General features: G+C 39.9%; 3 protein-coding genes across 6 annotated transcripts; 1 reads left to right on the top strand and 2 right to left on the bottom strand.

The window, feature by feature from the left end:
• Positions 1 to 28,932: 28,932 nt before the first annotated feature.
• On the bottom strand, positions 28,933 to 273,323 carry LOC132477405 (uncharacterized). Its single transcript, XM_060079771.1, has 6 exons — positions 273,297 to 273,323; positions 253,403 to 253,564; positions 251,777 to 252,818; positions 116,344 to 116,409; positions 57,686 to 57,833; positions 28,933 to 29,001 (listed from the first exon to the last, which is right to left on the bottom strand). The coding sequence occupies exons 1-5, from the start codon at positions 273,321 to 273,323 to the stop codon at positions 57,748 to 57,750; spliced, it is 1,383 nt and encodes a 460-aa protein (XP_059935754.1). The 3' UTR covers positions 28,933 to 29,001; positions 57,686 to 57,747.
• A 3,048-nt stretch (positions 273,324 to 276,371) lies between these two features.
• On the bottom strand, positions 276,372 to 314,433 carry CCDC122 (coiled-coil domain containing 122). 4 transcript variants are annotated; one of them, XM_060080158.1, is made up of 5 exons: positions 314,352 to 314,433; positions 313,721 to 313,836; positions 304,621 to 305,019; positions 303,749 to 303,865; positions 276,372 to 276,393 (listed from the first exon to the last, which is right to left on the bottom strand). In XM_060080158.1, exons 1-5 carry the CDS (start codon positions 314,395 to 314,397, stop codon positions 276,379 to 276,381), a joined length of 693 nt encoding a protein of 230 aa, XP_059936141.1. In that variant the 5' UTR covers positions 314,398 to 314,433; the 3' UTR covers positions 276,372 to 276,378. The 4 variants fall into 4 exon arrangements, with proteins under 4 accessions (XP_059936141.1, XP_059936140.1, XP_059936139.1 ...); XM_060080157.1 differs by lacking the exon at positions 276,372 to 276,393 and adding an exon at positions 279,339 to 279,419; XM_060080156.1 differs by lacking the exon at positions 276,372 to 276,393 and adding an exon at positions 289,268 to 289,745.
• Positions 314,434 to 324,219: 9,786 nt separating this feature from the next.
• Positions 324,220 to 335,343, top strand: LACC1 (laccase domain containing 1). Its single transcript, XM_060080022.1, has 7 exons — positions 324,220 to 324,688; positions 325,864 to 326,468; positions 327,067 to 327,245; positions 328,379 to 328,544; positions 331,302 to 331,527; positions 332,638 to 332,798; positions 334,062 to 335,343. The coding sequence occupies exons 2-6, from the start codon at positions 325,919 to 325,921 to the stop codon at positions 332,795 to 332,797; spliced, it is 1,281 nt and encodes a 426-aa protein (XP_059936005.1). The 5' UTR covers positions 324,220 to 324,688; positions 325,864 to 325,918; the 3' UTR covers position 332,798; positions 334,062 to 335,343.
• Positions 335,344 to 516,213: the final 180,870 nt, after the last annotated feature.

The following is a 516,213-nucleotide window of genomic DNA, read 5'->3' as shown; positions in this document are numbered from 1 at the left end:
ATGTTCACGGCCTCTCAGTCAAACACTGGAGATCTGAATGGCCCTTAATAAATTAGAAGGATTACTTAAATCAGTCTTTTTTTTTTTACAAGGTTAAGAATATATTTATAGTACTAAGAACTCATGGCCCAGTTTATCTATTTTGCAAATCCGGATTTTCTTAAATCAGGATTATCCACGTTGAATAATTGATTTTCTTTTTATTAATCTAGAATTTAAAAAATGTCTGCTCAGAGTCCTAAAGCATAAAAATTCCATAAGGGCTTCCCTGGTGGCAGAGTGGTTAAGAATCTGCCTGCTAACGCAAGGGACACGGGTTCGAGCCCTGGTCCAGGAAGATCCCACATTCCACGGAGCAACTAAGCCTGTGCACCACAACTACTGAGCCTGCGCTCTAGAGCCCACGAGCCACAACTACTGAGCCTGCACGCCTAGAGCCTGTGCTCTGCAACAAGAGAAGCCACCGCAATGTGAAGCCCACGCACCACAACGAAGACCCAATGCAGCCAAAAAATAAATAAATTAAATTAAATTTAAAAAAATTCCATAAAATGCCATTCTCTCATGCATTAATATTGCTTTCAATGAATTAAATATATACAGAGTTAGCTGAATTAATCTCAAATGGTCTCTCGGGGGCTTACCTAAGTAACTTTAAACACGACTATACTCCCTAAAATGTGTTCAGCAGTACTTAGAAATTTTCATTGTTATAGAGGTGCTTGAGTACCTATTTAAAGTAGTCTTGGTATCCATGCCAGAAGGCTAAAGAGAGTAGAACTAAAGGACAGTACAGCCACGTGAGGTTCTCAAACTGTGAACCCTGGAGCTACAGATCCTTACTGTAGTGCCCAATGAGTATGGGACTCCTTATCAATGATTTTCAAATGTGAAAGTTGAATTTTCTCTCCAAAAATGTATACTGGATCTTCCTATTTTAAATCACACCACACCCTTCTGTCCAACTCACCCTTTCCATTTTACAAGTCAACAACAAACAGACGTAGCGTCCTCAATAAACAGAGATTCTCAAGAAACCTAAGAGTGGGGTATGAAACAATCCACTTGGGTCCTCTTCCCAACTTCCTTTGGGTCTGGGATACTTGCATTTAGCCAGGTCTTGTGTTCTCAAGACTAGGCACACTGTTGCTGCAACCAGTAAATTAAATTCCTCCTACCTCTACAGTACCCTTCACCCATGGCCCTGCTCCTAAATGTCTACCCTTTTCCTCTCCTAGGATAAGAAAGTGATTATTTGGACAGGTTCTTGTCATTTTTGAGGGATAATGTTTTTGCTCTCTTTCTCTCCTATAACAGAAGGAGAAAACATGGAAAAACCCAAAAAACTAAATACTGTTCCCTACCTCATCCCCTAACTCCTGGAGAGTGAAGACAGTAATGCCAACACAGAGGAAAGGAAATGCACCTAAGCTTGCTCTTCTAAGGGCTGTGGAAAGTGATGCTGTTGGTTTCTGGAAGGTATAGTAATTCCCAGGTGACCACAGTAGGAATCTGTGCTTCTGAAGTAGAGGCCTCAGGTGGCCCTTCTCACTCTGGGACTTCTCAACCGGCAACGATTTTGCCCTCCAGAGACACTTTTGGTTGTCACAACTGGGAGAGCAGGAGTGGGGGAACGCATGCCCCTGGCATCTAGTGGGTGGAAGGTAGGAATGCTGTTAAATACCCTACAAGGCACAGGTCAGCCCGCAAGGCAAAGTATTACCTGGCACGAAATGCAACAGGTTAAGAAACCTTGCCCCAGTCTAATACAGCCTCTAGGTCCATGGATATAAATGGAAACACTGCTTGCATTACTCACTAGTTCATTCAACTACTTGCATTTTTGTACTGTTTTCTTATCAGAGAGATCTGATCCCCAGCTCTTACACTTACTAGCTGTGGGACCTTGGGCAATGGGCTGAAACTCTGTGCATCATCAATGAATGAAAAAAATAAAAACCAACCAATAACATCTTCAAGACAACTGCCACGAAGATTACATTAGATAATACATATAAAATGCTCAGTGAGTAAATGTTTGCAGCTGCGGCTAGCACCATTATCATCACCAGCATTATTATCACTGCCAAATACTTAATAACTACCAAGTGCCTGACCCTGTGTTTGGACCTGAAAGTACACTAATGAAGAAGGACTTGGAACTTATCAGTAAGAAGCTCACAGACATACCCAGTAAGCAGACATGCAATCAGGAGACATATCCTAAGGTTCTGAAATCCTAGAGAATTGTCCCAAAGCAAGACGTACGCTCGCGCGCCCCTTGACCACTGGGTGAGACCCACCTCTTCCTTCTCCTCCAGCATCACAGGGTGCTATGCTCGTCCTAACTGGGTCTTCTCATGCTGTGCTTCCCTGATACCTCTCCCTGCCACCACAATCCCAGGTCCTTTGGTTTGGGACCTCAGGCACTTTGTGGTGAAGAGTTACTCTCACACCAAGAGAAAAGAGCATGCAAGTGAAGTGGCATGACTTCCCGTGGGTCTCAGAAAGAAGGAGGGCTGACCATATCACCATGCTCAAGATTCAGGGGTCAGAGGTCCAGCCCAGGGGGAGCATGTGGTCAGCATGTACCATCAGTATACCCATGCCCTGTGGCGTTTTTGGCGTGTGTCAGCTAGAAACTCTTAAGGTAGCAGAAATAAGAATTTTTCCAGGAAAATATCCCCCCAGTTAAAAAATTCTCCAGAATTTATCTTCTTTATTGTATCACATGACTTTTACTTATCCCTCTTATACCACCTGATACAGCTCTGCTTCTTGCTCTGTGCAAGAAAGTTATAATTGGCACATGCACACTATAACTTGTAACTGTACAAATGACTGCAGTGTCACATTCGCTAGAACAATGACCTAGAGCATAAATAAATGGGGCTTGGAAGGAAGGCATAGTCCTTATGAGAATATCCTTTAAGCCCTACAGTTCAGAAATGAAGTTCTGTCTTGCATCATTCTACACATTCAACAGTAGGAAAAATTACTTGAAAGGTAAAAGCCCCATTTAGATGGTGCATATTTTTTGTGGATTTGGATTAAGCCCAAATGATTATTCTTCCATCAATGTAGAAACACTGTGGAAAAATGAATCATGTTTTAATTGCCATAATGATGTATCATTTATTTACACTAGAAATGACTGGTGAATCTGGTTTGGTGCTAAGTCCTAAACAAGCCAATTAGTACTCAGATTAACCTCTGTAATCACTCTCTAGCCAACTGCTTTCCATAATTTTTTCATAAAATTTGTTTGCACTCAGGTTTCTTAATGAGGCAGGTAACTAGCCTTGCATTTCAGGAATTTGGTACTCCAGCATAGGAGAGTTTACAGTATTTGCTTGGAGAAATTTACTTGCATGTAATACAAAAATCCCCTATTTTGCTGAAAGGCTTCAAATCGTAAGAGGATACAAGATAATTAGTTTTTGGACTATTAAAAAACAGAGAGTTTCACTTTAAAAAAAACCCAAAAAACTCCATGGGTTCTCAACTCTATAAACCCTTCTTCAAGAAAAATACACATTCCAGACCAGAATGATAAAGGAAGCAGAGACGTGCCTTCATGACAGGCTTCCCCCTTCAAAGTATATCATCACCTTCCATAACATTCGTCTATTATTCTGGTTACTCACAATCTTATACGCTCAGGAAATAATATTTTTAACATTTAATTGTGAACAGCACTAAGCCATTTCCCCTTCTGTTGGGGGAGTCCTAGGCATGTACTTACTTATGTCCCAAATCTGAGCTGAAGCCCTACGTGCCCCCAGAGTCAGGTGTACCTGGTGTGTGGACTGGCTTTGGGCTAGTCCATGCAGACACAGGAGGAACCAAGGAGCCTCCTGGGCTAGGAAGGGAAGGAAAAGGACTGACAAGGAAACAACTTTCTTCTATGACAAGAGACAAAGATACAAGTAAAAAGAAATGATGCTGAGAGCAACAAAATGGCTCCTCTCCGAATACAGGGGTGCTGTTCCAGCAGGTGCATAGGAGTCCTCGCTAGAGAAATTACAATAAAGGTAGTGTCAACAAAGAAGAGCAGTTTTTCCGAAATCTCAGTGGGGCACTAGAAATGCAAGATACTAGTAGCATTTATCCAGCAGCATTGATCAATTTATGGGAGATGACACTCACTCCTGGGCTGCAGCTAAGTGCCCTGGATGTGAGACTCTGTCACCCTCGAATGGGCATTAGTGGAAAGCACAAGAACTCCCGGTCCCCAATGACATAGGCACCACATGTGGAGTCTGAGCCACTGGAAACCCTCCCCGGGGTGGGTGGGGAATAAACTTGCTGGTGATTAGCAGTAATCAAGAGGACTCGCTCACAGAATATATGTGAGACATTCACTAGAGACTCCCCAGCTGCCTGGGAGGAATCTGAGGGAGCTAGCTGGAGCCCAAGAAACGCTGTTTTGTAACTGTTATGGTGATGTGTTTCTATTCCCAGGATGAAGGGGCTTGGGAAATACAGAAAATGTGCAGAAGTAATAATGATGACTGTGATAAGAGCTACTTTATTTTCTGTGTGGTTCTCGGCATTGTCTCTGTGAATTAGGACAACTGTATCAAAAGATTTCACTGGAAATTAATAAGCTCTCAAGTTAAATTATAAAAGACCCCGTGACGTGAGATACAATATCCAAAAGTATTGAACCAGGGGAAGGAAACTGCTGAAAATCAATGTTTCTTCTCTCTTCTCATGATGATGAACCACAGACAAAGGAATTTTCTTGGCTTATTACTGATTGAAACCAAGAAGTAGAAGAACTACTGTTTCACTCACCTGGAGTCTAAGGATTATTTGGGGGCACCCCAGGCACCTGCCAAGCCTCTTACCCCAGGGCAAGGTCCTTCTGGCCACAGTTGACATCCACCAGGCAGAGTTCTCAGATACCCGGAAGCAGAAGTCATTCTACAGTGTAGAACTTACTTAGCCTCTGTCCTCCAAGCAGATGAAAGCGCTGCTTCTCAGTCAACTTGCATTTCCTGGTCTCTGGACACAGCCTCCCTGGACACAGGACAGCTGCCCATCTTCTCAGCACTAGCTGTTTTCTCTTGGCTTATCCTAGCTCTTGCCCTTGACCTGTGTTCTGGCCCTGGCCCTGACTTCCAATTCTGCATTCCTCTCAATACAGGTATTCTCTCAGGCAATGTCTAACTTAAATTCATGATATTTAATCTATTCTTAACAACTTTATAGGCATTCTATATGCTATCAACTATTAAAAGTATTCCCTTCATTTTTCTTTTATTTCATCAATTTTTGATGATATCATAGAGAAAATGAGCAATTAAACACCAAATGGCACAGCACAGGTCTGAATGAGGTCAGAATGACCTCTGACAGGACACAGGCTTTAATTACAGATTTGGGGGGCACATATGCAAACTGTACTGTAGATTTGGGGGTGGATACCCTTTTCAGATTAAGAAAAGTTCCTTTTCGTCCTGGTATACTAAGAGTTATTATCATGAACTAATGGTGAAACTCAATCAATACTTTCTTGATATATAATGAAATAATCACACAATTTTTCTCCTTTATAAAATTAGTGTGGAATGTTACATTAAACCAATCTTGTGCTATACCTTAAACTCAATTTGCTCGTGTGGTAACTTTTTTATATATTAACTGAGTTAACTTGCTAATATTTTCTTTAGAAATTTTACCCTTATTATAGTTGGTGATAATATTCTTCAATGTCTGCAAGGAACTATACTGATATCTTCTTTTTTCATTCCTATTTTATTCTTTTTTCTTGTTTGACCTTGCCATTTTTAACAGACTTTTCAAGAACAAACTGGCTTTGATGATGGCCTCTACTATACATTTTTTTAAAAAATATGCATTATTTTTTGCTCTTCTGTTTGTTTTCTTCCTTCCTGCTACTTTCTTTCAGTTTAGTTTTCCTTCCTTGTTGAGATGGATGTTCAGTGAATTAATTTGCAGTCTTTATTCTAACATATGCGTTAAATTAAAATTTCCCTTAAAGATGGCTTTAGTTGCATTTTTATATATGAAATTTTGAGATGTCAAAATTTCATTATCATTCAGGTAAAAATATTTTCTAATTACCATTGTTATTTCTTTGACCCATTTCATTATTTACGTAGAAGAATAATTCTTAATTTTTAAATATGAAAATACTCAAGATTTTAGTGTTGTTTTCAAGATTATTGCCACTGATGTAGCTTGAATAGTGATCAACTTTTAATACTTTGTGAGATTTTTATCCTTTCAAATATCTTGAGACTTGACTTTTGATCTGGTCAAGTTTTGTATATGTTCTGTGTATATTAGACAAAAATGGTTTTCTGGATTTGTTGTGTGTTCAATGTTCTTTATGTGTCCATAAGTAAAGTTTGTTATAGTGTTCAAAATAGCACAGGGAGATCAGCTCGGTGCTTTGTGACCGCCTGGAGGGGTGGGATGGGGAGGGTGGGAGGGAGGGAGACGCAGGAGGGAAGGGATGTGGGAACAGATGTATATGTATGACTGATTCACTTTGTTATAAAGCAGAAACTAATAAAAAAAAATTGAAAAACAAAACAAACTTCTAAATGCTTACTAACTTTTTGTCTGTTCGCTCTATTACTGAGAGAGATATATCACCATCTCTTACTATCTGTTGTTTTTTAAACATTTCTTCTCTTAGTTCCATCACTTTTTGCTCTAATTAGCTCATATTATTAAGTGGCTAAAATTTGAGGATTATTATAACTTCCAGGTGAATTAAAGCTCTCACCATTGTAAAATACCCTCTTTATATCTGGTAATGTTTTTTGCTTTAAAAATCATCATATTATTAATACAGCTACTACTGTCTTTTTGAGGCAGATGGAGGGACAACATTGGTATTTGCATTTTATGCTTTTTCCCATCTTTTCACTTCCGACCTTTTTACATCCTTATGTTATATATATATATATAGAAGTACCATTAAGTCGGGTCTTATCCAATCTAACAACCTTTGTCCTTTAATTAGAGCATTATGCCTATTTACAATTAATACAATTGCTAATATATTTAGATTGATATTACCATCTACTATATTACCATCTACTTAGCTTTCTGAGGATCAGTATCAACTTCAATCATGGGTCTTATGAAAATTTTAAAAATTTTAAGGAGAAGATTTGTACAAGTGCTTTGGAAATTATAATATCCTAAATCAAACTTTGTATTAGTAGATATTCTCCCACCGAAGATTTAAAAACAAACAAACAAAAAAACCTCTGCAATGCAGGCTCCTGAATGCAGTTTCAAAGACGTTTTAAAAATATATCAGGTATGTAGCACAGGGAACTATACTCAATATTTTGTAATAACCTACAATGGAATATTAAATATATATATATATATATATATATATATATATATATATATAACGGAATCACTTTGCTGTACTCCTGAAACACAGCATTGTAAATCAACAATGTTTCAATAAAAATTTTAAAAATATATCAAGTAATGGCAGCACCGCAAGAATATACACACAATCTTCTGAGATGACTCCTTTGAAACAAACAAAACTCATGACGTTTGGAGTCAAAAGGTGTGAAGGAAGGGTCTGAGAAGGAAAGGGGCTTGGTGAGTTTAAGTAACGGAAAGGAAGTATGGCAGGAAGTGATGAGATTAGTGACATGGGCCTAAGCTAGATCCTGTAGAGCTTTATGGGGTTGTTGACTGTATTAGAAATGCACTTCCCAGTATACAGGGCAATGTCATGGTCTGATTTATGTTTGTAATAGTCTACTTGGGCAGCTCCAGTAAAAGCTGATTAGAATAGGCAAGAATGGAAGTGGGTGGACAATAAGGGAGTCATTGCAGACTCCTAACGACGTCTCCCCTCCAAAGACATGTCTTTCACTTGAGAAACAGAAGGAGGTGGATTCGAGGTATCTCTCAGGGTAGAATCATTAGGAGATAATTAATAATGGCTCAGGTGGGCAGTGAGGGACAGGGTGGTGTTAACATGATGGCGTTGTGATTCCGGCTCAAGCAACATACTGATGGGAAGTGTTTGTAATGAATTTTTATCTACAATGAAGTCTAATAATTATAGACCTTTTATCAAAACTACTGATTATTATCTTATCATTATTTCATTTTCATTATTTAATATATTTTCCAAATTGCAAGCTTATGAAAACCTCTCACAGTTCTATGATCAAACTCCAATCTCTTTAATATTTTTCCTTTGCAGTTTTTGTGCTAAAAATGATTTCAAAGAAAACTGAACAGTGCACCACATACTATCCAATATTATTCTTCTCACAAAAGACATTATAAGGTTTGGTCAGAAACCTTCAGTGGTTCAGACCAGGTTAACGCTGACTCTAAAAAAATTAAAACGAAACTTTTGTTCTATTGCACTTTTCACAAGAAAACAAAATTGAAGCAGACAATTCTGCTGAACGACAATGTGTTTTTCCCTAACACAAAATTTCAGTACCGCTACTTTCAAAAGAAGCATTTCTATTATAAAAACCATCATGTTTGTGATGGAAATGGTCACCCTCAAAACATTTATTGGGCCTACATTTCATTTAGGTTTTCAAGTTTTGACCTCTCTCTTGAAAATAAAAGGAAAAGTTCCTAATGGAATTGTAAGACTGTTGAGTACCAAGCTTTTCTTTATTTTTTTTTCCTCCGGTTATAAAAGTTATGTCAAAAAGCATCCAAAAGAAAGAATATTTTCTGAACATTAGAGAAGCTTCATTTATGGGGGTGGGGGGGACCCTCAACAATCATAATCCACAGAGCACCAATAATAAATAATACACATCCCTCATCGGCAAAAGTGAACGGGTACAGATACCAGAGGTCCCTGGAATTTAAAGCACAGGTATGTGTGGAAGGTCTGGGGGCGGGAGGCACGTGTGTTGTACATGGGATCGTGGAATGAGAAAGGGGTGAAGGAGGGGAAGGGTGTTAGTGCCTCTACTGTTTGCCGTAGAGATGTTTCTCCTGGGGTTAAGGAATGAAGAGAGGAGAGGAAAAAAAATTTGATGGATTAGATAGAGCCTTGTTTTTCAAACATCATGTCGTGAGCCATCAGTACATGGCTCATTACCAGAATTTGTTTTATAAGCTAGAGTAGAAGGTATCAGAGTATATCATGTAACAAAGGTAATGTTTCATGAAATACTTGTTTCACATACATATGTGAAAGTATTTTGTGAGAATATATAAATGTGTATTATTGATTTGTCATATAAAATGCTTTTTAACTCTGTGGTTTGTCATAAAAAGTGAGTCACTGAGCTACGGTATTTAAGGTTCCCCGCCCCCTTCTTCTAACAGGAAAGGACCTTATGTTAAAGATCTGCTGTTGCTCATTTTTTACCTTGGGCTTTATACCTTCAAAATAAAACTCCGAGCTTTCGCCTTATCCCTGTTCCCAGTCATAGAACAGAGAAGAAAACCTTGCTTCAAACGTCTCAGAAATTATCCCTTCTTTCTCTCATTCTGTGTCACATGTTGATTCTCTTTAAGTAGTCCTCAAATCCTTTAGCCACACTAGATCACTGGGCTTTTAAACATTAAGAAGATCCTCTCTCTCCTTTGGGTATCTCTTTTGTCAGAGGGTCTTAAAAACTGGCCTATGATCTGGCTTTACTTGAAAATACATTCCTATCTAAATTATTGTCCAACTGAAAAAAAATAAAAAAGTATGCAGTGAATCAGAATCACTTCCGCCCTGTATAAACTTGGAAAGTTATTCATCCTCTCTGAGACTTAGTTTCTTTGGCTGTAAATTAAAGTTAATACTATCTCCTTAGCCAGACTGTTGCAAGGAGTGGAGATGATTCGCGCAAGTGCCTGACAAAAGTTAGGCATTTGATAAACGACTATTTTGAATTATAATAACATAAGAACCCAAGCACACAACTACTTCTTATCCTTCATCCTGTATAAGCAGGCATCTTGTTTTCTACCCTCACGATGAGCACTTTTCATCTCTTTTCATCCCCTGAGTGCAACACAGGGCCTGACACCCGGGAGATGCTTGATAAAAGTTGACAGAGTTGAATTTAAAAAAGGTGCTGTTGTATTTTCTTGATAAGACAGTATCCCTATTGCCAAAACAATTATGAGGGCCAATCTTCATGCCCATATTAGCTCACCGGGGTTTTTTTTGGACTAGGAATGTAATCTCAACAGGAAACACCCACCTCCCAAATGGTCCGACTACAAAAGGAACCAAAGTCAAGTTCCATCAGGTAAGCTGCATCTCCCCTGACCGGAAGTTAGCGCATCTCTCTGCTCTGGGAAGAAGCCAATAATTGAAGGCACATGGGGGTCAAGACAAGCCGTGCACTTAAGACTGCGGAGAGAGTGGTATTTTTGCTTAATTTCAAAAGCAAAGAATGGGTTGATAAGAGAGAACAGTTGTTTTGCTTGGAAACAAGCCTATGACAAGCCATACTGAATAGAGGCCAATCCTGATTTTCTTTTCCAAACTTCCTTCTGCTCCCATCTCCACACAAGTACCTCACACCCCTAACTCTGCATCCTGTGCTCTGTGCTCCCAACCCCTAGCGCCTTGAGGTGACAGGGCACCTCTGAGCACCTGTCCAAGCTGACCTCGCCGGCAGCCCCGCCCTCTTGTGACCACGGAGCTGTGTCTGAGGGTGGAGGGGAACCAGAGGGCTGATGATGCTTCTCTGCCATCTCAGAAGAATTCCAGGTATCATTAACGCAAAACGCCTGTGCCTCCCATTGAAACAGGCCACACGTGTATCAGTAAACAGGCAGTCATCTCCAAAGGATCCCTAGGTGTACGAAGGTGCTGAGTTTTCTCATCCTGCCGTCTTCAAAGTGACAATGAAAATACAATTCTTACACATCTAGTCTTTCCGGCTGACCCGAGGGTGGTATTCGCTTTCTATTCTGCCTTTAAACTGCTTCACAAAAATCATCTTTTTGTCAGGTCTATTTCTGTGTCCTCTCTTACACAAATCAGAGGCCCCAGGGGAGAAGGAAATACAAGGGTGGGGAGGGACGGACTAGAATCCCACGAATGGCGTCAGTCAGTGGTCTGGTCTGTGGGCCCCCAGTCTCTATGAAAGATCGACTGGGAATGCTGAGCTTCCTGCTTCTCTCCCTGCTTTTCTGCCAGGCGGCAGGGTTACACAATTTCATAAAGCAAAGCCAAAGGTCACATGTGGAAAAATGGCAAGAAACTTTCGGGGACTTGTGGATTTTCGAAGGTTGACATCCACACTGTGTAACACTGTGTGTGTTTCCTCGGGGCGAAGGGGTGGATGCTGTTTGTGTCAGACGATGTTTCAGAGGAAGGTGTCTCCTCCAAGCCAATGATATGTCTGACCGTTTGCATCCACTGTTCTTCTCTTTCAGCCAATCAAACTGGCCACCTGGTCTGAGCCACAGGGACCTCCGATAGGTGTGGGGTGAAGGGAGGTGGTGTTATGTCAACTGGTTGAAGTCTTCCCGGCAACGGCAAGGGGCAACTGAACTATCGACATTGGTTTATGTTTGATTCATATATAACAGTGGATCAGCATTTGAACGGGTCTAGAAAATTCGGATATTCATTGTTAATTGAGCCCCTATATTGTGCTAAATGATATTTAAGTGCTGGGAAGACTTAGTTATATTGGTGGTGGTGTTATATACTCACCACTTATTCAGTGATGAATAAGGTCCCCATCCTCATGGAACATGTATTTTTTAAAAATTGTAAAGACAGTTTTATTAGGTGGCATTTTACTGAGGGGTTGGAACTTAGCCTGCAAGTCAAGAAAAATTAAGTAAATGAAAAACTGTAGCAAAAAATGTTGTGCTCCAGGCACAATAAACAAACAAAGAAACAATCAAAACTTTAAGAAAGAAAATATGATCACAGTACTTGGCTAAAATATTTTAAAAAGGAAACACAAAAAACAAAGTGCATGAAATTATTGTACACAAAAGGAGACAAAGCATAAGTAATTATGTTAGTCCATGAATTCTAGTGGGAACAGGAAATAGATGAGCTAAAGGACAATTTCAAATAGTGATAAATGCTATGAAGGTGGTAAAACGTGGTCACTGGATGGAATGACTGGGTAAGAAGTGGAGGAAGTTTTAAGCGGGTTTAGAGAAGGTCCTTGGAGGGGCTGGCATTCAAGCTGAAAGCTAAAGAATCAAAAGAAGCCACCAAGCTCTGGTTCTGGTCAAGAGCAGCATAGGTAGCAGATGCAAATGCCCTGTGCAACGGTGGAGGGGAACCTCGACCTGTACACTTGGAGTCTGCTAACAGTGGGCAAGTGGCATGAGGAGGGGTCACGGGGGCAGGAGGGGCATCTCACAGGGGCTTGTGGACAGTAGGAAGGAGTCCCCGTGTCACTCTCACAGCAAAGGGAGGCCACTGGAAGAGACCTAAGTCAAAATAAATCCCCTTTGCCTCCTCACTGCATGTCTCCAGCTCAGTGCCTTCTAAGGATCCATGCCTTGAAAGGCTGCAGATTTCAACAGCAGAGATATGTGCCCTGAACCCCCAATTTCTACTTTTTTATTTGTGAAAAACATTCAATCAAGACTTTTCATCAAAAGAAGACCTTTTACCTACCACCACAGTCTCACTTACCACTCCTAAGTACTTCAGAATGGCTTGAACAGAAAGAAACAGGAAACAGAAAATAGAAGAGTACAAATTAAGTTATCCTTCTCACAACATCCCTGGGTTTGACTTGCCAAGTCTCGACGTCAGATTGAATTCCTTGGAAATGAGTACCTTCTGCAAAGTATCTCAGACACAGACAATGCAGGCTGGACTAAACTGCTTTTCTCCCCATATGAGTTGTTAGCATCTCCCTTTGGACCAATTGAGGATTATTGTTTCAACAAGGCATGCAAGCTCATTGTTTGTTAAGCTGGCTCAGCCAACCATTAAATCACAGGAGAGATGGACCTGGCCCGTCCTCTTGCCTCTGAACTGGATCACAGTTAACTTCTCCAAGAACCCCACCCTAGGTCCAAAGACCAACTGGGGAACGAGGCTCTTTAGCAAAGTCTGAATTTTATTTTAGTTCCCTAATACAATCAACTACTTTTGTCAAGTTAATGTTCTTAAGTCTACACCTGCTTTTTTTTTCCTTAAATGAAAACAAATCAGAGACAAAATATGGAAATGCATGGAAATGCAATGGTTTCAAAGTGCCAGAGAACCCATAGAAGAACACATTAACTTAATTTGTACCCCCAGATAAATGACAAGATATGTGTATAAGGGGAACAAACGTTTACAAAAGTCATTAATGATGTGTGAAGATGAAAGTTATCTCTGATTGAAAAGGTAACTTAAAAAGACATCAAAGAGAAAGCTCTGAAAGTGCACTTGCTAAATAATCACCAGATGAGACAGACAGAGGTGCAATGTGGGTTTGTTTTAGTCTTGTAGGTCCCAAGGGAATGTTTTCATTTTTGAAATACTGGTGAGCCAATTTTACTATTTGGAATGACTAGACTGAGTTAACGACGGATGATCAGATACTACAAAAAATGTGTTTTGCCTGAATACATCTGCATATCTTCAGATGGCTCGAAAAACTGCAGTGAGACTAAACAAGAGATGACTTCTTCCGAGTCACTTCTAGAAAGTGGGAATCTCTGGTGCTGAGGTATCACTGCAAACCCAGAAAAGAGAGGGGTCTGAGACCCCAAGTGCTGTCAGGTAAGGCAGGTGCAGACCTGAGAATGGTGTTCAGGTTTAACTTCCCAACTGCCAGGGGCATCCGTGTCTAGAAACCTAAGTTCTCCTCAGTAAGCAGGGGGCTAGAGCATATATAAAAACAAAATAAAATTTTATATAAAATTAACAACTTTCTGTGTCTAAAATTTGGTGATAGTCTTCTTTTGTGTATAACTGACATAAAATGCTGTTCTGAAATAAGACTTTTAGAACTAAGCTTAATTTCTGATAAATAATCTGTACACGTAAAAAGAAGAAATAAGCTTCCCTTTCAGAGGAAATATTAGGAAACTGCCACAGTTTCTTTTTAAGTCAAAAGTAACAAAATTTCTTTAAAAACCCCCCAAAACCCAAAATAGTTTATTAGAACTGTTCCAGTTTCAAATGACAGAAACCCAATTCAAAGTAGCTAAAGTAAAAAGGAGCATTTATTGGCACACTCAGCTGAAAAGTCCAAGGGATAATGGATTCAGGTATGGCTAGATCTAGCTGCTTAATTTATATTATCAGAAGCTTTCTCCTTAATTCTGCTACCCTCTGCAATGGTTTTCTTTTTAAGCAAGTTATCATTAATAGAGCTAAAATAATTACCAGAAATTCTGTATCATATAACAACCTAAGCTTAAAACAAAACAAAACAAATTTCTTCCATGAGTTCAAGAAATATTTTAAGATTGGTCTAATTAACCTGGCTTGGTTCACATGCCATCTCTGTGGTTTGCAAGCAGGGTGAGGGAGTAATACTCTGAGTGGGATGATGTCAGCACCACTTGAATTCCACAAGAGACCTGGTTCCCAAAGGAAAACTTGAGGTGTTGTTACCAGGAAAGGAATGCACACCACCATGTAAGACCAACAGATATTTACTATGTGATGTCTACGCCTCCATTCACCTCTTTCCTCCTCTTTCATCAAAATCCTATCCAAACTGATTTCAGATACTCCCTCCAGCCAAAACCCTCCCAAATTCCAATGAATTGTTCACTTTAAAGTGATTAATTTTTTAAAGTCTCTCTCCAGACTCTCACCCAGTGGTTTCAGGCCCCTTTCTGGAACTCCCACTGACTCTTGTGCTTCCCTCTGCCACCGAATTTACTACACTTTTTGAAACTCTCTGCTTCTATGTTCATCTTAAATATAAAAAATTCCCCAAAGGCTTTTTATCCTTGCCATCTAGGACCATCCTTGGCACAAAATGGCAAATATTTATGGAATTAGACCGTTGTTGACAGAGACAGTTCTTCCGTGGTGTCACACTGAATTTATTCAGAAATAGCAATGAAATAGTCTCCAGAAAACCCTACTAATCTTTAATGCCTCTGTCTTGCAAATGGAAATCTGAAAATTCAGTCACTGAGAAATGCATTTTTACCTAGTCCCTAAAGCCCGACTCAGACAAGAATAGCAAAACATTAACCGCTGAAGTATTTTAAAATAATTCATTAGGAAGTGCTAGCCTCTCTATCCAACCCACAACCTAGTGAAATAACTTTAATTCATCTCTAATTCCATTTATATTTTCAGTTTATATTGTTGATGTCATAAAAATAGAAGTTTCGTGTTACACTACGATCAAAGATACTTCATGTAAAAATAGCCTATGGAACAGCAATACATGCCTTTTCAGATGATGTCATTTTAAACACTGCATAAATTTACTATTACTTAAAATACTAATGGCATAAGTGGATACTAGAAGATACTGCTCTGCATCTTGCAAATGTACATAGGCTCTGAGCCTCACTCCCATCTGTGTCCTCCTCAGTGTCGGATGAAAATGAGGACCATCTCGCAATAACCCGGTTCTCAGTTCAGAACCGTCCACTTCAAGTGAAACTCTTGTGATCAAGGCCTTAAAGCCGTACTGAATCCCACATTCAGGTCCTGTTGGTTCAGGAAAGACAGATACCAAGGTCCTCGGAGCAAGGGGAAGAGAAACCAATACTAGCTGCGGAAGGTCTGGGGTTGGGTATCTTACACACACATGGTGGGCGTCCCACCATATGCAAGTTTTCATACAACATGGGGTCTTCCTCCAGAGCTCACTATCAGCTACCCAGTCTCATGCTGGAGGGAAAAATGGGCTGTGCAGGACTTCCCAAGAGATGGTGCAAGCAGGCAGAGAACCACGTTTGTCATTCTTTATAGGCAATTTAGGGACAGTTCAAGCATAGCTTTGCCTACACAGCTTTCTCTTCTTGTACCTGACTGCAGATAAGGTACAGCTATCCCTTCTAGAAATAAGATGCAATTCCACTGCTCAGAGAATCAACCACCACCAAAACTCTGAAAGATAGATAAATATTACTGGTCTGGTTGATACATGAGAAAATGAAGCCTCAGAGAGGTCAAGTAACTTTCCCACAATAATGTGCTCAAAAACGCCAATTCTCCTCCTTCCAAAGATTGCAAGACCTATCTTCAGGACACCTGTACACAGCAAAAGAGTTGCACTTTGTATTGTGTTGAAAAGAGAGCTAATCTCTGATGAACGTTTTGAGATGTTACAACAGAATTTAAATCACTGTTTTATGCTATTACAGCAAGGGTTTCATATCACAAAATATGTCTCTTAATTACTGAAAAGCTTAGACCATAAACAACCCATATTTAAAGAGTAAATCCCTAGTGTATTTGTGTCTTATCCCAGCAACGTCCTTCAAATACTCTAATAATGCAAGAGACCTTTTTCTTTTTTGAGGAACTTTAGGTAACTCTCAAAAAAAACACAGAATCTTAAATTTAATTTCACTTGGCTTTTAAAAATAAAATCAAGGTCGCAGATGCTACCCCCCCAAGACACTCTTTCTCGGATCTTCCTCCAAGCATGACACACCTAACAGATAATGAGTTGACATTTGAGGTGAGGCCTCAAAATGGGGCAATTAAATTGAGTTTGGGGGATTGCTTATCTTCTAAAAAAATTACATAGCATATTTCTGCTCCAGGCAGCTGCTCACCTTTAAAAGCTACAAAGCATTTTTATATAACAAAAGCATTTTCTTTTGTCTTAAGAGGTACCTTATAATTTGATCAAATTTAGTAGTCATTGGTTTCTAAGCTACAACCATTACTGATTATGTTTGACTGCAGAGCAAAAGAACATTTCCTATCCTAACACCATTTAAATCCCACCTGACATCACGGTGGCCCAACTGCCCACAAAGCTGCTCTAGCCTCCTGGGGGCTTCCTTCCACGGCTACACCTGGCCAGGGCAGGAGAGGATGGGCCCAGTGCAACTGCACGTGGGCACCAACCCAGACAAGATAAGGCTGTTTTGACTTAACACGTATACAGTGAGCTTAGTGTGTTTAAATTCTCCTCACAAACCCTTAACTCCCCTCCACCCCACTACTTCAGTTTAGCAAACATTCACTTTATAAGGAGATTGGACTTTGTTCTTAGCCAGCCCTCATCTCTACCTGATGTTTCCGTGCATCATCTCTCCAACCTCTGCCAGGAAGGAGCAGGTTGTAACCCTGATCCTCTGAGAGATTTCTGATATACTACCAACTCTCTCTGAGGGTTCTGGCTTAGGAAAGAAAATGCTTAAAAAGAAAATGCTGAAGTATTTATTGACAGGCTCCACCTCCCGTGGGAGATGCTCTGTGATGTCACAGAAGGAGCATACCAGGGGAGCCACATGCCAATTGATTTTTGAAATTCCCAGAAGCCACAGAAAAGGGCTCACCTCTGCTCTAGGTGGCAAACATGCATCATAATACATTTATTAATCTGAGGCTCTTAGTTAAAAAATGCAGCTTTTATTGTATTCCCAGAACCTTCCCACTTCCCTTTTCATTCTTATTTCCTCCCTTTTTCTTTCTCATTTACATAGAATTTTAGGGTCAGAAGAGATTTTGATGGTTAAATAATTCAACTCCCTTGGCTACACTTTCTCCTTGCTTTGTTTCCACTGCATCTCCATGCCCCAGCTTGCTTCCTCTCATCTCTGAAACTGGACTTCCTCTCCCTTCCTTCCTGCTTCCTCCTCCCTTTCTTCCTCCTTCCTCCTCCCTTTCTTCCTCCTCCCACTTGCTCTGAGATCGCTGCTGCCTAGGGTAGGATCATGCAGACGCAGGATCATGCACTCCCGGGATGAATAGCAGGACCCAAACAAGAGTGACTTAAGGGTTTAGACCATGTCATAATTTAAGGTCCAGGACCAACCGACCCGAAAGGACCTACCTGACTTCATGGTCCTTTATCTGTCTTAACATATGACAGTAAGACTAGGCACTCAGTTATCTACTGAACTAATGAATGAACAAATTATTGTTTATCCACATAAGTAGCATATTTGAAGACTATCATTCTCCTTTAAAATGGAAACATACCCATAGAATTAAGGGAGGGGTTTTCACTGGTTACAGAGATCTTATTATGAATTAGTTTAATCATATTACTTTTTCCTAATTTAATCAGCCAGAATTAGAGAAAAAAAATGGAAGTTTGTAATGACACTAAGAGGAAGAAGTAATTTTGGAGCCTGGGCTTTTTTGTAGGTGGGCAGGTGGAAGGTTGGGGGTGGAAGTTGAGAGGTCCTGAAACAAAATGGGAACTTTGGACAGTGAGAGGCAACCTAAGGACACAATGGGCACCTAAAGGTAAGAGGGGACACTAGGACATGGCAAAGGTATACAAACAGGAAAGGTGGCAACAGCGGAGAACATAAGTATTACTATTTGGCTTAGGATTACATAGCTGTAGTTACAGCACCCATGTACTGACTTGGTGAACCTGCCTTGAGTGGTCTATGAAGAAGTCATGACAAAAGTCAATGGTGAATGTAGGACTACCACCATTCCACAAGTATTTTAATTTTCCAAAACAAAACAAACAAACAAGAAAAGAAAAAAAAGCTGCCCCATAAGACACACTGGGCTTGACACTTGGCTGCTCTGATGACAAAGTCTGAAGAGACAGCTCATACTTCACTGGGGTCAAATACTCACCATTTCTCAGAACTGGCTCACTAAAATACCTCCTTCCCTTCTGATGCCATTTGTATGATTCAATTTTGTTTTGGTTTCTGTTCTTACAAATTGTCAGTTCCCGTAGAAAATGACAAGTAGAGGGATTAAAGGAAGTGCAGGATAATGAAGAAACAAAAAGCACAGAATAAATCAGGCACATGGCGGATGTTTATTTAAGGTAGATACACTGAAGTATTGGCTTGTTGTTGTTATTGTCTCCATTCTAGGCCTAGAATACTGGGAGAAAGCACAACATTATCTTTCCAAGTGCACTAATGCCACTTGGGAAAATATACATAATTACAGGTGGGTGCTTGTAATAATATAATAAATACAGGAGACATTCCTTGTTATTTCCAAAGAGATTCCACCATCTTCTTTGGAGATTCTAAAGAGATTTTCCATCCCTTCCAAAATGTATACAAGATACAAAAAGACAGGTGTACACAAAGATACAACTACACATCAGAAGGAACAGAGACAAAATAGGAAGCAACATTACTAATTAAACAGTAGTCTGGATTGCAATCCTATTTCTGCCTACGTTTATCTCAAAAGGAACTCTTCACTGGCCCATATGTAATTTAAATGAGATACCGGAAGATTGTTAGAATTAATAAACTAATTCAGTAAAGGTAAAGGGTACAAAATCAACATACAAAAGTCAGTCATGTTTCTACATAAAAAGGAAGACAGCAACCAAATCAATAAACAAATCTACCAATGATAATAAGCTCTAAATACTAAACTAAGATATACATAAAACCAGAAACAAATTAGATGCAGAAAGCAAAACCCAAGTCTACAGTTACTCTCCATGTCCACCTCCTCAGTTTTGGGATGATTTGTTGTCTATTCAGGTATTCCACAGATGCAGGGTTCATCAAGTTGATTGTGGAGATTTATTCTGCTGCTCCTGAGGCTGCTGGGAGTGGTTTCCCTTTCTCTTCTTTGTTCGCACAGCTCCTGAGGTTCAGCTTTGGATTTGGGCCTGCGTCTGCGTGTAGGTCGCCTCAGGGCATGTGTTCCCCGCCCAGACAGGAGGGGGTTAAAGGAGCAACTGATTTGGGGGCTATGGCTCACTCAGGCCTGGGGGAGGGAGGGGTACGGAATGCGGGGCGAGCCTGCGGGTGGCAGAGGCCAGCATGACGTTGCACCAGCCTGAGGCGCGCCACGCGCTCTCCCAGGGAAGTTGTCCCTGGATCACGGGACCCTGGCAGTGGTGGGCTGCACAGGCTCCCGGGAGGGGAGGTGTGGAGAGTGACCTGTCCTCGCACACAGGCTTCTTGGTGGCTGCAGCCGCAGCCTTAGCGTTTCATGCCCGTCTCTGGTGTCCGCATTGATAGCTGCGGCTCCTGCCTGTCTCTGGAGCTCGTTTAGGCGGTGCTCTGAATCCCAACTCCTCGCGCACCCTGAAACAATGGTCTCTTTGCCACTTAAGCAGTTCCAGACTTTTCCCCGGACTCCCTCCCAGCTAGCTTTGGCACACTAGCCCCCTTCAGGCTGTGTTCATGCAGCCAACCTCAGTCCTCTCCCTGGGATCTGACCTCCAAAGCCCGAGCCTCAGCTCCCAGCCCCTGCCTGCCCCAGCAGGTTAGCAGATAAGCCTCTTGGGCTGGTGAGTGCTGGTCGGCACCGATCCTCTGTGCGGGAATCTCTCCACTTTGCCCTCTGCAGCCCCGTTGCTGTGCTCTCCTCCATGGCTCTGAAGCTTTCCCCCTGCCCACCCCCCATCTCCACCAGTGAAGGGGCTTCTTAGTGTGTGGAAACTTTTCCTCCTTCACTGCTCCCTCGCAGAGGTGGAGGTCCCGTCCCTATTCTTTTGTCTCTGTTTTTTCTTTTTTCTTTTGCCCTACCCAGGTACGTGGGGAGTTTCTTGCCTTTTGGTAAGTCTGATGTCATCTGCCAGTGTTCAGTAGGTGTTCTGTAGGAGTTGTTCCACATGTAGATGTATTTCTGATATATCTGTGGGGAGGAAGATGATCTCCATGTCTTACTCCTCCGCCATCTTGAAGGTCCCTCCCCTATTTTTAAAAATCAGGTTTTTGTTTATTTTGTTGTTGTTGAGTTGTATGGGTTCTTTATATATTTTGGATATAAACCCCTTATTGGATATGATTTGGAAATATTTTCGCCAATTCAGTAGGGTGCCTTTTTTTTTTTGAAATAGATTTATTTATTTTATTTATTTATTTTTGGCTGCACTGGGTCTTTGTCGCTGCACATGGGCTTTCTCTAGTTGCAGCGAGTGGAGGCTACTCTTCGTTGCGGTGCGCAGGCTTCTCATTGCAGGGGCTCCTCTTGTTGCAGAGCACAGGCTCTAGGCACGCGGGCTCTAGGTGCTTAGGCTTTAGAGCGCAGGCTCAGTGGTTGTGGTGCATGGGCTTAACTGCTCCGTGGCATGTGGGATCTTCCCAGACCAGGGCTCGAACCCATGTCACCTGCACTGGCAGGCGGATTCTTAACCAATACACCACCAGGGAAGCCCTAGGGTGCCTTTTAACTGTGATTATGGTTTCCTTCACCATGCAGAAGCTTTCAGTTCGATATAGTCCCATTTGTTTATTTTCTAGCATTCTTTTAAATTTTCAAAATTGGGCTAATTATACCTTGGCAATAAGTAAGACTTCTAAGACATTTTGGAAGTACAAAGTAGCTTTATCTATAACAAAATGATACTTGTATTTTTAACATGTCTTTACACCCAAGAGCTCGTGCTGAACAATATATTCCTGTACGTAGTTATCTCGAGATACTAAACTCTGAAAAGTAAATCTACAATAAACTCAAACCCACTAATATCCCAAATCTTTCAAAAGTAAACAGAAGCTAGGATCAAGGAGAGAAGCTATGGAGGAAAAGTGCTATTATTACATCACCCTATCTGTGTCTTAATAATCACACAAAGGACAACTGCCATCAGTAGCACATGTGTCCCCAACGATTAGTATTCTCAACCCTTGCTTCTTTACTTTGTACCCAACTTTGCTAATTTCACAGTACTGGATTGTACTTCTTTGTATTATTTAAAGTGCTCTATTTAGACATGTTCCCTTCACTAATTAGTCTGTACCTGACTTTTCCCACCGCTTTGATAAGTGAGATAATTGCAGAGGAAAGGCCAAAGCCTTTATGGTCAATCAGATGACGAGAAAGGGAATACGGTCTTTCAGCTGAGGAAAATGTAAAACATTATGTGGCAAGGCAGAAGCTATTAGCAGAATCAATATTTCTCCTAGTACCTTAATAACTCATTATATTAAAGCCCCAACAGGATGGAGAAAACCTCAGTCTACCTACATGGAAGCTTCTAAGCTGGAAAATAAAATTCCATTTAAATTACAAAGACTTAATTGGCGTACAAAGGAAATGACAAGTTACAAAATCAGCCTCCAGATTCTGAATGCCTTAGGAGTTTTTAGATCATTAGTGCAGAAAGAAAAGCAGAAAGACAAAGAACAGTGCTACTCTCCGGGCTGCACATTTATAATTTGCAACTGGTAAATATGTATGAATATGCTCCACTGCAGCTCAGGATGACATACTGCTTGATAGAGCCAGCACAGAGCAATCAAAGCAGAGAAAGGCTCAGCAGTTATAGCCCACCTCCTCCCACACTTAAGAGTTTTCAATCTTCCCAAATCTCCCCTTACTTAAAATACTCTCATTTAGGAATGTTTTCTTCAAATGAAAAGTACTTTGATGCCAATGGACGTTCAAAGCACAGCAAAAAGTGTCCCATGGTCAGCTCTAACTGTATCATGAGGCATAAATAATAGTATTTTTTCCTAAACTTTTAACCTTCCCCGTTCTCTTTGATGCTTCCAAGAAAACAAGCAAGCGATTAAAAACAGTTACTAGGCTTAGTTGTCCAATTGTTTTAACCATAGAACTAATTGTGTTTCTTTCCTAATAGGCAGCAAAAGACAAAAGAAGCATTTTGTAGTAATTGAAATGGGGAACATTAGGTTTTCCTTGAAGAACACTATATCTCCTTATTTATAGAGATGACGGTGAATATAGACACTACTTTGATTCTACTACAAACTTTTACTTTGTACTTATAACGTTTAGTTAAAAACATTTTTTTTTTTTCTTACAAGCTCAAATGACCTTACTGTAGCTCTCTCAAATCTCATGGCAAGTTAAAACTGGGAGTTCACATCCGGAAATTTGTTTAGGAAAGGCCACAGCTGGCAAACCAGCAACAAAAGAAGGCCAGGCTCCCTAACGTCTTAAGATACTCTTCATGATTGACTAATTCTTTCTTACATTCCACAAACACTTATCAGACACTTAAATATCAGACATAGGTTTGATGAGAATTATATGGAAGAAAGTTCCCAGCAGGTTCTCTCTTCAAAGCGCTCGACAATCTAAACAGATCTGGAAGGCACACAACATCGAAAAGTTATACAGCATTACAGGATTTAAATTATAATACAAAATAATAGTCAGCTGTCACAATCACTGCATATAATTATGGGCCAAAGAGGGGCTACAGTAAAACTTAAAGAAGAAATCTCTATTGGCAGGAGTTTTCAAGGAAAGGACTAGGGGAAAAGGTAAGAGAGTTGAGTGAGACAGGATGTGAGTGGGTGAAAAAAGAAAGCAACAAATATTCCAACAAGCAAGGGCAAGCCAGTGAGAGCACACAGTCCATTGTAAAGCAGGAGAAGATTTACATGACTTATCAGAGCGGATAAGGAAAGAAAAGTCCACCCAAATGACCAGGAAGGGTAGTGGCAGGATTGCCTGGAACTCAAGGTGAGAAAGTTTTCTACTTAAGATGGGAGAAGAAATGGAGAGTCAGGAGATGCTCATACCATCTCCAAGTCCAGGAGCATTTGGGGCGTAGAAATTGCACAGGGAGGATATCCTCTCTACAGAAGAGGCAAGTTTCAGATACAGCCAGAGTTGTATAAAGAAGTCTGAGCTCTCAGAAGACCTAGGAGCAAACCACAACTTCAGGGAAGGGACACTGGCAGCATGGTTCTTGCAGAAGAAACCTGCTGATGGGAACAGAGATGACTGTACGTGAGAGGACCCCTGTGCGGACGGCTTCCGTGCCAGGAGGGACAAAGGTGGCTGAGATGAGCAGCACAGTGGCTTTGATCTGGTCCTAAACACAATCTGGTGTCACACAGCTTCCAGAGCTTCACTAAGTGCTAGAAATAGCACCCTCCACCCACCTCACCTGTCACTGGCAAGGATCATATCCTAAGATGCTTTACAGTTAAACCTGTCAGGTTCCAACAGCTTAAAGAGCTGGGCTGAAAGCAAAAGATTCATTTTGTGGATATACATAGAAAAAACAGGAATGGTAAGAAGCAAGATATAGGGAGACTGTTGGTTAGGAGGTCATACCTGATGGGGCCTAGAAGACTTACTAGAACTGATATTCTTCCACCATCACCCATATCCCCTGCCTTGTGAAATTCCAGCAAATCTAGGCCCCGTGTCCCACTGCAAGAAATCACAACAAAGAGAAGAGCTGAAGGGGTCCTATCTGTGAGAGCCATACTCTTGGGCCAACGCTACTTGGAAGGCTGTGTCTGTGTCACGTTCTGAGGGCTGGGAAACCAACATGGTGTTGGGTTGTCAATAAGGCAGCATCTGCTGATCTGGGTACCTCCGGGGAGAACAGGAAATGACTTTGCTAGGCTTCGAGTTGGCAGCTGCCCTTTCCGCTTTCCATAGGCAACTTGCTAACTGCTGTCATTTTTTCAGCAGAAAGGCCATCAGCCATTGCATCAATGCCAGGGCTTGAGTGGCTGGGAGAATTCTGCCCCATCTCCAGTGTGAACTGTCCCTCTGGGTGTCCTTATTCAAGCAGCAGTGAACTGGAGAACAATCAGTCTTTGTTCACTTCCTTGAGGCCGAGCAAGGCTGGATGGGTGAGCCGGCAGGACCAGGGTTCCAGCACCACACTGAGGGAGCCAGAATATTTCCAGGATGGGTCTGGGTTTGTGTCGGCAGCAGGGAAAGTCCAGCGTTTCTATCACTGATTGCAGTGAGTTAGTCACTGATTTGCCTTAGTGACTCTGACAAGCTTTCATTTATTTATTTTTGCCTCTGTGACAAGGTCACACTTCTGCCTTTCAACATTAAATAGGTCGGACAATTCGTTATTTTTCATTCCTTTTTTTTTTTTTTCCACTCGTCTGGGTGAAGGGCAAAATGGATCATTCTGGTGAATTATAGGTGGGAAATCGACATAAGACACAAAGATTAAAGAGAAGTAGATTTTTATATGAAAATTATTGGATTTTTTTTTTTTTAAGTTTTCATGTAGCACAACTTCCTTTTACTAGCTGGTCAATACAGTCTTGGGGACTGAGAGATCTTTCTGATTAAGGAGCATTTCTCGTCTGCTACTTCATCATCTACTTCTATCCTCTAACCACACTTTGTCCCCTTAAAGAGGACAAAAGCAACATGAGGAAACTTCTCTTGTTTCCAGCCTCCCAGGCCTTGCCCCTCTTCTCTCAACTATCTGGCTTCCCTTACGAAAAAGGTGCTACAAACAGAGCATAAGTGTGTTACTAAGGACACTTCTTCAGTTCACTGCACCACTCGCTCAGCTAAATCTGGCAGACTCACTCACATCTGGCCCACTGGCAAGTCTCAGTGGAATTCAGCTGTGCTGGTCTAGGGGAGCAGGGGGATGGCACTTAGAGTGAGACCCACCAATTGGCCTGCTGATTCCTTAAATGTGCAAGGGTCACAGGCCACAAAAATACCTCCTCCAAACCCATGCACCCTTACTCGATGTTTTTATAGTTTTTTTTTTTTTTCTCATTTTCAATGCTCCATTCTCTCCTTTAATAAAAAACCAGTTTTGTCCTTTGGCTGTTTATAAACCACACCGGAATGCAGTACTCTGTGCACAAGCTTACTTTCTGCACAGCATGGGAGAAAACACAGATTCGGGGAGATTTTTAAATCTGTGAACCCCAAACCCACTGCAGATTCTGCAGATTTAGATCTCACTGTCTCTCAGTCAGTTCAAAACAGCTCTGAAAAGGAATACTTATTTAAGTATGCTTCCTCTATGGTTCTTGAGGTATAATAAAGCATCACAAATCATAAATACCCAGAATCATGAACAAGAGAATAAGAATCATAATTGCAGAGAATACGTGGAATTTCCTCCTTCAAGTCAGTAGCCAAAGGTAATACAGCAGGAAGGGAACCGTCCAGAACAGTGGTGGGAGTGAGAGACTGGCAAAATGTATGGCTCTTAGAATGTATAACAAAGAAAATCTTAATTTCTAACAGGAATTACAACATGCCAGGAGCATGGACCACAAGAAAAAATATCTAGTTCTTCTCTGTAAGTGACTTTCTAAAAATGCTGAAATATATTCTCCTTTAATAAAGTCCTTTAAATATACTCTAAATGGGGTTTTTCTTCAAAACTAATATATGATTAAAATAAGAATTTCAACTAGTTCAAAAGACTAACCAAGAAATAAAGGCTTCCCAACAACCAGAGTCCCGCTTTCTAGAGATAATAACCAAAAGAGTTTCATGTACAGCCCATGCATACAAAAGCATATATATCTGCATATTTGCACATGTGCATATTTGCTGGTACATGCTTAAACTATATGGAAACATTTGCTAGTTTCTTCAGATTTGCTCAACTGTATATAAAATTCCTGCAGCATTGGTCCATATCATTGTCATAGATTGACTTGCTATTTTTAACAGCTGCTTTGTATCTTATTGAACAGGTCACTATAAACACCTATATTCCTATTCATATACTTTCAGGTTACTTCCAAGTTTTAACTGTTACAAGAGAAAATGCAATATGCTTTCCTGCAGTTAGAACTGCATATTTTGTACAGATAGACCAAAACTCTTGCAAAAAGCAACTTTTGCCAATCTACACTCCTTCTTACAGTGTGAAAACTTTTTCACCATCACTAGGTAACACCACTTGTTTAAACTGTTTTCAATTGACAAGTGAAAAATACCATCTTATTTTAACTTTTTTTTTCTTTCATCATTAATGAGGCCATGTTTCTTGGCTACTGTATTTTTCTTTGAACTAACCATTCACATTCTTTACTTGTTTTCTTTTACTGGGTTGTTACCGTTTATTGATACAAACACAGGAGCCCCTTGTTTAGCAAGGAAATTAGCCCATCATCTGTCATATATATTACAAATACTTCTCCTCACTTTTCATTTGTCTGACTTTAGTTTTGTTTTGGAGTAGGAGGCAGTCTTCTAGAAAATTAGATGTGTTAAACAATACATCAGCAGCTGTACTGTACGCATGGTGCGAACTGTGACCTGCTTTATTCAGGTGTTAAGATTATCTCAGGTAGTAAGGTGACCAGGACTAATTGACAGAAACTCCCTCAATTTTCACAGAGTCACAGAGGTCCCTACAATGGGGTCACCTTCACCTTGCGGCCTCTTGCCTTATCCTCAGATGGGAACCTGACCCAAAAGTGCCCGTTCCTTTTATCTCGTCACTCAAAAGGCAGTAAACATTTCTTTTATTTGTTCCCCCTCCTTCCTTACCAACAATTTAGGGAAGAGTCGGAGAGAAAAGAAAAGAATTCATTTGATAAAATAAATTCAGCAACTTCCTAGGATTCCTTTTCCATCCTCCCAGTGATTCACCCGGATCTTACATTCCAGGGTTTTGCATCCTCTCCCTCATCATCACCCCTGACACGGGTTATTGAGGGTGTGCTCCCTGTAGGGCGCTGACCGGACTTGCTACTGGTATGCACAGAATGACAGGGCAGGAGTCCAGCCAACAACGAGCTCGACTATACTTATGCAAGTAGGGAGCTGGCGACAAGGTGCAAATCCTGGCCCCCGAATTGTTCACTGTGTTACAGATAGCCAGTTCACCTCCAGGGCTCAGAATCCTTATCTATATGATACCGATAAGTACAGTGTGTCAGAATAGTAAGAGCAGCTACATCATAGGACTCCTATACAGGTAAAGGAGTTATTACGCAGAGCAGCCCCTGGCACGTGGCAAGTCTTAAATAAACATGGTCTGTTAATAACAGTGAGACCAGCGAGCAATATAAGCAGAGTATGATAAAATCCAACAAGCCTTATTTAAGTACTACGTGACCACAGAAAGGGGAGCCCCAAAGGATCAGTCAAGTAATGCAGCAGGGAACAAGCAGGACTTGAGAAGGAGGCCTAAGATAACCAAAGACAAGTGTGTGCATTCCGAAGGCGGGGAAGAGCCTTAAAACATCCAGCACCTCAGGGACCACGAGTAAACCAGTGTGAGCGCAACAAAAGGGACACTGAGACAGAAGAAGGAAACAACTTTAAAAATGTAGACTGCCGCAGATTTAACCTCTCAGACAGCTCAACTCTGTTTGTTTAAATAAGAAAATGGTGACTTACTCTTTGCTCTCAAGGAATAAACTGGATCAACTGTTATCTCAGAAGGAGAGCTAATCCCTAACAGAAGAAAGGAAAGCTGCATTCCCAAACTTTATCTCTAGGGCACATGTTTGAAAAAAGACATGCCTGTCCCACAGAAACCCTGCCATAAAGGACGGAGAACTTTCCAGGCTGGTCCCTGCAGCCCCTGGCGATAAGAGCTGCTAAGGCAGAGTTGGAAGACTACCATCCGGTTCATTCATTCATTCGTGTGTTCATTTATTCGTGCATTTGTTCATTCGACATTTAAGGACCGCCTACCTCCAGTGCGCGGCTCTCCTAAGAGAGGGGTGACCGTCATGATCAGAGAGACATGAGGGGTCCACACTCACGGGGCTTGTAGTTCAGTGTCGGGGAGGGAGGAGGGAGGGGCACAGAGCATAAGAATAAACCAATGGATGAAGGAGGCTCGGTGGGACGGTGAAAAGCACCGTGGAGACGGTAAAAGCAGGAGCTGTCGTGGGGTGGAAGGCCTCTCTGAGGAAGTGACACCAGATGACATCTGAATGAGGAGACAGAAGATGAGCAGCAGGAAGTTCCGGGCAGAGAGAACGATCAGAGCAAAGCTGCGGCGGCTGGGAAAGGCTTGGTGTGTTCCCAGCACACAGAGGCCAGCGAGGCTGGAGCTGAGGGAAGGGGAAAGGGGCAGGGACGATGCTTCCTCAACAAAAAGTGACCTCGAGTTCCAGCTTTGGACATCAAGCCCACATGTCCCCCTTTCCTCTGCCGTGGTTTTCGTTGGCAGCGCCTGCCAGGGGTTTAGCAGCTCCTCAGCGGCTCACACAGAATGCGTGAGGTCGGGACCTCAGAAGCGCCCACAGCCAACGGGTCCCACTCAGGGATCCAGGAGGGGGTCTTGGGATCCCAAGAGCCTGATGGGAGGAAAGGGAAAGGGCTGGGTGAGTGAAGGGTAACTAGGTGCTCACAGCTCCGGGACCCATGAAGACACAACCTGGGGAGGCGGGGGTGGGGGTGGGGGAGGGTGGATTTCAACTCATCTTCAGCAGAATTTTAGTCTGACTTAGTTAAGGGAAAGATAGATGCCTCTTTTCCCTTATTTGCCTGCGAGTTTCCAAATTAGCACTTGGGACAAAATCAATTGGCAATAGCAGAAGTTCCAAGGGTGCCCTACGTACAAAGCAAGACCAGGGGAATGAAGACAACTGCTGACATATCACTAAGATTTAGGGAAAAACAAAATAATCCCAAAAATGCCATCCTAGTAAATGTCCCTTAGGATGACTCTGAAAAGCAAAACAAAGCCACTGATGGATGGAAATGAATCTCACCTAGTATGATAATTTTTAAAGAAAATTTTCTACTTTATTTGTTGGCCTCTTTTTTTAAACTTAAAGTTTATAATCACCATGCATGATATAGTATCAAAATAACTTGTGACTGATGATAATTAAGAATAGGAAAGTTAAGAAATGCCTGCTTTTCTAAGCTGAGTTTCAGCTAAATGTGTTTACTACTAAAATCATGCCTTCTCATACAAATGTGGAATGTAAGTAAGTTGCTCTGGAGAGGTTAAGGTTTACATTTTTTCCCCCTCTGTCATTTATTAGCATGGATTAATAGGCCAGTTTATACTTGACACTAGATTTCTTTATTCTTAAAATAATAAGACCAAATTTCTCTATGAGGTCATACTGCTTTCTTAAAAAGGATGCTTATTCCACAGTCACAAGGAGTCAAACTCAATGAACTTCTCCACAAAGTTTAGGCATTTTGAACATTTTGGGTATGGTCATTTTAGGGCAAACCATCAATGCATGGGTCGGAGAATTTTATACTTATTATACCACATGAATTCTATTCTACTAATATTTCTAAAGAAGATGAACACCCCCAGGTGAATAAATGTATTTTATTTCTGGGTTCAGAATATACAAATTGTTATTTTCAATGGCAATAGCATATCTATCAAGTCCTTCTATGTGCAGCTGTACAGAAGAAACTTTGGTTATATGGGGAATAAACTATTATTTCTGAAAGACAAAGAGCTAAAACTAGAAGCTAAGAACTCTAAGAACTTAGTGTTGTTTGGATTGGTATCACTTGATAGGAGAACAATTAAAAGACATTGTTTCCACTCTCAGAAGAAAAGGTACACAACTTTGAATATTTAATAATGTAGTAAACTATACTTATATTCTAAATAAAGTGAGTTTACACATTCAGGTGTGTGAAAATGTTTTACAAATTATGAAATACTGTAAAGTGCAAGGACATGCCATTATTATTGGAGTTGTTTTATTGTGCCAATTATCACTAAAGTCCTGTCCATAATTAGTTTTTCAGTGACTGGGCCCAGATCATTTAGAATAAGAATGAGCAGTCGATCTGATCTCCTAGAATTAGAAACGGCTAATGGAAAAAGTTATTTCATCTGTGAAATGAACGTGTTTATTCATAATCTGAGCAAAGTACCTCCATGTCAATTCCTGATTGGTTTTTCCAAGCATTTTTTAAAACTCACCAGAAAAGATGAAGCAAAAAAGATACAACTAAAACCTGAGAGTGTAATTAGTGGCCTGGAAACTTGGAATAAAAACCATGTAATAACCATATCTTTAATAGGAAGTCAACATCAGGGCACATTCCTTACACTTAACTCTGAAGAGTTAGCATAGTAGCACATTTTAATAGAAAATCAGCATCGAGGGCTTTTTCACCATGTCACTATTAATTTATAATATTTTAACCCCTATTATTTTTTTAAAAATCATGTGATCTGCAGTCCAATGAGTTCTATCACTTTCATCTAATCATTCTATAATAGTTTTAAATGTCTAATATGCTTTAAAATGGACAAAATTATACCCAATAAATAAACTGCTTGCCAAGAGGTACTCTGTTTAAAAAAAAAAAAAAAGGTTAAAATTGCCTGAAATGATAAATATAATTCCTAAAGTTAATTTTACCCCTGTCTAGGTATGGCCCAATAAATAATTAATTAATCTACATATATTTATAAAAAGTAGAATGAGAATCAAAATATCCCAAATTTAGAGGAGAGAAACTGAGGTTCCGAGAGATAAGTATCTTGTTAGAGAAAGGATTAGTACTTAATCTACACGTCTACTGTGCTTCCTTCCTACAATCAGAGCCGCAAGGAAGAGAAACAGGATTTATAAAGTAGATTCATAAATCATGGTAACATGAGTCAGGGTATGGTTATGTAACCTCAAACATCTGTGATTTTAAAAGCTAGAAACCCAGAGCTTGATATTTATTGAATTACATACATGCCTTTCCTTGTTGTCTTGTTTACAATAAATTTGTAATAAATATTTACAGGATATTTCAATTTGTGAATTCTAGCCAGTCTGCTTTCTAATGAGAAATATAGCCTATTTGGGTTTTAAAGCTTTCTGACATTTGAAAATGTTTACTTTGGGTCTCTCAAAACCACAGAAAATGCTTCCCTACTATAAAAATCCTGATCAGTTGTACTTTCAAAACAAAATATGAAAAATCCCTAGGTGATGGATTTTTCTTTGTGATAGAATAACACTCCTTTTCTTCATTCTTTGACAATCGGCACTATTATGTATACACTTGAGTTAAATTGGATAGAATATACTTACAGCTACAATATTTTGATCAAAGGTGTCAGATAAATGCTTTGCCTCAAAAGGATAATCCACAAACCATTTTCCCCCTTCCCTGATATGCATGAAACCTTCTATATAACAGCCGGAACTTCACTCACTGTCCATGGAGAATGACGTATGTTACAAATACCCAAAATCTGAATTAAAATTTCAGCCTTTGACAAGGAAGGGCTATCCTTAACAAACATGTCAGGGTGCCTTTGGAAGGAAGGCTGAGAATCCTCTGGCCATTTCTGTCCCTAAGAACGAGAAAAACCACACTTTCACCAAAACCAATGTTGGCGTGATAAACTCCTCCCGGACAGGTTTTGTCAGATCAGCCCACTCCAGCTGAGGTTCTGAGGGTCAGGTCAGATCACGAGCTGACAGAAGAGAGGGCAGCACAAACAAGAAAGAACCAAGCTCTGAAAACAATGCCTCCAGACACGGTCATTAGTTCTAGCCTCAGCCACTCTACCTGGAGCAGGCCCGAAAATTCCAGAGTTGGGTTTTTCTGGGTCTGCCAAAATTCAACCTCCCACATGAATTTGTTGACTTGGATCCATTATTAGCATAATCATTACTTTCATCACCACAATCATTAAGTTTGTAAAACTCATTTTATTGATGAAATTAGACAGAGAAAGGCAAACAGACTCCATTGCTAAAGCCAATTTTGGACTATTCGTAGTGGCAGCCCAGGGGACTGCACTGAGAAGCATTCCGAGGCTGGGGACGGTAGGAGAGTGCAACCTACTGATTTCACGCTGTTCACTATGGGTGCAGGCCTGTCAAACCTCCAGGGCTTATAGCACATGTAAGGTAATCAGTAAGTATTTATTAAAATATTCAATAATATAGGCTTCCTTGGTGGCACAGTGGTTGAGAATCTGCCTGCCAATGCAGGGGACATGGGTTCGAGCCCTGGTCTGGGAAGATCCCACATGCCGCGGAGCAACTAGGCCCATGAGCCACAACTGCTGAGCCTGCGCGTCTGGAGCTTGTGCTCCGCAACAGGAGAGGCCGCGACAGTGAGAGGCCCGTGCACCGCGATGAAGAGTGGCCCCCGCTCACCGCAATTAGAGAAAGCCCTCGCACAGAAACGAAGAGCCAACACAGCCCAAAATAAATAAATAAATTAATTAATTAAGTTTTTTTAAAAATCAATAATAATACTTCAATAGTTGCTTCAGAGATCTTCCTGCCTCCATCCTCAGCCTTTTCTAAACCACATTGCTTTAAAATGACATTTTCTATAATTGTGTTGGATCATGTCTGCCCTTCTTGTCCCTGGTTCTTTATTCTTATTGGGCTCACTTATGAAGCATGGCATACAACTTATAAAAACCAGCCATGGCAGACAGATAAATAGAGTGGATGGATGGATGGATGGATGGCAGGTAGGCAGGTAAGTAGGGATGCTCGCTGGCTGGCTGGCTGGATGAATCAATGAGTAGATAGAAAGAAGGAAAGATAGAAAGACAGACCCCAGATATTCACCCAGGACATCTTCATTGATCAATTGACCAATTATTAATTAGAGAATAATTTTTCTGTTCTCCTAATCTCCTTTGCTTTGGCTCACAGGCCTTCTTGAAAGCTCTGATTTCATTGTAACCCACAGGCTTGGGTAAAAGACACTCCCAGTGAGACTCTCAGCAGAGGAAGAGTCCCCTGGTATTCCTACGTGGAGAAGCATATGGAGACAATGCCTCTTTATTAAAGTCTTTTACTTGGAGCAGAAAGGGCAAGCTCCTTGGCAGTACAGACCCTGTCTTTCTCCATTTGGCCTCTGCTGCTCTCGCTCAGCTTCATCTACCACCAATCCTCATTCCCTAAGGAAAACTTCTCATGAGTTTAAATTAACATCTGCAATTGTTGAGAGCAGAAATTTTGTCTTCATTTGTCTCTGTTTTCTTAGCACCCAGAACAGTTTGGACACACTGAATAAAAGTGAGATACCTTCAGAGCTTGTCAGGTTAGGAGGCAAAGGGAATAGTGATGATGTTAACCAAGACAGGGGATGAGAAATAAAAGCAGACTGTAATTTGTTTCATTTGGAGATGCTCAAATTTCAAAGTTCCAGTAAGATGTGCCCCCAAAGAAACCAGAAAGTTGGGAAATCTGGTCCTAGAGCTTGGGAAAGCGGTTAGGGCTGAAGGGGGTAGTCACTTGGGAATTATCTGTATGTAGGTAGCAGTGGAAGCCATGGATAGATAAAGAGGACCTAATAAAAGACAAGAAAAGGAGATAAGAACCCTGTAGAAAGGCTTTGGGGAAGAATAACATATCAAAAGACTTAGGAGGCCAAAGGCATTAAAAAGTTAAAATAAGAAGGAGTATCAATCATGTTAGTGTCTCATAATGGTCAACGGGGATGAAAAATATACTTTAAAGATTTTTTTGATGTGGACCATTTTTAAAGTCTTTATTGAATTTGTTACAATATTGCTTCTGTTTTATGTTTTGGTGTTTTGGCCACGAGGCATGTGGGATCGTAGCTCCCCGACCAGGGATCGAACCCGCACCCCCCGCATTGGAAGGCAAAGTCTTAACCACTGGACCACCAGGGATGTACCAAGTGGGATGAAAATTAAACAGAGATGATGGATTTTACAAGCTGGGGGGATGGGGTGCAGAGAAAAGTGAGACATCACTGAGAGCAAATTCACTGCAGGGAAAGGACCAGGGAAAAACAGACTGTGGTTGTTTACAATGAATGAGTATCTTTCATTCAGACTCATTACTGAGACTATGTGTGTGGATGAAAGATGGCTTGAGCAGGAAGTCTTCAGTGGCCGCCTGGGTGGGAGTGGAGGAAGCCGTGGTGAGAAGCATGGTGAGAAGGTATTAGCAAACACGCAAAAGCAAGAAGGATCCTACTGTTCCCACTGCAACCTTACTTTATATTTTGGGCCAGATGTTCTTAGGAAAATGGTTCCACGATTCCTACTGGCGATGAATGTTTATCCCCACCTCCTCACCCCCATTCCTCGTGCTTCCACAGAGGTTAAGGGAACATCAGCTTCACAAGAAGATACAGTCTCTGCCTTCCCATTTACTTCTCCTTAAAAAGGAGTAATTTATCTGATTTTTATGTTTGGGCAAAGTTATTGAGCTTGTCCGGCTCATCACCTTCCTTCTTTAAAATCATAGGAGGCATGGGACCTCCTATTCATCTTGCTTTCAAGAGCCTGCCACAGCTGGGCAAGACTGCAACTGTCTAACTCTGCCTGTAACTGAAGGGTCAGTTTATATCAAAGGGGCTGTATTAAGAAGCCCATGTGGTCACAGATGTAAGCCACAGTCTCCAATTCAGTCATATTGATAAATAAACCTCATGATATATGCTCCATTTGTCTGACTCCCGTGTTTGCTTCTCAACTGGATGGGAATTCAAGGCAACAATCCGTGCTTAATCATTGCCACCTTAAAACTACCTTTCAAGGAGTTTGTTAAAGAGGAGACAGAAATATAAGTCCTCTAATTCCTCGTTTGAGATTTGAAGGGATGGAAGTAGATAATACCTAAAGTCCCTTTCATCCATTTCTAAACATTTGCTTGTTACTGTGTACAAGTTCATAAGAGATAAGTAGGAAGAACCAGGAGTCAGAGACATCTCAGGAGCTAAAGGAAGTGAGAATTTCAAGTACTGTAGAAGCAGGCAGTCAACCATGTAGTATACCAGAAAAATCTCCTAGGATGAAGACACATTAAGGGATCAGAGGGTACCTTATGAAGAGCATTCTCCAAGAGAGGAAGGGATCAAAGGAATAAAGACTGCTGTATATAAACAGAAATGTATTTACACACCTATAGACACAGAGAAAAAGACATAGACAAACAAAAGAAAGAAAATAAAGAATCAACCTGGAAAAAAATTCCTCCCAATTCCACCGGCTAGACTTTTCTAGGCTTATATAAGCCTCTTCCTCCAGTAGATTACAAAACTTTGTGCTTTTGCATCTAAATTTTCCCAGAGAAAAAAACAAACAGCCACAAAATGCTTAAAAGGAAATGCTAAGAACTGTTTTGCTCAAAGAAAAAAACAGAGAGTTTTAACTGAGGTGAAGACAGTAGAATATTATTTTGCTCTCTTGTCCCTTGGAAGCTCTGAGACCTTTTCAGAGCTTAGGTGGGGAGGGTGTCCAGGCTCTGAGCACGGTGGGGACAATGATGATTCGGGCTGGGGGTGTCACGGCACTTGTGCCTTAAGAACTAATGGGTTTCGTCTGATTCATCAGTGAGCACCTCTGGGAACAGAGGGAAGAAAGCAATTTTTTTTTTTTTTTTTTTTTTTGCTGCTGCTGTAAACAGAAATCTCACTCAGTCCTGTCCTGAATTCTTGCACAGGAAATCTCTGCTCACCTGCCTTTTGAGACGCAGGTCTCCAGTGGGCACCCTCCAGAGGCAGAAGCGAATGTGTTCCATGCAGTGAAATCAGTTGCTATGTGTTCCACTGTGGCGACCACAATTCCCAGGGGCAAAGCTGACCCATGCCGGTTTTCGGCTATAATCCCCCTGGAATCTATCCCTGCTGTTTGAGGGATAATTATCTGGTTATCCCCGAGGCCAGTTCTTACAGTTTCCACATAAAAATCACCTCTTGCATGAGACATGAAATTTAAAATCATCCCTTCATAGATATCACTGAGTCACTCCATTACCTCTGGGACAGATATAAATTATGCATTCTTTGAGTCTCTTTGAAATTTTGGAGGCACAGGGGGACAGAGAAGGATCTCATTGACACTAAAAATAATATAAGGCATTCCAGAAAGAAACAATAACTTGTGTAATATTAACTGCTCCAAAGGCTCCCTGCTGGGTCAAGGAAATCACATAAAGCGTGGAAAACTAACAGCAGGCTTGCATGCTAATGACGGCTGGTGACAAGGACTCATTGAATGTCCCTGCTTCCTGTCCTCATGCTGCTCGTTTTTCTTGTCTCAGTGACTTCTCCCTTCACAAGACTGATGTACCCCGTGAATCAGCATCCTTCTGGGTGTCTGCAACCATGAAGGCACTCAGAAATGTCTGCATTCGAACCCTAAGCGCTCTTATGCCTGTCCTTCCCCCAATGCCACTGCTTAATCCTGAGAGTTATTTGCTTGTACTGTGGAGACGGCGTTGTAGGAATCCTCTGGAGCTGGTCTGCTTTTTACCCCTAGATGCTGCCAAGGCCTGCTATCACGCGTGTATTCTTATTTCAGTGAGGGCGAGACATTTTCTCAATTAGCATGAGTAAAACGCAATGGCTGTCACCGCAAGAATGAAGACATGTGCGTGTTCTCGTGCTCTCCTGCTACCACGACCTATTTCACACCAGCATCTGTTCAGTGCCGAGGAGCGATTCCAGATGTGGACCAGCAGCACAGCCCAGCAAGGATGTTACCCAGACGTCCACAGAGGGCTACAGCTGTGTCATGCCACGGTCCGTATTCAACAGGACCTGCACTCAGTTTTTTTCCCATTATTATTCTCATTAAAAAAAACCTTCCTTAGAGAGTCAGACCCATGCTAGTCGATATATTGTTTGCCTCGGGTGCCTGAGATAACCTGAAGACAATTAAAACAGCATCCCCCCAAATCAGTCTTGCCACAGAGGTTAATTCAATTGCTTGGTCTTTTAACGGCTGCTGGGGATAGTTTGAGGAGTTCTGTGACTGGTGGGAAAAGTTGAGACCAACTTCCGTTCCCTGCTTGAAAGCCTTCCCTCAGGCAAAATGCACCATGTAATACTAGCTTTTCAATTTAAAAATTAGAGATATCTGGAAACCACCGTTCCCTCCAACCAGGAGAGAAAAGCACTGTTCAGATGCTAAAATGCGTACCCCTGTCACCAAAAACATATGCCAATTCTGTACAAGATGCTTTGAAGCCCTTGACCTAATGAGGTTAGTGACAGGGATACGATGACTAGAACAGAGAACGAAACTGAGAAAGAATTTTGTGCCGTATTTCTCCTGTCATTTAACCAATTTTCTCCCTCAAAATTACAACATGGATGGCAAATCTTCACGGCTAGTGCTGCATAGGGCAGACTAAGTGCTGTTTAAAATGTAATAGAATATGTGTGTCCATCTGATAGGAGAAAACAAGGGCCCATGGGAAGGACTTTTCAGATAGGTAGGGGTCTTAGAAGGTTATAAAGATGCCCATCTGGAAACTGAATCACAGAACAGCTACTCCCAGCCAATTAGAAAAGTGCGGTGTGGTCCATGGATTCTGCAAAGGAAAGTGGCCTTTCAGCCTCTCGGCCGCATGTACCCACTCCATTCCCTTGACCTCCAACTTATAATCCATGAATTTCTACTAAAATTAACGTTGTGGGTTAAAATCAGAGCTTGGGAGACGTTCACGGAAACGGTTTGATGTGTGCGCTATATGTACTGCTCTCCAAGTTTCCCGTCTTTGTAATTCACTATCAGACGGGTGAGGACGTGCAGAATGCTGGCACTTCCACTGCCGATCAAAATAGACTTTCATTTTCCACTTGAATCCCAGCAGGGCATCTGTGCTGTCTCAACACCTGTCACGCTCGAATTCTCAGGCAAGAGGAACCACAGGTTTCCGACAAACATACTTCATCATCGTAGGGGACTCCCTGGGAGCTCCAGAATCACTACATGGATATTTACACTGATTCGCTGCAGAGATACGGGGTGTGGAAGATCCAGGACACTCAAGATTCCTCCGCAGTGACTGACATCCAGGATGAGAGACTCCGAACTGCACCTGCTTGATGCTCTAGGAAATGTGCATCAGACTGAAATGGGACAGAGAGGGAAATGGACTAATTAAAGCAGGATGTTCTTTTTCTGTCCCTCAGGGAAGTTTCTGCAAAGTGGGGGTCTGAAAACAGAGACAAGACTAAGAAGATACATAGGGTCATGGGATACAGAAGACAAACAGGACCAGGAAGGCTCAAGCTCTTGTTAACCACTTGAGAGGTAGACAAACTGGGCAGGAAACAACAGCAACAGGGAAAACAGTATTCCTGGAGGGAGGGCACAGGAGAGACCCAGATGCCTGGCAGGAGTCTACTGCTTGACAAGGTTTGGGCTGAAGTTCACCTGAATGTAAACTTTGTTTTAAGCACCTACAACTAAAGAATATTTTCCATTCTGAAAGAAAAGGTGCAAGCATCAAGTATGGAGAGACTCACCTGGCCCTTTAATATTTTACTTTACTGAAAACACATCAGTATAAAGGCCTCCTGAAAGGAGGCAGAGAGGACTGAGTACGGCCTTCTCATTTGGTGTTTTAATGAGAACTATGAGGAAGTTGTACTCCACCTGACACTTTCAATCTCTGAGGTCTCCTTGGACAAAGAAGCAAGCACTACCTGCCTACCAGGTGAGAGTTGAGAGGCAAGTCTGCCAAGCTTAGACTGTTTTCGTAAAACAAACTAGGTCAGTCTCTGGAAACTCCACCACTGCTGCTTTCATTGCCTCCATGCCCTGCCTCTGATGAGTGGAAAATATATCAGCTGCTCTCTGGACAGAGGCAAGTGACACAGAAGATTTCAGTAGGCAGCCTTCGGGCCATATCTTCCAGGCAGCTAAAATCAGTTTTATTAAAACTGTTCCTAAGAAGTGCCTCTGCCTTCCTGCTGACCCATCAATCCTTAAACTCTTCTCCAGAGGTTCGTGTTACAGGATGTCTTTATACTGTGGTTATTAACAAGTGACCATTTATCCCAGTGGCTCAGAACAGCAAGATTAGGACTGTCACCGGAAGAATAAGACACAGATTCCTCAGTCATTCAGCAAAGTGCCGGCTGAAGTTCTCTTCACCCAGTAAAATGCCTGCCTGGCCATTTGGAATTTTACACCAGGTTCTCCTTTCTAAGATCAACCAACACAGGGGGCATGACCTTCTATTAGTTACAAGGGATGAGGATGTACACGTGGACTGTATCTAAGGGCTAATTAATGCCTGGGAAATACACTGTAATATGTAAGTTCCCAAAGACTAAAAAGACAAAATATGAAATAATTTATATTCTGTTGAAATGTATTGACCTTGTAGTCTAATGAGAAACTTGTGAGAGTGGATAATGGAACAAAAAATATTTTCTTCAATTAAAAAGACAACTGAGGGAGAAATGTTGAGAATGAAGAAAATGGGATCTTAAAAGCAGTCAGAGTTAACTGCCTGTCTTAGAAATGCACATCTAGTCCCATCATTTCCCTACTTAAGACTGGCCCCAAATCCTTAACAGGCAGAGTAACTGCCTGTCTTAGAAATGCATATCTAGTCCCATCATTTCCCTACCTAGACTGGCCCCAAATCCTTAACTGGCCCCAAATCCCCAAATCTTGCCATAGGACAACAGAAGCTATTTGAGGGTTTTAAACTGGGAGAGAAGGAGAGTATCTCATCTCTCCTTCTGCTTTTTAAGACACAACCCACCTGTTATTCAGGTTTCTTCTTTATCCAGGAAATCTTCCCACACCAATGGGGTTAGGTTCCCTATAGTGTGATCTCACAGGACTCTGTGCTTTTTCTTAATACAAATCACACTTGTACTTATTTTTCCATGTCTCTCTATCCCCCCTAGATCTGGGCTGTCCGATATGGTAGGCACTAGTCACACATGGCTATTGAGACTTGAAATGTGGCTAGTTCAAACTGAGATGAGCTTTCATGTAAAACATGTATTGATCAGATTTGGAAGGTTTTATGTGAATTCATCCAGAAGGAATGTAGCCCAGCTGACACCTTGATTTTTAGCACAGTGAGAACTACATTAGTCTTCTGACCTTCAGTTCTGTAAGAGAATAAATATGGGTTGTTTTAAGCCACTCAGTTAGTGGTCATTGTTACAGCAGTAACAGAAAACTAATACATGTGGCTGGTAGAAGGTTTATATATATGGATCACATAATATAGCTGTTGGATAGCACTGGGATTATAAGCTTCAGGAGGGCAAGGACTCTCTGTGTCATTCACAGCTCCCTACCCTGCCCCCAGCACACTGTCTGGTTCATGCTGGTTAGTCCAAAATAGCAGGAATGAATGAGGCAACTGAAATAGAGACAGTTCCTCTCCTTTCAGAAATTTGTAATCCATTCATTATTCTGATAAACATTGATTAAGCACTCACTCTGAGCCAGGTATTGCTCAAGGCCCAGAGGATACAAAAATAAACAAGACGTGGTTGCCAGAGGCTGAGGGGGGAGACGGACAGAGAGCAACTGCTTGACCTGTATGGGATTTCCGTTTGGGGATGATGAAACTGTTTTGGAACTAGATAGCAATGGTGGTTGCATAACTCTGTGAATGTACAAAATGCCACTGAATTGTTCACTTTAAAATGTTTTTTTTGTGGGACTTCCCTGGAGGTCCAGTGGTTAAGAGTTTGCCTTCCAATGCAGAGGGTTCGATCCCTGGCCGGGGAGCTAAGATTCCACATGCCTCAGGGCCCCCAAAAAACCCAAACAAACCATAAAACAGAAACAGTATTGTAACGAATTCAATAAAAAGACTTTAAGAAATGTTCCTCATCAAATAAAAATCTTAAAAAAAAATGTTTTTCTTTGTTATGTGAATTTCATTTCGATAAAAAATAACAAAACAAGAAGATGTCATGGTCCCTGGTCCCTGACTTCAAGGATCTCAGTGTAGCTCAGAGCTGTATGTACATGCCACAAAGCACTACAGGCCTTAGGCCAGATAGCCGTATCCAGGACACAGCCGCTTAGGAAGGAGCAATGGCCAGGTGGAGGATGGGCCTGGGTAAAAAAATGGGGGCCAGGAAACGCTTGAAAAGATAATGGCAGCTGTTTTTGATAAATCTTCTAAGATGAGTAGGATTTTTTCTTTTTAACCGTGCAAACTGTGGAAGGAGTATTCCAGGCAGAAAGCTCAAACATTTATAGCAACCCTAAGTGACTTTTCAAACTCTTGGCATTCTCTTTCAATCTCTGTCTGCTTCCATGTCTCTATCCTAATTCATAGTCCTTACAGAGGAAAGCCTCAATCCTTAAAGCCACAGCTACTGTAATTACCCACAATCACAGAACCCTTGGAGTAAAGAGCTATTTAAAATGGGAAACTACAGAGAAAGGGAAATAGGAACCAGAGGCTTGATTGAGCCTATGGACAATCCAATAAAATGTTCATGTAATGTATAGTTAGAGAGAAAGAAGGAAAAAACAAAACAAAACTAGCTTTGTTCAGAGTTTATCTGACATCCATAGGACAGCCATTTGAAGCCATCTGGCTTCTGATACAAGCAAGATGTACAGACCTAAACACAACTTGGGAAGAACACCAAGAGGTCATCAAAATCACAGGACAGACAAGGCAGATGAGACCATTTGGCTTCTCTTCTGGTTAGGAAAGATTTAAATACAACCTGGAAGTATCAACAAAAGTTATCTCAACTAAGAGCTGACTCGAACTCAACTGTATTCTAAATAAAGGGGAAGAGGTAAGTTGGGAAAATATATATTTATATATTTTTTAATTAATTAATTAATTTATTTTTGGCTGTGTTGGGTCTTTGTTGCTGCGCACAGGCTTCCTCTAGCTGCGGCGAGCCGGGGCTACTCTTTGTTGCGGTGCGCAGCCTTCTCATTGCGGTGGCTTCTCTTGTTGCGGAGCATGTGCTCTAGGCGTGCGGGCTTCAGTAGTTGTGACTCGTGGGCTCTAGAGCGCAGGCTCAGTAGTTGTGGCACACGGGCTTAGTTGCTCCACGGCATGTGGGATCTTCCCAGACCAGGGCTCGTACCGTGTCCCCTGCCTTCGCAGGCGGATTCTCAACCACTGCGAGACCAGGGAAGCCCGGGAAAAATATACTTTGATCAAGGAGGATTTTCTTTTGTTTCCAAAAATCGTGACACATATGAAAACTTTTATTTCTAATTCTTAATAATAATGAATGAAAAATCAAATATTTGCTCTCAATTCAAATGTTACTTCCTCAGAAAAGGCCTTCCTATCAAAAGCAGAATCACTCAACAGTTATAATACAGTCACCTTGCTTTATTTCCCTCATATCATTATCTGATACTTTCCTGTTCACTATCTGTTTGCTTCTGCCTTCCTCTTTCTAGAATGTCAGCTTGATTTGAGTCCAGCTGGTATGTCTCGTTCACTGCTTATCCGCAGCATCTATAAGAGTGCCAAGTCACAGAAGGTACCTTTGCTGAATGAATGAATGAATGAATGAATGAACAAGAAATTCAAATATTATTACCTGACTTAATTCCACATCCCATCTCTTCCCCCCAATGATTTATAAAGCTTTATAACTGGAAGACTTTTTAAGTTTATATCTATTCTATAGGTCATCCTCAATTTATCGAGTATTGTAGGATTAATTAAGAGCATGGGACCAGAAGTCCTATTGCCTAGATAGAAATTCTAGTTCCTTATGTTTTTTTCCTCTAGTGTGTGACCTTGGGTAAGCTATTTAACCTTTCTATGGCTTGGGTTTCCTCACCGGTAAAATCAAGGTATGTCATAGAGTTGCTTGACAACTAAAAGTATCTAGAATAATGCCTGGAACCTACTAAGCACTCAATAAATAGAACTCCATAATGGGCTGAAGTCACAGAGAAAAGAATAGTGGCTTAACAAAATGTAGAATTTTTAATCCTTAGATGGTTTTAGGAGTGAGTTTTCTGTACCCAGAGGTGTTCAAACAGAGATTTAATTATCCACTTGATGGAGATATTGGAGAGAGGATGTACACAGCCGAAAGCCATTTACATGAGGTAACTTTTAACATCCCCCTTCCTATTCCTGCAAGCTTAAGATCCTATGGTCATGACTAACACAGTCAACTGAAGCTAAGAAGGATATAGCACAGTTCCCCAGTGCAAAATCAAAGAGCATTTTAGGCTCCAGTACTCAGCAGGTACATCTGCCCTATTTTCACAAGAGAGCTGATGTCTTTCCTGTACATGGGGAACTTTCCGGTTGACTTCTGACCATTGGTGTCTATGTTCTTGACCTCCTCACAAGACTACAAGGAATGAGGCGTAGATGAACATGGGGACCGGGGCTCAGATGTTCTTGGAGACACAAAAAGTTAGACTTGCTTAGAAGGCTCATGATAAAGCAAACTAAAAGGAGCCTGAAAGGAAGAAACTGCAGACGTTGAGATCTGCAAATGTGTGTTAGCTTCAGCTAACCATTAATTCTTAATCAGAAAGGAAGAATTTAAATATATTCACATTTAAAGAAGGCCATGTCTTACCGCAGAGAGACGTATAGGAAACTGGGAACAAGCCGACCTGTCCCAAAGAGACCCTCGATAGAGTAGGCAAAAGTAGTCTCAAGGAGCTCTTTGAGATGGCCACCAGACAACCACCAGAGAGGGCAGGGCTCGGCAGTAAGGGCTATGTGTGCAGGGGGTCCACCCAGGTGTAAGCAGCTGGTAGCGGGTCTTTTTAAAGGAAAGTGAGACCTGAAAAATCTAAATCTAGGTTCAGAATGAAAGAATGAATCAGTGGGCTTCTTCTAAATCTGTGGTACCAAGACATTACCTGGGACATTCATGTCCTTTAGAAACACAAAATCCGACATCACCTGCAACACCAGGAAAGACCATTAAACGGCATTCTGCATTCATTTTTACATTAAGTGGATTTTTGTCATATTACATTCACTACAAATTAGCAATCTGCACGTGCTGAGTCAGCTGACCTTCAGCATTCTTAGTTTTTAGAAACTATAATGGACCCTTTTAGTACCAACAAGTAATGTTATGAGCATTCACAGACATATTATAACTTAATTCTCACCAGTGGTAGATGTGGAGCAGCTTCTCTACAAGGTATTTTCAAGTGCTGACCAGAATAGCTGCACTGAGAACAGTTCCGTATGCTCAGGTGAATACCTAAAAATACACACTTATTCTCCTTTCCAGCAGTGAAAGTCATTTTCAACAACCCTAAAAAAGACTTTGATGTCAATGTGTGTTAGCTTCAGCTAAGCTGTTTCAAATCCTATCCACACATTCAGGGGGATTCTTTCAAATTCTGATGAGCTAACTGAAAGTTACTTTGAAATTGTTATATTCCTTCAACACTGTTTGCATACAATTTTTAGTAAGCTCATCTTGAGTTCTAAGAACTTCAGAGTTTATTTTTATAGATAAGGTTCCGCCCTCTTTCAATGGAATCCTGATGTTTTTTGTGTTATATATACAGAAATTTGCTTGAGTCTTTAGGAATTTATTTTAGAACTAAAGAATTTAGTTTAAAATTTCATGTATGTATGTTATTTAGTATGCCATATTTACATTCAAGAACTTGTCAATTTTACACAGCTTGCCTGTTAGGAGATTAATTGCAGCAGATGGTAATGAAAGTCAGGATTCTGTTGAAATATATAGAGACTTATTTTAAGGCTATTGGAAGAATTAGTCTATTTGGTAGACCTTTCTTGCAGTTTCTTGCACCCTAACGAGAGCAAAATATTGCAATGGAAAGGGTCTGACTCAAGCAATTTTAGCAATCTCTGATTCCTACTGGCTTCTTCTGCCATCACTATTTAATTAATTTCATCAGAACCTCAAAAAGGAAAAAAATTGTTTCATACATAATTTTAAATAATTTTTTTAAAAAATCTTAAATTTTCTCATAAGACATAGAACTATCATATAAATGAGAGGAAAGAAAGATTTAAAAACATATTTTCCAACCACGAGTGGTTTTAAGTTACAAATAATACTGTCTCTACAAACCTAGGGGATATTTTCGGTTGTCAAAATAAATTGGAGGCGTCTACCAGCCTAAACTGTATAGAAGCCGGAGAAGGTAAACATCCTGCAACACACAGGGCAGACACTCACAATGAAGAATTGTCCCTACCCAAAATGTCAACAGGGGACATGAGGATAAAATACAGAAACACATAGGAGCAGAAAAGTATTTATCTCTTTCCACTTGTGATACATCAAGTGTATAAAAAAATAGGTAATAATTTAGAATATCTGAAAACTAATAATTTAATAATTAATAATCTGATTTAATAATCAGATTTAATAATCTGAAAACTAATAATTTATCTAATAATTTAAATAGCAGATCTAATTAGTACAGATCATATCTGCACCCTGAAAGCAAAGAAAATATCTTCTTTTCCAGTATCTGTCAAACAGGCACAAAATTTGACAATGTATTATGCCACAAATAAGACATCAATAAATTTCACCAAATAGGAAAGTGTAGAAAACATTCTTTTATCATGATGCAATAAATCTGTTAATTACTAACAAAACTAGAAAGAAGTATACCATATCTTCCAAAAATTTTAACCCTCTCATAATTTGGGGGTCAAGAAAATAACATCTAGAAAACAACTATATGGAAAAAAAACCCTATGGGGTAGTTAAAGCAGTGCTCAAAGGAAAATTCATAGACTTAAACAGTTTATTAATAAACAAGAACGAATAAAAAATAAATTGAGCATTTGAGTTAGGATGTTAAAAGAAACAAAAACTATAGAAAGCAGAAAAAGGAATATACCTAAGTATAAATTAATTAGAAGAAAAAAGACTAGAGGATTAATAAATAAATCAAAAAGCTAGTACTTACACTGTTAGCTAACCAAATCACAGGGGACAAGGAAGAAAGCTGATACAATTATACAACATAAGGAACAATAAGAGGTAAATAACACCGATATAGAAGACATTTCTAAAAAAATCGTAAGAGATTTCTTTGCTCAACTCTATACAAATAAACTTCAAAACTTGGATGAAAGAGATGATTTTACAGAACATATGGTATCACAAACTGCCTCCAGAAAAAGAAAGATCTATTCAGACCAATTACCATGCAAATAAAGAAAGTAAATGGTTACCCCCAAAACTGGACACACACACACACACACACACACACACACATAAGGCCTAGATGGTTTCACAGTACAATCTGCCAGAACTTTAAAGTTACAGATAATTCTAATGTCATATAAACTCTTCCAGAGTCTAAGGAAAAAAAGACAAGGGTGATTTCCAAGCTCTTCTTACAAAGCAATAGTAACACTGATACCAAAACCTGACAGACCAAACCAAATAGAAAACTACAGTGCAAACTCAGGAATAGCAATGCGGAAATCTGAAACCAAATATTGACAAACAGAATCTGGTAACAAATAAAATAATATGCATGGCCAGATGGAATTTATTTCAGGAATGTAAAGAATAAAAACCTTAGGAAGAAATCTGTCAACACCAGATTCCTCACTAGTGCACTTGATGTCTTTTAGAGAGTGATAGTTTTCCTTTCCACATTAATCCCACCACTCCAATGACAGCCACATGTCATTCAGCCTTCCACATACTTAATGCGATTTCTTATCTCTTGACCTCTGCTAATTTTGTATGTGTTTGGAATGTCATGGGCCCCAACTTCCTCACAGTTCTAAATATTCTATCCACCCATCAAAACCGCATTTAAATATTAACTCATAAGAAAAGCTTCCTTGATTCTCTCCACAAACAGAAACCTCTCTCCTGCTAAACCACTGAAAAGCACTCTCGCTCTCTCCCCACCCCTCCTTCCCTCCCTCCCTCCCTCCCCCCTCTCTCTCATAGCACACATATTTAACCCTGTATACAGATATTTATGCCTGTAAGGCACTACTTCTCCTATTAGACTGGAAACTTTTTTGAGGGTAAGGGCCATGTTTTAGGTGCCTTTGTATGCCAATCATCCCAAGCACCAATCCTTCCCTACTTGAATGTTGTGGTGCACGGACACATAAAAATCCAGAATATAAATGCAGAAAGCAAGCTGAACACTTGTGAGAAATGGTTTTCCTTAAAATGTTACTGCGTGTGCACAGAACAAAAAGTTAGAATCTGAAAGTCAGCAGGGCAGTAACAACGCCAGCCCCACTCTCACCCCACAGCTGGGATCAGGGTAGCATGAAATGTGCGCAAGCTCCTGACGGAGGAACTCTAATTACCTTCAGCCAGCCAGTAAGCTGACAGCAACAGCTACTGCAGAAGCCAAAAAGCTGCTAGACCCATCAATTCAAGGCATGGGGGGTGGGGAATAAGTGAGTAAAGGAGTCAGGATGGAATTGTTGGTTTCATTAGCTTGTTGGTTGGTTAAGCAGGTACTTCACACACACCCCCACACACACCCTGCTATGCATACTCATCCTCTTCACATTTTCATTTTCACGAAGCCCAGATATTAACCTGTGTTCTAAAATTTCACTGGAAATGTGTAAACTTGCGAGACAGTCATAATGTCGAGTTTCAAAATGTATGTGTAATTTGTTATGTGCAGCGGGGTCAACAGTCCTATCAGAACTGCACCAGAAGGTTTGCTAAGAACAGAATATTAAACAGAGCAGAGACTATGGGGTATAACGTGAGAAACTGACACTACGTTAGAACGGTACCAAAAAGTCATACTCCGGCCACTGTTGATACACTTTTTGAGAACTGGACTTTCTTTTTTTTTTTTTTGCTGTACGCGGGCCTCTCACTGCTGTGGCCTCTCCCGTTGCGGAGCACAGGCTCCGGACACACAGGCTCCGCGGCCATGGCTCGCGGGCCCAGCCGCTCTGCGGCATGTGGGATCTTCCGGGATCGGGGCACGAACCCGTGTCCCCTGCATCGGCAGGCGGACTCTCAACCACTGCGCCACCATGGAAGCCCGAGAACTGGACTTTCAACATAAACCTGTTACATAGCTATCAGGTGCCACTTCAAAAGCAATGACATCTGATGACATGACAAATTTCTGGATCATTCTGAATACAGGAGCTACAGTTTAAGACCACATAAAACAAAGCTGACATACCTAGCGGTTTCCTAGAAGGGAAATGTAGTGCTTTATTTTTGGCCTGCCCCTCACGTTGATCCATCCCTCCTTCAGAATGGGCCCTTCTTAGATATTTGAGATGCCAGCTCTTGGTTTTCCTCCTGCTTCTCTCATGCTCCTTTATCTTTGCAGACCTCTCCTTCTCTACCTGCCCTTATATTTCAGTGGTCCCCAGACGTCCATATTCAGCCCTCATCTCATCTCACACCACACACTCTGCCATTTCAGAGCTTAATATTATTCACGGTTTCAACCCAAAACTAAAATCAAAGTCTTATGTCATCAAAATGTCTATCTCAGATAAGAATCCTGTACCCAAATTTCCCCAGGTGGTTATCAACTGCATATGCTTAAACGGAACTCACTTTCTCCGCTCCAACCAAGAGAGACGAAATGATGGTCCTCCCAAAGATGCCCATGTCCTAATCCCCAGAATCTCTGATTATGTGGCAAAAGGGATTTTGTAGATGTGGGTTGGTTAAGGATCTTGAACTTATCTGGTTGGGCTCAATACACAGTCACAAAGGTGCTGATAAACGTGAGGCAGAAGAGTCAGTGTTGAGTGATTCAATGTGGGAAAGACCTGACTGGCCATTGCTGCTTTTGAAGACAGAAGGGGGCCATGAAGCAAAGAATGTAAACAGCCTCTAGGAGCTGGAAGAAGCAAGAAGGGATTCCTCCCTAAAGTGTCTGGAGGGAATGCAGCCATGCTGACACATAAATTTTAGCCCAGTGAAACCCTTCTCAGACTTCTGGCCTCCAGAATGATAAGATAACAATTTTGTACTGTTGCAAACCACTTATTTTGTGGTAATTTGTGACAGCAGCCACAGGACACTAATGTCACCAATTTTCTCCTTAGTCTATGGTACCACCTTGAAGCATCCTGAGATTCATCAATCACTCTTGATTACCACTCTGCCACATGAGTTGCCAAGAACTACTGACTGTGCCTCGTAAATGCTTCGGGTTCCCTCCCAACCATCTGTTCTTACCTCCATGGGTACTCCCTGAGACAGATCGGCATCCTAGAGTCTTCACTAGTCTCCCTGAATCTACTTAAGCCACTCCCTCCACCCAGCCCCAACCTAGGCAAGGTTAGTCTTCAAACTGTCCCCAGAGAATGTCTACATGACCCAAATCTGATCAAGCTCAAGCAAAATGGCTCACTACTGACAACAGAATGACAACACATTTCTTTACCTAAAAAAAGGGTCTTCATATTTTGACACCCACCTAACCATCCAATTTTAATCTCTGCCCTCTGTCTAAACTTGGTGCTTCACACAGCATTCCATTCATACTTGGTACTTCATCTTTACTCTCTGTCTGATGTTCCCTCACTATTTGACTAAGTGGCAAACTCCTACATATCTTTCAATACTGAACCAACTGTGTTCTCAACAACGACCTCCTTGAAGGCTGGGGCCTCTCTCCATCTCTTTCTCAGTGCTTAGCCCAGCCCGCACTCTGAACCAACAGAAGGGACAAGCTTTCCCTTCTCATGGCCTCTGACTTATGCCTGCCTTATCTTTCTCCTAGTTTTGGCTCATAGTTGGCTTTGGAATTACTTTGAGAAGTAACTCAGTAAGACACCACGCCCTCATACTCCTTAAATCTCAATGAACAGGTGCTAGATTTGAGAAGTGATACAAGAACAACCAACTCTGGCATCAGGGCCACTTCTTCTAGTGCAAGAACTTTACCTTAAAAGATAGACTTCGGACAAGAGACTCTGTCAGTCTCAGTTCTGCTATAGATGAGACCTACTCAAAGCGATTCTTACACCAGCTCTTCACTTTTCCTTCTTGGTTATAAAGAATTCTGCTTTCTTTCGGTTTGCAGCATAGATAAGTTTTTGTACTTTCATATAATTTCCACCCCTTTTCTCTGGCCCATATCAAATTTCCTAATACTGTGCTTAAAATATGGAAATGAAAGTTAGACTCTAATACGGGCTTTATCAATGTTTAACACAGTGAGTGAATTATTTCATGATTCTTGTGTGTTACATTCTGGTTAATACAACCCAGATAATGTTGGCCTTTTTGATAACAGTCCTATATTGCTGACTCATATCCCTGAGTAACAGGCTGAGAATGACTTTTTACCTGCAGAATACTTATATGTCAATTCCATTCTATATGATGGCTAGGATAATTTATCAGTATTTTTTTTCTAGAATAAAAAAAACTCACACTTTCTACAAAGAACTGTCTGATGCACTGACAGTACAGTTCATCTTGAGTTATGTTCCACTCGATCACTGCAACCATTAGACTCAAATCATGTTACGTATTATTCATTACAGGCATAAAATATTTCATTAAAATCCTAAAAAAGCGCTGTGGAAGGGAGTGAGTGGCAAACCCTGGGCAAAACTGGGGACTCGGCCAGGTATGTCTTTGATTCCCCCCCACCCGCGTCTTTCCTCAGACTTAAAGGCACATCTTATAGGTTCCAGCCACAAATCCTGCCAAAGGGTAATCAAGGTTTGGGCTCATAAAAGTTTCAGGTAACACTTCCCAAGGAACCTTTGAAATGAACAGATAAGCTTTGGCTTTGAAGTCCTCCCAATAAGCCCCACATCTGCCTGGTGTCACCTTCTCCCTGGGGTGCCCCACCCCCACCACACAAGCTACTCAATGGAGGTGACTGGGGCGATGTGCCACCACTTCAAAAAGCTTCCTGGAGCTTCTTCTAGACTAATTACTCCTAATTATCACAATGCTCTGTATGTATTTTTCACAGTATATGGCCGGCAAGTTTTTAATCATTCATCTTAGTGGGGAAAAAAAATCATCTGAACCTCTTTTGGACAGATAGGAAATGTGAAAGAAATCCAAGGAAATGTACCAGTACAATGTCTTGTGATTAGATATCTATTTAAACGTAAGTGACTTCTAGATTTAAGACTTTTGTGGCTGTATGTCAGCTGATCAATGTTTCCTGAAACATTCAGTACTTATAAACATAACTTAGTATATTTGTATTAATTTAACATCTTGAGTGTCTGAGACAGGTAAAAATGTGTGATTAAGTAACTTCTGGGAAGATTCATGTGGTTTTATTCATAGGTTATTAAAAATACTATTGCTGTTTTAATAAAAATAAATACACATAGAATGAAAAACAAAATCCTAGGGAAAAAAATTTAAGGGATAGACTACTTGATTTACTCTTGTAAATAATAGAACATCAGTGTATCTATTAGTATGTGATTTAAGTTAATTCCTCAAAATTAGTTTGGTTGCATTTTTATTTATTTGCATATTTTAAACATTTATTTATTTATTTTTAGCATCTTTATTGGAGTATTATTACTTTACAGTGTTGTGTTAGTTTTGCTGTATAACAAGGTGAATCAGCTATATGTATACATATATCCCCATCGGTTGGATTTTTAAATTTTTACATCAGTATGCAAAAGTTACTGGTATAGATTTTTCTATGCTGAAAATGCAATCTTAATGAAATATATTATGGAAGGAAGGAAGGGAGGGAGGGAGGGAGTAAAGAAGAAAAAAAGAAAGGAATTAGACTTTTGCTAAAGGCAGTCTACATGATTCAATTAAGCCAACTTAAGGTGCACTGATATTTGCCAGATTACTATCCTTCTCTGCAGAGAAAAGGTCCTAAAACTTCTATTGTTTATCACAAACTCTCTGAAAGCCAAATTTGGATCTGATAAAGTCAACAATTCTTCAGCACTCTGAAAATCAATCTCAAGTAGAAGCTGCTAATAATTATTCCTTTACCGGGTACCCATACAAAAACAATGTCAGAAATTCCTAAAGTTCTACTTGATATTCTACATCAGGGGGTCCTCAACCCCTGGGCCATGGACCGGTACCAGTCTGTGGCCTGTTAGGAACCAGGCTGCACAGCCGGAGGTGAGCGGCAGCGGAGCAAGCAAAGCTTCATCTGCATTTACAGCCGCTCCCCATCACTTGCATTACCACCTGAGCTCCACCTCCTGTCAGATCAGTGGCAGTATCAGATTCTCACAGGAGCACGAACCCTACTGTGACCTGTGCATACAAGGGATCTAGGTTGCATGCTCCTTATGAGAATCTAATACCTGATGATCTGAGGTGGAGCTGAGGCGGTGATGCCAGCGCTGGGGAGCGGCTGCAAATACAGATTATCATTAGCAGAGAGGTTTGACTGCACAGAGACCATAATAAATCAGTTGCTTGCAGAATCATATCAAAACCCTATCAGTGAGTGGGAAGTGACAATTAAGCTGCAGCTGGTGGCAGGCTACAGTGGCAAGTGAGTTGATGGACTTCAATTGTACAGCTGCACCTGGTAGCAGGCTTTAAGTCAGAATCCAACACTTATTTTAGTCTGTACGTGGCCTGCCCATTATTCTATTTACCACTTCCGTCACGCCTCTTTCCCACACCGCGCACTTGTCTCAGTCACAGTTTTGGTAAGCCCTCAGGCTAACCCTAGCCAAAATGAGTAAAAAACAAACGCTGCCGGAGAGCTTCTTTGAAAAGGGGGAAAGACCCAATGATGAGACAGCAGAAGGTTCTAAGACTGCCCACAAAAAGAAAGCTGCGTTTCAAAGAAAACACCAAGAGTCCTACTTAATTTACGGGTTCACTGCAACAGGTGATTCACACTCTCCAAACCACTTTGTATAATATGCAGCGACCAGCTATCCAGCGAAGCCGTTTGGAAACGTTCAAAACTGTTTCACCACATGGGGACCAAGCACCCTGCACTAAAAGACAAGCCTCTGGAGTCTTTTTTTTTTTTTTTTTTTTAACGTGAACACGAAGAACAGATGCAATTATTGAAGGCCACCACTTCACCAAATGTGTCTGCACTGAGAGCATCATTCTTAGTGGCTGACCGCAATGATAAAGGTAAGAAGCCCTTTCCTATTGGTGAAGAGTCGATCCTGCCTGTTGCAAGGACATTTGTCGTGAACTTTTAGGAGAAGCTGCAGTTCAAAAGGTGGCACGTGTTCCTCTTTTGGCTAATACCATAACTAGATGAACTGATGAAATAGCAGAGGATACTGAGGCACAACTGTCAGAGAGGTTTAAAGAGTCACTGCGGTACGCAATCCAGGCTGACGAGTCTACCAATGTTCACAACAAGGTAACAATGCTTGTTTTGTGCGATACGCTTTTCAGGAGGATGTGCATGAGGATATGTTACGTGCACTTTTGTTACCAACCAACACCACAGCTGCAGAACTATTCAAGTCTTTGAATGATTACATACCAGGAAGACTGAACTGGTCATTTTGTGTCAGTGTATGCACAGATGGAGTGGCTGTCATGAGTGGTTTCACTACTCCAGTCAAAGAGGTCGCTTCTGAATGTGAGTCTACGTGCTGTGTCATCCATAGAGAAGTACTGGCTAGCCAAAAAACGTCACCTGAACTTAACAACATTTTGCGGGATGTGATTAAAATTATCAACCACATTAAAGTGTATGCCCTTAACTCACGTCTGTTCACGTGGCTCTGGAAGGAGACAGACGCAGAGTACACACGTCTTCTCTTATACGCAGAAGTGAGATGGCTGTCTAAAGGTAGTTCACTGGCCAGAGTTTTTGAGTTCCAAGAGCCACTCCAGAGATTTCGTTTAGAAAAACAGTCACCACTGGCAGCACATTTCAGTGACACAGAATGGGTCGCAAAACTTGCTTACTTGTGTGACATAGTCAACCTGCTCAACAAACTCAATCTGTCACTTCAGGGGAGAACGACAACTGTGTTCAAGTCGGCAGATAAAGTGGCTGCATTCAAAGCCAAGCTGAAATTCTGGGAGTGACAAGTAAACACTGGGATTTTTGACATGTTTCAAACAGTAGCAGAGATTTTGAAAGAGAATGAACCAGGGCCTTCTTTCTATCACCTACTGCAGCTTTCAAAAGAGTTTGAGCATTACTTCCCAACCACAAAAGATCCCCGAACTGGGAGGGAATGGATCCGTGACCCATTTGTGAATAAGCCAGGTGAATCGACTTTGTCTGTGCTAGAAGAGGATCAACCTCTTGAGACCTCAAATGATGGTGGCCTTAAAAGTATGTCTGACAACTTCAAATCTCCATATGTTCTGGGTTAAAGTCAAGACAGAATATCCTGAGATTGCCATAAAAGCACTGTAAAGCCTGCTTCCATTTCCAAAATCCTGTCTTTGTGAAGCAGAGTTTTCTGCAGTGACAGCAACCAAAACGAGGCCACGGAGTAGACTAGACATAAGCAACTCACGTCGGGTGTCACTGTCTCCCATCACCCCCAGATGGGACCGGCTAGTTGCAGGAAAACAAGCTCAGGGCTCCCACTGATTCTGCATTATGGTGAGTTGTATAATTATTTCATTATATATCACAATGTAATAATAATAGAAATAAAGTGCACAATAGATGTAATGTGCTAGAATCATCCCGAAACCATTCCCCACCCCACTCCGGTCTGTGGAAAACCTGTCTTCCATGAAACCGGTCCGTGGTGCCAAAAAGTTTGCAGACCACTGTTCTACATCACTGAAGTTCTCAAAAATATTAGTACCTCTCATAATAATTACTCAGTAACAATATTTGGCTAGTGTTTCGTATATTAACAGAATAAATACCAACGAATTCCAAGAACTGCTAGTATACTTGGTTTAAAATTTTTGCTAAAAATTGTTTTAGAGGACAGCAGCAGTCTAGGGTCTGGTAGCGACTGCTTCCTGGAGTGACTTCCTCACCTATTTACCTTCCAGCAGGTTGTGTGGATCGACCGTTTTGCAGACAGCAAAGGAATTCTACTGTTTTGCCCAGAATGCACCTTCCAGGGAAAAGGACCAAAATAAAGAAACAATTTCATAGCCTTACCTACTGATGGATCAGAAATAAAATTGTTTGGGGATGCGGTGAGCAGAGAGCGAGTCTGGGAGACCACTATAGGAGGGCCCCTCCAAGTCTCTGAGTCAGCTGCAAATTCCCCAATTTCCTTCTCTTCGTTACCCTGTCTGTAGTGAAACCCTTAAAATGAAACCCTTAAAATAATTTTTTTTTAAAAAAGAGATGCCTCTTTTCTTTTAGCAGATGTACGCTACTAGTTGAAACAATCACAAGACAGCCCAGATTTCAGGGGAGGGGACGGAGTCCCTAAAATAAAAAAAGCAGCCCTTCAAAACCTTCAAAGCTTATCTGGAAGATGAAGTCAACTGGGAGGAGCTACAGAACATGTTCCCTGCTTAGCAGGAATCAGAGAGGGAGGGTGGGGAAGCCCTGCTCTTGAGGACCCGTTTGGATTTGTAATTCTGTGGCTTTCCCCCACTCCAGCACACACAGGCACCCCTTTTCAAACAATTTGTCGGCCTTCCTCCAGCGGAAGATCTTGACTACTTAAAACTCAATTCACAGTGAGGATGCTCCATAAATATTAGTCATCTGAACTCCTCCCCCTTCTCCTCTTGTCAAAATATACGATCTGGGCCTCCCTGGTGGCGCAAGTGGTTAAGAGTCCGCCTGCCGATGCAGGGGATACGGGTTCGTGCCCCGGTCTGGGAGGATCCCATATGCCGCGGAGCGGCTGGGCCCGTGAGCCATGGCCGCTGGGCCTGCGCATCCGGAGCCTGTGCTTCGCAACGGGAGAGGCCACAACAGTGAGAGGCCCACATACCGCAAAAAGAAAAAAAAAAAAAAAAAAAAAAAAAAAAAAATATATATATACGATCTGTTTTGCACAGAAGCTGAGAGATGGAGTTTGGAAGCACGCTGAAACTAGAAGTTCAGGCAGTTGAAACCATCTGGGTTTTTGGACCACAGTCTGATCCTCATATCTTCAAGTTCCAGCAGGATCTCTACAAGGTCAGCCAGCTGATTCTCTCTTACGGAGCCCCACCAACACCAACCCCATTTGCTCTCGCGTGGGTGAAAGTATGTGGAATTGCAAGGAAAGAAGGCAGCAGAAACTCCCAAGATGTGCAGACAATCTGCTCTTTAAAATATTTCTCCTCCCTTTGCAACCTGGAATGTGGACCGCAGGAATGTAGTACGATCCTTGGACTAGACAAGTTCAATCATGAGCAAGTGTGAATGTCTGTGATGAAAATAGCAGCTGACTTGGGTCCATAAACAGAGGTCAAGGACATCTTTCCACATGCACTGTTACCAGTGCCTGCCTGGTGTAATAGTGTGAATAAAGATTAGTCTGTACACACACACGCACGCGCACACACACATTATTCTTCAAAACAGCATCTTCATATGAGGAGACTTATATTTGTATAAAAGAATGTGTTTGAAAATTACAGGCAATGTAGCAACAATTCCTGAATTACTCTCTTGTTTGTTTAGTACTTCAGCTCAAAAGGCTAATCAGTGTTTTGTTTAAGTTGCAGGAAGCAGGGCCTGAGGCTGACACATAGGACCTACAGCATCTAATTTCCGGCTGATACAGTAGGTGGTTAGGACATGCCAGACACTGTGCTGCCTTCCATTTATCACCTCACTGAATTTACACCGCAGCCCTGGCAAGTAGGTTTTATCATCTTGATTTTACAAATGAAGAAACAAAGCTTGAGTGAATTTATGTAACTTCCTATGTCCCATAGCTAACTACTGGTGGAGCCAACATTCCAACAAACCCAGGCCTAACTCGAAATTCCACACTTGAAGCTACACCGCTGTTTATTGGGAGGTGGGGCGTGTGGAGGCCATGGAATCACCCTGCTCCAGCCTCCCTTCAAGACAGCCTGCTCCAGGAAGCCTGGCTAACACACAGTTGCTGGACCTTTGCATCCACCGAGGCTCTCCTCTGAGACCACGATTCCCTGGGGCTTCTCTCCACCCATTTGAACTTGACCAGAATTGGCCCATTCCCACCAGACCTGGGATTCCTCTAAAGCTGCACCATCTAATTCAGCTGCCACCAGCAGCACGTGACAATCGAGCACCTCAAATGTGGGTAGTGTGGCTAAGGAGATAAATATTTAAGTGTATTTCATTTTAATTAATTTAAGTCTAAGTAGCCCCAAGCGGCTACTGGCTACCATACTGGATAACAAAGACCCAAAACATTTCTGGGGCTGCAGAAGTTCTATTAAACTGCATTGCCCTAAACGGACAACTTCTGCTTAAAGAGATCATCGGACTGAAATCCTCAAAGATCCATAGGAGAGGTGAAAACGACTTACCTGAGAGGCACTTCCCTTTGAGATAGTCGTCCCAGAAGAGCCTGCAGACACTAGGAAGATCGTCAGAGGTGGGTGGACAGCAGGAAGGCAACAGCACGGAGCTCAGGTGACTCAGAGACACACTGCCTCTCTGGGGCTGGTTGCACAGCTGGGGAAACAAAGCGTATCTTAGAAAGGGGAGAGTAGCATACCTGGGTCAATGGGGCTGAGCGAGCAGGATTTTATGTGGAACAAGGACCCGCATGAGGTAAAGGTCTAGGAGCAATACCAGGTAGGAGGAGTTAGGTACATTTTTTTCCATCGGTTTCTCTTACTCTTTTCTTTCTCCCTGATTATCCGACTCTGATCTCCTTACAAAATCCTTATTGTCCCTCGTTCTCCTCCACCCTCCAGTCACCAGAAAAAAAAAATACCTGCAATAAATACTTTACTTCTTTTATGTCTTAGAGTTTCATGTTCATTAGTCTTCATGCAGATTAACTGAACATTAAATTTTTTTTCTCAAGAAAAGTTAACTGTTCTTTGAACATGTATTATGACCCTCAGTTAACATTCTTTCATTAGGTCATAGAGTCAGTGGTAAGATGAGGTTATACTTTTTACCTTCATCAGAGGTATTTCCACAGGAAAATGTTGGCTAACGCTAGCTTTCTTGTATAAAATACGGATAAAAAATCTTGCGAAAATAAAATACACTGAAAAAATACGTACATACAATTTCACTTACTGAAAAGCTATAATCAAGGCAAAGGTCTTTTCTTAAAACAATCAACTTTAGGAGCGACTTGCAAATTAATGTGTTCTTTTCTTTTTTTTTTTTTTTTTTTTTCTTTTTGCGGTATGCGGGCCTCTCACTGTTGTGGCCTCTCCCGTTGCGGAGCACAGGCTCCGGATGCGCAGGCCCAGCGGCCATGGCTCACGGGCCCAGCCGCTCCGCGGCATATGGGATCCTCCCAGACCGGGGCACGAACCCGTATCCCCTGCATCGGCAGGCGGACTCTTAACCACTGCGCCACCAGGGAGGCCCTGTGTTCTTTTCTTTAACAGTCATTAGCCTGAATTGGTACCTAAGCCATAACATGAGATAATACAAGATTCATATCAACAGTTTTAAATTCTGTAGCCTCAATTCCCAGATATACTCTTATTAGTTGGGTTTATGAATTTCTCTTCAAAATGTGTGAAATTAATACATTCATCTGAAAAGGCAACTGAGAATTCATACACAGCTCAAAAATACAAACTTCAGAAACACAGATGTTCTACCAAATTCTCACTTGCTTACTCCCAGCTAAATTCATCACTGAGCGTTAAAAAGATTTTCTGAACTGTCGAGGACAACAACAACAAAAAAATAGTATTATACACTCACATCTGGCTCTGTCACCATCTAGGGCATGTTACTATAGATACTGAACATCTGGGCAGGAGGAAAGGATCTATTTGGGAGCTTTTGGCTACCATGGCAACTGAGTGTACGTCTCTCAGACAGTTCGGTCTCTGCTCTACTTTTAACACCACCACAAGCCTTTCATTTTTATTCCAAAAGCCCAGAGTAGGTACCCTTTGAAAACAACAGTCCCCATAGTACATAATATTTACGTGTAGGAAGTCAGTTCCTAGAGCATGTTTCCCTTGCTTCTGTCCTAGTTTATTACTGTGGGTAGGAAAAATTCTTTCTAATTGCAGTGATGCAGTTAGTTTGGACTTTATGGCTTTTAGATGAGGAAGTCCTCTATTTCTGAGTTACTCAAGAGATGGTGCTTAGTGAAAAAGTCTTAATGAAAATTAGCCACCATTATTTTTCCCATGAAGAAGCCTCCCTTCTGGATGTCAAAAATCTTGATAAAGATTCTAAATGACACAGAATCTGGAAAATAATAATTACAGCTTCCATGTAGTCATGTTTTCTGTATATTGGATGTGCAATGCACTTTGTACACATCATTTTATATTTACTCTTCAAGACTACCTGTAAAGTTGGTATTATTATTTAGATCTCACAGTTATGGAAACTAAACTATGGAGAAAGGTGTAAGAACATTCACTCCACAAATATTTACTGAGTGCCTACTGTGTGCTAGGCACCAGGGGTATAATGGTATGAAGCATTATAGCATGTCCCTACTTCCGTGGAGCTAATCATGCGTGGGCAAAGGGAAACAAACAGCTAGTAAGGGACAGAGGCAGTAATAGAGAAGCTAATTCTGGTTTGAGCATCCAAGATGGCAGAGTAGGAAGCCCCGAACTCACCTCCTTCCATGGACACACCAATATCATAACTATTTACAGAGAAACCATCTATGAAGAAGATCTGAAGACTAGAAGAAAGTATTTTCCACAACTAAAGATATAAAGAAGGAACTGAAATGAGATAGGTAAGAGGGATGGAGAATTGGTATAGTCAGAACCCACACCGCCAGGTAGGTGAGCTACAAACGGGAGGATAATCACAATTGCAGAGGTTCTCCCCAAGGACTGAGTGGTCTGAGCCCTGCACTGGGCTCCCCAGCCTGGAGGTCCTACACTAGGAAAACAAGCCCCCAGAACAACAGGCTTTGAAGGCCAGCAGGGTTTGCATTTGAGAGAGGTGGAGGGCTATAGGAAACAGACTCCACTCCTAAGGGCACACGCAAATCTCACACACTCCAAGTCCAGCAGAGAGGCAGTGATTTGAAAGGAGCCTGGTTTGGACCCAACTTGCTCACCTTGGAGAGCCTCCTGGAGAGACAAGAGGCAACTGGGACTCCATTGGGAACAAAGACACTGGCAGCAGACATTTTTAGGAGCTCACTTAAACACGAGGACACTGACGATGGTGAGCACCATTTTGGAGTCCTCCCTCTAGCTTATTAGTGCCAGGGACTTACCTGCCCACCAGTAGGCTGACACCAGCCCCAGGCACACTCAGGGCTACACAGCCAGCCAAGCTGGGACCTGGCCCCATCCACCAGCAGGCTGGCAGGCACCGCATGAGGCAGGGCCTGGTAGTCACCCGAGCCAGGAGTCTGCCCTGCATATCACCACACCCAAAGTAGCCAGCCCACCACAACAGAAGGGCCCAGAGAGCCCACAAAAAAGCATATCGCTAGAGCATATAGCTCTGGTGACCAGAGGGGGAGTGTGCGGCTGGTCCCAAAGGATGCCTCCTAATTCTCTCTCTGTGCACAAAAAGAAACTAAAAATGGATTAAAGACTTGAAGAGCTGAAACCATAAAACTTCTAGAAGAAAACATGCACGGAATGCTTTTTGACATCGGTCTTACAATACTGTTTTGGATATATCTCCTCAGGCAAGGAAACAAAAGCAAAAATAATCAAATGGGACTACATCAAACAAAAAGTTTTTGCACAGTGAACAAACTGAAAAAGTAGCCTACTGAATGGGAGAAGATATTTGCAAATCATATATCTAACAAGGGGCTACTACCCAAAATGTGCAAAGAACTCATACAGTTCAACGTGAGAAAAACAAGCAACTGGTTTAAAAAATGGACAGAGGACCTGAATAGACGTTTTTCCAAAGAAGACCTACAGATGGCCAACAAACACATGAGAAGATGCTGAACATCACTAAACATCAGGGAAACACAAATCAAAACCACAATGAGGTATCACGTCACACCTGTCAAAGTCAGCACTGCAAAAAAGACAACAAATAACAAGTCCTGAAGAGATATGGAGAAAAGGGAAGACTTGTGCATTGTCAGTGGGAATGTAAATTGGTGCAGCCCCTGTGGAAAACACTATGGAGCTTCCTCAAAAAAAACAGATTGCTGGTTATACACCTCTCTCCCCAACTCCCATTCACACTGGTAGCCTGAAATTAGCCATGCTTGGCAAATGCTAAAAATTAGGCCTCTTTTCTCCCTGAGAGCCAAATTAGCATAGCACTCTTCTCCTAAAAATATATTGCCCCTCCCACAAGGAAATATGCTTCATGAAGGTAGAGTTTTGTCTGTTTTGATCAATGCTTTCTCCACAAGACCTATAGTGCTTGGCACATTGTAAGAGGTAAATATTTGCTGAATGAAATAATATTTTGTCGTAGCTCCTACGCTCAAGCAGATTGAAAGACGACTACCCCAACTCCAATATTCCATTTTCAGAACTTGTATAAACACATTCTGTGGTTCAGAAAGTCTGGCCCTTTCCCAAGCCTACTTCATCTGCTCATAAAGGGGTCTCCTCAAAAAGGGAACCCTCCTACATTGTTGGTGGGAATGTAAGTTGGTGCAGTCACTGTGGAAAACAGTATGGAGGTTCCTCAGAAAGCTAAAAATAGAATTACCATATGATCCAGCAATCCCACTTCTGGGCATATAGCCAGACAAAACTATAATTCAAAAAGATACATGCACCATGTTCATAACAGCAGTATTTGCAATAGCCAAGACATGGAAACAACCTAAATGTCCATCGACAGATGAATAGATAAAGAAGATGTAGTACATATATACAATGGAATACTACTCAGCCATAAAAAATAACAAAATAATGCCATTTGCAGCAACATGGATGCAACTAGAGATGATCATATTAAGTGAAGTAAGTCAGGCAGAGGAAGGTAAATACCACATATCACTTATACATGGAATGTAAAATATGACACAAATGAACTTATCTATGAAACAGAAACAGAATCATGGGCACAGAGAAGAGACTGGTGGTTGCCAAGGGAAAGGGGGCTGGGGAAGGGATGGAGTGGGAGGTTGGGGTGAGCAGATGTCAGCTTTTATATATAGGATGGGTAAACAACAAGGTCCTACTGTAGAGCACAGAGAACTATATTCAGTACCCCATGATACACCATAATGGAAAAGATTATAAAGAAAGAATGTGTGTGTATATATATATATATGTATAACTGAATCACTTTGCTGTACAGCAGTAATTAATACAACACTGTAAATTAACTATCCTTCAATTAAAAAAATAAAAAAGAAAAAATTTAAACAAACACATAAATAAATAAAATAAAGGGGCCTCCTCTCTGCCTGCATGGTTGCTGAGCAGAAGGTACAGGACTCGCCAGTGAACCTTAGTCCCTGGAAATACCTCCAACTGAAAAAGGGCAAATAGCAAATTGTGAAAAGTATGACACAGCTAGCTTTCACTTTTATTGTAGCCTGTTAGAACAAATACCAAACTACAGGCGATATGGTGTGCTACGAATAAAATTGCAGAAAAAGGTTTGGGCTCCTTTAAAATACACTATTTAGAATGTGAAACTACTTTTTTTTTTTAAAGTCAAGGAGCAGTTTACCAGGAGCTCTGAAAGGAACACCAAGCTGACAAGGACCTGTAGAGTTGAAATAGGATTCTTTCACTCATCTAAGGATAGCTCTGTGTTAGGACTCTTTCACTCATCTAAGGATAGCTCTGTGTTAAGTGGGATGTTTCTATCAGAGACAGAACATTGCTGACCCGCTGAAAAGTGTTAACAGGATCTTAACTAGATTTTAGTGAAAATAGTTGAGTGTTAGCGAGCTTTTTGAAATCCGTGGAGGCGGTCAGAATTCTGTTGGGAAGCTGGGAGGATCTCTGGCAAAGATAATAGATGCAAAGTATTGGATTAATTGGGCCAAGAGTACATAGTTTGTACTTAGTGTACAAAGAGGTTCATTTTTCATACATAACACTTCCTAACTTTCCTTACATAGGTGTTACCAATATATCCCAAATAACTCATTTATAATTGCATAGTTTATTAATAAAAAGTTCCTTATCATTTTCCTTATTTTCAACCATTATTAGTGGTAGTAAGTTAAGACATCCTTGGCAGCAAAGTTACCAAAACTCTTGTCTGGCCACAGAGGAACCCGGGCCTGATGTGTGTCTAGTGCTTTCGATCCCCTCAATGCATCAGACCCATTATTTCACATGATCTACCAACAATTCTGTAGGGCGGATATGACAATCCTCATGTTATAATTATGAAAACCAAAGCCCAAGGAGGTTACAGCTTACCAGTTAGGGCAAATATGGTCACTAAAATCCCAGACCACAGACTCAAGAAACCTACTGCTCTGTCTACCACATGATGCGGGGTCTACTGGAATAAAATTTAGTCTCTTTGGGGATGTGCTGGGCCTGGGTAGACGTGAGGATGCCCTAGCTGAGCCTCAGGTAGAGGCATCTTACAGAAGCTCTACGGTCCTGATCCCTGAGTCTTATCTGGCTAAATTCCACCTTGAGCTTAGGGTACTGCATAAGGCTTACAGCCAGTAGCACCCAAGTCACTGAGCTGAGATGGGAAAAGGCAGGAGTAGGGGACCTCTGCCTGGTGCCTACAATGCAGGTTGGCAGGAAAGAATCCCTTCATGTGACACCACCTGTACAATATCTTCCTCTGTTAAATGTTCCTGAAAAATGTCTTAGAAACACATCCTCTGCGTTACTAAAGACACTTCAGTAACTGAACCCTGAATTCAATACATGAAAACATCATCTTATGTTGAGGGGTGAGAACGGGTAGGAGTATGGGAAGGGCAATGTATTATTTTGGGTTGAGTCTCCTGATAATAAAAATACTGGCTTTTAAACAACATAATTCTTTTTCCCCAAAACATAAATTATTTCTCTTTCTAAAGTAGATTTTTACATGTGTCTACCTTCTTAAGAATATTATTATACAGCTTTTTCTTGGTGACTTAGGGCATCATTACGAATATCCGCTGCTGCCTGACAACAGCAATGGGCACAGCTGTAGTTAAGTTAACCAAGAATTTGCCATCCACCTCTTTGAATTGGCTAGATGGATGGATGGATGGATGGACGGACAGACAGATACAAATATCCCTTTGCGCTCTGGTCTTTTTCCCATTCTTCCCATGCCGTATATGAACTAAAGACCTGCCGTGTGACAAGTGTGCTTTGAACAAGCACAGAACTGCCTTTAGTCCTCACTGCAGCACAGGGAGGGCTGAAGCCTTCTGCTGAGCACCCTGCTGAGTCCCCAGAGCTGCCCTGAAGGTCACTTCTTACTGCTGGGCCTCTCTCTGACGTCAGTGTCACCCACCCACCCGCCTCTTGTCACTTGAATCTCCACACCGCTGGCACCCCCCACTTCCAATCTCTGCCCATTACTCTGTGACTCTTCACTCTTTTGTTGTCCTCGAATTAGACTGTACCTAAGATGCCTAGCAGAGGGCAGTCACAGAGCAGGCGCTGGAGAAAGGCTGGTTTTTGACGTGACACTCTTCCCAGTCTCTGCATCTTTCACAGGATCACGTGGATACATACAAGATACTGCTCCTCTTTGCGGTCAGCAAACCCACAAATCACAATCCATCACTTCTTATTTGTGCATATCTGTGAATAAAGTTGTCTTTTTTTCCTCTCACCTCTGCACGACACTCATTATGCTTGCCGTAACTCATTCGTAACGGTATAGTCCAATAGCTTAAAAGCTCCTTATTATTTTCATAAATTTTCTCCACCCAGCAGTTCTATTTTAATAAAATAGTCACTTTGGCTTTATTTATATTTTTATAAATAAGTTATATTTTGGTTGTAACGAATAATCTGGGTCTGAGTTATGTTGTCGTGGATACACAATTTGAGCTTTCTAGAAGCAGCATCACCGCCATTCCAATGTTGCTTCCTCTTACCTAATGAAGACAAACCTACAGATGAGATGAAAGTCTAAGGTTCGCAGCTAAAAGGCAAAGCAATTATAAAGGTTGGCACGTGTAGCATCTGATTATTTCTCTCCGTATAACTTCACACTTGCATTTGAAAAAAAAATGTTCTTGTCTTATTTGTAATATAAACCATGTCATGGAATCCTTTTATTTTTTATTTTATTTTATTTTTGGCTGCGTTGGGTCTTTGTTGCTGCATGCAGGCTTTCTCTAGTTGTGGTGAGCGAGGGCTACTCTTCATTGTGGTGTGCGGGCTTCTCATTGCGGTGGCTTCTCTTGTTGTGGAGCACAGGCTCTAGGCGCACGGGATTCAGTAGTTGCAGCACGCAGGCTCAGTAGTTGCAGCACGCAGGCCCCAGAGAGCACGGGCTTCAGTAGTTGTGGTGCACGGGCTCAGTAGTTGCAGTGCATGGGCTCTAGGGTGCACAGGCTCAGTAGTCGTGGCTCGCAGGCTCAGTAGTTGTGGCTCAAGGGCTTAGCTGCTCCGTGGCATGTGGGAGCTTCCCAGACCAGGGATTGAACCTGTGTCCCTGGAGAATCCTTTTATTTTAATCTCCTTGAAGGCTCTCCTTAAAGCTAGCACACATATAATTGCATTGAAAACTGATAACTATTACACTATTATGGCATAAGAATTAACATAAGGTGCATTAACAAATATTAAAATAACTGTTACAAATACAAGAAAAACATGACTGCACTACACTCTTAGGGGCTTCATTTATGTAAGAATTTTTCCCATCTCCTTCCTGTTCACCCAGACAACAGCCAGATAAATGACAGTCTCTGATCTTTACTAATAGGGTTGTTTTTTCAGAGAATAACTTCCTATGATACCTCCGTTTTGAAATTTTGCACCTCTCATGAGTATATGAAAATCCCAGCATTTCACTTTGCCCCATTTCAAATTTATACGGCAGAGTTCCAAATGCTGGGAGCTGCAAAGTGCCCATTCTTAGGACGTAGCAACCATCTGCCCTGGTCATCAAGACCAGAGTCCAGACATCAAAGTGCTCATGGCATTTATGTAATGTTTTTGTGATATTTTGCAGGTGATAAATGGAGTCTAGCTTTTCCCAACTCAGACCCATCTAATTCCATGCGAGTATTTCTCTTGTGCTGTGTATTCAACTGTGCATGTTTGTACTTGCTCACTTGCCTCTCCCCCCCACCCCTGCCATCTCTCTCTCTCTCTCTCTCTCTCTCACACACACACACACACACACACACACACAGTCTGAGAGCAAATCATGTAGGTGCCCCAGAAAGGCTAAAGGTTTGATACCCATTCAAACTGATATTTCTAAAGTATTTACTCAATGTTTATTAAGTGGAATTGGGGAAAACTTATTTTCTATTAAGCAAAGTGTGTATCTCTTCATGGCTAGTTAACAGAGCTAGTTCACACACTGAAAGAACATATCACTTTCTCGAGCTTCAATTTCTTTTTTCACAATGTTTTGGTTTCATTGCTGGCTAAAATTAGTTACTCATACTCATGAGGGCAGCAGTAACCTACACATATAGAGTTACAAAGTGGATCGCAAAGTTCCTTGGTTTGTTTGTTTACGTTCAGGTTGTCAAACATTTTCCACTTTTCCCTGGTCCTTTTCTCAGTTCAGTCTTCTTTTCTCTTCAGTCTTCTTGGCTTCTTACGATTTACCAAACCAAGCAAAATCTTGGAAAGCACACTAACAACTTTCAAATTTAGATACTAAAAATAAATGTATGGCATGGTGACGATAGTTAATAACACTGTAATATATTTGAAATCTCCTAAGAAAATATATCTTAAAAGTTTCCATCATGGGCTTCCCTGGTGGCGCAGTGGTTGGGAGTCCGCCTGCCGATGCAGGGGATGCGGGTTTGTGCCCTGGTCCGGGAGGATCCCACGTGCCGCGGAGCGGCTGGGCCCGTGAGCCGTGGCAGCTGAGCCTGCACGTCCGGAGCCTGTGCTCCGCGGCAGGAGAGGCCACAGCAGTGAGAGGCCCGCGTACCGCAAAAAAAAAAAAAAAAAGTTTCCACCACAAGAAAGAAAAATTGTAATTGTGTGTGGTGATGGATGTTAACTAGACTTATTATAGCGATCATTTTACAATATATACATATATCAAATCATTATGTTGTACACCTGAAACTGATATAATGTTATATGTCAATTATACCTCAATAAAAGAAAATAAATTTAAAAATAAATAAATCACTCATTTCCAATAAACAGACCTATATAAAATATTACTCAGTATAAGAATTTCAACTGACTGTGAATTGCCAAATTCAGGTGATTAATTGCAATTGTGGGGAGGCTTGCTGTAACACTGTGCAACATATCTAGTATAGTTCAGCAATGCCAACAATTATTATTGTTATCTTGCTCCCACCCCTATGAGGGGGCTGGAGTAAGTTTTGTCTTGCCAACTGCCTAAGTTGGAAACCTGAGTTAATAGGTGCCATGTTTCCTGTTTACACCAATGATATTCCATTGGTATACACTGGTGCCAGAAGAAGCTGCCTTTCCTTAATTCAGATCTGTTCACCCAGATACGCACATGTATCCCTGGATCCATCTGTTAGGCATCAAGAATTACAATACTTGGAAGACTAATCCTCCAGTCTAAACGTTTAAATGTTAAATGCTAAATTACGTTGCAGGATCTGAAGCAAGGAACTTGCAAACGTGACTCAGTCACACATCTGCTGCAGCCCTGTCCAGATGTCAGAATGCATCAGTCATTTCGGATTAATTTATAACGAGAGAAATCAAGGCACGACCCATGTAGCCTCAAAGGTCTACTTAGATGATAGTGAAGACCTATGATGCTCCCTGAAGTATGGCTGACTCTCCGATCTTATTAAGGATATACGTTTCTGACATTTTAAATATCTTAAGTCAGTGATTTTAGCCACTTGGGAAAAACAATGTTGCAGCATGTGATTTAAGATCATTTCAACAGAGCCAGTTCAATCTTAAATCATCATTTCTAATGCATTCTAGCAATGCTTCTTTTGTGAAGCCACTCTGCACAATAGTGCCAGTGACCATGGAATGTGACTGAACAACAAATTACTTGTAGAGTTTGCAAAACAAGTCAACCTCTCAGCAGTTGGGAGCTTTGCCTAAGAGCCTGTGCTTGCCCCTGGCATGGTACCTTGCTCTTCTTCATCAGTTTCAGCAATGCCACATTGCTTTCCAGCCTCCTAACTCACTGGCCTCACAAACACAGACTCCCTAAGTGCTCTCAAAGATGCTGGTTATCACCTTCCGGGGAGACACTTTCTTTTCCTTTCTGCAAACTCTGCATTTTTTTCTGTCATTCATATCCAGTCAATCACTGTCAACAGTCATCTTCACATATGAATGTTAATACTAATATTATTAGAGAATTCTTGGAATCTGTTTTGTGGATAGAGTTGAAAGGGGGTGACTGTAAGCAAGCAATCCAAAGGAAAATCATTTCAACTACTCTGAAAGCTGACCTCTGTGAAGCAGTCAGAGAGAGCAGATTAATGTCCCAGGTAGGCTTATTGTGAATAAGATGGTGTGTATTACAGCTAGGAAGGGCCAACCAAGTAGATCTCACTTGACCGGTCCAGTTGACAGTAGCAGAACATGTGGAAAATGAAAACACAGATATATCCTGTATGGGTTAATCATATTCTTTTAAGTCACTAATTTGAGAGCATCATATTTGATGATTGAGAAAGATCTGGAAGGGAATTGGATTATCATTGACAAATAGTTCTAAATGGTTAGAAATAATATCTTTGTTGGTGCCCCATCTGTCATCAGCTATAAAGGGCAGATTTATTATTATTTTTTTTTTATTTTTTATTTTTTGCTAAAGTCATAGGAATAGAATTATGGATTCTTTCCAAAAGAGTAAAACGAAAGCAGACTTTATGACTCCTGGAAAGTTTTTACCCAAGAATTCCTGCAGGGTGATTTGAAAATTAATGCTTTTTCCTCCAGGGGAACTTGTATAAAAAAAAGTTAATTTGATAACCAATTAATTATCATGAATTCTCCTCATTATTTTTCTCACCAAGACTTTTATGACTCTCAAAATAAATCAGCAGCATTATGATCTGTGCCTTCCACTACAGCCCAGTACTTTGTTCCATAAGTGCAATACAATTCATTTCATTTCCCATCATCTAACACTATCTTTGCAAATAAATATTAAGCCTTACGTTTTATAATAAATAGTTCTGGATGATAAAAACTGTACTTAAATACTTCTGAGTGATAACAAAAGTTTACACTAGTTGCCTGCTTAGTTTTTTCAGACATTGCCGCACTGTTTTCCAAGATGGCTATACAATTTCACATTCCTAGCAGCAATCTATCAGTGATCTAGTTTCTCTGCATCCTTGCCAGCACTTGATGTTGTCACTAGTTTTAATTTAGCCATTCTGATAGATGTATAGTGATTTGGCATTGTGGTTTTAATATGCATTTACATGATGACTAATACTATCCAACGTTTTCACATGTTTATTGGCTACCTGCATATACCCTTTGGTGAAATTCTTCAGGTCTTTTCCCAACTTTCTAATTAGATTGTTTTTCAGTGTTGACTTTTGAGAGTTCTTTATATATTCTAGGGTAGTAGTTCTTTCTCAGATTAGTGGTTTGCAAACATTTTCTCCCAGTCTGTAGCTTATATTTTTATTCTCCCAACAGAGTCTTTGGCAGAGCAAAACATTTTAATCTTAGTGAAATCTGAAAAATTCTGATTTATTTTTTCTTTTGTGGATCATGCTTTTGGCATCAAGTTTAAGAACTCTTTGTCTATGCCTAGATCCCAAAGATTTCATCCTACTTTTTTCTAACAGTTTTGTACTTAACTCCACGATCTATTTTGAGTTAATTTTTGTATAAGGTGTGAAACTAGGATTGAGGTTCATTTTTCACCTATAAATGTTATTGCTCCAGCACTGTGTGTTATAAAAGGTATCCTGCCTCCGTTGAATTGCATTTGCACCTCTGTCAAAAGTCAATTGTGCACATCTGTATGGGTCTTTGACTGGGGTCTCAATTCTCCTCCATTGATTTATGCATCTATCCCTCCACCAAAACCACAGTCTTGATTATAGTGTCTATATAAGTCATGGAACTGGGTAGATTGAATCCTCTCATGCTGCTTTTTTCAAAATTGTTTAAACTATTCTAGTTCTTTTGCCTTTCTATATAAAATTTAGAGTAATCTTGTCAATAGCCACAAAATTGTTCCTGTGATTTTGATAGGAATTGCTAGCAAACCTATATATCAGCTTGAGGATAACCGACATCTTCCACTCCATGAACATGGTATGCCTTTCCATTTGTTTAAATCTTTTTTTATTTCTTTCATCAGTATTGTGTAGCTTTTAGTATACAAGTCTTGTATATTTTGTTAGATTTACACCTAAACACTTCTCTTCTTTTGAGCAACTGTAAGCAGTATTGTATTTCTGAATTTCTGTGTCAATGTGTTCATTGCTAGTATACAGAAATACAACTGACTGTATGTTTGGCTGCATCCTGTGATCTTCCTGAACTCACTTATTAGTTCTACGGTTTTTTAAAAACATAGATTCTTTGTGATTTTCTATATATACAACCACGTTGTCTGTAAATAATGGCAGTTTTATTTCTTCCTTCCCAATCTATGTGTTTTTTGTTCCTCACTTTATAGTACTCTGTTGAGTAAGAATGGTGAGGGTGGATATCCTTACCTTGTTCCCAATCATAAGGAGAAAGCATTCAGCCTTTCATCTTTAACTGTGAAGTTCTGTGTAGGCTTTTTCTGTAGATTGTCACATATCAAATTGGGAAAGCTCCTCTATCCCTATTTTTTAATGAGATTTTAAAATCATGAATAGGTGTTGAATTTTGTCAAATGCTTTTTCTGTATCAATTGATATGGTCATGTGTTTTCTCTAACTTATTAATATAGTGGATTACATGGATGGATTTTCAAATACTGAACCAGCTATTTTTCCATTGAATAAATCCTACCAGGTCATGGCTTACAATTGTTACATATATTGTTGAATTCTATTTGTTACTATTTTGATAAGGATTTTTGCATCTCTATATGAGAAATATTGGTATATAGTTTTCTATTTTGTATTGTTTTTGTCTGGTTTGGGTATCAGGGCAACGCTAGCATCTCATAATGAACTGAGAAGAGTTCTCTTCTACTTTCTGGAAGAGACTTCAGAATTGGTATTAATTATTCTTTAAATGTGCAATAGACCTCTTCAGAAAAAAATCAACTGGGCCTGGAGATTCCTTCTGGGGGAATTTTAAAATTATGAATACCATTTCCTTAATAGTTACAGGGCTACTCAAATTATCTACATCATATTGGGTGAGCTGTATTATTTTGTGTTTTTTAAGGAATTAGTCTATTCCATCTAGGCTGCCAACTTCATATAGGTAAGACTGTTCATAGTATCACCTTTATTTCTTTTTGAAGCCTACAGGGTCTGTAGTGATATCTGTTGTTTCATTCCTGATACTAGTTATTTCTATCTTCTCTCTTTTTTTTCTTTGTCAGTCTTGCTAGAGGTTTGTCAATTTTATTGATTTTTTTCAAAGAAGCAGTTCCTCGTTCTATTGATTTTTCTGTTTTTCTGTTCTCAATTTCACTGATTTTGACTTTTACCCTTATTATTTCCTTTTTTTTACTTGCGTTGGGTTTAGTTTGCTGTTCTTTTTCCACCTTCTTGAGGTGGGAACTTAGATTACTGATTCAAGATATTCCTAATTTTTATATGAATTTAGTCTTATGAATTTCCTTCTCAAAACTGCTTTAGCTGCTGCCCACAAATTTTATGTTGTATCTTCATTTTCATTTAGTTCAACGTATTTTTTATTTTCCTTTGATACTTCCTCTTTGACCTGTGGATTATTTAGAATTTTGTTGCTTAGTTTCAAAGTGTTAAGAGATCATTCCTGTTATATTTCTGCTATTGATTTCTAGTTTAATTCTATTGGGGTCAGAGAACATACTCTATATAGTTTCAGTTGCTTTAAATTTGTTAAGTTTGTCTTATGACCCAGTACATAGTCTTTCTGGTATCTGTTCCTGGGCACTTGAAAAGAATGTGTATTCTGCTGTTGTGTGGAGTAGTTTCTAAATGTCAATTAGATCTTGTTGATTTGTTGATTAATGTTATGAGTTCTTCTATATCCTTGCTGATTTTCTGTGTAGTTATGCTGTCAACTGTCGAGAACAGGTTGAAATCTCCACCTGTAATTGTGGATTTGCATATTTCTCCCTTCAGCTCTATCAGTTTTTTTTCCCACATATTTTGTAGCTCTGTTGTTTGCTGCAGTCACATTTAGGACAGCTATATCTTCATGGTAGATTAACCCTTTTATCATTATATAAAGTTCAGCTCTTTCTCTGGTGATTTTCTTTGTCTACATTATCTGATGTTACAACCTTGAATTCCTTTGATGAATGTTGACATGATATATATTTTTCTGTCCTTTAACTTTCAATGTTCCTATATTGTTATATTTGAAGTGAGTTCCCTGTAGACAGCATCTAGTTGGTTTTTGTTTTTTAATCCATCCTGACAATTTGCCTTTTTCTTGCTGTTTTTAGATTATCTGCATTAATGTAATTATTGATATATTAGGGCTTCTGTCATCTTATTTTTAATTGTTCTGTTTTTCATTTCTCTATTTTTTTCTTGTGCTTCAAGTAAATTAGATGAACACTGTAGAATTCCATTTTGATTTATCTGTAGTGTTTTTGAATGCATCTCTCTGTATAATTTTTCAATGGCTTCTCTAGGTATTACGTATATACCTAACTTGCCACAGTCTATTGGTGGCATCATTTTACCAGTTCAAGTGCAAGAGAGAAAACTTACCTACTTTTATGTCACTTTACCTTCCCTATTTAAAATATAATTGTAATCAATATTTCCTCTACATTAATTTAGAAGCTATATCAGACAGTGTTATAATTTTCATTTCAACTACTGAACACAATTTGGAAAATGCAAGAGAAGAAAATCTAATATATTTACCCATATTTTTGCTTACCATGTTATTTCTTCTTTTCTGAGTGCCCTGAATCCCTTTTATTTATTGTTTCCTTTCTGTTCAGAGAAATTCTTCAAGCCACTTTTGTAGGACAGGTCGACTGGGGTCTAATTCTCTTAGTTTTCCTTATTCTGAAAATGTCTTGATTTCCGCTTCATTCCTGAAGGATATTTTTACTGGGTTTAGGACTATGAGTTGACAGTTCTTTTCTTTCAGCACACTAAAAATAGTGCCACTTCCTTCTGGCTTCCATTGTTTCCAATGAGAAATCTGCCCTTTTAATTATTTTGCTCCTGTAGGTAAAGGGTTGTTTCCTCTTGCTGTTTTCAAGACGTATCCTTGAAAATAGTTTTGAAATTTAATTATAATGTGTGGTGGTGTGGATCTGTGTTTATTCTTTTGGGGATTTGTTCAGCTTCTTGAATCTGTAAGTTTATGTCTCTTGCCAAATTTAGGAAGCTTTCAGCCACTGTTTCTTTTTTTTTTTTTTTGCCATTATAATTTCCAAGTTGTTTTTCAGCACACTCTCTTACTCCTTTCCTTCTGGTATTTCAATGCCATGAATATTAGATTTTTTGTTATAATTCCACGGGTCCCTGATCCTCTATTCATTGAGAACTTTTTTCCCATTCTATTTTCCCTCTGTTGTTCACATTGGGTTAATTTTTCTCATTCTGTCTTCCGGTTCACTGATTCTTTCTTCTATCCCCTCCATTCTTCTGTTTAGCACATCCACTGAGATTTTTATTTTGGTTTTTGTATTTTCAGTTCTAAAATGTCTACTTGGTTCTTCTTTATATTTTACGTTTCCTCGTTGAAGTTTTCTATTTCTTTGCTGGGGCTTTCTAGTGTTTTCATTTATTTCAACAGTGTTTGTAGTTGCTTATGGAAGCGTTTTTATCATGAATGCTTTAAAATCCTTGTTAGATAATTCTGACTGTCATCTCGATGTTGGTGTAAACAGATTACCTTTTTTCATACAACCTGAGATATTCCCAGTTCTGGGTATGAAGAGTGATTTTCAATTAAAACGTGAACATATTTGTATTACACTCTGAGACACTGGATCTTATTTAAACCTTCTATTTTAATAGGCTTTCCCTGATACTGATCTGATAGGGATAGGGATGATACCATCTCATTATTGCCAAGTGAAGGTAGAAGTCCAGCTTCCCTACTGAGCTTCCATTGACACACAAGTGCAGGATTTTGTTAGATGAGTATCCATTTTCAGTTGTTTAGCCCTTGCATTTGATTATATCGCACCTTTATTTTCCAGACTTTTTTGCCTCATAGTCCTTAAGTGCTATTTCAACAACAGTGGGAACAGACTATTCCAAGAATAGGGCAGCAATAAAATATCATTTACAACAGGAATACAATTAAAACATCCTCTCCCCAGTTAAAGCTTACTGCCATTAATACATAGTCCCTAAAACAGGTTTTGTTTATTTTGTTTAATTCAAAAGATGAAGCTCCTTCTTTTCTCTACAAAGAAATACACGCACAGAAAAGGATTAACTCCTTGCAGACCTCAATGTAGTATATAAAGGTATGTGTGTGTGTGTGTGTGTGTGTGTGTGTGTACAAATTTCTGATAATATTTGCTCACAGTAGAATACTTTGGGGAAAGAGAAATGCATAAAAATATAACTCTACATAATACCATCTAGCTATAAACTACTCTTACGTTTTCTTTGGAGTAGTCCACTCTAATTTCTTCCTATGCACTTATTATTTTCTTCTCTTTATACAATGGGCTTATACTATAATAAATACCATTTGGAACCCTGCTTTATCCACTTAACATAATAATGGGTTTTCCCATTTGGTTAAATGGTCTTTAAAAACATGAGTCTTTAATGGCTATAATAATATTCCACCTTATGAAGGTGTCATAATTTTTTTCTTTTTTTCTTTTTTTTTTTGCGGTACGCGGGCCTCTCACTGTTGTGGCCTCTTCTGTTGCAGAGCACAGGCTCCGGACGCGCAGGCTTAGCGGCCATGGCTCACGGGCCCAGCCGCTCTGCAGCATGTGGGATCTTCCCGGACCAGGGCACAAACCCATGTCCCCTGCGTTGGCAGGCAGGCTCTCAACCACTGCACCACCAGGGAAGCCCTATGAAGTTGCCATAATTTATTTAAATATTCTTCTATTTGAGGATATGTTTTTACATTTTTGCTGTTTTTAATAATACCGCAATACATATTTCTTAACATAAATCTTTGATTTTTTTTTTCCCCTTAGGGCAGACTGCTAGAATTTGGATTACTGGATTGCAGCTACTAATAGCACAAGGCTCCCTTCTAGAGCAGGAAACACTGGTGTGGGTCAGGGCCAAGTTAACCCTTGGCCGTGGCATTGAAAAGAGTTTGCAAATTCTGCATCCTTCTAGCGACACACTGTTGGGGTTCTCTTTAGGGTACTTATATCCTGTGCAGTAGTGTGGCCAGACAAGCCTGAGGCTCCTCCGGCTTACACCAAGAACTAGTTGCTTCCTCTGTTCCTTAGAAGAGCTGCTGGGAACCAGGGAAACTGAGTCATGTGTGTGCTTCCTCTGGTCTGTATCCTGTCTCTTTTCACCACTGGAGTAGTAAGGGCCAAGATGAGAGTGAGTCAGCGGAACGGTGTGAGACATTTTTCGCAGGAAGCCTTACTTGCTAATTTATTTTAGGACAAATAAAAGAGAGTCCATGCTGTAAGGAAATAGTATCTTTAAAACAAAATTGGGGGCCTCCCTGGTGGCGCAGTGGTTAAGAGTCCGCCTGCCGATGCAGGGGATACGGGTTCGTGCCCCGGTCTGGGAGGATCCCATATGCCGCGGAGCGGCTGGGCCCGTGAGCCATGGCCACTGGGCCTGCGCATCCGGAGCCTGTGCTCCGCAACGGGAGAGGCCACAACAGTGAGAGGCCCGCGTACAGCAAAAAGAAAAAAAACAAAAAACAAAAAACAAAAAACAAAAAAAACAAAATTGGGAACACAATTATCTATATGTAAGTACCTTTCTATCGATCTATCATCTATCTATCACCAAAATTTAGGCAACTCGACAGTTTCATCACACTGTGATTGTGTTGTATCTAATTACATATTGCTCTCAATAAAGTACTTTTAAGCTATTTTATTTTCCATAATAGATCTTGTAAGTTATTTAATTGTAAAAATGTACAATGCCTTCCAATATTACATTCTTTAAAACAAGAATGTTTTCCACTGCTGACAAGACAAACAGCAGTACCTTTACACAAAAGAAGAACTCATTTGTCAGCTTACTTTGTAACACCCAATTTCCATCAGCCGTTTGCTCTTCCTAGAGCAGCCTGAGCGGGGGAGAATTTACATTTTATTTATTCATGTTCTTTGTTCATTTTTCTATTGAGGTGTTAGGGTTTCTTTTTCTTATGAATTTGGGAAATTCCTTTAATTATTGATGATATTAACCTTATGTCTGTCATATTTGTTGCAAATATTTTCCCCAGTTTTCAGAGCCAGTTGATTCTGTATATGGTGCATTTCTTATAATTCAGAAATGTTTAAATTTAGTACATTAAAATGTCTTTTGCTTTAGCATTTTTTCTTTTGTATAGTTAGTATACCTTCCCAAGTCCAAAATCACATATATATTAAGCTATATAAATGAGTTTAATATCATTTTTGAGAAATAATTTGATTCTTCATTGATTTTGATACCATTTTTATCATATACTAAATTATTTCATCTACTGGATGTCTTTTTTTTTTTTCTACTGGATCTTTTAAAGCCCTTGTAGTTGTACCACTGTGTTATCTGATGATTCTTAGATTGTTTACTGAGGGAATCTTGTGAGGCAAGTATTCTTTCCTTCACTACCATTTACCTTTTCTTTTCCTCAAAATTTTAAACAGCTCACCCATTTATTCTTCCAAATGAATTTCACAGTCAATAATTCAAGTCTCAAAATAAAAATTCTCTTAGATTTTAAACGTAAAATTTAAATTTTATGATTATTAAAGATGTTTACACTGGTAAACATGTGAAAAGGTACTGACTTTCACTACTAATCATAGCACTGCAAGTGATCTGCCATCCTAAAGTAAATAAAAATTTTTAAGTTTGATAATGTTTGGTGTTGGTATAAGTATGTGGGAAATTAGCACTTTCATAGACCACTGATGACAAAGGAAATTGGTAGTTATTTTAGAAGAAGTTTGTCACATCTGTCAAAATGTAAAATGCGTGCACCATTTGATCCAACAATTCCTCTTCTAGGACTCTGTCCCATAGACATTTTTACACATGTACATAAAGATATAAGGCAGGTCATTGTACCATTGTTTGTAATAAGCCCATATTGGATTCCATATAAAAATCTGCCTCAGGGGAATGATAAACTATGGCGTGCCCATATGGTGGAATACTGTACAGCTATTAAGTAGAATAAAGTAGATTTATATGTAATAATATGGAAAAAAAATCTCTAAGATACAGTAGTCCCCACTTATGTGCAGTTTTGCTTTCTGAGGTTTCAGTTACCCACAGTCAATATAGTCCGAAAATATTAAATGGAAAATTCCAGAGATAAACAATTCATAAGATTTAAATAGTACATCATTCTAAGTAGCATGATGAAATCTCATGCCATCCTGATCTGTCCCATGCGGGATGTGAATCATCCCTTTGACCAGAGTATCCCACTTGTTAGTCACTTAGTAGCTGTCTCAGTTATCAGATCAACTGTTGCAATATCACAGTGCTTGTGTTCAACTCACCACCTTCTTTTTACTTAATAATCGCCCCAAAGCACAAGAGTAGTGATTCTGGCAATTCAGATGAGCCAAAGAGAAGCCATAAAGTGCCTCCTTTAAGTGAAAATGTGAAAGTTCTTGACTAATATGGAAAGAAAAAAAAATCATATGCTGAGGTTGCTAAGATCTATAGTAAGAACAAATCTTCTGTGAAATTGTGAAGGAGGAAAAAAGAAATTCGTGCTAGTTTTTTTTTTTTTTTTGCGGTATGCGGCCCTCTCACTGCTGTGGCCTCCCCCGTTGCGGAGCACAGGCTCCGGACGCGCAGGCTCCGGACGCGCAGGCTCAGCGGCCATGGCTCACGGGCCCAGCCGCTCCGCGGCATATGGGATCCTCCCAGACCGGGGCATGAACCCGTATCCCCTGCATCGGCAGGCGGACTCTCAACCACTTGCGCCACCAGGGAGGCCCACGTGCTAGTTTTGATGTTGCACCTCAACTGCAAAAGTTACAGCCACAGTGCATCATGATAAGCACTTAGTTAAGATTAAAAAAGCATTAAATGTGCACGATAAGATATTTTGAAAAATCAAAGCTACAATGAGGTACCACCTCACATAAGTCAGAACTGCCATCATTAAAAAGTCTACAAATAACAAATGCTGGAGAGGGTGTGGAGAAAAGGGGACCCTCCTACACTGTAGGTGGGAATGCAAGTTGGTGCAGCCACTGTGGAAAACAGTATGGTGGTTCCTCAGAAAACTAAAAATAGAACTACCATATGATCCAGCAATCCCACTCCTGAGCACATATCCAGACAAAGCTATAATTCAAAAAGATACACGCACCCCTATGTTCATAGCAACACTATTCGCAACAGCCAAGACATGCAAACAACCTAAATGTCCATCGACAGATGAATGGATAAAGAAGATGTGGTACATATATACGATGCAATACTACTCAGCCATAAAAAAGAATGAGATAATGCCACTGGCAGCAACATGGATATAACTAGAGATTATCATACCAAGTGAAGTAAGTCAGAAAGAGAAAGACAAATACCATATGATATCACTTATATGTGGAATCTAAAATATGCCACAAATGAACCTATGTATGAAACAGAAACAGAATCACTGACATAAAGAATAGACTGGGTGGCTGCCAAGGGGGAGGGGGTTGGGAGAGAGATGGAGTGGGAGGCTGGGGTGAGCAGATGGAAGCTTTTATATGTAGAATGGATAAACAATAAACAAGGTCCTACTGTAGAGCACAGGGAACTGTATTCAGTATCCTATGATAAACCATAATGGAAAAGAATATTTTTTAAAAAAGGTATTTTGAGAGATAGACACACATATTCACACAACTTTTATTACAGTATATTGTTATAATCGTCCTATTTTATTATTATTTTTAGTCTCTTACTGTGCCTAATTCATAAAGTAAACTTTATGATAGGCATGTATGTATAGGAAAAAAACAATATATAGAGGGTTCAGTACTATCCAAGGTTTCAGGCATCCACTGGGGGCCTTGGGATGTGTCCCCCACAGATAAAGAGGACTACTGTATATTATTAAATAAAGAATAAGTTTGAGAACAATATGACCAACACAACGCTATTTCTATTTTAAAGTATGTCTTCTTGTGTGTGGCGGGGGAGGGGTAGTATGTGTATGTATAAAAAATATTTAGAAAGGCAGACACTAAAAGCGTAATTATATTTACTTCTGGGGAGGTAAGTGAAATTAGAGAGTAAAAAGAAAGACTATAACTGTTAATCTAAGTATTTGTACATTGTTTTATTTATCTACTGTAATACTGTGTTCATATACAACTTATATGTTTTATTAAGAAACTTAAAACAACGCCTAGTCGCTATTAACGTTATCTTTTCCTGGACTACAATTTTGGATTTCTATGTGTTTATTTACTCTCTAACTAGGAGAAAGTTACTCATACTTAGTTGGCCAACAGATAACATGTGTGAGCTCCTGGCTGGCGATGCCCCTGGGGTGGTGGTTTCTGAATCCCCTTCTGAGTTCCACCTTCTGGTACAAGTTAGTCTGGAAACTTTTAGGGTTTAGCTAGCATTCATCCCGGACTACCCTAAGTGACTGGGGTGAGATTTCTTTTTTCCTCATTGCATATTTCTCTATCCCCAAACCCCAGCAAACACAGAGTGAGAGAAAAGCTACAATCCTTGGTGTGTTACATGGGGAAGGGGCTTCACCACCTAGGATGGATTTTATCCTTCCCCTTCTGCACCACCCACTAAAAAAGGACAGTAAACTACTGGGAATTGCAGTCTATGAAGATACATAAAAATCTGGTGCAGAGGAGAAGCTCTGCTACAGGTATGTTTTTTTTGGGGGGGGGTGGTCTGCACCACACAGCTTGTGGGATCTCAGTTCCCCGACCAGAGACTGAACCCGGGCCCCAGCAGTGAAAGCCCAGAATCCTAGCCACTAGGCCACCAGGGAACTCTCATCTGCTATAGTATTTTGAACATGTCAAAAAGCACATGACCCACAGGAGAGAGCTGCTCAGGCTTTCCACTGGTACAGAAATCCAATGCTGGCCAACAACTTTTATTCTCAGTTCAGCTCTATCAGCCTCGTAATCAGTAGAAATTCCTTCAGGAATCCTGCAAAAGGCTATCAGTCTCATTTTCCACTGGTATTACGTCTTTATCTTTTTTCTGTGTCACCATTGATACTTAAATGGAAAGTTGGGAGAGGCTGTATCAGGGCCTATCAGCCAGATGACACTATAAATGTGTCATTTTGCAAATAAAAGTCAAGTCCAAAAACATAATACAACACTGCTAATGGACAAAAGAGGCCATAAACACAAAAGGTGTATGTGGACAAACACAACCGTTAGAACTTTTCTACACCGCAGTGGTGTATCTGTCACTTACTAATCAAGCATGGCGGCTCTCCAGGGCGTTAATTCTCCCAAGGACCAAATACCCATTCACTGTGTATGTGTGCAGAGAACGTTTCAGTGACAGCTGCTCAGAAGATCAGGACCAAGGGGAGAGAAAGGAATGAAAAGCAGCATTACAATACAGAGAGACCAAAAACTGAGTGGAAATAAAGACAGACAGTGGGGAATAAACAGGAGATTAATACCTATGAAGTGATGAAAGAGGATAGAGTCCCAGAAGGGGTACCAGAGAAAAATTCTGTAAATTACCAGTGGGAAACGGAAGCTCTGCTGGGAAAGACCTTCAGCCTAATTTTTTTCAAACTTAAAACTGGGATTTTTGTGCCTTGAGGAAATAATAGGTAAGCGGGGAAGCTAAGGCAATTTATCACAGTGATCATTTCCACTGATAAGCATTTCTTTGTTTGAACAAATGCCCACTCTTAGAAACCAAGTTGCAACTGAACTAACAACTCGGTTTCCAGTGACGTTCCCTGTTAAAAAAAAAAAAAAAAAAAAAAAAAAAAAACTTCCAAAAAAGGTAATATAAAAAGAGTGAATATACAATATATTTTTGGCCTTTTGACAGAGATCAATGCGCTAGAAGGACACCTGCCACTCTTGACTTTAAATGTGGAAATGGTGGGTTGGCCTAAAAGATGTAACAGGTTATAGAAAAACCCGAACGAACTTTTTGGCCAGCCCATATGTTCAATCCATATACCTTCTATAATTTCCACATGTGAGAGGTGAGAATATGTTTAAAGATACCCAATATCAGAAAAATATGATGTATATCAGGATTCTGTTGGATCTTGTCAGCTACTCGTAGCAAGATAAGCCAGCAAAGGAGGGGCCAGAACTTGCACTAGACTTGCCGCTGGAGCAAGTGCATGTGTGCAGAGTGGGCAAAGAATAATGCTCACGCTGACCTCTACTCAGGACAAAAGAAAACTAGGGAGTCCCAGGACCCAGGGCCATATGCAGAAAGAGGCCCGGCAGTCCTTGGAAGCCGTCCTGCAATGGTCCACAGACACTTATCTGTCAACGGGAAAGCAGCAGGGCCCTGTCCCTGGGCTGGACTTCTCCCCAGCATAGCCACTGGTGCAGCCAGTGGAGTTAGTTGGGCCTCGCTCCTACAAGAGATACCAAATGATTGAATAAGAAGAGAGTTGTGACCTGGACCACATTCAAGCCACCTGAGGTTTGGGAAGTCAAGACACAGAAGGTTTGCTGTTACTAAGAAGGTTCACATCAAGAAGGGTTAACATCAAATGGGCTGACAATGCACCACTGGGACTGGGAACCATGCCCAGGGCCATGCAAGTAATAGTGGCACAGAGCAAACACTACAAAAGGGTCTCCTATTGGTAGGAGTAGCATAACATCACATCCAATTTCAAATGATGGAATCTCCTCAAAGGTGAAATTTTGCACTTGAAGTCTGTGGTTAACAACTGCTTCATGGAATCGTGGGACGCTGACTCTGGAAAAGCAGGCAGACCGTCAGCCTAGGCTGCCCAGGCTCCAATATAACTTGCCGCTTAGCTTTGAGCATCATCACCTAAGCTTCCAGGGCCTCGGTTTTCTCATCCCAACAGTCTCTATGGCCACCTCTGGAAACTCTTGAAGGCCATGAATTTTTGTTATGAGCCTCCTATCACAAATACAATCTTAGTAAAAATGATCCTATACTGTGGCATTCCTACTTATTCAACAAATCTAAAGGGGATAATCACACTCCAAAATGGATGTTCTGAACAGTCCAGCTTCCTTCACCCAGATCCTTTGAAAAGCAGACATGGTAACAAGCCAACCAAAACCTTGTTAAGACTGACCATGAAATAAATCATGTTCATCCCAGCTGAGCACAGTCTCCCTCACCCCTCTGTGCCCAGCTCAGTCTTCCCTCCATCAAGGGCTGGTGTGTCAGGACTGGCTTTGTCCCACAGCAGCTGGAGGCCATCGGTCCCGGCTGCCCTCTGCGGGCTGGACACAGCTGTGGCGAGGCTGGGCAATGGAACAGTGTCGGGTTTCATGAGGAGGCAGGAAGGAGAAGGTCTGATCTTAGAGACACACAGGAAGTGGGGTGAGGGCACTGGGTATAAGGGACACAGGTGTGCCCGGCCCAATCCAATCAGGAAGAGTTCCCAGCACGACCCAGGGTTCCTAGTACAGCTTGCCCCTGTAAGCAGCTTTTTTGGCAGCAAAGAGCTGCTTGCAGGAAAAGGGTCTCTGCAGGAGGCCTCTTTTGTCTTGTCACTAACCTTAAACCAGGCACCCCCATGCTCTACTCAACTCCAGCCCCAGCACACCTTTCACATCTCTTGATCACGTCATACCTTACCTAACTTTTTGGTTCTTTCCATAGATCAAAGAGGTAGAAATGAAGAATAAGTAATTAACATATGACGAGATCTCTTCCTTAGCTTCCCCTTCAGTAACCTCACGAACAAACTGTGTGAAGCAGGTAGCATCTAAGGAAAGATCACAAGAAGTCCACAAGCCCGCACAGAGGGGGATGGGGACGACTCTGACAACCCATCTCAATGATTAACTGAGGTTACTTCCCTTTTTCTCTTTAAAAACTTTCCTGGCTGAGCAAGATCTTTGGAGGTGGTTTTGTTGGGGGACACTGAGTCTACCATCTCCCCAGATCATCAGCGTTATGGTTAAAAGCAGCTTTCCTTTCTACCAACATTTGCCTCTCTCTCGAGTACTGATTTTTGAGCAGTGAGCAGCCAGACCTGAGTTCGGAACCCCCCCAGTTCTCCAGGGAAGGCCACCCCCAGATCAGTCCTACTCCAAACACAAGTCTCAGCCAGAGACTCTCCCAGGCCCACAGGAGCCTAGACAGCTACATGGGGACCTCCCAGGCCTAACTCAACCAGCACTTCTCTGTGGTCTTGGCACCAGAGGTGGAAACTGGAAAGAAAGGGGCTGGAGGGGAAAAAAACTTTTATATGGTTCTAACTTTATGGAGAACAGCACAAGCTTTCTAATGGTGCCGCTTGGAAGCACGTCGACGTAAAGCCCAGGGGACCCAGCTCACAGCCCCTCACCTTTCATAGAATTCCAATCCTGGCACAATCCTTGTATGAGGATTAAATTTATTCAGAACCAATTTTCCAAGAGCTGAAAATATTGCACACAAGTATTTGTTTTTACTAATCTACTAAATCTTTACAACATTCCTTTTCCTTTGGTTAGAAATGAACAAAGCAGGGTTAATCTCTACATCTTTTTCAACCATGGAAGCACAACTGAAAGAGAACAGACAATCTACGGCAGGTAATACAGAAAGTTAAGGAGGATCCTCGGAAAAACCGGTCCTGAGGGGAGGAAAAGATCACTAGCACAAGCCCTTGCCCCATGAAGCCCCATAGTCCACGGACAGCCAGCAGAGGCCAGGCCTACCCAGAACCCTCCCTATTCTCAGATACCCATGGAACAGGAGGCAAATTCTGAGGATGTACAGATTGGGTTTTTCTGATCTCAGTGGGCAGTTGCCACATTTGAATTCAAGTCCTTTAAGAATCCACTCACAAATGCTGAGCATCCCTGCTTTATCTACAGAGATTTTCAAAACACTCACCTCCTGTCTCTCCCTACTCTTATTTATTTATTTATTTATTTTTTGCGGTACGTGTGCCTCTCACTGCTGTGGCCTCTCCCGTTGCGGAGCACAGGCTCCGGACGCGCAGGCTCAGCGGCCATGGCTCACGGGCCCAGCCACTCCGCAGCATGTGGGATCTTCCCGGACCGGGGCATGAACCCGCGTCCCCTGCATCAGCAGGTGGACTCTCAACCACTGCGCCACCAGGGAAGCCCTCTCCCTACTCTTAATAACATCATCCCCCAACATTCACTGTATAACTGTAAAGAAGCAGGACCCATGGGGCCTTCTGGGGATAACCCCTCTCCCCATCTCCAAAGTACCTAGACAACTGTCTCTGATGCACAGTTCCTGAGTTGTTTTACAGATGCTAAAACCCCCACCAAATAGAAGACTTTAACTACCTGATGGCCATGAGCACATAGGCCCCAGATCTACTGGAGCCTGAGGACTGATAGTATTAATCCCTGTGATACCGCCCTGCTATCTCACGATCAACCAATCAAAGAACTGCACGAACTGAGCACACACCCTGCCACGTGACTCTCCTCTCTCACGCTGCCTTTAAAAATGCTTTCCTGAAACCCATCAAGGAGTTCAGGGGTATTTTGAGCGCTAACTGCCCTGGATGCCTTGTCTGCTGCCTTACAATAAATGCTGCGCTTTCCTTCACCACGACCCGGGGTGGGTAGACTGGGAAGCCGACCCAAGTAACGTAATGAATCTCTAACCGTTCCTCAACAAACAAGTCTGAAAATGGCAGGCACGTTCCGCCTTTGTCCTACCAGGATTTTACAAGGTTGAGAACGATGGATTTCAGTTTGAAATCCATCATTACAAAACTCTCCTTAGCTGGCAAAGGGAAACATCCCAATCACAGTTCTCTGCTGAGCATCATTAGAGGAAGCCAAAGAAAGAGCGGGAGCAGGAAAATGGGTCAAAGAGCAGCTCTTTAACTTACGAAAGCACAGGCCACTTTGCCCAACTCACAAAATCAGGGCCTGCTTTATTCAGCTCATCCCCTCAGGACCATGTACAGATGAGGAGATTTTTATCACTGCAGTCTCATTCTACAAAATAGGACTCCATTTCCTCATCTTTCTGGATGGCCATGAAATAATGTACATCTTGTAAATAGAGGTTGGTTACTTCAGGGAGGGGGATAGGAATTAATTTCAAACCTATCACATAGTTTCAGGTTATTTCCCGTGAGATTTCATGGGGGTGGTGGGTGAGGGCCAGCACTGGAAGCCATAATTTCCATATTTATTGGAAATTGCATCTCAGCCAAAGTGGTACATTGTGTCCTCACAGTGAGACCTCACCCAGAGAAACTGAATTAACTCACCCTATCATCATAAGTGTCCAGGGTCTTTTTCAGAAAACTGTAATATTTGACCCTCTAATTCAGAGACTGTTTCTTTAAATGCACCGCATTTTAGCAGACTGTAATTTAAGGAACTGATTTCTAACCTAATAAACTTCTTTGCCAACTAAACCAGAGTTTATATCTGTGCAGTGCATAGGAAGTGATAATAGAACCAAATGGTAACTTTTTTTGAATCAGACATCTCCCAGCCAGATTGCTTAGCTGGGTCTTTATTTATTTATGGCTACGTATTTTCTTCTCTAAGGCTGTTTCATAATCTTCTAAAATATATTTTTATATAAAAATATGTATTTTTATATATTTTATATATGTGGAAACTACATGTGCTTATGTATGTGTTTACACGTCTACACATGTGTTTATGTGTGTATGCATGTGTATGTATGTGTGAGTGTATGTGTGTACAGACTGGCACAAATTTAGACTGTGAGGAAACGACTGATGAAGGATGCTGCATACTTCATGTATAATATATCTGAATACTGGATTTTACAACCACTGCTGATGGCATTATGCTGTTTTATTAAAATTACATTATGCACATTATGTAATTAATTCACTGAGGCTTCCAGCTCAGAACACAACCCTCCACAAATCTGGATTTTTAGTTTTAGTTTTCTTTTGTTTTAGGAGTATTAACACCTCTTTAAGAAGACAGCATGGGGTTGGCATGAACATTAACACATACACCACAAAAAATGTGACACATACAAACTCTTGCATTAAGAGAAAGAGTTTGAGAAATTAAGTAAAATTAGTTAATGAGAAAATAAATTGGCTATTATATCAAAATGTTAAGAACCCAATATTTTCTTAAGGAGATTTACACTGAAGATAGTTGACATTAGTCTTCGATCATCAGTACCCGATTTGACTCATTAACTGAACTGAAATACAAATAAACAGTACTGATTAGAACAGTCAGAGTTAGGGGCAAGCATTTAACCTTTGGAGTTGACAATAGTACCCTCCCACAGTATATCCTATGGTAGATCAGGAGCCTGACCCAGCATGGTTTTTATGTTTTTGGGTGATTTTTTTTAATGTCTTTAACAATGCCCTTTGCATCTATAAGTGATTTATTTAGAAATTTTTCAATGCTGTTTTTATTAAATAAATGAGTCTTTCTCTACTGTTATTCTTCATTTTATTATATAAAAATATAGATTTTGGCAGCCTTGCAAAATTAATCTTAAAATATTTCCCCCAAATTATTACATTCCAAGTATATAACCTCAAAAAGGAACATCTGTGTTATCTCTGAGTAGTTGAAATCATGTAATGTTTATGCCCTACTTTAAAATATCATCTAAGGGAAAAAATTAAATTTTCAGGTTCATCATATCTACATTCATAGCTCCTCAATTACAGGATATGTATTTTTTTCACATTTTAACATTTTTGAAAATGAGATACATCCTAAAATAATAGCCACATTCAATTTGGATTTACTCCTTATTTTCTCCTAAAACACTATTAATGCATCTAGCAATCCACAGTGTAACAGACATGAGAAAATACATTATTTTCCACATGCCTACGACTTACTAAGTGTGTAGGTTCTGCCACATGCTTAATATAACAGTACTTCTCACACACAGAAATCCCTAGAAGCAGCCTAATACCCCCAATCAATCACCTTCTTGCTTGAAAGAGAGGGAAAAGGTGGCACCAGGAGCCACCAAAAAGAATAGAAAAGTGAAGTACATACTTTTCCAGTACCCTGTTCGGCAAGCGATGTTCATGTGATTCACTTCTGGCCAATGAGAAGAAAGCAGAGAAGTGGCAGTTCTAGGAACGCTTACATTCAACCAACAAAGAGAAAAGACTTGGCTGGTGTGACCTCTTTTCTTCCCTTCCTCCTGTCTTACTCTTTAAGGATAATAGTACCAAGGCTCAGAGAGGTTAAAATAACTCACCCCAAACCATGCAGTTGGTAAGTGGCAAAGCCAGAGGCAAATCAGCCTCAGGGCAATAGCCAATTCCTTAGGAGCTAATTTCTTCAGAGTGCTAAATAAAACGTTACTGGGTAATATGCACCAGTCAAATCAAATTTCATCATGCAATCCTTTATGTAGCTAGCAAAATGTAAAAACAGCACTCTCAGGTAGTTAAAAGCCTGTCCCATTCCCCACCCACTCACCCACTCACACAAAGAAAGCCTGCCCAGAATCACTCATCTATCTTGTTGGAGTAACCCACAGTTACTGCCCCCTAAAATTCTGAAATCAAATAAGCATGGCTGGTGCTCTCTGACTCAAGCAATTGAGAGATTTTATTATCTAATATGTAAATCTCTTAATACACATCCCAACTACTTGATTTAGAACACACACACACACACACACACACACACACACACACACAGTCTACAGTAAAATCAAGAAAAACTAAAATAGAGAAACTTTCACTAATTATACCCCCAGAACATTGATCCTGCCTTGACCAAAGTAAATAAATCAGTGAAGCTGTAAATACATTATATTTTCATTACAGACAATCATTTTCCCCATGCCTTCATTCAATAAGTGTTGAACAAATATTTAAAGACTAGAGATTTGGAGGGATGTCTAACCAAGAAGCCCCACACGCCTTGGACCAGAACTGAGCAGAGCCGGAACTCAAATCTCAGGTCCTTTTGCCTCCAATTCTAGCTTTAGGACCTTAGACATCCTGAGCCCAAAAAGTGAACCTAGTAACCCCACGCAAGTGAGAAACTAAATCCAGATGCCAGAGCTCTGTCCAAATTTGCTGAGCACTTGCTCTGAATAAAGCTCTACCCAGAAGGTGATACACATTAGAATAAAACATGCTCCTGCCCTCAAGGCCCTTGAGTCCCTGTGACCATTGTGTGATTTAAATAATTCAAGTGAAATCAGAGACATTATCAGTAATAGAAAAAATTTAAAAAGAAATCTCATGTGCCTCTTAAGATATCTCAGATTAAAATGAAGCTTTCCATTTGACAAAACCCTAAAATATATACTAATCAAGATAAAAATGACCAGAATGATAATGGCCACAATGATAGCATTTATTATTGAGCACTTACTATGTACCAGGCACTATTTCAAATGCTTTCCAACTTCTAATACACAACCAGAGCATTAGATATTATTATTATCCTAATTTTACAAATGAGTTCACAAAAAAAGCTTAGAGAATTACTTCATAACTTGTCCAAATTTACACATGCTAATAACCATTATACAATTCAGCCTCCAGTTTCAAAAAATCCTGCCACTATTCTATAGTTCCTTAAAAAGGGATAACAACTCCCGTACACACAGACACGTAGTTTTATCTGTCTCTATAGGTCTGTTTGCTTTGAATATCCCAAAATTTAATCAATATCAGGGAAGAAAGCTAGGAGCTAGAAGCTGAGAGAAATACTACCCATATGGGATGGGCCATTTGTGGTAAAAAAAAAAAAAGAAGAAAACGAAATCAGTAAGGGGAAGAAAATGAAGAGTTTAACAAGAAAGTTTCCAACACTTCATACTTTGCTGACCCTGCAGCTTTGTGCAGATGACTGCTGTTGCCTGAACAACTCTGTTTATTGGAATATCCATTTTCCTGTCTAATAGAGCCCAGGGTTGGAACTTCCTCCACTTGAGCTGATTCTCTACTGCTTCATTTATGCTACAGCTGTGTTTGGACTACGTGTGAGATATTTATCTCCATGATCACATACAGTCCAAGCAAGGTAAAGAAAAATACAGGTAGAAAATGAAAAGGAAGAGACACTCCTTTCACTGTCTTTCAAAGTAGAACAATAACAATTAGGTAGGGGAAAAAATACCTGTAAAAATGAACTCAAATCGTTTTTTTACTTATCGAGGAAAACCGCTAACATAAGCAAACTGATGTAAGTTGTGTATGTGTGTCCTGTCTCACCAATGTGCAAGTTTCCCTACTGGATTATAAGGTTCTTGAGGGCAAGGGTTAGATTCAAGAAACCTCATCTCTTACATGGGATGATGCCAAGGCCTGGGCCGTGGTGTCTGTGCTCCCCACTGTGTACTCTCTGGTTGTGAAGGAGCTGAGAAGATTTGCTGATGATCGTGGCCAGGTTAGTCACTACAGACCCAGGGCAGCACCCTGCCCACGGGAGGTGCTTATTTAATATGAGTTGGACTGAATGGAAATAATATCAGCATTACCCAGTTACCTCCATTAACAACCAGTTGAGATGAGCTTTGATATTTTCCAAATTGTTCGTTTGTTTTCTCCTTTTAGAATTGTTACTATTTAAAAGTTTAGGCATATGGTAACACTTAGCTGGAAGTAAATATTTAACCCAATCTCTACTAAGTAAAGTCCTTAACATTTTATATGCAGTCTGAAGACATACCTAAAAATATACATATACATACACACACACATTTGGAATAAAAGCTGGTCTCGTCATAGAGTGCTGTTTTCTACGTAGTAGCAGCGAATAGAGATTTACACTTCAGGAGAAGGCAGGCACCCTACCATTTATCTTCCTTCAGCCCATCAACTTCCCTCTCCCCCTCTCCCTCTTCAGTCATGGGTGCTTCATATTCAGAACACAGCAGCTGCTTATTTTTAAAAGTCCAGAACTTCACAGCTGCTCACTGTGCTTTCTCGTTCCATTCTCATTGCAAAGCTGTCATGTTGTTTGTCAAGTCTGAAAATCTCTTTCCTACTTTTCATCGGAGACATTGATTAAATGGATAAAAATAGAATCCCAAACTGTCATAGCTCTTTCAGTCATCTTAATTAATTGTAATTAGTTTTTAAATATTCAGTTCCTGATTTCCCATAAAACTGAGGGCATCACACATGCGTGAGCTGTCGTTATTTCTTAATACTAGCAGCGGTAATAGTAAGGTACCTGTCCATTCTTCCCTGTGGTATTTATACTTTCAACCCTGATTAGTATGTGTGTGGCTGGTAAATAATTGATTTGATTTTATAGTGAGTGACATATTTTGAAATCTGCAAAGCATCTTATGCTGGGAATTTAAGCCAACCCTTTTCCCGAGATAGCTCTGGGCGCTCCTGCAATAATAAGTTGGAGCAGATCTTGACTTTCCTATTAGCATCTCACAATTTATGAGCTTTTGATAGCCATGAGATGATTTTTAAAGGATGATTTTAATTCCCCAATGCACCTAGATAACTAGAAAAATAACAGACAATAAATGAGTGCTTTAAAGAAGGAATTTAAGAATTTTAAAGCTTCACCCAAGCTGAAAGTAATTTAAAAAACTTTATAATGGTCCTGAACTGACTTCAATATTCCCTTGACATTATTAAAGGAATGTATCAGCTTTGAATAACTTACTCCATTTAGGCTGCACAACTATCCTATGATGCAGTAGTCATTATCTACAGTTGTTATATGAGGAGATTGAGGCTCAGATATTTTAGGCAAATTACAGAATTCGGAATTGGCAGATCTGAAGTTCAATCCAGATCCAGCTGCATTCAGTCTAGATCCAGCCACATTCACAGCCCTCACCAACCCCCAGGAAGAATGTGAGTCCTTGAACTTCCTGACATTTACAGCACCGTGTGGGTCCTTATATCAAGTTTAAACCTAAAAAAATTCCAAATTCATTTATTTCATGGATATCCAAGACTTTGGGGTTCAATTTATCACTGGCTACGTACTGAGTAGGAAATGATCGGGCTACAATTTTCAACCATGATCATAAGTAAAGATTTAACATATTTGGGGAATTATCTGAAAAACCAAATATAAAGAAACTTGTACCTCAAATAATAATTTTCCCAGTAGAATTCGCCTAGCAAGTTTATTGTGGAAGTCAAAGAAAAGTGTGTATGGTTCTAAGCAAAACTCTTTAGGTAAGTTTCTATCAGTATCATCCACTGTCAAAGTGTTAAATTCTTACTTTTGTTACTCCTGTAACCAAAGCTGATCAAACAATCAATCACATGCCTTCTGCATGCTCCAGTAAACCACTTTTAATTAAAATATCCTTCAATTACCAACTCATTAGAAATTCTGAACTCCATGGTAATTGAGAATTTAAGCAACAAGTTTGGCTGAATCACCATCCGAAAATACTGAGTAGAACTCAGTAAGTGAAGAGAATTAGAAATGAATTTTTTTTCCTAAGGAGAACTCAGGTTATATCAACTCACTGCTACAATTCCGTGTATTTAAAGACAAACACCTTTGACAGGTCATTATTAGGAATTTAGCTAATTATGCATTAGTTTCTATTGGGAAGCTTTACTACATGTCTTGTGATGGCATTTATACCAAACTGTCTTTACAAGGGTGTCTGTAAATTAAACAGCCTGGAAGTATGAAGATGGCATCTCCCTCCAGGACAGAGGACAGATTGGTTACCTGACCAGGATAATAAAGGCTGAGTACATTTGCCAGCAGCTCTTTATAAGACTGGTGGCTTCCTAAACTCTGCCTTCCTCAGCTGTGACGCAGACCCACCAGGTTTGAAGTACCCACCTGGCGTCACTCAGTGTTGGCCCCCTGGGAACTGGGGGCCAAGGGAAACTGACGCAAGCAGGAAGCTCGCGCCACAGGCTGTGCCATGTGGAACAGAATCCTATGTGTCTGACCCAGGAGTTTTGTGTCTTTTTCCAACATGTATGGAACTGTGGCAGGCTCACTTATTAGCTCACAGGCAGGGTAAAATCTCAGAACCTTCACTGCTCTTGACAGTTATGTGTGATTGATCAAGTATTTGCAGAGGCTCACCAACTCCAAGGGAAGTTTTTGCACCTCCCTCTGAAGCCTGAAACTCACAGTCATCACTTGCGCTCACACAATCACGGCAAACCCACTACAGAAAACCACCTTCCTATAAGACCTGGCCACCCGATAGCTACTAAAATGAGGGGCGATGGGAACAAGTGGAGGAGGCTTGCCCACTGCCGGGTTATTAGCACCATCGTGACCGTGGACCTATACGCCCCGAACAAGATATCCTTCTTACCCCCTGATTGATTACATGCTTTCCCAGGCTGACCTGTAAATCCCTGCCATCAATCAGTCTCGTGGGAAGAAAATCTCGTATCTTGCTCCCTCTCTTCAGGCTACCCCAAGGGTGACACAAGCCAGACAGGTTTTTGAGGCACTGAGGTGCCCCAACTTGCTTCCTTTTCCCCACCTTGCTGGTCAGGCTCATGGACAGTAATAACCAATATTTACAGAGTACTTCTCAATAATCATTTGATCCTTCTCTCACCTGGAGATGCAGACAATTTGTAGGCTCTCTTCACAGAGGCTCAGCGAATCCAAGGGGCTTCGCCCAAACCCATAACTGGTAACTGATGAAGCGGACACGTCAGCTTGGGGCTTCCAACTCTTTCTTCTGTAACCGTTCCACCCTGTACGCCACGAAACCCAGACGCCCAGCAAACGGTTCAGCCAGGGGCTCAGACCACGGCTCCTCGGGCTGCGCCTCACAGGGAACGCCCACGGGCGGCGTGGTTCTGCATCCTCCCAGCACGGAAAGCACCTCCCACGTGCCCCACCGCGCCCCGGGAGGAGGGCTGCGCCTGCGCACAGTGCCATCTGGCCCAGGTTCCAGAAGCGGAAACCCAGGGGTCCAATCAACCACCCCCCAACACACCTGCACAGAAACTGAGGCTGTGCCCTCCAGACCCCACTCTGGCCCTCTCATTCGCTCCTTCAGCTACTCTCTGAGTGGCCCCATGAGAGGCAGGGGAGTACAGTGGTTAGGGAGCAGGGTCTAGAGCCAGAGGACATGGGATTTTTAACCCTGGCTCAATCACTTATTACTTGTAAGATCTTAGGCGACTTATTTAACCTCTTTGTGCCTTAGTTTCATTATCTGTATAATAGGGATAATAACAGTATGTCTATTACAGGATTGCTGTACAGATTGCATGAATCAAATAAATTACTCCAAACAGGCCTATACTCAATAAATGTTATCTGTCACCACCACTATAGCTGCTATGAGTCCCCACTGGACACACTGATCCCATTTTGGTTAGCACCCCAATTTCTCACCGTCAGGCCTGGGCCTGAATTCAGGTGAACTTCTCCAAGTTCCCCACACCCAACCCTACAAAACCCTACAAAACAGCAATCTAGCCTCGCCCACTCTGCCATCAGAAACAAAACTGTCAAAGAGAGTGTGATGAGCTCCAGAAATCTTTCTTACTGAATGAATAAATGTGTTGGGAAGACTCTGTCCTTCACAATATATATTCTGGGAATACGACGTTATGGGCTGGAGCATCCTCTACCTGCTCTGTGAGTAAATCCACACGGTAGGCAGAATAATGACCCCTTTCCCCCCCGCACCCAAGATGTCCACATCCTTTTCCCGGAACCTGTGACTATGTTACCTTACCTGGCAAAAAGGACTTTACCGATATGAGTAACAAGGACATTGAGATGGCAGATTTTCCTAAATTATCCAAGTAAACCCAATCTAATCAGGAGTCCTTAAAAGCAGAGAAACTTCCCCAGCTGTAGTGAATCAGAGAGATGGCAGAAAGATTCAGCTCATCATTACTGGCTTTGAACATCTTGAAAGGGGCTACAAATCAAGGAATGTTCGTGGTCTCTAGAAGCTGAAAAAGGCAAGAAAATAGATCTCCTCTGGAGCCTCCAGAGAGTAACGCAGCCCTGCTAACAGTCTGATGTTAAACCAGTGAGACCTGTGCTGCACTTCTAATCTCTAGAACTTTAAGATAATAAATCTGTACTGTTTAAGTCGCTAAGTTTGTGGTAACGTCTTACTGCAACAATAGAAAACTAACAGAGTCCCTCTGGATTCTCCTACTAGGGAAAGACCACAAGCCAGTATCTGGGCACTATGCTGTGGAATTAAGCAAGAGAAAACCACATACTTCCCCACTAATTCATTCTTTCATTGAGTCACTCAATGAACTTCTGAAGCACCTGCCGTATGCCAGGCACTGTTCTATGTGCTCCAGAAAACAACAGTAAAACAGAGAGAAACCGTTGGCTTCTGTTCCATGGAGCTTATGTCCCAGAGGTAAGAGAGAGAGCCAGTAAACAGGCCAATAAAGAAAGAAAACAATTTCAAACAGTGATAGGTGCTGTGAAGAAAATGAAACAAAATGAAGAGATAGAGAACACTGGGGCAGAGCCAGGGGAGGGAAACCCCCGACTGGGTGGGAGGAAGGCTCTCTAAGAAATGACATTTGAGCTGAAATCAAAAAGGCACAAGGAGTCAGCAAGGCAAAGATCCAAGTCAGATCCTGAGCTGCTAACCCATGGCTGACCGAGGCATTCTTACTGAGAAGGTAAAAGATGAAATAGCCGCTCTGAGAAATTGACACAACTTCTTGCCCCAAAGTACACCGTGTGAATTGCTTCGCTCATTTTCCTGTCCTCACTCTTCACAAGCATGACTTTTAAGGCTTTTTTTTTTTTTTTTTTGTGGTACGCGGGCCTCTCTCTGCCATGGCCTCTCCCGTTGCGGAGCACAGGCTCCGGACGTGCAGGCTCAGCGGCCACGGCTCACGGGCCCAGCCGCTCTGCGGCATGTGGGATCCTCCCGGACCGGGACACGAACCCGTGTTCTCTGCATCCGCAGGCGGACCCCCAACCACTGCGCCACCAGGGAAGCCCAAGCCTTTATTTTTTAACATACTTTATGTTCAGTGTAAAGGCAGCATTACCCCCCGAGTCCCCAATATCTCTCTCAGTGAGATCACTCAGTGCTCTTCTTATCTGAATACGGATGCGGTTAGATTCCTGGGACGGCTAGATGGCTCTCATTGTGATGGATTTCCCTGTGGCTGGCTGTTTCCTGTATCAGTGACACTGGCTCCAGGACCACATGCATTGCTCAGGTTCAGACCCAGATGGAGAGCCAGAGCCGATGCAGACCCAGCTGGCTCCCCCGCACACTTATTTAGGAGGAAAAATATCAGTCTCTAGATGGTGAGTAAATGTGTAAACTTCTCTCTCCTGTCTTATCAGGTAGGAATGATGGTCTTTGCCATCCAAATCACACAACAAGCCACTCGATTTATCTATTATTGATAAATAGTATCTTGCTCTGACATCTATGGTAAAATAGTGAAAGCCACTCCAATTTTGACTAAGATTGTCGTAGTGTCATTAATTATTTCTCACAATTGCTCCTTTCATAGGTTCTTTTTTTTTTTTTTTTTTTTTTTTTTGCGGTACGCGGGCCTCTCACTGCTGTGGTCTCTCCCATTGCGGAGCACAGGCTCCGGACGCACAGGCTCAGCAGCCATGGCTCACGGGCCCAGCCGCTCCGCGGCATGTGGGATCTTCCCTGACCGGGGCACGAACCCACGTCCCCTGCATCGGCAGGCGGACTCTCAACCACTGCGCCACCAGGGAAGCCCCTTTCATAGGTTCTTTATGAAGGTCAAGCTAGAATGGCCAAGCAATCTGTCTCAAGCCAGCGTTCCCAGACATACACAAACAATCCAGAGCAGCGCAAGCCAGCTTGTACACCTGCTAAGACTCTCTCCCACGTATACTTTGCCGTGTGAGAAAGTTACAAAGGTGAGATATGCAAAATGATTCCAGTTCTAGAGCTATTCTACCCATTTTTGTTGTTTTATATGTTAACGTAAGAAACTTACATATAGACTTCATATTGAGTGCAAAGCCTTTTGTGTTGGGGAGTTGGGGTGCAGAGTTAATACTTCACAGTGATAATTCACTGACCCTGAGGATGGTGCTCAGGTTTTAGAGCCAGAATATGAGTCTGATTTCCAACCCCACCATGTAACAACTGTACGACCTTGAACAGGACACACCTCTGACCAAGCATCAATCCTTTCTTCTCTATAGATTGAAGTCGAAAGAAACGCCCTTTCATCTGTTTCAGAGGCTTCTCACAATTCCAAAATGAGATGTACTTTGTGAACTAAATATAAGTGTAAACGCAAAGTCCCCCCGACCCCAGCCTCCTCACTCGTGGTGCTACAAATATGTTGCGTTTAAGGCAAAAGCCCGGGTCCTGGTTCTCCGCACTCCACCCAGGATTCCTCTCCTCAGTAACTCCCTATGGGAGGCCCTGGTGCTTGCAGGCATGGCCGTTCCCGCACCTGAGAGCATTCCTCTCCTCTTGGCTGTGCTTTTCGTGGGCTCCACTGACCTTCGTTACTCTGCTACCCACAAGACACCATCGACCCCCCCCAACAGCATTCTCTGGACAAATAACTTCCTCTAAAATGCCAACCTCCAGGCCCGGCCATCGGGGAAACCATTTCCACTCTCGGGCTTTGCTCTTTCAGAAAGGGACCACCAAGAAGAAGTCGTTAGGCACTGAGACCAGTTCTTTGCAGGGACTGCAAAACTTCATCTTTAAGGGCCAGATAATAAAGAGTTCAGGCTTCAAAGGCTTAAGTAATGTATCTCTGTAACACATTCTTCTTTGTTTTGTTTTTACAATGCTTTAAAACCATAAAAACAATTCTTAGCCTTTCATCCTTACAAAAACAGGTCACAGGCTGGATTTGTCCCGAGGGCTGGAGTATGCCAACCCACGCCGTACGTATGCCACGGTCTCGTTCATGCCAGAGCATACTTGTGTGTGTGTGTGAGCAGGTGTCTTCTGTTGGTAAGGGGAGCTGAGGGGAAGCTAGTTAAGTCAGGAGAGGTACCTGGAGCCTCGGTTCCCTCGGACACCCAGGCTGTCGCTCAGTCTGGTCCCACGGGCAGATTTCTTCCCACGCAGCTTTCTCTCCGTCCAGCCTCTTTTGGGGAATCCTAAGCTATGGGAGAGATCAGTCCATGTCTCCAGAAGTAAGCCAGGCTCAAGTCCTCACCCTCAGGGCTCCTGAGCGGTATGTAAATCAAGCATGTGGCTTCCATGCCCCCGAACATTCTGTGACAGTTAGAAGGCCGCTCTGCCCACAGCACATGGATGGAACCTGGTGGCTGCACTTACTTATGATACAATCCAGCCTGGTAAAAATGCATCACGGAGCCACCCAAAATATTTTAGACATTTATAATCTGCTATGCTTACTACCAAAAAAGAAGAGGAGGGGGAGGAGGAAGAGGGGAGGAAGGAAGAGGGAAAAAAGAGGGGAAGAGGGAGGGGAAGAGAAAGACGCAGGATGTTTCACTTGGATGTCATTATTACCACAAAATCATCTCACCTGGTACTTACATCACATTTATCAAACACTGTCACATAATCCAAAAGCAAAAGTACGATTCCCCACCATTCACAGTTTCTAAAGGAGAGAGAGTAGATTTGGTCTTCCTTTGGGTAGTTTTCTCCTCTTCAGAGAAAACTTCATTTCAGTTCTTCTTGATTTTCACATATGTGTCTTGAGTTAAGGCCTCCCCAAGTGCAGAGGGTGCCCATCTGCAAATTAGTAAGTGATGCCACCTTGGGCCACAAAGGAGCTAGAAAATGGGGCCCCTTCGGCTCTGTGTCTCAGCAGAGTTTGGTTACTGAAGGTGCCTTTGTCGGGGGATGAGTGAGGGGGGTGGAAGGCACCTCTTACCCTGGCAGACACAGCTGTGTCCAAGGACACCCATGTGGGTGAGCAGAGCCAAAATGGCTTCTCACCCCGACTTATGTCCTTGCCAGGCTGCACGATAACACACAGAGGCCCTGACTTGGTCCGCGAGTCAGTATCTACAGGCCGGATGAATTTAGTCCATTTTATTTTTATTTATTTATTATTATTATTTTTTTGTGGTACGTGGGCCCCTCACTGCTGTGGCCTCTCCCGTTGCGGAGCACAGGCTCCAGGCGTGCAGGCCCAGCGGCCATGGCTCACGGGCCCAGCCGCTCCACGGCATGTGGGATGCTCCTGGACCAGGGCACGAACCCACGTCCCCTGCATCGGCAGGCGGACTCTCAACCACTGTGCCTCCAGGGAAGCCCAAATTTAACCCATTTTATGCAACTACTAGCACTATGCTGACACAGAAGCTGGTGATAATATTTATGGCGTTGACTATGCTGGTGCTGGAACCATCACCAACTTGTCAGCTGGAGATCCTTTGCTCGTTATCACTTAAGGAGGGCTGATTTTGAGAGGGACGGAGACATCTCAGAGACAGCTAGAGAGGGTACCACAGTGTGGGTAAGTTGTAGGAGGAGGGTGACTAATAGCCATGAAGATGAACAGAAAGCGAAGGGTAGCTAACTAGTATAACAGAGCCGACAGCTGAAGCTGAGGATGGAAGCCTGTTCCCCGCAGAGGATGCTGAATGCCTGGAGGCTTAAACTGAAAGAGGACTTTCTTCAATGGTGGGAAGGAACGTTTGGGAAACCTTGTTTGCACTGATGGAAGAGGTACACAGCTGAGAAGCCAGGAGGCCGGTGATGAGGTTTCAATCGCCCAGAGCGGAAAGAATAGACACAGGTGGGGGCCTGGAGATGTGAAAGGAGGAAAATCTGAAGCTGCCTGGAAGCTGCCGGGGCAGAACCAGCGATAGGTTGGAAGGAGGAGGAGGGAAGGGCTTGGTGGAGTCGGGGCTGACTGGAGTTCCTGGCCCAGGAAAGGACTGATGGCTGTGTTTTGGTTGCCAAGACAACAGGCCTAAATGGCAGCCGGAGAGGCCTCAGAGTCTCTCTCTGGGATCCTCCTGCTCTGGGTCATGCCGTGCAGACCTGATGTTCTCCCATTAAACGTACAATATGTCCATGCCTCTCTTTCGCTTTGTCACAGCTTACCCTTCCCCCTCCCCATATCCTCAAGTCCATTCTCAAGTAGGTCTGTACACTACCAAACGTAAGGTAGATAGATAGTGGGAAGCAGCCGCAGAGCACAGGGAGATCAGCTCGGTGCTTTGTGACCGCCTGGAGGGGTGGGATGGGGAGGGTGGGAGGGAGGGAGATGCATGAGGGAAGGGATGTGGGAACAGATGTATATGTATGACTGATTCACTTTGTTATAAAGCAGAAACTAATAAAAAAAATTATTAAAAAAAAAAAACGTACAATATGTACTCTTGTTGCCTGAGATGTTTATCACCTGAAAGGACTCTCCCTCCCCATTGTATCAGGATGCTGTGGGTTGCAATCATGTTTCAGAAACACATATTTTTCAGCATTGTTAAGGGAAACAAACATCTGTGACAACTAATCCGAACCCATTCATAGGAAAGATTAATAAAAGCATTCTAACCTGTAGCATTATATGTAACTTCTTTAAACACGGAGAACGTTACAGCAGAGCTCTACCTTTCCAGCAGAGAATGTACTCCATATCTTCCTCTGGAAACTAAAGATACTACATATAAATTTGAAATCATATATCTCTTCAAAGCATTAATTTTTAACAAGGCCAAAATTGCTAACAACCAGGGAGAGTACCAATTTATAAATTATGTGCTCGGTACATAGTATACATTGTGAATTTGCATGCATATTAAATGCAAATAACCAGAAGAGCATAACACTAAAGCTTCAAATTTATATATGCAAAAGACAGTAAATCCTAACATTAAAGTTCTTCCCAGAAAATATTAACTCCCTACATCCCATGCAATGGCTGCACAGTCAGGGGAGTGGTCTCAGTACAGAGTTTAGGAAGAGTATAACTTGTATCATCCATGCCACCCACCCACCAGATGGAGCAGACAAGACCGTCTGCATCCTGTGCGACAGAAGTAAGGTGCCGATGCTGCCCAGCTTTTGAAAGTTGTTTTTTCTTTTTTTTCATAATTTGACAGGAAAAAAGGTACCACCAAAACTGCCACTTTTGAATCACTAAGAAAATCTTTCTTCATTGTAAAGATTTCAACATTGAGGAAACGGGACAAAACACAGCTAACTTTGCTCTTCCACCAAAGTAAAAATCAGAGGTATGTGATGTCAACTTGGTGGCTTTGGTGCCCAGTTATTTGGTCCAACACTAGTTTAGCTGTTGCTGTAAAGGTATTTTTGTAGATGTAATTCACAGTATCCCTCAGTTAACTTTGGGTGAAGGTGAGTACCCAGGATAATCTGAGTGGGTGTCATATAATCAGTTGAAGGCCTTAGGAGCAAAAACTGAGTTTCCAGGAGAAAAAAGAATTCTGCCTGAAAACTGTAACATAGAAATCCTGCCTAGGGCTTCCCTGGTGGCACAGGGGTTAAGAATCCGCCTGCCAATGCAGGGGACACGGGTTTGAGCCCTGGTCCGGGAAGATCCCACATGCCACGGAGCAACTAAGCCCGTGTGCCACAACTACTGAGCCTGTGCTCTAGAACCCACGAGCCACAACTACTGAGCCCGTGTGCCACAACTACTGAAGCCCGCGGGCCTAGAGCCTGTGCTCCCCAACATGAGAGGCCACCGCAATGAGAAGCCTGCGCACTGCAACAAAGAGTAGCCCTCGCTCACCGCAACTAGAGAAAGCCTGCGCACAGCAACGAAGACCCAGTGCAGCCAAAAATAGAATAAATAAAATAATTTTAAAAAAAAGAAATCCTGCCTAAGTTTCCAGCCTGCTGACTTGCCCTACAGATTCCAGATTCAAGGCTACGACATCAACTCCTGCCTGCTGGCCACCCCTATGAGTTATAGACTTGCCAGCTCCCACAGTTATGTGAACCAATTACTTAAAATAAATATACTATATGTACATACACACAGGCATAGATGTGTGCATATCTATTGATTCTGTTTCTCTGGAAAACCCGGACTGATACAAGACTCAAAGGGATTTCCCACTTAGAACAAAGTGTTCAGTATTATAATCCATCCTGGTGGTTGGGTGAGAGCTGCTTGATTTTGATTACAGTGTAAAAATTAATGTATTCTCTTTTTAAAAATTTTTTTATTGGGAGACATATAACATTATGTTAGTTTCAGATGTACAACATAATGATTCAATATACGAATATACTGCAAAATGATCACCATAAGAAGTCTGGTTAACATCCATCATCACACATAGCTATAAATTTTTTTTTTTCTTGGGATGACAACTTTTAAGATCTACTCTCTTAGCAATGTTCAAATGTACAATACACTGTTATTAACTAGAGTTACCATGTTCTACACTACATCCCCACGACTTATTTATTTTATAACTGGAAGTCTGTACCTTTTGACCACTTTCACTCTTTTTGTTCAAATAGCTCCACCACTATGGAGTGCAGGACTTTCTTGAAAATTTCCTTCCTGATACTCATTTAAAAACTTATCACTCTAAGAGGATGACTCTAAGAAGAATAATGGGGAATTATATTTGTAAAAGAGGCTCATGAAAATCTTTCTGGTGGCTGAACATCTGCTCAGCAAGGCTGCTTTGGGGGCTCGCCTTGCTGTATTTATATTGTGAATTCTCTGTGGATGCTAAGTCTTGGAGGATGGAACTGTCCCCTCATTTATGGCCTAAAAGCACAAGTCATACGATCAGCTCTAATGGAGCAAATATCCCTGTCAAGTTCAGGTCAGTTTCACGGGTTTAATGCCACTCTGACTGCTTCTTCTCTGTCTCCTTTCCTCCCTTGGCCTCAAAAGGCAGCTTACTGTGTGTGCTCTCCAGCCTCGGCTCTTCCCATCTCCTCTCTGTGACATGGAATGCTTATCCCCACACCCGGATCCAATTACTGTGTGTGCACAGCCCATCCCGGGCCTGTGCTCCCTTCCCGACAGCTAACTCTTATCACACCCCTTTATTTACTGCCGACTGTAGGATCTCCCGGGAGTGGGAGGAATGAGGGAAAGGGTCGTAGCACGTCCAAAGGAGAACCGACCAAATTTCTATCTTTTGAAAACTGTTCCATTGCCACGGTTCCATGACCTGTAAGCTGGGAAGAGAACTGATCTATTCTAGAAGGCATTTGGACATCTGCTGTATATAATCTTTTGGCTACGCCTTTTTTTTTTTTTTTTTTTTTTTTTTTTGCGGTACACGGGCCTCTCACTGTTGTGGCCTCTCCCGTTGCGGAGCACAGGCTCCGGACGCGCAGGCTCAGCGGCCACGGCTCACGGGCCCAGCCGCTCCGTGGCATCTGGGATCCTCCCGGACCGGGGCACGAACCCGCGTCCACTGCATCGGCAGGCGGACTCTCAACCACTGCGCCACCAGGGAAGCCCCGCCCTCTGTTTTCTTCGGACCAGTAGGGATGGGAGGAGTTCTCCGAGGCAGCCCCCCAGCCTTGACTGAAAGTTCACAGTAAGCTCTCCTCATCTTCTGTCTTCTCTATCAGTCCTGTCACCAAGGCCAATCTCTTCTCCTCCCTTCCTCACTGCAGCTCTTCTCACCACGTGCCTGCCTTCTCCCTCTTCTGAGTTACTGCATAACCCACAGCAAGAATCACCTCCCCCCAATATACACTACCAAACGTAAAACAGATAGCTAGTGGGAAGCAGCCGCATAGCACAGGGAGATCAGCTCGGTGCTTTGTGACCACCTAGAGGGGTGGGATAGGGAGAGTGGGAGGGAGACGCAAGAGGGAGGGGATATGGGGATATATGTATACGTATAACTGATTCACTTTGTTATACAGCAGAAACTGACACACCATTGTAAAGCAATTATACTCCAATAAAGATGTTTAAAAAAACAAATTACCTCCCCCAAATGTCACTTTGATCAATCATGTGACACGTTGCCAAGTGTTCCAAATGTTTCTTCTGAAATTAAATTTCCGCCCCAGACCTCCACCAGCTCACTCCCTGCTTTCCCCTCACTCTCCTCCTTTCTAGCTGTGCCCCCAGCTCACAGGCCCCACACCTGGGCCCTGCCCCCTCTCTGCTCTCCAGAAGGCGGGGCTCACCCTTCTCTCTTAAGACTCCTTCCCTAATACATTCCTGCTCTCCTCTGAATCTCTACTCGGAAGGAATTCCCTTAACATTAAAAAATAACCCCTGCTCGTTTTTCACAGGGAAAATTCAAGGGGCGATGGGCTTCTGGATCCCACATCCCAAATAACTAACTCACTGTGGTTTTTCCACCATTCCTGATTCAGATCCTGAGGTTGGGACTCACGTACAGCTCACATCCAGGAAATCCTGGGGCAAAAAGTCAGTTACTACCTGAGTAATAACTCGCTTGATTTCATCTGAAAGCAACCCTATTTGTTCCGTCCTCGGAGCAAAGTCGCAAATGAGAAACCTCCCCCGAATGTAACCTTTCCTCTCGGCAAATTCTCTTAGACACGGAAACTAATCTACACAAGTATTATTAGGCATGCATATCAGAATATATTTCCCATTGTGATTTATGCACATGTTACATACAGTTATGGATGTATTTTTGGAAGATTGTTTTTTAAAAATTTAATAGCCATTAAACGGGTAAAATAATACGCTGCTCCTTATGGAACAGTGGAAAGTCATCCTAGCACTTTTTGCAAGTATTTGCAATTGTAATCAGTAATGCAGGCAGAAAGAATGCCAATGGTTTTCAATCATCACTGGTAAAAATGTAAATTCTTTAAAATTAAGACTCTGAAGTTCACCTGCATTAATCTACTGCTAATGCAAGCTGGGGCTATTTTCTAGGATTCTGAGTGGCTTAACATCATCGAGACATGGCACAAGCTCCATTCCAATTATTCAGTACGTACCATGCATTATTCTGAACCTCTCAGAAGATGAAACAAGGAGAGGCAATGAGAGTGTCTGAAGAACAAAAGGAAAAATGAAGCACAGAGACCTCAGGCTAAAAGTATAAAACCCTTGAGAGGGTTTTAAGGACATTTTAGAGGCCTGAAAAATGAGAACAAATCAGCAGGCCCATTAACTCAGCAGCGAATTAAAGCACCACTGTTTCCAATTTCAGCCTTGAATATGGAGGGCACCAAATGGACCACGTTCTGCTTCCCCTCTGTAGAAGGAGTGAGAAGTCACCGCTCTGTATTCTTAACTGCCTTTCTTCTTTTCCAGCTAATTTAGTGAAAGAGTGACTATCCATTTCCTAACTCTTCTCCTAGAACATGATTACTAACTTCCCTAGGACCATGTTAAAGGGACAGCAAGAAAATAAACAATGGGAGATTCAAAACACAAGTTCTATTCCCCATTAATTTCAACTTCTCTTCTTCCTTTTGGTAAAAGATGAAGTTTACTATCTTCAGATGTATTGTTCTCTACCTTCATACTTGAAACAAAATGGTAAAATACAGCATGTGGTTAATCCACAAACTGAAGAGCCTCTGCATTTAAGAAGTGGGCCATATTCCACAATTACATATATTTTATTGTCTCGCCTCATGGAAACGGGGTTCAATGCAGCTCTTTCCAATCCCTGGATGAAGTAAAAGGTCTGGAAGATTTAATATGACCACATGAGAGATATTCCTTGAGAATCAATTTGTATTTATACCAATTCGTTCGTAACACAGTCTCACCTGTTAAGTAGTGCTAGGCCCGCAGGTGAACTGCTTACAACTTTTTAAGTCATTATTTGGGACTCTGCTTCCACATCTAGAAATCAGTGCATCCCAGCCGGTAGGTCTCAGCACACTGCTGTGCTGTGACTTGGTTCCAGGTTCCCCATGAGGTCCTGACACCCTTCAGCCTCAGAGAAGCAGGTGGGGCCCTGTGCAGCTGGAGAGGTCACAGCTGGCCATCAGCTTCCCCACAGTCCAAAGGCACAGCCGCCACTGCTCTGCTGAGAAGCACTGCATGTCCAGGGACACCCATGTTAACAGGCCGCTGCAGAAGGCACCACTGCCCTTCTGGAGAAGCGGTCCATGCAGCTGGGGGAGGCATTTGCATTCCAGATGTGCAAGGTACAGCTGGCTAAAGGTGGGCCTCTAGTAAGTTGGGGAGGGGGAACTGGTGGACAAAGCTCTTGGTATCAGCTCCCCAGATTCTCTCTTTATGGGTTTCAGAAACTTCTTTCCACTAGGGGCTAATGTGCCCTTTCACTGGCATCCAAGCTACCTACGGGGTGACTGCCCTGACAATGAACATGCATTTTACCAATTAGGGCCCCGTCATCATTTTTAATTACTTCATAGAAAAAAAATTCAAAGGGCAGTATCGGAGTATTGCATTTATAGAGCAAAGAAGATGATTAAAGCTGTTGGATTTTTTAAACATAATTTTAACTGTTGTAAAATTTGGAATAGTGGTGAAACAGCTTGAATATTTCTTAATCGATGCTTGTGTAGTATCTGACAGTGACTAAGATGAATTCCAAGAGGAGAATCACTGACATCTCGATCAAGAATTCTATTTAGCTATTTAGGCAAATAGCAATATGAAAAGAAGTTATGTTCATGAAAGCAAATTCAGGTTTCTCATTAGAAAATTTGACAAGATTTTATTTGGAAGTTTCTTAGCTATACAATAGTCCCCAAATGGATGTCCCCAGCTTACTACATTGTTAAGTATCTGTTCCTATGTGTGCCACATTGAGGCAAAATTGAGAACTGACTTTAATAACATGCTTGTATCACTATTTCTTGGTTTTTCAATTTTAGGCATTATCTATTGGCCTTTCAATAAGGAAGATGAGAGTTGGTTGGTTGGTTAGTTTTCATCCACCTATACTTATCCCATGTTCCTATCCTCAGAATTCTAGCACAATTTTGGTTATATTAAATATCCATTTTAAATCATTATAGCTACAGAGATATTATTAGTATCTGAGTCATGTAATAGTCTATGATTACATTTCCTTTTCTGCATTCCTTTCTCACCTTCCTGTTACATTTCATTGAAATGTTTCATTTCAATGTAACAAATCAGTGTTACATCTCACTTTGGTTACTTTCCTTATGTAATTGTCCTGAGGTTATCCCCAAAGCCTCCCCCAGATTTGTAAATCCCCTCTCAATAGGAATAGATCAGGTGTTTTATCAATTTCACCATCTTCAAGCGGTCTCTCCTGAAGCTCTCTACCTACTGCTGTTGAGATCAGTGGATCACTTGTCCCTCTGTACAGCTGGCTCTTATGTTGGTCCCATCTCTGGGATCTGGGGTCTTTTTGGTTTACCCTGTCATTTATTGGAGCACATCACAGTGTTGTCAAGTTTCATGACTATGAACTGGTATTACCTTTAATTGGGAACCTCCTATCTTTGGTTGGGGGAGATTTTGTCGAATTATTCCTTGGATGGTTTTCTGTCCTCTGTTTTCTATATTCTCTCAAGCTGGTGCTGCTGTTTTTGGACGTTGGACCTCATGAACCAATCCTATAAATTTCTTATTTTTTCTGTATTATTTTCTATTCTTTCTCTTTTACTTCACATTCTGGGAAATTTCCTTAACTTTATCTCCTAACCCTTATAAATTCTCTTCTGTTTCACAGTTGTAATATCACACCTTATCTATCTGAAGATACAAATGATTTCTTTTTTTAAGATTTTTTCTTCCTGCAAAGGTTGTTTTCCTCCAAGTTGCTTTATTTCTGTTTGCATGTTTTAGTTTCTGTCTCTCATAACAGAGACTTCCCTTAAATGTCTGATGATCCTTGGCTGTCTGCTGGTAATTATTGGTGAGGCCCAGGAAAGTCAACAGGAAGGTTTTGTGTGTGGGGAGGGGTTGATTTGAGATTTATTTTAGGATTGTTCTAGTTAGGCCTCTTCTTTGGGAACCCCTGATGTCAGTATCCTCGAGTTTTGTTTTTAGGTCATAATCCCAGGGAAGTCTCCTGCAGATAGGGTATCATCCTGGCTGCCCTCAGGCCAGGGGGCAGGGAGAAAAAGGTAGTTATGGTTCTCAGGATTTGGTAAATCAGTACAATCTCCCTGATTTCAAGACTATATAATACCACTTGACTTTTCCTGATACCTTCCAATCCAGAAACCTCTATTTTATCATTTGTACAGAAAAAAAAAAGTCTCCATTCCTATGATGGAGTGAAAGAGGGGCAGTTAGTTACCTGCTTGTATGAAGTTGGGGAGCAGATCTGAACTTTCAGCCAATACTCCTAATTTTAGTCCTGTCTCCACTCTCATTTCCAAGGGGTTCTTGTTGCTGAAAATTCCTGAGCTTCGCAGAAGTCGTCAGTGTAAATTAGGCTACTTCTTCCTTTCTCCTCTGCTCAGTAAGCTATCACTCATCCACCTGTATCCTAGATTCCAAAACGCTATGGCTGTTGCCCCATTCCTTTGTTCTTATAGATATGTAACTCAAAAAAAAATCCCTTAAAAGTGTCACTTTAATCGTGTTTCAGGAAGTGCCAGGAACTAAATAAAACATGTACCATCTTTTTTTTTTTTTGCGGTACGCGGGCCTCTCACTGTTGTGGCCTCTCCCTTTGCAGAGCACAGGCTCCGGACGCGCAGGCTCAGCAGCCATGGCTCACGTGCCCAGCCGCTCCACGGCATGTGGGATCTTCCCGGACCGGGGCACGAACTCGTGTCCCCTGCATCGGCAGGTGGACGGACTCTCAACCACTGCGCCACCAGGGAAGTCCCAAACATGTACCATCTTTAACCTGAAACCTATTAATCACTCTTCATCCTTTCACGTTGACATTGAAATGGGGATTACTCAATTTAAAAAAATTTTTTTGTAACCATTTAGACAAGACCCAATGTTCAGGTGGAATAGGAAGTAGGGAAAAGAGAAATTTGGTGTGAAACTGAATTTAATCATTGTATGTTTTTTGTAAACAAGGATGTCACATTGTCCTAACGATGCATTGGGCATTGTGGGAAATAAAAACATGTCCTTATTTCAGAACAGCCTTTAAAAATTCTCAAGAAGGTTAAATATTAAAGAGGTCCTTGAATGGATAATTAGCCTAGAAAAGGGTATCTGGAGGGGGGAAAACCATGACAGAAGAGTGGAACGGTAAGAGGCAAACTCAATGGAGGAAAAAGGACTTAAACTCAGTTTCGAAGAATAAACGTTACACACATTTCTACTGCACAGTCTGCATAATGTGTATTAGATACAAAGTGATCCGTTGATGGAGAAATAAGATTTATTTAATGCAGACTAAGGCAGAAAGGAAAAAAAGCTCTTCTACTTAAAATACAGCTGCTTTAAGTTTTTACTCTCAGTTTTTCACCATAGCGGGTCATTACGCCGAAATCATTTTCTAAAATACTAGCTTAGTTCACTACAAACTTGTGAAAAGGGATACAGTGAAATATACTTTTCAGTGATGTTCAGGTTTTGAAGTTATGCTCCTATGGATATTGAAAACACCATTATCATTGAAATACCTGCTGGTAAAACAACCTTGTTACTGTGTGCCTGCAACCCTCCAGTTCCTAACACCATTCATCTCACTGAAATAAACGTCTTCACAGCACGATTCTTGATAACACACAGTTTTAAGGACTCTCATGATTGCCTTGGGCAGACTGACTCTAATTGGATGGATCTACATATGAGAAGAATTATTCCAAGGAGAGCATTGTGCCTGTTTGAAAATGGGATGATGCCGTGCAGAGACCAATCTGCCTTCCGCATCGGGCCTGCGTAGGGGCAGGTGGGAGTTCAGTGTGGACAGGCTGTGGGAGAAGTCTAAATGCAGAAGCTCTGTGGGGTGCGGAAGGGACTCTAAAGCATTAATGAGCCTGTAACTTGGGAGACAAAGGGGAGACACTGAAGTTTTCTGAAGAGGCAGTAATGTCATCAAAGAGATATTTCTCAAAATCATGTAATCTGCCAGTGCTCTACAGGGCCGAAAACCAAGTCACAGGCCACTGGTCAGACCCTAAGTAATACAGAGATCCAAGGTCACGCGAGGCTGGCCTGGGCTGCCGGGCAATGGACGTGTGAGAGAACTCACTGCAGAGATCAATGAAACTGAATCATCTCTACTTACAGTACGACAGACACAGTCCATCAAGGAAAAAGGATGGGACTGAATGAGCACCGACGAAAGGACTTACACTGAAGTCGTGTTTCAACTAAATCCATGGTCTCCTTGGGCTTTTTTTTTTTTTTTTTTTTTGCGGTACGCGGGCCTCTCACTGTTGTGGCCTCTCCCATTGCGGAGCACAGGCTCCGGACGCGCAGGCTCAGCGGCCATGGCTCACGGGCCCAGCCGCTCCGCGGCATGTGGGATCCTCCCAGACCAGGGCACGAACCCATGTCCCCTGCATCGGCAGGCGGGCTCTCAACCACTGCACCACCAGGGAAGCCCTCCTTTGGCTTTTAATTCAAAAAACGTTTCCTGAGTATCTACTATGTGCAAGGCAGACGGGCTTTGCTCATCGCTTTGTCTCGTTACCTTATAAGCTGAATGTAAAAAATTCCAGCTAATTGATTTCACAGACTGATTGATGTTCTTCTGTGAAAACAACAGATTGATTCTTCTATAGACAGCAATACTAATTCTTCCATTATGTTCTTCTCTCCCGGTGCACAGAGTCGAATGGACTTTAGGGCCAACTCGATATGAATAGCAGAAGAGAGGCATTAAGAGAACAAGGTCCATTAGGCCCAATATTGCCTCAATTACTTTAATTCCATTATTCCTGTTCACATTACTCCTTTAATCGATCTCTCCTTTCAGTTATTCATACTTACCCTTCTCAAAATCACAACTAATAGGATTACGGTCTTTTGAGCTCAGTGGCAGCAGACTTTCAATATATTTATATGAATATTTATATAAATATATATTTATATTTCTGAATTTGTGATTGTCTCCAGATCTGCAATGGAGAAGTCTTAAATTGAATCAAGTCTTCCAGAGGCCATCTCTTAGAAAGATGCAGAGCTTCTTAATGCAATATAGGTGCTTTTACCTGTTATGTCATTTGTCACTGGCTGTCAAGACCAGGCACACGTGGCTTAATGGCTTTCTAAGCTTCTTCTTCCCATGTCTCAGCCTTAGGGCGGTTTAACTGGTTTTCAAGGTGGACCGCTTTTCTGTCCATATCCCAGCTTTTTGTTTAATGTAATCCTTCTCCCTTCACCGACAATTATTCTGCCCTGCAAGAGTGTCATCTGGACCTTACATTAACCACTGCCTCTTCCATACGACAAGTAATCAACCCCTCGGTTCCACCTCTGTAGCAGCCTTACAAATTAAAGGAACTCTGTTTTCCCTCCACTCTTCACGAACGTCAATGCAGCATTTATAATATGTAAGAGGCTGCACTTTGAGCACAAACAGGACACGTAATAGGTATATAGCCCGTTTCCTCAGCACCTGCCAGCCCTTCTGAGGGTGTGAGAGAACTAACCCATGAGATAAGAGAGGCATGTGACACTGTGATGTGAGGAGTACACTGAAAGTACCCCTGCAGCGAGGAAGGGTTAAATTACTCATGAGTGGAGAAAAGTTTCATAAAGGGGATGGATTTGAGTGAGGTCCTGAAGGATGGGGGGTTCTGAAGATGGAGGCTGGAAGGACAAAGGAACAAACTGTGTGTGAGAAGCAAAGCAGGCGAGTGCAGCCAGGACAGATGATTTACAGAGTAAATGACCCAGCAATCCAACTACTGGGCATCTACCCGGAGGAAACCATAATTCAAAGAGAGTCATGTACCACCATGTTCACTGCAGCTCTATTTATAATAGCCAGGACATGGAAGCAACCTATGTGTCCAATGACAGGTGAATGGATAAAGAAGATGTGGCACATATATACAATGGAATACTACTCAGCCATAAAAAGGAATGAAATTGAACTATTTGTAGTGAGGTGGATGGACCCCAGAGACTGTCATACAGAGTGAAGTAAGCCAGAAAGAGAAAAACAAATACTGTATGCTAATGCATATATATATATATATGGAATCTAAAAAAAAATGGTTCTCATGAACCTAGGGGCAAGATAAGAATAAAGACCCAGACATAGAGAATGGACTTGAGGACACGGGGAGGGGGAAGGGTAAGCTGGGACGAAGTGAGAGAGTGGCATGGACATATAGACACTACCAAACGTAAAATAGATAGCTAGTGGGAAGCAGCCACATAGCACAGGGAGATCAGCTCGGTGCTTTGTGACCACCTAGAGGGGCAGGAGAGGGAGGGTGGGAGGGTGGGAGATGCAAGAGGGAGGGGCTATGAGGATAGATGTATATGTATAGCTGATTCACTTTGTTATACAGCAGCAACTAACACACCATTGCAAAGCAATTATACTCCAATAAAGATGTTAAAAAAAAGAGAGAGAGGGCGCTGAGCTCTTCGAGAGCCAGGTTAGGAAGCCCTGACTTGCCTCTAGCAGCAGTGAGGCTGGGAGGAGTTTGGCAGGAGGTAAGCCTGTTAACACAGGCAGCCTCCTTGCAAGGTGCAGGATGAACCCGAGGCAACTGCAGGTTGCAGACCCGAGATGGAAGGAAGGCTCACAGTATGTAGGGGGACCTTCTCCATTGATGCCTGCTTTCCCGCAGAGCCTCAGCCAGCCCTACCCGCTCCCTCCCACCTCACGCTCCAGCAACGGCGCCCAAACAGCGAGCGGTACACACACACCCTGCTCCCCACACCTCCCTGCTAGGCCGCCCGCCCTTTCTCCTTTAGAATGTTCTCTCTCCACCACATTGGTCCATCTGGCAAGGTTCTTACTCTTTTCAATCTCCACTCAAATGCCACCTTCTCTTTGAAGCATTTCCTGACTTCCCCAAGCCAGCTCCGTTGCTCTTTTTCCTGTGTGCGAGGATACAGAGCCCCATCGCAGCAACAATTTCTGCACGACCATCTCCCACCTAAACTGTGACCACCTTGATGCTATCCCCAGAGCCATTTTTGGCACATGTGAGAAGGACAATACTCGAATGGATGAGTGAGTGAATGAAAAAATGAACAAATGAACAAAACTGAATGGTCATATAAACGAACAAAAGCAAAAGGAAGGAAAAGCCACAAAAATGATGGTCATAGATGAAAAGGGGAAAAGAAAGTGAAAATATGAAAGAATTATGGAAAACTTGATAGAGCTTAGTGAGAGCTAAATGTCAGGGCAGCAAGACATGGAGAAGTATGCCGAGCTTCTGAGCTCTCTGCCAGAAGCTCTCTGCTCTTCATGACTTCTATATTATCAGCTTAAAAGTTCTGAGTATAAACTTACAGATTTAAGAGAAAAAAAGAACTGTCAGGAGACAGGCAGAAAAAGAACCCAAAGAGAACAAACACTAAGATTCGTATCTTAACTTACCCGTGTGCAAATATTTTCTGAGAAAGTCTGATAGAATCTTTTTTTTTTTTTTTTTTTTGCGGTACGCGGGCCTCTCACTGTTGTGGCCTCTCCCGTTGCGGAGCACAGGCTCCAGACGCACAGGCTCAGCCGCCATGGCTCACGGGCCCAGCCACTCCGCAGCACGTGGGATCCTCCCAGACAGGGGCACGAACCCGTGTCCCCTGCATCGGCAGGCGGACTCTCAACCACTGCGCCACCAGGGAAGCCCTCATAGAATCTTGCTTGATTCAAAGTAATTTCTTTAATTAAAATGTTTCCCGTGTATCATAAAAACACTCTAAAATTTCAGAGGTCTTAAAACTACCATGTTAATTATTAACTAAAAAAACATAAAAATCATTTCCCCTTTTTTCAAAAGTCAGAGTTTCACAGTGAATACACATATTATTATCAATTCCACGGAACAGGTATATCTGAATTTTCAGAAATCTCAGATTAGAGAAATTGGAAAGTGCACAATGGAAGAGGGGAAAAAACTCAGCAGCAATAAGTTAGTTTTTAGTTTTCAAGACACTTGAGGTTTCATTTCTGGTTTATTTCTCTTTAATGGTAGAGAAGTGTTAGGTACACACAAAATAACCTAGTTATTAAAATAAGATTTATTAGAATGTTATAATTGTAGCAGTGCCACTTTAGGGTACTAAACAAGCTGTTTAAGGACTGTTTAACGACCAAGATGCAATTGCCCACTGAACCCCACACGTCATCATAAAGAGCTCTTCCACCATCACTCTGATATGTCATTGCGTGACCAAAACAAATTGTTTTACTTTTAATTTAGGCCTGTAGACATTCTCACACACCAAACGAGGGGATTCACATGGAAGTTATTATAGAAGGATAGTAAGCACTTGTCATAGAGGGTAGTCAGCACTTCAGTAAAATGGAAAAGACAAGCAAGCAGTGGAGGTGCCAGGATGAAGTTATACAACCATATACGATGGTATTTGGTGGAATCGTGCCTGCAGGCATCACACACACCATAAAAATTTGCCTTGTGATTCACCAATTTTGTTAGGACTAATGTCAGCGTGAAAAAGGCTAAAATGAATTTTTATTTTCATTTTCATTTTCTACTGCCTGTCATCATCTTATCAATCCAGTGCTGTCTAGGCCAACACTATCCCTTGGCCATGGAATGACCTGCAGTCCCACCCCCAGGAATAGGAAAGCTTCCGTGGGGTCGGGAAGCCTGGAAGTCGATTATCCCAGCCCACCTGATGTCCAGCCTTGGGGAGGCCAGGTGGGAGCCACACAGTCTGTATCTAGATGTTGGCCTGCCCACCTGCAGCACTAACCCGGGGCCTGAAATCAATTCACAGGGTCTCTAAAGATGCCTGCTTCATTCCCAGGACCAAGTCCCCACTGGCCTTGGGCTTCTCTCAGCAGGAGGCTTCCTTTTGGGACAGAAAGGTAATCCTTTCCTGGAAGTCACAGTAGATACGTCCAGAAAGCTCTACCCTTGCAGGAAATAAGGGTTTTCTAAATAAACATCGCTGAGGAACGGATCATTTAAGTGCTATCTTGAGACCAGGATCCTCACATGTTACCAATACTCAAATCTAAGCAACACGCAAAAGACCATTGCTAATAATTTCTACCCGAGGAAGCACAGAGAAGAGTGAAGACACAATGGTAGCAGACCCATTTCAGGACTGCATTTAGAGATGAGAGCTCTGGAACAGACGTTAAATTTAATAAGCCCAAAGTGATGCAGCTGGAAAGAAAGAATAGCCCGGCTAAGTATGATTGCGATGGTATTGAATTAGCTGGAAAGATATCTTGATATCCTGACAGAGGTGGCATGTAAATTGCCAGCTCAGCCTGCCATGCCGTAGAGAAAGCGGGCCTGGCTCACAGAGAGGGCTACATTTTAGAAAAAGTCTACTTGCTCTTACTTTTAAAGGAAAGTTCGTGTCCCGTTTATGATGCTGTTGAACTTGGACTATCCTAAAAGTCAGAGGTCACTGAGGGTAAGGCAGCAGAAGAGCTGCCCACCTCTGGTCACTGCACTTTGCTTTTGCCAAATGAATTTGACCACAGTCATTATGGTCTTTGCCATTCACTCATTCAACCAATATTAAGCAACAAGCTTTGTGCTAGTTTCTTTAGGGAAAACCAAGAGGAACAAAGTCCCCTTCCCTTAGATAGTGTTATGGGTTGAATTACGTGTGCCAAAAAGTATGTGGAAGTCTTAATGAAATGTGGCCTCATTTAGATGTAGAATCTATGCAGATGGTCAAATTATGATGAAGTCATTAATGGAGTCCCTAATCCAATATGATAGGTGTCTTTAAAAGGGCAGAACTTTGAACACAGAGATAAACAATGCGAAGACACAGGAAGAAGATGGCCGTTCATAGGCCAAGGAACACCTGAGGCTACCAGAAGCTAGGAGAAAGGCATGGACCATATTCTCCCTCACAGCTCTCAGGAAGAACCAAGCCTGCTGACACCTTGATTTCGGATTTCTAGCCTCCAGCACCGCATGATGATTAAGTGTCTGTTGTTTAAGCCACCCAGTTTGTGTTCCTTTGTTACAGCGGCCAGAGAAAACTAATACAGACTGGGTCACAAAAGAAGCAAGGCTGATGACCAAATTGCCATGGTCAATGGAACTCCTGTGCGGGTCTATCCATAGATGGTCTAATTCAATTAACAGGGCCAGGTTCAGTCAATGGACCAGAGATCACCACCATCTCTGTCCCTTCCATAAAGACCATCAAGGAAAGAGATGGTTTATATCCTATACAGAGGCTGACCCAAAGTTTAATACTCTAAAAAGACGATTAGAAAGAAAGAAGCCATAAAGGTTAATGGAAAATTAATCTTGGTGACCTACTGGGGCACATCAAAGTTGTGGGACATACATTTATTTAAAAGGAAAATGCAAAGAATCTTTGGAAGGGCAACTTCAGATAAGGGGACAGAGAAAAGACCTTCATTAGAAGAGTCTTCAGTATTCACCTGTTTACATCAATGTTGAAAAGATTAAAGCCTTCTGATAAGGTAATAAAGATGAACAATAGCAATAACTCTATGTTAACACTGTAGAAGATGGAAAGAGATTCCAGGTGACCGGTCCTGTTTCCTCCCTGGCTGTCTACAGAGCCCCTGTTGTAGGTACTCTGAGATGCTCCCCAAATGCACATGAGTTCACTGAGACCACCCATGACTGGCCCTCGGCACCCCACTATAAGTGAGTAAAACACAAGAGAATGATGTCAACTGAATGATTAAGCTGCATCACTTCTCATTCAGTGACAAGCAACCTGCCAGTGGCCGTGCTCGTCGCTTGCTGTACCCACCATCCCTTTACCTGGACATGGTGGGTGTTCTCTCCTCCACGGGTTATAAAGATGGCACCATGCTGGCTGCAAAGGACCTGTAAAATAAAGGCAGCCGTGTTAGAGAAAACTTCCAACAGCAAACTCAGAGAGCTGTTGGAATATATATAAGCAGATGCAAGGTTTCGCTTGCAAAGTTCGAGCTGAATGTTGCCCCCTCCTACTCCCAGCCATTCTAATGGACTGTCCTTGGAGAAGGTCTCTGTGTGGTCACAATCCATAAATGCAAAGGTCTCATCATAAACACAGCCCTTGAACTGTCGACCTTCCACAGAATATTTCTGCTTTAAAAGTCATCCTTGTTGCTAACGTAGCTACACCAGGGCTAGGGTCAGGGCCAGGGCCTCCCAAATCTGGAAAAGCCTACATAAATAAAGCTGTATATTAGTTAAGGGCAGTACAACCTAGAGTATCATTTGAAAGCAGTTTTGGGGGGCTGATCAGTATAGGGTTACTCTTTTTAAGTGTAGGAAAGACTTCCTGCAAATTTCCAAGTTGACATAAGGGTTAGATATTTCTAGGTTTTCTCTTAGGAAGTCTGTGGTTCCTCAAACTATAAAAATGCATCTGTATATTTCCATCGAATAAATCCCAACTTTATTTACGAGAAAGTATTTTAAAATCTTGTTACTAGAGTCAGGTCTACGGACCAGCCACATCAGCATCACCAGGGAGCCTGAAATGCTGAAACCTCCTGAAACAGTCTGTATTTTCACAGGATCCTCAAGTGATTCCTATGCACATTCATGTCTGAGAAGCATGGTTTTGAAGCTCCTTATCTATCTGACCTGCAATTACTAGAATCACAAGAAATAGGTTGCCTGAAACTTCAAGACTGTCCTCTGGTGTCCAGAAGTTAATGGAATCACAGTCTCTTTATTATAGCTGAATAAAGTCCCCAGAAATCCCTTACTGCTGGCTAAGTCAACTTTTCTCTTCCAGAATACATGGGCTAATTGTACACTTATACCTAAAGCATAGTTGATTCTAGAAGACTTTTGTTTTACACTGACAAAAGCAGCACCATAGCCATCCATTCATTCCATAAGCAGTTAGTGAACATCCGTTTAGATGCTCCATAATATCCAACATTGGGTAAAGAGCCCAAAGTGTAGGGGAAGAACAGAAATTACAACAGGAATGGGAGCTCTAATAGGGAAAGGTTGGCACCAGAAGCCAGGGTGCAGAGGAGGGCACTGGTGCACACTTAGAAACCACCTGACCCAGACCTGGAACACTGCGAGGGCTTCCTGAGCTGAGCTTCGAAAAAAGAAGAGGAAAGGTGTTTCAAGAAGCAGCCCACCTGTAGGCGCAGTGAGTGTGGTGCTGGGTTAGGGCAAGTACCCAGCCCAGCAATGAAGGAGTCAACTACCTTTACTTAGAAAAAATATTGGATTGTGACTGTATAGAGTTTTTCCCAGCTGCTTTGAATATTTGTATGCATGAGCTCTGAAGGTGGCAGCCGTTAGGAACATTTTTTTTTTTTTACATCTTTATTGGAGTATAATTGCTTTACAATGGTGTGCTAGTTTCTGCTTTATAACAAAGTGAATCAGTTATACATATACATATGTTCCCATATCTCTTCCCTCTTGCGTCTCCCTCCCTCCCACCCTCCCTATCCCACCCCTCCAGGTGGTCACAAAGCACCGAGCTGATCTCCCTGTGCTATGCGGCTGCTTCCCACTAACTATCTACCTTACATTTGGTAGTGTATATATGTCCATGCCACTCTCTCACTTTGTCACAGCTTACCCTTCCTGCTCCCCATATCCTCAAGTCCATTCTCTAGTAGGTCTGTGTCTTTATTCCTGTCTAACCCATGTAAGACATGTCTTACCCATTCCTGTCTTCCCATGTTCCTAGGTTCTTCATGACTTTTTTTTTCTTAAATTCCATATATATGTGTTAGCATATGGTATTTGTCTTTCTCTTTCTGACTTACTTCACTCTGTATGACAGACTCTAGGTCTATCCACCTCATTACAAATAGCTCAATTTCATTTCTTTTTATGGCTGAGTAATATTCCATTGTATATATGTGCCACATCTTCTTTATCCATTCATCCGATGATGGACACTTAGCAAAGGAACATTTTTTCCCTTTCAGCTCCCCTACGTGTAGACAAGGAGGAATGGCAGACACCAAATGCAAGCAGCACTGACTCAGAAGTCTGCCGAACACTGCAAGGGGGCAGGGACAACAGAACTAAGTCTCTGCTCTCTGATCACAGAGTGTCAATGCAGCTGCAACCAGCAATACAGGGACCATAAAGAGAACGGCATTAAAGTTAATACAAAAGTCAGGAAACTGTTTTCGGGGAGGGACACTGGCTATTTGGCTGCTGCATCACTGGGAGCAACTGAAGGCTCTCGGTGAGACCACAGCGTGCATGCCCCTCTCTGTGCCTGTCTCCTCTCCCTCCCTATATTTAAGTAGTCCTTATCCTGCCTCCTTCCCCCTCGCTTCCTCTGACTCATCCTCCTTCTCCCTTACCACCTCCAAGTGCCCTCCCATCTCTAGTTCAACTCCCTTCTTCTCCTTTTCAATCTGCCTGCCTTCTCACCCCCTCCTGCTATGAGAAGAAGGAGATGAGGGAGAGAAGCGAGGATAACAGAGCATCTTTCTACCTCTTCCCCCCTTGATCTCTTTTCCCTGTTCCTCACTAATGTGGCCATACACCTTTCCCCTCTTCTAGGCTCTCTCCTTTCCCAGAGTCGAACCTCCGTTATCAGTGTGTAGCCAGACCTCCCAGGCACAGAGCTTGGAAATTATAGGAAAGTTGCTGGGCTCGTCTGCTGTCCCATCGTCACACTTGGAGTTCACAGATTCTCCCAACCTGCTGCCAGGTCAACAGTTGAGAAGGCAAAAAAACCAAACTTTAGGGACTTCCCTGGTGGCACAGTGGTTAAGAATTCGCCTGCCAGTTCAGGGGACACGGGTTCGATCCCTGGTCCGGGAAGATCCCATATGCCATGGAGCAACGAAGCCCGTGCACCACAACTACTGAGCCTGCTCACCACAGCTACAGAAGCCTGCACGCCTAGAGCCCGTGCTCCACAACAAGAGAAGCCACCGCAATGAGAAGCCCACACACCGCAACAAAGAGTAGCCCCCGCTTGCCGCAACTAGAGAAAGCCCGCGTGCAGAAACGAAGACCCACTGCAGCCAAAAATAAATACATAAATTTATTTTTTAAAAAACTTTATAAATGTAGTAAGCTAGCATTTTCTTAGCAGTTTTCAAAATGTAGAACAATGCTGGGCTATTCAGCTGCTGTGCTCAAAGGGTACCGAGACTTAAAATATACTAGGCAAAAGGATTTCATTCTATCTCCGGTGTTTCCTAAGGACGCTCCCTTCAACCCACCATGAATCCAACACTTTCCTTACTGTTCGTCTTACCCCTCTTTGTGCCAATCCCCCAAACCCTCCTGGAATGACTGAAATGGGCCTCTTCAGAAACCCATCCAATTTTCACATAGAAAGAGCCTCCGACGTTAACTTTCAACTCCCTGCCCCCTGCGACCTGAAACAGTTTTAACGAAAGCCCTGCACTCACATCTGAAAAGGATTTGCCTCTTGAGGAGAAAACTTTGACAACTCTAGGACGCATGTATTTTAATTGAAATCTGACCCAGAGTAAAGTACCTCAATGACCCATCAATGGAAAAAAAATATATCTTTAAACGATCCCTAGATGTTACTTACATTACCACATCTGCGTATCATGGGGCCTAGATTTGTTACCATTCGACAGAGAGTGCTTTCTAATAATGAGGAATTGAGGAAAAGATAGCATGTTTTAATCTTTCGTCCCCTTAAGTTTCAGTCTGAGGTTTCTGGCAATATAGTTTCCTAGCTATATATGGACCACAGACAGCTCTACAATTTCAGTGCTACCTATACAACATTATAAATATTTAGAGGAAGAAAAATAGTTGTATTTGCCATCTGTATCCACTCCCTAAAGCTCTACAGCTATGTTTTTGCACTGGTCACCACCCAAAGCCAGTTCTGAGTGCCAGCTCCACCTGTGATTCACACAATTCCTTTTCCAGATCAACTCCCTGTTCAGTTTACCAGCACCTCAACATTTGTGGATTTCTTCTAATCTCACCTCAATAAGCTACTGCTTATGGGAGGATAAAAACCCACTTCTTCCCACATTTGGGTGCATGTGTGTATTTGAGTGTTTGTCTCTCATGTGATTTCCAAGTTAGAACTCAAGGTCAAGTAGACAAACAGTGCTTACACAACAAGAGCTACAGCATGAAAACAGATCAAGGAGGGGGGGCCCCCTCCCATCACTTCCACTACATCCCTGAAAGATATGATCCAGATAATTCCCTTCCCAGCCCCTAGATCCAGCCAACCCCTCCCTTAAGCAGACCTTCCTGAGAGAGGGGTCTGGGTGAATGCCACTGTAAGAGACGGCCACGTATTTCCACAGTTTATGAGGATAAAGCAATTACAGCGTCAGCCATTCATGAATAAAGCCTCTTTAACATTTTAATGAGAACATTAAACTCAGTTGCACTTGGTTTGGTCTCCCTAGAAAGTCTGTTAGGTTGAAGAAAGTTTCTTCAAGAAGCAGTAATGAAATTGCAGGTCGCTCTGTGCCGCCAGGGCATGACTGGGCCACAAACACTGGCTGCATGACGCCTCTCCTGAACGAGCCCATATATTCTGATAAGGCTACAGTTTGGTAAATGAGAAGAGGCATCTGGAGAAGTACCTTCCTCTCTGCAGTATTTGTGGGCTTGTGTGTGCTCACTCATTTCATATCTGACTTGTCTCCTAATTCGTTTTTTATGTTATACACAACTTGGAGTACAATGTGTGACTCAATAAATGTAAAATTATACTTTTCTGCTATTTTCCCTTAATCATTTTCTACCGCCTTTGTTCTCTCTTGCACAAGCCTCCCAACTTCCGCTTGCCTGGAGGCCCATTAAATTCAGCAGACAACCAAGAGAGCTTCAGAAGCCAAAGGTGAACAAGAAATAATTCTCAGACTCAGTGACTTAACATAAATGTCTGCCTCTTCCTCCGAACAAAACCTGGAGCAGTGTGAATGAAAGAGTTTGTCACCTTGAAGACCAACTAGGAGGGAAGAGTAAAGCTAAAGAGGGTTCATATATTGAAGGTCACTGATGCATTCAACTCTCCCAACATTTACTGAGCATCTGCTATGCACTAAGAACTGTTCTAGACACTGGGGCGCAACCAGGAGTGAGGCAGACAAGACCTTCACTACCACAGAGCTTGAAATCTCACGGGAGAGACAGGTAGTAAACAATAAAAGAAAATGTCAGAGGGTAACAAGTGCTAGAAAGAACCTGCAAGAAGGTGATGTGACAAGAGAGGCTAGTTAAATAGGGTGGACAGGAAAAGGCAAGCAGAGCAAAAAGGTAAAGCAAAATCCTTAAGGTCATGGAAAGACAGGGAAGAATCTCAAATGCATATCACTAAGTGAAAGCAGCTATTCTGAAAAGGCGACACACTGTATGATTCCAAGTGTAAGACATTCTAGGAAAGGCAAAACTATGGAGACAGTTAAAAGATCAGGGGTTGCCAGGGATGAGAAGAGGGAGAGAAGAATAGGAGGGGCACAGAGAATTACTGGGGCAGTGAAACTTCTGTATGATACTATATTATGGTAGACACATGTCATCATCCGTTTGTCAAAAGCCATAGAATGAACAGCATCAAGAGTGAACCCTAAGGTTAACTATGGACCTTGGGTGACAGTGATGTGTCAATGTAGGTTCACCAGTTGTCACAAATGCATCGCTCTGGTGGGGGGGTATCCATAGTGGGAGAGACTGTACACATGGGCAGGAGATATATGAAAACTCTCTGTACTTTCTCCTCAATTTTTATGAACCTAAAACTGCTCTAAAAAAGATAAAGCTTATTTTTAAAAATTCTTAAGGTAAGAAAGTGTGGGGTGTTGAAGAACAAAAAGGAGTCAAGCTTCACTAGAGCTTAGTGAACCAGGCAGGGAGGGGAAGGCCACCAAGGAAGCTAAGGAGGCCATGGTTAGAAGTTCGAATTTCATTCTAGAAGCACCAGGAGCCGCGGGCTAGTCTGAAGCAGGGCTCGGCAAAATGTGTTTTACATTTCTGAAAAGTCACTCTGGCTCCCGTGTGGAAGATGGATTACAGAGAGGAATTAACAGAGGCTGATGATGGTGACAGCGGTAGAAGTGGGTGGATTTGAAATATGCTTTGAAAGAAGGGCTGCCAGGATTGGTGATGGATACATGGGAAATGAGAGGTGAGGGAGAAAGAGAAATCAAAGCTGATTTCTGAATAAGAAGAGAGACCATTCCCTGAGAGAGGGAAGACCCTTGGGAAATGACCTATGAAGACCACACAAGGTGCCGTGTAGAGCCCTAAGGAAGCGGTGGGGGTCCGAGTTCACCAAGGGAACTCAAGGTCCACTTGCCTGACCTCTGCCTTAATGTGAGTAGCAGATGTGTGCACGTGTGTGATACATACACTCACGTGGATATATGCAAATACGTGTCATGTTTAATAGATGGGTTTTGCAATTCAAAGCAAATCTGAGGTCATTTCAACAATCTTCCAAGGAATAAAGAGAAAGAGTTGTGTTATTGTTGTTTCCATTAACGTGCAAGGAAGCTGAGGGCAAATAGGGGGAAAAGTCTTTCCGGAGGTCACACAGCAAGGGGTCAGCAGAGCTGAAACAAGGAACCAGGCTTCCCTGCAGGAGTTCACACCTCATATCACAGTCTCTGTAAATCATCCCAGAGGTTCAGGGCACCCGCGAGCTCCACTCTTCATGCGGGAACACGCACCCCGGATGAGGGAAGGGTGGGGTTGATGCGGCCGCCTTTCCTATCGCTAGCTCATCCTGTCTGGGTGCTATTGAAATGATCCATCAAATGTGGCTGACAAATCGAAAAAATCAATAACATGAAAGCAAACCTCACAGACAGCAAATCAAATATTCAAGTGCAATGGAACATTTATTTTTAAACAGACTTTGCACAGGCTCCGGACGTGCAGGCTCAGCGGCCATGGCTCACGGGCCCAGCCGTGCCGCGGAATGTGGGATCTTCCCGGACCGGGACACGAACCCGTGTCCCCTGCATCGGCAGGCAGACTCTCAACCACTGCGCCACCAGGGAAGCCTAACAGACATTTTAATTATGAACAACAAGGCCTCTCAGGCACAAGCCCTTCAGAAACCTCCTCGGGGTTACACATAACGAGCTTCCTCAGAAATGGAAGCAGCTGGCCTAACACCTCTTCATACACCTCCTCAGGACCTCCTCCCCTGTGCCTTAGGTTTCCCGAAGAACACCCAAAGCACTGAACACATTTTAGGAAAAGGGAAAACCAGAGTTGACAGGTCAGGTTTTTGCAATTTTTTTTTCTTGCGGTACGCAGGCCTCTCACTGCTGTGGCCTCTCCCGTTGTGGAGCACAGGCTCCGGACATGCAGGCTCAGCAGCCATGGCTCACGGGCCCAGCCGCTCCGCGGCATGTGGGATATTCCCGGACCGGGGCACGAACCCGTGTCCCCTGCATCAGCAGGCGGACTCTCAACCACTGCACCACCAGGGAAGCCCTGCAATATTATTTAAAGGAGTAAAATTCAACTAGATGAAATCCCCACTAAAGCCATTCCAGTCATATTTGAAGAAGACAGGGGCCAGCCCCGGGAGGACTGGGCACGCTATCTTGTCTGCAGGCCACCTCTACATGGCTTCAAAATAGACTCTCCTTTTCCATCTACCAGGCTCTCCCTCATCATCCACCAGGCTCTCCCTGAGAAGCTTCAAGGTGTCTCACCTTGACGTTTTGAAGTCTGAAAGGGAAACAAAGAGGGGGTGTCTGCCTCTGTGTTTCTTGCTGTGAGTCCTACACGCCCTGCTCTTACTGAATGTAGGCTGTTTGTTTTCTGGTTGGTTTGCAGACTTCCTCTCTGCTGCTCTTCTCTAATAATGTGTTTCCAAAGGACCTCTACAATGGCTGGCACAGGCCGGCTCATGGGCAAGACCACAGCAAGTGGTACCCACAGTAACTGGACTGAGGGCGCCCAAAGGAGGAGGTTTGGGAGAAAGGAGTTTGAGACGCTTGGTTAGCCACACCCTGTCCTCCTATCTGGAGATTTAGAAAATCACCTGTGAGGGTTAAAACCACATGTAAAGATGGGAATCACTCCCCCCACAACATTGATTTTCTTACCGAATGCTTTCACAGAGGCACATACGACTGACAGGCTCTCTGCACACACAGAGGAGAGTGGACACCTGCCCTATTGTTAGATAGATGCTCAGGCGGCTCACTCCCTGAAACTACCCACAGGCTCCCACTCACATCAATATCCTCCACCAGGCCCCATCCCCCCGTCCGCTCTGCCCTACAGAATCCTTTGTCCTGCTCGTACACATCATTTTCCCTAACTCTGTCTTCTCCTAGCAGTAAAGTTTTCTTGCTTTCTTGGTAGTGTGGTTACTGAGATTCGCAAAGAGCGTTCAGGAAAGACAGATGGCAAGAAGGCAGGCAAATGGGGGATAATCACAGGGGACCTGATTCAGGGAGTCTGTTCCTAGGAAGCGCCTAGTCAGCGAGCAAGATGGGCCGATGGCGGGAGGCCTGAAGAGCAGATGGGCACACAAGTAGGAATGACCAAAAGCAAGCAGTGGATTAGAAACCAGGGGGGCAGTCGAAGCAGTGGGCTTTCGCCACCACTGTGAGACATCTTAGAGGCAACCCCGGAGGCTGGAAGCAGAAGGCCGCAGGATGCCAGTGGTACCTGTCACTAGAAATGGCTAGGAACAGAGTAGGCAAAAATAAGGCAAATGCTCACACTCTTGTCCCTTTATAGTCATAACGATCCCTCTGTACATCTCTGTTTCTTGTCTTACCTTCACAGCTTGGGTCCAATGTCAAATGCTCTTTTATCCTCACAAGACACCTGAGACCCTGGCCAGACAATTATCAGAGTGATGATCCTATCTTTACACAATTAAACACTACAGGTTTCTTTGCCAAGCATTTTTCACATATACCGTGTCTTTTCATTTCCATAACACTATGTGACATAAACACTATTGAATCAGTAAATCCGGGCTCAAAGAGATTTAAAAATTTTGCACAATGCCACCCAAGTGAAAGAGCCTTCATTTAAACCCAGATCTTGTGGCTTGAGATCCTGTGCTTTCTAGAACACGCTGTTAGTATATTTCTTGTTCTCTAACTCTATGTGCTATAAATTTCACCAATCTAGGCTTCACTAATTCAGAGCTGCCGAGGCAATAAACCACCATCAAGTGATACCCCACTTACTTGGAATCTGGGAGGTGCTACAGTAAATGTGCATCCAATATCATACAGGGTGCCGGATGAGGAAGCTACCAACCTAAATGTGGAGAAAAAGAAAGCTTGCCTTTGTTTAGCCATGAGGCCTACATCACCAACTTAGCACCAATATGCATTTAAAAAATTAATTTGCTGGGCTTCCCTGGTGGCGCAGTGGTTGAGAGTCTGCTTGTCGATGTAGGGGACACGGGTTCGTGCCCTAGTCCAGGAAGATCCCACATGCTGCGGAGCGGCTGGGCCCGGGAGCCATGGCCACTGAGCCTGCGCGTCTGGAGCCTGTGCTCCGCAACGGGAGAGGCCACAACAGTGAGAGGCCCACGTACCGCAAAAAAAAAAAAAAAAAAAAATTAATTTGCTAACTACAAATGATTTAATTCTGTTCTCACGGCTAATCAATGTTTTTTAAAATTCAAAAAAAATAATTCCTCCAAATATAAGAGATATAATCTTAAAGTGGTGGCACTGAGTCTACAGTCTAAATTAAAAACCACCACGGTCATATAGTTTTGTCATGAACTTTTATTATTTATTATATTATCCCGTAGCTCAAATTACTATTAATTCATATCTGCACTTCCTTAAGGAGTCCAGCATAAAGCTGGTCTCCAAATATTTGCTGAATGGATGGATGGATACATAAATGAATGAATGCATGTGTCCATCACGCTACACTCCATGCCAGTGGAAGAGGGAAATGCCACTTGCTTCAAGGACAATGGACCAAGCCACAGAGACACACATCCAAATCCTGCTATTTGCCAACTATGTCATTGTGGGCAAATTAACTCCTTGATTCTGAGCTTCCTCATTGGCAAATGGGGACGACTGAGTGCCACACAGAATTGGTGTGAGGATCAAATGAAGTCACAGACTTGGCACATTGCCTGGGTTGCAGAAGTTGCTGTAGCTTATTTATTTCCCTGTCTCTCTCCCGCATTTAGCGTGACCTCTTTCATCCCAACCTTCACAATGGTGCTTCAGTACACAAAACCCTGCTGTAAAGTTAACGGCCAAATATCAATATTATTTACAGTGATGACCAATCTCCCCTCCACTAACATCAAACTTATTTATTCATGGTCTAGAGATAAGCTGTTATGCATAAAAGGTGTTCAACAGATTTCGATGACTAAATGTTTTGAGGACTAAACGAGTAAATGTCCCAGAGAAGTGAAGCTCATCGATGCTCTTTATATTTGAAAGCTAAAATGTAATGTATACTTAACCACTTTGCTAAAAGAACAGGTTGAAAGAACTTTAACTTTTCCTTGACTCGGGGCTGTCAACATGAATTTAAGTTTTAGCACTGGAATAAGAAGTTACAGGGATTTCCCTGGTGGTCCAGTGGTATAGAATCTGCCTTTCAATGCAGGGGACACGGGTTCGATCCCTGGTCAGGGAACTAAGATCCCACACGCAGCAGGGCAACTAAGCCCGTGCACCGCAACTACCGGGCCGGCACGCTCTAGAGCCCGTGTGCCACAACTAGAGAGAGAAAACGTGCACACCACAACTAGAGAGAAGCCTGCGCGCCATAACAAAAGATCCCGCGTGCCGCAACTAACACCCGACGCAGCCAATAAATAAATAAATAAATAAATAAATAAATAAATAAATGTTATAATTCCTTGTAGGCTTTTTAAGTCAGTAGATTTGCTAACACTAAATGTTCCCAGATTTCAACACTGTGGTCACAGCTTTCATTTCTTCCTGTGGTCAGCGGCTTCATCCCCTGGAGGGCATGAGACACTGGGGAATTAACAAGACAAATTCCCCGTCATCATCAATATATGTATATGTATAGCTGATTCACTGTGTTATTAAGCAGAAACTAACACATCATCGTAAAGCAATTATACTCCAATAAAGATGTTAAAAAAAAAAAGTTCATCAGGACTCATTCTCAGATATTTCTCATCTGTGTCCTCATGACACACAGGTTTGGTAAGAGCTTGAAGGAGGGCCTGTACCTTCCCTAGACCAAGGAGGACTGCTCTACCCCTAATGTCTTCCACATTATGAGGTACTCAACAAATACTTATAAAGTAAATTAATAGGGTAAATAGTATGCAACCTTTGTAATTATCATTTTCTATTTGAAGACTTTATTCTAATCCATGACCAGGTCCCTTAGTTGTTTGAGGCTGTACTTTTTCATCTGCAAAATAAGGCAGTTGGGTTAAAGGATCTCTAAGACCCCTTCCAACATTAATCTTCCATGATCCTATACTTCGAGGCACCTATATATGTTCCAGATGACAGAGCTGCTGGAAATCCAACTACCAGGTAAGTGAGATCTTAGAGGACATAATGAATAAACAATGCATCCTTCACCCTCTAATACAGACATCCTCACAAGAAGATATTGTCCTTGTACCATGGCAACAAATATAAAAAGAATGAGCTCTCTTATTTCTCTCACCCCTAACATCATACACAATAGTAGAAAGATCGACCTTGGCAGGTAAACATATTGATCCATTTTTTCCCCCTGTATCAAATGTTCACAAGTGCAAAACTAGTATATCTCCAAAGTCAACTGCATTCAGGCAAATAAAACCTTAAAGGAATTTTTTTTTCTCACAACTAAATCTAGTGCTTTCATTGACGCTCTGTTCCCAGCTATTTCTTGGTTCATATATTAACTTATCAGCTACATTTGTTTAAATGATACTACAGTTTCACTGTTTGCACAGAAATATAATTCAACTCCTTTAAACTAGTCTAACTTTCTTAAAACTGAAACTTCTAAATTAAACAAGTTCACACAGACAGGAAGCAGATACTTTCAAACGCCAAGTCAAAGATTTGTCAACACAAATCTCTGCACAGCTGGGAGGGCACTTATGGGCACAGCTTCTCCCCTGGAGACAGAGGACGCCTCGGACAGCTTTCTCTCCCAGGTAGGACGGTACGCCTGTACGTCCATCCTACACGAATTCAAAGTATACTTTCCTCCAGCGTCGTACCAAATCTCAAGGGAATGGGAAAAATTAATAAAACATATCATCTCTGCCTCAGAGGAGGTGCAGCTAGGCCAAGGGAATGAAAGAGGAGACAATGGCAAACAACTGCCTGGGATCGGAGGCTATAGCTTTGCCATAATTAGCTGGAAACCATGGGCAAGTTACTTAACCTTTCTGGTCCAGCGTCCTCATCTGCATAGTGGTGCTAGTAACAGGACCTACCTCATTAGTGCTGTTAGGGGAGTAACTAAGTGACTGCTCTTCCTGGCACACAGTAAGCACTCAGTGTTAGTACCTGTATCGTGATTATCACCATTATGAACACACAACCCATGAGTTGAAAATTTTCACTGTTTTTATTTAGCAGAATTGAAGCTATAACAGATCCTAGGAAATAAAAGGAAAAAAACAAAGTGGGAAACTATTTTTCCAACAAGTTGCATTTTTCTTGTGTCTTCCTGACAAATCCTAACCACATCTAGTCCTCAGAGAGATGTAAAGATGGTGGTGGGTAGGGGTGTAGAGAAAGATGTAAGGAAATACGGGACAGAGAGAAAAAGAGAAACTAAGAAGGAGCAGGCAACAGGAGCATTCCTGAGTTACCTAAAACCATCAGGTAGACAGGAGCTGAACAAAGACGGACAGAACCTTTGTTGCAGCCTTGCCCTGGCTTGTTTCCTTCTCTGCCCAGAAAATCCTTCCTCAAGCACTGAACTACCACACTTATCTTTTCCTCACCACTCCGTGCTTTTCTTTCCACTGTTTACACCTTTGTTTTATCGAATATTAGATGCAGGAAGAGCCTTAGAAGTCACCTAATCCGGTTCCCTTATTTCATACGTGAGAAACACTGAGGGCCAATGAGACCAAGTCATTTACCCGGGGTTGGACAGCTCAGCAATGGCACAGGCAACATTAACATTGCACTCCCGGTGCCCCTGGTCTGTGCTGTCCCCCTGAGGACAATAAAACGAGGACATTTACCCACATGGAGTCTGGCTGGCCCTTATCCCATCTGGCAGATATATAAGTTTTTATCTTGGGAAGAAAATCTTGAGAAATATTCCTAAATGAATTAACAAGAAGCTTACTGTTTTTAATTCAATAAACATGTTTTATTATTAACTTCATTGCCTGCTAAGCCTGAAATTAGGTTTTTCTATGCTTGGGCAGGTCCTCCCTCCCCAATAACAGAACAATCAGATTTCAATTAAACAGATATTCTCACTTGGGACACACACACACACACACACACACACACACACACACACACACACACACACACACACACACACACACACACACACACACACACACACACACACACACACACACACACACACACACACACACCCCAAAAGAGGCACTTAATCAAAACACAGTTTGAGCCCATTCTTGTTGTTACTCTTCCTGCCTATGTTTAAGAGAAGTAGATGTCAAATGTTACAAGATAAGGCTCTCTGAATACAGAGACTTCAAATCATTTATCTTCCAAAGTAGGAACGATTTCTTTGCTATTACTTCCTATGCTATTTCTAATCCAATAACAAAAGGCAACCTAACCGCAGTACTCAACAGCTTTTGTATCTGGCTTCTCCGAGTGCCCTCGGTATGCTCTGCCCAAACCATGTCAATAGTCTCCTAAAGCCTTGACTTCCCTTCTTCCTAGCTTTCAATTCCACAGTGGAAGATTCACACTCCGAAACCAGTCTTTTAGTACCACTTAATAGCATATATTTAAAAATAAACACTATAAGTATGTTTTTCCATTGTGGTTATAGCTCAAATCCTTAAGTGTAAGAATCTGGCTAAAACGTTTTGAAGCAAGAAGAAGCCCCTGGTTTGCTTACACTCTCCCCCTTTCCCTTTCCCTGCTATGAGGGTACCTTCTTATTTGCTTCACTATGTGGGGTTTCAAAGCTGTGACCTCACTGTGATTAAGGGAGAGACTTTGGCCATCTTCTCACATTGTTTAGACTATAGGAACATCTGAATCTGGGTCACTAATAATAACTCAGCTCTGTTGCCTAAAGAAGTGTTTACATTCAGTAGACTAGACCCACATAAAGCCTATTTATTAGAACTGTGCTTGGTAAGTGTTGTCTACATGGATTATACTCTACTACTACTAATATGTGCTTTGTTTTTCTTATTCTCTTTATTTTTCTTTCACAGTCGATACAGGCTGGCCACCAACGGTGGTGGTCGTAGTGGTTGCCATTCTCATTCATATGAATCCAATAATAGGAAAAGCAGAACTCAACATTGCGAAAACAAGTGTGGAAATCAAACACTGAAGCTGGGGAAGAGTTGAGCCCAAAATTTGAAAGTTTCTAAGAAAGAAAAAAAAAGGTTGCTGCATCCTCCTACCCTGCCTGCCAACTAGCAGTGGCAGTTCAGTCTCTCCAGATGCCTCTCAAAAAAAGAAGCACCACAAATGTAACAGGAGCTGAGATCCTGGGGGAACCAATTAGATTTAAGCCTTTTTCAAAATTCTGTAAAAAAAAAAAAAAAAAAAAAATGAAATCGGAAAAAAAAAAAACCCACACCTGGCACTTGACATTTTACATGTTCTGCTTAGCGCCTGTGGAATAATCCTCATATAATGACTAGTTGTCACGTTTATAAAATAAACCTCGGGTTTTTAATGTAATAGAATAGAATCACTAGGCTTGGAAAACAAACCACTTCAGAGGAAGAATGCGGCACATCAAATCTAAACCTCATCCTCCGTCTTTAGAATATCAGCCAAAACATGAGAAATTAGGCCAAGGTCAATGGCAGATAATTGCAGAGAAGTTCTCCTCCAGTAGCTGGCTGGGTAATACTATAAGCTTCCTGCAACTGTCTAGCAAAGCCAGGGTGGGGACAGTCCTATAAGGCAAGAGGAATTTTTAGATCCTGCCTCCACCCCTCCAATACAAGCTCCTCAGTGGCCCTTTGGTAAGTGATGACAGGAGAAGCTGGGATGGGAAAGAGAAGCAGCTTCAGAAAGGACAGCAAGTGTCTCCTCAGGCCCAGAAGCAGGTCTGGGTTTCAGCTGATGGTAGGAACCAAGCACCTGGTGTGCCATGCCTCCTAGAGTTCACCACACTAATTTCATGCCTATTTGTGAGTCCGGTATAACCTTTCTTAATTAGATGCACAGCTGACACATCAAAGACAAAAGAACCAGGCAGAAGGTAAGGCTTATACAAAACCAACTTCAGTTGGGTTGCTGAGACGGGTTTCTCTTCACTCTAGGATGAAGTGGCTGCAGATCTACCTCCAGAGCTGATTTTGTAAAAGCAACCACTCTACCCCTCAGGCCCTCACTCACTCCTTCACCCTGTCTTAAATATGGCATCAAAGTAACGGGGTCCAAGAAGTGAAGAAAGAGGTAAAAGGAAACATGCCCTCTTGAAAAATATTCCAGGGCTCCTGGGCAGGGAGAACTTTTGTTATACTATGTGGTTGAATGTGAAACATCCAAAGATGAAGATGCAGGCGGCTATGCAAGAAGCAACTCACGTGTCAGCACCTGATCTTTCTCAAGTTCTACCTTAAATATAACCTATTCCATGAGGTTGTTCTGATGTCCTAACCGGAAATAACATCTCCCTCACTTGAGTTCCCACGTCCTTTTCTATTTTGTATTTTAGCCATGTATGTAACTGTCTTATTGCCCCTTTAAGCTCTTTGAACAATGATATTTTACTGAGTGCAAAGAATGAAATATAATGAATGTCAGATTCTTGACTACATGGTAGAGACAAGTACCCAAGTGGTCAGGGAGGACTTTACCCAGATATACTTGATAGGACATCAGAGCTACACTGTCAAAGGAAGGAAGAAGAGCGTATCTAAAATTAAGGAAGATGTAGAGAATGGGTGTGTGGCCACAGGGGAGGAAGAGGAGGGTGGGATGAATTGGGAGATTAGGTTTGACGTAAATACACTACCATGTGTAAAACAGATGGCTAGTGGGAACCTGCGGTATAGCACAGGGAGCTCTGCTCGGTGCTCTGTGATGACCTAGATGGGTAGGATGGGGGATGGGGTGGGAGGGAGGTCCAAGAGGGAGGGGATATTTGTATACATAGAGCTGATTCACTTCGCTGTACAGCAGAAACTAACACAACATTGTAAAGCAATTACTATGCCAATTGAAGTAAAATTAAGGAAGAAAATAAGCAAAAGTCTGTGGTCCCAGGATGTCTCCAAACACATTTATTTAAAGTCTAGTAGGTTCTAATGACCCTCTGAGAGGCCATGAAGGGCAATCAAAGGTCCTTTTAAGACGGGAACATCAATCCCATGATAGCGCTCCTAATCCACACCAGTAATGGTGATCATTAGGGAATAATAATATCTTTGTTTTGGAGGTCCTGGAATGCCTCTGAGGACCATCGGCCTACAGAGAATCTTCAGAAACAATTGAATTCCCATGTTTGCATTCACCACACTGAATGACGTGACTTCTATGGTAACAAGAGAGGGTTAAGAGCTTAATTAAGCCAATGCTCCGTTATGCGCAGTAGCTTCTGCCAATCATGATCAGTGACAAGTTACGTCTTTTCATGAACTTTCTGGAACCATATTTTCCCTAGATAATTACAATATGGGAGTACGTACATTGGGTCAGCCAAACCAAAAAGTTCCATGGTCATAGCTAACTAGTATCAATATAAATATTTGATCTTTGCAATGGCTTTCAGAGAAACAGTGTTTAGAGTGTTCCTTTAGAGCTAATACTTTTTAGAAGTAATTGTTCCTTCAGCGTTTGCTTTCTTTCTGGCCTCATTGTGCAAATCATGCTGCTCTTCCTCACTTTCCCAAGATCCCCAGGGTCCTCCTCTATGGTGTTGGCTTTAAATACGACTTGGTGCCAAAGATCCCCACTCAGCTTTCAAGTTCACCTGGATGACACTTGCCCACACTGGGTCTCTTCCTGTTTCCATACATCCAGATCTACTCGATCGGCATTTTCTGCAAAAAGTTTCACTTCCCAGGAATTGCAATCTGCCTCTTGCATAGTTTCCTCCTGTTCCCCTGGGTAGGTGGCTGCCCAGAAGGCAGCAGGGAGGAGGAGCTTTTTGATCTAATGGAGCTTCTCTGCAGGACTCGCAGCTAATGGCGAAGAGCTGAGCTGGCAGTTCTCTGGGGAGAGCAGGTTGAGTGCAAGGGTAAGGGCTCAGCTGAGAGTCACTGGGGCACCTTGCTGGCAGCCTAAAGCAGGTACTCCAACCTCTGAGCGGTGACGTGTTAATGGCTTACATAATGAAGAAATGAGCCAGTGTACTTGGCAATTCAGACTTGAACTATGTAAGGCCTCGATTCAGAACGAAATTCTGAAAGACAAGTATTAAATGGTGACTTTTTTTTTTTCTTTAAGGTGCTGGTGGTGGGGAAAAAAGGCTAATAAATGATAGACATCTGTGTTCTTCTACTGTTTCCATCCCTCTGGACTTTTAGACGACTGTGAGCTCCATGTTGAGCCCAGCTAGTGTTGCCCCTGAGCATCCTGGGAAATGAGAGCACCTTGGCCTGCTGAGCCCAGTCCCATCACTTAGCATATTCGCCCTCCTCAGGAACTGAAGAAGCTTGTCACAGCCTTTTAGAAGACCCAGGGCAAAAATCAGCGCACTTTTTTTTTTTTTAATTTACGTTTTATTTAAGTATAGTTGAATTATAATGTTGTATTAATAACTGCTGTATAGCAAAGTGACTCAGTTATACGTACATACATTCTTTTTCATATTCTTTTCCATTATGGTTTATCACAGGATATTGAATATAGTTCCCTGGGCTATCCAGTAGGACCTTGAACGAAATAATGCCATTGGCAGCAACACGGATGCAACTAGAGGTTATCATACTAAGTGAAGTAAGTCAGAAAGAGAAAGACAAATACCATGTAATATCACTTATATGTGGAATCTAAAATATGACACAGATGAACCTATCTGTGAAACAGAAACAGAATCAGGGACATAGAGAATAGACTAGTGGCTGTCAAGGGAAAGGGGGGTGGGAGAGGGTTGGATTGGGAGTTTGGGATAGCAGTTGCAAACTGGTATATACAGAATGGATAAACCACCACACGGTTTTAAACAATGAGAAATCTCCTAAAATAGATGAAATCTTGGCCAACATAAACCAACCAAGGAATCAAAGTGATGGATGAGACCTCAGTACAGATAACCCTTCAGCAGGCTCTTGCCATGTCATGGTTAAAAGGCAAAAGAAAGTGTCTTGACATTCTAAACAAAGACCAAATGATAGGCGAGGCTTAGAGTTTGGGACCTCATAACAAAAGGGAACCCGAAGGAGCTGTTAGGATGCGCCAGGATTGTATTTATGCTACCTCTCTGCATCCTCATAGCCATCTTTTGAGGTAGATGGTAGTGTTAATAACCTCATTTTTAAGATGAAGAAACTGAGGCTTAGTGAGCTTAATTAAGTAAATCATCCAAGTCTCCCCAGTTTGATGGGATTTGAATACATGCTATCAGTTACTTATACCATCAGTGGCCAAGGAGATTTTTAAAATCAGAATTAGCCTATTTCCAAGAGATTTTGGAGGATGAAGGAAAGGGGTGAGCAAGAAAAACAAGAATTCCTGAAAAAAAAAAAAAAGCTATGAAAAATAAAAAGAAAGAAACTGAGGAAAACACAGAATTTCTCCCTCACATTATCAGTTCATTTCTCTTATCTGGCTTAATGAGGCCAAAGGAGATTCTAAAATCGGACCGTGTGAATGTTTGCCCACTAAGACTGGGGCTTGGTCTGACCCAAGTGAGTTGTCTGTTAAACACAGTTTCCCGTGTAGACTCAAACCTCACTCACATGGTATCGCTCTTAATCAAGTGTGATCTGTCCCCATGTGGCTATTTCAAGTGGTCAACGCCCAGGAACTGAGTTTTCCTACTGTGTCTCCTCTTTGGGGAGGCCGGGGAGGGATGGTGACACCATGGGAACAGTGTCTGTCTTCTCTCCTATGACTCGACCAAATATGTCCAAGAAATGCTTCACCTGCTGGTCCTGCAGCAATACATGAATTATTCGATCTGCCAAGCAAATTCATGTGGAAAACAGCAGGCTATCTCTATCCGAGTGCCACTGAAAAGTGGGCAAGGCAGTAATGAGAAGCTCCTTCAAGCAAAACCAAACTACAAGAGAGGTGAGCTTCAGCCGCTTCCTTCATTCCTCCCATAAAAATGTGTACGCACATCTGGGCTTCCCTGGTGGCGCGGTGGTTGAGAGTCTGCCTGCCGATGCAGGGGACACGGGTTCGTGCCCCGGTCCGGGAGGATCCCACATGCCGCGGAGTGGCTGGGCCCGTGAGCCGTGGCCGCTGAGCCTGTGCGTCCGGAGCCTATGCTCCGCAACGGGAGAGGCCACAACAGTGAGAGGCCTGCGTACCACAAAAAAAAAAAAAAAAAAAAGTGTACGCACATCTCCACCTTCCTCTTGCCGGACACGGGGAGAAGAGATTTCCTTCCTCCTCTGTGCTCTCATAACTACTTCGGACCAACTGGTAAATTACAGTGCTTACCATATTGTCCTGCCATATATTTTAGGTGTCTGTTGCCTTCCCACTTAGGTAATAGCTCTTTTGATCCCCTGAATATTTGAGTCTCATGCACCTGGCGTCGTGCTTAACAAATATTGTTAAACAAACCAGTGAAGAGTGAATGTAACGATGAGTGAATGACAACTTGCCCCAGGGCTCTGGCTAACTAGGGCAACCGGAAATGTTCTCTTTCCTCTACTGTTTATGACTGAGGATGGCTGACACTGTCACTCTTAGAGCGGGGTGGGGAGGGATAGATCACACCCATTTGTAGTGTTAGATGTCTAGGATGTTTGGGCACTTAATGAATGAGTGCTTCGTGTGTGGTTATATGTGCATGTGTTTGGCATTCTATCTCATAATTTGCTCCGTTCATCACTTATTTTCTTTGGACTTAATTAACTCAGAATCCTTACTCTAAAAAAGGCATTCTCCTTCTTCCTATAAGTTCCTGGAGGGAGGAAAGGGCAGGAAATATGACTTGGTGTCACCGCACTGCGCTGCCCACAACCTGCCAGCCATGTTCCAGGTAGGATGGAGGCTGGAATTGCAGCAAGACTCAATACAGACACGGCCCCTCCTCTTGCAGAATTTACAGTCAGTGATAGAAAGAGAGAGAAATAATAAGGTGAGTAAAGTGTAGTAACTATGACAGAGGAAACGCAAGGTGTTATGAGAGCACAGAGGAAGGAGATCAAACCTAATCTGGAAACCAGGAAGGGCCTCCTAGACAAAGTCCTTTTAAGTTTTGACCTGAGAAATAAGTAAGACTTATCCAGGTGAAAGAGGAATGTGGGAAAGGGGAGGGGAAGACCCAGAGACAAGGGAGAACACGATGTAGGTGAAGCACTTAAAGAAGTAAAGAATGGCTGGGGTTGAAGTCAGGAGACAAGCTCAGGCCTCAGCTATTTTATTCTCAGGGCAATAGAGGTCACTGAAGGATTTTAACCAAGGTGGTGACTTTTGGATCTGAGTTTCAGGAGAGAGACTGGGGTTGTAGAGAAAGACATATAGATTTGGGAGTTGTATCATTAGAGTAGGCTAAGTGTAGCAATAAATAGGTCTTCAACACTTTCCTTTTAGCACGATTACTTTGGATGCCATATGGAGAATGAATTATAAAACGGTGAGACCAGAGACACAGAAACCACTTAGGATGCTGTTTCAGTTGCCTGGATGAGGATGGCAATGATGCACATGGCAAGAAGTGGATGGGTTCAAGAGAATATTAAGAAGGCAGAGTTAACAGACTGTGACAATCCTAGGTCAGGGGATGGCACAAGGCTCCTTAAAGGGCCAGAGAGGAAAAACTTAGGCTTTGCCAACCATACAATTTCTGTCACAGCTACTCAACCCTACTGCTTGGGTGAGAAAGCAGACATAGACAACATCCAAGGGCATAGGTGTGCCTGTGTTACAGTAAAATTTTCTTTACAATAAGCAGGCCAAGAGGCCAAATTTGGTCCAGGGCTGACATCTGCAGACCACTGGACTAAGTGAGGGATGCAGTGGTAAGAGCATCAAAAATGGTCCCAGGGCCTCCCTGGTGGCGCAAGTGGTTGAGAGTCCGCCTGCCGATGCAGGGGATACGGGTTCGTGCCCCGGTCTGGGAGGATCCCATATGCCGCGGAGCGGCTGGGCCCGTGAGCCATGGCCGCTGAGCCTGCGCGTCCGGAGCCTGTGCGTCCGGAGCCTGTGCTCCGCGACGGGGGAGGCCACAACAGTGAGAGGCCCGCATACCACAAAAAAAAAAAAAAAAAAAAAAAAGGTCCCAAGTATGGGGCGTGGGCCCCTGGGTGGCCAGCTTACTATTCACAGAGAAAAGGACGCTGGAGAAGGAGCAGAGTCAGAGAGAGGGAGGTGTGGGCAATGTTTAGACAAGTTGAGTTCAAGATGCCTGAGAGACATCGCCCATGCTCTGGGTAGAGATACAGAGATTTGGGAGGTGTCTTGGGCAGGGTAGACTAAATGTTATAAACAGACCACCAAAATTCTGTGGCTTTAGTCATAAGAAGTTTCTCAGACGGTGATGCCAGAAACTCTAATGGAGATGGGGGGAAAATCATTCCAGGAGCCTGTCCAATAGCAGCACCCTTGTTACTGAGTCGCAAGGGGGACAGTTCAGAGGAGCTCTTGCAGTAGGCTTTTGTGGGTCAGGTCTGAAAAAGGCAGCATGTCTGCCCACAACCCACCAGAGAGATGTCACCCACACGGCCACCTAACTGCAAGGAAGGCTGGGGAACACAGTGGAGCTGTGTGTCTAGGATCAACAAGGGTAGAGTGGATTCGCAGGGAAAGCCACCAGGATCGACCGCCAGAGTCAAAAATACCTACACAGTCCAGAAGGCTTGAGGGTGAATAAAAGAGATTCAGGCAACTGAGAGGAGTGAGACCAAGTCCAGGGCCCCGAGGAGCACCAAAGTGAGGAGATCCAGCAAAGAGGAATGACGGGAAGAAAATAAAACTGGGAGAGTGTGTGAGATATTTAACGAACATATGAAGAATGCGCACAAATTTAGTCCTTAAGCATCAAGCCCACCTCTGACAAGCTGACACGTATTTGGTACCTCTGATATTTAGACGAAAGAGGAGCCAAACTGCATTTAGGAGAAAATGGTAAAATCAGCTCCGCCAAAAAAATCTATCAGTAGGTTTTCATTACCATTCAGATGGACTGCTTTAGGGCTACATCGTACTTTTTTTTTCCATTCACTTTTGTGTCCATAAATCAACCTATACAGGTAAAAATGTGTTTTTCTGCATTAAAAATTGTATGTGGTCTTATATGCATGAACATATTAATATAAATATGAATATATGCCTGTCTGTGTACACACACCCACTCAGCACTCCCAGGGTTCATTACAACAATGCATTTCTTTCTCACTTCCATTTTTTAGCAATTTTCCATAGTCTCTGCTTTGTTCAAGGCCCCTCCACCTCCTACCCAACACGTTTGCGTGTCTGGTCCTGGCTCCCAATGGGAAGACCAAGGAAAATAAGTTGGACTCTGCTCTGATGACATTTGAAGCACTGTTTCATTATTACAAAACAGAACAGAGCCTGTAGCTTACACAAGAAAATCCAGGCCAGAACACCTATGCCCTGTCCACAGCCCTTCTGAGCCCAGAAGTCCTCAGCTGGGAAAGGAAGCATCTGAGATCTTACAGAGCTCTGTCTACCAACCTTCCCTCTTCACTTTCTTTAGAATGTAAAGTCTTTGGGGTATGGAAGTGGCTTCTGAGGATTTTGTATTGGAACACTCTTTTCGGCAGAAAAATAGCCAGCCTTGCTTATAAGTAAGTTTAAAAAAAGACAAAAAAAGACAAGCAGATTTTAAAAAGATGATCTGCCCAGGTGGTACGTAGATGCTAAAGAAAGCAAAATTAGTAAACTCATATACTTGCCCAGCATAAATTATTAGTGTACTCAACCCGACAAAGTGACTATTCATAAGCCTGACCTCAAACACCTTGGGGTTCAGTAAATACAAATTGCGGATGGTGACAATGTTACCCTTATTTCCTTACTTAATGACATGCAGGTGGCAGTTCAGTGGCACAAATCACATGCATTTTATTCTTCCTTCACTGCTCTTCACATTGTAACTCATATCAGAGGTGAATCTAACTACTGGAAATAGCCTCCCAATTAGCAAAATTAATTCTTCCTTTCATTTGACAGAGACCAGCCCATGTGTACAAGCAAAGAAAAATTTTGTAAGCAGTACTTCTGCTCTGGCTTCTGTGATGAGATATTCTGTGAGCTCCAACAAGTCTTTCTTATTGTTGCTTTTATAAGGTCATCACTATTCAAAGTTGGCTAGCTTCAAATATCATCTGCAAAGCACATCTAGAAATTGAGCTGCTGATGCAGATAATGTATGAATCTGAGAAACTGCAACTTGCTTCCCACTGGCTAGGTTACATATGTAGTTTCTTGAAAAAAAAAATTCTAGACTCTTTCAGCTGTTTCAGGGGCAGCTGTGGGAGAAGGGCAGGAGGTCACCAACATGAGGTGCACAAATGTCACAGGCATTTGCTCAAAAAGAGTATGCGAATGCGAAATACACAATTGGAACACTCCATCTGAGGCTTCAAACGGCAGCTGGGTTGGAAAGCCCAACAATTTTCTTTGGTCAGATTCTCCTCTCATCTCTGTCGGTCTCCTAAAGCTGCCAAGTTAACTCTGCCATCGCTTCCTCTTTACAGGATGGTCCTGTCTCCTCCAAGTCTAGAAAATGGAGGCTATTCAGCCATGCTGGGAACCCTGGACCACCCTCCATTCTCCCACCTGCATCATCAATCATCCTGCTCGAGTCATCATCAGACAGTCTGCCATCAGCCCCCCTTCTCTCCCTCCAACACCCCTTCCTTAGTTCAGGTCGTCGTCACTACAGAAACGTCTAGTGATCTCCCTGCCTACAGGCTAATTTCTCTACAATGGATCCTACCCATGAAAAGCAAACAAAATCTATCTAACACACAAATCAGGCAGTATCTGGCCTCTGCTTAAAACACTTTAATGATATACACCATCTGAAAATAAATCTGAATTTCTTACATGGCAGCGAGAACCCCAAACATCAGGCACCAGACCATGGCTACAACCTCATTTACCATGACATATGCCTCCTAGTTCTCTCTCTCTCTCTCTCTCTCTCTCTCTCTCTCTCTCTCTCTCTCTCACACACACACACACACACACACACACACACACACACACACACACACCCTCCCTCTTACCCCCCACCCCTGGGACCAGTGGCACTGAAGTCTCTGCCTAGAATGCATTCCTCGTTCCCCATCCTGACCCTCACTGGGCTCCTCCTAGTACGTGTTTATGGTTCATCTAGGGACCACCTTCTGGCAGCCTCAGGACGCCCTCTCAGTGCTCTCCAAATACTCTCTATGCAACTCTGCAAGTGAAAGCTGATACTGCTATTCAGTGATACACTTTTGTATCTCTGCGTTAGCAGCATGGTGATCTACTGAACAGAGTAGAGGAAACAGAATTAGATCCAAACCCACGGGAACTTTGTGTATGATGAAAGTGGAAAAGCTATGAACTCTCAAATGATGGTGCTCCTATAATGGGTTAAACATGTAGAAATGATAATTTTGGATACTCAGCAAGTGTCTTCCCCCCAAATGAATTCCACATAGATTAAATATTTAAATGCCTAAAAAAAATCACAGAAAAATTAGAAGAAAATTTACAAGACGATTTCTAGAGCCCAAGGGAAAGGTTTTTCCAAGCATGATTTTAAAATCCAGAAACTACAAAGACTGATACATTTAACTAGCTAAATAAATAAGTAGCTTTTTAATTGGAGAAAAGTACTATAAAGCCAAGTGAAAAGACAATCAACAAATTGAGAAAAATGCCTAGTTGGTACATTGCCTGGCACCTAATTTATTTTGAGTAAATTGACTTATATAGCAGAGGGTTAATCTCCCTAGTATATAAAGAACTCTTGTGAACCAACACAAAAAGACAAAACTCCTATTAGAAAAAGCAAAACAAATGACATAAAAAAGTACACAAATTGCTTCTAAATTTATGTAAAATTTTCAAACTCCTAAGTCAAAGCAATTCAAATTTTCAATGATATTCTGCATACCAGGATGACAAAGATTAAAAAAATACTCCGGGTTATTGAAGCTGTAGGAAAAGGGCACAGTTAAATACTGCTGATAACAGAGTTCTGGAAAGTAGTTTAACAGCGAGACTCAAAATTTCTGATGCAGAATTTTCCCCAGAATTTATCCTAGAGAACAATCTACACATCCATCAACAGGGAGCTGCTTAATAAAACTGGGTAACTCTTCATACTGTACTATCATATACCCACCACAATTCAAGATATAAGTGTATTTACTTACATAGAATGCTATGCTGCAAATTTTTTTAACTGAGTTAAAAAAATGTATAACATCCACCTATTTAAAATATGTTTGTTCATATGCACAGTAAAAAAAAAACAAACATTTGGAAAGATATTTACCAAAATGTAAATAATCATTATCTCTGAGAGGTGGGAACATGAATTCCTTCCTCATACCTTCTTTCTTATCTGACTTCTTTTTTTAACACAGCATATATACTTTTATAATTAAAAAATAATTACTGGGACTTCCCTGGCAGTCCAGTGGTTAAGACTTCACCTTCTGATGCAGGGGGTGTGGGTTCGATCCCTGGTCAGGGAGCTAAGATCCCACATGACTTGGGGCCAAAAAACCAAAACATAAAACAGAAGCAATATTCTAACAAATTCAATAAACACTTTAAAAATGGTCCACATCAAAAAAATCTTAAGAAAAAAAAATTACCAACAATATAACTACTTCCATGGTTTGAAAAGGATGAACAGGCAAGCAGATTCAAGAGGGGCCTGGTCCAGGGTCTTCTCCCTGAGAATGGCGGCCTCACAAGCATCCTGGGTTTTACCGCACACATCTTGAGATGGCTTCTGCACCTCCTGGAAGGGGGTACAGCTGCAGCACTAGGTTTTGTATTTTCAAAAGATGCTGGGTGCCTTTGCACTTCCGTTACACCAATTCGGGGAAGAAGTGGCCCCATGCCCTCCAGAGCCACGTCGTCACGGTCAAAATAGAAGCCCAGAGAGAGAGCCTTTTAATTTAAACACACTATTGGATTTGTGGTTCTGCATGCTCTCCTAACTGCATGGAAGTACTTACATGGTATATATTCTTTTTTTTCTTTTTCTTTTTTTGCGGTACACAGGCCTCTCACACTGCTGTGGCCTCTCCCATTGCGGAGCACTGGCTCCGGACGCACAGGCCCAGCAGCCACGGCTCACAGGCCCAGCCGCTCTGTGGCATGTGGGATCATCCCGGACCGGGGCACGAACCCATGTCCCCTGAATCGGAAGGCGGACTCTCAACCACTGTGACACCAGAGAAGCCCCAGTATATATTCTTAGACAAATTTCCTAATGTCGCAGAGCTCTTACATTTTTATTTATAAAATGAGGGTAAAAGCCTACACAACACACTGAACCAACCTTACCCACTGGGGGCAGACACCAAAAAAAATGGGAACCACAAACGTGCAGCATGCAAAAAGGAGACCCTAAACACAGTAAGTTAAGCAAAATGATAAGACAGAGAAACACACAGCAGATGAAGGAGCAAGGTAAAAACCCACCAGACCAAACAAATGAACAGGAAATAGGCAGTCTACCTGAAAAATAATTCAAAGTAATGATAGGAAAGATGATCCAAAATCTTGGAAATAGAATGGAGAAAATAATAGAAACGTTTAACAAAGACCTAGAAGAACTAAAGATCAAACAAACAATGATGAACAACACAATAAATAAAACTGAAAATTCTCTAGAAGGAATCAATAGCAGAATAACTGAGGCAGAAGAAAGGATAAGTGACATGGAAGATAAAATAGTGGAAATAACTACCACAGAGCAGAATAAAGAAAAAAGAATGAAAAAAACTGAGGACTGTCTCAGAGACCGCTGGAACCACATTAAACACAGAAAACATTCAAATTACAGTGGTCCCAGAAGAAGAGAAAAAAGAAAGGGGCCGAGAAAATATCTGAAGAGATTATAGTTGAAAACTTCCCTAATATGGAAAGGAAATAGTCAAGTCCAAGAAGCACAGAGAGTCCATTAAAGGATAAATCCAAGGAGAAACATGCCAAGATACATATTAATCAAACTATCAAAAATTAAATACAAAGAAAAAATATTAAAAACAGCGAGGGAAAAACAACAAATAACATACAAGGGAATCCCCATAAGGTTAGCAGCTGATCTTTCAGCAGAAACTCAGCAAAGCAGAAGGGAGGGGCAGGACATATTTAAAGTGATGAAAGGGAAAACCTACAGCCAAGATTACTCTATCCAGCAAGGATCTCATTCAGATTCGACAGACAAATTAAAACCTTAACAGACAAGCAAAAGCTAAGAGAATCCAGCACCACCAAACCAGCTTTACAACAAATGCTAAAGGAACTTCTCTAGGCAGGAAACAAAAGAGGAAAAGACCTAAAATAACAAATACAAAAGAATTAAGAAAATGGTAATACGAACATACATATCGATAATTACCTTAAATGTAAATGGTTAAATGCTCCAACCAAAAGACATAGACTGGCTGAATGGGTACAAAAACAAGACCCGTATATACACTGTCTACAAGAGACCCACTTCAGACCTAGGGACACATACAGACTGAAAGTGAGGGGATGGAAAAAGATATTTCATGCAAATGGAAATCAAAAGAAAGCTGAAGTAGCAATTCTCATATCAGATAAAATAGATTTTAAAATAAAGACTATTACAAGAGACAAAGAAGGACAGTGATCAAGGGAACAATCCAAGAAGAAGATGTAACAATTGTAAATATTTAAGCACCCAACACAGGAGCACCTCAATACATAAGGCAAATGCTAATAACAGCCATAAAAGGGGAAATCGACAGTAACACAATCATAGTAGGGAGCTTTAACACCCCACTTTCACCAATGGACAGATCATCCAAAATGAAAATAAATAAGAAAACACAAGCTTTAAATGATACATTAAATAAGATGGACTAAATTGATACTTATAGGACATTCTTCCAAAAACAACAGAATACACTTTCTTCTCAAGAGCTCATGGAACATTCTCTAGGATAGAACATACCTTGGGTCACAAATCAAGGCTTGGCAAATTTAAGAAAACTGAAATTCTATTAACTATCTTTTCTGACTACAATGCTATGAGACTAGATATCAATTACAGGAAAAAAAACTGTAAAAAAATGAACACATGGAGGCTAAATAATGCTACTAAATAACTAAAAGACCACTGAAGAAATCAAAGAGGAAATCAAAAAATACGTAGAAACAAATGACAATGAAAACATGACAGCCCAAAACCTAGGGGATACAGCAAAAGCAGTTCTAACAGGGAAGTTTACAGCAATACAATCCTACCTCAAGAAACAAGAAAAATCTCAAATAAACAACCTAACCTTACACCTAAAGCAATTAGAGTAAGAAGAATGAAAAATCCCGAAGTTAGCAGAAGGAAAGAAATCATAAAGATCAGATCAGAAATAAATGAAAAAGAAATGAAAGAAATAATAGCAAAGATCAATAAAACTAAAAGCTGGCTCTTTAAGAAGATAAACAAAATTGAGAATCGATTAGCCAGACTCACCAAGAAAAAAAGGAAGACGACTCAACAGAATTAGAAATGAAAAAGGAGTAGTAACAACTGACACTGAAGAAACACAAAGGATCAGGAAAGATTACTACAAGCAACTATATGCCAATAAAATGGACAACCTGGAAGATATGGACAAATTCTTAGAAAAGCACAACCTTCTGAGACTGAACCAGGAAGAAATAGAAAATATGAATAGACCAATCACAAGCACTGAAATTGAAACTGTGATTAAAAATCTTCCAACAAACAAAAGCCCAGGACCAGATGGCTTCACAGGCAAATTCTATCAAACATTTAGAGAAGAGCTAACACCTATCCTTCTCAAACTCTTCCAAAATATAGCAGAGGGAGGAACACTGGCAAACTCATTCTACGAGGCCACCATCACCCTGATACCAAAACCAGACAAAGATGTTACAGAAAAAGAAAACTACAAGCCAATATCACTGATGAACATAGATGCAAAAATACTCAACAAAATACTAGCAAACAGAAACCAGCAGCACATTAAAAGGATCATACACCATGATCAAGTGCAGTTTATCCCAGGAATGCAAGGATTCTTCAACGTATGCAAATCAATCAATGTGATACACCATATTAACATATTGAAGAAGAAAAGCCATATGATCATCTCAAGAGATGCAGAAAAAGCTTTTGACAAAATTCAACACCGATTTATGATAAACTCTCCAGAAAGTAGGCATAGAGGGAACTTACCTCAACATAATAAAGGCTATATATGACAAACCCACAGACAACATCATTCTCAATGGTGAAAATCTGAAACGATTTCCACTAAGATGAGGAACAAGACAAGGTTGCCCACTCTCACCACTATCATTCAACATAGTTTTGGAAGTTTTAGCCACAGCAATCAGAGAAGAAAAAGAAATAAAAGGAATCCAAACTGGAAAAAAGGAAGTAAAACTGTTACCATTTGCAGATGACATGATACTACACATAGAGAGTCCTAAAGATGCTACCAGAAAAGTACTAGAGCTAATCAATGAATTTGGTAAGGTTAGCAGGATACAAAATTAATGCACAGAAATCTCTTTGCATTCCTATACACAAATGATAAAAAATCTGAAAAAGAAATTAAGGAAACACTCCCATTTTCCATTGCAACAAAAAGAATAAAATACCTAGGAATAAACTTACCTTGGGAGACAAAAGACCTGTATGAAGAAAACTATAAGACACTGATGAAAGAAATTAAAGATGATACAAAACGATGGAGAGATATACTATGTTCTTGGATTGGAAGAATCAACACTGTGAAAATGACTATACTTCCCAAAGCAATCTACAGATTCAATGCAATCCCTATCCAACTACCAATGGCATTTTTCACAGAACTAGAACAAAAAATTTCACAATTTGTATGGAAACACAAAAGACCCTGAATAGCCAAAGCAAGTTTGAGAAAGAAAAACAGAGCTGGAGGAATCAAGCTCCCTGACTTCGGACTGTATTACAAAGCTACAGTAATCAAGACAATACGATACTGGCACAAAAACAGAAATATAGATCAATGGAACAGGATAGAAAGCCCAGAGATAAACCCACGCACATATGGTCACCTTATCTTTGATAAAAGAGGCAAGAATAGACAATGAAGAAAAGACAGCCTCTTCAATAAGTGGTTCTGGGAAAACTGGACAGCTACATGTAAAAAAGAATGAAATTAAAACACTCCCTAACACCATACACAAAAATAATCTCAAAATGGATTAAAGACCTAAATGTAAAGCTAGACACTATAAAACTCTTAGAGGAAAACATAGGCAGAACACTCTATGTCATAAATCACAGCAAGATCCTTTTTGACCCACCACCTAGAGAAATGGAAATAAAAACAAAAAGAAACAAATGGGACTTAATGAAACTTAAAAGCTTTTGCACAGCAAAGGAAATCATTAAGGAGACGAAAAGACAACCCTCAGAATGGGAGAAAATATTTGCAAATGAAGCAACTGACAAAGGATTAATCTCCAAAATTTATAAGCAGCTCATGCAGCTCAATATCAAAAAAGCAAACAACCCAGTCCAAAAATGGGCAGAAGACCTAAATAGACATTTCTCCAAAGAAGATGTACATATTGCCCACAAACAGATGAAAGGATGCTCAACGTCAGTAATCATTAGAGAAATGCAAATCATAACTACAAAGAGGTATCACCTCACACCAGGCAGAATGACCATCATCAAAAATTCTACAAACAATCAATTCTGGAGAGGGTGTGGAAAAAAGGGAACCCTCTTGCACTCTTGGTGGGAATGTAAATTGATACAGCCACTATGGAGAGCAGTATGGAGGTTCCTTAAAAAAACAACAATAGAACTACCATACGACCCTGCAATTCCACTAGTGGGTATATACCCTGAGAAAACCATAATTCAAAAAGAGTCATGTAGCGCGATGTTCATTGCAGCTCTATTTACAATAGCCAGGACATGGAAGCAACCTAAGTGTCCATAAACAGATGAATGTATAAAGAAGATGTGGCACATATATACAATGGAATATGACTCAGCCATAAAAAGAAACAAAATTGAGTTATTTGTAGTGAGGTGGAATGACCCTGAGTCTGTCATAGAGAGTGAAGTAAGTCAGAAAGAGAAAAACAAATACTGTATGCTAACAGATATATATGGAATCTAAAAAAATAAATAAAATGGTTCTGAAGAACCTAGGGGCTGGACAGGAATAAAGACACAGACATAGAGAATGGACTTGAGGGCACAGGGAGGGGGAAGGGTAAGCTGGGATGAAGTGAGAGAGTGGTATTGACATATATACACTACCAAATATATAACAGATAGCTAGTGGGAAGCAGCTGCATAGCACAGGGAGATCAGCTCGGTACTGTGACCACCTAGAGGGGTGGCATAGGGAGGATGGGAGGGAGACACAAGAGGGAGGGGATACGGGAATATGTGTATACATATAGCTGATTCACTTTGATGTAAAGCAGAAACTAACACACCATTGTAAAGCAATTATACTCCAATAAAGATGTTAAAAATAAATAAGTAAGTAAATAAGTAAATAAATAAATAAAAAGGATGAATTCAATGGAGAAAGAAGACAAAAACAGTGTTCATGTGAATGGGTGGAGAGAGCCGGGTCACGTGTCTAAAAGCGCTGCTATTTTGAGTAAATTATACCAACCAGGAACAGGGGACACTCATATAAAGTTCATCCTCTTCAGGTTTGCCAAACCCAACTGATGCAATACCACAAGACCACCTGAACTACTGAACAGTTCACACTATAAGTTTACGTTACTGAATCTTTCTCATACACAAGACCAGAAGAACATATTCTGACCCCAGTGAGCCTAAAACAAGGATGAATTGTTCACTGTCATAACAGAGGAAATAGAGCTAATTTCCTCCCTCCCTCACTCTGACAGTTTGCCTAGTGTTAGTCAGAAAAAAAAAGGTTGGAAGACTTTTCAGCTCTAAGAATAAATCCATGAGTAAGGTACCAGGACATGTTGTAAGTCTACACATATGTCCCCCCTCCTGTATTTTGTTTTAATGCCTACGATTAGCTAATAGTTATCACAAAAACAGATGGGTATCAGAATATGGTTAGGAAAACAACAAACAAAATGTCAGCTAACTAAGATTTAGATTCTACATATTTTATTACTCAATATAATTTTAAGTCCATCGCTTTAAAATGTGGCATTTCGGGGCTTCCCTGGTGGCGCAGTGGTTGAGAATCTGTCTGCTAATGCAGGGGACACGGGTTCGAGCCCTGGTCCGGGAAGATCCCACATGCCGCGGAGCAACTGGGCCCGTGAGCCACAACTACTGAGCCTGCGCGTCTGGAGCCTGTGCTCTGCAACAAGAGAGGCCGCGATAGTGAGAGGCCCGCGCACTGCGATGAAGAGTGGCCCCCGCTTGCCACAACTGGAGAACGCCCTTGCACAGAAACGAAGACCCAACACAGCCATAAATAAATAAATAAATAAATTTTAAAATGGGGCGTTTCAACCATGGGGAGTGGGAGAAAGCTAGGACTTAGTGATGGTCTTTCTGAAGACAAAAGAAACAAAAGTTATTTCTAGTGACCTTTGAGTGTTTACCTTCAAGCTGGCTAATCAGATGTAAATCATCAGCCCATGGATATGCATAATCAACTTTATTCCCTTTGCTAATTGAGAAATAGAGCTGTTCATGTCAAGAAACATTTGAAAAATGCAGCAAGCTTGCTCCATGGAGCAACTTCTTTATGAAAGTCAGAGTTTCCATATGGTAAAATCATGGAAATTAGGCTTAGGGGAAAAAAAAAAAAAAACACACAACACTAAGAAAGATTAATTTGTTACTGAGCTAGTCTGGGCTAGAACAAAATCAGTCTTAAGCCCAAAGCTGGGATTTTTTAAAACCACTCTTATGTTCACAAAGAACTCCGTCAGCCCTTATGAAAAAGCATTCCATCACTTTACTACTCTGAGTTCCTCTCCTGCTGTGATGACGCTTCCCTAGCTGGCAGTGGCTCTGGCTTAGTGGTCACTTTGCCAGGACACTCACTTACCTACTGAACTTGGTTCACACAAGTCAGTCCTTCCCTTTCTTTAACTCTCCTTAAGTCTTTTAGTTTTCTTTAAAACTGACCACCAAAAGGTAAGTGGGTCTCATTTCAATTGTGTAAAAAGGGGACCATATATTCTCTTGAGTGACACTTCAAGATTGCTCCCATCTTTATAACCTCAGTGGAAGCATCCATCATTTCAGTTATTGTTGGTGTTCCAGAAGATGTGGTTGAAGCAGTGGCCAACTGCAAGGACCACCCTGCCTTTTCCGATTCTGAGATAAGACCCATTTCCACCCTTATTCAATGACTCCCTTGTTTTATGAAACCCAATTTTTCGCCCTCTTCTTTGAGACAGTCCTTGTTACTGAACATTCTCTCCCTTGTAACAATGCGAGAAGAACCCTCTCCTTAATTGTTTGGTGCAGTTTGTCTCCCACGTGGTGCACTGAAGAAATGAAAAGTCACCGCTAAGCGTAAGCCCCAACCCTTCTCCTCTCACAGGGATGGCCAAACACTGCTCTGTTTCTAGCGAGGATGGAAAACCCAAAGAACAGAGAGACAGGAGCAAGGGCACTGATAACACAGTCCAGTCCGCAGCCCCCATCAGTCCAGGCGAGGGAAGGCACACAGTCGGTGGGCCTTTATCCTGAGGCAGGTCTGACTTCAAACTCACTCAGTCATCAGGCCTCACAGAGCAGCATGTTCACAAGACACACCTGACAGGAGGGGTAAGCTGTTCGCAGAGGGAAACATCATTAGTGGAATTAGCACGTGTTTGGAAGAATGGTCCCTCACTCCATCCCCACTACCCAGGGTCCTACATAGGGTTACTTAACCTCTCTGAGCCTTGATTTCCTCATCTGGAAAAGTGCTTTAACCAGCTTTCTCCCCCCAGTCAGAGGGCCCACCATGTTTCAGTGAAACATTCAAGCCCTTTCTCCTTTTACCTTTCAATTCTCTAATCTTCTTTTTTTTTAACTAACAATTTTATTGAGACACAATTCACATACCATAAAAATTCACCCTTTTAAAGTATATAATTCAGTGGTTTTTCATATGTTCAAAGTTGTGCAACATCACCGCTATGTAATCCCAGAACCTTTTCATCGTCCCCAAAACGAAACCCCACACCCGTTAGCAGTCACTCCCCATCCCCCCAACACAGCCCGCGGCAGCCACTAATTTACTTTCTGTTTCTATGGATTTGCCTGTATGTCTTCAAGGCTCATCCATACTGCAGCATGTGTCAGTATTTCATTCCTTTTTATAGCTGAATCAAAGTCCACTGTCTGGATATACCACATTTCACTTGTCCACTCATCAGATGATGGACATGTTTGGCTAATGTGAAGAATACTGTCATGAACATTTGCATACAGGTATTCCTGTGGACCTAATGTACTGCTAGTTCTCCTGGGTATACACCTAAGGGAAGAACTGCTGGGTCATATGGCCCCTCTATGTCTAACCTTTTGAGGAGATGTCAAACTGTCTTCCAAAGCGGTTATACCATCCTCTTTGCTTTTGACCTCTTTGGGTTCCTTCTGTGTCTGTTTCCTGGTTGTTTTGGCTCAGCTGGGAAATAACTGGGGTGATTGCAAAGGTATTTTCTACAGAATGAGTTAGTTTAAGCCACTATAGGTAGAGAAAACACAACAAGGTGGTTGACGTGTGTGGGGGCCACATAAAGTGGTGCCGTGTGGAGCACACAGACAGGACATCCACGGCAGGACAGCAATGGTGCCTGGAGTTCAAGAACCAATTCAGGAAGTTCTGAGTGGGCTTCAATGTGGTTTAAATTTCTAAGCTCTAGATTTATAACAATAAACCACACAAATATAAGCACACTCATATCTTTACTTCAGGGGCTTACCATATAACTGGGACAATACAACAGGAACATAAATAATGACGAAATATGGTTTTAAAGAAACTAACATATGAGAGAATAATTCCTGCTGGGCATATCAGGGAAGATTATTTTGGAGCAGAAAGCATCTTTGCTAGCTCTTCAAGGATAACTAAATTTATGAGAAGGAACTACATCTCAGACAGAGGAATAGTGTAAGCGAAGGCACCAAGTGAAGGAATGAGAACAAGGATTAGAAAAACAGGAAAGGGACAAGGAAGAACTGACATTCTAGCAACTGACTGAATGTGCAAAGTGAGGTACAAGGTGGAATAAAAGATGACTCCCAAGTCTCTGGCATGGAGTACAGGATAGATGGTAGTGCCATTAACAGAAATAATGGCAAAGGCTAGAGGAAGACCTGGCATGAGAGGGAAGCAATAAGTTAGTTCCCTTCCAGACACATCAATATATAGAGTTTAAAGTCCAGGGGAACATATGCAGGTGGGGTCCACTGGGCAGATGAAAATACAGAATTGGAGCTTAGGAAATATTTCCTCATGGAGGTCATTGCTGAAGCCCTCAGAGTGAGTAAGAAGGAGAAGAAAAATGGCCTGTTTCAACTTATATCCAAACAGGAAAGCCAGTCCCCTGGGGAAGCCAAGGAGACCAGGACTAGGCCGGGCCAGGATGTGGGAAACAGACCCAACTTTAGGACCGAGGCTTGAGGAAGGTGGCCAGCTATTCAACCACAATGCTCTGAAGGACAAGGCAAACTCAGACTTAACCAGGCCAATGCTGACATTTGGGAGGTTTAATTCGGTTGGTCAGGCACAGCGGCAGGAATTTCCCCTCGGAGAGGCTAGCCATTTCCGAGGGGTTTTCCTGCACTGACTGAGGAGAGGAAGGGCAGGGTCCAGCCTCCCAGGTTGAGCAAGAGCTGAGCAAAAAGTCCAGGTTCCATCTGAAGGGATGGGTTCCACCGAGACTCCAGTTTCCACTGGCTGGACAGACACAGCGGGATGTGGGGAGGGAGGCCCTGGTGCGGATGTGGGTACCAGGACTCACCCTGTCTCCTCTCTGTCAGCACCTGGCCTGGTGGGGGGAGAGGGCAAGACTGACTGGGGCCCCACACGCTACAGGAAATAAAGCTTCTGGTGCGCTTTCTGCCCTGTTCAGGAAAGGCCCAGAAAGCCAGTGACGCCGAACCTTCAGATGTTCACAGTTACTCCAGAATCAGGGTTGAAGAAGGAGGGGATAGAGCCGTACACAACATCCACATTTGTCAGGACAAAGAAGGAAGAGGGAGAAAAAAGATAAGGCAGGGAAAACATTCAGACAACACTCTATATACATCAGTGAGAGTGACGGTGATGCAGGGGAGAAGCGGGTCAGGGAAACTAGAGGGACAGAGAACTCAGAAGAAATAAGCAGGTCATCAGGGAACCTTTCTGATCCCCCTAATCGTCACCAAAATGTTCGCTTCACTGTATCCAACAGTGATGCGCTCCCGCAAATAATGCTTTGTTGGCCCATTTTTTTTAAAGCTCTCCATTTGGTTTTTGGCAACCAATATGTAAGAGTGGCAACTCCTATATAAATACCTTTTGGTGAATACATCCAATCTTGATCTATCAATAGAAACTGTCTAAAAAGTGAAAGAAAAGATCAAAAATATAAATTGGAAATATGGACCTACAAAAGCTCTCATTTCTAGAATAGCCAGAAAAATCTCGGAAATGCTGCAGAATTCCAAGTCACGAAATAAATAATAAAATATAAAACTCAGTGGTTATAAAATAGACCGACTGTGAACTAAAATTTAAGCAATCAAATTATATTATAAAAAGGTATCTTTTGGAAATTTAAAAGATAACAATTTTAGTACAAATAAAAACTCACAAAAAGGCATAGTTGTTTTTTCCCCTTGTCTTTTATCGAGACAAAAAGTAAAACAAAAATCATCTTAACACCGAGATCAAAAATAGAAAATTTCAATCAACACTGCTATACTTTTCACAAAATTATAACAGGCTGAAAACTGCAAGCAGCACATGTCACGTCTTTTGCACACTTCACTAAAGATATATTTATTCAAAACAAAATGTCTCCCAGTGATCCTGCTGTAGAAGGAACATGAGTCATATATGCTGAGAAACTCTTCTCACAGTTTTAACCTGTCAGGGAAAAAAAAAATGCAGAGCTTCCAGCCCATCCACTAGTATAGAGGCCTGTGAAGAACAATTTTAGTTTTAAAAAGCAAGAATTGCTTTGGCACTTTGAGGCCTGATATCCAACACTGCAGATCTAGAAGCAAATAACTCATCACAGTTCATTACTGCCTTACACCTTGAGAAGCAATTGCACGACTCATTCTGAAACCTATACAGACACTGGGACCAACACCCCAAAGCTTGTGAAGGACAACCAAAAGCCCAGCGGATAATAAACTAGCATGGTGGCTCAGGCCCTCCATGGAGCATCTCCTGAAAAAGCTCGGTGGCCCCTAATATCATGCTGGGCCCGCAATTTAGAATGACTTGATGGAGGAATGCCACCTATGGAATGATCAATAAACCAAACAGACCACTTCACATTTACATACAGTGGCTTCTGGTTCAGGGTTCTGATGTGGGGCTCAACAGAGGAACCCACACACTCCCCCGTTAGGGAAAAGCATCAAAGAGATTTGTTTTCATTCTCGGATGGAAAAAGTGCTGTGGTCCAACAGCAATTGCTAGAGGGGAGATACACTCCAGAGCTTCCTTAAAATTACTCCTTTTCTGAATACTAAAGAACTTTTCTCAGGCTTTTTGAATGAGCTGAAAACCAGTTTTGAAAGATAAGATATTAAACCATTCCTATAGGGAATAAGAACACTGGAGATTATTTACTTTGCTGTAATTACTCTGGCACATAGGGAGATTAGCTTTCAAATACTACTAGGTTTGCATACAGAGATTTCAATAATGGAGAAAAATTAGTTCATGTTTTGAATATTTAGGGGTTTGAAAAATATATTACTGCTAAAGAGTGAACACCGGTTAATACCTGTGTAGTGAATAATAATTACCAAAACCATTAACTGTTCCCAAGTCTGCATTTCTTTCCCCCCAAACCACAGTTTTTGAGAAGCATCTTGATTTTTATTGGAGCCAATGGTAAATGAAAATGTATTTGTACATTCACACATCAGTTTGAGTTTCATACGTCTTGGATTTTAAATCAGGAAGCAAGGCAGTAAACACTCTCATCCAGTAAGGGCAGAAATAAAATCTGCTTTCGACTTAAAAAAATTTTTTTCAGAAGGAGATAAATGGCCTTTAAAATTTCATTATTTACTAGGATATTTGGGGGGGGGTGTTCAAGATTATTTGCGCCATGACTTTAGCTTAGGACAAAACATATGACTGCAAAGGTTCTCATAGCATCCTCAGCTTTATAAGCTCTACCCTGCCACTTGTTATCTTTTAGGGGAGGAGTTGCTAAGATTAAATGACAATGTTTACATGACTTTATTTTTTAACTTTTTACTTTGAAAGTTATCGACTCCCAGAAAGTTACAAAAGTATTATAGAGTTGTGTGTACCTTTAGCCCAGCTTCCCCCAAATGGTAACATCTTACGTATCTATAATATAACATCAAATCCAGGAAACTATATTGGTACGATACTCTTATAAAGACTACAGGCCTTAATGAGATTTTACCAGCTATTACATACACTCATGTGTGCATATGTGTGTGTGTATGTATTGTACTTCTATGCGATTTTTATCCCCTGTATGGATACAAGTAACCACCATTCCGAACAAGAAACAGAATTCTATCCTCCCTCACCAAGGAACTCTCTTATGCTGCTCCCCCCATCTCATCCCTGTCCTTGGTTACCACTCACATATACTTCATCTCTATAATTCTGTCATTTCAAGAATGTTATATATATGGAATCACATATTATGAAACCTCTTGAGACTGGCTTTTTTTTCACTCAAAATAATGCCCTTTAGATCCGTCCAAGTTTTTGCATGTATTAGTAGCTTGCTTGCACCCTTTTTATTGCTATCATTTTAATCATCATACAAATTGGGTTCAAAAATATAATGGTGGATTTTACTGGATTGATAAATAATACTCCTCTCATGTTCCAAACACAATAAGAAAGCAAATGAAAGCAGTCATATAATAGGGACAGAGATATCAGTGTTTTACTGTTCAATCTGATTGGGCTTCACATCTGCTGCCAAAAGTGCTGGCTAGCATTCTACTGCAGGATTAAACTTATCCACTTGCATAAGCTAGAAAACTACTGGTAGACAGATCAGAAAGTGCGGAGCATGCTGAGTTCGTACTCCCCAACTCACCTCTCAAGAAAGGTCAAACACTCAAGAGGCCTAAGTGAGGAAACACTGTGAAATGGGAAATGTTCTTTCCATATGCTTCCTTCCTCAGGTGTAGTGTACAAATTTTCTCTCCTCCACAGAAAGACAAAGAGTATGGAATAACTATGCCACCCAACAATCAGCTTTCTTCTCTTGTCCCATTCACCATCTTTTTGCTCATCCTCCTCATTTATGGGTAACAAGAAATGTGGCTGTCTCCCTGAGTAGAGACCACTTATCAAGACTGTAAATCTGGGCAGCTTCAGATGGCATTCTCAGCTACCTCTTTTAGGCTTCTCTGGGAATCTTACACATCTATTCTCCTTCTACTGTCAAAAGGCCCAGTGATGAGCCTATTCCTAATGTAGTTCTATAGACTATCTAAACACTGTTTCTCGATAGTGGATTTTTACTCAGGAGTTAGACATTCAAAGCAAAATGTATAACCAACAGGCAATACACTAGGAGGTGAGAGAACTTAACATAAATTCTGAATGAAAACTGTATCTGCTTTGTTTTCCCGTTTGTTCAAAAAGAAATTGCTAACTATAAAAAGAAGCTATATTTACCAATTCTATATCAGTCTTCCTTAAGAAGTTGTCTCTTTATTAGCTTCTCAGCTTTGCATTTTAAAAAACAACGCTCAGATAGGCTTCCCTGGTGACGCAGTGGTTGAGAGTCCGCCTGCTGATGCAGGGGACACGGGTTCGTGCCCCGGTCCGGGAAGATCCCACATGCCGTGGAGCAGCTAGGCCCCTGAGCCATGGCTGCTGAGCCTGCGCGTCTGGAGCCTGTGCTCCACAATGGGAGAGGCCACAACAGTGAGAGGCCCGCGTACCACAAAAACAAAAAACAAAAAACAAAACAAATAAAAAACCAACGCTGTATCTAATGGAATATATTTTATTAAAAAAACAATTACATGCAATTGATGGCAAAACGGTAAACTAGAACAGGCTGTTGCATCTCTTACCCAGGCAAAAAATCTAAAGAAAATATCCTTTCTTTTAAACTGAAGTATAGTTGATTTACAATGCTGTGTTAGTTTCTGGGGTTCAGCAAATTGATTCAGTTTTATATATATTCTTTGAAGAAAGTATCCTTGATAACAAAGAACTAAAATTCTAAAATACCAAGTTGTCAGGGATAAGGAATGATACCAAAGATAGATGTACTCTTGTACTTTTCTTAATAAGGAGGATTATGGGTAACAATTAAATTAAGACATTGACAGAGAAAACTAAAAAGAAGGAAGTATCTCAATAAGTTAAGGAGAACCACCTAAAGAATAAAAACTGAATGAATATCTTTTTAAACAAACAAAAGAAAATATATATCCAAAGGAAATTAGAAGAAAAAAGGAAAAAAGAAAAAGACATAAATATAAAATGTGAATAAGATGGCAGAAACAAGTCCTGATATAACAGTACATAAAGTCATTATAAATGGCTTAAATTCAACAATGAAGACATTAAGAGGAGTTCTGACTTCTAGTAATGGTGGAGTAGCTTTTATCAGACTAACCTTCCTGCTGAAAATAAGTACAAACTCTACACAAATGTAAAACCAACTCTTTGAAGGTACTGAACATAAACCAAACAAAAAGGAGAGCTGACCTTTGAAAGAAAGAAACCACACTGGGTAAGATCTACTTTTATACATCTTTTCCCCTGGGACAGTGTAGCTGGAATTCAAGCAGAAATCCACAGCCTTGTTGGTTTGAGGAATCAGAGGACAGTGTCTGAGGCTGCCAGAGCACTGTAAAAAGTGGCCAGTGTTGGGGTGGAGGTAGGGAAACCCAAAACCTACAGTCTTCATATAAATCCTTGGCTGATTACATAATTGTGCATGTGTGGGGCAAGACTCCAAAGAGCACAGGAGAAACCAACCAATGGAAGGCTGAAAGAACTAAAGAGATATTTCATCAGCTGTTTATCTCAGAAGAAACAAAATTTGCAATTCAAGTCCTGCCAACTTGGGTGACGTGGGAAAAAACTTGGGCTTTCCAGTGATGCCACAGATGGGCCATGCCTTAGAAAAAAAGACTGTGTCGAAATACTATTTGTCCTAGGACTAAAGGCAAAACCAAAATATGCCTACACTAACAAAGTCTTTTACCAAGCCTCCATAAGTTTAATGTGATTTCTATGTAACCCAACCAGCTGCTACAACACAACAATATATTCAGAGGAAAATAACACAATCCAGAGTGTCTACAATATATCATACATGATATCAGTACGCAATAAAAATTCACTAGATATGAAAATAAGAAAATGTGACACATAATCAAGAGAAAATTCAGGCAATGGAAACAACTCTGATGTTGGAATCAGCAAACAAAAACTTTAAAATAATTATTGTAAAGATGTTATAAAATCTATATGACACTTTGGGTCTGAAGGATGACTAGCCAGGGAATTTCAGGAAATGTACAGAAGCTGTAAAAATAGAACATGTAAATCCTAAACTGAAAAATACAGTATCTGAAATTGAAAATTTTAATGAATGGAATAAACAGTAGATTGGCCACAAGAAAGAATCAGTAAACTTGAAGCAAGAAATCATCCGAACTAAAGCATAAAAATAAGAAATAAACAAGTAAATTTACTATCATTATAGAGTCTCAATAAACTGAAGGATGTTACAAGGTAGTCTAACATACTTATAATTGGAAACCTCAGAGGAGAGAAGAAATAGATAGGAACAGGAAAATTATCTGAAAAAAATATTGACTAAAAATTTTGCAAATTTTATCAAAAACAACAATGACAAATCCAGGGTAAATAAAAAGAAAACCACACCTTGGAAAATCATAGTCACACTGCCAAAAAGCAAAAAAAAAAAAAAAAAGAAGAAATGAAAAATGGTCTATATATGGGGGGGGCAGTGGGAGTGGAGGGTTTGTGGGGGGAAAGAGGGAGAGAATAAGAATGACAACAGAGCGACTGTTAGAAATAATATAATAAAGACCCTCAGGAGACAATGGAATGACATCTTCAAAGTGCTGAAAAAAACAACTAAAATTCTATATGTGGTCCAAAAAACAGCTTTCAATATCTTTCATTTCAAAAATGAAGGCAAAATAGAGATATTGTCAGATAAGCAAAAGTCATTTTTAGCAAAATATCTGCATAACAAAAAAGACCAATGAAGTCTTTTTTGGGTGAAGAGAAATAATACTGAGATCACTTTAGATATTGGATATCAAATATTGAGATCCATAGGAAAGAATGAAAAGAAGACAAAGAATATATGGATAAATATAAAATACTACATATTTTCTTCGATTTTTAAAAGTTAGTTCACTAATGCGAAAGCAAGAGTAATGAATTGTGGATTTTATAACATATGTTAGAAAAAGTATGAGCTATCAATAGCACAAAGGCAGAGAGGGATGAAAATAAAAGTGTACTGTTGTAAGGTTCTTCCATTTTACATGCAGTTTTATAACATTATTTGTAGGCAGTCTACAATGAGATGAAGCTGAATGTTTTACTCTCTAGAGCAACCATTAAAAATAATACAAGAGATATATACAAAAGACAAAAGAGGGTATAAAATGGGATACCCAAAATATTCAATTAACAAAAAGACAAGGGAGCAACCAAAAAAAACCCCACAAAATAGAGGGGACAAATAGAAACCGAATAGTAAGATTGCATAATTAAACACAAATATCAATAATTACATTAAATATATATAGATTAAGTCATCAAATTACAAAGCATAGATTGTTAAACTAGAGAAGGAAGCAAACAATTACATGTTCTATAAAAATGATGCACTTTAGAAGTAAAGACACAGGTTGAAAAAAATGGGAAAACTATAATTCACATAATATGACACATAAGAAAGTTGGTGTGGCTATGTAAATATCAAACAAAGTATACTTCAAGCCAATGGATATTACCAGAGAAAATAAATTATTTCACAAAAAAAGGGGTATTACTTACAGGGTCATTTCATTAAAGAATAACAATCCAAACATGTATACACCTAAGAATTTTAATAAACATAAAGCATAAAAAATGGCAGAAATAAGGGGGAAAATAGAAAAATTCACACATAGTTGATGATTTATAATATCTCTCTCAGGAAGTAATAAAAAGAGAAAAAAATAACCTGTATATATATGAGATTTGAACAACACTATCAACCAAATGTAACTTAAAATATTTATAAAATATAAAACTCAACAATGTACAATTCACATAATACACATTCTTGTCAAGTACACTGAAGAATATTCAATACGACAGACCATATATTAGAACATAAAACAATTCTCAATAATTTTTTATATATTGAATATCATACAGAATGTTATCTGTCCACAAGGCATTTAAATTAGACATCAATAATTAAGGTCTAGATATCCCCCCCTCAAATATTTGGGTCCAATGAAGAAATCATAAGAGAAATTAGAAAATATTTAGAAATGAATAATAACGAAACACATCATATAAAAATTTATGAAATGAACTAAAGAGTACTTAAATGGAATTGGTCACTTTAAAGAACTTTTATTAAAAAATAATAAGGGTTGGGGCTTCCCTGGTGGCACAGTGGTTGAGAGTCCGCCTGCTGATGCAGGGGACACGAGTTTGTGCCCCGGTCTGGGAAGATCCCACATGCCACGGAGCAGCTGGGCCCGTGAGCCATGGCCACTGAGCCTGCATGTCTGAAGCCTGTGCTCCACAACAGGAGAGGCCACAACAGTGAGAGGCCCGCACACCGCAAAAAAATAATAATAATATAATAATAATAAGGGTTTAGAACCAATGATCTATGTTGCCAAGTTAAGAAGCTAGAAAAAGAATCACTTTTTAAAAATAACTAAGGGACCCACTACCCTCCCTGGAAACCATGGAAGCTGGCAGTTACCTCCTTTGCCTTCTCCCTCTAGCCAGCTCTAAGCCACTTGTATCTCCCTGAAAGGAGCTGGTATGCAAATCTGGCACCTCAACACTTTAGATCAGATGGACCTAATACACACACACATATACATATATATATTCAGTTTAGATGTATAACTGAATCACTATGCTGTACACCTGAAACTAACACAACATTATCAATCAACTATACTTCAATTTAAAAAATGGTATTAAACATTAATAAAAAATAACTCCTAATAAATTACAGAAGGTTGATATATATCAAGCATGTTTTCCAACCACTATGGTACAAAACTAGAAATCAATTATAAGAATGGAACATTCACAAATATGTGAAGATTAAACAAAATGCTACTGAACAATCAATGAGTCAGAGGAGAAATAAAAAAAAAATCTTCACACAAATAAAGATGGAAACAATATACCAAAATTTATGGGATGTAGCAAAAGTAGGGCTATGCAGGAGGTTTATAACAATAAATACCTTTATTGAGAGAAAGAAAAATCTCAAACAACTTAATTTTATACCTCAAGGAACTAGAAAAAGAGGAGCAAATGAAGCCTCAAGTTAATAAAGAAAGGACATAAAGATCAGAGAGGAAATAAATGAAATAGAGGCTAAAAAAATCAATAGAAAAGATCAATGAAACTAAAAGCTGGTTTTTGAAAAAAATAAACAAAATAGACAAAGCTTTAGCTAGACTCACCAAAAAAAAAAAAAAAAAAAAAAAAAGGAGAAAGGACTCAAATTCATGAAATTAGAAATGAAAGAGGGGATATTACAACCATGCCACACAAATACAAAGGATTATAAGAGACTATTATGTAAAATTATATGCCAAAAAATTGGACAACCTAGAAGAAATGGATTAATTCCTAGAAACATACAACCTACAAAGACTGAATCATGAAGAAATAGAAAATCTAAATAGATGGATTACTAGCAAGGAGACTGAATCCTCCCAAAGAAACAAAAACTGAAAACTGAAAACCTCCCAAAGAAACAAAAATCCAGGACCAAATAACTTCACTGTGAATTCTACCAAACATTTAAAGAAGAATTAATATTAATCCTCAAACCCTTCCAAAAAATAGAAGAGGAAGGAACACTTCCAAACAGATTTTTACAAGGCCAGCATTACCCTGATACCAAAACCAGACAAGGACACTACAAGAAAAGAAAATTAAAGGCCAATATCCCTGATGAACACAGATGCAAAAATCCTCAACAATATGTTAGCAAACTAAATTCAACAGTACATTAAAGAGATTATATACAAAGTGATCAAGTGAGATTCATTCCAGGAATGCAATGACAGTTCAATATCTGCAAAACAATCAATGTGATACACCACTTTAACAAAATGAAGGATAAAAATCATATGATCATCTCAGTAGATGCAGAAAAAACATTTGACAAAATTCAACATCCATGATAAAAACTTTCAACAAACTGGGTATAGAGGGAACATATCTCAATATAAAGGCCATATATGATGAGCCCAAGGCTAACATCATATTTAACAGTGAAAAGCTTCAAGCATTTCGTATAAGATCGGGTACAAGAAGAGGATGCCCACTCTTGCAACTTATGTTACTGGAAGTCCTAGAAAGAGCAATTAGGAAAGAAAAAGAAATAAAAGGCATCCAAATTGGAAAGGAAGAAATAAAAATGTCTCTATTTACAGATGATATGATACTAAATATTAAAAAACTAAAGGCTCTACCATAAAACTGTCAGAACTAAAAAACAAATACAGCAAATTTGCAGGATACAAAATCAATATATAAAAATCAGTTGCATTTCTATACACTAACAACAAAATACCAGAAAGAGAAATGAAGAAAACAACCTAATTTACAAAACAAAAAAAATAGGAATAAAGTTTACCAAGGATAATGCATATATGTGGAACCTAGAAAAATGGTACAGATGAACCAGTTTTCAGGGCAGAAATTGAGACACAGATGTAGAGAACAAAGGTATGGACACCAAGGTGGGAAAGTCGCAGGGGGCTGAGGATGGGGGGGTGATGAATTGGGCGAGTGGGATTGACATGTATACACTGATGTGTATAAAATTGATGACTAATAAGAACATGCTGTATAAGAAAAAAATAAAATTTAAAAATTAAAAAAAAATTTTTACCAAGGAGATGAACAATACATACATGGAAAAGTATAAGACGCTGATTAAAGAAACTGAAGAGGACACAAATAAATGGAAAGATATTCCATGTTCATGGAATGGAAGAAATAATATTATTAAAATATCCATACCACCCAAAACATTCTATAGATTCAGTGCAACCCCTATCAAAATTCCAATGGGATTTTCCACAGAAATTTTTCTTTAAAGTCATAAAATTTATGTGGTACATTAAAAGTTGCTCAACATCATTAATCATCAGGGAAATGTAAATCAAAACCACAATGACATATCACCAAAACAATCTTTAAAAAGATGAACAAAGTTGAATGATTTACAAAGCCTGCTTTTAAATTTTACAAAAATGTTACAGTAATCAAGCAAATGAAGTAAATCAAGGGAATAGAAAAAAAATTGAGAAATATGTGTGGACATATATGACCAACTAATTTCCAAAGAAGGCACAAAAATCATTTAGTAGAGAAAGTATAATCTTTTAAACAAACGATGCTGAAACAACTATAAATCTGTAATGAAAAAATGAGCCACAAAATATACAGAAAAAGTAATCCAAGATGGTTCATAGGCCTAAACCTAAAAACTAAAACTGTAATGTGGCTAGATGAAAACATAGGAAAATACCTTTATGTCCTTAGGATGGCAAGGATCTTTCTGCACACAAACCCACTAAGGGTTAGGCAAAAAAAAACTGATATTACTCACCAAAATGAAAACTTCTGCTCATCAAAAAACATTGTTTAGAAAACGAAAGACAAGCCATAAATAGGAAGAAAATATTCAAAATACACATACCTGACAAAGGACTTATATCCAAAATATTTTTTATTCTATAATTTAATAATAAAGAAATAGACAACAAAATAAAAAACAGACCAAAGAATTAAATAGAACCTTCACACAAGAAGATACAAATGGTCAATTAGCACATGTAAAGATGTTCAATTAGACATCACTAGTTATCTAGGAAATGCAAATTAGAAAGCCATCTGCAGTTTTTCACATACCTATCCCATGATTCAATAATTCCATTCCCTGGTACTTACACACTCTATTCCCTCTTCTACCAAAAAAGGCATTGTACATAAATGTTTATAGCAGCCGTATTTATAGTAGCCAATTAATCAAAACAACTAAAAATTCCATCAATAGCCTGATGGATAAACAAAGTGTGGTATATCCATACAACAAAATTATGCACAGCAATAAAAGAAATGAACTGCTGACACTGACAACAATCTGCAGAATCTTAAAAATATCATGCTGTGCTAAAGATACCAGACATGAGTATATAATGTATAATGTCATGTATATAAATTTCTACAATGGGTCAAACCAAGATATATTGATAAACATTAGAAAAGTGATTGTATCTGTGCTTCAGAGCAGGGTGTGGAAAGTGACTAGAAAAAGGCAAGAGGGCTTAATCTAGGTGATCAAAATTTCCATACTTTGGAGTGTAGTTATATAGGTATATACATTTGGTAGCTTCATCAAAGCATACACTTAAAATCAGTACAATTTATATGTATCAATTATAGTCTCTCTACCCAAAAGACAAATATTCCCTAAATGACTCTAAAACACAAGCAATATCTTGTTTATAAAAATCACATTTTTAAAAGGGATATAAAATTATAGAAGTGAAGGATATAATTTATATATATATGTCAAATATAAATGAACCAAAAGAAAGCTAGCATAGTGTTCTTAATATTTGACAAAAAATAGAATTCAAGGAAAAATCATAAGGGACAATGAAATTACATGTTAGTAAATGGGAGAGTAGGTTGAGAATATGAATCCATCATGTACATAAATGCACCTAACAATTTTGCCTCAAAATATACAAAATATGGAGAAAAGTGGATATGTCTAAAATTGTAATTATGATATTAACTCACACTCTTGGAAACTGATGGATGACACAGACAATAAGGTAGCAAAACAATAAAATATAATAGCATAGTGAATAAAGTGAAACTAGTAGCTTTAGATAAGACTCCACCCAGAAGCAGAGAAACGTGTGTTAGAACACTCCTAAAAACTGATGATGTAATAGGCCACAAGAAACAATAAATCCCAAAGGATCAACATCATACAGAAAGTGTCCTATGACCATACATAATATATAATCAAATCAGAAATTAAAAACAAAAGGGAAGCTAAAAAACAACAAAAAGAACCTATGTCTGGAAAATAAATAACCTACCACAAGAAAAAAGACTAGGGGTAGGCATGGGCCAAGTGTGTGAAGGGAGTCAAAAGGTACAAACTTATAACTGGAAAGTTATAAAATAAATAAGTCATGGGGATGTAATGTACAGCATGGTTACTATAAATAATAATACTATTAGCTATAGTAATATTACATAATATATATATATATATATATATTTTTTTTTTTTTTTTTTTGCGGTATGCGGGCCTCTCACTGTTGTGGCCTCCCCCGTTGTGGAGCACAGGCTCCGGACGCACAGGCTCCGGACGCGCAGGCTCAGCGGCCATGGCTCACGGGCCCAGCCGCTCCGCGGCATATGGGATCCTCCCAGACCGGGGCACGAACCCGTATCCCCTGCATCGGCAGGCGGACTCTCAACCACTTGCGCCACCAGGGAGGCCCATATATTTTTATTATGTTGAAATTTGTTTGGAGAGTAGATCTTAAAAGTTCTCATTACCAGAAAAATATTTTGTAACTATGTGTGGTGACAAATGTCAGCCAGACTAATTGTGGTGATAATTTCATGTTATATACAAATATCAAATCATTATGTTGTACACCTGAGACTAATATTATATGTTAATTATACCTCAATAAACATTAATTAATTAGTTAAAAAGAATAAAAACACAGATACAACTACAAACAGAAAATTTTAAATGAGGAAAGAATAATTTACACATTCTTGAAAATATTAAATATCAAAATTGAAATGAAGTAGAAACCATCACTAAACAACAAGCATAAAAAACAGTAATTGTAATAATGATAAATTTAAAAAATCTCTTCCACAACAAAAAAGATCAGGCTCAGATCATTTTGCCAGTGAGCTCTAATTTGAAGGAATAGAAAAATCCCTACCTCATACACTGAATTGTTAATGTATATAGGAAAACAAAAAAAGCTGTCTAATATATTGGAGGAGAACACTGGTATCTTAATTATAAAACCTGATAAGGACAATGCAAGAAAACTCCACTAATCAACATATATGCAAATATCCTAAAGCAAACATCAGCCAATCAAACCCAACAAAGTATTAAAATAATAATGGAGGGGAAGGAGGAGTCATGATCAAATAAAGTTCACCCTGATATCCAGACATATCTTATGTCTGGAAAATAAATATCCTGATAATTCAAGGATAGTTTGACATGTGAAAATCTATTAATCAACCACATTAACAGATGAAATGATAAAATCACATGATTATCTCAATAAATGCAGAAATAACATTTGAAAAAGTCTAACAATGATTCATGTTAAAAATTCTCAGACTACTAAGAATGAGGATAATTTCTTAACCAGAGAATGATTATATAGCAAAATCTACAGCTACGACCATAACTGAAAAACTTTAGACACATAATGGTACCTGCGATCACTACATCAGGCCAACAATGTGAGACAAGAAAAGGAAATCAGAGGCATAATGACTGGAGGAGGAGAGAGAAAACTGATTAGCAGAAAGTTTGACTATCAACATAGAAAAAATTTAACACAATCAATAGAAAATATGACCATCAACATAAAAAAATAAAATAAGCTAAACCAAGGTAAGAATGAACAGAATCAATATATAAATAAATTTAAAATAGAATAAGAAATTTGAGCAAGGTGGTTAAACTGAAAATCGGCTTACAAAAGTCCATAACATGGCCTACAAAAGTAATAACCAAGTAAAAAATATAAAAGAAAATAACATCCACAATAAAACAAAATATCTCTAAATTATCTTCAGAATGCACAAGTCCTTTACAGAGAAACCTTAAAACTATGTTAAGATCAGCTGTAATGGATACAATGGATTAATGGAGAAATACTCCATGCATAGGAAAAAATTGTTGTTAGTCCCTCATTTCTGTTTCCTACCACAACCCTTCTCCACCTCTCTCTGAAGTCTCAAAGTCTAATTCCAAGCTGATCTAAAAGTAGCATTTAAGTTCCCATTGGCCACCCTCCGTGAAGGTCTGGAGTACCCTTCCAGATACTCGCTTTCACCAAGATTCCTAAGCCTTGTATACCACCTATTAGAGTCACATATCTCTCAGCGGAGAGAACTGTGTTCTTATACTTCCCACTGAGTTGCAGCACTGCACACCTACCCACAGGTGCACACAGGTGCATACACTCATTCACATACACATGCACACACATGCATCCGCACTCACATGTTCAGGGTTAGGTGTTGGTTTCTATGGCTTTGTCTGCTCTAGGCTGCCTTTTTGTCTGGGAGCTGGAGCTGATCATGCAGTGACTAAGCATTCAGGCTCGCCCTGAGTCCTCCCCAAACCAATGGAAACAACTAGTGTCTGGGAAGCTGTGAGATAAGGAGAAGATCACAGGTGAAAGGAGTGGAAACAAGAAATGCACCAAGTCCTAAGGCATTCATAGCAAGACACCTGATTTAAGACCTCATCTCAACATAAAGAATCCAAAGCAGCAACCACCAGGGGACCCAAATGCAGCTCACCAAGTACGGACAACCTCAAAACATGCAATGGGACAGCCAGAACTCCGAGAGACTAGCCAGAATCCTAAAAGGGTTTGTTATACCCTTTGACCATGGACCTAATGGACCACATCACCTCCTAACCCCTAGCTTGTCCAGATGAATGAGGCTCTTGCCCAATTCTGACCTCCTGTCTCAGGCTGCTGGAGAAGATATCAGAACACATATGCTATCTCTGAGATGTGGTAAGGGTGACATTTTTAAGTTCACTGGAATTTTCACATATGAAGAAAAGAACTTACAGCCTGTTCACCTAATCCCTTCTTCAAGCAGATATATTTGAAAAAAGTCAAGATTTATATCTCTAACTGTAATCATTTTAAAAGCAAGACAGAGCATTAACAGTGTTTCATTTTGGGGGGAAATTGTCTAAAGTTAATATAAATTACTTACATTATTATTGAAAAATCACATATATAAATCTGATGTTTCTCTCAGGATGATGTTTGCAGATTTACAGACCCTATGCAATATAAATGAGAATAAAGAAGCAAGGATCTTATTCAATTATTCTCATGCCACACAGAGTAAACATTCTACAAACCCACCATGTTGTCTTTGCTCAGGCCAGCCTGGACCACAGCCGCCCCTGCACCTAATGAGTTCTGCACTCCCATCCTCCATGCCTTGGCCCGTGTTTTCCCTCATGCAGAAATCCTTTCAATGCCCCTCTTTTTTTTAAATTGAGTTATAATTGACATGTAACATTCTATTAGTTTCAGGTGTACAACATAATGATTCAATATATGTATCTATGGTGAAATGATTACAATAAGTTTAGTTAACATCCATCATCAAACATAGTTACAATTTCTTTTCTTGTGATAAGAATTTTTGACGTCTACTCTCTTAGCAACTTTCAAATATGCAATACAGCATCATAAACTACAGTTAATGTCTCTCTTTATCGACCCCTTCCCTCAATGGCTACTCAACATCACCTTTTCCTTGAAACTTTCTTGCCAGGTGCCCAAGCCCATAGGGCTCTCCCAATTATAGCTCAGTTTCTATCTGCCTTGCTTTCGACTTACCTGTTTCTCCAGTAGGCAGGGCTGGCATCATGGGTATGTGACCTGTGAAGTCACACGGAGCCCCACTCTCACATCCTCACTTAGTTTGATGCCCTCTGTCAACATCTTGAAAATCTTCATCATTTTATCTTTGAACCTGTGTTTGGTAAGTGAATGGAGTGTGAGCAGAGGCGTACACAGCACGTATGTCCACAGTGCTTCTCCTCCTCACTGCAGAGAGCTTTCCCGATACCCCACGAGGACGGAATTCCGGGGACCCACCATGTGTGCGTGTTTGGCAAGACTCAAAGCACAAAGTAAGTGTATTACGTTGATTACTGAGTAGTGAGTAAATGGAGGCACTGAATGCCCCAAAAGGCCATGTTTTTTATTTGAACCAGAACTTGATTTGACTGTAGAAAGAAGGCAACAGTTCTAAGTGTTAGCCAACCGTTTATGCTGAAAATAATGACGTAGAAAGAAAAGGAAAGAGAGGGTAACCCACGGTTTTCCTTTCAGTTCTTCATTATTTATCAGTAAGCAAAGGTAGAGAGTGTTAGGCAGAATATGTACATACGAAGTGAAATAAATAACTGAGGTAGTTTTGTTCAGTGTTTCCACTGTTCTGATAAGAACGGGACGCATAGGAATTGTGTAATTTCAGTGATTCCACATACAAGTTTAGTGTCCTTATATTTACATTTAAAACCTGCATTGCATAATATAAAAATGAATGGTAAAGTTCATGCTAATAATTTAAATGTTCAATTATTCCTTACTTAGAATGACATTAAATAGCAAGTAAAAAATGAAACAAAACAAAACATAAGAAACCACAAAAGAGAGGAAAAAACTTTATGTCTTACACTTTTAATGGCCTCTTTTCCCATTTTTGAACAAGGGACCCCACATTTTCAATTGCACTGGACCCCATAGCCAGCCTTGCCCCTAAGACTTAAGTTTCCAGAAGGCAGAGACTCTGCTCTATCCATGGCTATGTGATTGCAGCACCTCAGCCCCTAATTTGAGTCCATTCAGTAAACACCTGTTAGATCTCGAATGTGGTGGGTATAATAAAGAACAAAAGATCATAGAGTCCCAAGCTAGGAAAACAATAATCTGTCTCTCTACTCTGTGCCTGGCAGACCACAGCCGGGGTAGTAAGCTCAGTTCCAGGGGTCACATTTGAAAAGGGATGCAGAAAACAACCCATCAAAAGGTACTGGGCTCAAATTGTTTTGGCAACTTATTACCTATATAACCAAAGGGAAGTTAATTAACCTTTGTGAGTGTCAGTTTTTGCTTTTGCAAAATAAGAATCATAAGGTATTAAAAAAAAAAGACCTAGGAGAACCACAACCACTGACTTCTAACTGTTGAATGTCTGTCAGAGAAAACAGAAGGGTTAAGAGTGACACGTAGAAACCAATGGGAGGAAACTTCTGAGAAGGCAGAAAACCAGTATGAAGAAGAATTTCTGAAGAGGCAAACGTGAGCCTGCCTGGGGATACAGTAAATTCTCTATCTCTTGAGAGAGTAGAGGGATACTTGACAAAGTTTTAAGAAACATGTAATATCAGATAAAGATTAGGACATAAAATAATAACAGTGATTGCAGTAGATATGGTTTCCTGGTACATTCTAAATGCCAGACACTAAGAGAGCCACTTTACCATACACTATCTTATTAAATCATAACAACCAATCCACAAGGTGGGCAATATTTCTCTTATTACTTTTATTCTTACTCTGAGGATAAAGAAGAAAGTGTAATTTATTCATGATCACAAAGCTAGTTTGTCATGAAGACAGCCACCTTCCACTGAATTTTCTTCAATCTCTGAGATTCAGAAATATTGGACAAATGCTAAATGAAATAAGAATGATTACAAATCCCATGTCTGAATGTGAAAGACTCCCAAGATAGTCCCCTCAACTTCACACAAATGTGACAATCTCCATCTGAATCATTATGAGGGAACCTAAAAAAATGCAATAAACTGTCAAGGAGAATTACATCATTACATTATCAAGTAGACCTTTAAAATATCCAGGAGACAAAAGACGTTTTCTTTCCTAGACTATCCACACAGTTACTGAGCTTCCAGCCTTCCCCATACTGTTACGCCATCTGAAGAAACATTCGAGGTTCTGGAGCTCTATCACTACACAGATAATCCCTAAACATTGCCCTCACCTTCCACCTTGCAGGGCAAGTGAGAGCCTGGGCCTGCCACTCAGTAGTTTTGTCCCATTTTAATAGAGATGTTGCAGCTTTTTATACTTACACATCTTGAAAATCACCCTAGGAAAGCCATATTTGGGCGCTTGGAAGTTTGGCAGGTGTGAAATTACCTCTTGGTGGGACAGTATTCATTTTCCCTTACTTGTTTCCTGCCACTTAAGCCCAGGACATGATTGAAACCGACATCTGTAAAAGCAAAGCTGGGATGCTCATTTAAATGCTTCCATCTTCAAAAAGTTACTCAGGAGCCATATAAGTGTTCTGTATTCTACCCGTTAGGATTGTTTTGAAATGACATCACCACAAATTTCAACTGAAAATTCAGAATTAGAAGACAGCCAACTCCATCTGCTATTCCTAAAAGCACTTCAAACTCTTAAACTTCTTCTATTCATTTCAAGTAGGAAACAAAGCACTCTGTGAGTACAAATGCATTTTTAGCATACTTTTGCAAAATGGAAAGCCCAAGACAGGAGAGTCACTGAAAGCACTCAGATTTAGAATTGAGTTGATATCATAGCTAGAAATGGGATCCAAGACTCCTTCTGACCAGGTGTTACTCTCCATCAAATTGGTGGTAGCATTTCAAGAATCTATACAAATGCCTGGAGGAAAAGATAAAAAGACAAAAAAAAAAAAAAGGAAGAAAGAAAGAAAGAAATATATATATATGAAAGAAAGAAGAACTGGACCAAACCCTCAAGCTAAAAGTAGGAAAAAAGGAAATTAGACTCCTGAATGTTTCATTAGGATAAAAATGTCCAAATATAAGCTTTGCCACTGAAAACAATTATTCTGTGCTATCTGATCAGCAGTACAACACCTTATCTCTTCACATCACTAGGCTGTTTTTATATGTGAAACTACATGATATATTACACTTTAATACCTATCTGCTTCAAACATAGTAGAAAAATACCTACACAGCATAAATCATACATGACATCACACTAGGTTTTTTAAATAACGCTGTGAACACCAGGAAGATTCTGGGGGTCCATTTTTCATGCTCTTTTTGCTACTGTCCAAATGGAAGTGCTTACTTTGCCTCTCTACAACTTCCTTTCAATTAAATAAATCAAATGTGTACAAAGGACTTTTCATGCATGAAAGGTACCAAATGCTTCTGTACAAATAGGAATGCCATATCTATCCTCCTCAGGACCCAGAATGCTAAATTCAAGCACACCTGGTATAACCTCTGTATACTCCCCTGATATGTCTGATACCTCCCCTGATTTGTCCTCCTTTTGACATCTCTGTTTTATCAATACCTCCAACCCATGGATGGAAAGGATAGAAGAGGGAATTCCCGTAGCACCCATGCTTCCGTCTCTCCTTGGCAGCATGTGGAGAGAGGGAAGCAATCTACTTGTCTGAACCTGGACACAAGGACAATTTTATTCACTTGTGTGTCTCCCCTGACTAGCACAATAGTAGCAACTCAATAAACACCAAATGCATATGTAAAGATTAAACAAAAACGAGTCAAGTTTGCCTTTGTATTATAACCCTGGTAATAGGTTTTGGAGGAAATTCAACTAAAAACTGAAATGAACTTAAAGATTCTGGATTGTTTCCAATTCATATTTATATAATTCATCCTTCCTCAAAAGAATACACTATCCTTTCTTTCCATCCCCCCTTTTCTGTCCTTCCCCTTCCCCATCTCTCTTTCACACACCCAGCTTCTATTTAAATCTATGCAAGAAATACACTTTTACATTATTCAGTTACCCTGCTTCAGTTACCCTGATGTAAGCATATATGAGATAATGACAAAGGAAAAATTATCTGACTCTATTATTCTCATCATGAGAGCACAGGCCCACTGAGAGAAGGGGAAGGACAGAGCATGACTGCCAGCACTGAATGCTCTGCTGTTTGGCAAGACAAAGCTGAGGTAACACTTTCTTGCATATCAGGAATTCAAACATTATTACATGGCACATATGTCCCAACTTCCTTGATTCTTAAGTTGTAATTCTAAAGCATTTCACCTTGGCAGGAAAGGATAAGCTAAGATTTTCCTGACTGGTATCTAGAAGAAGTGATGAGTGCATTTTCTTTTTTAATTCTGCTTTTATGAGGAGCTCCTTTCCCACGGATTAAGCTACCATCATCCAATCACTCTGAGCCTGGCAGGATGACTATAAAGGACCCTGCTTCCCTAAAATGCTTCAATGTTAAGGGATTAGGATATGGTTAACTGGGCCTTTATAATCACCACCAGTCTAAAAAGTATGGAGAAAATGCTGGTGTAGGAAGATCCTGAACTTACCTCCTCCAATGGACACAAGAAATCTACAACTATAAATGGAATAATTCCCACGGAAAGGGACCTGAAACTGGATGAACAGAGCCTCCAAACAAAGGGTAAAAGGACAGCCTTGACATGGGGAGGAAAGGAAGAAATATGGTCTCACCAAGGAAAAACCACACACCAGCCATGGTGATCCACAATTAAGAACGATCACAAAGGTACAGGGAAATCCCATAAAGTTATCAGCAGAAACTTTATGAGCCAGAAGGCAGGAGCATGACATAATCAAAGTGCTAAAAAAGAAAAACAAAAAAACTTCCAACTAATTCTCTACACAGCAAAGCTTATCACTCAGAATAGAAGGAGAGATCAAGAGTTTCCCAGAGAAGCAAAATCTAGAGAAGTTCATCACCACTAAACTGTCTCTATAAGAAATGCTAAAGGAACTTCTTTAAGCTGAAAATTGGCACTAATTAATAATAATAAAACTTACAAAAGTAAAAATCTCCCTGGAAAAGGAAAATATAAAATAAAGGTAGTGAATCAATCACTTATAAAGCAAGTATGAAGGTTAAAAGACAGAAGTAGCAAAAGTAACTAAAATTACAGTGATTAGTTAAGGGATACATAAAATTTTAAAAGGTAAAACGTGTCATAAAAAGTATAAAACATGGGGGGAGGGAGTAAAAAGATAAAGCTTTGGAATATGTTCAGATTTCACTTGCTACCAACTTAAAACAGGCTACTATTTACCTAAGATGTTATATTTGAACATCATAATAACCACAAGGAAAAAACGTATAGTAAATACACAAAAGGAAATGAGAAAGGAATCTAACCACTAAATAAAAGGACACTAAATAAAACAACACTAAATAAAACTGCCAAAACACAAGACAGAAAGATAAGAAAACAGGAACTACAAAAAACACCTAGAACAAAAAACAAAACAGGAGCCCTGAACCAAGATGGCGGATAGAAGGATGTGCTCTCACTCCCTCTTGCGAGAACACCAGAGTCACAACTAGCTGCTGGACAATCATCAACAGGAGGACACAGGAACTCACCAAAAAAATACCCCACATCTAAAAACAAAGGAGAAGCCACAATAAGACGGTAGGAGAGGCGCAATCACAGTAAAATCAAATCCCATAACTGCTGGGTGGGTGATTCACAGACTGGAGAACACTTATACCAGAGAAGTCCACCCACTGGAGTGAAGGTTCTGAGCCCCATGTCAGGCTTCCCAAGCTGTGGGTCCAGCAACGGGAGGAGGAATTCCTCGAGAATCAGACTTTGAAGGATAGTGGGATATGACTGCAGGACTTCGACAGAACTGGGGGAAACAGAGACTCCACTCTGGGAGGGCACACACAAAGTAGTGTGAACATCGGGACCCAGGGGAAGGAGCAGTGACCCCAAGGGAGACTGAACCAAACCTACCTGCTAGTGTTGGAGGGTCTCCTGCAGAGGCGGGGGGTGGCTGTGGCTCACCGTGGGGACAAGGAACCTGGAAGCAGAAGTTCTGGGAAGTACTCCTTGGCATGAGCCCTCCCAGAGTCCACCATTAGCCCCACCAAACAGCCTAGATAGGCTCCAGTGTTGGGTTGCCTCGGGCCAAACAACCAACAGGGAGGGAACCCAGCCCCACCCATCAGCAATCAAGCAGATTAAAATTTTACTGAACTCTGCCCACCAGAGCTACAGTCAGCTCTATCCACCACGACTCCTTCCCATCAGGAAACTTGCACAAGCCACTTAGATAGCCTCATCCACCAGAAGGCAGACAGCAGAAGCAAGAAGAACTACAATCCTGCAGCCTGTGGAACAAAAACCACATTCACAGAAAGATAGACAAGATGAAAAGGCAGAGGGCTATGTACCAGATGAAGGAACAGATAAAACCCCAGAAAAACAACTAAATGAAGTGGAGATAGGGCACCACCCAGAAAAAGAACTCAAAATAATGATAGTGAACATGATCCAGGACCTCGGAAAAAGAATGGAGGCAAAGATCGAGAAGATGCAAGAAATGTTTAACAAAGACCTAGAAGAATTAAAGAACAAATAAACAGGTGAACAATACAATAACTGAAATGAAAACTACATTAAAAGGAATCAATAGCATAATAACTGAGGCAGAAGAACAGGTAAGTGACCTGGAAGACAGAACGGTGGAATTCACTGCTGCGGAGCAGAATAAAGACAAAAGAATGAAAAGAAATGGAGACACCCTAAGACACCTCTGGGACAACATTAAATGCAACAACATTCGCATTATAGGGGCCCCAGAAAGAGAAGAGAAAGAGAAAGGACCTGAGAAAGTATTTGAAGAGATTATACTAGACATGGGAAAGGAAATAGCCACCGAAGTCCAGGAAGCACAGAGAGTCCCATACAGGATAAACACAAGGAGAGACACGCTGAGACACAAAGTAATCAAATTGGCAAAAATTAAAGACAAAGAAAAATTATTGAAAGCAGCAAGGGAAAAATGACAACATACAAGGGAACTCCTGTAAGGTTAACAGCTGATTTCTCAGCAGAAACTCTACAAGCCAGAAGGGAGTGGCATGATATACTTAAAGTGATGATAGGGAAGAATGTACAACCAAGATTACTCAACCCAGCAAGGATCTCATTCAGATTTGATGGAGAAGTCAAAAGCTTTATAGACAAGCAAAAGCTAACAGAATTCAGCACCACCAAACCAGCTCTACAACAAATGCTAAAGGAACTTCTCTAAGTGGGAAACACAAGAGAAGAAAAGGACCTACAAAAACAAACCCAAAACAATTAAGAAAATGGTCACAGGAACATACATATCGATAATTACCTTAAACATGAATGGATTAAATGCTCCAACCAAAAGACACAGGCTTGTGGAAAGGATACAAAAATAAGACCATCTATGTGCTGTCTACAAGAGACCCACTTCAGATCTAGGGACACATACAGACTGAAAGTGAGGGGATGGAAAATGATATTCCATGCAAATGGAAATCAAAAGAAAGCTGGAGTAGCAATACTCATATCAGATAAAAGAGACTTTAAAATAAAGAATGTTACAAGAGACAAGGAAGAACACTACATAATGATCAAGGGATCAATCCAAGAAGATATAACCATTATAAATATATATGCACCCAACATAGGAGCACCTCAATACATAAGGCAACTGCTAACAGCTCTAAAAGAGCAAATCAACAGTAACAATAATAGTAAGGGACTTTAACACCTCACTTACACCAATGGACAGATCATCCAAAATGAAAATAAATAAGGAAACAGAAGCTATAAATGACACAATAGACCAGACAGATTTAATTGATATTGATAGGACATTCCATCCAAAAACAGCAGATTACACTTTCTTCTCAAGTGTGCATGGAACATTCTCCAGGATATATCACATCTTGGGTCACAAATCAAGCCTCAGTAAAAAGTTGAAATCATATCAAGCATCTTTTCTGACCACAACACTATCAGATTAGAAATGTATTACAGGGAAAAAAACGTAAAAGACGCAAACACATGGAGGCTAAACAATACGTTACTAAATAATCAAGAGATCACTGAAGAAATCAAAGAGGAAATCAAAAAATACCTACAGACAAATGACAATGAAAACAGGACAAATCCAAAATCTATGGGAGGCAGCAAAAGCCGTTCTAAGAGGGAAGTTTATAGCTACAGAAGCCGACCTGAAGAAACAAGAAACATCTCAAACAATCTAAACTTGCACCTAAAGGTGCTAGAGAAAGAAGAACAAAGAAAACCCAAAGTTAGCAGAAGGAAAGAAATCATAAACATCAGAGCAGAAATAAAATAGAAACAAAGAAAACAATAGCAAAGATCAATAAAACTAAAAGCTGGTTCTTTGAGAACATAAACAAAATTGATAAACCATTAGCCAGATTCATCAAGAAAAAGAGGGAGAGGACTCAAATCAATAAAATTAGAAATGAAAAAGAAGTCACAACAGACACCGCAGAAATACAAACCATCCTAAGAGACTACTACAAGCAACCCTATGCCAATAAAATGGACAATTTGGAAGAAATGGACAAATTCTTAGAGGTATAACCTTCTGAGACTAAACCAGGAAGAAATAGAAAATATGAACAGACCAATCACAAGTAATGAAATTGAAACTGTGATTAAAACTCCTCCAACAAACAAAAGTGCAGGACCCGAAGGTTTCACAGGTGAATTCCATCAAACATTTACAGAAGAGCTAACACCTATCCTCCTCAAACTCTTCCAAACAATTGTGGAGGAAGGAGCACTCCCAAACTCATTCTATGAGGCCACCATCACCCTGATACCAAAACCAGACAAAGATACTACAAAAAAAGAAAATTACAGACCAATATCACTGATGAATATAGATGCAAAAATCCTCAACAAAATACTAGCAAACAGAATCCAACAGCCCATTAAAAGGATCATACACCATGATCAAGTGGGATCTATCCCAGGTATGCAGGGATTCTTCAATATATGCAAAACAATCAATGTGATACACCATATTAACAAATTGAAGAATAAAAACCATATGATCATCTCAATAGATGCAGAAGATTTTGACAAAATTCAACACCCATCGATGATAAAAACTCTCCAGAAAGTGGGCATAGAGGGAACATACCTCAATATAATAAAGGCCATATACGACAAACCCACAGCAAACATCATTCTCAATGATGAAAAGCTGAAAGCATTTCCTCTAAGATCAGGAACGAGACAAGGATGTCCACTCTCATCACTATTATTCAACATATTTTGGAAGTCCTAGCCATGGCAATCAGAGAAGAAGAAGACATAAAAGGAATACAAATTGGAAAAGAAGAAGTAAAACTGTCACTCTTTGCAGATGACATGATACTGTACATAGAGAATCCTAAAGATGCCACCAGAAAACTACTAGAGCTAATCAATGAATTCGGTAAAGTTTCAGGATACAAAATTAATGCACAGAAATCTTTTGCATTCTGATACACTAATGATAAAAAATCTGAAAGAGAAATTAAGGAAACACTCCCATTTACCATTGCAACAAAAAGAATAAAACACCTAGGAATAAACCTACGTAGGGAGACAAAAGACCTGTATGCAGAAAACTATAAGACACTGTTGAAAGAAATTAAAGATGATGCCAACAGACGGAGAGATATACCATGTTCCTGGTTTGGAAGAAACAATACTGTGAAAATGACTACACTACCCAAAGCACTCTACAGATTTAATGCAATCCCTATCAAATTACCAATGGCATTTTATACGGAACTAGAAAAAAATTTTTTTAATTTGTATGGAGACACAAAAGACCCCGAATAGCCAAAGCAGTCTTATGGGAAAAAATCGGAGCTGGAGGAATCAGACTCCCTGACTTCAGACTATACTACAAAGCTACAGTAATCAAGACAGTATGGTACTGGCACAAAAATAGGAACATAGATCAATGGAACAAGATAGAAAGCCCAGAGATAAACCCACGCACCTATGGTCAACTAATCTATAACAAAGGAGGCAAGGATATACAATGGAGAAAAGACAGTCTCTTCAATAAGTGGTGCTGGGAAAACTGGACAGCTACATGTAAAGGAATGAAATTAGAACACTCCCTAACACCATACACAAAAATAAACTCAAAATGGATTAAAGACCTAAATGTAAGACCTGACACTATAAAACTCTTGGAGGAAAACATAGGAAGAACACTCTTTGAGATAAATCACAGCAAGATCTTTTTTGATCCACCTCCTAGAGTAATAGAAATAAAAACAAAAATAAACAAATGGGACCCAATGAAACTTAAAAGCTTTTGCACAGCAAAGGAAACCATAAACAAGACGAAAAGACAACCCTCAGAATGGGAGAAAATATTTGCAAACAATTAAATGACAAAGGATTAATTTCCAAAATATATAAACAGTTCATGCAGCTCAATATTAAAAAAACAAAAAACCCAATCCAAAAATGGTCAGCCCTAAATAGACATTTCTCCAAAGAAGACATACAGATGGCCAAGAAGCACATGAAAAGCTGCTCACCAACACTAATTATTAGAGAAATGCAAATCAAAACTACAATGAAGTACCACCTCACACCAGTTAGAATGGGAGTCATCAGAAAATCTACAAACAACAAATGCTGGAGAGGGTGTGGAAAAAATGGAACCCTCCTGCACTGTTGGTGGTAGTGTTTATTGATACAGCCACTATGGAGAACAGTATGGTGGTTCCTTAAAAAACTAAAAATAAAATTACCATGTGATCCAGCAATCACACTACTGGGCATATACTCAGAGAAAACCATAATTGAAAAAGACACATTCACCCCAATGTTCACTGCAGCACTATTTACAATAGCCAGGTCACAGAAGCAACCTAAATGCCCATTGACAGACGAATGGATAAAGAAGATGTGGTACATATATACAATGGAATATTACTCAGCCATAAAAAGGAATGAAATTGGGTCATTTGTTGAGATGTGGATGGATCTAGAGACTGTCATACAGAATGAAATAAGTCAGAAAGAGAAGAAATACCATCTATTAACGCATATATGTGGAACCTAGAAAAATGGTAGAGATGGACTGGTTTGCAAGGAAGAAAGTGTGACACAGATGTAGAGGACAAACATATGGAAAGCGGCAGGGGGGTGGAGGTAGGGGTGTGATGAATTGGGCGATTGGGATTGACATGACACTGATGTGTATAAAACTGATGACTAATAAGAACCTGCTGTATAAAAAAATAAATGAAATAAAAATTTTTAAAAAACACCCAGAAAACAATGAACAAAATGGCAATAAGTACATACCTATTAATAATTAATTTAAATGTAAGTAGACTAAATTCACCAAAGACATTAAGTGGCTGAATGGATACAAAAGAAGACCCATTTTATATATCTGCCTATAACTTACTTTAGAAGAAAGGACATACACAGACAGAAAGTGAAGGGATAAAAAAAGATATTCCATGCAAATAGAAATGAAAAGAAAGCTGGGGTAGATATATTCATATCAGTGAAAACAGACTTTAAAGTAAAGACTATATAAAAGACAAAGAAGGGTGTTATATAATGATAAATAAGTCAATCCATGAAGAGGATATAACATTTATATATGTATATGCACCGAACATAGGGGCACCAAGATACATAGCAAATATTAATGAACTTAAAGGGAGAAATTGAAAGCAATACAATAATAGTAGGGGAATTCAACACCCCATTTACATCAATGGATAGATCATCCACACAGAAAATCAATAAGGAAAGCCTGGCCTTAAATGACACACTTGTCTAGATAAACTTAATAGATATATACAGAACATTCCATCCAAAAGCACTAGAATAGACATTCTTCTCAAGTGCACATGGAACATTCTCCAGGATACACTGCATGCTGGGTCACAAAAGAAGCCTCAGTAAATTAAAAAAAAAAAAAAAGAAACAATACCATCTTCTCCAACCAAAATGGTATAAAACTAAAAATCATCCACAAGAAAAAAAAAAAGAAAAAAGCACAAAAACCTGGATATTAAACAACATGCCACTGAACAACCAATGGGTCATCTAAAAAATATCAAAGAGAAATTTTAAAATACCTAGTGAGAAATGAAAACAGAAATACAACACACCAAAAATTAAACGATGCAGCAGAAGCATTTCTAAGAGAAAAAGTTCATAACAATACAGGTCTACCTCAAGAAACAAGAAAAATCCCAAATAAACAATCTAACTTCATACCTAAAAAAAACTAGAAAGAGAACAAATGAAGTCCAAAATTAGTGAAATGAAAGGAAATAATAAATATTAGGGAAGAAATAGATTAAAAAACCAATAGAAAATATCAATGAATCTAAGAGCTGATTCTTTGAAAAGATAAACTAAATCAACAAACCTTTAGCTAGACTAACCAAGAAAAAAGAGAAAGGACTCAAATAAAAATGAAAGAGGAAAAGTTATAACAGGTACCACAGAAATACAAAGGATCATAAGAGATTACTACGATTACACACCAACAAATTAGAAAACCTATAAGAAATGTTTAAAGACCTAGAAATGTGCAATCTTCCAAGAATGAATCAGGAAGAAATAGAAAATCTGAATAGACTGAATACTAGTAAGGAGACTAAGACAGTAACCAAAAATCTCCCAACAAACAAAAAGCCCAGGACCAGATGGATTCACTGGTGAATCCTATAAAACAGTCAAAGATTTAATACCTACACTTTTCAAACTCTTCAAAAAACTGAAGTAGAGGGAAACTTTCCAAACATTGTATGAATTGACATTACCTTACCTTGATAACAAAACCAGACAAGGACACCACAAGAAAAGAAAATTACAGGCAATATCCCTGACGAACATAGATACAAAAATTCTCAACAAAATATTAGTAAACTGAATCCAACAACACTTTAAAAGGATCATATATCATGATCAAGTGGAATCTATTAGAGGGATGCAAGGATGGTTTGACATCCATAAAAGCAGTCAATATATCACTTAACAAAAAGAAATATAAAAATCATAAGGTCATCTCAAGAGATGCAGGAAAAGCTTTTAACAAATTTCAACATCCACCTGAGGTAAAAACTCTCAACAATTCAGGTATAAAGAGAATATACCTCAACATAATAAAAGTCATATATGAAAAGCCCACAGCTAACATCATACTCAACAGTGAAAACCTGAAAGCTTTTCCTCTAAGATCAGGAAGATGACAAGGATGCCCATTCTCACCACTTTTATTGAACATAGTATTGGAGCTCCTAGCCACAGCAATTAGATGAAAAAAAAATCCAAATTGGAAAAAAAAGAAGTAAAACAGTCACTATTTGCAGATGACATATTGTATATATAAAACCCTAAAGACTCCACCAAAAACTGTTAGAACTAGTAAATGAATTCAGTAAAGTCATAGGATACAAAAATCAGTATACAGTAATCTGTGATATTTCTATACACTAATAACAAACTAGTACAAAGAGATATTAAGAAAACAATCTCACAATTACATCAAATAGAATAAAATACCTAGGAATAAATTTCACCAAGGTAGTGAAAAAATTAATGTTGCTAAAATTTGTTAAAATTTCCCTATTACCCAAAGCAATCTGCAGATTCAATACCATCTCTATCTAAATTCCAATGGCATATTTCACAGAACTAGAACAGTAATTCTAAAATTTGTATGAAAACACAAAAGACCCCAAATAGCAAAGACAATCTTAAAAAAGAAGAACAAAGCTGGCGGTATCACATTCCTTGATTTCAAACTATAATACAAAACTATGGTAATAAAAACAAGATAGTACTAGCACAAAAACAGACACACATGTCAATGGAACAGAATTGAGGGCCCAGAAATAAACGCATACATATATGGACAATTAATTTATGACAAAGGAGCAAAGAACATATAACGGAGAAAGGATAGTTGTTTCAATAAATGGTGCTGAGAAAACAGGACAGCCACATGCAAAAGAATGAAACTAGACAATTAGCATACACCATATATAAAAATTAAAAATGTATTAAAGACTTCAGGGGCTTCCCTGGTGGCGCAGTGGTTGAGAGTCCACCTGCCGATGCAGGGGACACGGGTTCGTGCCCCGGGCCGGGAAGATCCCACATGCCGCGGAGCGGCTGGGCCCGTGAGCCATGGCCGCTGAGCCTGCGCATCTGGAGCCTGTGCTCCGCAATGCGAGAGGCCACAACAGTGAGAGGCCCATGTACAGCAAAAAAAAAAAAAAAAAGAAAAAAAAGTATTAAAGACTTCAATGTAAGACCTGAAACCATAAGATTCCTAGAAGAAAACATAGGTGGGAACCCCACTGACATCAATCTTAGTGATGTTTCTGTGGATCTGACTCTGAAGGCAAGAGAAACAAAAGCAAAATAATCAAATGGTACTACTTCAAACTAAAAAGCTTCTGCACAGTGAAGGAAAATATTATCAAAATGAAAAGGCAAACTACAGAATGGGCAAAGATATTTATAAATCATATGTCCAATATGAGGTTAATATCCAAAGTATATAAAGAACTCATACAACTCAACAATTAAAAACAAAACCAAAAACCCTGTTAAAAACAGGCAGAAGCTCTGAATAAACATTTTTCCAAAGAAATTTCATACAGATGGCCAACAGGTATGTGAAAAGATTGTCAGCATCACTAATTACCAGGGAAATGCAAATCAAAACCACAATGAGATACCATCTCACACCTTTTAGACTGGCTATTTTTTTTTTTACATCTTTATTGGAGTATAATTGCTTTACAATGGTGTGTTAGTTTCTGCTTCATAACAAAGTGAATCAGTTATACATATGTTCCCATATCTCTTCCCTCTTGCAACTCCCTCCCTCCCACCCTCCCTATCCCACCCCTCTAGGTGGTCACAAAGCACCGACTATTATTGAGAAGACAAATAACGGATGTAGAAGACAATGTGGAGAAAGGGGAGCCATCATACACTGCTGGTGGGGACTGTATATTGGTACAGACACTATGGAAAACAGTATGGAGGGTCATCAAAAAAATTAAGACTAGAACTACCACATGACTAAGGTATTTACCCAAAAAATACAAAAACAGTAATTCAAAATGATATCTGCACCCCTATGTTCACTGCAGCATTATTTACAATAGCCAAGATATGGAAACAACCTAAGTGTCCATCAATAGATAAATGGATAAAGAAGATGTAGTATGTATATGTATTTGTGTATATATACACACACAAATACATATACATACACATACACACACACACACACACACACACACAGGCAATGGAATATTACTCAGCCATAAAAAAGAATGAAATCCTGCCATTTGCGACAACACAGATAAAGTTATTACGCTATGTGAAATAAGTCAGAGAAAGACAAACATACACACCTATGATTTCATTCATATGTGGAATCTAAATAAACAAATTAACAAACAAAATTTTTTTAAAAACCCTCAAAGATACAGAGATTAAATTACTGGTTACCAGAGGGGAAGGGGTTGGGGCATGGGCAAAATGGGTGAAGGGGGTCAACTGCATGGTGATGGATAGTAACTAGACTTGGGATGGTGATCACTTTGTAGTATATACAGGTGTCAAATTACAATGCTGTATATCCGAAACATATAATAAATAATAATAATATTATACAGAATATGGAGCTCAGGTTCACTAACTAGTGATGTTATTCTCTTGCTATGAGGTGTCCCAAAGAGAAGGCTCAAAAGAGCTAACACATTTATCAGCCGAAGTCATGCTCCTCTCCCTGAGACTAGGCCAGGAATTGGACAGCAAGAATTTTACAAATATTAATAAAAGCATATCTTTTGTCTCCTGTGTCAAGTTTACCTTCCACCAGTAATAAATTTCTGCAGGAGCAGTAACTGCTGGTCACTGCTGTTGTTATTTCTACAGCCACCTTCTGCTCCTGACCAGCTATGAGCCACTTAAAATAGTTTTGATGCTCCTAACTTTCATGGTAACCAGATATGATCCAAGGAGCGCATGACAATATTATTTTTCAGAGCAAACCACATATTTAGACAACAAAGGAATGAAACAAAGTATGGTCATGCAATTGAAAAAATGTAAACCCACAGAAAAACGCACATGAAAGGACAAAGAAAATCTTAAGCTTTTAAGCTCTGACTTTTGTTATGCAATTTCATGTCTCAACTTTAGTCATTCAGTGACCATCATATCATCTGCATGAGATTAAAAAATGAACTACTAGCGGAACACCTGAATCACCTCAGAAATATACACACCCTTTAACCAATCAAGGACAAGGAAAAGAACAGGCTTAAAGGAGGAAGTAGAAATTCTCCTTTGATCAGAATTCAGCCCTAAAGAGACTAAAGAAAACATATTGCTTCTTTGAGGCAAAAGCATTTGAACTTTGGCCTCAAGGCCAAAGTCCTGCACCAAGGAACACCCTGAACATCTGTCTCCATCTTTTCTTTCCCCCATGAAGTGTTGGTTACTGACACTCCAGCTCTTTCCTGGAGCCCTTCCTGCCTTCTCAGACTCCAGAGTAAAGGCCGATGTCCCCCAAATCATTTTTTTTTTTTTTTTTTTTTTTTTTTTGCGGTACGCGGGCTTCTCACTACTGTGGCCTCTCCCGTTGCGGAGCACAGGCTCCGGACGCACAGGCTCAGTGGCCATGGCTCACGGGCCCAGCCGCTCCGTGGCACGTGGGATCTTCCCGGACTGGGGCACGAACCCGTGTCCCCTGCATCGGCAGGCGGACTCTCAACCACTGCGCCACCAGGGAAGCCCCCCCAAATCATTTTAATGAACTCAAGTTACATCCTTTTTTATGATCATTCTGTGGCTAATTCCTCACTACATGTGTTCAACCGGATGGAAAGAAAAGAGCAACACCCACCTCCAGATGCAGCAATTATCCCCACCACCCAGTGGATGTTCCGCTTTGCAAGGATAACCAGAATTGCGCTGTCCCTCACTCTCAGTAGACAGCGTAGACACAGATTAAAATGAATTCAATCCACATTCTTTTCTACTTGGCTGGCAGACAACCTAAGTAAATCATCATTACAAAGGGCTTCTAGAAAGTTTGTTTTAGACGTGGTCAGGGGGCTCACCACGAGGAGAATGGGGATGGCAAAAGATGGTGACAGAGTCCACAGGTAGCTGCTGTGGAAGAAGAGGGGACGGAGTGGAGGCAGGAGTGTAGAGAGGCTCGTGCTCTGAATTAAACCTTGTGTCAGATGGCCAAGGGAAGACAGGATTAGACAGCCTCCCTCTACTCTCCTTCCCATCCCACCCTCCCCACTAACCCCACCTTTAATCAAATGTATGAAGCCATCTGAAAAATATCATCAACTTCAAGGGGGGTTTTTAATGCTAAAATAATCGGCCTTATTATTAGGCATTTGCTTATTGATTCTTTCATTTTAAAGAAGTCAAATTTTAAGGTCACTTGTAGATCCCAAATAGCCATATTAATAGCACATCTGATAGGAACACTAATACCACCAATCCACAACAAGAACTCATTCTAAATTTACAACAAAAGCCCCCACTTACCCTACTTTTTATTACAGGAAATGTCCCATAGTCTAAAGTACTCAAAGCTGTGGTACCAGCTGTGGGAATTTAATACCTCTTGGGCTTTTATGAATCCAATTTCCCCTCCTTTTATTTTCCTTTGCTTTTTTCTTTTCTTGTCATCTTTCTTTTTCTTCTTCCCTGAAGAGGGATGAAGGGACAAAACTAAGGTGGGGACAGGGCAAGTGACCTATGAATCAAACTGGCCAGATTTTCACAAGTCAGAGCACATTCATTCCCTGGAATGGTCCTCAGAATAAAAGAAAAGAGTGGAAACCTCAAATTCATAAGTTTTAGTTCAATGCCATTGCTTAATGTGGAATTAAAGACAGTCTGAACAAAATAGCATCACTTGTCAGTTTAAAGGGGTAAAAAGCATTTTGCTTATTTCTTTCCATATCTATTTTCCAGGCCTCCTTAGATTGCAAGAATTCACGGGGTGGTGATATGCATCTGAGTCGAGCATAGTGCTCGTGTCTCTGGCATTCAACACTCCATCCCTTCAGTGAACATCTGGAGAGCTTGCGCAAATACATTATTGTTTCCCATAAAGTGCACTGAGATCAAGGACTCTCTGGGATGGCAACAGAGTCTGAGTAAAATAAGAATTTAATATATTCATTTGAGAAAATGGATGCTGGATTAAGAAAAAAGAAAAAAACATTTTTTCACAGCAGAAATTCTTGCAGAATGTGAGATGCGGTGGGAATTTCTAAGAGAGGGGTATGGTGAGTCATATTTCCGGAGACTTATCTGACCACTAACTCCTTGGTGTTACATGTCACTAGTCAACGTTCTATAAAACACAAGTTGGAGAGGAAAAAATGGACCACATCTTTACAATCCAATCATGCATATTTATAAAATATTTTGTCTGAATTATTTTTACATGGCAGATGGAGGTGTGTGGAGCATCAACAAGAACATAAGTGACTGGGAGAGGAGGGTGGAGAGAAAGTGTCTGCCCTTTCTTTGGTCAGTTAAGCTCCTAACGAGCTCCTAGGCACCCAGTTACCTTCCAACTCAAACCTGAGCCTCTCTCTCTGCTTTATTCATTCAATCAAGAGTAATAATCATAATAACCACTTAGTCCAGTCCTTTTGTTCTATACGTGAGAAAAGAGAGGCCCCAAAATAGGTATCTACTTTGCCTGAGGTCATTTAGTTAAAAAGTGGCAGAAGATAGAACAGAAAATCCAATATTTCAAATATCCAACATCCCCTAAAATTGTATTTACTCAATATGTACTCCAGATCTAATATAGGCTAAGATAAAGGAGAAAATCTACATCGGTATTTATTTAACTCAGATTAAAACACCACTCTTGATTACAGTAAAATTTGGCTTTGGGGATAACTCAGCTAGGCCTAGGTAAACATTCTCTCTTGCATTATTTATGGAGAAGGCAGCCGTCTCATGTAAATATGATTCACACTGTAAATGGTGGAATCCCCTCGGCTTCTACTCTGGGAGACCACCCCCCCTCATTTCTGGGTAGGATTCCCTCCTCTGGGGGAATCTCTGGAAAATCTCCCCTACCCTAAATTTGGGTTCCCCTCTTCCCCGCTACCCACTGGGGTGGGGAATCTTTTCCACTCTCACAACTTTACCCACCCCACATGTGCTAAGAGCTCCCAAATGCATAACTCTAGTTAGCCACCCGAAATACTTCTGCAGTAAAGCAGCAAAGAGAAGAAAAGAAGGGAAAGAAAGGAAGGAGAGAAAGGTGGACTCTCCAGGGCTGGCCTTGCAGCAGAGAAACTGTTTCTATCCCATGGCGCATCAAGTTAGGCACGGCCTCATTTTCGTCCATAAACTTGATCCTTCACTTTTGCTCCCAGTTTCAACTGTTAGGGCCAGCAGTCTACAGATGCCCAAACAAGAAATCTGGGATTCATTCTATATTACTCCATTGCCCTCAGAACTTATATCCAATTAAACTCCAGGGTTGGCTGCTTTTACCAACAAGATTCCAATTCTCCCTTTTAGCTTGGATAACTCAAAAAGTCTCCCTCCAGCTAGGCATGCCTCTGGCTTTATTCCTACCCTCGAGCCCATCCTCTATTCAAGAAACCATTCCCCAGAGATCCTTGTAAAACACAAAACTGACTCCATCTCATCTGTGCTCAAAACCCTTCAGCAGCACCGTATCACCTACAGCCCTAATTCCCTAACGTAGGCTCCCATGTACCTCTGTCCAACAGCTAGCCTCACCATCACGGCCCCGTACTCTGTGTGGTCCGGGAACTGCTCATGGCTTCCTGCTGTGCCTGAGTTATTTCTGACCTTAGTGCTTGTTCATGCTGTTCCCACATCCTCACCTCGATTCTGCAGGATTCAGCTCAGGCACCCTCTCCTCCAGGAAGCTTTCCCTGGTTTGGGCTAGTCTAGCTATCCATTCTCAGTACTTCTGTGATACCCTGTAACCTGCAACTGCTCTCTCACAGGGCTTCCTCAGCCTTCCTTGATGGTGTGTCTCATCCCTGAGGGCAGAAACAATGTCTTCCTCCCCTCCAGATGCCCAGTTCCTAGCACAGTGCCAATTACATATGAGGGACCCAATAAATGTCTACTGAATGAATAAAACGAGTAACCACCTATGACAAGCACAAACCCACTAATCCCACCTTGTCTCTGAGTTCCTCCCCACTTCCCAGAACCCCTGCCAAGTTCTAGGTAATGGCCATGGGTAATCACATCGATTTGCCATACACTAGAGATTACTCCAATGTAAACTTCACTCCTTCGGCTGGCCTTTCCAAGCCAGTTTTAATTAACAAGGTTTTCTCTGTTCAGATGTTTCCCATAGAGTGTTTCCTGGACTGAATTATTCTGATGTGTGCCTCAGTTCTCTGTCACTCTCTATGGATGGAGCCTTCTACAGTAATTGACAGAGTTTACAGTTTTTTAAAAGTTCCTGTTGAAGATATTTCTAAGCAGAATATTAGAGCCACGTGTTTTCACTCAATCATTAATGCCCTTCCTCAGCCAAATTAGTTAGGCTTGGTCCCCATCCTATTTTTTTCTTGCTTTGGGAATAATTTGAGAAAAGAAAAAAAAAAATCCACTTAACCATTCTGGAGCAAGAGGAGATTTAAAATTATTAAAACATACTTTACAATGAAGGTGCCACTGCTTTTGGCTCAGAATAACCAGCAAAATTCAAAAATTCATTCAAACTACATTTCAATTTAGTATCTAGCTTAGTCTTCCTGATGAAATCACTGTCTAACCAGCTTAAAGCAAAATAAAATACTTTCAAGTTAAAAAGGACTAAAGCTATCACTTCTGACTAAATGCAATCAGCACAGTATTTTAGCAGAACATCGTGATTATTATAATACCTAATAATAATAAACATTTCTGCCATCAGGGTCTTTGGCACTGCAGAGAACAGAAAGGAACTTGCCCCATGGACTTGTAAATTAAACAAGCAATATGAGGCACACAAGTGTCACAGGTTAGAGTTAATTAACATTTTATCCCAAGCAGAGAAGGAAAAGGGAAAGAAAATTAAAATCAATATTAACAGCATCAGAATTCACTTCAAACCTTATAGGAGTCATCTGTAATGTGAATACAATTTAAGAGACTTACAACATCACCAAGTCCAGTCTGATGCCCCTTGCACCTGCCCCTACTCAGCTAACCCTTAAAAACAGCAGATTTGCATGGTTGATTCGTATACAGCCTTATACAGCCAACGGCAGACCTGCCAAGAGACACAGGACACATTCGCTGAACTCCAGGGACCCACTCCTGTTGTATGACTCAATTTTCTCTCTTTTTTCTTCCCCCACTCCTTATAAGTAAGTATCCAATAACAGAAAATACACTGAACCTAGATTTATCTCATACTGTATTTATCCTTTTTTAAATTGAAGTATAGTTGACTTATAATATATTAGCTTCAGGTGTACAACACAGTGACTGAATATTTTTATAGATCAATTATACTCCATTTAAAGTTATTACAAAATAATGTCTATAGTTCCTTGTGCTATACAGTATATCCTTGCTGCTTATCTATTCCATACATGCACCCCAATGTTCACAGCAGCACTATTTACAATAGTCAAGAGATGGAAGTAACCTAAGTGTCCACCAACAGATAAATGGATGAAGATGTGGGATATATGCACATGGAATATTACTCAGCCATAAGAAGAGTGAAATTTTGCCATTTGTAACAATATGGATGGACCTAAAGAATATTATGCTTAGGGAAGTAAATCAGAGAAAGACAAATAATCCACATTATCACTTACATATGGAATCTAAAAAATAAAACAAATGAATGTTTATATATCAAAATAGAACAAACAGACTCATAGACATAGAAGACAGACTAGTGGTTACCAATGGGGAGAGGGAAGTGGGGAGGGGCAAGATTGGGATATGAGATTAAGAGATACACTGTGGTTTTTTGTTTTTTTTTTTTTTTTGCGGTACGCGGGCCTCTCACTGTTGTGGCCTCTCCCGTTGCGGAGCACAGGCTTCGGACGCGCAGGCTCAGCGGCCATGGCTCACGGGCCTAGCCGCTCCGCGGCATGTAGGATCTTCCCAGACCGGGGCACGAACCCGTATCCCCTGCATCGGCAGGCAGACTCTCAACCACTGCGCCACCAGGGAAGCCCCACTGTGGTTATTTTTAATTATACTTTTAATATACAAATCCTTTTTATTTTTTTAAAGATTTTGTGTATCAATTTTTAATTGAGATATAATTGACCTATGACATGATAATAGTTTCAGGTATGCGACATGATTTGATATTTATATATGTTGTGAAATGATCACCATGATGTCTAGTTAGCATCCATCACCATACATAGTTACAATTTTTTTTCTTGTGATGAGGACTTTTAAGATCTACTCTTAGCAACTTTCAAAAATGCAATACCATATTATTAACTGTAGTCACCATGCTGTACATTACATACCCATGACTTATAACTGGAAATTTGTACATTTTGATCCCCTTCATCCATTTCTCCTACCCCCCCAGCCCCCACCTCTGGCAACCATCAATCTTTTCTCTGCATCTATGAGTTTTGTTTGTTGTTATATATGTGTTTAATTCCACATTTAAGTGAGATCATATGGTATTTGTCTTTTCCTATCTGACTTATATCACTTAGCATAATGCCCTCAAGGACCATCCATATTGTTGCATGTTGTGTAGGGTGTAAGTTTTATTTTCTGCATGTGGTTGTCCAGTTTTCCCAACACCATTCATTGAAGGGACTGTCCTTTCCTGATTGTATATTCTTGGCTCCTCTGTCATAAACTAATTGACCATAATTGTGTGGGTTTATTTCTGGCCTCTCTATTCTGTTTCGTGTATCTCAATTTTAAAAAAAAGAATACTTTTCATACATTTTTATCCTAGTTGGCCACATTCTTTCTAAACTAATTTGGGTTTACTGACTGAATGATCTACCATTGCTTCTGCTTAATGTTTAAGATTATAAAATATGTAAATTTGTAATAACAAAATTGAATCATTATTCTGACAAATATTATTTCAAAAGTAATTATATTTTGTAATATGTCAGCCTGAAGATGATCTCCAAAATATTCAGGTAACTTAAGACCTTAAACTGATGCTAAATTTATCTAAATAATGTATATTTGTTAGATACTAAGATAATTTTTAAGAAAGATAAATACTGAAACTTCAATTACTAGGCTTAATTTTAGGTTTATTTACTTTTTGCCCCTGTATTCATATGGTAGAGGATATCCTATGTAATATACCTTTATATAGATAGATAGATATGTATATATACACTTCTTAATGAAAATATCCATTTTTGCCACTTGTAGATGATGTACTAGAAAGATGCTTTATGGATATAGAGTACTACAGAAGGTTCATGGGAAGGGAACTTTATTTGTCAGTGTCAAAGTTGGCTAACATTTAGTAGGTTTATTTAAAATATTTTCAAAAAGAATTTTAGCATCAAATATTGTAGTAATACAAGTCTAAAGTTTTGTTTTCTTTCTGCTAAAACAACACAATTTTCTTGAACTATTGGCCTACTCTCTTCTAATTTATATTTTAAAAATTGAGGTGATATTCACATAACAGAAAACTAACCATTTTAAAGTGAAAATTTTAGTACAATTTAGTTCATTCATAATGTTGTACAACCATTACCACTATGAATTTCCAGAACATTGTCATTGACACAAAAGAAAACCCTTTGTCACACCCCATTTCCCTCTCCCCCCAAATCTTGGCAACCACTAATCACTTTTCTGTATTATGGATTTGCCTTTTCTGGATATTTTATATAAATGGAATCATGTGATATGTAGCCTTTTGTGCTTGGCTTCTATTAGATTGAAGTTTTCAAGGCTCATCTATGTTGTATATCATGTATCAGTATTTCAATCTATTTATGGATAAATACTCTTTATAGCTGAATATGGATATACCACATATTCTTACCATTCCTCTTTGGATGAAATTTATGATGTTTTCACCTTTGGCTATAGTAAATAGTTGCTACTATGAACATTTATGTACAAGTTTTTGTTTGAATACAGGTTTCTAATTCTTTTGGCTAGATATCTAGGAGTGGAATTGCTGCATCATGCAATAATTCTATGTTTAAATTTAGAGGAATCACCAAACTGTTTCCCACAGTGACTGATCCATTTTACATTTCCACCAGCATTGTACAAGTGTTCCAATTTTTCTACATCCTCACTGACACATTATTTTCCGCATTTTTTCTATACATAGCTGTCTTAGTGTATGTGAACTGGTATCTCATTGTGGTTTTGATTTGCATTTTCCTAAGGATTTAGGATGTTGAGCATTTTTTCATGTGCTTTTTAGGCATTTGTATGTCTTCTCTGGAGAAACGTCTGTTCAAGTCCTTTGTCCATTTTTATTTTTATTTTTTTAACATCTTTATTGGAGTATAATTGCTTTACAATGGTGTGTCAGTATCTGCTTTACAACAAAGTGAATCAGTTACACATATACATATGTCCCCATATCTCTTCCCTCTTGTGTCTCCCTCCCTCCCACCCTCCCTATCCCACCCCTCTAGGTGGTCACAAACCACCGAGCTGATCTCCCTGTGCTATGCAGCTGATTCCCACTAGCTATCTATTTTACATTTGATAGTGTATATATGTCCCTGCCACTCTCTCACTTTGTCACAGCTTACCCTTCCCCCTCTCCATATCCTCAAGTCCATTCTGTAGTAGGTCTGTGTCTTTATTCCCATCTTACCCCTAGGTTCTTCATGACCTTTTGTTTTTTTCTTAGATTCCATATATATGTGTTAGCATATGGTATTTGTCTTTCTCTTTCTGACTTACTTCACTCTGTATGACAGAGTCTAGGTACATCCACCTCACTACAAATGACTCAACTTTGTTTCTTCTTAAGGCTAGTATTCCATTGTAAATATGTGCCACATCTTCTTTATTCATTCATCTGTTGATGGACACTTAGGTTGCTTCCATGTCCTGGCTATTGTAAATAGAGTTGCAATGAACATTTTGGTACAAGACTCTTTCTGAATTATGGTCTTCTCAGGGTATATGCCCAGTAATGGGATTGCTGGGTCGTATGGTAGTTCTATTTTTAGTTTTGTAAGGACCTCCATACTGTTCTCATAGTGGCTGTATCCATTTACATTCCCACCAACAGTATAGAGGGTTCCCTTTCCTCCACACCCTCTCCAGCATTTAGTGTTTCTAGATTTTTTGATGATGCCCATTCTGACTGGTGTGAGATGATATCTCATTGTAGTTTTGATTTGCATTTCTCTAATGATTAATGATGTTGAGCATTCTTTCATGTGTTTGTTGGCAATCTGTATATCTTCTTTGGAGAAATGTCTATTTAGCTCTTCTGCCCATTTTTGGATTGGGTTGCTTGTTTTTTTGTTATTGAGCTGCATGAGCTGCTTGTAAATTTTGAAGACTAATCCTTTATCAGTTGCTTCATTTGCAAGTATTTTCTCCCATTCTGAGGGCTGTCTTTTGGTCTTGTTTATGGTTTCCTTTGCTGTGCAAAAGCTTTGACGTTTCATTAGGTCCTATTTGTTTATTTTTATTTCCATTTCTCTAGGAGGTGGGTCAAAAAGGATCTTGCTGTGAATTATGTCATAAAGCATTCTGCCTATGTTTTCCTCTAAGAGTTTGATAGTGTCTGGCCTTACATTTAGGTCTTTAACCCATTTTGAGTTTATTTTTGTGTATGGTGTTAAGGAGTGTTCTAATTTCATACTTTTACATGTACCTGTCCAGTTTTTCCAGCACCACTTATTGAAGAGGCTGTCTTTTCTCCACTGTATATTCTTGCCTCCTTTATGAAAGATAAGGTGACCATATGTGTGTGGGTTTATCTCTGGGCTATCTATCCTGTTCCATTGATCTATATTTCTGTTTTTTGTGCCAGTACCATACTGTCTTGATTACTGTAGCTTTGTAGTACAGTCTGAAGTCAGGGAGCCTGATTCCTCCAGTGCCATTTTTCTTTCTCAAGATTGCTTTGGCTATTGGGGGTCTTTTGTGTTTCCATACAAATTGTGAAATTTTTTGTTCTCGTTCTGTGAAAAATGCTAGTGGTAGTTTGATAGGGATTGCACTGAATCTGTAGATTGCTTTGGGTAGTAGAGTCATTTTCACAATGTTGATTCTTCCAATCCAAGAACATGGTATATCTCTCCATCTATTTGTATCATCTTTTATTTCTTTCATCAGTGTCATAATTTTCTGCATACAGGTCTTTTGTCTCCTTAGGTAGGTTTATTACTCAATATTTTATTCTTTTTGTTGCAATGGTAAATGGGAGTGTTTTCTTAATTTCACTTTCAGAGTTTTCATCATTAGTGTATAGGAATGCAAGAGATTTCTGTGCATTAATTTTGTATCCTGCTACTTTACCAAATTCATTGATTAGCTCTAGTAGTTTTCTGGTAGCATCTTTAGGATTCTCTATGTATAGTATCATGTCATCTGCAAACAGTGACAGCTTTACTTCTTCTTTTCCGATTTGGATTCCTTTCATTTCTTTTTCTTCTCTGACTGCTGTGGCTAAAACTTCCAAAACTATGTTGAATAACAGTGGTGAGAGTGGGCAGCCTTGTCTTGTTCCTGATCTTAGTGGAAATGGTTTCAGTTTTTTACCGTTGAGGATGATGCTGGCTGTGGGTTTGTCATATATGGCCTTTACTATGTTGAGGAAAGTTTCCTCTATGCCTACTTTCTGCAGGGTTTTTATCATAAATGGGTGTTGAATTTTGTCGAAAGCTGTCTCTGCATCTATTGAGATGATCATATGGTTTTTCTCCTTCAATTTGTTAATATGGTGTATTACGTTGATTGATTTGCATATGTTGAAGAATCCTTGCATTCCTGGGATAAACCCCACTTGATCAAGGTGTATGATCCTTTTAATGTGCTGCTGGAATCTGTTTGCTAGTATTCTGTTGAGGAATTTTGCATCTATGTTCATCAGTGATATTGGCCTGTAGTTTTCTTTCTTTGTGACATCTTTGTCTGGTTTTGGTGTCAGGGTGATGGTGGCCTCGTAGAATGAGTTTGGTAGTGTTCCTCCCTCTGCTGGATTTTGGAAGAGTTTGAGAAGGATAGGTGTTAGCTCTTCTCTAAATGTTTGACAGAATTCACCTGTGAAGCCATCTGGTCCTGGGCTTTTGTTTGTTGGAAGATTTTTAATCACAGTTTCAATTTCAGTGCTTGTGATTGGTCTGTTCTTATTATCTATTTCTTCCTTGTTCAGTCTCGGCAGTTATGCCTTTCTAAGAATTTGTCCATTTCTTCCAGGTTGTCCATTTTATTGGCATAGAGTTGCTTGTAGTAATCTCTCATGATCCTTTGTATTTCTACAGTGTCAGTTGTTACTTCTCCTTTTTCATTTCTAATTCTATTGATTTGAGTCTTCTCCCTTTTTTTTTCTTAATGAGTCTGGCTTATGGTTTATCAATTTTGTTTATCTTCTCAAAGAAACAGCTTTTAGTTTTATTGATCTTTGCTGTCGTTTCCTTCATTCCTTTTTCATTTATTTCTGATCTGATCTTTATGATTTCTTTTCTTCTGCTAACTTTGGGGTTTTTTTGTTCTTCTTTCTCTAATTGCTTTAGGTGCAAGGTTAGGTTGTTTATTTGAGATGTTTCCTGTTTCTTAAGGTAGGATTGTATTGCTATAAACTTCCCTCTTAGAACTGCTTTTGCTGTATCCCATAGGTTTTGGGTCATTCCTCTTTGATTTCTTCAGTGATCACTTGGTTATTAAGTAGTGTATTTTTTAGCCTCCATGTGTTTGTATTTTTTACAGATCTTTTCCTGTAATTGATATCTAGTCTCATAGTGTTGTGGTTGGAAAAGATACTTGATGCAATTTCAATTTTCTTAAATTTACCGAGGCTTGATTTGTGAACCAAGATATGATCTATCCTGCAGAAAGTTCTATGAGCACTTGAGAAAAATGTGTATTCTGTTGTTTTTGGATGGAATGTCCTATAAATATCAATTAAGTCCATCTTGTTTAATGTATCATTTAAAGCTTGTGTTTCCTTATTTATTTTCATTTTGGATGATCTGTCCAATGGTGAAAGTGGGGACTCCCTCAAATCCTTTTAACCAAAGACTATTTGTAACTGATGTAGAAACAATTTAAGCCTCTAGAATACACTTCCATTCTCAGAAAATTAATTATATCTTCTACCAAGTCATTGAAACACACATGCCAAATAAGGATTAAGTCCCAATCAGCCCCCTACCACTTAAAAAAATATTTTAAGTGAATTAGTTTCCAACTGCTCAGTACTGAAGAACCAATACCAAAAACAGAACCCTTAAAAAAAAAGACAATGGGCTATTAGGTTAAAGAATAATAAGATAGATTCCTCTCAAATCTTGCTCCAAGATTTTCTTAAATGAAAATCCCCACAAGAATTAAGTTTGTAAATTCCAAAAGTTCAGCATGGTTCAGGCAGCATTGTCTATTGATGTTTTTGGTTTATTGTCCCTCAGCACTCACTGGATTCTCTCTGGCCTTTCGGTCCACCCCATGAAAGCAAGACAAAGCAAGTTCTCCACCTGTCCATCAGACTGCGCTGGATGTGGCAGAGGCCAGGCTGCACACGGTGACAGCTCAGATCACTGACACAAATTACTGCTAATTACACAGGGCCCACGCACAGCATAAAAAGCCCACATCCAAGAGACTAGGCCAGTCACAAGAGACACCTCACTATTAACCAGTCCTTCCTGGAACCTCCCTCCATACCTAGTGGTAGAGGGTAAACCTCTCTCCAGGATATACCTTCAGACCTGGATGATCAGACCCCATTCCCCACAAAAAGTATATGTATCATGAGGGAATGGGGAACAAAAATATAAGGATTTCATGTATCCTAAATAATCTTATACCATTCTTACAGGGGAACAATAACACATATATATATATATATACACACACACACACACATACATACAGACACACATACATATATATATAGAACATATATATACACAGATATATATATGCGTGTGTGTGTGTATATGTATTATAACACTGTATTTTATATAATGGTACGTTTTCTCTTCCGTAGCAAGATAAAAAACCAGGTAGTAATTGCTACGTGAAAGGTCCAGTAACTGTTTTTGAAGAACACCATCGGCTCAGTTACTTCCCACACAAAGAACTGAAAGATAATAACCTCTATGCACAAATGAATCTTGGCCTTTACAAACATGTCAGAAGCATCAAAAGGCATTAGTGTAAGCCACATCCAACGTGGTGATTTATCCTTGGACTTTGTCTGAATGTTCCGAAGTAAAACAGAGACCCAGTCTTTCAATACACCAAAAACACTGTCCTTTAAAAAAGCTTTTTTTCATTTTTCTTTGTACCAGAGACTTGTTTTCCAAATACATTGTTCAGATTGCTGATCTGCAGGTTCAACCCCTCACCAAGAGGCTCTCTGCATCTTAGACATGGAAAAAAGCTTTAGTGTTATTCTGGGGTGAACTCTGTCCCCCAAAATGGTATGTTGAAGCCTAATATCTGCTATTTGTGGATCCAACCTTATTTGGAAATAGAGTCTTTGAAGATGTAATCAAGTTAAGATGAGACCATTATGGTGAGCCCGAATCCAATATGACTGGCATCTTTATAGGAAGAAGAGTGCAGATGCTGACACACAAGGGCCATGTGATGACCAAGGCAGAGACTGAAGTGCCATAGCATGAGCCAAGGAGGCCAAGGACTGCCTTCCACCGTTGCCAGCAAACCACCAGAAACTAGGGAGAGGCAAGGAAGGATTCCCCCCTAGAGGCGTCAGGGAGAGCATGGCCCTGCCAATACCTCAATTTCAGACTTCTGGCCTCCAGAACTAACAGACAACAAATCTGTGTTGATTTAAGCTACCCTGTTTGTGCTACTTTATTATGGCAGCCCTTGGATACTAATACAAGGGGCACCTCTTTCATCCTTTTACCTTGCAGCAGGACTTCATGAAAACTTCCCTGATTGTTTGGATGGGGGCTAAGCCAAGCCCATAGAAGCCCCCTCCATAACCCAGGCAAATAGATAAGATCCCCTGACAGCAGAAGTTCTTATCTGTAACCAAAAGAGAAACAAAAGTGTTGCTGCAATCTGCCACCTTCAAACTTGAAAGTATCTTTGGAAACTGCTGAGGTCACCCTGCCTTCCTTTCCCTAAGGGACTCATCCTGGAGAAGGCAATAAGGCAGATCCAGAAGTGCCAGCAATCAACTTCTGACCTGTCATTTGCCTTTCACATGTACTGCTAGCAACTGAGAAACTGAGCATTCCTGTTGAAGAGATGGTAAAAAAGAGGGATGTAAAGGAGAATCCAGTTTGCTTTGTTTAGAACAAAGGTATGTGGGATACACTCCCAAGGACAGAGGACAGCTCTGCAGACACAGAATCAGAGAAATTACTATGAGAACCGGTCATATTTTTAGAGATCGCATACCATAATTTTACAGATGAGAAAAACCAGGCTCAAGATACGTCTTTAGGACTTCACTGCCAACCCTGACCTAGGCAGGCCTTCTACCAGACTGCTGTCTGTCTGCTTCTCAGTCTCCAAAGAGGGGGGTGATTGGTGCCTGTTTATAACGTGCTTTTAGATGCCCCAGCTAAAGCCAATTTTGTGCCAGCACAAAAACAACCAAACAAAAAACCCTAATGTTTTAAAATGGAAAATGGGGGACACATTCCTATGCCATAAAATGTTAATCAAAATTCTCAGTGTTTAAACATATCAGAAAGCATGACATTTAAGGTAACAATCTAGGAAACTGGGCCTTTAAAGATCACAATTACAACTTGGCTTTTCTGAACAGACATAAAAAAATTCCTCTCTGCTATATATAAAAACAAAACAATAAGGTAATCAATAAAACACATTATAGTATTTACCAAACTGAAACAAGCAATAAAATGTATTACCACTCATTTTCAACCACACAAAGTACTTGTAGAATCCGGAAGGATGAAAGAAGAAGGCAAATGTGGAGCAAAAATGAAATGTGAAAGGTAAAAGGCCACAGAGAAAAACAATTCAAAACCTAAGGACAGTTAACACACATAGATCTCATCACTCCAGAAGGCTGTTCAAGGTTAAGACTTCAAACAACACAGGTCTTCCATTTAGTACTGACCACAGCATGGACAATGATGGGAAGAATCCTTGCTTTCTCAGACTTCCCACAAAAGTGCAGCATTATAGAAGGTAAAGTGAACAATAGAGAATGATGATCAAAACCCATTTGCAGGACTAACTACTTCCATTTTCCTCCTTTTATTGATTTTTTTTTAAACCTACTTTGCACTCTCTCAGGCAGCTTGGTTGCAGCGCACATCGTTTAATGTACCTTACTGATTCAATCGTACACATTTATACTGGTGTAGAAACTTTTGCTACAGTGTGTTTATTGATCACTTAATTATTAATGGAGGCCAGAAAACCTGAAGAGCTTTTATCGTAAATATTTTTTATTTTCTCAACTTACGGCAAGAAAATTACCAAAAATGTTCAGCAAATGAAGCATCATGCTTTGCTTATTCCCTCTAGTCAACGGGTTATGTTTCAGAGGTGCTGTCAGTAAGAATTTTTTTTCTAAAGTCAGGATTACATCAGACTGAACGACTCATTTGGATGAAAATGTCTTTTATGTTTTCAGTTTCTAGAAATATTCTTGACGAACCCTTAATTTGGCCCTGGGAACGGCAAGCGTTTCCTTTCAGTGTGGCCGTATTCAGATTACACCGAGCTCGTCGGGTGAGCAAGCTTTCTGGCAAAGTTGCCACAAGGTTAAGAGCCTGTGCTAATGTTGTTTACAAACTGTAATTTTGGGTGATGTCCTTGGCCAGTAAGATCGGTGCTGGGGAAGAGCTCCCACCTACCTGGAATAGTTCAGGAAAGCTCTGAAGCAAATGGAAGAGCCTTGCATGCTCAGAAACAGGAAGGAGGCATGGAAGAGAGGGGTACCTGTCAGCCTATTCAGGCCTTCACTGCTGCTGACAAACGCAAAGGTTTCCCGGAGATCCAGACCAACGTTTGCCTGAGGAAACCTGCGTCAGTCACTAGGCCAGTGCCCAGGCTGTCTGGTAATTACTACAAATACTTCAAGATATGTAGCCCCTCTATTCATCTTAATGACCCAACTACACAAGTTATATGCCTCACCCAGAAAGCACAGTTAATGCATTTACATACTGTGAGTGCAAAGCAGGATAACATACTCAACAAGGAAGTACATGAGGCCTGACCTTCCAGAAAGGACCACCTGATTTAAGGTCTGGTATCCACAAACATAAATGTTATCAAGCAAATCATAATTTGTGAATATCATGAATATACCTTGACTTTTATTATTTAAAATTCACGTATAGCTAATCTGCCGATCACACAGAACACACAATGGGCCCTTCCACAGCAAACGTAACTAAAACTGTGGGATCTAATTCTTATGCTGCTCCACTTCCCACACAGGGGACCAGCCTCACTTGAACCAATTCTGATAGGAGAACAGGGGCTATGATTTTATTTTTTTTTTAATTTTTTTGCGGTGTGCGGGCCTCTCACTGTTGTGGCCTCTCCCATTGCGGAGCACAGGCTCCGGATGTGCAGGCTCAGCGGCCATGGCTCACGGGCCCAGCCGCTCCACGGCATGTGGGATCTTCCCAGACCGGGGCACGAACCCGTGTCCCCTGCATCGGCAGGTGGACTCCCAACCACTGCGCCACCAGGGAAGCCCGGGGCTATGATTTTAAGCCATTTTTCTCTCTCTTTTTTTTCTATAGAATTCTTAATTTAAATTAAACCTAAATTCATAACCGTAATTAGTTTCCTTGAAAACCTTCAGTATTTTAAATGAAAATGTGTAGGAAAATATTATTAATAAGATGGTGTTTTCCAAATATTATTATAAAGCATTGGGAATGCCATATTATTTATTTTACAACATGAATACTTTCAAAAGCCCTTTTACCCAGGCTGAAAGAGCACACAGTATATGATACAACCTAGAGGAAAATAATTTTATAAATTAGGCCATAGTTTTTTTTTTGTTTTTTTTTTTGCAGTATGCGGGCCTCTCACTGCTGTGGCCTCTCCCGCCACGGAGCACAGGCTCCGGACGCGCAGGCCCAGCGGCCATGGCTCATGGGCCCAGCCGCTCCGCGGCACGCGGGATCCTCCCGGACCGGGGCACGAACCCACGTCCCCTGCATCGGCAGGCGGACCCCCAACCACTGTGCCACCAGGGAAGCCCAGGCCATAGTTTTTTAGATATAAGGGTCTTTAATCAGTTTTTCAACATAACAAAATGTAGTTATACAGTCAAGTATAAGGCAAACAATCCAGTAATTTAAGGAAAAGCTCTGTGTGACAGTAAGTGAAAAAGAAAAAATATCTGACACCAAAAACATTTATTCTATGGTTAACTGCCTTTCTCTAGTGTCATATATAGAATTACAATGGAATTAGTAGTTCTTAAGTTATCAATTAAAAAGATTAATTGGTAAAGATATATTAGCCCGCTGTATTTATATGGTCCATCTCTCATCCACATTTAAATAGAAACAATGCTTTCATTTGCTACTTTTCAAAGTGAAGTGCCTTCCAAATAATAATCCTTTAATTGCATATCTTTAGAGATGTTTAAAAGAATAATAAAGAGAGTTAATATCTAACAGGCATACCAAGATGGCAATTGATTCCTTTTGCGTTACGTTTGCTCAGTTCCTTTGCATGATACCTGACTAACAAGCATCTGAAGCATAGATGAATGATTTTTGCCTCAAAAACTCTGAAATCATCTCATTTATTCATACTAGATTTGCTAATCAGTAACTCAATTCTTATGAAGGCCCAATATTCCACCTTAATTAAAGCTGCAGAAGAAGAGGCACTGCCTTTAACCCAACCCTCTCCTGCTTTGGGAGACCTTCCATGCCATTTCCTCTCCGAACCTTCTCAACTAGCACCCAAAAACTTAACCCTCCACCATTCATGACTTAATGGGGTTGCCTCTTTTTTTTTTTTTTTTTTTACATTTTGGCCATGCCGCAAGGCTTGTGGGATCTTTGTTCCCCACCAGGGATTGAACCCGTGCCCCCTGTGGTGGAAGCGCAGAGTCTTAAACCACTGGACTGTCAGGGAAGTCCCAGGGTTGCTTCTTTATGGATGGTATCCCCAACTTTGACCAATCTGCAAAGGTACTTTTTTTTTTTAATCTATCCTTTCTCCCCTTTCTTCTGCTACTGTTTCCTAGGTTCTAACCATCTAATCAGATTGATACCAATTGTTCACTAACAATCTTATACGGATTCGTTCATTCAACAAATACCCACTGAGCACCAGCTATATTTCAGCACTCTTCTAGGTGCTGAGGATGTATTTGTAGACAATATCAGACCAAAATTCTTGCCTTCATGACAGGCTAACACAATACATAAACTAATTAACTGATAATAAATATATATGTATGTATATATGTACATGTATATATTCTGTTAGTTCTAAGAGAAATAAAAATAACATAAGAGAAGAGCTGCTGTGGTGGGGTTGCATTTTAAATAAGATGGTTAGATAGGTGATAGCTGGATAAAGGCCTGAAGAAAGTGAGAAAGTCTTGTGGATAGATATGGGGGAAAGTGTTCCAGGCAGAGGACACAGCAGATTCCTAAGTAGTGAGTCTAACATTTCTGAGACACAGAAACAAGGCCAATGTGTCTAGAGTGGGGTAAATGAGGCAAAGCGTAGTGAGTATTCGAGGTACCAAAGACCACTGTAAAGACTTTGCTTTTACTCTGAATGAGAAGGGAAGCCACTGGAGGGTTCTGAACAAAGGAGTAATATCCCTTTTTATTTTTAAAACATCTGTACTGAGATAAAATTGACACACCATACATTCATCCATTTACAAAGTGTACGATTCAATGGTCTTTAGTATATTCATAGAATTGTGAAACCATCACCACAATCAACTTTAGAACATTTTTATCACTCCAAAAGAAACCCCACACCCCTCAGCAATCACTCCCCACCCCCCAAACTCCTAGCCCTAGGCAACCACTAATATACTCTCTGTCTCCATAGATTTGCCTTTTCAGGACATTTCATGTAAACTGCATGATGCAATACGTGGTCTTTTGTGACTGGCTTCTTACACTTAGTATAATGTTTTCAAGGTTCATTCTTGTTGTATCATGTACTAGTACGTCATTTCTTTTTACTGCTGAATAACATTCCATTGTATGGATAAAGCACACTTGGTTTATCCAGTTATCAGTTGATGGACATTTGGGTTGCTTCCACTTGTTAGCTGTTATAAATAATGCTTTTATGAACATCTGTATACCTGTTCTTGTACAGACATGCATTTTCAATTATCTTGGGTAAATATCTAGAAATATGCTTGCTGGGTCATATGGTAACTATGCTTAACCTTCTGAGGAACTGCCAAGCTGTTTTCCAAAGTGGTTGAATCTTTTACATTCTATCAGCAGTGCATAAGGATTCCAACTTCTCCATATCCTCAACACTTGTAATTTTATCTGTCTTTTTGATCATAGCCATCTAAGCTGGTATGAAGCAGCACCTCATTGTGGTTTTTTTGTTTTTTGTTTTTGCGGTACGCGGGCCTCTCACTGTTGTGGCCTCTCCCGTTGCGGAGCTCAGGCTCCGGATGCACAGGCTCAGTGGCCATGGCTCACGGGCCCAGCCGCTCCATGGCACATGGGATCCTCCCAGACCGGGGCACCAACCCGTGTCCCTGCATCGGCTGGCAGACTCTCAACCACTGTGTCACCAGGGAAGCCCTCATTGTGGTTTTGATTTGCATTTCATAGATGGCTAATATTATTGAGCATCTTTTTGTTCTTATTCATCATTTGTACATCCTCTTTGGAGAAATGCCTGTTCAGATCCTCTGCTCATGTTTTAATAGGGCATGTATTTTTATTATGAGTTGTAAGAGTTCACTACATATCCTAGATACAAGTCCCTTATCAGATATATGGTTTGCAAATATTTTCTACCATTTTGTGGGTTGTTGTTTCACTTTTTTATGATTTGCTGTAAAACACTAAAGTTTTTAATTTTGATGAAGTCCAAGTTATCTATTTTTTCTTTTGCTTTCTTGTGCTTTTGGTGTTGTATCTCAGAAATTCTTGCTTAATCCAAGATCACGAAGTTTTATAGCCATGTCTCCTTCTCAGAGTTTTATAATTTTAGCTCTTATACTTAGGTCTTTAATCCATTGTGAAATAATTTTTGTATATGGTGTGAGAGAAGGGGGTCTAAGTTTATTGTTTTACATGTAGAAATCAAGTTGTACTTGGAAAGGACTATTCTTTCTCCACTGAATTATTGGCTCCCTAGTCAAACTACATTACATTTTAACAGGATTTGTCTAACAGGCTTTGTCTGTTGCCCTTAAAAGCACAGAGACCAGTTAGGAGGCCACTGTCATAAATCAGGTAAGAGACGCTCGTGGCTCAGCCTGGAGGGTGACAATGGAAATGCTAAGAAGTGGTCAAATTCTGGATACGCTTTGAAAATTGAGCTGATGAGACCTGCTTAGAGATTGGATATGGGTGTGAGAGGAAGAGAGAACTTCAAGTTGACTTCAATATTTTTGGTCATGATGTCACAGACTACAGTTTTGGCTTGGAGAAGAGTGACATGATCACCTGGGCTACTGTATTAAAAACAGATGGTAGGGGGATGAGGATGAGGGCAGAGGGACCATTCAGAAGGCTACTGTGATAATCCTTCTTTGGGGATTTATCTGAATTGTCATTAGTCCTTCTTAGAAACACGATGACTAACCTCTAACAAATTAATTGTGAGAACTACAAGTCTCACCACAGGTCAATCGAGAAGACATTACAGGCAAGATGGGATTTTAGACATCCTTCAAATCATACTCCTCCAGAAGGTATTCACTGGAAGACAAGAGAATCTCATTTCCTATTAACTCAGAAAGTCTTTCAAGCAGCTCTTGTAGCAGACTTTCTAATAGGTCCAGCCCAGGGGGTTCTCAGGCATAAATCTTCAAGTTCTATGAAAACCCTTGAGAAGATGGTCATGGCACAACTCAAATAGCTCATACCACTACACTGGAAAAAAGCACTGCACCTCTAGTGTTCCTTAAAGAGACTTAATCTTCCTCCCCTGGCCTCAGAAGAGGCAGGTGAAGCAGGATAAGGACTGTAGCACGCAGGGAGGGAACAGAAGCATTTAAGCCGTCTCATTCTTCTTAAAAAAAGGTGATTTTCTTCTGGATTTAGCAACTTTCCACTACCTTCTATCCTAGACAAGATTTCCGTTTCAGTGAAAATCTACTGAGTCCACAGGGCACAAGGAACAGCTAGTGTTCCTTTCAAGAGAAAGTAGGAGGCTTGGAGTCTTCTCCGAAAACTGGCTCTAGGCAACCTTGAACTAGTTCTGAGAACTTGGTATACAGACAGACAAAAGGAGTCTCAGTTCAAGACCCTAATAAGCCTCTCAAGTCATTTTTTGTCAGTGAAGCAACAGCTAATGAGGAAGCAGTGCCTCTCAGCACTAGACCTGTTCAGAGGAAAGGAGGCCAGGGTACCATGTCAAGGATTTCCAAGGCACACAGAGGAAAAGGTAAATCTGTCCCCGGGGCCTGGAGACAAGACAAAGACCAAATGGAATCCTACAGTAGGCTGTTAAGCTGTTATGTGTAGCGGAATGGAAGGCATCTGATGAACTACTCTAAGACTGACATTAAAATGCACAACCCAGGGCCTCCCTGGTGGCTCAGTGGTTGAGAGTCCGCCTGCCGATGCAGGGGACACGGGTTCGTGCCCCGGTCTGGGAGGATCCCACATGTCACGGAGCGGCTGGGCCCGTGAGCCATGGCCGCTGAGCCTGTGCATCCGGAGCCTGTGCTCCGCAACGGGAGAGGCCACAACAGTGAGAGGCCCGCGTACCGCAAACAAACAAACAAACAAACACACAACCCAGGGCTTCCCTGGTGGCTCAGTGGTTAAGAATCCGCCTGACAATGCAGGGGCCACGGGATTGAGCCCTGGTCCGGCAAGATCCCACATGCTGCGGAGCAACTAAGCCCGTGCGCCACAACGACTGAGCCTGCGCTCTAGAGCCCATGAGCCACAAGTAATGAAGCCCACGTGCCTAGAGCCTGTGCTCCGCAACGAGAGAAGCCACCTCAATGAGAAGCCTGCGCACCACAAGGAAGAGTATCCTCCGCTCGCTGCAACTAGAGAAAGCCCGCGCACAGCAGCGAAGACCCAACACAGCACAAAAATAAAATAAATACATTTAAAAACAAAAAAACCAACAACCCAAACTTAAACATGAAGACTATTTGCTTCAATTAAGTCTAAGCTACAGGAGTGTGAACTTTCATATCTCCTTGGTGTACAGCTCTGCCAGTGCTTTCACCATTATTAAAGTGTGTTTATACCGGGTTTGGCTTTTCATCTATTATAGAAAAATTACATCTTGCCAATAGCACTACAGAGGCCTAAACACAATAAATCCTCCACTGACCTTGAACCCAAGCTAAAGCAGTCATTCTCCTTGGTGCTGAACTGCCTAAATAATGCACTGCATAAATGGCTATGAATATAAATTACATCTACAATGCATCTTAGCATCCATGGATTTACCAACAGGGTACACGTTTTTCCAGAAGGCAGTGTTTGTAGAGGCACTTTGATGTAGGCAAAATTCTTAGGGAGATAACTGGGAAGGCGCTCCCTGGCAGAGGATGTCCATGTGTTTACTGAGCACAAAGAGTGTGCTGGGGCTTGAGTCCCACAAAGGAGGTGGCAAGGCTGCAGCAGCCTCTGGTCAGAAGGTTTCACAAGGGTAGAGGAAGAAGAAGCTGCTTAACAAAGGACACGCAAGAAAAAGAGAAAGCTCAGAGTGGTGAAGCATCATGAGACAGGTAACAGAAAGCAAGAGTAGAAGACAAAAACATCAACCAGAATGTCAGTATCATGGAAAATGGCACTTCCATTAGAACCGCCAAGAAAATGTATCAACATGGAAAAGTGTTTATAACATAATGTTAAATGAAAAAAGCAAGATATCAAACGATGAATGCAAGACATAAAATCATGTACACAAAAGGCTGAAATCTGGAAGGGAATGTAGAAAACTCAAAACCACCAGATGAGCGTGGTAGAATTATGGACAGATCAGTTGTTTTCTTTCAAAATTTCCTTTAATCTTATGGTAAAGACACGTGTACACACACACCATATTTTTATAGGCAATTAGAGTATATGTAAATATTCACTGCAGCTCTGTGATGGTTTAACAAATGGGAAACAATTCAAATATCTGTCTACAAGGGACAGATCAAATAAATTCTGGGCATATATAGAAAATGACTTCCTATATCACTTTAAAATTTGAGGTATATCTATTTGTACTGACATGAAACTAAGTCTATGAGACATGGCCAAGTAAAATTTTTTAAAGGCAAGATACAGAAAAACATGCATGGTATAAAAATATTTTTATGAAAATAAATAGCTACAACAGTATTTGTTGGTATATACACAGGAAAGAAACAGTATGGAGTAATAGACAAATGGAGGGGAAATTATGGGATTGGATGCTTTCATTTCCTACATTAATGTATTTCTGTAATGCTTGAATTTTGTACAATATAAACTTATATTACCTGTGTCACTGGAAAAACTTCTTAAAGAGTGAAAATTGAATCAAAAAAATTTAAAGCAACTAGTATATGTGAACAAACTTTAGAAGTGTATCCTAGGGTAATAGGGGTAAAACATAAGAGGAGCTTTGAAAAACAGAGGGTGGATAGAGCTAGGGCAGGGCAGGGTATAGACAGGCAGCGTAACTAAGGGAATGAAAAGCGCAGTCATGCTGAGCTCTAACCTGGACAGTAGCTAACCAATCACCCTGAGCTGAAGGGCAGAAGGAATGAGAAAACAATCTGAACCTCAAAGGAGAAGGTATTTCACAGGGTGCAAAGGACCACTGTCCATCCACAGAGTTCTGAGAAAAAGTGACAGGGAATTTCTGAAAGGCAGAAGAGAGGAGGTGGCAAAAACATGGAAAACCAAGGTTGAGGATGAATGGGTAACAGTGACTAAAACAGCACAAAAGAAAAATAAGAGGCAAGTAAACAGAATTTATGAGGGGACTCACAACATATGGCTGATTTACCAAAAGCCAGTCAAGCACAAAGTAAGCTGGCTCCAAATCCATTAACCTGAAATCTACTTTCTTGCTTCCAAAAAGCAATCAGAACTTCAAAATGCAGTTTGTCTTCCCTTAACAAGTCCAGCAAATTTCAGTTGAAAATCGCTGTTCCTATATATCCTGTTAGTCTGTGTCACCATGTCCCAGATGTTCCCGGGAATTGGAACAGCTAATTTGTTCAGTTACCAAGCCCTGCCGTCCAGTTCAGCAGGCTAGGAGAGATGCCAAGAGTAAATGGTACCTCTCAGTATAAATAGTAAAACGATTGGCTCTACCGCTCACAGGCACATCTAAACCACTATGTGCCTCAGGCCCCTAGACTGAAAAATGGGTACAATTTCAAAGAATTGTGAGATTCAAATGACAGACGAATGATAACTCAGTGCCTTGGACAGAGCACAACACTTAAATGTTTCTGAATGAACAAATGAACCAATGTAGTTTGATGCTATATGTACTTTTTTTTTAAAGTATAGCTTATTTATTTATTCATTCATTCATTCATTTATTTATGGCTGTGTTGGGTCTTCGTTGCTGCACACAGGCTTTCTCTAGTTGTGGCAAGTGTAGGCTACTCTTCGTTGCAGTGCATGGGCTTCTCATTTTGGTGGCTTCTCTTGTTGCAGAGCACAGGCTCTAGGCACGAGGGCGTCAGTAGTTGTGGAATGCAGGCTCAGTAGTTGTGGCACACGGGCTTAGTTGCTCCGTGGCATGTGGGATCTTCCTGGACCAGGGATTGAACCCATATCCCCTGCATTGCCAGGCTGATTCTTAACCACTGCACCACCAGGGAAGCCCCTATATGTACTATTATTGTGCACAAAACAAAGGTATGGAAAAGGGTAAAATTCTAGTGAATTCTATCTTACTGCAGTAAGAGCAGGTAACTTCCTTCTAACATCAAAGTCTCCCATTTACTGCTTCTACTACCCTTATTGCCCTTCCTGGGCATCTGTAACACATCCTCAATGTTGAAAGTGTATTTCTGTGCTTTTTGCCTTTTCTCTTTAGAGCTATAAGATCTAAGATGGTGAGGGATGTTGACTTCAGACTCCATGAGCAGGCAAATAACCAACTAACACTATAAAGCCACGCAGAGAGAACCTTCTGGGGCCAACCTCCATGTGGTGGTAGTGATGGGGATCCCAGATCCTTTGGTGAGGTAAAACAGTTTTGAGCATCTAGGTGTGCACAGCATATCGAATGGGATACCTCTTACTTGAAGCACATTAAGATGAAGCAATACCCTCTTGGCTAGAGTTTGTTAATCTAGGTCCTTGAATACCAAAGGGACCCACGGATGGAATTTATGGAAGTACTTACACTCAGATGGGAAAAAAGTTAGATCTTTATTTTTACCAATATCTAACTGAAATTTAGCATTTGCTTCAATTATGAATTTAGGCAACAAATCATGGTAGCATTAGCAGTACTTGTACATCTGTCAACCAACAGAAGCCACAGGTATTTTCATATCTCATTGTAATTGATGCTAATATTTCAAAATATCATGTATGTTTATAACCAGCTTGAAATTACAGTGGTTATTATTCCCATTGCCAGATGAAATATAATGTGTTAATCAAGGAGCACATGTATTACTACATAACAAATTTGATTTAATACTTTGATAACTATAATTAATATAATTGGTTCCTTATAATTCTATGTATTTTATCTTATGCACTCACATACTTTGCTCTGAGAAGTAGGACATGAACTCTATCAGACTATCAAAGATGTCCATGACACTAAAAAAGGTTAAGAAGCCCTGCTCTAGGTTATACTGTCCAACAACTGAAAGCACTGTGCAGGCTTAAAACACTTTTAAATGTGAAGGTGAAAACATCTGAGAATCTGCAATTATCCTGAGATGTACGAGTTGCTTATATTGACCAAAAAGTTCAAAATTAATAACATGACTTACATAATAGAGCAGCCTATGCATGAGACAGTCCAATTTGAGTTTTTATAATCTTTTCCCATTGGGTTAAAAACACAAGCATCTGAGTCAGGAGCTTGGCTTTGAATCCTATCTCAAATTTACTGTCTGGCCTTGGGAAAGCCAGTAAACCTCTCTAAGCTTCATTTTTTTCCCTCATCGATAAAATGTGAACGATAATACCTGCCTCAAAGCATTACTAAGAGGATTAAATAATACATGCGAAACACTAAATAATACATGCAAAGTACTTACTTAGCACAGCACCTGATAAAGTAAGTACTCAGTAAATTGTAGCACTATCACTTCTTTACTTTAGTCATTAATGGCATTTGAATTATAACTTACATTGAGCCTTTAAGATGATTTCTTTAAAAGGTTATATAATCAAGAGGCAATATAATACACTGCCTCAGAACACAGACTCTAAAGACAGACTGCCTGAGTTTGAATTTTCCTCCACCACTTACAATCTGTGTAACTCTGAGTAAATTCCTCAATTTTTTGAGATTGAGTTTCTAGATCTGTAACATAGGGAAAATAATCATATCTACCTCATAGGGTTGTTATAAGGGTCAAGTTATAGCCATATGCAAAGCACACTAAAAAGTGCCAGGTAAACAGTAAATACTTGGTAATCATCAGCTACTATTATCAACATCATCATCAATAGTTATTATATAATGGTTTCTTATCAGGTTACATGGAACTCTTTCTTCTTCCTTTCATGTGAGTTTTAGTGATGACTTATCATAAATGAAGTGCAGTCAGTCCCGTTTAAACAAAATTATTTACATGAATATATTTGGACATTGATAAGAACAAGGCAGGGAGGAGAGTCAGCTACGATAATTTCCTAGGAGGGATTAGAAGGACCCCACTTCCCATGGCTTTGCAATCAAGTCAAAGTTTACACGAGAAGGATTCTTTACATGTTGAAAGAAATGCTTCTTTCATGGCAACCGATCTGTGTCATATACGGACAAACACAACTATGTTTTTGTACCTTTAAACAGGTGCAGAGAGTGGCCTCTGTGGCCCAGGCTGGAGCTCACCTTGGAGAAAGGAGCCATGGAAATGCTGGGCTCAGTGACAACAGCAAGGGCCATGTCAGCATCACGGGAGCAGAGACGTACCTGTTTCCCAGCAGGGGACCGGCCTGGCTCCTCATCTGGCAATTAGTAGGGTTTGGCTTAATTTAAAACCTACACAAACCACTGATCTCTGAGAATGTGACTGACGTTATTTTAACTAAGAGTAACAGTAAAAACAATAATCATGATAACAACAAACACACTCACTTCTCGCCATCTTTTAAGGTAGCTGAGTAATTAGTAACTCAGCAATTAATCACAGCAAAATTATGAAACAAGTGAAACTATTCTCACCATCATTTTTTATTTTATTGATTTTTACCTCTGAGCTTTAAGAATTCAGGGTTCTTTGCTGAATATATTATTAACCCTCCCAGCAAGACAATGAATATTAAAATCAAATGATGAGGGACTTCCCTGGTGGCACAGTGGTTAAGAATCCACCTGCCAATGCAGGGGACACGGGTTCGAGCCCTGGTCCAGGAAGATCCCACATGCCACGGACAAACTAAGCCCATGCGCCACAACTACTGAGCCTGAGCTCTAGAGCCTGCGAGCCACAACTACTAAAGCCCGCGTGCCTAGAATCCGTGCTCCGCAATGAGAGAAGCCACCACAATGAGAAGCCCGTGCACCGCAACAAAGAGTAGCTCCCGCTCGCCCCAACTAAAGAAAAAGCCCACGCGCAAAAACGAAGACCGAATGCAACCATAAATAAATAAATAAATTTATTTTAAAAAAATAAATAAAATGATGATACATACCCCAATAATTCTAATATACTATAAAGTCAATGCTCATCACTACTCCCAGTACTCAACAAAAATGCAAGTACCAGATCTGCTTTTTTAAAAATAACCATTAAAAGAATGCTAAATCAGTAGTTTTAAAAGTCAGACGCGGGCCTCCCTGGTGGCGCAAGTGGTTGAGAGTCCGCCTGCCGATGCAGGGGATACGGGTTCGTGCCCCGGTCTGAGAGGATCCCATATGCCGCGGAGCGGCTGGGCCCGTGAGCCATGGCCGCTGAGCCTGCGCGTCCGGAGCCTGCCCGTCCGGAGCCTGTGCTCCGCAACGGGGGAGGCCACAACAGTGAGAGGCCCGCATACCGCAAAAAAAAAAAAAAAAAAAAGTCAGACGCAATAAATCTTTAGGTTTTCCCCAGATGCACACAGAGGTAGGTATTCCATGGAGATTTAGTTTTCCAACACATATAGCTAAAGGTTCATTCCCAGGAGGAAGGAAAACAAGAAGCTTTTTGTACCAAGAAAGCAAAATTTGGCATAATCTGGGCTTAGTGGCCAAAGATTATCAGGTAGTAGAAATATTTACAGTGGAACCGAGGCAGATTCATAATTAGAGGACTCTCCTCTTCGGTGCTCAACTCGTGCCAGTATTATTATTTCCAGCATCCCTTAATGGTGGCCAAAGTAAAACATTTCAGCTGACGGATTCACGGTGCCCTTGCAATGCTGGCTTTCAACACTGCAGGCGCTTTGCAAAGCACCCAGGGAGAGGTGGACCTGGTCTTTAGTGCTTGGACCACTGGAGCTCAACCACATTGAGATGCCTTCCAAATCTCCAGGCTGCTGAGCTTGGTTCTCAACTCCAGGCTGATGGGATGCTGCGGTGGAGCAGTTTCGCAACTTAGATTAAGATGAATCTCTGACCTGGAGCCTTTTGACAAAAGAGCCTTGGAACAAGATTGGCAAAAGTTCCCTCTCTGTCAACAGGTGGGGTAAGGGGAAGACAGGAGAGAAATCCAGGAATGGATATCCAAGTGTACGCATCTGCACAGTTGACATTAGGTGCCAAATTTTCCATGTGATCACATTTGGGGCGAGGGGCACATTCAAGATAAAATACTTTCACAGGAAGTGATCATATGGAACCTTTATCAATGGAAAATTCTCTTCTTATTTAACTAAAACCCTACCTATCCTTAATTATCAGAGTTAAGCATTCATTCTAGGGTGAAAATAATCTTCCTTAAAACAAATACAGCCTGTTACTGCCCAGATGTGCCTATGAGCTAAAATCCTAACTCTTCAGGATGATAAGCAAGTCCTCTATGGTCTGGCCCCTACCTACTTCTCTAGGTGCCTGTACTTCCACAGCTGCCAGGATGCTAGATCTCTCTGTGAGTCCTCAAATTTTTTGCCACGCTCCTTCACACCTCTCAGCCCCCACTGAGCCTCCATGAGGCTTGGAGTGTTTTGTCTTTGCAGCAGTTCTGACAAATGCTTACTCACCTTTTACAGCTCAGCGAGGATCACCTCCCAAGAAAGACTGACCACTCCTTTCTTTGTGCCCCCGACAGACCCTGTACCACTCCTGCCTGCTACAGCCCTTTACTACACTGTTTCTTAAGAGCTTTATGGAAGAGTAATTCAAATTCAAGACACTGCACGTTTTAAGCATACAATTTCATAAGTTTTAACATACAGCTATGAAGCCATCACCTCAATCAAGATAATGAACATAGCCCACTAGCTCCAAAAGTTTTTCATGCCCTTTTGCCACCTCTCCCTGTCACCCCCTCCCTGCCTTTCCCCATCCCGAGGCAACACTGTTTTGCTTTTGGATACTAAATTTATTAGCATTTTTAATAGTTTTAAATATATGGAACTAAACAGCATGTATCCTTTTGGTGGGGATGGAGGGGGACTTGTTTCTTTCACTCAGCCTAATGACACTGAGCTTCGTCCATGCTGTTGCATGAATCAACACTTCATTATCTTTTATTCCTGAGTCATTTCAGCACGGGCTGAGCTATGCTATTGTACAATGAGTTTGCCCTTTCACCTGTGGATGAGCATTTGAATTGTTTCAACTTTTTGGCTATTACCAAGTCCACTACTATGAACATTCACATGTAATTCTTTGAACAGACACGTTTTTATTTGTTTCCTCTTGGGTAAATATTTAGAAGTGGGAATGGATGAATCATGTAGAAGATGTTTAATTTTTTTTAAGGAACTGCCAAACTATTTTCTGAAGTGGCTGTACCATTTCACGTTCCCACGAACAAAGTATGAAAGTTCATTTCCTCCACAACCTCATCGACATTTGATACAGTGAGTTGTCTTAATTATAGCCATTCTAATATGCCTATTGTGTTATTTCATTGGAGTTTTAAGTTGCATTTCCCTAATGATTCACCATGTTGAGCATCTTTTCTTGTTTATTTCTTCTTCGGTGAAATATCTGCTCATATCACATACCTGTTATTGTAGTGGGTTGCTTGTTTTCTTATTAAGTTTTGAGAATAATTTACATATTCTGGATGCAAGTCCATTATCATATGTATTTGGAAATATTTTCTCCCAATCTGTGGTCTATCTTTGCATTTTCTTTCTTTTCTTTTTTTAAAATTTATTTTATTTATTTATTTTTGGCTGCATTGGGTCTTTGTTGCTGCGCATGGGCTTTCTCTAGTTGTGGCGAGTGTGGGCTACTCTTCGTTGCGGTGCACAGGCTTTTCATTGCAGCGGCTTCTCTTGTTGCAGAGCACAGGCTCTAGGCGCGAGGGCTTCAGTAGCTGTGGTGCACGGACTTATCTGCTCCATGGCACGAGGGATCTTCCTGGACCAGGAATTGAACCCATGTCCTCTGCATTGGCAGGCAGATTCTCAACCACTGTGCCACCAGGGAAGCCCCCTATCTTTGCATTTTCTTAACAGTATCTTTTGAAGAGCAGGAATTTTTAATTTTAGATGAAGTCTAATTTATCAATTTGTTCTTTTATGGATTGTGGTTTCTGTATCATATCTAAGAAATCTCTTCCAACCCAATGCCACAAAGATTTTTTTCCTATGTTTTCTTCTACAAGATTTATTGTTTTAGGTTCTCCTTATTATTTTATAATCTATTTTGTGTTCATTTTAATATACACTATAAGGCATGGTTCAATGTTCATTTTTTTTTGCTTATGGAAATCCAATTGTTCCAGAGTCATTTCTTAAAGGAACGGTCTTAGGCCACTGAATTGCCTTTGCACCTTGGTCTAAAACCGGCTGTATATATATGTGTGTGGATCTATTTCTGACTCTCTGCTCTTCCACAGTAATCTATTTGTCTACTGTGACACCAGCACCACACTCTTGGTTACTGAGCTTTATAAGTCATGAAATCAGGTAGTTTTAGTCTTGCAACTTAGTTCTTCTCTTCCAAAGTTGTTTTGGCTACCTAGTCTGGGACCTGTGCGTATCTATGTAACTTCTTAGATTCACCATTGCAATTTCAAAAACTGCTAGCATTTTGATTGTGGTTGCATTGAATCTATAGATCAGTTTGGGGAAAACAGACATCATAACAATATTGAGACTTCTGACCATGTACAAAATACATTTCTCAATTTATTTAGATCTTCTTTAGTTTTTCTCAGTAATATTTTATGGTTTTTCAGTGTACAGGTTTTGCACATCTTTTGTCAGATTTATCCCTAAGTATTTCTATCCTTGATGCTACTGTAAATGGCACTTTTTATTTCAATTTCTGATTGTTCACGGTTAGTATACCATAAAACAGATTTATTTTTGAATTTTTGAATTTTAATTTTTTTATATACCAGGTTCTTATTAGGTATCCATTTTATACATATTAGTGTATATATGTCAATCCCAATCTCCCAAGTCATCACACCACCAACCCCCTCCCCGCCACTTCCCCCCACCCTGGCATCCATACGTTTGTTCTCTACATCTGTGTCTCAATTTCTGCCCTGAAAACCAGTTCATCTGTACCATTTTCCTAGGTTCCACGTATATGCGTTAATATACAATATTTGTTTTTCTCTTTCTGCCTTACTTCACTCTGTATGACAGTCTCCAGATTCATCCATATGTCTAAAAATAACACAATTTCATTCCTTTTTATGGCTGAGTAATATTTCATTGTATATGTGTACTACTTCTTCTTTATCCATTCGTCTATTGATGGACATTTAGGTTGCTTCCATAACCTGGCTATTGTAAACAGTGCTGGAATGAATGTTTGGGTGCATGTGTCTTTTTGAATAATGGTTTTCTCTGGGTATATGCCCAGTAGTGGGATTTCTGGGTCATATGGTAATTCTATTTTTAGTTTTTTAAGGAACCTCCATACTCTTCTCCATAGTGGCTGTATCAATTTACATTCGCACCAAAAGAGCAAGAGGGTTCCCTTTTCTCCACACCTTCTCCGGCATTTGTTGTTCATAGATTTTCTGATGATGCCCATTCTAACTGGTGTGAGGCGATACCTTATTGTAATTTTGATTTGCATTTCTCTAATAATTAGTGATGGTGAAAAGCTTTTCATGTGCTTCTTGGCCATCTGTATGTCTTCTTTGGAGAAATGTCTATTTAGGTCTTCTGCCCATTTTTGGAGTGGGTTGTTTGTTTTTTTAATATTGAGCTGCATGAGCTGTCTCTATATTTTGGAGATTAATCCTTTGTCTGTTGATTCATTTGCAAATATTTTCTCCCATTCGGAGGGTACTCTTTTTGTTTTGTTTATGGTTTCCTTTGCTATGCAAAAGCTTTTAAGTTTCATTAGGTCCCATTTGTTTATTTTTGTTTTCATTTCCATTACTCTAGGAGGTGTGTCAAAAAAGATCTTGCTGTGATTTATGTCAAAGAGTGTTCTTCCTATGTTATCCTCTAAGAGTTTTATAGTGTCCAGTCTTACATTTAGGTTTCTAATCCATTTTGAGTTTATTTTTGTGTATGGTGTTAGGGAGTGTTCTAATTTCACTCTTTTACATGTAGCTGTACAGTTTTCCCAGCACCACTTATTGAAGACACTGTCTTTTCTCCACTGTATACCCTTGCCTCCTTTGTCATAGATTAGTTGACCATAGGTGCATGGGTTTATCTCTGGACATTCTATCCTGTTCCATTGATCTATATTTCTATTTTTGTGCCAGTACCATACTGCCTTGATGACTGTAGCTTTGTAGTATAGTCTGAAGTCAGGGAGTCTGATTCCTCCAGCTCCGTTTTTTCCCCTCAAGACTCCTTTGGCTATTCGGGGTCTTTTGTGTCTCCATACAAATTTTATGATTTTTTCTTCTAGTTCTGTGAAAAATGCCATAGGTAATTTGATAGGGATTGCATTCAATCTGTAGATTTCTTTCGGTAGTATAGTCATTTTCACAATGTTGACTCTTCCAATCCAAGAACATGGTATATGTCTCCATCTGTTTGTATCATCTTTAATTTCTTTCATCAGTGTCTTATAGTTTTCTGCATACAGGTCTTTCATCTCCCTAGGTAGGTTTATTCCTAGGTATTTTATTCTTTTTGTTGCAGTGATAATGGGAGTGTTTCCTTAATTTCTGTTTCAGATTTTTCATCATTAGTGTATAGGAATGCAAGAGATTTCTGTGCATTAATTTTGTATCCTGCAACTTTACCAAATTCACTGATTAGCTCTAGTAGTTTTCTGGTGGCATCTTTAGGATTCTCTATGTATAGTATCATGTCATCTGCAAACACTGACGGTTTTACTTCTCTTTTCCAATTTGTATTCCTTTTATTTCTTTTTCTTCTCTGATTGCCATGGCTAGGACTTCCAAAACAATGTTGAATAACAGTGGTCAGAGTGGACATCCTTGTCTTTTTCCTGATCTTACTGGAAACGCTTTCAGTTCTTCACCATTGAGGATGATGTTTGCTGTGGGTCTGTCATATATGGCCTTTATTATGTTGAGGTAGGTTCCCTCTATGCCCCATTTTCTGGAGAGTTTTTATCATAAATTGATGTTGAATTTTGTCAAAAGCCTTTTCTGCATCTATTAAGATGATCATATTGTTTTTATTCTTCAATTTGTTAATATGGTGTATCACATTGATTGATTTGAGTATATTGAAGAATTATTACATCCCTGGGATAAATCCCACTTGGTGATGGTGTATGATCCTTTTAATACATTGTTGGATTCTGTTTGCTAGTATTTTGTTGAGGATTTTTGCATCTATATTCATCAGTGATATTGGTCTGTAATTTTCTTTTTTTGTAGTATCTTAGTCTGGTTTTGGTGTCAGAGTGATGGTGGCCTCAAAGAATGAGTTTGGGAGTGTTCCTTCCTCTGCAATTTTTGGAAGAGCTTGAAAAGGATGGGTGTTAGCTCTTCTCTAAATGTTTGACAGAATTCACCTGTGAAGCCATCTGGTCTTGGACTTTTGTTTGTTGGAAGATTTTTAATCACAGGTTCAATTTCCTTACTTTTTTTTTTTTTTTTTTTTTTTTTTTTGCTGTACGCAGGCCTCTCACTGTTGTGGCCTCCCCCATTGCGGAGCACAGGCTCCGGACGCACAGGCCCAGCGGCCATGGCTCACGGGCCCAGCCTCTCCGCGGCATGTGGGATCTTCCCAGACCGGGGCACGAACCCGTATCCCCTGCATCGGCAGGCGGACTCTCAACCACTGCGCCACCAGGGAAGCCCAATTTCCTTACTTTTGATTGTTCTGTTAATATTTTCTATTTCTTCCTGGTTCAGTCTTGGAAGATTATACCTTTCTAGGGATTTGTCCATTGCTTCCAGGTTGTCCATTTTATTGGCATACAGTTGCTTGTAGTAGTCTCTTAGGATGCTTTGTATTTCTGCAATGTCTCTTGTAACTTCTCCTTTTTCACTTCTAATTTTAATGATTTGAGTCCTCTCCCTCTTTTTCTTGATGAGTCTGGCTAATGGTTTATCAATTTTGTTTATCTTCTCAAAGAAACAGCTTTTAGTTTTATTGATCTTTGCTATTGTTTTCTTTGTTTCTATTTCATTTATTTCTGCTCTGATCTTTATGATTTCTTTCCTTCTCCTAACTTAGGGTTTTGTTTGTCCTTCTTTCTCTAGTTCCTTTAGGTGAAAGACTAGATTGTTTATTTTAGATTTTTCTTGTTTCTTGAGGTAAGACTGTACTGCTATAAACCTTCCTCTTAGAACTGCTTTTGCTGCATCCCATAGCTATTTTGTGTGTGTGTGTGTGGTACGCGGGGCTCTCACTCTTGTGGCCTCTCCCGTTGTGGAGCACAGGCTCCGGACACACAGGATCAGCGGCCATGGCTCATGGGCCCAGCTGCTCCGCAACATGTGGGATCTTCCCGGACCGGGACACGAACCCGTGTCCCCTGCGTCGGCAGGCGGACTCTCAACCACTGCGCCACCAGGGAAGCCCTTCCCATAGCTTTTGGATCATCGTGTTTTCATGGCATTTGTCTCTAGGTATTTTTTTTTTTCTCTTTGATTTCTTCAGTGATCTCTTGGTCATTTAGTAATGTATTGTTTAGGCTCCATGTGCTTGTGTTTTTTATGTTTTTTCCCCTGTAATTGATTTCTAATCTCATAGCGTTGTGGTCAGAAAAGATGCTTGATATGATTTCAATTTTCTTAAATTTACTGAGGCTTGATTTATAACCCAAGATGTGATCTACCCTGGAGAATGTTCTGTGTGCCCTTCACAAGAAAGTGCAATCTGCTGTTTTTTGATGGAATGTCCTATAAATACCAATTAAATCTATCTGGTCTATTGTGTCATTTAAAGTTTGTGTTTCCTTATTAATTTTCTGTTTGGATGATCTGTCCATTGGTGTAAGTGGGGTGTTAAAGTCCCCCACTATTTTTGTGTTACTGTCGATTTCCTATTTTATAGCTGTTAACAGTTGCCTTATGTATTGAGGTGCTCTTATGTTGGGTGCCTATATATTTGTAATTGTTATATCTTCTTCTTGGATTGATCCCTTGATCATTATGTAGTGTCCTTCCTTGTCTCTTGTAACATTCTTTATTTTAAAGTCTCTTTTATGTGATATGAGTATTGCTACTCCAGCTTTCTTTTGACTTCCATTTGCATGGAATATCTTTTTCCATCCCCTCACTTTCAGTATGTACATGTCCCTAGGTCTGAAGTGGGTCTCTTGTAGACAGCATATAGATGGGTCTTGTTTTTGTATCCATCCAGCAACCCGTGTCTTTTGGTTGGAGCATTTAATCCATTCATGTTTAAGGTAATTATCAATATGTATGTTCCTATGACCATTTTCTTAATTGTTATAGGTTTGTTTTTGTAGGTTCCTTTCTTCTCTTGTGTTTCCCACTTAGAGAAGTTTCTTTAGCATTTGTTGTAGAGCTGGTTTCGTGGTTCTGAGTTCTCTTAACTTTTGCTTGTCTATAAACCTTTTGATTTCTCCCTCAAATCTGAATGAGATCCTTGCTGGGTAGAATAATCTTGGTTGTACATTCTTCCCTTTTATCACTTTAAATATGTCATGCCACTCCATTCTGGCTTGTAGAGTTTCTGCTGAGAAATCAGCTGTTAACCTTACAGGAGTTCCCTTGTATGTTATTTGTCATTCTTCCCTTGTTGCTTTCAATAACTTTTCTTTGTCTTTAGTTTTTGCCAATTTGAGTACTATGTGTCTCGGCGTGTTTGTCCTTGTGTTTATCCTCTATGGGACTCTCTGCCCTTCCTGGACTTAGGTGGCTATTTTCTTTCCCATGTTTGGGAAGTTTCGACTATAATCTCTTCAAATATTTTCTCAGGTCCTTTCTCTCTCTCTTCTCCTTCTGGGACCCCTATAATGCGAATGTTGTTGCGTTTAATATTGTCCCAGAGGTCTCTTAGGCTGTCTTCATTTCTTTTCATTCTTTTTTCTTTATTCTGTTCCGTGGCAGTGAATCCACCATTCTGTCTTCCAGGTCACTTATCTGTTCTTGTGCCTCAGTTATTCTGCTAGTGATTCCTTCTAGTGTATTTTTCTCTTCAGTTATTGTATTGTTCATCTCTATTTGTTTGTTCTTTAATTCTTCTAGGTCTTTGTTAAAACTTTCTTGCATCTTCTCGATCTTTGCCTCCATTCTTTTTCCGAAGTTCTGGATCACCTTCACTATCATTATTCTGAATTCTTTTTCTGGAAGGTTGCATTATCTCCACTTCATTTAGTTCTTTTTCTGGGGTTTTATCTTGTTCCTTCATCTGGTACACAGCCCTCTGCCTTTTCATCTTGCCAATCTTTCTGTGAATGTGGTTTTTGTTCCACAGGCTGCAGGATTGTAGTTCTTCTTGCTTCCTCTCTCTGCCCTCTGGTGGATGAGGCTCTCTAAGAGGCTTGTGCAAGTTTCCTGATGGGAGGGACTGGTGGTGGGCAGAACTGGCTGTTGCTCTGGTGGGCAGAGCTCAGTAAAACTTTAATCCGCTTGTCTGATGATGGGTGGGGCTGGATTCTCTCCCTGTTGGCTGTTTAGCCTGAGGCGACCCAACACTGAAGCCTACCTGGGCTCTTTGGTGGGGCTAATGGCGGACTCTGAGAGGGCTCACGCCAAGCAGTACTTCCCAGAACTTCTGCTGCCAGTGTCTTTGTCCTCATGGTGAGACACAGCCACCCCCCACCTCTGCAGGAGACCCTCCAACACTAGCAGGTAGGTCTGGTTCAGTCTCCTACGGGGTCACTGCTCCTTCCCCTCGGTCCTGATGCGCACACTCCTTTGTAATGTCCTCCAAGAGTAGAGTCTCTGTTTCCCCCAGTCCTGTTGAAGTCCTGCAATCAAATCCCACTAGGCTTCAAAGTCTGATTCTCTAGGAATTCCTCCTCCCGTTGCCAGACTCCCAAGCTGGGAAGCCTGACGTGGGGCTCAGAATCTTCCCTCCAGTGGGTGGACTTCTGTGGTATAAGTGTTCTCCATTTTGTGAGTCACCCACCCAGCAGTTATGGGATTTGATTTTATTGTGATTGTGCCCCTCCTACCGTCTCACTGTGGCTTCTCCTCTGTCTTTGCATGTGGGCTATCTTTTTTGGTGAGTCCCAGTGTCTTCTTGTTGATGATTGTTCAGAATTTAGTTGTGATTCTGGTGCTCTCGCAAGAGGGAGTGACAGCATGTCCTTCTGCTCCGCCATCTTGAACCAATCTCTAAACAACTGATTTTTATATATTGATATTGTATCCTGGATTCTTGCCAGAGGTCACTGGAATTAAGAATTAAGTTACCATCTCAATTCCTCGGGGGACAAAGGAAGTTGATCACCATGACATACAGGAAAATGTATGCTGTGGAGGTACATTTTCTAGGGGAAAAAGAGGAAATAAAGATATCTTCTCTGCATTCCTGTTTCTATATCTTTGGCCTAGATAGTTCGAATGAGTCCTTGAGCTCATTAGCCAAGTGGTTTGGAAAAAATTCTAAGATTTAATGCATATGGTCCTTCCTAAAACAGTTTCTGCAATGGGAAACAGTATAATCCCTCAGCAAAGAAGAGGAACTCCAGGGAGCCCGTAACAGTAATGCTGCACCTTCCTTTTGGCCTTGATATCTTTAGGATGGTTTCTGCTTCCTCATCCTTTTATAACCAGGTTTCCTTAATAGAAATCTAGCCCTTACAATTCAGAACAGGGACTTCAACTGGATTGGGTCCTCTATGTATCTACTTGTATTTTGAATGATGAGTCTCAGGTTCCTGACTCTGAATTCTACATATGACATCACGTGGACTGCCTGTATAACTGAATCTGCTTACGTTCTTGTTCACCCCACAACCATAAATACGATGCTTGCTCCACAGTGCAGCACATCCTGTTTGCTGCACTGATTCTCTGCAATAGAAAACTCCGAGGTCACATGTTCCTCCATCCTTCACATCCCCAGAACTCTATCTGCTAGGACATAAAAGAAAGGATACCATTGTTACCAACCCCAGAACACAAAACCACTTCTCTCTTCCACATGGCACAGAAAACCTCACAGCATGTTTCTAATTGAAAGGATCTGGGGTAGAACATGAGCATTTTCAGCTATACCCACGTCTCCAGGTGACCGTCAGTGTCAGGAGCATCATCGTTTAGCACGAATGACTCACCGTTTGAAGGACAGAGCAAAAAGGAGACACCAGGGGAGAAACATACGGAATTAACATCGAAGAATGAAATCTGGTCAAAGCTCCATAAACCTGCTTCCTACTTCTCTGTGTTGACACACAGTCATTCAGGAGGCCTCTGTCACTGCCTTAGTCAGGGCCTTGCATACCTGGGAAGCTCTCATCCCTCTGACTCTCACACACTCTCTCTGGTTATAAAACATTACCTGTGGGCCGTATATTTCTTCCATACTAAAAATAATTCTTACAGCCATAATACATTTTACAGTATAACATTAGAAAACACAACAAAGCCAAAATAAGAAAACAAATCATCATTAAACTTGCCAGCCAGAGATCACCGCTCCTAACATCTGGTATACATTCACCCAGACTTTTCTCCCCTGGACAACATTTTCAACAAAAATGAAATTAGGAAGTGATCCACAGTTGTTTTCTAAATTGTCAAGTAGGTAAAAATGGCAGGAACACGTGCTGATTATTTTTTGGTGCGATTTTAGCAAAAGAAGTAAAAATGTTACAGAGAGCGTTAGACCTTCAACAAAAGCCATAAAATAATTATGGTGTGAGACCTGCACTCCCTCCAGCTGCCCGTGGTTTATTACTAAAATGAGCAGAATTAACTAGCAAATGGAGAAATCCCTTACTAATTAGAAAACCATAGCCGGAACACTGTCACTCAGCCAGGTGGCATGAGACACCCCATCCACAGACAGAGCTCTAAGCATCCTAGAGGTATATATGACCACACACCGGGGGTGGGAAAGTGGGAAAAAGATAAGGCCATGTCGTTTCTGCTGGGAAGGAAACAAAACTGTAATAAGTGCAAGAGGTCCAGAGAAAAAGAAGTTTATGAGGTGGGAGATACAACCCACCACTCGGCATTGTTCTGTATACCCACGTCTCTCACTGGGCTGGAAGTCCTCAGCAGGTATCTTATTCTTCTTTTTTACCCCCAGTGCCTGGCACTTAGTGAGGATTTGCTGGATGGATTTAGGGGCTGTCCCAGAAGCAGCTGAGTTGAAATTGGACGGGCGGAAATTAGCTTATGTAACACACTACAAAAAAGATGAAAATATAATCTTCTCTAATTCTAACTGTCCCACTGAGATTTAGGCAGAAGTCAACTGTGCATGTGTTAAAGGTAAATGTTTGTAAATAAGCTGGATAACACTAAGAACCCTTAATCCAATATCTTAACACACACACACACAACTGACTTTCCAACTCGTAGTCAAATATATTTTCACTAAGTACACTAAATAGTGTACTTAGGTACACTAGTGTACAAGGTTAATGTGTGTTATGAAGGGAAAAATGGGTGGAAGATAATTATACAAGAGACCTGGTGTGGTATATTAATTGCAAAACAGCCCCCAATTCTCTGTTCCTCCCTGTATCTATACTCTTGGATAGTTGACTTTGCAATTTCTCCCTTCAAGAGGTAGATAATCTATGTCTCCGCTCCTTGAATCAGGGTTGGCCTTGTGACTTGCTTTGAGTAACAGAATACAGGGGAAGTAAAAGTGTGCCAGTTCCAAAACTAGGTCTCAAAAGGCCTTGTGAACTTCTACTCTCTCAGAACCCTGCCCGGCCACCAGGGTGGGTTGTTGGATGAAGGGAAACAAGAGGCCATGTGGTTCCACCGTCCTCATCAGTCCAGCTGACACTCAGTCAATCACCAGACTTGGGGCCAGCCAGCCCTGAGCCATGCCACCATGTGCACCCAGATGCAGAACATTTCACCAAAGAATTAGGGGAAAGTAAATTAAAACCACCATTGAGATACCACTAAATACCCATCAAGGTGGCTAAATAAAAAATAATAGTAACACCGAATGCTGGTGAGGATGCAGAGAAACCAGAGCACACATACATTGCTGCTGGGAATGTAAAATGGGACAGCCACTGTGGAAAACAGTTTGGCAGTTTCTTATAAAACTAAACATGAAACTACCACCAATTGCACTCTTGCAACTGCATTTATCCCAGAGAAGTAAAGACCTGGGATACGTTCAAACAAAAAACCTATACATGAATGTCCACAGTAACTTTATTCATAGTTGTTCAAGACTGGAAACAGCCCAGAAGTTCTTCAACAAAAAATGGTTAAAAAAGTGGACTACTCGTCAGCACTAAAATGGAACAAATTACTGGTACACACCACAGCTTAGATGAGTCTTCAGAGAGTTACACTGAGTGAGAAAAAGCCAATCCCCAAGAGCCACACACTATATTTATATTTATATATTTACTAGGGAAATGACAAAATGATAGAATCTGGAAAACAGATTAGTGGTTGCTGGGGTCACAGCTATGGGGTGGGGGCAAGAGGAGAGGAGATGGGTATGGGAATACAGAAAGGGCAATGTGGAGGATCCTCGTGGTGGCAGAAATATTCTATATCTTCACTGCATCATTGTCAGTACACTGGTTATAATACTGTGTCATAGTTTTGCAGGATATTATCATTTGAAGAAACTAAGTAAAAGATACAAAGTATCTATTTCTTATAACTGAATATACATCTACGATCATCTCAAAATAAAAAGTTTAGTTTAAAACTAACTACCTGAATGGCTTTGGGCAAGTTACCGAGTTGACTTATAAGCCCCGGGTTCCTTATCTGTGAAACAGGGATAGAATAGTACTCAGCTAATAGGGCCTAAATTAGATGGTTAAGTGAAATGATATTTATAATGCTCTTAGAGGACAGTTAGTATTCAATAAATGTTATTATTGATACTAGTGATAGCAGTAGTAACAAGGCATATAGTAACAAATAGTAATAAATAAAACATAGTCACATATAAACAAGTATTTTTGTTTGTTTAAAGTCCAGCCAGATTTCGGGGCACAGGGCAGGGCATGACAGCAAGGTAGACAGTAGCAATTAATGTGGTCAAGTTGCTTACTAGAAAAGAAACCTAAAGCAAGGGAAAGGAGACATTATTTGCTCAAGGACAAGGAAACTGAGAAAGACAGCTCTATTTTAGAAAAGGCTGTAGAATGGAACAAAGAAAACATGTGTCAGAAAGATAAGTAAATGAAAACCTGGGCTGGAAATTGATTAGTCTCTACAATTGATACACCTAAAGATATGTAATTAAACATATAACCCAAGAGTTAAATTAAACTTATCCCCATTTAACTTTGCAACCCCTCAGGCTATGCTCCACAATGCCTAATAAGAAAATGTCTCACTTAAAAAAAAAAAAAAAAAGTGATGGAGAGGGAGCTGATAGAGAGGCCACTATCTTTCAGACTTAAATATAATTGTAAAACTCTAAATCAGAGTTCGGTGCAGACATTATAGGCTGCACATCAGAGTCAGCGGGATAAGCATTTTGAAAATAAGGATTAATGGTTTCCATTTTATATCACCTTGGAATGATAAAGAGTGATGTCGCTTCAGTTCGTAGATATAAACAACATTTTAAGACACTTACTTCTTTGATGGCATCTGAATCCAGCCAGCGTACAAGCACATCAAGCTGCATTATATTTAAGTGTATCCATCCAGCCATCCATTCGTTCATTCAACAGATAATTATTGAGCATCTCCTTTGTGTTTGGTACCATATCAGATGTTGCAGCTACAACTATGAGCAAGAGTGACATGATCCCTGCCTTCATGAGACTTATATTCTTTCAGGAGAGTAACATAATTGCTTACTGACCACAAAATGTTCAGTAATGGGAATTACAGAGGGGCTTTGGGAAGACCTCACTGGATGCAGAAGCATCTACTCATCTGAAAGGTTATCACAACAGTAAGTTAATCTCTTCCATACAATGTGAAAACAGCTCAATTTTTTTTCCCCATTTAGATAAAATGAAAACAAACACTTCATTTACCTGCCATCATCAAAGAGTATTCTGGCCCGGCTAAGTGTATTTTCTAGAAAGCTGGAAAGCATCACCCTGTGCTAAAATTTTATTTAAAATTTCAAAACACTAAATCCTTCTAAAATGCAACAAGTTGTACACTCCTCTGCATCACTAAAATGGAAGGATGATTGGGATTTAGTCTCTCTTCAACGGCCCCTGGTGATCTCTGAGAATGTCAGTACCACCTATTCACTTTGAACTCTGCCCCGGTAGGTAGAGGACCAGAACGCTGGCAGCCTGCTGTAGCCTGCTGTCCGTCCGTGCCCTCCCCCACCTCTCCCGGTAACCCGGGGGACATCTGCTTGTTTGAGCCGTATCACACACCCCAGCGCAGGGACACAGTCTGTCTCCTTTAGGGCCCCCTGACTCCTGGGGCACGAGTCCCTACTGCCTGCCTCCGCCACCACTCCTCCGTTCTAACCTGCTTTCTTCAGCTATGTCTTCTCCTCCTGTAGTTTCTAAGCTAGATCAAAAATGAAAATTTCCAAGGGAACCTAAACAGCAGGCACCATATTTAAATTTAAAGTAAAAACAGGGAATTCCCTGGTGGACTAGTGTTTAACACTCTGCACTTCCACTGCGGGTTTGATCCCTGGTCGGGGAACTAAGATCCCGCATGCCTGTGGTACAGCCAAAAAAGTTAAATAAATAAGTAAACAAACAAACAAATAAAGTAAAAAGACCTTTTGCCTAAAACAAAATTCAGATGCATGGCATTTGTGAAAAATCTTTTCAGGGGGCCGAGTGGTACTGTGCTTTCCTGACTTTACTTCCAGAGCATTAAAGTAGAAAAAACAAAGAAATAAACACCACCGACCTGGTGCATTATGTAATTAATATTATATTGCATTTTTCCCTACGAAGAGCTCAAACATTCGTACTATTGTTTATTTTCCCCAAATTCCTGAGATACAGAAAAAAACAAAACAAAAAGCAAGTATAATTATTAATACTTTGAGAGGGAAGCTGTGACGACCAAGATTCTAAGTGAGTTGCCCAAAGTCACAGAAAGAGGCCTGAGGGTCTTCCTGCCCCGCCAAATCCCCCACCCCCACCCCCCGTCCTCATTTTGTTTTCAGGAAACAATGCTTCCCAAGCATTCCAGAGCAAAACTGCCCACAAGATACCTGATTTTCCTCTCAGATATAGAGGAACAGAGGTAAGAAAAAGCAAGTTCCTCAAAACTAAGATCAGTAAAAATCTTTTAATAGATGTTTTCAGTCTGAAGAAACCACCCTATTGCATACAAAAACTTACGGAAAGTACCTCAAACTTACAGGAAAATACTCTCATCTTTCTACACCATCAGATGAACCTGTCACCTTGAAATTGCTGAGATAATGCAATAACTCTCAAAGTACTTTTCATACAGTGAAAAAGTCACACCATTCTCTGACCGTATATAAAATTATCTACACATTTTCACAGAAAGGACTTTGCGTTAGCAAGTTACAAATATCAACTCCCCGCCCACTATTTTTGGACTAGACTGGATGTCTTCAGATGAATTTCACTGTTGCGACCCGCCTCAACTCGCTAATCAACTGAAGGGACCGTGGCGCCATTCTTTCTCCTCCTCTGTGCCTGCTGAATCTCCCAGGATTCTTGTTATATGATATTTTAAGTGTTCACAATGTTCTCACCGCTTTAAGCCAAATCTGTGTCACTTCCCAGCCTCAATGAGTAAAATACTACAAACTTTTACAGAAGAGCAGTTGGAAACAGCATTCCAAGTACTCAGCAGGAGAACATGAAGAGAAATGAAAACAATAAAAATAAAAGCAGGCGTCTGTGTCCTTCTTTAGGTCATGGTGCCGCCTCCTGCAAATCTAATTACTGCACATCCTCCTTCTTTTTCTACACCAGATGTCAAATAAAGCTGGACGTACTAGTACAGGTAGGAGAATAATGTTTAAAGTGCCTGGCTGCATGTGACATGGCCAGGACTGCGAAGATCCGTCTGGAAGGAGAGCTCACTGTTGGCAAAAGTATGAAGAATCCTTCTGGCAACATCTCCATTACTCTGAGAAGCTCATAAAGCAGCTCAGGGGCAATTTAAACTTTGTTACCAATTCGGTCTCTCCTTCCACTGTGTGCTTTCTGTTTGGAGCTCTACGATAAATGTGAGCTGCAGATGCAGCCGCTTCCATTTCTTCCATGCATACCTCCCTCCAATTTTCCCTTTACTCCCTGGGCTGTTGACAGTCTACCCTTGAGAAGAAACAAGAAAAGGTGTGCAGGTCAGGAGAGATTATTTATTCTATAGGAAAGCCAAGTCTCACTTCTCTGAGATAATTGGGGGTAAGAAGTTAGCTTCCTTTTTTTTTTTTTTTTTTTTGCGGTACGCGGGCCTCTCACTGTTGTGGCCTCTCCCGTTGCGGAGCACAGGCTCTGGACGCGCAGGCTCAGCAGCCATGGCTCACGGGCCCAGCCGCTCCGCGGCACGTGGGATCCTCCCGGACTGGGGCACGAACCCATGTCCCCTGCATCGGCAGGCGGACTCTCAACCACTGCACCACCAGGGGAACCCAAAGTTAGCATCCTTTTAACTCTCAGGTTTGACTTTCTTCCTTATCAACTTCCTCAGCTGTTTAGTTAACCAGGGGATAAAATTTGAATTTAACTCCCTACAGCTGTTCCTGTATGTCCTTTAAGTGGTAGTGCTACTAGTTAAGTACTGAACTGGACAAAACACAATATAGAAAGAAGAGTAGAAGCTGGATCTCTTGCCTCCAACCAGTGAGCCAGTGGTATCCATTTTCACCAGAAGGAAGTTAATAATCTGGGACAAGCACTCACTTGGAATCCTACCATCCAAAGAAAAGGCACTGTGGGTAGCCAACTGTGGGAATTAGGCAAGGTATTTACTCTCTTACTATTCATGAGGCAAAACATACTTATTGTACCTAAAGTCAGAAGATATTTTAAGAAAAAAAAAAGTGTCACGTTGTATGAAGCCTGAAGTATTAATGGACTATTTATATTTTAGTTAATGTAATTAAGAGGGAGTCTAAATGATTCAGTCAATTCTCAATTATTCCTACGAATGGAGCTGATCAATACAGTGGAGAGCCTAAAATGGCAGCCCATGTAGCTTAACGATGGTTCATAAATCTACACTCTTTATTACTGGTATATGCGTGTACAGAATGTTCTTCAGATTTAATAGAATTCATCAATTCAAAGCAGTGGAGAATCTTAGACGGTCATTCTGTCCAATCCTCTTCTTTTGCACCCAAGGGAAATTTGGCTTAAAATGTTTAAGGGACCACTGTTGTTAAATGGAAGAGTCAGGTATCAGTGTGACCACTGAAACAGACACTGTGAAGTGGAGCCCTGTGGACTATATTTAAAAGAAGTCTTAAAAGCAACTAGTTGCTTCAGTTAGTGTCTTCCATCCCCGGCCCTATTCTTAGTTCACTTCCCAAAATACCAGTAACAAATACTAACTACTGAGACCCTCCTCAGTACAAGTCCTCCAATGTACGTAGGACTTAATGTCCTTTCATCTTTCCAGGGCTGTGGATTGATGTCTTCCTTGAGGAAGTAAGCAATTAGCAATTTTGATTTAAAAAATGCGTCACTGAAATTTTTGCTAGCCTGGAATAAGCAAAAGGCTTTTGTAGATCAATTATGCAAGAGGGATAACATAGCAACTTAAAAATAAAATGTGAGCACAGTCTGGAAATAGAGAGTTACGCACATCAGCACAGACACAGAAGACCTGTAGAGAATCCGTATCTTAAACATATGAGAATGTATCCTGTTCCAGGAGAATTCCAGAGACTCCACAGCTTTGCACAACCTTCCCTGGCAGGACATGTCAATGTTTACCCTCTCACCACCACGAAGAACACCAATTTAAAACCTGCCTACTGCATTTTAATAGGCCTAGTGTTTTTTTTTCTCATTTTGCCAAAATGAGGTCGGTAAAAACATAAACAGGGGATGTGATGTCTCACAAGTGTCTCTCAGTATCGCAGAAGAAAAAACGGCCCAGGCCCTACCTCTCCCTAATCCCAGCCCCTGCCCTGAAATATCTATGCAACTGTTTTTAAACGTTAAAAAATAAATAAAAATGAGAGAGTTAGAGAAATCCTTGAGATGTTTGTGGAAGAAAACACTGCTGGAACAGAAGGCCTTATATTCCACAAGGAAACATCCTCATAAACCCAGCTGAGAAATGAGCCCACTTTTAAAACGGCACAACCAGGAGCCGGGATAATGACAATAGAAACACTTTATTTCAAATCATGAAAAGAGTTACACTTGATCTTCTTGTTAGCAGGGGCTGTGCAGACAGCAACATTAACTGTGAAATGTAAGGGCAGATAACAGCTGATTTGAACGGGGATTGTGTAAATCTAGTTAAAGAGCAACTTTAGAAGATTATTTTCAATTACTGAGATAGAATCATGGTTCTCAGGAAAAAAAAACAGAAAGGTTTGTTCTTTACACCACATACAGCGTGTGGAATCTAACAAAACCGCCTGCTTTCAAGCAATAATCTCAGCCAGCAGCTAATACGCCTTACCTCCACTTTACCCTCCCCTCCTTCAAGTCATTTTCAATTATTTCCAGCACTCACTCAGCTCTGTGAACAAAAAGTCATTTCAACCAGAGAAAACAGCTCTAAAAATCCCCTTCAGGATAATTACTAAAAGCTTTTAGATTTCCGAGTGCCAACTGTACATAACCTGGGAGACCTCTAAACTAGGGCCAGGGGCAGGCAGGAAAAGCATGCCTGTTGGGTTGACGAAGTAGCATTTGCTTCACCTGTCAGAACATTTAACCGAGCACATCTGGGCCTCGGCCCCCCCCTACCCCACTCCACTGTCACTTCACCTCAGCTCATACAGAGGAACACGCACAGATTCACACGCTGACCAAAATGCAAGAAGCCACATCTCTAGCTACCTGAGATAACCCTGTCAAGTGAAATCCCCACTTGTCATTTTCTTTAACATGGCTTGTGTAGAGGATGCTAACGATTTATTTAGAAAAAAAAAAAGAAAACGTAAATAGGCAACAAAGAACCTAGCGTAAAGGAGAAACGTCAAACTAGGAAGCAGAAAGCCCTGTACCCTCCTGGCTCTGTCACAGACAAGCTATGTGACATTCCAAGCCTCATCTCCCCGTTCTTGCACTTGCCATGTGTCCCCAGTGCTCCAGCCACTTCACACTACTCTCCCTGGACATAACTGTGTTCTGCTGTGCCTCTGTGTCTCCCCTTTTAAAAAAAAAAAAAAAAAAAGAATGAAAGAATCAGAGGTCCCATACAGTATTATCAAGATGACTGTGGGCTTTTTTTTTTTTTTTAAGAAGATGTTGGGGTTAGGAGTTTATTAATTAATTTATTTATTTTTGCTGTGTTGGGTCTTCGTTTCTGTGCGAGGGCTTTCTCTAGTTGCGGCAAGCGGGGACCACTCTTCATCGCAGTGCGCGGGCCTCTCACTATCGCGGCCTCTCTTGTTGCGGAGCACAGGCTCCAGACGTGCAGGCTCAGTAGTTGTGGCTCACAGGCCTAGTCGCTCCGCGGCATGTGGGATCCTCCCAGACCAGGGCTCGAACCCGTGTCCCCTGCATTAGCAGGCAGATTCTCAACCACTGCGCCACCAGGGAAGCCCTGTGTCTCCCTTTTGAATGACCTTCTCTACCTGGAGAACTGCTTTGGAGCCCAGCTTAATTCTCACCTCTGTGAATGGTACCCCCACTCCCTGGTCACAAGGGATGGCACCTCGCTGCAGGCGCCTCTAACACTATCTGCGTCATTGTGCCTACGACACAGGATTAGTTATCTATGCTGGCCCACTTCCCTCTGTAGCCTCCGTGCTCCTCGGGGACAGGGATCATCTCACTTCTGTACATTCAGAACTGTCAGAACGCTAGAGAACGTGCGGTAAAAGTTTGTGAAATAAAGAATGGATCAATGAAGGAATGATAATGAACTGACGTTACCAAATTTCAGTTTCATCACCTTTAAAGAAGGGATAATAATCGTTACCCAGTTCGTTCAGAAGTCATAATGGTCAAAAGATGAGATGGTGCTTTGCACATTGTTAGGTGCTGTACAAATGTACGTAGTAATGATGATAAAGATGGTAATATTCAAACAAACACCACAGTGTACAAATATAGTATATCTTCACATACAGTAAAAAAAAAAAAAAAGTTATTATTCCCCATACCTACCACATGCCTACACTCAACTCAACTTCAATATTCTTTTCTCAGGGAGAGGAATTTAAAATTTAGCAAAAGAGGACACTTCGGGCCTCCCTGGTGGCGCAGTGGTTGAGAGTCCGCCTGCCGATGCAGGGGATACGGGTTCGTGCCCCGGTCTGGGAGGATCCCATGTGCCGTGGAGCGGCTGGGCCCGTGAGCCATGGCCGCTGGGCCTGCGCGTCCGGAGCCTGCGCTCCGCAACGGGAGGGGCCACAGCAGTGAGAGGCCCGCATACCGCAAAAAAAAAAAAAAAAAAAAAAAAGGACACTTCACTGTCCAAAAACAAAAAAGTTCTCCTGACACTAAAACTAAATATCTAAAAGTCAGAGAAGCATTAAGTCTCTTTACATGTGCTTCTCCTTCCATTAATTAAGCACAGTTTTCTGCACGGATGTGTGACTCGATTCCACTCTGTGACGGCCACTGAATACTGCAGATTCCACCCACATGCTGTCACCTCAAATGCAAAACTGCAAACGGAACTGAAGGATCTTGGGAGGGGCCAACAGCAGGATGACGACCTCACACTTCAGCTGTAGGTAACTGAGGACTATATGCTGAACGTTTCTCTTCAAATACCTCTGTTCTTCCTAACCAAAATACTCTCTTGTCACAGAAAGAGAAAGAATTCTCTCACTTGATTAAGACCACTGCTGTAACAGTAAGAAATCCTAAAGCTGTTCCATTAGCTTGAGGAAGCACAGTGTCCTCTCCTCACTCAAGCCAAAGCACCATGTCCCCTGCAGGCCTGGGACAATGGGGCATTGTCACTGCTATAGCTCAGTTGTAGAAGGATCTGCTTTGGTACACTGATGCCTAAAAACCCATACGCTCACAACTGTTCCCTTAGTTATATGTCATGATTATTTTAAGGTGAGAAAAGACTCTAAAATGACATTCATGTCCCAACGTTCCCCTCGCTCAGAAGAACTAAACAGATGTAGTTTCTAAACGTGTAGACATATTCAAGGTCAAGCTATGACCAGTCAAAATCCTGCAAGAGTCAAACGAATCTGATCATTGGCTAGACGGCTGGGAACGGAGAGTCCTCGCTCTAAGGATGAAAAGCCTATCCCAGCTGAAAGGGATCATAAGCGAGCTGGCCCATCAGCTGCCCGGCCACAGCTGTAGCCACCGCTCTGCTCACCCAAAGAGATGCATGCTCTCCTGGTGCCAAAATAAATGTCTCTCTTAAAAAAAAAAATTGCCCAATTGAAAATAACTCTCTAATCTGCATCCTTTCAATAGAACTGAAGTGCACTTCACCAACACAGAGCACAGGCATCTTGAATTAGCAGAGAACTATTTTTAACACATGAAGGATAAGATATGAAATTAGTTTCACGGGGAATGAGAACCTTGGAGATTATTTACTTTGCCTTAATTACTTTGACTCACCATTAATTTAGCTTTCCTAGGGTACTAAATATTTCACGCTAAGATTTGGAGACTAAAGAGACAGGAGCACAGATTTGGAGCGCTGGAAGTCTGCAACAGCATCTTCTACAGGCACGGATGCCCCCGTTGGGCATCGAAGGCCATTCACGGTGTGCCGCTCAGTGACACTTTCAGTGGCTGTTTCTGTTGTTTTTCACCCTGGGACCAGGAGCTCTGCCCTGAAGGATGCAGGGAGCCAAACTTTCTTCAGCTTCTGTTTAACAACTCGGCCAATAACATCACTAGGGCTCACAGCTAGCTACTCACGGCGACTGCCAAATAGGGCAGGCCACAACTGCCTGGAGCCAAGGAGAGAAGAGTCTGGGCTACACGCTTCAGGAAGTTTTTAATGATCAGTGCAACTGGGCAATGGAGTTGATTCCCAGGAAAGATGACAAAGGAGCTACTCCAGCAGATATTCTATAATGGCTTCATTAGAGCATCAGTGGGAAAGGATGCGCTCAGCTCCCACCAAAGCACTAACGATGAGTGGGGTCTACCACGTACAGCTGGGCACTCGCCAAAGCCTTGCACATTCCCCCGTGGCTCTGAATCACCTTGTCCACTGGCAGACATCACAGACATGGGCTGTGTTCGGCAGCAGACAGGAGCCTGAGGACAGCAATTCGCTGGTTCCCAGTCGCAAGAGGAGACTCGCTGGGGCCACTCAACCTGCTGGTGCTCCCCGGCTGCATGTGGTATTATTTGACAGTGAGTTGGGGGGCATCAGGCAGAGACTCAGAGAGCTGGAGCCCTCCTTCTGACCCCCTATCAAAACAACTCTGCCTTATTCTAAATGTGAGAAGAACTGACCCTGTCTTATGTAATTCCATTCCTGTGAGTTTAAGCCATTACTTTTCTCCACGAAGCATGCTATACCCTAACGTTCTCTTTCCCGTATAAATGTGTTTGCACCCTGATACCGCTGTGCTTCATTTGTAAGTTGCCCTTTTTCTTCTTCTTCTTGATGAGGATATTATTTGACTTCATCGAGCCATATCCTTCTAGTGTTCTGAACCCAAATCAACAGCATAGCAGCCAAGTTCACACATCTCCAAAACTCCACCACTTCTCTACTTGGTGATAAAATGCTGTCCTGGAAATATGTTTCTGTGACAAACATATCTAATTTAACAATAATAATTTATATTTCTTTAGCCTATGCATAGCTTTGGAACATGCTCACGTATTTCATACATTTTATCTTACCTACTTTTTTCCATTTGGCCCCTTTCTACACGTCTCATGCTCATGAAACTCCCACAGTTTGCAGTCAGTTCCCACAGGGAAGCCTGTCCTCTTTGTCACTGTTGATGCAACTCCTTTGCTTTCTGGGTCACACACCTCATTTGGGCCATTCGCACTTTCAGTCCCTTTTATCATTTACAATTCTCAGGTGCATCTCTTCGATGCCATATCTTAATACTAGACATTATATTCCTTCTTTTGCATCATCAGAAAAAACAAAGCATGTCGCTACTAATCATTTCTACTGGGAAGAGAAGGAGCATCACAGAACACAATGTGGTGGAGGACAGGGTTCAAAATTCCTACCTCTTCCACTTACCAGCTATGACAGTGGACCAGTTACTCAATCTTTTTGAGCCTTGGTTTCCTCTTATTATTGGCATAACAAAAGGTTGCCATGAGGATCAAACAGGATGGCATCTGAAACTGTGCCTGAAAATACTCCAAAGATGCTAACTGTAATTCTCCTGCTAGGTTTCCACTCACGCACCATTCTCATTCACACTAACAAATGCTATCCCGGCAAATAGCATCTCACTGCCACTGAGTCCCTGAAAGTGTGTCTTCCCGTGAGCTTCCCCACTCACTTCCTCCAAAGGATGACCAAGTGTACGTACACAAGGTCCTACCATCCGAGAGATCACTGATTTCCAAGTTAGCTTTTTCCTACTAAATTCAACTGCAAGAAGTTCAGATGTACTACAGTTGAAAGTGCAGGGTAAATGTATGAATGACCATCCTCTCCCAGCATTTCCAATCATGTCTGGCCTGTCTTCATATCACACTGAGATGTGAGATAGACAGTGATGGGGTGAATGCAGAGCACGTGCCAATGGCAGCCAAACAGCCCATCACTGAGCCATTGCCCAACAAGCACTAGACTTGCAGCTGGTAGAATGCGTTCTTCTCCATCCTTTTCTCTTTGCCTTCCTGGTGAAACATTTTACACCACAGAAGCTTTGATTAACCTTAAATTCTGTCACGTCAAATTTGTCTTGCTCAGAGAAACTGTGACATCTGAAAGTCTGCTGTAAGTCTGAAGTCTCTACTTAAAGATTCAAAAGCTAAAAAGTAAAAAAATAAAAACTCCCAACAGGCAGTTGAAAAATTTCAATGTATAATTGGCAAAAGGGTGGTCTTATAGCTTAGATGGCTTATGGCTATTAACTGTAAAATAGGCATACCCTTTGAACCAGCAATTCTTCTAGTAAGAATTTACCCAAAGGAGATTATTGCACAAGTGTAAAATGATGTACCTACAAGCATACTTAGAGCAGTAATGATTTCTAGACTGAAAAACTGGAGACAAATGTCTATCAGTAAGCATAGAATAAAATCTAACAGACAGCCTGTTCAGCAAGCTGTTTCCCTTCTTTTCTACCAGTACTCTGAGTTTCCTACACACGAAGTTCAGAAGGATTAGCATGAACTTCTACCCAAATCTGAAGCAATCAGAACATTGCCCTGGTCACTTTTTTTTTAACTAATTAATTAATTGATTTGGCTGTGACATGTGGGATATTTAGCTGCAGCATGCATGTGGAATCTAGTTCCCTGACCAGGGATCGAACCCGGGCCCCTTACACTGGGAGCGTGGAGTCTTAACCACTGGACCACCAGGGAAGTCCCTGCCCTGGTCATTTTACCTAAAATGGTCCAAGTAGAAGGAAGCCAGGATTTTTTTTTTTAATGATTTTTTTGTTTGATGATTAAGTGAAGCTCTCTTACTCTGGACAGTGAACGGGCCCCTAGAACCACAGCTATTTTGCCACCATGAGGAGCATGAAAAAGAGCAGGAAAGAGAAAATTATAAAGAAAGAAATCCTAAATCCCAATTAAATCATGCCTGAAGACCCTACCTACTGGATTTTTCAGTATGTTCCTATTATCTAACCTAGTTTGCCCTGGGATTTGCATTACTTACAATGAAAAGCATCTAATACAACTATTCAGTCCTTAAAAAGATGAGATATAGGGCTTCCCTGGTGGCGCAGTGGTTGAGAGTCCGCCTGCCGATGCAGGGGACATGGCTTCGTGCCCTGGTCCGGGAAGATCCCACACGCCGCGGAGCGGCTGGGCCCATGAGCCATCGCCGCTGAGCCTGCACGTCCGAAGCCTGTGCTCCACAACGGGAGAGGCCACAGCAGTGAGAGGCCCGCGTACCGCAAAAAAAAAAAAAAAAAAAAAAAAGAGATATATTTGTTGACATGGAAAGATGCCCAACACACGTCATTAGAACAACATAGCAGATTACAGAATAGCATGTACAGCAAAATTCCATTTATTTAGAATTTTATCTGTATCTTGTGTGTGTATGTATATGTGTGTATGTACATGTGTATATGTAATATATATATGTGTGTGTCTAAATATATATATACACACACACACACACACACACACACACACACAGAGAGACAGAGAAAGACAGACAGAGACAGAGAGATATTCCTGGAAGAATTTTACTAAAATGTCAGCAATGGTTAACTGGATTATTTCTGAAGAATTTTCCTTTCCTTTTTGTATTCTTCTATAATGTTTGCTCTTGTACAACAACATGCATTTTGTGGGGAGGGGGCACAGAAAAATCAAGCTTTAAAAAAAGCTGGCTATTTACTGATTCTGTTTCCCTTTAGTGTAAAATAAGTGGACGGCTTTGCCTCATATCCCTCTCCAAACTGAAGTGTTCCGAGGGGGGAAAAAATATTGAAGATGCTACCCAGGCACTCAAAATATTATTTCATTATAAAATTCCATGACAAAGCAATGAAACTGCTTTAAGATCTGAATTTGTACATGCTGAAAAAGAAACACAGCCAGAGGTGCCTAAGTGTCTTTCTAGAAGAGTGGAAATAATATTAATCAAAAGGAAACATCTTCTTAAAGAAGCTGAGCACTTCATTTTCCAAAAAGGGAAAGTGGCAGTGGCGGGAGGGCGGGAGGTAGAGAGAGGGTAACACACGGGACAACGAGCACAAAAAGTACCCAGGGGAGCTTCCCTGGTGGCGCAGTGGTTGGGAGTCCGCCTGCCGATGCAGGGGACACGGGTTCGTGCCCCGGTCCGGGAAGATCCCACATGCCGCGGAGCGGCTGGGCCCGTGAGCCATGGCCGCTGAGCCTGCGCGTCCGGAGCCTGTGCTCCGCAACGGGAGAGGCCACAGCAGTGAGAGGCCCGCGTACCGCAAAAAAAAAAACCAAAACCTCTCTCCTTGTGCCACTGCACATCGCTGAGTAATAAGAAACGGAGGCTGTACCTTTGCAGAAAGATGCAACTGAACTGGGTAAAAGACCAGGCTTCAGATGGATGTCAGGAGAAACCGCAGGCTGCCCTCACATGGGCACCACTTTCTTGAAGGAAAGTGCATAGAGTCCAACCCAGGAAGAAAGGACCTTCAACTCAGTCTGTTCTGAGAGATTTTTTTTTAAAGGGAAATAGAGGAGAAGCTCACATAAGAGCAGGCATAATTGGTATTCTGTTACTAAACAAACTGTTCTTCAATGATTATAGGTGTGCAAGTGATTTATTCTTTCCAATCTTGCATTTGTATTAACTAGAACCCTCATTTGTCCAAGAGGCTGAAGTGTGTCTTAATTCCTTGCCTTCAAAGCTTACGCCCATTTAAAATAAGCTTATTTCTTTGTCAGCTAACCCAGAGCCACCTAATCCACAGTCCTCCCACCCAGCTCTCAACACTTGGGATTACCGTGCAGAGCAGAGGCCAGTGAGCGGCCCAGCTCCAAGGAGATCCATCTGTGCAAAATTCTGTGCACCAGCCCACAGAACATTCTCCAGCCCCGTTCCTCCTGCAAGGGCAGGAGAACGTCAAGACCTGAGCACATTTACTACCCATGCCATAGGCTATTTTTCAATACTTAAACTCTTCTTTAGCCGAAGCTTTGGGCTTTCCCAAGCCCCAGTCCTTAGACCTGGTGGTGGATTTAGAGTAACCCCATGTGTGCTGCAATGCCTGAAGGCACTGCTCCTGACATCTGAGGATGAGGCACCTACAACTGGGCTGTCTGTGCGACCTCTTGGCATCTTAGTCGGAGAGAGCTCGAAAGCCTTCTCCTTGCTCCAACTCCCAGCTCTCTGTGCTCGGCTGGGGACCCCCCGGAGAAGGGACAAAGCTGCCCAATGCGGCCAACTATGGGACCAATATGGGAGCAACCAACAAGAGTACTCTCCGACAGGGGGAGGAACCCGAGCAGGGTCCTTAATGCAGTGCGCGAGGCCACCACACCAGCTGGCCACCAGCTCGGCTTCCTCTGACGTGGCTTCTAAATTAATTTACTTTAGCCTCGAAGATGCTACTTGAGTCCTTGTTAACGTTCTTACCAATGATTTTGTTAGAGAACCACGTACACGTGTATAGCAGATGAGGTGGAGAAGCCTGATAACACATTTAGAAAGCACACTTGTGCAGGAAAGTGAAGTGCCAGCAAAACCAAATCCTTAGGTAGAAGAGGTATAACCTGTAAACCAGAGGACATTCAGGAGTGAGTCATGAGACCCACATGTTAATACGGGCCTAAGGATATTACACACGGAGGTAAGGTCAGTAAGAACCACTGGCAGGAGATCAGGTAGAGATGGTTAGTAAAAGAGGAGCTCAAGGACACACTAACAAGGCCACCAGGAGAGGCTGCCCAAATGCCGAATACATTTGACAAAGGGAAATCAGCGCTTGGAAAAGCAGAGACTAGGAGGGGATGAACAGTCAGTAAAAGGATGGAGGCTCCTGGTGGGAGGGGTGACATTCTAAACTCAGGTACTTTCTGCCACGACTGGAGCTGGCCAGACTTTTGCAGCGGAAGAAGCCAGAATGTCAGAAAGAGGGAAACGTCATCAGAGTGACACCATGCCCATGCTTTCAGGACCTGGGGACTGTCTAACTAGGAACATGGGAATCTCTTCAAGTATTTTTCACAGAGGAAATTTACGAGAGAGAATTGGTTACTCAGGTGATGGGGGAGCAGAGAGCCTACACCTGACGGTAGGATAATCCGGAGATCAGCAAGAGCAGGTAGCTGCCGCCTTGCCTAGGCTGACAACAGACGACGGAAGGAGGGGCTGCTGCTGGAGTCCACGGGCCAAGGTCACTGGTGAGCAGCCAGAACCAGAGAAGGTCTGTCAAGCATAAGTGGTGCTACCGGGGAGGGATTCCCTCCGCCCGGGACGCTGCGCGAAGCTGGAGGAAAGAAAAAACTACCCTCCCTGGCTTTGCCCTTCTCCTTGCTGTCTCCCACGTGCCTTCCACGGGCTGAACACAGCAAGCCAGCTGACTCGGAAACCGGGGTGAACAGCCTGCAGGGGTGAGCCTCCGGCACACGGAGGGGAAGGCGGGGGAAGGCCAGGAAGCCTGGGGCAAGGACCAGGAGTCACAGCGAGCTGTAATAAGCAAGTCTCTTTCCCAACAGATACACTTTTAAAAGGTTTGTTTACTGCCATATCATGGTCACACAGGAATAAATTAAGTGGAAGCCATACCTGCCCGACTGGCCTATTGACCTTCCTGCTGCGTGCAGGTGACCCTGATCTATTCTGCACAGTCCCCGAGTTGCACGGGTTGGGGGATTTATTCTATAGTAATAGCCTTTCTTCAGTTACAGTTAATCCAGGACTAGTCTTAAAAAGTGCATTTTTTCCCCAAAATCCTAGCAGAGAAAAGGTTCTTCGAAAAAATTTAAAAATATAAGTATTTAATAGGAGAAAATATACGCATGCACGCCTGGGCCCACACACCCACAGATGAGTACAGGTGAAACTGGGGAAACCTGACCAAGACTGGAGGACCGCAGCGATCCATGTCCTGGTTGTGAAGCTGCCCTATAGGTTTGCAAGACATTACCACAGGGGGGAAATGGGTAAAGAGTACACAGGCTCTGACCATGTTATTTCTGACAACTGCACATGAATCTGTAATGATCTCCAAATTAAAAATTTAATTAAAAAATATCATAAATATGTGCCTACTCTTCTGAATTAATAAGACCTCTTCCTTGCCACTGTGTTTCACCCATAGTGTCTCCGGTCTGTACACTCACAAGCGCAGTGTTTCTACCGTCAGGACTCTGATCTCCCGGTGAAGCAAGGCCCAGTAAACTCTGTGTTGGCCCCCTCTACAACTTCTCAGAATTCCGTCTTCTCTTTGTCATTGCCTCAGTGCTACTCCTGCAGAAATATGATGGTGCTAGGTTGCTCTTGTTTGATTATTCAGCCTTTGCCTTTCTGACTGCAGTCGGAGCCAGGACCTTAGTCTTCATGCACGGGACAATTAGGAGACTGCCTGATCTTATTTCAGATCAGCTAACAAGCCTTAACCTGCTCATTTCATGATTAAGAATTCATTTCAAAACCGCTCTCTTTCTGGATGCATGCTTCCCTTCTCCCATCCTCCACACCCTTTGATCTCCTTTGGGAGCTGGTGGCCTAAGAACCGGCAGGAGAAACGGCAGAAAAAAGCCTGGCACTTTGACAGACCAAGAGGAAAGAGCCAGCCCACTCCCAGCTACCACTCATTCACTTAGCTAAAATATAGGCTACGGGAGAAGCGGGGAAAGCAATAGATAGAAGTGCCTGCTAGGTCTTCCAGAAACTGATGCTGGATGAAAATCCCTTCTTAGCCAAGAGTATGACAGGAAAAAAATCACTATTCATCGCAACATGGACACGTGCCACAGACGGCTCTCCAACTCTCCTCTACCACTCCACGAATCCCGCCTGTAAAATATAACTTTCTTCCTTTAATGATCTGGTGGTAAATTATTTATATGCTTCAATTTATCTTTCTGTCTTCTTTTATTTATGCCCAGAACTGTACTACTTAACTCTAGAGAGCCTGACCACGATTACAGGCAAGGCAGAGGCGTCTCAGCCCTTTAGGGCGTATCGAGCTGGAGGAACAGCAGGCCGAGCCGCGGATGGAGGACTGATGTCTCCCTCTTGGGATGAGCTAAGTGAGCATGTGTCTCAGGCCTCTTGGTCCTGCTGACTTTTCCAGCCAGCTTTCCACCCAAATCATTCTTGCATCCTTTCCCCATCTCCAGCCTCCCAGCCACTATCTTCTCGGTTTGTCTAGGCACCGCCACCTCCTAGCTGGTCTCCATGCCAACTCTTCCTCTATCAAGCCATTCCCCACACACCTGCCGGCAAGGTCGTTCTCAGCTGCAAATCAAGAGTAACGATGCCCTCACCTTAATTCTTCAGTAGCTCTCTATCACCTGAGGCCAGAGTGCCCAAATTTGCCTAATGAAGAAAACCAGTGGGGGCGTTATTTTAAAAATAAATGAAGCAGATTCTTCAGTATCTTACGTTGGGTTTCTCCAGAAACAGACCTTGAGACAGAATTTATTTACTTTTTTCCTTTTTTTTTTTCTTTTGGCCATACTGCGTGGCATGCGGAACTTCCCTGACCAGGGATGGAACCCGTGCTCCCTGCAGTGGAAGCGTGGAGTCTTAACTACTGGACCACCAGAGAAGTCCATGAAAGAATTTCAATGCAAGTTATTCATCTGGGAGGGGATCCTAGGAAGGACTAGTATGGGAAAGGAAGGCAGCCAACAAAGCCCAGATTATCTAGCAGACAGCCACCATGGGCAACATCATCAGTCTCACTAGGGGATCCTGGGACACAGCATAGGACACAGATCAGTCTCTGCACCTAATGGGCCAAGATGCTAGGGTACTGCCACCCAGCTCTCTTCAATCATTGGATGAGGTCCACTCCTGGGGCCATCTAACTTTGCTGCCCTACAGGTGACAGAGAAAGCCCTCAGGTGGAGAACGGTAGGTGCTTGCAGAAGAATTCTGCAGATGTGCAAGGGAGCGGTGAGCATCCGGGCATATGAATGTGTCTACTCGACTTGGCGTGTCCCTGAAGAGTCTGATTCGGGGGGCCAGGGTTGGGACCCAGGAATCAGTACTGTGGCAAGAACGGGAAGATTGTGAAACACTGACCCATATCATAAAGTTCAAAATCTTTGATGGGTCTTACTAGTTCTTCCATGGTCTGCCCCCTGCTCTGCTCTCCAAACCTCCTCCCCCCCCCCCGCCCCGGCACAGTCACTTGTAAACCACACTGAATTTGTGTACTTCCTGCAAGTCTTCCCTGCAGGCAGCATATTCGCTGCTACAAGCAGGAACTGTGCCTTAATAATCTCTATGATCCCCAAAGCCAGATACTATGCCAGTCATGTAGTAAGTGCTCAGTAATTGTTAAAGAAATCATCCTAAAAGGAAGTAGTATGGTATTACTTACATAGGTTATGTGGACATAACTATCTTCCCTATCTCTCAAAATAGTAGTAAAATGAAACAAATATCTATTGAGCACCTAATATACGAAAGACACTCAGGAATCCCTCCAGAAAAGCTCTATAACCTTTGATCAGCATACACCTTAACAGACACTTGCTGTTACAAAACTGTGAATTAAACCCTACAAGCGAGACAAACAATGGAGGTAGTGGTGGGAAGGTGCAAGATGCTTTACGGGGAATTGGAAGCCTGTCAGGCTTTACCCTACCTGGTGATTCTGCCAGGGCGGTCCCCACAGACACGGTCGCCCTTCACATACTTCACAAAGATGGAGCAGGATGAAGAAGAAAGTCTTATTTCAATGCTACTGATCTCTCAGGATTACGACTTCTTCCAATCACCAGAAAGTTGGTACCTGGGACCTCGATGGTAACTCTGGGCTCAATCCCTTAAATGCACAACAGCTTCTGTGGTTTTCAAGCTACTTAAGGTGCTCTCTTACAAACCAAAGCAGAGGTCTGGACAGTCGGAGTCACTGAAGACCTCATGGGCGGCTTTTCTCCCCCTGTCTGGGTTGTTAATCACAGTGCCCTGGCCACAGTCCAGTCTGGATAAGTACACTGGGGCGAACAGATTTCACCCTCCAGCTCCAGCTAAATGAAGTATTCCTTCGGCCCAGCTGCCGTTACCTTTGTTATGCTGCTGTGGGCTACTAAAGAGCTCTTCTGTACTTAGGATGACTGTATTTGTGAAAAATCAATACCCTTGGTATAACTTTCTACACCAACAAGAAGTATATTCCAAAATATCACTGGCTAAGTTAGTTGTTTTGACATGTTTTTACACAGGGCCAGAAACAATTAGAAAAGTACAGTCATTTCTCCTCCATTTCCCCAACATTTGCTATTCATGCAGATACAGACTGAAATATTTGCAGCATCACATGAAGGAGGCGGCAGGTGCATACTCCACAAAATACACACTAAGTGTCTACCACGTGGCAGGCTCTGTTGCGGGTGCTGTTGTAAGGGCCATGGGTTATGTTCTCAGCATAAACTTGAAATGTTTCCAAAGGGAATAATTCAATTTAATTCTTCCTATGCTGCTACGTTTCTGAGAATCTGAATACCTCAGCTTTACTTAAAATCTATCATACACAGGTCTCCCAATCAAATACTATTTCCGTCTACTCTTTAAAAAAAAAGAATCTACAGGACCTTAAACTCAATGTGTATGTGGGTGGGTGTGGAAGTACATGTGTGTCTAAGAATGAGAAAATATGCTTTCTTGGCCAGCCTGGAGGGCAGCAAATGGGATGCTGCTTGGATAAATATTTGTTTGCTTGTTTAGCAATCATCCTATTTGTGTGGGTGAGAGTTTACAGGTTATAATAGCAGAAGCTGACATAAGGGAATGGAAAACGCAAATATCTCTTGTTTAAACCTTCTCTTTACTGTATGAAAAAAATACAAATCAGGCCCTTTGGTACTCTATCATTAGGATGAAAACCATGAAAAGGAAAAGAATGCAAACACATATGCATACACACATTCTCTTGAACATGAAGATAGGAGAGGGAAGTTAATTAAATTTCAAGATTCCAGTGGAATAAATTAAATGTATGAACTACAGGACATTTAACATCATGCCACGCAAAGAGAAATGGTTCTGAATTTTTTAAAATAATAATAACCTTAAAATTCAGATTAATCCTAGAGGATCCAAAGCAAGCACTTGTCCTGAACAAACTACAATCAGACGGTGAAAAATGACTTTAAAAATCAGTGACGTTCACTTGAAATCTGCGAAATTATTATTCTGCTTGGAAATCCTTCTAGCTAGAACAGGTTAATAGCAGACTTCTAAAACTAGGTTAAACATGCTGTAAATCAATTTATTCCCCCCTACAAATCTGCTACAGTGCATGCTTTTCTGGTGAAAATGGCTCTGCAATGGTACTTAATACTGTCACTACACTGTTTCTCCAACCAGTCCAATCCCAGTTTTTCTTCCAGTTAAGGTGTATTAAAGTTAAACGACTACCTTTGTCATAAATAATAAATAACAGAATACAGATTCTTTAAAATAGCATAAAGAACCTCAAAATGTCTCACACATGCAACACATTGCCTCAGTTTAGAAAAAAGCCTTAATCACGCACATGTGATCCAAGTTCGCCATCCAGTACTCCACTCATTATCATTTCAGAGTTCAGAAGCAATCTGCGCTATTGCCATCTCTCACAGATAGATGAGTTGTCCTCCACAAGCAGGCTTCAGGTAATACCTTTGGCAAGACAGCTTTGATAAAAGACTGAAACGAAGATTATGCAGCTACACAGTCTGTCCCATGTACTCTATTTTTTTTATTTTATATTGGAGCATAGGTGATTAACGATGTTGTGTTAGTTTCAGGTGTACAGCCAAGTGATTCAGTTATACATACACACGTATCTATTCTTTTTCAAATTCGTTTCCTATTTAGGTTATTACAAAATATTGAGCAGCGTTCCCTGTGCTATACAGTAGGTCCTTGTTGGTTATCTGCTTTAAATACAGCAGTGTGTACCTGTCAATCCCAAACTCCCAATCTATCCACCCTGCCACCCTTCACCCCTGGTAACCATAAATTCGTTCTCTGTGAGTCTGTTTCTGTTTTGTAAATAAGTTCATTTGTATCTTTTTTTTTTTTTTTTTGAGCCCAGATCACTAGATCAACAGTACGTCTATCACGTTGCAGACAGACCACAACACGTGATTAATTAGCTGCAATGGTTAAACTCTTGCAGGTATACAAGCTGACCAACACAATCCTCAATCTCATCCCCGTTTAAAATTCATTTAGAGAATAATAGATCATTAAAGGCTGTCCAAAGATGTAAACAATTACCAAAGCAAGGGACTGGGCTTCCCCAGTTTGAGGAAAGAGGTGGAGAGTCACAGGGCTTTCCGCGACTGAGGGCTGAATACACGATGCATATAAAACCACAATGTAGCCTGGTGTCAACACTGAATTTTGACTCCCAAATGTTACTGTATTTTCTAAGTATCTTTATTAGGATAAAAATCTTGGTTACAAATTCTGTGTAAAGAACAAAGAAAGAATAATTTGAGGGAGGAAACAGGAGAAAATTTTTCAAGTGTGACCCAAGGCAAGACATCCTGGAGATGACTCTGTAACCAGGCTCAAATCACACCTAACTGTGCCTCAGTGTCCCTTAAAACTAAAGGGTTAGGCGAAAGCATCAGTCTCTAACTCCCTCCTGGAAGTAAAATCCAGTCACCTATTTAGGTGTCAGAGAGAACTCAAGTTTTTGTAAAATCCTAAGAGCATCTGACGGCGGCAGAAAATGTGCTTACGGTGCTCAACGACTATGAAGGGAAGAATGGGAAGGGTCTAAACAATCCTCCCTGTCTTGCATTTTTCAGTTTATACCAGGCTTAGGAGGGCAATTGAAATTAGATGCTTCATTTCATCCCACAATACCAATATAATTCTTATTATAATAAAAATTTTAAATGTACATTTTAAAAACATCCCCAAAAGGAAACCGCTTCAGCTTCCTCAAATGAAAGTTAGTAGATCTGTCTCATTTGGAGGGTTGCGATGCTTGAGCTACAGTTATGAGTGTCAGGATGTGGAAGCAGCTGTCACTGCTTTGTTTTTCATTCACAGTAGGTGGTTGCCAAGCAACAAAATACTATTGTCTGTTTCCATGATCTATTGGCCAATTTTACTGGTGATAATGCTTTCCACAGTTTAAAACAGGGCCACCATTTGGACAAGGAGAAATGAGAAAAAATTCTAAGGATGACAATAACATATATATAACTAAACACACTGAATGTACCCCCAAATTATGTGTATAAATATATAGCTGTGTGCTGATATACATACATACATTTTGTGTGTGTGTGTGTGTGTGTGTGTGACTATATACATTTTTGTTCTACGTACCTCCAACCCATCTCAATTTGATAGGCCAAACACTAGAATCTAAATCCCTGAGGGCAAATCAAAGCATGACCTGGAGATATGAAAACACAGTAAGAATTATTTTCTCAACAACAGCAATAATTACTAATTTGCCAGATGTATCCAATTCTGTCCTTTGAATACAAAGTTCTTCAGTCAGAAAAGTAATTCTACTTATATAAAAATAATAAATGGAAAGCCTTTACTATCTAATTTGGAATCATCAAACATATTTAATATGTTGTTTTACTTCAAATCATCTGCTACCACTGCGTACAAAGATAATAATTCAAGTGGGAATATCCTGCTTTTCTTTACACCCAAGAATCTTAACATATATTCATTCTTTAAATAATTGAATTGTGCTCCCTGGAATAGCCTCATGTGATTCCCCACTTTGTTTTGATATTGGTCCCTAGGGAATAATAGTCATGCTATGTTACTCTTGCATATTTCACTAGTTTACAAATAAAATAATGCACCGTGTACTCACTATAAAGTTTTCAACATTAGCTTGCATCAGTTGCTGTTTGTTTTCCACTGACAAGGCTTCTAAAGATAAGAATTACAATATTCTTAGATGTACAGACACAACATCAAAACAGCCTGAAGGAATTAAAGCTGGAAAGTCCTAGAGGCGATCATGCTTTGAAATGAAGAGAAATCAGTGTCACTTACGCACACACATATATTTCTGCAAAGACCCTAAATAATGCCAGAACAGTCTTTGGATTTTATGCAATGCTCATCCGTCTCCCTTCACAATACTCCAAAGCACTTTAACTATTTAGTGCATTCCTCTAAAGGAGCCTTTGAAATTCACTTTTTGAAATTCATTACCACTTGCAAATCGATATATCTCAAGAAACTGGAATAAGCAAAACCCATTACGTGGATTGACATTATTACTATAAAATATATCAAAAGGGCAACGTTAGCAAAACAGAAACAAAGTGTGTTAAATAATGAACTGAATACTAGTCAAAATTACTTTTCCAGACAGAGCCATCTTCAGCAAAACGCTCCCGGGAGCGCCCATCCGGGTTTCTCCTTCACGTCTCAGCCCACACATGACCCACTTCCTTCTCCCTCAGCTTCTCAAGGTTGCTCACCTGTGTCTGGCCCTCACCAAGAAACAATTTCTTCTCACTTTCTCCACCCTCTTCATAACCATTAGGCACCCATTACTTTCTCCAAACTACCGGACTCAAATCTGCAGCCCAGTTTGCCACGAACCTCCCCATAAGCACTTGTTTCCCTCATCTTTCTAGATCTGCTTTAAAAATCTCCACCACCGAGCAAATACAATATTAATAAAAATAAGGTTACAAGCCAGTTTTTTCTTTTAATGTCACAGCAGAAAAATGTTGAGAAAAAAACAGAAAAGGAGAAAAGCAGGAGCACATTTGGAGGAAGGCGGGTGAGAGTGTAGCTATACACAATGGGACGCCAGGATCCAACCGAGCCCCTCTTCCCCACCTGTCGACCCCACTTCCCCCATGTGCGCGCCGCGGGATGACAACCACAACACTCCAAACCACCCCCCCCCGGAAAGGAGGCGGGGTTACGCCTTCAGCCAATCAGGACCCGCAAGCCCCAGGTGTCCAACCTATGGGGTGGCCGTGGCAGTGCAGGGGGAGGACGTGGGGTGGTCGGGGAGGGGCGGCGTCCGTGGGAGGCGCGCACGTGTGGAGTCCGGAGAAAAGGGGAGGTGGCAGGCGTCCGGCTACCGAGGCGTAGGCTCTGCACCTGGCAGCCGCCGAGTCCTGCTGCCCAATGCCTCTTTTGCCTCGGGCTGGACCGGGCCTCCCGCCAAAGAAGACCGTTCCACTGTGTCTGAGTTCCCCGAGTACGGGGACAGTCACAAATAACAACAATAGTACCTAGTTCAGACAAGGCGGGGAGGAAAGTTTCCGGCCCGCACCCAGAGGAGTCCGCCAGGGCTGGGAGGAGAAGGGATGCAGGGCGGGAGGGTGTCAACCGGGAAAGAAGAGAGCAGTGGGAGGGCTGCGCGAGCAGGACGCGGACCCGGGTGCGGTTCAGGGGGCGGCGGGCAGCGGGGTGCGCTGTCCAAGGTTCACGGGAGGTGGGAGGCGCGCGGCGGTCGCGGAGCCCGCAGCCAACACTGGCTGGAGGCGCGGGGGAGAGCTGAGAATAGCTGTCTGGGGCCCCAGGCGCCCCCAGGCTCGTAAAAGTCACCCGGCTGGAGCTGAGGTAGGGAGGGGAAGGGCGCGGGGGGCTGCGGTGAAGCCCCCACGCTCCCCTGCCCCCCTCCCTACCGGCCTCACCTCTAGCTCCATTCCCCTCCCCCCGAGCCCACTCCCCTCCGAGCCTCTGTCCTGGTGCCGCGGCGGCGGCGGCGGCGGGACCGCGGAACCCTCGCTCCGAACCTGGACGCCCCGGGGATGCTGCGGGCCCCGGAGCAGCTTACCTGGGGCTGCGGTACCGGTAGCGGAGGCAGCCAGCCGCGCGGACCCGGGCGCGGCGCGGCTCCTCCTCGCCTCGCCTCGGCGTCCTCCTTCTCCGCTTCTCCCCGGAGTCGGTCCAGGGCACGGAGCTCTGAGACCGCGCCGGGCTGCAGCTACCTTTCCCACCGCCGCCTCGGCCGCGCTACCGCAGACAGAGGACGCCCAGTGGCGGCTGGAAGCCTGTGTGAGTAGCGGCGCCGGAGAGAGTGGGATCTGCTGAGAGGCGCTGGAGACTCCGCGGCTCAGGGCGCGCGGCCGTGCGCACGCGCGCCGGTGAGTGTGTGTGTGTGAGCGTGCGCGCGCGCCCACGGGAAGGGGGAGTCGCGAGGGGAGAGGGAGAGAGGCCGAGAGACACTCGCAGGGACCGAGGCGAAATTCTTCGCCCTCGGAAATCCGTAAACCAGGGAAAGGAGGATCGAACGTGCGTGTGGCCCGGGGGAGCTGCCCGCGGGGTGGTGGCAGAGGAGGAGGGGAAGGCAGCGCGGCGCGCGCGGGCTCCACATCCGAGCTGGGCTGGGCCGAACGGAACGCGCAGCCACCGATGCAGCAGAGGCGGCGCCCGCAGCCCACTGTCGCGCTGCTCCCTCTAGGGAGGGGCCGGGCCGCTCGCTCCCGCCACCGCCGCTGTCCGGACTTCTCGGCTGGGCGCGAGGGGACGAGGATCGAGCCCCCACCGTGGCCACCACAACCTTGGAGGCGCTCGGCCCGCTGAGGGGCCGAGCGGGGAACACGGCGCACGTGGCCGATTACCGGCTGGAGCCGGCGCGTGCAAGAGCTGCGGGCGTGGAGTGGGCGGTGGAACCCGGCCGAGCGCGGCCTGCCGCCTAGACTGGGTAGAGGAAGCCGGGCGGGGGAGCGAGGGTGAGGTCGGTCAAGGGTGCGGTCAGCAGGCACAGTCGAGGGTTGTGAGGGCTTCCACTCCGGGCGGAATGTTGCCTTTTTTCCTCCTCGGAGGCCACTTTTCCTCGAAGTTATCCACTTCCCAGGTAAAAGTGCCGGCTTCCTCTTTGTTCGGATTCAGCTAACTGTGCAGGCATCCGACTTCTTTGAAGTCCGGCTTCTCCAAGAACGGCCAGCCTGGCGCCGCTCTTGGCCCTTTAAACCTCTACTCTCTCATTCAGCCAAGCTACATTGTATACCATAGAAATAAAATTTTCAGGCACATTTACGTGCCCTTTCTCCTAAAAGACTTATTGTCCTAGCGGTATTCTTTTCTGTGCTTGTTTTAAATTCTGAATGCACTTTTATTCCCTCAAGGATTTCTTCAAGGGTCATAAGGTCTGGTTGATACTTGAAATACCCTTCCTGGCAAGAATCCTCGGGCAGGGGTGGGGGCAGGGTTTGTGTTTCGTACACTTTTGCATGACCTCCAGTACTGAGCCCAGTACCGTGTACATTGTGCGTTCTCTATAAATGCTGAATGAATGACATTGTTTTCTAGCTTCACATGTCCTGAAGGCGAAGACTTGGATGCTGGGAAAGTCATTACCACCCCACCAGACTTGCTTGATTTTAACTTATACCATTTCCCTGTGTGTGACTATTTTCCCCTCTGTCGGCCAGAGCCCCAGTGCAAAGAGAGTACTGACCCATTGTGCAGTCTCACCAAGGTGCTGGCAGAGATCACTCTGCAGGGAACCCGATGGGGTACCTGGGTGTGAGAAGGCTAAAGCGTGCTTCATTTCAGTCCTGGGGGAATCCAGTTTCTCAACATGAAAGTCACATTTCATTAGCAGTTTATAATGTCTCCTCTAGAGTAGAAGGGCAGGAAAAGAGGTTTAAGAGAAATGCACGTTTCTAATAGCTTGTCGGGTACAAGATTTTCTCTTGTAAAGAGCATTACTTAATGGCTACTTGCCAATACATGCAGGGTCACCCCAGACTACTAATTCTGCTGTAGCACCAAGCCCACATCCTTCAACCTTGGTATTTCTACAGTCATCCTCTTAGAAGCAGAAGTCCTCGATTTTACATTCCATGCTAAATTTCAGTTCCTTTGAACTCAGGCTCTTCCTTGAGCTGCTTCTCTCTCCACTCATGATATCACAGCTTTGAAATAGAACTGAAATAAAGTGAAAATTAAAATGGATTTATTTGGGTGCTGCCGTCTGTTCTCTAGTGGGAGTCCCTTTAAATGATTCCTCTTCTGTCACTCAATTTACAATCTTCTGAGAAGCCACTTGTTGTGATACGGAATTCACGTGCTTTTTTGTTAGGTTGAAAGATTAGATATTTTAATTTTTTACTTGAAAGGAAGCTCTAGAACTTGCAGAAGGAGCAGAAAAACTCTGACTCCCAAAATGGACTCTTGACAGCCAAACTTTAAAATGGCTATTAGAGTCTTCCAAAATAATTTTAAATAATTTTGTTTTGCTTAAAAAGTTGCCTTTATGGTTTCATTCAACAGCTTCCCAAGTGCTTGCTTACTTGGTGGGATGGAAGAATGGAACAAAGCCATAACCTCTCTGATGAGCACCAAAGGGATTAGACTTGTGTTTGTAAAAACAAATACATTTACAAGAAGCCAACATTTAAAAATAAGAAGGTAGGCTTGGAGCAATCTTAATGTATGTTAATTTAAAAGATAAACCATAGAAAGAAAGACTAACAACATAAGAGAGAAAGTGTTTCTGACCCACTTAAAAGTTGAGAAGACTAGCTAGGATTAAAATGCTATAAACCATAGCTCTTCATGCTAGCTAAACACTAAATAATAATAAAATGTTCTACCGAGAAATTCATTTTCATATGTTATTATCAGTTGAACTGAGAATTAATAGCATAATTATAAAGGTTCTATTTTTCTTCCTAAAAAGGGAATGCTCCTTAGCATAACTGCTTTTTTCAATTTGAAGCAGTGCAATGAACTTGTCAAACATTAACTTCCTTAAAAATACTGGATTGGGAAAGGGTGGGGTGTGTAGAGAAACATTTTAAACTGATTTGACCACAATTAACTAATCTGCCCATCTAAAGTTACAACAAAAGCTTTCTGCCTCTGAAGACTGGTAAATTTAGGCTGTGAGATGTACCGTGAATTCCAAAGTCAACTGCTCACGCTGGGAGCAGATTGCTCCAAATTCTCTCAAGTGAGAAGGCAGGGACCGTTAGCTGAAATGCTGCTGTTGAGTTTAGTGGTTGTGAGCACGCATAAGGATACAGGTAATTTCCCCCATAATTAGGTCACAGATCACTTAGTGCGTTAGAGTTTTAAATGATAAAAAAAACACCTTGATTTGCACCTGGACCCAAATGCCAGCTCAGTACAGAGTGTAGCATGGGAACAAGAAGAACTTTCAAGTTATCCTGTTTCTCTTCATGCTCTTATACATTGTTTTATTCCAGATATTACTTAGGGCAATTTAATTCTAACTGGAGATCAGGCATGTTTAGGGAAGTCAAAAATCAGAGGAAAAAGGTTACAGTGTATTCCAAGCAAATGTAGGTGGGCCTCCAGAGTTATCAGTGCTGACATTCCGGAGACAGGTGAAAATATTAAAGACCACAGGTTCTTAATAGTTTATGGAATGATGGATTTCCTGGAAGGTGAAGAAAGCTCTAGATCCTCTCCTCTGGAAAGTGAGCATATGAACACAAAAAAAATTTGAATAAAATTTCAGGAAGTTAAGGGAACACCCTCTGAAGCTCAGGTTAAGAACCCCTGTCTAACATAGATCCTTTGCACATTGATATTTATGGCTAAAGGGAAATGAATTGGTAGATATACTACTATCCTTACTTATGTTTTTAATCCAATAAGTTATTTGGTTGTCAATACCAAGAAGATGCATAAGCAAATCAGTAAACCCCACAAGTATTTATTGAGTACCTACTTCATAATCAGTACTATTCCTAATGCCATGATTGTTACAAATAAAGTATAAAGTGCAATCTATCTCTGCCTTTAAGGAGCCTACAATCTAGCTATCATTATTCTTGGGAACAAAAAAGTGAACATAAGCATAATTTATCACTTGACCAGGTACAAAAAACTTCAACTTGAATTACCAATGTGACTTAACGAGCCATTTGTTAAGTAAATAAACCATTCCATTGAAAATTGATTAGTGGCCAAGGTATATATGCATATTTTCATATTCATATTCCCTAGTAGTAATAACTTAAATTACCACACGATGTATAAGGTAAAAAGCTAGTCTGTTGCTGAATTCTGAATTTTAGATTGGGGATAAGAAGAAAATTACTGACAAGAAAAAAGTCAGCCATATTGGCAATGGCAGCTGTGGATTAAGTATCCCTGGAGATGCCTGGGCAGAGTGGAGTTGATTAGAATATGCTAATCAATTTTATATAGTTTATATTTCAACTGATCCACAAATTAGTAGGACCACCCATGTATTTTGAAATTTCTGTATCTACAAAGACCCTTCCGTCTATTCTTGGATAATTTTAGTGTAATGTTTTATTATGACTCTCCTTAAAATTTCTTAATTTTTGCCCTCTGTTCTTTTCACTTACTAACGTTATTTATTTTTGGTTAATAGAACTTTTGAAACTACAACTCCTTCACTCAATTCATGACAAACTTATAAGAAGGAAAAGCAATAATCCAAGGAAACAAGAGGTTTTAGGGTAAAGGAAGTGTTACCATGAACTCCTCTCCCACTTATAGGGTGGCATGAACATAAAGCCAGTCACAAAATTAGAGCTGTGGAAAGCTCAACCATCCATGTATTGACCACTTACATAGCCTGCCTCTCCAAGGGTCCCAGAGGCTTCATGTGGGGATACCGGGACTATCAGTCACATCTTTTTACTTCTCCAGAGGCAGTCTTAGTGTCATATAAAAATGGCACTGGACATCAAGTTGTAAGATCTGAGTTCAATCCCAGCCTGGCAAACAAGTTGCTATGAGACCTTGGGCAAGTCACTTTCTGAGCTTCAGTTGACCCTCCTGTGTAATGTGGACAATAATAACTACCTCATTGATTAAGAAAATTATAATGTGAGAAAGGGTTTCGAATGTTGTGGGAGCTAAGTAAGTCTACGCAATCTTGGATTTAAATCAAGTGTGTGGCAGAAAATTGGAACACGTACACAAATGGGAAGCTCCTGTAGAAATGCTGGAGCCTTTGTTAGACTATAACTTAAATTAACATTGAACTGATTTGATGATTTCTTGGAGTCCCTTCCAAGGATATTTTAAGAAAGCCACAGACAACCAGAAGTTGGCAGAAACAGACACATGCAGGAAATTGTGGGTTCCATAATTCTAGAGGTGTTGTAATTCTGTAAATTCTGCTGCTGTCGTAAAACCCAAGCTTTTGTGTTCATTTGTTTTTAATTAGTCTCTGTTTTTCCTGTCACACAGATCCTGCTTCCCCAATGGTGTTTTGAGCTGCTAACTTAGCTATAGGAACATTTATTTTACAGATTAAGACCAACTGTAAAATTTATTTTTTTTTAAACAAAAATAATTCACTGTTTATTCTTCCTTAATTGTGAAAGCAGTGTGTGTACTCATTGGGGGAAAACAAGCAATACAGAAATGTATAAAAAAGAAAATATGCTGTAACATCACCTCTCAGGGACCAACCAACATTCCTACTTTGGTGTATACCTTTCCAGACATTTTCTTTGCATCAGTTTATTGTTTTAAAATGTCATCCAAGTCAACGTATGAGCCATTTAAATACATACTAGCATTTTAGCAGAAACAGTTAAACTCTTTCACAAAAATTCAAAAGTGGTTTTGGGTTTTTTTTTCCTTTCATACTCTTCCTTTTCAGGATGGATTCTTTGCTCAGCAAGTCCTTTAAACAGGATTTTACCAAGTCATCCTTGAAACCTTCCCTTTTTACTTCCCCACTTTCACCACTTCTAACAGTGTGTACTTCTTAATGACCCTTTAAAAACTTAATCTCACCTTGAGCTGCCATGTTCTGGAGTCACAAGCCCTGCTCCTTGGCCTCTAGCCATTCTGTGGATGCTTTGCATTACTTAACCTCCACCCCCAAGATGAGGTCCGGCTCTGACCTTGGATCTGGTACTGAATTCCCTGATGGAGCAGGAAAGATTTTTGATTGCAATAAGTAACCAGAATGTTCACTGGAGTGACCATCTACCGGTTATACAGAAGGTTGGCCTGGAGGTGAATTATTTGCGTTCATGTTTTGTGTCAATTGCTGCAGGCAAAATTTGGGAAGTGTGTTTTATTTTGTTTTAAGAGGCTATAAACAGTCCTTCAAGACGAAAATGCTGACTATAATTCCAAAAGAATCTCCTGCTTTTGCAATTGAGCATGCTCACTATTTCACCCAGGAAGCTATAATTATTAATGAAACATAATAACAATGTTTATAATTTTGTTGATTTGTTAGTTGTACAGAGCACAAGTTCCCAGAGTAAAACAACCCCAGTCCAGGCTATCCCATTCTGCAAATCCAGGAGACCAGGACCTCTGGCATCACTCTTAAAATGAAAGCTAAAGAATTGACAGTAGGAAGGAAGGAAACAAAGAAAACAAGGTAGATTAATTATCTATAGGAGTTCTCTGAAGAATATACACCCTACCTTGTGAATTATGAAAGTTTTAAGGAAATAAGTTACCACCTTGTATGTGCAACTCATCTAAGAAAAGAATGAGATAAAATGCAACATATGATACAAGCTATAATCTTGGAAATTGTATACATAGCATAGCAATATGCATTAAAAAGTTTTGGAGAATTGATAGCACGTCTCTAGCATTCATCAAAGAGAGCCATCATGTTTAGCAAATCAGAGAATTTCAGCAACTAGAAAGATGTACTTTTGTTGCACAGGATCATTTATCTTGATTCTTTCCTGTCCTAGATGCTGCAAGTTTATGTCTATAGGTCCACCTTGGGCTAAGAAGTGGCCTTGGGCAGGAAGAGGTACCAAGTTTATAGCATGGAATCTGAAAGGTGAGGTGAAAGAAGAAAGTCTGAAACTGGGAGACAGGATGAGGCCACTGCTCCAGAACCAAGTCCATGAGAGTTGAGTAGCCATGGAATGCCCCTCATATGTGGTACTTGGCTTGGCTGAAGCTCAAAGAGATGGATGTGTTCCACTTTTATTTCTTTTGACCCCATTATCAAAAGTCAGCCTTTATTTCAATTCATATAATAAGGCCATATTTGACCAGAATAATTAAGAAAAGATAAGTACCAAAATATTTTTAAATTTTAATTACTTTGTGGCAGTTCTGCTAAAATATAGTATGTTGTATATCCTTTAATTGTCACAAATTAAAATCACTGGAATGAATATAATATTTAATAGTAAATAGAGAGCATAGAAAAGTAAAAATATTATGGGATTTAAGATCAGATTGACCTAAATTTAAACCATGGGTCTGTCACTCTCTGGGTGAACATAGGTAAGTTTCTCTTTTTTGTTTTAGAGATAAATAAAATTAACTATTAAAAAACCTGAAGTATAGTTGATTTACAATGTTGTGTTACTTTCAAGTGTACAGCAAAGTGATTCAGATATATATACACATATATATACATATACACACACACATATATATACATACATGTCTATGTGTATATATATATATATATATATATATATATATATATATATATATATATATATATATATATATATTCTACCTCTCTGGTGAACCTGGACTAATACACCATCCTCCACCAACAAATGGACCTTTGAGTGCACGTGTCTGCTTTCTCTGTATTCCTTCAAGGTGTCAGCCATCTCTTCTTGTTTCTTCAGTGTGACTGATTATAGATTCTTCTCTGCTCAAAACAGAACTCCATTGCATAGACTTGGGGACACCTATTTTTCATTACAAACGGTCTCTTTTTACTTATTTCCCATGTCTAGGCTATGTTCTGAATACATAAAGTATTGATATCTTTAAAAAAAATGCCCAGCAGAAAAGGCATGCATCTGCCTACCCTCCTTCATGTTCAGCTCCCCACCCCTCATATCATACCACATGTTCACCCTTGTAAACCAGTTTCTTGTGATTTCAGCTAGCATGAATCATTTGCTCAGGACCAGACCAGTCACCAATTTTTTGAAACTGCAAAACTGGGGACCAAGCCTCACACCATGAGGATTTCGGTAAGGGTTACATCCTGTGTGACCCAGCCTGAACATTCAGTGATTTTCATATCATAACAATCACAAGTTTTTGGAAATACATGAACTCAAGTTTTTTTCCATATTTAAGACAGTCCAAGGGTCAAGTTTTCAAATGCAAAGATCCAGTCTGTATATTTATATTTATATTTCTTAATCTGTGATGTATAAGGGATTTAATCAAAGTATAAAGAAGAGTTTCCAGACAAAGAAAGTGATTACATCCAAACTGAGATAAGAAAGATGATGGGATTGTCCTCTCTGAAGATCTTTATAAATAGGTCTAAATAAAAGTATTTATACATAGTATTTCCTAAAGGCAGACATTGATAATCAATCAAGTACTCTTCTAGTCAGATGATTCTCCGATACTGTAACTTTCTATTCTCTGAATAGAAAATTCAGATTGGGATAATGTATTTTGATAGTTTTATTCCATTACAATTATAGAAGGAAAAATGAAAAGAAATGGAAGTTGGCCTTTAGCAGCTGTTTTAATGAGACAATCTTCATTTCAGATTTCTGGAAGGGAGACAACAGTCTGGGAGAGAAAAACAAGATTTTGTTCTTATTGTGGTAAAAGATATTTTGTTAAAGATCTTGTGTGCATGTGTGTGTCTGTGTGAGGGAGAGAGAGAGAGAGAGAGAGAGAGGGAGGGAGAGAGGGAGAGAGATCTAAGCTACCTGCTATGGACTGAATGTGTCCCCCCAAAATTCATTATGTGGAAGACTGATCCCCAGTGACGGTATTGGTATTAGGCAGTGGGGCCTTTGGAGGTAATTAGGTCATGAGGGTGGAGCCCTCATGAATGGGATTAGTGGCCTTACAAGCCTTACAAGAAGCGACATGAGAGCTTGCTCTCTACCATGTGAGGATAAGACAAGAAGATGGCCATCTGCAAGCCAGGAAGAGAGTCTTCACCAGACCCTGGATCCGCCAACACCTTGATCTTGGACTTCCCAGCCTTCAGAACTGTGAGAGAGAAATACTGTTTAAGCTACCCAGTCTGTGGTATTCTCTTATATGAGCCTCAACTAAGGCACTACCCCAACTTATTGTAGTAGTTGTTGTCTTTTACCCTAACTTTGGCAAAGGGGCCATGTAGTAATCTGTTCTTGGACTAGAAGACTATTAGAATTTCCAAGAAATCAGTTAAGTTTTGCTAACAACCATACATAATTATGTGATTGTGTATGTGTTTTACTCATATAGGCTTCTCATTAATTAGACTTCTCATTAATTAGTTAACTAGAATCTTATTTCATTCTTAAAAAAGAAATGTCAATTATGACTTTGCATTTGGCTTATATTTCTTTAAAGCTATTTTCACTCTCTTTTTAGATTTCATGTTACACATGATTACCTATAACTAATGAAAATAAAATAAATGCTTTAAACTTTTCAGTGAATCTCACATCAGGTCTCCTTTTCTTTTTTTGAGCATTCTAACAATCTTATGAAAGAAATATATCCCATACCTATGCAGAACCACAATCCACAATTAAATCTTCACAGTGACAGTGACTTCCCTGGTGGCACAGTTGTTAAGAATCTGCCTACCAATGCAGGGGAAACAGGTTTGAGCCCTGGTGTGGGAAGATCCCACATGCTGTGGAGCAACTAAGCCCATGCGCCACAACTACTGAAGCCCGTGTGCCTAGAGCCTGTGCTCCGCAACAAGAGAAACCAATGCAAGAAGCCCATGCACCGCAACGAAGGGTAGCCCCCACTCGCTGAAACTAGAGAAAGCCCATGCGCAGCAACGAAGACCCAACGCAGCCAAAAATAAAATAAATACATAAATATTTTAAAAAAAAACAACAACTTCACAGTGACATTCCTTAAGAAGGCAGTGTTTGCCCCGAACAACCATTTCACGAAATTCTTCTAATAACTGCATTACTCTGGAAACCAATGGAATTGACTTGTAAATTCTACAAATGGAATAAGATGAGAGTAAGGGCACAATGCATCCAAATTCAGGCTTCATAGTGCTTTATTTTAGACTGTTGACTTATGTGACATGAAGATGGAAAACACATCTTAGAGTCAGAAAACCTGGGTCAAGCCATGGGTCTCCCAATTACTGTCTTACTTTCAGTAAGTTATTTTACCAACGCCTGCCCAACTTTTTCATCTGTAAATTAGAGATAATGGTGATGCCCATCTCACAAAATTATTATGAGGATTACATTAGATTGTTCACATAAAAATTTTGTAAAATCTAAGGCATTATATAGATGCTAAAATATCTGAGGGTATTACTACAATTGTTACTACTTAAAAATATTAATAATTTCAAAACTATAGGATCGCAGTCAACCATGAGTTGAACTACTTGGCATAGTTTCTAGAGCAAAATAAAGAACATGCTTGTTCACCTCATGCCAACATCAATGTTTCCCCCATCAAGGACACAGCATAGTATAAAGCATATAGTAAGGTGTTCAGTACATCTTGTTGGACTTAATTGCCCCACGTTATTTATTCCCTTCTTGTTTTTTTAATTGAAGTATAGTTGATTTACAAAGTTTCAGGTGTACAGCAAAGTGATTCAGTTATACGTACATATATGTACATATGTATATTCTTTTTCAGATTCTTTTCCATTTTAGTTTATTACAAGATATTGAAAATAGTTCCCTGTGCTATACAGTAGATCCTTGTTGTTTATCTGTTTTGTATATTGTAGTATGTATCTGTTAATCCCAAGCTCTTAATTTATCCCTCCTCCTATCCTTTCCCCTTTGGTAACCATACGTTTGTTTTCTGTTTTGTAAATAAGTTCATTTGTATCATATTTTTATTATTTCTTAAATAAATTTATTTATTTTTATTTTATTATTTACTTATTTTTGGCTGCATTGGGTCTTCGTTGCTGCATGCAGGCTTTCTCTAGTTGTGGTGAGCGGGGGCTACTCTTTGTTGTGGTGCACAGGCTTCTCATTGTGGTGGCTTTTGTTGCAGAGCACAGGCTCTAGGCACGCAGGTTTCAGTAGTTGTGGTGCGCTGGCTCAGTAGTTGTGGCTCGTGGGCTCTAGAGTGCAGACTCAGTAGTTGTGGTGCACGGGCTTAGTTGCTCCACGGCATGTGGGATCTTCCCGGACCAGGGCTCAAACCCATGACCCCTGAATTGGCAGGCTGATTCTTAACCAATGTGCCACCAGGGAAGTCCTGTATCATATTTTTAGATTCCACATATAAGTGATATCATATTTGTCTTTCTGTCTGACTTATTTCCTTCTTTTTACTCAACTTCTTTTCTTTTCAATCCTCCTGTAGCTTTCTTTTTATTTTACATTAGGTTAAAAAATATGTATTTTACATTATTTCACAAGAAGCAAACATCCTAAGGACTATGGAAAATGTCCATAGCACTTTCCATCTAAGAAATTCGTAGGCCTTTTATAAACACATTAATGTCTACCACAATACTGTCTACCTTGAATGTTTTCTCATCAGTTTATCATGCATGTCTGCCTAGTTTAAAACCACAGGGCAGGAACTCTGTCTAATTCTCTTTATAAATCAGGGAGTGAGCATTGTTGTTCAATACATGCCAAGAAGCAGCAGCTTGCATGTGAGGTGAATAGGTGGAAATTATTATTTCTGTCTATTGCAAGGTGAAAATAAAATGGGTACTTTACAGTTTTCAAAGCATCCTCATATCGATTATCTGGTTTGTCCATCACACCACCACTGCGAGGAAGTTTCACTAACTGCCCTATCTAGGCCCTATCTAGGCTAACTGTTGTTAGCCTCCTTGTATGAAAGCAGAGAGTGAGACTGCAAGGTTAAACGCCCTCACTAATATCCCTCGGCAAGTTAGCAGCACAGCTAGGGAGGAATCCAAGCCTGCAGAATCTCTGCCCATGCTCTTCTTAACTGATACCCCAGGAACTTCATAGCCATAACCAGGACTGGTCTGTGAACATGTCAGGAAGCATATCTATTTTCTTTCCTTTGAATATGTGCACTTAACTCTGACTGGGGTCCACAGCAAGTGTTTAGTAAATAGTTGTTTAATTAATTAATTAATATGGATATCCTATTGGCAGGATTCAAGAAATAATCATTGAATTCATGGCAAGGCCTGACACCCCTGCCATCTAGGCTGCTGCTCAACCCACGGAAACCCGTTATATATTGAAAATTTTCTGTTTCATTAGCAAAACTTGTGATGCCAGCTTTCAGTCCTACTTTCCAATCACATCATTTGCCCAACAAGTTGCTATCCCTGATCAGTAGCTCAGGCACATAGCCATTTCTCTAATAGACTCAACTATAACTTGCAAAATACAGGAGAAGAGCCCTTAAAAGTTTAACTTTTCATTTCATTAAGAAAATGTGTGATGTGTTTATTGCCAGAATCTTCTGTGTTGTCCAGAAGTCAGGCCCTGATACCAGGACACACGTGACTTGTGATTGAGAGACTGCTATTAAGGTCCCCTATTTGTGCTAATGGCATATGAGAGTTCTGAGACATTGGTGTGCTTACATTGAGCTTTGAAAAGTGTTGGTCACACAAGCTGGATTGTGCAATAGGGGAGTTGGGAATTGTAGAGAGTAGGGAAGGGGAGGGTATGAGAATGGCTGTGCATTTCTCAGCGGCTGCTTTTCTTAGATGTGGCCAGAAATAGTGAGTAATCCTCTCACCTAGACTAGACTGAGCCGAAGGAACTGCTCGCTCACATATTAGTTGCTAGAGTGATCTTCAACCCTTGATGGTGCCAGAATCAAATGACAATGCACATGTTGGAATGTGCACTAGTTTAGGGACAAAATCGACATCCTCCACAGCCTTTATATATATATATATATATATGCTTTCATTTTGCAGATGCATCTTAGTCTTTTAGTAGCATTTTGCCTAATTAGCTTTTCAAAATGGGTTCATCAAGGAAGTCAGTGGTTGAACTTACTGTCTTATTTCTCCAAATCATAATCAATTCTGATTATGAACCAAGAGACTACCAACCCTTTCTCAGCCATGCAGCCTCTGTTAGACACACATATTTGGTAAATTCAGCTAACTTTGTGTCCTCAGTTCAGTTTTTCAATTTCTAGTAAACTGACAAAACATCCATCAAACTATTTCTCTTGGAAGAAAATCTTATGTAAAATGAAGACTGTATGATAGAATGTTGTAATAACATTTTGAGAAATTGTAGAATATACAACCCTGGATTCATGACTGCATCCAATATCAACATGTGGTAGTTCAATTTTATTATCCCTTCAATAAAACCATCTGAGATTTTCAGTACTTTTCCAACTTTTCATATCAAATGAGAGATCTGAGAGACATGCAGAGAAAAGGACAGAAGATAGTGGGTCCCAACTCCCTACCCCATGACCCTTGTGTCTTCTTTATGTTTATTTTGCTTAACCTTTAATTTCCATATCCTGATCAGGCATATATTAACTAATATTTATGAACAGCACAAAATAATATATACACACATACATGACACTAGCTAAATTAACAAACCTAAACATCTAAATATCAACTAGTCCTATTTAAAGTAAAACATAGACAAATAGTTGTTAGGTGTTACTCAAGTAGGGAAGTTAATTTTCATTAATAGGAGTCAACAAATGAATGGCTCAGAAACAACATAATGTCTTCCTTTTGGTGTTCTGTTAATTCTACAGTTTATTTCATTGTACTTAATGTTTTGTACAGTGTTATTCTTGTTAAACTTTAAATGCACTAATAGAGGCTTTTTAAAATGGTTCTATTTTTATTTCTCTTAAAATTATGTTAAAAACTTATCAACAACTAATTTTTTGTAGTTGTAAATCCAGATTTTCATATATAAAGTTGTTTAAGGGCCCACCTATGTTCTGAGTTAATTTTTAAGGGAATATTGAGCTATTCCTATTTTTCAGGCACTGTGATAAAATACACCAGTCACTTCCTATAGGGCATGTATTATTATCCTCATTTTTTATAGATGACAAAGTTCTGCTTCAGAAAGTTTAAATAAGTTCCCAAGGTAAGAAAACAAATAAATGCTGGTATCTATCTAAGAATCCACATCCATCTTTCTCCAAGGCCTATGCACTTTTCAGTATATCATGTGGCCTCTCAAATTTTAGAACCATCAAGGTTTATATAGATATAGCATGCAAACATACACACAGCACAGTAGGATTCTTTCCTTTTTAAAAATAGTCTTGGCATCCAGAAAACAATTGCATTGGAGAGACATGAGTATCAGTAGTGAACTTCTGACAGTTTGGTATATACCTGCCTTGGCTTTAACCTTTACAAAATCTTAAATAGCATTCGACCAACCTTGAGGAATCAACCTTGCTCTTAGTAAATATGATTTGTGAAGGAGACAGTTTCTCATTTTCTGCACTTCTAAACAGTTGTGTCACCAGGTATAAAAACTAACAGTAGATTTAATAAGCTATTTATTTCAACAAAGAGAGAAACTCTTATTATTCACCAAGAATAGACTGCATTTTAGGGACACTATAATAGATGGCGGAAATAACAATTGAAATTCTGAATACATTAGAACCCCAGCATGCTGCAGACCAATTAAAATTGACAACCAAGTGGAGCAAATACACACAGATAAATATAGAAAATTCAAGTTGCTTTTAGGGTGATTCCCCCCCGCCTTTTCTCTTTACTAGTTGGTATTTTTCTTCCTTCTGAATATTCCAGTTCATTTTGTTAATCTTTTTCTGCTTGGCTTCTGAATTTTTATCAAATTGAATACCGACAGACATCAAATTTTAATTCGTAGTAGAATACCTTGGCACTTTGATGTCTTTAGTGCTCTGATGTTGGGAAACTATCACTAACTAGAAATACTAGCTTTTGTAGACAATATATAATTTTCATAATCTTAAACTGAGATGGCCAAAATAGACACTACACTAAATGTTTCAGCCATGTGTTCACCTCTCTGTATTAAATTAGTATTGGCAGCTGAGTAGGAGATTACAGGGTATGACTGCCTTAACCTTCAATAGTAAATGATGCTTGCTGAATTGCCTCTGTGTGCCTCTAAAGCCCAAGAAGCTTAAAAATATAGGTTTGATGCTAATGATGAGAAAACACAGTAAATTAGCATCCCATAGGTTGGGGGAGGGTTACGACTAAATATATTGCTAATGGAGATTATGGAATTTATTTTTCTGAAGTCTTTAGAAAGTTTTGTGTCAGGCATGACTGACTCTAGGAGATTGTTTGATATAACACCATAAACAACAGATACCACTACTTGAGTACCTCTTATGGATCATGCACTGTACTGGATGCTTCTACTATCGAGTTTCATTTTCATAATATTCCTATGGCATAGGCATTGTTATCACAATTATACACATGGTAAAAATGATGTTCAGACAAGTTAAATACTGGACCCAGGGTCCTATGATTAGACCTGGGACTGGAACCCCAGAGCTCACACCAGTGCCCCTTCTGATCTCAGTGACCTACACATATGGGTCACACATTAGTTCCTTCTCATGTCAAAAGACAAAATGAAGGGTTTTTTCATATATGTATTATAGCGTTTGAAAAAAAATGATGTTAGAGAACAGCTATAGGTATAATCCCAATACAAACATAATTTCATTTAAACACAAGTGCAGTTCTGGCCTGAAATTGATTTTTAACCTACATCTTTTTTGAAGAGGGAGCATCTGTAGAGTGTATGGGGGTGGGTGGAGGAGGGGAAATACAGCTGTCTCAGCAGCACTGAAGGAAAAGGAGCAAGTTAAATGCATTCTACACTCAAGATTAATAATCCTCAAGTACTTTTCTATTTAATAAATTGTGACAGAGTTACTCAGTGTAGGTCCAGAAAAGGACAGAATGATTGGGCTTCTTGTAAGAAGTCCTTTTTAAAAATGGAGGTTGGATTTATATTATTGTAAAAACAAATAGATTTGGGGGTGAGGGGAATGTTTCCTTGCTGAATTACCTTGTAAAAAAGTAGCAAACAGTGCCATCTACTGGGCTTTAATTTTCTCTTTGTTAGAAGTTTTGCAGACAGAACAGTTGTGTATATTCAATACATATACACAACATAAATAACAAAACACATTAAATAAGAAAAACGTTTGTTACCCGTCATGAAGATTCCAAAATATTTTTAAGTGGCTGTTTGTTTCTTTAGGAATTCATTTAAAGTCACTTTACTCTTGGTATTAAAAGAAATAGTCAATAAAAACAAAATAATTGCCTTCACAATTATTGAATATTAAAAAAAATCTTTCTCGAAAGAAAGTTAAATTACCCTACATGGAAGCATCATCAAGTAAAAACTGAGCGAAATCTCCCCAGGTTTGCGAAATAACCCATCTGATCTGCTCAGCTGACAACTCTCCAACCTCAGTCTGATCCACCTCAGAGGCTAACACATTTCCTTCTTCACAAAGAAGAGGAGGAGAAAAGAAACACATAATGTAGGAAGGAGGCCAGGGCCTATGTAGTGTGAACAATGCTCATTCTATGAAGCCCACATGGTGTAAAAAAGCTGGGCTGGATGTGTTGTCCCCAACTCTTCCCAGGAGGACTCAAGGAGCTAGGTCACCTGGCTTCTCCACTGGTCAGTGTGCAAGGTGGTTCGTGATCCACGTCCTGGCAACACCCAGCACAGTGTTTCTCAAATTGAGGTCCTCGACCCACCTGCATCAGTATCATCTGGGGAGTTTGTTAAAGACTTATGTTCCTGGCCTGAGTCGTAAGATGTGCTGAATCATAAACCTCTGGTCTTGTCACCCAGACATCTTCATTTAACAGGGTATTCCTATGCACACTGGGGTTTGATATCTGTTGTCCAGCACCTTGGGATTGTTTACTCTGTAGCCTCTCTGGTGCCTAAGATCACACTGCAGGTGGACGAGCCTCCAATGATCCATCCCAGGCCTTTCCTGCCAGGTCTGTTCTAGAACACTGTGTGCCTGCACATCAGCACCATCTGTGGCATTTTAAAAGTTGTACATTACTCAGCCATGAAAAGGAATGAAATAATGCCATTTGCAGCAACACGGATGGACCTAGAGTTTATCATACAAAGTGAAGTAAGTCAGACAAAGACAAATATTATATGATATCACTTATGTGTGGACTCTAAAAAAATGATACAAATGAACTTACTTACAAAACAGAAATACACTCACAGACATAGAAAATAAACTTATGGTTACCAAAGGGGGAAGCGGGGAGAGAGAAATTGGGAATTTGGGATTAACAGATACTACTATATATAAAATAGATAAACAACAAAGACCTACTGTATAGCACAGGGAACTATATTCAGTATCTTTTAACAACTTATAATGGAAAAGAATCTGAAAAAGTATATATATATATATATATATATATATATATATATATATATATATATATGTACAAGTGAATCACTGCTGTACACCTGATATATTGTAAATCAACTATATTTCAATTTAAAAAATAGCTGATGGCAGACCAAAAAAAAAAAGAAAGAAAGAAAGAATAAAGCTTTCCACAACATTGATTTACTTAAAATAAAAATAAAAAATAAAAATTGTCCGTTCCTGGGTCCCATCTCAGTGATTCTGATTCACTGGGTAGGTCCCCAGGCCACACCAATGTACAGCCAGTCTTGGGAAGCTGAAGCTCTGGGGAAACTCCAGGACTACTCCGACAAAGACTGCCTTCAGGAAAACTATGGAGCGGACAGTGTTTGTTGGCTGTCTCCCACTGCCTTTTAAGTGTCCCCTCCTTCCTCTTGGCACCCTGCCTCTCCCTGTGGGCCGCTCCTCTCTCTCTATTCCCCATACTCAGATACCTTTCATTTATCCCATTCTTGATTAGTCTTGTTAATGGCAACTAACCTCTCCCAGAACTTTAGCTTTTAATGAACTTAAGTGACCACGAGGTGGCCTATAAAGTCTAGAAACATAAAATATGATTTTGTCATATATTGTAATATAATATCAATAAATCATTTATTTATTCTTTTTCCAACTATGCTCTCAGATTTGGTGCTCCTTCTTTAGATAAAATGCCAATTGCTTTGGCCTGGTAAAGGCTCCCGGGTGTGATGGTGATGCGTGTGTGTGGTTCACAGAGTGTGTGAATGGTGTGGCAGTGTGGACCGAGGTTCAGTTACGCAGCCTTTTGTGGAAGCTGGCTCGTGTGTGGTGTCACGTCTCCTGGAGATGCTGGTGCAGTGAGGCCGCCTGACTGTCAGCAAACCAAACCTGTCTCTGACTCCCCCAAAGGACAACAGTGACAGCAGGGAAACGCATCCCCAAGACCAACAACAGCCTCCTGTCACTTAACTACAGCCAGCTCAGCCTCAAACCCAGCTCGGGTATAAGCCCCCTGTGAAGCCTTCTCCTAGGTCAGCCCTGTCCACAGTGATCTCTTCTTGTTTAAAACCATAGCACGTACAATCTGACCCACTCCATGACAACTAGTCACTGACTGTTTTTAAATAGTTCTTAAGTCGTGTTGAAGAAGTAAGGCGTGAAGAAAGATGATTTGAAAGTGAACATTTGCTATAATATGGAACATTTGCTATAATATGGAACATGAGATCAGTGCTACAATTCCTTCCAACTCACTGGAAATATGCTCATAAGAGGCAGAGACCATGTATTTATTTATATCTTCCATAGTGTCTCATGCAGAGCTAATGCCCAATAAATAGTGGCTCATTTAATGCAAACTTTTCTTTCCTAACTGTCTTCAGGGCTAAGACATGAATAGCAATTTTTGGATTGCTCAAAAGTTCCTTAATGCAGGATTTGTTGACTATTCTGCAGATTGGTGATTACAGTCAACAGAATAGGATTATATCTGAGATTGAGACCCTCTGAACATCACTGTCGTGAAATTTTGATTCAGCCTCTTCCCAGACCAAGCCCTTCTTCACGTGGTGATCGTAAAAGCCTACCTGCTTTATTCCATCAAGCCCTAATTGGCTCTCCAGCTCCTTTCTTCATGCAGAACTGCTCCCAGGGCAATTCCGTTATGCTCTAAGCAGTTTTTGCCCTACTCCCCAGCCTCCACCACAGCTAGAAGACACCTCCTCTTCTTACTGGTTGTCGGTTGACCTTTTCCAGCGGGTCTCAACTTCAGCTACATATCAGAAACATGTGAATAAGTTTGTAAGATCCTGATGCCCAGGTCTCTTAAGCAAGTCTGATTTAATTGCTTTGGAGTGGATCCAAGGATTCAGTATTTTTAAAAATCTCTCAGGTGATTTTAATATGAGAATTGGGAACACTTCGCTTTTCTTGTGCTCAAGCTAAGAAGTTCCTATTTTGCCTTTCTCCTCAAATTTAAGTCAAAATTCCTGACTTAAGATGTAACTATTAAAAATTAATATATGCAAATATTGACATTTACAAAAAGTAGGCAGATAGTGATATAGACTTATAAACCCTATTATAATTATATAAATACAATGTATTTGTATTCAGAGTGTTATATTCTACCTTACTTCCATCACCTTATGGAGGTAACAAAAATCCTCAGACATTTTAAAGGTTTTAAGGCTAGGGATTCCCCTAATGTGTTTAAGAACCACTTAGTTAATATATGAATTATAAATTGGTGTGAAATGGAAAGCTCTCATAAAACAAGACCTTGGGAATCCTCACCAATGTTCTCTCTTCCCAAGCATTTCTCCCAACCTTTAATGCTGGAGGAATTAAGGAGTTGAGAGATGTAATTTGCGTTCAGGAGAGGATGGCCTTGAATGGAATTCAGAAGCAATGTGCTGCCCAGCAGATGATGTTGCCAGCTGTCATATCTAAACCGGTTTACTGCCCACTCAGTGCACCGTTTCCAGGATTTAGATGTTAATTACCTTTGGGTACAATAGCATGGGATACTTCTCAGCCCATCACTATGTTTTGCATGGCTCATCAGTGCCTAGGAGATATGTGAATGGCTAATAAATATACGCGTGTAGTAGGTTTCACTAAAACAAAATGATTCGCATTAGGACAAAATGCCCTCCTCCATCCATTTGAAATTGTTTAATTTAATTGTATTCCACACTATTGGATCACTACTAATTCTGTCAGTAATCAATGGAGATGATGATGGGATAAAATCTGCACATCTAACATGTATTTTATCAGCAAAAATTAGCTGGTCTGAAATACATAATTCGTTTATAAAATGCATTTTTGAACACATTTAAAGAATGAGAGTTTTTAATCTGCCAATTTTGCTGAATAGGCATTTATGGGTTTACAGGGAACTCTGAGGACAATTATAAAAGAACTCATAACCAATTAAGGGATGAGCCTTAGAAGAGTAATATGAACTACTGACCTGAAATTGTTATGAAACCACGTCATCCTTCCAAAAACGTATTCTGTTTTGTGAGCTGAAAACAGCCATTTCTGTTTCTGTTCCACTTTCCTTGCTTTTTGTTTCTTTTTAAAGAATTTTAACAGATTTTCTAGGCTTAGGTATTGTTACCTTTCTAAGGATCCAGAGATGTGTAATTGAAAAATCAAAAGATTTGACAAGTCAGAAAGCCAGAGTGAGAAGCATTATACATAGGTGTGATTCTTGAGAGACCCCCCCAACCATGCTGCCTCCTTTTTTTAACTGCAGACCCATTATGTAGGTCTATTTTCTTTGTTCTCTTTTTCGCATTAACTAAGCATGTCAAAGTTGACCCAGCAGCATCTGGGTCTTTAGAGATAAAGTGGAATCCAGTGACACAGTAACATCACATATTTTTAAGTACGGAATTTTGTCCTTTTAGAATGGCTATTAATATTGGATAAACGCCCAGGTAATGGATATTTTTGCTAACTATTTTGTAAATTAACAGAGAAGATCAATAGAATAGCAAATTATCAAAACATGATGGTCCCCTGCTGCCACAAGGACAAGCTAAAATCTAGAAAGTAGAGGGTGAACAGAAGCCAACTTTGTGACAATTAGCAATTAGCAGTGACTGGTGGATGTTGAGCTACTATTGATCAACTGACAAAAGAAGAAAGAGGGAGGGTGAAGGGGAGGAGAGGAGGGGAAGGAAGCTCTTTCTTCACATTGTTCTATTAAAGAAGACTGTCGTTAAATCTTGAATGAGAAACCAGAAGGCACTCCTCATTGGATACCATGATTTACATGGTTACAAACTGATTAGAGAGTAACTCATTCCTCCGCCTCCTATAAGATAACGGCAATTGACAACTCCCTCTTCAACCATTCCTAGAAAGTCCAAGAAAATTTATTGCAATGCGCAAAAACTTGGCCTACGTTAATAGATGATTAGGGCCATGTGTTACACAGTTCCAGGGACAACGTTCTAGAGGAGACTTACTGTTTTAGCAGGTATGACTCTCAAACCACAAACATAACTGTGCAAAAAATATATATCCATTTACTTTGTAAAACTCACCTTAATTTCTGACTCCGGACTTCCCATTACGCCTGCTTGGAGGAAATTTTAACTTCTGCTTCTTTTGGAAACTTCCTCCATGCTCAAAATGTGCCATTTTTCCAGGATTTTGCACATCACAAGTGGACACTGAGAGGAGCCAGGTTTGAGCCAGCTCAGGAGGCTGCCGGTTGAAGTGAAAGGACCCCAGCAGAAGGAGACTGTGGGTGCACCCCTAGAGGGCGGGCACTGCAGGGGACAGTAAGAGGTCATTTGGAAGGTATCCTACTAGAGAACAGTGCAGACTAGAGTGCCCTGACTAGGAGATATTTAAATCATCTGCACATACAACTTGGGAGAGAAAGAGAGTCTACATTTGACAGACTAGGAACGGCAAAGCTAAGTAAGTCGGGCTTTGCTCTTTGCTCTCGGCCCTCCTCCTTCACCTTGGGGGTGGGGAGAGGAGGTCATGGTATTGGGAGTTGGAGTTTAGAAGAAGACCGCAGTAGAAGCAGCCTGCACTTCCTAATCCTGGTACCCAAACAAAGGCAGGAGTCAGACCTCAGCTGAGAGAAGAGAAGTCTTATCGTAAGCAGGAAATTAGAGTTACATTTATGCTTACCTAAAGATGAGACTGTAGACATGGTTTGAAAATGACCAGAAATTCTATGGGATTTCTTGGAGATGTTGCCAAGTTGTAGAAAGGATACACCGACCAGGACATGGATGAAGACAGTGGTTTCCTGATGGTGTCCCACTGAATTCACACTCATTGTCTCTTTCCACATTCTTTGTCCCTCCAGGCTGGCGGCACTCTGATACTTCCATGTTGTCCTTCCTCCACAGTCACAGCCAGTGTTGGAAGCCGTCCTGCACTGGGTTCTTCTGCCTCCCCAGATATTTCCTGAAAGCTGCATCTGACTCCTGCCCCAGGACCTCCCTCCCTGCCGAAAGCCTTTTTCTTCCTCCTACTTTTTTCAAACTTGGTTTGCTCCTGCAAACATGTTCTCCCTTATGCATCCTCCATAAGGAGTGTAAGTTCTTCTATGGGCTTAGTTTTATTTTTAGAAAGAAAAGCCAGAAAGGATAGGGGCTATTTTTACTTTCTACACCTGAAGTAGTAGAGCACAGAGGGCTACTGGCTTGAATATGGAAAAGAATAAGAGGAAAAATTAGGTGAGAGAAAATAAAAATTATATGTCAAAATATTACTCAGCTCCACTTTGATTTCTGGTGGAATTTAGTAATCCTTGATCTGATTGAATTTTCTACTGGATGCAGAAGACATATGTACTTAAGCTAATCTCAATATATTTTATACCTTGGTGCACTTGCTTCTTCCCCTCTGCTATATGTGGGCTGAGAAGCAGCACAGTTTGGTGACTCAGATCACCAGGGTTCAAATCCCAGCTAAGCCATGATGTCACTATGGGACCAGGTACAACTTACTTCACCGCTCTGTGTCTCAATTTCTCCATATGCAAAATGGGAATGACGGTCATAATAGCACCTACCTCATGGGGAAATTATGAGGATAGAATTAATGTTTATAAAGTGCTTATGAGAAAATAAGAGACATAGCAATGCAAAAGAGGTGCTTGCTGATGATAATTTGCTTGTTCTTTTACATTCTAGAATCTCCATGGGGTGATAAATTTGCTACATGCATAGCATTCCTTAGCTAGACAGTCTTTCTTGAGACCACCCCCCAGACTGGGTCATTCTCTCAAGGGTTCCCTGTATTACATCTTCAGAGCACTTACTATCTCTACAATTCAATAAATAACCTCATAATAATTTAACATGTCTTCCCTGCTCAGTTATGAGCTCTATAACTAAGTTGACTCCTGAGATCCCTTATAATTCATGCAACTGTCTGGGGCTTTCTGATTAGGAGTCAGCCTGGTATTATATCAGATCTGCTGTAAGTTTGGGGGTTATAGGATATATTCTAGCAGGTTTCGTTCAAGCATTTAAAAAAATTTTTTTACTTTCATTTTTTTAATCCAAGTATAGTTGATTTACAATATCGTGTTAGTTTCAAGTGTTAGATTCAGTTATACATAAATATGTATTTTTTCTGATTCTTTTCCATTATAGGTTATTGTAAGATATTGAATATAGCTCCCTGTGCTATACAGTAAATCCTTGCTGTTTATCTATTTTATATATAGTGGTGTGTAACTGTTAATCCCATACTCCTAATGTATCCCTCCCCTGCCTCTTTCCCCTTTGGTAACCTAAGTTTGTTTTCTATGTTAAGTCTTTTCCTGTTTTGTAAACATGTTCATTTGTATTATTTTTTAGATTCCACATATAAGTGATATATAAAAATTTTACTTTCCAGGGGAAGGGTAAAATGGCATCAACCCATTAGCTGCTTTTAGAGCTATAACCAATAAAAACATCTGGACTTAGTTTTTGGCTTTAAGAGAGAAATTTAAATTGCTACCTCTTCATATTTATTCCACATATTTTAAGACTTTAAAAAGAAAAAAGTATAAGTTCCTTAAAGGCCTTGTGGCATGCTCCAAAATTGTTAGTTTCCAGTTTAACTTAGACTAATGGGTTGGTTGGCTGAGGATTGTTTGTGGGAGAGGGACTTACTTAATGATTACAGAGAACACTGATACGTGTAGACTTCATGTTTTGAAAGCCATTAGAAAGGAATTATTATAAATAATAATATTCATAGAACACCATGTGGAAAAGCACACCATAGTTATGACTTCATAGCCAAAGCAACCTAGAAGTGTTAGATCCAGCAGATAAACCAATAATGTAGATACTCAGAGATGGGGTTCCCTTCTCTCCCTCCATGAAGCAGCCCTCCCAACCCCACCCGGCCTCAGTCTCAGTATATCTGATTCATTCTCCTTTACTCTTTCCCAAAAGTAATTAGACCTGCGTGCTGTGGGCATTCCAGCACATGATGGCTGTAGTTTGAAATATCCAATTTTTTCCTTTCCTTTTCATCCAAATCCTGTCCATCATCCCCAGAATAGTTCATATTGTTCATTCCTTTGAAAATCTGTAAAATATGTTGGTACTTCATTATAATTGCTCTTTCAGTGTCGCTGAACTTATTCATCTGTTTCACGTCTTACTGGAGGAACAACTGGGTATAATAAGATAAAGGAGAAAAAAAGACTATATATTGCACTTTATATTATGCTGCTGAGAGATGCAGTTAGTAGATGTACAACTAATAAATGATCCAGAACCCTGGAATACTTAATTAAATCAAGTTACATATTTGTGTGGTGCCCTAGCAAATGTCTAGCATGGGCATTTACGCTTCCATAAATATTAGCACTTCACTTGTGATCTGAGATGTTGAATTTAGTTTTAAAATAGACCAACAAGCCACACAAACTACTTCCCAGGTATGTTTTGAGTTCAACATTCTTTTTTACAACTTCTATATTTACCACTATACCACCAAATAGAGAGAATAGACACTTAAAATGATGACCCTATGGTAAAATTCCATAATTTAAAAAAAAATATTTATTTACTTATTTATTTGGTTGCACCAGGTCTTGGTTGCAGCAGACAGGGTCCTTAGTTGTGGCATGCAAACTCTTAGTTGCGGCATGCATGTGGGATCTAGTTCCCTGACCAGGGAGCGAACCCGGGCCCCCTGCGTTGGCAGCACAGAGTCTCAGCCACTGCGCCACGAGGGGAGTCCCCATAATTTTTTTTAGGAAAGAAAAGGTAAAAAGTGTTTGACCTACTGAGTTTATTTAATCCAACTTCCATCCCACCTTTTGCTGTGCCTCCTGATCGTGGAAACAGAACACTGCTGAATAAACACTGCAAAGCTGAACTTAGTAGGTTCACCATGGATTTACACTAACCGCGGATTTACTCTAATTGGTGTCATTTAGATCATTAAAGCTCATCCCTTTTTTTAAGGCTTTATGGCAGTTCACACCATTTTCATTTTCCTCAAATGACTAACTCTACACTACTAACGCTACACTGTCACCTTCAGCTGTTTTTCTTACACTCTATCTAATCAAGAACTCCTTTGATTTCCCTTTTCTTTAAATTGTCCTTTTCCTTTATTCAGTCTCTATTTTTTTCATCCTGACTCAGGAGTGCTCTTTCTTTTGAAGGTTACTCCCTTCCTCTCTGCCCTGAAGCCTGTCCCCTCCTGGGCTTCCAGGATGCACTCCACGAATAGCTCCCACTCTCTTGTATCTTCAATGCTGCCTTTTTCATGAGCCCTGCAAGCATGGTCAGATTTCCCAGGCCCTAGGAAATCCTTCTCTTAACCCTTCTAGCTACCCTACAAGTTATCTTGCATTTCTAGCCTTTCATTTACTATCTCATTTCTCAAAAGTGCAGTCAATATATGTTATCTCAATTTATCCACTTTTTTGTTTGGATGTACTGCATCCCACCAGTCCTCATACTGAAGGCCACAAATTCCAGTCCTAAGGGGTAAGCTTGTGCTTAGATTCTAGGACAAAACTACTCACAAGGAAGCAACTATCACCCCTTAGATTCAGTTTTGAATCTCTGTAGCTAGTGCTCCCACCTGGAACTAGATTCTGCCTATGTCACTGCTACTAGAACTTACTGAAGCTAACCACCTACCAGCTACATTTTCTGCCTACCACTAACCCCCATTGCACTCCTTTTTTCTCCCTTCACGTTTGGACAGATAGATATCAGAACATTAACTTTACTATTGATGAAGCTGATTGGTAAATGTTTCTTTACATGTTTGGCTGAATAATTTTATTAAATTGAACTTTCTCCTATAACAGCAGCCCAGAATGTGCCCTCTTTGCACTTGATTTGCAGTCTGGCTTACAAGAAAAAGAGTCGGGGGCTAAGCCTTCTTCCAAATCAACAAAAGGTAAGTCACTCATCTATTGGGACAAGTGGAAGTTCGGAGATTAGCTGAAAACATTCCTTCCATAATTTTCCATTCCTGGAGAGTAGACTGGACATTCTCTTCCCTTTATGGAAATATGAGCCATGGGGAATAAATGTTCTGCACTATCCATCCTCTGCCTCCTTGCTAGGGCTTCTCCTAACTCCTGCACCAGAAAGCCTATCTAGTCTTAGCCCCCGAGCCAACCCTGCTGCTGCTGGAATACACTCACTCCTTAACCTTACACACTGGTTTCTGGCTCAAAAATCAACCATAAGATCTTAACTACTGAATCCAGTGACACCTTCCCAGTCCTAATCTTCTCTCACTTCTCAGCTCTAAAATTTGGATCACTTCCCATTTGACTGTGGAAAAAGAGGCAAAGGTCATGGGGTCATACACTACAGTTTTGTACATTGTTTCTTGTATGATTACCATTGTTTCCAATCAGAAGAGAGTTCTCTTAACAACAAGGTCCCTCTACTCTAGGCTTTTGTAAAATGAGCATTCATGTTAAAATGACTTCCTACTGATGTAGTAGGGGAATAGGAGCTTTGAAGTAAATTCAGATCAGAGGTTAGGTTTGAGTCCAAATTCTGACACATACTAGTTATATGACTTTAACTTTCCACTGCTTCAGTAATTTCAATTATAAATTGAGAATTTTGTGAACTAATTAATACTAATTGTATTAATAGTAGTTAATATGTATGGAATATTTAATTCTAATCACTAAGGACTTTATCTGCATTATCTTATTTAATCTACAACTCCATGAAGTAAATCATATGATTATTCCCATTCTACAGATTTTAAAATGGAGACTTAATGAATGTAAGAAACTTGCCCCAAATCACACCATGAGTGAGTGATAGTTTGGAATGAATCTAGTGAAACAGGTATTAGAACTCAAGTTTATATAACTCTAAAGTTAAAGCTCTTGTGTTTTTCTTCTTTCCCTACACTTACTGTATGCAAAGACCTCCTATGGTGTATTGTACAGAAAATGAAGTCATTAGATAGTCAGCATTGTCACCATCATCATCATGATTGTCATCATTACTATTACACAAAAGATTACATTCTAACTTGGCCAGTGGTCTTTGTGTAGTCGTTTCTCAATTTAGTTTATTATCATGTATTTGCTAAAAAGGGGTCTACTCTCTCTTTTTCTCTGAAAACCTTATAGTGTTATTCATGTACTAGAAGAAAACACGGGCGTGTTCCTTTATGAGTTAGGTACAGGGAAAAGTTTCCTGTGACACAAAATACAGAAGCAACAAAGAAAAACATTGATAAATTTAACTACATAAAAATAAAACAACTTTGCATGGCAAAAGAAGTACTATAAACAAAGTAAAAAGACAAATGACAAACTGGAATAAATATGTGCTACTTTTATCACAAACAAAAGATTATTCTGGCATCAAGATAGATGTATTGACCAATGAAATAGAATACAGAGCCCCAAAATAAACCCTCCCATATATGGTCAAATGATTTTTGACAAGGGTGCCAAGACCATCCAATGGGGAGAGGACAGTCTTTTCAACAAATAGTGCTAGAAAATTGGATGTCCACCTGCAAAGGAATGAAGTTGGACTCTTACCTTATGTCATACACAAAATTAACACAAAATGGATTAAAGACCTAAATGTAAGAACCCAAACAATAAAACTCTTAGAAAAAAACATAGAGGAAAAGTTTCATGACATTGGATTTGGCAGGAATTTTTTGGATATGATACCAAAAGCACAGTCAAAAAGAAAAAATAAATAAACTGGATTTCATCAAAATTAAAATTTTCTGCACATCAAAGGATGCAATCAACAGAGTGAAGAGGAAATCCATGGAGTGGGGAAAATATTTGTAAATAACATATTTGATAAAGGATTAATATCTATAATATATCAAGAACTTCTACAGCTCAACAACAAAAATAAAAACAACCGAATTAAAAAATGGACAAAGGACTTGTCTCCAAAGAAGATATACAAATGGCCAATAAGCACATAAAATGATTCTCTACATCACTAAGGAAACATGGCTCAAAACCAAAGTGAGATATCACTTTATATCCATAAGGATGGTTATTATAAAAATAAAATAAGTGTTGGCGAAGATGTTGAGAAATTGGAACGCTTGTACATTGCTAGTATGCTAACATAATCTCTCAGGTTTGGGGAGTGAGCTCAACATGAGTGATCAACATGATATGGCTACCATAAAAGCCTCTGTAAACTTAGGTTGCATTAATAGAAAACTGAGTCCCAAGTATGGAATGAAATAAGACTCTTCTACAGGTGGTTGATCAGACTAATACCTTAAGTGTTGTTTTCTGTTCTGCATCTTTCATAGGACAATACCAAGGCAGAACACATCCAGAGGGATGTGACTAGGATGGTGGAGGGATATGAACTAAAGTCACATGAGTTGTTATAAACTGGGAATATTTAGCTCAGAGAAAACAGTTCTTGGGCTGGACATGGGCTATATATTTCCGGCGCTTTGAAACAGAGTTCATAGTCACTTTAAAAATATATATAATTAAAATATACTGCTCCTAATGTTTTGCAACCTACTTTTCCTCTTAATTCATTCAACAATTTATACTCTCAGTAATATGCATATTAATAAGGTCTTTTTTCTCATTATTTTTAATAAGGTATATTTGGCTTTTCTTTTTTTTTTAACACCTTTATTGGAGTATAATTGCTTTACAATGGCGTGTTAGTTTCTGCTTTATAACAAAGTGAATCATTTATACATATACATATGTCCCCATATCTCTTCCTTCTTGCGTCTCCCTCCCTCCCACCCCTCTAGGTGGTCACAAAGCACCGAGCTGATCTCCCTGTGCTATGCGGCTGCTTCCCACTAGACCTACTAGAGAATGGACTTGAGGATATGGGGAGGGGGAAGGGTAAGCTGTGACAAAGTGAGAGAGTGGCATGGACATATATACACTACCAAACGTAAAATAGATGGCTTTTCATTTTTTTATTCACTCCACTCCAGGGCCCGCCGTATTAAATAGTGCTGCAATTTGTATTCAGACTCAAAGACTGCTTACAATTTCAAGAACTTGGGTATTCTTTGAACTTATTTGCCTAAATTGTGATGCATTAGCAATTACAATAGTTAATATCACAGAATACACATTTTCCCTTTGGTATATGGGATGTTAAACTATGTTACAATGGTTATTTATTTATCAGCTACTCAGTGCTTTTTCTCAAATGGCCCTGGTTAAAGCAGCCATAATTATACTAAACTATATCTGAAATTAAAGCATTTGGGAAACATCCTAACGAAAGCTCAAAACTCCCTTTCTACCAGAAAATTAACACTCTCCAAGGCCTAATAAGCATGGTTAAGGAAACTTCTGATGCCAAAACTCTGAAAAGCACTTAAAACCCTTGTGCCATCAGCTAATGGAATATCGCCATTCTAGGGGAAAAAAGTAAAGAATATTTGAAAATGATTAAAAGAGAGGGCATTTTTAGTGGTGTAAAGAATAATATAATAATAGACATAGGAAGTTGGTTTCCTAAAAATGATTTTGCTACAGATGTAATTAGGAAAGATATAAAGTGTGTCACTGGGAAAAATTATATTAGAATTATAGTTAAACTCCACAATTATGCATAAACCATATAGAAACAATAAAAACAAAGTGAAATTGCCCCAAATTATCCTGAATAGGCATTACATTTATGATTAATGTACAATATTCTATTCAGAGAAATGTTATAGTTTCCATTTTTAATATTTTCTTTCTATTTCCATACAGTTCTCCTTGTTTAGTTGTATTTTCATGAAGCTTTCACAGCTTTCTTCTTTAAAAGATGGAATATTTTACATAATTTTTCAATATATAAAACTCTTTTAAAAGCATGGTTCAAACTGTTTATAATTGAAGAACACAAGAGCATATTTCTTTTGGCTTGTTAAACATGTTTACTTTCATTATAGTTACATAAAAGTTTCATTTCATTTTCTAAAAAACATTTAAAGAAAAGTTTTGGTCTTTATAAATATTCACATATTTTGGTTTAAAATCATAAAAGTAAATTTTGGAAGTAATTTTCATGTTCTTCTATAAATAATAAATGAATTGTCTGTTATTTGGTATCATCCTATGTCAATCAAATGATCCCATGCCAGACTATCCATAATTAATCCCAATATATAAAAGCTTAAAGTTATTTTAACCTATTTTAAACAAGGAACTCTACATAAGTTCTCTAAATTGTAAGCCAATATTTATTTTGATTCAGAAATCCTGGTATAGATTTCTTAGTACTTCTAAGCTACAGCATTGCAGAGAAACTGAGGCATTTTAAATGTAGTTCAGCTTTATAGTAGTTGTAACTGTTGAACTTGGTTCTGAGGCTCTGTTAGAGTTGACTCCTGAATGTAGGAGAGAGAACTTGAAGCAAATTTGTGAAAACACATGCCTACAGAAGAACTAGAATTTTGTTTTGGCTGGTGGAAAGGGTTTATTGTTAAATCGAACAGGAAAAAAATGGAAAAAAAGGCAGTGTTTACTGTTTAGTCCTGAAATGGATTTTGTGTCTTTGGAAAGTTTTTCTTTTTTCTTTTTTTTCCCAGAAAAGGCATTTCATGCTCAGTTTTTACTCAAAGAAGATAACTCAAGAAATAGTATTAATAATAAAATTAGAGGTAGGAGAGACTGACGACAGGGATGTTGGGAGATATTGACAAGAAGAGCAATGGTTATCTTATTCACTAATTCAATCAACATACACCAGAGCACCTATTAAGTATGCCAGGTATCTGCTTGCTGATGGCAATGCAAAAGGGAATATAATAGAAACTTTCAGAGTCTGATGAGTGAAAACAATCATGAGAAAATAATTGCTTTGCAGCCCACCTCAAATGTCGCCTCTTCTTTTAAACTCTTCCACCCTCGTCTGGAATTAATTGCACCTTACTTTGTGTTTCCACAGGGTTTGGCTTATGCTTCTATTACAGGATGTTTTATGTTGTATTTGAACCTATTATATACGTGTCTCTCTTGCCAACTAAATTAATCTCCTGAATGGAAAGAACCATGACATGTTTATTTTTGCAATTACCTAACAAAGAAGGTATAACGTGAAATTTGTTTCTTTGCCATCATCAGCTCACTGTGTTGGGCTTTAACGCATACCAGTCAGCTTCCTTTTTAGATTATGTTACAAAATGAAAGCGGATATTCAAATTTTGTTCCTATTGCTGGGCCCTACTTCCATAAGTGTAGGACATTTTGCAGAATTTTAACTTATTTATATATCAGCTTGAAGTTTTGAGGACTAGCAACTAATGTTTACAAGTGTTTGGAGGCCAAGAGCAAGAAGTCTTAATAACTTTAGCCTAGGTTAAAACCATTTTCACAACACTAATAATTTTTTATAACTGTTACCAATTTTATATTTTTTGATGCTGTTAGTGTAAAAAATCACAAAGATATTATAAAATACCCTTAGCAATACTTTTAAAGTGACTGTAGATTTTCTGAAACCATGATGACAGATGCTATGATTTTGATTTTTTACAATGTTCTGTCTTCTAGATCCACATTTCTTTGTAATATTCTGAGTTAATTACTCTTGATCTGCAACAGACTGTTACTCTAGGGTTTTGAGTTGTAGGTGGAATAATGAATGATTAAAAGGGAGAATTGCTAATTTAAAAAAAATGGAAAAGATGGGAAAGGATGGTTTGAAAGAAGCAGGATGATTTTATGAGGCCATAGGATCTGAGGATGTGCACACATGATTTTTTCCCATCCCTGTCTTTGCCATTTAGTTGGAATGAGAGCAACCAAAATGTTTTCCTTAAATATCACCCTTTTTGTCTGGTTGCATGAGTCTTTTAATAAGCCTGTCTAAAAATCACATGACCTCAGCACAGTTGAAAAAATTTTAAATTAAAAAATTGTTAAATTCAAAATCAAGATTTATTTAACAAATTTATAGTATGTAGCAACATGGTAGTTCCTAAGAATACTAATATCCAAAAAAGATTAATACAAAATAGTGATTGATTTATTATACTTGAAAGCCCATAGTGTACTTTTATTGTTGTACTAAATAAATGGAATAAAGTTTGTGTCTTTTGGCTTGCCTTTTTAACTTAAAGCAAATGAAAATATCAAAATTATACTAAGTGGGATAGTAATTAGATTTCAAAGGTGCTAAGTTCCTTGCTTTTTTTTTTTTTTTTTTTTTTTTTTTCCTGTTGCTGCTGCTGCTTGGAAGCAGAATTGATCTGGAATGAGGAACCAGAGTAGAGTAAGTCATATCTTGAAAATAGAGATTTCAATGTGTAATTATTTTTGCAAGGTGACTTGGTTTGGGATTCCCAGAAGCAGACTCCGAGCAAGTGATTTATTAGTGAAGTCCTCCCAGGAGAAATTGGTGAGGGAAGCAAGACTGGAAAGAAAAAAAAGCCAAGCAAGGCTGTAATAGCAGGTAAAGTCCTTCTGAGGGTAGCAGGACTCCCACAGACAGTGTTGGTGAGAGCCAGTGGAGGTAAAAGCATAGCTCACTTGGGAGAGGGGTGCTCAAAAAGGATAAAAAAGAGATCTGAGAGGGTCTGGGCAGAGCACTGACTGTGTCAGTGTTTCTGAGAAAGTTTATCTCTGGGATGCAGTTCAAAATAAAGATGGAGTCTCTTGCATAAGACAGTTATAAATGAAGAGGTTGTTTTCAATGTTCGGGATCTAAATTTAGGCAAGTGAATTAAACTTTGGAGTTACACCAAAAATGAGAATTGGAGTCTGAAGATGATACAACTGGGGCTCTGCAGAGACTGAGAAAAGGAAAGCTCTGAAGAGGAAGTGGTATTTTTTGCTGGAAAGAAATGGAAGAAAAATGAGAGAATTAGACTAATTATTAGGAAACTGTGCCTGAGTAAATTACATTGACAGATTAATTGAGATTGAAAGGCTTAGAAGATGAATAATCTAAATTAGTGAAAGATTAGAAAAAGAATGGACTCTTCTGAGAATTGAGTGCTTTGTACAAATTTGTATGAACCACAAATTAAAATAATATCAACATTATCTAACTTCCCAGCCAAGTCAATATTACATCCAAGGGATGGAGGTGTCCTCAAAACAGTCTCCCTCTAAGGAATGACAGACACTTGACAATGGCTGTACACAGTCTCTGTGGAAAAGGTGGATGAGGAGAAAACTGTGTAATATTTTCAGCCAAGTATATGTGCTGACATCTGGCTGGCTAACTGGGCATGAATTAGTTAACACTAGTCACTGAAGACAAAACAACTCATTTTTGCAGGATTGTTATATTTTTCCCATATCACATACATAAAGAAGCACTAAGGAATCAAGGAGAAATAGTCTTGAAAGCACCTTGAGGAAGCTTCTCCAACACAAGCACGGGGATTACAAATTTCTATTCTATGTAAAATAATGTCATGGGGAGTAATAAGTAATACATAATAGATAAGGTGGATGATATGTCTTGACTTAAACGTTTTGGACAAAAAAGAAATTTGAAGGTCTATTTAGACTGGCAGTGTATTACCATTGCCTCTAAATTACCTTGTGCTATGTGACTGAGCAACACTGGCAAATATCTGTAACTTAAGTGTTTTATTCTAATTCTGACATGATTGTTATGCCAGAGAGCTTTTTGAGTAAGAAGCCTTTTAAAACTATTTATCACATGAACTCTGGTTTTGCTTTTGGAATACATCATCTCATTAATTAAAAGATTGAAGTTTCATTATTTCATGTCTGTCTTTACTGGGTTATGTAAACAGCAACTCTGTCATTACTAAATCATGTGCTATTTTAATTTTTCTAAAAATGTAGACCTCATAGCCATCACTGAAATAGAACATTACAGAAGAGAAAAAGCAATTTGGAGCATCCCATTCTTAGATATGTATTGAATAAATCTATTCTGTTATTAGTATCTGTTTCAATTTATTTTTCCTGGTTTCGGTCATAGTTCAGTAACATTCAGGAGAAAGTGCTATATGGTAGCTAATGTGATATAGAAGGCCCATTACTTATACTGCCAAATTTATCAGGAAAGTAAAAGAACAAAAACCATTCCCTTAGAAATACATTATAAATTCAAGTAAACAAATATAGCATAGGTTATTTGTGACAGGCACACAACTTTTAGCTACTGATCATTAGCTTTACTAATCATTAGCTTAGTTAATGAAATATAAAATATAATATTGAAAATATGAGCAACTAGTAAATCAAATAGTTTTTAGTTGAAAAACCGTAAGTTCTTCTTAGTCTACTGACTCTCCCCACCAAAAAATAGTCCTAAATTTCCACATTATTGATATAGGCCTTAATGATTTGTATGGATGAACAAGGGATTCCATGTTCAATGCAAGATGATACAGGAACTTCGAGTATTAATTGTAATCACCTATGTGAACTTTACAAGGTTCCAAAGCAATTTTTATAAGCACAATTTCACTTTCCTTAGCCAAAATGTTTTACTAATACTGACTTTCATGTACTGATGTCATACAGAGTGAAGCAAGTCAGAAAGAGAAAAACAAATACCATATGCTAACACATATATATGGAATCTAAAAAAAAAAAATTGTTCTGATGAACCTAGGGGCAGGACAGGAATAAAGATCAGTTGTAGAGAATGGACTTGAGGACACAGGGAGGGGGAAGGGTAAGCTGGGACGAAGTGAGAGAGTAGCATTGACATATATACACTACCAAACGTAAAATAGATAGCTAGAGGGAAGCAGCCGCATAACACAGGGAGATCAGGTGCTTTGTGACCACGTAGAGGGGTGGGATAGGGAGGGTGGGAGGGAGACGCAAGAGGGAGGGGATATGGGGATATATGTATACGTATAGCTGATTCACTTTGTTATACAGCAGAAACTAACACGACATTGTAAAGCAATTATACTCCAATAAAGATGTTAAAAAAATAACAAATTTTTAAAGCAGTTCTGGGTTTATAACAAAATTGAGAGAAAGTCACAGAGGTTTCCCATATATTCCCTGGTCCCACACATGCACAGCCTTCCCATTTATTAACGTTACTCACCAGAATGGTACATCTTTTTAAACCAAGGATGAACCTACACTGACACATCATAATCACCCAAAGTCCACAGTTTACCTTAGGATTCACCCTTGGTATTGTACATTCTATGCATTTGGACAAATGTATAATGACATATATCCATCATTACAGCATCATACAAAATATTTTCACTGCCCTAAAAAAATCCCCTATGCTCCACCTATTCATCTCTCCTCCAACCTCCCACCCTCAGCCTGGCAACCAATGATATTTTTACTGCTTCCATAGTTTTTCTTTTTCCAGAATGTCATATAGTTGGACTTATGTAACTTTTTCAGATTGGCTTCTCTCACTTAGTAATATACATTGAAGTTTCCTCATATCATTTCATGGCTTGATAACATTTCTTTTTTAGCACTAAATAATATTCCATTGTCTGGATATACCACAATTTATTTATCCATTCACCTACCAAAGGTCATCTTAGTTGCTTCTGAGTTTTGACAATTAGGAAAAAAGCTGCTATCATCATCTGTGTTTTTGTGTGGACATCAGTTTTCTACTCCTTTGGATAAATACCAAGGAGTGTGACTGCAGGACCATATGTTAAGGGTACATTTAGTTCTGTAAGAAACTACCAAACTATCTTGTAAAATGGTTGTACCATTTTGCACTCCCAGCAGCAATGAATGGGAGGGTTTCTGTTGCTCCACATTCTCATCAGCATTTGGTGTTGTCAGTGTTACAGATTTTGGCCATTCTAATAGGTGTGTAGTGGTATCTCATTGTTTTAATTCTCATTACCCTGATGACATATCATGTGGAGCATATTTTCATATGCTTATTTGCCATCTGTGTATCTTCTTTGGTGAGGTGTCTGTTAGGTCTTTGGCCCATTTTTTAATCTGGTTATTTCTTTTCTTATTGTTGAGTTTTAAGAGTTTATTTTATATTTTGAATAACAGTTCTTTATCAGGTTTGCCTTTTGCAAGTATTTCTTTCAGGCTATAGCTTGTCTTATCATTCTCTTGACAGTGTCTATTACAGAGCAGACATTTTACATTTTAATGAAGTCTAGCTTATCAATTATTTCTTTCATGGGTTGTGCCTTTGGTGTTGTATCTAAAAAAGACATCACCATACTGATGGTTAGCTAGGCTTTCTCCTATGTTATCTTCTAGCAGTTTTATAATTTTGCATTTTGCATTTATGTCTGTGATCTACTAACTCTAACCCTAACCCTAATCCTAAAAAAAAGCAGAAAGAAAGAAAATAACCTAGTTCTGAGTCATGGGCCAACGCTGACTGTGTTACAGCATAAGCCACTTGAAGTGTTAGCCATAATAAGCCATGCAAATTCCTAATAGGACTACTAATATTAGGCAAACAAGATTATCAGGTTTTATGTCAGCTATACTCTTACTGAATCTTATGCACATAGAAAGGTGAGGAGAAAATGCACCTAAGATACCTTTTTGATGTTATTGCTTTGAACTCGTTAAATCCTAAAAGTGAATATTTAAAAAACATATCTTCAATAATTAATGTTCTGTTTCTGCTTCTAAAAATTTGATGCAATGGAGCCACAAGAAGGAGCGCTTTTATTCTAAAAGGCACAAGTTTGTTGCTGTGGACATAGTATATGACTTTCAATGAGAAAAAAATATGTTAGTCTACATTGGTTAACATTAAGAGCTGGTATGTTTGCCTTACATGATGCTATAAATTCAACTTAGCTATAGAATAGTAAGAAAGAACATACAGAAAAGTGAACAAAAATTTGTATACATTGCAACACTCTAAAAATATGTTATCCAACAGCAAAGAAAAATGATTGTTACCTTCTGGATAAAAGAGAAAAACTAAGTAAATATCTGAAGCCTTGAACACATAACAACCTTATTATAAATGTCAACATTTATGGACTGACTGCTTTGAAGCCAGGGGTAAAAAAGCAGGTAGTTTGAAACAGACAACCATTTAAAATATCTTAACAATTTAAATCATTGTAAATTCAAATGCTTCTTTTCTTCTAAATTTTTGCTTCATGTGCTAGTGAAGGCAACACGTTTATAAACAGGCATTCATGAGTACAATATATCTTATGCACTCAAAATATTCATACAGAGTCTTTCACTATTCTTCTGTGAGCCTTCCTATTGTCTCTCTATTGCTATCAATTATCGGGTTGGAAGGCATTTCAGCAAACAGATGACTGATTCAAAGAAAAGAAAACATATCTGTCATTAAGAGAGCCCTCTGATAGTGGATGTCAGTTGTTAAGATCCAATGGATTTTCTCACCTTTCTATCCCATAATTTTTGTGGCAGAGTCTGTGCTCAGCATTACCCTATACTACATTACCCTATGGCCATGTTAATCTTTTGTTCCAATGCATTTTCTCAGTTCAGCTGCAGTTTTTTGCAGCTGTTGAATGTTCCATTGCCATTGTCTTCTATCTGACTGAAGCTTGTTCACCTGACAGTGCAAACGCTTAAGAATTGCACTGTATCTCTTATGTTGTACCTATTAAAAGAAGAGCACATGTCAATGGGCCTTGAGAAGGAAAAATAGTAAACAGCCATAAAGGATATTTTGACTACTCTAAAGAGGAAAGCACTTGATTAAAAATTACTCACTGTAAATAATAATGATAATAAAAATAAACAGTAATTATAAGTATTCAACACATTACATGCTAGATACTGAGAGCTTTTTACATGTAATTAAATTCTCGTAACACCTTATGATGTAAATATTATTATCCCCACTTTTGTATAAACTGAAGATCAAAGAGTTTAAGTAATGCACTCAAGGTTTCACAGCTAGCAAGTGATGGTGTTTGGGATTTGAACACAAGGGAAGCATCTGTGATGGAGGGCCTTCTACTTATCAAAGCAGGTTCTGGTTAAGAGAAATGGTTTCATTTCCTGTATCTAGTGGTTCACTGAAACATAGACCCATTGATCTAAAAGATCCAGGAGATCATGTAGGCCATTTCCCTGCCATGAAGTAGATCAGTATTTATGCTGAGACAGACGGCTACAGCGGAGGGCAGTGAGGCACAGTGGAAAGTGCATGGGTTAAGGCTGAATAATATTTCATTGTGTGTATACACCACAGTTTGCTTATCCATTCATCCATTGATGGACACTTGGGTTGTTCCTATTTTTGGCTACTGTGACTAACACTGCTATGAATATGGATATAAATATATGTTTGAGACTCTGTTTTCAATTCTTTTAGGTATATACCCAGAAGTAGAATTGCTGGATCATTCAGTAATTCTATTTTTAATTTTTCGCTGAACTGCCATGCCGTTTTCTACTCTGGCTGCACAAGTTTACATTCTCACCAGCATGTGGGAGGGTTCCAATTCTTCACACACTGAAAGTATCTGATATTACCTGTCTTTTTGATCATAATCATAGCCATCTTAGTGGGTGTGAAGTGGTACTTCCAGTGAGTGTGACAGTGGTATTGTAGTAAAACACCCACTTTAAAATGAACTGATTAGTGGGGCTGGGAAAGTTACTTCTTCATTCCCATGTCTATTTAAGAGAGAGCTCTAGTCAGTCAGGAAGGTGATTCTAGGTCAATACAAAGAATCAATTTGTCAAAACACCAATTCACCAAATTTGTCAAAATAACCAATTTGCCAAAGTAAGTTTATAGCTTAAGATGGCTGTAGGGAGACAAGACTGTGGGTTTCTGGGGCCTTAAGACTCTGTCCCCGACCTGTCTCCCCTTGTCTCTGTAACTCAGCTTTCCTTTTTACTGGGACTCTCAGTACAGTTTCCCCTCTGTCTTTCCCAGCTCCTCCCTTAACTTGGAGCTTCTTCACCTTTATTATGCCATGGCTCATTCTGATAGTATATGAGGACTATGGACTTCTTCTTAGAATGTTTTTAAATGCATAAAATAAAACATACAGGTTTACAAAAGAAACCAATTATATGGAAACACAGTTCTGCAGAGCATCAGGGGAACTAGAACAGAAACACTGTAAGCATTCCAAAATACTGGTATAAAAACAAAGTGAAAACTTGTCAACTAACACTTCACATAAATTGCTATAAACTTTAAACATCCTTTTAAGTTTTCAGTTTTGTTAATTCTTCAAAGTCAGATAGTTCATTCAAATTGGTGAACTAGGCCTTCTGATATATTGGCAAAACAGAAAGTGACTTTAAAAGAATTATAAATAAATCAGTAAACAGAAACATCATATTAATGAAACTATATTCAAAAGATTTTTAATATATCAAGTATATTCAAAGGGATATATATCAACTTATATGTATATATGTAATACATATCACTGCATATATTTATTAATATGTAATAAATACATCCACTGATATATCCAATAGCATACATTCATAAGGAGAATATAGTCACTGAATATGCTTATATATATGTTCATAGAATATACTAATAGAAATCAAGTAACTAGAGCAAAATTTTGGTTACTCCATAAATCATATTAGCCTGCTTCTAAAATTATTCTTCAGCAGTGAAGCTGTGAAACTAATACACCATGGATCAGAGTAGAGACATGCAAAGTCCCCTTAGTGGGACTCTAGATCACCAGCCTCAGCTAGATATCACAGGAGGTATTAATATAAACTAAAGAAAGAATATATCATCAGAAGGGATTATGTGAAGAACGTAGCACAAAAATAGGCAAGTGAAGGAGGCATGTGTTGGTAGTTCTCATCCAGTGACTATCTGATAAGAATAATGCTGTTATGGAGATTGGCTCCTTGAGTGTCCAGAGCCAGAGGTCAAGAACACTCCAACTCAAATGACTGACTTGATTTCCATGCTCAGTAACCAGCTTTATGATAATTTGGCTTCCAGTGTAGTTTCCTTACAGGGAGAAGAAGCACTGATGATTGATAGGTTTTCTGATTTCCTTAAGAGTTTTGTTTATTATTGTAAATTAATAAACTGGCATTTGTGTTTTATACATCAGGTTCTTGTGAACTCTACTAGCACTTCTCCATGTCTACCCAACCCTGGGATACTTAAAAGGTTAATTTTCTAAGCCCACAAGGCTAAAAGGTTTTGGCCAAGAAGTGACTTCATAAAGGTGAAGGTCACATTGAGAGCCTTCTTGAAGGCCAGCCAATTGTTCAGCCTCTATTGGTGTAATTCTGCCTTTGGTATGTGTTGATATTCAAACTTGAATACCATTACACAGCTAAGGATGTAGTGGTTCTGGAGAGAATACAGCTTTTTTTGTCTCTAAGAAATGGAGGGGTTACTATTCTTATTTAGTCATTGTTACACTCAAGGCAGAAATAAGAATAATAATGAAGCAGGGGTGGTGCTCAGAAAACACAGTGGCAAAAAGAGTGGCCTCTTCATTCCCTTCACTCTAGACACACTTCACTTCTAGAATCTGAGTCCAAGTACATTCTCATCTTAAGATTTTTGCACTTTTTTTTCCTTTGCCTGGAAAGCTATTCCTCAGATCTACATGACTAGCTCCTTCACTTCTTTACATTGTTTGTGTTTTGAAGTTAAACCAACTCTGCATTCCTGAGATAAACTTTGCTTGGTCATGAGTTACTAACCTTTTTATACATACCAGCGGATGTCAATTTGAAAATATTTTGCATCTACGTTCATGAGGAACATGGGTCTGTAATTACTTTTCTGGTAATGTTCCTGTTCATTCTTTGTGTCAGGGTAATGCTGGCCTCCTAAAATAAGCTGGGAAGAGTTCCACCCTCCATTTTCTGAAAAAATTTGTATAGGCTGGGTATTATTTCTTCCTTAAATGTGTGATAGAATTTACCAGTGAAGCCATGTCAGTCTGAAGCTTTCCTTGTGGGGAGGGTGTTAATTATGAGTTCAATTTCATTGATTCCTACTTCACACCATTTATATAGCCTAATTTTAAATGGATCATAGGTCTAAACACAAAAGTAATTTCTTCCTGTGTTACTGATGGTATGTGCACTTTTCAAGGAATTTGCCCATTTCATCTAAGTTGTTAAATTTATTGTTGTTTATAATAGGGCTTTATCATCCTTTTAAGTCTACAGGACCTAAAGTAGCGTCCCCACAATCCTCATTTTTTTGATCAGTATTGTTATGGTTTATCAATTTTATTAGTCTTTTCAACTTTTGGCTTTGCTGATTTTCTCTGATTTTCCATTTTCTATTTCACTGATTTCTACTATTTATTATGTCATTTCTTCCTATTTGCTGAATTTATTCTTATTTTCTAGTCTCTTAAGATGGAAGCTTAGATAATTGCTTTTAAACCTTTTTTCTCTTCTAATATGCACATTAAAAGCTGTAAATTTTCCTCTAAATACTGTTCTAGCTATACCCTATGATTTTTTATATGCTGTGTTTTCATTATCATTCAATTTCAAATATTTTCTAATAATTCTCATGATTTCTTCTTTTTTGTGATTTCTTCTTTGACTCATGGATTATTTATCATTGTGATACTCAATTTCAAAATGTTTATGTATTTTCTAGCTTTCTTATTGTTACTGATTTCTAATTAAATTCTGCTGTTATCAAAGAATATCAAATTCTTTGAAATTTATCATCCAGTGTATTGTCTATCTTGGTGAATGTTCCATGTGCATTTGAAAATAAAGTATAATCAGCAGTTATTAGGTGTAGTATTTTATATATGGTAATTAAGTTTAGTTGGTAGATAAGTTGTTCAAATTTTCTATATGCTTGCTTACTGATTTTGCATATTATTCTATCAAATATTCAAAAAAGTTGTTAATCTCTCCAATATGATTATAGATTTGTGTCTTTTTCTTTTTTATTTTGTCAGTTTTTGCTTATGTATTTTGAAGCTTTATGATTAGGTAAATACACATTTAGTATTATTATTTGTTTCTGCTGAATTGACTGGCCCTCTTCAACTTTGATGGTAGTCCATATTTTAAAATCTACTTGATATTAATACAGACATGACCAGCTTTCTTAGGACTGATGTCTTCATAGTTTATCTTTTTCTATCTTTCAACCTGTCTGTGTCTTTATATTCAAAGTGCATCTCTTGTGAAAAAGTTATGTTTGCAAATTGTTTTTTCAATCCAATCTGATCATTTTTACCTTTTAATTGGAATGTTTAGTCCATTTACATTTGATGTAACCACTGATATGTTTGGGTTTAAGTCTACCATTTCAATATTTGTGTTCTATTAGTCTCTTTTGCCTTTTTTATTTATTTCTTTTCTGTCTACACCAGAGTGGATCACAGACCTAAATATAGAATGCAAAACTATAGAACTCCTAGAAGATAACACAGGAGAAAGCCTAGATGACCCTGGGTTTGGTGATGTCTTTTTACATACAGCATTGAAGGCACAATCCATGAAAGAAATGATTGATAAGCTGGACCTCATAAAAATTATACCTTCTGCTCTGTAAAAGACACTGTCAAGAAAATAAGACAAGCCACAGACTGGGAGAAAATATTTGCAAAAGACACATCTGATAAAGAACTGCTATTCAAAATATACAACAAACTTTTAAAATGCAACAATAAGAAAACAAATAACCAGATTAAAAAATAGGCCAGAAACCTGAATAGACATCACACCAGAGAAGATATACAAATGGAAAATAAGCATATGAAAACATGCTCCACATGAAATGTCATCAGGGAAATGAGAATTAAAACAACGAGATACCACTACACACCTATTAGAATGACCAAAATCTGCAACACTGATGACACCAAATGCTGCTGAGGATGTGGAGCAAGAGGAACTCTCTCATTCATTGCTGGTGGGAATGCAAAATGGTAGAGCCACTTTGGAAGACAGTTTGGTGGTTTCTTACAAAACTAAACATACTCTACCACATGATCCAGCAATCACACCCTTTGGCATTTACCCAAAGGAGTTGAAAATCGATATCCACACAAAAATACAGATGTTTATAGCAGCTTTATTCATAATTGCCAAAACTTGGAAGCAATCAAGATGTCCCTCAGTAGGTGAAAGAATAAACTGTTGTACATCCAGACAACAGAATGTTATTTAGTACTAAAAAGATAAATAAATAAAACAAAAAATGAGCTATCAAGCCATGAAATGTCACAAGGAACCTTAAATGCATATTACTAAGTGGAAAAAGCCAATCTGAAAAGGCCACAAACTGTATGATTCTAAGTATATGATATTCTGGAAAAGGTAAAACCATGGAGACAGTAAAAAGATGCGTGGCTGACAGAGGTTGGGGGAGGGAGGGATGAATACATAGAGCATAGAGGATTTTTAGGACAGTGAAACTCTTTTTTTTTAATTAGTTATTTTATACATATTAGTGTATATATGTCAATCCCAATCTCCCAATTCATCCCACCACCACCACCACCCTGAAACTCTTCTGTATGATATTATAATGGTGGATACATGTCATTATACATCTGTCAAAATTCATAGAAGGTGCAATACCATGAGTAAACCCTAATGTAAACTATGAACTCTGGGTGATAATGATGTGTCAACATAGGTTTATCAGTTGTAACAAAAGTATCACCCTGGTGGGAGCTGTTGATAGCTTGGGAGGCTGCCAGGGGAAAGGGAGTATGAGGGAACACCGTACCTTCTGCTCAATTTTGCTGTGAACCTAAAACTGCTCTAAAACAATACAGTCTATTTAAAAAATCAACAACCATCACTGTTCTTGTATATTTAATGTGACTTTTTTTCTGGCTGCTTTTAAGATTTTTTTTCTTTGTATTTGGTTTTCAGTAGCTTGACTATAATTTCCTTAGATACAGTTTTCTCTGTATTTATCCTGCTTTGGGTTTGGTTAATTTCTTGGATCTATGAGTTATTTTTTTAGTCAGGTTTGGAAAATTGTTGGCCAGTATGTCTTAATATTTCTGTTCCCTTTTCTCTCTCTCTCCTCACCTCCTGGAACTCTAATTACCCATATGTCACATTGCTTAACAGGGTCTCACAAGTCACTGAGGCTCTATGCATTTTCTTCAGTTTTTTTTCTTTTTCTCTGTATGCTTGCTTTGATGACTTCTACTGATCTGTCTTCAAGTTTAAGAAAGATCTTGCTTCTGTTGTGTCTAACCTGCTATTAATTACTTATACCCAATAAAGTTTTTCAACTTTTTCTTCAGTTCTAAGATTTCCATTTGGTTCTTTTGTATGATTAATATTCTTTCTCTTTACCCATTACTGTGTATCCATCTTTCATGTAGAACAGGGGTCCCCAACCCTGGGGCCATGGACAGGTCTGCGGCCTGTTAGGAACCAGGCCGCACAGCAGGAGGTGAGCGGTAGGCGAGTGAGCAAAGCTTCATCTGCAGCTCCCCATCTCTCCCCATCACTCGCGCTACCACCTGAACCATTGCCCTACTCCCCCAATCCCTGTCCGTGGAAAAATTGTCTGCCGCGAAACTGGTCCCTGGTGCCAAAAAGTTTGGGGACCGCTGCTGTAGAATATTTAACATATTTAATCATAATTTTCCGTCCTTGCCGAACAACTGCTGAGTCAACTGTGACTTGATTAATTATTCAACTGTTTTTCTTGATTAATTATTCTCTTAATTATTGGTAATACTTCTCTATTTGTTTACATATGTAAGAATGCTTTTTATTAACTGAACAGTGTACATATATTATAAACTCTGGATTATGTTATTTTCTTCTGAAAAGTTTTGAATTTTGTTCTAACAGTTAAGTTATTGGTGGATCATCTTGAACTTGTGAGACTTTATTTTATAGTTTTGCTAGAGAGTGTCCATTTCAGTTTTGTTCTTAGATCTAGGCCTTGTCTTTAGTCTAGTTTTGTGTTAGTTCTTAGTTCTGAGTATGGTCTTTACTCCTAAAGTGTGGCAGTAGTAGCAGTGGGCAGATGCTAAAATCTCAGGTCAGTTCTTCAGCATTGTAGCTGTTTTTCCCCACTGTGATCCTTGAAATTTTACCCCTGCCCCCAATGCAACTGCAGTTCAAGTTAAAGCCAAGGATTTGAAGGGAGATAACACAGAAGTTTGGGGCTCCAAATAAGGTCAAATTTAATATTTACTCAATCAACCTCATGATGAGGGGTAGGAATCCCTAAAACAGTATAAAATGATTTCAAACATAAGTTATTATTATTATTATTTGTGGTGATAATTATTAAGAGAACATATTAAATATTAGTAAGATCATGGAACTTATCTTATGACCCAGTAATTCTACTTCTTGATCAAAGGGTGTGTGTACTATGTTCACTACAACACTACTTTTAATAGTGAAATGCTGGAAATAACTTAATGTCTATCAGTTGTGGCATGTTTATATAAATTAAGGTATAGTCATACTGTGAGATATTTTGCAGCAGTTAAAAAGAATAATCTACATTAGGTATTAATATGAAAAAAAACTATGATATAGGTTATTGAGTAAGTAAAGTAGTTGCAAAATTATATGTATGGTACTTTATGTAATCTTCCCCTATGCATAGATGTGTGTTCATGTGTGTGTGTACATGCACATGTGTATATATACATATATACATACATACTCATGCTTACCCAAGTGCACACACCAAACAGCGGTTGCCATTAGGAAGAGGTGAGTGTGATAAGAGAGCAATGTAATGGGAGGCAGTGGTCAAAGGAACTTTAGCCTTCCCTCTAAAATTTTAATCTTTTCCAAGGAGAATATATTTCCACAGAAGTGAAAACCATTTTTTAAAAAGATTGGGAGTACAGTCCAAAAGACGTGGACTCATATTCTATTCTGTTCCTTATCACTAGCTATATAACCTTGTACAAGTTATTTAAATTTTCTGAAATTCTGTAAAATATGCTACTGTGAGAATTTAAATGGGATAGCCTACACAAAGTGCTTGAAAAATACCAGGCACTCAATAAACAGCAACAGATTTAATAATACTGAACATTTCTTCTTGTACCTTTTGTAAGACAATAATTTCTTACCATGTTATCTAGCTATCTGAATCATTCTTACCCTGCCTTTAGTTTACCTTTTAACCTTTGCTTCTTTGGGTTTTTCGTGTAGGACCGGCTTTCTAGTTGTGTAATCATTTCTGTGGCTGACCTCAGTAAATGAATGGATTAGTTAATTGTGTAACCTGCATGTTGCATTGTAACAAGTGAAACGTATTTTGTTCCTGATCCCTAGTAGCTCCAAAAGCACTATAAATTTTTCCTTGTCCTTTAAATTTGGAGCTCAAATTGAACAAAATTTAGGCAAGAGTAACTGTTAATAAATCTTAAAATGCTTTACAAAATACCTGTTTATCACAAAATGTTACTTGCAGCACTCATCATTTGCTAAAAACTTCTTAACTGCTCTAGTTTCCCTTCCCTGAAAACTCCTGGATTTGACAAATAACATGTTTTTAAAAATGATTGTTGCTTAATGCTTTGTATTTGAAGCTTTCTGTTTGTATGCCTTGTATTTTGCTTCCCCACTTTTCTTCGTCAGTGACTCATAACTTATCTTTATTTTCCTCTCTTTAGTTCCTTTCTTCTAAAATATATATAAGGACAGACAATAGACAGGGAAAAAAGGCATTTTGGGGTAATTATTTGGAAATACTTCTTTCATTCAGACATGGCCTAAAATTACCAAAAACATTCATTTGACTAAAAAAAAAAAATGTAAAATTCAAAAACCATTTTCAGTTTTTCTTAATCAAAAATGTAAAAAGTAACATTAATATCAAGATTAAACATGCAAAGCACAAAATATTGAAAGAATTAAACATTAGAACAAAAGAATGCTATAATCCAGGCAAAAGATGACCATGAACTGTACCAAGACCATGGCTAAAAACATCCAGAAGGAATAGAAAAAAAAAAAAAAAGACTCAAAAAAGAAATAAGTAATAAAGATCTTCTGGTATTTAAATTTATACTCTTAAAAAACTAGTTGTTTTGAGAAAGAAGTTACCTGTGTCAATGATAAATTCTCATCAAGCAATAAATGAAATTGTTGGGAAAAAAACGCAGTGTTCTCAAGACAATGCTGTGGCTGTGGTGTTTGTCCTTCAGTGTTATAGTTTATTACAGATAATCTCTAATTTCTTAGATTTTCATTTTTTCAACCATAACATTGTGATAGAATTGAGGACTACATTTTTAATGCATTAGAGTTAATAAAACTAAAATTAAAAAGCCTAAAAGGATCTTTAGTAACCCTATTATGAAAGCTTAAAAAAGAGTTTATTAAATTTCACGATAAGAAATATACTGATGAAAACATTAAAAACTGAAGTCTCAAGCTCAGTGACATTCCATCTAAATCTATCATTAGTAGACATTTACATCACCCTTTACCACTAAAAATACCTATGTACACTTCTGCTTCTGTCACAATAAAGTAGATGCATTTCATATACCTATTACTCATGCTAAGTACAACTAAAATCCCTGGACACTGTATATAATATTAGCATAAGAAGCTTCTGAAAGGTGGAGAGAAGAAGGCAGACTGGCTGGAGACCTTAGGATCCTAGGAACGACTTGGTAATGAGTTCCCTGGGTTTTCATTTTGCGTCATATATCCTAGACTGGATATGGGGAAGACAGCAAGCTGGAAATGCTAATAGGTGCAGACAAAAACAAAACAAAACAAAACAAAACAAAAAACTCCAAGAAAAGCCTGTTATCTAGCCAAAGGACCAGGGAAAAGGCAGACTATGCAAGACTGAAAACTTTTAGGTAGTAACTACTCAAGTCAAACACCACAGAAAAAACCACGGCCCCACCACCACCCACACTAGCAAAGCCTACACTTTTACCATTGCTGGGCTATAACAAGGTGCCCTGGTCCTCCTGCTGGGGCGGTGTCAGAGAAGGCTGAGTGGGGAGCCAGGACTTTTCATTCCCTCTGGAAAGTAACAAACCACATCCTCTGGTGTGAGTGGAGCCCATCTGGGGAGGCTGGACTTCTACTCCCATCTAGTGGTAACAAGGCATTCTTCCCCCTCCTCACTGGGAGAATGTCAGAGGAGGCCTAGTGGAGAGTCAGGGCTTTTACCACCGCTCAGCATAGCAAGGCCACATCTACACGGGAGCAGTAAAGAGGTGCTCCTGCCCTTCCCAGCCACGGGCTTATCAACAGAAGCCTAGTGGGCAGCCAGAACTCCCACTTTTGACTATCAGTAACAAGAAGCCCTTCTTCCCTCCACGAGTGTCCATGGAGACTCTGAACTTCCAGTACTACCTGGAAGCAACAATGACCCAGAGTCTTAAAACATAATACCCAACATGTCCAGATCTCAATAGAAAATCTCTCATCAAAGCAAGAACCAGGAAGACCTCAAACTGAGTAAGAAATAACAATCAACATATGCCAACACCAAGAAAATGCAGAAGTTAGCATTATCTGACAAGCATTTTAAAGCTGATCATCATAAAAATGCTTCAATGAGTAATTATGAATTGCCTGAAACAAATGAAAATTATAAAAAGTCTCAGCAAAGGAAAAAAGGATACAAAGAACCAAATGGAAAAAACACAGTAACTGAAATAAAAAATTTCATGGGATGGTTCAATAGCAGAATGGAGGGGATAAAGGAAAGAATCAGTGAATGGAAGATAGAACTCTAAGGATTACTCAATCTGAAAAACTGAGAGACAAAAGACTGGAAAAAAGAAACGAAGAGAGCCTCAGGGGCCTGTAGGGCTATATCAAAAAAAGACCTATGATTTGTGTCATCAGAGTCCTGGAAGGATAGGAGAAAAGAGAGCAGACCTGCAAAAGTATTCAAATAAATCAGAGCTGAAAATTTCTCAAATTTGGCAAAAGACATAAGCCTACAGAAACAAGAAGCGGAGAATTTTCCAGATAGTATAAATCCAAAGAAATTAGTTCCAAAACATATAACAGTAAAACTTCTGAAAACTAATGACAGGAAAGCTTGAAAGCAGCAAGAAACAAATTCCTTATCTGTAGAGAGAAAGACAATTCAAATGACAGTGGATTATCTGTTAGAAATCATAGAGACCAGAAAGAAGTGGCACAGCATTTTTCAACTGAAAAGAACTGTCAACCCAGAATTCTATATCCACCAAAATATCTTTCAGAGATGAAAGGGAAATGAAGACATTCTCAGATGAAAAAAAAGAAAAAACCCAGAGACTGCCACCAGCTGCCTTCTCCTAAAAGAATGAATTTAGAAATTTTCTAAAGAGAAAGGAAATGATAAAAGAGGAAATCTTAGAACATCAGGAAGGAAGAAAGAATATGGTGGAGTAAAAATATGGGTAAATACAATAGACAAATGGAGAGGGCACAGCTAAAGGGTATGGGGTTTCTTTTGAGGTGATGAAAATTTCTAAAATTGACTATGGTAATGGTTACAAATGATCTGTATTCATACTAAAACCCATTGAATTATGCAGTTTAAATGGGTGAATTGTATGGTATGTGAATTATATCTCAATAAAGCTGTTTTCAAAATCAGCATAGTAGTAGCCTGAGGAAAAGGGACAAGAAAACTTTCCAGGCACAATGCAAAAGTTTTATATCTTGATCTAGGTCTTGGTAACCCAGGTGTATGTATAAATTGTCAAAATTAATCAAGCTAAACCCTTATAGTGTACCTACTCTTACGACAATTATACCTTAATAAAAATTACTAAGAATCTCAAATTTCTCTCCAATATGCTTTTACCAATTTATACTCATACCAATAGTATTTTAGAATTCAGATGGTCCACATCTTACAAATTGTAATATTGATAACTGACAGGCTAAATATGGTGCCTTATTGTGGTTTGAATTATCAACCCCTTATTGTTAGCGAGGTTGTTCATCATTTCCATTGGGTTTTTTTTTTGATATTCATGTTTTGAAAGGTACCATTTTACCAATGTTCTATGGCTTGTTTGAAATTTTCTTATCTCTTAGTCACTTATATATGTTACAAATACCCTCTCTCAAAATGAGTCTTGTCTTCTTTATTGTTATGCTGCATCTCAATAATCTAGAAATTTATGGTATAGTCAAAAGTAACATTTAATCATGCAGTTTGCATATATGTCTGTGTGTCTTTTAAAATAAATACTTCTGTAACACAAATGGTTAAGTTTGTCTCCTATATTGTCTTCAATCCTCGTGGAAGCATGTGCATGTATGTATTAAGAGGTAGGAATCTAATTTTATTACAAAATTGTCTTTATCTTTTCATATGGCTAACTTATTTTTGTTTGTACCATTTATGATGGATTATTTCTGGATTCTTTTTTTCTGTTTCATTAATCATTTTTTCTATTTCTATGCCACTTATATACTCTTACTATTATAGTTTTATAATAAATCTTGATATCTAGAAGGGTAAAAAAAATGCCCATTTATTTAGATTGCTAGTAAAATATAAGATAAAATCATGGTGTTTCTTTTTTTTTTTTTTTTTTTTTGCGGTATGTGGGCCTCTCACTGTTGTGGCCTCTCCCGTTGCGGAGCACAGGCTCCGGACGCGCAGGCTCAACGGCCATGGCTCACGGGTCCAGGTGCTCCGCGGCATGTGGGATCTTCCCAGACCGGGGCACGAACCCGTGTCCCCTGCATCGGCAGGCAGACTCTCAACCACTGCGCCACCAGGGAAGCCCCATGGTGTTTCTTGAAGAGAATGTTTTGTAAAGGTGAGGGTTTTTGTCTTCAAATTCCTCAGGGTTTTTTTTTATTGTGTCAAATTAGACACAAACAAGTTGAAAATATACATCTTTTTATTTTCCAAAGTAATTTTTAAGGGTGAAAATTATTTTTTTGCCCTTAACAACATACACTTTTCCATTTTTGTTCTGCCCTCATCTAAACAATGATGACTATAGAGGTCTGCAGTGGCACCTCAAATTTAGTTTCACTTTTAATTTTACATATCAGTTTGTTGTTTTTAATTGGACAGTTGAAAATTACAAATAGGAAGTCAGAAGGGTTTAGAATACCAATACTTCCATTGTCTTTACTTTACTTTGAAGAGTCTTTAATTTCTGTCTAGGAATGGTCATATTTTTGACTGGATAGCTTCTACTTCCTTTTTTTTTATGTTTATAGCAACTTTATTCATAATGGCCTAAACCTGGAAGCAAGAAAGATGTCCTCTAGCAGGTGAATGGATAAACAGTGGTACATCTAGAGAATGGAATTATCACTCAGCTCACTATCAAGACATGAAAACACATGGAAGGATTTTAAATGCATATTGCTAGGTGAAAGAAGCCAATCTGAAAAAGCCACATACAGTATTAGCCTCTGCTTTCTAGCCATTAATTGGGTACAAAATTGGTGGAATGCAACCTGGAAGAATTCTAGACCAGATTTAAATAAGAGTGAGTACTTGCTTTCTTTGAATGTATTAATATATTTGAATATTTTTGAATGAAGGAGTCTCTATACTTATCTATTAATGGTTTAGACTTATCAACTGCTTTTTGTAGTTCTTTTTTGTTCTCTAGTTGTTTTGGGAATTGAGAGTAAACTATGGAAATTATGACTATAGTAAAAGTTTAAAAAATGGTCCCATAAAACATTGAAATCCAGATAATTAAGACTTACCTCTATTTCTTTTCTTAATTTTTCATGTGTCTTTTTTTCTTCCTCAAGAAAACAAGTTTTTTCAATGATGGATTCTTTTACAGTTATAATTTTATCCTTTAGGTTTGCAATGTCTTCCTGTATTTTTATAGAATTTAAAATATACACATCAAACAATGAATAGTCAATATAAATCCAAGATTTTCAGTGTTTCTGTAATTTAAGAAACTAGCCATCACATTTAATTTTGATAAACAGGATTAGAATATTACTTCTATAGGTACGAGGAACAAAGAATGGTTATTCAAACAAGCAAACCTTAGATTTGAAAATATAGAAGTAAAAACCAAATGAAAATAAGAAATAAAGGAAAGTGGTAGTCACAGGGGCAATTGCCCAGCTACAATATAAAGGATATTTTTAAATTCTTTATCAAGAAATAATAGATATTTTAAGTTTTTATCTCCCAATGTCTTCAAAGAATATTAAGAAAAAGATGCTTACGGTACAATTATTAATTCATATTGTTTGTGTGACAGCATTAAGCACACTAAATTGATTTTAATTGGTCTGGATCCATTAGCCTGGAAGCTAGAGTTTCAACATCTTTGTGAGTCACACCTTCTGTAACAAATGGATTAATTGTTCACTGTGATTTTGTTTGCTATATATTTTTATTAATCCATAAGGGATTTGGGGATGTTTCCTTTATGCATTTGCACATATGGCATAGTTGTTACATAACTCATGCACTTATAGAAGTTTTCAAATTTGTGAATCGAGTTAGAGCACCCATGGGTATTTTATTAAGTTAATGATAAGTTTATCACTTAGTAAGTGTCCTTGCAATAAAAGGAATAGTAGAAAACATTTTAATAAGTGATATTTCAAACCTGTACTTGTTTCATCAGGTTTCCTTCTGGATTCTGGAGATCCTGCATAAGTTCCTCTTTCATTGTCTTTAGTTTTTTAACAAGGTCTCGTTTCTCATTGAGTTCAGTCATGAATGACCATTTGCTCTCTACCTCTCTCAAACTATCTTTATGTGCTTTTATTTTTGCATAGTATTCATTATATCTTATCATTTGTTCCTCAAAATCTTCTTGTGCTGCCTCTATGTCAAATTTAAGCTTCACATTTTCTGTATGTATGGATTTGATTTGATTTTCCAGGTTTCCACACTGAAGTTTGGTATTCTGTATGGCAGCATCTTGCTGATAAATTTGCCTTTCTGTTTCTTTAGTTTCTGCAGAGACAGATGCTATTTGTGTTTTAAGCTCATGAAGTTCATTCTGTAAGATATTTCAACATTATTATTATTAGTTCATGACATTCAACATGAAAGAAAAGTCATTGTTTTGATCCATAGTGTGTGTAGAAAAATCACTTAACAAAAAATACATATTTATCAGATATAGAAAAATTGATGCATAACAGAAGACGTAATAAAGTAACAAAATTATTTTATAATCAGAGGGAGCCCAGGGTTATATATTTCTTATTTTTAATGTTCATCTAATTCTAAATATTAAAATTTTATCCTTTGTCTTAACATTTTATATGTAAAAGATACTTTACAATCATTTTAATAATATATTTGTGGGCTAAAGAAAAACTATATGATAAAAATGATAAAACCCTGAATTGAAAACACAAAAGATCTAGGTTCTAGTGTCCTTACTACTATTTACTAGTTGGGGTGATCATACATAGCAAACTTAATTACCCTATTCAAACCTCACTGTCTTCACTTGTAAGATGAGTTTAAAGGTATATTTAGCTTTGCCTCTCTGAGGCATTTGGCATTTCTAACCAGCACCTCCTTTTTAACTACCAGCGCTCTTCTCTGCTTCTCCTCAGATATCTCTGAGCATTGCTTTTCAATCTCGATGGTTCCTTCAAATACAGGTTTTCCTCAGGGTGCAGTCATCATAATTTCCTCCTCTCATTCTGTATATACTCCTTGGGTAATCTTATCCATACTTAGATCTTGAGATACATATATGCTAATGATTCACAGAATATAAGTGGCTGTTAAGTCCTATACCCAGCTGCCACTGGCCATCACAAATTCATCGTGTCCAAAAATCAGACTAATCGTCCCCTCCCCGATCCCATCCTGCTCCCCCTTGTATCAGTCACTTATTGTCAGAACCACAAAACCTCGGTGACATATAACTAGTGCTTATTGCTCACGTGATGAGAAGCAACTGGGCGTGGCTAGGTGTTTCTGTTGACTTTGGTTGGATTTCCTCAAATGTCTGGAGGTTGGCTGGCTGTAAGATGATTTAGGTTGGCTTCAACTGGGTCAACCGGGGTGTCTTGGCTTTGCTTCACATATATCTTACCCTCCAGTGGGCCAGGCCAGGCATGTCCTTCTCATGATGATAGCAGATGCAGAAGAATGGAAGCCCAATTATGGAACTTTTTAAAACTTCTGTTTGAATAACATCCCAGCTGGTCACATGATCAAATCTCAGTGGAGGGGTAGAAAGTATGTCCACCCATTATGGGAGGGCATTATAATGATAAATGGCAAAGGGTGTGGATATACACAAGGATGAAGATTTGGGACTAAAAATGCAAATTACCACACCCCTATGTTCCCAAACTTAGTTAATGGTATTCCTTTGGGAGCCATATTTAATTCCTCCCTTCTCTTTTTTTTTTTTTTTTTTTTTTTGCAGTACGTGGGCCTCTCACTGTTGTGGCCTCTCCCGTTGCAGAGCACAGGCTCCAGACGCTCAGGCTCAGCGGCCATGGCTCACGGGCCCAGCCGCTCCTCCGCATGTGGGATCTTCCCGGACTGGGGCACGAACCCTTCTCCCCTGCATCGGCAGGCGGACTCTCAACCACTGCGCCACCAGGGAAGCCCCTCTCTTCTCTTTATATTTAACTATTCATCAAATTCTGTAGATCCTCCCACCAATACAACTGTAGGCCTTTATCCTTTTTCTTCTATCCAGTATGGTCATCCTCTTTAAATGAATTTATAATTTTGGGAGGGAAGCACTTCACTAAAAAGGCAGACCCAGCCTATCCTTTTCTTGGCAGAGACAAGAGAGGGAAGTACACTGAAAAATACATCATGCTGATTAACTTCAATCTTTATCTCCAGCTCTAATATTTAAAATGTCCACTCGACAGTTCTATTTGGACATGTAATAGATGTCTCAACTACACAGGTTCAGGAAAGAACTTTTAATTTGCACACCCAACATGTTCCTCTTCCAGCTTTCCTGATTTCAATAAACTGTACCACTTCCCACCTGGACACTTAAAAACCTAGTAGTCGTTCTTGATTCTTCCCTTTACCTTAACCCCCACAACCTATTTACCAACAAATCTTGATGGTTGGGCCTCCAAAATATATAAAATCCCAGCTCACTTCTGACCAGTCTTTGTAGCATAGTCCAGCTTCCAACTGGTCTCCCTGTTTCCATGCTTCCTCCTCTCCCCCAACTAGACTCCATTTTTCAGGCAGAAAAACATAAATCATATCATGCTACTTCCCTGCTCAAGATTCTCCAGTGGTTTTCCATTGCACTAATAATAAAATTCAAATTCTGTAATATGGCTTTTTGTTTGGTTTTTTTTTTGTTTTGCAGTACGTGGGCCTCTCACTGTTGAGGCCTCTCCCGCTGCGGAGCACAGGCTCCGGACGCGCAGGCTCAGCGGCCGTGGCTCACGGGCCCAGTCGCTCCACGGCATGTGGGATCTTCCCGGACCGGGGCACGAACCTGTGTCCCCTGCATCGGCAGGCGGACTCTCAACCACTGCACCACCAGGGAAGCCCCTGTAATATGGCTTTTAAGGCCATACATGCCCTAATCCCTATCCACTTTGTCATCCCTCTCGTGTACTACTCTCCCCACTTCCAGCTTCCTTTTGTTTATGAAATACGCCTAGTTCCTTCTCTCCTAAGGGCACTTGTAATTGTTCCCTGCACCTTAGAATTCTCAATCCCTAGCTATTACCTGCTGGGGTCTTTGTCTTTCACAATTCAGCTTTATTATTACTCCTCAGAACAGTCTTCCCTGAATCAAAATATAAATTAATTACCCACCTTCCTACCCGTTATTCTCTACACATCATCCTATTGTATTTCCTTTGTAACACCTCAACCAATGGAATAACTTTGTATCTTTATTGCTTGCCTGCCTTAACTAGAAAGTAAACTCCATGGGTACAGTAAACTGGTCTAACTTCTTTACCACCATCTTCCCTGTAGTTAAAATAGTACCTGGCACAAAGGAGGTGCTCTATAAATATTTAATAAATGAGTGAATGAGTGATGTACCTGGAATGGTCAGGAAAGGGACACATGACCTGTCAACTAGATCAGGCTGTTGACCCTATTGATCAATATAGGGAGATGACATTTACACTAATTTGGTCATCATCTCTTCTCTTTCTTAGACTAACATAACTAATAGACTGTTGACTTTTCTCCCTGGCTTTACTCAATTCCTCCTCCGATCCACTTCTACTCTTTCACTAGAATTTATGTCTTCTTGCTGTTGTTGCCTCTCCCCCTCCTCCTGCTTTTCCTCCTCTTCTTCCTCCTCCCTCTCCTTCTTTCTTCCCTCTTTCCTTCCTCTTTCTCATCTCCCTCCCCCTCTTCTCTTTCTTTGTTAATAGATTTATTGAAATATAACTGATATAAATAAACTGCACATATTTAAACTTTACAATTTGACAAGTTTTGACTTACTTTTATGATCATGAGACTGTCACAATTAAGACAGTGAACTTATTCATTACCCACATGTCCAAATATCAGACATGTCCAAAAAAGGTTCCTCCTGATCCCTCGTGATCTATCCTTCCCTCCTCAGCTCTCTGTTTCCAGGCAAACATTCATCTTCTCTGTCACCAAAAATTAGTTTGCATTTTCAAGAATTTTATGTGAAAAGAATCATACAATATATACAATTTTAGTCTCACTCCTTTCACTCAGCCTAATTAGAGACTCATCCATGTTGTCAGATATATCAGTAACTCTTTCTTTTTATTGCTGAGCAATATTTCTTGTATGAATATACCACACTTTGTTTACTCATTCATCTGGTAGACATTTGTGTTGTTCCTGGTTTTCCAGTGTGTATACACTTTTATTTCTCTTGGGTAAATGAATAGCTAGAAATTGAATGTATGGGTTATATGGTAGATATATTTTAAACTTTTAAGAAACTGTAAACTATTTTCTCAAATGGTGCATCACTTACATTCCAAAATAATTGGGTCTGAGAATTCCAGTTCTTTTATATCTGCACCAGCACTTGGTATGGTCAGTCTTTCTAAATTTACCCATTCTAGTGGGTACAGAATAAAATCTCATTATGATTTCAATTTGTATTTCTTTAATAATTGATGATACTGAGTATCTTTTCATGTGCTTGTCTTTTGCAATATCTTTTTGCATGAAATGACCATTGAAATCTTTTGCCCATTTTTAAACTGGGTTGTTTGCCTTCTTGAATTGTAAGAGTTCTTTATACAGTATAAATAAATTCAAGTACATTGTCAGGTATGTTTTCAAGTGTTTTCTCCCAGTCTATGACAACCCAAATGCCCATAGGGCCCCAGCAGGTATACGTCACATTCATTTTCATAACAGTGCCTTTTGAACAGAAATAAAAACGTTTTTTTAATGAAGTCCAATTTTTAAAATTTTTGTGTACTATTTAAGAAACCTTTGCTAAACCCAGCATCACTAAGTTTTTCTCCTATATTTTCTTCTAGATACTTTGTACTTTCAATTCTTGTATTTAGGCCTATGATCCATTTTGAGTTAATTTTCATATATAGTATGAGGTGGAAATTGAAGTTCACTTTTTTTGCATGTAGCTGTCCTCCACCACTTGTTGAAAGATTATCCTTTCTCTAATGAAGTGCCTTGGCATTCATCCTAATCAGCTCGAGCTTCTATTAAAAAAAAAACAAAAAAAACAAAAAAACCGAAAAAACACCATAGACTGGGTGGCATAAACAACAGACTTGATTTCTTACAACTCTGGAGGCTAGGAAGTCCAAGATTGAGGTGCAGCAGATTTGGTTACTGGTGAGAGGCCTATTCCTGGCTTGCAGACAAATGCCTTTTTGCTGTGTCCTCATATGGCAGGGGGAGAGGGAGAGGGGGAGGGAGAGGGGGAGGGAGAGGGGGAGGGAGAGGGGGAGGGAGAGGGGGAGAGAGGGGGAGAGAGGGAGAGGGAGAGGGAGAGAGAGAGGGAGAAAAGCTCTCGGGTCTCTTTCTCTTCCTATAATCCCATCATAGGGCCCCCACCCTCACAACCTCATCTAAACCTATTTGCCTCCTAAAAGCCTCATCTCCAAATACCATCACATTGGAAGGAACACAAACATTCTGTCCATGAGAGCACCTCTGAAATCAATTGTTATGTGTGGGGCTATTTCTGGATACTACTCTCTTCTGTTCCGTGGATCTATATGTCTGTCTCTACGCCATGTTACACTGTCCTGATTACTGTACTCTATAATAAATCTCAAAGTCAGGTAATATTATGGGAGTTCCCTGGTGGCCTAGTGGTTAGGATTCTGGGCTCTCACTGCCGAGGGCCCGGGTTCAATCCCTGGTCGGGGAACTGAGATCCTGCAAGCTGTGTGGCGCGGCCAAAAACAACAACAACAACAAAGTAATAGTACTACTTCCAACATTGTTCTTCACAGTTGTTTTGGCTACTATAGGTTCTTTGTGTTTCCATAGGACTTTTAGAATCAGCCTGTCAATTTCTCTAAAAAATGCCTGCTGGGCTTTGATTGGAGCTGCTTTTAAACAATAGGTAAAAGAGAAAGAACTCACATGTTAACAATACTGAGCCTTATGAAAATGGTATATCTCTCTATTTTGGTCCTTAATTTCTCTCAGCAGTGTTTCACAGTATTCAGTATACAGGTCTTACATATTGTCTTAGGCTGATGAGGCTGCCATAACAAAATACCATAGACTTAGTGGCTAAAACAACAGAAATTTATTTCTCACAGTTCTGTAGGCTGGAAAGGGTGTCAGCATAGTCAGGTTCTGGTGAGAACTCTTCCTGGCTTGCAGAGGGCCACCTTCTCACTGTGTCCTCACATGGCAGAAAGCACGCTCTCTGGCGTCTCTTTTTATAAGGGCACTAATCCTACCACCAGGACCCCATTCTTATGACCTCATCTAAGCCTAATTACCTCCCAAAGTCCTCACCTCCAAATACAGTCACATTGGTGACTAAGGCTTCAACATATGAATTTTGGGGAGATACAAACATTCAGTCTATAACACAAAACTTTCGTCAAATTTACCCCTAAGTATTTCATATTTTTGATGTTACTGTAAATGATAATGCTTTAAAATTTTTGATTTCTGATAGTTTCTTTCAATATATGTAAATACAACTGATTTTTATAATTAATCTTATCTTGCAACCTTTCTAAACTCCCTTATTAGTCCTAATAGCTTTTTAAAATAATAGATTCCTTAGGATTTTCCAGAAATAATCATGCTATCTGTGAATAAAAACAGTTTTACTCCCTCCTTTCCAATCTGGATGCCTTTTATTTCTTTTTCTTGCAAGGAGTGGCTTGAATTATCAGTACCGTAGAATGAATAGAAGTGATGAGAAGACACATGCTTGCCTTATCCCTGATCTTAGGAGAGAAATATTCAGTCTCTCCCTATTAGGTATGCTGTTGGCTGTAGGATTTATGTAGATGTCCTTTTTTAGTTGGCTGGAGTTCTCTTCTATTCCTAATTTGCTGGAAGTTTTTATCTTAAATTGATATTGGATTATAACAAGTATCTTTCATGCATCTAGAATTCTCTTTCTAAAACATAAATTTAATCATTCACTCTTTTGCTTGAAGTCCATCAAAACCCTCCCATCACCTCTAGAATAAAGTTCAAGTTTTTTATCATGCTATACATCTCTTGTTGCTTCTCAAAATACATTCTATGTTATCCCACTACCAAACTACTTATAGTTCTATGAATGTACCAATTTTATTTCAGGACTCTGTGAATTTTTTCAGGTTCTTTTTGTCTGGAATATTGTCCTCCTCACCCCCTAACCCTCAAACCTATCCCAGACACCTAATCATTCAAGTGAACTCCAGATATTTTTTAAAACTCAACCGATAACTCCTCTTTCAGTGTTAAATCTGTGTTTAGGCTTCTACTGTTGACACCACTTCCCTGCATGTAATTATTTGTTTACTTATTTGTCTCCCTCTTTAATAGATGGTGAGTAGTGTAAGAGTGAGGACAATATTCAGCAAAATGCTTAATAGAAATTAGGCCCTCAACATAAATGAAATAACATCTGTAAAACTCTTTGAAGATTGACAATTTTTATAGAAAATGTCTTTATAGAAATCTAAGACATTATTATCTTTGTATTATATCCTATTGTCAACATGTATTCTTTTCTGAAAGTGACTAATGCAATACAAATACTTATAAGAAATCTATATTACCACAAAGGTATAATTATTATCATCATATCTCTGTTGATGCATTAATACCTAAAGCCATTATCAAAATCTGGTCCCATACTGCCTACCAGGGCCCCAGCAAGTATATCTTACATAATGTTTACAAGTATTATTTCATTTAATTGTCATGAAAACCTTACAGGCAGGTCTTATTATTATCTCCATTTTACAAATGAGAAAACAGAAGCATGGAGAGATTAAACCATGGAACCGGAAGTAGCAAATCTCTTCTTTCAAACTAGGCAGTTCAGCTCTAGAGCAGCAGTCCCCAACCTTTTTGGCACCAGGGACAGGTTTCATGGAAGACAGTTTTTCCTCGGCCTAGGGTGGGGGACTTGGGGGAGATGGTTTCGGGATGATTCAAGCGCATCACATTTATTGTGCACTTCATTTCTATTATTATTACATTGTGATATATAATGAAATAATTATACAACTCACCATAATGCAGAATCAGTGGGAGCCCTGAGCTTGTTTTCACTTGTCATTCACTGATAGGGTTTTGATATGAATCTGCAAGCAACTGATTTATTATGGTCTCCGTACAGTCAAACCTCTCTGCTAATGATAATCTGTATTTACAGATGCTCCCTAGTGCCTCAGCTCCACCTCAGATCATCAGGCATTAGATTCTCATGAGGAGCGTGCAACCTAGATCCCTCGCATGCGCAGTTCACAGTAGGGTTCGCGCTCCTATGGAAATCTAATGCCACCACTGATCTGACAGGAGGCAGAGAGGTAATGTGAGCAATGGGGAGCGGCTGTAAATATAGATGAAGCTTCGCTCGTTCGTCTGCTGCTCACCTCCTGCTGTGTGGCCCAGTTCCTAACAGGCCACAGATCGGTGCCTGTCCATGGCTCAGGGGCTGGGGACCCCTGCTCTAGAGCATATTCTTTTCATTTCTATGTTATACTTAATTAAAAAAACCTTTAAAAATTAAATACACAGGTTTCATTTTTCCTCCTTTAGCTATATTAACAGAGAACAGTTATGTCTAATTATGCTGAATACAAAAACAAGTATGGCTTCCAGATGCCTGTGGTGGAATTATGAACATATTTTTAAATTTAAGGAACACAGAAATGTTCCTTATCTACCTGAAATATTCACTTGCAACTTGTAATTCATGAGCCATAGCTTTAAGAACACAGGCTTAAAAACTTAACCTTCTTTCAATTCAGAATTTTAGGAAAAACTATCAAATAGAGTGAATTTAAAATAATTCTATGTGACATATTTTTTATGCTTATTTATAGTCACAGTGACATTGTTGAATGTTTGCACACTGGATGTGTAAAACGTTCCATGAAACTGGAATACTCATGTAGACTTTACTTAGGGATACCAGAATAATTTAGAAGGTGTAAATATAAAAAACAGACATTTTAAGTTGCCTCCTCAGAGTTATTAAGTTATGCTTAATAATTTCCCTGTTACAAATTTAATATAGCTTTGAAGAACATAAAGACTCATTTAAAAGACTGTGTGAAACAGGTTACCTGCAAATGGAACAGAACTTTTTTGTTTTTTTCTATTTCTGATGTTTGTGATTGTTGTTGCTGTGCAACTTGCTCGACAGCATCAGTTAATGAAGATGTGTCTTGTTTAGCCAGAGCTAGACAAAATAAAGTACATAATAAAAATCTAAATGCAAACATTCTAAGAAACATGTTTCTTCACTCAAAGTCATGAAAATTGTTGTGTTTTCTCAAAAATAAACTAAATTTAGGGTTGGTACTCTTCCTTTTTGACTATAAACAAAACCAAAATCAAAGGCCATAAAAACAGACAATTCAAAGTCACCTACTGCAATATTATACCTGTTACTTTATGGAACAGTATAAATATTTTGATTGTCCTAAAAATTTTTATCTAGACCATTTGCACATATACTACAATTATAGTGGTACCATAACCATTTCTCAATTGCAGTTGATGAATTTTCATTATAGGCCTGAATTTTCAGGTTGTTATACTTTTTCTAAACATTCTATAAGTTTTCTCCTGGTAAACTTCAACAGCTTCCCTCTATTCTAATTTGCTACTAATTTTAACACAATTATCCTATCATACTACTTTTTTGTTACCGCTCATCTTTTAGTTATATATTTCTGAAGATAGCTTCATTACCTTCTTCAGGAACTCCTTGACTCTTCCCTTCTTTGTTGCCTGACATTCTTGTGTCTCTTTTCCCCTTTTTAGTTCACCTTCTTTACTCCTACAAAATAATCAGCGTAGATAATCTTTCACTTTTCTTTTTTTTCCCCGTCATGTATTAGTGATCCTGAAAGTAAATTAACTGTCAAATATCTCACAAGGATGACGATGACATTCGTCATCAGTTCCAAGAATTAAAATACAATGACTAAGTGAGAGATTTGGGGGAAAAAAGTAGAACTGTCTTTCCATCTTGGTTGTCCTGCTTTTCAGCTGTTATGACCCTGAGAAGTTTCTTAATTTCTTTGCTCATCAGTGTCCTCATCTGTAAAACCTCATAGGGCTGTTGTAATAATTAATGTATGTAACATGCTTAGCACAGTAACTGACATAGAGTGAGTAACTAATTATTCTGGATTAGTAGCTAGTACCTCTAGAACTATTATGAAATGGATTCTAAAAGTGTAACCAGAATCTGTGAAAAAGAGTGCTAATATGAATTAGCAACTTCTGTCATGGGTATAGGATGCAGGGAATATGGCACTCCTGTGTAAGGCCAGGGTAAGCCTTACGCAAGTTTAAAATCACCGTTCAATCTCTTCTATACGTAGGAGAAACTGATGAGATAAAGGGGCAGTTTTTTTCTCCCCTGTAAGATGGAGAGAAAGAGTTCTTTCCTGTACCAGCACAACAAATGAATGCTGAGTTGGCAGAGTTAAAGGCAGTACCAGTCTTTGGAAAAAGAGTATCTGATTTTGCCCGTCCATTCCTATACAAAAGAAATCATACAATTTTGCATGATTAATAAAAGGAATGTAGTGTTCCTGCTTAACATTTGAACATATGGATTTTTCTTTTTAGATGACATCCTTTTAGAAACACCTCCTCCCTAAAACCACGTAGTTTCTCTGAAGTTCATGCCATCATGAGCTTCAGATGAGTAAAGTAAGAAAAAGTAAAAAGTAAAGTAAGCTTTACTCTTCCTTATTGTTATCAGTTGACTTCTAAATCTCTACCCTTTACTCCTAGATTATAGTATCTGACTTACTGTGTCTCTATTACTACTTTTAAAATATTTCTTTGGAATTTCAACATCCACACAGGTAGTACTTTTAATACCCTGACTTCTCAGTTCTTTTTCCTTATCCATCCTCCCCAGCCACCCACAGAGTATCACTACACCTCATCCATAATCTCAGATTCAAACACTTATTTTTCAGCTCATTCCTCCTAGTATTTTGACTGTAAGAGCTGTTCAACCACATTGACTCTTCTACCTTTTCATGGTCCCTTAGCTTTTCACGTACTCATGTCACTTACCCAGTTTAGATTCCTTTGCATTCAATCTCACTTTTTTTGTACCGCTCTCTCCCTGTCCTACTTCCCTGGAAAAATTCCCACCAGTTGCTTTGCTTACATACTAGTAGCTGAATACACCTCAAGAAAAGCACACACCTGTCCTGTGGTCTCACTTATAATTCAAGACACTTTATGTCAAGTGGGCCCTTGATGCTAGGCCCCTAGGATTCATCAAGTTTCATGGATGATTATTTCACTCCTTCTTCTCTGTCTTCAAACCTCCCACGTCTCTTTCCCCCTCTCTTTCAGTTGATAACCCATCTTCTTATTTAACTGAGATAGTAGGAAAATATCAGAGAGGGTGGTAAATCACCCCATCTACCAGTCTTCCTGGACCTATACCTATATACTAGTGTATTCTTTTCTTGCAGTGAATAAAGTGTACTTGCTCTGACCTAGGGCCAACCCTCTACTTCTGTACCCCTTCCTCTCCTACTCAAGGACATTGCTCCTTCAAACGTCCCATCAATAGAATTTCCTCCTTTATTTGGTCAAACATATTATCCTGGACAGCCTATTGTATAATCATCAACAACAATAACCACTTTTGCTTGACACTTTAATCTCTTTCAGCTATTGACCCCTTTCTTTGCTCTCCTTTATAGCCAAGATCCTTGCTGTCTACTTCCTCTCCACCTATTCTTCTTGAACCCACCAGAATTAACCGTTTACAACTCTAAAGTTCTTATCAAGGTATCTATGACATCCACATTGCCAATTCAATGGCAAGTTTGGTCCTCATCTTCCTTAACGTATCCATGTTATTTGACACATTTGATCATGCCCTCCTCCTTGAAACAACAGACTTCTTGGTTTCCTTTGCTGGCTCCTCCTCACCTTTCTCATTTACGTTAGAGTGCCCTAGCACTCAGTCCTCAGGCCTCTTCTTTTCTCTAAACTTACTCTGCAGGTAATGCCATCCAGTTCTATGGCTTTAAACTCCCCTTATAGGCTCGCAACTCCCAAATTCATATCCCTAACCTGACATCCCTCTTGAGCTCCAGACTCATACACAATTTCCTACCTGATATTTCCACTTGAATTTCTTATAGGCATTTCAACTTACTATGTTCCAAACCGAACCCTTTATGTCTCTGTCCACTCCATCACTACCCCTAAACCTGCTCCTTCATGGTCTCTCCATCCCAGTAAATTATAAGTTCATTTTTCTCATTCACACTCAAAACTCTAGAACATTAGCAGGGAGGTATCTAGAAGGGTACAGAGCCCAAGGCAATTTAATCAGCTTTGCCCAAGATAAGCATAAATGAGAGCTCATTGTTGATGTTCCATAGACCCTTTGGGAAATCATTTGAGATAGTCCCCAAGTATGTGGCCCAAGACTGCTGCCCCAATTGTTTTACTCAATAGACAAATCAGAATCTTGACTCTTTTCTTTCTCTTACATGCTGCATGCAATTCTTCTGGCAAAACTCACTGGTTCCACCTTTAAATTATATTGGAATCCAACCACTCTTTACCTCTTCCAAATACTGTCTTAGCTAAGAAGGCTTCCCTGATAATCCCTCTAAAACATGACCTTCATCCCCCATTTCCTTACCCTGCCTCAGTTTTCTTAACAGCATTTATCACTTTTATCACTTTTCTTTTTTATTTCCTTTTACAAATGTAAGCTCCATGAGGAAAGAGACCTAGAACAGTGCCTGGAACATAACAGGTGTCTAACTATAGTCTATCTCCACTTCAATTGACCCTGTTCTACTGACAGAATAATGCTTCTCAAACACTGTTCTGATCACATCAAATAGCAACCAATCTTTCAACTCCACCTTAGATGCATCTTCTTTAAGAAGTTTTTCTTGATCTTTCTGGGTAGATATGATCTCTCTCTCTTTTTAGTACAATTGTTTCTATATCTCTATTATACCAAGATAGATAACAGTCTAGGTCTCAGGGTAAGATAGGGCTAATCTTGAATCTAGGTTGTGCCACTTACTAGTTTATTAGGTAAATTCTTTCCAACCTGAGCCTCAGACTCCTTGTCAATGATAGTACCTTCCTCATTAGATTTTTGTGAGGATGAAGTGAAATAATGAATATAAAGCATTTAGCAAATTCCTGCCACTCAACAATTTCTATTCCTACTGTTTACACTATTTTATATTATATTTCCTTATTAGACTATAAGCTCCAGGAAGTCTTACTCATTTTTGTATTTTTTAAAGTATTTGATGAAGAAACCAACAACAACAAAAAAAATTAAGAAAATTAGATTTATACAATAAAAAATAAACTGGTACTTCTTGATATCTATTTCTGAAGCAGCATAAACTGAAGAACTCTTGGGTGATATTTATTTAAACCAGCTATTCATGAAAGGATATCTGGTTTAAAATTGAGGAAGTTTTCATTTTTTCTGGATCTCTACTGTAGAATGGACAAAAAATAAAATGAAAACAAACTACTGCCATCTACTGATAATTCATTACAATTGCATAAATCAATAAAAACAAGAGTTTAGAGACTAGACAGTATTAATTATTCTTTCATTCAAACCATGTATGTCGGTACATATTATATACAAAGCATTGTGGGAAATATAAATATGAATTAAGTGATTTAAAAAAAACAACACCTTATAATACCTACAGTATTTGATAGTAAATATCCAAATATTACTTATCAAAAAACATTTAGGCAAAACACTCTCAACTAAAAAAGTAGCCTTAGGGCTTCCCTGGTGGCGCAGTGGTTGGGAGTTCGCCTGCCGATGCAGGGGACACGGGTTCGATCCCCGGTCCGGGAGGATCCCACATGCCACGGAGCGGCTAGGCCCGTGAGCCATGGCTGCTGAGTCTGTGCGTCCGGAGCCTGTGCTCCGCAGCGGGAGAGGCCACAACAGTGAGAGGCCCGCATACCGCAAAAAAAAAAAAAAAAAAAGTAGCTTTACAGAAAACAGTGCAATGGCAATACTATAAACCACCATGTTCTATATTAACTATAGCCAACATTTACTAATTACCATAAGTACTTTCACATAGATTATCTGTTTTATCCTTCAGAGCAATCCTATAAGCTAGACATGATTTTTACCTGTATTTTGTAAATGAGGAGACTAAGACTTCAAGAAATAAGGAAATTCGCCAAAGGTCATACATCCAAGCAGGAAGGATGAAATTTGAAGCAATTAGGATCCAAATTTACATTTATTAGGTATTTAGTATGTACTAAAGCATTGTGATGAGCATGATTTTTGTGCACCATCTCATCTGAATTCAAGAAGCGAGTGCCTGTAATTGGCCCTTGGGAGGAGATTTTTAAAAGGCCATGGTTTGAGTTTTTAGAAACTCATCGTCTGGTACCTCCCTTCAAGTTAATGAGCAAAATAAAGCAAGGCTGTCAAACTCCCCTAGGGTTTTGAGAGCTTCTGGCTTAAAAGAATCAAGACGAGGCAACTGTCTATGTGCGCCCATGTCACATAAGCACCATTTTTCATGCTGAATGGAAAAAGCTGCTATGTGGGCCTGCCAGGCAGTTTAAATAGTTAAGTTTATAATTACCTCCTACCCCCTTTAGAACATACATTTTATTAGAAAACAAGGAAAGAAAAATTACTTAGTTAATTTTCACGTAGTGTGAAATTGCTTTTCTTTTTGTTTTCCAAGTGGGAGGGGGAGTTTAATATCTGAATCTGACGTTTAACTGGGGAAGCTAAAAAAACTGACCTGGGGAAGAGAGAAAAGTTTTCCTGGAATTGAGAGTTTAAAATTATGTCTATATTTGTCATAAGCATTATGGAATCAGTTCTGGATGGTTCAATTCCAACAATAAATTAAAGAGGAATCATGGGGAAATGTAACAAACTGCACAAATGAGTAAGAATCAATAATACATACTTCAGGTAAAAAAGAGGACAAGTCTTTTCAACCACATGTTTTCAAGAGAAGTTACATCATCAGTGTCATCCAAAAAGAATAAATTAATTGAATCATTAAAAATGTATTGCATACCTATTATATACCAGAGTCTTAGGATCTGCTGAAACTAGGGACTTTTCTCTTCCCTGGCTAGGTAATGAGATTAAAGTTTCAGGATGCTGAAAATAGAAAAAACCAGAGGATTGGTACTGTTCCTTAACTTTCTTTCAAAGACAATTTAGAGAACATTCAGATATTACTCATTGATAGCTTTAAGTCAAAGGTGGGATTTCTCTGAATGTACAGATAGTACTGGACTACAGAAACATCTCATTTTGGGGTGTAGACATACAAGGGTTGGTCTGCAGCTCAAATCTAAGTTTTAAGGGATGCCCAGTCAACTGTTTGAAAAAGAAATTATAGGTCTTTGGTGAAATCCAGTCATAACCTCCCTGCTGGTCTCATTCAGGACAGTAAGGGGAAAAGTCTTTTATGTTTACTCTGTAAACAAGTAAACATGATTTCTAAACCAATTGTGGTCCCTCAGACAGATGTCTGTGTCCTCACTCCCAGAAACTGTGAATATGAGCTTATTTGGAAAAAGGATGTTTGCAGGTGTAATTAAGTTGAAGACCTCGAGACGAGACCATCCTGGATTTAGGGTGGGCCCTAAATTCAGTGACAGGTGAGAGGCTGAGCACGCAAACAGACAGTGACTAGGCCATATATAAAAACAGGACTCTGACCCACAACCTGCAGCAACCAACCCAGGAAACCAACCATCATCTACAGTAACCAGCTAGCCTGCCATCTGAAGTCAGACCACTATCTCTAATAACAATTCAGGAGCCAAACATTAACCCCTGTAACAAATGGCCCCAAAATGGCCAGTGCTTGATTAATAAATAACAGCTTCCCTAGTTTTTGTCCCTACTTCCAACTTAGGACCAACCAGAGAAAGCCAAGTATGCACCCCTAACCAATCACATAGGATGCACAACTTCTAGTGAGCCCACCTACAGCTTCCCCAGGCCAACAGCCTGCAATCAGGGCATACTTGAAGATTTCCCTTTTTTCCACTATAAGCTTTCCCACCCCTCTGCCTGCCTTTGAGTCTCTGCCAAAACACAAGTAATGTGGCTGACTCCCTTATTCTAGCAAGCTCTGAATAAATAGCCTTTGCTTACTCTATGATTGGCCTTTTCTTTATTTCCACTCAGGTGTCTTTATGTGAGAAAGGTACAGGGAGATTTGAGACTCAGACACACAGGAAAGTAGACCACGTGAGGACAGAGGCATAGAGCCCCAAGTCATGCACCCCAACACAAGGAACACATGGAGCCAACAGAAGCTGGAAGAGGCAAGGAAAGCTTTGAAGGGAGCAGGTCCTGACACACCTTGATTTAAGACTTCTGCCTCCATTACTATAAGACAACACATTTTTGTTGTTTTAAGCCATCCAGTTTGTGGTCATTTGTTATGGAAAACTTAGGAAACTAGCATAATCTTTTAACAAGGAAATTTGCATGTTACATGTCCTTTTCTAGAAGGACTCATAAACCCTAGTGTGAATGATTTAAAGACAACTGTTCCCAGTTTTATTCTAATTGTTCTCATGATAAGGATTTACATGGTGATTAAGAATGTCTGGGGATTTTCCCAATGGTTCCCCTCAACAGCCAGGCACTCTCTCTGCCCCCAAAATGCTCTCTAAGTCTCTATGGGGGAAATAGATGCAAAGTCAAATAATGAAAATGTAGAGGAACAGTAGGTGTTCTCTTACTCTACCTACACTTAACCTCTAACCAACGGACTCATTTTGTTTCCTTTTAAGTCATAAGCTGCTAATTCCCACATCATGGTGAATGCGCATGCTGAATGCTAAAGGGTTAGAAAGCTACCCTCCAGTGAGTCTGCCCACTTCTGCTCCTACCAGTGGAACTGTACCTCTGACAATGTCACTTGTGTTTGTTCCTGAGCCTGTTTACGCCAGTTGTACTTGTCACTGTGCTTTCATAATTTAATTAAATATTATGTAAACCAACGAAATAGTGTGGAAATAAAGTTTGTTGTTTCTTTAAAAGCTATGTTTAATATTTTGGAAAGACCCAATTAAGGTGAGTTGTTTGAATGTGTGAGATAACTATAAATGATTATAAAGAAGAAATCTGCACTCAGCTTCACAAGTGCCTCTAGGTTATTTTCCTCTTAAAGGAACAGAATCTTGGGAAAGCTTAGCTGATGGTTGAGAAGTGTAGTTTATGGAAGAGATATGAGGCAGAACTCTAATCAGGAGGCCATGTGCAAAGGAAAGGCCTTGGACTTTCTCAACAGATTGGCAAACAAGCATATAGTTGTTTAAGGTTAAAAAATATTTAAGGTATTATGGTATACTTTTTCATAACTCTCTGGTTTAAATGACTTTCCTTTGAAACAGTTTTATTTAGATATAATTTATATACTACCATGTTCATCTTTATGAGGTATACAATTTAATGTTTAATTGACTTTTTCAATGTACTGCTTGGTTATGGATACAGACTGCATCTATGAGAGCTTCTCCTATACAAACAAAATGCTAAAAGAAGCAGTTAATTCTGCTTAGCGAGGGGAGGGGGATTCAAGGTGATGTTTGAGCTTGAAGGGTCTTGAACAAGTAACAGCTTAAAAAAGCATATAAAGAGAAGAGTGTTCTAAGCAGAAGGGATAGCTTATGCAAAGGATGAAATCATATGGTGTTCCAAGGAACAGCCTTTAGTTTGAGTGGCTTGGGAATAGGGAAGTTGTTTTTTCAAATCTAATTATGCACCTGAGTCATCTGTAGAGATTATAACAAAACAAAAAGCAAAGCAAAACAGGCCGAGGGGCCTCCCTGGTGGCGCAGTGGTTGAGAGTCCGCCTGCCGATGCAGGGGATACGGGTTCGTGCCCCGGTCTGGGAGGATCCCATATGCCGCGGAGCGGCTGGGCCCGTGAGCCATGGCCGCTGGGCCTGCGCATCCGGAGCCTGTGCTCCGCAACGGGAGAGGCCACAACAGTGAGAGGCCCGCATACCGCAAAAAGAAAAAAAAAAACAGGCCGAGACTTGACTCCCCGAGAGTTTCTGATTCAAATGTATATCTGGAGGTGGTGAAGCGGGGAGTTCCCTGGATTTATATTGTTTTAAGTTCTACTTGTAGTTCTGAGGTGTAGCCAGGATTGAGAGCCACTGGAGTGGGGGGAATGGGGATGAGGTAAGAGACTGCTAGGAGATGAGGCCACAGCCTGGTACCAGATGGTGAAAGGAAATGGTATATAAATACAACATAACAGCAAACTTTCTCTTCCCTGACAGCTTCCCTATTCTGAAATATTTCTTTTTTAACTTTTTTACTGTTACCGTTGCATGACAGAAAATGAATTCCCACCATTGTCTATAAAAACAGAGATAAATGTTTTCACCCAGCTTTGTAACTAAAGACCTCTATTTTGCTTACAGTAATATTTAACATAAAGCAAGCTCAGGGCAGAGTGGATCAGGTGCACCACATAGCACTCAGTGCTCTTAATAAATGTCCAGCAAAAATGATAAAAGTACAGTTGTTTGTGTGTGTGTGTGTGTGTGTGTGTGTGGTACGCGGGCCTCTCACTGTTGTGGCCTCTCCCATTGCGGAGCACAGGCTCCGGACGCGCAGGCTCAGCAGCCATGGCTCACGGGCCCAGCCACTCCGCGGCATGTGGGATCTTCCCGGACCGGGGCATGAACCCGTGTCCCCTGCATCGGCAGGCGGACTCTCAACCACTGCACCACCAGGGAAGCCCTGAAAGTACAATTTTTGACAGAAACATCTGCCAGATACTGAACGGTGGGTTCCTATTCTAGGTTGGTGACGCCATAGAATAGCAGCACCTGCCCACTTCAGGTGCTCTTCTAAACTCCCAGATGGCTGAGATTCTTCCTCTCAGGGGCAGGTTCTTCAGCACTTATCGTCTGAGCGACTGTCAGAAGAAAGGGACCCCCTCCTTCCGTCATAACCAGTTCCACAGGAAGCATCCTTTCTCCTCCTCTTTGAAGGTTGGAGACATTCCCCTTGGCCAGAGCGTCTGCCTTCCATATACGTAGGAGCTGTTCAATATTTTTAAATAAATGAATGTTATGCTCTTTCAGGGCAGAGAAAGGATGCTAATTTACATCTTTATCACAACTCTAAGGGTCAGTGCCTTCTAATTTTCTACTCCTGGCGCGTATTTTTCAAAGGGCACCTAGGACCTCCGTTTATCCACACGCGTGCAGGAGCTGCAAAGTTTAGTCAGCAAGTTAGGCAGGATCAGCAAAAAGGCAAAGGAGGGGTTCAGCCAACTCGTTTCTGGAAACAACGAAAGCAAAACCGTTAAAAAAATTAAAAAAAAGTCTACCTCAGGAGGCACGTTACTTGAACTTGCATGGGACAGAATGCCAAGTGCTAACGCAAGGAGGTTCTCAGGCCTGGGCTCTGCCGACTGGGAGCGCGGACGCCGGGAAAGGGCTTCATCGCCCCCGGGCGGGGTGAGGCGGTCATCGACCCGAGGCCGCTTGGCCGCGCGCCCAGTCGGGAGGCCCACCCCGCTCCCTCGCGCCCCGCCCACCGGCCCGCGGACCCGCCTGGCTCCGGTCACTCGGTCGGTGCGTTGCTCCGGTTCCCGTTCCTCCGGTTCCCGTTCCTCCTCCTGGCGCCCTCCTGACCCGGAAGTGCTGACGGTTCCCCCGCGGTCTGGCGCGTCCGACCCGAGGGTCGCTCCCTAGATCGCTCCCGCCTCCCCGCACCCAGCCCCCCGGCCCGGCCTCCGCGGCTGTCAGGGGGCTGCGGGCCGGGGCTCCGTCGGTCCGCGGTCGGGCGGGTGAGGCGGGACGGGCGCCGCCCGCCCAGCGCCCGGGCACACGCTCGCGGCCTCCCGGTCTCGTTCAGGCGGAGGACTGGGGGCGGCAGACGCCTCAGAGCTCGCCGCCCACCGAGTGTGCAGCGGAAGGCGACGCGCGACGGGCGAGGACGGAGAACGGCCTCGGGTGTGCGTCCGGCCGTCGGAAAATCTCGAAGGGGCGGGAGGAGTCCGGCAGGTGAGGATCGGCGCCCCCCCCCCGCCCCAGCGCGGACCGGGCGGGTGGCAGAGGCGTCGTGGGGCTTTTCACGGTCCAGAGGGAGGGGGTTAGGAGTAGCGGCAGGAGAAAACCATCCGGGGCAAAGGGGGTCACTGAAGGGGTCACCAAAGAGAGACCGGCAGCCTGGGGTGGGGGAGGGCAGGGGCTGGGGTGAGAAGATCTGTGCGCGGGGAGTGAAGAGGAGAGCAGGTGGGACGCACACCTGATCCAAATTGCCGTTGATTATGAGATAATTGCCATACCTGAGTCCTGCGTGAATCCTGGAGTCTGCTTTTATCTCCTTAAAAACGCATTTAACAAAATTGAAGTATAGTTGATTTACAATATTAGTTTCAGGTGTACAACATAGTGAGTCAATATTTTTATAGATTATATGCCGTTTAAAGTTATTATCAAATATTGGCTATATTCTCTGTGCTGCTGTACAATATATCCTTGTAGCTTATTTATTTTATACATAGTAGTTTGTACCTCTTAATCCCCGACCCCTATCTTGCCCCTCCCTCCTTCCCTCTCCCCGCTGGTAACCACTAGTTTGTCCTCTGTATCTGTGAGTCTGCTTCTGAAAAACAATAACAAAATGCAATTTTTCTGAAGGAAAAAAAAAAGCTATTAAGAATTTAAAAATTTTTAATTTTTAGGTGCAGCTCCATTTAACCTATTGAACTCGAGACCCTGGTATTTCATATGAAGGGATTGTAAATTAGCAAACCAGTTGTATCCGGATTAATGATATATCAATAAGTTGACACCCTGTAATTAAAAAACAGGACTTTGTCTAAGTCAACAAGTAATTCCCTGCTTAAAATTTGCTACCTGCACCATTGTAAAGCAATTACACTCCAATAAAGATATTAAAAAAAAATTTGCTACCTGAAAACAAAACAAAAACTGTTGTTCTGCTGGAAAGATGTAAAGTACTTTCACAAAATGAATTAAGAGATGGCTTTGCTTTTCATTGTCCTGGTTCTGACAAGTAGTGGACTAGCTTTTCTGGGAGGAATCTGGATTCACTATTTTGGTTACATTTTTAAGTCAATGCAATTCTTTTTACCCATCCACAAGTTTCTGTTGTAACTATAAGAAAATTGATATAACTTTGTATTCTTACTTATGCTAATTTTTCTTTACAGGTGATTTTGGGGGGCACAAAAACCTTCTTTGAAGAACTTTGTACAGTGTTGAAGGATGGCAGAAGCAGTGTTGATAGATCTCTTTGGTTTGAAATTAAACTCTCAGAAAAACTGTCATCAGGCATTACTAAAGACATTGAACGCTGTCCGATACCACCATGGTGCCAAGGCCAAGTTCCTTTGCATAATGTGTTGCAGTAACATCAGCTGTGACCATGATAATTGCGAATTAGAAACAAGCAATGGATTATCTGCTTTCCTGAGAGAATTTGAGACTGTTAGCAATCCCAGCATGGCTGCCTCATTGTATACCATTAAACAAAAAATGGATGAAAAAAATTTGAGCAGCATTAAGGTGATTGTGCCTGTGCACCGGAAGACATTAATGAAGGCTTTTATTGGTCAACTCTTCACTGATGTTTACAATTTTGAGTTTGAAGATTTACAGATGACTTCGAGGGGAGGTCTTTTGAAACAACCTACTGAAATAAACATAATCACAGCTCAAGAACTAGAAGCAATCCAGAATGAAATAGAAACATATTTGAGAAGTTTGCCAGCACTGAAAGGAGAATTAACCATTATCACATCTCCTTGGATCCCAGGTACGTTAAACACTATCTGTTGTTTTTACTGGATATGAAAAAACCAGTCTTTCTTTACAGGTTGTTCACCTCTTTTTGCTTCTTTCTTTTGTAGACTGTTGTGAATTTATGTGTTCATTAGCATCAGTTACAACATGGGAGTGTCATGCATGGCCTTGTAGTGTCGGGGTGTCAAGGGATAGCCACCCTAAATAAATAAATTCTCTTTATGCAAATTCAGCTTTAAGACAAATCCCCCAGCCTTCCTTTTAAATGAGATTTATGACTGTAAGCATTTCCTACTTAGAAATTCTGAAACGTTAACTCATTGGTGCTTTCACAGAAGAATGAAGTTTACTGTGAGCTATATGCTATTGGGATAACAAGGACAAAAGGGACAAAAGATACCCTTTGAAGAGCAATAATCCCACAGAGAAGATAAAACAAACTCAAAGCATTATGTCATAAGATGGAGGTATAAAGAGCTGTAGAAATTAGAAGGTGGATAAACAAATGCAGGATGAGGTGATTAGGGAAATTCTTAATGAGAGACTGGGTTTGTAATGCTTATCGTCTTTTGTATGTCATGTTTTTAATCTCCATTGTTTATCTTCAACAGATATTTTCATACATGGATTTACTACAAGAACAGGTGGGATATCTTACATACCAACTCTCAGCTCATTCAATCTCTTCAGTAGTTCCAAACGGAGAGATCCCAAGGCTGTTGTTCAAGAAAATCTGCGTAGGCTGGGGAGTGCAGCAGGATTTAATGTGAAGAAATTTTACCAAATAAAGGTACAATTTTGTTTCCCATTTTGGAAGATGTAAAGTATATTCTTATTTATTTATTTGTTTGTTTGTTTGTTTGTTTGTTGCTATGTTGGGTCTTCGTTGCTGCATGTGGGCTTTCTCTAGTTGCGACGAGCAAGGGCTACTCTTCCTTGTGGTGCACGGGCTTCTCATTGTGGTGGCTTCTCTTGTTGTGGAGCACAGGCTGTAGGCGTGCAGGCTTCTGTAGTTGTGGTGTGCAGGCTCAGTAGTTGTGGCTTGCAGGCTCTAGAACGCAGGCTCAGTAGTTGTGGCGCATGGGCTTAGTTGCTCCGTGGCATGTGGGATCTTCCAGGACCAGGGATCGAACCTGTGTCTCCTGCATTGGCAGGTGGATTCCTAACCACGGCGCCACCGGGGAAGTCCCTAAAGTATATTCTTGACTCTGCTAATGACTACGTGGACTTTAAATAAGTTATTTAACATTTTGCATCTAGTGTTTTATCTAAGATTTAGGATAATGTTTGTGATTATTTTTCTTAGAGCTGTATACCATAACCTAAAGATCAATTTTATGACGATATATATATATTTCACCTGGAGCTCCTCACATCTAAAAGTACAGTGAATTCTCAGAGTATAGTACCACTGCCCTTCTTGATTTAGAAGGAAGGTTCCTGTGTGGTGGGAGAGAAAAGCCATTATTAATCAACACTAGGAGGAACTAGGGTACAACTGATGAGATAATTGTTTCTTACAGAATTCTAGTGTTACTTGACTCCAGGAAAAGTAAAAATATCATTGATTTGGAAATTTAATTTCTTTCAGTAAATTAGTACTTTGTGGAAAGTACTGCAATTAGAGATTTACCCATCTCTAGTGGGAGGTATTCATGACGGGTGGACTATTTTGAATTTTTTTTAATGTTTGTTAAATGTAAAAGTCTGCTTTCCTTTGAGGAAAATATGCAGAGATTATCATATCATAAAGTTAAATAAGTAAATTTGTTATTTTATCGTATATGGACCTGATATATTTAATGAATGGTTGTAACCTTAAACTGGTTATATAATTTTATACAAGATGTGTACTTTTAGAAAAGCTTATGGTATGAGAAACTCTATCCTCAAAACATTTTTTTCTCACATGTTTGGTATCAGACTGATCATGCCAATGATGTCTGGATTATGGGAAGGAAGGAGCCTGAATCTTACGATGGAATCACCACAAATCAAAGAGGAGTCACAATAGCGGCTCTTGGTGCTGACTGTATACCTATAGTTTTTGCCGATCCTGTCAGGAAAGCATGTGGGGTTGCTCACTCTGGTAAGTGTACTTAATTAAACATCTAGGATTTTACCAATTGTTTTGGTACAGGAAAAGTTATAATTTCTTTCTGATGGACATTACAAATAGTTAATTACTACCCATGGTGATAAGTGTAAAGATAGGGAAGAGCTAGCAGACTCTTAGGACAGGAGCAGATAAAAGGAGTCCCTAAGTCAAATTACATGAACCAGAGTATAATTCCCAAAGAAAACTGTACTTAGGGTGACTCTTCGGGGATTTGTAGGATTGGCTAGGTGACAGTGTTTCTCAGCAGGGGTGCTATTAACATTTGGGGCAAGATAGTCTTACACTGACTGCAGACCAAGTTTACTTGGCTTTTGAAATTCTTCATGCCAGTAGCACTCGGAGCTGTAAGAACCAAAAAAAAATAAAAAAATAAAGCCTCCATGCTTTTCAAAACACTCCCAGGGAGTTGTACTGCCTCTAGTCGAGAACCCTTGAAGTCCAGGCAATAGGGAATAGGAAGTTGAGACATGTCGGGTCACAGAAGGTGTTTATGAAAATTCAGCAGCATGTGTAGAGGTAAGAAAAAGCAAGATATGTTTGGAAAACCGCCTTTAGTTTAATATGCTGTAGTCTAGTGGCTTTAACTATTCTCTAAAGATAAGAACAAAGGATTTTTAGGTTCTGTGTTGTGTTGAGGTTACGGAATTTTGTTTTCTGGTGATTTAAAAAAAAATACTGTTTAGATTATCCAGTGGTTATGCATCTATGTGAAATGAAGAATGATCTTTTAGATTTTCTTCTGCTTGTAAATCAACGACTACTTTGCATTTTAGACTATAGATAAATAAGAAAGTGGTGCATTTTTCTTTTGATCTAGCTAAAGTAATGAATGACTAGAAGTCAGTAACATTGTCAAAAGTTACTTAAAATTTGAGTTTTAGTTCCTGGATATAAAACAGGAATATTATTCGCTACTTCCTGGGTTTTGAAACATTAAATTCAAAAATACCAAAGATAAAAGAAACAGTCTTGAAAAGGAACAAAGTTAGATGTCTCACATGTCTCGATTTCAAAACTTGTTATAAAGCTACAGTAATCAAAACAGTATGTATGGTGCTGGTATAAAGACAGACGTATAGAGCAATGGAATAGAATAGATATCCCAGAAATAAACCCTTGCATATATGGTCAAATGATTTTTCACAAGGTACCTAGACCATACAATGGGGAAAGGACAGTTTCTTTAACAAATGGTACTGGGAAAACTGGATAGTCATATGCAAAAAAATAATGTTAGACCCTTATCTTATGTCATATCTAAAAGTTAACTCAAAATGGATCAAAGATCTAAATGTAAGAGCTAAAACTCTAAAACTCATAGAAGAAAATGTAAATCCTTGTGATCTTGGATTAAACAATGGTTTCTTAGATATGATGCCAAAAGCACAAGCAACAGAAGTAAAAATAGATAAATTAGATTTTCTCAAAAGTAAAAACTTCTGTGCATCAAAGGACACAGTAAACAAAGTGAAAAGCCAACCCAACTGATTGAGAGTAAATATTTGCAATTTATATATCTACTAAGGAGCTAATATTCAGAATATATAAAGGACACCTACAGTTCAACAACAACAACAAAAACCAACTTGATTGAAAAATGGGTAACGGACTTCAATAGAACATTCTCCAAAGATGATATGCAAATGTCCAAAAAGCATGTGAAAAGATGCCCAACATCGCTAATAATTTGGGAAAAGCAAATCAAAACCACAGGATATCACCTCACACCCATTAGGATGGCTAATATTATTTTAAAAAAAGTGTTGGTGAAGAGAAATGAAAACCATAATGCACTATTGGTGGGAGTATAAAATGGTGCAGCTCCTATAGAAAACAGTATGATGGTTCCTCAAAAATTTTTAAATAGAATTATCATATTACCCAGCAATTCCACTTCTGAATATATATCCAAAAGAATTGAAAGCAGGATGTTGGCAGGATATTTGCACACCCATGCTCATAGCAGAATTATTCACAATAGCTAAGAGGTGAAAGTAACCCAAGTGTCCATCCACGATTGAGTGGATAAGCAAAATTCATACAATGGAATATTATCCAGCCTTAAAAAGGAATGAATCTTGAGCATATTATGCTAAGTGAAATAAGCCAGTCACAAAAAGACAAATACTATATGATTCCACTTATAGGAAGTACCTAGCGTAGTCAAATTCATAGGAACAGAAAGAAGACGGGTGGTTGCCAGAGGCTGGGGAAGGTGGAAAGGCCAAGTTCTTATTTAATGGGCATAGAGTTTTAGTTTGCAAAATGAGAAAGTTCTGGAGATTGGTTGCACAACAATGTGAATAGACTTAACGTTACTGAAGAGTACACTTGTAAACAGTTAAAATGGTAAATTTTATGTTATGTGTTTTTTCCCACGATTTTTAAAAGTGTGCATAAAAAGTGAAGGAGAGAGAGAAGACTAAGAAGATATAATTCCAGTGGAAACTGAAAGTATAGAACATTTTAAAAAGGAAGTGGAAGGGACCTCCCATTAAATGTCTCTTCTGTGTCGGGTGCTTTGTATAATATACCTCATTCAAAAACCAGTATTTTAATTAATTAGTTGATTATTTGGCTTAATTAATTAATTTTGTGATTCATTTACTATTTCTGGACTTTGAAAATACATAAACTGACTCTGCTCATTTTTAACTTAGATATAAATTATGATGAAATTTTCTTATGTTTTAACTTTGCTTATCTCTTTTTCTTCTTATTTACTAGGTTGGAGAGGTACTTTGTTAGGTGTTGCTATGGCTACAGTGAATGCTATGATAGCAGAATACAGCTGTAGTTTGGAAGACATTATTGTTGTACTGGGGCCTTCAGTAGGACCTTGCTGTTTTACTCTTCCAAGGGAATCAGCAAAGGCATTCCACAATCTTGATCCTGGATGTGTACGGCTCTTTGGCTCACCAAATCCCTATGTTGACATCCGTAAAGCCACGAGGTATGCTTGATTTCAGTCCAGAACTGCAAGTTTAATTATTGCTTATTGCTTCTAAAATGAAGATAATTTTAGAAAACAATTAGTAACTCCAAGAAAAATTCAGCTGGCAGGTTTTTAAGTAGCTGACATATACACTTACACAAAAACTAATTTTAAATATGAACTCTTTTCTCATTTAAGTTTGAACAACAGCAGTCTTTTGGTCTGGTATCTCTTATTGATTTAAAAGTGAAGGAAGAAACAGTTGGCATTTAGTTTTAAGAGATCTACTTAAACTTCATATAGAAAAGTTGGCACTTTTTATAGAAAAGAATGGCACTTCACAGACATTCCTCAGCTAAATTCTCCTAAATATAATAAACTATCAGGAAACTGATATTTTTAAATTATTCTTATTCTCTAATTAGCTGGAGGAATATATTTTGCAGCAAAAATACTAGATAATATAAACACATAGATACTTTCAAGGTTTTTATGGTCCCTTACATTTTTGAATTTATGAAATTTTGCTATTAATAGATAATAAAAATTATTTGTCATTTCTACAAAGGAAAATTGATGTCTGATTTGAATCGTGTTTCAAGTCAGCAAAACCTTACCCAGATTCTGCCTCATTTAGTACATAAGTAGAAAGGATTGAAATTGATTCTTAAACGTGACCTGTGAAATAAGTGTCACTAATTTATAGTCATATTTCCTACCATGAAGTGTTTAAGGAGAAGCAAGTTTTCTGTGAAAAATCTGGTTAATAGAAGGAAAGGAGGCGGGAGAGCCAGATGACTACAAAGCATGCTCTGTCTGAATCAATTGAATCTTGTCTTCAAGATTCTTCTTAAATAAGTACTTGATTTTGCTTATAGAATCCTATACCCAGATCATGTCTGCAGGACAATATGGAGGTTATACAGTTCACATATGAACTTAGGTGATTAATGGTGGTGAAATCTACCATTTCCTGACTTGTCCCTGTTCTGTAACTGAATAACAATTTGCATTGTTCCAAGCAGATCTTTCCCAGAATTCTTTTACACCAATATCCATACTTTTTCCATATTGCTTTGGCTGTTGGTAAAGTAAACTTTCTGTCTTTTGAAAAATCTTTATCCTAAGGATTCTTCTAGAACAGGGAGGAATTCTACCACAGAATATTCAGGACCAGAACCAAGATCTCAACCTCTGTACCTCCTGTCATCCTGACAAGTTTTTCTCCCATGTCCGAGATGGCCTTAACTTTGGTACACAGATTGGCTTCATATCAATTAGAGAATGAGGTATAGTAGCTTCTCTCTCCCTGCTCCCCCTCCCTTCTCCTCCCTCTTTCCACCTTTCCCTCCCCTCATTTTAAAAAATAATTAATTATATTTAACTTTACTTATTTATTCCTATAGGAAGAATTAATTCTCTACTTTTTAGTGAAGCAATAGTAGTAGAACAGTTAATTTTCTGTGACATACTCTAATATAAAGAGCAGCTACTTCTTTTCCTAGTTAATGAAGAATATATTATAAGTATATATAAAAGTATAAAAATAAAATAATTTTTTCATTAAAAAATCATGTTATGGGGCTTCCCTGGTGGCGCAGTGGTTGAGAGTCCGCCTGCCGATGCAGGGGACGTGGGTTCGTGCCCCGGTTCAGGAAGATCCCACATGCCGCAGAGCGGCTGGGCCTGTGAGCCATGGCTGCTGAGCCTGCACGTCCAGAGCCTGTGCTCCGCAACGGGAGAGACCACAACAGTGAGAGGCCCGCGTAACGCAAAAAAAAAAAAAAAAAAAAAAAAAAAAAAAATCATGTTATGTATGCCATTAACTCTCCTATGTACTTGACATCTGTATATTTTCTTTTTATTGACATCTGTATATATATTTTTGACATCCGTATATTTTCTATCATAACATCTTTATATCTTTCTTTTTTAAATTCTTTTGATTTTTGAGAAGAAATCTTTACATAAAAATTCTAAATTCTATAATAATAATACATACACAGACCAGCCTGGTTTTACAACCAAATTTCCAGCTGATTATCTATAGTAGGAGTTGGTCAGTTTTCTTTACAGGGCTAGATAGTACATATTAGGCCTTGTGCAACATGTAGTCTCTGCTCAGCTATTCAACTCTGCTTTTGTAGAGCAAAAGCAGACAGGAGCACAAATGAATGAGTATGTCTTTGCTTCAGTAAAACTTTATTTACAAAATAAAGATTTGGTCCACAGGGTATAGTTTGCTGACACTTGAGCTACAATCATAGAGCAAGATTTAGCGTAATTTCATTAAATTAGTATTTCTTAGAGATGGATTTTTTTTTTGGTTATACAAAAAATATTTTGTGACAGTGATTTGGCACTGACCCTTTAGCATACACCTGATTTTCTTTAAGGTTACTTTTAATTGAATTAATATTGTTTTTAGGCTTTACAATGTCTTTAGCTCTTTAATATACAAAAGGCGTTGATAGATTTAGTGATTCTTACATTGATATTTTAATAACACTACTAATGCCCTCCTCATATTTGATTTCTATGTATTTTTACAGATACTTGACTGGATTTTTGCATAACTATTTCCTGCTTCCTTCCAAACCAACTGTGAGAGAAATTTAGCTGTCTGATATACTTAAAATCAAAAGGATTATAATGAATAATTCATCTTTCAGATATATTTTCATTATTATCCAAAGCCAAATGATTTCATTGATTCTAACAATAACTGACACAAAATCAATATGATGTATTGGGTTGGCCAAAAGGTTTGCTCAGTTAATGAATACGTTGTTCAATAACATTCCTGGTGAAAATGAAAAATGTGTCTTTTATTTTTACTTAAACCCAAATGAACTTTCTGGCCAACCCAGTAGTTTATATGTTACACAGATAAGGATTATTCTTAAAGTTTGTACTCTGTATTTGTTATGTAAATCAGGAATAGGTCTATTCAGTTTAGTATTTATTGGGTAGCCTCTATTTGTCAAGTGTTGTGTGAATCATAGATGAAATCAAGATGAGTAATACTTTTTCCCTTTGAGTCTAATGCAGTGGAAGAGATAAACGCTTCTAACACTTTAATTTTAATAGCCAAAGAGTACAGGAGAAGGGAGGATTAATTCTATGCGAAAGGCAGAATAGAGAAGGTATTACAGAAAAAATAACTTACCACATGCGCCCAAAAGATGATGTATAGGCTTTTGACAAATAAAGAACAACCATAACAGGTAGAGGGAATACCGTAAACTAGGGCATGAAACTGTACGTGTATAACATGTTCTGGAAAGTGAAAGGTGTGGGCAGGAGTTACTGGAAAAACAGGTTAGGAACAGATTAGTTCGGGTCTCAAATGCCATGTCAGAGAGGTTGGAGTTTATTTTCCAGGCAAAGAGTAGGCATAGAAAGTAGAGTGTTTTTATGTCCTTGGCATTATATTTAACAGGATGGATTTAACTTGTGAGAGACTAAAGCAGAGAGATTAGTTAAGAGGCAGTCATGATACTCTTAAAAAGAAATAATGAAACCTGAATGCAGTGGAAATTAAAACAGAGGCAAGAGTAGATGAATTAGTGAGACATTTCAGAGATGGAATCTGCAGATCCTGTTCCTAGATCATGGAGGTAAGAGGTGAGGAAGAGTGGAGAAGTCCCTGGTGCCTCCACAGTCTCTGCTTGGCTGACTACCTAGAGTGGCAGCAAAGATGGGGAGGAGGTTTGGGGCAAGGGGGAGGGATAATGAGATTGACACACAGACTGAAGTACATCCAGATGGAAATATGTGGTCAACAATTAGAAATAGAGACCAGGAACCTGGGAGGGAGTCGCAAAAAAGACAGCAATTTGGGAGTTGGCTATGCAGAGGCAATGCCCGAGTCTGCTGGAATAGGCTGGATCATCTCCGTAGAAACATAGTGTGAGAAGAAGGGAGGTCCAAGGATGAAACCTCATGCAACACTTGCATTTGGAGAGCCAGAAGCTGAACCAGTCAAAAAGATTAATCCTAGAAGAAAAAAAATGTATAGTCATTTTGGAGAAAGAAGCCAACATAGATATGAGAGGTACTCAAAAAGAAATCTTCAGGGAGTTCCCTGGTGGCCTAATGGTTAGGATTTGGCGCTTTCATTATGGAGACCCGGGTTTGATCCCTGGTCAGCATCCTGCATGCCGTGCAGCATGGCCAAAATACAAAAATAAATAAGTAAGTAAGTAAGTAAAAAAAAAAAAGAAAAGAAAGAAAGAAATCTTCAGAGAGAAGATAAAATGAGAAGAAACCAATGGATTAACCATGTTGAAGCTGTTCTATAGGTCATGGTGGTGGAGTCAGATTTCAGTTCTTTGAGGAAGAGGATGCACCAGTGTCAACCCTTCTTCGCTAGTATTTATTGGAGAAAATAAAGCACCGAGGGCTGTATTTTGAAGCGTGTGTGTGTGTGTGTGTGTGTGTGTGTGTATTTGGGAGGGGGAATGAGTAGTCTTAAGTGTATTTGTAGGCTGAAGAGAGGAGTTAGGCTGTTTTCACTTGGGAAAAAATGGTATGTATGGTATGTACTTTTAATGTGAATTGTCACATTGTACCTTAAAAAGATTTCTTATTTCATACATATATTTCTTCCCTGAATATGCAGAAAATTACATTTGTTTGGTACTTATAAAGGACTTTCAAGTCCGTTACCTCATTTTACCTTTACAGGTACCCTGAAGTACATGTCAGGTGCTATTCCTTTAATTCAGATGAGAAAACTGAGCCTCATTCAGGTAGAGGCTAAAATCACATAATTTGTGATAAAGTAAGATTTGAACCCACATCTTGTAACTCCAAATATCATTTCAGATTTTACAGTTAATCAGAGCTATCTAAATTAAATTTTTGCAACTTTTTGTTAATATCACATATTCATCCACTCAGTCAAAATTTTGTTGAGATGCTAGGGTAGGTTAAAAATTATAGTTATGGCCCTCAATATATTTAATATTCAGTGAAAGGTGACATTCAATAAAGCAACAATTTTAATACTGTTATATGTGTTGTACGGTGGTTTAATTCTTTTATGTAACTCATAGCTCAGTGTGAAATTTATATAAAATACCTCATTTCTTCCAATTTAGAGAAGGCATTAAATGCAAATCATAGGACAAACTCATGCAATCAAACTCATGTAGAATACTCTTGTTTCATGTTAACAATAAGATTAAGAAATAATTCCATTGAGAAAGATGGATAATTTTCCAGTTCTTCACTGTATATTATTTTGTTGAATGCAGAGTATTCGCAGCCATGTTTTACTTTATGTACCAAAATACTCCTAAACCAAGTAAAAATTATGTTTCATTATCTATGATTTTGCATTATCTGTGTCAAAGCATAGAATGAAAAGTTGTCTCCTTGCTGTTTTACTGAGTGAAAAGTATTGATTCAGTAACTCAAAAACAGAATGTTGGTTGTTAAATAGCCATATCTTATTGCCTTTACAAGATCTCTCTCACTTTTAAGCATTTGTATATAGGTTTCTGGGACTTTCAGGGTATAACTACAATGATGACTTTTAATAAGTTTTGTTCTGTTTTCAATCTAAGCACTACTAACTGCACATAGAAAATAATAAGTTGTCGTTTTAGTAAGACAATAAATTAAGTTTGTAAATCAGAGTTCATGACATGATTTTTTAGAGGTACTAACTAGCAAACTAAAATTTATCTAATTGTAATTTTAAATTCTGAAGAGTAGCATAGTGATTAAATATGCTATACTCCATTGCTTTATAAAGCAAAGGAAAAAATGGTCTTTCCACTAGGAGGTAGTATTTCTCCAAGTAGCTCTGCTCGTTTTGTTGAACCAAACTTAATCTCTGTATTTATTTGTACAAAACACATATATGGCTCTTACTTTAGATGCAACTTATTATAGTTCAAGTAGGTAAAAACATTTAGGAATCCTCACCTACCTGGGTCTCACTTCTACAGAATCTCCAGTCACTGCTTTTCTGTAAGTAGATTGGGGGGTGTGGGGGGGTGGGGATTCAAAGAAGCATGTCATGTGTCACATGACAAAAACATAAATGATACCCATGGATTCAGAAGCTGGAAATAAGAGGACAGTGATATATGAACTCATTTTATATCTCAAAGTGGGATTTGATATTTGTTTTCACTCAGTTGTCCTAAAGTTGTACTTCCAATGTATCCATCCTTTTATGTGAACTCTGAGAGAGTGCCACCAATCTTAGACATGGATCTGTGTGTGCTAAATGGTAAACAAGAAATATGTGCCATGTATGGTACATAGCCTCTTTGCCCCAGCTAACGTAAAGTCACACAAAATACATTGGATGCAGTGGAGTCAGATTTCCCTCTATAAAAATTTTGTAAATCGGGCAGTAAAGAATGGAAGCATGGTCCTTATGCTCACTGTGTTTATGGGAGCTCTGGTCTAGAGCACGTCCATTTCCATTGTAGGCAGTGTTTTTAAACTTGTGATTTCAAAGATGAGGCAGCTGCTGTAAGTAATGCATTGTTCTGTGCAAGGTCATTGCTTAATGAAGGAAAAAGAAATCTGCCAGTACTGCTTTTTCTGGATTAATGCATTTGGTTTGGACTCACAATGATCACATGTCAGTTGTGTGGAGACAAACTTCTCATACTCTCCGTAGACGCATTTTCTTTGTACAGGAAGAAATGCTTAAATCACACTCCCTGTGTCTGTGCCAATTGCCTGAGGTGAGCTATGTCCTTTCTGTATCTGGAGCAGGCTTTTTGTTTTATGTAGTTCTCAAAAGGCTGGGGTGTCCAGTGACTGTATCTTATTAAACAATTAAAATTTCTAGCAGATTCAATAGCTCAAAATACCACATACTTTTCTAACAACAACAAAAAGGGTACTCTCATTCCATGAGAAACATCTGTAGAAAATAGACCTGTTCATGGTGACAATTGAGTTTTGAATTTTTATTATCCTTTATTTTCTTCTTATTTATTTTTGCATCACACATTGCTACAGTTTACATCTTACCAGTGCTTCCCTATTATTTCACTTAAGTACTTGTTTTAGCCTGAATCTAATCAAGCTCTAGAGCTAATTATCAATGTATAAGACATATGGGGGAGGGAGGATTAAGTTAAAGGATACCACAAATTTGGGGTGGTAAAAAAGTGATCCACTTTGAAACTGGTCAAGAATTTTAAAAAGGATGAGAGAGACAGCTGAAACCAATATGTCAACTATACCTCAATAAAATTTTTTTAAGTAAAAAAGTGGCTATATCATTTTACCAAAGAAAAGACAGGAGGGGGACTATTCTGGATTAAAATAGATTTATTAGACCTAACAGTCCCATGAAATGAGTGGGCCTAGTTTGGATTCCAATGAGAAGAAATAAACTATAGAACATATTTTTGAGACAATTGGGAAAAATTTGAATATGATCTAGGTATTAAATGATGCCAGGAATTATCATTAGTTTTTCTAGAGGTTAATGATATTGAAGTTCTGTAAAAAAATATCTATGTTGATCTGTACTGAACTATGTAGCAATAAACTGATGTGTTACATGCCAGTTGCTACCAAATGTTTCAATAATAATGATAGTAATAATAAGGATATGATGCAATCATGGCAAAACCTTGAATTGTTAAACCCGAGCGATGGTTATCTGGGGGTTCGTTGTACTGTTTTCTCTACTTTTCGTGAATGTTTGAAATTTAGCCATAATTTTTAAAAATTTAAACTTCTTGCACTGCTAGTAATATTTAAAGTAACATTTTTGTTTAGAAAAAGTATGTACACATTTCAGTTTTCTTTATTAAAGCAGAAGATGAACGTTGTCAACTCATTCTTTTATATGCATGGTGTGGGGAATGGAGAGGAGAAAGCAAACATATCTGACTGTTGGATTCTTGTTTAAATGAAGAATATGAGAATTATATGCCATTTATATTAACACAGGAGGTCTATAATTCACAGAATAGGAAACAATAAGGAGACACACTTTTCTGCTAAATGACTATCCTAAAATAATCTTACTTTTACATTTTCTATTAAGTGGAATCTGATTGGTATGATGATTCCTTTAATGAAAAACTACATGGAACTTCCATCCTCTGGCATAAGAATAGTCTAGAATAGAATACAAGTGTATGGCTTAATAGCAGTTTATAGTAAAAGTTAGTGTTTTTCAATGAGAATTAATGGGACTGCCAAAAAACCTCATGGGATCTCAGGTTGCCATATAGAAGTATACTTCTAGAATGAGCAAAGCAATGTTTCTATTCTGTTCTAAATTGATTAGACCATACTTGGGGTATTGTAGTACATTTTGGGAAGTACCCCTTAAACAAGGTCAGAGAAAAGCAATACTAATGTTGAGGGGGCCCAAAGCCAGATTATGGGAGGAATGGTCAAAGGGACTAGAAATGATTAACTTGGAGAAAAGAAGTCTCAGTGGAATTTAAACAACACACCATAGATATTTGAAGTACAGAATGCTGACAGAATAGAAAAAAATAGAACAAATTAGTGGAAATTATAGGAAGACTGATTTTGGCTCAGTATGAATGTTGAGAAAGGCTATCTGCCATGGGCCTTAAGTACTCCAGCAAGGCCCTGTTTTCCTTTTTTTTTTTTTCCAGGACATTTATCAGGGTTGTGTTTGCAGCAAGCAATCTTGAGGGATAGGTTAATATACCATATTGGAGAAAAGGCAGACTTGCTTACCACTTATTATAAAAGTGAATTCCCCAAGCTCAGTGTTCTTAACCTAGGACAAAAACCTACCGTGTGCATAGAATACACCTGAGCCCCTCTTTGGTGCCCCCATGGGACTTGGAGGGAAGGGAACTAACTCAGATAAGATGTTTATCCTACTTGTTAACTATGAATAGTGAAATCTTTTGTCTCTAACTCAGTCATCTTACATCTTCTGCCAACACTGGTGAAACAGTGATAGACTAATTTATTAGCTCATAAGTAGGATTAGATCAATAAATCCCAGATGCAACAAAGGAGAAGCACATTAGTTCGCGGGTTCCCTGTTGAGAGGCGTTTAAAAGTGAATGGATAAACCTCTATTTAGGATACTGCATAAACATAGCAAAAACCAAAGCCCCAGACTAGTTTTCCTTAGACATTCAATGTCATGCCAATTGCATAAATTTTATTTTTCTTTTTAGGAAAGTATATAAGTTTAGATTTGTCTGTAGAATACCAGAAGATTCTTACTGAGTTACTCCAAGAGAATATTGCTATGCCCCTCCAAGTTGAACCACTAGGAAATCCCTATATAAACATGGCCTCAATACATATTTAAATGACCCAACTTCACCCATTGTCTCTATGTATCCCTAATCTCATATTCTTTATTTGCCTTCAGATGAAGGGAGACTCAAAATTATTATGCCAAAGATGTAATTCATCTCTGATTTCGTGTCAAAGCTTTTAGCACCCTGGGGAGTCAAGACTGGAATCTCGAATCTCTGGCTTGACAGCCCTCTTTCTGCCCTATGACAAGTTAAGTATCTCTGACTTGTCCTATTGGAAATTCATGAACATAAGTTTTATTAGCATTAATGAAACTTTAGTATCTAATGTGGTGGTAAGCACACTCATTTTTTTTCTTTCACTGCTGAAAGCCTTTCATAATATTTACCAGAATACTTTGAAAAATGTGTATTAAAATCTAGTCTGGCTTTCTGAATGAGTGGTGTGATTCAGGTTTGGATCACATATGATAACACTGAACATAAAGTTTTAACACTAGCATCATGGTGTTAACCTCTCAGTCTTCCTTTGTCTTTTCCTTTGCATATGATTTGTGCATCATACACATTCATCCACTGGGTGGCAATGTGTACTCAAGAATGTTTACTGTTCCTAGTTCCCTCAGTCTAACTGAAATTAAGGCATCAAATTTTATTTGGAAAATTGTGATTGTATCAAATCTTAAGAAACAATATTGCCTGAATTCAAGCTCCTACCTACAGAGATTTTAATAATGTTAATACTTCCTACCATTTACTCTCAACCACATTCTTCTCCCGGTATGTTCACGGGCCACACATTTGCAAAATAGGTGATCCCTCGTGCTCTTCTCAATCCACGCCATTTTATAATTATTCATACCTCACTCCTTAAACACACACATGCCCCTTCTATATTCCCCTAAACTATTTTCTGACCCCAACACTCTTAGTTCCCCACCTCTCATTTCTGTGGCTCTTGTCTGACAATGAATTTTCCCCTTTTCTATTTTGTTTCTTAAATGCCACATCTCCTTCACAGTGAAATCAAGAGACACATCATTAAGCTCCTATATAACATAGTATACATGCTCTCTGGTTCTGTGCTACATCCTAGATAAGGAGAGCAGATTCAGGAGATTCATTTAGTCTTGGGAAGTCCTATAGTTCCCTTTCACTTGACTTAATTGTCCAAAATGCAGAATAATACTAATTAACTAGCTCTATGTAAGATTTATCTTTTCAAGTTAAGAGAGGGAAAAACTTCCAAGAAATTAAATTGTATATCAAGTGTGATTACAACATGAGAAAACCCACAAAACTTTATATATTTTTTAAAAATTGAAAATAAAATAGATGGTGAGAATATGAAAACTTTTGTTTCCCCTTCTTTTCTGTATTTTTCTATATTTTCTATTTTTTCTATATATTTTAATGAACTATACTTTTTTCAAAAGAAAAAATTATATCTAACTGTGCATAAACCATATTTTATCTTTCTCTTTCCTGGATTGAAAACCTCCTTTTTCTTTCACATATCCTTGCCTGATTTCCAAAAGGTACTTAATAATATTTTGATGTTTCCTTGAATCTCCACATGCTGCTGAGTGTGATGGGAGGTTTGGCTCATGCTTTCTTTTTTTAAAAAACAATATCTTAGCATAGTTTTTAGACTTACAGAGAATTGTAAAAACCCCTGTACCCCACATCCACTTTTCCCTAATACTAACATCTTACATTAGTTTGGTACATTTGTTGCAATTAATGAACCAATATTGATACAATATTGTTAACTAAAGTTCATACCTTATTCAGATTTCCTTTGTTTTCATTTCCTTTTTTTCTGTTCCAGGATCCTATCCAGGACACCACATTACATTTAGCCATCATATCTCCTTAGGCTCCTCTTGGGTGTGACAGTTTCTCAAGCTTTCCTTATTTTTTCATAACCTCAGGAGCTTTGAGGAATACTGGTTAAGTATTTTGTAGAATACCCCTCAACTGGGATTTCTCTGATGTGTTTCTATTGAATAGACTTGAATTATGGATATTGGGGAAGAAGACCACAGAGGTGAAGTCATATCAAGGGTAAGTACTATCAGCATGACTTAGCACCATTGATCACCTTGCTGAGGTAGTGTTTGTCAGGTTTCTCCATGATAAAGTCACTCTTTCATTCCTCCTTTCCATGCTTTACTCTTTGGTGGTGTGTACACAGCTACACTTAGCAGGGAATTATGTTCCACCTCTGTGAAGGGAGAGTATCTACATAAATAATTTGAAAAATTTCTGCACAGACTTATCTACTCTCCTCCCTTTATTATTTATTCAATAATTTATTTATATCCAAAGGAAACAAAAACACTAATTCGAAAACATACATGCACCCCAATGTGCATAGCAGCACTATTCACAATAGCCAAGATATGGAAGCAACCTAGGTGTCCATCCATGAATGGATAAAGGAGATGTGGTACATATATACAATGGAATATTTTATCCATGAATGGATAAAGGAGATGTGGTACATATATACAATGGAATACTACTCAGCCATAAAAAAGAATGAGATAATGTCATTAACAGCAATATAGGTGGATTTAGAGATTATCATACTAAGTGAAGTAAGACAAAGACAAATATCATACGATATCAGTCATATGTGGAATCTAAAAAATAAAGTAAATGAATGAATATAACAAAAGAGACAGACTCATAGATAAAGAGAACAAACTAGTGGTTACTGGTGGGGAGAGGGGCAAGATAGGGGTAGGGGATTAAGAGGTACAAACTACTATGTATAAAATAAATAAGCTACAGGATATATTGTACAACACAGGGAATATAGTCAATATTTTATAATAACTTTAAGTGGAGTATAATCTGTAAAAATTTTGAATCACTATGTTGTACACTTGAAACTAAAATATTGTAAATGAACTAAATATTTCAATTAAAAACAAAACAAAATTCAGTCATGCCCAATGAATCTTTCTGTACTTTTAGTATTGATGTGTAGCTTCTCTTCTGGCCCTACTTAGAGGTTCTACATACACCAACACTGAGACCCAGAGATCTGGTGACTTTCTTAGGTCACCCCTCAGTTAATAGTATGGAACTGGATGCCTATTCACTTGACCTTCAACCTTCAGATCAGAGCTCTTTTCACCACAGAGCTTTGCCTCATTTAATAATTGATTTATACATTTAGCTCATTCATTTGTTCAACAAAAAATGCCTGAGTAACTGCTTCATACCTGACACTGTGCTAGGATTTGCAGGTACCTACAAATTTGGAGAGTTTATACCACTTTAAATAGAACCTAAAATTGGGTAAACTGCCACCAGGTGGCGTAAACCCTCAGACTGGCAAGGATATTTGTAAGTAATTTGTAGGTAACCATTCAGTTTTTCCTCTTAGACATTTTTTCAGATTCAGATGGTGAGAACCGGTCTGAATGTGTAATCCAGGTTTATCATGTTCTGCGAAGGTGCAGCCAATCTTCCAGCCTCCCAGGCAGAAATCTTTGAGTTATTTTTGTTTCATTTCATGTTTTACTTATTGAGTCACTGCTTGTTCAAACTGGCTTCTTCCCTTACCTATAGCCCCTTCATAAAAATCTCCAATTTAGAAGTGTCAGGGTAAAAACACCCTGGTCTGGTCTCAGCCTCCTGCAATTTCACTGCTGCTTCTGAGCCTTTGCTCCTGATGTTCTCTTTCCCTGAAATTCCTCCTTTAAACTCTTTCATCACTGACTCACCCGTGTTCAGCAAACATTTGAGTAGTCATTATGGTGATTGGTAATATATGAAGTCCCAAACTACATACTCTCTCCACATACTGCTGTGTTCCTCCCTACCCTTCTGAGGGTAGAGGATATCTAGTTGGTAAAATGGGTGTATGAACAAATATATTGAAAGCATTTACCAGGCACAGTGGTGACAAAAGTATCAGGCTTGTAGAGATGGTCAAGAAAGGAATTGGCCCCTGGGTTAGGACTGAAGTTAACTCAAACAGTGTAAATGGATACAGAATTAAAGATGGTTTTACATAGTGAGATGAAATGGCATGGTATTTCAAAGTCTGACAATTTTAGCATAGGTAGAAGGTACAATGTATGTAGGCAAATGCTTAAAGTTGGTATGAAAAAGAAAGGCAGGGATCAGATTATGAGGCCCTTTGAATGACATGCAAAAAAGTTAGGACTTTATGCTTTAGACATTAAGAGTCATTATAATATTTAGAAAGAGGAGGGCTTCCCTGGTGGCGCCGTGGTTGAGAGTCCGCCTGCCAATGCAGGGGACGCGGGTTCGTGCCCCGGTCCGGGAGGATCCCGCATGCCGCGGAGAGGCTGGGCCCATGAGCCAAGGCCACTGAGCCTGCGTGTCCGGAGCCTGTGCTCCGCAACGGGAGAGGCCACAACAGTGAGAGGCCCGTGTACAGAAAAAAAAAAAAAAATTTAGAAAGGGGGATGACACAAGCATTTGCATTTTAGAAAGATCATCTGCAGCTGTATGTGGCATGGATTGGAGAGAGGTGAGACCAGATATAAGGTAACCAGTTAGGAAATGACCATAGAGCCTGGGTGGAGAAACTAAGGCCTGAATCAAGGAATAAGCTGTCTGAAGGAGATGCAGGGATGAATCGGAGAGATTCAACAGAATTTGATGAGGAATCAAATATGAGAGTAAGAAGAGTGCTGGGTAACCGCCGGTATCCTGATTTAGGTCACTGGGTGAGTGGTGATATCATTAAGCAGGATAGAGGATACAGGAGGCTGAGCAGTTTTTAGGTGGTGGTGGTAATGAATGTCTTGAGTCTACTTTGGGACATATTATCTGATTATTTGCACTAGTCAACTTCATACATTATTAACACACAGGTTAGAACGAAAAGTCTCCATTCTCCTACTACCACTCATCAATCTAATCAATATGCAGTCAAAAATATTTTAGGAGTTAAGTGAATGGGTCTTGTGGAACACATATTCCAAACTTTCCAAGACAGTTTCACTTCCTACAGTAATTTTCTTTTTAATAAACACAAGTCATTAAATATATAAATTTAAGATAATTTAATTTTTTTATCTCTTGTAAGACTTTTCTCATAAGTAAGTTCATAAATTATTAAAAAGTTTAAGGTATGAGTCCTGCTAGTTAGGAATCTGCAGACTAATCCAGACGAAGAACTCAACACCTAGTGAAGAACCGCTTAGTGGTAAACTGTGTTGGTGTAAGGGTTCGTGGTGCATCCAGAAAGTGGCTGTCATTTTGGACAGAGAGGGCTGTGCTGAGAAGAGGCTGGAACTGCAGCAAAGCTCTGAAGAATGAACAGTATCTGAAAGTCAGACATTGAGTGAGGAGAGCAGCCTTAGGAAAGGAATCAAATTGGAAATAACTTCAACGTGTCCAAGGGAGATGGAGGACCATGGCCTGTCTTGATTAGTCTTTCAACTCAGCCACAGAGAGAGGCTGCTAGGTGGTGTGACTCCTATTTCTGCCTTCCTATATCCAGCTCCTCTTCACTTTGTGATCATTTTTCTAAGGTATAATGAAAATTTCTAGTTGAGTGGTTTCCAAGTTTTTTTTTTCATTCCCTTCCTGACTTTTTCCCATTTCCATCTCATTCTGAATTTTAGCTTTTCTTTTTTTTAAATTATTTTTATTTTTATTATTTATTATTATTTTTAACATCTTTACTGGAGTATAATTGCTTTACAATGGTGTGTTAGTTTCTGCTTTATAACAAAGTGAATCAGCTATACATATACATATATCCCCATATCTCCTCCCTCTTGCGTCTCCCTCCCACCTTCGCCATCCTACCCCTCTAGGTGGTCACAAAGCACGGAGCTGATCTCCCTGTGCTATGTGGCTGTTTCCCACTAGCTATCTATTTTACATTTGGCAGTGTATATATGTCCATGCCGCTCTCTCACTTCGTCCCAGCTTTTCTGACCTTAGTCCTAAAAGCTTTTGCTAAGTTTTAGGATTCCCTAGTCACCTTACTTTCTATTTTGGGTAAGATTCCCATTTTCCTGTGAGGTATACATGCAGTCTTTTGAGGCAATGTTATTGGAATTCCAACTGTACAATAGTGAGATATTCTTCTAGCATACTTTCAAGAACTGTGGATAGATAAACGCATGGTACTGAAAAATCCATAATGTAAGGTGGATATATAATCGTGCCTCCTGCATAGTAGCCATCTGATAAATCTTTATAAATGAATAAATTTTATGTAATAACCTATTAAAAAAAGAATACATCTTTTCTATTACACATTTTTCACAAGGACTTTTTACCACCAGAGCAAGAAGTACAGTAGAGACTCCAGGGATAAGTGGTGAGGTCACGTTTCTTCTGAGATAATTCCTTTGGCTTCTCCTTTAAGTGAAGTCAAGCTCTGACTCCTGATGCTCTGAGGTGAGGTGAGGGTCAGGGACCTTGTGTGTCAACCCCCTTCTCTCCAGGGGGCCAGAGCTCAGGGATCTGTAAGAAGTGTACCAAAACATTAGTCCAAGTGTCTGACTCCACTTCAGCTCTTTGTGTTTGAAATTTTGTATTTGAAAACAGTTTGCTCTTTAAGGTTGGTGAACATTCCTTTTATAATTTGTTTACACTGTTTGTTGGACAAGCTACTAATATTACTGATAAAGCAAAATTAAAATTAAACTAGCCTCACTCTGATGATTGATTATAAATCCCAAGTTAGCAAAGTCCAATTAATGAGGTTTTATTATCTATGTATATATGTGTATGTATACAGGGTTACATGTGTGTGAATTAAGAATGATAGCAATTTAGAAATAGAGGGACACAGAGAAATGAATTCTATTTAAAGCCTACAGTTTTGCAGATGAAGAGATTTGCAACTGGTAAATTGTTCTTCTTTTACCCAAGAGACTAGTTCTATATTTAAACACAATCCAGAAATAGCCTCCTTTACAGACGTTACTTGCTATGACTCCACGGCTTCACTGAGCACATACATATTATGTAATGCTCTTACTTCTCTTAGCTGTGTCTTATCATCTCCCATAAGTCTCCAGCCACTTTGAAGATAGAGATTTTATTTGTCTTTGCACAATCCCCACAATACCTGTCCCAGCCCATCCCCATGCCTGATACTTGATTGAGCATCAGTCAAACCAGTAGGCAGCCATGATCCTGCACTGAAATCAAGGAAACAACCATTAAGGTGACAGATCTCTTGTGAGCTTTGCAAATTTTCTTCTGTTCCAGTACATCTGACAGTTTCCCCAGATAACCTTGTTTGCTATTTGGAGTCCTGTGGTCTCTACTCTTCTCCTGATAGTAGGAAGCTGTGCCCTTATGCTAAGGCTCTCCCATCCCGTTGTTTCCCTACTCTAATACCAACAACTGCAGTGGGCTGCACTGGGTTTGCCATTCTCTGGTTTGGATGCAATTTAGAATTGCTGCCACTCCCCAGCCCCCCTTTTGTGGTGCCCCTCGGCTCAACCTCCTCCATCCCGGCATGCTGGGTGGTAAGTAATGCAGGCAGCATGTGTAATCTCGCCCTGAGATCTAAAGCTGTTGCTGGCCTGGCACTGTTACGTAAAATAAATGGATATTGAATAATTCAAAAGAGTGAATTTTGACATTAATTATTCACTCAACAAATATTTATTGAGTACCTAATATATACCATACCAGACTTTTTCCTGGGTGCTGGAGATGCAGCAGGTAACAAGATCAAATTTCTGCCCTCATGAAGGGCATTCTAGTCAAGAGGGATACAGTAAACAAATTAATAGATATATAATATAAAGTCACTGCTAAAGAGTAAGTGCTGTGAAAAAATAAGAAGCAGGGAAAGGGAATAGGAAATGACATCACTAATCAACATCACTAATCATCAGGGAAATACAAATCAAAACCTCAATGAGCTATCACCTCACAATGTCAAAATGGCTATCATCAAAAAGACAAGAAATAACAGGTGTTGGCGAGGATGTGGGAAAAAGGGAACCCCTGTGTATTGTTGGTGAGATTGTAAATTGGTGCAGGGACTATGGAAAACAGTGTGGAGGTTTCTTAAAAAATTAAAAATAAAAAAGAGGCCTTGCCGCTGAACGGGAAGTCATTATTATTGTGACAAATGTTTCTGAGAGGTCATAGTTCATTTATTGAGTGTCTTTCATTTGCTGGGTATTTGTTGGGCATTTAAGATTTAGAGATGGATAAGACACAGTCCCTGCCCTCAAGAAGCCCCAGGACAGAACTGTGAACAAATGAAAATGTCATGGAATGAATGCAACAAAAGTATTTACAACTCTCTCCAAGCTTGCTTTATTGTTCCCACTTCATACATTAGAAAGTAAGACTCAGGATTAAATGATTTGTTCAGTATTATACCACAGACAAAACTGAAATCCAACATGGGGATAGGGAGTTAAAACCTAAACCCGTCCTGTCATTCTATACAACCTTTCTCAGAAAGTGAATGCAGAGGTGATCCAGTCCAATACCTCACTGGAGGCTGGAATCCTTATAACCTTAAGTAGCAAAAAGCCACCATCTTGGTGAATTGGGCCCCACGATAATGGATGTAAAATGGATTACATATGCTTTGTCCTGCTTTATAATTCTACTCTTTTTACCCCTTGACTTAGATTACCCATCAAAATAACATTTATAATATTAAATAGTGAGTTAGATTTGCATACCTATCCTGGGCTAGTAGAGATCTGAGATGTCCACTGGATGATACTTTGGTCAGTTTTTAAAATATCTGAGTCACAGGCCATAGCCTTTTAGTGGATTGAATTTTTGTTAATATAAACTATTTTGATGATAAAGGCAAAACCGAATGGATCATTAGGTCGTCCATTCCTGAGAAGTTAAAAGGATTGTGGACAGTAATATGGTATCCCGAGGGCTGAAGTGTATGTATAATTACAACTTTCAGCTCTGTTAGCCACTATGAAGCTATTACTATAATCTTCTATATCAGTATTTATTAAGTGTGTCATAACAGTTCCAATATGCAATGGCTCTTCATATTTGTCCAGAAAAAATATCTGTGAGCTAATTTTTGCAGAACATTTACCATAACTCTGTTAAGACAAATTATAGATACCCTGCTATTGTTCCCATGTTAAGAAAGAGAAACTAAACTAGAGCAGGAAATTAAAAATATGCACTTCACTTGGGTACAGTATTAAGTCATTTGAAGAGTCCAAGATAGGACAGGATTCTAGTGGCTACTAGTGTGGATTAATAGAGTTTTAGATTTTGAAACAAAACTTTTGGGGAATGTTAAGGGCACAAAAACAAACCCACCCACTAAGGCTTAATTTTCTGTAGCCTATCAGAGAGAAATTTAATGAGCATATTTAATGCTCAGGCAAGAACTGGGATAATTATGAAAACTAGAAAGGATTAGAAAGCTTGGTGAATCAGAACAATGTTTCTGTGCCATCATTTTACACTGGAGGATGTTTGCATTTTGTTCATTTCTTATAGTGAGTTTCATATTGGCTACTTGAGGTCTGGTATTTTGGTTTACTTCAGTTCCAGTTAGCATAATACTGAAGGCCAATGTTTTGTTACTTCAGTTTTCCCTCCTTTCCTGATTCCCAAGCTTGTAGGCACTAGAGGAAGACCTTCCATGGAAGCTCAGTATTGAAAGTCTGTCTCAGTATTGAGAGTTTCTTACACCAACAGAGACCCTGCAACAAAGCTGCAGATGTTGCTTTCCCACCTTGATGGTGGAGCATTGGAGCTGAGTTGGGCCTATTCTTCAGGTAGCCTTCACTGCTGAATCTGCTAGAAAACACTTTCAATAGACCTCTGGTGGAATCTGGAAAATAATGACAAGAAAAAAAGTCATGCAACTTCAGGTCTAGATACTCAGAAAATGTTTTAGTTACAGTGGGCAAATATCCTTAGGGAGTTTTAGGAGCTATTCCCACATGTGTGTTTGATATAGAAACAGGATCTCAGTTATTTCTGTCTCTGGAGGGGATATTTGTTTACACAACAGAAGGGTGAGGTTTTAGAATGTTTTGTCTATGAACCTATGTGAGCAGGCCCCTAGTATAAGGAATTAGGTCTATTAGGATCTATCCATTATTACTATCTAGCTATTAGGGTCTATTAGGAATTGATACATTTTCTTTTTATTATTTTTCTTTTTTGTCTTATTTTTAAAAAGACAAGTGGATGGAAAAATGTATTGGCCCTCTTCCTTTGGATCAGAAGGTAAACATTCTCTTATTATGGAATAAATTATTTGGAAAAGGGTAAATTGAAGAGTTAGAACAATTTGAGATGGGAACACCCAGCCTATTTCTCTGCCAATAATGGACATTACCTCATGACGATGTTTGAAGTTTTCCTCAGCCTGCTTGTAAGGGCTGGAATTGATCAATTCAAGTATTTCCATGACACCAACTTGATTTTTCTCCATCTGAATTTCACACAGTTTTCTTCTAGCTAGAAGGTAATTTGTTTGGCTCATTATAAAAAATGTTGAAATGGAAAAAGTTTCCAAGATTATGTCTATTTTTTTCTTTCTTTTGGTAAAACCAAACTGCTTCAATAGTCAATTGCTTAGTTAAATGATTAAATTCTTAACTATTCCCATGGCTTGCAGGATTATGGTTGTAAAAACATTAAGTCCTACAGAAAACTTATGTAACTTGTACTAACATCTTTTGGAAATGAGATCCTTTCTTCTTTAAAAATTCTGCCATTTTCCTCTTCCATAGAGATTGAATTACTTGTTTACCCTTTTTGTTTAAAGGCAGACTATTCGATTTCTCTCAATTATTACATCCTTTATTATAAGTATGACTCAGCTGAACATTATTGTGACTTGTTTTTTAAAAATATCTTTCTTCCCTTTATTTTGGGGAATTGAGTTGGTGTGCTAGTGCTTTTCTTTCCCATGAAGGAGCCTCATTGTTCTTGTGGTGAAGGCTTCTAATTTACTTGGACATCTTTAGACATAATTTGATTATTTTATAGTGGTTGGACTTTTCTTTCCTTTGGACCAACACCTATTCTGTACCTTTCCCTTTTTGTACTTTTTTCTACTCATTATTCAGATGGTCTTTCTCTTCTAGTGTCATATTATTTTAATGATTGTAGCTTTGTAATATATATTTTTAAGTATCTTTATTGGAGTATAATTGCTTTACAATGTTGTGTTAGTTTCTGCTGTATAACAAAGTGAATCAGCTGCATGTACACATATATCCCCATATCCCCTGCCTCTTGCGCCTCCCTCCCAACCTCCCTATCCCACCTCTCTAGGTGGTCACAGAGCACTGAGTTTGTCTCCCTGTGCTATGCAGCTGCTTCCCACTAGCTATCTACTTTACATTTGGTATTGTATATATGTCAATGCTACTCTTACACTTCATCCCAGCTTACCCTTCCCCCTCTCCGTGTCCTCAAGTCCATTATCTACGTCTGCATCTTTATTCCTGTCCTGCCCCTAGGTTCATCAGAATCTTTTTTTTTTTTTTTTTAGGTTCCATATATATGTGTTAGCATACGGTATTTGTTTTTCCCTTTCTGACTTACTTCACTCTGTATGACAGACTCTAGGTCCATCCACCTCACTACAAATAGTTCAGTTTCATTTCTTTTTATGGCTGAGTAATAATCCATTGTATAAACGTGCCACATCTTCATTATCCATTCATCTGTCGATGGACACTGAGGTTGCTTCCATGTCCTGGCTACTGTGAATAGTGCTTTAATGAACATTGTGGTACATGTCTCTTTTTGAATTATGGTGTTCTCAGGGTATATGCCCAGTAGTGGGATTGCTGGGTCATATGGTAGTTCTATTTTTAGTTTTTTAAGGAACCTCCATAATGTTCTCTGTAGTGGCTGTATAAATTTACATTCCCACCAACAGTTCCCTTTTCTCCACACCCTATCCAGCATTGATTGTAGATTTTTTGATGATGGCCATTCTGACTAGTGTGAGGTGATACCTCACTGTAGTTTTGATTTGCATTTCTCTAATGATTACTGATGTTGAGCATCCTTTCATGTGTTTGTTGGCAATCTGTATATCTTCTTTGGAGAAATGTCTATTTAGGTCTTCTTCCCATTTTTGGATTGGGTTGTTTGTTTTTTTGATATTGAACTGCATGAATTGCTTCTATATTTTGGAGATTAATCCTTTGTCAGTTGCTTCGTTTACGAATATTTTCTCCCATTCTGAAGGTTGTCTTTTCGTCTTGTTTCCAGTTTCCTTTGCTGTGAAAAAGCTTTGAAGTTTCATTAGGTCCCATTTTTTTATTTTTCTTTTTGTTTCCATTTCTCCAGGAGGTGGGTCAAAAAGGATCTTGCTGTGATTTATGTCATAGAGTGTTCTGGCTATGTTTTCCTCTAAGAGATTTATAGTGTCTGGCCTTATATTTAGGTCTTTAAGCCATTTTGAGTTTATTTTTGTGTATGGTGTTAGGGACTATTCTAATTTTGTTCTTTTACGTGTAGCTGTCCAGTTTTCCCAGCACCACTTATTGAAGAGGCTGTCTTTTCTCCATTGTATATTCTTGCCTCCTTTATCAAAAATACAGTGACCATATGTGTGTGGGTTTATCTCTGGGCTTTCTATCCTGTTCCATTGATCTATATTTCTGTTTTTGTGCCAGTATCATATTGTCTTGATTACTGTAGCTTTGTAGTATAGTCTGAAGTCAGAGAGCCTGATTCCTCCAGCTCCATTTTTCTTTCTCAAGATTACTTTGGCTATTCGGGGTCTTTTGTGTTTCCATATAAACTGTGAAATTTTTTGTTCTAGTTCTGTGAAAAATGCCATTGGTAGTTTGATAGGGATTGTATTGAATCTATAGAATGCTTTGGGTAGTATAGTCATTTTCACAGTATTGATTCTTCCAATTCAAGAACATGGTATATCTCTCCATCTGTTTGTATTATCTTTAATTTCATTCATCAATGTCTTATAGTTTTCTGCATACAGGTCTTCTGTCTCCTTAGGTAGGTTTATTCCTAGGTATTTTATTCTTTTTATTGCAATGGTAAATGGGAGTGTTTCCTTAATTTCTGTTTCAGATTATTCATCATTAGTGTATAGGAATGCAAGAGATTTCTGTGCATTAATTTTGTATCCTGCTACTTTACCAAATTCGTTGCTTAGCTCTAGTAGTTTTCTGGTAATATCTTTAGGATTCTCTATGTATAGTATCATGTCATCTGCAAACACTGACAGTTTTACTTCTTCTTTTCCAACTTAGATTCCTTTTATTTCTTTTTCTTCTGTGATTGCTATGGCTAAAACTTCAAAAACTATGTTGAATAATAGTGGTGAGAGTAGGCAACCTTGTCTTGTTCCTGATCTTAGAGGAAATGGTTTCAGTTTTTCATCATTGAGAATGATGTTGGCTGTAGGTTTGTCATATATGGCCTTTATTATGTTGAGGTAAGTTCCCTCTATGCCCACTTTCTGGAGAGTTTTTTATCATAAATAGGTGTTGAACTTTGTCAAAAGCTTTTTCTGCATCTATTGAGATGATCATATGGTTTTTATCCATCAATTTGTTATCCATCAACTTGTCGTATATCGCATTGATTGATCTTCATATATTGAAGAATCCTTGTATTCCTGGGATAAACCCCACGTGATCATGGTGTACGATCCTTTTGATGTGCTGTTGGATTCTGTTTGCTAGTATTTTGTTGAGGATTTTTGCATCTATGCTCATCAGTGATATTGGGCTGGAGATTTCTTTTTTTGTAACATCTTTGTCTGGTTTTGGTATCAGGGTGATGGTGGCCTCGTAGAATGAGTTTGGGAGTGTTCCTCCCTCTGCTATATTTTGAAAGAGTTTGAGAAGGATAGGTGTTAGCTCTTCTCTAAATGTTTGATAGAATTTGCCTGTGAAGGCATCTAGTCCTGGACTTTTGTTTGTTGGAAGATTTTTAATCACAGTTTCAATTTCATTACTTGTGATTGGTCTGTTTATGTTTTCTATTTCTTCCTGGTTCAGTCTCGGAAGTTGTGCTTTTCTAAGAATTTGTCCATTTCTTCCAGGTTGTCCATTTTATTGGCATAGAGTTGCTTATAATAATCTCTCATGATCCTTTGTATTTCTGCAGTGTCAGATGTTACTTCTCCTTTTTCATTTCTAATTCTGTTGATTTGAGTCTTCTCCCTGTTTTTCTTGATGAGTCTGGCTAATGGTTTATCAATTTTGTTTATCTTCTTAGAGAACCAGCTTTTAGTTTTATTGATCTTTGCTATTGTTTCCTTCACTTCTTTTTCATTTATATCTGATCTGATCTTTATGATTTCTTTCCTTCTGCTAACTTTGGGTTTTTTTTTTTTGTTTTTCTTTCTCTAATTGCTTTTGGCTACGCTCTTTATTTGAGATGTTTCTTGTTTTTTGAGTTAGGATTTGTATTGCTATAAACTTCCCTCTTAGGACTGCTTTTGCTGCATCCCGTAGGTTTTGGGTCATTGTGTTTTCATTGTTATTTGTTTCTGGGTATTTTTTGATTTCCTCTTTCATTTCTTCAGTGATCTCTTTGTTATTTAGTAGTGTATTGTTTAGTCTCCATGTGTTTGTATTTTTTACAGTTTTTTTCCTGTAATTGATATCTAGTCTCATAGCGTTGTGGTCAGAAAATATACTTGATATGATTTCCATTTTCTTAAATTTACCATGGCTTGATTTGTGACCCAAGATATGATATATCCTGGAGAATTTCCATGAGCACTTGAGAAGAAATATCATTCTGTTGTTTTTGGATAGAATGTCCTATAAGTATCAATTTAGTCCATCTTGTTTAATGTGTCATTTAAAGCTTGTGTTTCCTTATGTATTTTCATTTTGGATGATCTGTCCATTGGTGAAAGTGGGGTGTTACAGTCCCCTTATGTTACTGTCGATTTCCCCTTTTATGGATGTTAGCATTTGCCTTATGTTGAGGTGCTTCTATGTTGGGTACATAAATATTTACAATTGTTATATCTTCGTCTTGGATTGATCCCTTTATCATTATGTAGTATCCTTTTTTTTTTTTTTCTTTTTTTTTGCTGTATGTGGGCCTATCACTGCTGTGGCCTCTCCCATTGTGGAGCACAGGCTCCGGACACACAGGCCCAGTGGCCATGGCCCACGGGCCCAGCCACTCCGCAGCATGTGGGATCCTCCCAGACCAGGGCATGAACCCATGTCCCCTGCATCGGCAGGCAGACTCTCAACCACTGCGCCACCAGGGAAGCCCTGTAGTGTCCTTCTTTGTCTTTTTTAATAGTCTTTATTTTAAAGTGTATTTTGTCTGATATGGGAATTGATACTCTAGCTTTCTTTTGATTTCCATTTGCATGGAATATCTTTTTCCATCCCTTCACCTTCAGTCTGTATGTATCCCTAGGTCTGAAGTGGGTCTCTTGTAGACAGCATATATACGGGTCTTGTTTTTGTATCCATTCAGCCAGTCTATGTCTTTTGGTTGGAGCATTTAATCCATTTACACTTAAGGTAATTATCAATATGTATGTTCCCATTACCATTTTCTTAATTGTTTCGGGTTTGTTTTTGTAGGTCTTTTCCTTCTCTTGTGTTTCCTGCCTAGAGAAGTTCCTTTAGTATTTGTTGTATAGCTGCTTTGGTGGTGCTGAATTCTCTTAACTTTTGCTTGTCTCTAAAGGTTTTAATTTCTCTGTCAATCTGAATGAGTTCCTTGCTGGGTTGAGTAATCTTGGTTGTAGTTTCTTCCCTTTCATCACTTTAAATATGTCCAGCCACTCCCCTCTGGCTTGCAGGGTTTCTGCCAAAAGATCAGCTCTTAACCTTATGGGGATTCCCTTGTATGTTATTTGTCGCTTTTCCCTTGCTGCTTTTAATATTTTTTTCATTATATTTAATATTTTATAGTTTGATTAATATGTGTCTTGGTGTGTTTCTCCTTTGATTTGTCCTATATGGGACTCTGTGCACTTCTTGGACTTGATTGGCTATTTCCTTTCCCATGTTTTGGAAGTTTTCAACTATAATCTCTTCAAATATTTTCTTTTTCTCCTCTTCTTCTGGGACCCCTATAATTCGAATGTTGGTGCATTTAATGTTCCAGAGGTCTCTGAGACTGTCTTTAATTCTTTTCATTCTTTTTTCTTTATTCTGCTCTGCAGTAGATATTTCCACTATTTTATCTTCTGGGTCACTTATCAGTTCTTCTGCCTCAGTTATTCTCCTATTGATTCCTTCCAGAGAATCTTTAATTTCATTTATTGTGTTGTTCATCATTGTTTGTTTGCTCTTTAGTTCTTCTAGGTCCATGTTACACGTTTCTTGTATATTCTCCATTCTATTTCTAAGATGTTGGATCATCTTAACTATCATTACCCTGAATTCTTTTTCAGGTAGACTGCCTATATCCTGTTCATTTATTTGGTCTGGTGGGTTTTTACCTTGCTCCTTCATCTGCTGTGTGTTTCTCTATCTTCTCATTTTGCTTAACTTACTGTGTTTGGGGTCTCCTTTTCACAGGCTGCACGTTCATAGTTCTCATTGTTTTTGGTGCCTGCCCCCAGTAGGTGAGGTTGGTTCAGTGGGTTGTGTAGGCTTCCTGGTGGAGGGGACTGGTGTCTGTGTTCTGGTGGATGAGGCTGGATATTGTCTTTCTGGTGGTCAGGGCCATGTTCGGTGGTGTGTTTTGGGGTGTCTGTGAACTTAGTATGATTTTAGGCAGCCTCTCTGCTAATGGATGGGATTCGTTCCTGTCTTGCTAGTTGACTGGCATGGGGCATCCAGCACTGGAGCTTGCTGGCCGTTAGGTGGATCTGGGTCTTAGTGTTGCGATGGAGATCTCTGGGAGAGCTCGCACCAATTGATATTACATGGGGCTGGGATGTCTCTGGTGGTCCAATGTCCTGATCTCGGCTCTCCCACCTCAGAGGCTCAGGCCTGACACCAGCCCAGAGCACCAAGACCCTGTCAGCCACATGGCTCAGAAGGAAAGGGAGAAAACAGAAAGAAAAAAATTTATTAAATTAAAAAAAGAAGAAAGAGAGCAACCAAACCAATAAACAAATCCACCAATGATAACAGGCGCTAAACCAATACTAAGATTAAATATAAGAATCAGAAACAAATCAGTCATTGACAGCTGACCCCAAGTCTACAGTTGCTTCCAAATTCCACCACCTCAATTTTGGACGATTCGTTGTCCTTTCGGGTATTTCACAGATGCAGGTTACATCAAGTTTATTGTGGGGATTTAATCGGCTGCTCCTGAGGCTGCTGGGAGAGATTTCCCTTTCTCTTCTTTGTTCGCACAGCTCCTGGGGCTCAGTTTTGGTTTTGGCCCCACCTCTGCATATAGGTTGGCCTCAGGCATCTGTTCCCACCCAGCGAGGATGGGGTTAAAGCAGCGGCTGATTAGGGGGCTCTGGTTCACTCATGCTGTGGGGAGGGAGGGGTACAGTAGTTATAATTGGAATGCGGGGTGAGCCTCCCATGGCAGAGGCCGGCATGATGTTCCAACAGCCTGAGACGCACTGTGTGTTCTCCCGGGGAAGTTGTCCCTGGATCACGGGACCCTGGCAGTGGCGGGCTGCACAGGCTCGCCAGGGTGGGGGCTGTGGATAGTGACCCATGCTTGCACACAGGATTCTTGGTGGCAGCAGCAGCAGCAGCATTAGCATTTCATGCCCGTCTCTGGTGTCTGGGCTGACAGCCGTGGCTTGCGCCCTTCTCTGGAGCTCGTTTAGGTGGTGCTCTGCCTCTTCTGGGCAGGCAGGGAAGGAATCCCCTCTCCTCACGCACCCCGAAACAATGGTCTGTTGCCTCTTCCACAGCTCCAGAATTTTTCCCGGACTCCCTCCCAGCTAGCTATGGTGCACTAGCCCCCTTCAGGCTGTGTTCACACAGCCAACCCCAGTCCTCTCCCTGGGATCTGACCTCTGAAGCCCAAGCCTCAGCTCCCACCCCCCATCTGCCCTGGCGGGTGAGCAGACAAGCCTCTCAGGCTGTTAGGTGCTGGTCGGCACCAATCCTCTGTGCAGGAATCTCTCCGCTTTGCCCTCTGCACCCCTATTGTTGTGCTCTCCTCCGTGGCTCTGAACCGTCCCTCCCAACCACCCCCATCTCTGTCCATAAACGGTCTTCCTAGTGTGTGGGAACTTTTCCTCCTTCACAACTCCCTCCCAGAGGTGCAGGTCCTGTCCCTATTCTTTTGCCTCTGTTTTTTCTTTTTTCTTTTGCCCTACCCAGGTACGTGGGGAGTTTCTTGCCTTTTGGGAAGTCTGAGGTCTTCTGCTAGTGTTCAGTAGTTGTTCCACATGTAGATTTATTTTTGATGTATTTGTGGGGATTAAGGTGATCTCCACGTCTTACTCCTCTGCTATCTTGAAGGTCCTCTCTGTAATATATTTTGAAATTAGGATGCCTCCAGCTTTATTCTTCTTTCTCAAGATCAAAGTAGCTTTTGGCTATTCAAAGTCTTTTGTGATTTCATATGAATTTTAGAATTTTTTTTCCATAAAAAATGCCATTGGGATTTTGATGGGAATAGTATTAAGCCCTGTAGATTGCTTTGGGTAGTATGGGCATCTTAACAATATTAAGTCTTCCAATCCATGAACATGGGATGTTTTCCATTTACTTGCATTTTTTATTTCTTCTTTAATTTCTTTCTTCAGTGTATTACAGTTTTCAGTGTACAAGTTTTTCCAACTACTTGGTGAAGTTTATTTTAAGTATTTTATGCTTTTTGATGTTACTGCAAATGGGATTGTTTTCTTACCTTCCTTTTTGCATGGTTCATTGTTAGTATATAGAAAAGCAACTGGTTTTTGTATGTTTTTCTATCCTGCAAATTTACTGAATTCATTATTAGTTCTAAGATTTTTTTGGTGAAATCTTTAGATTTTCTGTGTATAGGAACATGTTTTCTGTAAACAGAGATCATTTTACTTTTCTCTTTCTGATTTGGCTGCCTTTTCTTTGTTGGCTAATTGCTCTAAGACCTTCAGTACTATGTTGTATAGAAGTTCACCACTAAATTTCAATCATTACAAGTCACAGTGATTCAATCTCTGAAATATATTTTCCTTTTCTCTCTTTCATTCCAACACTGCTGCTACTCTGGTTTTTGTCACTTCTTTCTCTGCAATAGCCTAACTGATCTCTTCTTGATCCTAGGTTGCTCCTTCCAATTCTTTTTCCACCTGCCAGCAGAGTGAACTTTCAGCAACAAAAAGGCTCCCTTTCTTAAACACATTAATGACATGTATTCCTATAACTTTTGGGACAAAAATAACATTTTCTTTTTTAGCTTAGCATGTAAGACCCTTCACAATCTGATTTCCACACACCTCTCTAGTTTCATCTTTTACCAGTCCTTCATACAAACTATTTACCAAAAAGAACGCCTATCATCATCTAAATACTGTGCACTTTCCTACTTCTGGGCTGTGGTGCAAGCTCTGAACATCATAAGATCTTTTCTAGAATATCTTCTCTGAATCTACCTCTTATCCTTCTACTCATTCATCATCAGTCAGCTCAGTGTCATTGCCACCCAATTTCATTCAATGTCCTTCATTGTGCTCTTATAGTATGCATATCATACATTCATCTTTTTAACTAGACCACATGCTTCTAGAGTTGTTACTCTATGCTTTAATATATTTTCTAGTATAGTCATTGATTATTTTTACATTCTAACAAAATAAAAGAATTGAGGGGATATCCATTGAGGGAATTGGTGATGTTGAGCTGCAGAAGAGAATGGTGTGGAAGGGTGAGGTGGGCAACAGAGGGGTGGTGGATCATGATACCTATTTCCACATCTGAAGTCTTTCATAATGAAGGGTTTATATGTCCATCTGGGGGAGATTACAGGGGAGCAGATTTTCTCTTGATGTAAGAAAAATGAACAGAGTTTTCTGAAGAAAGAATAGGCTACTGGGTCAGGAGGAAGTGAATAAATCACTTCTGGGTCTGTTTAGAGAAATGTTGGACTGCCTCTCCTGATTGAGTAATGTTTCTGTTGAAGGAAGGAATTCAGCCTCTTCTGGAGGGTTTGGTCACATGGCCTATGACATCTCTTCCAAATTTTACATTCCACCATTATTTTCTTAAAAAAAAATAAATAAAAATTACAGCTTCTTTTAAAAGAACAACGAGATACCACTATATATCCAATAGAATGGCCAAAATCTGGAACACTGACAATACCAAATGCTGACAAGGATTTGAAGCAACAGGAATTCTTATACATTGCTGGTGGGAATACAAAATGGTACAACCACTTTGGAAGACAGTTTGGTGGTTTCTTAGAAAAATAAACATACATCTCCAGTAAACATATAATCCAGCAATTGTGTTCCTTGGTATTTACCCAAATGATTTGAAAACATAGATCCATATAAGAAACCTCCACACAGATGTCTATAGTAGCTTTATTTATAATTTCCCAAACTTGGAAGCAACCAAGATTTCCTTTAGTAGGTCAATGGATAAATAAATTATGGTACACCCAATCAAATATTATTCAGTTCTACAAAGAAATGAGCTATTAAGCCATGAAAGACATGGAGGAAGCTTAAATGCATATTACTAAGTGAAAGAAGCCAATATGAAAGGGTGACATACTGTATGATTCCAACCTAATGACATTCTGGAAAAGGTAAAACTATGTAGACCATAAAGTGAAAAGTGGTTGGGAGGAATGAATAGGCAGAGTATAGTTTGTTTTTTTTTAAGGTAGTGAAAGTACTCTGTGTAATATTATAGTGATGGATGTATGTCCTTATACATTTGTCCAAATCCATAGAAGGTATAACACCAAGAGTGAAACCTAAGGTAAACTATGGACTGTGGAAGATTATGATGTGTCAATGTAGGTTCATCCTTGGTAAAAAAAAAAAAAAGTACCATTCTGGTGGGTGATGTTGATATTGAGGGAGGCTGTGCATATGTTGGGCAGGGAACATAGGGGAAATCTCTGGCCCTTCCTTTCAATTTTGTTGTAAACCTAAAGCTGATCTAAAAGATAAAGTCTTTAAAAAACTAAATAACAGCTTCTTCATACTTAAACCTTGAAAACAGATTGACCCACATAGTACTACTTAGAAGGTTTCAGTGAAGCCAAAGGAGCACAGGCCCCTCTCAGAATTCAGGTTTGAACTTATTTATTGCAAAGGTGTTTGATAGTGCGGCTTCCTGATTTCTGTCGTTCACCCTTTCCCTCATCAGTATCCCATTCCTGATGGCCAACATCTAACAGTACAATGATCAAGGAACAATGTTTTATGTATCCTAAGATACCTATCTTACTCTATCTTGTGTTACATTCCTTTCTGTGCGTGAATATCTACCCAATTAGATTGTGAACGATGTCTTAACTTTTTATGTACCCTCTGTAGCTTTTATATCTGTCCTTAGCGAGGATTCCACAAATGATTGTTAAGCTGAATTGAATTTAGGCTACAGGATGAAACAGATTCAGCGAATCCATTCTAAAACATTGTAGTAGTCTACCAGAGGGATAAAAATAGGAAAAAAACAAAACAAAAACCATGGACATGGGACCTCAGGATACTTTGGCATTTCAGTTTCTGAAATGTGGCAATTTGGTAGTACTGGCAAGTCGGGAAGAGAGGTATGCCAATTACAGGGTGAGGAGGTGAACAGTACAGCTGAGAGTCAAGAGGAGTGACACGGACTGAGCACCTATGTCCTGACTTAGCCTCCAGTGATCCTCAGTAGAATCTAACAGGTGGACCCTCCTGGGGATCCAGGAAATACTGCAAACACAGGGAATTCAGTCCATTGTTAATGTTGGCCAGATCACAGACAGTATGAGTTAGGAAATACCAGAATTCACAAAGCAAGAATGTTTCTGTCTTTTTCATAGGCATCTAAAAATGGAATTAGCTACCAAAGAGAAAGAAAGAAACAACCAGATTTTTCAAGAGGAGGAGGAGAGGTTTTAATTCCTCTTTTTTTTCTTACAGATTTTTCTATGGTTAGCAAAACTATGCTCGTCAATCCTTTGGTGTTGACAGCAAAGTATCCCACAGTATCTGCCAGGTAGCTGTTGATATGTAGATCATCCACCTTCTCCCAGACTTATTGCCTCTGGAGGGCCCCTGTGAGGCGGCATCCTGATTGGAGCTGGAAATAATTGCTGATCTTTATAGAGGCAGAGAGAGGCCTGAGGGAAGGAATACTGGACATAGAGACTAGTGGCATTGGGGAAAGGGGAGCTGACTGGTTTGCAAAGTAAACTTTGCCTCAAAAATTCAATTGAAAGCATTCACAAGTCTGCACATCCAGCCTTGTTGGCTGGTCATCTGCGGCAGCAGAGTTCAGATATGATGACAGAGCTATGTGAATCCTGGGTGGAGACACGTTCCCGTGATGTGCCCTGTAGGACCTTCTGCCTTCCTGCTGACGGCATCATCTGTTCAAAAAAAAAAAAAAATTATGCTTCTAATTAAGACTGAAGCTGAGAAATTTTCCTGACAGGTGTGGAAGTTGTAGTATGCGTGGCCCATTAGATTTGCATTCGTTTTTCAGTGGGACATAAAGTCACTACTTTACCAACAAATTGCAACACCGAAGATATTCTCTCTCTCTGACTTTCCTACATACAATCACTACACCACCCCACACGCATGCATGAGACACACACATCCAGTTACTACTTTAGAGTAAGCTCTTTTTTTCTTTTATAGTTTTAGGTGGAATCAATCAGTCAATCAATTTCTCTGTGTGTCTCTGTCTCTTTCTCTCTTTCTTCAATATTTCCCAGACTTGTGGGGGACATTCCCTCCAGATTTGGTGGTTTTAAATTCAGGACAACCCTGATAGAATAAAGACTTTTTACCACTAAGAAGATTTGAGAAAAATATGCCTCTGACCCTAAAGGAAATAGCGAAAGTTCATTCCTAACAATTTTTTGAATGGGCATTAACTGCTGAAATAAGTGAAATAAGTTGACAGTTTCCCACAGTGGCTAATTTGAAGGGGACAAGAGGTACCTAGAAGTACAGAGTTTGGTGCATTTGGTAAAAATAAAACAGCCTCCTTACTTTATAATGACAGCTTGTGTTATAGGTTTCTTCCTAAAGTGGAAATGTTGCCAAGGCAATACCTTGGCAATCTTCTACATGGCTGCTTTTTATATTAATCCACACAGGCTTCACGGATGTTAATCTTTATAACACACCTATGCAGTCCAGAAAGGCAGAATATATTATTTTAGTCTGTTTTTCATGAAGGAAAAGAATAATAGAAGACAAATGTTTCTGGTCTCCACTCGCCTTTCCAGGACACACTGTCAATGACCAGACCTGGGATTTTGAAATGGCCTCAGGCCCTCAGCCCAGGACTGTGGAGAAAAGAGAGCAGGAGACCTAAAGAGAATGAATGCAACAAGCCAGATCAAGGACGCAGCTGATGATCAGAGCTGGAAGGTCTGCCACTGAGACAACGTGGAGGCCAGGGGGCAGAAGCCCAAAAGGAACCAGAGCCAAAAGTCACAGTTAGCAAAGCTCAGAGCCAAAGCACAAGACAGGAACCAAAGAAGCAATCAACACTGAGCAAGAATGTCCAGTGTCAGCATTCAGAAAGTGCCCTCGTGACCTCCCTTGGTGCAGTAGCGCTTCCTTATCCCCAGGGTGGACAGCCCCTCTGGAAAGCAGCCCCTACAGCTGGGCTTGAGGAATGATTAATCTTGGAGTCAGGGTGTGCTGTTTCAATTTTTACTAGGCCTTCCACTATGAGGAGACAGAGACAAGATCTTTATGCCCAAGATGTCTCTGGAGTCATAAAGTTCACCAAAGTGGTATCATAGGGGCAGGGCTTGGACTAGGGTGGGCGAGTGAGGTGCCTAGGGTGCCAGCCTTAAGGAGGCATTCACTCGTAGTGTCAGACAAATGCAGGTCACTGAGGCTCAGAGAGAGGAAGGATGCTTCCCTACCCAAGGCTGGGCAGCACTGGCCCTGACACCCGATGGCCTCTGTTTCCCTTTGACATTGGGCCACGAGTCCATTCTGAATCAGAGTCTGGGGACCCCATGGTGTTTCTTGAAACAAAATATATGATTAATATTTAGCTTCTCCCTGGCATTTAATAATGTAGGATGGATGAAAATAAACTTCTAAATCAATGTAACAGAAAAATGTTGGTTAACACCATGGTAAAGACATTTTCTCTTATCCATTGGCTGGCCAGGAAGTTCTAAATATTTTCCCAAGAGTATTTGCTTCAAAAAGAACAGAGAGAAAGTTACTGAGAGACCCCAGCAAATGTTTGCTGAATGAATAGATAATGAATTAGAACTGACAACAGGGAGAATAGGACTCACATGAACCCCATGAAAATACTCAGTATTCTTCCTTTTAGTTCCATCTGGTGATTAACAGGCTTGGTTTATGTTATATACTAAATTTTTTCAAGCGATATCTATATTAAGTGCCCAAAAGCTTTACCTCTGAAACTTATCATTTAAATCACTTTAGTTGACTCTGATCCCAACCAAGTAAGATGTTAAGGAAAGAACAAGTACAAGAGAAATAGTATGAAACTTTATCCAAGAAGACTTGTTGGCTAATTTTGATTTGGGGTGTTTGTGAAGAGCTCCCTCAATCCATATTCTAAATCTAAATAGGAGTATCTTCAGTTTTCCAGTCAAGAGTGATTTTCTTTCTTTCTTTTTTTCCACTGGGCTCCATAGATTGGGCTATCTTCTGTCTGCTTCTGAGGCTGTCATCCATCTCCAGGGTTTATAGTTGCTGACAACGTGCTTCAATAATTCACAAGGAACAGGACCCATTTTGTGTTCCCTCTTTTTTCAGTTGGCTCAGTGATGCAAAGCAGATTAAAAGCATGTTTTTTGTCAGTGAAGTAAGTCGAGAGGTATCAGAGATACCCTACGAGGAGTAATAACTGAAGGAGTTACTGCTATTAAATGTTTTCCACCAAAGCATAACTGGATAAAACCAGAAACGCACTGGGGTCTGCCCGGCACCCTTGAATCCTGCTCGCCCGGTGACTGTACTCAAGAATCTCCTGTCTAGCCTCCAAAATGTGGAGTTGATTTATTCCGGCTCTCAAGGTTTAAGGAAGGGAAATCTAAGGACAAAATGAAATTCTAAGTTCACTCACTCAATTTATATAACCTGTGGCATTTGTTTGCTAATTATATTGGTAAGATGTTTAAGTAGCAACTATTATGCATTCTTTCCATAACTCTCTTCAGAAGAAGATGCCTTTTATTTCTGCGCAGCCTCAGACAACAGAGCAGGAACGAGAAGGCCACACAGCCATGACCTTCACTCTTCAGAGAAGGAGCCTCCTGGGGACGTGCCGTTGCTCGTGTGTCTTCAATATTAGATGTAAAAACTTCTGTGTCAGGCTGAAGTCCCCAGACTGGCCTCATCTCAGAGGAGGCTGGAGCCTGTCAGGGCTCTCATGTCAGGGCTCCCATGTCCTGACTTTGTTGACTGATTTCTGCTTATTGAAATTCAGCCACAGCAGCAGCAGAAGCTGCCTCCTCCCTGTAGCTAGCTCTTATCCCTGTGCAAATAAGACTGTGGCTCAAAGGCTTTGTAAACCACAATTTCCAGGGCCAATTTCAATACTCTGGTTCCTCTCTGAAGCCAATAACCAGACCCACACCAGAAGGTGGACACACCCCTCCAGATAAAGAATGGACTTATTTAGGTTCATGCAGAAACCAAAGAGGAAAGAACAGGGTGGATGACACAGTCCGATACTGGCCCTTGCAACTGAGCTGAGGGCTGCTTCGTGGAGCCTGACTGACTACCTCAGCTGCTCGTGTACACATAGCACGCCCTCTGCATGACCCTGGCATGCCTTGTATCTTCAGTTTGATTTTGGCATTAGTGGTTTTCATAGATTTTTCTCCCTCATATTTTCCACATATCTCATATCATCATTAAAAGTGTATTTTGGATAGACTGGTCCTAGCCATTGAGTAAAAAATTCTGCTTTTGAAAAGTATATTTGTAATGGAATATTGCAAGGCTCACGATCTGGAAATCAGCTGACATCTGCTATGTCCTTATATGTCAATACATAAATGTACACAGATATACAGATAGATAGTTCTACACATAAAATATTAACTATATTTACATGCGGTTTTCTTTAGGTAAGTAAATACAAAACTTAACCTCAGTTCCACTTGGCTTTTGGCAAGAAGTTGGCACCTAGTTTTTCATCCAATTGGCAAATGCACATAACTAATAAATGAGTTTAAAAGGTACAATTTTTCCTTTTGTTTTCTTTAAAATGCAATTTGAGATTGGAGTAAAACAGAATAAATATCAATGGAGGCCCAAAACCTTACAAAAACTTTAATAGGATAGGCCTGTGGTAGCTGGAACCATAGCCCTTGAGGTCTACACTGATCCAGAAATTCCAGTCATCAAAACCTGACTTTTTTTTTTTTGCTTCTCCATCATATTCTGAAGCTTGTGGTAGCCCTAACAGGGTTGCCAGTTCACTCTTACAACTTTGCCCCAGGCTGAGGAAAGAACTGACTCCAAAATGTGTTCCAACAATGATGTCGTCACAAAGGTGAGTCTTCTTGGTGTTAAAACTATCATGGCTGCAGACACAGGGGATGTGCTCTTAGGCTTCACTGCAGGGATTCTGGGAGCAACTAGCTTCCCCAGGTGGATGCCACATAGACACACCAAAACGCAGGAGTGGGTACATGACTGTGAGATGCACTGGTCCTATCACGTACTGCACCATCAGAGACTCTGGCTCAGCAGAGCACTGGAATGGTACATTCAAGGCATAGCTGAGGCAACAGCTTTGAGATTAGGGTAAGGAGGTGGGGGTCATCATCTAGGGTGCACTGTGTACTTGATATCGACGAATATTATACGGTGTGACATCCTCAGTAGGTAGAATACATACTCCCAGGAGTTAGGGGTCGGGGCAGAATGGCCCTGCTTACCATCACTCCATTACCTGCTTGGAGAATTTCTCTTCCTCTCCTTGTTTCTCTGGGTTCTGTCCTGGTTTCTTGTCCCGGTTCCCTCTGGTCCTTCCACCAGAGGGCACAGAGTCCTATTAAACTATAATCGACAGCTCGGCACTTTGGGTTCCTTGTGCCAAGGGACTAACAGGCAAGAAGGGGGTGACTTGTGGCATCAGAAGGAGATTGGGAGACTGTCATACAGCGGAAGCAGGGGAGAATATATTTGGCACCCAAGTGACTTTTTTAGGTGCCTCTTGGTACTACTTTGCCCAGTGTTGACAGTAATAGGCAAGTTCAGAAACCTTAGTCAGAGAAGGACGTGGTGACTGGGAGCTCAGACCCCTCTGGTCAGGTTCATGCCACCAGGTAACACACCCAGACCTGTGGAGGTGCTAGGTGAGGTTGAGGAGACTATAGAATGGAGGTGGAGGAGGAAACAATGAGTTTCACTTGTGATCCCAAGACTGGCTGCTCAGCTGGGGCTGTGTTTCTTGCCACTAAACCTCAGTAAGTTTACCTGAGGAAGAATACACCACCGTCTTAACAAAGCTGCCTCCAGAATGTATAAAGAGCAGTGGATTCAAAGGGTGGACTCGTGAACTCCGTGAAGTGCTACCTAGACCCTCATTCAGTACCAAAAAACTTGCTCCCCAAGCTGCTGGGAGTGCTGCAGACAGATAGCTTTTGCTGTCAGCTTACTTTGGGAATTGTCTCAACTGAAGAGAGCCCCTGGCATCCAGGAACTGGTTGACCTGGGGATGTCAAACTTGTTGCCTCTTGCTAAAATGGTATATCTCTACATCTTGCAGCTTCAGAACTCAACTGTGCGGTTTGCTGAGGTTTTTGTTAAGACTGCAGTTGTAGCCCAACATCTCCCTTCATCCACTCCTCTTATTTTCCTTCTTTCCTCAGGTGTTGATCAAGAGAACCTCTAATAAACTTCCTACATGCAAACCACTCCTCAGTCTCTGGTTCCTGGGGAACCTAACTTGCAGCAGTGTTAAGAAAAAAATGAAACAGGGAAATGGAATAAATATCAGATATCAGGAGGGGCTGCTCTAGTTAAGATGGTCAGGTAGGACTCCTCCAAGAAGTTGATATTTGAGCCGACGTGTGAATGATGAGAAGGGGCACAGAAAGATCTGGGGAGAGTAGCCTCCCAGACAGAGGAAAGTATGAAGACCCTGAGGGGAGAATGAGTTGGACATGTTCCAGAAAAAAAGGAAGGCCAGTGTTACGTGTGATAAATGAAAAACAGGCCGGTAGAAAAAGCTGCTGGATCATGGAGTTTGAACTTTATTCTAAATACAATAAGGAATTATTAACAATAATTTAAAGTATGACTTTGACTTCTGTGTAGTGAATGACTTGCAGATGTTGAAAGTAGAATCGGGATGAATGGTGAGTTATAAGGTCACCCAGGAAAGAAATGGGGTGTTTTGGACGAGGGTGGTGATGGTGGAGTGTGATTGATCTTTGCTATTTATTTTGGAGGTGAATCTAAAAGAAGTTGTGATGGGTTACATGCAGGACAATGAAAAAAGAATAACTAAAGATGACCCCTAGGATAGGCCTGAGCAACTGGGGCCTCGTCAGTAATTGGGATCTGAAAGACTAGCAGAGGAGAATGTTTGAAAGGAGAAATCTAAAGCAACCTGAGGATGGGGTACAAAGTTCCCAGAGAAAAGAACAGATTCAAAGTTTATATTACCTAATGAAGTAGTGAATTCAACTTTGTCAATCTTTTCCATCCTTCTGTGCTTCAGTTTCTTAGGTTTCCAGTCTTTCCTAGGCAGTTATGAGATTTTGTAGGCCTCAATCTATAATTATCTATAAACTGGTTTAAGTTTCTCAGAGATTTTGCATTTTCAGCCACCTCCCAAGTGACACTGATGCTGTGGTCAGAGGACATTTTGAGCATCAAAGTTCCAGTCAGACAGACCCAGTTTTGAATTATTTCCCAGTCAGTTATTAGTTGTATAATATTGGGGAAGTTTAAATCTTCTCAGAACTTTCATTTCTTTTCAAATAGGAACAATATACCTACTTCATAATGTTACTGAGAGAATTAAATGATGTCATGTCTGTAGAGCATAAAGCAAGCAACCCAGCTCCTCACAACAGCGTTCACTAATTTAGTCTCCCTCCCACTCCGTCTCAAAAAGGGTGTCTATTCACAAATTATATTAGAATTAAAAAAATCATTATAAGGCCATTGGCATTCAGAGAATTAAGATGTGTGGTTTTGACTACAGCTAAGTAACTCCAGTGGTCCACAGAATGTAGTCTTTTGAATTTTGCTGAACTACATATTTAAGTCCTATACATTGAGGTGATGGTCATTGGCAGTAGTGACTCACTTTCTGGGGGTGAAACCTATCCAAGATCAAGCATCCTCATCTCAGACCAACTTTATGGTTCTTAGCTCATCGTCCCATCCATGCACCTTTTGTGAAGCAAGAAACTCTCTGTATTTTATGGAAAATGCCCCTGCTAAACAAAGGCACAAACAGAAAAAAAACAAACAATTCGAACCAACCAGTGAAGAGTGTTGGCATGAAAGTGAGGAGAAAGCTAAGAAATCTAGGAAATAGATGATGCTTATTCAGCAAAATAGGAGTTTGGGATAAATTATGGAATGGGAATGCTACATTGGCAGTGGTTTGGATTCACGATATGAATGCTTTTACCATGTGCCCCATAAGGAAATAAGGAAAGGTAATTCACAAAATATTTCAATAAATTTTCCAGACAGAATTCATACTATTTGCTTTATAAATGAGTCTACTCCTCTATTTATAGAATTATGAAGGTCTTAAGGGGTCAGTTAAAAGTTTTTAATGATGCTTGACTGAACTTTATGGAAAAAATTCTATGCTACAATGGTATCTGTGATTTGGGGAATTTGGAAATTGTAAAGTGGAAATGGTTAACCATCGGATTGGTAATCACATTGTAAAGAGAGAATTGGCATCTTTAATTTCTTGATTTACAATAAGACCATGGTGTTTGTCAATAGATATTCAGCACCATGTACACAAAGTGCAGGGGCAAATAAGACATGGATACTGCCCTCTTTTGAGGAAGGGAAAACACTGGATCCATGATGCAAATATAATCCTGAAAATTAGGAGGGTAAATTGTCTTGGGGAAAGAATTTTGGGATCTATGACTGGCAGATGCTTATAACATAGGTGCATTTAAAACAGCTATTAATCCCCTGGTAATCAAAGAGACAAAAGGGAGATATAATTTATTATGATACTAAAGCACTGAGCTAGCTCTAAGAAATCTGACACATCCTAGAAGTGATCAGCAAATCTCAACACTTTTGCTTTCTGTCAAGTCACTTAACTTTGACTAGATACTCTCTGTGGTAGCTAGGGCTAAAACATGCCTAAAGATAGATATATTCCACAAAAAAATAATTTTTATACTCACATCCATTAAAAAAAAAAAAACCCAGCAGTCTCATTTTCACAAGGCTCTGATCAGTCTCAACACCATGGTGTTCCTTTCATTTGAATCCTGTAATCCCTGTAGGATGGATGATCTCACATTCCATGGTTGTTTGAAGAGTCTTGAGTTGAATTCTGTGGACATGTTGGTCTGTGTTGCAGAAAGACTGGTATTTCCTAGGTCAGGTTAAAGGGAGTGAACCACAGGATTGATTAAAATTCCATTGGGCACTAATTCCTTTGTATTATCTTCTGGAATCTTCACTTAAAATGCAGATGCTCTAGGGAGGGTAATACATTAAAGAGCATTAAGGAGTAACACTATCAAGAGAGCTGCCAAGGTCAGTTTCCATCCTAATAACTTCCACAGAATGTCACTCATTCTTAGAAGGCTGTTCAAGACTTTTTCAAGAATTCACTTGAAAGTCTTATCAGAGAGCTCCTGGTCTCCTGAGTGGAGATAGGCTAACCATTTGTATTGCCCCAGTGAAATGGGAGGAAAAAATATAGTATGGCATACAAGCAGTCTTAATTAAAGGGGGGAAATAAACTCTTGTGAGTGTCTCCCATTTCCCGGGCTGTGTCCTATGAGCTTTGGATATGGCATCTCATCAAATCCTTTCTCCAGTGTCATTATGCTCTTATTTCTATCACCATTTTACGGATGGGAAACTGAAGCTATGGGAGGTTAAGTAGCTGCCATGAGGAGCTGATCTTGGAGTCAAGGTTGCCCTATCTCCTTTCAAAGCTCATTAACCCAGGAAAGAGGTCTTACCTAGGAAATTTGGTCTAAGGCATTTTGTTTCTCTCCCTCACCACCCAGGTCCATATAATTCTGACCTGTACAGAGGCTCTTCAAGAGAAGGAATGTAGAGGATAAAAGGTTAACATGTTAAGTATTATAAGACTTATTATTGAGCAGGATTGGAGTAGCAATGGAAGGAAGGCTATTTCCCATGTCCTATTTTGAAGAAATGCCTCATTTCTTTATTTTTAGAATGTTTAGAAAATTATTCTGTGACAAAGCTAAACATAATCTTACCATATGATCCAGCGATCGTGCTCCTAAATGAGCCAAAACTTAGGTCCACATAAAACATTGTGCACACATTTTTACAGCTGCTTTGTTCAAAACTGCCAAAATTGGAAGCAACCAAGATGTAATTCAATAGGTGAATGGATAAACAAATTGTGGTACATTCAGACAATGGAAAATTATTTAGTGATAAAAAGAAATGAGCTAGTGAAAAAGACATGGAGGAAACTTAGCGCATATGGCAAATGAAAGAAGCCAGTCTGAAAGGCTACTACATACTATATGATTCTCACTATATGACATTCTGGAAAACAACTTTAAACAGAGTAGAAATATCAGAGGTTGCCAGGGGTTCAGTGTGGTTGGTGGTGTGGCGGAGGGAGCTGAACATTGGCACACAAAGCATTTTTAGGGCAGGGAACTATTCTGTATAATACTAATGGTGGATACATGACTATGCATTTGTCAAAACCACAGAATGGTAGAACACGAAGAATGAACCCTGATGTAAACTGTGGACTTTAGTTAATAATAATGTGTCAGTATTGGTCCATCGATTGTACCCACCAATGTAAGATGTTAGTAATAGGGAAACTGTGGGCAAAAGGTGGGGTGTCTTGGAAAGAGAGTATAAGGGAACTCTCTGTACTTTCTGTTCCATTTTTCTATAAACTTAAAACTGCTCTAAAAAGTACATTAATTTAGAAAAATCATTCTAAGTCTAGACAATAATATTGTACTATAATTATGTGATGTGATAAATAGTGCTACAATGGCAATCATATTACAATACAAAAGTGTATCAAAGAACATGTTGTACATCTTAAGTTTATACAGTGTTATGTGCCAAATATATTCAATTAAAAAAAATCATTCCAGGACTTCCCTGGTGGTCCAGTAGTTAAGACTCTGTGCTTCCACTGCAGGGGAAGTTGTTGGGGAACTAAGATCCCACATACTGTGTGGCATGGCCAAAAAATTTTTTAAAAATTCAAATATTTAAAAACAAAACTTCAGGTGGATACAGTCTACGGACCACCACTTTGTGATCTCTACTGAAAATGTTTAGCTTGGTTTCCAGCACTCAATAAATGCTAGTGTTCAACAAATTAAAAAAAAAAAAAAAAGAAAGTAAAAAATTTTTAAAAAATTCCAGAACTATTTCATTCTTCAAATGTCTTATTAAACTATAACAGATATAGGTAGAGAGAAAAGGAGGAATAAGAATAGTGTAAAGGAAAGGAAGAAGCAGAAAAAATATGAGAATTATAGTAAGCTAAAAAGAAATTTGTGCCAGCAGAGGGGAAAAAACGAGATTAGAAATTTACAGAGCCATTTCTTTGTAATCTTTTTTCTTCTTTTCTTCCTTTGTTCTTTTCTGGGGTATGGGCTGGGTAGAAAGACTTCAGCAAGCTTAGAATGTGGAATACGATGACAGCATGGACTCGTAAAAATAGTCTATGCACATTCCCCCAGGGAGGCATTTTACTTAGGGCTGACGGAAGCCTAGGATATCTGGAACAGTCTATATTTATGAGATGATTAAACTTGAGATGGTTAAACTCTAACTTCTGGGTGGTTGGGGGAAGAGAATGTATAACGTGCTGCCACTGGAAGAATCATGGGGCTGAACAGTTGGGAACCAGCTTTCAGCTTGGACTCCAAGTGTAAATAGGGCAGATGGGGGGGGAGGGGTGCAGGGTGCTGGAAATCAGCGGTAGGGGTGATACGGAGGCTCAGAGTGAGTGAGAAGAAGGAGCTTAGAGGATTGGAGAGGTTCTCTTCCAAACAACTTTTCTTTTCTGTTGAGGAATAATATTGCTACAATGGCATATATATATATGTTATATATATTATAATTATACATATATGTATAATTACATATATTACATACATGTATACATACATGTATAATATATATTATACATATATTAAAGTGCATGAATCTTAGGCATATAGTTGGTTGAATTTTTATCTGTGAGCATACTCATGATCCACAAACCATATCAAGATACAGAATATTTCCAGTATTTCAAAGAGCTTCTTTGTGCTCCTTTCCAGTCAATACCTCTGTCCTCAGAGGTAATCACTCTGATTTTTATTATTAAAAATAGTGCTACTATGAACATTGGGGTGCATATATCTTTTCAAATTAGAATTTTTGTCTCTTCTGGATATATGCCCAGGAGTGGAATTGCTGGATCATATGGTAACTCTATTTTTAGTTTTTTAAGGAACCTTCATATTGTTCTCCATAGTGGCTGCATGAATTTACATTCCCACCAACAGTGGGAAGGTTCCTTTTTCTCCACATCCTCTCCAGCATTTACTATTTGTAGACTTTTTGACGATAGCCATTCTGACTGGTGTGAGTTGATACCTCATTGTAGTTTTGATTTTCATTTCTCTAATAATTAGCAGTGTTGAGCATCTTTTTGTGTTGGCCATCTGTGTGTCTTCTTTGGAGAAATGTTTAGATCTTCTGCCCATTTTTTGAGTGGGTTGTTTGTTTTTTTGATATTGAGTTGTATGAGCTCCTTTTCTTCATTTGTTTAGTTCTATATACTGTTTACTATCATTGATTAATTCTTGAACTGTGCCAGAAATACAAATCTCTTTAAATATATTCAATTACAACAGGTAACTATCACATCATTTTTTTCTTTTTTTTTTTTTTTAAAGACATCTCTCTATTCCCCTTCTAGTCTGGACTGGCTGATCTCTAGGCCTGCCACACCAATGTTGCCAAAGAATTTTTGGTCATTACCATTTTGGGGATTCCCTTTGCCTCTCTCCTATGTTGGATCCATAGCATTGCTCCAGCATCTTCTAGATTCTGATATTTCACTTTATGTTATTTTGCAGTAGTTGTAACAACATGATGTAATCAGTGTTAGTTTGATTCCTGATCTTTGTATGTTTTTCACTCCCTGGAAGGTTTTAGGATTTCCTATTTGTCCTTTGGCTCCTGAAATTTCCTGACTATAGGAATTGATGTGGATCTTCGCTCAAGTATTGTGCTGGGCATTCTGTGGGTCTTTCCATTTGGAAGCTTTTTTTTTTTTTTTTTTTAGTTCTGACACATTTTCAAGTTATTGCTTTAATAATTTCTCCCTGTTTTATTTTTTCCTCTCTTTCTGAATATTCCATTAAAAGGATGATGGACCTCTAGGTTGATTCTCTAATTTTCTTATCATCCTTCCTATTTTCTATCTCATGAACAGATGTGTCATACTTTGTACTTGATTTACTAAACTTTATCTTCAATCCCTTCTATTAAAATGTTCATTTTTGCTCTTTTTTTCCTAATTCCCCAAAATTTGTTTTTGTTCAATAAATGTTGCTTTTTTATGGACTCCTCTTATCTATTTTATTTTTATGAGGATTAGTTACAGTTTTTTTTTTTTTGAAGTTTTCTTCTGTTTCATTCAATGCCTCTCTTTTCTCTGTTTTGTTTTGGTCTGCGTCTTTCATATTGTAGGTCTTTCTCAGATTTACTGTTATTATTGGCTGTGTGTTCATTATTATTATTGATGAAAAAGGTTGCTGCTAAGTTCTGAATGAGTAGGGGGCCTTGCTGAGTAGTGGGCTTCACTCTAAGATAATCTGGCTGAGTGTTTTCTTAGAGGAACCCCAACTGTCAAGATCTGCAGATCTTTTTGCTGAGTCAGTTTCCCTAGATATGAATCTTCCAGTTTCACGCCTGAGGGTTATGAGTTCTTGCAGCATTCTGGGACTGATTGGGAGAAAGTGCTGCGATGGGGGTTCACCTTTCAGAAATTTCACCTTTGGCCTGTTTTCCCTGTGTTTAGTAGAGCTCTCTAGCGAGGTGAGGCTGTAGCTCACCAGTGAGCAAACCTTTTGTTTCCTTTTACAGTGGGGGAAGAGGTGGTCTGAGGAGGCTGAGGAGGGAGATCTATGAGGTTAATTTTTTCTTATACAGATTTTCAACTAAGCTTCTGGTTTTCAGCCTCACCTGAACACCCCACCTTCAGAAGTAATTGATACCCCAACTACTGAGGCTTTCAGTGGTTTTGTCACATGCACCTGCTTATTTCTGGAGTTACCTTGAAGCTTCTCCAGCTCAAACCACTTCCAGGCTTTCTCTAGTTTCCTAAGTTAGTAACTAGTCATCCCTAAGGCTTTCAGCTTTCAAACTTTTATTGTCATTTCTTTTCCTGTTCTCTTTATACGTGTGGATTTATATGTTTTATTGCCTTCACTGCCCCCTTAGTGAGGTTTCTGAAGGGAAAAGAGTAAACATTTGTGTTCAATCTACATTTTAACTGAAAGCTGGTGAGTCAATATGTAAGAATTTAAAGTCAGTTCTGGATGTCGCTGAAACATAAGTAGTGCTACTTTTTCACCATTGTTCTAAAAGCAGACTGATAAATAAAAGTGCCCATACTCAGTATGTCCCTTGGGGAATGTTATAGAATGAAATGGGAACCAAGAAATGGATCATTGCCAAGGAGACATTTTGGGACTGACTTTTCTGGTCATATTTAGGATCAAATCCCCACCAAAAGCTGGCAACATTATAATATAAAACTGCTGTTCTGGATCTGTTGGCTTGATTATTACAGGAAAAGAACAAAAGAAATAACAGAATATAATAATTATCAAACATGTGATATATTTTTAGGAATGATTTAGTTTACTCCTTTGATGCAAAGACTAGAAACCTAATTTAAGATTCCAATGGAACGTTCAGATTTTATTTACCAGAAATCCTCCAAGTATGTGAGCATATTTTAAATACATTCTACTTAGGCTTTTTAGTCTTCATGGAATTATTTCTATATTTTACAGATAAATGTCCCTTGTGTTACAACCAGTCATAGGTGGTGATTCTGGTTATTCAAAAAAATACACATCTGTTAAGAAACCTGACACCAGTTTGTGATAGTGGCTTCTTTCTTCCATTTTGCTTTGTGCAGCTGGAAAATGAGGCTACTTTTTTTTTTTTTTTTAAAGAAGGAAATAAACTCCAGCAATTGAGGGAGTCTAGTGACATGTTCCTCACATGCCATCATTAGTGACTTCCAGAGCCTGATCTTGGATAACTACTTTATTAGCCTCCAACACTATGAACGAAGATTTATTTAGCATCAATAGTTGATAGTTTGCCACTGCCAGATTTAGATGCTGCTATAATATTACATGACCAGGAAAAGTATGAGATAGGAAGAAAATAGGGAAAAGTATGTTAGGGTAGATAGAAAACTCCTCTAAAGAGACTTCAGAAATTTTGAGTTTTTCAGACTATCCAATTACATGGAGCATTTAAAGGTGAGGAATGTGGAGAGAAGCTGAATGGAAATTATTTCAGACATGTGAGGCTGTATGCAGGAGTTGGGAGTGAGAGAAAAGAATGAAGGGAGTGAAGATTAAGTAGAGGAAGGAGACATGTAAAGTGTGCTGAGTTGGGTGGGGAAGAGCCTAGACACCGAGAGTGTCTTGCGCGTTATGTATGAACTGTGAGCTCTTTAGTGAATGGCTGCTGAGGCTGTAGCAGAAAAACTGACAAAGTGCTGTAGAATTTAGAGTCTGGAGCTGGTGTAATACTTAGAAAGCTGTGACGCATGTGATCCAATCCCTAAGCCGTGTCATTTTACAAAAGTACAGTAGAAACAGGCAATCCAAGCTTTAATATAGTTCTCAAAAATATTTGAGGAAGCGCAAGTATGTGACCCAGAACATATTTTACTAAAGTCTTTTCTAACCTGCAGTCCCCAATTCCCAGACGGTTATGTGTGCAGGGCTATTGACTCATCTGTCTTTATTGAGCAAATTGCCTAATAAATGAGAATAGAATCTGGTTTCCAATATTATTAGCAGGCTTTTGAGAAAGGCATTGGTATAAATATTGTTCAAATAGCTTCTGGATTACAGAAGGCTTTCTGCTGGCTATCCTTTTCTTTGCATCTAACCAAGTTTAAGGGAAAAATGAGCCACCTATGTTTCTTGACCTTCCCACAAATAGTCAGAATTTCATTGGTTGCCACAGCATAGCCTGTGCCTTTGTGATAGAAGCTTTACTGGAGTGATAACCATTGTTACTGAGAGAACCATGACGCTCCAAGTCCTTCTCCTTGAGTTATTATCTGCCCAGGAAGGATGCTGAGTGGAGGATTTAAAGAAAAAAAAATGCTTTTTTGAAGGATCCACAAATCCCTGTTGTGTATGCCCATGTGAACACCAATCCAATGGAAAAAATTTACCATGTTGCCCTTTTTAGCAATAAGGGCTTTTGTAAAGTGTTAATTGAAGGATTAAAATCTGTACTAAAAGTATATGATTAGAAAAATTCCTCTAAAAATCAGTACATCTAAAACAAAATAATTGATTTAGTAATTCAGCCTAAGGAAATTTTATCTTGATAAGTTACAATTGTGAGAAAAGTTCAAATTTGTTTACCACAACAGACTAATGGGCAGATCCATTTCATTTTTATATTAAAGAATATTTTCCCAAACCCAGTCTATAAAGTCATGTATAATTAAAACATAAAATATGGCTGAAAAGTCTACAACAAAAATTATCCTTTGTTTTTCCACCCTTGAGAAATCCTAGAGTAGATTTATAACTCTTTATAAAATCAAATCAGAAGAATAAATATTCAGTAAGCACATATGATGGGTCAGGCTTTGCCTTAAATCCTATGGGAGAAACAAAGAAAGTTCCTGTCTTCTAAAAATCTGGTAGAAGAATATCGTTAAGAACTGAAAGTTTAAATAACATCATAATATATAAGTAATAGTTTAAGACAACAATGGAAAAGCACATACAAGGCTAACTGTGAATACAAGTCAGATGTTAAAATTCCTTTGGGAATCAGTAGTTCAGCTCTTTGGCTAAAGAATAGAGTTTCTAAAATGGTAGAGGAGACAGGCCCAGAAAGTAAAATTGTGTTAAAATTATGGGCCTTAGACGCCACGCTAAGATTTTAGAACTTGATTTTGTAGGGAAACCATTGAAAGATTTTAATTCTAAACTTAAATGGAGAAGGAACAAAATCAGAGCAGCACATTGGAGCGGTGTGCAGATGGGACAGAGAAACTTCAGACACCGAGATGGCTTAGAAGGTACTACCATTGGGACTTCCCTTGTGGTCCAGTCGTTAAGACTCTGCGCTCCCAATGCAGGGGGCCCGGGTCCAATCCCTGGTCGGGGAACTAGATCCTGCATGCCGCAACTAAGGGCCCACGTGCTTCAATTAAAAGATCCTGCATGTGGCAATGAAGATCCTGCGTGCCGCAACTAAGACCCTTTGCAGAAGGAAGGAAGAAAGGAAAGAAGGGAGGGAGGGAGAGAGGGAGGGAGGGAGGAAAGGAGGGAGGGAGGGAGGGAGGGAGGGAAGAAGGGAGGGAGGAAGAGAGAAAGGAAGGAAGGAAGGAAGGAAGGAAGGAAGAAACTGCCATTTCCCAGGTTGTTTAGGTCCCTCTGTGGAAATGGGATGAACCTGCCACCACCACAAGTTTAGTTCAGGGGTCTAGACTGATGATGCCACACACACACTATGAGAGCCTGAGAAGCTTTATTACTCACATAATGAGACTTTTAAAGGAGAGCAGGACAAATTTCCAAACAGGTCCAAAGGCTTGGGAGATCCGGAAAGGGTGACTGGCTTGGCTTTTTATGGTGGTTAGAGTGTAGGGATGGAGTGAGTGTCCCCTCACATGTGCTGAGGCTTGTGTGACCTGAATTTCCTGCTGGTACCAAAGGAGGGAGCACCCAGGCTTCTTATCGTCCGGCTGTGGGGCAGCAGGAGAAGAGGAACGATGTGGCTGGAAAGTTATCAGCAGACATCAAAAATGGAGTCTGATTCTTTGTAACGCACATATAGGGTGGAGAGAGTGATAGAGTGACAAATGAGGGTGCTCCGTCCATATTACACATGAGCTATAAGTCTCCACCTGATAGAAACTGCACTGTGGGAGGGCAGGTCTCTGGAAGAATGGATTTCCATGCACATGTGGTTATATGTCATTCAATTTACAGGCCTATCGAGGGCCTTTGGAATGTCAAAGAGGAGGTCTCTAGGGCTTTGAAATAAATATCCCAGGAACTCTTGACCTTCTGTTCATTGCATTTCTTTTTTTAAAAAAATCTAATATATTGCTTATGTTTGGAGAAAGATTTTTTGAAAGATGCAAAGCTGAATGGGATTGTTTGCATCTGAGATCAGTCGTAGATTCTGTTGTTCAATAGCTCAGTCTGTTTTGGTTTGAGCGCCAGTTCCATGCTGTCAATCTATATGTACAGTAATAACTATCTAGAAAACTTGTTTTAAATGTCTACTTCTGCTCTCAACCCCAGGGATTCTGGATGAGAGGTTTTGTGTGGATCTCAGGAATGAGCCTCATTGACAAGTGTTGCTGATACAGGGGTTTACAGGCCTCACTTGAGAAGCATTGCCTCATGGTGTACCCAGTACTGTACCCAGGGTTGCAGAGGCTTCAGGCAAAGTTTAACATGATCAAAATCAACAAGAAGATGACTGCTTTGCTGTCTCTTTCTCTGCTTAATCAACTTTTAACTTCTGCACCTATTAAGTTTGTAAAAGCAAAAATAAAATAAAAGCCAGGATGGTTCTGTTTAATTACTGTTCAGGAGTTAGCAGTGCTTGAGTGCTGACTATGAGAAAGGGCTCTATATGCTTTTTCTCATTTAATTTTCACAAAGTCAAATAATTATCACATTACAGTGTAGAAAATTGCAGCTCGTAGCATTAAGTGACTTGCCTAAGTCACACAACCACTAAGTGGTAAAGCCAGGTTTCAAACCTAATTTTGTCTAAATCAAACTTGTGTTATAAACCATAACACTCTATTTACTGTCAGGAGCCCGGGTCTAGCTTTGGAGTCTCACCTGAGTGATGATGGTGGGGGGTGTCCCATGGCACTCAGAGCAGGGGGAATATTAGGCAGTTGCCTGCTTAGTGTTCTCATATATTGACAGTAGAATAATAGATGTTGGTTTGGTGTCCTAAGGGTCTCTGTCTCCCAGGGTAGAACCTTCCTCATTGACTGGCACATCAGCCCTTTCGTGAGCTTCTGGAAGACTTGAATTTTGTAGGTTGCTTCCCTGGAAGCACAGGTTGTCTGGTTTAGAAGAGTACTTTTTGGACCACTTGCAAGAGGCTGAGAGGAGCTGGAGTGGCTACAGGACAGTGAGTGAGGGAAAGGGTGATGGGATTTGGGGCCAAGAAGGTATACAGGGCACAGATCAGACAGAGTTTGGAGGTCATGGTCAGAAAGTTGGTTTTCCGTCTAAGTATGGTGAGAAACACATGGAGTGTTTCACACAGGGGATTTAGTTCTCTGATTTTATGTCTTAAAAAATAGCCTTTTAGTTGCTATGCAGAGAATGGGTGAGAGGGAACAAGAGTTGAAGTGGGAAGATGGGTAAGGAGGTTGTTTTACTTTTTAAAAAAAACTTTATTTATTTATTTTTGGCTGCATTGGGTCTTCGTTGCTGCGCACAGGCTTTCTCTAGTTGCGGTGCGCAGACTCTAGGCGCACGGGCTTCAGGAGTTGTAGCTCTAGAGCGCAGGCTCAGCAGTTGTGGCTCACGGGCTTAGTTGCTCTGAGGCATGTGAGATCTTCCCGGACCAGGGCTCGAACCCGTGTCCCCTGCATTGGCAGGCGGATTCTTAACCACTGCGCAACCAGGGAAGCCCACCCTCTGACTATTTTAAGTGTGGAAAAGTTCCTCATGAAGGAAAAGCCAAGAAAGAAAGAAAACTGATAGTTATAGGCTTAATGCGGCAGGAGCAGAGTAGAACTCAGAAAGAAATTTTGAGAGGCTCCCCCACCTCCTCCCCAAAGTAATTTTGGAGAGAAGGTAAGAAGGGGGAGAGAGAATCAGAGCTTGAACATTTCAGATTTCATTTTTTGTTCCTTTTCATCCTTCTAAAATCCACCCCGCCCCCCAAATAGTTTTCTCCTCAACTTTAGCAGTGTTGACTCTGAAAGCCTACGTGTCAGGCAGGTGTCTAAGATGATGATAATCTCTGTAGGAAATTACATATGTAAATATTCTTTCCTTGGAGAATTGAAGAAAATTATGTTTCTTGATGGTGGATAAGAACCCAGCTCTGGAGTCATTCTCCATCACACAAATTACTCTTGTAGTAGCTTGAAGGTGGCACACTCAGTGTCACAAGACAAGTATCTCCTTGTCCAAGAAACATGACTCAAACTGCCATGAGACCAGAACAGAGTGGTGGTTTCATAGATGCTGTGCTTTTTCCACACATACTACATAGAACTCCTTTGATAGCAAGCTATAGAAACCCAACTTGAATTACCTTAATGAAAAAGGGTATTTATTGTAAGCATAGAAACACGTCTCCTGGAAACCAAGGCCAGAAAGATGGCTGGGCTTCTGGAACAACTGGATTAGGCTCTTGAAAACCCTGATTCCTCACATTCTTTTTTTTTTTAAACAGTTTTATCTACCCGACAGAAAGATAGCTGCTGAAAGCCCTCAGAACTTTAGCCTCTTAGACAGAGAGAGAGAATGTAATGCTCTCAGTCCCAAGTCTAAAACTCCTGAAAAAAGATCTTGTTGGCTCTGCTTGAGTTAGGGTCTTACCCCTGTGAATAAGTGTCAGAGGAGGGTAACACTGGGCTAACAGAGTGGACTCTACAGCATCCATGGACGTGGACAGGAGGGGACAGCTCTTTGAGGAGAGTTGAAGAAACACATTTTCTTCAGAGGTCTCCAATGATAGATAGAAAGGTACTAGGTAAAAAGCCCCATATGTATCCACTGCACAAGAAAGTTTGTGTATGTGAATGTTGATGAAACTAGTTCTCTTAATTAAATTAATGACTGACCTAAACTATCAAAAAGCAGGAGAACACTCAATCCGAAGAGATATCTAAACATCAAGAAAATAGAATGAATAACAAATAAAAGTTGGCATTGTATTTTTCTGTGAACTGTCATCTGGGTAAGCCATTTCAGTGAAGGATTGACCTCTTTGCCTTCTCTAATTAAATGGTATCTTAATCTCCATGAGCTGGATTTTCCTACAATGAGGTAAATACTTGTTTACAAAGTGTTTATAAAGTTTATAAGAGGGCAAAGTCCCTCTTAACCTCTCCCCCACCCCACCCGTCTTCCCAATCTGATGGGTGAAGACATTTACCTCCGTTAACATATAAATATATGGATAATCTACATAAATAAATCATGGAAATTTTTACATTTCAATAAACATAAATCTTAAGTTTGAAAAAAATAGTTTACCTTGAAATAATTTCAAACTTAAAGAATACCATATCCCCCCATCCAGATTCCCCTTTATTAGCGTTTTACCACATTTATTCCTTCATTTTCTGTCTTTATATAGATATAGAGACAGATATACCCATCATTATTCGTTTTTTTCTGAGTCATATGAGGGAAAGTTGCAAACATGATGCTCTGTCATATTTAGATCCTTCAGTGTATATTTTTCCACATCATATCCCCAAACAAGGACACTTTCCTACCTTTCACCATACACATTTTCCAATCAGGAAATTAGCACTGATACAACTGATGACACTACTCTCCAAAGCACAATCCACAGACGCCTTTCACATCTCCTCAATGGTCCCCCAAATATCTCTTTCCCTTTCTCATTCAGGACCCAATCCAGAATCATGAGTTGCATTTAGTTGTCGTATCTCTTTAATTTCTTTTATTTGGAGTAGTTCCTCATTCTTCCCCTGTCTTCCGTGGCCTTGACATTTGAAATTCTGTATCTGTATTTAATTCTATATTCATTCTGTATAATGTCCTTCAACCTGGGTCTGTGCAATGATTCCTCAGGCTCAAACAAGAATGCCCATGCATTCTTGACAACAAAACCCCCAGAAATGATGCTATTTATGCTCTTCTCAGGGCAACACACAGGAGAAAATATGATGGTGACCCATCCCACCATGGTGATGTAAACCTTGATCACCCTCCCACCCATTTTAAGAATCACTTCTATAGGGGCCGGGATGGCTGATGCAAGTGTGCTGCTAACCTCATTTTTGTTGTGCTGTGGAGGCGTGGGAAGAGGGACAAGGACTCTTCATTTAGATTTTAATGTTGGGCAGACTTTCTGAAAGAATCTGAGCAGCAGGAACTCAAGATAAGGGCTTCAAGAAACACAGAGAATGGTCACAAGAGTGTCAAAAACTTACAAAACTAGAATTAACCTGTACGTTTAATGACTGCTCATAGAATTATAGGATAAAATAAAATTTTAGAGCTGGAAGGGACTGTCATAAACATTTAAAACAGATCTCTAGCCCATCAATTGTTATGAATTACTGACTGATTTTGTTAATGGGCTTCTTCCATGTTCCTCTCACCTCTTTTTCCTGGCACTGCCAGTGGGGAAGTTCCCAGTGAACCGCTGCTTTAGAGACTGGGAGGGTACAGAGATGCACCTGCCTCCTTTGGCCGGGCCTGAAGGGAAGGGTAGATCCAAAAGATAAAAACTCTGGAGACACAAGGACAGTCCATCCCCGTTCTTAAGGTCATTTATTCATGTTTTTTATCCTTTGTTTCATTCCAAAAATTATTTAAGATTCTACCTGAAAACATATATACAATGCTACAGGATAACTGAAGGAAACTAAAATAAAACCAGAGACAAGATTAACACACAAAATCCTTGAAATACATTGCCTGAAGAGGTTCCAGATTTGGTTCTGAGCTTCCTAGCTGCCAAACAAAATGAAACATGATTGATTACAATGTTTAGAGTGTCTAAAAATGAAAAATCCCCCTTTTTTCAGAGATGCACAGCTCTTCCTGATATTGAGAACTGAGAGAAACATCTCCTGTGATTTCCCAAGGAGAACGACATCCTCAACAATAATTTCTGTGATAAATAAAATGGCAAGTGTAGAATGACTTCCTCTTCTTACCTCCCTGGATGTGGGTCAAAGAGGCCCAATGCCAAAGCATAGCTAGTGTACAAGGGACCAAAGCAATGAAATCAAAAGCAATATTTTTCTTCCTTAGCTCTTTTAGATTCAAGAGGAAGGAGTGGATTCCTATAGCCTTATGGTAATCTTCTGTGAATGATATTTCTTAAAACTAAGCTTTTTATTAAAAAAGAAAGTTCCACAGAGAACTTCACAGTATATTGTCTGTTTACCTAACCTCCAGGTTACTGACAAAGGGAAGTGCCCTACATATATTTTAAGAATAAACTGAGAGAAAGGCAGGTTTGACATCTCCTTATGACATTTTATGAATAATATGGGGTCTAACCGGGGCATGTGACTGCCCTGGGGCCAGCCCCAGCTTCACACAGGGGTTGGGTAGAGGATGTACCCTTAGGCAGGGCCAAGATCTTCCCCAGAAAGTAGTTAATTGTTTAACTTGAACATACAGACAACTCAGGGCTAGAAGCATTATGGGTTAATACATGTTCACAAAATTTTCACTGGAAAATGTTGCCATTAAGGGACATGCATCACCTAAAGTGTCCATTAAAAAAAAAACCCACCTCAAAGACAGTTTAATTTAAAGAACTAATGTAAACTACTATTTAATACAAACTAATTAAAATTTAGAATCTCTGAGCTCAGAATGATAGGATTCTGGAATGATCAATGTTCATTTGTTCTTTCTGGTTATAGAAAGCTGTTCTGGAACAGGTGTCCAGTTTATGACACCAAACTATGTCATCAATTTCCAGCTATGATGGAATACCTGTGTTCCTACTGGAAAACAAAGAGCCGTTAAAAAAAAAGTCTTGTTGCAGCCCTGCCAAAGCAGTCAGGACCTAAGGACCTAAGAAAAGGGAAGAGCAGAGAGACATTTTCTGATTCTTGATTTAGAGCAAGACATGAGACTGGGCAGAGAACTGCTACAAGGCAAATGATTAACCAGCTAAAAACATTAACTCTTACAAAGAGATAATTAAGTGAAGAAAAAGTAAAACAGAGGCATATAAAAGTCACTAATTATATATAATTATATGATATAATTATATATCAATGTCCAGCCACTGGATCAACATGTATGCCCAACTAGGGGGCAGGGAAATCAATCTCCCCTCTCCACAAGTGAACCCCAAGGGACTGTGACCTCTGCACCCCAATGTACACAGTACCTGGATCAGGGGTGGGTGAGGGCTCACCGCGCCACCCCCCCAGAGTCACCTGCCTAACGCACTGTGGTACAGCCAGCCCAGGATGCCACCCTGGAGTGCACATCCTGTCCCAAGATGGTGTGGAGCGCATTAGTTCTACTTTACTTCTTCTGGTGGGAAGGGGCAGAACAGGAGGCTGGGCATGTCCTGAGGCACCAGGGAATGAGAGGGTGGGTGGTTGAGAGCCTGTCTGAGGGAGGGCAGTTGAGATGGGCCCTCCTGTGGGCCAAGCCTCCAAGCCAGTAGTATGTGCTCCACTGGCTCACTTATTTTAAAAACATAAGTCAAAGATAAAATTAAGAATTTCAAGACAACACCATTAAGCCCAAGCATAAGACCCTTGTGAGCATGGGGCTCTGTGACTGCATTGGTGGCATCCTTGGGAAGCAGGCCTTGGTTGGAAGTGTTTCCTTCAAGGTTATGGAGCCTGGTCATCATGTTACTTGAGTCCTCTTCCTGTGCTAAGTTCTTTCCTGCTTCAGCCTTTGGTTTTCGATGTTTTGTGCTTTGTTTTAAAACACATCATTCTTTTTCTTGCTAGTAATTAGTTTTACCAATTCCCCATGTCTGAAATCTTCCATAGAAAAAGTTGAATGAATGTACTGCTAATTTTCAGGGATAGTGCGTCAATATTCTTAATTTAAATAAACAAAAAAATACGTCTTAATTGATTTTAACTGGGTTGGGTTAAATTTTGTCTCTGTGATTCCCCATTCTTTATTTTGATCATCAAAGGCACTATTTAATTCTCCAAGGGACCTCTTCTAACATACTAGTTTTCATGGTTTAAGTGGAAAATGAGGATGTCATACTGGTTTGCAAATCTGGATCCGATGAATGAGAATATTGTAAATCGAAGCTCTACTTGGAAAAATACATTTCAAACTCCCAAAGGGGTAGATATGATTTTTTTTGTTGGTTGTTTTTATTTTGTCTTCAAGATTTCTGATTAAGAGTGAAGCCCAGAGCCAAATAATCATACAAAAAATACTCTGGGCTAAGATTGACTAATGCCTGTAAAGCCCCTCTTCTAGAAACTTGTATGAGATTCTCACATGGGCAACCAAGACAGGATCTTGAAATTATAACTTCTTATGCCACAGCTGACACTCTTTGTTTCCTGGCTCCAAAGAAAAGTATAATCTTAACATGTATCTTAAAATACGCTCTGACTCATCTCTCAAACTCCAGGCCCTATATTCCTGCTGTAAATTTGATATTTAAATACACATTGAAGCCTCAGGGGATGTGAGCTTGGTTAGCAGGGAGCCCTATTTATAATCTGCAAAGTCCATTTGTTTTTCTTATCTTTCTAAGAGATTTCTGGCTCAGTCAACAAAGCTGAGTTGGAAGCTTTAGTAAAGAGCTCAGCAGCTTAGGCAATGTAATGAGGAAAAGAGGCCTTCAAGGAGGGAAGGTTATAGAATGCAAGTCCGTGCGCCCCACACAAAGTGAGGCCCAACAATAACACAACGCCAGAGTCTGGAGCAGAGGAAGGTTTATCGCAGGGCCATTTCAGGAGATGGGTGGCTCATGCCTTAAAAACCCTGAACTTCCCAAAAGCTTTCAAGCAAAGCCCTTTTATTGGAAAGGTGAGGGAGGGACGTGGTTAGTTGTTGCACACTTCTTGGTATCAGATCCTTTGTTCTTGAGGTCAGGTCATGGTCAGGTCATGATGTTCCTGTAAACCTCCACCAAAACAGATGTTATTCTCTGTTCTGACAAGAAAGGGCAAGGTCCCAAGGCTCAACTTTAGCCCTCCAAGGTCCAGGACCTGGCCAAGAGGATGGGGTCCCTTCGTGGGCTGGTAACCCTGCCCAAGAGCGCTCATCCAGCACCCAGTCTGGGTCCTCCCGCCAGTGTCCAGGCCCAGATGAGGAGGCAGATCTCAGCTGGCGGCACCCTCAGGGCCAGGTCCCCAGGCCCTGCCCAGCCAACGTCACTGAGGGAGCCAGGCACCCAGGACCCAGCCGGCCCTCAGGCTTTTCACTTAAACTGGAGAGAACCATTTGTATAGGATCAATAGGAATACACGTTGTAGCAAATATCAATCAGGATAATTCCCAGCTCGCGACTATTGCCCTTCTTTGACAATAGCCCCAACCATAGAGGTGGACCTGAAGGAATGACGTGCAATGTCCCTGCAACTTAGCCCTGACCTCTGGCCACCTCCGAGGGGTAGACAATTGATCTAAGCTGGACCAATTTTTGAGACTTGAGCAGAAAGACTGAAGCTTGTTGAAGCTGTTACCTTAATGGCAGTGTCCACATACTGCAGCTGCTGAGGCCTCCATGGACCGCGACCCACGGAGACAGACCCCGCCATTAAGTCGCGGAGGTGGGGATGGGGGACAGGTTTGCTGCTGCTTCAAGGCCTGGGCCCAGCCAGTGGGGCGGCTGTGGCGAGGGCTCTGGAGCTCTGTGGGACACAGCACTGTCCGTCCTGGGGCTCCCTAGCTCACGCGAGGCCAGAGGGCCTGGAGGGCCCCGGGGAGAAGGCCACGATGCACCTCTCACCACACCTTCTGCTGCAGGGACCACTGGGAGCTGACTGCTGGTGGAGCAGAACCTCTAACCACTGCACTCAGGGTCTCGTCCTAATGGTCTCACGCGAATGGCTTCGCTCAGGGTCTCTTGCTGACAACCGTGCACCCGCCCCGCCCCTATTACAGGAACGGACGCTTTGAGGGCCCGCAAGACCGGCCATGAAGCGTGGACAGCTGGACAGGGCAGATAGAAGTCATTCTCTAATGCCCCCTGACTTCTCTTGCTCAGACCTCCAAAGAATACTTTGTTTTACCTGTCTAGTGCATGGGAGGGGTGGCAATAACTGAAATAATGTGGTATTGGGAGGTCATGGTGATAGGACGAGAACGGGAGTTTCCTGAAGCTTGGCTGGGATGCCCCGATTCAGTGTTATGCTGGAGAAGGTTGTACTGGCTTAAGAGACTTGACCATTAAATATTCTGGTACCTTGAAAATGGCCACAGGAATTGGTATATACTATAAATCCAAGTCCCCCCACCCAACCATCCACTGGCCCAGGATTTGGTTTACCAATACTGCAGTGTCTGATTTTAAGCGTATACTATTTTCTAGAAATGTTCTCTGGCTCCCTCTGATTGCCTGTGGCTCTTCCTTTGTGGCATTCTGAGACCCTTATCTCCATTTATCTCCGTTACTTATGCACCTGCTTCAATTCCTGGCCGTATAGGCCATAAGGTCTAGCACATAATAGATGCTTAACAAATGTCTCTTGTATCAATGGACCCATGAAATGCATATTTTCAGACTCACATTAAAACTAAGAAAAGATAGATCTTTACTAGCAGCATTTTTTTCATTCCTTTTTTCATATATGTAACATTTAGTGAGCTCCTATCATGTAACCATGTACCAGGTCCTGAGGATTTACCACAGAGTAAAGCATGTTCCTTTTCTTCAAGAAGCTCACAGTTTTTTTGAGGAAGACATATGTAAATAACCACACTACACTTACATCTATGTATTGATAATAAAATATGAACAGCGTCATGTTGAATTTTAAGAATGAGTGTGTTAGAGTATGAGTGTGTTTTTATAAGAAGTGTGTTAAGAATCACTTGTAATGACATGAAACTTGAAACATTGTAAGTATCAATCAGTAAGAGACTGGTTAATTAAATTATGAACTGCCAATAAAATGGAATGGTATGCAGCCACTAGAATCAGGTACAGTTATGGATGCTGATATGGAAAGAATCTCAAAGATGTATTTTTCAAAGGAAAGAACAGCACAGTGAAAAGTTGCATGTATATAATAACCCTTTTTTTACTAAAATGATATATACATAAATATATTTGCATGTAAGAATGCTATTATATACATGCAAAAAAATTTTAAAGGAAATACAAGATGGTTATCTTTAGAAGAGATTGTAGAGAGGTAGATTTTTTTTACTTTTTAGTTTTAATATTTACATATTTCAATTCTCTATTATAAATTTCAGTGGAGACTATGAGACTGTTTAGTTTTCTTCTTCATACTTTTATATAATAAATAACTCTAAATGTTCTGTAGAAAACAGTGAGGGACACCATTAGTATGTTTAAATTTTATAAAACTATTTGGTAATACTTATCAAAAATTTAGAAGTGCCTACGTTTCATTCCAGTGTTTTTACTGCCAGGGATGTATCCTACCAAACAAGAGCACAAAGATAGATGTACAAGGATGTTTGGCCCATCACTGAAATTGGTGAAAATCAGGAGTGAAATGCCCATGAAAAAGAGACAGGTTGAATGAATTATTACAGTGCGTCTAAGCAATAGCATATCAGGCAGTGGTTAAAATAGATAAATAAAGTCTTGAAAAAAATGCTCCTGGTTGCAAAGCAGTGTATTACACCCTCATTATAATAGTGAAAATATTATATTCATATAGATAATAGAGTCACATCCAATGAGGGGATTCGGTCTTCAAGCAAATTCATCAGCTGAGAATCAACTACAATCAAACCTGCATCTACAAGCACTTAGGACCACACTCAGCTGTGAGATGTTCACCCTCTACAGGCCTGGAAGCAGCTGTCCTTAGGGTCAGCGGAGTTCCAGGCTCTCTCAAGGCTCTGTGCTCCACGGAGTAGAATAAGTAGCCTGAACTTCTATTTATGCTGCTTTCTCTTTGCAATTTTCTCTCTTTCTATATATTTTTATTATATGTGCATTAGTTGGTTTGGTAGGTTATAATGCAACTCCAATACATAAAGATTTATATAGAGTAAAATATCTGAAGGGCTACATGGCAAAGCATAACAGTTTACTTCTGAGAAAGAGGTGGAGATAGAAAAAGAGAAAATATTTTTTCTTGTGTCTTTTATATTGTTTGAGTGTGTATTATTTTATACACGCTAATATATATATATATATATATTTTTAATTTATTTATTTACTTTTGGCTGTGTTGGGTCTTCGTTTCTGTGCGAGGGCTTTCTCTAGTTGTGGCAAGTGGGGGCCACTCTTCATCGTGGTGCGCAGGCCTCTCACTATCGCGGCCTCTCTTGTTGCGGAGCACAGGCTCCAGACGCGCAGGCTCAGTAGTTGTGGCTCACGGGCCTAGTTGCTCCGCGGCATGTGGGATCTTCCCAGACCAGGGCTCGAACCCGTGTTCCCTGCATTAGCAGGCAGATTCTCAAGCACTGCGTCACCAGGGAAGCCCTAAAATATATATTTTATACTAAAAAGAAATTTTAAAAATTGATAAAGCTAACAAATTTAAGGAAGTGTGGAGGGGTATGAGACAAAGGTGTGTTGGGAGATTGAATTTGATTCTGTTGATAATGAGAATCACATGGAGATTTTTAACCTCTAAGGGTGATGATATTTCAATTGATATTTTTGGAAGATAACGTATAGGATTGAAAATTATAGGTGGCACTGGTGAAAGGTAGACTGAGTTTATGAATTAGTTATCTTTTGGTTTTTATCTAAATAATGAAGATATTCCTCTACCTAGTTTTGCACTGGAAGTTCCTAGAGTACAGTATTTAAGTCCCTATGTGGCTATTAGAGTAGACAGACGGTCAGACATTCAGTCCCCAATTCTTTCATCTCTACTTTCATCCTCATCTTGTGTCCTGGCATCCATTAAGTGTTTATAGGTGTCTTGGCAAGAGGGAAATTCAGACTCCTTCTGAGTCACATGAGTGGACCAACAGTGATGCAGGGAAGAAAGCTCCCAATAGAGGTCAGCCTTGCTGGAAATGCAGAGACGGACAATCCCTGTTCCTAAAGTGGTCAAGGGTGTCAGGGTGCAGCTTGAAAGTTGTCATTGGAGGGTGACCTGGGTTGTACTCAGTGGCACTGACTCCTGGCTAATGGCCCAGGGCTCTTTGAGTTATAGTGATTTCAGTTCCTTCTGCTGGTGACTTTCATAGGGTGCTAATCTCCTACAGGGCAGGTTCAAATGAAAATCCCTGTGTGAATGTTAGGTGAATAAGAGTTCAATAGGGTACCAATCATTGGATTTGAAATACTTCATGTTGGGTGAGGTGGCCCAGAAACCCTCCAGCAGAAGAAGAGGCAGGAAGGGAGGTTATGCATCATCTGAGCATTGATTTGACTCCAGAATGTTGTCTACTCTTGTTGGCAAATACTGCGTGCTGTCCAGGAACATGGCTGTGAGGCTGGGTGAAGTCCTCTGCCTTGGCAGAGCCCTATCCTAACCCCAAAAAGCTTTTGGGGGAAGGTCACTTCCTGTCCCTTGCTCAGATGAGATAGCTTTCGTCTATAACAAGTCTGAGGCCCATGTTGATACCATTTATAGAGAATGTTTCTTTCATTTTATACCTAGCCAGATCCTAAGACAGGCCTTCCGAGGAAGGATGGATCAAGACCATGTCTAGCGTCTGTCACATCATAGAAATTAAACAACTATCCCCTTTTCTGTTTCTAACTCAAATCCAGTCTACTGGCCCCATTTCTTTCTACCTTTGTGGTAAATTTATTTTGGATTTTGTTATCCTCTTTGCCACTTACCTTGATTGGTAACACCGTAAGTAGATCTTTCCAACTCATTCATTCATTCATGTCTTCATTCATTTATTTTTTTGACAAGTACTGTGTTTGTTGAGTGCTTGTGTGGGTCAGACTGTGTGAGGCATTTAGGAATATAATGATGAACAAAGAGAGTCTCGGTCCTTACCCTCATGTTGCTTAAAGCCTAGAGCAGGACTGAAGTATGAAACAAAGAATAACAGTAAAACACAAAGCCACAACTGTGAGAAGGCAATGATGGAGTGGTACAAGGTGAGATTACATAAAAGGAGAATCATCTGGTGAGGAAAGTCAGAGAATGCTTTGCTGGGGTGGTGACTCTGCTGAGCTTTTTTTTCAGAAAAGCCTGGCTTTTGGCCAAGTTGATCAACTTCCTACCAGAAAGTGAAGCAATATTTCCAAAGTCACTCTAAAAGAATGAGAAATAAGGGTCAATGGTACTTACTTGGCCATATTCACAGAACTAAGGGCCATTCAAGTGACTCTGAAGGACACACAAAAAACAAGAACAAAACAAAACTAAAGAAAGCAAACAGGTACCCTGCTCTATTTATTAAAATGTTGCTTAATATTGATATAATAACGCTGAAGGATATAGTCCCTTCCTGACACCCGAATCTGTGGAGTTAAAAAGACAACCATTTTCTACTTACTTTGGACACTTTTTCCCTCTGAATGTTCTGTTCTGTCACCAGCCTATTAAAGCCCATTACCAATCATTTTTTCAATTTTTCAAGGTCCTTCAGGATTTCGATGAGCAGTTATTTCTCTCTCCTCACAAAGAAACCTGCTTTAAGTTGTCTATGACTAGAACAGATTGAGTTATCATGCTGAAGAAACTTTGAGAGGTAAATACAGGTGTCAGCAACACATTCTGCTTTCTGGAATCGCAGGATGGAATTTCCAGCCATAAGCAAGGGTGCTAGTTAGCATTTCTGGTTGGAGAGTCTGACTAACAAGCTCTTTTCTCAGGAAACAGGAATGCCAGTCGCCTGGTTATTAGCAGTTGTAAAACCAGGCCCCACCGGTGATGTGTTACAGACCTCTCTTCAGAATTCCCCCATCTAAGAGAAGACTCATGAGTCAGAATTTTGGGAACTGCAGAGGTAGCCATCTTGAAATTTCAGGGAAATTTGTCTGGCTTACAAATCATAAAAATAAATAGACGCTATATATTTTGAAAGAGACCCAAGGCTGTCTAAGTATGGGGGAGATTGAAATGGATACAAACATACATATACTAACTTCCTCTTCAGCGTTAGATGCTGTACAAGTAACAATGCAGTGGACTCACAAATTAAGCAGGATTGATTGGTAGTAAAATAAAACATTAAGCAATATATGGAAATGTTCAACTGTTAAGAAACTGACCAATGCTAACATGTAGCAGTAATTAAAATAATTCCAAAATAATAAAGCTCATTAATGTTGAAAACAGGGAGAAACAGTTCATTTAAAGTACATATATTTTGTACTTAAATGGTGTATTTATTTTTTCACATCCATTATTCCCTGTGAGCATTATTACAATCCCCTTTTTTTTTTTTTTTTGCGGTATGTAGGCCTCTCACTGTTGTGGCCTCTCCCGTTGTGGAGCACAGGCTCCGGACGCGCAGGCTCAGCGGCCATGGCTCACGGGCCCAGCCGCTCCGCGGCATGTGGGATCTTCCCGGACCGGGGCACGAACCCGTGTCCCCTGCATCGGCAGGCGGACTCTCAACCACTGCGCCACCAGGGAAGCCCTACAATCCCTTTTTTACATGCTGATATGAGTTTATTTCTCATTTCTGATTATAAACAATACACGTTTTTCATGAATAATTCAAAGAGATAGAAGTAGAGATATAAAGTTAAAAGCAAAAGTCACAGGAAATCCCAACTGAGGTCACTATTGTTAAGAATTTTGTCAACATCCTTGCAGATGCTTCTATGTATATATACAGTAGATACCCGTGTAATAATTTTCCATTTGCTACCAGGTTGTTACTTTGTAGTATATACACAGTCAATAAGTATTTTCTTCCTACTCCCTGGGAAGGAAATTTTGTTCACTTAGTACTTTCTTCTCTCCTTACCTTATTATTCAGATTATGGTAATTACTACCAAAGGAAGAGGGAAGAGGGACCAGAAGAGAAGGGGATGATCAATTTGGGAGCAAAGTTTGTGGATGAGACTCTGGAAAAGCTGTTGGGGAGAGAGAGCCTTCAGGAAGGAGCTATAATATTACAGTGTGAAAGAGAACAGGATGAAAAAAGGTGGGTTGCAAAAGATATTTTAAGATATGGTACTGTGAGTTAGCAGCTGTATGTCCTTTAATGTTTTCTGAAAGTTGAGAGCAAAGACTGAAATTGCTTGGTAAAGCCTTTTGTTAGCTGGGCTGTTTCTGTGAAGGTCATGGTGCTGAGACTGGATCTCAGAGGGATATGGGATTTGTTTGATTTATATACAAATGGGATTTTATCAACTATGCTGCTTTGTAATTCCTTTTCTCTCCAAAATACGTCATGGTGGGCTTCCCTGGTGGCGCAGTGGTTGAGAGTCCGCCTGCCGATGCAGGGGACATGGGTTCATGCCCCAGTCCGGGAGGATCCCGCATGCCTCAGAGTGGCTGGGCCCGTGAGCCATGGCTGCTGAGCCTGCGCGTCCGGAGCCTGTGCTCCACAATAGGAGAGGCCCCAACAGTGAGGGGCCCGCGTACTGCAAAACAAAACAAAACAAAACAAAAAAACGTCATGGCACTTCTTCTCAAGTCAACAAATATAAATTTCCATGATTCTCTTTAGTGGATTCTAGTGGATTTAGTGGATTCTCTGGTGGGAATGCACCATATCTTTATAAAAGGGCCCATGTTGGTGGATGTTTAGGTTGTTTCTAATGGTGATGAGCATCTTTGTGCATCTTTACATGTTTATGTGACTATCTCATTGGAATAGACTATTTATTAGATATAACATTTTACATTTTAAATTTTATTACATAATGCCAACAGAAAGTCACACTAATCTATAACCTCACTGAGTGTAAAAGTCCCATAGCCACCCAGACTCATTCTTATCATCTTATTTTTTTGGAGAGGATTACCACAATTTGGACAATACATCTAGAGCATACATCTTAAGAAGCTGAAACACAGGAAGACTGAGGGACTCTCATCTAAGATGTTAGAACTGAGTAGTTCTAGTCTGGTGACCTCTCTATAGGTGTCTTGTGCCTGGAAAAGCCAAATGACAATGACGTCTGTTAGGCCACACGGAGACTAATGCCACCCAGAAGGTAAAGAAAGATAGTGAAAAGTGGCGAATGAGAGTATTTTCAGTTCAACTCATCTGTGTAACCGGGGTGCACACCATGGTGATGAGATGATGTGTATAAAAGTACTTTGTACATCACTAGACGTTGAGGTACCACTTGGGAAAACAATTGCCCCCTTCGTCTGTACAGTTAGGACTGTGTGTGTTTAGCTAATTGAAAAATTATAAGCATTGTGGTTTGACCTTGCATCTCAGTGTCATTTTTATCTTCTGCAACCTGATAGCCAAATTCCCAGTAAAAGAAGCATTTGATATTACAAAGAAGTGCTGACAGGGTCATTGCCAATCTGGACCATGTTTCCTTGTGATATCCTGATGATTCAAAGCCAGAACGTCCGATGCTGTGCTGTCTTGTAGCAAATGTACTATAGATAGTATCTTTCTCTGTCAGTTTGTGTCCCCACGTTGCCTCTGACCTTGGCCTATATTGATTCTATGCTTATTTATACTCATTTTGTCTCTAGAAAAGTGGGTCCAGACAGCCCTCTCTGAGTTTATTTTACCAGCTCAGGTCTTGCCTGACTCTTAAGGACTCCAGTCACCAGAGCAGCTGTGTTTAACCTTGTCTGTTAGTCCCTGCCCAAGAAACCCATCCAAATTGGCAATACTTCTGAAAACACAAGCGAGACTAAATTACAAATGGAGAAAGCGTCTGGTTTAAAATAAACAGTCACCAGACAAAAGCTATCTCTTTCCATGTTCTTTTTTTCTGTAGGAAAAACAAGGAACTAGATCTGATCTTATTCTTAGGTGAGATTTGTTGTTCTATTTAAAAGCACTTATCTCAGAATTTCTGCATAGCAATAAGAAGTGGCAGTGGAGGGGTGGTTTGCAGTGCAGTTGTCTGCTTGTAGTAATAAAGATTCAAATCTAGTTTCTGCAGTCCTGCCTTTGGTATCTTTATTTTGAACTAGAATAACACAGAAAAAAATGGATTGAGGACCTTGTAATTGGAGCATGTCTTATGTTCATAGTTACAGGGACCTTCTGGAGATTAGATTTTTCAGGATACTTAAAAGCACAGAAAAGCAAAAAAAAAAAAAAAAAACCTCCTACCTCGCTGGTAATTCCTGTGTGAGGACAGGACAACCTCTAAGGTTGGAAACCTAGGTGAAGGGAGAAAATCATTTCTGTTAGCAGAGGATAATAAATAGGAATTATTTTCAACTATGTCTGCCCCTACGAGATAGTCTCACCATCCCAGAGACATGGTCAATGTGAAGTGGTCTCATTCAGTATGATGAATTGCATTCTGCTTTAATTCTGGGGACCCTTAGATAAGTACACACTGGCCTGCTTACCTTCAAAAGTTGCCCATGCAATCTGCAAGTTAAGAGAAGAGGGCCGGGGAGACCATCAAGATGGCGGAGGAGTAAGATGTGGAGATCACCTTCCTCCCCACAAACACATCAGAAATACATCTACATGTGGAATAACACCTACAGAACACCTATTGAACACTGGCAGAAGACCTCAGCCTTCCCAAAAGGCAAGAAACTCCCCCATGTACCTGGGTAGGGAAAAGATAAAAGGAAAAACAGAGACAAAAGAATAGGCATGGGACCTGCACCAGTGGGAGGGAGCCGTGAAGGAGGAAAAGGTTCCACAGACTAGGAAGCCCCTTCACTGGTAGAGACGGGGGGTGGGTGGGCAGGGGGGGAAGCTTAGGAGCCACGGAGGAGAGCGCAGCAACAGGGGTGCGGAGGACAAAGCGGAGAGATTCCCGCAGAGAGGATCAGTGCTGACTGGCACTCACCAGTCCGAGAGGCACGTCTGCTCGCCTGCAGGGGCGGGCGGGGCTGGGAGCTGAGGCTTGGGCTTTGCTCAGAGTGCAGGGAGAGGACTGGGGTTGGCAGCGTGAACACAGCCTGAAGGGGCTAGTGCGCCACAGCTAGCCGGGAGGGAGTCCAGGAAAAGGTCTGGACTTGCCTAAGAGGCAAGAGACCATTGTTTCACGGTGCGTGAGGCGAGGGGATTCAGAGCACTGCCTAAACAAGCTCCAGAGACAGGTGCGAGCCGCGGCTATCAACGCGGACCCCAGAGACGGGCATGAGATGCTAAGGCTGCTGCTACAGCCACCAAGAAGCCTGTGTGCGAGCACAGGTCACTCTCCACACCTCCCCTCCCGGGAGCCTGTGCAGCCCATCACTGCCAGGGTCCTGGGATCCAGGGACAACTTCCCCGGGAGAACACTCAGCGCACCTCAGGCTGGTGCAATGTCACGCCGGCCTCTGCCGCCACAGGCTCGCCCCGCATCCGTACCCCTCCCTTCCCCCGGCCTGAGTGAGCCAGAGCCCCCGAATCAGCTGCTTCCTTAACCCTGTCCTGTCTGAGCCAAGAACAGACGCTCTCAGGTGACCTACACGTAGAGGCGGGGCCATTCCAAAGCTGAAACCCAGGAGCTGTGGGAACAAAGAAGAGAAAGGGAAATCTCTCCCAGCAGCCTCAGGAGAAGCAGATTAAATCTCCACAATCATCGTCCTCAATGGTGAAAAACTGAAACCATTTCCACTAAGATCAGGAACAAGACAAGGTTGCCCACTCTCACCACTCTTATTCAACATAGTTTTGGAAGTTTTAGCCACAGCAATCAGAGAAGAAAAGGAAATAAAAGGAATCCAAATCGGAAAAGAAGAAGTAAAGCTGTCACTGTTTGCAGATGACATGATACTATACATAGAGAATCCTAAAGATGCTACCAGAAAACTACTAGAGCTAATCAATGAATTTGGTAAAGTTGCAGGATACAAAATTAATGCACAGAAATCTCTGGCATTCCTATATACTAATGATGAAAAATCTGAAAGTGAAATCAAGGAAACACTCCCATTTACCATTGCAACAAAAAGAATAAAATATCTAGGAATAAACCTACCTAAGGAGACAAAAGACCTGTATGCAGAAAATTATAAGACACTGATGAAAGAAATTAAAGATGATACAAATAGATGGAGAGATGTACCATGTTCTTGGATTGGAAGAATCAACACTGTGAAAATGACTCTACTACCCAAAGCAATCTACAGATTCAATGCAATCCCTATCAAACTACCACTGGCATTTTTCACAGAACTAGAACAAAAAATTTCACAATTTGTATGGAAACACAAAAGACCCCGAAGAGCCAAAGCAATCTTGAGAACGAAAAATGGAGCTGGAGGAATCAGGCTCCCTGACTTCAGACTATACTACAAAGCTACAGTAATCAAGACAGTATGGTACTGGCACAAAAACAGAAAGATAGATCAATGGAACAGGATAGAAAGCCCAGAGATAAACCCACGGACATATGGTCACCTTATCTTTGATAAAGGAGGCAGGAATGTACAGTGGAGAAAGGACAGTCTCTTCAATAAGTGGTGCTAGGAAAACTGGACAGGGACATGTAAAAGTATGAGATTAGATCACTCCCTAATACCATACACAAAAATAAGCTCAAAATGGATTAAAGACCTAAATGTAAGGCCAGACACTATCAAACTCTTAGAGGAAAACATAGGCAGAACACACTATGACATCAATCACAGCAAGATCCTTTTTGACCCACCTCCTAGAGAAATGGAAATAAAGACAAAAATAAACACATGGGACCTAATGAAACTTCAAAGCTTTTGCACAGCAAAGGAAACCATAAACAAGAAAAAAAGACAGTCCTCAGAATGGGAGAAAATATTTGCAAATGAAGCAACTGACAAAGGATTAATCTCCAAAATTTATAAGCAGCTCATGCAGCTCAATAACAAAAAAACAAACAACCCAATCCAAAAATGGGCAGAAGACCTAAATAGACATTTCTCCACAGAAGATATACAGACTGCCAACAAACACATGAAAGGATGCTCAACATCTTTACTCATTAGAGAAATGCAAATCAAAACTACAATGAGATATCATCTCACACCAGTCAGAATGGCCATCATCAAAAAATCTAGAAACAATAAATGCTGGAGAGGGTGTGGAAAAAAGGGAACACTTGCACTGCTGGTGGGAATGTGAATTGGTACAGCCACTATGGAGAACGGTATGGAGGTTCCTTAAAAAACTACAAATAGAACTACCATATGACCCAGCAATCCCACTCCTGGGCATATACCCTGAGAAAACCATAATTCAAAAAGAGTCATGTACCAAAATGTTCATAGCAGCCCTATTTACAATAGCCCGGAGATGGAAACAACCTAAGTGTCCATCATCGGATGAATGGATGAAGAAGATGTGGCACATACATACAATGGAATATTACTCAGCCATAAAAAGAAACGAAATTGAGCTATTTGTAACGAGGTGGATGGACCTAGAGTCTGTCATACAGAGTGAAGTAAGTCAGAAAGAGAAAGACAAATACTGTATGCTGACACATATATATGGAATTTAAGGAAAAAAATGTCATGAAGAACATAGGGGTAAGACAAGAATAAAGACACGGACCTACTAGAGAGTGGACTTGGGGATATGGGGAGGAGGAAGGGTAAGCTGTGACGGGGTGAGGGAGCGGCATGGACATATATACACTACCAAGCGTGAGGTAGATGGTTAGTGGGAGGCAGCCACATAGCACAGGGAGATCAGCTCGGTGCTTTGTGACCGCCTGGGGGGGTGGGATAGGGAGGGTGGGAGGGAGACGCAAAAGGGAGGGGATATGGGAACATATAAAAAAAATGCTTTTTCTCAACATTAAAAAGAAAAGGTTTCTAATTAAGTTTATAATGGAATGAACTGTTAGGGAGAATCAGAGCATGGGACTTATTGGGCCAAACATGTTTAAATGCATCTTAACCTTTTTCATTTTGCCTGCTATGTCACTCTTATATACTAATGTAGCAGATGAGACCCTCAACCAGACACGGAAAAAATACTTTTAATGAGATGAATTATCTTCATCTCTAAACCAATTCAATAATTAATTTAGAAATAAATGTATTACAAACTCAACAACAGTATGCTTTTATTAGACTCTTTAAGGGAAGATATTCTATTTTATACACTCTTTTAACTGTCATAACTTCTGCGGCCATGCTTTCCATAATCTAAAATTAAACATTTTGGTCGATTTATAAATAAATAAATAAATAAATAAATAAATAAATAAATAAATAAATCTCCACAATCAACTGGATGTACCCTGCATCTGTGGAAAACCTGAATAGACAATGAGTCATCCCAAAATTGAAGCAGTGGACTTTGGGAGCAACGATATATATATATTTTTCCTTTTTCTCTTTTTGTGAGTGTGTATGTGTGCGATTCTTTGTGTGATTTTCTCTGTATAGCTTTGGTTTTACCATTTGTCCTAGGGTTCTGCCTGTCCATGGTATTTTGTTGCTGTTGTTGTTGCTTTTTATTTTTTCTTTATTTTTTTAGTATAGTTTTTAGTGCTTCTTATCAATGGTGGATATGTTTTTTGGTTTGGTTCTCTTTTCTTTCTTTTTTTCTGATTATTTTTCCTTTTTAAATTATTTTTAATTTCTTTTATTTTTAATAATTATTTTTTATTTTAATAACGTTACTTTATTTTACTTATTTATTTCCTTTTTTTTCCCTTTTCTTCTGAACTGTGTGGCTGACAGGGTCTTGGTGCTCCAGCTGGGTGTCAGGCCTGAGCCTCTGAGGTGGGACAGCCGAGTTCAGGACATTGGTCCACCAGAGACCTCATGGCTCCATGTAATATCAAACAGCGAAAGCTCTCCCAGAGATCTCCATCTCAACACTAAGACCCAGCTCCACTCAATGACCAGCAAGCTACAGTGCTGGACACGCTATGCCAAACAATTAGCAAGACAGGAACACAACCCCACCCATTAGCAGAGAGGCTGCCTAAAATCATAATAAGGCCACAGAAACCCCAAAACACACCACCAGACATGGACCTTCCCACCAGAAAGACAAGATATACAAGAAAAGTTTAACAAGGACCTAGAAGAACTAAAGGGACAACAAACAATGATGAACAACACAATAAATGAAATTAAAAATTCTCCAGAAGGAATCAACAGCAGAATAACTGAGGCACAAAAACGGATAAGTGACCTGGAAGATAAAATAGTGGAAATAATTACCACAGAGCAGAATAAAGAAAAATGAATGAAAAGAATTGAGGACAGTCTCAGAGACCTCTGGGACAACATTAAACTCACTAACATTGAATTATAGTGGTCCCAGAAGAAGAAGAGAAAAAGAAATGGACTGAGAAAATATTTGAATGGATTATAGTTGAAAAATTACCTAATATGGGAAAGGAAATAGTCAGTCAAGTCCAGGAAGCGCAGAGAGTCCCATACAGCATAAATCCAAGGATAAACATGACAAGACACATATTAATCAAACTATTCAAAATTCAATACAAAGAAAACATATTAAAAGGAGCAAGGGAAAAGCAAGAAATAACATACAAGGGAATCCCCATAAGGTTAACAGCTGATCTTTTAGCAGAAACTCTACAATCCAGAAAGGAGTGGCAGGACATATTTAAAGTGATGAAGAGGAAAAACCTAAAACCAAGATTACTCTACCCAGCAAGAATCTCATTCAGATTCGATGGAGAAATTAAAACCTTTACAAGCAAGCAAAAGCTAAGGGAATTTAGCATCACCAAAGCAGCTTTACAAAAAATGCTAAAGGAACTTATCTAGGCAGGAAGCACAAGAGAAGAAAAAGACATACAATAAAAAACCCAAAACAATTAAGAAAATGATAATAGGAACATACATATCAATAATTACCTTAAAGGTAAATGGATTAAATGCTCCAACCAAAAGACATAGACTGGCTGAATGGATACTAAAAGGACATGTATATATGCTGTCTACAAGAGACTCACTTAATATGTAGGGACACATACAGACTGAAAGTGAGGGGATGGAAAAAGATATTCCATGAAAATGGAACTCAAAAGAAAGCTTGAGTATCAATTCTCATATCAGACCAAACAGACTTTAAAAGAAAGACTATTAAAAGAGACAAAGAAGGACACTACATAATGATCAAGGGATCAATCCAAGAAGAAGATATAACAATTCTAAATATTTATGAACCCAGCATAGGAGCACCTCAATACATAAGGCAAATGCTAACAGCCATAAAAGAGGAAATCGACAGTAACACAATCATAGTAGGGGACTTTAACACCCTACTTTCACCAATGGACAGATCATCCAAAATGAAAATAAATAAGGAAACACAAGCTTTAAATGATACATTAAACAAGACGGACTTAATTGATATTTCTAGGACATTCCATCCCAAAACAACAGAATACACTTTCTTCTCAAGTGCTAATGGAACATTTTCCAGGATAGATCATATCTTGGGTCACAAATCAAGCCTCAGTAAATTTAAGAAAATTGAAATCATATCAGGTAACTTTTCTGACCACAACGTTATGAGACTACATATCAATTACAGGAAAATATCTGTAAAAAATACAAACACATGGAGGCTAAACAATACACTACCTAATAACCAAGAGATCACTGAAGAAATCAAAGAGGAAATCAAAAAATACCTAGAAACAAATGACAATGAAAACATGATGACCCAAAACTTATGGGATGCAGCAAAAGCATTTCTAAGAGGGAAGTTTATAGCAATACAATCCTACCTTATGAAACAAGAAACATCTCAAATAAACAACCTAACCTTACACTTAAAGCAATTAGAGAAAGAAGAATAAAAAAACCCCAATGTTAGCAGAAGGAAATAAATCATAAAGATCAGATCAGAAATAAATGAAAAAGAAATGAAGGAAACAATAGCAAAGATCAATAAAACTAAAAGCTGGTTCTTTGAGAAGATAAACAAAATTAAGAAACTGTTAGCGAGACTCATCCAGAAAAAAAGGGAGAAGACTCAAATCAATAGAATTAGAAATGAAAAAGGAGAAGTAACATCCAACACTGCAGGAACACAAAGGATCATGAGAGATTACTACAAGCAACTCTGTGCCAATAAGATGGACAACCTGGAATAAATGGACAAATTCTTAGAAAAGCACAACACTCCAAGACTGAACCAGGAAGAAATAGAAAATATAAAGACCAATCACAAGTACTAAAATTGAGAATGTGATTAAAAATCTTCCAACAAACAAAAGCCCAGGACCAGAAGGCTGCACAGGCGAATTTTATCAAACATTTAGAGAAGAGCTAATACATTTCCTTCTCAAACTCTTCCAAAATATAGCAGAGAGTGGAACACTCCCAAACTCATTCTACAAGACCACCATCACCCTGATACCAAAACAGACAGATGTCGCAAGGAAAGAAATCTACAGGCCAATATCACTGATGACATACATGCAAAAATCCTCAACAAAATACTGGCAAACAGAATCCAATAGCACATGAAAAGGATTATACACCATGATCACGTGGGGTTTATCCCAGGAATGCAAGGATTTTTTAATATATGCAAATCAATCAATGTGATACACCATATTAACAAATTGAAGGAGAAAAACCATATGATCATCTCAATAGATGCAGAAAAAGCTTTTGACAAAATTCAACACCATTTATGATAAAAACCCTCCAGAAAGTAGGCATAGAGGGAACTTACCTCAACATAATAAAGGCTGAATATAAAAAACCCACAGCCAACCACGTTCTCAATGGTACAAAACTGATACCATTTCCACTAAGATCAGGAAGAAGACAAGTTTGCCCAGTCTCACCACTATTATTTAACATAGTTTTGGAACTTTTAACCACAGCAGTCAGGAAGAAAAAGAAATAAAATGAATCCAAATCAGAAAAGAAGAAGTAAAGCTGTCACTGCAGTTGACATGATACTATACATAGAGAATCTCAAATATGCTACCTGAAAACTACTAGAGCTAATCATTGAATTTGGTGAAGTAGCGGGATACAAAATTAATGCACAGAAATCTCTTGCATTCCTATACACTAATGATGAAAAATCTGAAAGAGAAATTAAGGAAACACTCCCATTTACCATTGCAACAAAAAGAATAAAATACCTAGGAATAAACCTACCTAGGGAGACAAAAGACCTGTAAGCAGAAAACTATAAGACACCCGTGAAAGAAATTAAAGATGAGAGATATACAGATGGAGAGATATACCATGTTCTTGGATTGGAAGAATCAACATTGCGAAAATGACTCTACTACCCAAAGCAATCTACAGATTCAGTGCAATCCCTATCAAACTACCAATGGCATTTTTCACAGAACTAGAACAAAAAATTTCACAATGTGTATGGAAACACAAAAGACCTCAAATAGCCAAAGCAATCTTGAGAAAAATAATGGAGCTGGAGGAATTAGGCTCCCTGACTTCAGACTATACTACAAAGCTACAGTAATCAAGACAGTATGGTACTGGTGCAAAAACAGAAATATAGATCAATGGAATAGGACAGAAAGCCCAGAGGTACACCCATGCACATATGGTCACCTTTTTTTTGATAAAGGAGGCAAGAATATACAGTGGAGAAAAGACAGCCTCTTCAATAAGTGGTGCTGGGAAACCTGGACAGCTACATGTAAAAGAATGAAATTAGAACACTCCCTAACACCATACACAAAAATAAACTCAAAATGGATTAAAGACCTAAATATAAGGCCAGACACTATAATACTCTTAGAGGAAAATATAGGCAGAACACTCTATGACATAAATCACAACATGATCATTTTTGACCCACCTCCTACAGAAATGGAAATAAAAACAAAAATAAACAAATGGGACCTAATGAAACCTAAAAGCTTTTACACAGCAATGGAAACCACAAACAAGACGAAAAGACAACCCTCAGAATGGGAGAAAATATTTGCAAATGAAGCAAGTGACAATGGATTAATCTCCAAAATTTACAATCAGCTCATGTAGCTAAATATCAAAAAACAAACAACCCAATCCAAAAATGGGCAGAAGACCTAAATAGACATTTCTCCAAAGAAGATATACAGATTGCCAACAAACACATGAAAGGATGCTCAACATCAGTAATCATTAGAGAAATGCAAATCAAAACTACAATGAGGTATCACCTCACACCAGTCAGAATGGCCATCATCATAAAATCTACAAACAATAAATGCTGGAGAGGGTGTAGAGAATAGGGAACCCTCTTGCACTGTTGGTGGGAATGTAAATTGATACAGCCCCTATGGAGAACAGTATGGAGGTTCCTTAAAAAACTAAAAATAGAACTACCATATGACCCAGCAATCTCACTACTGGGCATATATCCTGAGAAAACCATAATTCAAGAAGAGTCATGTACCAAAATGTTATTGCAGCTCTATTTGCAATAGCCAGGACATGGAAGCAACCTATGTGTCCATTGACAGATAAATGGATAAAGAAGATGTGGCACATATATGCAATGGAATATTTCTCAGTCATAAAAAGAAATGAAACTGAGTTATTTGTAGTGAGGTGGATGGACATAGAGTCTGTCATACAGAGTGAAGTAAGTCAGAAAGAGAAAAATAAATACCGTATGCTAACACATATATATGGAATCTAAAAAAAAAAAAAAAGGTTATGAAGAACCTGAGGCAGGACAAGAATAAATATGCAGAGGAAGAGAATGGACTTGTGGGCACGAGGAAGGGGAAGGTAAGCTGGGACGAAGTGAGAGAGTGCATGGACTTATATGTACTACCAAATGTAAAATAGAAAGCTAGTGGGAAGGAGCCGCATAGCACAGGGAGATCTGCTTGGCGTTTTGTGACCACCTAGACGGGTGGGATAAGGAGGCTGGGAGGGAGCCACAAGAGGGAGGAGATATGGCGATACATGTATATGTATAGCTGATTCACTTCATTATAAAGCAGAAACTAACACACCATTGTAAAGCAATTATACTCCAATAAAGATGTTTTTAAAGAAGTAAATAAGCATCACAAAAAAAGAAAAAAAAAAGAAAAAAGCGAAGAGGGCCTTCTAATTCACTGGTCTTGATAAAAGTAAAATAGAAGCAGCCTTTCAAGTATCCCTAAGGAGGGCACTATAGGATTTGTGTTAGAAATGGATCTAAAGACGGAGAGATTAGTAGGTGAAAGATGTAGACAGGCTGATCCTCTTCCATCAGCTAATTTAGAGCTAAGCTTCTGCCAAATGATGCTTTTAGCTCAGCATCATCATTGCCTCTTTCTGTATTCGCTCCTGCATCACAGGAGGGACATCTAGAATGTCATTTTCCTGAATTTCTTTCCAGTAGAATTCTGGGTTAAATCTGCCAATTATAGGAACTTCAGTGAGATTAGGAAGGAGAAGAGGAGGAGGTGTGTTTCTCTTGCGATAGCCATGGGTAGGGAGCTAAGATCATTGCTAATGGCTTCCGTAGGCTACGGGCGGGGGATGGGGGGGACTTCCCTTTAGACAGGCAGCTGAAGTCATCGGCAGTGGATTCCCAGCCATCACTGCATCTCCAGCTCTTCTAGAGTGGACTCTTGACCTTTGCTCCCTCAACTCTTCCAATTCTTTCTAATTTCTATATTAAATATCTCTCCACTCAAAATGCATAGTCATTTTTTTTCCTCCCTGCATAATCCTGAATGACACAAAGGTACAGAAATAAAGGCCCAATACTTGGGTTACCGATATTAATAAACCTGAATTTTGATTATCACCAAATTATAGACCAATATATGGCTTACAAACATAAAAAAAACACATATGGTATAATTTCATTTTTATAATGTTCCAAAGCAAAGTATTTGGTTGGCCAAAAAGTTCTTTTGGGTTTTTCCATGAGATCTTATGGAAAATGAACTTTTTGGCCAACCCAATAATTTGTGGTGTTAGAAGTAAGGACAGAGGTTATGTTTGGGGAGGGCCAAGAGGGTCGTGATTGGGTGAGCCATGAGGAGGGCTTTGAATGCTAGTAACGTTTGATTTCTTCATCAAGGTGGTTTTTAGATGGTTGGGTTGAATTCTTTTTGTGATAATTCTTTCAAGCAAGAGAACTAAAATTTATGACTTTTCTTTAGAGATGTTCAACTTTAGTAAAATATTTATTTAAAAAATTTAAGGCTGGGGCTTCCCTTGTGGCTCAGTGGTTGAGAGTCTGCCTGCCGATGCATGGGACAGGGGTTCGTGCCCCGGTCCGGGAAGATCCCACGTGCCTCGGAGCGGCTGGGCCCTTGAGCCACGGCTGCTGAGCCTGCGCGTCCGGAGCCTGTGTTTCACAACGGGAGAGGCCACAACAGTGAGAGGCCTGCGTACCGCAAAAAAAAAAAAAAAAAAAAAAAAAAATTTAAGGCTTGTAGGAAATCTCATTTTTAAGTGTCAGTCCTAAAATGACAATGTTATCATTAAGTTCAATCTTACTCTTTGACAGTTGCTACAACTGAGGCAGCAAGAGACCCAGTAACTTACTTGCCCAAGGTCTGCCTTCAAGTCCCGTCTTTTACCCACTTATAATCTGATTCAACGTGAGAATTTTAACAATCAGATTATCTTTTTCCCATTTAAAAAAATTTATGGTTAAAATGAAATCAGCATTACATAAAAATAGGTAAGAGGAATCAATTTGAGCTAATTTGTCATCTCAGGCACTACTTAAGAAATATCAGGGTCTCCAGTGTAAAGGTTTATGGGTGACATGGGTAGAGAATGTGTAGACCTTGCCAAGGTATTTAAAATTTAGGAATAGGAAGCAGAGACACTGCTTCAACAGTGGGCTATTGTGAATTGGATGTGGCTCTAAATCAAGCAAAAACACACACATTGTAAAATGTCACCAAGAAAGGTAAATTGGATACTGCTTGAAAACCCACACTAATTTTGTCCATTTATTCATTTCCCACAGCTTCTGCTACCAATGAGCTGCCTAGATAGTCAACTCTCAGGGTGTGGGATTCCTAAGGCCTAATGGATCCAACACCTCAGTGTTACCTTCCCTGCTCTTCTTGTCTAGAGAGTATGGGCTGACCCGTGAATGCCCACTGAATGAATCCTGAGTTTTACTAATGGAGGGCTAGTTCCTGGAGAGCTGTGGATTCATAGTTAACAAAAGATAAGAAGGTTCTTTTTGCAGAGTTCTCTCTTGCCATCTCCCCCAACCCCGCCAACCCTTGTAGGATCAAAATCTTAACATATTCTAGAACATTCTTGGTTCATTACAACACATATATGGTTTTGAAATCTTTTAACCCATGACTTTCAGAAATCAGCAATAGTGTGAGCTTTTGAGCTCCTTGGCTTTTTCTGAACTTGCATCCAACATAATTCAGAAAAGACTACTAGACTACTTCTTACCATCTATTTATTCAACTTCCACTATATGCCTGGCAGTGCGCTTGGTACTGAGGTCATATGATGAATAAGATATCATCTCTGTCCCCAAGAAGCTCTTGATTGGTTGCAGAACAGTCATGTAAAATAATAGTTTAGTTATAGGAATGATTTTTTATGCTGGTTAAAGCATATCATATAAGTCCTAACGATGACTTTTAAAATCTGTTTTCCTGATAGCTCTTTGCTGGTGACCTTCCAATATAAGGCTAACATCTATTTTGGATAAAAGAACTTTTTGGAGAATTCCTTCTGCTTGACTTCATTTAAATGTACTAAATCTGGGCATAGTCTGGGAGCATCCCAAGTTCACAAGATGAAAAGAATATACATGTAAGAATTGGGCTGGGACTTCTTGCTTGAAATTGATACTAATTAAAAGTCCTAGGAGTAGGGAATTTTATGGCAAGAAGCTCCTATAATGCTGACTTGTAAACTAAGATTGAGAAGGTTCTGAAAGACATAGTTGTTGTATTGAAAGAAAGGTCAAAGATACTGTCCAGTATGTTTAATTGTCACCTGTCCATCACCAGACACTACTTCAGGGATAACAGCTCGGAGTATGGAAATTAAGGTAGTATCTCTAGTCTCTGAGGTTCTATATCTTTCCAGAGTAGAGACATTGTATCCCAAATCAAGAGATACCTACTTGCAAGTATTCCTGATTTTTCAGTCTGGGAGATAAATTATATGCCAAATTTGATCAGAGACTTAAACCAGAAAAATTATCAGTCACTCGAGATTTTTTTAACTAATATTTATTGCCCTTGGGTTCAGATGAATCCTAATTTGGTTAAAAACCCTGCTGCAGGACTCTCCTTCAATCCTGATGGAAAGATTTGATGATGAATATCAAAAAGATCAGGAATCACAGGTCATGTGACTTTGGCTGGATGATGGGAGTGGAGAGACCTGGGTGGGAAGTTGGGGGTTCCCACCTTGGGTATAGAAGAAACCTCTGTTTGGCTGTGACTAATCACTGCATCTAGGACTACAGGTCTAGTGAGTTCAAGAGAGCCTACTTTCAATAGAAGCTGCATGTGTCCTTGGGTTGTCCTAATTTTTAACTGTTGTCAATTAATTAAAAAACTAGAAAAAGGTGAAAGGAAAAGACTTTTGCTTCTAGCTGAGATCTAGAGGCATATGAAAGTCCTTTTCTTCCATGGTAACAAAAAGAAAAATCCATACAAAATTTAAATCATACTTTTCCATGGGGCAGGCAAAGAGCAGTGGACACAAGGAAGCCTTGATGAACAGAACTGGCTCAGTAATTCTCCCTCCAAACCAAATTTTGCTGAGAAGGCAAGAGCAAAGAAGAAGGATGGTAAGTAGAGAGGAAATAACAGAAAACTTATGTTCCTATGGTAACTGAATTCCAGGACCCTGACTGAGTTGAATCTGAAGGTGAACCAAAATTACCTGCAAACTTTCTTGCAGCTCACATACTGACAAAATCAAAAAGGCAGTGGCAAGGAAGGTTGGGTTGTGCTTGACATCAATTTTCATCAGAGAAATGCAAATTAAAACCACAATGAGATGCAATTTCAGACCCACTAGAATGACTAAAATTAAAAGTATGACATCAAATGTTGGCAAGGAGGTGAAACCATGGTAACTCTTACACACCGCTGGTGGGAGTGTAACTACTTTGGAGCACTCATTGGCAGTTTCCTGTAGTGTTATGTATACCTATCCATGACAAAGTAATTCTATTCCTATGCATATACCTAAGAGACATAAAAAAGTTTGTCCACCAAAAGATTGTACAATAATGTTCTTTACAGCATCTTTATTCATAGTAGCTGAACATACTTCTAAAAATATAAGCTTATTAAAAATATAAGTGCCTGGGGCTCCAGGCACACTTTCAGAATCAGAAATGGCATTGAGGAGCATTGTACATAGAACAAACACCTGGCGATTGCCATCATCAAGGGACCACTGAATTCAGTAACTACATTCTGTAGTGGATGTGTTTACCTTCCTAAAGAAATGCACCAGGAATCTTTGCACTTAAAATAGCCAGGCACTTAGGGGGTCAAGGGGTGGACTTTGCTTCCATTGGTTAACATCTGGGTCATGCAAATGGCATTTTCTTGCAGTGTTTTCTTTAATAAATGGTAAATGTTTTCCTCCTGGCAATCAGCACTGGAGAGTAGTCTGCTTTCTAGCTTGCATGGATCTGGGGTTAAAATAAGTTTGAAGTCCTCCTCTACGAAAACAAGTTTAGCAAACATCCATCCTTTCAGAAAATCATTGAGATTTAAATGGCACCTTAATAGTATTCTTCCATCTTCCAAACAGTTGGGCTGGAAGATTTTTGCGGGAATGCAAATCTGAAACTTAGGGGTACGGGCTGGGGTGGGGAGGCAATTTCGCAGGGTCTGTCAGATAAGAGTTGTCATGCCAACCCCCATTTGCAGTGTTTCTTCCTATTCATTGAGATTAAGCTAGAAAAAAAAGTATTTTTTCTCCAAACATTTCTCCTGATCACTTTTATGTGACTGGCACCGTTTCATCTTGTGCAGAAAGTCTGAGCCCAAAGAGCAGACTTCATTTCTGTGCTATTGATTGAAAGAGAAAAGGTGTGCTGAGTGCCATAGGAACTTCCATCTAAGGAGACTAATCATCTTTTATTTCTGCTGAAGAAATAAAAAAGCAAGAGAGATAGGTAAAATGGATTTTTTTCTAAGCCTACCTTGTGAGCACATGTGTGCATGTGTGTGCCTTCATGTGCATACATGTACAATCACAGACATAAACCAAGCTGAGGTTAGCACCCTCCAGATTACAATGGGAGGCCTGGAGCATTCCCTATGGGCTCTGGCAAATGAGTGTGTAAGGATGCAGGGCAATGGCTGACAGATTGCTGTCTATTCTTTTCTCTGATAGTAGCTTGGCTGGTGTGCCGAGGCCCTGGGGAAGTGCTGCTACAGGTACCGAAGTCTAACCAGTGAAGCTTGTCAGGCTGATGGATGGGAGTGAATCTCAAAAGTCCATCAACACTGCCACCTGGCCTTCAAATGGAAGACACACAAGGCTGACTCAACAAATAGCTCAGCATCACCCAGCAGGAAAGGCAGCTGGAGGAAGTGAAGGAAGATGGAAGGGGTGAAAGAGTGCTGGTTTACATGGGAAGAAACTGATGACTTGTTAAGTCTGACTTATTTTGACAATCAAGGCAGTTTGTCCTGGTGTCATCTTAATTACCTTCTGTGCAAAGGGGGAAAAAGGCAGTAAGTGGCAACAGTTAATTTGCACTGTCAATTGATTATTATTTTTTCTTTCTAGGAATTCTTCTGATGCACAAAGCATATTCTATAACTTTCCCCTAGAGATGAATTCTATTAGAGTCAGCCATTTCTGTCTCCTCAGAAAAGGTACTAACATTGCCAATACCGAGCATCTGTATGTGTGGGTATGTGGGTGTGTGAGGATGTGTGTGTGCATGTGTGTGTGTAGGGGATATTTGGTGGTTTTATTTTGCACACAGGTAAGTTTTGTGTCCCTTAAGGGAACCTTAAAATTTCTCTTGTTTTCTGGTCTCCAAACTCCAATAGCCATTCGTACTTAAGACCAGATGCTCTGCAGAAACCAGAACTAAAACTTATTTTACTCTGGGGGCTTAGAAGGAAAGAGAACTTTTCTCAAGGGGATGATGAGGAATTCACACAAATCAATGCTTCAGAGGAGATGTGAGTTCTCACCTGAACTGGCACCATCCTTAGAAGGTGCATCGCTTATCCACTCAGTTTTGACTTTTCTAAGAAAATAGAGAAAGCGGTGCATCTTACCTCTTTTTGGAAAAAAGAAGAAAAGAACAAGAACAAACACAATCATCTCTGTTTTTCTACTTTTTGATTTCTCCTTTTTGCTTATTTCACACTCTCTAATAAAGGACCAATGGGAATATTTTATACATTTATTTAGTATTTATTTACTTATCCACTTATTTAACATTTATCCATTGACTCAGCAGTTTCAGCTAATGTCTGGGTAGGAAATGTATCTGCACAGGCATGGTTGGGGGCAGTGGACCTGCCCAGGGAGGACCTGGCTTACAGCGGTCTTCTCAGAGACCACCATCATGAGTCAGCTATGTCTGAAGTCAGGAGAAGAGGGTGCCTGTTTGGAATGTGATATATTAAGTGGCTTATAACTGACTTCTTTAAACTCCCTTCCCACTCAGTCCTTTGGTTTTGGCCCCTGAGGACACTGAGCCCTCTGGTTTTCTACACATGGTTGAACCAAAGAACTCCCAGACCAGGGCAGGCAGCAGAGGAGTTGCGTGGTCTCCATACACGTGACCAGCCTCCCAGTCCTCCTAGAGACCGCCACCTTCACTCCCCACTCCCAGTAAAACCTAGCATCCTGTCCTGTGCAGAGTAAGGACTGAACTGTTTGTTGGGTCAGTGAGAAAGTGGATGAAAAAGCAGATTCGCTTGTTCATGGCGCCTCTGATCTCCTGCTTCTAGTCTGAGTGAAGATGAGCCAAGAGAACATTCTCTGACAGAGATGAAAGCCAGCAGGCATCTGTTTTATGCCCTAGAGAACAAGCAAGGAGCTCTGAGGCAAAGCCCTCATGTGGAGCCCTGAGCTCCTAGGGCTGCTGATAACAATGTGGTTTCGAGGTAAGGTCAGTGGACCAGAACCCTGAGAAAGGATCCCAAAGGCCTTGGGATCCCGGGCTCTCTGTTCCACTAGCTGGGACATCCTTAACGGAGCATTAGTGGGGAAGAAGGCAGCTGTCAAAGGAGAAGAACTTCTCAGTTCCGCTCAGGATTTGGCAATGTGGTTTATGGAAGAGACAACTTTAAACAGCAAATGATAAAGAAGGGTTGTCACTCTGCATTTACAGGAAAATTCTGTAGGCTCAATCTAAGAAGTGGATTTGTGCTCTGGCTGTAGAGCGAGCAGCGCCAGGGCTGAAGGGAGGTTTCATGCCCAGAAACACAAATTCAAGTTTTGTAATAGCACGCAGGTTTCTTCTAATGTCTAACCTTTGGATGCTGTAATGTGGCTCTTTCCTGACCTGCTATGTTCTTGCTGATGGTAGGGACCTTCAAGAATCATCTCTGTAGTAGCTCCTTGCTTACTTACAAACTTCCATGGACACCAAGTTGCTTCTGTGATTCTTGTAAAAAATTGATAAGCCATATGACGATGAGCAACTCATTGTTCTTTAGAGATCAACAATGTGGAAATATTATCTATCGTTTTTATCATTTGAGTTGTAAGAGACATCTGAGGATCTATAATATGCTACACTAAATGTAACACAAGAGCAGTTAGTCTTTCAAGGAGATATCTGCTTATCAACTCTCCAGATAGGCTGTGGGAAAGGCTATCTGTTTTGGATTATTCCCTTTTCCAGCCAAGCAAAGTTTTGTATGCCCACAACAGCTCACCTCCTTGGGCTTGTGTCATTCTGAAGATTCTTCCCTGCTCCTAGCATACCCTCTTCTCACTGAGCCGCTCTCTTCATGCCTTTAAATGTTAACATTTAAATCATGTCCTCAAGTTTTCAGCCTCCTGGAAGACTTTTCAGAAAACCCCTCTCTAAACTCTTCACTTTGGTTGGCTCAGCCAGCACTGGTTTGAAGCCATAATATGCTGTATCTGTGATTTCTGTTTATTATTTGCACACTATCATGTCTTTGCATTTAAGTTAGACTTTGTCCCAGGTGGGCAAGGAAGGTCTTTGATTTTGCCATGATCTTGAGACGCATGTTCTGCACATGGCAGAGGATGTTATGGGGTCTAACTGATCAACGAAATGGGGGGTTAGATTGAACCTGGCAGAGAGGAAATGAGACATGAAGCCCTGAGGGTGGGTGAAGAAAAGGCAGAGTTATCCCAATGGACTATGTTCCATTGAAAGGTTCCTGTTGAAATATAATAGAGAACAGCAGGAATTCAATGCACCAGCATTTACCATCTGATGGATATTTGGTTGTTTACTGCTTGGGTCTCTCAGTCCAGCTCCTGGAAGACATATGCCCTGCAGACTGCAAGTTCCAATTAGTGGGGAATTACATCTTTAAAAAATACAGTTTCCAGAAATATAACATAACTAAATAAAATCTAGTACTGAAGGCAGGAAGAAACACCTGTCTCCTAATGCTTAGCTGGAATAGCTTTTCCTCCAACACATGGGACACATTTTGTTCAGTTCCTTCATTGAAGACAGATTGGAAAAATGAGAAGCAGTTGAGTTTGGGAAATTAATTATTGTATCTTTGTGTCAAATGTGGTAATGCTTTAAATGTAGGATTAGATGGACATCATATGGGGACTAGGAGCTGAGAGACACCATAAGATAAATGAAGAAAACAAAAGCAAAATATTTTTGAGTCAGTTATTTAATCGTCCTCCTGGACAAAAGATAACCTTGTGTTATAAGCATTCAGGTTATAGAGTGAAAGATGTGTTTTACACTCTCATGTAAAGGCATAATCTGTAAGGGCATAATCTGACCCAGGTGTAACCCAATCTGTGAATTAAAAAAGTGCTTTATAACAGGATTTAATTGTACTTGTCAGGAATTTTGCCCCTCATTCCAGTTGTGGGATTTAATTAATCATTACCCAGAGGTCAGTCACCTCAAGGCAAATGCCATAAAAGGACAAAAAAATTATCTTAATGTGGGTTAGGATTAGATGCAGGCAGTTTCCATTTTATTACTATTATCAATTGTTTAAAGAGCTTTGCTGAATGATCTCATTGTATGTGTGCCTTGAGGCTTTCTAGAGCAATTTAAAAAATACATTATAGAACAAACCACAAGATTATTAAAATGACTTTAAACAGTATGAGTCCAATTTCCAAAGGAGGTTATAATACTCATATTTACTCATATTTCATCTCCTTATATAATTATTCTCACTCCATATTTCGAGAATAAAATTTATAAGAAGGTGTCCCCACCTAATTATCTCACCCCGCTCTTTACTCTTTTATTTCTGTTCTTTTTATTCTATGAAGCAACTTTCTGGCTTCTAGCAAGAGCTCACAGGGAGATTTAAGAACGAAAGGCTGAGTGATCTAGATGAAAACACCAGAATCCCTCCTTCATGTGCTTTCCTTTCAAAATATCTAATTTTTTCCCCATCAAGGAATACCTTTTGAACAAAATAAAGTGGGTTTGTCCTCACCACTGGCGGCAACGGATTAAATACATGGTTTCTTCCTGCTGCTCTTTTAGTGCCTGTTTCTGCCCCCATGTTCCCTGAAGTGTTAGAAGTTGGGCTAGAACCTCTGCTAACTGCCACTGAGAAAGATTAAAAAGAGGGTGGAGTAAGGAACAGGTGCCCCAAGGACATCTGCTAGTGGGTCCAATTTACTGTGATCCCCGGGGGCTAGAGGAGCAGATTTGATGTGATTTGCCTGAAGAGGTTGCCTCCTGGTAACCTGTTTCAGACCAAACACACCAAAGTATTAAACATGAAACTTGAAAGAAAAGGACATTCTAAATAAAGACCACCTTTTCATCACTTCATAAATATATTTTCTTCTTCTTTTCTAATGCATCTTTTTTGTTTCTCTCCCATATTAATTATCATAGGTATATTTCAAATCAAGATCTCTGTCACAATCCCTCTTTTTTTTTTTTTTTTTTTTGCAGTACGCGGGCCTCTCACTGCTGTGGCCTCTCCCGTTGCGGAGCACAGGCTCCGGACGCGCAGGCTCAGCAGCCATGGCTCATGGGCCCAGCCGCTCTGCGGCATGTGGGATCTTCCCGGACCGGGGCATGAACCCGTGTCCCCTGCATCAGCAGGCAGACTCTCAACCACTGCTCCACCAGGGAAGCCCCTCTCTTTTATATCTAGATAAAATGTTGGATGTGGGAGGATGATTTGTCGTAAAAATATGAAATAACTTGCCTGTCTACATTGCTAAGATAGAAAGAGTGCTGGATTCCATCTTCAAGTGTTCAAGTTACAGTGATGCTATTAACTACTGTAAATAACCACACAGTGCCTCCCTTTACTCAGCTGTAAAGTAGTATAATATGATACGTTAAATCTCTTTCTATTTCACAAAGACTGGGTGAGGCTGAAGTGAGATAGATATTGCATAAAACTTAAAAGGTAAAATACATACTACAGAAATATAAAGTATAGTGCATGGTAAAGAGCAGTGTCATAACTTGATCTTGTCTTTTGTTTCTTATTTGTTTTTTTATTTGTTTCTTGCATTATGCCAAGCAAATAATAATAGCCAATATTTATGTTTCAAACGCTGTGCTAAGTGGTTTGCATATATTATTTGTTTATATAATTATTGGGTACTATTACCATCTCCACTTTACATAACGAGGAAACGAAGGCACAGAGAGGCAAAGCCAGTTGCCCAAGGTCACACAGCTGGTAATGGGGATCTGTAGTAGGTTGAATTTTGTCCCTCAAAAAGATACATCCAAGTCCTATCCCCTGGTACTTGTGCAAGTGACATTATTTGAAAAAGGGTCTTCCTATATGTAATCAAATGGACGATCTTGAGATGAGGTAATCCTGGATTAGGATGGGCCCTGCATGTAACGTGAGCGTCCTTGTAAGAGACAGATGGACACACAGACTCAGAGGGAAAACAACCATGTGAAGATGGAGGCATGGATGGAGAAATGCTGCCACAGGCCTGGAGATGTCTGGGGCCACCAGAAACTAGGAAGAGACAAGGAAAGATTCTTCCGTAAAGCCTTCAGAGGGAGTATAGCCCTGCTGACAGCTTGGTTTAGGAACCTGAAGTGCTGAGAACTGTGAGAAAGTACATTTCTGTCATCTTAAGCCACCCAGTTTGTGGTGATATGTTACAGCAGCTGTAGGAAACCACTATAAGGCCCCAGGATTCAAACAGAGGGAGTCTGACTCCAGAACGTAAACACTTGGCTGTTTTCTTTTCATTTACTGTTTTATTTGAAGTACAAGTAAATTTGGGAGAGAAGGATATTATCAACTGAATGTGGTATGATTGTTTTGGCGAAATGAAATGGTTAAGTTGTGGGAGAGTGCTCTTACATAAGCTAAGACATCAAAATCATTGTTCTGTGGGCACGGCGCTGTTGGAACTCTAAGTTTTTCAAAATGTTTGGTCCAGAAGTAGTACAATAATTTAGTTTTAAAAGATTAAAAAATTAAAAATCCTGGGCTTCCCTGGTGGCGCAGTGGTTGAGAGTCCGCCTGCCAATGCAGGGGACGCGGGTTCGTGCCCTGGTCCGGGAAGACCCCACGTGCTGCGGAGCAGCTGGGCCCGTGAGCCATGGCCGCTGAGCCTGTGCGTCCAGAGTCAGTGCTCCACAACGGGAGAGGCCACAACAGTGAGAGGCCCGCATACTGCAAAAGAAAAAAAAAAATTAAAAATCCTTTCGGAAAGAGAAAAGAGTACATTAACACTCAGCAAAGATAAACTAACTCATTAACAAGTAAACCCAATAAGAGCAGAACACAAGAACATGCTAGCTGACGAGCTGAGATCTGTGCTATTATTATCAATAACAATGACAATGCCAGTTTGGAATCAATACGTATTGTCTTGTGTACTTACAGAAAAAAACCAATTTCTTAGAAATATTGGGTTTCTTGGGCCAGACTAAAACGTCTCTGAACAATCTAGCATTTCCTAGCCTGGCTAATATATTTTACTCATGAATAAATTTTTGTTCCATAAAATATTCTCTCCACTTCCACTGATTTATAAATACACCATTCAAAAGCTGTTATAAATATAATTCTTTGGAGGTTGAGAAAAGCTCTGGTCAAGGCTACCTCCTCTCTTGCCTGGGCTCTTGGACATCAGCTTTGCATGATGACAGCTCAGCTAGATGACTCAGGAGCCACACTCATCCTTAACCTTCCTCTGAGAGACATGGAGGACCAATGAGCCTCAGGAAAAGAGGAAGTGAGCGCCACAGCCAGGATCCCAGTCCACCTCTGGAAGCATCAGGAGCTGCTGCTAAGCTTTGTCTTTTTATGTCCAGTAAAATTTAAGTCTGCGTGTGCTAATTCCTTAACTCTGTCCCTGAGGTCTCTCCTAAGCTCTAATTCCATGTTTGCGACGGATTTTTACAACCGTCCCCTTGGTTTTCCGTCTTGTCCATCAGATTCTAATGTCCTTATTGTAGCCCTTCTTTACCCCTCCTAATCCTATCACAACCTGGGGTTTCTCTGAGTCACTCATGCTTTTTTTTTTTTTTGCGGTACGCGGGCCTCTCACTGTTGTGGCCTCTCCCATTGCGAAGCACAGGCTCTGGACGCGCAGGCTCAGCGGCCATGGCTCACGGGCCCAGCCGCTCCACGGCATGTGGGATCTTCCCGGACCGGGGCACGAATCCGTGTCCCCTGCATCAGCAGGTGGTCTCTCAGCCACTGCGCCACCAGGGAAGCCCACTCATGCTTTTAAGGGCAACACCATTCTCCCTGGAATCAAGCTTTGCCATCATCTTTCATCCTGATCCCCCATTATTTGTGGCTCCAATCATTTATCAAGAGCTGTTAAGTATACTCCATAAATGTCTTTCACATCAAAACTGTCCTCTCCATCCCCACTATCATTACCTGCCAAGGTCAAGTTATGACACTTCTTTTATTGCATTTCCACAGCTTGCAAAACCAGTTCTCCCCTCTCTGCATGCCTGAATTTTATTCCACACAAGCATCTCTCAGATTCTACTTCTTCCAGGATTCCAGCACTCCCACCTGAAATAGAGGTAAAGTACTGTGTACCAAAAACACAGAGAAAAAAATACCCCCTCTTCAAGGTTTTACAAGAGTGAGGAGGTAGATAAGTAAACAGAAAACCAAATCTGGGGCTATATGAAATTAGGGTACTTGATTTGGATGGAAACAAGATCAGGGCTCCAAAAAGGGCAGATATTCAACTGGTTCATACGGTGCATGTGTAGCGGTTTGTGAACTACTGAAGTAGTTTTGTCTTGGTTGTTAAGTAGCTGCTCTGATGCCCCGGTTGCCTGGGCCCAATTCTGGTATCTCCCCAGGATCCAGCCAGGCAGAAAGCCTCCAGTATCTGCGCCAAAGCTCTGGCCCACATCTGTTCCGGTTTGTCAGACCTTGCCGTCTTATTTATTAAATATTTTAAGTATCTCCATGGCCCGTCTCACTAACTACAGGTGAAAGCGTGGGACTGACAGAGATGGTGAGGAAAAGAATCAAACCCACTTGACCAGGGCATCACCCAACTCTTCCCAACTTGGTTACTCTTCCAGATGATGCCGCTGTCATCTGGAGTCAGAGCTCTGAGATCACAGAAAACCCGTCTTGTGTCTTTTTCCCTTAGAATGTTTCTCATCTTCATAATTTCCCATTATTCTGCTATTTTCAACATTTCTTCTTCTTTCTTATGCATTCAGGACCCTGCTCTAGGCCTCACATTTTTGGATGTATGATCGACAAAGGTAGCGACGTATTTGAATCTTACAGATTTAACCTGTGACTTAATTATGTCTTTAGCAGGAAGGCACTCACCCACAGATGCCCCTTTCCTTCTAGAAAGGAGAGTTTCTCTCTGATGACATGTCTTGCCCCAATTATTGCCCTTCCTCCTCTGTGTCCTCTCTGCTAACGCTGGACTCTTGACATCCAAGTAAATCAAGAGACCTCGCTGGAATCACTAAAAGAGTTACTGTTTGACTTGACAGTCTCACTATTGTCCGCCGAAATTTTACCAGTAAGTTCAAGTGACAGCTGGGGAACATAGCAGAGAAAAGGTTTCCATTATCAGAGGCCTTAGTGAGATGTGCTCATGATCAAGGTTCAGAGGGGCTGGAAACTCAAAGAGGCTGAGTCTCAGGGAGGTCAAACGTCAACTGACTCTCAGTGCATTGTCGATGCTACGGGCTTGCCAGGTTTCTTGTATAAAATGCTGCTCTTTTCTCTGAAGCAGTTTATGTGCTCAGTGGTAAAGCTAAGGTGTGCTCACAGTTTGTTTGTGCCTTATTTTGGAACCAGGGCTTAACCTGCAGAGGCCTGGATTCATAGTCCTTTCACTGGGTAAAGCTCTAGGTATCTTGCAGGTTGGACCAGTTCCTGGCCCCTCGGCTGACTTGTGGCCTCTAGTAACCAGCTCCGCTAGTCATTATTTCCCACTGGCTTCTCCCCTTCCCCTGCCCAATTCTGGAATGAGAACGTAGGGCTGGTACCACTGTCCTCTAGCCTATTGGTACCCTGTCCTTTTCCAGAGCATTTTTTGCTAGGCAACAACAAACACAACAAAACAATTGCAACATCAATACTCAAGGAAGCATAGGATAAAATGATGTATCTGTGTAACCAATACTTAGCTCTTAAGTGTGTTGCAAATTGAGCTCCTATCCTATTTTCATCTTTTTTTTTTTTTTTTCTTTGTGGTACGCGGGCCTCTCACTGTTGTGGCCTCTCCTGTTGCAGAGCACAGGCTCCGGACGCACAGGCTCAGCAGCCATGGCTCACGGGCCCAGCTGCTCCGCGGCATGTGGGATCTTCCCGGACCGGGGCACGAGCCCGTGTCCCTTGCATCGGCAGGAGGACTTTCAACCACTGTGCCACCAGGGAAGCCCTCATCTTATTTTTGAAGCCCTCGTGCTCCAATCTGTATTCTTCTTGTTCTGCTCCCTCCTTCAGATTGGAGCTTAAGCTCCCAGTTCTGACAGGTAGCTCTCCCAGAGATGTTTCTCTTACATAATCTATCATCTATCTTCTATCTATCTATCTATCTATCTATCTATCTATCTATCTATCTATCATCTATCTTTCTATCTATCTATCTATCATCTATCTATCTATCTATCATTGATCTTGTCTATCTATTTTTATCCTTTGCTTATCTTCGGAAGTCTCTTATAGATCTCTTAGCACTATGCCTTACTTTACTTCTGCATAACTGGTGTTTATTACAAATAAATCACCAACATTTTTTATGATAGTAGGATCATCCCTTCCCCTTTATTTGCAATTACAGCTAAAAGTAGCATCCAATATATTAAATAGCTCTAGTAGAATAGCTTGCTTTCACATCATTTGGTCAAAACTACTCTCCTTGAGTGAGGTAATCATGGTGGATTTTTGTAGATCACCTATTTGTTGTTGCTGTTTCTTTGAAGCAATTTTTTTCTTGATCTTTTGATATCAAAACACTTTATTTAATAATTTGACCTATCCTAATATATTTAAAACACTTCTTTTCTGGAATTTTTTCCTGAATTAAAAGTTTCACTGAATATAATTGACATACAACTTTATATTAGTTTCAGGTGTACAACGTGTTTGATTCAATATTTGTATACATTGCACAATAAGTCTAGTTAATATCCATCACCGTACATAGCTATACATTTTTTTCTTGTGATGAAAACTTTTAAGACCTACTCTCTCAGCAACTTTCAGATATGCAATGCAATATTATTAACTATGGTCACCATGCTGTACATTGCATTCCCATGACGTACTTAATTTGTAACTGGAAGTTTGTACATTTGATCCCTTTCACCTAGTTTGCCCATAATCTGTATTTTTAAAATTCCAAAACAGACTGGGTTTGAACTGACTGCTTCATCCCTGCACAGGTGTCTTTTTGCCTGACACTTATCTCGTATGTCTCAGCCTGAGCCAAACTAGAAACTTCAGCTTTATTCCCAACTACTCCCTTTTTCTTTAACCCACTACATTCCATTTGTGGTGAGTACTGCAGATTTTGCTTTTGAAAATATCTCCACATAGGTTCCCTTTTTCCACGTCCACTGGTCCTGTCTTGGTCCAGGTCCTCATCACGGTTCACCTGCACGAGTCACCTTCTGTTGGCACCATTGCAACCGGTCAGTCTGATCACCCCACTCCACTCCTTTCTTCTCCCTACTCTGGTTGTGTTCATTTATCATTATTCTGTGCCTTTACTTCCTGCTGTTTTCTCTGCCCTCAAAGCACTTCTCAACTGGGAACATCCCTGTTCAAAATTGCTTTAAATCCTTTTTGGAACGTGGTAAAATATGAAAACAAAATAAAACGAACAGCACAAACAACCCAAGAACAAAAGTCTACTGGTTCTTTAGAATTGGGTTCCAAGGCTGTGTTCTCAGAGCCCTTCCTCAGCAGATGCCCCTCAGCAGGGCAGGCAGTGTCTTCCTGGTGTCCCCACTGGACTGTGGTCAGACACTGGCTGCTTCCCTCACGGGCTTAGAAGTTGGTCGACTATGGAGGTCAGGGACCATGTCTTACCCACACTTCTTTCCTTCTTTTCCAATTAGTGTTTAACAAGCCCACATTGGATGGGTCCTGCTGCACCCAGGGTGGTCTCCATTTCACTCTGCAGCCCCTCCCCAAGCTCCTGAGGCTCCCCCTGAAACTCAGTGCCTGGAAGAGAGAAGTATTTTTCCTCCGTGAGCCCCAGGTTCTTCCTCACTGGCTTCAAGCCATGCACTTTCTGTTGCCATCTTCTTTCTTCACTGAAACTGATCATGATTCTTGACTAAAACACCTGTATTTTCTCCAGAATCTGGACTGTGTCCGATATGAGTATAGGTTCTTGCTCTCTGTCTGGTATTGTGATTTGTAAACTTTCTGGGTGAGATTGTCAAAAATGCAGATTTCTTTGGCTTGTTCCCCCAACGTTGTGATTAATACCCCAGCAAACTGTAATATATGTTTTCCCATTCATGTCTGGGGTCAAGAAAGGGCTTCCTTTGCTTTGCCAGAAAACCCACATCATTAGTTCTGCTCTGATTGGCAATGCTTACCCCCAAACCAATCCACTGGCCAGGGTGATATGTGGAATACAGCCACCCATGCTTTTTTTTTTTTTTACATCTTTATTGGAGTATAATTGCTTTACAATGGTGTGTTAGTTTCTGCTTTATAACAAAGTGAATCAGCTATACATATACATCTATCCTCATATCCCCTCCCTCTTGCATCTCCCTCCCTCCCACCCTCCCTATCCCACCCCTCTAGCTGGTCACAAAGCACCGAGCTGATCTCCCTGTGCTATGAGGCTGCTTCCCACTAGCTATCTATTTTACGTTTGGTAGTGTATATAAGTCCATGCCACTCTCTCACTTTGTCACAGCTTATCCTTCCCCCTCCCCATATCCTCAAGTCCACTCTCTAGTAGGTCTGTGTCTTTATTCCCGTCTTGCCCTTAGATTCTTCATGAACTTTTTATTTTTTTTCTTAGATTCCATATATATGTGTTAGCATATGGTATTTGTTTTTCTCTTTTTGACTTACTTCACTCTGTATGACAGACTCTAGGTCCATCCAACTCACTACAAGTAACTCAATTTCGTTTCTTTTCTTTTTTTTTTTTTTGCGGTATGCGGGCCTCTCACTGTTGTGGCCTCCCCCGCTGCGGAGCACAGGCTCCGGACGCGCAGGCTCCGGACGTGCAGGCTCAGCGGCCATGGCTCACGGGCCCAGCCGCTCCGCGGCATATGGGATCCTCCCAGACCGGGGCACGAACCCGTATCCCCTGCATCGGCAGGCGGACTCTCAACCACTTGCGCCACCAGGGAGGCCCAATTTCGTTTCTTTTTATGGCTGAGTAATATTCCATTGTATATATGTGCCACATCTTCTTTATCCATTCATCTGTTGATGGACACTTAGGTTGCACCCATGCTATTGATTGTCTGCATGACTCAGAGCAAAGAGCTTAACATCTTTAATCAAACTGACAGACTTTAATTTAGTTTCGTGATCCATAAGCCCCAGTTTTTCAAACAAGAGTGGGAGGTGTTTGAAGCCAAAGGAGTTGAAAAAGGAGCAAGGTTTTCAGAAGAGAATCATTGGTGTTCATTGTTATTCACTATGCCTTCTCATTCATCTTTATGTCTAACCACTAGCAGATGTTTGCTACATGGTTAAATCTCATCATGTGTTTGTCGAGTGAGTGGATAAATAAGTGAATATGTCTTTATTGTAAGTACTTGAGATGTGTTGTAGTAAATTCTTCTGGTCCTCTAGTGTTTCATTTACTTTAAATTCTATAAGGTTTTGTGTTGATGTATTCTGTCCCATGCTGAACATCTTTATGGGTATATAATCACAATCCTTTCCATGTAATCTAATGTTCTAGAAAAATCAAACATTGAAATAGTCCATCACAGAACGACACAAAATTGAAGGCAAAAATGTCAAAGGTAACAATGATAAGACTCCCACATTAAGAATAATGTCATTTGAGTTGGCCATTAGTGCTATGCTTTTGTTATTAATGTTACTGTTTTCAATTTTAAACATGCAGAATATTGATTTAACACAGCTTGTTGCAAAACACCAACATCAAATTTATGTTTGCTGCAAAATACCCCATCTCTTAAACTAAATCTGCTTTCTTAGATTTTGAAATTGATATTGAATTAGGGAGAAATTACTTTTAATCCTCAGATTGCCACCTAGAGCCTGTGGCAAGTTGATGGTATCAGTTATATACTGCTGCTTAATAATCCACTCTAAAATTCACTTGCTTAAAACAACAATAATTTATTTTGATCATGAATCTGCAATCTGTCAGAGCTCAGCAGGGACAACTTGTTTGCTCAGTTGGGCGTCAGTTGGGGTAGCTTGACCAGGTTCATGTGCTGCTTGGACTTCCTGATAGCATGGTGGTTGGTTCTCCAATGTGAGAATCCCAAGAGAGAGGAAATGAAAACCCAGTGTCTTTAAGACCAGTGTATGAAAACTAGCATAGTGTCTTTACCTCTGAATTCTATTAGTCAAGCAGTCATAAAGCCTAGATGTATGGAAAGGACATATTTATGGCAATGCTTATAAATGTCACAGTGATCTCAGTCTCGGCTCTTGCCCATATAAATGAAGTTTCACTGAAATATTGAATTGTTATAACATCAATTTTTTAAGACTATCAGAACTACTTCAACTTCTTAGAATATTAGACATCTCCCTTTGATTCCAGAAATCTGGCTCCAATTCTTTGATGAAACCGTTTCCCCTTGGAAAGATGCACAGATTCCCCTTGGAACCTGTGTTAACTAACTCTCGTAGGTCAAGGTGGCCCTGGTCGCTGCACTTACCTGGAATTTAGCTCTTAGCTATGGTACCCTTCCCTGCAGCTGGAGAAGTGAGAGGTGAGCATGCTGAAAAGACCTGTCAGTCAAGTGATGCCTACTCTTCTTGTGTGAAAAGTAGCCCCTAGCTTGGAACACTTCAATTCTTGCCAGAAAATTGTCCAAAACAATTCAAATGTGAACTCTTTACAGTACCTCTTTGCTTGAGTTAGTTGGGGGTGTGGCTGGTGAAACACAAAGTGAGCACATAAACAGCTTCCTGAGAAAACAGAGATGCTATTCAGTGCATCCCCAGGAAACACAACTCTTTTTGAATGGTTGGATCTCCTCCTGAGAAAAGACACAATCAGAGATCACACAATCTATGTTCCCCTGCCAGGGAATTATGCCAAGTACGGAGTACATGGCGGGGGGCGGTGTGGACATGGGGGATGTGGACACAGGGGTGGGAGAGAATGGGGTGGATTTCTTTGTAATAACCAGAAAAGTTTAACATGTCTCCCTGGTATGTGCATATTCATCTACAATGCAAGGCTGTACAATGGATTTGGGAAATCCTCTCTGGGGACCCAGCATGATCTAGGATATAACAGAAAGAAATGTACCTTTTTTTTTTTTTTTTTTTTTTTTTTTTTTTTTGGTGGTATGCGGGTCTCTCACTGTTGTGGCCTCCCCCTTTGCGGAGCACAGGCTCCGGATGCGCAGGCTCCGGATGCGCAGGCCCAGCGGCCATGGCTCACGGGCCCAGCTGCTCCGCGGCATATGGGATCCTCCCAGACCGGGGCACGAACCCGTATCCCCTGCATCGGCAGGCGGACTCTCAACCACTGCGCCACCAGGGAGGCCCGAAATGTACCTTTTAATTTTACTCTTCTTGCTGTTTCTCTGCTGCTAAGATGACTGCTGAGGGCTTCCTCATGAAATGACAGAAAGCAGTGCTAGTCAATGTGTTTGTTTAGTACACGGCATCCAGTCCCTTGAAGTACTTGGGGCCCTAGAGGGAGGCAGAAAGGGGGATGAAGAACAGTGGATATTGTCACTGGCCTTTGTCTACTCCAAGACTTACATGACTTGGGAGGGGTAAAATCCTGAAGACTCTCCTTTTCCTAAAAGGAAGCTTCATTTGTCAGAGATGTACATAGTATTCTGGACATTGCGTAGGAAAAGTTTTTTAATGTGTAAGCGCAGGGAAGCACTCTCAGTATTTGCAAAATGCCATTCCCCCAGATTTGGCCAAGATCAGGTAATGCAGATTTTTATCTTCTACCTACCCTTTTCTCATGGTTTGACACTCCCCTGGGATGTTCTTTTCTTTGAGCACAAATTTATGCCAACATTAGCAGAAAAAAACCTGTTTGCTTCCTTGTGTGATGGTGGAAGAACGTCAGGCAGAACACAACTTGGTTATATTTCCCTTTCAAGAAAGACCCACAGTGAATTTGTCAAGGGAACTGGAAAGAAATCCAGGTTGAGGTGATTGTTAATTGGCTTTTAATTAATAATTCTGAAAAACCTATATTGATGAACAACTGGTTCTTGGAGTCATACCAAGTTTATTCAAAAACAAGAAGCAAATATTCTTATTACCTTTGAAATATATTGTCCCTGTATCTTCAAACTTGAATATGCTTTGAATCTACCTCCAAAAAATTCTCACATAAATAAATTTATTGTGTCTCTTTTTAACCTTACACATTTCTTGTGCTAATGCAGTCTTATTTTAATCTGCTGTTATTCTTTTAAATATCAGATTTCAAAATGCAGCATATAAAGAAGAGCTACGCAGTTCATTATTATTATTTTTTTTTACAAGCTAAGAATGTAATCTGCCTACAATACCTGCTGTCTTGGTGACTGGGTTTTCTTTTTCTCTGTGTTCAGTGTGGACCTGTAAGGCCCAGAAGTTGCATCTTCAGTTCAGTTGGGCAGAGAAGGCCGTTTCTCTGCCACTGGGACATAAAATTCTACATTTTATTTATTTTGTTTCTTGTTTCAAATACCTGTCCTATGCTTCCAGGTTTTAGACTTATTTTTCAATTTTCTCTAGAAGACACTGGCAATTTTGTTTTCCAAATCTTCTTTTATACTTTATCTATAACGTGGAATGAGAGTTCCATCTCCTTCATGGCTAGTCTCTCCATGTCCCTCTCTTTCTTTTCTTTTTCCTGATTGTCTTGTGTTTACTTTTACTGACTTCCTAAACTGGATTATCCAGGTTTTCCCCTTTAGTTATGAATCCTGAGGTAGTGTTCTCTTGCTCTCTGTCAGTGAGGAGCTGTTGAGTGGATGAGTGACTTGTAGACATGGAACTGGAATGCAGTTCTATACATATATTAAAAGGTGGACTGGGGCTTCCCTGGTGGCACAGTGATTGGGAGTCTGCCTGCCGATGCAGGGGACACGGGTTCGATCTCCGGTCTGGGAGGATCCCACATGCCGCGGAGCGGCTGGGCCGGTGAGCCATGGCCGCTGAGCCTGCGCATCCGGAGCCTGTGCTCCGCAACGGGAGAGGCCACAACAGTGAGAGGCCCGTGTACCGCAAAAAAAAAAAAAGGGGGACTGACACGATTAGAAGATGTGGGATAAACTGAATTAAACCACAGGAGCTATTTATCAGACAAATGCGAATTATTTCCAGGAAATTTGCTTGTAATGTCTGTAGAGAGAGGGGATGCTGAGGTTAAGGGCCCAACGATGAAGATGCCAGATGAACACCTACAAAGGCTGAAAGAAAAGGACTGCATCTCTATGGTTATGAAAATCTAGAGGGGAAAAGACTAGTCATCAAAGAAAGAACTTGAACTGGGGTGGAGGGCAGGGGTTAGTTTAGGTCACAGGGTTCAAATCATAAAACCCAGAAGATGGAGCAAATTGGTATCAATGATACAGAAAGGAATTAACATTAGACTCAAACTAAGGAGAGTGTATCTGATGTCCCACAGATATACTCTGGAACAGGGGAGTATCTCCAGAACAGGGGCAAGAAGCAGTTTGAAAATGGAAAAAGCCAAACTTGGGTGTGTGTCCTGCAGACTTAGCAACTGGCTGAATACCTATGATTTAGGCCTTGGGTAGAGTTCATCACCTGAAATAGCAAGGCCTCCAAAACAGAGTAGAGTAACATAGTACAGGGATTGATGTTTGAAGATGAGCCCTGAGCCCTGACTATATGTTCTTAACACCTGGGTGGTCTCTGTAGAAAAGGGAATTTGGGGAGCTCAGTGTTTCAAGGGGTCCTAGGCAGATACTTTTCATTATTCTTCTTTAATTTCTTCTTCATTTTAGTGGATCTATACTCTGAGTCACCTAGAGTAATTAGAGGAATTCCTGCATCTTTCTCCTTTATTCTGTCTCCCACTCATCAGGAATGGGGACATTGTAAAGATGAAATGAGATGCGATATTTAGAAGCACTATATGGGCAGAGGAACATAAGAGTTGGCAGTGGCCCATCTAAATTGGGGTTGGTTTTCTAGGATGCTCTGACACCCTTAGTTCTCACCCTGTGAGTGTAGCATCTTAAGATTTTTAGATGATATGTTTTTCAACAAACATTTATTAAGCCTGCACTAAGTATTTGTATCTGGTGTCAACGATGGAGCTACCAGATGAAGACCTGGGGCTGCTACCTAGGTCTGCAGGGGAGGCCAGGGGCAGCCAGGCTTTATGTGATTTGCAGGGCTCTCTCTAAGAAAAAAAATACCAACTTACAAATATAAATTGAAGTATAAAAGAGAAATTTTATTTATTTAGAGTGAGAAAAAATTCCAACAAATTTAAATTTTAAAAATCAGACAAATAACACAAATATAAAATCCAGGTGGGAAAAAAGACATAGTATTTTTATTAACTAACTCCATAGCAAACTTCTATTACTTTTTTTCCCTGTATTTTTTGACCATATAATCTTTGATCTCCTCTTCATATGACAGTGATTTTTTACAATTATTTTGCGTAGAAAGACAGAAATGTAATTCAGTCTTTCCTGTAACTTAGTCCAGTGAAATTTGTTTTTTATTATTGATCTTTTTGACTAGGTGTGATTAAAGGCTGAATCACTCACTTAACAATTTTATATTTTGAAAGACTAGAAGACAGTTTGGTACGTCTCGTTTCACTTAACTGCCCTCATGGTCTATGCCCAGCATGGCAGGCTGCTCTTGTTATGGTGCAGCCTCTGGCCTCACTCCTGAGTGTCATGTTACAGGGTGAGTAACAGGGTGAGTCAGCCCTGTGAGCAGGACGAGGATTCCTGGAAGCCATTCCTACACTGGCACAGCTAGTGTCACTTAATTATACATGGAAGTGTTTATGAACCACACAAGTACACCTGATGAAATCCAAATAAATGTCTCTCTAGCTCAACTCTCTCCAGACTGGATCCCCCAAATGTCCTCAGCCTTTCCAAGCTACCCAACATGAGGAGACATATGTAAATTGGGGTGGGGCAGTCAGAGTGGGAAAGAGACAGTGGACTTAACTCATTACAGTTAAAATAGATTGTATATGCAAATTTCACAAAGATCTATGACCTCATGAACGCATGAGGCCCAGGGCCTCCGCAAATGAAGTGCCCTGATGCTTGAGTGTTATTAACCTCCATGTAAATCCACCTGTGGGGAGGCAGGTAGGCGACCTGAGTGAACAAAGACGTCACAGTGGTATCGAACTTGGAGCCAAGTCTTGAAAGATAAGGAGACATTTTTCAGCAGGTCACTGGGAATGGCCAGGCCTCATGGGACGTGCCAGTAAAAGAGACAAAGAAGGAATGGTAGGAGTGAAAGGAGAATCAGATGAGAATGGTGCCTCTGGAGAGTTTTAGAGCAAATTTCAATAAGGGATGGTTAAGTGTGGTGCCACGTCCAAGCAGTGAGAACCTAAAGGGGCCTATTTGATTTGGCAACTAGGAAGCCACGTGGTGACCTTCGCCACCGCGGTCTCAGTGCTGTAGTGGGCGTCAAGGCTGACTTCAACGGGCCGAGGAGGGAATGGACCACAAGGAAGCTGACACTTTGATTCTCTTCCTGGAAAGAGAAGTGTGCCTGGGAAGGGGAGAAGAGGCAGGGTCCTGTACCTTTAAGAAAGCATCAGGATGAGGGACTCTTCATTAGTACTGTTTTTTTATTAAAGAGGGGCGTGACCAAGCATGTTAAGGATGCCCCGTAAAGGCAGTTGGTAAAGACAGAGAAGTTTCCCTGGCCTGAGCAGAGGGCATGTGGGCTCCATCTGCTCGTAATGTTGCCCACCTGCTTCTCACGACTTGCAAATTCTCTAGGATGGCTTACTAACACCAACCAGCTGAGCAAGTGTGCCGGCCCTCAGAAGAGTCTCTACATGCTCGTCTCAATATCCCAGGTGGTGGCCGCAGCTCAGCCCTGCCCTCTCATCCCACATATTGAAAGTACTGAGTTCACATTCGGTTCTCCTCCAGTTTCTCATCTTCTCATCTCACCCCTTCTCCCAACCCTCTGCCTCTGTCCTGTATCTCTCTCCACCCCCTTTCTTTTCCTTTCCTGATATGGAATATTTCTCATGCCATTACTATTCTTATAGATATAACTCTTAAGTGGCTGCATAATATTCTGTAACATGGATTAGCCATTACTTAGTCTAAATTTCTTGTTGGACATTTGATCTGTTTCAAGATGATTGTTCAGTTATCTAAATTTTTATGTATAGTAATTGCTGATTCCCTGAGGATCAATTTCAAAAAAAAAATTTCAAGAAATGGAATCACTTACACAAAGATATGCATGTTTATATGGCTTTTGACATACATCACCAAATTGCTTTCCTGGTCTCTCAAATGTTTGATGATAATGAAGCACTGAGAGATCATAGGCATTTTCATTTGGTGAAACACATTTGAATAACACGATGAAATGGAAAATCTGAAGTAATCATCTGACACATTTGGGTAAAATCTGGATTTGATTGTTTTTGTCCATATTTTGAATTGACTAAGTAAAGGAGAACTGGCCTCCACATTTTCTACTTATTGTCAAAATTTATTAAGATAAATTAAATTGCTTCAGACTTGCAGTTGGATCTTCCTGGTTCTTAGACTGTTGTTACTGCCCTGACTGGTCAGGCTGGGGTGAAAAACACTTCCTGGCAGTCAGCAGGCTCTATTCTGGGATATAGAAACATGAGAACCAACGAGAGGAAAGCTAATCCACCAAATAAACAAACAGGCATGGTGGACTCATAAAGGGCAGCCAGCCCAGGACAGTAAGCTCACCTCAGGGAGAGTCTGAAAGACCCATCTCCTACCTTGCACCCCAGGGGGTCCTGAATCCTGACCCTTGCTGTGAGAACTGAGGATGCTTGCCACCTTTCTGGCCCCTTCCTTGGTCCCCAGGTTCTAGGATCTTGCTGAATAGCCTGAGGACAATTGAGATGCTAAAAACAGAAGGAGAGCTTTTCAGAGGCTTCCTCTCAGAAGATTTTGCCAAATTTCTGGGAATACATAAGAAGTTTGGGCCACGAAAGCCTGGGTGATCTGTGAATATAAACACATCTTTAGGGGAAATCCAGCTTTATATTTTTTAACAAAAGCCCTTTTTAAAAAATCTTGGATTTCAAAATGCTACCCTGTCCAAATTATAATCATATAGTGGCATCAAACAAGAAAGCTCTTTGATAAAACCCTGCCTATTTTGGGAAGGGTGGAGATGAGAAAGATGTGGGTGGGAGCCATGCTTGGTCACAGCTTAAGGAGCTGAACTTTGATCATTTGGCAGAGAAGGGGCAAGACCATTATGCCTCCAACCCACAACCTCAAACCGAAACTCGTTAATTAGTCATGTCTCACCCACTCCATTAATGATCAGCAAATGACTGGAACTCTGGCCAAGAGGCCCAGACTTCAGGACAGAGTGTCAAATAACAACTGACACTATCAATTAAAAATAGTACTTTGGATTTAAATGGGTGATTCAGACTTGATTTCCTACCTTTGCCTGGGATAGTACTGTACGTAGGAGGGCTGTTTTAAAATGTTTCCCTTTTATGTGAAAGGAAGGTTTTATTGAAACCATCTGGGCAGTGAGCTCAGACTCAGCTCTGTGGGAGTTGGATGCACCCACATGTCCACCTCCAAGGCTGAGGGCACTTGGCACTGCTGGCTTCCTGAGCACATGTGTGCACTTGACTCTCCAGACCAGGTCACCAGGAACAAGAGGATGGTTCAGGAAGTTATGTCAAAGTTTTACACCATTTCCAGAAACTCCTCCCTTTGTACTCTTCCCATCATTCTCCTTCTTCATAAGGTGAGAACAATTAAAATGCTAACTAGTCAATGATGAATGACACAAGCTAAACAAACCAGGATACTCTTTGGCAGAAGTGATAAACTGAAGAACCAAATTTATCTTTCCAGAATATGCCCATATACATAATGACTTTAAGTGTGTTGACCTAATTGACCAGATAGATAATTTTAAAATAAACTCTACAATAAAACATACATTTGTTGTTCATAGGATATGATTTTTTTTTCATCAAATTTGTTCGTGTTAGCTCATCGGATTGGTCAGTGTGCTTTTCCGAATTTCAGTCAGTACCACTATACGTCAGGCCAATGAAGGATGTCTAAGCTGTGCATTCTCAAGATTTTGGCCACTATGAAATGCATGCCCCTTGAATGTAGATGAATTTCTGTTTTGTGTACAAGTTCTCCTCCCCTTGGACATTTCCCACCACACAGCCAATTACCAGATCCCCTTATATTTAGGGACATACAATGTGTCTACACTCCCTGCCTGGTCACTGGTGTCTTGGGCACCTCCTACTCATGAGAACAGAGAATGGAGCCTGGAGAAAATTATGTGAGTCAGCTTTCTACAGGGATTGCAGACCAGTAGTACGTGTTCAGAACCCAATTACCAGTTCCAAACGGGACAGCACAGGAAGGGGCTTTCACACTGTGGTAGAAACTAGAGCAGAAGATGAGAGGAACCCACATGTGATGACGTCAGAGTTTAGACCATGAGGCTTCAGGAGAATTCCCTGAGCCAGGAATTCACAGCAGCTTTACAGCAGCTTCTTAGTCCTCAGGCACAGGTGCGGGAGGAGCACTTAGACAGTGGCTGCGGGGCAGACATAGCCAGTGGGAGGCTCTAGACTTCGAATTCTGAGCCCCTAAGAAAATCTCACTGAGTTTCCAACCTATAGACCCCAGTCCAAATACACTGGACTCTTCACACAGATGTGCAAAGATTACTGTGAGCTTAAGTGTTTTAAGAATGTACTAGAAACGTCAATAACACCGTCAGTTCATGGTCTCACTGTGAGACTGAGGCTAGACAGGCCCGTGAGCTATGAAAGCCCGTCTGTGATGGTCCAGGGCCCCAACAGTGGCCCCAGAGGCCAGGGGAGGAGTGGGAAAACCCCTCCAACCTTATTTCTGCCCAGACCCTGATCTCTTCTCTTCTCTCACCCTCACCCCTTTGCTTTCTCCATCAGCTCTCAGAACTGTCATCAGATTCCTAAATCCCAATGTTAAGACCCATAGAAACCCCTCAGGTGTGTCTGCTGAGTGGCCAGTCTCTGCAAGTGGGCAGTTTGGCTGGTCTGATGGGACTGGGACCACTCTACCCTGTCTTCCTTACGGGCATCCACGTGAAGACCCCACCACTGATACCATCTTGTTCCAATGATGGTTTTGGATGCTTGCCAAGAGAGCTAGAGCTTGTGCCGCATGCAGGGAGCATAGCTCCTCCCTGGAGATGCCTCTTCCTCGCCAAAGGAAGAAGAGCGGGCAGTTGTACAAACAGGAATGGAGAACAGGTTATGTGCTCCAGGAAGGTCTGTCCCCTAAGAGGGAGAAATGACACTCACTGGTCAAGAGAGATCAGCTGTGCTTCTACTGGCTCTTTCTCCATCTGTCTAAAGGCAGGCTGGGTAATGGCTTCTCAGGAGAGAGATGGGAGGGAAGGGGAGGGAGAGATAGGCACCGCAGGGGGTAACCCTCATCTTGTTATTGCAGAAGAAGTGCCATGGAAAATAACAATGCCTGAGGAAAAGTAAATAAGACAGCCTGTACCCTATAACTCAAGATAGCCTTGCGGTGAATGATGGGACTCTCTTGTAAAATGTGAATGGTGCCAGTGGAAACTAGTGCTGAGTTATGCAGGCTTGTAAGTTGTGCAATCTTTCAACAGGTTGGAGGGTGGACAGGTTACTTTCAGGAATTTCACTCATTCCTTGAATTCTTTTCTGAGTGGATCTGTGATAAACAACTGAATGATAGTGCCAGGCAGGAGCTGCAAAGCAGCCAAAGATGATAAACAAATGTGAGGGAAGACCCAGGAAAGGATGTGAGTGTTCTGGCACCAAAAGAAGAGCCTGCAACCTAGATCCTATTATTCTGCCAGTTTTTACAAAACCATGGCTACCTTGTCTAGTTGACACCTTGGAATTGCACTTTATTATAAACTTTTGAATAATTCTAGTATAAAATGAAATCAATTTCTGATTTGTTAGACTCATTACAAAAATACTGATGGTATTCAGAGTTCTAGAAGACACATACAATAATATTATAAAGGTCTAAAAGTGCCTTGGCAAACTCTAGTAAAAATTATGTTTCTCTTAGAAAAAAGTATGATCCTCATGTGAGGTTTTCTTTTTTTGGAGATTGATTTAACAGCCCTTTGACACTGATTAGATAAGGAGGATGATGGTAATTATGAAATTTTAATACACAAATGGCCAAGGAAGTAGAATTTTCACTAATGGAAATAGGAAAGTCCTCAGAAATGACTGGCGTGAGAGAAAGCTGATGTATTTCACATGAAGTGTGAGATGTGGGTAAGACACCAAGTTAAAAACAGCACCTTGGAAGTGGGTATAAACTTGGAGAAAGTTTTGGTAATTAGTCGTATCGCAGAAGCCAAGGAAGTAGATGTGATTGAAAAGGGAGGGATGGTGAGGAGGCAGAGGAGGAAGATCAAAGAGCATGTGGAGAACCCAACTCCAAGGGGATCAGCTGAGGATAAGGTTCCTGGGGGAGGAAGCAAAGGAAGAAACTAAAGAGGGAACCAGCACAAAGCATTTATGGAGGCCAAGGGGGAATGCGAGCAGCAGGGCTCACAAGGTCCAAGATGGCCTGAGGTCTAACAGCTCTTTGACTTGTCTTCTATGACCCTCCCCATAACTTTCTCCTTTCCTGTGCACTGGCTTCCTTGCTATTCCTTGAACATGCAGACAGGTCCCACCTTAGAGTGGTAGCACTGCCCACCCTCTCTGCCTGGAGTACCCTTCCTCAGCTGTCTACATGGCTGCCTCTCACCTCCTTCAAGTCTCTGCTTGATTGTTACCTTCTCAGTGATGTCTACCTGCTCTCCCTTTTCTGTTTTCCTTAGGACCATTTAATATACTAGATAATTTACTTGCTCATTTGTGTACGTAATAATAATTGGTTATTTATGTTGTTTGATCTCTGCCCCCTAATCATATATACACTTCATGAGGGCACCTTTCCTGAGCACCTACAACAGTGCTTGGTATGGAGAAATACCAGAAGACTATTTGTTGAAGGAAAGAATGAACAGTGCTGGATAGAGCTGAGAAGACAAGGAGGCAGGCACAGGAGAATGGGCAAGGTCATCAGGTTGATGTTTGGGAAGTCCTTGGCAATCTAGTGAGAGTTATTTGGGGACAGTAATTGGGGGCTGGGTAAGTGGAATTGGGGCAGGGTAGAGGAAGTGGAAGCAGCAAGGTCACAGAGCTAACTTGTAGAGCAAATTAATGTTTAGGTATAATATTTAAAACTCCAGATCTGTAAGCAACTGGATCAGCTCTTCATGATGCTGGTTTTGGAAGACAAATCAAAGGCACACACTGGGTTGGCAATCACAATGGGCTGGCCTGTGTGGAGTTGCAATTTAGAGGGCGGGATGTGACCCGCAGTGTCTCCAAATCCATGTGACATTGAGCTGTTCTACAAAGGAGGTACACAGCCTGTTCAAGTACCACCTATTTTAAGACAATGCAATTTTCTGCAAAATCCAAACCTACAAATCGCATGAGTCAAGGGTGATGGATTTCAGATGGAGATAAGAGAGAAAGGGGAAGTGGGAAACTGAGAATGCAGCTAGGGCTCCACAAAAAGCACAGGAAGAGACAGCGGGGAGAAGACACCCCCTACTGAGGAAAGGCGACAGTCTGGGCCTGCCCCAGAGAAAACAACTGTGTCCAAGGGCCACAGGGGAGGAAAGGGCGCAGGGAGGAGACTGTTCTCGGAAGTGAAGACAGCCAGAGGAGAACAACAAGCTCAATTATAGAAAGATCCTCAGGAAGAGGATCTGCTGGAGGAGGGAGTAATTGGAATTTGAGACAGTGAATAGCCAGAAATCAAGGAGTCAAAGAGGAGAGGGAAAGAGAAAACCCTGAGGGCAGCCAAAGGAGGAGTTAAATCCATTTCAAGAACAGGCTCCAAGAATAGGAGAATAGGCAAAGCCACAGAGAGAGCTGAAGGAGGAACTTGAGAAACAAAATAAAAAGTAAACGGAAGAGGGGAATGGAAAATCTGAGGGTACCTTTTGTACGAGAAAGTGGGAAGCGTTCAGGTGTGTGTAGAATTTGTCTGATGTTGGGTCATTAATTCATTCTGCTGTGCCATGTGTTTGCATACGTAACACATCAGCACCTTGTGAGGGACAAATGCAATGCAGAGAAGTGGGGCCCAGGAGTGGGAAAGGGTGTCTGAGCCAGAGCCACATGATGTTCATGTAGGATTCAGTAGTGTTTGATCCTAGAGAACCTGGAAGGTGGGCTCACTAGGGGTCCCTTATCTGGTGGACATTGGAGCCACCTGGGAAAAAGTCACAACACTTTCTATCTGGGATATAAGGCTTGATCAATGAGCTAGAAAATATTTCCTTTGGTTGACATCAGCAGTAGGTAGCACTGGGGTCTCCAGCAATTGTTGGGTGGTGGCCTCCCTGTGCCTTAGGCCTTGGCAGGGGCAGGGGCTTTTCTTAACCATGATCACACCAGAACAACAATGGTTAACATTTATTGGGGGGGGGTCTGTGTCATGTGCTGTGCTAAGCTTTTTGTGGAATTCCGTATTTGCCTACTTGCTAGAGTATTCGTGACTCCAAAATCAATACTCACAGAGCTTTTGCGGTCATTCAGGGACAACGGCAGAACAGAGAAAAATTTGAATCCCCTGACACGTGTGTTCCCAGCTGAGGTCAAACTGGGTGACATTCTCTTCTTGTTTCAACTTTCATACTGTAAACAAGTGTCCTTTTTGTAGTCTATGTAGTACCATGTTTTTTGCATTTTTGTGCTTTTTGTTGGTGATTTCACCGTTTGAAATGGCCCCCAAGTGTAATGCTAAAGTACCTTCTTGTATTGCTAAGCACAAGAAGGCTGTGATCTGTTTTAAAGAGAAAAAGTATACATTAGATAAGCTTTGTTTCAGCATGAGTTATAACGCTATTGGCCATGAGCTTAACATTAATGAATCAACACTATATATTAAACAAGTTATCTTTAAACAGAAACACATATAAGACAAGATTATGTACTGATTACTTGACAAAAATGTGACTAGAGGCTCTCAGGAACCTAACTCTGTATTTCTTCTCCTAACGACAGTTCAGTATTTACTAATTCAGTGTTTGTGGTGACTCTATAGCCTCTAATTGTCGTGAATAATGAGAATTGACTGTACATTATTTCACTTAATAGTCATAGTTCCAGAAAGTAATTCTACAGAGGTCACATTTTACAAATATTTAGGCCTAGATGAATTTTAGGCCTAGAGAGGTTAAATATTGTATTCAAAGCTATAATACTGGCAAGGAAGTGGAACCCAGTTCTGACTCTGGATCTCCAGCTTGTGATGTTGGTGCTACCCTGGTGTGAAGGTGGATGCAGAGAAACGGTGGATTCTCCAAAATGTAGGCAGGATTTTATTCGTGAACAAACATAAGTTTGCCTGAGGAAACTCCTCAAAATTATTTGATGGGAATTTAAAGTAGAACTTGGAATTTCTAAAATCACAGGTAGAGAAATAACCAGGAAAATACTGTTTGTTGTTTTTGCTATGACCTTAGTTTATATTCCGGAATGGGATGGCCTGGGGAGACTTGGGTCTACAAGAGGTTGTGACCATGCGTTGAAGAGAATAAAACACTATAAAAATATGTGATTCATTAGGAAAACTCTGAGCTGGGAGCAGGAAGTTCTATTCTAGTCCTAATTCTGCCAGTAACTGCTGTCAGGCTTTGAGAAAGTCATGTTCACAGCTCTACACCTTTGCTGCTCCACCTGTAAAATGAAAGTATTGGTGGCTGATTCCCTCTGCTCTAAGTTTTTAGGCTCTGAAAACTGTATAGGTCTATGTGATTTCTAACTGACTGGCTGTAGGTCCTATTTTGCCTGGAAGAGACTTAGTTTACACCTTTTGTCTTGGCATAATTATTAATAGCATCTTTTACTCTCAAAAGTACATCACTTTGGACAATAAATTATAAGATTGTCCTGTTCTCAACCAATATTTGTTCCATGTATTTTCTTGGCTAGCTCAGATACAAGAAAGCCCTTACCCTGTCTTAGAAATGGAGACCATCTGGATTACTTCTTCCGGATACAGTGGGTTCCTTGTGTCAGGTCATTGAGCTACTTGGTTCCTACCTGTTACCAGGTTCCTGGTCTACCCAAACTGGCTCTTGCCTCACACCTTGGGTCTCTATACCAGGTGCCCTGATGCTTAACCTGGGAAAAAATTCTGTTTTGGCTTTGGATTCCCTAAAAGAAAATTGTATCCGAAGGACTGTAAAAAGAAGAAAGTCTTTAATACAGAGAAAAAGTGTTTGATATAGCACTGCTGATTCAAGGACACAGTATGACTCAATAAAGTCATTCCTAGTCATATTAGATGTGATTTTTTTCATCAAATTACCTACAATCATAATATAATTCTATCGATACTGATTGAATATAACAAAACTTAATTTTCAAATATAGAAATAAAAAAGCTAGACTGAGAAGTGAAGTGTTGAAACAAAAGCTTCTGGCAGTTTTTTGAGTCTCCCTAAATGTACTGTTTGCCTTTCTAAACACTGTTTTCATCCTCTTGTTGTCATGTAAGAAAGTTACATGAATCACTATTCAAAAAAATAAGTAAATAAATAAATAAAACCTTCACTATTGAACAAAATATTATCTTTTCCTTCACTCATTCAAATTTTATAGAAATAAAGCACAAAAAAGAAAATAGTTATACCCTATTCTTTTTGGTAGGTTAAAATGCACTAGATAATTTTATTACACTGTTAATTTGCTTAGCAAAGCATTTCTTCCCAGATAGTGAAATACAAACTTTAACACAGACCAGATTAAATAATTCTAAACTTTCTGAATGTAGTTTGGAAAATGAAATGATCAATTAATCTAATTCTCTAATATGTGTTTCTGGTTCCAACTCTCCTTTCCTATCTTTCTGGGTAACCTTCAGCTATTCAATCCGGAAAATGTAATATGTTAATGATTGAACCAGCATCACCAGACTGGCATCTTAATTGAAATCCTTCTTCTGCATGCTGCTCACAGGTTAGGAGTGAACAATTTCTCAGTAGCAATTGCTTGCTTCCTGGAAAGAGCTCTGGTTCAGAAAGGAGAGCTGGGGGAGAATTTGTACTTGGTGCAAAACTGATTGACTGACTTGTGTCTAGTATTACAACTCTTTGGGACAATATTGAAATGGATTATTGGCTAAAAGATCAGATTCCTTGGAACTTGCCAGCCAGAAACTCAAATGGAAGACTGCACCCTGGATGCTCTGAAACAAAGATGCCAAAGTAGCCCTGGGTCCCTCCCTCCACGGGGCTTGCTCTGTGGTCAGGAAATGACCCAGGGAAGGCCAAGGCCTGGCATGGACTCGGCTGGTCTACTCCCTGAAGAGGAAGAAACCACCGGCAACTTTTATCTGGTTCAGTTCGGAGTTTAAAATATCATCCCCTGTCATTGCCCAAAAGGGGCAATCTGATCTTATGAGCAAACAGCAAAAGGAATGCATAAAAAAAAACATAAAAAAGCTGTTTGTTGTTGGTTTCTTACAGTTTCCACAATTATCTTAATTTGAAATGTTAGGTGTTGTTAGGACATTTTTACTTTGTTCCTGATACGTGTTAAGTAAAATCTCTCATGATGTTGGGCGTTTATGCTTAATCTGTTTTCTGTTAATAATCCTTCTCATTTGATGATGAAAAAAATGAAACAAATGTTGTCTCTTTTCTTGGTGTCTGGTTCAAGATATTTGACTTTTAAATGTTGGCCCGAGGAAGGAGAATGTGGTTGCTATTTGCTGAGCCTGGATCAAGGAATTTGCTATGTGGTAGTTGAACTCATTGGTACTACTGCTTACCTGCTACCCAGTTTCCTCCCCAGACACCTTATCATTCTTTAAATGTTTCACCAATATGTACCTCATGTTTGGGCATGACTGCATGCACAGTCTCATCTTCCTCTTTTATCCAACATTTGGGGTAAAATAAAAGTTATGTGGTAACCAGTTCACATCTTGAAATATCAGCAAAGATTGACCAGGCCAGGCCCAGAGACATAGATCATATTTAAGACCAAGACACAGAGGCAAGGTAGGTGAAGATCCAGGCTCAGAGCCAAGAGGCCACGGGCTTGAGGTGGTGACATGAAGGATCACCAATACCCCACAGACTCTGCTCTGGAGTCAGAGCTGTTCCTTCATCCTCTTCTAGATTTTCTACTATGAACAGGTGTCTTTGGGCCCATCTCAGGTGAGCACACCTCCCGGGAGTGGGAGACCGGAGGTGTTCTCTGCCACTGATTGGAGGTACTAGGTGCAATTTCTAGGAATCTTGGAGAGTTTTTTCCTTCATAACTTTTATTTTCTCATGGTTAGAAACAAAACTAAACAATGTACGTAATTCTGTTTAGTGGAAATCAGGAAAGAAAAAAAAGGTAACTAGGAAGTGTTTCATACCGTGCATGGACCATAACATTCATATAAAGCAGAGCAGATGCTAGAACTGAGAACACTTTGTGTGAGGGAATAATAGAAGCAAGACGTCCAAAACATTCTGATGAACCCAAATATACATAAAGTAACAAAAATATGAAGAGTGCCCTTTTTCAGTCACAAATTTGACAGGTTATGTAAAGAATTGGTTCTATGCTTACTGTACGGCTTTGTTAAAGGGGGACCGCTGAGACAGTTCATCAAATGAGTTTAGTGAGTCAAAGAGGACTTTTTCCTGATTGGAAGGAAGCTATCAAGGGTGAGAAGCCCAGGAGAAAAGAGACATATTTTGACCAGGTTTCTTTTTTTGCCCCCATGGTCTGGCCTTGAAAAGACAGATCACAGAATGTGAAAAAAAAAATTTGAAGCTTCCCAAGAGATGGCTAAATATGAATAGCACTTTTTCAGAAAAGATGTTATTCCTGAGCCTCAACAGGTGAAAAAATGAAACCTCTGTAGGTTTCTAGGAGGAGGGGCAGGAGGAGAAACAGTAGAGGGAACTTCATACCCAGCTACTGTAGGTCCCACAGACAGGAGAAGGATCTGGGACCTGGGTATGACCTGTGGGTACGTGTGATGAATCAAAAGTGCCCTGGGAGGGGAAAAGAAAGACATGGTCTTTTTGCAGTGGCTGTCAATCATTGAAATGTGACAAACAGATTGATAACGAGATCACATATTTAAGTGTGTTCCTTCAAGTTTTATTTTGTAATATATTGTGCCATATGTATATAAAATAGCTTAATCTGAAAATGAAATTGCTTTTGATAATTTTCTTTATTAAAAAAATCCTAATTAGCTGTTTTCCTGTTTCTGCCAGTTTTTTCTAATTAAGGAAAGCTGTCTGCAGACCTTCTGCCCCCGTAGGAGACACCAGTGTTTACATGATGCAAAATAATTTCAGATTTAGTGCACAAATAATCAGGCCCCGTATGACTGGCCTTGAGCATCTATACTTATCAAGTGATGGCAAATGTTAAACCCTATGCTCACTTAGATCATCATATGGGAAAAAAAGATAAGCTTTGGAGCCAGAGAGATATGGACTCAAACCCTAGCTGCATAGTAACCAGCTGGGTCATCTGTAACCTCTGAGATCTTAGTTTCTCATCTGTATCAGCTATAATTTCTAATAAGCTGTACTGTAGTAGGAATTAGCTATAATATATGCCAAGGGCTAACACAGTGCCCCCAGAGATTTAGGACCTCAGTAAGAGCTCATTACTGTTATTACAGGAGACTGTGAGACCATCCATATTTTTATTTTTAATTTTAATTTTTTTTGATATCTTTATTGGAGTATAATTGCTTTACAATGTTGTGTTAGTTTCTGCTGTATAACAAAGTGAATCAACTATATGTATACATATATCCCCATATTTCCTCACTCTTACGTCTCCCTCCCACCCTCCCTATCCCACCCCTCTAGGTGGTCACAAAGCAATAAGCTGATCTCCCTGTGCTATGCGGCCGCTTCCCACTAGCTATCTATTTTACATTTGGTAGTGTATATATGTCCATGTCACTCCCTCACTTCATTCCAGCATACCCTTCCCCCTCCCTATGTCCACAAGTCCATCCTCTACATCTGTGTCTTTTTTCCTGTCCTGCCCCTAGTTTCTTCAGAACCATTTATTTTTTTAGATTCCATATATATGTGTTAGCATATGGTATTTATTTTTCTCTTTCTGATATTTTGGAGAAATGTCTATTTAGGTCTTCTGCCCATTTTCAGATTGGTTTGTTTGTTTTTTTGATATTGAGCTGCATGAGCTGCTTGTAAATTTTGGAGATTAATCCATTGTCAGTTGCTTCATTTGCAATTATTCTCTCCCATTCTGAGGGCTGTCTTTTTGTCTTGTTTATGGTTTCCTTTGCTGTAAAAGCTTTGAAGTTTCATTAGATCCCATTTGTTCATTATTGGTTTTATTTCCATTTCTCTAGGAGGTGGGTCAAAAAGGATCTTGCTGTGATTTATGTCATAGTGTTCTGCCCATGTTTTCCTCTAAGAGTTTTATAGTGTCTGGCCTTATATTTAGGTCTTTAATCTATTTTGAGTTCATTTTTGTGTATGGTATTAGGTGGTGTTCTAATTTCATTCTTTTATATGCAGCTCTCCAGTTTTCCCAGCACCACTTATTGAAGAGGCTGTCTTTTCTCCATTGTACATTCTTGCCTCCTTTATCAAAAATAAGATGACCATATGTGTGTGGGATTATCTCTGGGCTTTCTATCCTGTTCCATTGATCTATATTTCTGTTTTTGTGCCACTATCATACTGTCTTGATTACTGTAGCTTTGCAGTATAGTCTGAAGTCTGGGAGCCTCATTCCTACAGATCCATTTTCCTGTCTCAAGATTGCTTTGGCTATTCAGGGTCTTTTGTTTTTCCATACAAATTTTGAAAGTTTTGTTCTGGAAAAATGCCATTGGTAGTTTGATAGGGATTGCATTGAATCAGTAGATTGCTTTGGGTAGTATAGCCATTTTCACAATGTTGATTCTTCCAATCCAAGAACATGGCATATCTCTCCATCTGTTTGTATCATCTTTAATTTCTTTCATCAGTGTCTTATAGTTTTCTGAGTACAAGTCTCCATCTCCTTAGGTAGGTTTATTCCTAGGTATTTTTTTCTTTTTGTTGCAGTGGTAAATGCGAGTGTTCCCTTAATTTCTATATCCGATTTTTCATCATTAGTGTTTAGGAATGCAAGATATTTCTGTGCATTAATTTTGTATCCTGATACTTTACCAAATTCATTGATTAGCTCTAGTAGTTTTCTGGTGCATCTTTAGGATTCTCTATGTAGAGTATCATGTCATCTGCAAACAGTGAGAGATTTATTTCTTCTTTTCTGATTTGGATTCCTTTCAGTTCTTTTTCTTCTATGACTGCTGTGGCTAAAACTTCCAAAACTATGTTGAATAATAGTGGTGAGACTGGACAACCTTGTCTTGTTCCTGATCTTAGAGGAAATGGTTTCAGTTCTTCACCCTTGAGAACGATGTTGGCTGTGGGTTTGTCATACATGGCCTTTATTATGTTGAGGTAAGTTCCCTCTATGCCTATTTTCTGGAGGGTTTTTATCATAAATGGGTGTTGAGTATTGTTGAAAGCTTTTTCTGCATCTATTGAGATGATCATATCGTTATTCTCCTTGAATTTGTTAATATGGTGTATTACACTGATTGATTTGCTTATATTGAGGAATCCTTGCATTCCTGGGATAAACCCCAAGTGATCATGGTGTATGATCCTTTTAATGTGCTGTTGAATTCTGTTTACTAGTACTCTGTTGAGGATTTTTGCATCTATATTCATCAGTGATATTAGCCTGTAGTTTTCTTTCTTTGTTATGTCTTTGTCTGGTTTTGGTATCAGGGTGATGGTGGCTTTGTAGAATGTTTGGGAGTGTTCCTCCCTCTGCTGTATTTTGGAAGAGTTTGAGAAGGATAGGTATTAGCTCCTCTCTAAATGTTTGATAGAATTCTCCTGTGAAGCCATCTGCTCCTGGGCGTTTGTTTGTTGGAAATTTTTTTTTTTTTTTTTTTTTGTGGTATGCAGGCCTCTCACTGCCTTGGCCTCTCCCGCTGCGGAGCACAGGCTCAGTGGCCATGGCCCATGGGCCCAGCCGCTCCGCGGCATGCGGGATCCTCCCACACCAGGGCATGAACCTGCATCCCCTGCATTGTCAGGCGGACTCTCAACCACTGCATCACCAGGGAAGCCCTGTTGGAAGATTTTTAATCACAGTCTCAATTTCAGCACTTGTGATTGGTCTGTTTATAGTTTCTATTTCTTCCTGGTTCAGTCTCGGAAGGTTGTGTTTTTCTAAAAATTTGTCCATTTCTTCCAGGTTGTCCATTTTATTGTCATAAAGTTGCTTGTAGTAATCTCTCATGGTCCTTTGTATTTCTGCAGTGTCGGTTGTTACTTCTCCTTTTTCATTTCTAATTCTATTGATTTGAGTCTTCTCCCTTTTTTTCTTGATGAGTCTGGCTAATGGTTTTTCATTTTTGTTTATATTCTCAAAGAACCAGCTTTTAATTTTATTGATCTTTGCTATTTCTTCCTTCATTTCTTTTTCATTTATTTCTGTTCTGATCTTTATGATTTCTTTCCTTCTGCTAACTATGGGGTTTTTTGTTCTTCTTTCTCTAACTGATTTAGGCATAAGTTTAGGTTGTTTATTTGAGATGTTTCTTATTTCTTGAGGTAGGATTGTATTGCTATAAACTTCCATCTTAGAACTGCTTTTGCTGCATCCCATAGGTTTTGGGTGATCGTGTTTTCATTGTCATTTGTTTCTAGGTATTTTTTGATTTCCTCTTTGATTTCTTCAGTGATCTCTTGGTTATTTAGTAGTGTATTGTTTAGCTTCCATGTGTTTGTATTTTTTACAGATTTTTCCTTGTAACTGATATCTAGTCTCGTAGCATTGTGGTCAGAAAAGTTACTTGATATGATTTCAATTTTCTTCAATTTACCAAGGCTTGATTTGTGACCCAAGATATAATCTATCCTGTAGAATGTTCCATGAGCACTTGAGAAGAAGGTGTATTCTGTTGTTTTTGGATGGAATGTCCTATAAATATCAATTAAGTCCAATTTGTTTAATGTATCATTTAAAGCTTGTGTTTCCTTATTTATTTTCATTTTGGAATATCTGTCCATTGGTGACAGTGGGGTGTTATAGTCCCTTATAATGACGTGTTACTATTGATTTCCCCTTTTATGGCTGTTAGCATTTGCCTTATGTATTGACGTGCTCCTATTTTGGGTGCATAAATATTTACTATTGTTATATCTTCTTCTTGGATTGATCCCTTGATCATTATGTAGTGTCCTTCCTTGTCTGTTGTAATAGTCTTTAATTTAAAGTCTATTTTGTCTGATATGAGAATTTCTACTCCAGTTTTCTTTTGATTTCCATTTTTATGGAATATCTTTTTCCATCCTCTCACTTTCAGTCTGTATGTGTCCCTACGTCTGAAGTGGGTCTCTTGCAGACAGCACATATACATGTCTTGTTTTGGTATCCATTCAGCCAGTCTATGTCTTTTGGTTGGAGTATTTAATCCATTTACATTTAAGGTAGTTATTGACATGTATGTTCCTAGTACCATTTTCTTAATTGTTCTGAGTTTGCTATTGTAGGTCTTTTCTTTCTCTTGTGTTTCCTGCCTAGAAAAGCTCCTTTAGCATTTGTTGTAAAGCTTGTTTGGTGGTGCTGAATTCTCTTAGCTTTTGCTTGTCTGTAAAGGTTTTAATTTCTTCATCAAATCTGAATGCAATCCTTGATGGGTAGTGTAATCTTGGTTGTAGGTTCTTCCCTTTCATCACTTTCAATATGTCCTGCCACTGCCTTCTGACTTGCAGAACTTCTGCTGAAAGATCAGCTGTTAACTTTATGGGGATTTCCTTGTATGTTTTTTGTTGTTTTTCCCTTGCTGATTTTAATATTTTTTCTTTGTATTTATTTTTTGATAGTTTGACTTATATGTGTCTCGGTGTGTTTCTCTTTGGATTTATCCTCTCTGCACTTCCTAGACTTGATTATTTCCTTACCCATGTTAGGGAAGGTTTCAACTATAATCTCTTCAAATATTTTCTCAGTCCCTTTCTTTTTCTCTTCTTCTTCTGGAACACCTATAATTCGAATGTTGGTGCATTTTATGTTGTCCCAGAGGTCTCTGAGACTGTCCTCCATTCTTATAGTTCTAGTAAATTACATGGCTAAGCTCTGGAGATGTTTATTGCCATAATAATATAAACACTGAATCTTTATGTAATCACAAACTGTGGTAAACTACATTGGGAGGATAAATGAGGGGAAAGTGTGTGTCTGGAGGGTGGGACAGAAGAAGTAAATGCTAATCTTTCAATTTAAGAATTCAATATATAATATCTAAGTGTGAGAAAACATCCAGAAATAGACACAAACATATTATAAAAATGGACATAAACAATTAAAAACTGTTCATAGTAGTTACCCCTGGGAGGCCGGAATCTGGAAAGAAACTGCTGCTTTTTTCATTATTGTTGTTTTGAGTCTTGTAGTGATATTCGACTTTTTAAACCGTACACATAAATTACTTTAAGGATTATAAAAATTACATTTAAAATTTATTCAGAATGTAGAGAAAAACATACCTCATTATGATGACTGATATGAAAACCCAGAAAATTCCTAACAGATAAGCATTATATACTCACTTTACTTGGGAAGAAATTGAAGCCCAGAGAGACTGTACAAGTTGACATAGTTACTAAGTAGCAGAGCCAGTGATCAAACCCAGTCTTTCTGATTTCCTATTTCAGGCTTCCTCACAATACCTTCCTGCCTGTCGTTATCTTTTACCTTAAATTTGTCATATTGCTATAAATAATGTCACCCACACAGTAGCAACTAAAAACGTCTGAATATAGAAAATGACATCCTTCATTAGTCCTGTCTGACCTAACTGAGCAGAATCTAATGTCGTCATCACATCCTTGGTATGGAACAGAGATGGGCATTCAGGTGGACAGTAGGTACAGCTTTAGGGTCTAAAGATTTTCCTAGTGGATAAATGTTTCTCTCTAGAGCAACCCAAGGCACAAGAAACTAATCTCACTGCTTAACAAATCTTCTCAACTGGATTAAATGTAGCTGGGAAATAACATTTCTATTTGCTCTCAAGACATGATTGCATTAAACCTTTATGATGTACCTGACATGGGAGTTAGAGAAGAATATTTTAATTGAGTGTTAACTATACCACTGGTGCATTCTTCTACATTTATTTTTCAAAAAGCTATAAGCTTTGGGGCTTCCCTGGTGGCACAATGGTTAGGAATCCTCCTGCCAATGCAGGGGACACGGGTTCAAGCCCTGGTCTGGGAGGATCCCACATGCCACAGGGCAACTGGGCCCATGAGCCACAACTACTGAGCCTGCGTATCTGTAGCCTGTGCTCCGCAACAAGAGAGGCCGCAATAGTGAGAGGTCCATGCACCGCAGTGAAGAGTGGCCCCTGCTTGCCACAACTAGAGAAAGCCCTCACACAGAAATGAAGACCCAACACAGCCAAAAATAAATAAATAAATAAAATAAATTTATTAAAAAAAAAAAAAGCTATAAGTTTTGATGAGCTCTCAGTTCTCATCTATTAGTTTGAGATTGCCCCTGATTAATGTCGCCTCCCTTCCACAAGCACAAGGCATCACCAGCCTTCTCCTTGGTAACCAGATATTTTTTGCATCCTTTGGTACTAGTTTCTGAAAGTGTCATTATGATGTCTGCAATTTGCAGAATTCAATGGCAGCTCCAGTAAAATAAACAAAATCTAATTACGTCAAGATTGGATTTGGCCTGAAGTGAGATGATTTGTTTTCATTCTTTATAATATGTGAACACCTGCAAAAGTGGTAAATGTCCAGTTGTTTCTTAGAAAACTTTATGAAGAGAATTATAAGGGAAATTTAGATTGAGTTGCTACATATCCTATCAATTTGAACTTTCTAGTCTAAGTTCTTGGGTTTTAGATTTATGAACCCTTGGAATTTTATGGAAAATGGTGCATTATGTGCATTTTGAAAAAAAGATGGTCCATAACTTTCATCAAATTAGATGAAAAGAGAGGTTCATAGCCCCCAAAACATAAAGAATCATTGCTCTACATAATGAAATGAAGTCCATGTGGAACTCTTTAATTAGATTCTTCTTAGTGGAAACATAAGGATTATTACAAAGGGTATTAGTAAATTTCCAAGAGATAGAAAGTATTAAATATGCTCTATCATTACTATTCAATTCTTTTTCTATTTCTGGAGCCACAAATCTCAAAGTTCATCTAAGACAAACTTCATTTCCCCTCCCATCCCATCCCCTAAATTTCCTTTTTTTTCCTAGCTTTTGAGGGTTCATATGAGATTATCAATAGATAGTACTTTTCACTTGGCTTCCAAGTTGAGTTGAAGTTTCTACTTCTTTCTCTGCATAGTGTACTGAACATACTTAATAGAAAAGTGAAAATCTAAAGCATTATATTATTCAGTGATGCCAGTGGTGTAACACTGCTCATCTTTTCCCTTGTTATTTCATTGATCAGAAGCAACTTTTGTGCCATCTCTGCTAGAGCTCTCAAAAGCCATTTTCCACTAAGCAATTGTAGAGAAAATGAAGGGTCAACTCAATGATAGGTGTGTGGCCTGGATTTCTGAAAGTTTTTAAGAGATTTCATCATTGCTAAATTTAATCTCTAGCAACCTGGAAGCATTGCATAAAACTTCCAGGAAGGACATTTAATTGATTATTCTGGTTAAGAAATATTTTTATTTAATATTTTAAAGATCAACTATAGAATAGTTTAGATCATGAAAAAACAGGACACATACTCTCAAAAGCTTAATAATCTACTGAGAACAGCCTATGGAAAAGAGAAATAATATGTAGGTCAAGTCAGGTCTTCAGGTAAAGTGATGATAGCAGATGAGTCACCACATTATGGAATCACTTTCTTACCTTTTCACATAAAGAAAATAAATTTTAACAGTGCATCTAGGCTTATTAGCTTCTTACATAACAAGTCATGCTAACCAAATCAATGAAACACTATAGTATAAATCAGATGTACCTGTATTTATCTGTGGGAAGCAGAGTATATCTCAATGTTGATTATAATTGTTTCTTTTACTTTCAATATACACTTCTTGGAATCTGGGAAACAAAAACAACTAACAGTTGAAAGCTGAGTGTAGAATTGTAACAGAGCAAACTGACTATGGGAAAATTCCTAATAAACAATCTTGACTTCACCAAAAACACAGCTCTCAGACATGAGTGGTTTTATAACTGCCTGGTGACTCTTGGGCCAGGTTTCCTTCGTTTGTAAATTGAATCTGACACTTTCTTGCAGTGAACCATTGGTTGAGACAATTAGCCTTTCTGAGCCTCATAGAAATAACAGTATCTACCTCCTAAGGTTGTTATAATTTTGACTAAGATAATTTGTGTAAAGAGCTTAGCATTGTGTTGGCACATAGTTAATAACTTAGATCCATAGACCCTTTGTTGAATTTCTTTTTCACTTTTACCCTTGTATGTTTTCCTTTTCCTTCTTCCTCTCATTCTTAAAAAACTACACCAATTTTTCCCTTAAAAAATTAGATAAACATCTATCTAAGAAATACTTCGTGTTATTTTATGGGTATGGTTTTAAAACTTTACATAAATGACATTGTGTTCTAATCTCATTCCGTGTCATTCCTTTTTCACGTTACTATATGAGAATCTACTTCATTGGTTCTGTTGCATAATATCCTGCTACGTCTATGAGACGTATTTTATTTTTCTGCTCACTTAGTGATGAACACAGGTGGCTTGAATCTCTTTGCTTCTCCTGAACAACTCTGTGATCAACAGATAGATGCATAGTTCCTTGTGAAGGTACAAGATTTTCTCTGGGATATATTTTCAGGGGCAAAATTGCTGGGTCATAAATGCATGGGCTTCCATACGATGGACCTGGAAGGACAGCTCATACTTTTACATACTTTTCCAGTAGAGCATGGAGGGGAATGGGATTGGAGATGGTAGAGGAAGAGGAAAGTAATAAAACAAATCAAGGACCTTCCTCAGACGGATGTGGACTAATGAGTATGATCACCTCAGTCTTATGCACCTGAGGTCCTTAAAACTGTAATGAAAAAGAATATGACTTAATGCATTAACAATATAAATACAACACTTACTACAATGGCTTAGCATTGCCATCTGTGCTCCAGAGCCAGGATGTCAGCCTCCCATTACACTATCAAGATGCTGCAGAAAATCATTAGATGATATCTGTGAGGTCCATAAAACTCTTGAGACTTAGATTCTATACGAACAATGCAAAATGTTAACTCTGAAAAGATAGCTCTCGAAATTCTAATTATAGACCTCTTTGTTAATCAACACTGGAGATAGCCATGACTTAAATGGTCTCTTTAAGCCTGACTATTGCTGATTCCCAATTAGCCTATAAGGATGTCTTATAAGTGGACACTTGTGACCATTTCATCCAGTCAAAGAATGCAAGGTCTCACAGTAAGGTCACATATAATTTAGACACATATATTAGCAAGAGGTATAGAATCAGGAGTTTTGAAGTAAGCGGTCAGTGCAAAAAGAAATGTCAAACAGGGTTAAAGAGTTAGTTTAAATTTACACTCATAAATGGATACGTCTTTAAAACAAAAGAATAAAATATCACTCAAACTGTTTGTCTATGTCAAAAGATTGAAATAACTAAACCTTTTATTTTCAATAGCACTTTTTGCTTTTTTGTAGGTCTAGTGCCAAACAACAAGTATGACAGCTTTTCCTGCTTATTTCTTCAGGAACTAAGGAGAGACAGACCTGAAAAAGGGGTCGTAATGTTTTTCTTCAGAAGTAAGAAGGGAACTAATGTGAAAGTTAGGAATCTTTGAGAAATGTCCAGGGGCAGCTCTGTCCTTTAATTCAGAGCAGGATTATTTTACTTTTTAATAGTTTAGGATGTAATGGATAAGTTAATTAAATTAGTTGATTTTGCTCAAACTATTATATTAATCCACTGTTATTTTTGGTAAAGCATGTCACTATAATTCTAATACTATTTAGAAGCCAGGAATACATAATGGAAGAGGACCTTTAGAGGTAAACATCACCACTAAATTTTAAAAACCTTTCCAATTTATGAAATTGAGTTTTATTTAAAATCTTTGCTCTCCTTTTATCTTTGTCAATATTTGTCTAATATATTTGCATCCCTCAAATCTGATCTGTATATGTTCTGTTTATAATATTTAAATATACACATTTTATGTTAGTAGTCTATACAATAATTTCCCATGTATTCTAGATAAAAGACATTGAAAATGTAGGTTACAAAGGATTAATTTTATGTATAAACATCGTTCTTATTCAGTTATCTTTATCTAAGAGAAACAGTTCTTCATTTGTAAAACCTTTAGGAGAGTTCACTGTAAATATACCAGAGCTGAAGGAGGGGATTTTGGACAATAATTTGTGATTAAATCCAATCTTTTAACTCTGGCTGTTGGGAGTTTCCCGTGAAACCCCTGTCCTCAGAGATTTGCCCCTTTTAACTCTAATTAGTTGCATGTTTATTGATTTAGGGAACAGGAAAATTCACCTCCTCAAATAGGGCATTTTCTGAATTGAAATGCTTTTAAAGGGGTGTTTGATGTGTCAAATAGCTGTGACCCTTTTAGAATTAAGTTACCGCTGGTATAAAAATACCAGTTAAAACTCATATTCACCTCTGTTCTACATATAGAATGTGTTTACATAGCTGATATTGTATATCTGTAGTATAGCCTAATTTTCTAAATCTAATCTAGATTGATCCTATTTTCTGGGGCAAGAAAAGCAACTTGTAATATAATCTTTTTGCCATAACCCTCAAGAAGTATCTTCTGGGCTTGAAAGCATGCTGGAGGTTCTATATGTTGGCTCACACCTCAAGAGGAAGTCTGCACCCAGCTCGCCTCTCTGGTCCCTCCATCACACCAGGAACTACACCCTGGAACATTCACCAGATTGTCTTAATTCACCAGCCTCCTGCCTTGTGTCACTCAACTCTAACGGAAGACCTTGAACTGTTTGTAATAGAGATACTTTAATTCTAGAATTAAAAGATTGGAATTTGCCACACACACACAAAATTCTACTTTTTCTAGCTCTAAGAGTTCTGGTGAACATTAAGGAACAGTATTAAAATTTTTTGTTTTTAATACGAGCCAGCAATTCTGTACCATCTTCTTTACAAAGCAAAGCATTGACAATCACCCACTTGCTGACCCCTTCTCTGCCTTGGGTCATCTGAAGTCAATTACTGCCATCCTGGGAGGATGGTGGAAAATGCCAGTGAAATCGTGCACTAATTCAATGACATGTCCATTGTTCCACTCATTTAAGAAAGCAGTTTTCTGAACAGCGAAGCATTTCACATGTTCCTGGCTGTACTAAATTAACTCAAAAAATGTAAGGATTAGACCCTTTGCTGTTTATCTCTAGTTCTCAGCTGTCATCCTGGGTTGCAAGACCCCAGAGTCGTCTTGATCATGAGAGGACTTGTGAGCATTCAGAAAAGCCTAAATGGACTCTTGTTAGGTCACAGGGACTTGGAGGTAAGAGCATATTCTGTGGTATTTGTGGTTCTGCCCTGTAGAATTGATATCCTTAATTATAGGCAGCAGATGGAGCTGTGAGTGAATGAATGACCTAAGCTCCGTTCCCCAAGTAGACTTAGTGCTGTCACAGCTCAGAGGCAATCACTGTCAATCAGCGCCAGGTCAGCCTGTGATGGAGCCAGGGACCTGGGCTATCGGAAAGACGCTGGCTAGGGTCGAACAACTAATTTCCGTACTCCCATATACAGATACACAAAAGAGGGGCTCATTGCTTTCTAGAGCTTTAAGTTCTTAGGTGCTGATAGAAGCTACCGTTTCCTGGATTTGGTGCATCTGGGAAAGAAAGGTTACTCTGGGGTATGAGATATTGAAATTCAGCAGCTGATGAGGATAAGAAAGGCCAAATCACAGAAAGACAAACACTGCCTGATTCTACCTATAAAATAGTCAAATTCATAGAATCAAAGAGAGGAATGAATGGTGGTTGCCAGGGGTGGAGGCGGGAGGAAATGGGGAGTTATTCATCAACGGGCTTAAAGTTTCAGTGAAATGAGAGGAATACGTTCTAGAGATCTGTCCAACATTGTACCTGTAGTCAACATGCTGTATTGTACACTTAAACATTTGTGAACAGGGTACATCTCCCATTAAGTGTTCTTACCCTATTACAATAAAATTTAAAGAAAAAAGACCAGCAGAGCCAGATTTGTCAAGACTTGCTTAGCAGATTACAGGACCCAAGAATCAGCATCAGTGACAGTCCAAAGCATGACTCAGGCCAGAGGGAACAGACAATAAAAAGAAAAACATTTCTCTTTTTAGAATAAGAATTCTCTGTCTTCAGAGAACACTGGATGCCTCTTTACTGCGCATCCCGACAGCAAAATGCTTTTCTCATCTACAAAACACTGGGGTTGACAGTTTACCTGAAGCTTGTTATTGTTCCTCTACCTAGTAACCCACATTTACGATTTCTTCTACAAGAGCCACATAGAGGAAGATGGAGTATAACACCTGAAATAATAGGGTTTTACAGGAAATAATGTAAATGAAGCCGTTTACCCTTAATGACCCATAATAAAATGCTCTTGTTACCAAGCTCTGCAGGCCCGCCCAGTGCAGGTTGCCATGGTAACGTGCAGCTGCACCTCCACACTGTTGCTTAATCATCAGTGTGATGTCAGGCCCTTGAGATAACCACAAGCTTAGAAAATCTCTACAGCCACAGTGACAGTCCACTTGGGCCTTCAGTTATGTCTGGATGAGGGCCTCTGTGTCCAGGTATAATTAAAATACACTCAGACTTATGATTGGAAATGATTTCAGCAGAGAATTAGGTCATCTTTTTGTTGTTGTTGTTGTTGTTGTTGTTGTTTTTGCGGTACGCGGGCCTCTCACTGTTGTGGCCTCTCCCGTTGCGGAGCACAGGCTCCAGACTCGCAGGCCCAGCGGCCACGGCTCACGGGCCCAGCTGCTCCGTGGCATGTGGGATCTTCCCGGACCGGGGCACGAACCCGTGTCCCCCGCATCGGCAGGCGGACTCTCAACCACTGCGCCACCAGGGAAGCCCGGTCATCTTTTTAATTCTCCATTCACTTCCGTTTCTCCACATGACTGCCCAGTCAGAAGTGAGCCAGAAATGGGGCAGCCCCAGCGCGTCACTGAGGATGACGCTTCTACACCTGTGCAGGGCCCACCCTTTGCATGGGTGGGATAAGTGGCTGGTCTACCCCCGTCCACATCTAAAGAGGACAGGACGAAGACCTTCTGTCCCCTCTTCCCATGTTCCCTGCACCTACCTTCCGCCATGACTGAGCCTGAAGTTCTCGCTATGACTCTTTACTCAATTTAGACAAAAAAGTAGGGACATTTTACCCAGAGTACAATTTTCAAAATTTATTTATTATCTCGGAGGAAAAAACAGGCCCTGAGGAATCTGTCCTTTCCCTTCTCTTTTTTAATTCCTTTTTTCCTTCCCCCCACCTTTTTGTTCTGTCTTAAAAGTGTTTATTAGGTACCATTATCTGCCAGGCAATTACCAGGACATGAGGATGAATAAGGCTCAATACATTTGCTCTAAGGAGCCCACAGGTTATCAAGTGGGATGTGGCACGTAAGCAAATGTGCAAGCTAAAGAGACAGAGGCATGCACGAGGCCCACGTGGATAAATTCTACCTGAGGGAGAGCAGGACAGGCTTGGAGAGGTGGTGATACTTGGGATAGCTCTCAAAAGGAAATGAGTGGGATTGGGGGAGGGTGATAGAGGGGACAATGTGAGTAAAGACTGAAGGCATGGAATGATCTTGAATGTTTGAGGAATTGCAAGCAATTCAGAATGGCTAGAGCTATGGCCTTGAGAGCAGTCTGGGGGAGAAATAAGACAGATGTAGGTAGGTCCAGATTGTAATGAGTTTTGGCTTTATTTTGCAGGCAAATAGGAGCTACTTAAGGTTTCAAGGAGGGAAGGCAGAGACTTTATAATTGCTCTTTAGGAAGACTATTCTTCTAGCAAAGAAAAGCATAAACTGGGGAAAACATGGGGCAATTAGGAAGCTATTGAAACAGTGTGACTATAGAAGACATTTAACGTGTTTTGTTTTGTTTTTGTCTGTCTAGCATCTGCTTTTTGAAAGAGAATTGCCCTGTTATCAACCCCTGGCCCACCCTCACACTAATGGACATAAGACCCAAACCCAGCCCATTATAGTACCCTAGCCCTGGTTCACTGTGACTGGTCCAGGGGTAGGCACATAATCCAAGCAGCACCAATCAGACTTCTCTCATGAAACTTCACATATGGACTCCTGGATATATGATTCTTTCTTTCTCTCTTCCTTCCTTCCTTCTTTCTTTCCTTCCTTCCTTCCTCCCTCCCTCCCTTTCTTCCTTCTTTCCTCCCTTCCTTTCTTTTCTTTCAGGTGAAAGGATATAGCCTTTGGTTTCCAGAAACCACCTCTCCTGCGATATAGAGAGGGCGCTTTGATCATTAAGCCACTTAGAGGAAAATACACTAAAAGATAGGGAAACAGAGATTTATTGATATTGTTTGAGCCCCCTAGAATCTAGAACCTAGATCCATCTGTGTTGAAACCAGTATGCCAGTGGACTTTCCAGTTACATACACCAAAAGATTCCTTTTTGCTTGAGCAAGCTTGAGTTACCTTTTTGTCACTTGCAACTGAATGTTTCCTGAATAAGATAACAGGTAAAAATGGTGAGACCTTGAGTTGAGGCTATAGATGATGGTTTCAGTGACATTAATGAAGCTACTCAGGGCTTAAAGAAGTGAGCTGAGGGAAAAGCACCAACAGAGGCACCTACAAAGTACTGGGGGGACACAGAGTTTGGACCCACCAGCCATGAGCCTCCAACTCCTGCACAAGCAGGGGTTGAGAAGTTTCTGCTTTGGCAAGTGGGTTGGTGAAGAGCATTTCTTCTTCTGATGGAGGCTCTCTCTCCTTTGGAGTGACCAGATTCATAGGAGTTTAATTTTATGTTGAATTGATTCTGTCTTCATGTCTCACTGGCCCTGATTCTATTCATCAGATTCCTACAGAATATATTTAGTCTTTCTCTTACAGAAAATCCCTTCTACATTTTAATAAAGCATTTGCATATCTCTTTTATCTTCCCCTTTCCAATATAAACATCGTGTCTCTAGTTCCCTTCCAATGTGCTTCACAGGACATGGTTTGGATGGCTTTTAAAGTAGTACTTACCAGTATGTAAGGTTATCTTTCCAACTATTTGTTTATCTTCTGTTTTCATTAAATCAGTCACCTCTGTGTGAATAGGCACCTTGAATGTTCCATCCACCATTTGTACCCAGCACCAGAATCAGTGACTGAAACAAAGTAGGCACTCAATAAACATTTGCTGGTGAGTAGTTTCTAGTTTCTAGTCCATCACCATCTCAGTGGATCTCTTGTTTGTCTATAGCCCACTAATATGTGGTATCCAGTGCAGGATACTCTGATACCAGTAGAACCATCACAGAATAGAAGGGGGTAGTTGCCAATTTTTTCTGGATCTTTATATGATGTGCCCCAACATTGCATTGGCTTTTGGGGGAGCTACATCACCTTGTCACTCTATATCACTCACTTCAAACCATTAAGTCTTTTTCATGAAGCAGTTGTTAAGCCTTGTCTTCCCATTCTGTAATGGCCTTGCTAGGTTATTATATTTTTTGATCCTTAGTCCAGAATTTCACATATACCCCTGCTAAATTTAGCCCAATGAAGGTCGCATGGCTTTTGCTTGTGATGATGTCATCCAATCTTTAGTTCTCCCAGCTTCCTACCAACAGCATAATCAGTGAGTCTGACTAGTCTTCTGGAGGTCAGGCTTTCTGCATCACCCTTCTCCCCAAATCCTGGCACGTGGCCTGGTGTCTAGAACATACTCAATTAAATGTTTATTGGACAAACTTGAAAGGCATACCTTCTATATTTTTCAAGTTTTGATTAAAATGTAAAAAAGGACAGAATATTTTAGCTTTCTTCCAGAAACATCCTTCTTTTGGTATCTATCTCTCAATGTGTATTAATCCAAATGTGTTTGGATTCAGCTCATTTTTCTCCTTCATCTTTGTCATAAGGAAGGTTTGGGGATATTTTGCTGTTATCAAGATATAATGTACTTACACTATAGAAACAATTTCTATGAAAGATGAGTTTAGATTGACATAACTTGATATTAAGGAACATATACTGGCTCCCAGTGATTACCAGTTCCTCTTCTACAGGTTCCAGAGCCTCCCTTTGTGGGCAGAATGCTCCATGAGCCCGCTTGTAGACATTCTGGTGGGAGACAGAATTCCTAGGAGTCAATTGTAAAACTACGTTGCCCTTTCAGGTTGCTTCAGCAGATCAGGATGTGTGGGGAGAAGTTAGAGGAGAGAAACAGCTACCAAAACCCCAGAGAGTATATTTTTGGACTAGATAAATTCTCATTTTGTTTAGAAAAGCATCACATATCCATATATAATCAAAACATATCCACTGATGATTATAATTAGGGACGTTCAAGGTGCTGTCTCTATCCCCTGGTTAAGCAAGAGGACAGTTTCTGGCAGACTGCTCATCCTAGGTTTGGTCCAAGAGGATGCTGAGTGGAAGAGGCAGGAAGCAGGAGTTGGAGATTACTGTGCTCCACACCCCTGGCTAAGGCCATCTGAGTTGACTATGTTAGTTACATCAGCACGACTTTTTCCTCAGTGCTATAATAATGACTTGGAATGCTATGAAGGACCTTCCTTAGATTTCAATGTCCTTTAAAACCAAAGAGCATATGGTAACAGACCAAGCCAACAGCCCCTTTCAACATAAATTGGCATGATCCTTCTCTCTTGAGTGGATTCCTCCAGAATCCATGGCATAAAGAACCACATTTCCTTGAAATGTACAGGACATTTAATAACAACCACAGTATCTCCTCCATGACTTATGGCTGCCTCTTCTCTGTGGATTTTGGTAGGAAGAAGGGAATTCAGATTTGACTACACATGGGGGCAGTTCAACAGGCTTGTAGCATCATTTTGTTCAAGTTATTTGAGGAGGCTGCCACTTTCTTCCAATCTGTGGCAGTTAGTATGATTACTATCACATCTCTACTATCACATCTCTACTCTCCATAGCCAGCAATTTAGGAATGGAGAAAAATGCAGACAGTTCACAGAGATGTTATTTTTTCTCATCTTTTTCCTCTTTCATGCACTCTTAAATGGCTTACTGAAAAATGCTGCCAAACCTTATTTTTTCCTTCATAAGGCATAGAAGAGTTTCTCCACCCCACCTACCCCTGTCATCCCCCTTTTCTCCCCCTCTTTTTTTTTCTCTCTCTTTAGAAAATGCTCAGAAAAGCATGAGCATCTTAGGGTCAGAATATCATTACAAAGTAAATTACTACTAAAATGAGCTAAGTGGTAACCTCAGTGTCTTAAAGAGTCTCTGCTTTGTCCTATGCATTGAATTGATTGCTGGAAAATACTACACTGTAGGGGAGCTTTTAAATGTGTAATATTTCACAGTCCTTCCTGGGTCAAGGACTGAGTTTGGCTAATTTGAAAAGTGTATTGAGCTTAATGGTACCAAGTACCTCCCTCGATGAGTACTATTTGAATAAAAATAATGCATAATAATAACAGCTTCACAAACATTTGCTGACTGATGCTTTTATGGATTCAGTGAAGAAACTCTCCATTCATTACTTAATTTCACTGCTTCCCTATTTCTCCACCAGATGGCAGAAGAAGGGCCAGGTTATTGAGCTTGAGATAGTTTTGATTCTTAGATATTAAATATGAGATGGTATTAAAGGTAGGAAATAAACTGTGAACTATATTGCTATGATTTTATTTTTATCCTATGTTCTACATGGAAATAAAGAAAGGGTTGTGGAGAACTTAGGTGAATCTTAGAATTTAGGTTGGAGATTACAAATTAAGCCAGGGATTATAGACCAAGGGATATATTAATCCTCTTTCTGGTGTCCTGATGAAATGGGCAATGGGGATGTGGAAATGACTCAAAGGGTGTTTTTCACCCATCATCCCTTTGCATTTGGAAATATAATAGGAAAGACATGTGGATATGAGAAATGCTCTTTTATTCCAGTACTGCAACGGATCCAGGCCTTTCAGGAATTATCTTCTCTACTCCTATTTGCTTGAGGCTAAACCCTTAAAATCCACCCCACTGGATAGTTAAAATGTATGAGGAAATACAAAGGGTCAGTCAAGGACCCGAGGGCCATCAGCCAACAAAAAGAAGAGTTTGCATTCTTACAGCCGGTAAATGTTTAACATCTTGGCACTGTCAAGTGTTGCCCAAGTTTATTTATCAAGTTCTTAAACAAACTAGGAAAAATATTTTATTATTCTTGTATAAATAGATTTAAAGGGGGAGATTTGAAAAAGACAGTGTGTTTCAGTCAGAAAACAGCTCCATTCCCCTTCATTCTCATCGCCATTTCTCATCCATACCAAAAACCCAAAACATTTTTCATGATTTACATAGTCTGTCTTTTGAGATAAAAGGCCATTAGATTACAGTTGGGAGAGAAAGGGAGTGAACTGTAAGAGATTGTTTTGAGAATCGTCTTTTCAGATAATAACCTGCATGCTAGAAATGGAAAATTAATTTTAAGACAGTGGATCAAAGATTTTTTCATCCATATTTGAGAAGAATATTTTAAGAAGCATACACATATTTATGATGTTTTATTGCACAGCCACTCTGTTTTTTGAGACTTTGGCTTTAACCTTTTCTAGTCACCATGGCAACGAGGACACGAATACAACATCCATACTAAGAGCTGAATACGTGAGGTGGAACTTCCACTGATACACATAATATGTATATTGGACCTAAGCATTACAAAAAGAAATTAATGTAACTTTAAACATAGTAAAGTGTCTGAGTCATAAAATGGAAATTGTGTATATGACTAGGAAAATATAATCTCATAAATGATCAGAGGGAAAATAGTGTTGGATTCCCCTTCTCTCTAGAAACTCCATCTTGCATTCTCCCTTCTCCCTTCCTGATGTAAAGAACATCATGGGAAACTTGAAGAAAATCATTCTAAGACTTTATTTTTCTTCTTTCTAAAGTCTAAGCCTAAAATAAATGATTTATTTTTAGGCAAATCATAAACCTGTAATCTGAGACACTGGTCTTACAAAAACACTTCAGCACTTCCAATTACTGGCTGTAAATTGCTTTCGTAAAAACCCTTCTAGATGTTCACTCTGCATTCTGAAAGAAGAAAACAGATGCTAAAATTTCATCCCTATAAACTCCAACTACTGGCTAGGTTGCTTCTCACACAGAATCCTGTGAAAGCAGGGGGAATGCATAGATTCTACAGTGGCATAAAGCCTAGATCCATGCCCAAAGTTCCGCCCTGGACTTTGAATAACATCTTGGAAGGAACTAAAAAGAGATCCTGCTCTGGCTGTGACAAGGGTAACACCAGATGTGAGACGCATGTGCATTGGGGAGTTTTTTGGGCAGGGGTGAAGAGCCACAGAAGAGAAGCAGGGAGGTGTGAACAACAGAGACACAAAGAGAAGCCCCTGCAGGGAGCCTCACACAGATGCTTAATAAATGCTTTTGGATATGACTGAGTGATCAAAGGGTGGTGTTAGACACAGGGAGTCTTAGTACCATCGCCTATAGATGCCTTTGGCAATCCAGATCCTGGGTTATCTGGGGCAGTTGGACTGCCAAAGGGATGCCGTGCCCTTGGGCTTGTAATGAATGGGCAGCCATTCCTCTTGCTTGAGTCACACTCCTCCATTGCTGGAAGTCTGTACTGAGCACTTTCCCTATGAAGAGCTGTCTTGGGTGTATTTTTCAGACTCTATGGGAGTTGCTGCAATCCAACTCCTCAGTTTTCTTATGTCTAAAATGAGATACAAATCCACTAATAATAAGTAATAAATTTATGTACAAAATCTAGCTCATAATACTGTGTGATGCTAAAGAAAACGATTTAGGCAGCTGTTGTAAAAACTTAAGGTCCTTTTCATCAGAATGTTCTTCTGCTAGCATCCATCAAGGAGGTCGTATAGCAGAGTGGGCAGAATGTTGGCCTGAGAGGCCAGAGAAGCAAATTTAAGTTCCAGATGGGTGGTGACCTGCTGTGAGATCTGGCAAAACCTCACAGCCTCTCTGGCGTCCAGTTTTCTCATTGGCAAAAGTAAGATGCTGGTCTAGAAGATCTTCTATCAAATATTTTATTATTCTAGAGAGAATTAAGTAAGGAATTGAGAGCCTAGAGTTCCTGGGAAGGTCAGTTTTACTTCTGACTCCCTCAGATAATCCTCTAGGCACCTAGAAAAGGGGGAGAGACATTTATATTCAAATTTTCCAGTTGGGTTTGGGAAATCAGAATAAAAACCAACATATCCTACATGCTAGAAACATGGTCCTAGGGTGGGAAAGAGAGAAAGGCAACTGCTATACAGTCAACACCAGCTCTGTCTCTGACCTTGACCTGCCCTGGCCATACCCTTGTCTAGGTAAACCAATTGGGATGGCTGGCAACCAAATAGCCATGTGCATAAAGAGTGTGGGGATGGGGGCAGGTAGGAGAAAGAGAAAAAAGACTTTTCGGGTCCCAAGGTAAATAGGATTTCTTTGGTATTGAGTGGAGAAGAATAGGCATTACTACTGGTTACCTAAGTCCAACTTTCAAGACTTTCCAACTCTGAGACTTTGTCAGTTAAAAAACAATGTGGTGGGGAGACCTTCAAGATGGCAGAGGAGCAAGACGTGGAGATCACCTTCCTCCCCACAAATACATCAGAAATACATCTACATGTGGAACAACTCCTACAGAACATCTACTGAATGCTCGCAGAAGACCTCAGATGTCCCAAAAGGGTGCACGAGGAGAAGGGATCCAGAGCACCGCCTAAACAAGCTCCAGAGACGGGCGCGAGCCGCGACTATAAGCGTGGACCCCAGAGACGGGCATGAGACGCTAAGGCTGCTGCTGCCGCCACCAAGAAGCCTGTGTGCGAGCACAGGTCATTGTCCACACCTCCCCTCCCGGGAGCCTGTGCAGCTCGCCACTGCCAGGGCCCCGTGATCCAGTGACAACTTCCCCAGGAGAACACACAGCGCGCCTCAGGCTGGTGCAACGTCACACTGGCCTCTGCTTCCACAAGCTCGTCCCGCATCCGAACCCCTCCCTCCCCCCTGGCCTGAGTGAGCCAGAGCCCCCGAATCAGCTACTCCTTTAACCCCTTCCTGTCTGGGCAGGAACAGACGCCCTCAGGCGACCTACACGCAGAGGCGGGGCCAAACCCAAAGCTGCACCCCGGGAGCTGTGCGAACACAGAAGAGAAAGGGAAATCTCTTCCAGCAGCCTCAGGAGCACCGGATTAAATCTCCACAATCAACTTGATGTACCCTGCATCTGTGGAATACCTGAATAGACAATGAATCATCCCAAAATTGAGGTGGTGGACTTTGGGAGCAACGATATACATATTTTTTTCCTTTTTCTCTTTTTGTGTATGTCTATGCTTCTTTGTGTAATTTTTTCTGTATAGCTTTGCTTTTACCATTTGTCCTGGGGTTCTGTCTGTCCTTTTTGGGGGGGGGGGGGGATAGTTTTTAGCGCTTGTTATCATTGGTGGATTTGTTTTTTGGTTGGATTGCTCTCTTCTTTCTTTCTTTTTTAAATTTCTCTTTAAATTTTTACTTTTAATAATTGTTTTTTATGTTTTATTTTAATAACTTTTCTTTTCTTTCTTTCTTCCTTTCTTTCTTTCTTTCTTTCTTTCTTTCTTTTTTTTCTCCCTTTTCTTCTGAGCCGTGTGGCTGACAGGATCTTGGTGCTCTGGCTGGGTGTCAGGCCTGTACCTCTGAGGTGGGAGAGCCAAGTTCAGGACATTGGTCCACCACAAACCTCCCAGCTCCATGTAATATCAAACAGCAAAAGCTCTCCCAGAGATCTCCAAGTCAATGCTAAGAATTAGCTCCACTCAATGACCAGCAAGCTACAGTGTTGGATACCCTATGCCAAACATTTAGCAAGACAGGAACACAACCCCACACATTAGCAGAGATGCTGCCTATAATTATAATAAGGTCACAGACACCCCAAAACACACCACTGGATGCGGTCCTGCCAACCAGAAAGACAAGATCCAGCCTCATCCACCAGAACACAGGCACCAGTCCCCTCCACCAGGAAGCCTACATAACACACTGAACCAACATTACCCACTGGGGACAGACACAAAAAACAACAGGAACTACAAACGTGCAGCCTGCGAAAAGGAGACCCCAAAAACAGTAAGTTAAACAAAATGAGAAGACAGAGAAACACACAGCAGATGAAGGAACAAGGTAAAAACCCACCAGACCAAACAAATGAAGAGGAAATAGGCAATCTACCAGAAAAAGAATTCAGAGTAATGATAGTAAAGATGATCGAAAATCTTGGGAATAGAATGGAGAAAATACAAGAAACATTTAACAAGGACCTAGAAGAAGAAGAGCAAACAAACAATGATGAACAGCACAATAATTGAAATTAAAAATTCTCTAGAAGGAACCAATAGCAGAATAACTGAGGCAGAAGAATGGATAAGTGACCTGGAAGATAAAATAGTGGAAATAACTACCACAGAGCAGAATAAAGAAAAAAGAATGAAAAGAATTGAGGACCATCTGAGTCACCTCTTGGACAATGTTAAACGCACCAACATTGGAATTATAGGGGTCCCAGAAAAAGAAGGGAAAAAGAAAGGGACCGAGAAAATATTTGAAGAGACTATAGTTGAAAACTTCCCTAATATGGGAAAGGAAATAGTTAATTAAGTCGAGGAAGTGCAGAGAGTCCCATACAGAATATCCAAGGAGAAACATGCCAAGACAAATATTAATCAAACTATCAAAAATTAAATACAAAAAAAGAATATTACAAGCAACAAGAGAAAAGCAAAAAATAACATACAAGGGAATCCCCATAAAGTTAACAGCGGATTGTTCAGCAGATATTCTGCAAGCCAGAAGGGAGTGGCCAGACCTATTTAAAATGATGAAAGGGAAGAACCTACAACCAAGACTACTCTACCCAGCAAGGATCTCATTCAGATTGGATGAACAAATTAAAACCTTTACAGATAAGCAAAAGTTAAGAGAATTCAGCACCACCAAACCAGCTTTACAACAAATGCTAGAGGAACTTCTCTATGCAGGAAACACAAGAGAAGGAAAAGACCTACAATAACAAACCCCAAACAATTAAGAAAATGGTAATAGGAACATACATATCAATAACTACCTTAAATGTAAACAGATTAAATGTTCCAACCAAAAGAGATAGATTGGCTGAATGGATACAAAAACAATACCCATATATAAGCTGTCTACAAGACACCCACTTCAGACCTAGGGAAACATACAGACTGAAAGTGAGGGGATGGAAAAAGATATTCCATGAAAATGGAACTCAAAAGAAAGCTGGAGTAGCAATTCTTATATCAGACAAAATGGACTTTAAAAGAAAGACTATTACAAGGGGCAAAGAAGGACACTACATAATGATCAAGGGATCAATCCAGGAAGAAGATATAAAAATTGTAAATATTTATGCATCCAACATAGGAGCACCTCAATACATAAGGCAAATGCTAACAGCCATGAAAGGGGAAATCGACAATAACACAATCATAGTAGGGGACTTTAACACCCCACTTTCACCAATGGACAGATCATCCAAAATGAAAATAAATAAGGAAACAGAAGCTTTAAATGATACATTAAACAAGATGGACTTAATTGATATTTATAGGATATTCCATCAAAAACAACAGAATACATTTTCTTCTCAAGTGCTCATGGAACATTCACCAGGATATATCATTTCTTGGGTCACAAATCAAGCCTTGGTAAATTTAAGAAAATTGAAATCATATCAAGTAACTTTTCTGACCACAACGCTATGAGACTAGATATGGATTATTGGAAAAAATCTGTAAAAACTAATACCGTACGCTAACACATATATATGGAATCTGAAAAAAAAAAAGAGGTTCTGACGAACCTAGGGATAGGACAGGAATAAAGACGCAGATGTAGAGAATGGACTTGACGACATGGGGAGGGGGAAGGGTAAGCTGGGATGAAGTGAGAAAGTGGCATGGACATATATACACTACCAAATGTAAAATAGCTAGCTAGTGGGAATCAGCCACATAGCACAGGGAGATCAGCTCGGTGGTTTGTGATCACCTAGAGGAGTGGGATAGGGAGGGTGGAAGTGAGATGCAAGAGGGAGGAGATATGAGGATATATGTATATGTATAGCTGATTCACTTTTTGATAAAGCAGAAACTAACACACCATTGTAATGCAATTATACTCCAATAAAGATGTTAAAAAAACAAAAACAATGTGGTGTGTACAGACACATATGCACACATATATACGGGTTCATATTATAGCTTACATAAAAACCCCAGGAAAGTTCTCATCTTCCCACCAGTGGTCTTGTCTCTGATTCTATATCTTACTATTTGTCTTTTGTCATAAGGCACAAACCCAGTGAAATACAGAGATTTGAAATGTGCAGAACTCTTTCTAGATGTTCTTCTTGGTGTGAACACTCCCTTCATCCTGACCTCTGCCCTAGTGCTCCCACCAAGAAAATATATAAGGACAGAACCTGAGAATTCTAACTAGTGTGGGAAATTTTAATTGCCCGCACTTTTTACATTTGCTGCCGTTCCATGACAGATTGTCTTCTTTTCAGGAGAAAAGAAAATTTCTAAAAGATCATTGTTACATCACTTTGAAGGATTAAATAAGATGGTGGCTCTAGGAACGTATTAAGAGGGAATAACACTGTATGCATTTAAAATTATTTATAACATTGATAAAATTCCTCAAGGGCTTCTAATCTGCTAAATTTAAAGTTCAGTCTTTTCCTCTGTTTCTTTTTATTGGCAAATACAAAAGAGTAAATATCTTCTGAACTTTTTGGTGATACCATAATCTGGATTCATTGATGTGGATCATTGCTGAGTGATATATTTTATGCTGAAGAGGTAATTGCTATTTTGGCATAGAATAGAGATGCTATATCTATATCTTTATCGTAATACTCATTCAGACTAAATTTCTCTTTGCCTTCCCCATATTATTCTACATTTACTCTCACAAGGATTTTACAATCATCAATCTATTTGCCAATTCTTTCTGTAATTTCACCATCAGTTTTGATTATCCTCCTGGAAACTTTTGTGAAGTGATAGGTTAATTTATATCCCAAAGTGATATTGCTCCTCAGCCTAGACACAAAGGATTTGATACTTTCAGAAGACCTAGTTGAGAATACATAGGCCAACACACACACACACACACACACACACACACACACACACACACACAGAGGATTAACAGCAATAACAAAAATGACTCCCCTCTCCTCAGTCCTCACCTGTGTTTCTCTTATGGATCATCTATCAATAAAATTAAAGTTCTCTTGGCCATACGTTTATATAAGGCAGCTCACAATTAATTATTGACAACTGTGAATGAGTTTATCATAGTCTCTGGGCTCTGACAAAAGAGACAGATAACTTGCTATGAACCACTGAGTATCTGAAAAGGGCATGGGGAATGTTAGGAGGAAAACTTATGTGAGTGAGAAGAGCATGGAGGGAAGAAAAAAGAGAGAAGGGGTTGAAGAAAACTACAGTATCATATGGAGTCTAACAGGACAGGATCCAAATTGTAGATCCTTCATTTAATGCTTTTTTGTATACTTGAACCAGTTATTTAATCTCTATGATCCTTAGGTTATTCAGCTGTAAAAAGAATATGTCACTGGATTGTTTTGAGAATTCTGTTAAATTATAAGATAAGTATAAAGCATATAGTACAATTCCTTTAAAAATGATTGTTATTTTCATTAATAACAATTAAAATTGTTAACAAGTCAACAATTTTAGTTGGCGATTTAAATACTCCTCCCTCGGTAATTGACAGAACTAGAAAGATCAGTAAGAAAGATTTGAACAACATGAACCAAATTGGCCTAGTTGACATATATAATGCACTCCACCACCAAGAGCAGGATGCACATTCTTTTCAAGTATATATGGAAAATTTCCCAGTATAGATATTATGACAATTCCATAAAACAAATAGTGATAAATTTAATAGGGTTACAATTATACAAAGTAATTCTCTGATTACAATGAAGCTAAATTAAAAACCAATCACAAAAAGAAATCTGGGAATGCAAATATTTGGAAATTAAAGAGCACAATTCTAAATAACTCATGGGTCAAAAAAGAAATCACAAAAGCAATTAGAAAATATTGTGAACTAATTAAAAATGAGAACAAATCATATCAAAATTTATGAGACACAGCTAAAATAGTGCTTAGAGGGAAATTATAGTGATAAATACTTATATAGTATTAAAAAGAAAGAAAGAGATAAAATCACAAATCTAGGTTTCCATCATAAGAAACTAGGAAAAGAAGAGCAAACCAAATCCAAAGGGAGTAGAAGGAAATAATAAAGATCTGAATGGAAATCAGTAAATTAGAAAGCAGAAAAACAATAGAGAATTTCAATTACAGTAAATTTTGGTTCTTTGAAAACGTTAACAAAATTGATGAACCTTTACTTAGTCTGATCAAGAAAAGATGGAAGTAGACATAAATTACCAAAATCAGGAACAAAAGAGATGCATTAACACAAACCATGAAGAAATTAAAATAGTTATAAGGGGATACTATGAATAACTTTATTCTAACAAATTAGACAATTTAAATGAAATGGATAAATTCCTAGAAATATACAAATTACTAAAACTGACTATAAAAGAAGTAGTAAATCTGAATAGATCTACATCAAGTAAAGAAATTGAATTAGAATTAAAACTCTTTCCACATAGAAAAGCTGAGGCCCAAATGACTTTACTGGTAAAATCTGTGAAGTCATTTCTTTTAAGGAAGAAATAACACCATTTCTACACACACTCAGAAAATAGAGGGAATACTTTTTTACTTATTTAATGAGGCCAGTATTACCTTGATGTCAAAGCAAGACAGCTATCATAAGAAAAGTGAATAAATAAAACTATGGAATAATAACACCCATTCACTAATAATAACTATGGAATAATAACAAAACTTATTAACAAAACATCAGCAGATCATATCCATCCATGTAAAAAAGGATTATAAATGGTGAAAAGCTGGGATTTGCAAGAGAAGTTTGAAGTTCAAAAATCAATGTAATGCACAATATTAAGAGGATAAAGGACAAAAACCATATAAACATCTCAATAAATGTAGAAAAAGAATTGGAAAAAAACACAACACCCATTTATGTTAAAAACTCCCAAGAAACAAGCAGGAAAAGAGAACTTCCTTAATTTAATAAAGAACATCTATAAAAAACCTACAGTTGGGACTTCCCTGGCAGTCCAGTGGTTAACACTTTGCCTTCCAATGCAGGGGGCGGAGGTTTGATCCCTGGTCAGGGAACTAAGATCCCACATACCTCAGGGCCAAAAAACCAAAACAGAAAACAGAAGCAATATTGTAACAAATTCAATAAACACTTTAAAAATGTTCCACATCAAAAAAAATCTTAAAGAAAAAAATGTACAGTTGATATCATACTTAGTGGTGAAAGACTAAATTCTCTCTCCCTTAGACTGGGGAAATTCACTGTATATTGGATACTCTATCCAGTGAAGCAAGGCAAGTAAAAAACCTAAAGGTATATAGATTAGAAAGGAAGATGTAAAATGTTTTATTCGCAGATGAAATGATCTTGTGTGTAAAAAATCCTAAGGAATCTAAGAAAAAGACTGTTAGAACTAATGATAAGAGTTTAGCAAGGTAACAGGAAGAGGAATATACAGACAGTAATGTATTCCTATATACTAGCAACAAACAATGTAGAAATATAATTAATAAAAAATTCCATTCACAATAATATCAAAAAGAACAAAATACTTAGGAATAATTTATATTTCTTTTAAAAGATAAGACCTCTACATTGAAAATTATAATGCATTGCTGAAAGAAATTAAAGAAGACTGAAATAAGTGAGAAATATATCATGTTTGTGGATTATAAAACTTGATATTAAGATGTCAATTTTCCACAAATTGATCTACAGATTCAAAATGATCCCTACAGAATTCTGGCTGGCTCTTTTTTATTAGATTCAATTAGTCGATGCTAGGAAGCATATGTAAGTGCAAAGGACATAGAATAGTCAAAACAATTTTGAAAAAGAGGTGCATAGTTGAAGGGCTTACACTACCTGATTTCAAAGCTCAACACAAAATAATAGTAGGCAGGACAGTGTGATGTTGGCATAATGGTAGACATAAAGGTCAATGGTGCAGAATAGTCCAGAACTAAGCTCACATGTACATGGTCAATTTATTTTCAACAAATGTGCCAGGGTAATTCAATGGGGAAAAACAGTCTTTTCAACAAATAGTGCTGAGAAATTTACTTTAAATTGATCACAGACTTGAATGTGAGAGCTGAAACTCTAAGATATGTCAAAGAGAACATGGGAGAAAAATTTTTGTGATTTTAGGTTAGTAAATATTTCTTAGATATGGCATCAGAAGCACATCTATTAAAAACGTGATAAATAGGACTTCATCAAAATCACAACTTTTGGTCTTCAGAAGATACTACTAAGAAAATGAAAAGATAAGACAGAGGCTGGGAGAAAATATTTGCAAAACAACTGATAAAATAATTTTGTATAAATAAGTAACTCTTACAATTCAATAATAAGACAAACAACCAAATTAAAAATAAGAAATGATTTGAATAGACATTTCTCCAAAGAAGATATACAAATGAGTGCCACTAGTCATCAAGGAATGCAAATTAAAGCTACAAGAAACCACTACACACTCACTAGAGTAGCTTAATTTAAAAAGACTGAAAATTCTACGTGTTGGTGAGGGTGTGGAGGAAGTGAAACCCTCATACACTGCTGGCAGGAGTAAAATGATACAACCACTTTGAGAAACATTTTGATCGTTTTTTTAAAGTTAAATAGAAACTTACCAAACAGACCAGCAAGTTCACTCCTAGATATGTACCCCCCCAAAATGAGAACATATATCTATACAAAAACTTGTATGTGAATGGTCATAGTAGCATTACTTGTAATAGCCAAAAAATGGCAATGTCCATCAAATGATGGATGTATAAACAAAATGTAGTAAATTCTTATAATGAAATATTACACAGCAATTAAAAGGAATGGATTACTGATACTTGCAACAACTTAGATGAACCTCGTAAATGTAATGCTAAGTGAAAGAAGCCAAATGCATTAGACTATAATGATTACATTTTAAATAATTTCTATAAAAGGCAAAACTTCCTGGGGCTGGGGAGAGAGCAGGGATTAAATGAAAATAGTTCAAGGGAATTTTTCCATTGATGGAAATGTGCTAAAACTGGATTGTTTCTGAATGTTTATAACATCTTTTTTTCATAATCACTAAAAACTGGAAGCAACCAAGATATTCTTTAAGAGGTAAAATGGATAAATGAACTACAGTACAGTCATATGATGGAATATTATTCAGCCATAATAAGAAATGTATTATCAAGACACAAAAAGACATGGATGCATCTTAACTGCATACACCTATGTAAAAGGAGCCAGTCTGAAAGAGCTATGTACTGTATGATTCCAATTATGTATATAACATTCTGGAAGAGTCAATGTTATAAAGATAGTAAAATACTCAGTGGTTGCCAAGGGTTCAAGAGTGTGGTGGGGGTGAGTATTGAATATGTGAAGCACAAAGGATATTTTAAAATGGTGAAACTATTCTGTATGATACTGAAAATGTGGATACACAGCACTATGCATTTTGTCCAAACCCACTGAACTTTAAAGGACAAAGAGTGAAACTCAGTTTATGCAAACTTTTAAGAAATCATTTAAGGTGTCAGGGGATACCAAGGAGAAGTGTAAGCTATGACAAGAGAGTCTAACAGTATTACAGTGTATGAAACAACCTCACTAAGGCAGGTAGGGAGAAAAGGTGCTGATCTAAGTGATTTAGGAAATGAGTGGAGTCTCTAAATATTAAAGGAAAAAGAACTTGCACATAAGCACTGTACTCTGATTGGTAAAGTTGCTTCCAGTAGGGATATGGGTTAATGATTCTGAAACTACTATACATGTATATTGGAATTGAGCAATCAAGTAAATGGATGGCAGATGATGAGAGTCAGATTGCTCACTGTTAGAGTGGATGTTTACAGATAAGCAAGGGGAGGAGGCCACAATGAATCATGTGATAACAGATTAGGTTTGGAGACATCAGTATGAACTCATGTTTAGCTTAATATAGATATAGATGGCTATAAAACAAAATGTTTTTAGATATGTGTAAATACATAGGTTAGTATACACACATATAGTTCTTCGCTCTGTCAGCTGAGAGGACCCAGAAACACCAACACCACAGTAGCGATAAACACTCCAGATCTTGGTTTCTAGTACCATTCTCAATAAAAGGAACTAAGACTCCTTGGAGAAATGGCTGATTCTAAGGCTGGGTCAGGAAATAGACGAGATGATCCTGGAGCATCTTACAGTCCAGATAGTAAGGAAGTGTCCAAAAAACAAACACAAAAGCAAAACAAACAAACCCCATAATAAGGGAGATATTCCCAAGGGATATAGGAGCAAACTGAAAGAGCTCCTAAAGTCCAAAGCTGGAACAATATGGGAAAAAATTCAAATAAAGTAGTATTGGATTATAATTCAAAGTATGAAATAAACGTCCATGAGCACATATTGATATAAAGAATTGAATAGATAAATAAATGGGGTAGAAGGTAAATATCTCCCATGCAGAAGAATTCCAAATAATTTATGTAGATGCTCCACCTTCAAGAAGTGGGGCACAATATCCCCACACCTTAAGTGTGGCCGTGTAACCAGCACACAATGTCTTCCTTTAGAAGAGTACGAAAAGAGGGAATAAAAAAATAACTATGCAGCCCAGAAACCTGATAAACATGACCTCAGCCAGGTGATCACGACTGACAACAACAGTGATGTCATGTGGGTAGTACGCACCCTTAATATAATGTGATGAAAAACGGTACTTTAACTCTATGGTCTTCCTCTCCAAAACCCACAATCCCAGTTTAACCATGAGAGAAAAATCAGATAAATTCCAACTAAGGGTCATTCTACAAAATATGTGACAAGTACTCCTCAAAATTGTCAAGTCCTCTAAAACAAGGAAGGTCTAGGGCTTCCCTGGTGGCGCAGTGGTTGAGAGTCCGCCTGCCGATGCAGGGGACACGGGTTCGTGCCCCGGTCCGGGAGGATCCCACATGCCACGGAGGGGCTGGGCCCGTGAGCCATGGCCACTGGGCCTGCGCGTCCGGAGCCTGTGCTCCGCAACGGGAGAGGCCACAGCAGTGAGAGGCCCGCGTACCACAAAATAAATAAATAAATAAATAAAAATAAAACAAGGAAGGTCTAAAAAACTGTCACAGCTAAGAAGAACCTTAAGGACACATGACGACTAAATGTAATGTGGTGTCCCAGATGAGATTCTGTAACAGAAAAAAGAAATTAGGTGAAAACTAATTAAATTATGGACTTTACTTAATAATAATGTTTCAACATTGGCTCATTAATTGCAGCAAATATACTACACTAATATAAGAGGCTAACAGAGGAAAGTAGGTGTGGGGTATATGAGAAATCTCTGAACCATCTTCACAAATTTTTGGTAAATTTAAAATTGTTCTAAAAAATACAGTTTATTTTCAAAAAAAGAGAATTATTCTCTTTCCTGTGATATTACAAGACAGATCGGGGAAGATCTATATTAAAAAGTCTGAGATAAAATGGTATCACACAGATAAGTTCCAGAAAAATGTGTTCCATTTGGCTCTGTGCTGGCTTAGTGCTAAAGTGGCAGCCAGAAGAAGTTCAGAGTTAGAATTATTATTATTACATATTTGGCAGAAATTTCCATTATCGACAGCTGAAAAAACATGACATGGGACCCTTGAACAGAACTGAACAGGGAAATACAAACTCTCTCAACTTTGTTTTCTGTATGCAGCTGACATCTCCTATGGAACAGATGGCTGGATTTTAGAGCCTGCAAGATATTTCTTTTAGAAAATTCTTTCTTTAATAATTGTAGAATGCTGTCCAACGCTCAGAGACCCCTTAACTTACTTGATGCCTAAAGGACTTTGTGAAGTGGGTTTTGCTATTACTTAGAGGAAGAAACAGGTTCAGGGAGGGTAAGTAATTTGCACCAAATATACATCTATAAAGGAGTGGAATTGGAATTTAAACCCAGGTCTTGCACATTAACACCAAATACCCTTTCTACAACTAAATTTGTTTTGAGAAAGCCTTTGTCCTGTTCTTTGGCACATGTTAGAAAATACCAGGCATCTAGAACAAGGTGTCATCTGTTGAGTGAGAACACCATGGGTGGGCTTTGGCCTTCTAAGTGGGCATGGGTTCAAACAAACCTCAAAATTCTTCTGCCCATCATTAAGTCTCAATTCCAGTCATTTAATTTCTTCTTTCAACCTGTCCCCCAAATGCTTTCACTGTCTCTGCTTCTGGTATGAGTCTGATTAGAACTTTAGGTCTCTCATTCCTGCTCAGCTGGTAAGCAGTCACTCTGTATCTTACTTCATCCTGCTTCCACACCATAATTCAGCTTTCTTTTTAAATTTTTATTTATTTATTTTTTTCGTGATAACATTTAAATTCTTTTCTAGCAAATGTCAATTATACAGTATATTGTTATCAACTATAGTCACCATCTTTTACACTAGATCCTCAGACCTTAGTCATTTTACAGGAGAAAATTCAGCTTTAAATTCCTCACCCACTTGCCTGATGCTGAGAACCTGGTCCCTATGCCTGTTTTTCCTTGGTTCTGACCAAGAGTGACATATGACAAACAGCATCAGACTGCTAGAGATGACCCAAATGCTATTTTAAATAGGTTCTCTGTACTATTTTTAAAAACTCACTGAAAAATGAAGTACTTGAGAATTCACAGATTTATTATGAATATCTTATTCTACCTCATCTCTCTTCTCAGTCTTAATATGTGTCACTTCTATTGAAGAAGAATAGGAATTGGGTCATTATCTTCAATTTAACAGTAATATTTCACTGACCTCTAAAAATACTTACCATTAAAATGATATAGAAACTAATTCTTTAGCTGAATCAGTCTTTAATAGAAGAGAAAAATAATACTGTACATTAGAAGAGCAAGCTTTTCTTTAGGAAGGGACCTTGGGTTTTAACAATCTAACCTGTTCAGGTACAGGACACCATGAGATGTATTTAGCTCCTATCCTTGTACAGGTTATTGTGGAAGAGATTCACATATCACATGATGGTGTGGAGGACCTCGGGAAACAGAATTGATGACTTTTGAAGTCAGTCTTTTAAATCTATGTATCAAATGAGATTTCATATTGGTTCACTCCAGTCCATTAAAACTCATCTCATTTGTGTTACCAGAGTGATATTTTCCCTGCACAGTGCTTTATCAATTCTCATTGCTTTGGGCTCATAATTCCCAATTTGAGTCTACATGCTCCTAGGAAGATTGAGAGCCTTATACTTCTAAAGGTTGCAGAGCCAGTGGCTTTGTCTCCATGTGACCAGGCACTGAATGGCAATGTTCTCTTGCCCCCTGAGGCTGCCAGGTAGGCTGGGGAAGAACAGCCTTGGAGAGACAAAGACTTAGAATAAGGGAGCAGGGAGAAGGGTCCAGCTACCGGTGCTGAGAAGAATAGTCTAGCAGAGAGAACGCTGTCTCAAGAGGGTATGGAAATAAGCCACAGGTATGGGGGAAGGACATTGGAAGTAAGAAGACTGTCCTGTGAAGTAGGTCAAAGCAAAAGAGCAGGGAAATTATGAGAGACAGGCAGAGGAAGGCTGTGAAGACTGAGGTATGAAGGGATACTCAGAAGTCCAGGCAGGCAGAAAATATAAAAAAATTTATTAGCAAGTAGCAGGGCTTCACCTTTTATGTCAAAGTTCAAAAGCAAGACTCTAGTCCCTTACTCGTCCCTGTGGCCTGGGAACAAAGAGGTGGGCAGGCAAGAGCAAGACAAGGCTCAGTATAAGAGACAATGGCCGGAAGTAGAATACAGGGGCCATGGGGAGGAGGGGAATGGGGAGTTAGTGTTTCATGGGTACAGAGTCTCAGTTGGGGATGATGAAAAAGTTCTGGAGATAGATAGTGGTGATGGTTGCATGACAATGTATAATGTGAAAATACTGTGCATTTAAAAATGGTTAAAATGGTAGATTATATGTTATGTATATGTTACCATAATAAAAATTTTTTAAAAGAAGAAAAAAACTTTTTAAACAGAAAGCATCAGGTTTCCAATGCAGGAACTCAGACACTAGGGACAAGGAAGAAGCCAGATTCTCAGAACTGGTGCCTGAGGTGGAGACTAGCTCTTGGGGCTAAGACAGAAGGGCCTGTGTACAAGGGCAGAGCTGGACTGGGGGCACACGTGACTTTGTGCAGAGACTCAGGGTGTGATCTGGAATTTCTTGCTGCTGTTTAAGCCTCGGAAGGTTGAGCCTGAAACTGGGCTTAAGTAGCCTCAGCTATGGAGGGAGAAGAAGCCTGAAGAGGCTGGATCTTGGGCAAGACTAATCCATGTTGGTTTCCTGTGACCTCATTTTCCTCGCCCAGAACTCATGCTGGAGGTGACAAGAAGAAAGTCAGCCCTGAGGAAAACCAGAGCCCCCACTGAAGGATATAATTTGAGAATGAACAGATTTGAAAGAGGATATGGAGTTTCTAATATTTTAGGCCAACTCACTAACGGGTAGACAATTCTTCCTTTTGAAGAACTCTACGTCTTTTCACTAATGAATTCATGTCCCCATAGAGCCATAAAGGATGAGAATTTGGCCCAAATGTATACTTAAACTGGATTGCCTTGTAAGGATGCTTAAAAAAAATAAAAGGCAGCACCTGTGACCTATTAAGACTGTTAATGTACTCCCTGACATAAATACCTGAAGGGTTTCTACAACAGCTGGAACATGGCTCAAAGATCTTTTGTGTCTGCTTTTTAATGTACTTCCAAAGTGACTTCATAAAACTGTAGCCATTACTACCAGTGGGACTGAGGTTTTGTTTAACTCCCTGAGTCCATCTTCCAACACTACTGATATTTAGTGATTACTAATATTGCCTACTCTGAATGTCTTGAAGATAAAAATCAAACCCCATGTAAGTTACCAATTGAGAGACAAGGATTGAAAGACTTAGGCAATCCAAACCCACATGTCCTTGGCCGCAACTCTCACAAAATGGCATTTTTTTCTAGCTCTACCCTCACACAATCTGTAGAAACTTCAGCTCCCTCAAATTCTTCCCATGAGGGTCTGAGTAAGGCCCAGATCCTTCCCATATGGCACCTCCCAAGGGTTCAAACAACTAACCTTCTTGGAACTCATGGGACCCCAGTGTGTCTGAACTTCCATGGTGCTGCATCTGCCTCTGCTGTGCCTGAGGGGAGAGAATGGCTTTCAATGCCCACCAGAGAGGCCAGCTCTTCCAAATGTCCACCCTGAGGTTGATGGTGATCAAGGTAAAGTGAACCAATATCTGGGCCACTGCATTTAGTCATGACAGACTCTTGTACTGTCATCAAAGCCAACTTGCCACTCCACTTCCACCCCACTGTCCTTGAGCTTTGTTCAGTCATTATGTATTCTTTCAGTCCACAAATGTTTATTGAACATGTATGATTTACAGAGCTATAAAGTGGGCTTATGGTGTACAGTTATGTAGGAAAGAAGCATCATGGAGCTTAGATTCCCATGTGTAGACTGACAGTCAACAAGCGAACAAGTTAGTAGATGGACAATTACCTACATGAAGTGCTGGGAAGGAAATATATATTCCCATGTGTAGACTGACAGTCAAAAGTGAACAAGTTAGTAGATGGACAATTACCTACATGAAGTTCTGAGAAGGAAATAGTCAAGGTGTTGTGATAAGGAACGAGAGTTAATGGAATAGTCAGGAGGTAACCTCATTCAGGAAACGACATTTAGATTGAGAGCCAAAGCAGGGGAAGAAAACAACCCATTAAGGATCTGGGTGAAGATTTTTCCAGGCAAAGGGAACAGCAAAGTCCATAAGGAATAAAGAAGCATGGTATATTTGAAGACCTAGGATAAATCTGGAGTGAGTGTGGCTACAAGAGAGACAGAGGCAGAGTGGCAGGAGGTGGGACTGGAGCAGTAAGGAGTAGCCAAGCTATGTTTGGGTTTGTGGGTTGTACTGGGGTAGCCATTAAAGAGCAGAGCAATGGAATACTTTTCTTTACATTTTGCAAAGATCATCTTGACTGTATGTGGGGAATTAGCAGTCAGAGTCAAATTAGCAATTAGAGGGGAATAAGGGTGCTAGTAAGGAGAGTAGTAAGGATGCAAGTTGCAGCCAACTGAGTAAGAGGTGATGGTGGCTTGAAGGACAGTGACACTGGAAATGGTTATAAATAAGTGGAAGATGTATTCTAGAACCAGAAAAATTTGCAGATAGAGTCAACATAGAGATATGGTAAGGAGAAGAATCAAGGTCAACTACCAAGATTCTGGCTTGAACCTTGGATGGATGCTGATGCATTTACTAAGATGAGAAAGATGAAAAACGTTGAGGGGAAATCAAAGGCTTACAACATATTCAGGTTGATGAGTTACTGAAGTGGGGCACTGAGGCATTTGCATATACTCATCTGTTGATTTAACAATATTTGTGAATCTCTACTGTACACTGGAACTGGGCTGGATTCTGGGGGTAAAGCCATAAACAAAACAGAGGTGGTCTTAGCCTTATGAAATTTATAAGCAAGTAGGACAGACATTGAACAAGTAACTAACATGCTGTAGGTATTGATGTAGAAATCAGGGGGCTTAGGGAGGGAAGAACAAGAGGAGATGACAATCTGGGTGGCTCGAGCGAAGGTTTCCTAGAGAAGTGATATTTAGACTCAGCTTTGAAATATAAATGAAATAGGTGGAGGCAAAACATGTGTGCAGAGCATGTGGAGAGGCCTGGAGGCAGGAGAGATTAGTCTTTCCAGGAACGAGTCTTGTAGTACTAATTCTTTCCCCAGAGATTCTCAGTCTTCACGAAAACAGCTTGTAGTGGTCTGGCTCCACCAGTCCTCCAGACATGTTGACCATGGGGTCAACAGTTCACATTCTAGCCAGGACTCCTGCTACACTGCGTTTAAAAGATCTAAGTTCAGGCTTTCAATCCACAGTTTCTTGAGCACCTAACCATGAATTGTGGTACTCTAGATGAAGTTCTTGCCTTTAAGAAAGAACTTGTCACTTAGTAGAGGAGTAAAAAGCATGATATTAAAATTATATATAAAGAACAATGGGAAGATTGAACAAGGAGCGGCTGACTCACCCCGGTGGCCACAGAGAAGACATCACAGAGGGAAAGGAGGGAGAGAGAAAGAAAAGGTAACAGTGACATCAGGATGAGCGCACGGAAAACATGTGTGAGGGAAAGAATTGTGTGCTTAGGAAATGACAAGCCATTGGTGAAACAAACCATTCTTATGAACTTGATTTACACAATGAACATAAATAATTTCCTCTCGAATACATTTTCTTCCCTAGTGCTAAGACTTCTCTGCATTTAGCAATAGCTGTGATTTTGTAACTGGTGAGTTTCTCCAAGGAGATAGAATTGAAGGCTAAGGAAATAAATGATCCAGTTCCAGTGGTCATATGAGTAAAAGAGGGAGGAATCCCTCAGCAGCCAAGCTGAGACCAGAAAGCTTTACTGCCCCTCGACACATTTCAGCTGACTTCACAGGTAGTCAGGGAGTATGGTATCTCCTCTCCTTACCAGGAAAGAAGTCATTCACCTAGCAGTCACTCTGTCCCCATCCCCACAGAAAGACCCCCAGTCCTTTGGTAGCACTCTATATTCCCTACCCCACCCCCTATATTAGAGCATCTGCCATTTGGAAACTTTCAAGCACAGCTTTTCCCCGTGACTGATGGGAAAAATCCATTTGCTTGTGTCCATTTCTTAATTAAAGTGGCATTACATAAAAACATATTTAGAAATTTTAATAGCTCAGACCTGTTAGAAAACGAAGACAAGAAAAGGGGAAAAAGTGGGAGTAGGGAGAATCCTAGAAAGAGGAAATGAATCTATGTGAGAAACTATTTCCCAATGAGCCCCCATATTAATCACAGCTTTCAGGCAGCAGCCTCAGAGACCACAGCTGGGTGATAATTAGGAACCAAGCAATCATTCTGAAAGGAGTACAAGATGGAACATTATTAGGTAATGTGGGTTTTTTTCTTTTTTTAATCCAAAAATGTGCTCCAGTTCCTTAATAGCTTTGAAAAGCAAGAACATTAAACATGAAGGCAATGTGTCAGGAGCAGTGGAAAACTAAAGCATGGGCTTTCTTATGTCTGTCCTAGGAAGAGTCTAGTCACCTAGTCACATTAAATTAAAACACTCCAGCAGTTGCCAGGGGTTGGGAAGAAGGAGAGGGATGAATAGGTGGGGCCCAGGGAATTTTTAGGGCAGTGAAACTATTAGGTATGATATTCTAATGGTAGATACATGACACTGCATATTTGCAAAATCCATAGAAACGTACAACACAAAAACTGAACCCTAATGTACAGACTTCAGTTAATAATAATGTGTTAATACTGGTTCATCAATTGTAACAAATGTACCACATCAGTGCAAAGGGTTAATAATAGGGGAAACTGGAAAGGGAATATATGGGAACTCTGTACTTTCTATGCAATTTTTCTGTAAACCTAAACTTGCTTTCATAAATAAAGTCTTTTAATTAAAAAAATAGTAAGATACTCCAAAGGATAATTGCTGAATTTGATCTCTTACTTTACTGAATATTCCAGGACATTTATGGAATTTCTACTACATGCTGTTTCCTATTTTAGGCGCTCAGGACTCAGCATTTAGTGAGACAATATCCCTGCCTTCTTGGAGTTTCATTCTAGCTGGGAGACAGATAATAAACACATAAAAACACAAATAATGTCAGGCAGTAAATACTAGGGAGGAAAATGAATCAGTATAATGCACAGGCAGGGGAGCTGGCAGCAGTGCTGTGTTAGGTGTGGTGGTCGGGGAAGTGTTCTCTCAGAAGGGACATGTGATGGAAGCCTTGAGAGAGGAAGTGAGGGAGGGACCATGCGGACCACTCAGAGAGGAGTCCTGGAGCCCTGGAGAGAGAGGAGACGGCCCACTGCGATGGAAGCCTGTGTGGCTGGGGAGCAGCGAGGAGGAGCTTAATAGGCAAAAAAGCCAACGTGATGGCTAGGGGTCAGATCATATAGGGCCTTTTGAGCCATATAAGGACTCCAGATGTTATTCCAAGCATGACAAAAAGCCACGGGAGAAGCAACCCAAGTGTCCACAGACAGATGAATGGATAAACAAAATGTGGTATATACATTATATACAAAGGAACATTATTCAGTTTTTAAAAGGAAGGAAATTCTAGCACATTCTACAACATGGATAAACGATGATATTATCATCGTCACTGGCTAAGTGAAATAAGCCAATCACAAAAAGATAAAAACTGTGATTCCACTTATTTGAGGTACCCAGAGTATTCAAATTCATAGACAGAAAGTAGAAGGGTGGTACCCCAAGGCTGGGAGGAGGGGGCAATGGGAGTGGTGGTTAAATAGATACACAGTTTCAGTTTTGTGGGATGAGAAGGGTTCTGGAGATTGGTTGTACAACAATGTGAATGTACTTACACTACTGAACTATTCCAACTAGATCACAACTTCCATGTGGCGGACAGCAATTCTAAGATGCCATGATTATTAGATGCATCCGATCTCAAAGATGTTAAAATGTAAAGAAAAAAGTGTTATCTGTATCTGTTTCCTATGGCTACTGTAATAAATTGCCACAAACTTGGTGGCTTAAAACATCACCAATTTAAACTCTTACAGTGCTGGAGGCCAGAAGGCAAAATGGTCTCACGGGGGGTTGAAATCAAAGCCACACTCCTTCAAACGCTCTAGGGGAGAACTCATTTCCTTGCCTTTTCCAGTTCTTAGAGCTGTGATCCTTAAATTCCTTGGCTTGAAGCCCCTTACTCCATCTTCAGTTACATAACATGTTGCTTCAGTATCACATTACCTTCTGTGTCTACAGTCAAATCTCCCTTGTCTCCATCTTATAGGGACATTTGTGATTACATTTAGGGCCCACCTGAATACCCTGGGCAATCTTCCCACAAGAAGATCCTAAACTTAACCACATTTTCAAAATCCTTTTTGCCGTATAAAGTAGCAGTTACAGATTTCAAGGATTAGAACCTGGATATCTTTGGGGGCCATTATTCAGCCTATCACAGAATCTTAGACTTGATGAAATATGTAGAGGTCACTTAAAGCCATAGTCTGGATGAGATCATAAGGGAGTGAATATGGACAAAGAGGTGTCTGATGACTTGCCCCTGTGCATTCAACATTCATAAATCAAGAAAAGGAAAGGGAAGACCTTCAAGATGGCGGAAGAGTAAGACGTGGAGATCATCTTCCTCCCCACAAACACATCAGAAATACATCTACATGTGGAACAACTCCTACAGAACACCTACTTAATGCTGGCAGAAGACCTCAGACCTCTCAAAAGGCAAGAAACTCCCCACGTACCTGGGTAGGGCAAAAGAAAAAAGAAAAAAACAGAGACAAAAGGATAGGGATGGGACCTGCACCAGTGGGAGGGAGCTGTGAAGGAGGAAAAGTTTCCACACACTAGGAAGCCACTTCGCGGGTGGAGACTGTGGGTGGCGGAGGGGGGAAGCTTCGGAGCCGTGGAGGAGAGCACACAACAGGGGTGCGGAGGGCAAAGCGGAGAGATTCCCGCACAGAGGATCAGTGACGACCAGCACTCACCAGCCCGAGAGGCTTGTCTGCTCACCCGCCGGGGCGGGCGGGGGCTGGGAGCTGAGGCTCGGGCTTCGGTCGGATCGCAGGGAGAGGACTGGGGTTGGCGGCGTGAACACAGCCTGAAGGGGTCTAGTGTGCCACAGCTGGCCGGGAGGGAGTCCAGGAAAAGTCTGGAGCTGCTGAAGAGGCAAGAGACCATTGTTTAGGGGTGTGTGACGAGAGGGGATTCAGCGCACCGCCTAAATGAGCTCCAGAGACGGGCACGAGCCATGGCTAACAGCGCAGACCCCAGAGACGGGCATGAAACGCTAAGGCTGCTGCTGCCGCCACCAAGAAGCCTGTGTGCAAGCACAGGTCACTATCCACACCTCCCCTCCCGGGAGCCTGTGCAGCCCGCCACTGCCGGGGTCCCGTGATCCAGGGACAACTTCCCTGGGAGAACACACGGCTCACCACAGGCTGCTGTAACGTCCTGCCGGCCTCTGCCGCCACAGGCTTGCCCCGCATCCGTACCCCTCCCTCCCCTGGCCTTGAGTGATCCAGAGCCCCCTAATCAGCTGCTTCCTTAACCCCGTCCTCTCTGAGCCAAGAACAGACGCCCTCCGGTGACCTACATGCAGAGGCGGAGCCAAATCCAAAGATGAACCCTGGGAACTGTGCAAACTAAGAATAGAAAGGGAAATCTCTCCCAGCAGTCTCAGGAGCAGCAATTAAATCTCCACAATCAACTTGATGTACCCTGCATCTGTGGAATACCTGAATAGACAAAGAATCATCACAAAATTGAGGCAGTGGGCTTTGGGAGTAGCGATATATATATATTTTTCCTTTTTCTCTTTTTGTGAGTGTGTATGTGTATGCTTCTGTGTGTGATTTTGTCTGTATAGCTTTGCTTTTACCATTTGTCCTAGGGTTCTGTCTGTCCTTTTTTTTTTAATATAGTTTTTAGTGCTTGTTATCATTGGTGGATGTGAATTTGGTTTGATTACTCTCTTCTTTCTTTCTTTTTTAAAATTACTTTTTAATTTTTTTATTCTAAATAATTATCTGTTATTTTTTATTTTAATAACTTTACTATACTTTCTTTTCTTTTCTCTCTTCTTTCTCTCTTTCTTTCTCCCTTTCTTTCTTTCCTTCTTTCTTTCTTTCTTTTTTTCTCCCATTTCTTCTGAGATGTGTGGCTGAGAGGGTCTTGGTGCTCCAGCTGGTTGTTAGGCCTGTGCCTCTGAGGTGAGAGAGCCGAATTCAGAACACTGGTCCACCAGAGATCTCCCAGCACCACATAATATCAAACAGCAAAAGCTCTCCCAGATATCTAGATGTCAACGCTAGAGACCCAGCTCCACTCAATGACCAGCAAACTACAGTGCTGGACACCCTATGCCAAACAATTAGCAAGACAGGAACACAACCCCACCCATTACCAGAGAGGCTGCCAAAAATCATAATAAGATCACAGACACCAGAAAACACACCACTAGGCGTGGACCTGTCCACCAGAAAGACAAGATCCAGCCTCATCCACCAGAATACAGCCCCCTGTATTAGTCCCCTCCACCAGGAAGCCTACATAACACACTGAACCAACCTTAGCCACTGGGGGCAGACACCAAAAACAACTGGAACTACGAACTTGCAGCCTGTGTAAAGGAGACCCAAAACACAGTAAGTTAAGCAAAGTGAGAAGACAGAGAAACACACAGCAGATGAAGGAGGAAGGTAAAAACCAACAAGACCAACAAATGAAGAGGAAATAGGCAATCTACCAGAAAAAGAATTCAGAGTAATGATAGTAAAGATCCAAAATCTTGGAAATAGAATGGAGAAAATACAAGAAACATTTAACAAGGAACTAGAAGAATTAAGCACAAACAAAAAATGATGAACAACACAATCATTGAAATTAAAAATTCTCTGGAAGGAATCGAGAGTAGAATAACTGAGGCAGAGGAACGGATATGTGACCTGGAAGCTAAAATAGTGGAAATAACTACTGCAGAGCAGAATAAAGAAAAAAGAATGAAAAGAATTGAGGACAGTGTCAGAGACCTCAGGGACAACATTTAAAGCATGAACATTCAAATTATATGGGTCCCAGAAGAAGAAGAGAAAAAGAAAGGGACTGAGAAAATATTTGAAGAGATTATAGTTGAAAACTTCTCTAATATGGGAAAGGAAATAATCAAGTCCAGGAACACAGAGAGTCCCATACAGGATAAATGCAAGGAGAAACACTCCAAGACACATATTAATCAAACTGTCAAAAGTTAAATACAAAGAAAGAATATTACAAGCATCAAGGGAAAAACAACAAATAACATACAAGGAACTCCCCATAAGGTTAACAGCTGATCTTTCAGCAGAAACTCTGCAAGCCAGAAGGAAGTGACAGGACATATTTAAAGAGATGAAAGGGAAAAATCTACAACCAAGATTACCCTACCCAGCAAGGATCTCATTCAGATTCGACAGAGAAATTAAAACCTTTACAGACAAGCAAAAGCTAAGAGAATTCAGCACCACCAAACGAGCTTTACAACAAATGCTAACGGAACTTCTTTAGGCAGGAAACACAAGAGAAGGGAAAGACCTACAATAACAAACCCAAAACAATTAAGAAAATGGTAATAAGAACCTACATATCGATAATTACCTTAAATGTAAATGGATTAAATGCTCCAACCAAAAGTCATGGACTGACTGGCTGAATGGATACAAAAACAAGGCCTTAATATACGTTGTCTACAAGAGATCCACTTCAGACCTGGTGACACATAGAGACTGAAAGTGAGGTAATGGAAAAAGATATTCCATGTAAATGGAAATCAAAAGAAAGCTAGAGTTGCAATTCTCATATCAGATAAAATGGACTTTAAAATAAAGACCATTACAAAGGATAAAGAAGGACACTACATAATGATCAAGGGATCAATCCAGGAAGAAGATATAACAATTGTAAATATTTATGCACCCAACATAGGAGCACCTCAATACATAAGGCAAATGCTAACAGCCATGAAAGGGGAAATCGACAGTAACACAATCATAGTGGGGGACTTTAATACCCCACTTTCACCAATGGACAGGTAATCCAAAATGAAAATAGATAAGGAAATACAAGCTTTAAATGATACATTAAACAACATGGACTTAATTGATATTTATAGGACAGTCCATCCAAAAACAACAGATTACACTTTCTTCTCAAGTGCTCATGGAACATTCTCCAGGATAGTTCATATCCTGGGTCACAAAACAAGCCTTGGTAAATTTAAGAAAATTGAAATCGTATCGAGTATCTTTTCCCACCACAATGCTATGAGACTAGATATCAATTACAGGAAAAAATCTGTAAAAAATACAAACACATGGAAGCTAAACAATACACTACTAAATAACCAAGAGATCACTGAAGAAATCAAAGAGGAAATTAAAAAACACCTAGAAAAAAATGACAATGAAAACATGATGACCCTAAACCTATGGGAAGCAGCAAAATCAGTTCTAAGAGGGAAGTTTATAGCAATACAATCCTACCTCAAGAAATGAGAAACATCTCAAATAAACAACCTAACCAAACACCTAAAGCAAGTAGTGAAAGAAGAACAAGAAAACCCCAAATTTAGCAGAAGGAAAGAAATCATAAAGATCAGATCAGAAATAAATGAAAAAGAAATGAAGGAAACTTTAGCAAAGATCAATAAAACTAAAAGCTGGTTCTTCAAGAAGATAAACAAAACTGATAAACCATTAGCCAGACTCATCAAGAAAAAGAGGGAGAAGACTCAAATCAATAGAATTAGAAATGAAAAAGGAGAAGTAACAACCGACACTGCAGAAATACAAAGGATCATGAGAGATTATTATAAGAAACTCTATGCCAATAAAATGGACAACCTGGAAGAAATGGACAAATTCTTAGAAAAGCACAACCCTCCGAGACTGAACCAGGAAGAAATAGAAAATAGAAACAGACCAATCACAAACACTGAAATTGAGACTGTAATTAAAAATCTTCCAACAGACAAAAGCCCAGGACCAGATGGCTTCACAGGGGAATTCTATCAAACATTTAGAGAAGAGCTAACACCTATCCTTCTCAAACTCTTCCAAAATATAGCAGAGGGAGGAACACACCCAAACTCATTCTACGAGGCCACCATCACCCTGACACCAAAACCACACAAGGATGTCACAAATAAATAAAACTACAGGCCAATGTCACTGATGAACATAGATGCAAATTCCTCAACAAAATACAAGCAAACAGAATCCAACAGCACATTAAAAGGATCAGACACCATGATCAAGTGGGGTTTATCCCAGGAATGCAAGGATTCTTCAATATTCACAAATCAATCAATGTGATAAACCATATTAACAAATTGCAGGAGAAAAACCATATGATGATCTCAATAGATGCAGAAAAAGCTTTCGACAAAATTTGGCACCAATTTATGATAAAAACCCTCCAGATAGTAGGAATAGAGGGAAGTTACCTCAACATAATAAAGGCCATATATGACAAACCCACAACCAACATCCTTCCCAATTGTGAAAAACTGAAATTATTTCCACTAAGATCAGGAATAAGACAAGGTTGCCCAATCTCACCACTATTATTCAACATAGTTTTGGAAGTGTTAGCCACAGCAATCAGAGAAGAAAAAGAAATAAAAAGGAATACAAATTGGAAGAGAAGAAGTAAAACTGTCACTGTTTGCAGATGACATGATAATATACATAGAGAATCCTAAAGATGCTACCAGAAAACTACTAGAGGTAATCAATGAATTTGGTAGAGTAGAAGGATACAAAATTAATGCACAGAAATCTCTTGCATTCCTATACATGGATGATGAAAAATCTGAATGAGAAATTAAGGAAACACTCCTATTTACCATTGCAACAAAAATAATAAACTACCTAGGTATAAACCTACCTAAGGAGACAAAACACCTGTAAGCAGAAACTATAAGACACTCATGAAAGAAATTAAAGATGATACAAACAGATGGAGAGATACAGCATGTTCTTGGATTGGAAGAATCAACATTGTGAAAATGACTCTACTACCCAAAGCAATCTACAGATTCAGTGCAATCCCTATCAAACTACCAATGACACTTTTCACAGAACTAGAACAAAAAATTTCACAATTTGTATGGAAGCAGAAAAGACCTCGAATAGCCAAAACAATCTGGAGAAAGAAAAACGGAGCTGCAGGAATCAGGTTCCCAGACTTCAGACTATGCTACAAAGCTACAGTAATCGAGACACTATGGTACTGGCACAAAAACAGAAATATAGATCCATGGAACAGGATAGAAAGCCCAGAGATAAACCCACACACATATGGTCAACTTATTTTTGATAAAGGTGGCAAGAATATACAATGGAGAAAAGACAGCCTCTTCAATAAGTGGTGCTGGGAAAACTGGACAGCTGCATGTAAAATAATGAAATTAGAACACTCCCTAACACCATACACAAAAATAATCTCAAAATGGATTAAAGACCTAAATGTAAGGCCAGACACTATCAAACTCTTAGAGGAAAATATAGGCAGAACACTCTGTGACACAAATACAGCCAGATCCTTTTTAACCCACCTCCTAGAGTAATGGAAATAAAAACAAAAATAAACAAATGGGACCTAATGAAACTTAAAAGGTTTTGCACTGCAAGGGAGACCATAAACAAGATGAAAAGACAACCCTCAGAATGGGAGAAAATATTTGCAAATGTAGAAACTGACAAAAGTTTAATCTCCAAAATTTATAAGCAGCTCATGCAGCTCAATAACAAAAAAACAAACAACCCAATCCCAAAATGGGCAGAAGACCTATATAGACATTTCTCCAAAGAAGATACATAGATTGCTAACAAACACATGAAAGAATGCTCAACTTCATTCATCATTAGAGAAATGCAAATCAAAACTACAATGAGGTATCACCTCACAGCAGTCAGAATGGCCATCATCAAAAAATCTACAAACAATAAATTCTGGAGGGGGTGTGGAGAAAATTGAACCCTCCTGCACTATTGGAGGGCATGTAAATTGATACAGCCACTGTGGAGAACAGTATGGAGGTTCATTAAAACACTAAAAATAGAACTACCATATGACCCAGCAATCCCACTACTGGGCCTATACCCTGAGAAAACCATAATTCAAAGAGTTGTGTACCACAGTGTTCATTGCAGCTCTACTTACAATAGCCAAGACATGGAAGCAACCTAAGTGTCCATCAACAGATGAAGGGATAAAGATGTGGCACATATATACAATGGAAATTTACTCAGGCATAAGAAGAAACGATATTGAATTATTTGTAGTGAGATGGGTGGACCTAGAGACTGTCATACAGAATGAAGTAAGTCAGAAAGAGAAAAACAAATACCGTATGCTAACAGATATATATGGAATCTAAAAAAAAAAAAACACAGATGTTGAGATTGGACTTGAGGACATGTGGAGGGGGTAGGGTAAGCTGGGACAAAGTGAGAGAGTGGCATGGACTTATGTATACTATCAAATGTAAAATAGATAGCTAGTGGGAAGTAGCTGCATAGCACATGGAGGTCAGCTCAGTGCTTTGTGACCACTTACTGGGGTGGGATAAGGAGGGCGGGAGGGAGACCCAAGGGGGAGGAGATATGGAGATATATGTATATGTATAGCTGATTCACTTTGTTATAAAGGAGAAACTAACACACTCTTGTAAAGCAATTATATTCCAATAATGTTGTTTAAAATAAAAAGGAAAAGACCCATCAGAGGAGACTGCAGAGTAGCATCTTCTGAAGTCTGAGACAAACTAAGCAATTATGTGTCTTTGTAGCCAATTAAAGAAGGTTTTTTCAAAAATTAGAAAATTATCACTTGTATTAAATGCTGCTGAGTAAGATGACAATGTGGAATTGATTATGTACTAGATTTGGTGCTTTTGATAAATACAGTTTAAGAGGAGTGGTGAGTATAGTAGCCTGATTGTCTGGGTTTAAGAGAGAATGGGTGGAGAGGGAGTGGGGAGAACCAGCAGAGAAAACTAGAGTTTTTCTATAAATAGAAGTGGGGTGAGGGTGAGAACGTTGGCGTTTTGCCAGGCCTTCAAAATGAAAGGGGAAGGGGCAAAAACATCGAGTGGGAGACAGGGATATTCTAATTATGGGTTGTGGATTTAAATAGAGTGAGGTACCTTGAGGACAGTGGTTGTAAGTCAATACAGCAGAGGTTCTTGTTTATGAATAATCGTTAAAGTTGTGATACCAGAAAAAGCAAGATGATCCGTGTCCAGGTCATTGTGCCACAAATTAATTTTGTGTTTCTAATCATGATGACAAAGAACTAAGCCTACATTGAAGTCTCTTTGCATTCAAATGATAACTGGAATACAAATCATAATTACAAAGGCCACACTGAATTTGATTTCCTTTTTTCCCAAGCTTATAATGTTAGTTTCATTTCCCCATGAGAAATTACTAATAGCTCTTGGGACGATTATTATGAATTCTTTTAATGAAAATATTTTCTCCCTCTTTGCTGATATCACATGACTCTTCTAATATAAAAATTAAAAGTTCATTCTGAAAGAATCTCTAAGGCAAATTGTCTTCCACATAAATGATTATATGACAATAAGTAACTCGATATACATTATTATCCTGGAGGTTTGAGAAAACGATAACAAGAATACCGGTTATTTATTGAGACCCTATTTATGTCTATCATTTTGCTAGGACATTTCTAACCTGTGCAACAGCTTTGCAAGGTAGGCATTTTTATCCTCTTTTTACAAGTGAAGAAGCAGAGACTCAGGCGACATGACTAAGACCACATGGTTAAGAAGTGACAGAACCTGGGAATCTGAACCCTAGTTACAATGACTCTAAGACCCCTTCTCACTCCTCCACTCTTCCTTTGTTTCTTCCGTACACTCTGGTATCATCTGCTTGGTGAATTACAGCATCACTCTCTAGTGGTTTAGTGTCTTTGTTGTGGGAGGGCAGGTTAGTGTTTGCTGTAGGTCAATAACCCAAGTAAAGAGTCTAGTGGTTGTGGTTGCTCATTATTCACTCATTTCACATAACCACTTGTTATAGATTATGCACAGAATAGCACTTTTCCACCAGTGCTACCATGTTGTGCTGTTTCTCATGTAACTGATGCACTGGTGAATTTTCAATAGCTGAGGAAAAGGGGCTACTCAATTCTGCCACCTTATTTTCAAGATTTCAGCAGAAAATGATTAATATCGCCTGCCTCTCAGTCATGTATCCTTTTACCAAGTTACATTGAAAGATCATAGTGCTACTAGATAAATGATCATATTTTTAGAATGAAATAATAGCCCACTTATTTTCTAAAAATAAGTGAGCTATTAATGGTTCTCTTCCTCTTACACACACCCACACTGACATTGCAGAACTTGTTTTCCAGTACCTTTCTCTTTGGTTTCAACTAACATCTTGCTGATATGATCTCATGGTTTATTTCTTTCCTCCTATCACTTGGTTTCCAACATAACTACAGTGTAGTCATCTATTAAAAATGTGGTTGTCAAGTAATCGGTTTCCTCACTTCAATTTGTTATTTTATTTGGCAGAGGAAATATAACGCTTCTTTGATATTTAAATATTTTTCATCAAAATGATATTTAGAAGTAAAAGAAATTCAAAAGTTCAAGTCATCTACATTTTTAACAATGAGACAAGCTGACACTTTGTTGCTTTTCACTTTGAGACATTTTACCACTGATAAGCTGTGCAAGGTGAAAAGATAAGGAGACAAACACAATGACACACATAAGAAGTTAAAAACTCTAGCAAACTTTTGTTGATATCATGGTACTGGGAAAACACAAATTGGAGCTTAAATCCCAACCAAGGATGAGAGGCAATGGTCAACATTCTATTCTTTGAGTTGAAACCCATGAATAACTAACTACATGCTGAGACTAAAGGCAAACTGGAAATAGACAAGCCCTCACAAAAAATGGAAATTCAACCTGATTCCTCCCAGTCCCCCACTGAATCAAGGTTACAGGGTCCTACTCTAACTGCCTGCCAAAAGAAAAATAAATCTTTTATGGAAATAGATAATAACACAAAAGTCTCTACAGTTTTTCATAGATAATACCCATTATTCAATTGAAAATTACTAGCATGCCTGAAGACAGGACCAAATGACTGAAAATCAAGAAATAGAAAGAAAATAATAGAAATAGATCCAAAGGCAACCCAGTTATTAGAGTTATCAGAAAAAACTTAAAATTAACTATAGTCAATATTTCTGAGAAAACTGATGACAAGCTGAAGAATAGGATACTTGTATCTTTCAAATAAAAAATCAAATAGAAATTTCTGAATTGAAAAATACAGTATTTTAGATTAATAACTCAATAAATGAGTTTAACAAAATTAGATAGAGCAGAAGAGAGAAATATTGAACTAGAAGATGAATAAGTGAATAAAAATCCAGATTGAACCATAGAGAGAGAAGAGGATGAAAAATACAGAAAGACTGTAGAATATATGAAATTAAAAAAAGGTCTAATATTTTTGATTGGATTTACAGAAATAGAGAAGAGGGAAATAAGACAGGAACAATATTAGCAGAGATAATGACTGATCATTTCCAAAACCTGATGGAACATATCAATCCATATTCAAGAAGCTCTAAGAACCCAAAAAGACTAAATACAACAGTAACAACAAAAACCCCCAAAACCCAACCCCAGACACAATGTAGTCAAACTTCTGTAAACTAAAACAAAAACAAAAGCAATTTAAAAGTAGCTGGAGAAGAAGACTCATCACTTTCAAAGTAACAATTACAAATTGATTGCTTCTCAACAGAAATAACAGAAGCCAAAAGACAATGGGGTCACATCTATAAAAAGCTGAAGTAAAATAAAATAACTCTCAACCTTAAATTCTCTACTGAGTGAAAATATTCTTCAAAAATGAAGGGGAAATCTATTTCTCCTCGTATGTTTTCATACAAACAAAGTCTTAGAGCATTAAGTACCAGCGAAACTACTAATATATATTTAAAACATGGTTTTCTCTGGGTATACACCCAGTAGTGGGATTGCTGGGTCATATGGTAATTCTATTTTTAGTTTTTTAAGGAACCTCCATACTCTTCTCCATAGTGGCTGTATCAATTTACATTCCCACCAGTAGTGCTGGAGGGTTCCCTTTTCTCCACACCCTCTCCAGCATTTGTTGTTTGTAGATTTTCTGATGATGCCCATTCTAACTGGTGTGAGGTCATCCCTCACAAAATGCAGTTTTGATATGCATTTCTCTAATAATTAGTGATGTTGAGCAGCTTTTCATGTGCTTCTTGGCCATCTGTATGTCTTCTTTGGAGAAATGTCTATTTAGGTCCTCTGCCCAGTTCATTGCAGCACTATTTACAATAGTCAGGTCATGGAAGCAAGCTAAATGTCCATCGACAGATGAATGGATAAAGAAGATGTGGTACATATATACAGTGGAATATTACTCAGCCATAAAAAGGAACAAAATTGGGTCATTTGTAGAGACGTGGATGGACCTAGAGACTGTCATACAGAGTGAAGTAAGTCAGAAAGAGAAAAACAAATATCATATATTAATGCATACTTGTGGAATCTAGAAAAATGGTACAGATGAACCAGTTTGCAAGGCAGAAATAGAGACACAGATGTAGAGAACAAATATATGGACACAAGGGGGGAAAGGGTAGGTGTGATGAATTGGGAGATTGGGACTAACATATATACACTAATATATAGAATAGATAAATAGTGAGAACCTGCTGTATAGCACAGGGAACTCTGCTTCACTTTGCAGTACAGTAGAAACTAACACAACATTGTAAAAAAACTATACCCCAGTAAAACATAAATAAATATTGAAAATAATTTTTCAGGAAGAAATAGCTGATAGAAGTCAAAAGAGAAATAAACATACTCACAATTATATGAGTTGGAGATTTTGACTCATTTCTCTCCCTAACTGGTAGAAAAAAACTAGATAGAAAATCTTTAAAAACATACAAGATTGAACAGCACTATCATCCAAGTGACATAATTGACATCTGTAGAACTTCCACCCAACAACAGAAAACATATTATTTTCAAGTTTACACAGGACAATCACTAAGACAACACTGAGTGCCATAAAACAAATCTCATTATTTGTAAAATAGTTTGTCATACAAATGATGTTTTCTGTCCACAATGAATTAAAGTAGAAATCAATAACAGAAAGATATCTGGAAGTTCCCCTAGAATTGAAGATTAAGCAACACACTAATAATTGATGAAATCATGAAGTCTTATGGTATTGGCCAGGCACCCATCATCTTCTAATACTAAGTATAAATTACTCTTGTTTTTTTCCTGGGTAAACGGTAGCCACATTGGCCTCCTTGCTTTTACTCAAATAAGCTACACATTTTTTCTGCCTGATGCCTTTGCACTGGCTGTTCCCTCTTTCTAGAAAGCTTGTCTTCTCCCATAAATTTGCATGGCTCGTTCCCTTGCATCCTATAGGTCCTTGTTCAAATATCACCTTCCCTGAGAAGGTGGCAAGTGAAACCTTCCCTGAGCCATGATTTCCCTGATTAATTTTTCTACCTAGCACCTCCCAGCTAAGTTTTACTATTTAGCTCATATTTATTTTCCCACCCCCACTAAAGTATAAGCTCTATGAGGGCAAGAATTTTGCCTAATTAGCTCACACTGTATTCCTGGAATAATGCCTGGCACATAATGGGGCCAAGCTACCTTTGCATACACTATTCCTGCCACCTGGGAGGCTCCTTCTTACCACTCAGTGTTTTAGGTTAAATACCACCTCCTCAGAGAAGTCTTCCCTGACTACATTATTTAAAGTACCCCCATTCCATCGTACTTGTTCTTTCCACCTTTAAGATTTCTTCATGTGCTCGTATTTCTCTGAAATTATCTTACTATTTTTTAATTTCTTTGTTGTCAACTTCTTGCTGTTGTAATGCACATTACACTGTACACCTTGTTCACAGCTGATCCCAGAACCTGAAACAGAACACTGCCTGCTGCATAGTAGGGGCTCAATAAATGAATGAATGGGCTTGAGTCCTTTGTGCTTTTCATTACCTTTGCTGGAATGTTCATATTAACCAACCTCCAAATCTTACTTTATGACTTTTTGCTCTGAATAATGTGACCTGTAGTTTCTATATAAAATATAACCTTGTGTGGTGACCCAGTGTCTTACAGTTTGGTAAAACACTCCAGTCTTAACATAAACAACAAAAACAGTCATAGCAAAGTCCTAATTTGAGAATTTTATTCAATTACCCTGGGGCTAATAAAGGTAAGTTCCTCCTGTTCAATCTCCTATTGTTCCTCCTAAAGTCATTCTGCTTCTGAATCTGTCACCTTTCTAAACTGAATGTCCTCAGCAGCAAAAGTGAAATCCTTTAATCTTCCATTTTGGAGCTTGAAATGGATTAAAGAGTCAAACAAAATTAGTTTCCAAGTCTTCAATTTTCCAGGCCTACAGGCACTCTCCCTGTCACTCAGAAATGAAGGTGGCTTTGAGCCATCTGTTGCTTCCTGTGAAACATTTCCCTCGGCTGTCACTGCTGATTGTTCTACTTCTCTTCTTATATAGGAGAAAAAGAAATTTTAAAAGAGAAGGACCCTCCCCCACCACCACCAAAAAAAGACATCTCCTGACCACCTTTATGCACAGCTTTGTTTACTGGTCCTCTAGTTTTCTTGGGAGACCTCGCCAACAAGAAGCTCCATTTAGCTGACAACAGCCATTTCTCATTAAACCCCCAATTTAAGCATGACCCAGAGTGGAAAATTGCAAAACAGGAAGCTTGAAAATTGCATCAGAGTCATGTTATTAGACATTCATGTAAAAGACCCTCTATGATGCTGGCTTTGGGATGAGACCTAAATTCTATAGGAGGAGTTTAGGACTTTGTGTGCAGGGCTCCTGTGGGAACTGGTTCCTCTTCATTGAGTTACATATATCATGGAGAAACATGTGCCTACAGGCAGTAACCCAAGTTCTTTTGGGAACGCTGACTAAAGGTAGAGTAACCATGTACCCTGATATGCCAGCAAGGACAGTCTCATATTATGCCTGTTGTCCCAGGGTAATTATTAGGAGTACCTCTTTTCTCTCTCAAAAGTTTCCCTGTTTTGGGCTTCCTTGGTGGCCCAGTGGTTGAGGGTCCGCCTGCCGATGCAGGGGACGCGGGTTCGTGCCCCGGTCCGGGAAGATCCCATGTGCCACGGAGAAGCTGGGCCCGGTTTGTCAGAAACAGTCTCACAGACATAGAGAACAGACTTGTGGTTGCCAAGGGGGAGGAAGGGTGGGGGAGGGAAGGACTGGGAGTTTAGGATTAGCAGATGCAAACTACTATATATAGGATGGATAAACAGCAAGGTCCTACTGTACAGCACAGGGAACTACATTCAATATCCTGTGATAAACCATAATGGAAAAGAATATGAAAAAGAATATATATAGGTATAACTGAGTCACTTTGCTGTACAGCAGAAATTAACACAACATTGTAAATCAACTATATTTCAATAAAATATTTTTAAAAAGTATTCCTGTTTGAATAATCAATTCTATCTATGGGCATCCTAACTAAAGATTAATGTGCCTGATGAAGCAATAAAAAAAAAAGCCTGTTCACATCTGTGGCAAATTGCACACTTGTTTGGATGGCAAAAAGAAATCCTGCCAAGTTTCAACAGTGTTCAACCAAGTGCATCCACTGACTGACTTTGGCTGCCTGGAATCTTGGACAACCCATTTCAGACTGTTTGAATCCAGGCTTCCCAGCTTTGGTGTCTAAAAACTGAAGACAATTAATTCCAGAGAAGCATTTACAATTTGCCTCATGAGCCATCCAGAGAATTGAACTTCATCTTTCTCTTATTTGGCTTGTTCTAGATCTCTATGCTGTCTGATGTGGTGGCCACTGGCCATAGATGACTCTCGAGCATTTGAAATGCGCTAGTTTAAACTGAGATGGTTCTAAGTATAAGATGCACAGATGAATTTGAAGACTGTTCCAAAAAGGGGAAATATCTCTTTAATAATTTTAATATTGATTACATATTGAAACAATGATACTTTAGATATATTGAGTTAAGTAAAATATATTACTAACATTAATTTTACTCATTTTATTTTCACTTTTTTAACATAGCTACTAGAAATTTAACATTATCTATGTGGCTTGCATTGTTTTTCTCTTAGACAACACTGATCTAGTCATTTTCATTTTTATCCAAGGAGACCCACTGAACTGGAACTAAGCAAAAGATCTGGCTTTATTTCAGCCTGCTGTTTGGCAATCTTTGTTTTCCTTGGGTCAGGTATTTACTAACACTTCCAGACTTAAATTAGATAACAAATATTCATCATCCATTTCTATGGGGAGGAACTCAATACATGATAATGAAGTTCTGCTTCCCTAGAGTGACTGATTTAATCTCTCTTAAACAATTATGGGTTTTGCCACAGAAAGCGCACTACTCCTATTTAATCAATAAGGAAAAGACTGCTTCATATGAATTCATCTTGTCAATCATTTTTCCATATTCCCTTACTTAAATGGATATTACTAGCAGCTTTTTTAGGCGATTTGTCTTATTTTGCACCTATATTTATATGGGTGGAATGTGAAATACACATATGTTCTATTGGTAAAAGTTGTTGAAATTATCAGGTTGGGTAAGCTGTGAGTGTGAACTATGATTCACAGTCAGTGATTTAGGTGGAATTTAGTGAACTGAAGAGCATAAATAAATAAAAATCTATCTGTACTGTTTTAAAAATTGGAGACAATTTTTCTAACTTGTTAGAAATCTTTCAGACCAAGAGTGTTGGTGGATTTTTGAACACATTTTTTTTAAAATCTAAGAACTGCAGCACCTTCCATGTTACGGGAAAAATGGATTGATAACAGGGAAGGGCAATGTAAACATTTGGAGGAACACCCTGTAAGGCTGATAAGGGACTCTGGAGACCCAGAGAATTATTTATGCTCTTTGGGTCCTAAGACTGTCCCTCCTCCTTACTGATCATCCAGATTGTCCAGGTCATTTCTTAAATATGAGATAATAAGGAAGATGTGTATAATGCAGGGTGGCCTACAATTATTTTATGCCAAAGAGAACTTCAATTAACAAATAAAAATCAAATCTGTAAATGTCTCCTTATATTTGCATTTAAAAAACCTGTAGCTGTCATTGCCTTTCTATTTGTAAACCTGTTACTGATTCTAACCTGATGTTAGTATGAACAATTCTTTCAACTCAGTCCCAAAGCAGCAAGAGTGCTCAGATTCAGTGATAGCAATTTTCATAGCCAGTTAACATCAACATTCTTCTAAAGAACTTTTATTTACTTGGCCATCTCTCCTTTTCCAGAAATACATTAAATAAAAACAATAAATCTCTGCATAAACAAAGCTGGTGTTAATTCTATCTTTCTGTTAAGTTCTGAGGATCATCTTCGAACACTGGTCATAAATTGCTCCAGCCTTTTCAAGCAAAAATGCTCATTTTGCTGTGATATTTTTAGTGTGCAATTAAGCAAGGACACCTGGAACATGATTTCTTTAATTCAATGCGCTTCATTTGAATGAGTGGACATCTATTTCTCATCTCTTTATTTTATAGATGGAAAAACAGAAGTACTCTGGTATTGAAGAATGTATCCAAGCCTCACAATGAATGGATAAGAGATTTCTCTAATGGAATCCGGTTGCTGTGTTATTTATGCTTCTCTCGTGTATAATGCCTTCTACCTCCTGTATTTTAGCAGCTTTTGTAATATATTGTTTTATTTAATTGCTTTTTAAATTTAACTTCTCTATAAAAGATGGACTATTGGTTTAGAATGCAGGAATAACAAAAGTCAGCAATGAACGGCTGCTGTCTCTATAAATAATGGCCATTTTGATAACCTTGATTCAAGATGTGACAAATTTTATCATGAAAGTTTTGCTAGGTTAATTATACTTCATGCTGCAAGCACTGAAAATTAGATTGCTTATTTACAGTCATTTATTACAGTCAGGAAGTACTGTCATCAAATTTGATTGAGATGGATTTTCTTGGGTGGGAGGGAGTGGGTTTAATTGAAAAAGTTTCTATTTTAAAACACACTAGAGTTTTCTATTCTCTGGTTTTGAACATGAAAGGGCTATATATATCTGCTGCTCCTCCAATATTTCCTGCATGTACTTGACTTAATTACATTGAGTAATGAAACATGTAACCAGAACAGAAATTTCAAATTAGAAAGGTACAAGAATATCACAGTTAATTGAAGAGACATAATTGTAGCAGTTATATATCAACAGATCCTCAGACAGTATAATCTTCTACATTAAGTGAATACATATCTTTGAGCCAATGCTCTTAAACAGTCTCAAAGGAATCAAAAGATCACATCTGTAATAGAAGGACTAAGATCTTGATTTCATGAAAGTGTGTCAAGCCATATTGCTTCATTGCACACTGAGTATACAGCTCCCTATTTCCATCAGTAAGTATTTGTTCAACACAATGTGCCTGCAAGTGTACTGGGTACTGTACAGAATGTACTAGAGATTAGAAATGGTCAATTTCATCTGAGCATCAGTTTTATCTGATGAAGAAGGCTCATTTAAATAACATCAAAGAAATCAGAAGCAGACTCAGTCCAATACAAAACTAGCTACAAAGATTTCTCTACCTCATATTTATTTTTCAAAGAGATGTGCTTTTTTGTGAAATCAAAGGCCCTTCTTAATCTGAGCATCTTGTTACTCCAGTCTTCTCCCTCATGGTGTCTTACTTCAAAACCTATGTTCCTGCTGTAATGCTTTCTCAGTCATGCCATGCTTCACCACACATCTGAATCTCTACTTACAACAGCCTTTTAGGTGGGAATTTCTATTACCCTTCCTTCTCTAACGCTGCCTGGTGAATGCCTACTCAGCCTACAACTCAACCTTCAGATAATCCATGAAGGCTTTTGTAAAATACCTTTACTTCCCACGACTCAAAGATAATTTACCACTCCCTCTGTATTAGTTTGTTAGGGCTGCCATGACAAAATACCACAGATGGGGTGATTTAAACAACATAAATTGATTGTCTCACAGTTCTGGAGGCTAGAAGTCTGAAATCAAGGAGTTGGCAGTGTTGGTTTCCTCTGAGGGCTATAAAGGATAGATTTGTCCCAGACCTCACTCCTTGGTCTCTAAATGGTCATGTTTTTCCCTTCTCTTCACACTGCCTCCCTCCGTGCATGTCTGTGTCCAAATTTCTTCTGCACAGAAAGATAACAGTCATATTGGATTAGGGCCTGCCCTAATGACCTCACTTTAACTTGATTACCTCTGTAAGGACCCTATCTCCAAATCAGGTCACATTTTGAAGTGCTTGGGGTTAAGACTTCACCAAAATTCATTTTTGGTGTACACAATTCAACCTATAATGCCCTCTTTTATTCCTTTCCCCCTATTTATATTGTAATAATTTCTTGCACTAGTGTATTTTTTTTCTGCCTGACATCTTCCATTAGTTCATAATCCTTTATATAGAGGGAACCACATTTGATATTTCTCTGTAGCCTTGACTTAGTATAATTCCTAGCACAAGAGGATGCTTATTAAAGTCAGTTGGTTGGTTTGCTGATGGAATGATGAATAAACAAAGGCCCAAAATGATAGTAGTAAAGCCTCTCCCTTTTATTTATGGAAAGAACTATAGAAATCAGTGTCTGGAATTCCACATTTACCTTTTTTATAGGTCCACCTTTCTCACCAGACTATGAATTTTCTGAGGACAAAAACCATGTTTCATTCTTGGTTGTGATAGAAATCATTAATTAGTGGCTTCTTTAATATCCACCCTACTCCTCCTTTTTGAAAATAGAAACTAAATTTTGTTGGGGGAGGCGAGGTGTCTCAGGCTACCTTGCAGATACGTGAGGTTATGTGATGGAGTTTGGCCAATGAGATATAGGTGGATGTGTACATGGGACTTCCAGGAATAAAGGAACAGACTCAGCTGGCATGGTTTTTTGCCCTTGCTGTTTCCCTTTTTCCTACCCAGAATGCAGAGGTAATCCTCAGAGGTGAAGCAACCATTCTGTGACAAGGCAAATAGCATATTGTAAGGATGGCTAAGCAAAAGGATTGAAAATATTTTTACTTCACCTCAATCTTGAAAGAAGTTTTCTTAGTATCAGATTCTAAAGAGACATTTATATTCCCTCAGCATGAAGAAATTGATGCCATTGTTGCTTTGAGAAGTTAGCCACAATGATAATTGCTTTTTGTTTGTAGTGTCTTCTTGCTGACTGTTTCTTTAAAATCTCTTTTGTGTGTATTTTGTTTCACAGAGATATGTTTAGACATAAATTTCTCTTGTTTATCATACTTGTGGACTCATTGACATTCTTGAAAAACAGCATTAGTCTTTCAACAGTTAGGGAAAATTCTCAACCATCATCTCTTCAAATATTGCCTTTTTTCCCATTATCATGATTATTGTCCTCTAAAACTTTAATTAATGTGTGTAAGATAATCCTACTTTATCCTCTATGTCTTTAACATCTCTTTCATATTTTCTGTCTCTTGATCTCTCTGGAATGTATTCTGTATAACTTCTTTAGCTATATCTTCCAATTGACGGATTCTCTCCTTAGCTGTGTCTGTCTTATCTGTTGTTTGTATTGTCTTATTACTTTGAGTTTGTCTATTTATTACTTCTAGAATTCTAGAAATTCTCTAGTGATTCTTTTACAAATATATTTGGTTCTTCTTTTTCAATTCCTTATTCTTATTTATATCCTCAAGCTTTTCCTTTATGTCTCAAAACATTAAATATAGTTTATCTTTAGTGTCTGATAATCTCAATATATGAAGTCTTTGCAAGTCTGATTCTCCTGTTTATTATTTTTGATGGTTTTCATTCATGATGTCTTGGTTCTTTATGTGTTTTGTGAATTTTGGCTGTAGGCTGATCATTTTTCTTATCACATTATCAGTGGGAATTCTTTGAGGACTGAGTTGAAATCCCTCTAAAAAGAATCAGATTTGTTTTACTTACATAATATGCTTAAAGGCACCACTAACTTGGGTCCACTTTATATTCTTTACTTGATGTTTTCTGAGACACAAAGACATCACATGAAATAGATTGCAAACCCATGTGAAGTCAGGCTTATTGTTTTGAATTTTCAGGAGAGATTACTATCATCCTCTACCCAGCACCCAGATTGAGACAAGTACATTTATTTATTTTCCTGTCTGGATAGTGGTTTTGCTTCTTATTTACTGTTACATTGAAGGTATAGTCCTTTGGATGCCAGCTTTATGCTGGGTGTTTTCTATTGGCTTCAGCTTCTTATATGGATGTTACTTTTTATTTCTTGGCTCCTGCATCTCACCAAGCAGTAGCTCCTGCATCTCACCAAGCAGTAGCTCAACTTTCCTAGGTTCAGTAGAAAACCTCAAAAGGAAAGACAGCTTTGTCAGTCTCTTGTTCCACCAGGTCTCTGCATTCTCTTTGCTTTTGACCTCTGAGGATTCTTTCTTTGTGCACCAGTTGATATACTCTATGTTTGCTCCAGCATTCTGGATGTTTCAATTCAAAGTTATCTATCTGCCATACTACCAGAAACAGAAATAAAAATAATTGTTTATATTGGTGAAAAATTCTAAAATAAGCTGAATATCTACCACTAAAAAATTGGCGGTACATATACACTATAAATGTCATGAAGCTATTACAATTAATGTGGTAGATGCACATATACTGACATAGAAATATCTCTAACAAATACTTTGGAATGAAAAAAGCTAGTTGCTCAACAGTATGCATAATATAATTCCATTTTACTTAAATAATAAGAAATGTACATGCTTTCTAAGGACCCATTTTTAATGTAAATGCACAGAAAAATATTTAGATATTTACATACAAAAATTAAAGAATTTTCTATGTATTTTTTTTGACTTTTTGTGATAAAAATGTATTTTTTCATTACTTGGGTTTATTTGAAAATAATCACAAGGGGGGTTGCCTTCAAGATGGTGAAGAAGTAAGAGGTGGAGATCAGCTTCCTCCCACCAAATACATCAAAACTACATCTACATGTGGAACCACTCCTACAGAACACCTACCGAATGCTGGCAGAAGACCTCAGACTTCCCAAAGGCAAGAAACTCCTCACGTACCTGTGTTGGGCAAAAGGAAAAACAGAGACAAAAGAATAAGGACGGGACCTGCACCTCTGGGAAGGAGCTGTGAAAGAGGAAATGTTTCCAAACACTAGGAAGCCCCTTCACTGGTGGGGACGAGGGGTGGGTAGGGGGGAAGCTTCGGAGCCATGGAGGAGAGCACAGCAACAGGGGTGCAGAGGGCAAAGTGGAGAGATTCCCGCACAGAGGATTGGTGCCAACCAGCACTCACCAGCCCGAAAGGTTTGTCTGCTCACCCACTGGAGTGGATGGGGGTTGGGAGCTGAGGCTCAGGCTTTGGAGGTCAGATCTCAGGGAGAGGACTGGGGTTGGCTGCGTGAACACAGCCGGAAGGGGGCTAGTGCGCCCCGGCTAGCCGGGAGGGAGTCTGGGAAAAACTCTGGACCTGCCTAAGAGGCAAGAGACCATTGTTTCAGAGTGCGCGAGGGAGGATTCAGAACACCACCTAAATGAGCTCCAGAGAAGGGCGTGAACCACGCCTATCAGCGCGGACACCAGAGACGGGCATGAAATGCTAAGGCTGCTGCTATGGCCACCAAGAAGCCTGTGTGTAAGCACTATCCACACTTCCCCTCCCAGGAGCCTTTGCAGCTCGCCACTGCAAGGGTCCCATGATCCAGGGACAACTTCCTTGGGAGAACACACGGTGGGCCTCAGGCTGTTGCAATGTCACACTGGCCTCTGCCACTGCAGGCTCACCTCACATTCCGTACCCCTCCTTCTCCCTGGCCTGAGTGAGCCAGAACACCCTAATCAGCTGCTCCTTTAACCCCGTCCTGTCTGAAAGGGCAACAGGTGCCCTCAGGCGACCTACACACAGAGGCGGGGCCAAATCCAAAGCTGAACCCCAGGAGCTGTGCGAACAAAGAGAAAGGGAAATCTCTCCCAGCAGCCTCAGGAGCAGCAGATTAAATCTCCACAATCAACTTGAAGTATGCTGTATCTGTGGAATACCTGAATAGACAACGAATCATCCCAAAATTGAGGCAGTGAATTTTGGGAACAACTGTAGACTTGGGGTTTGCTTTCTGCAAATAATGTTTCTGGTTTTATGTTTATCTTAGTTTAGTATTTAGAGCTTATTATCATTGGTAGATTTATTGATTCAGTTGCTCTCTTCCTTTTTTTATTTATATATATATATATATATTTTCCTTTTTCTCTTTTTGTGAGTGTGTATGTGTATGCTTCTTCGTGTGATTTTGTATGTATAGCTTTGCTTTTGCCATTTGTCCTAGGGTTCTGATTGTCCTCTTTTTTTTTTAGTATAGTTTTTAGCACTTGTTATCATTGGAGGATTTGCTTTTTGGCTTGGCTGCTCTCTTCTTTCTTTTTATCTCTTTTTCTAATTACCTTTTATTGTTTTATTTTTAATAATTTTTTTCTATTTTAATAACTTTATTTTACTTATTTTTTTCTTCCTTTCCTTTTCTCCCTTTTCTTCTGAGCCATGTGGCTGACAGGGTCTTGGTGCTCTGGCCGGGTGTCAGGCCTGAGCCTCTGAGGTGGGAGAGCTGAGTTCAGGATGTTGGTCCACCAGAGAATTCCCAGACCCATGTAATATCAAATGATGAAAGCTCTCCTAGAGATCTACATCTCAACCCAGCTCCACTCAATGATGAGCAAGCTACAGTGCTGGATACCCTATGCCAAACAATTAGCAAGACAGGAACACAAACCCACCCGTTACCAGAGAGGATGCCTAAAATCATAATAAGTTCACAGACACCCCAAAACACACCAATGGACGTGGTCCTGCCCACCAGAAAGACAAGATCCAGCCTCATCCACCAGAACACAGGCACTAGTCCCCTCCACCAGGAAGCCTACACAACACACTGAACCAACATTACCCACTGGGGACAGACATCAAAAACAACGGGAACTATGAACCTGCAGCCTGCAAAACGGAGACCCCAAACACAGTAAGTTAAGCAAAATGAGAAGACAGAGAAATACACAGCAGATGAAGGAGCAAGGTAAAAACCCACTAGACCAAACAAATGAAGAGGAAATAAGCAGTCTACCTGAAAAAGAATTCTGAGTAATGATAGTAAAATTGATCGAAAATCTTGGAAATAAAATGGAGACAATACAAGAAACATTAAGCAAGGACCTAGAAGAGCTAAAGAGCAAACAAACAACCATGAACAACACAATAAGTGAAATTAAAAATTCTCTAGAAGGAATCAATAACAGAATAACTGAGGCAGAAGAACAGATAAGTGACCTGGAAGATAAAATAGTAGAAATAACTACAGCAGAGCAGAAGAAAAAAAAAAAAACAACGAAAAGAATTAAGGACAATCTCAGTGACCTCTGGGACAACATAAAATGCACCAACATTCAAATTATAGGTGTCCCAGAGGAAGAAGAGGGAAAAAAAGGGACTGAGAATATATTCGAAGAGATTACAGTTGAAAACTTCCCTAATATGGGTAAGGAAATAGTCAATAAAGTCCAGGAAGAGCAGAGAGTCCTATACAGCATAAATGCAGGAGAAACTTGCCAAGACACATATTAATCAAACTATCAAAAATTAAATACAAAGAAAATATATTAAAAGCAACAAGGGAAAAGCAACAATTAACATACAAGGGAATCCCCATAAGGTTAACAGCTGATCTTTCAGCAGAAACCCTGCAAGCCAGAAGGAAGTGGCAGGACATATTTAAAGTGATGAAAGGGAAAACCTACAACCAAGATTACTCTACAAAGCAAGGATCTCTTTCAGATTCGATGGAGAAATTAAAACCTTTACAGACAAGCAAAAGCTAAGAGAATTCAGCACCACCAAACTAGGTCTACAACAAATGCTAAAGGAACTTCTCTAGTCAGGAAACACAAGAGAAGGAAAAGACCTACAATAACAAACCCAAAACAATTAAGAAAATGGTAATAGGAACATACATATCAATAACTACCTTAAATGTAAATGGATTAAGTGCTCCAACCAAAAGACATAGACTGGCTGAATGGATCCAAAAGCAAGATCCGTACATATGCTGTCTGTAAGAGACCCACTTCAGACCTAGGGAAACATACAGACTGAAAGTGAGGGGATGGAAAAAGTTATTCCATGCAAATGGAAATCAAAAGAAAGCTGGAGTAACAATTCTCATATCAGACAAAATTGACTTTAAAATAAAAACTATTACAAGGAACAAAGAAGGACACTACATAATGATCAAGGATCAATCCAAGAAGAAGATGGTAAAATTTTATGTACCCAACATAGGAGCACCTCAATACATAAGGCAAATGCTAACAGCCATAAAAGGGGAAATCTACAGTAACACAATAATAGTAGGGGAATTTAGGAGCCCACTTTCACCAATGGACAGATCATCCAAAATGCAAATGAATAAGGAAACACAAGCTTTAAATGACACATTAAATTAAATGGACTAATTTTTCTTTATAGAACATTCCATCCAAAAAGAGCAGATTAAACTTTCTTCTCAAGTGCTCATGGAATATTCTCCAGGAAAGATCATATCTTGGGTCACAAATCAAGCCTTGGTAAATTTAAGAAAATTGAAATTATGTCACATATCTTTTCTGACCACAATGCTATAAGACTAGATACCAATTACAGGAAAAAAAATACAAACACATGGAGGCTAAACAACACACTACTAAATAACCAAGAGATCACTGAAGAAATCAAAGAGGAAATCAAAAAATACCTAGATGTTCATTGCAACTCTGTTTACAATAGCCAGGACATGGAAGCAATCTAAGTCTCCATCGACTGATGTATAGATAAAGAAGGTGTGGCACATATATACAATGGAATATTACTCATCCATAAAAAGAAATGAAATTGAGTTATTTGTAGTGAAGTGGATGGACCTAGAGTCTGTCATACAGAGTGAAGTAAGTCAGAAAGAGAAAAACAAATACTGCATGCTAACACAAATATATGGAATCTAAAAAAAAAAAAAAAGGTTATGAAGAACCTAGGGGCAGGATAAGAATAAAGATGCAGACATAGGGAATGGATTTGAGGACATGGGGAGGGGGAATGGTAAGTTGGGACAAAGTGAGAGCGTGACATGGACATATATAAACTACCAAATGTAAAATAGATAGCTAGTGGCAAGTAGCTACGCAGCACAGGGAGATCAGCTCCGTTCTTTGTGACCACCTAAAGGGGTGGGATAGGGAGTGTGGGAGGGAGAAGCAAGAGGGAGGAGGTATGGGGATATATGTATATGTACAGCTGATTCACTTTGTTATAAAGGAGAAACTAACACACCATTGTAAAGCAATTATACTCCAATAATGATGTTTAAAAAAAAAGAGAAGAAACACAAGTTTAAAGGAATAAATTAAATAAGACATACAAAGCACTTACTATAGTACCTGACACATCATAAAAACTTAATAAATTTTCACTTAAAAGTAAATTTATTGATGGGGTATAGCAGGATACGATGGTGATTTGCAATTTATTACAAATCAGTTGCAGACCTTGAGTGGAAACTTTATCTTTTAAATAAAAGTACTGATCTACTCTCAAACTATAATTTATAGATCAGTTGCTTCACTTACAGCTTCCAGATATTCCAAAAGTTGAGTGTTAAAATGTGCTCTGTGATCAAATGAATTTTAAAAGTTCCGGGTTATACAAAGTATAATAGTTTAGTTTTGTATTTTAACAGAATGAGTTGTCAGAGCTGTAAAATCCTATTATGCATTGTGAATTTCAAAGAGGGAATTTCTGTATGAAACGCTTCCCAGTTTTACTGAACTCTAGAATCCCTTCTCCGAAGCACCTCCAAGGGCTTCTCTTCTGTGAAATTGCCTTTTAGGAAATACTCCACTAGCCCATAACACAGATAAGAAATATCACAATATCCATTTACTGACTCTGAACAAATTGTGAGGTTTTACAGCCAGTTTGTCATGGTGTTTAATGGATAGTGAAGTCTCTTTGTGCTTTAATTTGTCTAGAACAGATTCCAAGAATAAACACTAACTTGTTTTGTAAGGGGAGGAAAGAGACCTTCCCTGTCTATGCCCCATTCTTCTTCGGATTAGCATTGGTTAATGGATGGAAAATATGATGCATCAGAGCCATTACTCGGCATCAACTTACCTAAGCCAAACAACAAAGAGCAGCCATGGAAAATAAGAAGAGAGAAGAACAAGACCCCTGATGTCCTTGTTTCTGTTGACTGTTACCACAACCAAGGACCCTGCTGATGGGGACAAAATACACTGCCATCTATAACTGGATGAGAAAGTATTTGTTGCACATGCTTGGACTGCATAAAGGAATGAAGTCAGAAGATATAAAAACAAAATATGCAATTGCTTAGCTGTAAACTATTAATGATGAGTGTAAACATGCTAACTACCTTTCTCCACCTTTCACGTCTGCCAGTTGCACCACATTGGCAAACAGCTATTGTCTTGGCATTATTCATCCCTTTGAAAATGTGCCCTTCAATTTGTAAACTTGTTCTCACAGCACCAACTCATTAAAGGACAGGCATGGAAGAGGAAACAGAACAAGAGCCCTGATGTCCGTCCTTGTCCCTGCTGACAGTTAGCACCTTCAGATACAGCCATCCCCAAGGCACAAACATTTTGAAGAGAGATAGATTACAAGCTGTATATGAAGAGTAGGGACTTGTGATTTAGACAGAAAGGAACTGCTTCCATTTGTAATATCAGGGGTTAGCATGGTTTTGCTCCTGCAGTGTACTAACTGGGCTTGACTTAGATTATTCCAGATCGTGGCAAGCAGAGACCCCTTACCTCTATGAGATGTCTGCAAACCAGAGAACCCTCCATCAGACATAATATTTTAAAAAGGCTTCTAGAAGGAGAAGATTTTTTGGTGACATCAAAAGTGCTTCCTTCTTCTAATCCATGAAGAAGTTGAATCGAATAGAAGCTTTTCCACTGTGTGAAATTATACCATGACTTTTTCCTTCTCAGTTATGAAAAAGCAGTAAATTGATGATGTGGGTTTTTTAACTCTGTAAGCATGGAAGGCTAACAAAATTCAGTGTTTCCTGACCTTTGCTTCTGAGTGGGTGTGACGTAACAAGGGCACTGGTAAGGACGTATATGGGTTACTGTCTGTGTCCAGGAAATTCTTGGTTCTGGTAAAGCTGAATTTGATCATTCAATTATTAACAAGTGACAAAGCCTGGAATATGTCTTCAACTGTCCATATTTGTTAAAAATTTTCATCTCTGTTCTCTTGCTACTTGTGAAAGTGACAGTGAAAAATAGCTGTCCATTAACATGAAAGCAAAATGTTATGCAGTAATGATGCTTGAAGCTTCTTGCAGTGCTGGAATTTTTAGAAATCATTAATAATAAATTACCAGCAATGACATGAGCAACTGATAGGTCTTCTCTTTGGTAGGTAAAACTCTCCATTATAAAATGATAATACACTAGGTCAATATGTCACAGCCTTCAGCAATTTTCTTAAAGTTACTTTAACACCAGTGTCACCAATGTTAAATTAATTTTACACATAGAAAAACTGAGGCTATTCTATCAAATGATTGTTCAGAATGAATCAGAGTATTTCAACTGAGATCACCAGCTTAGCTCCAGATTTAATTAAGGCCTCTGGCATATTTATTGATATGACAGGCACAAGTAAAAGTCATTGGTTAATGAGTTGGGGTTGGAGTGGAGATGGGGTTCAATTAATCACAAATTCTGGGTCATTTGTTTCATCCATCAAATTCAAGAACAAGCAACATGATGAATTATTAAAAGGTAGATTTCACCCGTATTTCTCAATATGTGATTGGGAACCACATGGGGAGTAAGCAAGTGTTAACTTAGAGGAAAGGAAATAAACACAAAGCTTGAGAATGTGAAAGCAAAACATTCTAGCCCAAGATCCTTGCTTATCAGCTCAAGAGCTTCATATTCTGTGTGCAGAAGCGGTCCAAAGCAAGGGGCGAGTTCAGACATGCGCTGAGATGCTTCCCTCCTCTCATTTCCCTCAGTTCTACTCAGCCACAAGAACCTGGTGGCTTCCTCCTAATTACAGGGTCTGCAGAATCCAAAATGGAAATAAAATGGCCCAAGCACATCCAAAGCCCAGAACCCATCAAGAGGGACTTCATGTAGGATGGTTCTTCCCCTTGCTATCATTTGAGACTTTCATTGTGTAATATTTCAAATCATTCCCTTAGAATAAAGACTAGCTCAAGCGCTTGGTTCTTTGAATAAAATTCACAAGAAGTTGAATTCTGAGATACTAATCATGTGACTTTTACCAGGTCACTTCCCCTCTGGGTCTTTGTTTACCTATGGGTAATGAGAGGTGGGGAGTATTAAAACCAGGATCCCAAATCACAGCCCTCCAGAGAGCTCTGGACGACCTGATGGCTTAAGATCCTCCCCACTTCAAAATTCTGTGGTGTTTTGCATTAGGCAGCATTGGCATTGGTATTAAGCAAAGTCATGGCTCTTTGGCCTAGTTCTAGGCTACATATATATAACCTTTTATTTTATAATTTCCTAAGATGATAATCTTCAAACAAATCAGAAATACAGAAAATCACATAAAAGAACAAGTTTCTGAATATCTACCACCTGAACATCTACCACCTTTCCTCCTTTGACAATTGAATTATGTTCATAGCGTGTGAAACAGCTATAAATCATCAATCTCCTCCTTCATACACTTACAAAACTCAAGGTTCTATTACAAGTAAGGAATTGTCAACTATTGAAACTGTAGGCAAACTCAATGCTTGGAGCAAAATTTTAAAATTTAAGCTGTCAAAGAACAATACATAATTTAATCATCATAAAGTCTACATACCTCATTCCAATCAGATACCATAACCAAATTTTTTATCAGATATCAATAGATAGAAAGCCAATTTCTTCTTTTAAGTCCCAGCAGAACTAAAGGATATATGCAAGCAGAAGAAAGAAAAAAATGTGTTGAAATAAGGCCCAATACTTCCTCATAATATTACTGGTCAATGAGAGAGAGAGAGAGAGAGAGAGAGAGAGAGAGAGAGAGAGAGAGAGTCATGATTACATATTCCCTTTCTCTGGATGTGAACTGACTTTGCACAGGCTGTCATATTCACTGTGTGCTTTCTCATGAAAAGGATTTCAAGACAACTTGCCACGAGGATCTCAACCACCCTGGAGCAAGGGAAATGGCACCTCCCATCTCAGAGCTCTAACAGGAAATTGCTTTGAAAGAATTGATTGGCTTCTTTCACATGACATATGATTCATATCCTTGACAGATTTAACTTTCAATGAAAGGAGAGCTCATTAGTGTTTCTCTGAAATGGCTCTGTGTATCGAGAGCCAATTCTTCTTGGCTTGCTCATCCTTGCGCAGCATCTTCAAGAAAAACAATCCTGGCACATTAGGTGGCCTTTGTTAGCCAGAGCCAGGAAAGTTCCCTAACACATTTGGACTCTAACTGGAGTCAGTGTCTGACATCCTGCAAGCACTCCTGGGGAATCTTCACAAGTTTTCCATCTTCTCTCTTGTTTGCATTACTCTCCGGGAAGGTTCAAATTAGGCAAGCACCAATATTTGGATGCAGTGACATGATAAATAACTACAGTCTGAGCTTGTGATTGTATTTTTGAAGTGTTCGACTGGAGGAGGTAAGAAAAATAAATAAAACAAACCAAACACCACAAAGAATGATCAATTAAGAATATGGAGGGCTTCCCTGGTGGCGCAGTGGTTGAGAGTCCGCCTGTTGATGCAGGAGACACGGGTTCGTGTCCCGGTCTGGGAAGATCCCACATGCCGCGGAGCGGCTGGGCCCGTGAGCCATGGCCACTGAGCCTGCGCGTCCGGATCCTGTGCTCCACAACGGGAGAGGCCACAACAGTGAGAGGCCCACGTACCGCAAAAAAAAAAAAAAAAAAAAGAATATGGAAAAGACATTCTATAGAACAAACTCGTAAAGAAAAAAATCCTCCATCTAAATATGTCCAAGACTGAATCTATAATTTTCCCTCTAAAACCTGACCTTCTATCTGTGTTTCTTGTCTCAGAGAATGTCATCACTGTCAGACCCGCTGGCACAGTAAGAACCTGAAAAGACACCCTTGATGTCTCCCTTGCCCTCAGTCACCATTTAAAATCCTTCTCCAAGTCTTGTTGATTTCCGTTTTTCAATTTCTTTTTGAATTTTACTTACTTATTTATTTTATACAGCAGGTTCTTATTACTCATCTATTTTATACATATTAGTGTATACCTGTCAACGCCAATCTCCCAATTCATCCCACCCCCACCCCCACACCCCCAATGCTTTCCCCCCTTGGTGTCCATACGTTTTTCTCTACATCTGTGTCTCTATTTCTGCCTTGCACACTGGTTCATCTGTACCATTTTTCTAGGTTCCACATATATGCATGAATATACGACATTTGTTTTTCTCTTTCTGACTTACTTCACTCTGTAGGACAGTCTCTAGGTCCATCCACATCTCTACAAATGACCCAATTTTCTTCCTTTTTATGGCTGAGCAATATTCCATTGTATATATGTATCACGTCTTGTTGATCCATTCGTCTGTCGATGGACATTTAGGTTGCTTCCATGACCTGGTTATTGTAAATAGTGCTGCAATGAACATTGGGGTGCATGTGTCTTTTTGAATTATGGTTTTCTCTGGGTATATGCCCAATAGTGGGATTTCTGGGTCATATGGTAATTCTATTTTTAGTTTTTTAAGGAACCTCTATACTGTTCTCCATAGTGGCTGTATCCATTTACATTCCCACCAACAGTACAAGAGGGTTCCCCTTTCTCCACATCCTCTCCAGCATTAATTGTTTGTAGGTTTTCTGATGATGCCCATTTTAACTGGTGTGTATTGTACATTTGATATGCATTTCTCTAATAATTAGTGATGTTGAGAATCTTTTCATGTACCTCTTGGCCATCTGAATGTCTTCTTTGGAGAAATGTTTATTTAGATCTTCTGCCCATTTTTGGATTGGGTTGCTTGTTTTTTTTAATATTGAGCTGCATGAGCTGTTTATATATTTTGGAGGTTAACCCTTTATCCATTGATTCATTTGCAAATATTTTCTCCTATTCTGAGGGCTGTCTTCTTGTCTTGTTTATGGTTTCCTTTGCTGTGCAAAAGCTTTTAAGTTTCATTAGGTCACATTTGTTTATTTTTGTTTTTATTCCCATTACTGTAGGAGGTAGGTCAAAAAATATCTTGCTGTGATTTATGTCAAAGAGTGTCCTTCCAAGGTTTTCCTCTAAGAGTTTTACAGTGTCTGGTCTTACATTTAGGTCTTTAATCCATTTTGAATTTATTTTTGTGATGGTGTTAGGGAGTGTTCTAATTTCATTCTTTTACATGTAGCTGTCCAGTGTTCCCAGCACCACTTATTGAAGAGACTGTCTTTTCTCCATTGTATATGCTTGCCTCCTTTCTCATAGATTAGTTGACCATAGGTGCGTGGGTTTCTCACTGGGTTTTCTATCTTGTATTTCTGTTTTCGTGCCAGTACCATATTGTCTTGATGACTGTAGCTTTGTATAATAGTCTGAAGTCAGGGAGTCTGATTCCTCCAACTCTGTTTTTATCCCTCAAGATTGCTTTGGCTATTCGGGGTCTTTTGTGTCTCCATATAAATTTCAACATTTTTTGTTCTAGTTCTGTGAAAAATGTCACTGGTAATTTGATAGGGATTGCATTGAATCTGTAGATTGCTTTGCGTAGTACAGTTATTTTCACAATATTGATTCTTCCAATCCAAGAACATGGTATATCTCTCCATCTGTTTGTGTCAACTTTGATTTCTTTCATCCATATCTTATAGTTTTCTGAGTCTTTTACCTCCTTAGGTAGGTTTATTCCTAGGTATTTTATTCTTTCTGTAGCAATGGTGAATGGGTTTCCTTAATTTCTCTTTCTGATATTTTGTTGTTAGTGTATACGGATGCAAGAGATTTCTGTGCATTAATTTTGTATCCTACAAATTAACCAAATTCATTGGTTAGCTCTAGTAGATTGCTGGTGGCATCTTTAGGATTCTCTATGTGTAGCATCATGTCATCTGCAAACAGTGACAGTTTTACTTCTTCTTTTCCAATTTGTATTCCTTTTATTTCCTTCTCTGATTGCCCTGGCTAGGACTTCCAAAACTATGTTGAATAATAGTGGTCAGAGTGGACATCCTTGTCTTGTTTCTCATCTTAGAGGAAATGGTTTCAGTTTTCACCATTGAGGATGATGTTTGCTGTGGGTTTGTCGTATATAGCCTTTATTATGTTGAGGCAGTTTCCCTCTATGCCCACTATCTGGAGAGTTTTTATCATAAATGGGTGTTGAATTTTGTCGAAAGTTTTTCTGCATCGATTGAGATGATCATATGGTTTTTATTCTTCAAGTTGTTAATATGGTGTATCACATTGATTGATTTGCATATATTGAATCCTTCCATCCCTGGGATAAATCCCACTTGGTCATGGTTTATAATCCTTTTAATGTGTTGTTGGATTCTGTTTGCTAGTATTTTGTTGAGGATTTGTGCATCTATATTCATCAGTGATATTGGTCTGTAATTTTCTTTTTTTGTAGTATCTTTGTCTGGTTTTGGTATTAGGGTGATGGTGGCCTCATAGAATGAGTTTGGGAGTGTTCCTTCCTCTGCAATTTTTTGGAAGAGTTTGAGAAGGATGGGTGTTAGCTCGTCTCTAAATGTTTGATAGAATTCACCTGTGAAGCCATTTGGTCCTG

Source organism: Mesoplodon densirostris, chromosome 17 (assembly GCF_025265405.1).
Source record: "Mesoplodon densirostris isolate mMesDen1 chromosome 17, mMesDen1 primary haplotype, whole genome shotgun sequence".
NCBI classification, from domain to species: Eukaryota; Metazoa; Chordata; class Mammalia; order Artiodactyla; family Ziphiidae; genus Mesoplodon; species Mesoplodon densirostris.
The sequence above is the reverse complement of the archived record's forward strand: the minus strand, read 5'-3'. Positions and strand labels throughout refer to the sequence as shown.

Bases quoted from the DNA above. Each gene is read 5' to 3' on its own strand.
- LOC132477405 (XM_060079771.1), bottom strand. From the start codon at position 273,323: ATGGGAAGTCCGGAGTCAGAAATTAAG. The intron at 116,410-251,776 runs GTAAGCTGCTCC...TTTATTTTACAG, and splicing joins TACCGGTACCGCAGCCCCAG to GTCCTTTGCAGCCAGCATGG. The intron at 57,834-116,343 runs GTAAAGGGATGG...TTGTTTCCCCAG, and splicing joins AGAACACCCACCATGTCCAG to CTGTGCAACCAGCCCCAGAG.
- LACC1 (XM_060080022.1), top strand. From the start codon at position 325,919: ATGGCAGAAGCAGTGTTGATAGATCTCTTTGGTTTGAAATTAAACTCT. The intron at 326,469-327,066 runs GTACGTTAAACA...TATCTTCAACAG, and splicing joins CACATCTCCTTGGATCCCAG to ATATTTTCATACATGGATTT. The intron at 328,545-331,301 runs GTAAGTGTACTT...CTTATTTACTAG, and splicing joins ATGTGGGGTTGCTCACTCTG to GTTGGAGAGGTACTTTGTTA.
- CCDC122 (XM_060080156.1), bottom strand. From the start codon at position 314,397: ATGTCAGGCAACAAAGAAGGGAAGAGTCAAGGAGTTCCTGAAGAAG. The intron at 305,020-313,720 runs GTAACCTGTTTC...AATATCTTACAG, and splicing joins AAGTTCTGTTCCATTTGCAG to AATGAACTTCATGAGCTTAA. The intron at 289,746-303,748 runs GTAAGTCTTAAT...TTCTTTTAATAG, and splicing joins AATTAAGAAAAGAAATAGAG to GTACAACATAAGAGATACAG.